Source organism: Oncorhynchus kisutch, linkage group LG13 (assembly GCF_002021735.2).
Source record: "Oncorhynchus kisutch isolate 150728-3 linkage group LG13, Okis_V2, whole genome shotgun sequence".
NCBI classification, from domain to species: Eukaryota; Metazoa; Chordata; class Actinopteri; order Salmoniformes; family Salmonidae; genus Oncorhynchus; species Oncorhynchus kisutch.
In genome coordinates this window covers 46863984-47440699 of record NC_034186.2, presented here as the reverse complement: position 1 = coordinate 47440699, position 576716 = coordinate 46863984, and the positions used below count along the sequence as shown (strand labels likewise).

The 576716-nt window shown below is 42.2% G+C and overlaps 9 protein-coding genes across 25 annotated transcripts in view; 5 read left to right on the top strand and 4 right to left on the bottom strand.

Moving 5' to 3' along the window:
• The window catches only part of LOC109902256 (arf-GAP with coiled-coil, ANK repeat and PH domain-containing protein 2-like), a 94509-nt gene extending 93268 nt beyond the window's left edge, over positions 1–1241 (top strand). For 3 of the 4 annotated variants that reach the window (XM_031786432.1, XM_031786431.1, XM_031786430.1), the window contains one exon: positions 1–1241. This exon is cut by the window's left edge and continues 1191 nt beyond it. The gene's annotated coding sequence lies outside the window, so the exon portion shown is untranslated. The other variant, XM_020498470.2, reaches the window with a different exon arrangement.
• Positions 1242–18024: 16783 nt separating this feature from the next.
• LOC109902257 (26S proteasome non-ATPase regulatory subunit 1-like) lies at positions 18025–132383 on the bottom strand. The gene is made up of 25 exons (XM_020498473.2): positions 132198–132383; positions 119542–119585; positions 119335–119408; positions 119039–119208; positions 118580–118788; positions 118210–118353; positions 117429–117655; positions 117100–117157; positions 116857–116985; positions 115268–115356; positions 114990–115068; positions 114716–114889; positions 114393–114504; positions 110764–110960; positions 108418–108513; positions 107067–107131; positions 65357–65471; positions 52344–52460; positions 50638–50740; positions 42523–42692; positions 36595–36687; positions 36099–36185; positions 22867–23034; positions 21220–21384; positions 18025–18215 (listed from the first exon to the last, which is right to left on the bottom strand). Exons 1-24 carry the CDS (start codon positions 132211–132213, stop codon positions 21238–21240), a joined length of 2883 nt encoding a protein of 960 aa, XP_020354062.1. The 5' UTR covers positions 132214–132383; the 3' UTR covers positions 18025–18215; positions 21220–21237.
• LOC109902258 (5-hydroxytryptamine receptor 2B-like) lies at positions 81971–96515 on the top strand. Of its 2 annotated transcripts, none has more exons than XM_020498475.2 (4): positions 81971–82269; positions 83725–84349; positions 91550–91750; positions 94836–96515. In XM_020498475.2, the coding sequence occupies exons 2-4, from the start codon at positions 84100–84102 to the stop codon at positions 95756–95758; spliced, it is 1374 nt and encodes a 457-aa protein (XP_020354064.1). In that variant the 5' UTR covers positions 81971–82269; positions 83725–84099; the 3' UTR covers positions 95759–96515. The 2 variants fall into 2 exon arrangements, with proteins under 2 accessions (XP_020354064.1, XP_020354065.1); XM_020498476.2 differs by lacking the exon at positions 81971–82269 and adding an exon at positions 82283–82630.
• Positions 132384–239719: 107336 nt separating the features above from the next.
• LOC109902931 (PEX5-related protein) lies at positions 239720–410475 on the top strand. The gene is made up of 14 exons (XM_031838078.1): positions 239720–239935; positions 324792–324896; positions 347678–347789; positions 361542–361742; positions 371548–371671; positions 373131–373224; positions 380832–380924; positions 392760–392876; positions 398600–398743; positions 400022–400092; positions 403498–403688; positions 404492–404682; positions 407435–407592; positions 407934–410475. The coding sequence occupies exons 1-14, from the start codon at positions 239720–239722 to the stop codon at positions 408133–408135; spliced, it is 2019 nt and encodes a 672-aa protein (XP_031693938.1). The 3' UTR covers positions 408136–410475.
• A 9112-nt stretch (positions 410476–419587) lies between these two features.
• LOC109902259 (ubiquitin carboxyl-terminal hydrolase 13) lies at positions 419588–482474 on the bottom strand. Of its 8 annotated transcripts, XM_020498481.2 has the most exons (22): positions 482347–482465; positions 479107–479192; positions 468802–468927; positions 466616–466676; positions 464192–464313; positions 461419–461561; positions 457636–457820; positions 457329–457423; positions 456911–457116; positions 456320–456391; positions 455843–455948; positions 445756–445881; positions 436450–436603; positions 436005–436179; positions 434445–434533; positions 432301–432423; positions 431060–431083; positions 430561–430704; positions 425218–425387; positions 423756–423960; positions 422885–422969; positions 419588–422483 (listed from the first exon to the last, which is right to left on the bottom strand). In XM_020498481.2, exons 2-22 carry the CDS (start codon positions 479158–479160, stop codon positions 422387–422389), a joined length of 2562 nt encoding a protein of 853 aa, XP_020354070.2. In that variant the 5' UTR covers positions 479161–479192; positions 482347–482465; the 3' UTR covers positions 419588–422386. The 8 variants fall into 8 exon arrangements, with proteins under 8 accessions (XP_020354070.2, XP_031642287.1, XP_020354071.2 ...); XM_031786427.1 differs by lacking the exon at positions 479107–479192 and having other exon boundaries at positions 464188–464313; positions 482347–482474; XM_020498482.2 differs by lacking the exon at positions 479107–479192 and having other exon boundaries at positions 482347–482473.
• Positions 482475–482664: 190 nt separating this feature from the next.
• On the top strand, positions 482665–484754 carry mrpl47 (mitochondrial ribosomal protein L47). Its single transcript, XM_020498485.2, has 7 exons — positions 482665–482816; positions 482990–483129; positions 483250–483310; positions 483409–483505; positions 483635–483765; positions 484078–484173; positions 484310–484754. The coding sequence occupies exons 1-7, from the start codon at positions 482686–482688 to the stop codon at positions 484419–484421; spliced, it is 768 nt and encodes a 255-aa protein (XP_020354074.1). The 5' UTR covers positions 482665–482685; the 3' UTR covers positions 484422–484754.
• An 18247-nt stretch (positions 484755–503001) lies between these two features.
• Positions 503002–518006, bottom strand: LOC109902261 (actin-like protein 6A). Of its 2 annotated transcripts, none has more exons than XM_020498486.2 (14): positions 517809–517986; positions 517161–517237; positions 515773–515947; positions 510845–510945; positions 510318–510415; positions 509876–509970; positions 508459–508580; positions 507485–507574; positions 504634–504695; positions 504403–504517; positions 504207–504287; positions 503952–504047; positions 503765–503851; positions 503002–503613 (listed from the first exon to the last, which is right to left on the bottom strand). In XM_020498486.2, the coding sequence occupies exons 1-14, from the start codon at positions 517831–517833 to the stop codon at positions 503533–503535; spliced, it is 1305 nt and encodes a 434-aa protein (XP_020354075.1). In that variant the 5' UTR covers positions 517834–517986; the 3' UTR covers positions 503002–503532. The 2 variants fall into 2 exon arrangements, with proteins under 2 accessions (XP_020354075.1, XP_020354076.1); XM_020498487.2 differs by having other exon boundaries at positions 503008–503613; positions 508474–508580; positions 517809–518006.
• An 853-nt stretch (positions 518007–518859) lies between these two features.
• On the top strand, positions 518860–548986 carry LOC109902263 (guanine nucleotide-binding protein subunit beta-4). 3 transcript variants are annotated; one of them, XM_020498492.2, is made up of 11 exons: positions 518860–519050; positions 523891–523985; positions 529972–530105; positions 530341–530379; positions 530971–531077; positions 532439–532502; positions 532978–533140; positions 533625–533691; positions 535298–535499; positions 543870–544086; positions 544358–548986. In XM_020498492.2, the coding sequence occupies exons 3-11, from the start codon at positions 530049–530051 to the stop codon at positions 544462–544464; spliced, it is 1023 nt and encodes a 340-aa protein (XP_020354081.1). In that variant the 5' UTR covers positions 518860–519050; positions 523891–523985; positions 529972–530048; the 3' UTR covers positions 544465–548986. The 3 variants fall into 3 exon arrangements, with proteins under 3 accessions (XP_020354081.1, XP_031642284.1, XP_020354082.1); XM_031786424.1 differs by lacking the exon at positions 523891–523985 and having other exon boundaries at positions 518905–519050; XM_020498493.2 differs by lacking the exons at positions 518860–519050; positions 523891–523985 and adding an exon at positions 524034–524358.
• Positions 546193–573963, bottom strand: LOC109902262 (mitofusin-1-like). 3 transcript variants are annotated; one of them, XM_020498488.2, is made up of 18 exons: positions 573783–573963; positions 572793–572929; positions 572550–572685; positions 568816–568978; positions 567790–567914; positions 567493–567601; positions 564628–564735; positions 562939–563092; positions 559582–559649; positions 557880–558001; positions 557488–557614; positions 557141–557245; positions 556793–556895; positions 555963–556198; positions 552575–552742; positions 552030–552226; positions 550576–550710; positions 546193–550065 (listed from the first exon to the last, which is right to left on the bottom strand). In XM_020498488.2, the coding sequence occupies exons 2-18, from the start codon at positions 572911–572913 to the stop codon at positions 549996–549998; spliced, it is 2247 nt and encodes a 748-aa protein (XP_020354077.1). In that variant the 5' UTR covers positions 572914–572929; positions 573783–573963; the 3' UTR covers positions 546193–549995. The 3 variants fall into 3 exon arrangements, with proteins under 3 accessions (XP_020354077.1, XP_020354079.1, XP_020354078.1); XM_020498490.2 differs by having other exon boundaries at positions 562954–563092; XM_020498489.2 differs by having other exon boundaries at positions 572793–572924.
• Between the last annotated feature and the right edge of the window lie 2753 nt (positions 573964–576716).

The following is a 576716-nucleotide window of genomic DNA, read 5'->3' as shown; positions in this document are numbered from 1 at the left end:
AAAATCATGGTCACCTTAAACAAAGTATACGCCTCATGGTTATGGGCTTTAAAAAAAATACACCTGTACCATGTCAGAGTTTAAAAGTATAAAATAGTGTTTGTGTCCCAATATTTAACTTTATATACACATCACAGAAGACTGAAATATAACAAAACTGTTTGAGATACACCAGATTTTTGTTTCGAATTATGAATTTTTTTTACATTCCACCCATGAGGCCAAAGGTGCTTTTGGTCATAGACTGCAGGAAAGTGCCACAGAAGGATTTCTAAGCCTTGAGACATGGATTGCCATTGAGTGTGAATGGGCAAGACAAAAGATTTAAGTGCCTTTGAATGGGGTATGGTAGTAATGTAGGTGCCAGGCGCACCGGTTTGAGTGTGTCAAGAACTGCAACGCTGCTGGGTTTTTCACACACAAATGTCCAGTGTGTATCAGGAATGGTCCACCAACCAACCACTGTGGGCTGTGGGAAGCAATGGAGTCAACATGGGCCAGTATCCCTGTAGAATGCTTTCGACAACTTGTAGAGTCCATGCCCCGACAAATTGAGTCTTTTCTGAGGGCAAAGGGGTGCAAGTCAATATTCTGTCGATACATACTACTGTCAATCTTTTTGGCATTGCATTTACAATACGAAGAGCTCTTCAGCCCATTATACCTGGTGCTAACATGCTTTCTGTGTCCGTATCAGCTCCACATTCTGATTATGCCCACATTTTTATACCTGCCAAAACGATTAAAATAACACAGTGTGATCAAATTTTCATGACTGCCTCGATGTAACATTTCTTTGACTCTCACCTGTAAAAACCCACCCACTGAGCTTTCATCCAACCAATCAATTCATCCCTGACTGTCTGGAGGTGGTCAGGAAGATATGTTCTTTAAATTGTCTATACCTGTCTAAAAATGTGGGCAAGATCAGGACATGTTATGTGCAGGTATAAACGGGGCTATACTTAATACAACATGGGGTATCTCTTGTACAGATTTTGTATGTGCCTACGTTAAATATAAAGTAGTGGTACCAGAATAATTAAATAAGCTATTGTAAATGCTGTTCATTTTCTTATTGTCTTTTTATATTTTCTCTCCCTATACAACTCATATGTATACTATGTAATTAAGGACTATATTATATTAACTGCAAATAGTGGACTGAAAATGTATTGCTGAATGTTGAATTGTTTGTTTGCTTTGTCAGATTGATTTTATAAATACATTTTCCGTTGTGATTTTGTCTTAATGAATTTCAACAACAATTACAGCAATAATTAAGGACTTTATTGTACACAAAATTGAGTTTAGCTTCCATATTAAATGTCCTGTCCTCATTTTATCCCTGATACATTGATGTTATCGGATCCTTCTGAGAAATGTCACCCACTCTCTTCCAAGCAGAGTCCTTACCTCATGAAGGATTTATGTTCCTCCATGGAAGGCGGGCGAATACAAACAATGCATGCGTCTCAGCCGTTCTTACAGTGATGTCACAGAGAAAGGATCACCACGTCAGCAACATAGTGAACATACAGGTAACTGCCAAAATAAAGGAAATAATTGAGTAAATTAGGGATTCAAAGTATATTGAAAGCAGGTGCTTCCACACAAGTGTTTCCTGAGTTAATTAATCAATTAACATCCCATCATGCTTTGTCATGTATAAAAATGCCCAGTTGCCCATTATTTTTTGCTGAGAATGGCTAGAAAAAGAGCTGACTTTGAAAGAGGAGTTTCAAAGGAGCATAGGGGGTTTAAAGGGTGTGTCAGTATCCAGCTCTCAACCTAATTGAAAACCTACATTTATTTATTCATTTTTTATTTAACTAGGCAAGTCAGTTAAGAACACATTCTTATTTAAAATGATGCCTACCAAAAGGCCTCCTGTGGGGACGGGAGCTGGGATTATAAATAGGACAAAACACAGCACACCATAAAGAGAGATCTAAGACAACGACATGGTACAAACATTGGGCACAGACAACACAAAGGGCGAGAAGGTAGCGACAATAAATCACGCAAAGCAGCCACAACTGTCAGTGAGAGTGTCCATGATTGAAGAGATTCAAACTGGACAGTTTTATGCAGTGTTGCATCCGTTTCCAGTCACTAGCTGCAGCAAACTGAAAAGAGGAGCGACCCAGGGATGTGTGCGCTTTTGGGGACCTTCAACAGAATGTGACTGGCAGAACGGGTGTTGTATGTGGAGGATGATGGCTGCAGTAGATATCTTGGGGGAGTGAGGCCTAAGGGTTTTATACGTAAGCATCAACCAGTGGGACTTGCGACGGATATAGAGATGACCAGTTTACAGAGGAGTATAGAATGCAGTGATGTGTCCTATAAGGAGCATTGGTGGCAAATCTGATGACCGAATGGTAAAGAACATCTAGCCGCTCGAGAGCACCCTTACCTGCCGATCTATAAATTACATCTCCGTCATCTAGCATGGGTAGGATAGTCATCTGAATCGGGGTTCGTTTGGCAGTGAAAGAGGGGTGATTACAATAGAGGAAACCAAGTCTAGATTTAGCTTTAGCCTGCAGCTTTGATATGTGCTGAGAAGGACAGTGTACCATCTAGCCATACTCCCAAGTACTCGTATGAGTTGACTACCTCAAGCTTTAAACCCTCAGAGAGAGTAATCAGACCATGGGGTAAGGGGCATTCTACCGAACCACATTACCTTTGTTTTGGAGGTGTTCAGAACAAGGTTAAGGGTAGAGAAAGCTTGTTGGACACTAAGAAAGCTTTGTTGTAGAGCATTTAACACAGCTTGCCCCTCCCTGGCTGTTGAGTATAAGACTATCATCTGCATATACATGCTTGAGCTATATTGTTGATATAAATTGAGAAGAGCGTGGGGCCTAGGATTGAGCCTTGGGGTACTCCCTTGGTGACAGGCAGTGGCAGAGACAGCAGATTTTCTGACTATACATTGCAATCTTGAGAGGTAGTTAGCAAACCAGGCAAAAGACCCCTCAGCGACACCAATACTCCTTAGCCGGCCCACAAGAATGGAATTGCCTAGCGTATCAAAAGCTTTGGGAAAGTAAATAAAAATAGCAGCACAACATTGCTTAGAATCAAGGGCAATGGTGACATCAAGGGTCTTTAAGGTTGCAGTAAAAAATCTATAACCTGATCAGAAACCAGATTAGGAATCCTGATTTAATGAAGTGGTGATTAAAGAGCTCAGCCATGTGCTTCCTATCAGTAACAACCACATCCTCAACTTCAACCTTAAAGCATCTTCGACAGAGGCCAGTTCATGAAGGAAGGCTTGCTCATTAAAGTTTCTTAGCAAGCATCTATGACAAATCAGGACAGGTCGTTTCACTGAGCAGCCATTACGAACACAGGCTGTAAAACAGTGATCACTAAGGTCATTACAGAAAACACCAGACTGATACCTATCAGGATTATTTGTGAGGATAACATCAAGAAGAGTAGCCTTTTCTGGGTGTTTGGAGTCATGCCTGACTAGACCGGGCACACGTTTGCCATCGCGCGCATGTTGATTTTGTCTATCCACACCAGACGCAACTAGGACACGCAGGTTGAAATATCAAAACAAACTTTGAACCAACTATATTAATTTGGGGACAGGTCGAAACACATGAAACATTCATGGCCAATTAGCTAGCTTGCTGTTGCTAGCCAATTTGTCCTGGGATATAAACATTGGGTTGTTATTTTACCTGAAATCCACAAGGTCCCATTTTGTTTTCTCTACTCTGACAATTAATGCACAGATAAAACCGGAAACCTAGTTAGTTTCTAGTAATCTCTCCTCCTTCAGTCTTCTTCTGTGGACTTTATATGGCGGTTGGCAACCAACTTTAAGTTGTATTATCACTACCAACTGGACTGGAGTGTGGGTCTCAATTCATCTGTCAATCATCCACGTGGGTATATTCTCCTAAAAAGGAGGGACTTGCAGCGTGTCACTCGTCAAAAATAGAACCAAGTTCTATTTTAGCGCCTGACTTAGAGGACACACAAGCAATTTGGATGAAATTATTGAATAACGTGCATTTATTTTATAACGCGAGCGGTGTGGTCAGCATGTTATGGGAGATTCTAGAGCGGCACCTGAGATAGCTTTTTCCACCACCGTCAACAAAACACCAAATAATGGAATTTCTCGTGGAAGAATGGTGTCGCATCCCTTCAATAGAGTTCCAGACACTTGTAGAACCTATGCCTGGGGTGTCAAACTCATTCCATGGAGGGTCTCGTGTCTGCAGGTGTTTACTTTCAATTAAGCCCTAGACAACCAGGTGTGGGGAGCTCTTTACTAATTAGTGACCTTAATTCATCAATCAAGTAAAAGGGAGGAGCAAAAACTCACACACACTCGGCCCTCAGTGGAATGAGTTTGACACTTGTGATCTACGCCAAGGCTCATTGAAGCTGTTCTGGTGGCTCGTGGTGGCCCAATGCCATTTTAAAGACACTTCCGGTTGGGGTTTCCTTTACTTTGGCAGTTACCTGTACATCCCTGATGGCTTACCCACTTAAATAATTACACTTTGTTTATTTCACCTTGTGCAATAATGTAAGGCATCCAGTCCTCTATTACTCCAATGAGCTATGGTGTGTTTAGTCTGTTCCAAAACCATTGTCCTGGAACACATCACAATATGTACTGCTATCCTGGTCACATAACTGTATGTGCTATTGGCAATGGAATTACATCTGCTGTGTAGGCCTGTTACTCATAGTTCATTCTTTGGTACTGTATGTAAAAAATAAAATAAAAAGTTAAAAAATAAAGAATAAATCACATTTTGAAAAAACAAAACCAGAATTTGTGAGCCTGGGGAAACGGTTATTTAAGAGCATGATACCATAATGCAGACTCAGCCTGTATAGATGTACCTGTCGAGCTCTAGACACAGTTTGTGGTGGTAAGGCCATCTGTCCAGTCTGTACCCAGCCACAGGTCCTAGATCCTAGGCTTTTTTTTTTTAGAAGTCTGCGCTCGGCTCCCCTGCAGAGAGGCAGAGTGCCGCTGCTGGAGACGTTTCCTCTCCATAAAAGAGAAATGTGCACAAACGCAAAGAGGCCAAGCTCCATTAATGTCACTCACCCAGTCACAACATCCAAGGGTCTCCTCGGTACACTGAGCCTGCCAGGGACTACAGCTATCTGGGCAGAGACTGGCTCGACACACTCAGTTTTCCACCACAAAACACCAGAAAATGGCCCCCCAAAAAGTATTTACACTGACTTTACTAGAAGATGTTCAGTGTTCCTTTTGAAAAAAAAAAAAACATTGAACAGGTATAGTTTCACCATATTAAGTTTTGTTTTTGTCCTAATCACAAATAATAATCTCCGCAAACGATTTTGTCAAAGCTACAAAATAAGTACGGCTTTACAATGATGGTAAACACTTCTGGGGTTAAGTGGGTTAAAATCTTCCTAGAATTCAGAGGGACATGCTAAAATGCAGAATTTTGGCACTTTAGCAAATTTGTATACATATTAAAAACAGATTCATTGAATTTTACATGTGGTCTATATTAAAGGGCACTTCATTTAATATAACAGGCACAAAAGGGCCTCATTTCATGGAACGACCCTTTTATACAACACTGCAGATTATACACACACACACACACACACACTTGTACACTTAAGCTTACTTTTGCTCTTCAAACATGCAAAAAAGGAGGATCCTTACCTCTCAGGATAAAGCCAACTGTCACAAGACCAGGTAATAACTTAACCTACTGGAACCAGAGGCAGAGGCCTCATAGACAATGACTTGACAGGACACAACTCCCGCTCAGACCTTGATGTATCCACCTCATTAGCAGTAGGCCTCAGTTCTCTTCACCTCTAACTCCCAAGACCCACAGTTCAACAAGCAAACAGCACTAACGGGTAGACTGCTCATGAGTTCACTCAGAAAGAATGGCTAGGGTTTCATATTTTGGAATGGGCTTGTGAGGGGAATCCAAACAGTCCTGCCTGTATTTTCTAAATGCTGATGATGAATGGACGGCCAGGATTAATAGACATCGTGTTGCAGGCATTCTTTCACACCGCAAATCCTTCGTCCATCACACTCCCTGACAAAGAGGGGGGATGAAAAGTGGAGGACGTGTAGAATATTATACAGTCCTTCCACCCCCCCTCTTCTTCTCACTTGCTACTTAATTCGGCAGTTCAGCTGTTTATGTCTAGGTTCCCAGAATGGAACCGGCACTGTTGCCCCTCTCGTTTAGAGGAGACTTTTTATGAGAGAGGGCTTCCCGGAGGCCTGTCCTTCACACCCCAGTGAGGAGCCAGCGGTCAGCCTTTCCAGCGGGCTGCTCCAGCTAGGAAAATTGAGTCCACTCATCACAGGTCTGGCCTCCAGCTGTTCAGAGGACCCCAGAACACCCCTCTCTGCCAGGGGTGGGGAACCCAAGCTGGAGAGAGTGAAGGCTGGCAAGTCTAGCCCTAGTGACATCCCTCCTTTGGGTCAATCAGCTTTTACCATACAACTTTTATGGAAGTATGTAATATCATGGCCAGGAGGTTTTCATACTTGTTCTGTGAGGTATGGTATTCATGCTTATGTTTAGATACACTACATAACCAAAAGTATGTGGACAGCTGTTCATCAAACATGTCATTCCAAAATTATGCGCATTAATATGGAGTTGGTCCCCCCTTTGCTGTTATTACAGCCTCCACTCTACTGGGAAGGCTTTTCACTAGATGTTGGAACATTGCTGCGGGGACTTGCTTCCATTCAGTCACAAGAGCATCCGTGAGGTTGGGCACTGATGTAGAGCAATTAGGCCTGGCTCGCAGTCGGCGTTCGAATTCATCCCAAAGGTTAGGGCTCTGTGCAGGCCAGTCAAGTTCTTCCACACTGATCTTGACAAACCATTTCTGTATGGACCTCACTTTGTGCATGGGGCATTGTCATGCTGAAACAGGAAAGGGCCTTAGCCCAAACCATGAAAAACAACCCTAGACTATTATTCCTCATCCACCAAACTTTACAGTTGGCACTATGCATTTGGACAGCTAGCGTTCTCCTGGAATCCGCCAAACCCAGATGGCAGAGCTCCAGAGTTCCTCTGTGGAGATGGGAGAACCTTCCAGAAGGAGAACCATCTTTGCAGCACTCCACCAATCAGGCCTTTATGGTAGAGTGGCCAGATGGAAGCCACTCCTCAGTAAAAAAGGCACATGACAGCCCACTTGGAGTTTGCCAAAAGGCACCTAAAGGACTCTCAGTCCATGAGAAACTATATTTTCTGGTCTGATGAAACCTAGATTGAACTCTTTGGCCTGAATGCATAGCGTCACATCTGGAAGAAACCTGGCATAATCCCTACGGTAAAGGATGGTGGTGGCAGCGTCATGCTGTGGGAATGTTTTTCAGTGGCAGGAACTGGGAGACTAGTCAGGATCGAGGGAAAGATGAACGGAGCAAAGTACAGAGATCCTTGATGACAACCTGCTCCACAGTGCTCAGGACCTCACCCCAGTCGAACAGGATAATGACACTAAGCACACAGCCAAGACAACGCAGGAGTGGCTTTGGGACCTGTCTGACTGTCCTTGAGTGGCCCATCTCTGGAGAGAACATCTCTGGAGAGATCTGAAAATAGCTGTGCAGCGACACTCCCCATCCAACCTGACAGAGCTTGAGAGGTTCTGCAGAGAAGAATGGGAGAAACTCCCTAAATACAGGTGTGTCAAGTATGTACCCAAGAAGACCCGAGGCTATAATTGCTGCCAAAAGTGCTTCAACAAAGTACTGAGTAAAGGGTATTTTGCAACAATTTTTTGCTTTGTTATTTTTTGCTTTGTCATTATGTGGAATTGTGTGTAGATTGATGAGCGAAAAAATCCAATTTAATCCGTTTTAGAATAAGGCTTTCACATAAACTGTGGAAAAAGTAAAGGGGTCTGAATACTTTCTGAATGCACTGTAAGCCCTTCATAAACAAGGGAAAGCTAGCTCGCGTGAGCACAGCCACTCCTGTGATGCAAACTAGGCCGTAACCTCCGGAGAAAAAGCTGCAGGTTAAAGAAGAGCACTGAACTCAGTTGCACGTTTATTGTAACTGGGGATAAAGTAAGTATGCATGGCTCGATTTTGTTTTCATGTGAAGAACACTAGCCAAGTCCTTCAGAAGAAATGATGATGCAGGCATGTAAACAAACCTCAGCATGATGAACATGCAGTTTCGTGCTATCATCACTTCATGATGTGTCATCTCTTCATGTTTTTCTTGATGATGTCCGATGCACTCTGCCCTCTAGTTATCAGCGATACCAGGCCACATCAGCCAAGATCCACAACATCCCACCCCATCTCAAGTCATCAACCAGGTCACATCGTCAAGAGGAGTCAAAACAGTCTGCCCTGTCCAGAGTCCCATGCTGTTGAGCCGCCATCCTTTCATCGACACTTACTCACCAATGTTCCAGCAGACGGTGACTACACGGGCGAGAAGGTAAGCACAGTGCTACTCTTTCCTTCCATTTCTCCTCCCCTGCCCTTATTTGTTTGTCAGTTTGGTGACAGGCACTGGAGGCACTGTTCTACTGCCTGCCCATAACTTCTCCCCAGGGTTCACAGCTTGGCTTGGCTGGACACAACCTCAGAATATATTTTTTTCGCCTTGTATGGTGTTGTGATTTTGGCCCCATAACCCACCAATTTTAGAAAAGGCCGATTGTTGCTCTGGATATTGATTCATAAAGACAAGTTCCTGGTTTAGAACTTGTTAAGGTTACAGGAAGAGTTCATGAAGTCACAGAACAAGGTCATGGTTAGAGTTGATATAGAATTATAGAACCTATAGAATTATTCCATGTGGCAATACTGGGGTCATAAAAAGGTTGATTACTTAAGTGATGACGGAGAGGGTTTGTGTGCGCACGTCATTACTCTGTTCAATTACTTGGTCAGACAAGTGAGCGCCAAGGACAGGATGTTGAGGCAGAAGAAAACAAGCAAAGCTGAAATAAACATTAAAGTCAATGTTAACTATTTAAAATGTATGAGTTTCTTCCAGGAATTGAGATGATTTTCCACTTTTTTTCCCATAAATCTACAATATCCCACCCGCATAGAACAGACATACGGGAATTGAAACGTTGGCAGTCCGCTCATCTTTGGGAAACAGGGTGGAGAGAAGGCAGGATCATAGTGTGACTAAACATTTCCTCCTGTCAGTTGGGGAGTACAGGGTGTTATAGCGTCCTGTGTTGTTTGAGGTTAGGTATACCTCTCAAACCCACAATTTGGCCCATGTGACTAGCTCAGTCTATAATCAGAACAGGCTTTTGATAGTCCATTAGTTAAGGAAGGGAGGCATCTACAATCTCATTAGTTGTGTATTCCAAGATGGTGAATGATGATAGCAACTGTACCTCAAAAAGAATAGACCGGATTCACATGAGTAAAGATTTAGGAATGAGGAACTCTCACTCTCAATAAAAGGCTATTATGAAGACATCCATGACTCAATATCTGGGCCAAAAACATACTGGTAATATTACTGACAAGCCATTTCATTAATGGGAATTGACAGCTACAAAACATTTCTGACAAGGAATTAACGAGTAGCACTGGACTTTTCCACTTGTTTTTATGGATACAAATTTATGTACCAATACTTTTATCCCCAGAGTTCCATATCATGCAGAAAAACTGCCCATTATTATCATTTCCCAAAAGCTTAACATTCCCTCCATAATAAACATGCATTTCAGTCGTTCCACAAAAAGAGTACCTTTTGCATCCCTTTGATATTTTAAGTATAAACTGTGCTCCAATATTGCATTTTAAAAGCCTGTTATATTACATGAAGTGTTCATTAAAATAGACCACATTTAGAACTCAATAAATCAAAATTCAGCATTTTGACATGTCCCTCCGTGTACCCTCTGACTTCTAATAAGATTTCAACCCATTTATTCAGGTTTTCACCCTCATTGTAAAGCCCTAGTTATATTGGGGCTTTGACTGTCATTTCTGAAGATGACTATACATTACATGTGATTAGTGAGGCATTTACGTCCGTCCCTCAATGAGCTGACAGATGTTTTGCACTGTTTCGCTATGGCTTTAGTCATCAATCTAGCAATAGGGTAATATTTTATTAATGTAGTAGTGTTCCCCTCCCCCACCCCCTAGAAAGCTATGACCTTTGGCTCTCACCTGGAATTGTTCATTTACATCTGAGAAGAAGAAGAAAAAAAAACTTTTCAACCCATATAATCTAGTACATAAAAGATATGATAAAATATATATATATATTTTTTGGGGGGGTATGAATAAGCATTTCATACCTTAGAAAATGTCCATATATAGTTATAATCTGTTTTAGGAACATCTACCTAAAATATTTCACCTTTATTACTTTACCAAACATACATTAGTGATAGTCAATCTGTGAACGTCTAAATCAACAATTGGGCCATTTAAACAGCGTGCGTCCCTCCTATAGAAAAGGGGAGAACGGCTATGTAAAGGGATCCATTTTGTCATTCTGAGCATATAAAATGTGTCTGCCTCAGGCGTAAAACTTCCGGCGCCGACAGAGATGGCCACCTCGCTTCGCATTCCTAGGAAACTATGCAGTATTTGTTTTTTTTACGAATTATTTCTTACATTGGTACCCCAAGTAATCTTAGGTTTCATTGCATATAGTCGGGAGGAACTACTGAATATAAGAGCAACATCAACTCACCATCATTACGACCAGGAATACGACTTTCCCGATGCGGATCCTGTATTTTGCAATGGACAATGGATCGGATCGGATCCCAGCCGGTGAACCTAAACAACGTCGCTGTAAAAGGAGCAAACGGTCTTCTGGTCAGGCTCCGGAGACTGGCACATCGCGCACCACTCCCTAGCATACTACTCGCCAATGTGCAGTCTCTTGACAACAACGTTGATGAAATCCGAGCAAGCGTAGCATTCCAGAGAAACATCAGAGACTGTAACGTTCTTTGCTTCACGGAAACATGGCTCACTCGAGACACGCTATCGGAGTCGGTACAGCCGGCTGGTTTCTTCATGCATCGCGCCGACAGAAACAAGCATCTTTCTGGTAAGAAGAGGGGGGTGGTATGCCAAATGTTTAACGAGATGTGGTGTGATCATAACAACATACAGGAACTCAAGTCCTTCTGTTCACCGGACTTAGAATTCCTCACAATCAAATGTCAACCTCATTATCTACCAAGAGAATTCTCTTCGATTATAATCACAGCTGTATATATTCCCCCCCAAGCAAACACATCGATGGCCCTGAACTAACTTTATTTGACTCTATGTAAACTGGAAACCACATATCCTGAGGCTGCATTCATTGTAGCTGGGGATTTTAACAAGGCTAATCTGAAAACAAGACTCCATAAATTCTATCAGCATATCGATTGTGCAACCAGGGCTGGTAAAACCCTGGATCATTGTTATTCTAACTTCCGCGATGCATAAAAGATCCTCCCCCGCCCTCCTTTCGGAAAAGCTGACCATGACTCCATTTGGTTGCTCCCAGCCTACAGACAGAGACTAAAACAGGAAGCTCCCGCGCTCAGGTCTGTTCAACACTGGTCCGACCAATCTGATTCCACGCTTCAAGACTGCTTCGATCACGTGGATTAGGATATGTTCCACATTGCGTCCAACAACAACATTGACGAATACACTGATTCGGTGAGCGAGTTCATTAGAAAGTGCGTCGGCGATGTCGTACCCACAGCAACTATTAAAACATTCCCAAACCAGAAACTGTGGATTGATGGCAGTATTCGAGCAAAACTGAAAGCGCGAACCACTACTTTTAACCAGGGCAAGGTGACCGGAAACATGACCGAATACAAACAGTGTAGCTATTCCCTCCGCAAGGCAATCAAACAAGCTAAGCGTCAGTATAGAAACAAAGTAGAGTCGCAATTCTCAGAAACAAGATGTATGTGGTAGGGTCTACAGTCAATCACGGATTACAAAAAGAAAACCAGCCCCGTCGCGGACCAGAGTGTCTTGCTCCCAGACAGACTAAATAACTTCTTTGCTCACTTTGAGGACAATACAGTGCCACTGACACGGCCTGCTAACAAAACCTGCGGACTCTCCTTCACTGCAGCCGATGTGAGTAAAACATTTAAACGTGTTAACCATCGGAAGGCTGGAAGCCCAGACGGCATCCCCAGCCGCGTCCTCAGAGCATGTGCACATATTCAATCAATCCTTATCCCAGTCTGCTGTCCCCACATGCTTCAAGAGGGCCACTATTATTCCTGTTCCCAAGAAAGCTAAGGTAACTGAGCTAAACGACTACCGCCCCGTAGCACTCACTTCCGTCATCATGAAGTGCTTTGAGAGACTAGTCAAGGACCATATCACCTCCACCCTACCTGACACCCTAGACCCACTCCAATTTGCCTACCGCCCCAATAGGTCCACAGACGACGCAATCGCAACCACACTGCTCTAACTCATCTGGACAAGAGGAATAACTATGTGAGAATGCTGTTCATCGACTACAGCTCTGCATTTAACACCATAGTACCCTGGGTCTCGACCCCGCCCTGTGAAACTGGGTACTGGACTTCCGGACGGGCCGCCCCCAGGTGGTGAGGGTAGGTAACAACATCTCCAGCCTGCTGATCCTCAACACTGGGGCCCCACAAGGGTGCGTTCTGAGCCCTCCCCTGTACTCCCATCACCCACGACTGCGTGGCCATGCACGCCTCCAACTCAAATCATCAAGTTTGCGGACAACACTACAGTGGTAGGCTTGATTACCAACAATGACGAGACGGCCTACAGGGAGGAGGTGAGGGCCCTCGGAGTGTGGTGTCAGGAAAATAACCTCACACTCAACGTCAACAAAACAAAGGAGATGATCGTGGACTTCAGAAAACAGCAGAGGGAGTACCCCCCCTATCCACATCGACTGGACAGTAGTGGAGAGGGTAGTAAGTTTTAAGTTCCTCGGCATACACATCACGGACAAACTGAACTGGTCCACCCACACAGACAGCGTTGTGAAGAAGGTGCAGCAGTGCCTCTTCAACCTCAGGAGGCTGAAGAAATGTGGCTCGTCACCAAAAGCACTCAAACTTTTACAGATGTACAATCAAGAGCATCCTGTCGGGCTGTATCACCGCCTGGTACGGCAAAGGCTCTCCAGAGGATAGTGAGGTCTGCACAAAGCATCACTGGGGGCAAACTACCTGCCCTCCAGGACACCTACACCACCCGACGTCACAGGAAGGCCATAAAGATCATCAAGGACAACAACCACCCGAGCCACTGCCTGTTCACCCCGCTATCATCCAGAAGGCGAGGTCAGTACATGTGCATCAAAGCAGGGACCGAGAGACTGAAAAACACCTATCTCAAGGCCATCAGACTGTTAAACAGCCACCACTAACATTGAGTGGCTGCTGCCAACATACTGACTCAACTCCAGCCACTTTAATAATGGAAATTGATGTAAAAAATGTATCATCACTCGCCACTTTAAACTATGCCACTTTTAATTTTACAAACCCTACATTACTCATCTCATACAGTGGGGCAAAAAAATATTTAGCCAGCCACCAATTGTGCAATCCAGAAAATCACGTTGTAGGATTTTTTATGAATTTATTTGCAAATTATGGTGGAATAACAGCAGGAATTTTCTCAGTAGAGACATTGAACATCTATTAATCATAGTGTAAAAGCAGGTGAGCTGGTTCTACTCTTTGACATTTTCTGGTGGGAAACTGAGCAGATCGAGCATATCACGTCAACCCTGCCAAGCTAGCAATGAGGAACCAGCCCAGAAGCGGCCCTTTTCCAGCAAACTGGATGTAGTCTATAGTCTGTAGTGCCATCCGTTTTATCACCAAATTCCCATATACTACCCACCACTGCGAACGGTATGCTGTCATTGGCTGGCCCTCACTACATATCAGTCACCAAACCCAATGGCTCCAGGTCATCTATAAGTCTTTGCTAGGTAAAGCCCCGCCTTATCTCAGGTCACTGGTCACCATAGCAACACTCACCCATAGCACACGCTCCAGCAGGTATATTGCACTGGTCATCCCCAAAGCCAACACTTCCTTTGGCTGCCTTTCCTTCCAGTTCTCTGCTTCCAATGAATTGCAAAAATCTCTGAAGCTGGACTCTTAGATCTCCCTCTCTAACTTTAAGCATCAGCTGTCTGAGCAGTTTACAGATCACTGTACCTGTTCACAGCCAATCTGTAAATAGCACCACCGACTACCTCATCCCCATATTATTACTTACCCTCTTGCTCTTTTGCACCCCAGTATCTCTACTTGCACATCATCATCTGCACATCTATCACTCCAGTATTAATGCTAAATTGTAATTATTTTTGCCTCTAGGTCCTATTTATTGCCTACCTCCCTACTCTTCTACATTTGCACACACTGTACAATGATTTTTCTATTTTGTGTTATTGACTGTACGTTTGTTTATGTGTAACTCCGTGTTGTTTTTGTCGCACTGCTTTGCTTTATCTTGGCCAGGTCGTAGTTGTAAATGAGAACTTGTTCTCAACTTGCCTACCTGGTTAAATAAAGGTGAAATATATCAAATAAAAAAAATCCGGGGGGCCGGAACTGATTGAAATCGGCCCAGAACCGGTTGTCGGACTCAGCCCGGAATCAAAATGAATGACTGCCCAGAATCGGCCCATGTACATCGGGACGATTCCGTTGACCGGAATTCTGCCGACTTTGCCGGCATCTTATCAGAGTCCCCCCAGAAACGTCCCGATGCAAATTTAAGCAAATGTATACAAAATTACCCAATTTAGTAATTTTAAATATTACTATTATACATATAAATTATACCCATCCACAAAAAAAAACATTTAGTTTCGGAGGAGACACCATACACCTGGTGACCGTGTCAGCGTGCATGAGTCTAGCTCGCCACAGGAGTCGCAACAGCACGATGGGACAAGGACATCCCAGCCGGCCAAACCCTCCCCTAACTCTGACGAAGCCGGGCCAATTGTGCGTCGCCTCATGGGTATCCCGGTTGCGACCGGCACAGATCTTGAACCAGCATTTGCACTGCGACGCAGTTTGCACAGTTTGCACTGCGACGCAGTGTCTTAGACCGCTGTGCCACTCTGGAAGTTCCATCCACAAAGTTTGTAATGCTTATCAATTGCCTTGCACGAAGTATCAAAATACTACACAGGACTCTTAAAGAATTTAATTTAAATGTTAATTGTATTTTTTGACCACAGAAACAATGAGAAAATAAATAAATGTTAATTAAATAAAGCAGCCCATGTAATCATCTGCCAGAGAGTAGCCCCAATTGGCCCGAGCCCCAAGTAATATATACAGTTGAAGTCGGAAGTTTACATACACTTAAGTATGAGTCATTAAAACTTGTTTTTCAACCACTCCACAAATGTCTTGTTAACAAACTAGTTTTGGCAAGTCGGTTAGGACATCTACTTTGTGCATGACATAAGTAATTTTTCCAACAATTGTTTACATACAGATTATTTCTGATTATTTTATTTATAATTCAATGTATCACAATTCCAGTGGGTTTACATACACTAAATTGACTGTGCCTTTAAACCGCTTGGAAAATTCCAGAAAATGTCATGGCTTCTGAAGCTTCTGATAGGCTAATTGACATCATTTGAGTCTTTTGCAGGTGTACCTGTGAATGTATTTCAAGGCCTACCTTCAAACTCACTGCCTCTTTGCTTGACATCATGGGAAAATCAAAAGAAATCAGCCAAGACTTCGGAAAAAAGATTGTAGACCTCCACAAGAGTGCAAATCAATCCCAGAACAACAGCAAAGGACCTTGTGAAGATGCTGGAGGAAACAGGTACAAAAGTATCTATATCCACAGTAAAAACGAGTCCTATATCGACATAACCTGAAAGGCTCAGCAAAGAAGAAGCCACTGCTCCAAAACTGCCATAAAAAAGCCCGACTACGGTTTGCAGCTGCACATGGGGACAAAGATCGTACTTTTTGGAGAAATGTCTTCTGATCTGATGAAACAAAAATAGAACTGTTTGGCGATAATGACCATTGTTATGTTTGGAGGAAAAATATCCCAACCGTGAAGCACGGGGGTGGCAGCATCATGTTGTGGGGGTGCTTTGCTGCAGGAGGGACTGGTGCATTTCACAAAATAGATGGCATCGTGAGGGAGTAAAATTGTGCGGATATATTGAAGCAACATCTCAAGGCATCAGTCAGCAAGTTAAAGCTTGGTCGCAAATGGGTCTTCCAAATGGACAATGACCCCAAGCATACTTCCAAAGTTGTGGCAAAATGGCTTAAGGACAACAAAGTCAAGGTATTGGAGTGGCCATCACAAGGCCCTGACCTCTATCCTGTAGAAGATTTTGGGGCAGAACTGAAAAAGCATGTACGAGCCTACAAACCTGACTCAGTTACACCAGGTCTGTCAGGAGGAATGGACCAAAATTCACCCAACTCATTGTGGGAAGCTTGTGGCAATGCTACCAAATACTAATTGAGTGGATGTAAACTTCAGACCCACTGGGAATGTGATGAAAGAAATAAAAGCACTCTACAATTATTCTTACGTCTCACATTCTTAAAATAAAGTGGTGATCCTAACTGACCTAAGACAGGGAATTTTTACTCTGATTAATTGTCAGGAATTGTGAAAAACTGAGTTTAAATGTAGTTGGCTAAGGTGTATGTAAACTTCCGACTTCAACTGTACATTTGGGCAAGATATCTCTCATCGTAATCGGCCTGAGCTCAGTCCCCGCATCCTAGCCTTAAGTAATACTGCCGAAGGCAGCCCAGACTCGAGCCACATGACTCTCAGCCTGAATCGGCCCAGATCCACTGTGCTAGCTGTGTTTTACAATTACATATTTTTGAAGCTTGCATTCAATTGCCACCCACTGTTGCATACAACAAGCTTCCATTCCCTGTCACAAGGGGATTTATTGGTGATTTAAGGTTAAATCATCAACCATGTTAATTTGGCACTTAGTATTTTTAATTTTTTTTACCTCTTCATGGGAAAACTATTTTTTTTTTATGAAGGTGAACATGTGCTCTTTATGACAACATTAAAATTAGGTGACATATACAGTACCAGTCATAAGTTTGGACACCTACTCATTCACAGGTTTTTCTTTCTTTTTTTACTATTTTCTACATTGTAGAATAATAGTGAAGACATCAAAACTATGAAATAACACATATGGAATCATGTAGTAATCAAAAAAAGTGTTATCTAAATATATTTTAGATTTTTTAAAGTAGCCAGCCACACTTTACCTTGATGACAGCTTTGCACACTATTGGCATTCTCTCAACCAGCTTCATGAGGCAGACACCTGGAATGCATTTCAATTGCCTTGTTAAAAGTTAATTTGTGGAATTTCTTTCCACACTTGTTTCATTCATTCTTGCCCAGCAACATTTCAAGAGAACTCATCTCTTCCCCAGATGGCAATGGAATAAAGAGGGCACATTTTAAACAGCAGCCACTCATTAAATACAAATTACCTTTAAGTCTTAACAGTTGCTTCTCATGTTAAATATCAAACGTTGCCTCCATACCCCCAACTGGAATTCCACAGTCTTCCATATAAACAAATAAAACCAAAACCAACTGGGGAAATAGAAATATCCTGTGCCACTTAAACTCAATTAGAAACAGCCTCATTTAGTTAGTTGTCTTTCCATCAACAAGTGTTAACAGCTTGCATTATGCAGCCAAAAACCTCAGTTGTGAGGTCTGTTTTTATTAATTAGACCTGTATGTCTAAGCGTATGTGAGTATGTCCTTGTAAATTCAATGTGACTGTGTGTATCATCAAGCCCTTGGTATGGTAAGGAATAAGCTAAACTGGGCGGAATAATGGCAGGCTGATGAGGAAAAACTGCTGAGAGAATGTAAACCAGCCTAAATGTGTAGGATTAGAGGGATTACGCCATCTACACGCAGCACATGCAGGAACAAAAATAAGCACACATGCTCCATTCTCCATTATATATATATATATTTAATTTTATTGTACTAACAGAAAATTAGACCATTTAACAAGATAATGTAAAACATTCCCTGTCTGACAAAGGTGGCCAGGACAGGAACGTGTAAAAGAGGGACGGAGGGGGGACAAAGAGATGCATGCTGGGATGTCAAGATTCTTCCTGTAGAAGCCTCGTAACGCCACCTGTGGAATAGAAAGGCCAGAGCAGTTAGAAGGATACGACCTGAATAGGCTGCGTTTGATCACAAAACTCCTAATTCGTTGCTTGTTTTTACAAGAAAGTTATGGTAATTAGGCCTATCTATATTTCAATGTTTATTAACCCTTCTCCTACAATGTCCGTCCCTGCGGAAATATATGTTTTTTTGTTGTTGCATGGGCTGCATCTCAATCCACCACATCCGCCGATATCACCCTTCCGCATCTGCGGCAAAAGGTGGCAGTGCTAGACTGGTCAGACCATGAGACGTCCCAAAAAACGGTCTTCTCATGAAAAAGTCTAAAGCGTCCAAACGGTTTGGCCTACAAACTATTATGAGAATTCCCATGAACACGATGGTATTCTCCATTTTGCTCTAAGACCCCCACAAGCATCACTGGACTCTTCTGAAGTCGGTTCAGCCAACTTCTGTCTGTAGTGTCTGAAGTTTGGGTTACACACTAATCTCTCACGAACACGTACATATCAGTTGTTTTGTTCTAGGACGCCCACCACCCCCACAATACTTGTATGAAGGTCCCCTGTACCAGTTTAAAAAAATGAATTTAAGTATATATGGAGATGGGTTAAATAAATATAAATACAAATAGCTTCCTGATCTTTGTTATATCTCAGATATAGGACAGACACTTCAGAACAATGTATTTTGTTTTATTTGGGACAATCTGTTCTTCCATGTAGTGCTGTTTGAATGTCTGTTCTTCCAAAAGTGCTGTTTGAATGAATGCTTACGAGCCTGCTGCTGCCTGCCACCGCTCAGTCAGACTCCTCTATCAAATCGTAGACTTAATTATAACATAATAACACACAGAAATACGAGCCTTAGGTCATTAATATGGTAAAATCCGGAAGGTATCGTTTCGAAAACAAAACGTTTATTCTTTCAGTGAAATATAGAACAGTTTATTTTTTAAATTTATTTTACCTTTATTTAACTAGGCAAGTCAGTTAAGAACAAATTCTTATTTTCAATGACGGCCTAGGAACAGTGGGTTAACTGCCTGTTCAGGGGCAGAACGACAGATTTGTCAGCTCGGGGATTTGAACTTACAACCTTTCGGTTATTAGTCCAACACTCTAACCACTAGGCTACCCTGCCGCAACCTTCCGTATGGCATACATAAGTCTAAATATTCCTGTTAACATTGAAGGTTGTGCAATGTATGGTATAATTCTGGCAAATTAGTTTGCAACGAGCCAGGGCCCAAACTGTTGCATATACCCTGACTCTGCGCGCAATGAACGCAAGAGAAGTGACACAATTTCCCAAGTTTAATATTGCCTGCTAACCTGGATTTCTTTTAGCTAAATACGCAGGTTTAAAAAATATATACTTCTGTGTATTGATTTTAAGAAAGGCATTAGTGCAACGATTGTGCTTTTTTCGCAAATGTGCTTTTGTTAAATAATCCCCCGTTTGGCGAAGTTGGCTGTCTTTGTTAAGAAGAAATAGTCTTCACAGTTCGCAACGAGCCAGGTGGCCCAAACTGCTGCATATACCCTGACTCTGCTTGCACATTAATGCAAGAGAAGTGACACAATTTCCCTAGTTAAAATAAAATCATGTTAGCAGGCAATATTAACTAAATATGCAGGTTTAAAAATATATACTTGTGTATTGATTTTAAGAAAGGCGTTGATGTTTATGGTTAGGTACACATTGGTGCAACGACAATGCTTTTTTTGCGAATGCGCTTGTTAAAATCACCCATTCGGCAAAGTAGGCTATGATTCAATGATAAATTAACAGGCACCGCATCGATTATATGCAACGCAGGACAAGCTAGATAAACTAGTAATATCATCAACCATGTGTAGTTAACTAGTGATTATGTTAAGATTGTTTTTTATAAGATACGTTTAATGCTAGCTAGCACCTTACCTTGGCTCCTTGCTGCACTCGCATAACAGGTTGTCAGCCTGTCACGCAGTCTCCTCATGGAATGCAATGTAATTAGCCATAATCGGTGTCCAAAAAACGATTACCGATTGTTATGAAAACTTGAAATCGGCCCAAATTAAATTGGCTATTCCGATTAATCAGTCGACCTCTAATCAACATATGCATATCTGTATTCCCAGTCAAGTGAAATCCATAGATTAGGGCCTAATGAATTTATTTCAATTGACTGATTTCCTTATTATGAACTGTAACGCAGTAAAATCTTTGAAATGTTTGCATGTTGCGTTTATATTTTGTTCAGATTTGTTCTCCTTTCTTTTCCTTAAATTATGCTTTTCAATATGATAATTTAAAGATTTTCATTATGACAATTAATTAAGATAACCACTGTGGTGTGTATTTCAAATCCTCTTACATGCAGAGCAGGAGCATTTCTAATCCCAAAAGGCATGACACTATCTAAATCCCCTAATTGTATTTTTTTTTTTTTACATGTTGTACAAGCCTTCATGGGAATTCATTGGGACCAAGACAAACATAAGTGTGCCGATGGCCAAAACGGACAAAACAATCTATCTCGCCTCACTCTTTGCTGTGCAATTACTGCCATTACAGATGGAGGGTTTGCCCTCGAGGAAAATGGCAGTATTGTTTACATTCCATATGCACCGATGGGTGCGAGCCAGGTTAGGCATGGTAACAAAAACCTAAAGACCTGCACTGTACCATTACCGCTAGCTCTGTACCAGCGATGGGGCAGAGCCACTCTGTCTGAGACTGCCTCACTGCTCTGTATAGCAAATTACAAGGTAATATTAAATATTCAGGCAAAAGAAAGTTTGAGGGGAAGAATGGTCACTGTATGTACCTGTAGGCTACAGATCCAATGGGGTTGCGGTTCTAAAATATTTTTAGCAATGGACGCATCTACAGCTTTTGGTCAACAAGACCGGTTTCTAACCAGCACCCACTCTTTCAGAGAGAACCCATTACGAATTACCTGCGAACCATCAATGGATCCAGATCCATCATTTGATAAACACTGGTGTAAAACACATACATACCTTTTACGCGGAGGGCGTTCACTCATCGATGTACTCAAAGGACTCAGGGGCCTCTGGCTCCTGTTCCTCCTCCTCGATCTTTGGGCCGTGGGCAGAGACGGACTCCACCAGCTCCTCATCTTCCTCACTGGTGTCTTTCATTATGATGATGCCACCAGTGTGCAGCTAAAGACAGACAGGGGACATGGACCAATGGCCTGAGCAACTGTAGGCTGTTTGACCAATGACGACCGTCTTTTTGATCTCAAGGGCGGTGTCGTGCTGTGTTAACACACAACACCTTGTCTGCCTCCCCGACTGATCAGTACACCCCATCAAACACCACCCACCTGCCCCACAATAATCTCAACTCAAAAGAACACACTGCACCTCATACTGTTTAAATCTCACCCACTCTCCACTGTCAACACTGACTAGCAGGCTTATGCAATAATTGGACACATTTGACAAGGTTTCACCGAAAGCTCATGTCTACGTAAATCTCTGAAGCCGAGAAGTGAGAGAGGATCTCTCAAAACGATCCACAGACGAGGGGATGGATAACAGTGAAGGGATTTATCGTGGCTGCAAGAAACAGGTATTTTTTCAGTCTCTCGGTCTGCCTGTGAGGATTTTGAGGAGATGGTTGCCTCAGTCATACACAGCTATCAAATTGCCATCGCAGTGGTTGTACTGTACATCAAGCAGCTTTGTTATCACTGTGCATCAGTGTTATAGATATGTTTGTTTAAGATATGATGCGTTTCAGGTCCACACTAAAGCGTCTGGCATGGTGAGCAATGCACAGGCTTGATTCTAACGCCTACATTATCACTGGGCAGCTAAGCTAACACTAAACTACTTACAGACCACACTACAAGGTCTTTGGAACAGTGCCCTGATTGCCTTCTATGGAACAGGTGAAATTAAATAGTCACGATATGGAGGGACATTCTGTGGGAGAAACACCCTGACCCCGCAACAATAGATTAAGAAACAATACTCCCAAGTGGTGCAATGGTCTAAGGCACTGCATCTCAGTGCAAGAGGCATCATTACAGTCCCTGGTTCGAAACCAGGCTGCATCACATCCGGCCGTGATTGGGAGTCCTATAGGGTGGTGCACAATTGGCCCAGCCAATAGGTAGGCCGTCATTGTAAATAAGAATTTGTTCTTGACTGACTTGCCTAGCTAAATAAAGGTTACATTTTTAAAAATGCCTCTCAAGGTTGCATACAAAAAACAAAATGTTTTAGAAGATTGACGAGAGCAAAGAGGCACCTGTGTCACATGATATGACCCATGATGATTGGTCTTAGCTCGACTTGTGTTGATTTTACACGTAACCAGACAATGCTCCTTGTTATAGGAGTGGGATTACGTTAAGTGTGCGGGTGACTGCATAATGCATATATCTCATTTTATTTATTGTGGAAACCTGTCAACACTTTGCGCGGGGCCAGAGTTCAGTGGTTTAATGCCGGCAACGTTAAGACTCAGTGAGTGATGATAGGGGTCAGATATACGGTCCAAAACCAAACAACCAGGGGTTATAATCCCAGACTGAATAGAAATAAAAGATGGCTGATAAAAAGACAGCTTCATTGCTGGACCCAGAGACACACTTAAAAAAAAAAAAAACGCAAACACACACCAACAGTACGTACCGGTTTGAAGGGCTGGTAGCGGCACGTCTCGGGCATGTTGAGCACTTTGAGCTGGGCGGGCATCACTCTGGCTGGGTTTTCCATCAGCTGGAAGTTGGGCTCTGGCTCCTTCTTCTTCTCTTTTGCTTTCTCCTCATCTTTCTTCTCCTTCTCAGCCTCCTGTACCTCCTGAGAGTCCAACAAACCCAAACAATGCAAACAAAGCGTTTTCCCCCCTTCTTCCTGAGGAAAACCCATGACTCAGTGACTACAAAATGCATTGGATGATACAATAGATGTCAATGAGCGTAACCCCGAAATAAAGTGGGCTTTTCATGTCACACGTTTCCCGACAACCGAAAAGTTTCAACTCTGGAAGATGTGTTGATTTTGAGATGTATGATACATACACCTTATCTGTTGCACTTGGTGGACAGTGATTTGTTAGGCTATTTGCAGCGCCCCACGCAAGACAATATCACTGTTCGGCTATCCAAACAATACAACAAACTCCCCCTCTATAAGACACTGTGTCAGGTCGGAGTTATTGAATGGTACAAGGTCCTGTGAGGGGAGCGACATGAAAATTAAGTTCCAATTACAAGCTTCTTTGGCCTGCCTTTTTTTTAGGGGTTTTACTTTCCGTTTCTCTGAAATGGACACACTTTCTTTTGGTCAAGTTAGTGTGGCAGAGGTGGGAAAACTATTGTTATCCATCAATAATGATCAGCCACCAGGTATAGACAACCTTGATGACAGCTGTATTGCTACCCCTATTTGCTATATATTTAACCAAAATCTAAAGGAGTGTGTCCACAGGTGTGGAAGGAAGCTAAAGTAATTTCACTGCCCCAAAAAAACAGCAAAGCACCTGTTGCTGGCTCTAACAGCCACCCTATCAGTTTGCTGTCTGTTCTTAGTAAACTGATGGAGAGAATTGTGTTTGACCAAACAAAATGCTATGTTTCAGAGAACAACTACTGACTTTCAACATGCATATAGATAAGGGCATTCAACTTGTACTGCATTGACTAAGATGACAGATGATTGGTTGAAATAAATGGATAATAAGATGATAGCTGGAGTTGTATTGTTAGATTTCAGGGTAGCCTTTAATAATATTGGCTTTACATCACCTGCCATCACATGGTTGGAGAGTGTTCGTCAATTGAAGTTCTTCGAATATCAGATATGTACAGCACTCTTAATTTTTTACAAATGATTTGCCACTGGTCTTACGCAAAGCTAGAATGAATCCACACAACATGTCAGCACCTACAGACAGTGAGCTCACTGAAATTCTAAATAATGAGTTAGTCAGTATCAGCATAGGTGATTAACAATAACTTGGTGTTAAATACATATAAAACTAAAAGCATTGTAAACTCAGCAAAAAACAGAAATGTCCTCTCACTGTGAGATGTTACCCCACTCTTTCACCAAAGCACCTGCAAGTTCCTGGACATTTCAGGGGGGGAATGGCCCTAGCCCTCACCCTCCGATTCAAGGTCCCAGACGTGCTCAATGTGATTGAGATCTTCGCTGGCCATGGCAGAACACTGACATTCCTGTCTTGCAGGAAATCACGCACAAAACAAGCAGTATGGCTGGTGGCATTGTCATGCTGGAGGGTCATGTCCGGATGAGCCTGCAGGAAAGGTATCACATGAGGGAGGAGGATGTCTTCCCTGTAACGCACAGCGTGGAGATTGCCTGCAATGACAAACAGGCTAAGTCCGATGACGCTGTGACAAACTGCACCAGACCATGAAGGACCCTCCACCTCCAAATCGATCCCGCTCCAGAGTACAGGCCTCGGTGTAACTCTCATTCCTTCAACGATAAACGCGAATCTGACAATCATCCCTGGTGAGACAAAACTGAGACTTGTCAGTGAAGAGCTCTTTTTGCCAGTCCTATCTGGTCCAGCGTCGGTGGGTTTGTGCCCATAGGCAACGTTGTTGCCGGTGATGTCTGGTGAGGACCTGCCTTACAACATGCCTACAAGCCCTCAGTCCAGCCTCTCTCAGCCTATTGCAGACAGTCTGAGCACTGATGGAGGGATTGTGCGTTCCTGATGTAACTCGGGCAGTTGTTGCCATCCTGTACCTGTCCCGCAGGTGTGATGTTCAGATGTACCGATCCTGTGCAGGTGGTGTTACACGTGGTCTTCCACTGCGAGGACGATCAGCTGTCCGTCCCATCCCCCTGTAGCTCTGTCTTAGGCGTCTCACAGTACGGACATTGCAATTTATTGCCCTGGCCACATCTGCAGTCCTCATGCCTCCTTGCACCATGCCTAAGGCACGTTCACGCAGATGAGCAGGGACCCTGCGCATCTTCCGTTTGGTGTTTTTCAGAGTTAGTAGAAAGGTCTCTTTAGTGTCCTAAGTTTTCATAACTGTGACCTTAATGGCCTACCGTCTGTAAGCTGTTAGTGTCTTAACAACCGTTCCACAGGTGCATGTTCATTATCATTGATGGTTCATTGAAGAAGCATGGGAAACAGTGTTTAAATCCTTTACATTGAAGATCTGTGAAGTTAGTTGGAATTTTACAAATTATCTTTGAAAGACAGGGTCCTCAAAAAGGGATGTTTCTTTTTTTGCTGAGTTTTTATTTGTTTCAAAATATTCTCCAAGACCTAAACCTCAACTGGAGTTGTGCATAGGGCTGTTGCGGTGACCGTATTACCCCCACACCTGCTTTCATGAGTCATGTAGGCAGTCAAATTCCACGTGACCGCTTAGTCACGGCAAATAGGCTTCTCCATGCTCTGATGCTGCTGATGGTCATTAGTAGCCTACCAAACTTGCTAACTGCCTGGTACTCAGCACTCTATTGTCCCTCTAATCACTCTGACATCAATGCAAATGTAATCGAAAATCTAATCAAACACTTCATGAGAACCCATGAGCTCATGTTTCGCAACATTTCTATAGGCTATGCAATTGTGAGAGAAAACAGAGTGATGGACAATAAAAAAATTAAAAAGAGGATCCCAACAGCTTTCTATATGCTAGGCCTAATATATTTATTTCTCAACTTTCCTAATATTAAGCACATTGCTTATCTTTACAACAGGAGTATAGCCTACCTGGCTGGCATGAAAATGAACTATAGGAAAGCGTCCTCCATTACCTATTTAAGTGCATAGATAACATGCATTTTTTCCCACTGCCCCTGTTTCGAGACAGGTCCATTCTAAATCAAAACAAATTTCACACATATTATTTAGTATATGTAAAGACAATATTAAATCAACAATAGTCTGATGGGTGACAATATTAGCCTATCACGTCATGTGAATGATATATTATCACTTGTGAATGACGCCCACCATAAGGCAAGAAACAAAGCCTATTTCTTTTTACTTTTTCAAATCATAGTCACAAACCTCGTGTAACCTAGCCCATAGGCCTATATATGTTTTTGATAAAGTGGCCAAATAACTTAAAATGTAGCACATTTATCCGCTTTTTCAAGGGGTGTAGAACCTAACTGGCATACATATAAGCAGCACGTGAGTTTCAAGTTTGGTGAAGATAATTTTCACCGCAAAAATGCAGCTTTATAGTAAAAGCATTACATGCATAGTGGCATTTGGCCACTTTTGATAAGTGTTTTCCCGTTAATGGAACATTCGTGCTTATAGCCTACTGCCATGTGCGCAATAATGTGAAGAAATAGCCTAATAGTTTATCAACATTTACAGCTGAACATTCTGCATCAGCCACATTGCGTAAAAAAGTTTTTGTTGATGCTAGTAGTAATTATCGCATCCCACAACTGTCCCAGGCTATGTTTGTAATATTTATTTCTCAAACAGAATAGGTCAAATTTGTACTATGGGGGATAGTAGATTGACAAAGGCTAGTGCTTTTGCTGTTCGTTAGGCCTACTCATCTTGTTGGCCGACGAAAAGTAAATGTGGACAGTTCTTCCTATATCTTCAATATGCACCTCGGAAATAGGTAAGGATGCACGCAGTTGCATCCCCGATTTGTCTGTCTTCACCTGTAGCCTGTGAGAAAGACCCAATCACATAATGGAGAGCCAAGTGAGTGAGAGGTGCTTCTGAGCACGCAGCACTCGGGGAGTAGGTCACAACGCAGCACTCGGGGAGTAGGTCACAACGCAGCACTCGGGGAGTAGGTCACAACGCAGCACTCGGGGAGTAGGTCACAACGCAGCACTCGGGGAGTAGGTCACAACGCAGCACTCGGGGAGTAGGTCACAACGCAGCACTCGGGGAGTAGGTCACAACGCAGCACTCGGGGAGTAGGTCACAACGCAGCACTCGGGGAGTAGGTCACAACGCAGCACTCGGGGAGTAGGTCACAACGCAGCACTTGGGGAGTAGGTCACAACGCAGCACTTGGGGAGTAGGTCACAACGGCCACTGGCCGCAAAAGGCATGATTTTTTTTAGGATGCATTAAGGCCACACAAAGGGGATGCCATCGAGAAATTAGAGGCATTATCAAGTGCTTGTCAAATTGTGAATGAGAGACTAAGCTCCTGTCTCAGCCTCCAGTATTTATTCTGAAATAGTTTGTGTGTCGGGGGGCTAGGGTCAGTCTATTATATCTGGAGTATTTCTCCTGTCTTATCCGGTGTCCTGTGTGAATTTAAGTATGCTCCCTCTAATTCTCTCTCTCTTTTGCTTTCTCCTGCTCTCTCTCTTCTCTCGGGGGACCTGAGCCCTAGGACCATGCCTCAGGACTACCTGGCCTGATGACTCCTTGCTGTCCGCAGTCCACCTGGTCATGCTGCTGCTAAAGTTTCAATTGTTCTGCCTGCGGCTATGGAACCCTGACCTGTTCACTGAATGTGCTACCTTGTCCCGGACCTGCTGTTTTGGACTCTCTACCGCACCTGCTGTCTCTTAACTCTGAATGATCGGCTTTCAAAAGCCAACTGACATTTACTCCTGAGGTGCTGACCTGTTGCACCCTCTACAACCACTGTGATTATTATCTGACCCTGCTGGTCATCGATGAACGTTTGAACATCTTGGCCATCTTCTGTTATAATCTCCACCCGGCACAGCCAGAAGAGGACTGGCCACGTCTCAGACTGGTTCCTCTCTAGGTTTCGGCCTTTCTAGGGAGTTTTCCCTAGCCACAGTGCTTCTACTTCTGCATTACTTGCTGTTTGGGGTTTTAGGCTGGGTTTCTGTACAGCACTTTGTGACATCAGCTAATGTAAAAATGGCGTAATAAATACATTTTTATTTATTTTATTTATTTTACCTTTATTTAACCAGGTAGGCAAGTTGAGAACAAGTTCTCATTTACAATTGCGACCTGGCCAAGATAAAGCAAAGCAGTTCGACAGATAAAACGACACAGAGTTACACATGGAGTAAAGACAAACATACAGTCAATAATGCAGTATAAACAAGTCTATATACAATGTGAGCAAATGAGGTGAGAAGGGAGGTAAAGGCAAAAAAGGCCAAGATGGCAAAGTAAATACAATATAGCAAGTAAAATACTGGAATGGTAGTTTTGCAATGGAAGAATGTGCAAAGTAGAAATAAAAAAATAATGGGGTGCAAAGGAGCAAAATAAATAAATAAATTAAAATTAAATACAGTTGGGAAAGAGGTAGTTGTTTGGGCTAAATTATAGGTGGGCTATGTACAGGTGCAGTAATCTGTGAGCTGCTCTGACAGTTGGTGCTTAAAGCTAGTGAGGGAGATAAGTGTTTCCAGTTTCAGAGATTTTTGTAGTTCGTTCCAGTCATTGGCAGCAGAGAACTGGAAGGAGAGGCGGCCAAAGAAAGAATTGGTTTTGGGGGTGACTAGAGAGATATACCTGCTGGAGCGTGTGCTACAGGTGGGAGATGCTATGGTGACCAGCGAGCTGAGATAAGGGGGGACTTTACCTAGCAGTGTCTTGTAGATGACATGGAGCCAGTGGGTTTGGCGACGAGTATGAAGCGAGGGCCAGCCAACGAGAGCGTACAGGTCGCAATGGTGGGTAGTATATGGGGCTTTGGTGATAAAACGGATTGCACTGTGATAGACTGCATCCAATTTGTTGAGTAGGGTATTGGAGGCTATTTTGTAAATGACATCGCCAAAGTCGAGGATTGGTAGGATGGTCAGTTTTACAAGGGTATGTTTGGCAGCATGAGTGAAGGATGCTTTGTTGCTGGATTGGAGATGTTTGATATGGGTCTGGAAGGAGAGTTTACAATCTAACCAGACACCTAAGTATTTGTAGTTGTCCACGTATTCTAAGTCAGAGCCGTCCAGAGTAGTGATGTTGGACAGGCGGGTAGGTGCAGGCAGCGATCGGTTGAAGAGCATGCATTTAGTTTTACTTGCATTCAAGAGCAATTGGAGGCCACGGAAGGAGAGTTGTATGGCATTGAAGCTTGCCTGGAGGGTTGTTAACACAGTGTCCAGAGAAGGGCCGGAAGTATACAGAATGGTGTCGTCTGCGTAGAGGTGGATCAGGGACTCACCAGCAGCAAGAGCGACCTCATTGATGTATACAGAGAAGAGAGTCGGTCCAAGAATTGAACCCTGTGGCACCCCCATAGAGACTGCCAGAGGTCCGGACAGCAGACCCTCCGATTTGACACACTGAACTCTATCAGAGAAGTAGTTGGTGAACCAGGCGAGGCAATCATTTGAGAAACCAAGGCTGTCGAGTCTGCCGATGAGGATATGGTGATTGACAGAGTCGAAAGCCTTGGCCAGATCAATGAATACGGCTGCACAGTAATGTTTCTTATCGATGGCGGTTAAGATATCGTTTAGGACCTTGAGCGTGGCTGAGGTGCACCCATGACCAGCTCTGAAACCAGATTGCATAGCAGAGAAGGTATGGTGAGATTCGAAATGGTCGGTAATCTGTTTGTTGACTTGGCTTTCGAAGACCTTAGAAAGGCACGGTAGGATAGATATAGGTCTTTAGCAGTTTGGGTCAAGAGTGTCCCCCCCTTTGAAGAGGGGGATGACCGCAGCTGCTTTCCAATCTTTGGGAATCTCAGACGACACGAAAGAGAGGTTGAACAGGCTAGTAATAGGGGTGGCAACAATTTCGGCAGATAATTTTAGAAAGAAAGGGTCCAGATTGTCTAGCCCGGCTGATTTGTAGGGGTCCAGATTTTGCAGCTCTTTCAGAACATCAGCTGAATGGATTTGGGAGAAGGAGAAATGGGGAAGGCTTGGGCGAGTTGCTGTTGGGGGTGCAGTGCTGTTGTCCGGGGTAGGAGTAGCCAGGTGGAAAGCATGGCCAGCCGTAGAAAAATGCTTATTGAAATTCTCAATTATGGTGGATTTATCAGTGGTGACAGTGTTTCCTATCTTCAGTGCAGTGGGCAGCTGGGAGGAGGTGTTCTTATTCTCCATGGACTTTACAGTGTCCCAGAACTTTTTTGAGTTAGTGTTGCAGGAAGCAAATTTCTGCTTGAAAAAGCTAGCCTTGGCTTTTCTAACTGCCTGTGTATAATGATTTCTAGCTTCCCTGAACAGCTGCATATCACGGGGGCTGTTCGATGCTAATGCAGAACGCCATAGGATGTTTTTGTGTTGGTTAAGGGCAGTCAGGTCTGGGGAGAACCAAGGGCTATATCTGTTCCTGGTTCTAAATTTCTTGAATGGGGCATGTTTATTTAGGATGGTTAGGAAGGCATTTTAAAAAAATATCCAGGCATCCTCTACTGACGGGATGAGATCAATATCCTTCCAGGATACCCCGGCCAGGTCGATTAGAAAGGCCTGCTCGCAGAAGTGTTTCAGGGAGCGTTTTACAGTGATGAGTGGCGGTCGTTTGACCGCTGACCCATTACGGATGCAGGCAATGAGGCAGTGATCGCTGAGATCTTGGTTGAAGACAGCAGAGGTGTATTTAGAGGGGAAGTTGGTTAGGATGATATCTATGAGGGTGCCCGTGTTTAAGGTTTTGGGGAGGTACCTGGTAGGTTCATTGATAATTTGTGTGAGATTGAGGGCATCAAGTTTAGATTGTAGGATGGCTGGGGTGTTAAGCATGTTCCAGTTTAGGTCGCCTAGCTGCACGAACTCTGAAGATAGATGGGGGGCAATCAGTTCACATATGGTGTCCAGAGCACAGCTGGGGGCAGAGGGTGGTCTATAGCAGGCGGCAACAGTGAGAGACTTGTTTTTAGAGAGGTGGATTTTTAAAAGTAGAAGTTCAAATTGTTTGGGTACAGACCTGGATAGTAGGACAGAACTCTGCAGGCTATCTTTGCAGTAGATTGCAACACCGCCCCCTTTGGCAGTTCTATCTTGTCTGAAAATGTTGTAGTTTGGAATTAAAATGTCTGAGTTTTTGGTGGTCTTCCTAAGCCAGGATTCAGACACAGCTAGAACATCCGGGTTGGCAGAGTGTGCTAAAGCAGTGAATAGAACAAACTTAGGGAGGAGGCTTCTAATGTTAACATGCATGAAACCAAGGCTATTACGGTTACAGAAGTCGTGAAAAGAGAGCGCCTGGGGAATAGGAGTGGAGCTAGGCACTGCAGGGCCTGGATTCACCTCTACATCGCCAGAGGAACATAGGAGGAGTAGAATAAGGGTACGGCTAAAAGCTATGAGAATTGGTCGTCTAGAACGTCTGGAACATAGAGTAAAAGGAGGTTTCTGGGGGCGATAAAATAGCATCAAGGTATAATGTACAGACAAATGTATGGTAGGATGTGAATATAGTGGAGGTAAACCTAGGTATTGAGTGATGAAGAGAGAGATATTGTCTCTAGAAACATCGTTGAAACCAGGAGATGTCATTGCATGTGTGGGTGGTGGAACTAATAGGTTGGATAAGGTATAGTGAGCAGGACTAGAGGCTCTACAGTGAAATAAGCCAATAAACACTAACCAGAACAGAAATGGACAAGACATATTGACATTAAGGAGAGGCATGCTTAGTCGAGTGATCAAAAGGGTCCGGTGAGTGGAGAGGTTGGTTGGTGATTTAGACAGCTAGCCAGGGCATCGGTAGCAAGCTAGCATAGGATGGAGGTCTGTTGTTAGCTACCTCTTGCGTTCCGTCAGTAGATTAGTGGGGTTCGATTTGATTTGATTGATTAGGTGTGTAAAGCCTGCGCAAAAAAAACAAAGCAGAGCTCATGCCTTTCAAGCAACGTTTTTCAAATCATCATTCGAGTTGCATCATGCAGCCTTGTAGTGTATTAAAAATCAAAACATATAGCCCAACGTTTGTAGAACAACTAAAGTTACATTAATAACTCTAAATTAAGCATATACGAGAACCTATTTTTTTGTTAACCGCTCAACAAAATAGCCGCACTCCCTCAAATCATTTGGAGAAAATATTGTTTCTATTTTATTCAGCTTTGTTCAATTGTATTTTTCATACTATAAAATAATGCCACGGAATTCTAAGCAAAGCTTGTCTGTTAAATTAACTTGTTTAGCCCACAGCCATATGGCATAGCATATGGCATAGGACAAAACATAAGGACAACTCAGAGTATGCTATTCTGTTCTGAAATAGGCTACTCTTTTTTTTCTCTCGACCCATCTAAAACAAATAATGGATTTATTGTGAAGGTGTAGGCTATATTACATGGATTTATTAGACATTTTAAAATGTAGATGTGTCAAAGGTCGACATCGGTGTGTGGAAGGCTGTGTGTGGAAGCCAGGAGATGCTAAATGTGTTTGTTAATTAACATAATTTACAGTGAGACCGACAGTTGTTTACTTGACCATCGCCAGCTGAAGAAATTTTGTGACCGCTACAGCCCTAGTTGTGCATAACGGGTGTAACCATTGAGCAAATTGAGGAAGTTAAACTCCTAGATATAACATTGAATGTTCAATTATATTGGTCAAGTCATATTGACAAATTTGTTGTGAAGATGGGAAGGGGTATGTCTTATCAAAAGTTGACGCAAATCAACTGTACTAGATGTTAAGGCTCTGATCTGTCCCATTTTGATTACTGTCTGGTAATATGGTCAAGTGCAGCAATGGAAAAACCTAGTAAAGTTGCAGCTGGCTCAACACAGAGCAGCACGTCTTTTCCTTAACTGCACACACAGAACTAACAACATTCATGCCAGTTTTCATGAGAAATATTACTGCAATGAATATTCCAGATTGTCTACATAATCAAAGAACATTCAGCTCAGACAACCACACATAGCCCACAATACATGCCACCAGGGGTCTCTTCACAGTCCCCAAGTCCAAACAGAATTCACGGCAACACACAGTATTATATAGAGCCATGATCGCACGGAACTTCCTTCCGTCTCCAATTACTTAAAAAAACAGATTAAATATCTAATGGTATGGCAGGGACTGAGAGCACACACAATTGTTTTATGCATTGTTTGTACAATTGTTTTTCAGTATTGTTTGTATATCCTATTTTACATTTGTGTGACTGTCCTCGTCTATCAGTGCATCAGTGTTTTGTTACTTGTCATGTTTTGCATTTTTGTGGATCCCAGGAAGAGTAGCTGATGCTTCTGTAAAAGATCCAAATAAACAAACAAACCTTGTGGCACTTATCAGTACCTGGACTATCATTCTATGTATGCCCTCCCGGTGTTACCTATCCCTGCCTCTAATCTGTTCCCTGCCCAGGCCTCTACCATGCATGTGTGGAACCGGCTGCTACCAGGAAGCCCTGCACTGTCTGACGCTAGTGGGTGCAGCGACTCGTATCAGCACACCTGTTTGTCTGTGTGTGTGTTTACTGCAGAACAAACACTCCCATGCAGTGTTTGTGTGAGAAAATGGCTAAACTAAAACACTGATATAACATAAGGCCCTTCTCGTTAACCTTGATGACAGCAAGCCCAATCAATCAAAATAAGACGATCCAACTTCGCCTCAGATCGCAAAGCCATTCCTCAACGAGGACATGAATGCCCTGTGGTCGACATCCTACTAAAAGCAATACTGGTGCATAACGGTACACGTATCAGTACCGTTCGGTACTGGGACCTCGGTTCATCTGCACTGTGAACCCACACATTTTATTTATTTATACAGTACCAGTCAAAAGTTTGGACTCACCTACTTTTTCAAAAGTTTATTTTTCCCTCTTTTTTTTTCTTCTTTCTACATTGAGAATAATAGTGAAGACAAACTATGAAATAACACATATGGAATCATGTAGTAACCCAAAAAATGTGTTCAACTAACCAAAATATTTTTTATATTGAGATTCTTCAATGTAGCCACGATGCCTTGATGACAGCTTTGCATTCTCTTGGAATTCTCTCAACCAGCTTCATGAGGAAGCTTTTCCAACAGTCTTGAAGAGACATATGCTGAGCACTTGTTGGCTGCTTTTCCTTCACTCTGTGGTCCAACTCATCTAAAACCATCTCAATTGGGTTGAGGTCTGGTGATTGTGGGGGCCAGGTCATCTGATGCAACACTCCATCACTCTCCTTCTTGGTCAAATAGCCCTTACGCAACCTGGAGGTGTGTTTTGGGTCAATGTCCTGTTGAAAAACAAATGATAGGCCCACTAAGCGCAAACCAGATGGGATGGCATATTGCTGCAGAATGCTGTGCTAGCCATGCTGGTTAAGTGTGCCTTGAATTCTAAATAAATCAGCAACAGTGTCAACAGCAAAGCACCCCCACACCATCACACCTCCTCCATGCTTCACGGTGGGAACAACAAATGCGGAGATCATCCGTTCAACCTACTCTGCGTCTCACAAAGACACAGCGGTTGGAACCAAAAATCTCAAATTTGGGCTCATGAGACCAAGGGACTGATTTCCACCGGTCTAATGTGTTTCTTAGCCCAAGCAAGTATCTTCTTCTTATTGGTGTCCTTTTGTAGTGGTTTCTTTGCAGCAATTCGACCATGAAGGCTTGAATCACACAGTCTCCTCTGGAACAGTTGATATTGAGATGTGTCTGTTGCTTGAACTCTGTGAAGCAGGCTGCAATCTGAGGTGCAGTTAACTCGAATGAACTTATCCTCTGCATCCTCTTTCCTGTGGCGGTCCTCATGAGAGCTATTTTTCTTCAAAGCACTTGATAGTTTTTGCGACTCCACTTGAAGAAACGTTCAAGTTTTTAAAATGTTACGCATTGACTGACCTTCATGTCTTAATGATGGACTGTCGTTTCTCTTTGCTTATTTGAGCTGTTCTTGCCATAATATGGACTTGGTCTTTTAACAAATAGGGTTATCTTCTGCATACCACCCCAACCATGTCAGAACACAAATTATTTGCTCAAACGCATTAAGGAAAGAAATTCACAAATGAACTTTTAACAAGGCACACCTGTTAAATAAAATGCATTCCAGGTGACTACCTCATGAAGCTGGTTGAGAGAATGCCAAGAGTGTGCAAAGCTGTCATCAAGGCACAGGGTGGCTACTTTGAAGAATCTCAAATATAAAACATTGTTTAACACGTTTTTTGGTAACTAGATTATTCTATATGTGTTTTTTCAGAATTTTGATGTCTTCACTATTGTGGGTCCTTTTCCAACATATATATATATTTTTTTACTCTACATTGTTGGAAAAGGACCCGCAAGTAAGCATTTCACAGTTAGTCTACGCCTGTTGTTTATGAAGCATGTGACAAATACAATTTGATTTATTTGGTGTATTCCAGCTGTGTGCTTCATGGGTGAGTTGGTCACATCAGTGGAGAGAGGGGCTGTGGGACCCTGCCAATGCTGAGAACTAGCTGCTCCTTAAAGGGATAGTTCCCTCATTTCATATTTTGTAATAACTGCTACTTTAAAAGGGATAGTTCACTCACATTTTAATTTATCGTTTTCTTACCTTTGAAATGAATGGTCTTCTCTGCAGTAGTCGGAACTAGAAGCACAAGCATTTCGCTCCACTCGCATTAACATCTACTAACCATGTGTATGTGACCAATAAAATGTGATTAGATTTGATTTAATCTATGTGCCTGGACATGACTTCTGAGGTAAGAAATCGATAAGCAGTTTATGGATTTGGAGTGAACTACCCCTTTAAAGAGCCCTGGTACCGGGCCCAAAACGTCTCAGACTGTGGTTCAGGTCTGTGAACCATTAGCACCTCACTATCAATTACACGGACCATTCCTCAATAGGCTGTTCAATATGAGCAGAGCTCTGTTTGGTACGGGGGCTACAGGATTCTTGCTTGAGGATAGTTGAAAACAACTACATAGAAACTAAGACTTCATTTGATGTAAAAAAATATTTTAAAAAAAATAGAAAATGGTCTTGCCGTCGTAAAAGGATGGGTTTTGTTTCCACACACTCACCACTTCCATCTTATCCTCGTCTTTCTCCTTCCTCTCCTTTTCCTTCTTCTTAGCTTTGGCTGTGATGGAGAGAACAGCAGTAGACACCTTTCATGGAGAAAGAGGGAGCGAGAGACTAAATGAAGGGAGTATTGCAAAGAAAGGTAAAACAATACTTTAGGCACTGTTGCCGATCAGAAAACTTCTTAGAACGCATGAACCACAAAATACCCAATTTTTTTATTACGTTATTATATTGTGCCTCGGTTCTAAAATGAAACACAATTTAGGCCCTAGACTGAGCAGCTAAAATAACTTGGTCTCAGACTGCGAACATGGCAATGAAATTAAAATGATGACAAAGACTTCAAAAAGGGACACTAATAACAAAACCCTCCAAGAAATTGATCTCGGCTGAGGAAACTTCATTCAGAATGGCAGCATTCAGAGTAGCAGCAAATATGACTTCAACTGATCAAAACAATGTGACATCCTTTCGCCGTTGGGGAACTCTCACCTTCTCCTTCTCTTTCTCCTTGGGCACCTCCAGGGCCGGTGGGTAGGCAAAGGTGGAGGGCTTACAGTTGGAGCGGTATTGTACCTTGGGCATCTGGATAGGAGGGGGGGGGGGGGGGGGGGGGGGGGGGTCAAACACCAAAAAAAAGCATTGATTGTAAAGTCCGACCCATCACTCATTGAAAAGGGATGTTCCGTTTGACTTATTCATAGACTGGTTTGAAAACACCACCTTCCTTTGGCCACATTGATGAGAATACCACTCAACATTTAAACAAAAATGAAAAAGCTATTGGTGAGCATAGTAGTACGGTGTGTGTGTGTGTGTGTGTGTGTGTGTGTGTATGTATGTATGTATGTGTGTATGTATAAGAGCGCATTGAGCATTGTATCTGAAATGCGTTTTCATGGAAAGTCAGCTGTAAATAATACAAATGATTTATTTCACAGGAACAAAATAGTATAGCTCCTACTCTCTTGTCGTCAATTGATAATGCCCACAGGAAATTAATGTGTTAATATTTCCCGTCAAATTCTTAAACAGCACCATATAGGGAGCCACCACTGACCAGAGAGGCTTTCATTTAGTTTGTTATGTCATAACTCACTTCTGTTCTCTGCAGGGTGGTAAGTATGAGAGGGAAGGGGAACATAAAGTGCTTCTCTGGCTGTCAAAGCGGTGGGTGACTTCACCTGCGATAAAAGGCTGGCATGGAATGGCATGGCTGCAGTAGGGTGGCGCAATATGAGTGCTGGTAAACAACGTTAAGGCGCACAAAGCCACCATTGCACAACTGCTGATCTGGGCAACTGCTAAGGCTGGAACAGGTGGAGGCAGGAGGGATCATTGTCTACAGTGCCTTGAAAGTATTCATACCCCTTGACTTATTCTACATTTTGTTGTTTTACAGCCTGAATTCAAAATTAAATCGATTTTTGTTTAACTCATCTACACACAATACCCCATAATGGCAAAGTGAAAATAGACATTTTTGCAAATTTATTGAACATGATATACAGAAATATCTCATTTTCAGTACACAAGTATTCACACCCCTGAGTGAATAATTTGTAGAAGGACCTTTGGCACCGATTACAGCTGTGAGTCTTTCTGGGTAAGTCTCTAAGAACTTACTACACTGGGATTGTGCAACATTCTCCCATTATTCTTTTCAAAATTCTTCAAGCTCTGTTGAATTGGTTGTTGACCATTGCTAGACAACCATTTTCAGGTCTTGCCATAGGTTTCCAAGTAGATTTAAGTCAAAACTCCTGCACTTAAAAACATTCATTGTTTTCCATTATTGTGCATAGCATGATGCAGCCACCACTATGCTTGAAAATATGGAGAGTGGTACTCAGTAAAGTGTTGTATTGGATATGCCCCAAACATAACACTTTGTATTCAGCACAGAAAATGAATTGCTTTGGCAAAATTTTTGTTGCCAACAGGATGCATGTTTTGGAATATGTGTATTATTTAAAGGCTTCCTTTTCATTCTGTGTCAGTTAGGTTAGTATTAAAGGAGTAACTACAATGTTGTTGATTCATCCTCAGATTTCTCCCATCACAGCCATTAAACTCTGTAACTGAGTTAGGAATACCTCCTGTATCATTGTAGTGATTTGATACACCATCCAAAGTGTTATTATTAACTTCACCATGCTCACAGGGAGCATATCCAATATGTTTTTTACCCATCTACCAATTTGGTGCCCTTCTTTGCGAGGCATTGGGAAACCTCCCTGGTCTTTGTGGTTGAATCTGTGTTTGAAATTCACTGCTCGACTGAGGGCCCTTACAGATAACTGTATTATAGGTCGACCCATTATGATTTTTCAACGCCGATACCGATTGTTGGAGGACAAAAAAAAGCCGATACTGATTAATTGGCCAATTTTTTAAATGTATTTGTAATAATGACAATTAAAATAAGTGTTCATTCAGTATTGTTGTAACTTAATATAATACATCAATAAAATCAATTTAGCCTCAAATAAATAATGAAACATGTTCAATTTAATTTAAATATTGCAAAAACTAAGTGTTGGAGAAGAAAGTAAAAGTGCAATATGTGCCATGTAAGAAAGCTATCGTTTAAGTTCCTTGCTCAGAACATGAGAATATATGAAAGCTGGTGGTTCCTTTTAACATGAGTCTTCAATATTTAGGTTGTAGTTATTATAGGAAATATAGGACTATTTCTCTCTATACCATTTGTATTTCATATACCTTTGACTATTGGATGTTCTTATAGGCACTTTAGTATTGCCAGTGTAACAGTATAGCTTCCTACCTGGGCTCGAACCAGGAACACAATGACAACAGCCACCCTCGAAGCAGCGTTACCCATGCAGAGCAAGGGGAACAACTACTCCAAGTCTCAGAGCGAGTGTCGCTTGAAACGCTATTTGCGCGCACCCCGCTAACTAGCTAGCCATTTCTCATCACATCGTTACACCAGCCTAATCTCGGGAGTTGATAGGCTTGAAGTCATAAACAGCAGAGCTGCTGGCAAAACACACGAAAGTGCTGTTTGAATGAATGCTTATGAGCCTGCTGGTGCCTACCATCGCTCAGTCAGACTGCTCTATCAAATCATAGACTTAATTATAACATAATAACACACAGAAATGCGAGCCTTGGGTCATTAATATGGTCCAATTCAGAAACTATCATCTCGAAAACAAGACGTTTATTCTTTCAGTGAAATACGGAACCGTTCCGTATTTTATCTAACGGGTGGCATCCCTAAGTCTAAATATTCCTGTTACATTGCACAACCTTCAATGTTATGTCATAATTAGGTAAAATCCTGGCAAATTAGTTTGCAATGAGCCAGGCGGCCCAAACTGTTGCATATACCCTGACTCTGCGTGCAATGAACGCAAGAGAAGTGACACAATTTCACATGGTTAATATTGCCTGCTAACCTGGATTTCTTTTAGCTAAATATGCAGGTTTAAAAATATATACTTCTGTGTATTGATTTTAAGAAAGGCATTGGTGTTTATGGTTAGGTACATGTTGGAGCAACGACAGTTCTTTTTCGCGAATGCGCACTGCATCGATGATATGATATGCAATGCAGGACACGGCAATTCGCCATGTTTATGTGTTGCAAGACCAACCCATGTAGTAAGCTCCAGCGTAAAGAGAGTCATGCACTATTGAATTTTCATACCGGAAGGAGAAACGCATATTACGCATTGCATTATTCGGTGAACGCGCAGATTCAGCTGTTTATATATCAATCATTATGGCGACTAAGTCAAGTCTAGATATACAGATGTACACACAACTTTAGAATAAATTGATTGGGAAGGTGAGACAGATATTGTTGTAGGACGCTTCATTTAGCGATTGTGGAGGAATATTTTTTGAACTGGAGAGGACATTGTTTTGGACTGGTAAGTTCTTATCATGCTAATGCCCTTGTTTGAAATTAATAATATTATGTGATTTTTTATTTATTTTAGAAGCAATATATAAACATTTAATGTCATGAAATGTGAAATGCGTGTGTCTGCCGCCCCACCCCAACCCACACGAAATAGCCTATTTGAGGCTGTTGAGGAGAGGGCAGGACCACATCAATGGCCAAAGTGAAATGGAGACAGTAGATACAGCTGGTCTGTTGTAATATAATAAAAAGACAGTAGATCTAGCTGGTCTGTCATAATATAATAGAGACAGTAGATCTAGCTGAAATGTCATAATATAAAAGAGACAGTAGATCTAGCAGGTAATAATAATATATTCAACCTTCAACTTTTATATATATCTGTTTATTATACCTGTTGATACAGGGCTCAAATGTGAAACTATTCTAACTGAACATTTTCTTTCACAGTGACACTGACTCCGAATGGGAGTCTTATCCGTTGTCCTGTGCGAATTTAAGTATGCTCTCTCTAATTCTCTCTTTCTCTCTCTCGGAGGACCATGCGGCAGGACTACCTGGCATGATGACTCCTTGCTGTCCCCAGTCCACCTGGCCTTGCCGCTGTTCCAGTTTCAACTGTTCTGCCTGCGGCTATGGAACCCTAAACTGTTCATTTTTACTCGAGGTGCTGTCCTGTTACAACCACTGTGATCTCCACCCGGCACACCCAGAAGAGGACTGGCCACCCCTCATAGCCTGGTTCCTCTCTAGGTTGCTTCCTAGGTTTTTGCCTCTCGGGAGTTTTTCCTTGCCACCGTGCTTCTACACCTGCATTGCTTGCTGTTTGGGGTTTTAGGCTGGGGCTATATAAATTGATTTGATTTCATAGAGGACTGAGGGTCTGTGTGTATATATATATATTTTTTTCCCATTATTTTATTTTTCTTCTTTTTTTTTCTCAATCTTTTTTTGGGGGGGGTGTGTTAGAATACCATTTTGTTATTTTGTATATAGTTATTTATTTCAAAATGTATACCTTCACCAATTTGGCCACTTGGGTACATTGGGGCAACTTGTGTGGGACACCAGGGTGACTTCATGATAAATGTCATGTAAGCACACTCATTTTGGAAGTTATCATTCTGAAACTTTGCACAAGTACTGTTGCCCTCATATTTTTCACTGAAATTGTCCCCATCATCCTATCTGAATGTTTGTTTTATCTTGTTCATTTTAAAGATGATACGAAAATAAAAAACATGTTTTTTTCATTGTTTTATCTAAACCAGATCTATTGTGTGTTATTCTCCTACATTCAATTCACATTTACACAAACTTCAGAGTGTTTTCTTTCAAATGGTACCAAGAATATGCATATCCTTGGTTCTGTGCCTGAGCTACAGGCTGTTAGTCTTCAGGCGGAAATTGCACAAAGTAGGGGGAGAGCTGCAAGAGGTTATTAACAATCAGAGTATATGGTCATTTTTAGATATGAAATGATCAACTTTACCCTGTATAACGGGGACAGCAATGCCTTTGCGAGGCACAATGCATGGCCAAAGCTGGAGGAGAAAATAGTCTCACTAAAAACTTCCAAATAGTCAAAACCATTTGATTTTTGGTTGGGGGTGAAATCCCAAAAGATGTGCTTATACATTCATTGGCTATGTCATAGCTAATTTGTAAACATACCTATACATCTATATATAGGAGAAATGTCCTCTGGTCTGATGAAACAAAAATAGAACTGTTTGGCCATAATGACCATCGATATGTTTGGAGGAAAACGGGGGAGGCTTGCAAGCCGAAGAATACCATCCCAGCCGTGAAGCACGGGGGTGGCAGCATCATGTTGTGGGGGTGCTTTGCTGCAGGAGGGACTGGTGCACTTCACAAAATAGATGGCATCATGAGGGAGTAAAATTATGTGGATATATTGAAGCAATATCTCAGGAAGTTAAAGCTTGGTCGCAAATAGGTCTTGCAAATGGACAATGACCCCAAGCATACTTCTAAAGTTGTGTCAAAATGGCTTAAGAACAACAAAGTCAAGGTTTTGGAGTGGCCATCACAAAGCCCTGACTTCTTCAATCCTATAGAAAATGTGTGGGCAGAACTGAAAAGGCGTGTGCGAGCAAGGAAGCATACAAACCTGACTCAGTTACACCAGCTCTGTCAGGAGGAATGGGCCAAAATTCACTCAACATATTGTGGGAAGCTTGTGGAAGGATACCCAAAACTTTTGACCCAAGTTAAACAATTTAAAGGCAATGCTTCCAAATACTAATTGAGTGTACTGTATGTAAACTTCTGACCCACTGGGAATGTGATGAAAGAAATAAAAGCTGAAATAAATAATTCTCTACACTATTATTCTGACATTTCACATTCTTAAAATAAAAAGGGGTGATCCTCACTGAATTATATGTCAGGAATTGTGAAAAACTGAGTTTAAATGTATTTGGCTAAGGTATATGTAAACTTCCGACTTCAACTGTACATGCGTATACTTCAGATGCACCCCACTCACACACATTGTTTACCTTGAGGTCCTTGTTGAGCCCGATGATGGCGGTGGGGGTGAAGGCCAGGGAGAGGAAATGGGAAAGGGGGAACCAGAACCAGAACTGGGTGAATACCAGCAGGCCCACCACTGATGGCATGTGGGTGTGGCCCGTCCTCGACTGCAGCGAGATGGTGACGTTACGGCCACCTACACACACACACACACACACAAAGGGAAGGAGAGTTTTGACATATTCGTGATAATCTTTGTGCTTTGGCAACAATGATCTTCCACTTCAGTCAACCATAAATCGGAGAAATAGAGAGACAAAAAGACAGAATTAGGTGCAAAAGGGGGATACAATGAAACTAATCTCGTTCTCAGACACTTCCGCCCAAATGCGCTAAGTGTCTGGTGGACCAAAGAGTCAAACTCGGCCTTCGTCAGCCAATACAGAAAGACAGGGAGAAACTCCCGGCGCATAGACATTGGTTTAATCTACCAACCAACCATCTCCTATAACATCTTCCCCCTAATCCTCCCCAGTATGTGTCTTGTGCACCTCGGTTATGGAGCCACGCTTCACAGTAGTGTGATTTGCAAAAATGGACAAATACAGAATTCTATAGTCACTCCAACTAATGCCAACTTTTAATTGTTGATGTCCCAGGCTTACAGTTGCATTCGGAAAGTATTCAGACCCCTTGACTTTTTCCACGTTACAGCCTTATTCTAAAATGGATTTAATTGTTTTTTCCCCCCTCATCAATCTACACCAAGCCTGGGCAAAGGCCAGCCCGAGGAAAGTATACAGCCTGTGACATGATTCAATACGGGCCACGGAATCATGCTCAGATCACAGAGAATTTGCGATAGTAAAGTTTAGAAAAACGTATGTTAGTCCAATTAAAAGCCCAATGAATACTCGCCTTTGCATAACGATTTAAGGCCCACCGCTTGTGGGACATTTATTTTGAAGGCACATATGAATAACTGCATGAAGACAGACAGTGACTGACAGGCTAACACACACGTGACAGTTACAAATAGCTAGAAATTGTGCAATAATGTGTTTTTCAAAGATTTCAAAGGAAAGGAAAGTAGACAATGAATTTAGGGTGTTCCAGCAAGAGTGGACATCGAAATATTTATTTATTGAGGTATCAGGGAAAGCTGTGTGCTTAATGTGCAAAGAGAGCATCGCTGTCTTGAAAGACTACAACTTGTCCCAACATTTCCAGATGAAGCATGCAGAAAAATATAGGAATATGTCTTCTGAGCAGAGGGCAAGTGCATTGAAAGAGTTGCTTTCTCAGTTGGAAAATCAGCAAGGACTTTTCACAAAACTGCATTCAACAAACGACAGAATTGCGAGAGCTAGCTATGTACTGTCCCACAAAATTGTTAAACATAGCAAGCCAATCACTGAAGGTGAAATCATTAAAGAATATTTAATTGACTCTGCAGCAATACTTGCCCCGACAAGAAAGATCTGTTTGAAAATGTTTCCCTGTCAAGACAAACAGTGACACGGCGTGTTGAGGACAATGCAGAGAATATGGAACAACAGTTGAAAGACAAGGTAAAGGATTTCACATATTTGTGAAATTTCCTTGGCCCTAGATGAGAGCAGTGATGCACGTGACAAGACGCAGTTGTTGATATTCTTACAAGACATAACCCCAGACTTTAAAATTACAGAGGAGCTTGCTTCAGTGCAGTCAATGAAGAGCACAACCGCAGGGAAACATTTATTGGAGGAGGTTTTGAAAAGTTATCCAGTGTGACCACTGATGGGTGCCCAAACTTGACAGGAAAAAACATTGGTCTTTTGAAAAGGATACAAGATCAAGCAGCTGAGCTGAACCCAGATAAGAAAATGATTTTCCTGCATTGCATTATTCATTTGGTGCTGCTCTGTAAATGTGTTCTGAAAATTAGCCATGTTGTGGATACAGTCAGTAAAGTGGTAAACTTCAAAAGAGCAAAATCTTTAAAATCAAAGACAGTTTGTCTCACTGTTGGATGAGACAGTCAGGTCATGCAGATCTCCCCTACCACACAAATGTGAGATGGCTGAGTTTGGGGAAGGTGCTTAAAAGGGTGTGGGACCTGAAGTCAGAGATTGCTGAGTTTTTGCAAATGAAAGGAAAATGTGGATTTCCCTCAGCTGCAAGATAAAGAATGGTTGGCTGATTTTGCCTTCACCGTGGACATCATGGCCCTCATGAATGAACTGAATTCCAAACTACAAGGGAAAGGCCTTTTTGCACATCAGATGTACAGCCTTGTCAAAGCCTCAAGGGAAACTTACTCCTCCTGACCCGCCAAGTAGAAGTCAACAATCTCACCCACCTTCCAACACTACTAGTCTGTTCTAGAGGTCGACCGATTATGATTTTTCAACACCGATACCGATTGGAGGGCCAAAAAAAGCAGATACCGATTAATTGGCCGATTTTTATATATACATTTGTAATAAAGACAATTACAACAATGCTGTTAATATAATACATAAATAAAATCTATTTAGTCTCAAATAAATAATGAAACATTCTCAATTTAGTTTAAATAATGCAAAAACAAAGCGTTGGAGAAGAAAATAAAAGTGCAATATGTGCCAGGTAAAAAAGCTAACGTTTAAGTTCCTTACTTAGAACATATGAGTAAGGAATGAAAGCTGGTGGTTCAATATAGTAGTTATTCTAAGAATTATGACGCGTCGACTATTTCTTTCTATACATTTGTATTTCATATGCCTTTGACTATTGTATGTTCTAATAGCCACTTTAACATTGCCAGCCTAATCTCAGGAGTTGATAGGCTTGAAGTCCTAAACAGCGCTGTGAAGCAAGCATTGCTAAGAGCTGCTGGCAAACGCTGTAAAGATTGAATGAATGCTTACGAGCCTGCTGCCGCCTACCAATGCTCAGTCAGACTGCTCTATCAAATCAGACGTAATTATAATAAACACAGCAATACAAGCCATTGGTCATTAATATCATCAAATCATCAAGAAACTATCATTTCGTAAATAGAATAAACATTTTATCAGTGAAATACGGAACAGTTCCGTATTTTATCAAACGGGTGGCATCCATAAGTCTAAATATTGCTGTTACATTGCACAACCTTCAATGTTATGTCATAATTATGTAAAATTCTGGCAAATTAGTTTCCATTGAGTCAGGCGGTCCAAACTGCTAACCTGGATTTCTTTTAGCTAAATATGCAGGTTTAAAAATATATACTTCAGTGTATTGATTTTAAGAAAGGCATTGATGTTTATGGTTAGGTACATTCGTGCAACGATTGTGCTTTTTTCGCGAATGCGCTTTTGTTAAATCATTTGGCAAAGTAGGCTGTGATTCAATGATAATTTAACAGGACCCGCATTGATTATATGCAACGCAGGACAAGCTAGTTAACCTATTAATATCATCAACCATGTGTAGTTAGCTAGTGATTATGTGAAGATTGATAGTTTTTTATAAGATAAGTTTAATGCTAGCTAGCAACTTACCTTGGCTCCTTGCTGCACTCGTGTAACATGTGGTCAGCCTGCATGTTTAAATGTAGTGTTGAGTGCTCTCTGTGTGTTTTGTGCATACCTGTTAACCTCTTGAACCTCTGGGGGCAGTATTTCATTTTTGGATGAAAAACGTTCCCGTTTTAAACAAGATATTTTGTCACGAAAAGATGCTTGTCTATGCATATAATTGACAGCTTTGGAAAGAAAACACTGACTTTTCCAAAACTGCAAAGATGGTCTGTGAGTGCCACAGAACTAATGCTACAGGCGAAACCAAGATGACATTTCATACAGGAAGTGAGCCAGATTTTGAATGCGCTGTGTTCCAATGTCTCCTTATATATGGCTGTGAATGCGCAAGTAATGAGCCTACACTTTCTGTCGTTTCCCCAAGGTGTCTGCAGCATTGTGACGTATTTGTAGGCATATCATTGGAAAATTGACCATAAGAGACTACATTTACCAGGTGTCCGCTCGGTGTCATCCGTCGAAACTATTGCGTAATCTCCAGGTGCGTGCATTTTTCCATTTTGTTCAGAGGAGAAACCAAAACTGCCACGAGTGATTTATCATCGAATAGATATGTGAAAAACACCTTGAGGATTGATTCTAAACAACGTTTGCCATGTTTCTGTCGATATTATGGAGTTAATTTGGAAAAAAGTTTGCCGCTGTAATGACTGAATTTTCGGGGGTTTTTCTTAGCCAAACGTGATGAACAAAACGGAGCGATTTCTCCTACACAAATAATATTTTTGGAAAAACTGAACATTTGCTATCTAACTGAGAGTCTCCTCATTGAAAACATCCGAAGTTCTTCAAAGGTAAATGATTTTATTTGAATGCTTTTCTTGTTTTTGTGAAAATGTTGCCTACTGAATGCTAGGCTTAATGCTATTATGCTAGCTATCAATACTCTTACACAAATGCTTGTGTAGCTATGGTTGAAAAGCATTTTTTGAAAATCTGAGATGACAGTGTTGTTAACAAAAGGCTAAGCTTGTGAGCCAATATATTTATTTCATTTGCGATTTTCATGAATAGTTAACGTTGCGTTATGGTAATGAGCTTGAGGCTATAATTACGCTCCCGGATACGGGATTGCTCGTCGCAACAGGTTAACAAGAGTTCTGTCCATGGTGCTGAATGCACAGTGTACTTTTCCCTCCGTGTAGTTCATTGCATGTTTAATAATGAAAATACCTACCAAAAGGAGAACATGGATGTGGTTTATTTCTGTGCATGTTAAAAAGTAGCATATCTGGACATGATTTACAGTAGATATATCTGTCAACAGTCATACACATGATGTATAATCCTGTAATATGATTCTGGCCCACGATGGCAAAAATATATTCTAATGTGGCCCTCCATGGAAAATAATTGTCCAGTACTGATCTCCACACACACACACACAGCAAAAACAGGTTTTTAGAAATGTTAGCAAATTTAATTATCACATTTACATAAATATATGGGGAATTGGAAATAATGCCGACAATTACATTGATGGAATCTACAATCTGCACTATTTCTGTCATTCTGAGCACCGTGGGTGGTGTGTTTGTGTGTGGGGTCCCAGAGAGCTGCACATCAAACACTTGACACACACACACACACACTCACAGATGTGTATACGCATACCCCAAACACAGGCTGGAGCAGAAAGGCATACGTCACTCTGCTAACATTGGGCCTTGTGTATTACCTCGATCGAGAACAGCAGGTCCCTCTACGTGTTAAATGCTGTCTAAATACACATCAGGTGCGGGTGTATACAACCTGGTGTATACACAACCAAGCCTTGTTTCATTTTGAAGAATACTTAGTCAAATTTAACACACATTTTTACACAAGTTTAAATCAGAATTATGCTGTGCATGTGCACTTTGTGTGTGTGTGTGTGTGTGTGTGTCAGAGTAAAGGAGCCTATATTGCACTCATACTGCATTGGGGTTAGTCTTTTGCAATATTTGTGTTCCCATAATGCTTTTAGCCGATCCGTGCCACTACAGCAACAGACAAGATCAAACCGGGATCCCCCATTCTCCTGCCAAGATAAAGAACTCCCAACTCCCTCTGTTTTCTGTCGCATTAGACCGCCCAGACAAGATCGTAATACGGGATCGTAAGCCAGATAGCACACTGAAGCTATCGCCTCTTCCTCAACCCTTAACTGTCAGGCCAATGCTGACAGCTATGTGTTGAGTACTTTAAAGGCAGCTTCCACCTAAAGAACAATCACTTCACTTCTAGTGTATCACTTTGATTTCAGATGTGGATGTGGAGTATTAGTCTTAAGTTATGAGTGGGGTTGGATAATCATATGAAATGTGACATGCGGAAACCATTAGGGTTCCATTTCATGATCTCTGGTGCTCATTACCGAGGGTTTAGCTTTCGAAAGCAGCTCTCGCAAGAAACCGCACACCCACCCGTTCCCTCCGTCTCGCCAGACGTTCCCTCATTCATTACGTAGAATTATACTCCTTTTAATCTAGCTTTTCAGTGTCTGCTCATGTATTCAGTTCTCAAAGCTCCTCCAATATGTTTTTTTTTTTTTTGTTGAAAATAATGTAGAAGATGCTCTTATCCAGGGCAACTTTCTAAAGAAATCCCTCTGCTCTGTTATGCTAAAGGACCTTATGCCACCACAAAAAAAAAATGGTAGTTGATCTAGCTAGTAATCACATAACACCTATGGATTCTGGGAAAAGAAGTCCCCTCCCCAAGGAAAATTACAATTCAACAGAGCATAAAAACAGAGCATACCCCTCCTTTTTAAGAGACTTGTGTGACACTCATTTAGGCGCAGCAACTCGAATCTGTGAGTCACTCTGGCGACAAAATCCATTTGTTCGGGCATTAGGAGGGACCATTTCAGATGTCAAAATAAAGGAATTAAATGACCCACAAGTCATCATCACTGTAATTACATAGGAAAAAAACTGGGCTGAAGCGGCACGTGATTTAACCACTATTGTCTGATTGTCATTTTTTATGATTGTGCCCAGAGAGGGTGTGTGTATGAAAGAAAAGTTTAGTTGAGCATGTGCGTTTACGTTATTGCCACATATGTACCGTGTGTGGGGCACAAAGTAAAAGTGCTGAGAGAAAAAAACAGCAGGCGGGTAAGTCCATAACAGTATGGCAGTGTAGGCCTACATAAACAACCTTTATGCCCAAGGTGTACTGACACACCCGCCGCACTGTCACGCTAGCTGCCATGCCACCATCACCAGAGTGTAAGAGCACACCAAACAAAATCTGGAAAGACGCTGAAAATTATACAGGCACACATGTTGTGCCTCCTGCCGTTTCCAATTTAAAATGAGAGTCTCTTGCACAATCTGTATATGTATTCTGTGTGATAAATATAACGACTAACTAAAATACACACACGCCAATTTAATTCCACTAAATTATGAACCTATAGATCGATAAGCATGACCGGTCAAATGTATTTACATTGACTGGTATTTCCATCAATGAATAGGCTAAAAATCATTATTTTACAATGGGACTTTTTTTCTTCTCCTGGACAATTGGCAGAGATCAGTTTTATTTATCAGGCTTTTCATTTATTCATTTTCGGTCCAAAAGCGGGATAATAGTGACGACTGATGTGCTTTTTTAGGCCGGTTCGGTTTAGGTGCAATTATAAAAACATCACGGTTTTCAATTTATATTATTGTTTTAAACATTAAATGCATTATGAAATAATGACATTAAAATGATTAGAGCTTTTTAATAGAAATTCCAAAGCCAAAAACAGTGAACATTCAATTGCCAAAACATTGAAAATATTCCATAATCTCTGTCAGGGCCACAAAGAAAAATAGGAAATTACTATGAAATAATAAAATATTTCAGTTGTGTATATTACTTAGTTTTATTTGATGACTTTATAATTGTTCATTCCTTAGTCATCATCTGATCTCTACTCAGGCAGTAGCAGCCAGCCAGCCAACCATCTAACATTACATTCTCTCTGTTTTCCCCATACTGTACTGTCTTTAGTCATCCTATTTAGCTAGGCTAGCCTGCCTAAGTACGGTGCAGAGCTGTCTGACAATCATTTTTACTTGTTTTTCAAAGTAGATCAGACATACTTTCAAACTTTCTCCATCCCTCTCGCCTGTTGTTGTGAACATTCCTCTCATGTGGCTGTGTATGTCTCTCTCGTGTAATATCATCTAACTTAACGTAGCAGGCGTAAAAGTGCATCCAACTTTAGTTGTTTAATAACCACACAAAAGAAACATTGACATTTTGGTTAATCTCTGCACTAACGGCTAACGGAAACCCTGGCGAACACGCACACACAGTCAGACTAACAGTAATAAGAGTCATGTGGCTGTTCTCATTGCTGGACAACCAGGTGCTAATGCATCGTAGCATCATCGCTTCCAGAGAAGGAAGTTGGGGAAAATCACAGAACACAGGGGTGGTCAAGCCCAGTAGGGCGGCTGGAACTGGACCCCTTGTAAATATTGCCAACACACACACACACACTTCCCCTAAAGAGCAGACTGAAACAGATACACCCACAAGTTTTCTGAAGAAATCCCACCGCTGCAACCAAATATCAGTCACACACACTTGACACAAGACACTGACCTGCATCCAGGATGCCCTGGGCCAGGATGGCCCCGAACTTGGCCATGACGTCATCATGCTTGTCATTGATGACCTTGGAGTAGAGCTGCCGGAACTGGTTCACCTGTGCCGGGAAAGCAACGAAAACCATTATGACTCAAACTCATTGATCAGTTTATTTGGTGGGCCTCCACATTACAATCTAGCACTCGTATTCGATGAAATATACTTAAATTCTTTGTTTTCAGCTGCATATGGGAGACCTTTTGGCTGCCACGTCACTTTGGCTTTGATAAAGCCAATATGCATGCCAAGGCCCACATTTGGAACTGACATGAAGTGAGCGCCACTATTAGCTGGTTAAAAACTCACTAGCCACACTTCTCGATAATAAATATTTAAGAAGGGTTATAATGGTTACAACATTACCATTTATAATTCCATGTAAGATATTTAAAAAACGAGTCCTGTAAAGTAAGTGGCCCACCTGGGAGTGTGAGGCACAGAGGCACATACTCGACGAACACGATTTAACACAACTGCACCGAATCGCCTTCCTGTCTCGAGAACACTTGAAAACATCAGTGTGGCTTCACATTTAAACAAGCCCACCGCAATTAATGACAGCGTGGCTTCAATCATAAAAAATGTCATGCAACGAAATAACCCAGAGAGGGTGTGTGTATGAAAGAAAAGTTTAGTTGAGCATGTGCGTTTACGTTATTGCCACATATGTACCGTGTGTGGGGCACAAAGTAAAAGTGCTGAGAAAAAAAACAGCAGGCGGGCAGTCCATAACAGTATGGCAGTGTAGGCCTACATAAACAACCTTTATGCCCAAGGTGTACTGACACACCCGCCGCACTGTCATGCTAGCTGCCATGCCACCATCACCAGAGTGTAAGAGCACACCAAACAAAATCTGGAAAGACGCTGAAAATTATACAGGCACACATGTTGTGCCTCCTGCTGTTTCCAATTTAAAATGAGAGTCTCTTGCACAATCTTTCAAACCGCCCCGAGCTCAAAGGCTGTTGATGTACAGGCCGCGACCAGAGGACGCTTTGAAAATGAGTCTGGCATTTCTTAAACGGCTGTGACAGAGCTTGTTGTGTAAAACGGGGAGAGAGCAGCTCCTTTTAGCTAGCCTCACCACCCTTCTCCTTCCTACCCTCTGCTGACTGATATCCCTTTCAAACAGAACCCGAAAACCTGCCACCTTTTCTTTATATCTGAAAGGTATTACTGGCGACAAAGCCTGTACTTTTATTTCCGCCAACCAGCATAGTAATGATTGCGGTAAGGAATTTCAAAGTCTCGCCAACCCCTCAGTATCAACATCGTCTTTTATCTTACCAACTTTGGCATGGGATTAAATCATGAACATTCTATTTTTGTTGTCCGACATAAAACTTGTCTTTGTCATTATGAAAAAGTATATCACAAAAACAGCAGTCTGCATAATTTTTTGCACCCCCACCCCACCCCAAAAAAATAATAATATTTAAGATATGTCAATCTAACAAGCCAGGCAACAAAAACTAACATTCTAGACAATGTTGAGAACATTTCAATAGGCTACAGTAGCATACTATGCAAACAGATAATTCCACCATCAGCGATACAACGAAGATATATTAAAGTCAGTGAATAACAAAGTTACTGGTCGCCAATTTCTCTCCTAAATGTGGACTGTGAATGGGATGGACTGTTTCACTTCCACTCACCTTGGGACAGGTGACCTCGGTCTGCTGGATCATGACGAGGGCTGATGAGATGAGGGCGCCCTGTCTCACATAGTTCACCGGGTCATTAGTCATGGGCTCCAGCAGGTTGATGGCCTCCTGAGAAGAGAGAAAGAACAAAATAACTTTTCAATGATAATACAATACAAACTAAACAAATACCTAGATGACAACTTGAACAGCAAACAAGACGAGGTTATCGTTTTGTTTAGACTCCAAATAAATACATAGATAAAGTTGGATGCTCACTAAGTACGAGCACAGTACTTTGCTGTTCTACAGGAGGATAAGCCCCAGGTCCTTAAGGGAGAAGAGGCTCAGGTGGGTAAACAGTGAGCTCCCTCAGGCCAGTTAGGAACTTCTAGGCCAGTGTTTGGACCAGCGCTCTCCTGGGTATTAAGAAGTAAGCCTGGCAGAGGGTGCCAGCTCAGCCGCTTGGCACAAGTTACCAAGGGCTTCTGAGGAAGGGCGGGCTCAGCTGTGCCAGGGCAAACCTCAGCACTCAGCAGTGAGGACCCAAGATGAGGCCTACACTTGAGATCTCTATCAGATTTCATAGATTGAAAACACTTTAGAAAGTAAAGCTAAGCAAAGAGATTTATTCAATCCACTAATACGAAACAAGTGTATTTAACATGGAAACATACTAATTTTTTGTATTTTGATTGTGAACATTTACTATTTGAGGCATGGGTAGCGCCATTGGTAGGACTGAGCAAATTGTGCATTTCCGCAGAGACTGAAAGTGAATGCTGCCACACCTCTACTAGACCAGAAATGTTTCTCACATCTTTTAATACTCTGTCATTGAGATCAGAACAACAATATTAAGGCAAGAAACTGTATACAATCTGTTTTTATGTTAATTATTTGAGTACTTTTCCGATTGATGAGTCTGTGAAATTTACTTTTGATAACAAGCCGAGTAACGTTAGACAATTGAACCAGCCTAAACGAGACAAGGTAGCTAGCTAGCCTACTTGATTTAGGTCTTCTCTTGTCTTTTTGATGTAAGTGTTTTCATTGATAACGGCACAAAGTCAAATGCTCATATTGACAATTGAAAAAGCATTTGTCATTAGGTAGTATGCACGAGAGCAGGCCTGGGCAAAGGCAGGCCCGGGGGGCATATGCTGCACAGGACAAGAGTCAATACGGGCTACGGAATCATGCTCAGATCAAAGAATTTGCAATAGTAAAGTTTTGAAAAACGTATTTGTTATTCATTTGAAAAGCCCAATGAATACTTGCCTTTTTGTAACGATTTAACTCCCACCGCTTGTGGAAATTTATTTTGAAGGCACGTATAAATAACTGCACAAGGACAGACAGGCTGACACACACGTCACCGTCACAAATAGTAGCTAGCTAGAAATTGCGGGAACATTTTACAAAGATGTTAAAAATTAAAAATAAATGGTGCTGAATGCAGTGTACTTTTCCCTCCATGTAGTTCATTGCATGTTTAATAATGAAAATAAATACTTACCAAAAAGGAGAACATGGATGTAGTTTATTTCTGTGCATGTTAAAAAGTAGCATATCTAGACGTGATTTACAGTAGATATATCTGTCAACACAGTCATACACATGATGTATAATCCTGTAATAGGATTCTGGCCCACGATGGCAAAAATATATTCTAATGTGGCCCTCCATGGAAAATAATTGCCCAGGCCTGAGCTAGAGCTAGCTAAACCGAACTGGCTAGTGATTAAGATATGAAGCTGCTGTAGCTAGCAAGCCAGGAAGAGAGAATATCTGCAGGACTGCTATGTTACCAGTAAAATGTAATGTTATGATCCCATATACAGTCATTTTTAACAACTAGCTAGCTGACTAGGTTTATGTGTCGGTTTATCTGTGATATGATTCCTATAACCTCAGTTTCTTTTTAGATGCATGCCATCAAAGCCACTACACAACACTAATTGCACTACAACGGTGACAAACGGTGCCCACAAACTGTTAGGGCCAACATAAAGCTGTCCCAACAGCAAAGCTTTCTTTTCAGCACCATGGAGTGAATACACACCACCGCTACACCTGGCTAGGCTATCAGCGGAGCCTTGTCGGTCAGCGAAACAGTTAATTCAGCCTCATTTACTGCCTTTAAAAAAAAACATAGCTGACTTGCTTAAACAAATGTAGTTTCTACTGACTTGAGATGTACAAACTTTGGCATGGGAACGATAAGCTGATAAGAGGCCATCATTAATATCGATTAAGACATTAATGAGCGAGCTAAGATGGACGTGGTCAATATAACTATTTGTTCAGCACTTTTGAAATGTACAGCGACAGAATTCAAAACATGGATCGTTCTTACAGTATTCACCAAGTCAGAACCGTAGGATAAATAAAGGGGGTATATAAGCAGACAATGAAAGCACTTACAATATTCAATGATTACATCTCTCTAAAACAGGCTATAGGCTACATGCGCACCACCAAGTCCGCAGCGATTCTGCAGCGATACGCCATTCATCTGGTTTGCGCTTAGTGGGACTATCATTTGTTTTTCAACAGGACAATGACCCAACATGTCCAGGCTGTGTAAGGGCTATTTGACCAAGAAGGAGAGTGATGGAGTGCTGCATCAGATGACCTGGCCTACACAATCACCCGACCTCAACCCAATTGGAATGGTTTGGGATGAGTTGTACCGCAAAATAAAGAAAAAGCAGCCAACAAGTGCTCAGCACATGTGGGAACTGCTTCAATAAATCATTCCAGGTGGAGCGGGTTGAGAGAATGCCAAGAGTGTGCAAAGCGATCATCAAGGCATTTTTTATATTTTGATTTGTTTAACACTTTTTTTGGTTACTACATGATTACAAATGTGCTCTGCCCTACCTGCCCTGAATTACGGGTCGCCACTGTCCCCATCATTTGAAGATGACTGATTTAATATTTTATTAATCAAATGTTTTTTTGTGATAGAAATTAGTCATTAGTCTTTCACATTACATATTTAGTAATGGCAGAATGCATTTTAAACTTCACCCAATGAAACTTTTGTATGACATAATAAATAAAAAAGTATTGATAGGAGTGGGGAAAAAAGGTACTTGTGCATTGATAAGCACACAAAACACGGCATTAACGATAAATAATAAAGATGGCACTTCTTAAAAACCTAATTCACACCGTACTGCAGAATTTGCAAGATTACTTGTCTTTCATTTCGGCACAAATGAAAATGTGGTACTGACTCACCCATGGATTGATGTTTCAGCACAGTCTCAATGAAGAGTTCGGAGTTTGATTAGCCTTGTGTTAAATGCCTGCTAGAGTTAGCAGCAGGCGGACGAGCAATATCAATATCTCCGGAAGAAGCCGGAGCTTCATGTGAAGCTAACTGAAGCTTCACATGGAGAAAACCCTGAGTAGATCTAGCTTTCTTTGTAGGATACCCCTCTGGTCTAAGGTTAGCTGGTTCGTAACTTTGCTACTTAGTCACACATTAACATATTATTTCATATATGGACTATCAGATATGAAATTACGTTACATGTTCTCAAATGCTAGAGTAAAAACCTTTCAATAATAAAATCTATTTTTGTCACCTGCAAGCTGATTGAGAACTTTTATAATTCCCTTCCATTCATGATTCCCATTTTTGTATGCTGAAGGGTCATTGCTACTCTGGTAAGACGAGGGCGAAGATGATGGCCTCTTCTCCCGCCCCTAGATCCCTGACCACCAGTGACAATATGCCAACCAAACATTAAACCAAACTCCTCCTGAGTTGCGCAAAAAGGTATAATTTCTCATTCATTCCCTTTCTATATAATTTATTAGACTTGAACATAGTTAATTCGAAAAGTTTCCAGACCCCTTGACTTTTTCCACATTTTGTTACGTTACAGCCTTATTCTAAAATTGATTAAATTGTTTTTTCTCCTCATCAAGCTATACACAATACATCAATAAGAAAGAAAAAACAAGTCTAGAAATGTTTGCAAAAATTGAAATATTCCATTTACATAGCTCAGTATTTAGTTGAAGCACATTTGGCAGCGTTCAATCTTGGTTTCATTAGACTAGAGAATCTTGTTACTCATGGTCTGAGAGTCTTTAGGTACCTTTTGGCAAACTCCAAGCGGGCTGTCATGTGCCTTTCTTTAACTGAGGAGTGGCTTCCCTCTGGCCACTCTACCATAAAGGCCTGAATGGTGGAGTGCCGCAAAGATGGTTGTTCTTCTAAAAGGTTCTCCCATCTTCACAGATGAACTCTGGACCTCTGTCAGAGTGACCATCTGTGTTTTGGTCACCTCCCTGACCAAGGCCCTTCTCCCCCGATTGCTCAGTTTGGCTAGGCAGCAAGCTCTAGGAAAAGTCTTGGTGGTTCCAAACTTCTTCCATTTAAGAATGATGGAGGACACGGTGTTCTTGGGGACCTTCAATGCAGAAATGTTTTGGTACCCTTCCCCAGATCTGTGCCTCGACACAATCCTGTGTCGGAGCTCTATGGACAATTCCTTCGACATCATGGCTTGGTTTTTGCTCTGACATGCACTGTCAACTGTGGGACCTTATATAGACAGGTTAGTGCCTTTCCGAAATTACCATAGGTGGACTCCAGTCAAGTTGTAGAAACATCAAGGAGGATCAATGGAAACAGGATGCACCAGAGCTCAATTTCGAGTCTCATAGCAAAGGGAATGTAAATACATATGTAAATAAGGTATTTCTATATTTTGCAAACATCTCTAAAAACCAGTTTTTGCTTTGTCATTATGGGGTATTGTGTGTAGATCGAGGGAAGAAAATAATTTTATCCATTTTAAAATAAGGCTGTAACGTAACGAAATGTGGAAAATGTCAAGGGGTCTGAATTCTTTCCGAATGCACTGTATTACTCTTTTCGAAACGTAAAATCAGACATTTGCTTACTTCAGTGTCATTCATTCATGATATAATTTGCACTGAAAGAGGAACATACAGAGAATGAACTGCCAGGTGCGTCATAATAGTCTGGAAGTAAAGCCACACTGGGAGCCAAATTTGAAATGGAATACATCGAATACATGGAGCAGGTGGAGAAGAAAAAAATCACATTAAAACAATATTTAAATGTATTTTCGGGAAGGGATGGGGTCACTATTCATGTAATACACACACACACACATACAAACACACACACACACACATATATACACGTGTATATATATATATATATATATATATATATATATATATATATATATATATATATATACACACACAGTGGGGCAAAAAATTATTTAGTCAGCCACCAATTGTGCAAGTTCTCCCACTTAAAAAGATGAGGCCTGTAATTTTCATCATAGGTACACTTCAACTATGACAGAATGAGACAAAATGAGAAAGAAAGAAAATCACATTGTAGGATTTTTAATGAATTTATTTGCAAATTGTGGTGGAAAATAAGTTTTTGGTCAATAAGTTAATCTCAATACTTTGTTATATACCCTTTGTTGGCAATGACAGAGGTCAAATGTTTTCTGTAAGTCTTTCACAAGGTTTTCACACACTGTTGCTGGTATTTTGGCCCATTCCTCCATGCAGATCTCCTCTAGATCAGTGATGTTGTGGGGCTGTTGCTGGGCAGCACGGACTTTCAATTCCCTCCAAAGATTTTCTATAGGGTTGAGATCTGGAGACTGGCTAGGCCACTCCAGGACCTTGAAATGCTTCTTACGAAGCCACTCCTTCGTTGTCCGGGCAGTGTGTTTGGGATCATTGTTATGCTGAAAGACCCAGCCACGTTTCATCTTCAATGCCCTTGCTGATGGAAGGAGGTTTTCACTCAATGGCCCCATTCATTCTTTCCTTTACACGGATCAGTCGTCCTGGTCCCTTGGCAGAAAAACAGCCCCAAAGCATGATGTTTTCACCCCCATGCATCACAGTAGTTATGGTGTTCTTTGGATGCAACTCAGCATTCTTTGTCCTCCAAACACAACAAGTTTTTACCAAAAAGTTATATTTTGGTTTCATCTGACCATATGACATTCTCCCAATCTTCTTCTGGATCATCAAAATGCTCTCTAGCAAACTTCAGACTGGCCTGGACATGTACTGGCTTAAGCAGGGGGACACGGTCTGGCACTGCAGGATTTGAGTCCCCGGGGGCTTAGTGTGTTACTGATGGTAGGCTTTGTTACTTTGGTCCCAGCTCTCTGCAGGCATTCACTAGGTTCCCCCGTGTGGTTCTGGGATTTTTGCTTACCGTTCTTGTGATAATTTTGACCCCACGGGGTGAGATCTTGCGTGGAGCCACAGATCGAGGGAGTTTATCAGTGGTCTTGTATGTCTTCCATTTCCTAATAATTGCTCCCACTGTTGATTTCTTCAAACCAAGCTGCTTACCTATTGCAGATTCAGTCTTCCCAGCCTGGTGCAGGTCTACAATTTTGTTTCTGGTGTCCTTTGACAGCTCTTTGGTCTTGGCCATAGTGGAGTTTGGAGTGTGACTGTTTGAGGTTGTGGACAGGTGTCTTTTATACTGATAACAAGTTCAAACAGGTGTCATTAATACAGGTAACGAGTGGAGGACAGAGGAGCCTCTTAAAGAAGAAGTCAGGTCTGTGAGAGCCAGAAATCTTGCTTGTTTGTAGGTGACCAAATACTTATTTTCCACCATAATTTGCAAATAAATTCATAAAAAATTCTACAATGTGATTTTCTGGATTTATCCCCCTCATTTTGTCTGTCATAGTTGAAGTGTACCTATGATGAAAATTACAGGCCTCTCATCTTTTAAGTGGGAGAACTTGCACAATTGGTGGCTGACTAAATACTTTTTTGCCCCACTGTATATACATCAATAGTTATTGGGGAATTATTTCATAGTTTCTTCACAGATATATTATTTTCCCATTTCAGTCTTATAGCAACCCTATGCTTGGTGTGACTGTTATAGGAAGAGGAGACCATCTGATACACCTGGAAATATTTTGATATGAACCTGGAATTAAAATTAAAGAGGACCAGTGCTTCTATAGTGAAACAAATCTCACATAAGTCCAGTTTGCGAGCAATGTTAGGCTACATTGTATCGTTGTTTCTTCTTCAGAGCGCAGTGGTGAGCAACAAAATAATATCACTTCACCAAGACACCCACGAGTTCAAGTTTAGCACTTTATCCACAAATGTTTTTAATGATCTGAATTATTTTTTTTATTTCACCTTTATTTAATCAGGTAGGCCAGTTGAGAACAAGTTCTCATTTACAACTGCGACCTGGCCAAGATAAAGCAACACAGTGCGACAAAAACAACAGAGTTACACATGGGATAAACAAACGTACAGTCAATAACACAATAGAAAATCTGTATACAGTGCAAACGAAGTAAGGAGGTAAGGCAATAAAAAAGGCTATAGTGGCAAAGTAATTACAATTTAGCAAGTAACACTGGCGTGATAGATGTGAGGATGAGGATGTGCAAGTATAAATACTTGTGTGCAAAATAGCAGAAAAATATATATAAATAAATATGGGGATAAGGTAGGAAGTTGGTTGAATGGGCTATTTATAGATGGCCTGTGTACAACGATCGGTAAGCAGCTCTGACTCTTGAAGTTATTGAGGGAGATATAAGTCTCCAACTTCAGTGTTTTTTTGCAATTCGTTCCAGTCATTGCCAGCAGAGAACTAGAAGGAAAGGCCAAATGAGGTGTTGGCTTTGGGGATGACCAGTGAAATATACCTGCTGGAGCGCATGCTACGGGTGGGTGTTGCCATGGTGACACGTGAGCTGAGATACGGCGGGGCTTTACCTAGCAAAGACTTAGAGGACCTGAAGCCAATGGGTTTGGCGACGAATATGTAGCGAGGACCCGCCAACGACAGCCTACAGGGGGCAATGATGGGTAGTATATGGGGCTTTGGTGACAAAACGGATGGCACTGTGATAGACTGCATCCAATTTACTGGGTAGAGTGTTGGAGGCTATTTTGTAAATGACATCGCCGAAGTCAAGGATCGGCAGGATAGTAAGTTTTACGAGGGTATGTTTAGCAGCATGAGTGAAGAAGGCTTTGTTGCGAAATAGGAAGCCGATTCTAGATTTAACTTTAGATTGGAAATTTGAGTCTGGAAGGAGAGTTTACAGTCTAGCCAGACACGTAGGTATTTATAGTTGTCCACATATTCTAAGTCAGAACCGTCCAGAGTAGTGATGCTAGACGGGCGGGCGCTTATTTAAGATGGTGTGCAAGGCACTTTTGAAGAACAACCAGGCATCCTCTACCGACGGGATGAGTTCAATATCCTTCCAGGATACCCGGGCCAGGTCGATTAGAAAGGCCTGCTCGCAGAAGTGTTTTAAGGAGCGTTTGACAGTGATGAGGGGTGGTCGTTTGACCCCGGACCTATAACGGACGCAGGCAATGAGGCAGTGATCGCTGAGATCCTGGCTGAAAACAACAGAGGTGTATTTAGAGGGCAGGTTGGTCAGGATGATACCTATTAGGGTGCCCATGTTTATGGATAGATGGGGGGCAATCACATATGGTATCCAGGGCACAGCTGGGATCTGAAGGGGGTCTATAACAAGTGGCAACAGTGAGAGACTTATTTCTGGAGAGATGGATTTTTAAAAGTAGTAGCTAGAACTGTTTGGGCATAGACCTGGATAGTAGGACAGAACTCTGCAGGCTATCGCTACAGTAGATTGCAATTCTGCCCCCTTTAGCAGTTCTATCTTGAAGGAAAATATTGTAATTGGGAATGGACATTTCTGAATTTTTGGTGGCCTTCCTAAGCCTGTATTCAGACACGGCTAGGACATCAGGGTTGGCAGAGTGTGCTAAAGCAGTGAATAAAGCAAACTTCTTCTGATGTTAACATGCATGAACCCAAGGCTTTTCCAGTTACAGCAGTCAACAAATGAGAGAGCCTGGGGACACACAGGACCTGGGTTAACCTCTACATCACCAGAGGAACAAAGGAGGAGTAGGATAAGGGTACGGGCTAAAGGCTTTAAGAACTGGTTGTCTAGTGCGTTCGGAACAGAGAGTAAAAGGAGTAGACTTCTGGGCGTGGTAGGATAGATTCATGGCATAATGCACAGGCAAGGGCATGGTAGGGTGCGAGTACAGTGGAGGTAAATCTAGGCATTGAGTGACAATGAGAGAGGCTGCATCTTTGTAAGCGCCAGTTAAGCTAGGTGCGGTCTCCACGTGTGTGGGGGGTGGGGCAAGGGAGCTAACCGAGGCATGTAGAGCAGGAATAGGGGCTCCGCAGTAAAACAAAACAATGAGAGCTACCCTAAACAACAGTATACAAGGGCTTATTGAAATTAGAGGGGGGCATAAAGCAATCAGGTGTTGATTGGAAGGGCTAAGACAACAACGGGTAAACAGCTAAGACGACAACAGGTAAATGGCGATGAATGGGCAGAGAGGGGTCAATTAGCTACACACAGGGCCTGAGTTCGAGGCTGGGGCCAACTAATAAACAAAATGAAGTATCGTGTACTGAATAGTCCAGTAGGCATCAGCTGTGTTGCCGAGTGATCATAGGGTCCAATAAGCAGCAATGGACGAAACAGGGAGCCACTCAGCAGTCGTCGCTATGCTAGGCAAGCGGGAGACACTGCGCTCAGAGAGTTAGCGGGCTGGGGCTAGTAGCTGGGTCCTCACCGACATCAACGACGCAGATGCCCGGTTGAGAGCACATCGGCCAAAATACGTCAGCAGACCAGTCGTGATGGTTCGGCGGGGCTCCGTGTCAACAAAGGGTCCAGGCCAACAAAGGGTCCAGGCCAATTGGCAAGAGAGTTATTGTAGTTGGTGTACTTCATTTGCGATCCGGGGGAATGGGCCTAGCTCGAGGGTAACTGGTGCTTGCTTCTGGACAAGGGCGGTAGCCACGATAGCCACTCAGTGGCAGCTAGCTAGCGGCGATGATCCGTTGTAATGGTCCAGAGCTTGCGGCAGGAATCCGTTGATGTAGTGGGGGGGGGGCCGTCCGATATGCTCAGGGCTTATATCGCGCTGTGCAGACTGGCAGATATTATCCGGGCTAAAGCGGCTGGTGTCTGTGTTAAAGACTGCTAGCAGTGGCTAACAAAGACTGTATAGCTAGTAGCTAATTAGCTGATGGAGGTTCCAGTTATAAGGTTAAAAAAAATTGCAGATCCGTACCATGTTGGGTGAGGCGGGTTGCAGGAAGGTACACTGCTCAACAAAAAAAAGGGAATACTTAAACAACACAATGTAACTCCAAGTCAATCACACTTCTGTGAAATCAAACTGTCCACTTAGGAAGCAACACTGATTGACAATAAATTTCACATGCTGTTGTGCAAATGGAATAGACAACAGGTAGAAATTATAGGCAATTAGCAAGACACCCCCAATAAAGGAGTGGTTCTGCAGGTGGTGACCACAGACCACTTCTCAGTTCCTATGCTTCCTGGCTGATGTTTTGGTCACTTTTGAATGCTGGCGGTGCTTTCACTCTAGTGGTAGCATGAGACGGAGTCTACAACCCACACAAGTGGCTCAGGTATAGTGCAGCTCATCCAGGATGGCACATCAATGCGAGTTGTGGCAAGAAGGTTTGCTGTGTCTGTCAGCGTAGTGTCCAGAGCATGGAGGCGCTACCAGGAGACAGGCCAGTACATCAGGAGACGTGGAGGAGGCCATAGGAGGGCAACAACCCAGCAGCAGGACCGCTACCTCCGCCTTTGTGCAAGAAGGAGCAGGAGGAGCACTGCCAGAGCCCTGCAAAATGACCTCCAGCAGGCCACAAATGTGCATGTGTCTGCTCAAACGGTCAGAAACAGACTCCATGAGGGTGGTATGAGGGCCCGACATCCACAGGAGGGGGTTGTGCTTACAGCCCAACACCGTGCAGGACGTTTGGCATTTGCCAGAGAACACCAAGATTGGCAAATTCGCCACTGGCGCCCTGTGCTCTTCACAGACGAAAGCATGTTCACATTGAACATGTGACAGAGTCCGGAGACGCCGTGGAGAATGTTCTGTTGCCTGCAACATCCTCCAGCATGACCGGTTTGGCGGTGGGTCAGTCATGGTGTTGGGTGGCATTTCTTTGGGGGGCCGCACAGCCCTCCACGTGCTCGCCAGAGGTAGCCTGACTGCCATTAGGTACCGAGATGAGATCCTCAGACCCCTTGTGAGACCATATGCTGGTGCGGTTGGCCCTGGGTTCCTCCTAATGCAAGACAATGCTAGACCTCATGTGGCTGGAGTGTGTCAGCAGTTCCTGCAAGAGGAAGGCATTGATGCTATGGACTGGCCCGCCCGTTCCCCAGACCTGAATCCAATTGAGCACATCTGAGACATCATGTCTCGCTCCATCCACCAACACCACGTTGCACCACAGACTGTCCAGGACTTGGCGGATGCTTTAGTCCAGGTCTGGGAGGAGATCCCTCAGGAGACCATCCGCCACATCATCAGGAGCATGCACAGGCGTTGTAGGGAGGTCATACAGGCACGTGGAGGCCACACACACTACTGAGCCTCATTTTGACTTGTTTTAAGGACATTACATCAAAGTTGGATCAGCCTGTAGTGTGGTTTTCCACTTTAATTTTGAGTGTGACTCCAAATCCAGACCTCCATGGGTTGATACATTTGATTTCCATTGATCATTTTTGTGTGATTTTGTTGTCAGCACATTCAACTATGTAAAGAAAAAAGTATTTAATAAGAATATTTCATTCATTCAGATCTAGGATGTGTTATTTTAGTGTTCCTTAATTTTTTTGAGCAGTGTATATTTAATGGGGCGGCACGGTAGCCTAGCGGTTAGAGCGTTGGACTAGCAGCCGAAAGGTTGCAAGTTCAAATCCCCGAGCTGACAAGGTACAATCTGTCGTTCTGCCCCTAACCCACTGTCCCTAGGCCGTCATTGAAAATAAGAATTTGTTCTTAACTGACTTGCCTAGTTAAATAAAGGTAAAATAAAAAAATACATTCGAAAATTGAAAAAGAGATTGAAATGTATACAGAAAAATTAGAAGAAGAAAAAAACTTCCCCCAAAAAAGCTGAATATTTACACAGGACAAAAACAAACACGTCTTGCTGCTACGCCATCTTGGAAAATATGTGGTGATGATGATGAAGGGGGTGATTGAATACAATATACAACGGGGTTGGCAACTAGGTTTGGCCTCCAGCCAATTTTTTCCTGAGCTTGTAGCTAGTCGGCAGGCCAGAACATATTTAGCCTATTAGCAAATAGCCTACTAGCTGCCCAATTTATAGCCCTACACCACACATGTAGTAGCCTACACACTCTTTTTATGCAAACCTTCAGAACCTGCTCCCAAACAGCACAGATGTAAGATTTTATTTTTCCCTGTAGAAGCACTGGTCCTCTTAAATTGTAATTCCAAGTAGCAAAAATATTTAGGATCATATGACGGTCTGCTCTGCCATTTCTCCCCTTCACACCAGGGCTGCCAAAAATATCAGATTGCTATAAGACAAATGGGAAAATAATGGATCTGTGAAAAAAGTATAAAATAGCTCCCCACTACCAATGTAATGTTTACATTTAATGTATTCCTTGAACGTTGACCACAGCCCTTCTGAAAATACATTTACATTTTTTCCAACCTGCTCCATGTATTCAATTTCAAATTTGGCTCCAAGTGCAGCTTTACCTCCGGGCTATTATGACACATCTGGCAGTTCCTTCTCCGTATGTTCCTAGCAGAGGTTGAGTCTTCTAGTAGTTAGCCTCGGTTAGCCTCAGGTATTCGGTGGTGTCCGTTATTTTGCTACACTCAGTGTGTGGGAGGGATACAACACAGCCCTGTGGTAGGCTAGGAGGAGCTTTCGCAATACTTCATAGACCCTTTAAATTATTTTAGATCCATGAAGCTGCATTAAGAAGTGTCTACAGGTAAGCATATGGGCTGATTTTGGACTGGACAATAGAATTTGCAGGTTGTTCACAGAGAGGGGAGGGAGGGAGGGAGGGAGGGAAAGGATGTACAGTACATGAGGTGGACGAGGCACTCACCTTGTTGCCTGTCCCGGCACAGCAGATGCCAAGGGCCATTGCGGCCCCGCAGCGCACATGGGGGTTGTAGCTCTCTGACAGGAGGGACACCACACTAGGGCACTGCTCTGGGGTCCTGTACACAAACAAAGAAAGACATTGCAATTCAGTTACGCTCATTGTTATTTACATCAAACATCCGAGCAACGGTCTTGAGCCTTGCAAACAATGTAAATAGGCCTAATAAAAATCCATTACTAATCATCATCATTATTATTATTATGATGAACCGTCTCAGCCATCATTGAAGAGACTGGGGTTTTATGAACATTGCAGGTCATTCTATAAGAATTAATCCAATTGGCACCAGGTCCAAGGCTTTAATATCATTATAGAATAATTGTACAGGCGACAGGTGGCTCATAACTACAGCACATCATAAGGAATTGTCACAACCTAATCCTGAACCGGTGTTGGAGGGGGGAACTTGGGGGGCATGTGTGCTGTGTGAAATAGGGGCAGTGATTTATAGGTCTGACACCTCTCAAAGTCTTCATGCATTTTATATGGGTGTGCTGCATGGGAAAGGGAACACATTGTGCTTAACCATTTTGCTAGATTGAAATCTATGGCTTGAAGTATAATGGCATGAGTCTAGCTCAGAATGGAGAACAAAAATTCTCTGCTAAGTATAAATTGTTATTTCTTTGCTTACTTAAGTGAGGACTGAGCAAAGTCAACTAAGACATACAGCAGGGGCGACGCCAGGCTCTTAACTCGTTCACTTTGTCAAAATCCCTTTTAGTCTTACAAAAAGAACAAGCACACAAACATCCACTCAACAGTCAAGTTAATAAAATAATGTTTTTGATTAAATAATAATAAAGGACACCCTCATTTAGGTGATGGGATTTTTGCAGAAAACTGCCAACTTAGTGTATTTTGGCAGAATATTACACCAAGTCTAACACCACCGGGGTAATGAAGTGAATATTCTGGCTAACCCTTCCACTCCACTACCTTCGACCATCTTGTGTTTCACGTGTAACTGCCAGGGCTTCTTCCCCATCACATTTTCCTGGCTTCCACGGGCCCAACCGTCTCACTATGAGGAGCCTCCTCACATATTCGTTTTGAACCAAGACTCAAAAACCTTCTACAAACTCTCCCAAGTCCAGGCAGCTGTGTCAAGATGGTTTCTTTAAACAATTTACACAAGGTGATTATGGTCAATCCTCCTCCCATCCTAACCCGCTGCCTTCCCTGTTCAGGTTGGGACATTAGAACCCTTACAGGAGTATGGGGTGAGAATATAGAGGTAAGAGCAGTGTGGGGTGTACGGGCAGAGACCAGGGGATGTAGATTTGGGACCCTAACCTCTTGTAACTGCATCTTTACGTAGCACTTAATGTGCTGTTAGGGTAAGGGCCATTTGCAATTAGGCGCTTGAGATGTGAATTGAATTTAATGGGCTCTGTTCTAAGAGGAATGAAGCGGGACCAGATAGAGAAGGAAAATCTGGGCTACTCGACTCTTGCTGGGACAAGACAGGTAGGTCTTAGAGGACACACATGGCCGACGATCTGCCAAAAACAGTCGATGGCCAACCTTCACATTCGAGCAGTCTCCATCTTTCCCAATTCTTCTAAAGTTGCAGATGGCTTTCAACCTTGAACCACTCATAACATGAGGGGAAATTAAAGTGACATTTACATTTTTTTTTTTACAAATGTGCCGTCGATTGTAGCCTGTACTGTGTGTTCCAGTGTATCTTTTAGTGAAAATTCCTGCCGACAGTTAGCAAAACCTGTCAGCTAAATTAAATGTTTAATGAATCATATTTGGTCACAAAAAAAAGGAATGCAATAAATTACAACTGGCATGGAATAATACTGCCTGAGAAAGAGAGGGATTTCCTCTGAAGTAATGACATAACTGTACCAGTCTCTCAAATCAGTATAATGTGTGCTATATTACCAGTGTTGGAAATGTATTACGGTATAGCCTGTAATGTCTTGAATTAGGGAGTCTCTCAGGCACAGACATGGTTGAAACCATAAAGGAGCAAATAATTGACAATGGGATGAGGTAAGCACATCATATTGAGCGTGTTATACAGCTTACTATGCTGTGAAAGGTGGTTAATAAGACCAACATTGCCTCGGCATGAACAGTGAAACCGATCAGATTACCATGCATCTTCAGATTTCCCAGAAAGGTTTGGTTCCTTGTAATGGTAATTGGGAGTCTATCAGTCAGGTATTAATCGTCATTCACTCAAAAAAAATGCTGGGAGGTAAACCAATCCTCTATAAAACAGACTCCTCAGCTTTCTCCAAAAAACAGGCATCATTGTCGATGAATCCCATGCCACTAACTCACAAAAACGTCACATTTGCCACTCTCTCCCAGAAATGTGACGCTTTGCTGCAATTGAAGAGGTCCTTTGCTTCTCAGAGAAAACAAAACCTTATTGGTTTGAAGGAGTGAAGAGGTCAGGAGGAATAAAGATGGATCCCTGTTGCCGGACACTGAAATCAATGTACACATTCATATGGTTGCGCTCCCACTCAGAACATATTTTAGCCTGATTAGACTTATAAAAACAGACTTATGAAAACAATATAGGAGTAGTTCACGAAAACCGTCAGAATGCGTTGATGTTTGTGAGTTGCGCCGTCTTGATTTTACACACAATTAAAAAACTAGCCTCTAACCAACCCTAACACAAACAAGCAGGAAAAATAGAGTGATTTGACTTCAGCTTTTATCGGAGTAGAATCGGCTCGCTGTAATCAAATGCTAAAAGAAGCACCTTAGGGTACTCAGAAATGGTCTGAAACACTGTTTCAGTGTCAATGATAAAGCCCAGAAGGTTCTATGCACAGAAATCGATAAACCTCCCAGGGTCATTCATTCAGTCTTCTCCATTAATGCAGTGGTGAATTCCGGCGGCCTAATGTCAACTGGCCTGTTTGGATTTAGCATCTCATCTCAACTCAACTGGCCAAACAGGGCTTTCATTGATCACAAATGGCAAATCTCTAGAAGATCTGGATTGCCTTTCAATTTCATAGCCAGCAGGGATATGAGATGCTATTCTGGTACATATATGACTACCACTAATCTATTCTTGGATCAATCGCAACTTGTAGAGAGTAGAGCGAGACCTGTGAAGCCAAACACAGGCTTTGTGGATAGGGTCGTCAGGTAGCCTGTAAAGTCGATTGTATGTCAAAACAAAACATTCCTGCCAGTGCCAAATTTGTCAATGCCACAATTCTCATCCATCAAGCTAATGTTTACAAAATATGAATGAGGGTGTGGTAAAATAAGAACTTGCCAATGATCCAATGCTTTCTAAATGTAAGGTTTACGACCATTGTGGCAATGCAACGGCTTGAGGTTGAATGTGCCTTTCGCTTTGCAGATAAATAACAAAAAATGTAGAGCCATTCATAAACAGTTAAACGGAATGCTCCAGGAGTTAGCTGTACATTCTGACCGTGAGTGTAAGATATGTCTTTGTGTGTGCGCGCACACAAACTAGGGTTCAGCGATATTTACGATAGTACCGGATATCGAAGATGATTGACAGCCATCATCGATGGTGACGACATTATGATGTGACAGACGATGCACTTTATAACCTATTTCAACTGGACTAGCACCACGCAGTAGAGATATGACCTGGTAGCTCAAAGCAGGGCCTATTCCTGGCCTATTCCTTTGCAGCCTGCATAACATATCAATAAATATGTTAAACAATTTACAAATGCAAGAGAAGAATGTAGATAAAGCTAAGATTTTCACCAAAGCAGTGTAAAATGTCCAGTCAGAAAATGTTTTTTGTTTTTTTTCTCTCAATGTCAGATGATCTGGTCCATATAACCCAACACCATATAACTGACTCTATAAAAGCCCCATTTTGTATTTTCTGTCCATTTGATATGAATGACAATTTTTATGCATGCTGGCTTTCTCCCACCGTGCTACTTCATGATTAAACAATTATTTTAGCCAACGGCGATCTACGGTCTCTCAGAAAGTTTTAGGTTGTTACTGAATAACTTAAAAACATGATAGGGCTAAGGTAATAATGAGAGAGGTAGGTCAAACAATAGCAAGATAGATTTTTCTAACGAGTAGTTTGAACAAATCTTACAGTTGAGCAAAGCTTAGTCTATTACAAGATAAATGTATGCATCCCTCCTACTTGTTGAAGAACATAAGCTATTTTAATAAGTAGGTTTTATCAAAAGCAATAAAGGGATACTTCGGGATTTTGGCAATGAAGCCCAATGATCTCATTTTTATGTCTCTGTGTGCAGTTTGAAGGAAGTCGCGTAATAACTGCATGACATTAAGGCTTGTCCGGGGCAAGTAAAAAATTAATAAATTGCTGGACAACTAGAAAATAGATTTTTATTTTTTTTATACAAAATTGCACATAAATATCAAAGAATTACTCCAGTAATGTGGCAGTGCATGGTTGAGTAAATTGCCCATATTCCTATAGCTTATTTCAATAAACATAATATATTTACACAAAGCAGAAGGTAAAGAGAGCGAAGAGTTTCAACAAAGCAGCGCAAAATATGCGGTCAGTAAATAAGTCGTTTTTTTTCTCTCTCTCAAATGATCTGGGCCAATAGCCAAAGTCAATTTCCTCTCCATTTGATATGATGACTGGCCTATTGCACTACTCTTTCAATTTAATCAAGGAGGCAAACTGGTGCGGGCCCAAAAAGGTGACACTTTTTTTTTTGCACTGAAACATGCAAAAAAAATCCTGCTAGGGGGAAATGCAGGTTAACTAATTAAACAACAAAGAATATTATCTACATGATCAGTCTCTGTGTAAAATAAGTGGTTCATGTGAACCTAAAAATGTAAAGAAAGCAATCCAATGTTATTTTCGCCTAGACATTACTAAATGACACTCAAGTCTTGAGAAAAAAACAATACACTAATATTGCAGTTAGCCATGACAGCCTATATAATATAACACTTGTGACCACACACACATCTAAATATTGCACTTGGGGAAAAAAACATCTCAAGTAGAAATAGAATGAAACAAATAGGCATTCTATTTTTGCTCTATTATAGTGGCCACTATAGTAGACATCAATGTGTGCAAAAATATCATTCACTGAGTAAAAAAAAAAGGTAATAATTCCCCCTCACACACACACAAGTGTTACTGTCAAGTTCAACACAACAAAAGTAATATCTTTGGGCTACACTATTAGATTGTACACTTTCTGCCTGCTGTGGACATCTGTTCTACAATGTGCCAGCAGAGCATGATACCATTTGTTGGAATAATTGATCTCTTTCAGGCAGAGTACACCTGGGATACCCCTCTTTATCCAATGTATTGAGAAAGAGGGAAAGTGTGTGGTGTTCCTTTCACCTCTATAGTGGCATCCAGCTTAAGCCAGGCCCGGCTCCAGCTACACTTAACTGTTTAACAAGCAATACCTAATTTTTCACCTAATTCTCTCATTCTGAAAAATAACCACATACTGTTAGGCTGGAAAATAGAACGAGTCAAAATTCACCCAAGGCTGAAAATGACAAAAGAACGTTGGCTAAACTGTAACACTAGCGCGAGCCCAAAGCAAATTCATGGAATCAAAAGCTCGTAGAGTCCGTTTTGACTGGAGCGACGCTTAGAATTCCATTTCACCTAAATGGCACATTTCTTTTTATCCCTTTAAATATTACCACTACAATATGTTCTTAGGATGAAACTGAAAAATAACTAATGTAGAAAGTAAACATCCGCACCTCAATGGTGCCAAGTGTGATTACGTCTGCATAATGAGGAAGTAGGAATAAAATGGCAACTTCTGACTATTTCTGGTTTAGCGTTTAACGACGAGATACTCTGCCCAGCCTTACATAATTAGAAAGAGGAGATTATCATGATTAAAATGGTGTCCGATTTGAAAAAAGCTAAATATACACATCGCGAGATATTTCGCGAAATACACTAGCATGCCTCTCCATAGGAAAACAACCGGGGGAACTCAGCGTTCCAAGGGCAAAAGGTATTTCGGGGCTAGCGTTTGATGACAACGGAATACACTGTCCAGTCTTACATAATTAGAACGAGGAGATTGTCATGTTTAAAATGGTATCCAATTATTTTGCGAAAGAGACATACCTATATTTCTCTATAGTAAATAATGGGACGACCTCAAGAGTTCCATGAGTACATTTTTGTTGTTTATTTTTAATTATAAACAACGTGGGCAGATCTCCATTGTCAACAATAGCAAAGCACGCATTGTGACGTAGAACAATAAACTGGGAATCAAACGTTCGGAAGGCGAGTTAGTGCCACGGTGCTCAATAGCGCTAATAGGAGCTGGCAGGGGGGAAAATGCCCTAAAATAAGGCCTGTGTTTTCGTGATTACTTCAAAACTATGGCAGGCAGCTGGGACATATTATAATATTATAAAACTGGGCTCCACGGTGGATGCAAATTTTTTATCAGAAAAAAGCAGTTAAAAATGTAGTGTCTAGCCTAATACTGTAGAAGGAAATGATGAGTTCACAGATAGCTCGTAACTAGTTAACATTTCACACAGATTGCCATGGTCCAGTAAGCAACTAATGTGTTATAACTTGAGTAAAGGCAAGGAGTCATATAATGTTACCAGTTAATACTATAGCGAATTGGTTAGGTTACTAAAGTTAGCTCATCTGATGTTGCTGTTTGACTTTATTACCAGCTCATTTTAATTTTCAAACCAACTCAATTATTTGATCAGTTAAATTGCCTAATGTTGCTCAACATTTCTCTGTCTAGCAAACGGATAATTCAATCCAGCTAGCAAGATACTTAACAATGCTAACAATACTTGTTCCACCACACTTTCTCCCTCACCTCAAACGTTTAAAATGCCAGTTGTTTTTCGGTTACAGCTCATGGAGGTACGCTTCATCACCCTCTCACCCCCGTCATGATCAAACAATGAATGAATCTAACAGAGTTCAGAAAGTTGTTGTTTTTGAATAACCCCAAATCATGAGACAGAAGAAACAATAGCAAGATCTAAAATATGAACAAACCTTACAGTCGAGCATTGCATTATAAGACAGAAATTATGCATGCGAGGCCGAAAGAAAATCTCTCCTTGCCGAAATGAAATATCATAAAAGCATTGAGACACATTGAAGTAATTTATTTCCCAAAATTATTCTTAGAAAGGTGTTTAATGTCCTTAAAATTGTAGCTTTTAAAAATGACGTAAATCAGAGTAGGCTATTCTCAATCACAGATGTATTTTGAATGACATATTTTAGGCCACAAGAAGTTAAATTGAGCAAACAATACCAAGATGGAAAAATATAACGAAGATTCCAATGAAAACTTAGGCTATAGTTGAGAAAAATATATGAATATTATTATTATATTATTCTAGCAATATGGAACCTAACTACAAAGCATATAAACTCAGCAAAAAAATAAGTCCCTTTGTCAGGACCCTGTCAAAGATCATTTGTAAAAATCCAAATAACTTCACAGATCTTCATTGTAAAGGGTTTAAACACGGTTTCCCATGCTTGTTCAATGAACCATAAACAATTAATGAACATGCACAGTAGGCAATTAAGGTCACAGTTATGAAAACTTAGGACACTAAAGAGGCCTTTCTACTGACTCTGAAAAACACCAAAAGAAAGATGCCCAGGGTCCCTGCTCATCTGCGTGAACGTGCCTTTAGGCATGCTGCAAGGAGGCAGGAGGACTGCAGATATGAACAGGGCAATAAATTGCAATGTCCGTACTGTGAGACGCCTAAGACAGCGCTACAGGGAGACAGGACGGACAGCTGATCATCCTCGCAGTGGCAGACCATGTGTAACAACACCTGCACAGGATCGGTACATCCGAACATCACACCTGCGGGACAGGTACAGCATGGCAACAACTACCCGAGTTACACCAGGAACGCACAATCCCTCCATCAGTGCTCAGACTGTCCGCAATAGGCTGAGAGAGGCTGGACTGAGGGCTTGTAGGCCTGTAGTAAGGCAGATCTTCACCAGACATCATCTGCAACAACGTCACATATGGGCACAAACCCACCATCGCTGGACCAGACAGGACTGGCAAAAAGTGCTCTTCACTGATGAGTCACGGTTTTGTCTCACCAGGGGAAATGGTTGGATTCGCATTTATTGTCAAAGGAATGAGCGTTACACTGAGGCCTGAACTCTGGAGCGGGATCGATTTGGAGCTGGACGGTCCGTCATGGTCTGGGGCGGTGTATCACAGCATCATCGGACTGAGCTTGTCGTCATTGTAGGCAATCTCCACGCTGTGCGTAACAGGGAAGACATCCTCCTCCCTCATGTGGTACCCTTCCTGCAGGCTCATCCTGGCATGACCCTCCAGCATGACAATGCCACCAGCCATACTGCTCGTTCTGTGCGTGATTTCCTGCAAGACAGGAATGTCAGTGTTCTGCCATGGCCAGAAAAGAGCCTGGATCTTAATCCCATTGAGCACGCCTGGGACCTGTTGGATTGGAGGGTGAGGGCTAGAGCCATTCCCCCCAGAAATGTCCGTGAACCTACAGGTGCCTTGGTGGAAGAGTGGGGTAACATCTCACAGCAAGAACTGGCAAATCTGGTGCAGTCCATAAGGAGGAGATGCACTGCATTACTTAATGCAGGTGGTGGCCTCACCAGATACTGACTGTTACTTTTGATTTAGACCCCCCCCCCCTGTTCAAGGAACTTGTTTTGTCTTGTTCAGAACTTGTTCAGTTTATGTCTCAGTTGTTGAATCTTGTTATGTTCATACAAATATTTACACAAGTTTGCTGAAAATAAACGCAGTTGACAGTGAGAGGATATATTTTTTTTTGCTGAGTTTAGTAGCCTAGGCCTAAATACAGAGCAGGGTGAGGCAAATATGCAAATCAGTTTAAAATGATTAAAACATGCAAATCAGTTCATAATTATCCAGTTTTGAGGATGGCACAGTTGCTCTGCAGCCCATGATGATTTACAACCCATCACAAGCCACACAGCCAGCAAGCCTCGCTGACTGTCACTTGCTCAATCTGCGCGCTTCATTCCACACAGACACAAATACAACCAGATAGGAAATGTGTAGTAGCCTAGGCCTTTGTGCCACAGCTCCACCAGAGTGGAATAGGCCATTCAAAAATATTTGGCTGCATTAAATATGTCACAAGCTAGGTTTCCATCCAATTGGCGGCAGATTTTTATGCAAGTTATTCTAAAATCCACACCAAAAGATGTTTCTCCATCTAATTGACTTGCGCTGTTGGATACAGTGCAAGTATAGGCTACATGATGAGATTATGAACAAAAGAAAGATCATTTTCGTAGTCATACGGCAGCCAAGCATCGATTATCATGTCACCAGAATAAGACCCTCGATATTTACTGGAAATGAACATCAGTAAACATCAACCTTGCACTTTCATCACCCTGTGAAGTTCATCCTAATTTATTTAATCTGTAACCTAACAGAAAACATGCTTTCCCAATCAGTGATAGTGGGTGGATCACACGGCATCGCATGACTTCAAGTTTACTTCGATATGAGCATGAAAGCATTTCCACCAACATCTTTCACATAATTAATTTTAGACCCAAAAAGATCCCATCATGTCTAGCGTATTTTGTTTTGAGGAACATTTGGGAATTTTACCGAAAAATTTTCTGTTTCCATCAGAACTTTTTTTTATCCGACGTGTACTTTACTATCATAAAAAGGTTGGAAGAAATCCTGGTTAGGGTCATGATTCCTCTCCTCCCTCGCCCGTATATGCAAGTTTGAGGAAGCAGTCTTTTTTTTGGGGGGGGGGGGACATCTAGGGGACGATAACATCATCTACCAAGGTGGCATAGCAGTTCAGACGTCTTTTGTCCTCGTCTTGTCGTGTCCTGTATATATATATATATATATATTTACAACTTTTTTCACATACATTTTATATCAACTCATCTTCAAAACACTCTCCTGCAACCCGCCTCACCAATTTATATTTATAAAAAAGTATTATTTACCTCAAATCTGTAATCCTCCAAGAAGCTAGCCAGAAACTCCAAGAAGCTAGCCTGAAACTAGCCAGAAGCTAGCCAGAAGCTAATCCAGAAGCTAACCAGAAGCTAGTTCAGAAGCTAGTTAGCTCCTTTACTGGCAAATCGTTAGTATTCAGGTAACCACGGTTTGTGGTCATCAGCTATCCTTTAGCTCGAAAATCTATTGCCAGTTCTGTACGGCGCAGCGCGGCTCGGAACGGAACATACCAGACCAATTTTTCTCTCCATGTCCCTGGATTTCGACTGCTCTCTGGACATTCATACCCGGATCTCACAGCTAGCTAGCTGCTATCCGTGTGACTATCGGCCTTCGTCGATTCAATTGTTCCGGAGCTAGCCAGCTCCGTCAATCACTCCTGAGTTCCATCAATCACTCCTGGGCTGCAGTCACCTATCCGGACCCGTTTTACTGCCTATGCGGAGCCCCACCGGGCCTTCACAACTGGACTGCCGACGTTATCTACCCGAAGGAGATCCGGCTGGCTCCTCCGTCGCGACGTTACCTGAACGCCCATCTGCGGCCTGCTAACCGTTAGCTGTCTTACCGGCTGCTATCTGAATAGACAATCGGACAATTTATTTATTTTTATTATTATTATGTTTTCTTCTTGGGCCTCTATAACTATATCTATTGTTTTTATTTTTGTTGTTGTTGTGTGATTTGGATTAATCCCTTCTACCACACGGAACCCCACTAATCTACTGACGGAACGCAAGAGGTGGCTAACAACAGACCTCCATCCTATGCTAGCTTGCTACCGATGGCCTGGCTAGCGGTCTAAATCACCGTGACCCCCAACCAACCTCTCCACTCACTGGACCCTTTTGATCACTCGACTAAGCATGCCTCTCCTTAATGTCAATATGTCTTGTCCATTGCTGTTCTGGTTAGTGTTTATTGGCTTATTTCACTTTGGAGCCTCTAGTCCTGCTCACTATACCTTATCCAACCTATTAGTTCCACCACCCACAAATGCAATGACATCTCCTGGTTTCAATGATGTTTCTAGAGACAATATCTCTCTCTTCATCACTCAATACCTAGGTTTACCTCCACTGTATTCACATCCTACCATACCTTTGTCTGTACATTATACCTTGATGCTATTTTATCGCCCCCAGAAACCTCCTTTTACTCTATGTTCCAGATGACCAATTCTCATAGCTTTTAGCCGTACCCTTATTCTACTCCTCCTATGTTCCTCTGGCGATGTAGAGGTGAATCCAGGCCCTGCAGTGCCTAGCTCCACTCCTATTCCCCTGGCGCTCTCTTTTGACGACTTCTGTAACCGTAATAGCCTTGGTTTCATGCATGTTAACATTAGAAGCCTCCTCCCTAAGTTTGTTCTATTCACTGCTTTAGCACACTCTGCCAACCCGGATGTTCTAGCTTTGTCTGAATCCTGGCTTAGGAAGACCACCAAAAATTCAGAAATTTTTATTCTAAACTACAACATTTTCAGACAAGATAGGACTGCCAAAGGGGGCGGTGTTGCAATCTACTGCAAAGATAGCCTGCAGAGTTCTGTCCTACTATCCAGGTCTGTACCCAAACAATTTGAACTTCTACTTTTAAAAATCCACCTCTCTAAAAACAAGTCTCTCACCGTTGCCGCCTGCTATAGACCACCCTCTGCCCCCAGCTGTGCTCTGGACACCATATGTGAACTGATTGCCCCCATCTATCTTCAGAGTTCGTGCTGCTAGGCGACCTAAACTGGAACATGCTTAACACCCCAGCCATCCTACAATCTAAACTTGATGCCCTCAATCTCACACAAATTATCAATGAACCTACCAGGTACCTCCCCAAAGCCTTAAACACGGGCACCCTCATAGATACCATCCTAACCAACTTCCCCTCTAAATACACCTCTGCTGTCTTCAACCAAGATCTCAGCGATCACTACCTCATTGCCTGCATCTGTAATGGGTCAGCGGTCAAATGACCTCCACTCATCACTGTAAAACGCTCCCTGAAACACTTCTGCGAGCAGGCCTTTCTAATCGACCTGGCCGGGGTATCCTGGAAGGATATTGATCTCATCCCGTCAGTAGAGGATGCCTGGATATTTTTTTTAAATGCCTTCCTAACCATCTTAAATAAACATGCCCCATTCAAGAAATTTAGAACCAGGAACAGATATAGCCCTTGGTTCTCCCCAGACCTGACTGCCCTTAACCAACACAAAAACATCCTATGGCGTTCTGCATTAGCATCGAACAGCCCCCGTGATATGCAGCTGTTCAGGGAAGCTAGAAACCATTATACACAGGCAGTTAGAAAAGCCAAGGCTAGCTTTTTCAAGCAGAAATTTGCTTCCTGCAACACTAACTCAAAAAAGTTCTGGGACACTGTAAAGTCCATGGAGAATAAGAACACCTCCTCCCAGCTGCCCACTGCACTGAAGATAGGAAACACTGTCACCACTGATAAATCCACCATAATTGAGAATTTCAATAAGCATTTTTCTACGGCTGGCCATGCTTTCCACCTGGCTACTCCTACCCCGGTCAACAGCACTGCACCCCCCACAGCAACTCGCCCAAGCCTTCCCCATTTCTCCTTCTCCCAAATCCGTTCAGCTGATGTTCTGAAAGAGCTGCAAAATCTGGACCCCTACAAATCAGCCGGGCTAGACAATCTGGACCCTTTCTTTCTAAAAAATTATCTGCCGAAATTGTTGCCACCCCTATTACTAGCCTGTTCAACCTCTCTTTCGTGTCGTCTGGGATTCCCTAAGATTGGAAAGCAGCTGCGGTCATCCCCCTCTTCAAAGGGGGGGACACTCTTGACCCAAACTGCTACAGACCTATATCTATCCTACAATGGCTTTCTAAGGTCTTCGAAAGCCAAGTCAACAAACAGATTACCGACCATTTCGAATCTCACCATACCTTCTCTGCTATGCAATCTGGTTTCAGAGCTGGTCATGGGTGCACCTCAGCCACGCTCAAGGTCCTAAACGATATCTTAACCGCCATCGATAAGAAACATTACTGTGCAGCCATATTCATTGATCTGGACAAGGCTTTCGACTCTGTCAATCACCACATCCTCATCGGCAGACTCGACAGCCTTGGTTTCTCAAATGATTGCCTCGCCTGGTTCACCAACTACTTCTCTGATAGAGTTCAGTGTGTCAAATCGGAGGGTCTGCTGTCCGGACCTCTGGCAGTCTCTATGGGGGTGCCACAGGGTTCAATTCTTGGACCGACTCTCTTCTCTGTATACATCAATGAGGTCGCTCTTGCTGCTGGTGAGTCCCTGATCCACCTCTACGCAGACGACACCATTCTGTATACTTCCGGCCCTTCTTTGGACACTGTGTTAACAACCCTCCAGGCAAGCTTCAATGCCATACAACTCTCCTTCCGTGGCCTCCAATTGCTCTTAAATACAAGTAAAACTAAATGCATGCTCTTCAACCGATCGCTACCTGCACCTACCTGCCTGTCCAACATCACTACTCTGGACAGCTCTGACTTAGAATACGTGGACAACTACAAATACTTAGGTGTCTGGTTAGATTGTAAACTCTCCTTCCAGACCCATATCAAACATCTCCAATCCAAAGTTAAATCTAGAATTGGCTTCCTTTTTCGCAACAAAGCATCCTTCACTCATGCTGCCAAACATACCCTTGTAAAACTGACCATCCTACCAATCCTCGACTTTGGCGATGTCATTTACAAAATAGCCTCCAATACCCTACTCAACAAATTGGATGCAGTCTATCACAGTGCAATCTTTTTTATCACCAAAGCCCCATATACTACCCACCATTGCGACCTGTACGCTCTCGTTGGCTTCATACTCGTCGCCAAACCCACTGGCTCCATGTCATCTACAAGACCCTGCTAGGTAAAGTCCCCCCTTATCTCAGCTCGCTGGTCACCATAGCATCTCCCACCTGTAGCACACGCTCCAGCAGGTATATCTCTCTAGTCACCCCCAAAACCAATTCTTTCTTTGGCCGCCTCTCCTTCCAGTTCTCTGCTGCCAATGACTGGAACGAACTACAAAAATCTCTGAAACTGGAAACACTTCTCCCTCACTAGCTTTAAGCACCAACTGCCAGAGCAGCTCACAGATTACTGCACCTGTACATAGCCCACCTATAATTTAGCCCAAACAACTACCTCTTTCCCAACTGTATTTAATTTTTATTTATTTATTTATTTTGCTCCTTTGCACCCCATTATTTTTATTTCTACTTTGCACATTCTTCCATTGCAAAACTACCATTCCAGTGTTTTACTTGCTATATTGTATTTATTTTGCCACCATGGCCTTTTTGCCTTTACCTCCCTTCTCACCTCATTTGCTCACATTGTATATAGACTTGTTTATACTGTATTATTGACTGTATGTTTGTTTTACTCCATGTGTAACTCTGTGTCGTTGTATCTGTCGAACTGCTTTGCTTTATCTTGGCCAGGTCGCAATTGTAAATGAGAACTTGTTCTCAACTTGTCTACCTGGTTAAATAAAGGTAAAATAAAAATAAATAAAATAAAAAGTGCGGAACATTCTTTCAGATCCCTTCTATGTACTTCACACATTTTTAGTCACCATTTTGGGCAATGGTGTTAAAGTATTATTTTTGGGATGGCGACTTCAGCTTTCAGACAAGTAAAGAATCTGTCCTACTTGTCCAAAATGGCAAAAAAGGTTTATGTCAAGCCCCGGACTGGAAGTGCTATCAGAGCCATGGTCTTGTGCCTTGCACACAAACAACATAAATAGGCTTAACAAAAATCCATTACTAATACAATATTTTTTTCTCTGACCCGTCTCATCCATCTTTGAATGGGGCCATCTTTGAAGAGAATGAGGTCATATCAACATTGCGGGTCATTCTAGAAGAATTCATCCAATTGCACCAGGTCCATGGCTTATAATATCATTACAGAATAATTGTACAGGCGTCCCGCTAGCAGATACCCATAGACTTCCAATCATTGCGATAATGCTAATTAGCATTGGCTCACAAAACTACCCCCTACTTCCTTCATACTGGACACAGACATAAAAGTGGTATCCACGAGTTCATCGGACTCTGGGGAAGTAGATAAATGGTCTCATTGCCAAAATCCCAAAGTATCCCTTTAAGACAAGCTATGAAAAGTATTTCCCAAATAGGCTTATTTGATAAGTGTTTGTCCTAAAGTTGTAGCTTTCAAATGGGAACAATTGTGAAAGTCAGAGTCTATAGGTGATTCTCTAGCACAGCTTTATTTTGAATGACATCGCACCAACCCTAGTGCCGCATGTTTAAATTCATCAGACGTCCAGACGGTGTCTGACGCTTAGAGAAAAGGAAAGACAAAAAAGCACAGTAGCGCCAAATCAATCCATCCTGTCCCTTCCACTCTCAGCCTCCAGAGATGGCCAGTGAAGTGGCACAAATAGTAGGTGAAGGAAGCAGGGAAACACTAAGGTTAATGAAACCAGTACCAGTTAATTTTTGCAATGCCAAAAAGCAGATTTGATTCGCTTTGTCAATCCATATGATTAAAAATGTGCCATGAAAAGCACCTGTGTAGTGTTTCTTTCCACAAACAGACATAAGAAACTTTTGTAGCTCTTCTCTTTGAGCACCATCAATCCCACTCCAATTAGAAATGCCTGCAGACTTAAGAGTTGAAAGGGCTGAAAATCTAAGTGAAAACATGTCCATTGTTATCCTGTATAGCTAGAAGATATCTAAAGAATTGGGCATGTCATGGTCTGAATATCTAAGTAAGCTGAAACTTCAAATTGCATTTATTTCAAGAATGTTTTCTAGTAGCATCCGCAGCGTTGGCCTAGCAAAGTGGAGAACAGATGTCTGAGGTGGTAGCAGCAAGTCTCTCAGCAACTCCTTACATCAGAGGATCAGGAGCATCCAAGTGATCCACACAGGAATCAGGAATGACCTTTAGCTGAAATTAAAAAGGCAATCGCTTGGCCAGTGGAGGTAGGGCAGTCCTTAACACCAGTGGTCATTAATTAGAGCACTATCAAAAATGTATCTGCCTGGTATCTGAGTGAGATGAAATGTTCTTGGCTCCCGTGATTTGAGATGCTAATCAGGCACTGAAAGGGAGCTTATAAAATACCGTGTCTGGTCCAACTCCTGTCTAGACACCTGAGGTGCATTAGGTGCACAGTACACTTCAGGAACATCAAATTTATACTCTTCATGGCTTTTCATCTGGTTTTAAAAGCAATGCAACGAGACAGCAGTGGAAGTAATAAGCATGCAAGGAGATGCTAGGTTTATGTATATCAATACTAACAATAATGGTTGTCTCTGCAATTTGTAATATACCTATTTAAAGGAAATGTTTTCTATAATTTTATCTTTGATAAAAAATATAAAAAATGTCAATGAACATTTGAGACTAGGCAGACCAAAATATTTTCAAGAAGTGAAAATGCAGTTTCAAATAGGACATCACTAACAACTCCCTCCTCCTCCAAATTCCATCCCCAGTCCCTACTGGAGGAGAGCAGAAAGTGACAAATATAAACAGTAGGACGACTGTGTTGAAGGAAATTACCTCCCAGAACAATTGGCATTCGGCCAACTCTGAGACATTCATCCATTTTCTCCTTAGCATAACTCAAGGGTAAGCATGGAGGTGGAAGGAAGAAACAGTGAGAAATAGCAAGTCGACCAAAGACAGAGAGAGCAAGAGCGAGACAAGAGAAAGAGACAGACAGCGTCAGAGCGAGAGACGGAGCGAACCTGAGAGCAAGACAGAGAACCTGAGAGAGCGAAAGACCGACAGAGAGCGTGAGACAGAGCGTGAGACATCTGAACGTTTTCAACCTGTGATAACGGTAGGTGATGCGAATCCAAACCAGGGGCTCATCCAACATGCGGGGATAAAGGAAATTCCTCAGAATGGAATGCACCAAAGTGAGATAATATTAGCAAATTATTTTCACAAGGGGAGGGCTGCCTATGACATTTTATGATTTTTGAGGGGTTCTACGTATATAAAAACGTGAGCAGGGACCAGAAAAAAAAAGCTGCCACTGAAGGAGTCTGAGGATTGAGTTGTTTGGTGATGAACAGCACTGTTCATCCAATGCGCAAGGTATTGCGTGATTGAAAAGTAAGGATTTAGCAGCTCTGAATACGATGCAAATGATCTGGACAAACTAAAGGAGAACACACAGGCTTCTGCATTAGCTGAAGGTAAGAAAGAGAAACTCAGTAAAATCACTTACTGTTTGTTCATAATTCTAAAATAAATAAAATAATCGCAAATCTACAGAAAATTGTTAATGTGTTCAAATAGTGTACAATTTGTAAGAACTTCTGAGCTTTGTTCATTCTAATGTTAGACGTGAACTGGAATGGTATAGTCCAACAAAAACCAGTTTCTTTTTGCCAAGACCCTGAAGTCTTTTCTGTTATCAAGTGCATTTATAAAAAGCCTTTGAAGGCCCTCACAGACAAAGGTGCACCGACTGTTGTAGACAAATGATAAAACAGTGACAACTTAAATAGGGACAAGCAGTTTGTTTCTAGAGAGCGGCTTCAACTAGAGGACTAGAGGCTAAGGAGGGTCAAATAATTTTTCTACACTTCAAAAAGACTCTTGGAGTACGTACAAATTAACATTAAAAACGCTAAGATAAATTGATGGGAAAAGCATGTATATTTAGAGAATGCAATGAATCTATTTAGAGTAATATTATTGCCAATGAAATAATGACTTTGATCTAGAAATATGAAAGGAAAAAAAGCCACTAGGATATGCAATAAATAAGCAAAGTTTTAAGTTCCTATAAACACTACAAAGCAATAGGGAAATTAAGGAAATAAGCCAATTAAAATCACATTTGAAAACAAAAATAAAAGCTTAATTAAATTGTATGTTCAAAATTAAACCATGCATAATTTAATATTAGTTCGATGTTTTTTAAATGACATGCAATGTTTAAAAGAAATTATGGGTTAAAAGTTGTTTTGTAAGTTAGTCGTTTGAAAACTACAGAAATAGACCTAGAACGAACATATTAGCAGTAGATATTTATTTTTAACCAACACACACACACAAACATGCCAGAGTTAAGAATGCAAGCACTGATTACAGCTGATATCTGCTTCCTTGGTTAATTGCTTAGCCATGGACTGGAACCCAATACTAGCGAATATACAGGAAAAAAACATAACATTTGTTACCATAAATGTCAATCATCATTAAGTCTTCAAACTGAAACTAATGTCCTCTTTAGAGCAAGTGGTTTAACATTGTCGCTTTTGTTTCCTTTTAAAACTTTTAGTAAAAACTGATATGTTCTAGGGAGTACACAAACCAAAAGACACCGGCGCCTGGACTACGAGTCAGAGAACCAACTCTTCACCTAACATCCCCTTTACTGTGGTGGTACAACCTGTGCTTGGATTACTGCCTGGAACAAGCTCGAGGCGACCTGTTCAGTTTTGGAACGGCGGGGCTTTGTCGATTGTGACGTGGCCCTTTTGGTTTGTACGCGGAGTCTGAGGATGAGCTACCGCCCTGTGTGCTGGCTCTGAGCTGCCTTCCACTGCCGTCCCCCGTGCCTGTGGGACCCTGTGATCATGCTGGCCAAGCCCCCTGAGCCAGCCAGAGCAGAACCACGACCCGTGCCCAGGTCAGCCATCCCTTCCACAGCAGGATGTCCCAGCCAGATGCGGTCCCGCTGGGGACCAACGGCTCGGGGGCCGGGGGTCAGCTGCACTGGGCTGCTCTGCTCATCATCATGGTTATCATCCCCACCATCGGGGGCAACATCCTGGTCATCTTGGCCGTGTCGCTGGAGAGGAAGCTGCAGAACGCCACCAACTACTTCCTGATGTCCCTGGCAGTGGCCGACCTGCTGGTGGGACTCCTGGTGATGCCCATCGCCCTCATCACTGTGCTATACAGTAAGTCACCCCAACATGACTGCCTGTTCGTCATGCCATGAGAAAAGATCTGGTACATACACTTGAAACTCAAGACACTGCTTATACTCAAATCTACTGGTCCTACAAGTGATTTTCTCAACATCTTAATTTAGAATGATTCCCTTCCAGCCTCAATACGGCGACATATTGCTGATTCAAGTGAAAAGGCTGGCCTAGTACTTGTGCTTAGCTTGGCTCCCATAAATTAGGTCTAAATAGCCCAGTCCCCATGGAGCTGCCATTATAAAGCTGCTGTCAGTCGAGAGCCCCGGGAAACACCTGAGCGCATCGGTTCAGTAAATGTGCATTGCAACGCAGAAAGCCATTACAGTAGGTTGCCTAAAAATGGAAATTGGATCGAGCAGACTCCTCTGTTGACAACAAGAATTGTGTTAATTTGTTAACAGAACAAAAAAATAGGCATGCATATTTACGATAATTCAAGAGCGCTAGAGTTTAATAGGACACTAACAGAGATGCTGCTGAAACTCCGCCAGCTATAAACAAATTATAGCAGATGACAAAAACACAAGATAGTGGACAATAAACAAACTACTTCCTTGGGCTATGTAATCACGACCGTAGCACAGCCCTATCAGCTACCAATGATCATGATGACCCAATTTCTGCACGACTTTCACAGACAATTTTCCAAATCACAAACCAACCTTTCTGAAAGCAAAAGTCATGCTTTCAAAAAACAAGCACTTTCTTTGCATAAGAACCATATGTGCCGTGCAAACTGCGGGAATGAGGGAAACTGCTAAGGGGGGAAGCTGCTTCCTTCCATCACATCTTAATGCAGTCATCGGGGCTAGACGCATGGAAAGGAGGGGATAAACAAAGTCAAAGCCATGTCCTCATGCTTAACATGTCAGACAATCCCTGTGTCTTTTTCGAGGGTCTTAGTTCTAAATCTGGAGAACATGAGCAGATGGATTGTCTCCAGTGACCATAGTTTATAGTTGACAGAAAGGGCCAAGACTAAACAGCTAGTGGCTTTTGAAGAGAAGTAGCCTTTGTTCAGAGGATGGAGGGGGACTGTGTGTGTGTGTGTGTGTGTGTGAGTATACGTACGCACGTGTAAGAGCAGTCAATGTGTGAATGTACGGAATGGATGCAAAGTACGACTGTGCAGAGGCAGCTGTCATTTCTCTCCTGGCTGGAGCCCGAGCACACAGCGGGGGGGTCAGGGGGACATAAACACACATAAACAGAGTTTAGTGCTTCACGCCGAGCCTTTAGAGCCTCTCGGCACGGTGGGCCAGTTAAGGCGTGTGTACATCCAGGCCCGGCGGCGCTAAGAACAGTGTGTGAAGGCAAACGGCGAGAGAGGGGATCAGTGCTCACATCAAAATAATACAAGACATTTACCAGAGGACAGAGACGACATGTTGTAGCTACATGTTATATAACCACAGTATCGCGACCGCTAATATACCACTGCCATTAAACCTAACTCTCTAAACTCCAAATAAACCACAACTACATAGCATAGAGATGGTTGTTGAACACTTTCTTGTGTGTCTGGCTAAATATCTCCTCTCCATCCCAAGCCCTGGCTGCGGGGGAAGTGCCAGACAATCACAATTAGCCTAGCTATTGCATCAAACATCCAACATTAATGAGATGGTGAACCCAATCATAGTTAGACCTTCCTCCAAAATGAAACATTTTACTGAGAAAGAGGGCATGGCTAGTGTACAATTGATGTCTAAAAGAGCTGTAAAGAAGTCCTGAGGTCCTTTTCCACATCTGCCTAGCAGATGAATTTAAGGCTTACAGTCAACACCTTGAAAAATATAATTGTTGCACTGCTTAAAAAAGGTGCACTTTAAACTGACTACACTACAGAGTAAACCTAAATATACAGCTGAATAAGTCTCGGGAAACCATAGAGACCCATTAAGAAAAGCTATTTGAACGATTCGGGCAGGGAGGCGCCTACCCTAGTGCCATGTTTGCGAGGTAGCACGACGAGATGTGTTTATATTGAGGACAGAGATAAATGCTTATTTAAATATGTTTGGGCCTTGGGACAACTGGGTCACACGACCTGACATTCCAGAAACTATGTACATTTTTCTAAACGTAGAGTGATGATTAAGATTTCACGAAATAGCCCACAAGTGTCACTATGGTTGATGCTCTTCTGAACCAAGGGGATGACAGACCATTCTTACCCTTCTTCACTAATGAGCTCAATACTGTCTGTTTCAGGGAGAGGTCACGCTTTTAGAAGGCATGCCTCGGTCCCAGACTCACCCCAGTCTACCCACACACAACAGGTAGGCATAGATATACATTTCCCACTCAACCAGAGCTGTCTTTTAATTTAGGCTTAACCATAATTCGTTTGGAGAATCCTGGGTCAAAACATGCTAGATTGAAAACTTTTGAGCCACCTCCAGAATATCAAATTAGTGCTCCAGTGGAGAGCTTAAAACAAGAACAATACAATTTATGAATGAATGCTGCCTTAAAGGACCACAGTGCAAACAGAAAACTCTGGAAGTTCTTACAGCCTTCAAAAAAACTACAATGAATTGCTTTCATCTGTGGGACCTCCATTGTCAAACAAAGTATCTAGCAACACTACATGACCAAAGGTATGTAGACACTTGCTTGTCAACCATCTCATATCAAAATCATGGGAATCAAATTTGGAGTTGGTACCCCCTTTGCTTTCATATCAGCCTCCACTCTTCTGGGAAGGCTTTCTACTAGATGTTGGAACATTGCTGCAGGGACTTGCTTCCATTCAGTCGCAAGAGCATTAGGTGATGTCAGGCACTGATGTTGGGCAATTACACCCTGGTTGCATTCAGCGTTCCAATTTATCCCAAAGGTGTTCAATGGGGTGGAGGTCAAGGCTCTATGCAGGCCAGTCAAGTTCTTTCACACCAATCTAAAAAAACACATTTATTTTTGGACCTCGCTTTGTGCACAGGGGCATTGTCATGCTGAAACAGGAAATGGTCTTTCCTGTGTTGGAAGCACAGAATAGGCTAGAAGGTCATTGTATGCTGTAGCATTAAGATTTCCCTTCACTGGAACTAAGGTGCCTAGCCCGAACCATGAAAAACAGCCTCAGACCATTATTTATCTTCCACCAATCTTTACAGTTGGCACTATGCATTGGGACAGGTAGCATTCTCCTGGCATCCCCCAAACCCAGGTTAGTCCGTCAGACTGCCAGATGGTGAAGCGGGATTCATCACTCCAGAGAACAGTTTTTCACTGCTCCAATGGTGGCGAGCTTTACACCACTCCAGCTGACACTTGACAATGTGATCTTAGGCTTATGTGCGGCTGCTTGGCCATGGAAACCCATTTCATGAACCTCCTGATGAACAGTCATTGTGCTGACGTTGCTTCCAGAGGAAGTTTGGAACTCAGTAGTGAGAGTTACAACCAAAGACAATTTTTAAGCGCTTCAGCACTTGGCTGTCCTGTTCTGTGAGCTTGTGTGGCCTACCACTTTGTGGCTGAACCGTTGTTGCTCCTAGATGTTTCCTCTTCACAATACCATCACTTACAGTTGACCGGGGCAGCTCTAGCAGAGCAGAAATTTGACGAACTGACTTGTTGGAAAGGTGGCATCCTATGACGGTGCCATCCTATGACGGTGCCACATTGAAAGGTCATTCTACTACCAATGTTTGGCTATTCAGATTGCATGGCTGTGTGCTTGAGTTTATACACCTGTCAGCAACTGGTGTGGCTTAAAATAGCAGAATCCACTAATACGGGTGTCCAGAAAGACCAATTAAAACAATTGTGATGGCCAGGTGAGTGTTTAAGATTTAGGATGAGTTTACAGATGCACTCGGAGTGGGGAGGGAAAAAAAGGATTCCCATATAAAGTATGGGGCCCCTTAAGAACTGTGTGCATGTCTTGTGTAATCAGAGAGCCTGACAGACATCAATGGCGCAGGACAGAGCGTTTATATCCTGGTATTTGCTGGAACGGGGACATTTTCTAAAGTAAGCAATAATAATTATCGTTAAGACAATAATACTCAAAAGACAGCCCTTTAATAAGACAGCATTTTCAGCTTTGTTTTAGTACTAACTGGCTTTCTCCCACTTTGGAATGATAACCTCACCCTACACTAGAGGTTTGTAGCTCGGTTTTCAAAGTATTCATTCTCACAGAGTAGCCGGTCCACTGCAATGGCTTTATAAGTTTAACCTAGAAATGTGGCCTTGGATGGACACCTCTGTAGCATTGGCAACACATAACGGACAAAAATATAAATGCAACATGTAGAGTGTTCGTCTCATGTTTCATGATCTGAAACAAAATATCCATGACAAATGTTCCATATGCACAAAAAAGATAATTTCCCTCATTTTTTGCACATCCCTGTTAGTGAGCATTTCTCCTTTGCCAAAAGCATCTATCCACCTGTGGCATATTAAGAAGCTGATTAAACAGCATGATCATTACACAAGTGCACCTTGTGCTGGGCACAATAGAATACCACTAAAATGTGCAGTTGTCACAACACAATGCCACAGATGTCTCAAGGTGAGGGAAATTAGCATGCTGGCTGCAGGAATGTCCACCGAAGCTGTTGCAAGAGAATTGAATATTTTTTATTTAACTAGGCAAGTCAATTAAGAACAAAACACTTATTTACAATGAAGGCCTACCTTTTGCCTGACTTCAGTGGGCAAATGCTCCCCTTCGATATGCTCTTCATGGATGAATCCCGGTTTCAACTTGTACCGGGCAGATGGCAGACAGCTTGTATGGCGTCGTGTAGGCGAGCAGATTGCTGATGTCAACATTGTGAACAGAGTGCCCCATGGTGGTGGTGGGGTTATGGCATGGGCAGGCATAAGCTACAGACAACGAACACAATTGCATTTTATTGATGGCAATTTGAATATACAGAGATACCGTGATGAGATCCTAAGGCCCATTGTTGTGTCATTCATCATCCGCCATCATCTCATGTTTCAGCATAATAATGCACAAAATTGCACATTCCTTTGTAACTTGTCCCAATTGAAACCAGCTGCTTTCTATGAGAACGTCGCAATGATCTGTATACAATTCCTGGAAGCTGAAAATATCCCAATTCTTCCATGGACTGCATACTCACCAGACATATGGGCTCCTGAGTGGCACAGCGGTCTAAGGCACTTCATCTCAGTGCAAGAGGTGCAACTACAGTCCCTGGTTCGAATCCAGGCTGCATCACATCCGGCTGTGATTGGGAGTCCCATAGGACAGCGCACAATTGGCCCAGCGTCGTCTGGGTTTGACTGGGATAGGCCGTCATTGTAAATAAGATTGTTTTTAACTGACTTGCCTAGTTAAATAAAGGTTAATTATCTGGATTGACTTGTACAACGGCACGTTCCAGTTCCCGCAACCTCGCACAGCCAAGAGTGGGACCACAGTCCACAGGCCACAATCAACAGCCTGATCAAATCTATGAGAAGGAGATGCATGAGGCTAATGGTGGTCACACCAGATACTGACTGGTTTTCTGATCCACGCCCCTACCTTTTTTTAAGGTATCTGTGACCAACAGATGCATATCTATATTCCCAGTCATGCGAAATCTATACATTAGGGCCTAATGTATTTATTTCCTTATATGAACTGTACAGTTTTGCATGCTGCGTTTATATTATTAGTCAGTGTACATCTTCAGAAACTTTGCTTGCAGCCAGATTTAAACTCTGGTCTATGCACATAATATCACCACATGTATAGAATATGTTGAGTGTATGAGCTTATTCCCAGAGAGAATTGTTTTTCTCTTTGTCCATGTTAAGTAGACAGATGATAGGAATTACAAAAGGGCCCACAAAAATACTCTTAGAAAGTCGCTATAAAAGTTTATTTAAATATAAACAAAAATCTAAGAATTAAATAAGGAGAAATGGCAAAATTGTGCATCAAGCTGAACAAAGCACCTGAAATGGTGTGCCATGGAACCCAATAAAGTGGGTAAGGAGTGTCCATTACAGTCCTAGGGTGCATGTAAAACATGAAGGGAGGACACTCAAATATTGTGTTTTAAGAACCATTTCTTCAAAAGCGCATTTCTTTTATAATTGTATACGAAGATACAATAGAAGTAATACTTCGATACAAAAATAAATGTGATGTATTCACTAATGCTTGCGTTATGAAGTACAAGCAATCAGCTAAAGGGTTAACACTAAAGAAATCATTCAACAACTTTTTCAACAACAGGATCTTTTACAATGCTGATGTGCAATGGGATATAATCCAGCCCAATTACTCGCTAATTTCACATCCGAGACCCAGTATAAACAGTTCTGGAGAGAAGGGTGCTTGAACACATCTACATCAAAAGCATAGAGCTTTCAGCTCCATACACAGTCAAAAGAGAAGCATCTCTGCAGTGAATTCATGCTTTACTAAAATAAACAAACAGAATTCACTACATCAGAGCTGGTTTTAATCCACTATTGAAGCGTATCTCCCCAATGGTGGTGGGGTCAACAACACAAGCTCCATTTAGAATATAATAGGTGTGCTGAGGACATATCAGTACAATTTCTGAACAAAAATATAAAACGCAACATGTAACAATTTCAAAGATTTTACTGAGTTACAGTTCATATAAGGAAATCAGTCAGTTGAAATAAATTCATTAGACCCTTATCTATGGATTTCACATGACTGGGCAGGGGTGTAGCCATGCCCTCCAAGGCTCACCCACTTGGTAGCCAGGCCCACCCACTTGGTAGCCAGGCCCACCAAGTCAGAATTAGTTTTTCCCCACAAAAAAAGGCTTTACTATAAACAGAAATCCTCCTCAACACACCACTTGAGAAATGTGCTTTTTTGTGCGCATTGCAAATTTATAGGATCTTATTTCAGTCCCATGTTTCATGAGCAAACACTTTACATGTTGTGTTTATATTTTTGTTCAGTGTAGTCCTGTTTTCAATGGGAATAATCCAAATAGATAGCAATTTAATCCAAGTTGTTAAAACAAAATCATCATGACTTAGTCACTGAAATCTAAATTCAATAAGGCTTATCTGATGTAAGGTGAAAACAAAAGATTCAGCACCACAGTAATCAAGTTTGAGAACTGTGTTCTTTTCATCTCAAATGGTTCTGTACTGGCCTATGAGAGCAGTTAACAATCCAATTCTTTCCATCTTTTTTCTGTTTCTCAGATTCCGGGTGGCCTCTTCCGGAGTTCCTCTGCCCAATCTGGCTCTTCCTGGACGTCCTGTTCTCCACAGCATCCATCATGCACCTGTGTGCCATCTCACTGGACCGCTACATAGCCATCAAGAAACCCATTCAGCACAGCCAGTATAAATCCAGGTCCAAAGCCATGGCCAAGATAGCAGCGGTGTGGCTCATATCCATTGGTAAGCAGTGCTGTTTTTTTGTCCTGTGTTGACTGTTGAGTTCAGGAGCAGTCTGCAATGTTTCTAGTGAGTGATAGCAGTGATAGAAGGTAACCTGTGGGAAAACCCAGTAAATTATCCTGAAAGACTTGACCAAAAGAAGCATAAAATGAAAAAGGAGGTTAAAAGATTGAAGTATTCCTCCAGGAAGGAAATTCATTTCACATCAATACAAAGCTGTACTCCCTTCACAGAACAGCACAAACTGGCTCTAACCAGAATAGAAAGAGTGGCCCCGGTGCACAACTGAGCAAGAGGACAAGTACATTAGAGTGTCTAGTTTGAGAAACAGACGCCTCACAAGTCCTCAACTGGCAGCTTCATTAACCTGTCTAGGAACGTTCCGCTCGCCAACAGCCAATGAAATTGCAGGGCGCCAAATACAAATCAACAGAAATGTCAAATCAAATTTCTATTAGACATAATTTTAAAGATAAAATTCTCATTAATCAAGCCACAGTGTCTGATTACAAAAATGCTTTACAGCGAAAGCTCCACAAAGAATTATGTTAGGTCACCACCAACTCACAGAAAAACCCAGCCATTTTTCCAGCCAAAGAGGAGTCACAAAAAGCATAAATAGATAAAATTAATCACTAACCTTTGATGATCTTCATCAGATGACACTCAAGGGACTTCATGTTACACAATACATGTATGTTTTGTTCGATAAAGTGCATATTTATATCCAAAAATCTCATTTTACATTGGTGTGTTATGTTCAGTAGTTCAAAAACATGCTGTGATTTTGCAGAGAGCCACATGAATTCGCAGAAATACTCATTATAAATGTTGATGAAAATTCAAGTGTTATGCATGGAACTTTAGATACACTTCTCCTTAATGCAACCGCTGTGTCAGATTTCAAAAAAACTTTACGGCAAAAGCATAATCTGAGTACGGCGCTCAGAGGCCAAACCAGCCAAAATAAATATCTGCCATGTTGTGCAGTCAACATTAGTCTGAAATAGCATTATAAATATTCACTTACCTTTGATGATCTTCATCAGAATGAACTCCCAGGAATCACAGTTCCACAATAAATGTTTGTTTTGTTCAAAAATGTCCATCATTTATGTCCAAATAGCTTATTTTGTTAGGGCGTTTGGTAAACAAATCCAAACGAGTGTTCAGGTCCAGTCGGACGAAAAGTTCAAAAAGTTACTCAAAAAGTAAACTTGTCAAACTAAGTATAGAATCAATCTTTAGGATGTTTTTATCATAAATGTTCAATAATGTTCCAACCGGAGAATTCCATTGTCTATAGAAAAGCAATGGAACGAGAGATACCTCACATGTGAACGCGCGTGACAGAACGAGGCTGCTGCCAGACCCCTTAGTCAAACAGCTCTCATTCGCTCCCACTTCACAGTAAAAGCCTGAAACAACATTCTAAAGACGGTTGACATCTAGTGGAAGCCGTAGGAAGTGCAACATTACCAATATCCCACTGTGTAGTCAATAGGGGTGAGTTCAAAAACTACAAACCTCAGATTTCCCACTTCCTGTCTGGATTTTTTTTCTCAGGTTTTTGCCTGCCATATGAATTCTGTTATACTCACAGACATCATTCAAACTGTTTTAGAAACTCCAGTGTTTTCTATCCAATACTACTACTACTAATATGCGTATATTAGGGACTGAGTAGGAGGCAGTTTACTCTGGGCACACTATTCATCCAAAAGTGAAAATGCTGCCCCCTATCCCAAATAAGTTAAATAGCCCCCACAAAACAACAGTCTCAACGTGAACAGTGAAGAGGCGACTCTGTTATGAGTAGGTGTTCTAAAACTTTGACTGGTAGTGTATATATTTTAATAGACTGAATTTGAGGCATTGCAAGAGAAGACAATGCGAGATAAAGATGACCATGCTATCACCTATACGCACGGTTCCGACTGTCTGTCTGACTGCCCCTCTCTCTTTGCTATTAATCTCAGATCAAATCTTTGGTCTGTTGTGTGTAGAATAGCTTAGCCTTCTCATTGATAGCCCCTACCTTAATGAACTCGAAGGGCCCCTGATCATTACATCCATTTTCTTAGCCTATTATTAGACTATAAATGAGGTGCAGATGGAGCTGAAACACTGGAATCCTCTTCTCACAGGGCATATTTCATACGAGGGAATTCCAGACTCAAACTGGTTTCCCATTTTTGGCCCAATGTAAGCCTAGACCCAAATGTCATTTGCCATAGTCCAAAGAGATAGTTTGACAGTTGAGACAAACATCGTTTTATTTTCCTGATTGATGATATTACTTTAGAGTCCACTGCCCGAGTCTGTATTACTGATGACTGGCCAGTGAACCCTCAGTATATAAGCATACTGGTTTGCTTTTAAATTATCTGTTATCCGTTAAATATTAGCTTTCCAGTAGGAAATGAAATTAAACACCCCTATGCTCGTTAACATCGTCAGCCTAGACGGTTCCTCTGGCTGAGGCATTTGTGAGACTGCGGTGTAAGGACTTGGCAGAGTTTAGCCTGGTAGTTATGGAGCGTTCGGACATCTTCACAACAGCACACCCCTAGTTTTCACTCAGGGCTAGGTTCTACACATTTACTTTCTTTCGCAGAGCAAAACCAGATTGCTTAGAGTTACAGGGGCAGCACTTAGACGCCACAACTGTGGAAGAGTGTCTTTCTCCAGGGTGTGTGTTCATTGTCACTGTATTATAGCTGGCGATATATGGTTAGTTTATTGGATTGTTAAGCAAAGAATGAGAACTTCCAGGACTCACAAAAAGCAGTTTCTTCCTAACCTTTTGTGCTACCCCTGCTGTCCTCAGTTGTGAAAGCATGAGGCTTTATTACAGTTTTATATGCCTGCAACATCAAAAGGAAAAGCAGATATGAAGAGTTCATGTCCAACAATATGCAAAAAACAAAAAGGCAGCATAAAGTGACCACCGTGGAAAACTAAGCTGTGAGAAGATACTGCATCTACTCCCAAAACACATTGAATCTCAAACCACCAAGAGTAGGATGCAAAGTTTGCATTGATGATTTGATTAACCAAACTTCTCTCTCTCGCTCTTACACAGGTATCGCAATCCCCATTCCCATCAAGGGGCTGAGAAACTACCATCTTCCAAACAATGTCACCTTTAACAGCAACCACACCTGCCTACTGAAACCAGACAGTTTCCGAGAGTTCATCATGTATGGCTCCATGACAGCTTTTTTCATCCCTTTAACCATCATGATGGTCATCTACCTGCTCACCATTCAGGTGTTGCGCAAGAAAGCTTTTCTGCTCAGGTCAAAGGTCACACAGCGCTTCACTCGCCCAACAGTCTCCACCGTCTTCCAGAGGGAGCACTCCATGGCCTCTCCCACAACTGAGAAACTACCAGGAAATCCCACTGCTCCTACCAACCCCATGACAAATGAAGATATCCCCATCCGTCGCATGTCCACCATGGGCAAGAAGTCCATGCAAAACCTGACCAATGAGCAGCGTGCCTCTAAGGTGCTGGGCATCGTCTTCCTGCTGTTTGTGGTCATGTGGTGCCCATTCTTTATCACTAACATCACCTCTGTGCTTTGTGCGAGCTGCAACGTCAATGTGATCGGCCGTCTGATGGAGATCTTTGTGTGGGTGGGCTACGTGTCATCTGGTATCAACCCGCTGGTCTACACCCTCTTCAACAAGACTTTCCGCCAGGCCTTCACACGCTACATCACCTTTAACTACAGCAGCATCAGTAATGGGCCAGCCAGCCATACAAGGGAACAGCATGGCTGCAGGAATCTAACAAGGATCTCCTTCCGTTCATCTGTGGCGGAGAACTCTAAGCTGTTCATGAAGCGGGGAATGAAAAACGGCATCGGACCAGTGTGCTATCAGAGTCAACTGAGCCGAAGGCAAGCACCAATACAGTCCTCTGGCAGCGTTCTACTGGACACTCTGCTCCTTACCGAGAATGAGGATTGCAAAGCCGAAGAGCATGTCAGTTACTTGTAGGCCTTTCGGAAAATGCAGTCAGCAAAAGGGAAACAATTAGAACCAGAAAGTCAGATGTAAGAGGCACCCAAGGCTTGAGTTGTGAGCTCCCCAGGGGATTACCTTCCATGAGCATCACATGGATTATTTTCTAGTCAAGAAAACAGTGTGCTCTCAGGGGGGAAACAAAAATATGTAGATTTCTGTCAAACAAATAAGAGGCCCTCTGTACAGAGATAGCTGAACATTATGCGTGTGAACAGGTGTGTTGAGGTGGTTGCCCTCAATAAAAGATAAGCTGACAAGGGTCAGGTCGGACTGTTCTTAAGAAAGCCGCCAGAGAGATAAATACATAAGGAATGAAGACATATGACTGTCTGGAAACTCTCTCAGTGGATACAATGTATATTCCAATGTTAATCCTGTCACCTTGGGCTATTTAGTTCTCTGCTATGGACAATTTCCATTGAGATGGCATTTTTACCTATTGAGAGGACAAACACTTCACCTTCACACAAAATAGTTTATAAATACCACCCATTTTAATTGCAATTTTTTGGTAAGTGCTTTTATGAATATTAACAGATTTATTGTATAGTCACAGGTCCTATTTTCCCAAACTGTTATAGCATCCAAATGGATTATTATATATAAAATGCAACAAAGACAAAACCTTTGCAAATGAGAAGCTTGTAAAATACAAATGTATAGCCTACAGATGGATATGTATTTAGCATAAAATTCCTGGTTCATAAATTGATAAAATAGTGCTTTGCTACAGTTCTTAAAGGGGCAATCAGCAGTTGAAACATAAAAAATGTTATCCCTACCCCTGTTCCAGTAAAAAGCTGAGGGATGGGTCTGGAGAAATGTAACCACTCAAATTCATAGGCAGAGCTATGGATGCAAGGACTGACCATCTATGATATTCAAACTACTGTTTTAGCCACGTTTCACAGCTATAAACAGGGTCTGACATTGACTATGCCCGACGGATCTCGTCAGTCACTGGCCCAGTAACTTGAAGACTACACGTGATAAAGACAAGCCATTTGTATTTGAGCAATATGATTGACCGTTCATTGAAGCTCCACTTGTTCCCGCAGGTCACAACTACAGCACATTAAATGTAAAAAAAAAATTATTAACCAATGGCCTTTACACAGCACACACGAGCTGTCCTGAGCAAAATAAATGGTCATTAATCCAGTCGCTGAGCTCCTTTACTTTAGGGAAAGGGATTTACAACCTTCAATAGTGAACATACAGTACTAGCAATATGCTGGCTACTGTTGATAGTCTGCTAAAATAAAGCTACAAAAAGACACCTAGCATGTGTCTTGGCTAGCCTACAGTAGCGAGTTGATATATTTTGGAATGTTTGTCTTAAAAGGGGCAGTGTCCTATTTTGGGATGTAAAAAATCATCTCAAAATGACATACTTTAGAATAAAATGAATCCATTTAATACAATTCTAAAGAATATAGTAAGGACTTGCATTGCAACATTATATTACACAGCTTGTAGCCTATTAATAGCTGAATATAGTGAGAAGCATGGCAATCTACAGGCCCCAATGCATTTAAAAACTACACCAAGTTCTGTCAATCATAAATTTTTATTGCCAGTAAGAACTTCTGGAGTACAGACCCCCAGAAATCGTCCGATCGCCCTCAAGTGGTAAAATAAAAAATGTTTTATGTATAATTTGTATGGAGGCATACTTAGACAAAAATGACACTAAATGATAATTAAGAAATTGTTTAAAATCTTGGAGGTGAATGTTGGAATTAAACAATTAACTATGCAAATGAGCAAAAGGTGTGTGCATTAAGGAAACAGACGCCAGGCTCAAATAGAAACCCGTCTCTAATAAGCACCCGTTTTGTTCAGTGATTTAAACAAATAAAACGCCACGGCTGTTAAATTGACATTTTACAGTGGAATAGTTTTTAGAATACTCCAGGCCACAAGATGGCAGTAGCTTGTTTAGCATGTGCCTGCTGTAGCTAATGTACGCTAACTAGCAAGCTGTGCTCATTTTGTTGCTAGCTAGCTAGAATTTTTAGAAAGCCCTTGATACTACATTGACATTTTTGTCATTAATCAGAGTATGTTGCTATGGCATCAACGGCCCATTCCCACAGAGGCACAGGGCGCATTGCGAGGTGGTATTTGAAGGACAAACAGTTGAATAATTTGGTACACTTTTCATATTGAACACATCCAAGTGAAATATATACTTTGTCATGATGATATAAAACGGATGGATGTGTTCTAGACAAGTATGCCCATATCATCCATTGGCCTTTTGGCAAACTGGAGTGCAGGTAATTGTTTTCAAAAGGGCTATGAAATGTGATAGTGTGTTATCCCCCATTTCCAGTGATGAGAACCATGTAGCTATGACACGTTCCTACACAATTTTCTAATTTCACAGACGGACCACTTAGAAGTTAAATCATGGGGAGTTATTTTTACCCATTGATGAAACACAGGCTTTCAGCAAATTGACAGAAGTTTCATGATTTTAATTTCTGGGGGTAGATTACGCTTTAAAATAGCTAGATGAGACTAGAGCGATTGCGGTGACAGTATTACCGGCACACCGGCAGTCATGAGTCTTGACCGCAGCAAAATGTCAGCCAATTTCGGTAAACTCAGTACCGTTAGCTTAATTTTCTGTCCAGTATGAACTCAGACCCCTCAAAAGAGCTCCTGAAGCGAACTGAAAATACAATTAAGAGGTGGTCTGAGTTCAGGTCAGACAACCTCTCGAAATGCTCTCCAAATTCACTTGTCATTATTCCCGCACCACACACTAGACTACTGCAACACCGTTTCCCCTGCCATAAACCCTCACATTGGTGCCACAAGAGAGAAGATGTGCAGGTTCACGGAAAAAACGTGCCGTTTTAAGATACAGATTAGGGATTGTCAAGAATGCACAGAAATTCCAAAATATGTGTAAAGACTTTAGTTCAGATTATTTGTTTGCAGTATGTGAACTATAGGCTAAAATAGCTTCATCAGCTGTTTATTTAATTGGGGTTTGAATAGTGTGAAAAGACAACATATTTGGTAAGAATCACAACACAAGGTATGCCTACAAAATAAATTATAGCTCTTAAAAAGGGGCAATAGCCTACATTAGGACGCACAGGGCGCTGGAATTATAAATTACAGCATTATTTACTCTGCAGTTATTCTTCTGCTATTTATTCTGTTACCAATAATATTTACATGTAATTAGTATTTTCAGTTTGCATTTAGTTAAAAGATGCGACAATAATTGTAATCTATTAGCTTCCAAGTAGGTATATATCTATACTGAACAAAAATATAAAACGCAACATGTAAAGTGTTGGTTTCATATTTTATGAGCTGAAATAAAGATCACAAATTTTCAATACGCACAAAAATCTTCGTTCTCAAATGCTGTGCACAATTCTGTTTACATCCCTGGTAGTGAGCATTTCTCCTTTGCCAAGATAATCCATCCACCTGACAGGTGTGGCATATCAAGAAGCTGATTGAACAGCATGATCATTACACAGGTGCAGCTACTGCCGGGGATATTAAAAATCCACTCGAAAATGTGCATTTCTGTCACACAACACAATGCCACAGATGTCTCAAGTTGAGGGAGTGTGTAATTGGCATGCTGACTGCAGGAATGTCCACCAGAGCTGTTGCCAGATAATTTAGTGTTATTTTCTCTACCATAAGCCGCCTCCAACATCGTTTCAGAGAATTTGGCAGGTATGTCCAACCTGCCTCACAACCGCAGACTGTGTAACCACGCCAGCCCAGGACCTCCACATCCGGGATCGTTGGAGAGACCAACCATCCGGAGAGCTGATGAAACTGAGTAGTATTTCTGTCTGTAATAAAGCCCTTTTGAGGGTAATAAAATAATCATTCTTATTGGCTAGGCCTGGCTCCCCAGTTGGTGGGCCTACCTCCCAAGTAGGTGGGCCTGTGCCCCACCAGGCCCACACATGGCTGTGCCCCTGCCCAGTCATGTGAAATTCCGAAATTAGGGCATAATTTATTTAAAGTGACTAATTTCCTTATGATCTGCAAATCAGTAAAATCTTTTAAATTGTTGCATTTATATTTTTGTTCAGTATAGCTGTCTGATAACACATTGATGGAATGGCTTGTCCTGCTAATGTTAAAAACCCAAAGTGCATTGCATGAATGTTGGGAAAATATCTTGGTTATTTTCTAAACATAGAAGGCCTGCATCCCGGAGTCGCCTCTTCACTGTTGGCATGGAGACTGGTGTTTTGCGGGTACCATTTAATGAAGCTGCCAGTTGAGGACTTGTGAGGTGTCTGTTTCTCAAACTAGACACTAATGTACTTGTCCTCTTGCTCAGTTGTGCACCGGGGCATCCCACTCCTCTTTCTATTCTGGTTAGGGCCAGTTTGTGCTGTTCTGTGAAGGGAGTTATACACAGCTTTGTACGAGATCTTCAGTTTCTTGGGAATTTCTGGCATGGAATAGCCTTAATTTCTCAGAACATGAATAAACTGACGAGTTTCAGAAGAAAGTTATTTGTTTCTGGCCATTTTGAGCCTGTAATCGAACCCACAAATGCTGATCAAATCCCAAAAAAATATATAGCCCTTTTTACATCAGCTGATATCTCAAAGTGCTGTACAGAAACCCAGCCTAAAACCCCAAACAGCAAGCAATGCAGGTGTAGAGGCACAGTGGCTAGGAAAAACTCCCTAGAAAGGCCTAAACCTAGGAAGAAACATGGAGAGGAACCAGGCTATGAGGGGTGGCCAGTCCTCTTCTGGCTGTGCCGGGTGGAGATTATAACAGAACATGGCCAAGATGTTCAAATGTTCATAAATGACCAGCATGGTCAAATAATAATAATCACGGTAGTTGTCGAGGGCGCACCTCAGGAGTAAATGTCAGTTGGCTTTTCATAGCCGATCATTGAGAGTATCTCTACCGCTCCTGCTGTCTCTAGAGAGTTGAAAACAGCAGGTCTGGGACATGTAGCACATCTGAGCCTCCAGATACTCAACTAGTCTAAAGAAGGCCAGTTTATTGCTTCATTAATAAGCACAACAGTTTTCAGCTGTGCTAACATAATTGCAAAAGGATTTTCTAATGATCAATTAGCCTTTTAAAATTATAAACTTGGATTAGCTAACACAACATGCCATTGAAACACAGGGGTGATGGTTGTGATAAAATATTTTAAATGTCCTTGGTAAACAAATTCTTAGTAATCTCTTTTGAATGTGGACTGTATTATTATCCATACTGGATGGGCTGGTTGAATAGAATGTTTGGAGTGTAGCATGAGTCTGGGAGAGAAAGTATAAGCCGAGGCAACGCTATTGCCTCATTGATTTTGCAGGGCGGCTTACATTACCATCGGTAGCGGCAGGAACAGGGTTGGAGAGACCATGGAATACAAAAGCTTGGGCGGAATATATTACCTGTCATTCAGAGAGACTACATGCTCCTCAAAACAGTGGTTGGACAAAAGTATGGAAACATCTTCAAATGTGTGGATTCGGCCATTTCAGCCACACCCGTTTAACCGTATAAAATCGAGCACACAGCCATGCAATCTCCATAGCCAAACATTTCCGGTAGAACGGCCCGCAAGGCAGTCCTCAGTGACTTTCAACGTGGCACTGGCATAGTGTGCCACCTTTCCAACGAATAAGTTCGTCAAATTTCTGCCTTGCTAGAGCTTCCCCGGTCAACTGTAAGTGCTGTTATTGTGAAGTGAAAACATCTAGGAGCAACAACGGCTCACCCGTGACGTGGTTGGCCATGCAAGTTCACAGAATGAGACCGCCAAGTGCTGAAGCGCGTAAAAAATAATCTGTCCTCAGTTGCAACACTCAAGAACGAGCTCCAAACTACCTCTGGAAGCAACGTCAGAACAAAAAGTATTCGTCAGGAGCTTCACAAAATGGATTTCTATGGCCGAGGAGACACACACAAACCTAAGATCACCATGACCAATGCCAAGCAGCTAGAGTGGTGTAAAGTCCATTGGACTCTGGAGCAGTGGAAACGCATTCTCTGGAGTGATGAATCACGCTTCACCATCTGGCAGTCCAACAGACTGCCAGATGGCGGGATGCCAGGAAATTCTACCTGTCCCAATGCATAGTGCCAACTGTAAAGATTGGTGGAAGAGGAATAATGGTCTTGAGGCTATTTTTCATGGTTCGGGCTAGGCCCCTTAGTTCCAGTGAAGGGAAATCTTAACGCTACAGCATACAATGACATTCTAGACAACTCTATGCTTCCCATTTTGTGGCAAAAGTTTAGGGAATGCCCTTTCCCGTTTCAGCATGACAATGCACCTGTGCAAAAGCGAGGTCTATACAGAAACTGTTTGGCGAGATTGGTGTGGAAGAAATTGACTGGTCTGCTGAGAGAACTGACCTCGAACACCTCTGGGAATTAATTGGAACGCCGACTGCGAGCCAGGCTTAAATCGCCCCCAAAATCAGTGCACGACCGCCCTAATGCTCGTGGCTGAATGGAAGCAAGTCCCCGCAGCAATGTTCCATCGTAGTGGAAAAATTGAGAATAGTCTGTGTAGCCTGAGGCAAGAACAGAGTGCAAGCTTTTTTGCGACAAATCATCAAAACGTTATAGTCGCATCATGCAGCCCATATTTGTTTTGGAGTTCTAAGACACTACGGTTTGTATCATTCCCAAATAAAGTTACCAAATAACTCAATCTAGCGTATAGGACTTGTTTGAAAAATTATGACAGACACATCATATGGACACTCGCTCCAGAATGGGCAAAAATATCCTTTCTATTTATTTCAGCAAAGTTCAATTATATTGTTCTTACTATAAAATATAAAATAAATGGCACGAGACTTAAGCATATTTAGTCCACTAAATTAACGAACATACGGCAAATTGCCAGATAACATACAGTAGGCCAACTCATATTCTGTTCTGAGAAAAAGAAAATCATATTGTTTCTTTAGACCTGCCTAATATAAATTGATTTATTGTGATGGTGTATATTAAACAGATGTATAACTTTTTTTTGTTATTAAGAATGTTCCAAAGGTACGCATCAGCAGCTTCTATACAAGTAGAAACGGCAGGTTCGTCGGTACACAGCAGAGACATTTTGTTCTAGCAAGAGAAGAAATGGCCTCCTACTGTGCGAAGTCCTTATTGGCAGTCAGATCTATTGGTGTGTCTGTACCATAACGTTAGGTATACTCAAGAGCTCATGCATGGACACAGACTTAGGTATTTTAAGTAACAGCTAAACACATCATATATATGTTAGTTAATGCTATCGGTCATTCGATGACAGTCCATGACATGGCACGCAACCATTGGTTGATGCATGCAACATCTGAGCAGGGGAACACGACAACAGGTTTCAGGAGCCAGCTAGTTAGATATGACTCCACCATGGGCAACAACAAACTGGCTACTAGTTAGTATTCACCAAAATACAATACTGGTCAAAGGTTTAAGAACACCTACTTATTCAAGGGTTTTTGTTTATTCTGACTATTTTCTACATTGTAGAATAATAGTGAAGACATCAAAACTATGAAACAACAAATATGGAATCATGTAGTAATCAAAAGTGTTCTTCAAAAACCCACCCATTGCCCTGATGACAGCTTTGCACACTCTTGGCATTCTCTCAACCAGCTTCATGAGGTTGTCACCTGGAATAGATTTCAATTAACAGGTGTGCCTTGTTAAAAGTTCATTTGTGGAACTTATTTCCTTCTTATTGCGTTTGAGCCAATCAGTTGTGTTGTGACAAGGTAGGGGTGGTATACAGAAGATAGGGCTATTTGGTAAAACACCAAGTCCATATAATGACAAGAACAGCTCAAATAGGCAAAGAGAAATGACAGTCCATCAATACTTTAAGACGTGAATGTCAGTCAAGACGGAAAATGTCAAGCACTTTTAAAGTGCAGTCGCAAAAACCATCAAGCGCTATGATGAAACTGGCTCTCATGAGGACCGCCACAAAAATGGAAGACACAGAGTTACCTCTGCTGCAGAGGATAAGTTCATTAGAGTTAACTGCACCTCAGATTGCAGCCCAAATAAATGCTTCAAAAAGTTAAACAGACACATCAACATCAACTGTTCAGAGGAGACTGCATGAATCAAGCCTTCATGGTTGAATTGCTGCAAAGAAACCACTACTAAAGGACACCAATAAGAAGAAGAGACTTACTTGGGCCAAGAAACACAAGCAATGGACATTAGATCAGTGGAAATTTGTCCTTTGGTCTGGAGTCCAAATTTGAGATTTTTGGTTCCAACCGGCGTGGCTTTGTGAGACGCAAAGTGGGTGAACGGATGATCTTGTCATGTGTATTTCCCACCGTAAAGCATGGAGGAGGTGGTGTTACACCAGGTCGCAATTGTAAATGAGAACTTGTTCTCAACTTGCCTACCTGGTTAAATAAAGGTGCAATAAATAAAATAAAAAATGGTACTTTGCTGGTGACACAGTCTGATTTATTTAGAATTCAAGGCACAGTTAACCAGTATGGCTACCACAGCATTCTGCAGGGATATGCCATCACATCTGGTCTGCGCTTAGTGGGACTATCATTTGTTTTTCAAAAGGACAATGACCAAACGCACCTCCAGGCTGTGTAAGGGCTATTTTACCAAGAAGGAGAGTGATGGTGTGCTGCATCAGATGACTTGGCCTCCACAATACCCAACCTAAACCAAATTGAGATGGTTTGGGATGAGTTGAGTTGAACCGCAGAGTGAAGGAAAAGCAGCCAACAAGTGCTCAGCATATGTGGGAACCCCTTCAAGACTGTTGGAAAACTATTCCAGGCGAAGCCGGTTGAGAGAATGCCAAGAGTGTGCAAAGCGGTCATCAAGGCAAGGTGTGGCTATTTGAAGCATCTCAAATATATTTTGATTTGTTTAATACTTTTTGGTTCCTACATTATTCCATGTGTCATTTAATAGTTTTAATGTCGTCACTATTATTCTACAATGTAGAAAATAGTACAAATAAAGAAAAACCCTTGAATGAGTAGGTGTTCTAAAACTTTTGACTGGTAGTTAATGTTCAATTCATAGTTAGTTTATCCAGTGACCACCGTATTTAGAAGGATAGCTACTGTCTGAAATGTAGCTAGCGTTAGATAGTGGCTACTGACAGGCCAGTAAGCTACTAGCCAACTAATCAACAGTTTGTGGGAAGGTACTAGCCAACAGTTTGTGGGAAGGTACAAATAGCAATTAGTGAACTCTTTATGCTATCTGGTGGGGCTTTCATTTATTTCCCAATTCATTAATTCAGCTGAAGCTGGGTTTCCCAAGTCGTTCGGTGCTGACTAGTCATACCCGTAAGCAGACTAAACAGATGGCTCTTCAGGGCATCTGTGTGACATCAAATCCAAGAAGGCTCAACCAATCAACCAAAGTAACTTATGAATATTAATGACTTTGCCTCCGGCTACCCTATGAAAGGATATTTCGCTAAATGGATAGGGGAGCAAAAATAATCACACCATAAACCCCCACGCTAACTCTGGAGTTCATAATCCCAAACAACGACTACAGGGAGGCCAAATCCTGAAGTTAAGTGCCTAGTGTCATGATCACTTTAGGAGTGGCCATAAAAGAGGGCATTTTGACAAATTCTCCATTACAAAATCCATACCAGTGCATGAAGTGATGTCACTAAGCAAAAACAACGAAGGAATTTACATAATAAATAATATTTTTGGGTGAGTTTAACTAATTCTGGAGTCCATAGGATAAAATCTATAATAATAAAATCTACCACCCTGCATTGAAATGTAATGCAATAAGCCCACATTTGGTTCATACAGAACCTTTGCAGATATATGCATTGAAAGTTCTGAGATCAGCCAATGGGGAAGAATATACCCATGGCCTTTTGGAGCAGTCACTCTGACTTCAGGCCCACTCAGAGACAGCGGCTCTGAGCACCACATCCTGGCTTCCCAAGACAGAGAAGGGAGTGTGTGTGTGTGTGGGGGGGGGGGGGAATTGTTGCTGCTCAGGAGGCTCTCTAAACACAGGAAGGATTTACACACGGTTTACCTAACAGCCAATTGATCATGGGAATATCGCATAACCTTTTTTGGGCTTAAAATAGACCGCCATGTTCCTCCACTTGGCCCAGCGCACTGTTTAATGCTGCAGTGCTGCCTGATGGGTAAATTCACGTCAGAGAATGAGTGATGAGTCTCCGTAAACAGAAAAGAAGAATGTGTGACTCAAGAGGACGACATGAAAAACAATGTCCTCAGACACTGAACTACCTGTAAGGAGAGCCAGGAAGTAATTATAACCTCTCAGCTAAAAGTGCATCTAAATTCTGTCTTTGATTTGACAGGGGAGATGTTGGTCATTACGTCATGTTGATATTCCGCATGAAAACCAATCACATGGGGATCACTTAAGAGTGCCAACCCTGTAGGAAAGTGAGGGATAGTTTCAGCTCCTTGAGGTAGGCTAAGCTACAAGGATGCAATGAAATACTTTAAGAGTAAAATCACTTCAAAATGTGTCATATCTTTGATCATGAATGACACTTAATAATTGGATAAGACTATCGAAAACCATTGCACGGACCAACACAAGGGTGGTTCAAAGGGTTTTCATGCTCAATAGATTTAACTTGAACATCAAACAAGTTCTCACATTTCGGAAACTTAATCACACTTTCAAAACATTTAACACCCATCACTTACATAAACAATTCAGTTTATAAGAAAACAGATCAGCCCAGAGCTCCAACTGGGCTTAAATTTAACTATACTGCATGCCCTTGGTTACTTAAAACCCAAAACAAGTGTTCAGACAACATTAACTCTCTAGCCAAGCAAGGTGACAATTCCACAGGCTGTGGTGAAGACATGTGAAAACCTAATACTTGACGGGAGAACATGGATTAACCTCTGGGCAGAAGGTGGGTAACAGCCCCAGTGGCATTCACAAGTGGAAAAGCCCCATCTATTAATCTGAGGTCTGGGCGGAAGATATCTATCTCACTGTTTGCTTTGGATGTTTTAACGGTCGGGATGAGGGGGAGGAGGCTACATAAACGGCCAACAATACCCATTCGAGGACATACTCCAAACGCATTTGGAAAGTATTCCCGGGATATGGGAAGAATGCCATCTATGTGTATACAAGTAGGGGCTGATTAATCAGAGTTCGCTTGGCTGAGACTCACAGTGGACTAAGAGGCTGAAAGTAGGGGGACCTCAGCTGGGCAAAAAGGGGATTACATAGAGGTATACAGGTTTGCATAGGGCCAAGGCTTTACCTGAACATGATGAATCCAATGGATTCCACCGCTGCCCTTCTGACATCATCGTTCACGTCGCTCACCTGAAAAAGGTAGAGAACGATGAATTAACAGCAGGAAGAATGCGTTGGGGCAAGAAGATAATGTAACATCCACTACTAATCATTTTGCAGCACAAAAGCAAAAATGAAAAACTCCCAATCAGCCAAAATATCAAAGATTTGGGAGAAGCCTATACTTTGTTCATAAACAGCTCATATCAAAGCTTAATCACACCTTTCGCTTATGCAGGCTGCCATCGGTAGGAACAACCATCTGACCCAGTAACAATAACATGAATTCATCTATTTGGGCTTTCTGTACTACCAAAGGATTTCATTATCGTGAAAAATATACACTAGATGACCAAATGTATTGTGGACATCTGCTCGTCAAACATCTCATTCCAAAATCATGGCCATTAATATGGAGTTGGTCTCCCCTTTGCTGTGATAACAGCCTCCACTCTTCTGGGAAGGCTTTCTACTAGATGTTGGAAAATTGCTGCGGGGACTTGCTTCCATTCAGCCACAAGAGCATTTGTGAAGTTGGGCACCGATGTTGGGCGATTAGGCCTGTCTCGCAATCGGCGTTCCAATTCATCCCAAAGGTGTTAGATGGGGATTAGGTCAGGACTCTGTGCAGGCCAGTCAAGTTCTTTCACACCAAACAATTTCTGTATGGACCTCGCTTTGTACACAGGGGCATTGTAATGCTGAAACAGGAAAGGGCCTTCCCCAAACTGTTGCCATAAAGTTGGAAACACAGAATTGTGTAGGATGTCATTGTATGCAGTGGCGTTAAGATTTCCCTTCACTGGAAGGGGCCTAGCTAAGGGGCCTAGCCTGAACCATGAAAAACTGCCCCAGAGCATTATTCCTCCTACACCAAACTTTACAGTTGGCACTATGCATTTGGGCAGGTAGCGTTTCGCCTGGCATCCGCCAAACCCAGATTCGTTCGTCGGCCTGCCAGATGGTGAGGCGTGACTCATCACTCCAGAGAACGCATTTCCACTGCTCTAGAGTCCAATGGCGGCACTTGACATTGCGCATGGTGATCGTAGGCTTGTGTGCAGCTGCTCAGCCATGGAAATCCATTTCATTAAGCTCCCGACGAACAGTTCTTGTGCTGACGTTGCTTCCAGAGGCAGTTTGGAATCCAATAATTTGAAGGGGTGTCCACATACTTTTGTATATATTATACCAACACATAATAGACTGTCAGAACCATCCTCGCAATTACAATACTTAATAGCTTGGCTATCCATAGCCTGCTCTATTACCTGGTTGTCGGTGTCCTGCGTGAGAAAGGGAAGGAGGATACTTACAGCCACATGCAGCAGACGTCTGATGGCCTTGTTGTTTCCAGAGCCGCAGTAGGCCATGCCCACTGTGTACATTCCGGAGCGTCGCAGGATCGGGTCCTAGAGCAGACACAGTGACAGAACACACAGAGCCTTAGTTAAGAGATGAGTCTGCAGCAGTAAGTCTAGCCATGGCAACAATGTGTGGTCAACAACATCTAATTTGACATCTAGCACATTTTTTTTTTAAAAGGTCCAATGCAGACATTTTCATCTCAATATCAAATCATTTCTGGGTAACAATTAAGAACCTTCCGGTGATTGTTTTCAATCAAAATAGCCAAAAAGAAAGAAAAAAAACTTCTTAGCAAAGAGTAATTTCTCAAGCAAGCATTTTGATAGAACTGTCAGGGAGTGGTCTAGAGGTATGGAACTCTTATTGGTCTATTAACTAATTTACCGTCTGAGGCCGACACCCACCAAAACAGGCTGAAATTTCAATTGAACCGCTTTTACACTAAAATGGCATCAGCATTTTCACAATATTATTCCAACCTCAGTGTAGAAATATACAGTCCTGGAAGAAATGAAGAGACCACTGCAAAATGATCAGTTTCTCTGGTTTTACTATTTATAGGTATGTGTTTGGGTAAAATGAACATTTTGGTTTGATTCTATAAATTACTGACAACATTTCTCCCAAATCCAAATAAAAATAGTAATTTAGAGCATTTATTTGCAGAAAATGGTCAAAATAACAAAAAGATGCAGTGTTGTCAGATCTCGAATAATGCGAAGAAAATAAGTTCATATTCATTTTTAAAACAAAATACTAATGTTTTAACTTAGGAAGAGTTCAGAAATCAATATTTGGTGGAATAACCTGGATTTTCTTGGCATGCTCTCCACCAGTCTTGGGTGACTATGTCACTCCTGGCGCAAAAATTCAAGCAGCTCGGCTTTGTTCGATGGCTTGTGATCATCCATCTTCCTCTTGATCACATTTCAGAGGTTTTCAATGGAGTTCAGGCCCTGACAGGGTTGGCCATGACAGGGTCTTGATCTGGTGGTTCTCCATCCACACCTTGGCTGTGTGGCATTGTCCTGCTGGAAAAAACAATCCTCAGAGTTGGGGAACATTGTCAGAGCAGAAGGAAGCAAGTTCTCTTTCAGGACAACCTTGTACATGGCTTGATTCATGCGTCCTTCACAAAGACAAATCTGCCCGATACAGCCTTGCTGAAGCACCCACCGAACATCACAGATCCTCCAAAATGTCACAGTGGGTGCGAGACAATGTGGCTTGTAGGCCTCGCCAGGTCTCCGTCTAACCATTAGACAACCAGGTGTTGAGCAAGCTGAAAATTGGACTTATCCGAGAAGATGACCTTACTCCAGTCCTCTACGGTCCAATCCTTCTGGTCTATTGCAAACCTCAGCCTGGCTCATCTTTTCTTCTCATTGGTCTTTTTTCTAGCTTTGCACGACTTCAGCCCCGCCCCTAAGAGCCTGTTTCGAACCGTCCTCGCCATGCACTTCACCCCAGCTGCCTTTTGCCATTCTTTTTGTAGGTCACTTGATATCATCCTAAGGTTGTTGAGTGACATTCAAATGAGTTGTCGGTCATCCCCGTCAGTGGAGTTATTTTTGCCCTCTGCCGTCTGTAGCTTTGTTGTCCCCAATGTCTGCTGCTTGACCTTTTCCTTATGAACCGCCGTCTTTGAAATTGTAAGGTGGAAGCAACCTGACACTCACTGTATCCCTCTGCCAGTAAAGCCAGATTTGAACCCTTATTTTGCTCACTCAAAACATTCCTTTTCAACTCTTTTGGCATGGTCAATTGTTATTTTTAATTCCAATTACCTTTGAGGTACTACTAGCACTGCTTTTGCCATTCAGCTGGTCCTATTGCAAGAGGAGAGTGATTACCACAGCAGTGGTTTTTATACTTTTCCTAGTTAAATAAGATTTGGTTCAGATGATCACCTAATTAGTACCTCATTCAGTAGAATGAGGTGTGCCTGTGTTGGAATTCAACAGACACTGGAATGGAAGCCATACATGTAGAGATGCTGATTTAAGAAAAATATGCCCCTGTCTCTTAATTTTTCCCAGAGCTGTACAGTTCAAGAGAGGTATTCATGGTCACAGTCCATTGAAACAGATGAATACAGGCAGGAAAAAAGGAAAAGCAACCACATTTGGCAACAATGGGCAAAAGGGTTAACTGTCATGGGTGCATAGCCAAGGAATAAATATGGTGGTAGCAGATAAGGCAAATTTCCCCCCTTACAATGCAAAGTGCTGAGAAGCCATATACCCATCATCACCAAGCATAATGGAAGAAGAGTGTGTGCGTGTGACTGTTACCTTGTCTCTGCAGAGGCTCTCGATGAGCGTGTCTGCCTCCTCCATGCGTCCGTACATGACCATGGCGATTCCAACGGCCAGGCCGCGCAGGATCTTCTCGTGCTGCGTCTCCTGGGCGTAGCCCACCATGTCCTCAATGGCCTGTGCCGACTTCGAGCCCAGCATGACCAGCCCCAGGGCCAGACCCACAGCTTCACCTGGGAACAGAGGGCAGACGCAGACATGAGCACCGCATGATGGTAGAGGTCTGTGCGGGACTGATTTCTTCATCCCACAGCTTTTCATACCGCACGCGCCTACTCCCGCTGGCCTTTTGTCCGACTCCCACCCGCAAGAACTGGTCCCGTACCAAACCGCAGTCCTGCAATTGTTATTTTAGGCGTATGTGACACAGCTTGCTTGGCAGCCATGGTCCCAGCAATTTTTGTGCCTTGTAGTCAAAACCAAAATGGGCAAAAATAACCAAGAAATACATTAAAAATTAGATTCTCACGTGGCCAATTATATTAAGCTATCGGTATTACTGGGCTATATCAGCCAATAGGCTTGACAGCTTGAAAGAGCCAGAGTTGGAGAGAGAACGGACACTTGCACTTTTACTTCAGCTACGTTTTGCATAATCTAGCCTTAAAGGAAAGGTTCACCCATTTTGAATGTTATATTGTTTTTGTGCATCTCTGAGTGATGTTCTATCAATTCCCTGTGCCATTTCATGTTTTCATCTGTATTTGAGTTAACAGCGTTTAAGCAGCCATAAATCCATCCGGTATGACGTAGCACCATGATGAAGTCATTGACTACACTGGAAGTTAACAGGAATACAACTTTTAGATCACAAAAACATCTATCACACTTGTCAAATTTCAATACTGGCCGATGTCTTTACTCAGAAGGATTTCTTCTCTCGAATGAGCCATTGATCATATTTTTGCGATATTCCTACCTTGAGAAATGTGTAATTTAACTTCATTTTTCCTATTTGTGTCTGCCTTTTTAGTCTAGGGTGCTTTGCATGGAGCTGTTGTCAGATATATTATAGAAAGCAGATAGGAATACAATGAATAAAGAAATGTATAACGCCCCACGCAGCAGACTGTCAACCAATTGCGTTCAAGTTGTCATGCTGAGTCAAGCAGTCGTTAAAGCTAATTGTCACACAATCCCCTTCTCAAAGTCAGTGTATATTTCGATAAACGTGCCTATTTTCCTCAAAAGTACGTAATGTCACGGTTATAAAGCTATACGATACTACAGATAATCAACTTACTATCTCACATCTTTGAAAAGATTTGTAATGTTGTACTTCTTGTTGACGAAATTCGTGCTTATGTTGGGTTTTTGAGCTAGCGCCCAATAAACTCCCCTTCACCCTTGAAGGAGAGCGCTCCTTTTCCCAGAATTGCCCAGAATGCACTGCATGACCCATTGACAGAGCATTGGCAACATTTCCCCAACTTCTCAAAAGTATATCTGCCATCGCGAACGTTAGACTTCTTCCTCTCTGAGGCACATCGATCTGCAGGTTGAACATGGTGAGATTGTAGACTCTTAAATTGATAGTTCAGTTTGTTTAGGCAATTTTAAAGTTAACTTGCTACATTGCATGCTGATAATGTCTTTGGTATTATTCTGTGTAGCTACGTTTGCTAGGTTGCCAGCCCATAGAGAAAGCATTGCAGATGAGTCAACTTGAGCTGAAACAGATTTCCATAACGATTTTCCATGAACCAACCTTATTATAAACGCTAAAATTAAAGAAGAAAAAATATATACATTTTAAATATATATATATATATATAGTTCTCAGTGTTATTTAACACTGTCAATTAAAGGAATGAGTGGTTTTGGGTGGATAGTTCCTATTTTTCTTCCAATTTCCTGCAACTCCTTCAATTTTAAAGCAAGTTTCCTGCAATTCTACACATTTTTCCATGCAGCTGAGAGAACATTTAGCCATTTTAAAGCTAATTGGCAATTCTATTAATTTATCCATGAATGTGTTAATTTGCTCAAACATAAAATAGTCATAAAATTCATTGTTTTTGGTATTGCCAATTCTCCGTCTAGCTTTTGGTGATTGTTAGTTCTCAAAGATTATATATATATATATATATATATATATATATTTTTTTTTAAATAGGTCCATCATCTTTTCTACATACTTTATATCTGGGTTTTAGTCGTTTAAGTTTACACTTAAGTGTTTTCCATCCCAGAAATATATTTAAACAAAATAAAAGGATACCCGAGGATTAAAATGGCTGTACACAATAATACCAAAGTCAATATCATCATGTGAAGGAGCTAGTTGTAAAATTGCCTAAACAAACTGTACTATCAATTTAGGAGTTCATCTCACAGAGTTCAGCTTGCAGTTCCTCTCTGCCCAGAGCGAGTGCAGGGTGCATTGCTATGGCAACAACAGACACAGGGCGCATTGCGAGATGGTACTTGAAGGAGAAATTGAGTTGAATAATTTAGTACACCGGGCAGACTGAGCACATCTAAGCTAAATTCCTACACGATTTCCTGATTTTACAGATGGACCACTTATAAATTAAATCATGGTGAACACTTATTTTACCCACTGATAGAACATAGGCATTCACCAAATTGATAAGGAGTTTCGTTTTTTGGGGGGGGTTGGATCATTCCTTTAATAGAGATCACATATGCACCTGATCTCGCATGCCCAACTAGTAGAGGAAGGCTACTGAAACTTAGGCCACAAAAATGAAGAAACTTTGTCTAACGTTTTGCATAGCCAGACTATAGCCATCAAACTAAACTCTGGATGTCGAAGCCAGTCACACTGCGTTTTTTTAATTGTTCCCCTCTAATCAGGGACTGACTTATACCTGGGAAACCAGGTGGGTGCAATGAATTATCAGGTGGAAGAGAAAACCAGCAGGCTGCGGACCTCGTAGGGTAAGAGTTGAATACCCCTGGCCTATAGCCTACCTTATAGGAGCAGGACGATTTGCAGCCAGAGTCAAATAAATGGCTTATCAATAGCACCTCAATTCACGTTGGTTGAGCGCCCTCCACTTCTTTCCATTATCAATATTTATTTCAAGATACTGTAGTAAACTGTAGCCTAATCATATTAAAGTGAATTTCCTTGGAAAGAAACTGTACCATGCTTCTCTGCCCATGCATTTAATTGAGATCACACATTTAGCCTATCGTCACACACGATCTTACATGCCCAACTAGGAGAGGAGAGGTATAGGCTACTGAACTTGAAGCAGCGAATGATGAGTGTTTGTGTGTGTGAGAATAGTGCAACAAAAAGGTGCTTTTAATACAATATATTGGAGAACGCATACAAAACAGAAAGATGACCGTTTCCATATTTGTATGAAAAATGCTGACCACGCCGCAATGATCTCTGCCCTCTACATATAGAACACGGTGCTCCTATAGGATATACAATAGGACAACACGATGCTCCTATGTTTATTTTGCTAGTATCACTGAACTCTTAACAAAATGTTTTTCTGAATTCACTACCGATGGGGATTTGACATCCCATGTTACACTCTATAAAGGCTACATAGAGATGCTAGTTGGCTACATTTAAACTTGAATAGCACTGAATTCCCTATTGTCTGTTCAGGTTCATCTACCTGTTACTGCATCATCCTGGTACAGGTTAGACTTGAGCAGGTCGTAAACATCCTGCCTGGCCGTACCCAAGGCAGCCAATCCCAGGCCTAGACCTCCGCCGTGACGGACAATCTGTCGAAGGAAACAAAGAAAACCACAGACACGAAGACAACTTTGTATTCAACTCAAATGTGATATGATGTCCCTCTGATGGGCTTCGGATAATTATTTCTATACTGCTTACACACAAGATCAAATCTAAGTGACCAAAGGGGTAGGGAGGCTATGGGTTGATTTGGAATTGGGAACAATAAATGTCACGCATCTGCATGTTGCCACTCACGTCGTTGCTGGCATTCTTGAGCTGGCTGAGCAGGTAGTCGATAATGTCCCCCCCGTGGTTGGCGTGGATCAGCCCGAGGGCGTACAGGCCACCTCCCTCCTGGTAGGCCGATCCAGGGGAGGTGTCTTTGGGCAGATATGTGGCCATCAACTGCAGCGCCTCTTTCTCGTGGCCCTGAAACAGAGATGTGGGTGAAATGTGGTTCTTTATATAAAAATCAGAACATCCATCTCAGATATCCATTTAGGTTTAAATTGTTTCAGCAAAAGTTTACCTTGTGAATGACGCCAAGACTGGCAGTGGCTGTGAACTTGGCCCAGTTGGTGGCTCTTGCAAGCCACTCCAAGTTCTCCCTGTTAAAATAATGAATAAAATCACATCACACATTTAAACACAGCGTTGTTCCTTTATGCCCTCACACCACTAGGTAAATGTACCCCACTACCACCCTCACAATAAAAGAGAAATGTAAAACTGGACTGGCAAAACAGAAGATGATAGTCTCCATTTGTTAATGTTATAGCTGTTGATGTTAAAGCATAGTGGCTATACCTGAGGAACTGGTCACTTGTGGTTCCCGTATGCATGAAGGAGTTGGCTATGACCGTGGCTGTGTGGCACACTGAATTTCGGACTGCATCCTGGAATAGGTAGACGAAGCAACAAAATATGTGTGAAAACCTCGAGGTTAAAAAAAAATCCAGTATATATCCAATATATACAGTACCAGTCAAAAGTGTGAACACCTACTCATTCAAAAGTTTCTTGATTTTTACTATTGTCTACATTGTATTATAATAATAGTGAAGACATCAAAACTATGAAATAATACATATGGAATTGTGTAGTAAGCAACAAAAAAAAATCTAATCAAAATATATTTTATATTTGAGATTCTAAAAAGTAGCCACCCATTGCCTTCACAGTGTTGCACTCTTGCCATTCTCTCAACCAGCTTCATGAGGTAGTCACCTGGAATACATTTCAATTAACAGGTGTGCCTTCTTAAAAGTAAATTTGTGGAATTTCTTTCCCTTCTTATTGTGTTTGAGCCAATCAGTTGTGCATACAGAAGAAAGCCCTATTTGGTAAACGGCTAAGTCCATATTATGGCAAGAACAGCTCAAATAAGCAAAGAGAAACGATAGTCCATCAACACTTTTAAGACATGAAGTCAATGAAGAAAATTTGAACAACTGAGTTTCTTCAAGTGCAGCTGCAAAAAACATCAAGCACTATGATGAAACTGGCTCTCATGAGGACTGCCACAGGAATGGAAGACCCAGCGTTATCTCTGCTGCAGAGGATAAGTTCATTAGAGCTACCAGCATCAGAAATTGCAGCCCAAATAAATGCTTCACTAAGTTCAAGTAACAGACACATCTAAACATCAACTGTTCAGAGGAGACTATGTGAATCAGGCCTTCATGGTCGAATTGCTGCAAAGAAACCACTAAAGAACACCAATAAGAAAATGAGACTTGCTTGGGCCAAGAAACACAAGCAATGGACATTAAACCGGTGGAACTCTGTCCCTTGGGCTGATGAATCCAAATTGGAGATTTTTGGTTCCAACCGGCGTGTCTTTGTCGGACACAGAGTAGGTGAACTGATGATCTCTGCAAGTGTGGTTCCCACCGTGAAGCATGTAGGTGGTGGTGTGATGGTGCTTTGCTGGTGACACTGTTGCGGATTTATTTAGAATTCAAGGCACACTTAACCAGCATGGCTACCACAGCATTCTGCAGTGATACGCCATCCCATCTGGTTTGCGCTTAGTGGGACTATCATTTGTTTTTTAACAGGACAATGACCCAACACAACTCCATTCTGTGTCAGGGCTACTTGACCAAGAAGTAGAGTGATGGAGGGCTGCATCAGATGACCTGCCCTCCACAATCATTCATCCTCAACCCAATTGATATGGTTTGGGTTGAGTTGGACTTTGAAGCATCTCAAATATATTTTTATTTGTTCAACACTTTTTTGGTTACTACGTGTGTTATTTCATAGTTTTGATGTCTACCCCAGTATTCTACAATGTAGAAAATAGTAAAAAATAAAGAAAAACCCTTGAGTGAGTAGGTGTCCAAACTTGAGACTGGTACTGTATGTCTAATACTCATACTGGCATCCTTTACCTTTGTGTTCTTGAGAATCATTAGGTCTGTGTTGTTGTTCCGGATGAGGAACTGTAGATGCAATTCGATGGCCATTTCGCCGCTGAGAATTTTTGTAATCTTTGCATTCTGGTCCTTTGGCTCATCGTTCTATGCAAGCAGAGGCAGGGCTGACCAATTATTTTGGGTGACAACAACCATTTAAAATTGCAAAAGACAACCATCTGGTAGAGGTGGGGGTAACATTGGGTCTTTCGTACTCACGTCTGCTGCTTTTCCTGCAGGGGAGCTGCCGGCCTTATCGTCCGTCTCCATAGCATCACTGAGACCAAGGAGAAAATATGATAACTTCCATGCAACTTCAAAAGATAAAATACAATGCTGATTGGCTAAACTTGGCAAAATCAACTTCGTTTCACAGTAAATTATCTGTGAAATGTCAAGATATTCTGCCTACACCGACATTCAATTTTAACACATCTTACTACATTTTCTACCCATTTTCCCTGCTCCCTCCATCTTTCCGTAACCTTTTTCTTTCTTTCCTTTACCCACCCTTCAGACCTTGAGGCTGTACCCTCCACCTCGCCTACCTGTCTTTGTCCAGGGTGGGCACGGTGCCCGTGTTGGTAGAGCCGGGCACGGCAGGGATGGGCGTGCCCACAGTGCACAGGTTCTGGATGACAGAGGAGAGGAATTGCTGGCTGGCGCTTTCATACAGGTCGAAGCAGATCTGGTAGGCCATCAACAGGTTGTCTTCCTTCACCAGCTTCTCCAGGATGTCACTCACCGCCTGTGGGTCATCCAGGAAGATCAGGCACTGTGGAGGAGCGAGACAAAGTTTGAGTGTGATGCATGGTGGTCAAGTGGTTACTTCCTTGTGTATTAGTAAAGTGTATTTATTTGACATTGAACACATTTGCAGCTAAAAGCTGAATTGCAGTAACCAAAACAAAAAGAGATTTACGTGGGGGAATGAAGACCGGTAATCTTTAGTCAGCCTCAAAGCGACTGATTCTGCTGGAAACACATGTGAGTATGGGCACATGCAACCTGTTTGTCCTGATGAAGACCCACTTCAGACCAAAACATTGCTACAAATAAAAGTGGTTTATGTGTTTGTATTCTCTTTATAGTGTTTGTCTTCTCGTTTCCTCGTGCAGTTTCTCACAAACCCCCCTAACAATAAGGTGTGCATGTGATAATGTTAATTTTCAAAGTAATTTGTCATTGAATGACTAATTCCACTGGGTCATGATGTTAGTTACAGATGGTGAAATCAGAGAACCACCATCCTACCACCAAACTGTGGGAAGCTGAATGGATACCAAAAAAAGTCTGAGCCCAAATTGAAGTGTCCTTTCTTCCTGTTACCTGGCAAACGTTGATGAAGTCAGGCTTCTCCAGATTCATGTAGAGCTTGACTAGCACTCGGAGTACCTCATTGCGAAACTTCTTAATTTGCATCAGTGACATGCAGACCTTCAAGCTGTAGGCCAGTAGGCCACTAACGTCATTCTGTTGAAGACGAGAAAAAGGAAGAGGGTTAGGATTGCAAGTTGTTACTGGAATAAATAAATTTACACCACAACATTCCCTTCAAATGTAGGCTAAACCAAAAAGTCAATGATCTGTGGATTTTCATGAAGCTAATCATTTTTGATTACATTATGTAGTCAAATTAAACCTAATTTGTGTAACCAAAACATAATTGTTTCAGAAGACGACCAGGGGAACCACTGACCGATTCGAGGATGGTCTTCTCAAAGATGTCCAGGCGCCGCGTCTCCAGGGCAATGCCGATGGACTGCTTGTACTTGTGGTCGCCCAGGCACCGCAGGAACATCTTGTTGACGATGCCCTCGAGCCGGGGATCGATGCTCTTCTTCTCCTCATCCTCGGGAAGCTCAGCATTCTCCACCCGTTGCTTGGTGTAGTGGTCGATACATTTGGCTAAGAGGGAGAGACAGAGGACATCAAATAACTGCTTTATACCGCTGAGGAATAATTAACCGCTGTGATTTGTGGTATCAGTGAGTTGATATCTGAATTAGCACCGCTGGTCAGTGAGTATACATCAATTGAACGTTATTGAGGTGTCTATGGATAATGTAACAAAAGGGAAGCCTAAAGATCAGCAGGACCCTGAGGTCATCATCAAGAATGTGTACTTAGGGACACATGCAGTTGTGACATCACTCACCGATAATGGTCTCCACATACTCAGAGTCGTCTGTGACATTGAAAAGGTCTCCTGCACCCAGAGCATAGTTCAACGACTCATCAAATGCCCCGAGGTGGTAGAACACTTTAGAAGCCACCAAGGCAGCAAACGCCCTGCTCCGAAACGTCTCATCTTCATACAGGACCTCGCTGTGAGGAGAGAACACCATTTAGAAATAAACCCATTTATCATGAAGAACTTTACCTTGTCATGTGTCTCTTCCAATAAAACGGACAACTTTGTGCATAATTTCCTTATCAAAAAAGAAAACGTACATTTTGTCAACAGATCCCGATATCTCAGCCCAGAAGTCATTGACAATGGAGTTCAGCTTGTGCAGAGCAAACTCCTACAAGCAAAACAATCCCAACATTAGTATAAAATTTAAAGATCATGGTCTAATAGAATTTTGGTGTACTCTAGGTCCAGGATTGGTGACCCCTGGTGTATTCTCACTGGATAACAAGATGTGTTTATGATACCTTGAGCTGGGGCTCCTCCTCATCCAGGAGCGAAATGATTCCAGCTGAAATCAAAGAATATGTAGCTAGTCAGTTTCAACATTATGGATAAAACCTGATACATATATGTACCTAGCTAGTTAACGTTTGTCATAGTTTCCTTGTTAGTCAAATTAGCTACATGTGAAGCCCAAACAGGTCAAATGGTAACCAGGCTTTGAAAACAAATGATACAACATGTTGTTTTACATTATTTAGTTTGCCTACTAGCTAGATGAGCAGGGCACAACTGTTGACAACTAGTAGGGTGTCCACCCACTCTGCCCAGCGTGGTGAAAACAGGCTTAGGTGATGACATTTCACTTATGTTATAAAAATACATTTCACCAAGACACAGATGATTATTTATGTTATGAATCATTCAGTGGGTTAGCTTAATACATCTGATAAGCACAGAGCTCTGTTGACAGAGTGGTGCAGCTTTCTTGACAAAATTTGAGGAATTTACATTTTGTGGTAATTGTCTTTCAAGTTGTTTTCACAGCTCGCAAATAGCAAAATTAGCACGACACGAGCTGAAATAAATGTAAAAGGCGGCATTGAAATTAAAAAGCTAGCGGGAAGCTCAGTGCTTCATTGACATTTCACAGACATATGCTTGTTTGTGTGACAATATGAACAACGTATACTAAAATACTACATGTAGGAAGGGCAAACCAGTTTTGGTGACTACTGGTACATCATCAAAATAAATAAAATCGCGGCACATTTCTGGAAGCATTCAGCCAATTTTACCTAAGTACTAACTTAGTGCTGCACCGTATCCCGAAACTTCGGTACTATTTCAATAATAGAACATGAAAAACTGCTAGGTAGTAGAACTGTTACTTTCGGAACTTATGTCAAATGTGTCTCATTGATTAAGTGCGTACCAGCACAGCCAATGTCCCCCTTATAGCGCGAGTGCACCGTGCCACTTAGCCTGCACTGGGCTAGAGATGCGCGAGTTGACTCAACCCGCAGTCATATCCGCAGGATGGGCGGGCTTAGGGTCATGAAATATTGTGTGGATGAAGGGAGGGTGGGTTGAATAAAGAGAAATCAATACATTAAAATAGTCTATAAATGTATAATTCTGTATAATTTCATTGCGTATACCAAACATTACGAACACTTTCCTAATATTGAGTTGCGCGCGCACCTCTGACAGACATACTTTGAAAACAGTTACTGTAGCATTTATTTAACTACACAACTCACATGTGCTCATACTTGACTTTTGACCATTTTTATGAAATGCTCACACTGTAGAGCCCTGAGTGTGACCACCCGTCAACGTGGTTGGTATATTAAACATTCTTACCAGCCAATGCCAAAATCTACCCGCATTTGGCAGTGGGGGGTGTTCGTTTTAGGCCCTGTCTCTGAAACATTGTGGTGCATTTATGAGAGCATCCGATGCAGACTAGGGAAGACAGGGCTATATCCTGGGGATATAGGCTACTGAATATAGCCTATTCACATCGCAGTTAGAGTGACTATTGTGCAGTTTCCAAAGCAAAAGTAATATGAAGATTGGGACACAAGTGATGATAGTCATCAATGGATTTAACGTGACCATTTTTGTCCAATAAACAAATGACTTGCATGGTCACGTGGTTTTGTTTAGGAATTTTGTTTGTTTGAAAATTAAACCAACCAAATGAAAAAATTATCTACACACAATACCCCATAATAACAAAGCAAAAACAAGTTCAGATTTTTTTTATTTTATATTACATTTAAATAAGTACCGTTGGCAGCAATTACAGCCTTAAGTCTTCTTTTGTATGACTGGACAAGCTAGTGATGACAAGCGTACCGATAACATAATGAAGCCACCACCATGGTTGAAAATATGAAGAGTGGTACTCAGTGATGAGTTGTGTTGGATTTGCCCCAAACATAAGGCTTTGTATTCAGGACATAAATGTAATTTCTTTGCCACATTTTTTCAGTTATTCTTTAGTGCCTTATTCCAAACAGGATGCATGTTTTGGAATATTCTCTACAGGCTTCCTTTTTCCCCCCACTCTCATTTAGGTTACTATTGTGGAGTAACTACAATGTTGTTGATCAATCATCAGTTCTCCCATCACAACCTATAAACCTCTGTTTTAAAGTCACCATTGGCATTATGGGGACATCCCTGAGCCATTTCCTCCCTCGGCGGCAACGGAAAAAGGGAGGTCAAAAAAGGGGAGGTCAAAATTCTGTTTGTACACTTGTTTACATGGATATGCTTCTTAATAAAACCTATTTGAAACAAGTACAAGTGAAGACAGAAAGGTAAGGATGCAACTGGGCATGTACTTCTTATCGAATTCTGAAGCGCACATTGAAGATCTTAGAACGCGTGTCAAACTCATTCCATGGCGAGCATAGGTGTCTATGGGTTTTCGCTTATCCCTTTTACTTGACTGATGAAATAAGTTGACTAATTAGTAAAGAACTCACCCGGCTACCTAAACTCAGCAAAAAAAGAAATGTCCTCGCACTGTCAACTGTGTTGATTTCAGCAAACTTAACACGTGTAAATATTTGTATGAACATAAGATTCAACAACTCAGACAAACTGAACAAGTTCCACAGACATGTGACTAACAGAAATTGAATAATGTGTCCCTGAACAAAGGGGGGGTCAAAAATGAAAAGTAACTGTCAGTATCTGGTGTGGCCACCAGCTGAATTAAGTACTGCAGTGCTCCTCCTCGGACTGCACCAGAAATGCCCGTTCTTGCTGTGAGATGTTACCCCACTCTTCCACCAAGGCACCTGCAAGTTCCTGGTAGAGGTCGACCACTTATGATTTTTCAACGCCGACACCGATTATTGGAGGACCAAAAAAGCCGATACCGATTAACCAGACTATTTTTTTATTAATTATTTGTAATATTGACAATTACAACAATACTGAATGAACACTTATTTTAACTTAATTTAATACATCAATAAAATACATTTAGCCTCAAGTAAATAATGAAACGTGTTCAATTTGGTTTAAATAATGCAAAAACTAAGTGTTGGAAAATAAAGTAAAAGTGCAATATGTGCCATGTAAAAAGCTCATTTAAAATTCCTTGCTCAGAACATGAGAACATATGAAAGCTGGTGGTTCCTTTTAACATGAGTCTTTAGTTGTAGTTATTATAGGAAATATAGGACTATTTTTCTCTATACGATTTGTATTTCATATACCTATGACTATTGGATGTTCTTATAGGCACTTTAGTATTGCCAGTGTAACAGTATAGCTTCCGTCCCTCTCCTCGCTCCTACCTGGGCTCGAACCAGGAACACATCGACAACAGCCACCCTCGAAACAGCGTTACCCATGCAGAGCAAGGGGAACAACTACTCCAAGTCTCAGAGCAAGTGACGTTTGAAACGCTATTAGCCATTTGACATCGGTTACACCAGCCTAATCTTGGGAGTTGATAGGCGTGAAGTCATAAACAGCGCAAGGCTTGAAGCATTGCGAAGAGCTGCTGTCGAACGCACAAAATTGCTGTTTGAATGAATGCTTACGCGCCTGCTGCTGCCTACCATCGCTCAGTCAGACTGCGCTATCAAATATAAAATCATAGATTTAATTATAACATAATAACACACAGACATACGAGCCTTTGGTCATTAATATGGTCAAATTCAGAAACTATCATCTCGAAAACAAGACATTTATTCTTTCCGTGAAATACGGAACCGTTCCGTATTTTATCTAACGGGTGGAATCCATAAGTCTAAATAATCATGTTACATTGCAAAACCTTAAAATGTTATGTCATAATTAGGTAAAATCCTGGCAAATTAGTTCGCAACGAGCCAGGCAGCCCAAACTGTTGCATATACACTGACTCTGCATGCAATGAACGCAAGAAGTGACACAATTTCACCTGGTTAATATTGCCTGCTAACCTGGATTTCTTTTAGCTAAATATGCAGGTTTAAAATATATACTTCTGTGTATTGATTTTAAGAAAGGCATTGCTGTTTATGGTTAGGTACACATTGGAGCAACGACAGTCCTTTTTGCGAATACGCACCGCATTAATTATATGCAAAGCAGGACACGCTAGATAAACTAGTAATATCATCAACCATGTGTAGTTAACTAGTGATTATGATTGATTGATTTGGTTTTTTATAAAATAAGTTTAATGCTAGCTAGCAACTTACCTTGGCTTCCTACTGCATTCGCGTAACAGGCAGGCTCCTCGTGGAGTGCAATGTAATCAGGTGGTTAGAGCATTGGACTAGTTAACCGTAAGGTTGCAAGATTGAATCCCTGAGTTGACAAGGTAAAAATCTTTCGCTCTGTCCCTGAACAAGGCAGTTAACCCACCGTTCCTAGGCCGTCATTGAAACTAAGAATGTGTTCTTAAATAAAAAGGTGTAAATATATATATATATATATATATATATATATATATTTATTTTTAAATCAGCCAAATCGGTGTCCAAAAATACAGATTTACGATTGTTATGAAAACTTGAAATCGTCCCAAATTAATCGGCCATTCAGGTCTGAGCACTGATGGAGGGATTGTGAGCTCCTGGTGTAACTCGGGCAGTTGTTGTTGCAATCCTGTACCTGTCCTGCAGGTGTGATGTTCAGATATACCGATCCTGTTCAGGTGTTGTTACGCGTGGTCTGCCACTGCGAGGACGATCGGCTGTCCGTCCTGTCTCCCTGTAGCGCTGTCTTAGGCGTCTCACAGTACGGACATTGCAATTTATTGCCTTGGCCACATCTGCAGTCCTTCATGCCTCCTTGCACCATGCCTAAGGCACGTTCACGCAGATGAGCAGGGATCCTGGGCATCTTTCTTTTGGTGTTTTTCAGAGTCAGTAGAAAAGCCTCTTTAGTGTCCTATGTTTTCATAACTGTGACCTTAATTGTCTACCGTCTGTAAGCTGTTAGTGTCTTAACGACCGTTCCACAGGTGCATGTTCATTAATTGTTTACAGTTCATTGAACAAGCATGGGGAACAGTGTTTAAACCCTTTACAATGAAGATCTGAAGTTATTTGGATTTTTACAAATTATCTTTTAAAGACAGGGTCCTGAAAAAGAGACGTTTCTTTTTTTGCGGTCTTAAACACTTTAGACACTAGGCCCTCCGTGGAATAAATTTGACAGCCCTGTGTTAGAAGAGCTGTCCACATGTACTTTACCTTAGCCAACAAGATGAGTAACGAACAGCAAAAGCACTAGCTTATGTCAAGTTACTATCTACCGTAGTACAAAAGTTTAGCTGGCCAACTTGAAGTTTTGTGCCAGAAATAAATATTCCAAACAGATCCCTAATTCTTACAACCACTGTACAAACTATTAATAACAGCAATGAGGCTGACGCAACAGATCAAAGCATATAACATAAAATGTTGACAAACAATTCCTTCTTCACATTATAAGCGCAGCAATGCGCACACGGCAGTATGTGCAAATGTTCCAAAATCCAATTAGCAGGAAAACACCATTCTCAAAAGCCCACCGCAAATACGAGCTGTGACGGAGATGAAAATATCCTTTAGAGATTTAGAAAGAGGGAAGATCTAAAAATGTTACAACTAGCATATGTTGCTAATATGACTAGGATTGTGTCCATGGCTGCTGGACAATGGAAGAAAGTGATTTGAAAACCAATAGAACATGAGATAAATAGCCTACTGGTTTCAATGGCATATGAAGAAGTGTTCATTTAATAATTCACTCAATATTCCTACGTTTGGAATTTGGCTAATCTACTTGGAACAAGGTAAGACATGCCTCATGAAATGAACTATGAACTATGAAATAGTTTCAAAATGTTGACTGCATCCGCTCAGATTACACGGTGTGATTTTGCGGTTTGAAACAAGCAATGTCCTTTCTCTACTAACTAACAGTGCCTCCAGTAGGCCTATGCAGGGGCGTTGGCATGGGTGGGTCTGGGAGAGCACAGGCCCACCCAATCAGATTGAGCAAAAATACTCTGTTGGCCCATCCAAATTTCTGCAGACCCACCCACCAACACATTTCTGGCTACACCCCTGCAGCTATGTGAACTGAATCACATTTAGAAGTTATTAATTATCCTATATTATATTTGCGAAACATGACTGGCTTTAAGCCGATATGTAAATGAAGTCTCATTAAAGTTAGGTTACATTTTCTGGCGCCTCCCTCATGTCAGCATCAGTGAAGCTGTAGCCAACATGTATACATCACCTACACTTTGACAGGCAAATTATTTATCAACATTTACATAATGTTTTTCCATAAAAGAATAGCTACTGTTTTTCAAATAAATATAATTGGCTATTTTGGTTAATGGGCTTAGTGCCATAGAACATGGCCTTGGTGCCCTGGCAGATTGGGCACCTCTTGAAGGCCAAATGACCTTGTCCCTAAAATCTCAAAATATATGCATGCATACAACGACCAGACATGTTTCATTAAGCACTTAATGGAAAAATGCAACAATAGCAAGCCTATCATCTTAAAGTCAAAAGGCTACAAACTATTATTGAACATGTAATGAAGCAGCTAATAAAAACATCATTTTCAAACATTTTGCCAAAAGGCATTTTGGGGAAAATACCATTCTAAACAGCGCACCTAATAGGAGAAGTTGTGACAGATGAAAATCTCAGTTAGAAACCTAGAAAAGGGGGGAATCTAATAGCAACAACTATAATGGGTTGCTAGTACGACTAGGATTGTGACTTTAGCTTCTGGACGACGAAAGATTGAGGGTTGATATGAAAACCAATAGAACAGGAGAGAAATGCTGGTTAATGGCATAAAATAATTGCCTCCAGTACGAAATGTCTCATTATTTGAAGTAAAGTAAAACATTCAGGTTTCAAACAATTATACTGCATGAAGCTCACATTGCAAAGTGGTGGATGATGCGGTAGGTAGACTATACAGTGCCTTGCGAAAGTATTCGGCCCTTTTGCCACATTTCAGGCTTCAAACATAAAGATATAAAACTGTATTTTTTTTGTGAAGAATCAACAACAAGTGGGACACAATCATGAAGTGGAACGACATTTATTGGATATTTCAAACTTTTTTAACAAATCAAAAACTGAAAAATTGGGTGTGCAAAATTATTCAGCCTCCCTTAAGTTAATACTTTGTAGCGCCACCTTTTGCTGCGATTACAGCTGTAAGTCGCTTGGGGTTTGTCTATCAGTTTTGCACATCGTGCGACTGAATTTTTTTTCCCATTCCTCCTTGCAAAACAGCTCGAGCTCAGTGAGGTTGGATGGAGAGCATTTGTGAACAGCAGTTTTCAGTTCTTTCCACAGATTCTCGATTGGATTCAGGTCTGGACTTTGACTTGGCCATTCTAACACCTGGATATGTTTATTTTTGAACCATTCCATTGTAGATTTTGCTTTATGTTTTGGATCATTGTCTTGTTGGAAGACAAATCTCCGTCCCAGTCTCAGGTCTTTTGCAGACTCCATCAGGTTTTCTTCCAGAATGGTCCTGTATTTGGCTCCATCCATCTTCCCATCAATTTTAACCATCTTCACTGTCCCTGCTGAAGAAAAGCAGGCCCAAACCATGATGCTGCCACCACCATGTTTGACAGTGGGGATGGTGTGTTCAGGGTGATGAGCTGTGTTGCTTTTACTCCAAACATAACGTTTTGCATTGTTGCCAAAAAGTTCAATTTTGGTTTCATCTGACCAGAGCACCTTCTTCCACCTGTTTGGTGTGTCTCCCAGGTGGCTTGTGGCAAACTTTAAACAACACTTTTATGGATATCTTTAAGAAATGGCTTTCTTCTTGCCACTCTTCCATAAAGGCCAGATTTGTGCAATATACGACTGATTGTTGTCCTATGGACAGAGTCTCCCACCTCAGCTGTAGATCTCTGCAGTTCATCCAGAGTGATCATGGGCCTCTTGGCTGCATCTCTGATCAGTCTTCTCCTTGTATGAGCTGAAAGATTAGAGGAACGGCCAGGTCTTGGTAGATTTGCAGTGGTCTGATACTCCTTCCATTTCAATATTATCGCTTGCACAGTGCTCCTTGGGATGTTTAAAGCTTGGGAAATCTTTTTGTATCCAAATCCGGCTTCAAACTTCTTCACAACAGTATCTCGGACCTGCCTGGTGTGTTCCTTGTTCTTCATGATGCTCTCTGCGCTTTTAACGGACCTCTGAGACTATCACAGTGCAGGTGCATTTATACGGAGACTTGATTACACACAGGTGGATTGTATTTATCATCATTAGTCATTTAGGTCAACATTGGATCATTCAGAGATCCTCACTGAACTTCTGGAGAGAGTTTGCTGCACTGAAAGTAAAGGGGCTGAATACTTTTGCACGGCCAATTTTTCAGTTTTTGATTTGTTAAAAAAGTTTGAAATATCCAATAAATGTCGTTCCACTTCATGATTGTGTCCCATTTGTTGTTGATTCTTCACAAAAAAATACAGTTTTATATCTTTATGTTTGAAGCCTGAAATGTGGCAAAAGGTCGCAAAGTTCAAGGGGGCCGAATACTTTCGCAAGGCACTGTATATAGCCTATGCACCCGAAAGGTCAATGGGAGGAGCACTTTAATTGTGAGTTGAGATTGAGAAATAAAAATCTTCTTTGTCATCACCAAAGTTAACACGCGATTGCATTTAGAATTGTTATTTGTTGCGTAATGACTGAGATTATAAAAGTAGGTTCACTCCAGTAGCCTACAAGCTTTAAGAGGAGCTACTCTTGCGCAGTCTGACAGCTGGTAGGCTATTCCTATCCTCAAATTAGGCTCTTTATGCTGTGCGTGTGAAAAAAAAGATGCATGACGACTAATGAACACACACACAGCAATTTCATTACACAAAATTATGCAAATTAACCTATAGACCGATAAACCTGAACCGTCAAATGTATTTGCAGCTAACCGATTAACCATTAACATACTTACATGTTAGGTTGGAGAGGATTGGCGCATTATTCATTTGAAACATTAGCGCATTACAGGCCTAAGAGCCTGAACAACCTTTTCGACTGCTATTGAATAATTTATAAATAGTCAGCCCGATTTACTAGCAAGCAATGAAGACTTCTATACAATGCAGGTTCACACATCAAAAGATTAGTCTATAGCACTCTACACTAGAGGTCGACCGATTAATCGGAATGGCCGATTAATTAGGGCCGATTTCAAGTGTTCATAACAATCGGAAATCTGTATTTCTGTATTTTTTTTTACACCTTTATTTAACTAGGCAAGTCAGTTAAGAACACATTCTTATTTTCAATGACAGCCTAGGAACGGTGGGTTAACGGCCTTGTTCAGGGGCAGAACGACAGATTTTTACCTTGTCGGCTTGGGGATTCAATCATGCAACCTTACAGTTAACTAGTCCAATGCTCTAACCACCTGATTACATTGCACTCCACGAGGAGACTGCCTGATACGCGAATGCAGTAAGAAGCCAAGGAAAGTTGCTAGCTAGCATTAAACTTATCTTCTAAAAAAACTATCAATCAATCATAATCACTAGTTAACTACACATGGTTGATGATATTACTAGTTAATCTAGCGTGTCCTGCTTTGCATATAATCGATGCAGTGCGTATTCGCGAAAAAGGACTGTCGTTGCTTCAATGTGTGCCTAACCATAAACATGAATGCCTTTCTTAAAATCAATACACAGAAGTATATATTTTAAACCTGCATATTTAGCTAAAAGAAATCCAGATTAGCAGGCAATATTAAGCAGGTGAAATTGTGTCACTTCTGTTGCGTTCATTGCACGCAGAGTCAGGGTATATGCAACCGTTTGGGCCACCTAATTTGCCAGAATTTTACGTAATTATGACATAACATTGAAGGTTGTGCAATGTAACAGGAATATTTAGACTTACAGATGCCACCCGTTAGATAAAATACGGAACGGTTCCGGATTTCACTGAAAGAATAAACATCTTGTTTTCTAGATGATAGTTTCCGGATTCGACCATATTAATGACCTAAGGCTCGTATTTCTGTGTGTTAAGTCTATATTTGACAGAGCAGTCTGACTGAGCGATGGTAGGCACCAGCATTAATTTGAACAGCTCTTTCGTGTGTTTTGCCAGAAGCTCTTTGTTGTGCTTCAAGCATTGCGCTACTTATGACTTCACGCCTATCAACTCCCGAGATTAGGCTGGTGTAACCGATGTGAAATGGCTAGCTAGTTAGCGGGGAGCACGCTAATAGCGTTTCAAACGTCACTCGCTCTGAGACTTGGCGAAGTTATTCCCCTTGCTCTGCATGCGTAACGATGCTTCGAGGATGGCTGTTGTTGATGTGTTCCTGGTTCGAACCCAGGTAGGGGCGAGGAGAGGGACGGAAGCTATACTGTTACACTGGCAATACTAAATAGCCTATAAGAACATCCAATAGTCAAAGGTATATGAAATAGAAATGGTATAGAGAGAAATAGTCCTATAATTCCTATAATAACTACAACCTAAAACTTCTTACCTGGGAATATTGAAGACTCATGTTAAAAGGAACCACCAGCTTTCAAATGTTCTCATGTTCTGAGCAAGGAACTCATGAGAACATTTGGCACATATTGCACTTTGACTTTTTCTCAAACACTTCATTTTTGCATTATTTTAACCAAATTGAACATGTTTCATTATTTATTTGAGGCTAAATTTATTTTATTGATGTATTGTATTAAAGTTCAAATAAGTGTTCATTCAGTATTGTTGTAATTGTCATTATTACAAAAAAATATATATATATATTTTTTTTTCATGAAATCGGCCAATTTTTTGGTATCGGCATTTTTTGGTCCTCCAATAATCGGTATCGGCGTTGAAAAATCATAATCGGTTGATCTCTAATTATGACTGATAAGTAAGGTTTCGGCCATTGGTTTTCGTTGATCACTACCTACACAATTAACATATTTTACCCATTGGTCAAAATATGTGTTTTTTTATTGACACCTTTACAACAAGGTAACAGCTAATGTGATGCAGGTACTAACTAAACTCAGCAAAAATAGAAACCCTGTCCTTCAAAGATAAATCAGTAGAAATCCAAATAACTTCACAGATCTTCATTGTAAAGGATTTAAACACCGTTTCCCATGCCTCTTCAATGAACCATAAACAATTCATGAACATGCCTCTGTGGAAGGATCTTTAAGACATTAACAGCTTAATGATGGTAGACAATTAAGGTCACAGTTATGAAAACATAGGACACTAAAGAGGCTTTTCTACTGAATCTGAAAAACACCAAAAGAAAGATGACCAGGGTCCCTGCTCATCTGCGTGAACGTGCCTTAGGCATGCTGCAAGGAGGCGCCTAGGACAGCGCTACAGAGAGACAGGGCGGACAGCTGATCGTCCTCGCAGTGGCAGACCACGTGTAACAACACAACATCAAACCTGCGGGACAGGTACAGGATGGCAACAATAAATGCCTGAGTTACACCAGGAACACACAATCCCTCCATCAGTGCTCAGACTGTCCGCAATAGGCTGAGAGAGGCTGGACTGAGGGCGTGTAGGCCTGTTGTAGTAAGGCAGGTCCTCACCAGCAACAACGTCGCCTATGGGCACAAACACACCGTCGCTGGAGCAGACAGGACTGGCAAAAAGTGCTCTTCACTGACAAGTCGCGGTTTTGTCTCTGGTCGGATTCGCGTTTATCGTCAAAGGATTGAGCGTTTATACCGAGGCCTGTACTCTGGAGCGGGATCGATTTGGAGGTGGATGGTCCGTCATGGTCTGGGGCGGTGTCAGAGCATCATCGGACTGAGCTTGTTGTCACTGAAGGCAATCTCAATGCTGTACATTACAGGGAAGACATCCTCCTCCCTCATGTGGTACCCTCCTGCAGGCTCATCCTGACATGACCCTCCAGCATGACAATGCCACCAGCCATACTGCTCGTGATTTCCTGCAAGACAGGAATGTCAGTGTTCTGCCATGGCCAGCGAAGAGCCCGGATCTCAATCCCACTGAGCACGTCTGGGACCTGCTGGATCGGAGGGTGAGGGCTAGGTCAATTCCCCCAGAAATGTCTGAGAACTTGCAGTTGCCTTGGTGGAAGAGTGGGGTAACATCTCACAGCAAGAACTGGCTAATCTGGTGCAGTCCATGAGGAGGAGATGCACTGCAGTAGTTAATGCAGCTGGTGGCCACACCAGATACTGACTGTTACTATTGATTTTGACCCCCCCCCTTTGTTGAGGGACACATTAATCCATTTCTGTTAGTCACATGTTTGTGGAACTTGTTCAGTTTGTCTCAGTTATTGAATCTTATGTTCACACAAATATTTACAAATGTTAAGTTTGCTGAAAATAAACGCAGTTGACAGTGAGAGGGCGTTTCTTTTTTGCTGAGTTTAGGTAGCCAGCCAGCTAACATTAGTTAACGTTAACCAGCTAGCTAGGTAACGTTAGCTAAATTGTTGTCCAACAGCTAATGCCGACTATAGTCATGAAACAATATAGCTAACGCTAACTAACAATAATGTTTTGGAATACATTTGTCCGTTTCTAGCTAGTTAGGTAGTTTGGTAACGTTAGTTCGCTTGAAAAGTTTGTAAAATAGGTAGCCAGCTATGTGACTCGGCATCTTTTCCGTATTCCATGCTCACATTTGCTAACGTTACTGCTTACCGGCAGATGTTATCATGTTTGGTTCTTTATCCTCCCCCTCAACTCCAAGAACCCAGGTACCGTTTGTTAGCAACAATGAACTTATGGAAAATCAAAATCTTGAAAGGACCGTAAAAGTGTCCGTTGTTCTCAAGAGGGACACTTGTCTCTTGAAAATAATTGTTTTTCTCAATAATGAAAGCCCCCTTCCGAAAGACCCATAGTTAGGTATATATAGTTAGTGCCTAGTGAAATTACTGCTCATCGTTGTCAAATTGGCTGATTCTTGAAAAGGGCGAATAAAATTATGATTTAAATCATTGTCGAAAGACTGCGTATTTCGAATCTTATAAAAATGTAATGCATCATTTAGGTATGATTTTGTTTCCACAAACCGGCTTCTATTCTGCCAGTCTCGCATGAATCCGTTATTTTTCCTGTCATACACACGTTTTTCTGCAACCCTAGCGCTGGAGAGAAAAAAAAATATTAGTAATCTTCAGTCAGAAATAAGGACAGTGAATGTTTATTTTAGACGAGTTTTGTATCATCATTAGTACGTCTTTTAAATGAAAATTGATGTGTGACTTACAATCTCCCTTTTATCAGTCCTTCTTCATAACTTAAAGCAAAGAGGTGCAATACATTGTTGCTCTTTCAGAATAAAATATGTTTGATAAATCTATTGTAATTGGTTAACTGAAGGATTTGGTTATTGTAATTGGTTAACAAGCAGCGGCTTCACAACTATGAATGAATTGCCTGAAAACAATGAATGAATCATGAAAGACTGAGTAGAATCCAACAACTAAATTCAGTATATTTTTATTTAATATTGGATGAATATGCAATTATACAACCATTAGTTTAAAATCATAAATACAAGTTAGAGTAAACCCATAACCCATAAATGGTTGGATTAGTGCAATTGCTAAGGCACAACATTTTTACATATTTCTTGGTTTCTCATTGTTTTTAACACCTTTTTATTGTGACAATTAAAATAATGAAAAGCATGGGTAGCCTGAGTGAAAGAACAATGTTTCTCAAACTAACTATCAGTGGCTTAATGTTAATTGTGTATAAACTGAAACAAAAAAAAAACATTAAAATATGTACAAAACAGGACGATGTACAGTACCAGTCAAAAGTTTGGATACACCTACTCATACAAGGGTTTTTCTTTATGTTTGACTATTTTTTACATTGTAGAATAATAGTGAAGAGATCAAACAATGAAATAACACATATGGAATCATGTAGCAACCAAAAAAGTGTTAAACAAATCCAAATATATTTTATATTTGCGATTCTTCAAAGTAGCCACCCTTTGCCTTAATGACAGCTTTGCACACTCTTGGAATTCTCTCAACCAACTTCATGAGGTAGTCACCTGGAATACATTTCAATTAACCGGTCTGCATTGTTAAAAGTAAATTTGTGGAATTTCTTTCCATCTTAATGTGTATGAGCCAATCAGGTAGGGTTAGAGGTGGGCAAGATAGGGGTGGTATACAGAAGATTTGGGAAATACCAAGTCCATATTATGGCAAAAACAACTCAAATAAGCAAATAGAAATGACTGTCCATCAATACTTTAAGACATGAAGGTCAGTCAATGCGGAAAATTTCATGAACTTTTCAAGTTTCTACAGGTGCAGTCGCAAAAACCATCAAGCGCTATGATGAAACTGGCTCTCATGAGGACTGCCACAGGAAAGAAAGGCCCAGAGTTACCTCTGCTGCAATGGATAAGTTCATTTGAGTTACCAGCCTCAGAAATTGCAGCCCAAATAAATGCTTCACAGAGGTCAAGTAACAGATGCATCTCAACATCAACTGTTCAGAGGAGACTGCGTGAATCAGGCTTTCTTGGTCGAATTTTTGCAAAGAAACCACTACTAAAGGACACCAATAAGAAGAAGAGACTTGCTTGGGCCAAGAAACATGAGCAAAGGACATTAGACCGGTGGAAATCTGTCCCTTGGTCTAATGAGTCAAAATTTGAGATTTTTGGTTGCAACCACCGTGTCTTTGTGAGATGCAGAGTAGGTGAACGGATGATCTCCACATGTGTGGTTCCCACCGTGAAGCTTTGAGGAGGTGTGATGGTGTGGGGGTGCTTTGCTGGTGACACTGTTGGTGATTTATTTAGAATTTAAGGCACACTTAACTAGCATGGCTACCACAGCATTCTGCAGTGATACGACATCCCATCTGGTTTGCGCTTAGTGGGACTATCATTTGTTTTTCAACAGGACAATGACCCAAAACACACCTCCAGGCTGTGTAAGGGCTATTTGACCAAGAAGGAGAGTGATGGTGCTGCATCAGATGACCTGGCCTCCACAATCACCCAACCTCAACCCAATTGAGATGGTTTGGGATGAGTTGGACCGCAGAGTGAAGGAAAAGCAGCCAACAAGTGCTCAGCATATGTGTGAACTCCTTCAAGACTGTTGGAAAAGCATTCTTCATCAAATCATATCAAATTGCATTTGCAACAAACACTGATTTACAACAGGTTCACCTTACAGTGAAATGCTTACTTACAAGCCCTTAACCAAAAATGCAGTTTTCAGAAAAATAAGTGTTAAGTAAAAAAAATAGATAAGTAAAAAATACAAATAAAAATAACAAATAAAGAGCAGCAGTAAAATAACAGTAGCGAGGCTATATACATTGAGTACTGGTACAGAATCAATTTGCAGCGGTACAGGTTAGTTGAGGAAGTGGAGGTAATATGTACATGTATTTAGAGTTAAAGTGACTATGCATAGATAATAAACAGAGAGAAGCAGCAGAGTAAAAAAGGGGTGGGGAGTGGTGGGGGGAGGCAACGACAATGCAAATAGTCTGGGTAGCCATTTGATTAACTGTTCAGGAGTCTTATGGCTTGGGGGTAGAAGCTGTTAAGAAGCCTTTTGGACCTAGATTTGGTGCTCCAGCAGTGGTGGAAGAAGTATCCAAACATCATACTTGAGTAAAAGTAAAGATACCTTAAAAGAAAAGTCAAGTAAAAGAGAAAGTCACCCATTAAAATACTTGTCATGCCCTGACCTTAGATATCTCTGTTTTTCTATATATTTTGGTTTGGTCAGGGTGTGACTAGTGGGTACTCTAGTTTTGTATGTCTAGGGGTTTTGTACATTCTATGTCTTGTATTTCTATGTTGGCCTGATATGGTTCCCAACCAGAGACAGCTGTTTATCGTTGTCTCTGATTGGGGATCGTATTTAGGCAGCCCTTTTCCCCACTGTCTGGTGTGGGATCTTGTCTACAGTTAGGTGCCTGTGTGCACACCAGTAGCGTCACGGTTGGTTTTAGTTTATTAAAATATGTGGAACTCTATTCACGCTGCGCCTTGGTCACCTCTGAACGTTTTAAATATACTTAAGTATCATAAGTAAAAGTATAAATAATTTCAAATTCTTTATATTAAGCACATTTTTCAGATAGCCAGGGGCACACTCCAACATAATTTACAAATGAAGAATTTGTGTTTCGTGAGTCTGTGAATCTGCCAGAACAGAGGAAGAAGGGATTACCAGTGATGTTCTCTTGATTATTGCATGAATTGTACCGTTTTTCTGTCCTGCTAAGCATTAAAAATGTAATGAGAACTTTTGGGTGTCAGGAAAAACATATGGAGTAAAGTATATTATTGTCTTTAGAAATGTAGTGAAGTGAAGTTGTCAAAAATATAAATAGTAGAGTAAAGTACAGATACCCCATAAAACTACTAAAGTAGTACTTTAAACTATTTTTACTTAAATATTTTACACAACCGCGCTCTGGTACCGCTTGCCTAAAGGTAGCAGAGAGAACAGTCTATGACTAGGGTGGCTGTTGTCTTTGACAATTTTTAGGGCCTTCCTCTGACACCGCCTAGTATAGATGTCCATGATGGCAGGAAGCTTGGCCCCAATGATGTATTGGGCCGTACGCACTACCCTCTGTGGCGCCTTATACGGTCAGATGCCGAGCATGTAACCGGTCAGGATGCTCTCGATGGTGCAGCTATAGAACTTTTTGAGGATCTAGGGACCCATGCCAAATCTTTTCAGTCTCCTGAGGGGGAAAGGTTTTGTCATGCCCTCTTCACGACTGTCTTAGTGTGTTTGGGTGTTTGGACCATGATAGTTAGTTGGTGATGTGGACACCAAGGAATTTTAAACTCACGACCCGCTACACTAAAGCCATGTTGATGTTAATGGGTGCCTGTACGGCCCACCTTTTCCTGTAGTAGTTGGGGCCAATTTCATCGTAAAACTTTTCCTTGGTGTCTTTGGACAAACTTAAAGTGTGTAAGTTGACGGTTCCGATTATGGAATGCCAAGGTCATATATTTCCGTACTCTATTCCGTCATTGTAAATAACTGACTTGCCTAGTTAAATAAAGATGAAATAAAAATACAAAATAAAGGGCTGTTCAGATTCACTTAGATCTGGGGACCATACTTGTTTAATAGCCAGCTCAGAAAATGTAATTTAGTAATTTATATATTATAGAGATCCTTTCGTGAGTCCAGATCCTTTATTTATAAATCCCATCATTGGATAGTTCGGTAGTTGGGTTTCCCAAGGGATTCCATAGGCCAGCATAGCTGACTTCAGTTGTAAATCTAGAAAAAAAAGAGTTGCTGGGTACTGTATTAAAGGTTGACCGATTAATCGGAATGGCGATTAATTAAGGCCGATTTCAAGTTCTCATAATCGATAATCGGCATTTTTGGAAACCGATTATGGCCAAATAAATTGCACTCCACGAGGAGACTGCGTGACAGGCTGACTACCTGTTATGCGAGTGCAGCAAGTAGCCAAGGTAAGGTGCTAGCTAGCATTAAACTGATCTTATAAAAAAAACAATCAATCTTAACATAATCACTAGTTAACTAAACATGGTTGATAATATTGCTAGTTTATCTAGCTTGTCCTGTGTAGCATATAATCGATGCGGTGCCTGTTAATTTATCATTGAATCACAGCCTACTTCGCCAAACGGGTAATTTAACAAGCGCATTCATGAAAAAAGCACTGTCGTTGAACAAATGTGTACCTAACCATAAACATCAATGCCTTTCTTAAAATCAATACTGTAATGGGTGGCAGGGAAGTCAGGCGCAGGAGAACGAACTTGGTATAAATGGAGTCGTTTAAAACTTCTTATGGCTGGGGGGGCAGTATTGAGTAGCTTAGATGATTAAGGTGCCTAAAGTGAACGGCCTGCTCCTCAGTCTCAGTTGCTAGTGTATGCATATTATAAGTATTGGATAGAAAACACTCTAAAGTTTCTAAAATGATGTCTGTGAGTATAACAGAACTCATATGGCAGGCAAAATCCTGATTTGAAATCAAAACAGGAAGTGAGAAATCTGAGCTTTGTATGTATTCACCAGAGTCCCCAATGAAATCCCATTGAGATATTAATGATGTTGCACTGCCTAGGGGTTCCACTAGATGTCAACCATCAATAGAAATTATAATGAGACTTCTATGATGTTGTGGGAGTGAATGATAGCAGAATCAGTCAGGTGTCTGGCAGTCAGCCATTTTCTGATCATGCTTATTCCTCATGATAGTCACTTGCATTCCATTGCTCACGAAGACAAGAAGAAGTACTCCAGTTGGAACGTTATTGAAGCTATATGTTAAAAACATCCTAATGATTGATTCTGTTCTTAGTTTGAAATGTTTCTTTGACCGGTAATATAACTTTTAGAAGTTTTTGTCCGATATAACGCTGACCAGAATGAGTGTTTGAAGCAGGGATATGGAGACATGTTTCCATAGCCTCCGTCTCCACCTGTGAGAGGGGATACACATGACTCCTGGGAAGTTCAGCGTCTACCAGGAGATCTATCGCACAATCGCCCTGTCTTTTTGGAGAAGGTGAGAGCCAAATCTGCATTTTCAGGGGGAATGCGCACTGTGGAGTCCTGGTTTGGACTCTCCACCGTAGTAGCACCAACGGAAACCCCTAAACACCTACCTGAGCACTCTCGCCACCACCCCATGAGAGCCCTCTGTGGCCAAGAAAGAGTGGGGTCATGACAAGCTAACCAGGGTAGGCCCAGCACCACGGGAAACGCAGAAGAGTCAATAAGGAAGAGACTAATTCTCTCCGTATGACCCCCCTGCGTCACCATGCCCAAAGGAGCGGTGAACTCCATAATCAACCCTGACCCTAATGGTCGACTATCTAAGGCGTGAATGGGGAAGGGCACATCCACGGGAACGATGGGGATCCCTAAACTATAAAGGTGTCTCTGCAGGCCAGCTCCCGACGGATGTCCTCACGCAGACTGCAGTGGAAATGGTTGAACAGGGCCCTGTTGTTCCATCCTGCACCAGCAGCCAGGGTCCTAAACTCTAGGGTGAACTCCTGGGCGCTCCTCGTCTCCTGCCTCAGATGGTAGATGTGTTCACCCGCCACTCTACCCTTGGGCAGGTGGTCGAAGACTGCCCGGAAACAGCGGGTGAACTCCTCAAACTGGTCCAACGCCGCATCTCCCTCTCTCCACATGGCGTTTGCCCACTCCAGGGCTTTCCCGGTGAGGCACGAGACGAGGGCGGACACCCTCTCACGGCCCGATGGAGCCGGGTGGACAGTGGCCAGATAGAGGTCTAATTGCAATAAGAACCCCTGGCAGTTCGCAGCCCTCCAGTCGTACTCCTGGGGCAAGGAGAGACGGATCCCACTGGGTTCAGGCGGAAAAGGGGCGCTCAGGAGAGAACCTGGTTGTGCTGGTGAAGGTGCTGAAATAACTCCCTGTCTCTCTCAGCGGTCCATTGTCTGGACAACGCGATCCATGGCGGCGCCAAGATGGTGAAGCGTAACTGCATGCTCCTGGACACGCTCCTCCACCTCACTGGCCGGGGTACCATCTCCTGCTGACTCCATAGTTTGGGTCGGTGAATCTGTAATGGGTGCGTGCTGGTGGCAGGGAAGTCAGGTGCAGGAGAACGAACTTGGTATAAACGGAGTCGTTTAATAAGTGAAAACAAAACTCAGAAAACCAAAATATACAGAATAATAAAAGTGGGTACCAAAACCTGTCTCACACCAGAACATAACTTGCACATAACATACAATCAAACAATCACCATCAAGAACATGAGGGGAAACAGAGGGTTAAATACACAACATGTAATTGATGTGATTGGAATCAGGTGTGAAGGAAGACAAGACAAAACCAATGAAAAATGAATCAGCGATGGCTAGAAGGTCGGTGACGTCGACCGCCGATCACCACCCGAACAAGGAGAGGTGGAAGTCGTGGCAAATACACAAGTATATATTTTTAAACCTGCATATTTAGTTTATATTGCCTGCTAACATGAATTTCTTTTAACTAGGGAAATTGTGTCACTTCTCTTGCGTTCTGTGCAAGCAGAGTCAGGGTATATGCAGCAGTTTGGGCCACCTGGCTCGTTGTGAACTGTGTGAAGACCATTTCTTCCTAACAACGACCGTAATTAATTTGACAGAATTGCACATAATTATGACATAACATTGATGGTTGTGCAATGTAACAGCAATATTTAGTCTTAGGGATGCCACCCGTTAGATAAAATACAGAACGGTTCCATATTTCACTGAAAGAATAAACGTTTTGTTTTTGAAATGATAGTTTCCGGATTTTATCATATTAATGACCTAAGGCTCTTTTTTCTGTGTGTTATTATATTATTATTATATGATTTGATAGAGCATTCTGAGTGGTGACTGCGTGAATTTTCCAATTCCACATTTAGACCATTGGGGAGATGCAAAAGGCTGCCCTCCAGATCGCGAAGCATTATTGTGAAATATTGGAGTATGGGCTGCCATTTTGATTCCCAGTTATATTGTTTTTCAATTTTGCGCCAAAAGTAAATTGTGTTAGCAATAATAGGACCAAAGCTTAGTTTACATTGTTTAAGGGATCTATCTGTAAAGATCATGTATTCCAGGGCAATAGGAGACACCATATTTCTATATATATATATATATATATATATATTCAGCCAGGGGGCTGGATGAGAGAATGCCAAGAGTTTGCAAAGCTGTCAAGGAAAATTGTGGCTACTTTGAAGAATCTCAAATATAAAATATATTTTGATTTGTTTAACACTTTTTTGGTTACTACATGATTCCATATGTGTTATTTCATAGTTTTGATGTCTTCACTATTATTATAATACAATGTAGACAATAGTAAAAATCAAGAATCTCTTGAATGATTAGGTGTTCACACTTTTGACTGGTACTGTGTATATTGGATATACACTGAATTTTTGACCTCAAGGTTAAAAGGTTTTCGCACACATTTTGTTGCTTCGTCTACCTATTCCAGGATGTAGAAAATAGTGAAAATGAAGAAAAAACCTTTATTTTTGAATCGGTGTGTCCAAACGTTTGAAAGGTACTGTAAATAGGCTAATCTTGATAGTTTTTTTCCAACTGCTTACACACGTTTTCAAAACTGTCTCCTTTTTTTCCCCAAAACTCTACACACAATTCCCAAAACTGCACACACAAAATGCAAAATGCCTCACATGAAAATGTAACACTGCATTCAAAATGCCATACACACATGTCAGAATGAAGCATTTGCATCAAATGGCAAACACTGCTTTCATAAGAGTACATTTTGCCTGGAGAAGCGGCATGCGGGCATAGGGTTGGCGATCATATACTTTCCAGCGCCAGGTTGAGAATAATTCCTCTATGGGATTTAGAAAAGGTGAATATGGGGGTAGGTACAAAACTACAAATTGTGGATGGGTGGCAAACCAGTTTTGGACCAGAACAGCCTGGTGAAAACTAACATTGTCCCAAACCACAAATCTAGCAGGCTCCTGATCTGGATCAGGGACAAGCATTGTGTAAATTGCATCCAGAAAAGTGAGCATATGGCCGGTGCCGTTGGAGTATGCGTTGTATGGTCGACAGGCTTACATCATTGATGTTGTTAAATATGGTGTCATTATTCAAGATATGCTCTCTTATCTATCGAAACCTAATTGCATTGTTGGCCAAAACCATATTTATAATTGCAGTCTCTTGTACATCTGTAAACAAGCGTCCTCGTCCTCCATGATGTCTTTGCCTTTCCACTCTGTACAGAATTCAAACACAGTATGTTTTCAGCATAGGAACTGTAAACAATGTACAAAAAAAATGTAGTACAGCATGATAACCAACCTCATTCAATGCAGTGCAGTAAATGGCTGGCTTAGAGTTACAAATGTTTATGCAATACTATGCTGTCATAAGTATTTTACAGTACATTACTGTAATGCTAAAATAGTCATTAGATAGTTGCATACCTGTTCTTATTTCTGAAGGTTCAAATTATGGACGCCACTGTAAATCGACTCAAGTTGGGCTGGACTCTCAGTCCAGCCTCTCTCATGGTTAAACCGTGGTTGATCACATGATCAACAAGTGTTGCCCTAATCTCATTAGAGATGGCTCTCCTTCCTTCTCTTCTTTGCCCCTCGTCCTCTTACTCCTCTTGCTCTCTGTCCATTGTTGGCATCCATTGTTCAAAACAGGTCATCTGGCCTTTGACCTATTTATAGGCCTATACTACAGTAAAGCAGTGATTGGTTAGTGATCAGTTAAGCTATTAGTGTTTGCACATGTGAGGAGTGTGTGTGTGACCTGGTGAATAAGTGTAGCATTTTGATTGGTTGTGTTTGGAAAAGGAAAGCAAGTCACTTCCTGTTAGATTTTTGTGTTTTAGGTAGATAATTGTGTGTAGTGTTTTGAAAAAAGTGTTCTATGCAAATGACAACTAAGTCAAAGGCTGAGAAATAGCTTATGGTTTTGGATATTTGTTGTGTAGTTTTGCACTTTGAGTGAGAGGTTTCAAAAATCGTGTGGCATGAAAAGATTTTGTGTGTAAGCAGTTGGAAAAAACTGTAATTCAGATTCAATAGTTGAATTATCAGCTAATTGATCATTACTGCGAAGCTTGTCAGCAGTAGACGACTGGGTCGATTACCATGGACGTAGCCTTGTTGGGGAAGTTTCATGGCAAATATCAGCTAAAGAGGGATCAGAGCCTAAAAGTTTAGCTTATCCAGGGTCAGTGATAAATAGAGCAGCCATGTACTGTCTATCTATTGGAAAAACTGCAATCATTCTGCAAGCAACATTGCTGAAATTAATTAAATAAAATGAACCTCATAAAATATTACCTGAAATATGTCCTGAAGCCTAATTGTTTCCTTATTTTCATACTGTACTTAAATTACAAGGGTTGGATTTGCACTTAAAGCCAGGCACCACAGGCTGAAATGACATTTTTGCATCTACCTATCAATTTGTTGGTATTTTGCTCCATTATTATTATTATTTTCAAAAAGTAAACCATGTTAAACTTAATTACATGTTTTAGTTTATCATACTACTGTAATCAAAATTGTAATGAATTTTAACCACTTTATAATGGAAATACATCAATTCAAACCTAACTACATTAAATTACATATACTTTAAAAGTTAATTTCATAGAGAGTGTTTCAAACTGGACTATATTTAGTAACTTACTTTGAAGAGATGTTGATTGGGTCTAAATAGGCATTTAGTAGTTTGAATGTAATGTACTTGTCTTTAACTCCCATTTCCCGAAAGTCAGACTCCTCCTACACACCAACAATTTTTTCTCAGCTTGAGAAGCATCTGAGGTCACAAAATGTTGTGTGGTTATTAATAGGTACTGTATATTCTCCAGACTTGCTCAGAGGGAATTGCTGATATGTTGTAATTGTTTTATTCTAGATAACATATTCTTGGAAAAAATGCAACAAAAATATGTCTTCAGTATTTTACAGATACAAAGATTTTTATTAACGACACTCAGGTGTGTCCTATTTACTCATTATGATTTCCCTGCTAAAAGAGGTGTGTTTTCTATTGTTCTTTGCAGAAGCTTGAATTGTTTACCCTGTGCGTTCGTTTCCTGAATGAGTTTGAGACTTAGTGTTTGCTGTTTTTCAAGTGTTCTGTGATCCCGCAGCTACCGTTTTATGTTTATCCTTAACCACTGATTCCTCGTCTGGTCTCCTCTTTGCACCAGGGTCCAACCTCACCACGTCATAGCAAGCTTCTGCCTAAACATGGACCCAGCAGAGATCACCCAGATCCAGAATGCTATAACCCAACAAAGAGTACTGCTAAGGCAGCAGCAAGAACAACTCTCCCAAATATCAGAGACCCTCCTGGCACTTACCGATTCCCTCCAACCACGGCCCAACCCTAACCCAGGAGGAGCCAATGCCCAAGGCTCATCGCCCAGTGCTACAGGCGTCACCGTAGTACCTCCTTGGAACCTGCACCGGGAACCCAAGATCGTAGCCCCCAAGCGGTATGATGGCCACCGGGGAGGATGCAAGGGGTTCCTCACTCAGTGCTCTTTGGTGTTCGAGCTACAGTCCACCTCGTTCCACACCGATCGAGCCATGATCACCTACATCATCGCTCTACTCAGGGCCTCCCGAGTGGTGCAGTGGTCTAAGGCACTGCATCGCAGTGCTAGCTGTGCCACTAGAGATTCTCGGTTTGAGTCCAGGCTCTGTCGCAGCTGGCCGCGACCGAGTGACCCATGGGGCGGCGCACAATTGGCCCAGCTTCGTCCGGATTAGGGGATGGTTTGGCCGGGAGGGATGTCCTTGTTCCATCGCGCACTAGCGACTCCTGTGGCGGGCCGGGCGCAGTGCACGCTGACACAGTTGCCAGATGTATGGTGTTTCCTCTGACACATTGGTGTGGCTGGTTTCTGAGTTAAGTGGGCATTGTGTCAAGAAGCAGTGCGGCTTGGTATGGTTGTGTTTTGGAGGAATCACGGCTCTCGACCTTCGCCTCTCCCGAATTCGTACGGGACTTGCAGCGACGAGACAAGGCTGTAACTACCAATTGGATACCATGAAAAAGGGGTAAAATATATATAATTATAATAATTTTTACAAAAAAATAAATAATAATTATAGCTCTGACGAGTTGTTCAGTTTACACACCAGCTCCACAAAGGGACGGGTAGTATCAGGATGGAAGAGGATGGGTCCGGTCCCCGTCTGACACTACCCGCAACCCTCCATTGGGACATCTGTCAGCACCACAATCAAACCTTCATTGACTCTGGGGCCGCGGATAATTTCATTGACCAAGACTTCATCAGAGAATTAAATCCCCTGCGTGAAATGGCCCATCCCTCTGCAGATTCAAACCCTCGATGGATGCCCCATCAGTTCCGGCCAGGTGGAATATCAGACCAAGCCCATTCTACTGCAGGTTGGGGTGAACCACTCAGAGACTCTTAGTTTTCTTTTGATCACTGCTCCCGATAACCCCCTTATCCTAGGGTACCCCTGGCTTGTGCTACATAACCCACTATTCTCCTGGTCCACGGGAAACCTACTAGACTGGGGTAAGAACTGTCAGACTAAATGCTAAGACCAAGAGCCTTGCCGTGTTTCCCACCATCCATTGAAGACCAAGATTTTTCCGCTCTCACTCCTGAGTACTTTGACCTCCGGGAGGACTTCAATAAGAGGCAATCCGCCACCCTCCCTTCCTCAATGTCCATACGACTGCGCCATAGAACTCCTACCAGGCTCCACCCCTGCCCGGGCCCTCTGTACTCTCTCTCGGACCCTGAAGCAGCAATCATTGACAATTACATCCGGAGTCGCTGGAGGCAGGTTTAATTCGCTCCTCTACATCCCCAGCTGGTGCAGGCTTCTTCTTTGTGGGAAAGAAGGATGGAGGTCTGCGTCCCTACATCAATTACAGAGGGCTGAACAGGATTATGATTAAGAATCGTTACCCCCTACCCCTGATGTCCACCGCCTTGGAGTTGGCCCATGGGGACCAATTATTCACCAAACTGGGCCCCCGCATCACTTACAATCTGGTGAGATGCAGAGAGGGAGATGAATGGAAGACTGCCTTTAGCACCCCGAGTGGCCGCTATTTAGTCAAGTCTTTCAGATTATCGAACTCCCCGGTAGTCTTCCAAGCATTGTCCATGACACACTTAGGGATATGTTGAATCAGTTCATCTTTGTTTACCTCGACAACATCCTGATCTTCTCCAAGACCCTTCTAGAACACATCCTGCATGTACGCCAAGTCCTGATACGAAGTGTGAGTTCCATGTATGCCAAGTTTCTTTCCTGGGCCACATTATCTCTACCGCCAGAATCCAAATGGAACCCATAAAGGTGAGGGCGATCACCGACTGGCCTCGTCCTGCCTCACTCAAACAAGGCCAGCGGTTCCTCGGGTTTGCCAATTTTCACAATTGTTTTATACTCAACTTTGGTGCGGTTGCAGTTCCTCTCACAGCCCTAGCCCGCAAGTCCCAGAACCATTTTTGCTGGACCCACGAGGCTGACAGGGCATTCGGGGAGCTCGGCGAATGTTTCACCTCTGGACCCATCCTCGTCCATCCTGATCCTACCCGTCCCTTTGTGGATCTGAATAGTAACAAACGGCTAGAAATGTAGACTGGCTGAGCAGAGATTACGATCTGGCAGTATGGAAGTGGCAGGGCTGGGTATTTGAAGAGGTCTTGATGATGGAACAGGTTGCATCTGGTGGGGATCTGCTCTGACTCCAGCACACCTGTCTCAGCCCACACAATCACACACAGAGAGAGAGGTAGAGGGAGAGAGTACTGGGGGAGTGGCGGCAGGTCAAGGAGACACAGGATGAGCAGTAGAGGGCGTTGCAGGAGCAGATGTGACAAAATACAATTTAGTAAGTTTGGTATGGATAGTCCTCCTACGTCTTTCCCTCTTTGCAAGTTTGTTCATTGTATCCAAGCGCGCTTACCTTGCTATATACATTTTGAAACCGCACTATGGATTTTATCCCAATTGCCAGAAGCAGGAGACAAGGGATGCATTGAACTACAGAAATTAAGCTGTGGCAATATATTAATTTTGACAATAGATAATCTGCAGGTTAATAAAGCAACTGGGATATTAGTCTAGTCTATGAAAAGCTTTTTCTGTGTCAAAAGATAGAACTGCCCAAGGATATTTGGTTTTTGATGAAGCATGTAAGATATGTAATAGATGACATAGGTTTTTAACAAAACCACTTTGGTCCAGATGTACCAATGTTGGTATGTAAAGGTTTGAGATGGGACGACAGAATTTTGGAAAATAGTTTAATATCTGTGTTTATCAAAGATAGAGGGTGGCAATGAGAGCACTGGGTGGCATCCTTACCTTTTTTAATAAAAGCGAAATTAGTGCTGTAATTACATCCCTGCCAATTGAACCTTTGAGAATGGCTGTGCAAACCATTTCAAGTAACAGTGGATCTAATTGGTTCCAAAATGTTAAATAGACCTCAGGAGGAATACCATCACAACCAGGTGATTTGCCTTTTTGCATGTTATCCAATGCCCTTTTGAGTTCATTGAGAGAGATTTGGGCTCCTAGCAAGCCGACTTCTTCAGTTGAGAGAAGAGGAGTTCTTATATATTTTTAAAAGGACTTGGCTTGGTGTTGATTTACAATCAGAGGTGTACAATTCTTTATAGATATGGGATAATGTTTGGTTGATTAATTTGGGTTCTGATAGTAATTCAACTGATTCAGAATCAATAGTTGCAATATCTGCTAATTGATAACTACGGTGAAGCTTGTTAGCCAGTAGATGATTGGGTTGATTACCATGGAAATAATGGTTGAGTCTAACTCGATGGATGGTAAATTCTGTAATTTTAGAAACAGAAAAGCTCTCAATATAGTGATGCAGGTCTTTAGATGTTGTACACGTAATTTTGTCATTCCAAACTTTATCTGCAAAGTTATATTCCATTTGGTTGCGAATCGAGCGATACCTCTCAGTCCATTCTAGCAGCAGGCTACACAGATATTGAAACAGCTGGGTAGGGGGAAACAGCTGATGCGTACAATATCTAAAAACCTGCATTACAATATGAAACACTTTTTTTTGTATGTTTTTTTCAGAGCCCCGTACTGCACAACGAGGATAAAGAAGTAAATTGCTGGTTGGGATAGAGAGAGACTATATGGACATGCCTGGTGCCCAAATTGATGACATACTGCATGTTGCGCAGCGAGAGTCGAGTGGCAACAAACGGATTTGGTTCAGTCAGTCATCCTGATGAGCCCTTCCCAGCTAGCTAGTTTATAGATGTGGCTCGGGAGCATGTTCAGAATCATTAAATTTGTATAGGAATAATTGTTCATTTTCTTTTTAGAAACATGTTGACGTTAATGCCATAGCTGTACATATTCTGGGAAAATCACTACAATAAATGTGCTTTCGCTCTCACCCTGGCCTGATAGTAGCTACCCTGTCTAGCTACTTCCCTGCTGTGTTGTTGTGTTGCTGGCTTGCAGCGCAAAGGAGTATACTGTATCGCGGTGACATCCAGATGGTTACTAGTACAAAATACCAATATTACAAGTTATTTCTTGTCGGCTGTTATCCTAAAATGAAATGGTATGGAACAAATGGGACACTGGCGACATGTGATACAGCTTTGTGGTGGGAAGCAACTCAGATTGGCAAACCACTAGTCGACCTATCATCAGGAGCAGAGAGGGTAACAAGCACCTTGAAACAACACCGTTGCACTGATCATTCACAACGGCTTGTCGTTATGTTAACTAATTGGCATGTCACAGGGACATCCAGATGGTGAGCAATACTACAAGTAATTTTTCCCTCGCCCATCGAAATAAACACCACTTTCTTTTAACTAGCGCCATGCTGCTGTTACTGCCAGCTAGCCAGCATAAATTAGCTTGCTGGGAAGGGTTCATCAGGATGACTGACTGAACTGTTTCCATTCGTCTCGACTCTCAGCTGTGCAACATAAGTCATCAATTTGGGAACCAAGCGTGTCCGTATAGCCTCTCCTGTTGGGGTAAGTTTCTCAAAAACAAGGGAAATTGTACCCTTTCTATAACATGCAATTTACATAAAAAATTTGAGATTTGATTGAAAAAAAGCAAACTTCTACTTTAAGTCTCCAAATTTAGGACATTTATTTACATCATGATATGTTCTAATTTAATCCAAGTCTATAACAAACATATTAAATTAGTATAGTACAAGGACATTGTTTATACACCTATTTTATTTATACACCTGTTTTATCACAAAAGCGGATAGCAACCTTTCTCCAGATTAAGTCCACAAAGCATATTGCATGTACAGTAACAGACAGTTACATGACCTACAGCATGGAAGTTAATGTTTTGGAAAGTTTTGGACCACTAAACAACTATTGATTTAGAACCACAGAGAGTTACTGCAAGTCGCAAAGAAAACAGGAGCTGCCTCCTCTATTCCAGCACCATTTCAACTTCAACATTTCCACATCATCAAATCACCTCTGCTTAGTCTAATAAAATGACAACTAAAATATGCCCAAAACAATTTAGCCTAATCAGCGTAAGCAACATATGATTTGGCTGTCCATGGTTCTGATTTCTGTGTGTGTGCGTGCCCGCTCGTGCAAGTAGAAAACAGGTTGACTCACCCTACTTGTAGAACATTGTAGAATGCCAATGCCATCCTCCTTTCTTTCATGTTGACGAAATGGTCTATCACTCTGCCATACAGTACACGCTTTTATTTTTTGTTGTCCTAGGTTACCTGGTTAAAATACTTTCTCCTAGCCTAACTTACATTCATGGGCAACATTAGCTAATTAACATTAGCATTCGACTTCTAGCTACTTATGGAACATCCATCCTCTCAGGTCAGGGGCACAAGAATGTATGAATTAATGATTGGATCAGAATCCCTGTTATAATCATTAGCCAGCCAGAGAGTTAAGTAAAACTACAAGTCCAAATCCCTATCTCCATCCATGGCTAATTTAGGAAAGGGACAATTTTAGCAAGCTAGCCACCGGAGGACAACAACATGCAACAATTCAACTTTTTCTGTCAATGATGAATGCTCTCAATGGGATTTGATAGGAATGACATCCAGCCTCTTGTGAATTGAAGGGAAATTATGAAACACAGAGAGACAAAATATGAATTATTTAATGTTTTTTTGTTTTTTTATCATTTTTTTTCTGTGAAGCCTGGCTTCCCTTGGTATCCATGAATACATGCCACTGTAAGTGATTGGACTGGAAACTTGACCAGAAACGTCTTCTCAGCTGCAAGGGCCAAGTAACCTGCAGCTGCAGATCAATGTGCACAACTTTCATTATTCCTATTAGATCATGTTAAAGTGGCACTTTTCAGAAATGTTTACCCAATCTTAATTGTTGTCTTTCCTCAAGAAGGGTTATGCAGCTGTCTTATAATTTTAATACAAGCTCTACGGAAAGCCCTGTGCTGTGAAGTAAAAAAATGCATGGAATGCGAGTAAAGAACCTTCTATATTAAATATCGCTGAAAATTCTGTTCCAAAATCTATTCCAAAATCTTTAATTATAAACAAACATGTGTAACAAATAACAGATGAATAGACAAAGGAAGAAACACAATTGAAACCTCAATTTAAGTGTGTTGTCCTACTACACTCAGGGTTATAGGCAGTCTGACTCAAAGACAGTATTTCCCACTACTGGCTCTGTCCTCCTGCCACCCACCATCCTCCAGCCAAGAAAACCATGCCACTGCTGCCCTCCAGCTCTCAGAGAGCTCCTCTGCAGCTGCTCACTGATGATTTGGAAGCCAGCACTCAGAGCTGCCATCTCCCCTCTGGTTGAGGGATGCCTTGCCTCAAGAGTAGCAGGGGCTTGGCACCTGCCTTATTCATCCCCTCTGGGGAGCCTGCACTGTCAATGCACTGTTCTTCTGTGTCATAGTGCCACCTAAGCTAAAATATCTGCCTGGATAGGTGCCTCTCTGTCACTGCCACCAGGGCCAAGTTTTTAGAAAGTTATCTGATCAGATTTCGGCAATTGTATAGGATTAAATGTTAAAATTGGGTTCAGATTTGGGAATCCAATCTGACATTTATTCGGGATTAAATGTTGTTTTTGCATTTTCCAGGTGATTAGGAGAGTTTTGATACTGAACATCAGGATTATCTTGATCCCACTGGAATGGCGGATTCAGGTGAGAGGCTCTACAACCAAGAAAGGTCAATGTAACTAAGGTGACAAGGTTTAAAAACCTTACATCTGAAAAACGAAGGTTAATTATGTTAAATTGACCGCAGTATAGGTATGTGGTCAGTTATATTGAGTACAAATAAATGCATGTACATAGAAGTAATCTAGGCACCTTTATTCATGTATTAGTTTACTCATCTCTGGTTCCCTATGACAGTGTAGAAGTAGTACCATAACTTTTCCAGTAGATAGCAAGGTGCTAGCCTGTTCAAAGCACGTAAAATCTTGATATTGTGATATCTGGATCAGAATGATCATGTTCGATTATTTTCAGAACAAAAACGGATCAGACACAGCCAGATCGATCTGATTCTGGATGGCAAAAAAAGAGGATTACAGAATCCGGAACATTCTGATCCAGATTAAAAGTTTTGAAAAACTGGGCACAGGGGCTCTCTATAGTCAAAATTGTTATTTGTTCTTAATTGACTTGCCTGCAAAACATATGAAGGTTAAATAAGAAAGGTATTACTCTGTGTTGACTTTGATACTCTAAGGCCTCATTTTTAAGTAATATGGTCACACACAAAAACTCCTGGGCCAAGCTGTGAGGTGCTGGTCCTGACTGCATTTTGGTGCTGGTCCTGACTGCATTCTCAAAACTGATCCACTAGGGGCATTGGCACCTGCAGCATCCTCATTCACCTTTAGCAACATTAGCCTTTGAAGGTAATATGACCTCAACACTTTTCACCAGACTTGAGGGGCTGTGTTCACAGTACACAGTTTTGTTCCTCAAGGGTGGGGAGACCAAAGTACACAAGCTGAAGACACATCTGACTAATGTGATCTGTGGCACAGCTGCCAAAATAAAGGGAAATTGTAAGAAATGATGCTGGAGACGAGAAGCAGGTACAGAGAGTGAACATTTCATTAACCACAGACACGGAACAGGACAGGACAGCGTCTGGATAGGAACACACAATGACAACAATGCTGACACATGGCTCTAACCAAAGAAACAGACAGATATAGGAGGGGCAATCAACAAATTAAAGGAGTCCAGGTGAGTCCAATGATGCGCTGCTGCATGTTATGGTGACCGGTGATGAAGCGTGGGTGTGTGTAATAATGGTGATAGGTTTGCGCAATGAAGACAGTCTGGCGCCCTCTAGCGGCAGAGCAGGAGAGCGGGCGTGACAGTACCCCCCCAGAGGCGCCACCAGGCGTCCCACCTGGGCGAGCCTGAAGGGCCGGCCAAGGCATGGGCACTGCACAATGCGGCTGGGGTGTAGAAGCCTGACGAACCGGCAGAGGCGTGGGAGCCTGGCGAACTGGCTGAGGCATGGGAGCCTGGCGAACTGGCTGAGGCATGGGAGCCTGATTCAGGTTGAGGCGTGAAAGCCTGATGATCCCGCTGAGACGTGGGAGCCTGACGAACCGGCTGAGGCTTGGGAGACCGATGGCCGGCCGAAGCATGATGTGGGGTGGGCGCCTGCTGAGCCCACCGGGGCAAGAAAAACATCTAGAGCCAGCTAGGGCATGGAAGCCCGGCGAGCTAGCTGAGGCACCCCCCGGTTCCATTGACGACGGCACCCGGACCCGACGTCACCAACAAAAAAACAGGCCTCCCTGATGCTACCTATTTTGGTGTTAGAATTCTGTAAGGAATGACGCTGGAGATGAGAAGCAGGTACAGGGAGTGAACATTTTATTAACCACGGACATGGAACAGGACAGCGTCCGGACAGGATCAAACAATGACAACAACGCTGACACAGGGATCTAACCAAAGAAACAAACAGATATAGGAGGGGCAATTACCAAATGAAAGGAGTCCAGGTGAGTCCAATGATCCGCTGCTGCACGTGACGGTGACCGATGATGAAGTGCAGGTGCGGGTACGATGGTGACAGGTGTGCGTTATGAAGGCAGTCAGGCACCCTCGGGCGCCAAAGCGGGAGAGCGGCCGTGACAGGAAATAATTGTTCTTTGGATGAGATCTGCATTAGCAAAAGGGAACAAAATATTTTGGCAGGAAAATAGCTGTGTCTAGTTTTACAGTTCTCCCTCTTCTAATTCGAGACGAGAATTACTGCTGCTGACAGCCAAACGGAGGTCTTATCAATCTAATTCAGTGTGAACCGTCACTGTGTAAATCTTCAGAGAGGGAAACTTCGAGGGAGCTATTTTCATAACGGAAACATGATTGCATGTCAGTTCTTTGTGAAAAGGTGTTATTGCATTGTTCTGTTCTGAAAGTTACATGTTATTTTGTTTTGGGGGATTTGTGTGATCAGGTAGACTTCACATTTTGGACTCTTTTCTAAAACGTCCTTCTTTCATAATTGAAGGAGTGTCACTAAAATGTTAGTGGATATGGGCACTCAATAGCTGACACTGATATTTAAATATGAACCAATGACGGCTGACTCTACTTCAATACACAGTAATATTGACATATTATTACTTATTATGTGAATTATAGATAGAAGATTTTAAAAACCAAATCTGTCAGAGAAACAGTTACTGTATTATTTACAATATTCTACAGTTTTCCAATACCCCAAATACAGATATCACACAGACAAGATGGCATAGAGTAGCACAGTACACTTACAATCAAGTGGAATACCTACACCTGATGTTTGATCTCCTTTACAAACTTTCACAATGAAAGTAGTGCCTTATCAATCCACAATATTTTCAGTCCTTTACAATCTGATTTTAATCACCAGTTATGAGAAGAAAAAAATATTTTTGTCTTTTACTCTTGATGAGATGTTTCACCCCAGTTATTTTGTCCCCCAGGGTTTCGTGTTACATTTGCTTAAAAGACAGGACACAACTTTCCCTCATTTATCTCTGGATGCATGGTCAAACATAAAGGGCCAATTGCAACCATCGAAAGCCACCAGATTATTGGCAGGGCCCAGTTAAAAAAAAAAAAGTTATCTGGATTTTGCCTATTGGATAGGATTAAATACATTTAAATAACATTTATAGAACGGATGAATCATTGACTTGAATGGGGACTTCTGTTCTATTTATTAAATTCTTATGCATTTAATCCTATCCGAAAAGCAAAATCCAGATAACTTTTGAAAAACTGGTTAAACCATCAAGCTTTGTTAAACCATCAATACGCACAAAATCACCCGCTAAACTGATCTCAATTGCAACCAGTATTAGCCACTGATTTACCGCTTCCTAACACGGATGTTGAGGTAATTTTTTCGTCCTCATTGCAACCAACATTTTTCACGACAATTTCACCCTCTGATGGATATATTCAACTGAACAATTTCATCCTGCAATTTGATCTGACTAAGGCCGATATGTCGATTTGACAGTCATTCAGTACAACTGAAATAAAGTATTTCCTAGTTCACCACAACACATCTACTTAGCCAATTTACATGACACTTTTTATTATTGGAAAACTACTATTGGTGTAGGCTATTCTTATATATAAAAATATATATATATACAAACGGAATTTAAAATGTTCATAGGCATAGAAAAAGTGTGATTTATCAAAAAATTCTATGAGTGTCATACGCACATCGGTTGGAGATCAAATATTTGTTTATTTAACCAGGCAAATCAGTTAAAAACAAATTATTATTTACAATGACAGCCTAGGAACAGTGGGTTAACTGTCTTGTTCAGGGGCAGAACAACAGACTTTTACCTTGTCAGCTCGGGGATTCAATATAGCAACCTTTCGGTTACGTGCCCATTGCCCTAACCACTAGGCTACCTGCCACCTCAAATACAAAGGCAACATGCAACAATGTCAAATATTTTACTGAGATAGAATTCATATAAGGAAATCAGTCAATTGAAATAAATTCATTAGGCCCTAATCTATAGATTTCACATGACTGGGAATACAGATATGCAACTGTTGGTCACATATACCTTCAGTATCTGGTGTGACCACCATTTGCCTTACACAGTGCAACACATCTCCTTCGCATAGAGATGATCAGGCTGTTGATTGTGGCCTGTGGAATGTTGTCTAACTCCTCTTCAATGGCAGTGCGAAGTTTCTGGATATTGGTGATCCAGAGAATCACAAATATGCTCAGTGGGTGATATGTCTGGTGAGTATGCATGCCATGGAGGAACTGGGACATTTTCAGCTTACAGGAATTGTGGACACATCCTTGCGACATGGGGCCATGCGTTATCATGCTGAAACATGAGGTGATGGCAGCAGATTAATGGTGCAACAATGGGCCTTAGGATCTCATCGCGGTATCTCTGTGCATTCAAATTGCCATCGATAAAATGCAATTGTCTTCATTGTCCGTGGCTTATGCCTGCCCATACCATAACCCCACCACCACCATGGGGCACTGTTCACAACATTGACATCAGTACACTGCTTGCCCACACGATGCCATACACTCTGTCTGCCCTATGCCTGGTACAGCTGAAACCAGGATTCATCAGTGAAGAGCACATTTCTCTAGCATGTCAGTGGCCATCGAAGGTGAGCATTTGCCCACTGAAGTCGATTACAACACCTAACTGCAGTAAGGTCAAGACCCTGGTGAGGACGATGAGCACGCAGATGAGCTCACTGAGATGGTTTCTGACAGCCGGTTGCACAAAACCCCAGTTTCATCAACTGTCTGGGTGGCTGGTCACAGATGATCCGGAAGGTGAAGAAGCCGAATGTGGAGGTCCTGGGCTGGCGTGGTAACCAGTGGTCTGCAGTTATGAGTTATGAGGCCGGTTGGACGTATTCTCAAATTCTCTAAAACAACGGAGGCAGCTTATGGTAGAGAAATAAACAATAAATTTTCTGGTAACAGCTCTGGTGGATATTCCTGCAGTCAGCATGCCAAATGCATTCTCCCCACAAAACTTGAGACATCTGTGGCATTATGTTGTGTGACAAAACTATACACTTTAGGTGGATGGATTATCTTGGCAAAGGAGAAATGCTCATTTACAGGGATGTAAACAAATTTGTGCACAAAATTTGGGAGAAATACGTTTTTTTGTGCGTATGGAACATTTCTGGAATCTTGTATTTCAGCTCATGAAACATGGGACCTACACTCATTGTGCGATGGTGCATGGAAATTGTATGTTACAGTTCGTTTTGCTGATGATTGGATCCAAAACATTGTCTCATCGAGGGCTGGGAGATGCCGATCTGCAAGCTCCCGCTGAAAAGTGCCCAGCTGAAAAGTGCCTGTTGACAAACGATGAGGGTGGATTGCACTGGACCGGAATGTTTGCCTTTTTAAAGTAGGTCTTAAATCCATGCAAAAATCCCATCAGATTGGTTTTGGGAAACGATATCTGATGACCCAAACTGTACTTTCTGCACCCCATAAGTCCCACCTGTCTCAAAAAATGTGCTCTCTGCCACAACTGTACGACCTAAGCTAGGCGACCTAAACTGGAACATGCTTAACACCCCAGCCATCCTACAATCTAAACTTGATGCCCTCAATCTCACACAAATTATCAATGAACCTACCAGGTACCTCCCCAAAGCAATAAACACGGGCACCCTCATAGATATCATCCTAACCAATTTGCCCTCTAAATACACCTCTGCTGTCTTCAACCAAGATCTCAGCGATCACTGCCTCATTGCCAGCATCCGTAATGGGTCAGTGGTCAAACGACCTCCACTCATCACTGTCAAACGCTCCCTGAAACACTTCAGCGAGCAGGCCTTTCTAATCGACCTGGCCGGGGTATACCCCGGTATCCGAGGTATATTGATCTCATCCCGTCAGTAGAGGATGCCTGGATATTTTTTTTAAATGCCTTCCTAACCATCTTAAATAAGCATGCCCCATTCAAGAAATTTAGAACCAGGAACAGATATAGCCCTTGGTTCTCCCCAGACCTGACTGCCCTTAACCAACACAAAAACATCCTATGGCGTTCTGCATTAGCATCGAACAGCCCCTGTGATATGCAGCTGTTCAGGGAAGCTAGAAACCATTATACACAGGCAGTTAGAAGAGCCAAGGCTAGCTTTTTCAAGCAGAAATTTGCTTCCTGCAACACTAACTCAAAAAAGTTCTGGGACACTGTAAAGTCCATGGAGAATAAAAACACCTCCTCCCAGCTGCCCACTGCACTGAAGATAGGAAACACTGTCACCACTGATAAATCCATCATAATTGAGAATTTCAATAAGCATTTTTCTACGGCTGGCCATGCTTTCCACCTGGCTACTCCTACCCCGGTCAACAGCACTGCACCCCCCACAGCAACTCGCCCAAGCCTTCCCCATTTCTCCTTCTCCCAAATCCGTTCAGCTGATGTTCTGAAAGAGCTGCAAAATCTGGACCCCTACAAATCAGCCGGGCTAGACAATCTGGACCCTTTCTTTCTAAAAAATTATCTGCCGAAATTGTTGCCACCCCTATTACTAGCCTGTTCAACCTCTCTTTCGTGTCGTCTGGGATTCCCAAAGATTGGAAAGCAGCTGCGGTCATCCCCCTCTTCAAAGGGGGGGACACTCTTGACCCAAACTGCTACAGACCTATATCTATCCTACAATGCCTTTCTAAGGTCTTCGAAAGCCAAGTCAACAAACAGATTACCGACCATTTCGAATCTCACCATACCTTCTCTGCTATGCAATCTGGTTTCAGAGCTGGTCATGGGTGCACCTCAGCCACGCTCAAGGTCCTAAACGATATCTTAACCGCCATCGATAAGAAACATTACTGTGCAGCCGTATTCATTGATCTGGACAAGGCTTTCGACTCTGTCAATCACCACATCCTCATCGGCAGACTCGACAGCCTTGGTTTCTCAAATGATTGCCTCGCCTGGTTCACCAACTACTTCTCTGATAGAGTTCAGTGTGTCAAATCGGAGGGTCTGCTGTCCGGACCTCTGGCAGTCTCTATGGGGGTGCCACAGGGTTCAATTCTTGGACCGACTCTCTTCTCTGTATACATCAATGATGTCGCTCTTGCTGCTGGTGAGTCTCTGATCCACCTCTACGCAGACGACACCATTCTGTATACTTCTGGCCCTTCTTTGGAGACTGTGTTAACAACCCTCCAGGCAAGCTTCAATGCCAATCAACTCTCCTTCCGTGGCCTCCAATTGCTCTTAAATACAAGTAAAACTAAATGCATGCTCTTCAACCGATCGCTACCTGCACCTGCCCGCCTGTCCAACATCACTACTCTGGACGGCTCTGACTTAGAATACATGGACAACTACAAATACTTAGGTGTCTGGTTAGACTGTAAACTCTCCTTCCAGACCCATATCAAACATCTCCAATCCAAAGTTAAATCTAGAATTGGCTTCCTTTTTCTCAACAAAGCATCCTTCACTCATGCTGCCAAACATACCCTTGTAAAACTGATCATCCTACCAATCCTCGACTTCGGCGATGTCATTTACAAAATAGCCTCCAAAATACCCTACTCAACAAATTGGATGCAGTCTATCACAGTGCATTCCGTTTTGTCACCAAAGCCCCATATGCTACCCACCATTGCGACCTGTACGCTCTCGTTGGCTGGCCCTCGCTTCATACTCGTCGCCAAACCCACTGGCTCCATGTCATCTACAAGACCCTGCTAGGTAAAGTCCCCCCTTATCTCAGCTCGCTGGTCACCATAGTATCTCCCACCTGTAGCACACGCTCCAGCAGGTATATCTCTCTAGTCACCCCCAAAACCAATTATTTCTTTCCTCCTGTCTCAGCCTCCAATATTTATGCTGCAGTAGTTTGTGTCGGGGGGCTGGGGTCAGTTTGTTATATCTGGAGTACTTCTCCTGTCCTATTCGGTGTCCTGTGTGAATCTAAGTGTGCGTTCTCTAATTCTCTCCTTCTCTCTTTCTTTCTCTCTCTCGGAGGACCTGAGCCCTAGGACCATGCCCCAGGACTACCTGACATGATGACTCCTTGCTGTCCCCAGTCCACCTGGCCATGCTGCTGTTCCAGTTTCAACTGACCTGAGCCCTAGGACCATGCCCCAGGACTACCTGACATGATGACTCCTTGCTGTCCCCAGTCCACCTGGCCATGCTGCTGCTCCAGTTTCAACTTCCACCTGACTGTGCTGCTGCTCCAGTTTCAACTGTTCTGCCTTATTATTATTCGACCATGCTGGTCATTTATGAACATTTGAACATCTTGGCCATGTTCTGTTATAATCTCCACCCGGCACAGCCAGAAGAGGACTGGCCACCCCACATAGCCTGGTTCCTCTCTAGGTTTCTTCCTAGGTATTGGCCTTTCTAGGGAGTTTTTCCTAGCCACCGTGCTTCTACACCTGCATTGCTTGCTGTTTGGGGTTTTAGGCTGGGTTTCTGTACAGCACTTTGAGATATCAGCTGATGTACGAAGGGCTATATAAATACATTTGATTTGATTTGATTTCTTTGGCCGCCTCTCCTTCCAGTTCTCTGCTGCCAATGACTGGAACTGTCACACTCTGACCATAGTTTGTTTGTATGTTTCTATGTTTTGGTTGGTCAGGGTGTGATCTGAGTGGGCATTCTATGTTGGATGTCTTGTTTGTCTATTTCTATGTCTGGCCTGATATGGTTCTCAATCAGAGGCAGGTGTTAGTCATTGTCTCTGATTGGGAACCATATTTAGGTAGCCTGGGTTTCACTGTGTGTTTGTGGGTAATTGTTCCTGTCTCTGTGTTTTGCACCAGATAGGGCTGTTTTTGGTTTTCCACGTTTATTGTTTTTTTGTAGTGTTCGTGTTTATCTTTTGTTATTAAACATGAATCAAAGAAACCACGCTGCATTTTGGTCCGCTTCTCCTTCACCTGAAGAAAACCGTTACAGGAACGAACTACAAAAGTCTCTGAAACTGGAAACACTTATCTCCCTCACTAGCTTTAAGCACCAACTGCCAGAGCAGCTCACAGATTACTGCACCTGTACATAGCCCACCTATAATTTAGCCCAAACAACTACCTCTTTCCCTACTGTATTTTATTTATTTATTTAGCTCCTTTGCACCCCATTATTTTTATTTCTACTTTGCACATTCTTCCACTGCAAATCTACCATTCCAGTGTTTTACTTGCTATTTTGTATTTACTTTGTCACCATGGCCTTTTTTTGCCTTTACCTCCCTTATCTCACCTCATTTGCTCACATCGTATATAGACTTGTTTATACTGTATTATTGACTGTATGTTTGTTTTACTCCATGTGTAACTCTGTGTCGAACTGCTTTGCTTTATCTTGGCCAGGTCGCAATTGTAAATGAGAACTTGTTCTCAACTTGCCTACCTGGTTAAATAAAGGTGAAATAAAACAAAACATGGAGTGTGTGCCAAATCTTACAACATAGCAAGATCCACCTCATTAGATTTCCCATTATATGTTATAGTATTTCAACAACCGTTTCACTTTCCCATGTGCGTGCCTCTAACTGTACTTTATATGGATTCTTATCATAACAAATGCACTGATGTGGTCAAATAATATGCCTGTCAAGATATATTGCATGAATGGAAATCGAAAATTATTGAATTACTGCTCTCACAATTGCAGACATTTTCAACATTATTTTTTCCATTCTAGGCTTGACAAGCAGTTCCCTTATACCACTTTGGACTATGCATATGCATGGTCATGGCTGTGTATACATTTACGCAGGGGCGCAACTTTCGCTGGGGACGGGGGTTTTATCATTGGAATGTGTTACAAAACGAGGCAACAGTGTGCTTTAAGACTGTGCGGACACCTCCGAGCGTCAGGTAGGCTTGTTTGGAGTGTTTATCCGACTGGATAATGTCCCCCCTACTACTATAACCAAAGCTGACCCCTGCATTTATGCACACTCTCAATTAAACGTTCATATTGATGAATCTCACACTTTGTGTGGAAGTTAACCCACGCATGGTTTACACACAGATTTGTGCATGATTGATAAATGAGGCCCCTGCATTGTCCATGTTTGAAATGTGTATCACGATATATATATATATATATATATATACACACGATATAGACAATTTTGACTTAGCAGCTGGCCCATGTAGCGAAAATCGCTCACTTCTGATTCCAGGGCAAGATTCATGACAACAAACATCAACCTGCATTTAAAAACGGGTTCTGAAAGACACTCATGGGGGGTTCCACTGAATGTCGGCAAAGCAACTAGAAAGGGACCTAAAAGACACCCACCATGTATGCCCACTAGATTAGCCTCATAAAAGAGAAACTACACTGCGTGCACAATTAATAGGCAAATTGTATTCCTCAGGATGATTTTTATTGTTGAACAAACACAATGCTCTCAGTCAATCCAAAATGTTATTGAACCTCAAACCTGAATGTTTAACAAAGGAAAAGTGAGTTTTGTCTTTCTCAGGGGAATATAAGTGTGCACAATTATTAGGCAACTCCCAACTCACTTGTTTTATTCTCAATTGTTAGAGTAAGTGTAACAAATAAGTAACACAAAATGATAATTAAATACAATTTTTGGCCTTTCCAAAATATTCAGTGACCAATATAGCCACCCTTCTTTTCAAAAACTTCCATGAGCCTTCCATCCATGGAGTCTGTCAGTTTCTTAATCTGTTCATGATCAACTTTTGCTGAAGCAGCAACCACAGCCTCTCTAATGCCACGGTGTAATGGGGTGCGTAACTGGTGGCAGTGAATTCAGACGCACGAGAGCAGAACTAGGTAATAGCCAGTGCAGTTTAATTTCAAATCCAACGGCATTAAGAATTTCCCAACATGGGTACAAAACCCGACGCGCACCAGAAACATGTGCACAAGCACTTACAACAAACAATTCCACACAAAGACATGGGATGGAACAGAGGGTTAAATACACAGCACGTAATGAGGGAAATGAGAACCAGATGTGTAGGAAAACAAGACAAAACAAATGGAAAATGAAAAGTGGATCGACGATGGCTAGAAGACCGGTGACGATTTTCTACAATGTAGAAAATAGTAACAATAAAGAAAAACCCTTGAATGAGCATGTATGCCCAATGTTTTTGACTGGTTCTGTATTTCGCTGTGACTTGCTGCTACCTTTGAGGCAGGCTGTTGCTGAGTAAGTAAGTGGTGGGGAGGGTCTGAGGGGTGACTCAAATCAAATCAAAGTTAATTTGTCATGTGCGCCGAATACAACAGGTAGACCTTACAGTGAAATGCTTACTTACAGGTTCTAACCAATAGTGCGAAAAAAAGGTATGTGTGTGTGTTTGTAAGTAAAGAAATAAAACAACAGTAAAAATACATTTTAAAATAAGAGTAGCAAGGCTATATACAGACACCGGTTAGTCAGGCTTTTTGAGGTAGTATTTACATGTATAGTCGGGCAAAAAAGTATTTAGTCAGCCACCAAAGTTCTCCCACTTAAAAAGATGAGAGGCCTGTAATTTTCATCATAGGTACACTTCAACTATGACAGACAAAATGAGAAAATATATCCAGAAAATCACATTGTAGGATATTTAATGAATTTATTTGCAAATTATGGTGGAAAATAAGTATTGGTCAATAACAAAAGTTAATCTCAATACTTTGTTATATACCCTTTGTTGGCAATGACAGAGGTCAAACGTTTTCTGTAAGTCTTCACAAGGTTTTCACACACTGTTGCTGGTATTTTGGCCCATTCCTCCATGCAGATCTCCTCTAGAGCAGTGATGTTTTGGGGCTGTTGCTAAGCAACACATACTTTCAACTCCCTCCAAAGATTTTCTATGGGGTTGAGATCTGGAGACTGGCTAGGCCACTCCAGGACCTTGAAATCTTCTTACGAAGCCACTCCTTCGTTGCCCGGGCGGTGTGTTTGGGATCATTGTCATGCTGAAAGACCCAGCCACGTTTCATCTTCAATGCCCTTGCTGATGGAAGGAGGTTTTCACTCAAAATCTCACGATACATGGCCCCATTCATTCTTTCCTTTACACGGATCAGTCGTCCTGGTCCCTTTGCAGTAAAACAGCCCCAAAGCATGATGTTTCCACCCCCATGTTTCACAGTATGTATGGTGTTCTTTGGATGCAACTCAGCATTCTTTGTCCTCCAAACACGACGAGTTGAGTTTTTACCAAAAAGTTATATTTGTCATATGGTCAGATGAAACCATTCTCCCAATCTTCTTCTGGATCATCCAAATGCTCTCTAGCAAACTTCAGACGGGCCTGGACATGTGTCCCCCTGCTTAAGCCAGTACGTCTGGCACTGCAGGATTTGAGTCCCTAGCGGCGTAGTGTGTTACTGATGGTAGGCTTTGTTACTTTGGTCCCAGCTCTCTACAGGTCATTCACTAGGTCCCCCCGTGTGGTTCTGGGATTTTTGCTCACCGTTCTTGTGATCATTTTGACCCCACGGGGTGAGATCTTGCGTGGAGCCCCAGATCGAGGGCGATTATCAGTGGTCTTGTATGTCTTCCAATTCCTAATAATTGCTGTATGGCGCAGCTGTACATTTTTTGATCCTGAAATGAAACAGGTATACTTTTTTATTCATCACAATTTTCTTTAGCCAATTTTGGTCTTTAATGCAGGGTCGACAGACAAGTTCCTTACCTTCTCCCCTTTCCATTTGCCTCCTCCATTTTTGTGGTAATGCTGCAATCAGTTGGTTGTAATTCTGGATAGAGCAGACATTTCCATATATTTTTGTTAACTGCATGTGGGACATAACTCCAACAGTCATATTTATGATATCACTTACAAAGATTATACTGTTTTTAACGTTTTGTTCCAAAAATATGTTTTTATCAATTAGTATATTTGAGTTTAACTATAATATTTGTTGTAATATTCGTTCTGTATTTTCTGGTGGATTAAACCGAAATTGCAACCAGCTTTCTAGGCTTGTTTTAAAAATAGAGGTATTTTGGAGATTATTCGATTTTCAACTAAAATAATGTGAGAATGACGGGGAAAAGGCCATTCTTGAACACTGGGTGAGCCATTCTTTCCAAACCTCTTGGAGAACCAGTTTGTATTTAATTATAGATTTTGGATGACTGAAGCCTTTAGTGAGAGGTCCCAATGCTTTAATGTTTAATAATATATGCCCTGCGAATTCATATTCAAGATAAATAGGCCCGTTTAATTTTGTCTGGCTTGCCATTCCAAATACAGTGGAATATTTTTTGCTTATATAATTTTTAAAACAAGTGATTAGTGGTAGGCGGGTCCATAAATAAATAGGTAAATTGGGATATGACAAAAACATTTATCAGAGTGATTTTTCCCACAAATACTGTAGACAGGTCCTTTCCATGGTAGCAAGGTCTTATCTAAGTTTCTGAGTGGTGCGGAGGTTTAAGGTGTTGCATCTCAGTGCTAGAGGTGTCACTGCAGACCCTGGTTAGAGTCCAGGCTGTATCACAACCGGCCGTGATTGGCAGTCCCGTAGGGCAGTGCACAATTGGCCCAACGTCGTCTGGGTTAGGGTTTGGCTGTGTAACGGCGTTCTTCGTTTGTAGAAAGAGAGTCGGACCGAAATGCAGCGTGGTGGTTACTCATGTTTTTAATGAAAAAAGTGACGGTACATGAAATAACGAATAAATACAAAAACAACAAACGGAACGTGAAACTTATTACAGCCTATCTGGTGAACACTACACAGAGACAGGAACAATCACCCACGAAAGACAAAGCGAAACTCAGGCTGCCTAAATACGGTTCCCAATCAGAGGCAATGAGAAGCACCTGACCCTGATCGAGAACCGCCTCAGGCAGCTAAGCCTACACTCGACACACCCCTAATCAACCACAATCCCAATGCCTACAAAACCCAATACGAATACAACACATAAACCCCTGTCACACCCTGGCCTGACCAAATATATAATGAAAACACAAAACACTAAGACCAAGGCGTGACAGAACCCCAAGGTGCGGACTCCCGGACGCACCTCAAAACCAAAGGGAGGGTCCGGGTGGGCGTCTGTCATTGGTGGCGGCTCCGGCTCGGGACGTGGACCCCACTTCATTAATGTCCTCGTTCCTCCCCTTCATGTCCTGGGATAATCCACCCTCGCCGCCGACCATGGCCTAATAGTCCTCACCCACAACCCCACAGAACTAAGGAGCAGCTCGTGACTGAGGGGCATCTCGAGACTGAGGGGCAGCTCGGGACTGAGGGGCAGCTCGGGACTGAGGGGCAGCTCGGGACTGAGGGGCAGCTCGGGGCTGAGGCAGCTCGGGACTGAGGGGCAGCCCGGAACTGAGGGGCAGCCCGGAACAGAGGGGAAGCCCAGTACTGAGAGGAAGCCCAGTACTGAGAGGAAGCCTAGTACTGAGATGAAGCTCAGGTAAGTAGTAGGCTCCGGTAGATCCTGGCTGGCTGGCGGATCTGGAAGATTCAAGTTGACTAGTAGATCTGGTAGATTCTGGTTGACTAGCAGATCTGGAAGATTCTGGTTGACTGGCGGATCTAGCTGCTCTATGCAGACTGACAGCTCTGACTGCTCCATGCAGGCTGACAGCTCCTTGCAGACTGGCAGCTCTTTGCAGACTGACATCTCTGACTGCTCCATGCAGGCTGACAGCTCCTTGCAGACTGACAGCTCCTTGCAGACTGGCAGCTCCTTACAGACTGGCAGCTCCTTGCAGACTGACAGCTCTAGCTGCTTCATGCAGACTGACAGCTCCCTGCAGACTGGCAGCTCCTTGCAGACTGACAGCTCCTTGCAGACTGACAGCTCCCTGCAGACTGGCAGCTCCTTGCAGGCTGACAACTCCCTGCAGACTGGCAGCTCCTTGCAGACTGGCAGCTCCTTGCAGACTGGCAGCTCCTTGCAGACAGGCAGCTCCTTGCAGACTGACAGCTCCTTTGCAGACTGGCAGCTCCTTGCAGACTGACAGCTCCTTGCAGACTGGCAGCTCCTTGCAGACTGGCAGCTCCTTGCAGACTGGCAGCTCCTTGCAGACTGGCAGCTCCTTGCAGACTGACAGCTCTGACTGCTCCATGCAGGCTGACAGCTCCTTGCAGACTGGCAGTTCCTTGCAGGCTGACAGCTCTTTGCAGGCTGACAGCTCTTTGCAGACTGGCAGCTCCTTGCAGACTGGCAGCTCCTTGCAGACTGACAGCACCCTGCAGACTGGCAGCTCAGGCTGCTTCAAACAGGCAGGAGGCTCCAGCAGCGCTGTAGAGAAGAAAGGCTCTGATAGCGCTGAACAGGCGGGAGACTCCGACAGCGCAGGAGGGAAGGAAGGCTCTGGCTGTGCTGAACAGGCGGGAGACTCCGACAGAGCAGGAGAGGCGAGGCGCACTGTAGGCCTAATGCGTGGTGCGGGCACTGGTAATACTGGAGCGAGGACACGCACAGGAAGCCTGGTGCGGGGAGCTGCTACCGGAGGACTGGTGTGTGGAGGTGGCTCTGGATAGACCGGACCGTGCAGGCACACTGGAGCTCTTGAGCACCGAGCCTGCCCAAGCTTATCTGGCTCGATGCCCACTCTAGCCCGGCCAATACGAAGGGCTGGTATGAACCGTACCGGGCTATGCACCCGCACTGGAGACACCGTGCGCTCACTAGCATAACACGGTGCCTGCCCGGTCTCTTTAGCCCCCCGGTAAGCACAGGGAGTTTGCGCAGGTCTCCTACCTGGCATAGCCATACTCCCTGTAAGCCCCCACCCCAATACATTTTTGGGGCCGACTCTCAGGCTTCCATCCGCATCGCCGTGCTGCCTCCTCATACCAGCACCTCTCTGCTTTAGCCGCCTCTAGTTCTTCCTTGGGACGGCGATATTCTCCAGGCTGAGCCCAGGGTCATTTTCCGTCCAGTTCCTCCTCCCATGTCCAATTCTCCAAGTGATGCAGCCTCTCCCACTGCAACTGCTCTTCACGATTAGCAGGGAGAGTTGGCTCAGGTCTGACACCCGACTCAGCCACTCTCCCTCTGAGCCCCACCCCAATACATTTTGGGGGCTGCTTTTTGGGTTTCCTTGCCAACCGTGTTCCCTCATAACGTCGGCTCTTATCTCCGGCTGCCTCTGCTCTCCTAAGTGCCTCCACCTGTTCCCATGGGAGGCGATCTCTTCCAGCCAGTATCTCCTCCCAAGTGTAACAACCTTTGCCATCCAATACGTCTTCCCATGTCCATTCCTCCTTTCGCTTCTCCTGCGGTCGCTGCCTGTAACCACGCCGCTCGGTCCGTGTGTGGTGGGTGATTCTGTAACGGCGTTCTTCGTTTGTAGAAAGAGAGTCGGACCGAAATGCAGCGTGGTGGTTACTCATGTTTTTAATGAAAAAAGTGACGGTACATGAAATAACGAATAAATACAAAAACAACAAACGGAACGTGAAACTTATTACAGCCTATCTGGTGAACACTACACAGAGACAGGAACAATCACCCACGAAAGACAAAGCGAAACTCAGGCTGCCTAAATACGGTTCCCAATCAGAGGCAATGAGAAGCACCTGACCCTGATCGAGAACCGCCTCAGGCAGCCAAGCCTACACTCGACACACCCCTAATCAACCACAATCCCAATGCCTACAAAACCCAATACGAATACAACACGTAAACCCCTGTCACACCCTGGCCTGACCAAATATATAACGAAAACACAAAACACTAAGACGAAGGCGTGACAGGCTGGGGTAGACCGTCATTGTAAATAAGAATTTGTTCTTAACTGACTTGCCTGCTCCCGCTCTCCCTTTCTGATCTTCAATGGCGGCAGGCTGCCCTTATTGACGCACACCTGTCACCATCATTATGCGCATCCTAGACTCCCTCACGTTTTGATTGCTTTATATCGGTCCGTTTCCTCTGTTTCATCTCCGTGTCAGCATTATTGTTGTCATGTCGTTTTGTTCCCCCCCATCCAGACGCTGTTCTTGTTTTGTTTGATGTCTGTTTGCCATGAAATGTTCACTCCCTGTACCTGCTTCTCGTCTCCAGCGCCGTTCCTTACAGAATACTGACACCACTATTTGAAGCATCAGGGAGTTCTTGTATTTTGGTTGTGATGTTGGATCCAGGTGCCGCTGCCGATGGAACTGGGGGTGCCTCAGTTGGCTCGTCGGGCTTCCACGCCTTAGCTGGCTCATGAGGTTTCCTTGCCTCGATTGGATCGGCAGGTTCCCATCCCAGGTAATGCCTCAGCCGGCTTGTCGGGCTCCCATCCCATCCCACGCCTTGGCGGGCTCCCATCCCACGCCACATTTCGGCGGGCCCATTGGGCACCCATGCCTCGGCCGGGATCGTTGGGCTCCCACGCCTCGGCCGAGCCCGTTGGGGGGGGTTGTACTGTCACGCCCACTCCCGCTGTCCCTTTCTGGCGCTCGACGGCGCGAGGCTGCCCTTCATTACGCACACCTATCACCACCATTACACGCATTACACGCTCATTGGACTTCCCGTTTTGATTGCCTTCCCTATATCTGTCTGTTTCCTCCCTGTGTCAGCATTATTTTTGTCATGTCGTTTTGTACCCTCCATCCAGACACTGTTCTTGTTTTGTTTGATGGCCGTTTTCCATTAAATGTTCACTCCCTGTATTTGCTTCTTGTCTCCAGCGTCGGTCCTTACATGCCTAGTTATATAAAGGTTAAATCAAAAACAAATTAATTTGCAACTATGTGACTTGTTAAGGAATTTTCTGCTCCTGAACTTAAGGGTTGATATTTAAGCTTTTACATTTTTATTAAGTGGTACACATTTTTGTGTAGGCCAGTGACACAAAATCTAAATTTTATCCATGTTAAATTCAGGCTGTAACACAACATAATGTTGAAAATGTCAAGGGGTGGGAATACTTTCTGAAGGCACCATGTATGGAGCATAAAGTATTCTGTGTGTACTCCTTTATAAAATAGCTGTGCAGCGATGATCCCCACCCAACCTGACAGAGCTTGAGAGGATCTGCTCGGAAGAATGGGAGAAACTCCCCAAATACAGGTGTGCCCAGCTTGTAACGTCATACCTAATTCGAGGCTGTTAATCGCTGCCAAAGGTGCTTCAACAAAGTACTGTGTAAAGGTCTGAATATTTACGTCAATTTGATATCCGTTTTTTTATTTATTAATATGTCAACAATTCTAAAAACCTGTTTTTGCGTTGTCATTATGGAGTATTGTGTGTAGATGAGGGAATAAAAAAAAAATGTTTTAATCAATTTTATAATAAGGCTGTAACGTAACAAAATGTGGAAAAAGTCAAGGGGTCTGAATACTTTCCAAATGTATGTTGAAAGATCTGATTTGCCATCAAATTCACTGTCAGGAAACAAATAGAATAGATGTAATCCAGACTTAATCTGTACTCATTTAGCTATGCAAAACTAAAAAGAAAATAACAAAAGTCAAACCAAAAACTGAAAATATACAAAAAAATACAAAATGTACAGGAGCTCTCTGCCTAGGCAACCCACGGCGCCATGGCAAAATTTGTAAAATAGCATGAGATTAGCTATAAAACTGCCCTGTGGCGGACCTTGCATGGTGCCATGCAAAAACTGCACTACGCCACCTGACTACACGTCACTGCAGTAACCAAACTGAGTGCCTTCTGGCAAGTGCCTTTTGGAGAGAAAACCACAGAATTAGAGCCCACACAATACTGGGATAACCTTTAACCTCTATGAAGACGAATCTGTGCTCGTTTACTGTGCCTCATTTCATGACAAAATTGCTATCTAGAACACTTGAGCTTAAAGAGCCATTCTGTCACAACATACACATTTTCTGAACAATCTCATCTGAATTACCTTTGATGGGATGGCAAATCTGGCTCATTGTATTATACAGCTGCAGGGATGGGTACACACGTGAACACATGGTGCTGATGAAGATGTCTCTGGTCTGTAATTCATATTGTCACTCCACATTTGTCTTTGTGATGCTGCGCTGCAGGGAAGAGAGGAACAGCTGGTGGCTGGGTACAAAGGGTGCAGTCAACATCAAACAGATTTAGCTATTGAACAATAACTGCAGCTTTATTGACTGCTATCACAGTCTCATTTTACCCACTATAGTAAACTATGTCCACAGCAATACTGTCACGACTTCCGCCGAAGTTGGTGCCTCTCCTTGTTCTGGCGGCGGTTCGGCGGTCACCGGCTTTCTAGCTGCCACTGATCTACGTTTCTTTTTCCATTTGTTTTGTTTTGATTGTACACACCTGGTTCCCATTACGTTATACTTATTTTCCTATTTAACCCTCTGGTTCCCACAATGTTTTGTGCGTGTTTTTTCTTTGTTTAGTGTTCTAGACTTGTGTTGCTGGTGTGTTTTTCCCTGCATGGATATTATGGTTGGTCCTTTTCGAGTAAAGTATGTTTTTTACTCAGTTCTATGTCCTGCGCCTGACTCCGTCCTCACCGCTGCACACTGACGCTTGACCAATACTGTATGTATGGGTGTTATGTACACCTCGCCACATCAACTCCGCGTGGAGTGAAAAAAGTTTGTGATCGTAGGTGTGGGGGAAGGACGACAGAGGCAGAGAAAAATACCGTTTACATGGAATTTATTATTTCTAACACACGGTAATGTGGGGAAAAGGGGCTGGACAGAACCAAAGCAAAGAAAATAAAAGTTAAGGAATCCCCTCATACCTTCTCTGCCTTTCCACTTCTAACCTAACCTTTAGCACCACCTGGCGCGCTAACCAAAATACAGGGGCTGGTCCGCCCAGGTTTTACCTAGTGTGCATAGACAGATTAAATACTACCGGTTATGTATGCCCGCAGGCCTCTTGCCTAACACTCCCAAGGTGTGTTCCACCCCCCCGGGAACAAAATGAAACCAATTGTCCAATTGTCATACACATACCTCTGAATGAGCGGCTACAAAATAATATTTAAAAAACTTTCACTGACCACCACAACAACAACCAACACAGGACATAAAAATAAGCTCTATTCTCTGGGAGAAGGAACACTGGCGTTTATCAAGCTGGAGAAGGAGTTGGTAATTGGAGAAACAGCTGTATCCCCTGACGAGAAGGAGGGGTCAGAGCTCCAATCAGCGATGGGGACGACCAATCAGCTGCTTTAGGAATCCAGAAAGCCATTTCCTGAAATAGGGGAACGTAACAATGGGCAAAAACTGATTGAAGCAAGGTTGTTTCCATGTCATAATAAAGAAAAGATCTATGTGATCACGTTAAATCCACGTGGAAAACTGATTGGATTTGCAACCATCTTTTAACCTAAATCCAATGACATGGTGAAATGTTTTGTTGATTTCGCGTTGACAACTCAACCAAACAAAATCTAAACATGTTGTTGCATCATTCACACTTTAGTGAAAATCGGGCCAGTGGTGTCTGAGATACCACGCGTGACTAACGTACATACAGTTGTTTCCTACATCACCCCCCTTGGGCCAATCAGTGTTATTTTGTAAATGCCAGATCTCTATGGCCAGACGCATCATTCACCTAAGTTGTCAAAATTGGCCAGTGGTGTCGGCGATATCGCGTGGGTTAACTAGACTCATCCATGAGCATGTGTGGAGTCAAACAGATCAAGAGATATAAACATGTGTCCATTATAGAGCCACCGTGAAGTCGATATGATTGTTCTTGTATATGTTGCGTCTTGACAGTGTTTACAACATGTGTACCAAACTCTGTACAATAAGAATATCATTGCCTGATTTATATGTATTTATGTGCCAGACCACACCCATGTGAATGTTTATTGATCAATAGTGGCCACAGTGTTTTAGGTACTAGTCTGGAAAATTCAAAATGGCTCAAAATCCATCATGGCAGATGAATCGCTGAGGCGAATTTATTCCTTGTGAGGAGAGGGACGTATGTACCGAATTTAATGACTTTAGGTCAAACGTGGTGAGGGGTGTGACCTTTCAAAGTCTGCATTTTTCAATCTTGTGTTATACCGCCCCAATCAGCGTAATGACAAGACACATATTTCACCCAAGTTTCATCAATATCGCGTGTGACTAATGTACGCATGAATGGACAGACGGAGACAGATCCACAGCCACCCCCCTCCCGATTTCATTGTGGGGGACAACTAGACGTTGAAATGACATCTGTGCCCAGCGGGTAGTAATATCTTCATCAATTGGCATGTTTGAGAATTCAGGTTATTTGTCTAAATATATTACCAAGAAGCTCAGTCTAGTTGCCTTTATTGGTATGACCAGAGGTGGTACCACAGATCCCAGAGTGGTGTGTTGGAAAAATAACTTTTGGGCCCATAGTTTTTTCTGATCTGGTAACCTAACCAGGTCAAACTCTGGACCTTATATGGTATGGCGTAATTCAGCTTTTGTAAAAATAAAAAAAAAGTTTAATATGGGCTGATGGGAACAGAGTTTTTGCTAATCAGGTCACATGGTTTAAAATAACTCCTGGAAAAACTCCTGGCCTTGGGGAGGATGAAAACCCTGTCAAACTGCAGCAACTTTGTAGTTGTTCTTATGAATTAGATTGTAAAGCAGGACTAGGGGGGGTTCCTATACACAGACACAGAGAAAGTAACATGATTGGACAATGGAACTCACAGGGCTGAGCTTGCTTTATGCAGGTTAACATCGTGTAGGTAATCATTTTTGATTGGAAAAAGTCTAGGTAGCCTAGTTAGCCCAAGTTTGAATATAAACCAAATGTTATCCCATTTTCATTTTCTCACAAACAAATGGTGTCACGGTCATCCTCCTCTTCATCTGAAGAGGAGAGGCGAGAAGGATCGGAGGACCAAAATGCGGCGTGATGTGTGTTCATCATGAATTTTAATAAAGAAAACACTGAACACTGAAACACTATACAAAAACAGTAAACAAAATAACAACCGTGAAGCTAATGCGAGCTGCGCTGAAACAAGCCATCAACATAGACAATCACCCACAAACAAACAGTGCAACCCAGGCTACCTAAGTATGATTCTCAATCAGAGACAACTAATGACACCTGCCTCTGATTGAGAACCATACTAGGCCGAAACATAGAAATACCCAAAACCTACAAACATAGACTGCCCACCCAACTCACGCCCTGACCATACTAAATCAATACAAAACAAAGGAAATAAAGGTCAGAACGTGACAAATGGGCTATAAATACACAACGTTACCACTTTGCTTACCCTGGCCAGAGGGAAAGGGCACATAGTAGGCTAGACTATGCAGCTGCTGTTGTTAATAGTCTTGTTTTCATGCAATACCTAATGTCAGATCACTAATGTTCAGGTGTAGGCTGCTACCTTTATGTAAAAGTTGTTCTTGTCTGTTGGGAGTGATGTGTTATCACGCTTGCTAAATAAATACAGGAGGAAAGGGGTGAGCGTGCCTTGAGCTTTCTGCGGGCCCGGGTGACCCAATATGGTCTGGCTCCAGCAGATACCTTATCAAGACACAGACGCTGTGAGACATACAGTGCCTTGCGAAAGTATTCGGCCCCCTTGATCTTTGTGACCTTTTGCCACATTTCAGGCTTCAAACATAAAGATATAAAACTGTATTTTTTTGTGAAGAATCAACAACAAGTGGGACACAATCATGAAGTGGAACGACATTTATTGGATATTTCAAACTTTTTTAACAAATCAAAAACTGAAAAATTGGGCATGCAAAATTATTCAGCCCCTTTACTTTCAGTGCAGCAAACTCTCTCCAGAAGTTCAGTGTAACGGCGTTCTTCGTTTGTCGAAAGAGAGTCGGACCGAAATGCAGCGTGGTGGTTAATAATGATCTTTAATGAAAACTAATGACGATACATGAAATAACTTATAAATACAAAAAACAACAAACGGAACGCGAAAACTTATTACAGCCTATCTGGTGAAACTACACAGAGACAGGAACAATCACCCACGAAATACAAAGTGAAACTCAGGCTACCTAAATACGGTTCCCAATCCGAGACAACGAGAATCACCTGACTCTGATCGAGAACCGCCTCAGGCAGCCAAGCCTACACTAGACACACCCCTAATCAACCACAATCCCAATGCCTACAAAACCCCAATACGAAACACAACTAAATAAACCCATGTCACACCCTGGCCTGACCAAATATATAACGAAAACACAAAATACTATGACCAAGACGTGACACAGTGAGGATCTCTGAATGATCCAATGTTGACCTAAATGACTAATGATGATAAATACAATCCACCTGTGTGTAATCAAGTCTCCGTATAAATGCACCTGCACTGTGATAGTCTCAGAGGTCTGTTAAAAGCGCAGAGAGCATCATGAAGAACAAGGAACACACCAGGCAGGTCCGAGATACTGTTGTGAAGAAGTTTAAAGCCGGATTTGGATACAAAAAGATTTCCCAAGCTTTAAACATCCCAAGGAGCACTGTGCAAGCAATAATATTGAAATGGAAGGAGTATCAGACCACTGCAAATCTACCAAGACCTGGCCGTCCCTCTAAACTTTCAGCTCATACAAGGAGAAGACTGATCAGAGATGCAGCCAAGAGGCCCATGATCACTCTGGATGAACTGCAGAGATCTACAGCTGAGGTGGGAGACTCTGTCCATAGGACAACAATCAGTCGTATATTGCACAAATCTGGCCTTTATGGAAGAGTGGCAAGAAAAAAGCAATTTCTTAAAGATATCCATAAAAAGTGTTGTTTAAAGTTTGCCACAAGCCACCTGGGAGACACATCAAACATGTGGAAGAAGGTGCTCTGGTCAGATGAAACCAAAATGTAACTTTTTGGCAACAATGCAAAACGTTATGTTTGGCGTAAAAGCAACACAGCTCATCACCCTGAACACACCATCCCCACTGTCAAACATGGTGGTGGCAGCATCATGGTTTGGGCCTGCTTTTCTTCAGCAGGGACAGGGAAGATGGATAAAATTGATGGGAAGATGGATGGAGCCAAATACAGGACCATTCTGGAAGAAAACCTGATGGAGTCTGCAAAAGACCTGAGACTGGGACGGAGATTTGTCTTCCAACAAGACAATGATCCAAAACATAAATCAAAATCTACAATGGAATGCTTCAAAAATAAACATATCCAGGTGTTAGAATGGCCAAGTCAAAGTCCAGACCTGAATCCAATCGAGAATCTGTGGAAAGAACTGAAAACTGCTGTTCACAAATGCTCTCCATCCAACCCCTCTGAGCTCGAGCTGTTTTGCAAGGAGGAATGGGAAAAAATGCCAGTCTCTCGATGTGCAAAACTGATAGAGACATACCCCAAGCGACTTACAGCTGTAATCGCAGCAAAAGGTGGCGCTACAAAGTATTAACTTAAGGGGGCTGAATAATTTTGCACGCCCAATTTTTCAGTTTTTGATTTGTTAAAAAAGTTTGAAATATCCAATAAATGTCGTTCCACTTCATGATTGTGTCCCACTTGTTGTTGATTCTTCACAAAAAAATACAATTTTATATCTTTATGTTTGAAGCCTGAAATGTGGCAAAAGGTCGCAAAGTTCAAGGGGGCCGAATACTTTCGCAAGGCACTGTATATACTCAGACAGGTCTAATGGTGCCAGAGAGGATGTTACGTTACCGCCACCACCAGCAGGTGGTGAAATTATATTTAGAATTAGAAGCTAAGTACTAGCTAGTGTGTACTAGCTATGTATCTAGTCTTGTACTAGCTAGGTAGCTAGTGTGTACTTCATTGGGAGCTAGTGTGTACTAGCTAGCTAGTGTTGTACTAACTAGTGTACTAGTGTGAAGTAGCTAGTGTACTAGTTCGCTAACGTGTACTAGCTAGCTAGTGTGTACTAGCTAGCTGCACATGCAAAAGTGTTTAATAACATAACACCCTGCACACGAGCTAGTGTACCTACACACACTGATGCCCTAGAACAGTGGTTCCCAAACGTTTTATAGTCCCAAACGTTCAACATCAATGCGTACCCCCTCTAGCACCTGGGTCAGCACACTCTCAAAGTTTTTTTGCCATCATTGTAAGCCTGCCACACACACACTATACAATACATTTATTAAACATAAGAATGAGTGTGAGTTTGTCACAACCCGACTCGTTGGAAGTGACAAAGAGCTCTTATAAGACCAGGGCACAAATAATAATATAATAATAATCAATAATTTTGCTCTTTACTTAACCATCTTACATATAAAACCGTATTTGCTGATCAAAAAGTGTGAATAACTCGACAGGTTAATTATATGGGTGTGCTTGAAAGGATGCACATAACTGTGCAATGTTGGGTTGTATTGGTGAGAGTCTCAGTCTTTTGCCACACATAGTCTGTGCCTGTATTTAGTTTTCATGCTGGTGAGGTTCGAGAATCCACTCTCACATAGGTACGTGGTTGCAAAGGGCATCAGGGTCTTAATTAACAGCGCGAGGCAGGATACTCTGAGCGCAGCCCAATCCAGAAATCTGTCAGTGGCTTCTAATTAAATTAAATTATCACTTGTTGCTCTCTTGTTCAGATATTGGTAAGTGGACTGGAGGCAGGACATGAAAGGGGACAATGAATACAGTTGTTTGTGTCATCCGTTTCAAGAAAGTGCCTGCGTAATTGCGCACCAAACTCACTCAAGTGCTTCGCAATATCACATTTGACATTGTCCGTAAGCTTGAGTTAATTTGCACACAAAAAAATCATACAATGATGGAAAGACCTGTGTGCTCAAACTTCTTAATCATAGCCTCAATTTTGTCCCGCACATTGAATATAGTAGCGGTGTAATCTTAGATTCAGATCATTCAGGCGAGAAAAAACAGCACCCAGATAGGCCAGTCGTGTGAGAAACTCGACATCATGCAAGTGGTCAGACAAGTGAAAATGATGGTCAGTAAAGAAAACTTTAAGCTTTTCTCTCAATTAAAAAAACAAACACATTTTTTTGTATTTGACATTGTGTTGTTATTTCGCTGAACACTAGATGTTTTAAAAAATATATTTTTTGCTGTGAAACGATGCTACTCAGGCGAGAAAAAAAAACTCAACCAAATGTATAGATAGCGTATAGATATCCCCGTTTTAAAATATTGTAACGACCCTGGGTTTAAAAGCGCGGAAATCGCGAGGCAAATCGGTATAAACAACAGCACTTTGACCCTCTTTTTGATGCTTTGCACCTATATATTTTATTTACTAAATCAAAAGTTGGTGTGATTGAAAAGTGTTGTGGAAAATGTTTTTCAGCAACGCGGAGTTTGACTATGAGGTTCCTGAGGTAGAATCGAGAATTCGGCTTTAGCTATAGAACTGGTTATTCTCACTCAACAAAACCAGTTTCAAAATTGAAGGGTCTATTTGACATTTAACTTGGATCTAAAAAATGTTTGTGCCTCATGGATACAGTTGAAGTCGGAAGTTTAGATACACTTAGGTTGGAGTCATTAAAACTCGTTTTTCAACCACTACACAAATTTCTTGTTAACAAACTATAGTTTTGGCAAGTCGGTTAGGACATCTACTTTGTGCATGATACAAGTAATTTTTCCAACAATTGTTTACAGACAGATTATTTCACTTATAATTCACTGTATCACAATTCCAGTGGGTCAGAAGTTTACATACACTAAATTGGCTGTGCCTTTAAACAGCTTGGAAAATTCCAGAAAATGATGTCATGGCTTCAGAAGCTTCTGATAGGCTAACTGTCATTATTTGAGTCAATTGGAGGTGTACCTGTGGATGTATTTCAAGGCCTACCTTCAAACTCAGGTGTCCTTTGTATTGGTGTAGACTTGACGGACCAGACGGGACTCATTCCCCTCCAAACCAAAAGGAGAAATCAATATTTTCTCTGGTAGGCACAACCTACCTGGCACCCCTACAAACAATTATCTCAAGTCAAAAAAGTTATAGTACACAAGTATAAACACCATGGGACCATGCAGCCGTCATACCACTCAGGAAGGAGACGCGTTCTGTCTCCTAAAGATTAATGTATTTTGGTGCGAAAAGTGCAAATCAATCCCAGAACAACAGCAAAGGACCTTGTGAAGATGCTGGAGGAAACGGGTACAAAAGTATCTAGATCCACAGAGTCCTATATCGACATAACCTCAGCAAGGAAGAAGCCACTGCTTCAAAACTGCCATGAAAAAACAGACTACGGTTTGCAACTGCACATGGGGACAACGATCGTACTTTTTGGAGAAATGTCCTCAGGTCTGATGAAACAAAGATAGAACTGTTTGGCCATAATGACCATCGTTATGTTTGGAGGAAAAAGGGGGAGGCTTGCAAGCCGAGGAACACCATCCCAACCGTGAAGCATGGGGGTGGAAGCATCATGTTGTGGGGGTGCTTTGCTGCAGGAGGGACTGGTGCACTTCACAAAATAGATGCATCATGAGAGAGGAAATGTGTATATATTGAAGCAACATCTCAAGACATCAGTCAGGAAGTTAAAGCTTGGTCACAAATGGGTCTTCCAAATGGACAATGACCCCAAGCATACTTCCAAAGTTGTGGCAAAATGGCTTAAGGACAATAAAGTCAAGGTATTGGAGTGACCATCACAAAGCCCTGACCTCAATCCCATAGAAAATTTGTGGACAGAACTAAAAAAGTGTGTGTGAGCAAGGAGACCTACAAACCTGACTCAGTTACACCAACTCTGTCAGGAGGAATGGGCCAAAATTCACCCAACGTATTGTGGGAAGCTTGTGGAAGACTACCCAAAACATTTGACCCAACATAAACAATTTAAAGGCAATGCTGCCAAATACTAATTGAGTGTATGTAAACTTCTGACCCATTGGGAATGTGATGAAAGAAATAAAAGCTGAAATTAACGTTCTCTCTATACTCTCTATACTCTACTACTATTTCACATTCTTAAAATAAAGTGGTGATCCTAACTGACCTAAGACAGGGGATTTATCCTCAGATTAAATGTCAGGAATTGTGAAAAACTGAGTTTAAATGTATTTGGCGAAGGTGTATGTAATCTTCCGACTTCAACTTGACTATCTAGAAGAAAAAAGTTGTAACAAGGTTTCCATAGGTGAACCTGCGGAAGGATCATTCTATCCTGTTCTACTGTATCTTAGCCTATGCCACTCTTGACATTGCTGGCCCAAATATTTATATATTCTTAGTTCCATTCCTTTACTTTAGATTTGTGTGTATTGTTGTGAAATTGTTAGATGTTACTTGTTAGATATTACTGCACTGTTTGAGCTAGAAACACAAGCATTTTGCTACACCCGCAATAACATCTGATAAACACAGGTATGTGACAAATAAAACTTGATTTGATATCCATTTTCAGCATCAGACTCCTCACATTAATATGCATCAGTCCCAATCCTGATCTAGTTTTCAAATAATTTGGAGTCGGAAGTTCATCCATAGCCAATGGGCCTGGGTTTGAGTGAATGTTTCCTCACACCAAAAGCAGAAGAAAAATAAAACACTTTGATTTGGTTGCTTCCTAAAATCTCTACACTTAGATGATTTACAATATTCCAAACACAGTTTTAAGCCACCATCTACAGCCAACCCTGTAGATGAGAAAGTTTTTTGAGCATGTCACAGTAGGAGTCAAATTGTAACATAATCAATCCCCTCTGAACGTCTACAGCTGCTATACCATCAGTCACAGTAGGGATTGGCCGTATCTCTGGGGTAAGGAGAAGAGATTGTTTTTGATAACTGAGACTATGCAATGAGCCATAACCCATGCACACAGCAATTAAAACCATTTGTACAAAAAAAAAAATTTGAACCACTGAATCCAGCAATTCACAAGAACAAAAATAAAACAAATTAAAATATGCTGAGTCAGTCTTTTAAAACATGAAATTCCGTAAAAATGTTCAGCTGTAACCTACAGGTCTAGTAGTCAGAAACCAACTTTGTGCCCGAGCGTTGTTGCTTAGCCGCTGCAAGAATGTACTGACAGGGATTTTGCCCAGTGTGTGGATCTGGTCAATGCGCCTAGTCGCCTTGCAGTAGGCTGCCGCACAGTGAGGCAGCAGCGGGCCCAGTAGACTGGCCAATCACCCGTGGCGAGTCCACCTGGCGGTGGTATCCTGGGTTAGCAAGCAGCACATCTAGACATTATGTCACAGTGCAGATACCGACCTCCGGCTTCCACCACAAAAGGACTTACATCATCAAAACCCATGCTTTTTCTTCACCTTCTCCACAGTCATGACACACGTGCAACACATGCCCTGTGAGGCATTACGTAATGATGCCTGCCAGAGCAAAGTGTCTTTACACGGATAAAGAGATGATGATGTGATATATTGATATGAACTTCTCTTTTTGCCCAATAATGTGTCAGACTTCCATTCTTCAGTCTTCCAAAATGAGAGTTCAGAGGAGTCTAGATGCCTGGTGTTTTCAATTCCTACAAGTAAAAGGCAAACTCTGCCCAGAATCGCACAGCTTCCTGGGATGCCAACAACTGTTTAATTGCTCATCAGATATTAAATGTTTGTCAGGAAGATTCCTCTTCCAGAAGGTAACTGGAAAAAAAAGAATGCAGTGGAGGATGTTTACAAATTATGTGAAAGAGCTGTCACCATAATCAGATTATACCCGTCTCAGCTCTCTGCCTTGCAGATGTGGATGAAATCATGACATCATTCATACTGTTATCAAAATGCCAGTTTATTGACTTGCCACCTGATTTGAGGCACCATACTGTTGCAATTAATTTGTTTTTACATTTAAAGCACCCATGCAGTATTTTTGTACATAGGTTTACAGAGGTCCATTATCAGCAACCATCACTCCTGTGTTCCAATGGCACGTTGTGTTAGCTAATCCAAGTTTATAATTTTTTAAGGCTAACACAACGTGCCATTGGAACACAGGAGTGATGGTTGCTGATAATGGGCCTCTGTACGCCTATGTAGATATTCCATAAAAAATCTGCCGTTTCCAGCTACAGTAGTCATTTACAACATTGACAATGTCTACACTGTATTTCTGATCAATTTGATGTTATTTTAATGGACAAAAAAATTTGCTTTTCAGGGATAAATATACCTGGGGAAATAAGCGACACCTGGAGGGGGTGGAGACAATCACAAGGACAGGTGAAACAGATCAGGGCGTGACACAGACAAATTATTCTTGCATCTCTTCCTGCTGGAAGTACTGCATGTTGGCTCCAACCTTAAAGTAACAACAAAGAAAGTTAGCGGGTCTGTTAGGCAATGTCTTTGTCACACCATCTGGATAAGGGCATTTCTGTGCTGTGCCAGAAACTGTAAATGGGAAGATAAGAAACTCCATTCAGTTTCTATTATTATATTCCTCTTTCATTTAGAAATCTCATTAGAACATTTTCAAAATAAATGTCCCCCATGTTCATAGTAGAAGTGTCAATAGCCATGAATGATATATGAAAAATAATTGTGTAAACATTACCAATGATTCATATTTAAGTGGCATTTGAATGAATTTGCGTTTTAAAACATGTTCTAACGTCAAATAAATGCCCCCAATAACTATTTTGGGTGCAGCAGTAAAAGTATTGTAGGGAATACTCAGTAGGATACTCAGTCTGTAGAATGTATATATGGTGTCATTTCATGGGCTCTGAATAATACAGAGTGTTGCTGGCCTTTTACTCCACCCATTCCATTGGCGACCGAATCACATCACAAGTGTGCTTACTGCACTACAGAAAACCATTAACCAAACAACAGTACAGGGCATGCTCACTGAATTAAAGGGCAATTACACAAAGTTTCTTAGAGTTTTCCCAGATCTCAGAAGTCATCCCCTGATGTGGTTTAATTACTGTTGTGAATACAGAAAATCCAATATTGTTTTTCTATTAAAAAGGTGTGAAAAAACTGTGGGGTAAACCAGAAACCTGGAAAAATAATGTTTTTTGCTGTGCATGACTGCACTTTATAGTGGGTGTCATCCTGCAGCACAGCATTATGGGGGAAATTGAGGTAAGGTCCAATATTGACTATGTACCCAAGAGGGACAAAGGTTGGGCCATCCTAGAAATGTTTTAGTGAAATATAATATAATATATACAATCTTGCAGACGCTTTTATCCAAAGAGACTTAGTCATGCATGGATCTATTTTTTACATATGGGTGATCCAAGGAATCGAAACCCAATATCCTGGCGTTGCAATGCTCTACCAAGATGCATGACAGGGTTGTAAATGCTTTTTGAAGCCTCAATTTAACATGATTTATAAGGTCTTTATTAAGCAGTGCTTATTCCACCCTTTATAAATATTTTTTTTTAATCACATTTGACATTGGTGGTTATGTCACACAGTTATGCCACATTTATGAACCATTTATAAAGCATGACATACAGTTATAGATGACTTGTAACACATTTTTTGTAGTGTTTATGAAGGCTTTATAAGCGGCACTTCATTTAAAGCAGGACAAAATAGACTTTGATGATACAGGAGATTATAATTTATTTTAAAAAAATCGAATGAGTAAACACTTGAAATACACATTTTGGAATGTTTTCTGCTGTTGAAAGTTTTTTTTAAAACAGACTACAATGAAAGGTTGTCATTTTTCATAAATTATCTTGTCAGTTATTACATAACATAATAAACATATCATAAAGAGGGTTATAATGAAAGTCTCAATCATGGCATACAAGTGTCTTTTCAAGTTATTGTTTTATGTGCTCAAGCTCTGGAAGGTGTTCCTGTGAGAGGAAAACAAATCATGGTGAAAGTAAGAGCTAAAGTAAGAGACAAACATAATAAGATAGCAGGTATAGAGCAGCAACAGAGTAGTCATCGATGGTATAAAGTACAAAAAAGTAGTGTTTTTATTTACATTGTCATCACAAGATTTCTTGAACACTGACATTATTATACACAATTATAATCTCCTCCTGTGACAGGAAAGGTGGAAGGGTTTGTATTGCACACTTATTGCACACACACATCTACACTTAGCTTCTCAACAAGAACTTGTTTGTCAGAATCTGTTGTGAAATGTGATGGTTATGGTGAAAATCTACCAGAGAATAGATCTACAGGAGGATACTTGGTGACCACTGCCCCTACACACAATACAAATGTGTTTTCAAATAGTCATACACAGATAGACCATTGACAAGTCCTAAGGTTAGGGTAAGGTTTAGAATAAGGGTTAGGGTAAGGGTTAAGTTTAAGGTTAGGATTAGGGTTAGTAACTAGTTAGTTGAAATGTTACTGATAGTCTGTAGAGCTTCTACCGATGGACTATCCAAATAAGGTTTTACCAAGTTGGTAAGCTACCTAGCTAGCTAGCAACCTACTAGCTAACGTTAGCTAGCTGATTCCCAGACATAGGTGAAAATTGTAGCTGGGTATGTGGAACATTATTTACATTGTGGTAGGCAACGTCTGGCTGGGCCCTAGGGCAGAGTTTCCCATTTATGATTCTGACCTTACTTTGTATGTAGCAAGCTACAGGTACCTAGCTATGTCAATAGAAATGTCAGGTCAGTAGCTAATGGTGGCTAGCTAGCTATCCTAGTTGCGACCGAGGATAGTAGTTAGCTAGCAGCAGCACCACAATAACATGTCCTTTACTTTGAATAATAATAGCTACCTAGAATAATACATATTTAGATACTTTTTGAAAGGTTGCTGCTGGCTGCCAACTGCCACTGCCGGATGCAAGATTTATGGGACAGAACCTTGATGGAGGATGAAAGCTGCAAATCCATTGGCTATTGTAAGTGTAGCTTACATATGCCAAATCAGACGAAGTGATTGTTCGGATGGGAAGAATGTGCAAACAAACAATTGCTGCCTTGCAGCCAGCTACTCTTGCTCTTGGAAGTGCATAACTAGATACCTCTGCTGTGCATATCAACATGAGGAGTACCAATTCCACTGGGCGGGGTGGCAGCAGTAGGAGGAGATTTTCAAATCAAAGATGAACTGTCATTGATCTATTACAATCCGACCTCCGGGTGATGTTATGCGGCAGGCCAAAAACACCAACCCACCTGAACAGGCGGAAAACCTAGGAGTTTTTTTCTTACACTGTCACATTGGTTGAAATGAGCGGACCAAGGCGCAGCGTGCATAGAGTTCCACATGTTTATTAAACTGAAACTCACCAACAAAAACAATAAACAGCAAACGAGACGTAACGACTGGAGTGCTCACAGGCACTACACAAAACCAAGATCTCACAAACTAAAGGTGGAAAAAGGCTGCCTAAGTATGATCCCCAATCAGAGACAACGATAGATAGACAGCTGCCTCTGATTGGGAACCATACCCGGCCAACAAAGAAATAGAAAAACTAGAATGCCCACCCAAATCACACCCCGACCTAATCAAATAGAGGAATATTTTTATTTTATTTTACCCCCTTTTCTCCCCAATTTCGTGGTATCCAATTGTTAGTAATTACTATCTTGTCTCATTGCTACAAAGGTCGAAAGCATATTCTCTTTTCTTTACCACTATTGTCCGTGGAGTAAATTCACCCCTTCTTGTTTCAGTCGCATACTGTAATGGTTTTGTTTATCTTTTGATTCTGTAGTTCTGCTCTACTTTACAATTACTGCCGAAACACAACCCAACGAAGCCGCACTGCTTCTTAACGCGCATACAACCCGGAAGCCAGCCGCAACAATGTGTCGGAGGAGACACCGTGCACCTGGCGACCTGGTTGGCGTGCATGCCCGGCACGCCACAGGAGTCGCTAGTGTGCGATGAGACAGGGATATCCCTATAATCATTATTATATTATAATTTTTTTTATCATTCATAGTGTGGAAATATCATTTAAAAAATAAGGAAAACACGTTTTTAACTGTAGCGGGCCTATAACCTTGAAGCATAGTTTCTATAGTTATGATCTAATATGGAAAAAATTGTTAAAGCGAAAACTGAATAAGAGCACAGAGAGATTAATAGTTTGTCATGTTGACCTGTCCACTACCTCACTCACAGTGAGAGTCTTTTGACCCGTGAGGACTCATTAATTAGGGTGACAAATCTTGCATGGCCAATGTGGAGAGTGACTGTGTTCACTCAATGCTGAAGAAGTCCTGTATGTGGTATAAGTGTGGGTTTAGGGTTGACCTCGTGCTGGGCGGTCACGATAAGTAGCAATATAAATGGAAATGAGACTCTTCAACCTGGAGTATGGGACAGTTCAGAAACAATTATACTGTGCAGATAAGCAGTGACAATAATGGCTTGATGTAAATGACATGGCTGGTATTATTCTCTTGTCATTACCACTATTGTCCGTGGAGTAAATTCAACCCTTCTTGTTTCAGCCGCATACTGTAATGGTTTTGTTTATCTTTTGATTCTGTAGTTCTGCTCTACTTTTCAATTACCGCCGTACAATGATTATGGCTGCTAACTGAGCCAGATACTGGCATGGGGGAAATTGGTTGTCAATAGTAGGCGACAGCTGGTTGAGTTCTTTTAATGTTCATCTCACCCAACACTCATATTATAATAAAAAAAGCAGGACCAAGGCACTCTTCATATAATTAATTAAAATGCCTTTGTTTATTTAGCATGTTCAATAGAAACAAAGTTTTTTTTAAATTATGCATTTCGGGGGGATGGTAGGGGACGCCATGTGTGACTGACGTGTTTTCCGTTTGCTCCCATGGTATTCTGTGAATTCTGCAGCAGAACCGTATTTATTTTCAAATATTAATTTGGTGATCCCTTTCCGTAAAAAACAAGATTACTTTGCTTCCGAATGTCAGCATGTCGACCAAACATAAGGCCAAAAGTATGACCGCCCTCTCCTGAGTCTGAGGGCCCGGGGACGCACACTTTAACCGGGGGCGCGGCTTGGCCTGGCGGTGCTGAAATGAACATTCTCGAGGCCATCAAACTACTACGCTCTGAGATAGTTGAAATGAAAACACAGGTGGTTGCTAAGTTTGAGGCCAGAATACAGGAGGTTTCTGAACGAGACTGTGCCAGCAATCACAATACTCAAAACAACAACTGCGTCACACACTACAACGATTGCGGCACTGGAGGCCTCCGCTACTAATGTCTCCGATTTAACTACATCCCTGGAGGCTGAAGTTAAACGCCTAGCTGCGGATTTGAAAAAGGTGAAGGAGAGCTGTGTGAGTCTAGAAGGATTCTCTCGCCGCAATAATCTGAGACTTGTATCGGTCCCAGAGTCCGCGGAAATGCATCGCGCCACTGATTTCGTTTCAGGGCTGCTGAAGGATGTTCTTGTCTAGATGAAAAGCTCCTGATTGATCGAGCCCACCGGTCGCTGTGCCCAAAGCCCCGGGATGGGGAGAGGCCCCGTGACATAATTCTTCGAGTGCACTTTTTTCATGAGAAGATGGAGATCCTCCGACGAGCCCGCAATACCACTCTGAGCTTTCAAGGACAGAGCTTTTCCATCTACCAGGACTACTCCCCCACTGTTTCCAGGCAGCGCGCAGCTTTCGGACAGGCCAAACGAGTACTTCGGGACCATCCAAGTGTGAAGTATGGACTGCGATTCCCGGCCCGTTTATGGATATCTCATGAGGGTAAAGACTACACATTTGAATCTCCGGATGAGGCTATGGCTCACATTCAACATCACATCAAGAAGTCTTGAATATGCTCACATTTCAGCAACTGTTGCTTGCGAACTGTGGATAGTAAGTAACCCACTTGTGGTACAATTATGCTTAGATATAACAGGCTAGTCTTGTATAGTTGGTGAAACTATTCAGGCTTATTTGATGTGATCTAATGTTTTGATCATCTAGTGTGCGTGCCTTATCTCGCTCACCTATTTAGTTTGTTTACACATTGTCTCGGTGACTCAAAATATTTTTGGTTATTTGTTTACTGCATCAGTTTGCATTGACCCAGTAAACAGTAAATATCGCCCGAGGCTACACGGTTTTTGGGGCCTCACTTTAATTTGAAAAGTTTTGAGCTTCATTTATGCCCAGCAAACGCACACGTAGTTTTTTGGTATTGGTTGTAAGCTGTCTCAGCTTCAACTAGACTACTATTATAATTACTATTATTTTTGAATGTCTTACTATGATTTCCTTACTTCAAATTAGATTTTTGGCTGAGAGCCTTTATACATTTTATTTATTTTCTCTCTCAATGCCTGTTATAAGACTGGGAATACAATTATATACATCTACAAGTGGTGCTTTTGTCATTCTGTTTGCACAAAGGATTCGCCTTTTGTTTATTTGAAAAAATACATACAAATCTTTCTTTTTGCTGCTTGATCCACTAACAAAACGCAACTTTAAAGAGCGGGACTGTGGGTTTAGGTTTAAGACCGCACTCTCACAGACATACTGTGCGAAGAGAACATGTTCTATTTAGGCTTGTACCTCGTTTGGGGAGGTATTGTCTGGGATGGGGGGAGGGGGTGGGGGGGCAGGTTGAATTGTTCAGTTCTAATGTTGTCATTCTGTTTTTAAAAGTTTTTTTTCTGTACTTTTTCCAAACATTTACCACCATACATTATTACTCTGAGACAAGTTATTCTGGGGGTTTTGGGCGCTCATTGCTTTTCCATTCTATGCTCTAATGACAAGGTTGAATAACGGGAATGCCCAGAGGGGCTGAAAAGTACATTTCTTGGAATACCAAAGGGGTTAACAACCCGGTGAAGTGTAAGAGGGTGTTGACACACTTAAAGGGTTTGAATGCAAATATTGCATTTCTACAAGAGACTCACTTGAGGACTGGTGAGCATTTTAGGATGCGTAAGGACTGGGTTGGTCAAGTGTTCCACTCAAACTTTCATAGTAAATCAAGAGGTGCTGCTATTCTGGTTGATAAAGCTACTCCCTTTGTAGCTTCTGAGGTTATTGCTGATCCTAAGGGATGATACGTCATAGTAACCGGTGAACTGTTTTCTACCCCTCTTGTTTTGGCTAGTGTTTATGCTCCCAATTGGGATGACACAAGTTTAATTTCTTCCTTTCTGTCTGCTATTCCCAATTTAGATTCTCATTTGTTGATTTTAGGGGGGGATTTCAACTGTAAAATGTCCCCAGTTCTTGACAAGTCCTCACAAACAAATACAGGCCCATCTAAATGTGCCCTACTTATTCAATCCTTTCTTCAGAAATATGCTATGTTTGAGGCCTGGCGTTTCCTACATCCTACAGATAGACAGTATTCCTTTTATTCTCATGTTCATCAAACATACTCCCGGATTACTTCTTTTTGGACAAAAACTTCTGCCTAACCTTCGGCAGTGTACTTACGAGAGTATTGTTATCTCTGACCATTCACCATTAGTGCTTGAACTAGAGTTTCCCCAGCGGCCTCCTATGTGTTATCAATGGCGTCTCAACCCCATTTTACTCTCAGATAAGGAGTTTGTCAATTTAATTTCTTCTGAAATCACCTTATTCCTAGAAACTAATTCAACACCAGGTATGTCCTGCTCTACCATATGGGAGTCTCTCAAAGCATACCTACGTGGCCAAATGATTTCTTATACAGCCAACCAAAACAGATTTAGCTCCCAGCGACTTCGGGACCTGAGCGAGTCCATAGCCACACTGGATGAGAAGTATGCCGCGGATCCTTCCTCTGATCTGCATAAAGAGCGCTCCAATCTGAATTTGATGAGCTTTCTACCAGGCAAGCTGAACAGTTACTCTTGCGAGCTCGATACAAAGTCTATGAACAAGGCGACAAGGCCAGTAAACTCCTTGCGCATCAGATCCGTAAATCTGAGGCCTCACGTTTAATCCCACAAATAAGGACCCCGTCTGGTGCCACCACAGTTAAACATAAAGAGATCAATGATCAATTTAAACAATTTTACTCTGCGCTATACACCTCTGAATCCCCTCAAGATCCTTTGCTGATTGACCCCTTCTTTAATGGCTTGAATATGCCTTCAATTGATACAGACTCCCATGACTGTCTAGAAGAAGAATTTACGCTTGAGGAGATTGCAACAGCAGTGTCCGCAATGAAAAGTGGTAAATCACCGGGTCCGGACGGTTTTCCAACCGAATTTTACAGGACATTTTCTGGTCTGCTTTGCCCATTCTTGTCTCGACTATTTGCAGAGTGCCTCAATACTTCAAAGCTACCGCCTAGTCTTTATCAGGCTTCAATTTCATTACTACTAAAGAAAAACAAAGACCCCCTGGAATGTGGATCCTATCGCCCAATCTCGCTTTTAAACTGTGATTACAAAATCCTAGCTAAGCTTTTAGCCATCCGTATGGAAGGCTTGCTGCACCAAGTAATACACTCTGACCAGACTGGCTTTGTGAGAAATAGGCATTGATTTTTCAATATTAGGCGCCTTATGAATATACTGTACTCCCCAGCGTCGGAGGACCCGGAGGTGGTGGTCTCACTTGATGCCGAAAAAGCGTTTGACCGCATTGAGTGGGATTACCTAACAGCTGCCCTTTATAGATTTGGCTTTGGCCCCAAATTCATTGCGTGGATAAAGATTCTTTATTTTTCCCCCATGGCTTCGGTACGGACTAATAACTTGTCCTCTGACTATTTTCCCTTGCACCATGGATCCAGACAGGGTTGCCCACTCTCCCCCTTGTTGTTTGCTTTGGCAATCGAGCCTCTCGCCATTGCACTACGCTCTAATGATGCCATTCAAGGCATAATCAGGGAGGTGCTGGGAGCAGAAAGTCTCGCTATATGCTGACGACCTCCTTTTGTTTATCTCCAAACCCGATACCTCATTGCCACGTGCCCTATCTGTTCTTAAAAAGTTTGGATCAATCTCAGGGTACAAGCTGAATCTAGGCAAGAGTGAGCTTTTTCCGGTAAACAAGGCTGCTTTAAAGTGCTCTTTTACAAGTTCTCAGTTTAGGATTGTCGGGATCAATTCACTTACTTGGGAGTAAAAGTGACAAGGAAATATTCAAATTTGTTTCAGGAAAACTTTGTTGCTCTAGCAGACAGATTGAAACAATCTTTTACTTTTTGGAATTCCCTACCCCTTTCTCTTATCAGAAGGATTAATGTCATTAAAATGAATGTGTTGCCCAAATGTTTATATTTATTTCAATGTTTACCCATTTTTATTCCAAAATCTTTTTTTATTTCACTGGATCAAACATTCATGCATTTTATTTGGGATGGCAAGGTACCACGGATTGGTAGAAAACATTTACAGAAGCCTAGGTCATTGGGGGGTTTAGCTCTACCAAATTTTTAGACATACTACTGGGCTGCAAATTTCAGAGCCGTTCTGTACTGGCTGCAGACTGATCCTACTGGCCCTAGACCACTCTGGGTCCAGATGGAGTCTGAATCGTGTAAACCTGCAGCACTTTCCTCTGTGCTGTGCTCGTCTCTCCCAGTGTCCCTAGGCAAAAGGTGTGTCAACCCAATTGTAAAGCAGTCTCTTAAAATTTGGAATCAGTTCCGTTTAGCCTTTAACCTCCGAGGCTTTTCTCTATCAGGCCCAATCAATCAAAACATTTTATTTCCTCCATCTTTGAATGATGGGGCTTTTGGCATTTGGCACTCACTAGGCCTCTCCTCGCTAGCCCAATTATTCTGTGATGATACATTTGCCTCTTTTTCTCAGCTGCAGGAAAAGTTAAATCTCCCCCAATCCCACTTTTTACGCTATCTCCAGACTAGAAACTTTGTCAGGGCTAACACACCTGGATTTCCCAATAGGCCTGCGAATACAGCTATAGAGAGCATCTTGGAGCTGAACAAGCTTCCTAGGGGCGCAATTTCAGATGTATATGCAATCATTCATGACTTACAGAACCCTTCTTTGGTGCTTGGGGAAGACGCCTGGGAATCTGTGCTGCACAGGGTGCACTCATCCTCTTTTAGCACTAGACACAGCCTCATTCAATTCAAGGTGGTTCACCGTATTCACTGGTCGGGGGCCAAACTTGGAAGAATATTCTCTGATTTTGATCCTACCTGTGTCAGATGTAAAGTGGAACCAGCCACACTGTTGCATATGTTTTGGGGCTGTTATAAACTGTCAGGTTTCTGGGAATTAATGTTTAAATGTTTCTCTGATATATATGACACTGTTATAGATCCGTCTCCCCTTACAGCCCTTTTTGGAGTACTGCCCATGGGTACCCCCCTATCAAGAATCCAGTCGGACACTGTTGCTTATACAACTCTTTTAGCTAGACGGCTAATACTACAGAACTGGAAGATGGCAGCTCCCCCATCTTATAAATATTGGGAGAGGGATGTGTTGTGCTCTCTGAAACTAGAAAAAATTTAATTAAATTCACGTGGGAACCCCAAACTGTTTGATGAGGCTTGGGCTCCATTCCGGTCTTACTTTAAACAGTCCATCCTCTGATGGCATTCCAATTAATACTAAAATAAGTCTGTGACTTAAGGGTTGGAGGAGCCTCTCTCTGTGTTTTTGCTGGGGGAGGGCATTAAGGTCCATGTGCTTATTGATTGTGATCCGCAGATGCCTTGTTCATCTTGCTCGGGCAGAGACTGAAGTGTGAGCTTGTTTTTCTCAGTTATTTTTACATTTTGTTCACGCCTACATGAATAATCATTTTATTTTTTTATTTTAAAGCATGTAAAAAAAAAACTCTGTCCAGTGGATGGTCGGTCTGTGGCCATGACTCTCTGGTTGCATTTCTCCACCCTTATCCCTTGACTGTTTACAGGAACAATGGTGAGGTGTTTGCTCTGACCTGTACTATAGATTGCCCTTTAACCTCTATAGCCTTCTGCCTAGTATGTTTAACTTGTCTAAAGTATGGTATCTTTAAAGCAATTTTTTTATTTGTATTTTTATTTCTATTTTTTTTTTCTAGTTGAGTATATTATTTCTATTGCTTTGTCTTGTCTGTGTGTGTGTGTGTGTGTGTAAAACTTAATAAACAGAGTTAAAAAATAAATAAAAAATTATGCATTTCGACTGCATGGCCTTCGTCAGGGAGTACAAAGAAATAATAATACAATGTCCTCCTTTGAACAGCTTTTTCCAATCAGCCCTCATTAGAAGAGGGAGTGGTTACAAATTGATTGGACAACACCTAGTAAGCAATTCTATACACATTAAAAAGTAAAATACTGTAGATATGTTATCCATTTTTTTTACTCCAAGCTAGAAGCATCAGAACGCCTAGAAAGGTAGTTCTAACCTTAAATATGACTGGGCAAAGTGCCAAGAAAAGGAAAGCAATCCATTCCATAGTACAGCAACATGGACAACAAGTCTAAACATAGCTGAGGGCAATAGAGCAAAATGTACACTAGATGACAGCAAATGGAACTTTCACAACCCTACAGAAAAGCTGAGAAATCCATGTCTTCATTTAAACCAGGGTACTTAGTGGCCTGTAGTTTGTAAATCCAAAAACGTTCCCTTTGGCTTAGCTGTTTAAGACGGTCCCCTTTTGTAATTGATGCCGGAACATGATCAATACCCATAGCTTGTAACGAGGCAGGGTTGCCATGGTGTAAGGACTTAGTGCCTTGCCATGGGGTAGTCTCCATTGCCTACCCGTATGGCGTACTTGTGTTCTGCTAAGCGGTCTTGAAGGCGTCTCTTTGTCCGTCCAATGTAGAAAACCTTGCACTGTGGACATTTCAATCTGTAGATGACATGAGTGGTTTTGCAGTTAATGAAATGCCTGACGTGATACTCCATTTTAGAAGCTGTGTCAACAAAATACTTTTTCAGTGCAATATTTCTGCAATGGTTGAACTGGTTGCATTTAAAATTGGCCTTGGGTTTGTGGTCTAGCCAAGTTTTTTGAGAGTCCCCAGGAAGATCGCTGTGGACTAATTTGTCATTTAGGGTAGGACATCTCTTAACGCTTATGACTGGTGGCTCTGGGAAGACTTGGCGTAGTATCGCTTTGGATGATTCCCCAATTATTTTTAATGATTATTTTAATGTTCTCTGCTTCTGTGCTTTATTTTGTAACAAAGTACACTCTCTCTGATGTATCACGAGGCACTCCCCTTCGCAACAAGTTCTCTCTGTCAAGTCGTCCAGCCCTTAGACCTGCATCTTTCAGGACCTGAGCGCTGCAGCCCCGATTCAAGAAGCGATTCTCCAATTCAGCAGATTTGATACTGTAGTCTGTTTCCTGATCGCAAATTCTGCGGACTAATATTATAATACAGGATTCTCCAACTCTGGTCCTAGAGAGCTACTGGCTGTGCAGGCTTTTTCTCCAGTCCATCACTAACACACCTGAATCAACAAATCAATCTTCGATCTGGACTATGATTTGCTGAATCAGATGTCTTAGATCTCCAGGGCCAGCATTGGAGACGCATGGTCTAGTCATATCCATGGGGGACGACAAGAGAGCCCGAAAAGCCGGAAGGTTATTTTATGTCCATCTGATTTTGCCACAGGAAGTGGAATCAGGGGGATGGAGCACTGTTTCACACAGTTTTCACAGCTCAGCACTGTTAGGTGCGAAATGTCCTTTTGTAGGATAGCCTGAGGCAAAGTCATGAATATCCGTTGGGGGATTGGTTGACGCTTCTTGGGTTCGTGACATCAATCCGAGCCCTTACCAAAACACAAAACAAGGTGGACAGTTTCTCTCGCCTCAGATTTGAAACCAGTAGTAACCACCAACTTCAATGACAGTTAATCTAACATTACTGTGCCCCAATAAAACAGCTCAGCTAGCTAGCGAAATGCTAATTTATGATGCTAGTTAGCTAACAAGTTAGCTAGGGCTGTGGCAGTCCTGAAATTTTGTAAGATGGGGATTGTGATGCAAATAACTGCTGGTCTCACGGTAATTGCCATCAATGAACATAACACCTCCACACTTAGCCTAGAAGCCACTGATGTGGACCTTTGGAACATTTACTATTTAAAAAGTCTATTAAATACATTTAATACAGCCGACAGCATCACAATAAATCCATTATTTATTTTAGACAGGTCTAAAGAAATATGATATGAAGAAAATGTAGCCTATTTCAGAAGAACAGAATAGCATATTCTGAGTTGTCCTTATGTTAGGCCTTGATCTGGCTGTGCCATATGGCTGTGGGCTACACTAGTTCATTTAGCAGACAAGATTTGCTTAGAATTCCGAGGCATTATTTTATATTATTTTATAGTATGAAGAATACAATTAAACATAGCTGAATAAAATAGAAAGGATATTTTCCACAAACTATTTCTGAGAGAGTGCGCACAAAATCAAATCAAATCAAATTGTATTTGTCACATACACATGGTTAGCAGATGTTAGTGCAAGTGTAGCGAAATGCTTGTGCTTCTAGTTCCGACAATGCAGTAATAACCAACAAGTAATCTAGCTAACAATTCCAAAACTACTACCTTATAGACACAAGTGTAAGGGGATAAAGAATATGTACATAAAGATATATGAATGAGTGATGGTACAGAGCGGCATAGGCAGGATACAGTAGATGGTATTGAGTGCAGTATATACATATGAGATGAGTATGTAAACAAAGTGGCATAGTTAAAGTGGCTAGTGATACATGTATTACATAAGGATGCAGTAGATGATATAGAGTACAGTATATACGTATACACATGAGATGAATAATGTAGGGTATGTAGACATTATATTAGGTAGCATTGTTTAAAGTGGCTAGTGATATATTTTACATAATTTCCCATCAATTCCCATTATTAAAGTGGCTGGAGTTGAGTCAGTGTGTTGGCAGCAGCCACTCAATGTTAGTGGTGGCTGTTTAACAGTCTGATGGCCTTGAGATAGAAGCTGTTTTTCAGTCTCTCGGTCCCAGCTTTGATGCACCTGTACTGACCTCGCCTTCTGGATGATAGCGGGGTGAACAGGCAGTGGCTCGGGTGGTTGTTGTCCTTGATGATCTTTATGGCCTTCCTGTGATATCGGGTGGTGTAGGTGTCCTGGAGGGCAGGTAGTTTGCCCCCGGTGATGCGTTGTGCAGACCTCACTACCCTCTGGAGAGCCTTACGGTTGTGGGCGGAGCAGTTGCCGTACCAGGCGGTGATACAGCCCGACAGGATGCTCTCGATTGTGCATCTGTAGAGGTTTGTGAGTGCTTTTGGTGACAAGCCGAATTTCTTCAGCCTCCTGAGGTTGAAGAGGCGCTGCTGCGCCTTCTTCACGATGCTGTCTGTGTGGGTGGACCAATTCAGTTTGTCTGTGATGTGTACGCCGAGGAACTTAAAACTTACTCCACTACTGTTCCATCGATGTGGATAGGGGGGTGTTCCCTCTGCTGTTTCCTGAAGTCCACAATCATCTCCTTAGTTTAGTTGAGTGTGAGGTTATTTTCCTGACACCACACTCCGAGGGCCCTCACCTCCTCCCTGTAGGCCGTCTCGTCGTTGTTGGTAATCAAGCCTACCACTGTTGTGTCGTCCGCAAACTTGATGATTGAGTTGGAGGCGTGCGTGGCCACGCAGTCGTGGGTGAACAGGGAGTACAGGAGAGGGCTCAGAACGCACCCTTGTGGGGCCCCAGTGTTGAGGATCAGCGGGGTGGAGATGTTGTTACCTACCCTCACCACCTGGGGGCGGCCCGTCAGGAAGTCCAGTACCCAGTTGCACAGGGCGGGGTCGAGACCCAGGGCCTCGAGCTTGATGACGAGCTTGGAGGGCACTATGGTGTTAAATGCCGAGCTGTAGTCGATGAACAGCATTCTCACATAGGTATTCCTCTTGTCCAGATGGGTTAGGGCAGTGTGCAGTGTGGTTGAGATTGCATCGTCTGTGGACCTATTTGGGCGGTAAGCAAATTGGAGTGGGTCTAGGGTGTCAGGTAGGGTGGAGGTGATATGGTCCTTGACTAGTCTCTCAAGGCACTTCATGATGACGGAAGTGAGTGCTACGGGGCGGTAGTCGTTTAGCTCAGTTACCTTAGCTTTCTTGGGAACAGGAACAATGGTGGCCCTCTTGAAGCATGTGGGAACAACAGACTGGGATAGGGATTGATTGAATATGTCCATAAACACACCAGCCAGCTGGTCTGCGCATGCTCTGGGGATGCCGTCTGGGCCTGCAGCCTTGCGAGGGTTGACACGTTTAAATGTTTTCCTAACGTCGGCTGCAGTGAAGGAGAGTCCGCATGTTTTAGTTGCGGGCAGTGTCAGTGGCACTGTATTGTCCTCAAAGCGGGCAAAAAAGTTATTTAGTCTGCCTGGGAGCAAGACATCCTGGTCCGTGACGGTGCTGGTTTTCTTTTTGTAATCCGTGATTGACTGTAGACCCGGCCTCATACCTCTTGTGTCTGAGCCGTTGAATTGAGATTCTACTTTGTCTCTATACTGACGCTTAGCTTGTTTGATTGCCTTGCGGAGGGAATAGTTACACTGTTTGTATTCGGTCATGTTTCCAGCCACCTTGCCCTGATTAAAAGCAGTGGTTCGCGCTTTCAGTTTCACGCGAATGCTGCCATCAATCCACGGTTTCTGGTTTGGGAATGTTTTAATCGTTGCTATGGGAACGACATCTTCAACGCACGTTCTAATGAACTCGCACACCGAATCAGCGTATTCATCAATGTTGTCGTCTGACGCAATACGGAACATATCCCAGTCCACGTGATGGAAGCAGTCTTGGAGTGTGGAATCAGATTGGTCGGACCAGCGTTGAACAGACCTCAGCGCGGGAGCTTCTTGTTTTAGTTTCTGTCTGTAGGCAGGGATCAACAAAATGGAGTCGTGGTCAGCTTTTCCGAAAGGAGGGCGGGGCAGGGCCTTATATGCGTCGCGGAAGTTGGAATAGCAATGATCCAAGGTTTTTCCAGCCCTGGTTGCGCAATTGATATGCTGATAAAATTTAGGGAGTCTTGTTTTCAGATTAGCCTTGTTAAAATCCCCAGCCACAATGCAGCTATTCTGTGTTGAGCACTTAAAACGTCTTAAGGATCTTAAGGATCTGCCCCTTGTTTCAAATTTAGCCTAAAAGGACATACCCAAATATAACTGCCTGTAGCTCAGGACCTGAAGCAAGGACATGCATATTATTGACACAATTTGAAAGAAAACACTTTGAAGTTTGTGGAAATGTGAAATGAATGTAGGAGAATATAACACATGAGATCTGGTATTAGCTAATACAAAGAAAAAAACATGCATTTTTGTATTTTTTTTGTACCATCATCTTTGAAATGCAAGAGAAAAGCCATAATGTATTATTCCAGCCAAGGCGCAATTTAGATTTTGGCCGCTAGATGGCAGCAGTGTATGTGCAATGTTTTAGACTGATCTAATGAACCATTGAATTTCTGTTCAAACTTTTGTATCAAGACTGCCCAAATGTGCTTAATTGGTTTATTAATAACTAACTGTGTACTCTCATCAAACAATAGCATGGTATTCTTTCACTGTAATAGCTACTGTAAATTGGACAGCGCAGTTAGATTAACAAGAATTTAAGCTTTCTGCCAATATCAGATATGTCTATGTCCTGGAAAATGTTCTTGTTTACTTACAACCTCATGCTAATCGCTTTAGCCTACGTTAGCTCAACCATCCCGTAAGGGACCCACCGATCCTGTGGAGTATTAATGCAACTTTAGTTGTGATACAAACATAAGCTATATGTTTAGATTTTTTATAAGGCTGCATGATGAGAGTTTAAAGATGATTTGAAAAAAGTTGAATAGTATTCTCACCTGTCAGACTATTCTTACAGTTGAAGTCGGAAGTTTACATACACCTAAACTCGTTTTTCAGCTTCTACACAAATTTCTTGTTAACAAACTATAGTTTTGGCAAGTCGGTTAGGACATCTACTCTGTGCATGACACAAGTAATTTTTCCAACAATTGTTACAGACAGGTTATTTCACTTATAATTCACTGTATCATAATTCCAGTGGGTCAGAAGTTTACATACACTAAGTTGACAGTGCCTTTAAACAGCTTGGAATATTCCAGAAAAGGATGTCATGGCTTTTGAAGCTTCTGGCTAATTGACATCATTTAAGTCAATTGGAAGTGTACCTGTGGATGTATTTCAAGGCCTACCTTCATACTCAGTGCCTCTTTGCTTGACATCATGGGAAAATCTAAAGAAATCAACCAAGACCTCAGATAAAAGATTAGAGAGCTCCACAAGTCTGGCTCATCCTTGGGAGCAATTTCCAAATGCCTGAAGGTACCACGTTCATCTGTACAAACAATAGTACGCAAGTATAAACATCATGGGACCACGCAGCCATCATACCGCTCAGGAAGGACACCCATTCTGTCTCTTAGAGATGAACGTACTTTGGTGCGAAAAGTGCAAATCAATCCCAGAACAACAGCAAACAACCTTGTGAAGATGCTGGAGGAAACTGGTACAAAAGTATATATATCCACAGTGAAACGAGTCTTATATCAACATAACCTGAAAGGCCGCTCAGCAAGGAAGAAGCCACCGCTCCAAAACCGCCATAAAAAAAAGCCAGACTACGGTTTGCAGCTGCACATGGGGACAAAGATCGTACTTTTTGGAGAAATGTTCTCTGGTCTGATGAAACAAAAATAGAACTGTTCGGCCATAATGACCATCATTATGTTTCGAGGAAAAAGGGGGAGGCTTGCAAGCCGAAGACCACATCCCAACCGTGAAGCACGGTGGTGGCAGCATCATGTTGTGGGGGTGTTTGCTGCAGGAGGGACTGGTGCACTTTAAAAAATAGATGGCAACATGAGAAAGGAAAATTATGTGGATATATATGTGGATATATCTCAAGACATCAGTTAAAGTTATAGCTTGGTCGCAAATGGGTCTTCCAAATGGATAATGACCCCAAGCATACTTCCAAAGTTGTGGCAAAATTGCTTAAGGACAACAAAGTCAAGGTATTGGAGTGGCCATCACAAAGCCCTGACCTCAATCCTATAGAACATTTGTGGGCAGAACTGAAAAAGCGTATGCGAGCATGGAGACCTACAAACCTGACTCAGTTACACCAGCTCTGTCAGGAGGAGTGGGCCAAAATGCACCCAACTTATTGTGGGAATCTCGTGGAAGGCTCCCGAAAATGTTTGACCCAAGTTAAACAATTTAAAGGCATTGCTACCAAATACTAATTGAGTATATGTAAACTTCTGGCCCACTGGGAATGTGAAATAAATCATTATCTCTACTATTATTCTGACATTTCACATTCTTAAAATGAAGTGGTGATTGTAACCGACCTAAGAATATTTACTAAGATTACATTTCAGGAATTGTGAAAAACTGAGTTTAAATGTATTTGGCTAAGGTGTATGTAAACTTCTGACTTCAACCGTATCATAGAGGACTACGGGCTAAGCTACATGATGTGTGTGAATATGATTTAAAATCTTGTCTTTACATGCACTGAATAATATAATTAGAATTGACCAATTTCATGCACCTGTTGGAACAGGGGCAGTGGAAGAATACACGTCCTGTATGCACTTAAATCACGAATGGATGACACTGTTCCCGTGGTTCATTTTCATGCCAGAAAGGTAGCAGTTGTAAAACAAAGTAATGTGCTTGATATTGGGAAAATTGAGGTGTAAATATAGTAGGCCTAGCCTATAGATAGCTGATTGGATCCTTCACTTCTTAATAGAGGCCATTAAAACTCTGTTTTCTCACACAATTTCATAGCCTATAGAAATGTAGCGCAACATGAGTTCATGGGCTCTCATGAAGTGTTTGATTTGATTTTGGATTGCATTTGTATTGATGTCAGAGTGATTAGAGGGACAATGGCGCGCTGAGTACCAGGCCTTTAGTGACTGGCATTTATCAAGTTTGGTAGACTACTAATGATCATCAGCGGCATCAGAGCACAGTTTTGGAGAATCCTAGTTACCGTGACTAAACGTTCACGTGGAGTTTGACTGTGGTCATGACTCGTGACCACCGGTGTAGAGGTAATAAGGTCACGGTAACGGCCCTAGTGTTAGCTAGGCTGCTTCTAGACTTGGATGCTCACGGGGGCTTCAGAAGCCAGCAGGTTAGATGTTTCCACCACGGGCATCAACAACTGGCTACCAGAACTGGACCAATGGACATTGGGCAATGACATTTGTTATGCAAAGCTTATGTATATGTCCTTAGAAGCTGTGTAAATATATAGTCACAGAAACCTTAGATGGGTGCATCAGTCCTGTTGGTGGCACTATTGATGTCATTAGCACCAGTGGCACCATATGATACAAGACCAATAACTATTGATCAAGTGGACTTTGTCTCATGCAAATGAATGTTAGATTTAAATGATGCGGACAAACAATATGACATATTGTGATTAGTATATCTGTATAATCACATATTGTGGCCCTATTACATGGTCTAAATGTAGTGAAAGTGGATATTTTATTCTGTAAAATTAGAAACCGTAAATCCTGCCACTTGCACAGTCAGCATATTACAGCTGTAAGAGTGTATTTAAGTATTTTAGAATGTTAATGTGGAGTGTACCAGTTGAGATTTAAATCAACATGGTAATGCTTTCGCTGATAGCGCATAAAGATAGTTTCTACATAATAGAGTGCTTTCTTTGTTATCCAACTGATCTTGTTTCCTTTCTGTCATGCTGTAAACCCTGTTCATTGCTGCTCACATCTGTCATGACACTCCCGGGAGGATCCAAAGATCAGGATACCATGGATCAACTTCTACCAGATCCCTCTCACCTGCAGAGGGGAAGAGGGATTGATGTGGGGGTTTTGTGACACCTCACGCTCAGTCGTAAATTGTATGCAGCAGGGGATCCTTTTTAGCTTTTAGTATTGGTAATGGGAATGTCCTTTGTTAACAGACTTTTTGACGCCCAAAAACTGTAACTTCCAGAAGTGAACAGTGGAACAATATTCCTAACATCCGAATGTGGGGAATGATGAGAGATGGTCTATGAAAAACTCACGTCTATTTTGTGATGTCATTAAACATGGTATAAAATGGTATAACAAAAATATTGTAACTTGAAGAGTATACACACTTTGCATGTCAGGTTTTCAACCTTTACGTTGTGTAGGAAATATTTTTGTTAAGATAGGAATGTGATTTTAGTTTTCTAATGAGATCATAATTTGGATGACACTTTGCCCCAATAAGTTGCCATGCCCGAGGGAGCTCAGAGAGCGTGTCAGCATGATCGAAACGCCCCCTTTTTACCAGAGTGTATAAAGGATGAGTTGAGAATTAACATATCAGACCAGAAGGACCCAAGTTGCAGCTTAGGTCTCCATTAGTTACAACCCTGAAAATCAACACGAGGTGAAGACAACAAAGTAGCCTCTCTAACAAGCACTGTTACGGCTGAGTAGCTGTTCTAAGTACTGTATCTAAGAAAGTGAATGTAAGTAGGACCATCCTGTTACTCTCTTCAAATCAGCATCTACTACACTGCTCTCATCACCAGGCCAAGGCCTTGAAGCCACGGACAACTAAGAAGAAGGACATTGTGACCTCTTGTGGACAATCAGAGCCTTACACTTAAGAGCTCGGGAGAAGGCCAACGGAACCCTTTCCATGCAGGCCTGGGTCCAACAGAAATAAAAGACGAAGGAAGACATCTAAACATGTAAATGCATCCATTATTTCTTACCCCAAACAGGCGGCAGTTCCAGGCAAAGTATTATGATTACTGTGAGCGTAGTTCCAAGTGTATAAGTTTGTCTCTCTTTCTTTCTCCCTTTGTTCCTCTCTACTCCTCCCTCTTTTGATAAACAAGCAGCCATATAGTCCGCTAGGGACCTGTTTCCATCGTATTAAGTTTCTAATCAATAACCGATACCGTGTGTGTGTATCTTGTGTTATCATTTAGTTAGGTAGTAAATAAATAATTAGATCAATTTGTGTGGTACGGAAAGATCAGTAAAGCTGGGGTTTGTGCAGATGCAAGGAGTATGCGACGTTCAGAATTAGGAGACTGATAACATGACTGTTATCAATATATCACTTATATATAATCTAGAGTTTAATTCTTGAGATGGTAACTCGTTAAAAAATGTATTCCGTGGTGCCCCAAATCCTAAGAAGTTAACCTTTCTAGCGCAGGAGTTCCGCTAGCGGAACCCCTCGACAACCTTCCGCTGAAAAGGCAGTGTGCGAAATTCAAAAATATATATTTTTGAAATATGTAACTTTCACACATTAACAAGTCCAATACAGCAAATGAAAGATAAACATCTTGTTAATCTACCCATCATGTCCGATTTCAAAAATGCTTTACAGCGAAAGCACAACATATAAACATATGTTAACATGTTAGGTCATAGCCAACTCAAAAAAACACAGCCATTTTTCCAGCCAAAGAGTCTCAAAAAGCAGAAATATAGATAAAATTAATCACTAACCTTTGATGATCTTCATCAGATGACACTCATAGGACATCATGTTACACAATACATGTATGTTTTGTTCGATAATGTGCATATTTATATCCAAAAATCTCAGTTTACATTGGTGCGTTATGTTCAGTAATATTTTGATTCCAAAACATCCGGTGATTTTGCAGAAATACTCATAATAAACATTGATAAAAGATACAACTGATATTCACAGAATTAAATATAGACATCTCCTTAACCTGTAGTGATGCCCAGCCCGTGAACGGGACCGTTATCATCATCTGACACTAATTAGCATAACGCAACGGACATAAATCTTCCTAGAAAATATTCCTATTCATGAAAATCACAAGTGAAATATATTGGAACACAGCTTAGCCTTTTGTTAATCACCCTGTCATCTCAGATTTTCAAAATATGCTTTACAGCCAACACTAGACAAGCATTTGTGTAAGTTTATAATAGCCTAGCATAGCATTATGCCTTGCTAGCAGCAAGCAACCTTGTCACGGAAATCAGAAAAGCACTCAAATTAAATCGTTTACCTTTGATGAACATCGGATGTTTTCACTCACGAGACTCCCAGGTAGATAGCCAAAGTTCTTTTTTTCCCAAAACGGCAATTTTTTTCTCCAAATTCGCTCCATAATCTTGACAGAAACATGGCAAACGTTGTTTAGAATCCATCCTCAAGGTGTTTTTCTAATATCTATTCGATAATATATCCGTTGGGACAATTCCTTTTTCTCTAGTACCGATTGGAGTAATTGCTACCTCTGCACTTTACGCGAGAATCTCTCTCGGAGCCACCATGTGACCACTTACGCAATGTGCTACCATACGGCTATTCTTCAACAGAAATGCGTAAAACTACGTCACAATGCTGTAGACACCCTGGGGAATATGTAGAAAGCGTAAGCTCGTTGATGGTACATTCACAGCCATATAGGGAGTCATTGGAACGCATTGGAACCTGGGGCACTTCCGGATTGTTTTTTTCTCAGGCTTTCGCTTGCAACATCAGTTCTGTTATACTCACAGATAATATCTTTACAGTTTTGGAAACGTTAGAGTGTTTTCTATCCAAAGCTGTCAATTATATGCATATTCTAGCATATTTTCCTGACAAAATATCCCGTTTAAAACGGGAACGTTTTTTTCCCAAAAATAAAAATACTGCCCCCTAACATCAAGAGGTTATTAATGCAACCGTTGTGTCAGATTTAAAAAAAAAACTTCACCTAGGAATCCCAGTTCGACAATAAATGACTGATTTTTTCCATAAAGTTCCATAAAGTCCATCATTTATGTCCAAATAGCCACTTGTTGTTCAGCCCAGTAATCCATCTTCATGAGGCGCAAGCACTTCGTCCAGACAAAAACTCGAAAAGTTCCATTACAGGTCATAGAAACAAGTCAAACGATGTATGGATTCAATCTTTAGGATGTTTTTAACATAAAACATCAATACTGTTCCAACCGGAGAATTCCTATGTCTGAAGAAAAGCAATGGAACGAGAGCTGACTCTGTCGGGAGCGCGTCACGAGTCTGAGACACTCTGCCAGACCAGTGACTCAAACAGGTCTCATGAGCCCCTCCTTTATAGGCAAAGCCTGAAACAAATTTCTAAAGACGGTTGACATCTAGTGGAAGCTGTAGGAAGTGCAACTTGACTCCATAGGCACTGTGTATTCGGTAGGCCAAGCTTTGAAAAACTACAAACCTCAGATTTCCCACTTCCTGGTTGGATTTTTCTCAGGTTTTCGCCTGCCATATGTGTTCTGTTATAGAGTGTTTTCTATCCAATAGAGTAGGAGGCAGTTCACTCTTGGCATGCTATTCATCCAAAAGTGAAAATGCTGCCCCCTATCCCCAAATAGTTAATTGTTAGATTGTTAATTTAATCGATTAGCAATTAAACCTAGTTGGTTGATTCGATACATCATAGTCGTCAGATTAATGTTAAGTCATGGCAAGATACAACTATATGTTAAGGTTTGCTTTATCAGGGTTCAGTCCTTGAGTTGGGTCATAAACTGGGTCCTCTGCATTGAAAAACAAACACATCAAAATAAGTAGAAATAACTGATAGAATCCTGCTATTAAGTGTAAACACCGGACAATGAGGTAAGGAGACATCAAGGTAACACTGTATTTGGATAGTCCATCTGTAGATGCTATATATGTCACGACTCCCACCGAAGGTGGCTCCCCTGACTGTTCAGTGGCGAACGGCGGTCGTCGTCGCCGGTCTACTAGCCGCCACCGATCCCCTTTTCCTTTTCTGTTTGTTTGGTCTTATTGGTTGCACCTGTCTCTTATTTTGTTTTTGATTCAGTCTATTTAAGCCTGTTAGGCCCGCCTGTTTTTGTGCAGGTTTGTTTTTCTGTTCGTCAGGTTGTGTGTGTTGTGTTCCTGTCCGTTTGTGCTCTGTGTTGGGTTGGACAATTTTGTGTCGATTTCCGCCTGTTGTTTTGGGCGTTCGCTTTGAAAACCTAATAAAGTCGGTTTCCCCAGTATCCTCTGCTCTCTGCATTTGACTCCGCACCCACCACTCCAGGCGTTGTGACAATATAGACTATTTACAGACTACTAGTGACTACTAGTGATTTAAACTATCTACTAAGCCTAGCTCTACCCCTAATCTTAACCCTTATTCTAAACCTTGCCCTAACCTTAATTTAGCAAGCAATTGCATATCAACAGATGGTATGACATTCTGAAAACTATCCAAATAAAGTGTGACCGACATCCATCTCCACATTTTCTAAATGGATAGAAATTCATAATGCAATGGAGAACATTGTTCAAATTACACCTGTTTTCAGAGTGATTAGAAATGCAATAGCATTGACGATACATCACGTGTTAGAAATGTAGAAAGCGTCAGATTGGGTTTTTAGCATTTGTAGCAACCCATCTACCACTGAGAGATAATGAGTCACTCATCATGGTTCTCTGGCTACGTACCAAATGGCACCCTACTCCCTACATAGTGCACTACTTCTGACCAGAGCTGTATGGGTCCTGGTCAAAGGTAGTGCACTATATTTGTCAAACGTAATGCACTATATAGGGCATAGGGTGCCAATTGGATAGAAATTCATAATGCAATGGAGAACGTTGGACTTCTCTTTGCTCGCTCGACACAAAAAAGAGGGGCTCTAATTGCGTGGGTAAGAGATTTGCTGAAAAATATGCCTATTTACGGCTATTGTCAGATCTTGGAGGGAGACAGTAGTCAGGGAGAGAGGTGAGGATGAAAAGGATTGAATGGCCCTGGCGTTTTCAATGCTGATGAATTAAACTGTACATCTGTTTGAGTTTGCAGCCATTAGTCTGTTGCCAAAGAGATTACCATTTCAAAATTCCCTGTAATACAATTCAGACATTTCATTATAGGTCCCTCCGTCCCAGGCCTTAGAAATGCACAATGCTGTAAATTAAGGGAATCTAAGTTAATTAAACTAAAACAATTAGATTGGGAAATGGCATGGGACGAGCTTACCTGAGCTGACATACAGTAGCTGTGCAAGAATGTATTTCTAATGTGACATGTCCATAAAGGCAGTGTGGTCCACTGTGAAAGACCCCCAGAAGACCCCTGGATATTTTTTTTAAGGAACCTACTGGCTAAATTGTTGAGAGACTGAATGAGCATATAAATAGCCCATTCTCTATCTCCATAATAGCCACCAGCCCTCTGTTTTTGTGGGAGTTTGTCACACTTTACCCCCCAGAGGCTTGTTGGGGAAAAAATTAGTAGAACATCTGCCTCCCTGCAGAAGCAATTGGACAGAGTTGGGATGCTTTTAATATGGCCTTTCAATAGATACACAGTGACCCCAGTACTTCCTTGGATTGAATTTGGCACCTTGTCGCATTGTTATTTTTATGGTAAAGAATGGCTCCACCTCACACCAAAATGTTACATTACAGTATATCATTGACATTTGAATGGCATCGGTGTGGTTTTGCCTGCAACAAAATGGTGGAACTAGGACAGGGCTATCTTTATAACACACTTCATTGTGTCCTCAGCCCAGACTGAAAGATACACAGGAAGTAGAACTGATATGTTCAACTCCTAAGAAGCTTACCTCCTGCTGTGAGAGGAAATGGCATGTGAAATCCCCAATAATATTTTGGGGGATTATTAGGGTTTATTTTGGTAGCGGTTTAAGTGAAAAACTATGAGAGGGCCCTCTGAATTATTGAAGCAACAACAGACTGTAAAGTCTTTGAAAGTACGCAGACCATATTGGTATGCCATATTTGGAATTCTTATTATAATGTAAGGAGGATGTTTTGTCACAAAGTTTGTTTCAAAGTTAGCTCAGTGACAGACAGTGATAACTGCAGGTTACGCTGTTACATCCAACTAAAAACAGGTGGGCAAATGTCTTATTTTAGACAGGTGACAAATGTCTTCGGTATTCATATAAGCATTCATAGACCTCAGTCCCCGATATGATTCAATATTCAAAACAGTATCTGAAACCTGGTTACCTTACCAACGGCTTCATACACAAATGGTCTATCACTACAGTTTCAATAGAACAGCACGAGTCTATAACCTATTCATTTTCACTGAAAATCTGACTGACAAAAGCCACACAAGGACAGACAAAGACCTGAGTCATTACCAATCGTTGACTGTGACTGACAAAGAGGATCAAAATGCAATCACAGTAAACCTTGCATCACAGCATGCGCTAAAAAAGAAATCCTGCACATTCATATCCCTCTGACAAGGTGAGTTCTAAGTGTGCTCGGTGAAGATTGTCTCTCCATTGTGTTTTGATCGGCTTACATATGACCAAAGGATCAGGGTTGGTGTTGATCTTTTATTTTCTGAAGAAGAAACAAACAACATACATGAATGAAGGGCTGTGCTGCCCTTATGCACCAACTCCTCTCTTCAACATAGATATAGTAGACATGGTAAGAATAACAATCTCGTTTAACAATGATACAATATAATGCAATGTACAGTATAAAACGTAGCTTTAGTACAGTACAGCCTTTCATAAATAACAGCCAGGCATTATGTACAGTTAGTGGACATGCAAACTAACAGTAAAATATTGTCAAAATATCATAACAAACAAAAACGCATGACATACTTGATAAAGAAACAAACAACATCCATAAATGAAGTGCTGTGCTGCACTTATGCACCAACTCTTCTGTACAAAAGGGGACATGAAAGAAAGTGGAAAGCTTCGAGTTCCTCGGCGTACACATCACTGACGATCTGAAATGGTCCACCCAATTTGGGTTGGCCCCTAAAACCCTCACAAACTTTGACAGGATGCTCTCAATTGTGCATCTGTAAGACTGTATCACCACCTGGTACAGCAATTGCACTGTCCGCATGCGCAGGGCTCTCCAGAGGGTGGTGCGGTCACCAGCACCCGATGTCACAGGAAGGCCAAAAATATCATCAAGGACAACAACTACCTGTGCCACGGCCTGTTCACCCCGCTATCATCCAGAAGGCGAAGTCAGTACAGGTGCTTCAAAGCTGGGACCGCGATACTGAAAAACAGCTTTTATCTCAAGGCCATCAGACTGTTAAATAGTCATCACTAGTCGGCTTCCACCCGGTTACGCAACCCTCACCTTAGAGGCTGCTGCCCTAGATACACAGACTTGGAATCACGGGCCACTTTAATAATGGAACACTAGTCACTTTAATAATGTTTAAATAATGTTTACATACTGATTTACTCATCTCTTATGTATATACTGTATTCTATTCTACTGTATTTTTGTAAATGCCACTCCGACATTACTCAAAATAACATTTATATATTTCTTAATTCCATTCTTTTACTTTTAGATTTGTGTTTATTGTTGTGAATTGATAGATACTACTGCACTATTGGAGCTAGGAACACAAGCATTTCGCTACACCCGCAATAACATCTGCTAAATATGTGCATGTGACCAATAAAATTGGATTTGATGAATAGCCATGCTAGCCCAATGACGACATGTACAGAGAAAAGTACAGTACAGTGCTATTGAGGGGCAGGGATAGGGGGCACCAGCACCAGTGGCACCAGCCACAGGAAGCTCATCTGAGTGAATGTTCATCTGTGGGTTAATTGGGTTACTTGGGTTACTGTGGGTTACTTCGGTTAAGCCTGCCAGTGTCTTCATCAGCGTCTTTAGCCGAAGACTGTTCTTGGACCCAGGAAGTAGAGCGATCCTCAGCACCTCCATCTAGCCATTAGAGAGCATCCTCCATGGAATGATCAGCTGCTGCACAGTTGAACTCCAATCCAGAAGCTTCAGTATTGTTCTCGAAGCTGGGGTTAGATACATTTGAGCAGAAGGTTTCTGTGCACCAGCCGCTCATTTCCAGCACAACCCTGGATCTGTAGATGTGGAGTGCAGGAATTGAAGCCAAGACAGTGTATACGGCTGGTTCCCACTTGTCGGCGGTGGTGGAAAAAGTACCCAATTTTCATACTTGAATGAAAGTAAAGATACCCTAAAAGAACATTACTATCTTCAAACTCAGTGCCTCTTTGCTTGACATCATGGGAATGTCAAATGAAATCAGCCAAGACCTCAGAAAAAAATGTGTAGACCTCCACAAGTCTGGTTCATCCTTGGGAACAAATTTCCAAATGCCTGAAGGTACCACATTCATCTGTAAAAACAATAGTATGCAAGTATAAACACCATGGGACCACGCAGCCATCATACCTCTCAGGAAGAAGATGAACGTACTTTGGTGCGAAAAGTGCAAATAAATCCCAGAACAACAGCAAAGGACTTTGTGATGATGCTGGAGGAAACAGGTACAAAAGTATCCACAGTAAAACAAGCCCTATAACGACATAACCTGAAAGGCTGCTCAGCAAGGAAGAAGTCACTGCTCCAAAATTGCCATAAAAAAGTCAGACTACGGTTTGCAACTGCACATGGGGATAAAGATCGTACTTTTTCGAGAAATGTCCTCCTGTCTGATGAAACAAAAATAGAACTGTTCGCACATAATGACCATCGTTATGTTTGGAGGAGAAAGGGGGTTGCTTGCAAGCCGAATGACACCATCCCAACCGTGAAGCACAGGGGTGGCAGCATCATGTTGTGGTGGTGCTTTGCTGCAGGAGGGACTGGTGCACTTCACAAAATAAATGGCAACATGAGAGAGGGAAATTATGTGGATATATTGAAGCAACATCTCAAGACATCAGTCAGGAAGTTAAAGCTTGGTCGCAAATAGGTCTTCCAAATGGACAATGACTCCAAGCATACTTCCAAAGTTGAAGCAAAATGGCTTAAGGACAACAAAGTCAAGGTATTGGAGTGACCATCACAAAGCCCTGACCTCAATCCTATAGAACAGTTGTGGGCAGAACTGAAAAAGCGTGTGCGAGCAAGGAGGCCTACAGACCTGACTCAGTTACACCAGCTCTGTCAGGAGGAATGGGCCAAAATTCACCCAACGTATTTGTGGGAAGCTTGTGGAAGGCTACCCAAAATGTTTGACCCAAGTTAAACAATTTAAAGGCAATGCTGTCAAATACTAATTGAGTGTATGTAATCTTCTGACCCACTGGGAATGTGATGAAATAAATAAAAGCTGAAATAAATCATTCTCTCTACTATTTCTATCCTAACTGACCGGGGATTTATACTATGATTAAATGTCAGGAATTGTGAAAAACCGAGTTTAAATGTATTTGGCTAAGGTGTATGTAAACATCCAACTTCAACTGTAAGTACTTTACCCCACTGCTTGTCGGTGAGCTTGCGTTTCCTCTGTGTCCCTTGTTAGCCATGAGAATTTGGTCACCAATGGAAAGAGAATGGCCCTTAACTTTCTTGTTGTACTGGTCAGAGTGGTGTCTTTGTTCCACTGCAGAACATCAGGTCAACAGGCAGCCTGGGTACTCTACCAAACATCAGGTAGAAGGGTGCGAAGCCTGTGGTCTCATGAGCAGTACAGTTATACACAAAGGTCATGTTCTGGACCATCTGATGCCACTGCTGCTTTGACTTTTGGTTCAAGGATCTCTGCATGTTGCCTAGTATCCTGTTGAACCTCTCCATGACACCGTTCCCCATAGGATGGTAGGGGAGGTACGAGGCTTCTCGGCACTGGCCAACTCCAGGATTTCGGCGATGAGTTCACTTTGGAAATTCGCTCTCTGTTCTGAGTGGAATCGGGTAGGAAATCTGTACACACAGAAGAAGTTGTCCCAAAGCTTCTTTTCCACTTTTTTCACTGTCTGGTCCCAGTAGGGGAATGCATGTGCCAGCTTGGTGAAGTGATCAATAATCACTAGGACATTCACAGATTTGTTCTTATTATCTTCAGCAGACCAGAAGTCGATGCTTACAAGTTCCAGTGGGGCAGTGTTCTTGATGCTCTCCAGTGGGGCTCTTGCTGTGGGCTTTAGGGTCTTTCTGAGGACATAGTTGCGGATGTCTTTCTCCATGTCGTGCCGGAAGAACCTTTGACGGGTGAGGGAGAGGGTGTATGGCTGACCCTGAGGGACTTGCTTGTGAACACAATCGGTCTGGCCTTCTCTTCGCCATCTGACAGTTGGGAGAGAACAGCGTCCAGGCCATCCAGGGAGGCATCGGTGGACAGGATGAATAGCTTGTCAAAGTCTGGATGTGCCAAAACCACACAGTCGATCAGCACTTTCTTCATGTCCTCAAATTAAGTGTCGCGGCTCAGCGTCCAGCCCTGAGGGGTCAGCTCACGGAAGGTTCCTGCTCTCTTGTGGCCTCCTGCAGCTTTGCCTTTCTGTTTGCCATTTCGCTTCTCTCCTGCAGTCACGACGAAGAGGGGCTTTGCGATGGAAGAACATCTGGTGACGAAGTGCTGGTAGTACAGGACCAGCACTTCCCATCCTGGGAAGTATCTCACTGTCTTCTGTGATGGTGTGTGGGCGTCGTCTTTCATCAGATCTTCCTTCTTGAAGCCTGAGATTACCTTGGTCGTCTCCTGGTCAAGAGAGTACTGTCGAAAATATGCCAGTACTGTCGAAAATATGTCCCAGAAACCTCATAGACTTCTTCTGTGATAGCTGTGATAGCTTTATTACCCTCACTAGGGTACATGGGACGCTAGCGTCTCACCTGGCCAACATCCAGTGAAATTGCAGAGCGCCAAATTCAAAAACAGAAATGCTCATTATAAAAATTCAGAAAACATACAAGTGTTATACATCAGTTTAAAGATTAGACTTAATCCAACCACGGTGTCAGATTTCAAAAAGGCTTTACGGCGAAAGCATACCATGCGATTATCTGAGAACAGCACCCAGCAGACAAATCATTACAAACAGTTACCAGCCAAGTAGAGGAGTTACACAAGTCAGAAATAGCGCTAAAATTAATCACTTACCTTTGATGATCTTCATATGGTTGCACTCACAAGACTCCCATTTACTCAATAAATGTTTGTTTTGTTCGATAAAGTCCCTGTTTATATCCACAAACCTCAGTTTTGTTTGCACGTTTTGTTCAGTAATCCACAGGCTCAAACGCAGTCACAACAGGCAGACGAAAAATCCAAATAGTATCCGTAAAGTTCGTAGAAACATGTCAAACGAAGTTTATAATCAATCATCAGGTTGTTTTTAGTCATATTAATCGATAATATTGCAACCGGACAATAACGTCGTCAATATAAAAGGCAAACAAGAAAGGCGCACTCTCGGTCGCACACATGAAAAAGCTCTGGGACACTGTAGTGTTCACTCATTCAGAGTGGTCTTATGCTCTCATTATTCAGAATACAAACCTGAAACAATTTCTAAAGACTGTTAAAACCAGTTGGATATAGGGGGCGCTATTACATTTTTTGGATGAAAAACATTCCCATTTTAAACAAGATATTTTGTCACAAAAAGATGCTCGACTATGCATATAATTGACAGCTTTGGAAAGGAAACACTCTGACGTTTCCAAAACTGCAAAGATATCGTCTGTGAGTGCCACAGAACTGATGTTACAGGCGAAACCCAGATAAAAATCCAATCAGGAAGTGCCGCATTTTTTGAAACCGCCTCATGCCAATGACTCCTTATATGGCTGTGAATTAGCTACGAATGAGCTTATGTTTTCCACACATTCCCCAAGGTGTCTACAGCATTGTGACGTCTTTTTAGGCATTTCCATTGGAGAATGGCTGTAAGGGACCACATATAGCGAGTGGTCACATGGTGCCTCCCGGAGAAAATCTTGCGTAAAATACTGAGGTAGCCATTTTTCCAATCGCTTCTTATGAGAAACCAATTGCCTCGACGGATATATTATCGAATACATATGTTAAAAACACCTTGAGGATGGATCCTAAACAACGTTTGCCGTGTTTTGTCGATATTATGGAGCAAATTTTGAAAAAAGTATTTTTCGGTCAATTTCTCAGCCAAGCAGGATGAACAACCGGGAGCTTTTTCGCCTACAAAAATATTATTTTTGGAAAAAATGAACATTTTCTATCTAACTGGGAGTCTTCTGAGTGAAAGCATCTGAAGTTCTTCAAAGGTAAATGATTTAATTTGGTTGCTTTTCTTATTTTCGTGAAAATGTTGCTCGGGGGTTTGAACTGACAACCTTCCGGTTACTAGTCCAACGCTCTAACCACTAGGCTACCCTGCCGCATTATGCCATGATAAACTTACACAAATACTTGTCTAGCGTTGGCTGTAACGCATATTTTGAAAATCTGAGATGACAGTGTTGTTAACAAAAGGCTAAGCTTGTGTTTGAATATATTTATTTCATTTAATTTGCATTTAGGAAAAGTTGCGTTATGCTAATACATTTGAGGCTATGATTACGCTCCCGGATACGGGTTTGCTAGTCGCAATAAGTTAATTAACATCTAGTGGAAGCCATAGGAAGGGCAATTTGAGTCCTAAGTTGATGGATACTGAAATGGCATTCAATAGAAAACTACAAACATTAAAAAAATCCCACTTCCTGTCTGGATTTTTCTCAGGTTTTCACCTGCCAAATCAGTTCTGTTATACTCACAGACATTATTTTAACAGTTTTCGAAACTTTAGAGTGTTTTCTATCCAAATGCCAATTATATGCATATCCTAGCTTCTGGGCCTGAGTAGCAGGCAGTTTACATTGGGCACGCTTTTCATCCGGGAAGGGAAAATAGTGCCCCCTACCCTAGTGAATTTAACTCTCAATCGACTGAACACAACTTCAAGGTGTCTTCCTTGGAAGAGTCTTTGTTTTGATCGGCTTACATATAAACAAAGGATCAGGGTCTGATAAAGAAACAAACAAACAACAAACATAAATGAAGTGCTGTGCTGGCCTTATGCACTATCTCCTCTCTTCCACATGGGTGCAGTAGACAGGGTGAGAACAACAATCTCATTGGACAATGATACAATATAATGCAATATACAGTTTAAAATGTAGCTAATGTACAGTGTAGCCTATGGGGCTAGCCAACTTTCATAAATAACAGCCAGGCTTTACGTACAGTTAGTAGACTACATGATGTGCACTTGATAACTACCCTATGTAGGGTAGCACCATGGTGTAGCCGGAAGACAGCTAGTTTCCATCTTCCTATGGGTACATTGACTTCAATACATTACATAGACATACACATTTATTATGACAACTTCCGGAGGATGTCCTCCAACCTATCAGAACTCTTGCAGCATGAACTGACATGTTGTCCACCCAATCAAATGATCAGAGAATCAGTACTAGAAGCATAAGCTACAGCTAGCTAGCTCTACAGTGCATAAAATGTGTTGAGTAGTTGACTGAGAAAGAGAAAGACAATAGTCGAACAGTTTTGAACAAATTAATTTCTTCAAAAATGAAAGAGAGTGAGAGAGAGCTAGCTATATTTCGGTATATTCTTTTTCACTTTCACTTACCTAGCTAGAGAATGCAGCTAGCTAGTTTAGCATACTCAAACACCTGTCTCAAACAGAGAGGGAGGCAGCTGGCTATGGCTAATATCCAACACCTGTAGTCTTCCAATTCAAGGTAAGCTTTTGGTTTGACTAATTTATTGCCACTAGGGCCCACTGGTGTAACTGCTAAACTGCTTGCTGATTGTACACTGTAATGCATGATTGTACTAACACGTTAGTTCTAGTAGCTATTATGATTATGACGTTCGCTAATACGGTGACAACGGTGTAGGCTGTGTGTAGTGGTTTGACTCGGAAAGGTTTTTACGCCTGTTCACAGACAGCTGATGTGTTTTTCGCTGAAGTTCACAAGCAAAGGGAAAAGGTAAGAGGAGGATAGTGCGTATAAGCGAGAAGGAATTATACAACGTTCAAATGGATCATGTTGTTTATATGTGGCTGCTATGATAGTGAACTGTGTTTGATCAGGGGTGTATTCCTTCCACCGACTCTGTTGAAAAACATTTCTACAATCGAAGCAAATGGAACGAAACGCGGATATTCAGTATTTGAATTTGTCCAATAGAAACTCTTGTTTGCAGCTATTGAACTATTGATTACACCCTAGATCAGCTAAATACAGAAAATAGTGTGCAAGGTGGTGTTGAATGTGTCAATGTCTGTCACCTTGATTAGTGAAATAGGCTAGGTTGTAGCAACCTAATGATGGGTGTAGGAAGCCTAGGTGTAGGAAGCCTTCATGGGTGTAGGAAGCCTTCATGTAGAAGCCTAAACTTATCAATGTTACATTGAGCTGGGTGAATTGAATATGAATGACAGTCATCTAATATGCTGTAATGGAATTAAGCCCACTCTCATAAAAACAAGTATCCTCCATCTTCGTAAACGGCACCGACCACCGTAGTAGCGATGCAAGCCCAATGACGACATGTGCAGAGAAAAGTACAGTAACTATCTACTATATACAGCATTCAAAAATCAACAGATACACATTTCATTAAGGCTTGACATGCATAAATACCACAATATACTAGTAGGAAACGATAATATTTCTATATCAGTGACAATATAAAGGGGTGCACATGATGTTTATGAAGGAGAAGGAAGTATGCAAAAGAGCACTTACAACAACAAAAGGAATGTACATTAACATCAGGCATGTGAACTATTCAGATTTTGTGTAATTATACAACATGAAATTCAACACTTGTTACGCAAGGGCACAGAAGGTCATCCGCCAATTGGCCGCTAATGCATCCCAAGCATTGACAGGGGAGAGATGCAGAGCAATTAGTAGGTATTGCATGTGAGTCCTCTCCAGGAGGCATTCTTATTTACAGAATGTGCGTTAAAGGGATCAACTGGTATGGATGTAGTAGGTGGCATCCGAATTAGCCTCTGCAATGATGATTCATCAGAGATGGCTGGAGTGAAACTTACTGTAGCCTCCCTATATTTAAGCGTACTGTAGACTCTGGGCTTGTATTCATAAAGCGTCTCAAGTGTAGTAGTGCTGATTTAGGATCAGGTCCCTCTCTGTACATGTAACATTATTCCTTATGGTGTATCAAGGTAAAACTGATATTAAATCAGCACTCTTACTCTGCTTAGATGCTTTGTGAATTCAAACCCTGGGTCTGAAGGGCACCCACCCCGTAAAATGGTTACTGGTTCAATTCCCTTGCCAGCTGTTCAACCCTCAATCACTACACTTTCAAAGGAAAATGTTAAGCACACTAGAGATAATGTAGGTGGTAGTCTACATTTGGTGTAAGAGGGTATTTACACCTTAGAGTTGATTGACGCACCAGTTTAAGCTAGAGATGTCTGTTTTTTCTATATGGACTGCGTCTCTATCCACCACATCTATGGAGATAGATTTCTATCAAAATGTGGTAAATACAGTGCCTTCAGAAAGTATTCATACCCCTTGACTTATTACACATGTTTTTGCGTTACAGCCTGAATTCAAAATAGATTTAAAAAATATACACTACCGTTCAAAAGTTTGGGGTCACTTAGAAATGTCCTTGTTTTTGAAAGAAAAGCAGACAATTGTATGTGTGGGGTACAGAGATGAGGTCGTCGTTCAAAAATCATTTTAAACACTACTATTGCAGTACATGCAACTTATTATGTGACTTGTTAAGAAAATGTTTGCTCCTGAACTTATTTAGGCTTGCCTTAACAAATGGGTTGAATACTTATTGATTAAAAACATTTAAGTTTTTAATTTCTAATTCATTTGTACAAATTCCGAAAACCATAATTCCACTTTGAACGTTATGGGGTATTGTCTATAGGCCAGTGACCCAACATCTTAATTTAATCAATTTTAAATTCAGGCTGTAACACAACAAAATGTGGAAAAGGGGATTGTGAATACTTTCTGAAGGCATTGCATGTGAATGTTTTTACTTTTGGAATGAATGTAAACAGACACTTTTCTACAAAGAAATTATTTTTGAATTAGGGCTGATAGAGATAATCAGAGGTAATCAGTTAACTCAAGTTAACTTTTGTAAAAAAAAAGAAATATTGTGATTATTTGCATTGTCTGAAAGCGTTCAAAATACGCGGAAAATATCCCCTATAAAGCTAAAAACAACAATGCGATCTCAAAACAGGTTGACTTTGAGGTTAAAGAAAGTGTGCGTTCATCAATTTACCTGATTTTGCGAACTGTTACTTTGGACAAAATCAAGACGTCAATATTCGTTTAATGCTTTAAAAAATATATATCTTAAATTACAGCTCAATATGAGCAAATTCTGATTTTGCTATGAATTGTGATTAAACACACCAAATCCTGCTATTACTTCAATATTACATTTTTAAACCTCTTGCCGGTTACAAAAACACACATGGCACATAGAATAACATGTGTCTGAAAACCACGTGTCAGACTCTTTTGAAAACAAATACATATATAATTTTTCATATTATTTTTTCATATTTTTTTGTAAGGGAGGAAACATTCCATTGCTGTCTGAATTACAAAACTCTGGATCATAGACTGTCACGCCTGCTCCCGCTCCCGCTCTCTGGTGCTCGAGGGCGCCAGGCACCCCATCATTACGCACACCTGTCACCATCGTTACCTTATTGATTGCCTCCCCTATATCTGTCCCTTCCTCAGTTTCCCTTGTCCAGACGCTGTCCGTGTTCTGTTTCATGTCTGTTATTTATTAAATATTCACTCCCTGTACTTGCTTCTCGTCTCCCAGCGTCTGTCCTCACATAAACTGACTCAGGTTCATTATTAGTGATATCTAAAATGTAATTGGCTTATTTTGAATTATTACACGTGGACTTCATCATTACATTCATAATACATACATACTACACCTTTTGCTCCAATCTACAGTATGTTGCTTCATTTAAATTTCGACAATATAAATTCACATCTATCTGATCAAATAAAGATTATACTCTATTAGCCTTTTCTCAATAAATCCCTCATCTCAGCCATTGACTTTCATTCTTTTGCTTATACTAGATCATCCCATCAATGCCAACCACTAATAACAAGCAATACCAATTTGTGGTGGGGAAGGAGCAGGACAAAAGTTGATTGTCCATTGACTCACAGATCGTCCATTGAGCACAGTAGGAGCCTGTGATAAGGCCATACGGGAGGCCCTGTTCTTGGTTTTATGGAGGGGGAGGCCTGGTTAATGAAGCTCATGTTGGACAGGCTTTAATGGGGATGGATGTGGCAGGCTCTGGACCAGAGGGGGCTTTTAGCATAATAGATAGTCCTTGCCGCTGTCATTTCAAAGTTCATTAACACCGTCGTGGGGCTCTCCACGTCCACTCATTTCTGCCAACTGTTTCCTTTCCGTTCATGGAATTTATGGGCTAAAGCCGGGAATGGTTTGAGGTGAGAAATGGCATTGGGGATAGGGAACGACGGCACGCAATCTAAATCCTATGAAATCTCAAAAAATAAATGTTGTGAAGAGTTTTATCTGAATTCTTTAAGGTAAAGCAAGCAGAAGAAAAGATCCGATGGTGTTTGTCTGTGATGATTTGAAGCAGGAGATTTCTGTGGAAATTAGGTTGATTTGAGCATCGTCAACATGAACCTAAACTCAAATCAATCATAATTTCACAATAATGAATTGAAAGCCAGTGGATTGGAACAAGACTGTACAGTGGTTTCATTTTTTGAGCCTCAAGGATGCAAGGATTTACACCCTTTTATAAAGCAACTCATGCCATAATTGAATGCATTGTATAGAAATAATTTCCAGTGAGAAAATAGATGGAGTGAAGCCACCTGTGTGCCATTACAACAGCATAGAAAAACATGCGTTGTAAGTAGAACCTGGGTCTCCCAAAGGACAAGCCAACAGCGCTAATTTTAACATGTTAAACATGATAATATATATGCCATTTAGCAGACGCTTTTATCCAAATCAACTTAAAGTCATGGGTGCAAACATTTTACGCATGGGTGGTCCCAGGGAATCTAACCCACTACCCTGGCATTACAAGCATCGTGCTCTACCAACTGAGCTACAAATTGTAATTAAGGAGACACAGAGTGCTAGCTTCTCTGCTCTTTTCACTGGGCTTCTTCCAATGGTCACTGACCAACATATGAAGAAGAGAGGCGTGCACCTGCAGCTGCAGCACACCGAATGGTTGTGTCACGACTTCCGCTGAAGTTGGCTCCCCTGCCTGTTCGGGCGGTGCTCTGCGGTCGTAGTCACCGTCCTACTAGCTGCTACCGATCCCTTTTTCGTTTGTCTGTTGGTTTTGTCTTATTAGTTTCACCTGTGTGTATTTTAGTTTAATTAGCGTCCTTATATATAGTAGGTTGTCCCGACCTTGTTTTGTGCGGGATTGTTTTTGTTACTCTGTTGAATGGTGGTTGTCATATGTGTATTCTCCGGACTATTTGGTCCTGTGTTTGGGCTGGTCTATTGTATGCGCCCTGTATGTTGGCGGGACCGTTTTGTTCGCCGGTGAATAAATTTACGATATACTGAACCCTGCTCTCTGCGCCTGATTCCAACCCACCACTCCTAGTATCCCGTGACAGGTTGGCTCAGAAATAAGAAATAATTATTTTTAATACACTTGAATAATTATACAAAGGTAGGCTAAGTTACCTTTTTACAGAATGGCGTTACAAAATGTCCCATTCCATATGTGGAAAAAATCATTCCTACACAACCTTTTCACATGTGAAGAGAATAACACTATTTTACCACCACATGTGAATGTGCATGTACAACTGCAAATTTAACATGCAGTTTTTTTGTAATGGTGTTGGATTTGTGTCTGCACTTTTCAATGAATGTGTCTGCACTGCGTGTACCTTTAGTTTGTTCATACATCTTATGTGTGCATTTGTGTGTGTGCGGTTGTGTGTGTGTGACTACCTTGGTGTGTATAGGTTTTTGTCGCGTGTGTGTGTGTGTGTGTGTGTGTGTGTGTGTGTGGGGGGGGGCTAAGTCTACCCAAACAAATTATCCCTCTGTGACAGTGCTGGTGGGGAGGTCAAGGGATCGAGACAGAGTGACAGGCTCCACTGTGATTGGCTCTCCCAGCTGACAGCCTCAGAGAGGATCAGAGTGTCAGCCACTATCAGCTCCACTGTGGGGAAACAGCCATAATGCATGGACTCGGTTTCTCTCTTGTTGCCAGTTTTTATTTTTCTACCCTCTATCTCATTCCTTTTGTTTCTCTCTATTTCTTGCCCTTTAATCCTCCTCTTTACCCTCTCTTTCTTTTTCCCTCTCTTGTTTTCCTTTCTCTCTCTCTCCTGCTCTTACCTCTCTCTTTCTCTCCCAACTTGCATTTCTCTGTCTTTCAGCCTCTCAATTCAATTCAAGGGGCTTTATTGACATGGGAAACATTGCCAAAGCAAGTGAAGTAGACAATAAACAAAAGTGAAATAAACAATAAAAATGAACAGTAAACATTACACTCACAGAAGTTCCAAAAGAATAAGGACATTTCAAATGTCATATTATCTCTACAGCCGTGGCCGAAAGTTTTGAGAATGACACAAATATTATTTTTCAGTCTGCTGCCTCAGTTTGTATGATGGCAATTTGCATATACTCCAAAATGTTATGCAGAGCGATCAGATGAATTGCAATTAATTGCAAAGTCCCTCTTTGCCATGCAAATGAACTGAATCCCCCCAAAACATTTCCACTGCATTTCAGCCCTGCCACAAAAGGACCAGCTGACATCATGTCAGTGATTCTCTCGTTAACACAGGTGTGAGTGTTGATGAGGACAAGGCTGGAGATCACTCTGTCATGCTGATTGAGTACGAAAAACAGACTGGAAGCTTCAAAAGGAGGGTGGTGCTTGGAATCATTGTTCTTCCTCTGTCAACCATGGTTACCTGCAAGGAAACACATGTCGTCATCCTAGCTTTGCACAAAAAGGGCCTCACATGCAAGGATATTGCTGCCAGTAAGATTGCACCTAAATCAACCATATATCAGATCATCAAGAACTTCAAGGAGAGCAGTTCAATTGTTGTGAAGAAGGCTTCAGGGTGCCCAAGAAAGTCCAGCAAGTGCCAGGACCATCTCCTAAAGTTGATTCAGCTGTGGGATCGGGGCACCACCAGTACAGAGCTTGCTCAGGAATGGCAGCAGGCAGGTGTGAGTGCATCTGCACGCACAGTGAGGCGAATACTTTTGGAGGATGGCCTGGTGTCAAGAAGGGCAGCAAAGAAGCCACTTCTCCCCAGGAAAAACATCAGGGACAGACTGATATTCTGCAAAAGGTACAGGGATTGGACTGCTGAGGACTGGGGTAAAGTCATTTTCTCTGATGAATCCCCTCTCCGATTGTTTGGGGCATCCGGAAATAAGCTTGTCCGGAGAAGACAAGGTGGGCGTTATCATCAGTCCTGTGTCATGCCAACAGTAAAGCATCCTGAGACCATTCATGTGTGTGGTTGCTTCTCAGCCAAGGAAGTGGGCTCACTCACAATTTTGCCTAAGAACACAGCCATGAATAAAGAATGGTACCAACATATCCTCTGAGAGCAACTTCTCCCAACCATTCAGGAACAGTTTGGTGACGAACAAAGCCTTTTCCAGCATGATGGAGCACCTTGCCATAAGGCAAAAGTGATAACTAAGTGGCTCTGGGAATAAAACATGAATATTTTGGGTCCATAGCCAGGAAACTCGCCAGAACTTAATCCAATTGAGAACTTGTGGTCAACCCTCAAGAGGCGGGTGGACAAACAAAACCCACACATTTTGACAAACTCCAAGCATTGATTATGCAAGAATGGGCTGCCATCAGTCAGGATGTGGCCCAGAAGAAAATTGACAGGTCTTGAAAAAGAAGGGTCAACACTGCAAATATTGACTCTTTGCATCACCTTCATGTAATTGTCAATAAAATCCTTTGACACTTGTGAAATGCTTGTAATTATACTTCAGCATTCCATAGTAACATCTGACAAAAATATATATAGACACTGAAGCAGCAAACTTTGTGGAAATTAATATTTGCGTCATTCTCATATATATATATATATATATATATATATATATATATATATATATATATATATATATATATATATAGTGTTGTAACTATGTGCAAATGGTTAAAGTACAAAAGGGAAAATAAATAAACATGGGTTGTATTTACAATGGTGTTTGTTCATCACTGGTTGCCCTTTTCTTGAGGCAGCAGGTCACAAATCTTCCTGCTGTGACTGCACACATCAGAAGTGGATTTGTTTTTGGATTCTTTGTGAATCTGTGTAATCTGAGGGAAATATGTGCCTCTAATGTGGTCATACATTTGGCAGGAGGTTAGGAAGCGCAGCTCAGTTTCCACCTCATTTTGTGGGCAGTGTGCACATATCCTGTCTTCTCTGGAGAGCCAGGTCTGCCAACGGTGGCCTTTCTCAATAGTAAGGCTATGCTCACTGAGTGTACATAGTCAAAACTTTCCTTAAGTTTGGTTCAGTCACAGAGGTCAGGTATTCTGCCGCTGTGTACTCTCTGTTTTAGGGCCAATTAGCATTCTAGTTTGCTCTGTTTTTTTAATTCTTTGCAATTTGTCAAGTAATTATCTTTTTGTTTTCTCATGATTTGGTTTGGTCTAATTATGTTGCTGTCCTGGGGCTCTGTGGGGTCTGTTTGTGTTTGTGAACAGAGCCCCAAGACCAACTTGCTTAGGGGACTCTTTTCCAGATTCATCTCTCTGGAGGTGATGGCTTAGTTATGGAAGGTTTGGGAATCGCTTCCTTTTAGGTGGTTGTAGAATTTAACGGCTCTTTTCTGGATTTTGATTATTAGCGGGTATAGGCCTAATTCTGCTCTGCATGCATTATTTGGTGTTTTACGTTGTACACAGAGGATATTTTTGCAGAATTCTGCATGCAGATTCTCAATTTGGTGTTTGTCCCATTTTGTGAATTCTTGGTTGGTGAGCAAGACCACAGATCTCACAACCATAAAGGGTAATGGATTTTATAACTGATTCAAGTATTTTTAGCCAGATCCTAATTGGTATGTCGACTTTTATGTTCCTTTTGATGGCATAGAAGGGACTTCTTGCCTTGTCTCTCAGATTGTTCACAGTTTTGTGGATGTTACCTGTGGCAATGATGTTTAGGCCAAGGTATGTAATTGTTTTTGTATGTGCTCTCGGGCAACGGTGTCTAGATGGAATTTGTATTTGTGGTCCTGGCAACTGGACCTTTTTTGGAACACCATTATTTTGGTCTTACAGAGCTTTACTGTCAGGGCCCAGGTCTAGCAGAATCCGTGCAGGAGACCTAGGTGCTGTTGTAGGCCCTCCTTGGTTGGTGACAGAAGCACCAGATCATCAGCAAACAGTGGACTTCAGATTCTAGTAGGGTGAGGCCGGGTGCTGCAGGTGTACTAGTGCCCTCGCCAATTCATTGATATATATGTTGAAGAGGGTGGGGCTTAAGCTGCATCCCTGTCTCACCCATGGCCCTGTGGAAAGAAATGTGTGTGTTGTTTTGCCAATTTTAACCGCAGACTGGTTGTTTGTGAACATGGATTTTATATTGTCGTATGGAACACCACTTTCCATCAATTTGTATAGTAGACCCTCATGCCAAATTGAGTCAAAGGCTTTTTTTAATCAACAAAGCATGAGAAGACATTGCCTTTGTTTTGGTTTGTTTGTTTGACAATTAGGGTGTGCAGGGTGAATATGTTGTCTGTCGTACGATAATTTTGTTAAAAGCCAATTTGACATTTGCTCAGTACATTGTTTTCACTGAGGAAAAGTACAAGTCTGCTGTTAATGATAATGCAGGGGATTTTCAAAAGGTTGCAGTTGATGAATATCCCACAGTAGTTATTGAGGTCAAATTTGTGTCCACTTTTGTGGATTGGGGTGATCAGTCTTTGGTTCCAAATATTGGGGAAGATGCCAGAGCTAAGGATGATGTTAAAGAGTTTACGTATAGACAATTGGAATTTGTTGTCTGTTTATTTTATCATTTCATTGAGGATACCATCAACATCACAGTCCTTTTTGGGTTGGAGGGTTTCTTATTTTGTCCTGTAGTCCATTCAAGGTAATTGGAGAATCCAATGGGTTCTGGTAGTCTTTAATAGTTGATTCTAAGATTTGCATTTTGATCATGTATATGCTTTTGCTGTTTGCTCATTGTCATAGAGCCAAAAAGATTGGAGAAGTGGTTTACCTATATATCTCCATTTTAGATAGATAACACTTTGTGTTGTTGTTTGTTTAGTGTTTTCCAATTTTCACAGAAGTGGTTGGAGTCTATGGATTCTTCAATTACATTGAGCTGATTTCTGACGTGCTGTTCCTTCTTTTTCCATAATGTATTGTTTTAGTGATTCACCATAGTGAAGACGTAGACTCAGGTTTTCTGCGTCTATATATTTTTGGTTGTACAGGTTTCTCAATTTATTTCTTAGGTTTTTGCATTCTTCATCAAACCATTTGTTATTATTGTTAATTTTCCTTGGTTTTCTGTTTGACTTTTTTAGAATTGTTAGGGAAGCTGAGAGGTCAAATAATTTAGGTTTTCTACTGCTAAGTTTACAACTTCACTATTACAGTGGAACGTTTTGTCCAGGAAGTTGTCTAAAAGGGATTGAATTTGTTGTTGCCTGATTGTTTTTTGGTGTTTTTCCACACTACATTCCTTCTATCTATAGCATTTCTTAATATTATTAGTTCCTTTGGCTTTGATGCCTCATGATTGAGTAGTGCTCTGTTCAAATAGACTGTGATTTTGCTGTGATCTGATAGGGGTGTCAGTGGGCTGACTGTGAACACTCTGAGAGACTCTGGGTTGAGGTCAGTGATAAAATAGTTTACAGTACTACTGCCAAGAAATTAGCTATGGGTGTACCTACCATAGGAGTCCCCTCGAAGCCTACCATTGACTATGTACACTACCGTTCAAAAGTTTGGGATCACTTAGAAATGCCCTTGTTTTTGAAAGAAAAGCGTTTTTTTGTCCATTAAAATAACATGAAATTGATCAGGCATACAGTGTAGACATTGTTAATGTTGTAAATGACTATTGTAGCTGGAAACGGCAGATTTTTTATGGAATATCTACATAGGCGTACAGAGGCCCATTATCAACAACCATCACTTCTGTGTTCCAATGGCACGTTGTGTTAGCTAATCCAAGTTTATCATTTTAAAAGGCTAATTGATCATTAGAAAACCCTTTTGCAATTATATTAGCACAGCTGAAAATTGTTGTTCTGATTAAAGAAGCAATAAAACTGGCCTTCTTTAGACTAGTTGATTATCTGGTGCATCAGCATTTGTGGGTTCGATTACAGGCTCAAAATGGCCAGAAACAAAGAACTTTCTTCTGAAACTCGTCAGTCTATTCTTGTTCTGAGAAATGAAGACTATTCCATGCGAGAAATTGCCAAGAAACTGAAGATTTTGTACAATGCTGTGTACTACTCCCTTCACAGAACAGCGCAAACTGTCTCTAACCAGAATAGAAAGAGGAGTGGGAGGCCCAAGTGCTCAACTGAGCAAGAGGACAAGTACATTACAGTGTCTAGTTTGAGAAACAGACGCCTCACAAGTCCTCAACTGGAAGCTTCATTAAATAGTATCTGCAAAACACCAGTCTCAATGTCAATAGTGAAGAGGCGACTCCAGGATGCTGGCCTTCTAGGCAGAGTTGCAAAGAGAAAACCATATCTCAGACTGACCCCTGAAAAAATTATATTAATATGGTCAAAAGAGCACAGACATTGGACAGAGGAACTCTACATCCCGGCCAGCATCCCGGAGTCGCCTCGTTTCCAGATACAATAGTCATTTACAACATTAACAATGTCTACACTGTATTTCTGATCAATTTGATGTTATTTTAATGGACTTTTTTTTTTGCATTTCTTTCAAAAACAAATAATTTTCTAAGTGACCCCACACTTTTGAATGGTAGTGTACATACCCAGTGTGCGACATAGCTGCAGGAGTTGTGACCTGTTTTTGTTTGTTATGTTGTCATTGTTGTGCCTAGGGGGGCATATTGGGGAGGGAATGCTGTCACCTCCAGGCAGGTGTTTGTCCCCCTGTGTGCTGAGGGTATCATGTTCTTGTCCGGTTCTGGCATTTAGGTCACAACAGACTAGTATATGTCCCTGGGCTAGGAAATGATTGATTTCCCCCTCCAGGATGGAGAAGCTGTCTTCATTAAAGTATGGAGGATTCTATTGGTAGCACACAGGAGGACATTTTTCTCTGTGAAGATAATTTACTTTAGAATTTATTTTACTTTTGATTTTTTGATTACTTGAATGGAGTGAGTTAGGTCTGCTCTAGTCCCTTCCCTGTTTTTCACCTGGTAGTTTGGTGGATGGGACTACCAGCTAGCTCTCTGTAACCTAGAGGGCAACCTGTGGGTCCGTCTCCTCGATAACATATTTCTTGTAGGATGACAATGTCTGTATTTCCGAAATCTTTGGTGAAGTCCAGGTTCCTGCTCTTTAGGCCAAAGGCAAATGACCTCAGGCCTTGGATATTCCAGGATGAGATAGTGAAGGCTTTGTGTTCCATAAAGTGCGCAATGTTGTTGGTTGTGTGGTTTGGCCTCGGGCCAGTAAGTGTGAGCAGAGCCTGCTGAGCATCTGGTACATGCCATTGGCTTGGGCTAGTGTAAGAGTGGGGGTTGGGCCTGTTTGCCTGCTCACAGCCTGGGCATATGTATGACTTGCATGTTGAGGCCCTCTTTGAGGGAGGGGGGGCATGGGGTGGGCAGGAGGGGTATATGTCTGATCAGAGGGGGCCTAAATGGAGTGTGGGCATGGTTGACTTGGGGGGGTGTTGATTGATTTGGGTGGGGGTGTGGATGTGGCTGGTGGTCTGGATGTAGGTCCTCTCGGCGTGGGTCCTCTATGTGTAGGTCCGGGAGGGGGTCCCGCAGGTCTGGGAGAGTGTCTTGCTGGTCTGGGCGCGGTGTCTATTGATCTGTTGCTCCTGTGTGACACTGTCCTGACACTGTGTTTGGGAAAAATTATTTTTTCTTGTATATATTTTCCATTTGAGTCAATAAGTAGTACAATCTGTGTCCTCAGTGGGTGTTGGGGGGTTGCCAGGGTGGCTGACAGGGGTTGGGTGCTCAGAGGGGTGGGATGCCCTGGGCTTGGGGTTCTTTGTTTGTCTGTCCCGCTGTGTTGTCGACGTGGTCAGGGTCTGGAGTGGACTGGTCTGCTGTGGTGTCAAGACTTTTGTCGGGAGCTGAGGTGAGCTGTTATGCTGGCTTCTCTGCGGGGGTGGCCACCTCTCTAACGGGTTGTTCTCTGTCACACGTCATTCCCCTCACCCTCTCCTCCAGCAGTCTGATCCTCTCCTCTAGTGCTCTGTTTTTCTCCTGCTCCTGCCCTTTCTCCTGTAGATGTTGTCTTACTACAGTCCAGAGTGCAGATATGTCTCTCTACACCTCCAGCCCTCCAGATCTAGTTAAGGGGGTGTTGTTGTGCTGGACTGTTATCTGGGTCTGTGCTGACTGGAGTGTAATCACCTGCTGTTTCAGCTCCACCTGCCTTACCTCCAGCTGGGTGGAATGTATCCCTCATTTCAATGAGAGAGTAGTATTCTGTGCTGAGAGGTTGACTTTCCGCTTGGGGTTGCTCGTCTTTGGGGTTATGTAATGAAGAGGTCTGGTCTGACCTGCTCGGGGTGGGTTATCTTTCTCAAGGGAGAGCTTCTCCTGCTGAGCTATTTCTTTGATTAGGTGGAAGTCCAGCTGAAACTGTTTGTGGTTGCCCTGTACCAATACTGTTCCACACGTATAGAGATTTATATTAGCCTTAACAGAGGGGGTAGTGTATTAATATAGCACTGTGCCATGCCAGGGGATGGTCTGTGTGGAAGATAAGGTTGCTTATGTTCCCATTTTCATAATAGTCTGTCTCTTGATTATCAATAAGGAACTTAATTTTGTACTCTTTTCTTGTCTTATTATTCTTTATATACAGAGGGTACTGTATTTTAATTACATCTGAAGAGCAGGAGGGTGCATCTAAGGCCTCTCCATTTGGTTGAGGCTCTCCTGCCATTGTTGGGCTCAAGGCCTTTGACAACTCGCGCTTCACACGTCAGTGCTAATTGAAGTTGTATCTCTTTGTCCTGGCAAGCTTGGTAGCATTAGCATTCAGTCTCCGTTCCAGGTTGGATGGTGTTTTCAGGTTTCTATTTGTTTGACAGAGTATTTGCTGTATAGTTTGGGAATAATAATCCTTGGGTGTAGGAAGCATTCCAGGTAATTCTGTCCAAAATCAGGTTGTAGGTTTGGAGCTTTGATGTGGAGTGAAGGTTATGTTGTTTAGGGTAGCATCCTGTATATGTCCCTGTCAGAAAATACAAATCTATCGCTCTCGCTCTCGCTCTCGCTCTCGCTCTCTCTCTCTCGTCGGGCAGTGTTCGGCGTCGCCGGTCTTCTAGCCATCATCGATCTACTTTTAGTTTTCCATTTGTCTTGTCTTCCCACACACCTGGTTTCAATTACATGTTGTGTATTTAACCCTCTGTTCCCCCCATGTCTTTGTCCGGAATTGTTTGTTGTAATTGTTTGTTGTAAGTGCTTGTGCACGTTATGCTGGTGTGTGACGGGTTTTGTACCCATTTGATTCCAATCCGGCACTTCCGGATTGGATTTTTCTCAGGCATTCGCCTGCAACATCAGTTCTGTTATACTCACAGACAATATCTTTACAGTTTTGGAAACTTTAGAGTGTTTTCTATCCTAAGCTGTCAATTATATGCATATTCTAGCATCTTGTCTTGGCAAAATATCCCGTTTAAACCGGGAACGTTTTTTTTCTCCAAAAATGAAAATACTGCCCCTAGAGTCGCAACAGGTTAACTGCACCTGTTTGAACTCGTTACCTGTATAAAAGACACCTGTCCACACACTCAATCAAACAGACTCCAACCTCTCCACAATGGCCAAGACCAGAGAGCTGTGTAAGGACATCAGGGATAAAATAATAGACCTGCACAAGGCTGGGATGGGCTACAGGGCAATAGGCAAGCAGCTTGGTGAGAAGGCAACAACTGTTGGCACAATTATTAGAAAATGGTTCAAGATGACGGTCAATCACCCTCGGTCTGGGGCTCCATGCAAGATATCACCTCGTGGGGCATCATTGATCATGAGGAAGGTGAGGGATCAGCCCAGAACTACATGACAGGACCTGGTCAATGACCTGAAGAGAGCTGGGACCACAGTCTTAAAGAAAACCATTAGTAACACACTACGCCGTCATGCATTAAAATCCTGCAGCGCACGCAAGGTCCCCCTGCTCAAGCCAGCGCATGTCCAGGCCCGTCTGAAGTTTGCCAATGACCATCTGGATGATCCAGAGGAGGAATGGGAGAAGGTCATGTGGTCTGATGAGACAAAAATAGAGCTTTTTGGTCTAAACTCCACTCGCCGTGTTTGGAGGAAGAAGAAGGATGAGTACAACCCCAAGAACACCAAGTCAACCGTGAAGCATGGAGGTGGAAACGTCATTCTTTGTGGATACTTTTCTGCAAAGGGGACAGGACGACTGCACCGTATTGAGGGAGGATGGATGGGGCCATGTATCACGATATCTTGGCCAACAACCTCCTTCCCTCAGTAAGAGTATTGAAGATGGGTCGTGGCTGGGTCTTCCAGCATTACATACACAGCCAGGGCAACTAAGGAGTGGCTCTGTAAGAAGCATCTCAAGGTCCTGGAGTGGCCTAGCCAGTCTCCAGACCTGAAACTAATAGAAAATCTTGGAGGGAGCTGAAAGTCCGTATTGCCCAGCGACAGCCCCGAAATCTGAAGGATCTGGAGAAGGTCTGTATGGGGGAGTGGGCCAAAATCCCTGCTACAGTGTGTGCAAACCTGGTCAAGAACTACAGGAAACGTACGATCTCTGTAATTGCAAACAAAGGTTTCTGTACCAAATATTAAGTTCTGCTTTTCTGATGTATCAAATACTTATGTCATGCAAAAAAATGCTTAATTAATTAACAGTTCTCCCCACTGTATATTTTCTATTTTTTTATTTCACCTTTATTTAACCAGGTAGGCTAGTTGAGAACAAGTTCTCATTTGCAACTGCGACATGGCCAAGATAAAGCATAGCAGTGTGAGCATACAACAAAGAGTTACACATGGAGTAAACAATTAACAAGTCAATAACACAGTAGAAAACAAAGGGGGGGTCTATATACAATGTGTGCAAAAGGCATGAGGAGGTAGGCAAATAATTACAATTTTGCAGATTAACACTGGAGTGATAAATGATCAGATGGTCATGTACAGGTAGAGATATTGGTGTGCAGAAAAGTAAATAAATAAAAACAGTATGGGGATGAGGTAGGTGAAAAGGGTGGGCTATTTACCAATAGACTATGTACAGCTGCAGCGATCGGTTAGCTGCTCAGATAGCTGATGTTTGAAGTTGGTGAGGGAGATAAAAGTCTCTAACTTCAGCGATTTTTGCAATTCGTTCCAGTCACAGGCAGCAGAGTACTGGAACGAAAGGCGGCCAAATGAGGTGTTGGCTTTAGGGATGATCAGTGAGATACACCTGCTGGAGCGCGTGCTACGGATGGGTGTTGCCATCGTGACCAGTGAGCTGAGATAAGGCGGAGCTTTACCTAGCATAGACTTGTAGATGACCTGGAGCCAGTGGGTCTGGCGACGAATATGTAGCGAGGGCCAGCCGACTAGAGCATACAAGTCGCAGTGGTGGGTGGTATAAGGTGCTTTAGTGACAAAACGGATGGCACTGTGATAGACTGCATCCAGTTTGCTGAGTAGAGTGTTGGAAGCCATTTTGTAGATGACATCGCCGAAGTCGAGGATCGGTAGGATAGTCAGTTTTACTAGGGTAAGCTTGGCGGCGTGAGTGAAGGAGGCTTTGTTGCGGAATAGAAAGCCGACTCTTGATTTGATTTTCGATTGGAGATGTTTGATATGAGTCTGGAAGGAGAGTTTGCAGTCTAGCCAGACACCTAGGTACTTATAGACGTCCACATATTCTAGGTCGGAACCATCCAGGGTGGTGATGCTAGTCGGGCATGCAGGTGCAGGCAGCGACCGGTTGAAAAGCATGCATTTGGTTTTACTAGCGTTTAAGAGCAGTTGGAGGCCACGGAAGGAGTGTTGTATGGCATTGAAGCTTGTTTGGAGGTTAGATAGCACAGTGTCCAAAGACGGGCCGAAAGTATATAGAATGGTGTCGTCTGCGTAGAGGTGGATCAGGGAATCGCCCGCAGCAAGAGCAACATCATTGATATACACAGAGAAAAGAGTCGGCCCGAGAATTGAACCCTGTGGCACCCCCATAGAGACTGCCAGAGGACCGGACAGCATGCCCTCCGATTTGACACACTGAACTCTGTCTGCAAAGTAATTGGTGAACCAGGCAAGGCAGTCATCCGAAAAACCGAGGCTACTGAGTCTGCCGATAAGAATATGGTGATTGACAGAGTCGAAAGCCTTGGCAAGGTCGATGAAGACGGCTGCACAGTACTGTCTTTTATCGATGGCGGTTATGATATCGTTTAGTACCTTGAGTGTGGCTGAGGTGCACCCATGACCGGCTCGGAAACCAGATTGCACAGCGGAGAAGGTACGGTGGGATTCGAGATGGTCAGTGACCTGTTTGTTGACTTGGCTTTCGAAGATCTTAGATAGGCAGGGCAGGATGGATATAGGTCTGTAACAGTTTGGGTCCAGGGTGTCTGCCCCTTTGAAGAGGGGGATGACTGCGGCAGCATTCCAATCCTTGGGGATCTCAGACGAGATGAAAGAGAGGTTGAACAGGCTGGTAATAGGGGTTGCGACAATGGTGGCAGATAGTTTCAGAAATAGAGGGTCCAGATTGTCAAGCCCAGCTGATTTGTACGGGTCCAGGTTTTGCAGCTCTTTCAGAACATCTGCTATCTGGATTTGGGTAAAGGAGAACCTGGAGAGGCTTGGGCGAGGAGCTGCGGGGGGGGCGGAGCTGTTGGCCGAGGTTGAAGTAGCCAGGCGGAAGGCATGGCCAGCCGTTGAGAAATGCTTATTGAAGTTTTCGATAATCATGGATTTATCAGTGGTGACCGTGTTACCTAGCCTCAGTGCAGTGGGCAGCTGGGAGGAGGTGCTCTTGTTCTCCATGGACTTCACAGTGTCCCAGAACTTTTTGGAGTTGGAGCTACAGGATGCAAACTTCTGCCTGAAGAAGCTGGCCTTAGCTTTCCTGACTGACTGCGTGTATTGGTTCCGGACTTCCCTGAACAGTTGCATATCACGGGGACTATTCGATGCTATTGCAGTCCGCCACAGGATGTTTTTGTGCTGGTCGAGGGCAGTCAGGTCTGGGGTGAACCAAGGGCTGTATCTGTTCTTAGTTCTGCATTTTTTGAACGGAGCATGCTTATCTAAAATGGTGAGGAAGTTACTTTTAAAGAATGACCAGGCATCCTCAACTGACGGGATGAGGTCAATGTCCTTCCAGGATACCCGGGCCAGGTCGATTAGAAAGGCCTGCTCACAGAAGTGTTTTAGGGAGCGTTTGACAGTGATGAGGGGTGGTCGTTTGACTGCGGCTCCGTAGCGGATACAGGCAATGAGGCAGTGATCGCTGAGATCCTGGTTGAAGACAGCGGGGGTGTATTTGGAGGGCCAGTTGGTCAGGATGACGTCTATGAGGGTGCCCTTGTTTACAGAGTTAGGGTTGTACCTGGTGGGTTCCTTGATGATTTGTGTGAGATTGAGGGCATCTAGCTTAGATTGTAGGACTGGCGGGGTGTTAAGCATATCCCAGTTTAGGTCACCTAACAGAACAAACTCTGAAGCTAGATGGGGGGCGATCAATTCACAAATGGTGTCCAGGGCACAGCTGGGAGCTGAGGGGGGTCGGTAGCAGGCGGCAACCGTGAGAGACTTATTTCTGGAGAGAGTAATTTTCAAAATTAGTAGTTCGAACTGTTTGGGTATGGACCTGGAAAGTATGACATTACTTTGCAGGCTATCTCTGCAGTAAACTGCAACTCCTCCCCCTTTGGCAGTTCTATCTTGACGGAAGATGTTATAGTTGGGTATGGAAATCTCTGAATTTTTGGTGGCCTTCCTGAGCCAGGATTCAGACACAGCAAGGACATCAGGGTTAGCAGAGTGTGCTAAAGCAGTGAGTAAGACAAACTTAGGGAGGAGGCTTCTGATGTTGACATGCATGAAACCAAGGCTTTTTCGATCACAGAAGTCAACAAATGAGGGTGCCTGGGGACATGCAGGGCCTGGGTTTACCTCCACATCACCCGCGGAACAGAGAAGGAGTAGTATGAGGGTGCGGCTAAAGGCTATCAAAACTGGTCGCCTAGAGCGTTGGGGACAGAGAATAAGAGGAGCAGGTTTCTGGGCATGGTAGAATATATTCAGGGCATAATGCGCAGACAGGGGTATGGTGGGGTGCGGGTACAGCGGAGGTAAGCCCAGGCACTGGGTGATGATGAGAGAGGTTGTATCTCTGGACATGCTGGTAGTAATGGGTGAGGTCACCGCATGTGTGGGAGGTGGGACAAAGGAGTTATCAGGGGTATGAAGAGTGGAACTAGGGGCTCCATTGTGAACTAAAACAATGATAACTAACCTGAACAACAGTATACAAGGCATATTGACATTTGAGAGAGACATACAGCGAGGCATACTGTAATCACAGGTGTTGAATTGGGAAAGCTAGCTAAAACAGTAGGTGAGAAGACAGCTAATCAGCTAGCACAACAACAGCAGGTAAAATGGCGTAGACTAGGCAACGGGGCCAACAGATAAAACAAACAAGCAGAATGGAGTACCGTGATTAATGGACAGTCCAGCGTGCATCAGCTATGTAGCCAAGAGATCAGTGTCCAGGGGGCAGCGGTGGATGGGGCAGGGAAGCTGGACTGGCGAGTGTTATCCAGGTAAAAAAAAACTAACAATGACTAAATAGCTTGTAGCTAGTTAGCTGGTTAGCTTCTGGAGGTTCTTGAGTGTGTTCTAAAAATAAATACAAAATAATAGCGATTCCGTATCACATTGGGTGAGGCAGGTTTCCGGAAGGTATAAACAAATTAAAAGTCAAAAGAGATAGAAAGTAAATATGGGTCCGGTGGGCGTTTGGGACGCGGCGATTCAGGCGGTTAGCAGGCCTGTGCTAACAAGCTAACAGTTTGTAGGCCCGGGCTAGACAAGGTAGCAGTTAGCGGACCGGAGCTGGACAAGCTAGCAGTTAGCAGGCCGAATTAGCAAGCAGGGAGATAGCGAGGGCTAGAGAGTTAGCCTTTGGGGGACGTCGCGATGGGGTGAGTCTGTTTATTCCTCTTCATGCGGTGACATCGATAGACCGGTCGTGGGCCCGGGTATTGTAGCTCAGGAGTATGCTACGGTGGTAGCGCAGGCCGGGCTAGCTTCAAGCTAAGTGGGTGGAAACGCTAGCCAGGGGTAATCATCCGGGGTTGCGGTTTAGCTAGATAGCTAGTTGTGAAGATCCAGCGTATTTGGAAGCTTAGGTTTAGCTAAATGTTTTTAAAGGGATAGCTATGTAAAAAAATAAAAATAAACGAAAAATAAACGAAAAATAAACTAAATATACAGGGACACGACACGACAGGACGACAGGACGACTTACTGCTACGCCATCTTGGAAATATGGAATCAGCAGGAGCATGTACCCCGGGTATAGGGGTGGAGGAGCGCCTCCGGGAGCACGCAGCAATGCTCCACCATCTTGACACCGCCATGGGCCGCGTTGTCCAGACAATGGACCGCTGGGAGAGACAGGGAGTTCCACCAGCGCCTCCACCAGCACAACCGGGGTGGTATTGGTCTCTCCCTTCCCCAGGAATACGATGGGACAGCTGCGAACTGCAGACCTATACCTGGCAGCTAGACCTGTACCTGGCAAACGTCCACCTGGCTCCTTCGGGCCATGAGAGGGTGTCCACCCTCGTCTCGTGCCTCACCAGGAGAGCTCTGGAGTGGGCCAATGCTGTGTGGAGAGAGGGAGATGCGGCGTTGAACCAGTTTGAGGAGTTCACCCGCTGCTTCTAGGCAGTCTTCGACCACCCGCCCAAGGGTAGAGCGGCGGGTGAGCGCCTCTTCCATCTGAGGCAGGGGACGAGGAGCGCCCAGGAGTTCGCTCTGGACCCTGGCTGCTGGTGCGGGATGGAGCGACAGGGCCCTGATCGACCATTATTGCTGCAGTCTGTGCGAGGACGTCCGTCGGGAGTTGGCCTGCAGAGACACCACCCGAACATTCGACCAGCTGGTGGACCTGTCCATCCAGCTGGATATCCTGCGCAGGGAGGGGGTTCCAGCTCGTGCACCATCTGTGGCCGCAGAGGTCACACTGCCGGTCGGTGCCGGGTTGGTTCCTCTGGGTATCAAGGCAGCAGGCAGGGTGACCGCATTGTATGTGACTTTTCATGAGTATTCCCCGCATTCCCCAGCATAAGGCGCTCGTCGATTCAGGCGCGGCTGGGAATTTTATAGATAGATCGTTCGCTCGCTCATAGTTTAGGGATCCCCATTGTTCCCGTGGCTGTGCCCTTCCCCGTTCACACCGTAGATAGTCGACCATTAAGGTCAGGGTTGATTAGGGAGGCCACCGCTCCTCTGGGCATGGTGACACAGGGGGGTCACAAGGAGAGAATTAGTCTCTTTCTCATTGACTCTCCTGCGTTTCCCGTGGTGCTAGGACTACTTTGGTTAGCTTGTCATGACCCCACTGTTTCCTGGCAGCAGAAGGCTCTCACGGGGTGGTCGCGAGAGTGCTCAGGGAAGTGTTTAGGGGTTTCCGTTGGTGCTACTACGGTGGAAAGTCCAGAACAGGTCTCCACCGTATACATTCCCCCTTCTCCAAAAAGAAGGCGACTCAATTACCACCTCATTGACGGGGCGATTGTGCGATAAACCTCAGGGGTGGAGATGGAGAGTGACCGCATTTCAGCAGTGCCGACTCCCACCACGGTAAAGGAGATGCAGCGTTTCTTAGGGTTTGCCAACTACTACAGGAGGTTAATCCGGGGTTTTGGTCAGGTAGTGGCTCCCATTACCTCACTGCTGAAGGGGGGCCCAGTATGTTTGCAGTGGTCGGCTGAGGCGGACAGGGCTTTTGGTCACCTGAGGTCTCTGTTTACCTCAGCTCCCGTGCTGGCCCATCCGGATCCCTCTTTGGCATTCATAGTGGAGGTGGACGTGTCCGAGGCTGGGATAGGAGCTGTGCACTCTCAGCTCTCGGGTACGCCACCAAAGCTCTTCCCCTGTGCCTTCTTCTCAAAGAAGCTCAGCCCAGAAACTATGACGTGGGGGACCGGGAGCTGTTGGCTGTCGTCGAGGCCTTGAAGGCGTGGAGACATTGGCTTGAGGGGGCTGAACACCCTTTTCTCATCTGGACTGACCACCACTATCTGGAGTACATCCGGGCAGCGAGGAGACTGACCCCTCGCCAGGCAAGGTGGGCGATGTTTTTCACCCGTTTTGTGTTCACCCTTTCCTACAGACCATGCTCCCAGAACGTGAACGCAGACGCATTGTCCCTGCTTTATGACACAGAGGAGCGTCCCATGGATCCCACTCCCATACACCCCGCCTCCTGCCTGGTGGCGCCGGTGGTCTGGGAGCCTGACGCAGACATTGAGCAGGAGTTACGTGCAGTGCCCACTCCTGTCCAGTGTCCCGCTGGGCGTCTGTACGTCCTGTCTGCTGTTCGTGACCGGTTGATCTATTGTGCCCACATATCACCCTCCTCTGGTCATCCAGGCATCAGTCGGACAGTGCGCTGTCTGACTGGGAAGTACTGGTGGCCCACTTTGGTTAAGGACGTGATGGTTTATGTTTCCTCCTGCTGTGTGCGCCCAGTGTAAGGCACCTAGGCACCTGCCCAGAGGTAAGCTACACCCCTTACCCGTTCCACAACGCCCATGGTCACACCTGTTGATCAATTTCCTGACGATCTTCCCCCATCACAGGGAAACACTGCGATCCTGGTTGTTGTGGGTCGTTTTTCTGAGTCCTGCCGTCTCCTTCCTCTGTCCGGTCTCCCTATGGCCCTACAGACTGCGGAAGCCTTGTTTACGCACAAAATATTTAATTTTCATGAAATCACAAGTGCAATATAGCAAAACACAGCTTGTTGTTAATCCACCTGGCGTGTCAGATTTTTAAAAAGCTTTACACCTAAAGAAAACCAAGCATTTATGTAAGGACATCTCTCTCAGCAGACAAAACATTACAAACAGCTAGCAGCAAAGTAGATTGGTAACGAAAGTCAGAAAAGCAATAAAATGAATCACTTACCTTTGATGATCTTCGGATGTTGGCACTCACGAGACTCCCAGTTACACAATAAATGTTCCTTTTGTTCCATAAAGATTATTTTTATATCCAAAATACCTCCATTTAGTGGAACCGTTTTGTTCAGAAATCCACAGGATCGAGCGGTCACGACGGGGCAGACAGAAATTCCAAATAGTATCCGTAACGTTCGTAGAAACATGTCAAACGTTTTTTATAATCAATCCTCAGGTTGTTTTTACAAAAAACTATCGATAATATTTCAACTGGACCGTAGCTTTTTCAATAGGATAGAGATAGAAAATGTCTGCTACAAGCTGTTGCGCATGCAAAACTCTGCTGGCACCCAACCATCCACTGACGTGATGTGATCGTTCTTGCTCATTTTTCAGAATAAAAGGCTGAAACTATGTCTAAAGACTGTTCACACCATGTGGAAGCCATAGGGAAAGGAATCTGGTTGATATCCATTTAAGTGGTTGGAAGGCATGCAATGGAACAGCACCTTAGTGCTGCTATGAACATTTGAACATCTTGGCCATGTTCTGTTACAATCTCCACCCGGCACAGCCAGAAGAGGACTGGCCACCCCACATAGCCTGGTTCCTCTCTAGGTTTTTTCCTAGGTTTTGGCCTTTCTAGGGAGTTTTTCCTAGCCACCGTGCTTCTACACCTGCATTGCTTGCTGTTTGGGGTTTTAGGCTGGGTTTCTGTACAGCACTTTGAGATATCAGCTGATGTATGAAGGGCTATATAAATACATTTGATTTGATTTGGAAGGGCATCAAGGAATCTTTGTGTTGTCTGTGAATTTATAGCAAGACTTTTGATGCTCCTTGGTTGGGGTCTGAGCAGATTATTTGTTGCAATTGCAAACATAATGAAATGGTGGTCCGATAGTCCAGGATTATGAGGAAAAACATTAAGATCCACAACATTTATTCCATGGGACAAAACTAGGTCCAGAGTATGATTCTGACATTGGGTAGAGACATGTTGGCCAAACCCATTGAGTCGATGATGGCTCCGAAAGCTTTTTGGAGTGGGTCTGTGGACTTTTCCATGTGAATATTAAAGTCACCAAAAATTAGAATATTATCTGCTATGACTACAAGGTCCGGTAGGAATTCAGGGAACTCAATGAGGAATGCTGTATATGGCCCAGGAGGCCTGTAAACAGTAGCTATAAAAAGTGATTGAGTAGGCTGCATAGATTTCATGACTAGAAGATCAAAAGACGAAAATGTAAATGTTAGCAACACCTCCGCCTTTGCGGGATGCACGGGGGATATGGTCACTAGTGTAACCAGGAGGTGAGGCCTTAACACAGTAAATTCATCAGGCTTCATCAGGCTTAAGCCATGTTTCAGTCAGGCCAATCACATCAAGATTATGATCAGTGATTAGTTAATTGACACATTATGAGATGTGAGGTATCACCATCTCTTTCAATAATGACAGGAATGGAGGAGGTCTTTATCCTAGTGAGATTGCTAAGGTGAACACCGTCATGTTTAGTTTTGCCCAACCCAGGTCGAGGCACCGACACGGTCTCAATGGGGATAGCTGAGCTGACTACACTGACTGAACTAGTGGCAGACTCCACTAAGCTGGCAGTCTGGCTAGAGGAGTGGGGCTAGAGGAGTTAGAGCCCTGTCTATGTTGGTAGATAAGATGAGAGCACCCCTCCAGCTAGGATGGAGTCCATCACTCCTCAGCAGGCCAGGCTTGGTCCTGTTTGTGGGTGAGTCCCAATTATCTATAAATTCTATCTTTTGGAAGGGGCAGAAAACAGTTTTCAACCAGCGATTGAGTTGTGAGACTCTGCTGTAGAGCTCATCACTTCCCCTAACTGGGAGGGGGCCAGAGACAATTACTCGATGCCGACACATCTTTCTAGCTGATTTACACGCTGAAGCTATGTTGCGCTTGGTGATACTCTGACTGTTTCATCCTAACATTGTTGGTGCCAGTTTTAGCTTTAGTCAGCACCATCTTCAGATTAGCCTTAACGTCGGTAGTCCTGCCCCCTGGTAAACAGTGTTTGATCACTGGATGATTCGTTTTAAGTCTAATACTGCGGGTAATGGAGTCGCCAATGACCAGGGTTTTCATTTTTTCAGAGCTAATGGTGGGAAGCTTCGGCGTCTCAGACCCCGTAACGGGAGGAGTAGAGACAAGAGAAGGCTTGGCCTCAGACTCCGACTCGCTGCTTAATGGGAAAAACCGGTTGAAAGTTTCTGTCAGCTGAATAAGCGACACCGGTTGAGCATTCCTACAGCATTTCCCTCCAGAAACCATGAGAATGTTGGCCGGCTGCGGGGACGTGCGAGGGGATTTATACTAACGCAATCGTTAGGCAAGGGTAAAACTTGACAGATAAAGGGGATATACTTGCCACGTAACAGTATTTCGTCCATACAGTTTTTAAGTTCCACCCCTAGGGTGTTGTTGACTGGATCCTCAGACAGTTGTTTGACCCCTATTAATTCAGTTCTCAGGTGTTGTTTAGTGCTCCTCCTTTAATCTAAGTCCTCTTAACGGCTATTTCAAGTTTAGCGTGTGTACACGTGTATGTGAATGCAGCAGGTGGGGTCAGATTTTTTGGAGCAATGTCCACTATCCTATTCATAATAGTCTAAAGTGTTAGTTATAATGTACAGGGTGCTTCAAGGAGGACCATAGCTTGCTGGTTCCTGGTACAAAAAGGCTGAGAAACACTGAATAGGATGTCAGATTTGTTTGAATCATCTTATCAATAAAACAAATGTATTTAAAGGGATAGTTCATCAGAAATGTATGTTTGGGTTTAATTAATCTTACCTTGAGCTGTGTCTGTAGGCCAGTAGTGACAGCATCCACAATAATCCGTTGTTTACTTTTGCCACAGCCAGGAGTAAGCATGCTTAGCATCTTCCCCCCAAAATATATGTAATCTATGGTACCGATGTTAGCAAAGCTGCACAGCAGGCCGAAACTCCCTCTGTGAGTATTGTGGATGCTGTCACTACTAGCTTACAGACACAACTTGAGGTAAGAGGAATATGATCCAAATAATTTTGGATGAACTACCGGTTTAAGTATAGTATTTATTTGGTCAATATCCACAGTTATCATTTTAGTGGCATTTGATCTAGCTACATCTTCCCTTGTTAATAAATTAGAAGTAGAAGTCAATGAAGTGAAAGTCAAACCTTAGTAATTTGATGTTTGAGAAACATGGATGAACGTCTAATTCTGAAGTGAGACTGTGAGAGCTAGTTGATATTCTTACAGTGCAAGTGTATTGTAGTATGCAATGAATGATCAATTTGAGTTCAATCTGATAAATTATTATATGGTACCACACACCCAATCCCAGGGGCCTTTTCAGGCCTGTTGTTGTACTTGTCATAGGTAGTAATTTAAAGCATCAGTGGAGATTGAAATTAGTTCCCACAATATGGTCTGGAAAGTCAACAGCCTTCATTACATTGACAGATAGTGTTTGGACTTCCTCCCTTCCTATATTTTCTTTACTGTACATAAATTCAGAACAAGGACCCCTTGTCTTAGTTAGCATTCTTGTTCAGGGTTCAATATTATGTCTAATACTAAGCTCTGATCAGATATCATTCTTTGTTTAAAATGCAAACCTGAGGGTAAACAGAGCAATATGAGCTAAATGTATGTGAGAATATGTGAGAAGTATTTGCGAATAGACATAGGTGGGCATAGGCACCAAGGACATGTCATGGATGAACAACACCACCACTCTTGTCAAGAGGGAGCAACAGTGTCTCTACTTCCTAAGGCGGCTCAAGAAATTTGTCATGCCATCCCGGGTACTCTCCAAATACAACTGCTGCACCATCGAAAGCTTCCTGACCGTTTGCATCACGGCCTGGTATGGGAATTGCTTTGTCCACAACCACAAGGCCCAGTACATCACTGAAGATGGCCCAGTACATCACTTGGACTGTGCTCAGACACATCCAGGACATCTACTCGAAACGGTGCCTGAGGAATGCCTGCAGCATCATCAAGGACCCAACACACCCCAGCCACGAGCTGTTCACTCCATTACCGCCGGACAGATGGTATCGGAGCATGAGGCCTGATACCAACAGGCTCAGAGACAGTTTCAGTCTAAAAGCCGTCAGACTGCTGAGCACTTGATCTGGACTGACCACATGCTCTGATCTTCGCACCTTAGCACGCACGCTAGCACACACACACACACACACACACACACACACACACACGTCACAACTGCTGCTACCAGACTATTGTTATGATTGCACAAATTAAACTCTTGACCCCAATCCCCCCTTCCCCAAAACACGTATAAATATTAGACAATAAGTTGTGCCTTTCTGTATTGTACGTATGCTAAAATATGTATTCTATTCTGCTGAACCATTTACTTTCTATTCGTATTCTTATCTTTGATTATTTCTTATTGTTGTTGCATTTTCGAGAAGGAACCTGCAAGTAAGAATTTCGTCGGATGGTCTATCAAGTCACATGCGCCAAATACATCAGGTATAGGTAGACCTTACAGTGAAATGCTTACTTACAAGGCCCTAACCAACAATGCAGTTAAAAAAATACGAATAAGAACAAGAAATAAAAGTAACAAGTAGTTAAAGAGCAGCAGTAAAATAACAATAGCAAGACTATATAAAGGGGTTTCCTGTACAGAGTCAATCTGCGAGGTCACTGGTTAGTCGAGGTAATTGAGGTAATATGAACATGTAGCTAGAGTTATTAAAGTGACTATGCATAGATAATAACAGAGTAGCAGCGGCATATAAGAGGGGTGAGGGGGGGAATGAAAATGGTCTGGGTAGCCATTTGATTAGATGTTCAGGAGTCTTGTGGCTTGGGGGTAGAAGCTGTTTAGAAGCCTCTTGGACCTAAACACGGGGCACCTGGTACCGCTTGCCATGCGATAGCAGAGAGAACAGTCTATGACCAGGGTGGCTGGAGTCTTTGACAATTTTTAGGGCCTTCCTCTGACACAGCATGGTGTAGAGGTCCTGGATGGCAGGAAGCTTGGCCCCAGTGATGTACTGAGCCGTATCCACTACCCTCTGTAGTGACAGTCCGAGGCTGAGCAATTGCCATACCAGGCAGTCATGCAACCAGGATGCTCTCGATGGTGCAGCTGTAGAACCTTTTGAGGATCTCAGGACCCATGCCAAATCTTTTCATTCTCCTGAGGGGGAATAGGTTTTGTCGTGCCCTCTTCACGACTGTCTTGGTGTGCTTGGACCATGTTAGTTTGTTGGTGACATGGACACCAAGGAACTTAAAGCTCTCAACCAGCTCCAATACAGCCCCGTTGGTTGAGAATGAGGGCGTGCTCGGTCCTCCTTTTCCTGTAATCCACAATCATCTACTATGTCTTGATCACGTTGAGGGAGAGGTTGTTGTCCTGGCACAACACAGCTAGGTCTCTGACCTCCTCCCTATAGGCTGTCTTGTCGTTTTGGTGATCAGGCCTACCAAATGTAATGATGGTGTTGGAGTCGTGCGTGGCCATGCAGTCATGAGTGAACAGGGACTGCAGGAGGGGACTGAGCATGCACCACTGAGGGGCCCCTGTATTGAGGATCAGCATGGCGGATGTGTTGTTACCTGCTCTTACCACCTGGGGGAGGCCCATCAGGAAGTCCAGGATCAAGTTGCAGAGGGAGGTGTTCAGGGTCCTTAGCTTATTGATGAGCTTTGAGGGCACAATGGTGTTGAACGCTGAGTTGTAGTCAATGAATAGCATTCTCACATAGGTGCTCCTTTTGTCAATGGTGTTGATATGAGCCATGACCAGCCTTTCAAAGCACTTCATGGCTACAGATGTGAGTGCAACGGGTCTGTAGTCATTTAGGAAGGTTACCTTAGTGTTCTTGGGCACAGGGACTATGGTGGTCTGCTTGAAACATGCTGGTAGACACTTGCCAGTTGGTCAGCGCATGTTCGCAGTACACTTCCTGGTAATCCAGCGTTTTTTTGTTCTCAGCTCCTACTTTTCCCAGTCTCTCTATTCTCGCCCTCTTAGTTTTGACCCTTGCCTGTCCTGACTCTGAGCCTACCTGCCTGCCCCTAACCCTGAGCCTGCCGACCTATACCTTCGCCCCCCACCTCTGGATTGTTGACCTCTGTACCGTTGCCCCACTTCTGGTTTACTGACCCCTGCCTGCCTTGACCTGTCTATTGCCTGCCCCTGTTTAAATATTAAACCATAATATTAAACCATTGTCAATTCGATGTGTCTGTATCTGGGTCTTACCTTGTTTCCGGATAGCTTCCCTTTGTAGTGTGTAATTGTTTTCCAGCCCTGCCACATCCGACGAATGTCGGAGCCGGTGTAGTATGATTCGATCTTAGTCCTGTATTGACACTTTGCCTGTTTGATGGTTTGTCGGAGGGCATAGCGGGATTTCTTATAAGCTTCTGGGTTAAAGTACCGCTCTTTGAAAGCGGCAGCTCTAGCCTTTAGCTCAGTGCGGATGTTGCCTGTAATCGATGGCTTCTGGTTGGGGGGGGGGGACGATGTCATCGATGCACTTATTGATGAAGCCAATGACTGGTGTGGTGTACTCCACAATGCCATAGGAAGGATCCTGGAACATATTCCAATCTGTGCTAGCAAAACAGTCCTGTAGCTTAGCATCTGCTTCATCTTAGCATCTGCTTCGTCATTAAAAATAAGAATTTCTTCTTAACTGACTTGCCTAGTTAAATAAAGGTAAATCTGACCACTTTTGTATTGAGTCACTGGTGCTTCCTGCTTTAATTTTTGATAGAATTATGGTCAGATTTGACAAAGGGAGGGTGAGGGAGAGCTTTGTACGCGTCTCTGTGTGTGGAATAAAGGTGGTCTAGAGTTTTTCCCCCCTCTGGTTGCACATTAACATGCTGATAGAAATTTGTTAAAACATATTTAAGTTTCCTTGCATTAAACAGGGGTGTCAATAATTTTGACCCCTACATTTTTGAGAAAGAAAGTATAACGTGTTAAACTAAATCTCTTTCTCTGAGCAATTGTATTAGTACAAGATAATTTAATTTCCCTTTTTTTTAGCAAATAATATAGCTGAGTATTTGAATAATTTATTTTATACAATCATGTGTATCTCGTTCATACGACTAATAAAAATGAATAAAAACAAATAAACTAATAAAAACTCAAAACTTGATCTTTACGTTCAACCGAATACAGTAGCTACCATTATATGTGTTTTATCATTTCTATCGTCTCAAAATGCTACCCCCAATGAGCTATATTTACAAACAAAAACATGCCATCACAAATGCATTGGATTATTCTTGGTTTGGTTAATCTATTCCGATTACAAACATGTTACATTTGCATGAGATATGAGTGGGAGGATTTCTGCATGTGCATACAGTCGGGTCAGAAATGATGGACACCCTTGATAAAGATGACAAAAAAAATGTATTACTCAAATACTTATCTATATTATATGCTCCAAACAAATTGGGAAATTATATTATATTATACTAATACAATTGCTCAGATAAAGAGATTTAGTTTAACACGTTATACTTTTTTTCTCAAAAAGGTAGAGGTCAAAATTATTGACACCCCCGTTTTCAATACCTTTCAATACCTCACATGATGATAACTGATCCTTTTTCTAAAATGTTTTATGAGTTGGAGAACACATTGGGAGGAATCTTAGACCATTCATCCACACAGAATTATTCCAGATCCTTTGTCTGCGCTTATGGACTGCCCTTTTCAATTGAAACCACAGGTTTTCAGTGGGATTCAAGTCCGGGGACTGGATTGTGGCCAATGAACCAGTTCTTAGTGAATTTTGATGTGTGCTTGGGATTATTGTCATGCTGGAAGATTCACTTGCAGCCATGTTCCAGTCTCCTGACAGAGGCAAACAGGTTTTTGGCAAAAATGTCCTGGTACTGGGTAAAGTTCATGATGCTATTGACCTTAACAAGGGCCCCACCCTTACAAACCAAAAATCACTTGACATTTTCACAAGTCAGACATAGGGGAAAAACAGACACGTGGTTTTCGGACTCATGGATTTTTCAAATGACATTCCAACATTTCAAATGTGACATTATAAGTGTGGTTTTGTAAATTCCAGAATTAGAACCCTGATCTCCCATGGGAGAAACCAATGTCTTGACCATTCAACCAAGAGAGCCAACATTAATTTTGAGTTTGCAGGAGTGGCTTTTTAGGATGAACCTCATTATTTCTGCAAGAATTTCTGGGAACCCTATTATATTCGTGAGAATTTCTCACGACCTCACCCCACCCCAAATTTAATGACACAACCTTAAAATCGGTAAATGTAGATTTTTACATCAACAAATAACATTAAATTCATTGCATTTTCATGTCTTATCAAAATGAAAAGAAACCAATAAATACATTTACTTAATAAAAGTGTATTTTTCAAATGATCATTCCTCAAAATGTTTGTATATTGTCCCATACAATAATCTGTACTCTTATTTTTTGGTTCCTAATTTTAAAATATATACAGGTACAGTGCCTTGCGAAAGTATTCGGCCCCCTTGAACTTTGCGACCTTTTGCCACATTTCAGGCTTCAAACATAAAGATATAAAACTGTATTTTTTTGTGTCACTGTATATAGACTTTTTGTTTTCTTTTTTTCTACTGTATTATTGACTATGTTTTGTTTATTCCATGTGTAACTCTGTGTTGTTGTATATGTCGAACTGCTATGCTTTATCTTGGCCAGTTTGCAGTTGCAAATGAGAACTTGTTCTCAACTAGCCTACCTGGCCTACCTGGATAAATAAAGGTGAAATAAATAAAAATGCAGCAGACATTTTTTTGGTACCCTTCCCCAGATCTCTGCCTTGACACAATCCTGTCTCGGAGCTCTACATACAATTCTTTCGACCTCATGGCTTGGTTTTTGCTCTGACATGCACTGTTAACTGTGGGACCTTATATAGACAGGTGTGTGCTTTTCCAAATAATTTCCAATCAATTGAATTTACCACAGGTGGACTCCAATCAAGTTGTAGAAACATTTCAAGGAATATCAACGGAAACAGGACGCACCTGAGCTCAATTTCAAGTCTCATAGCAAAGGGTCTGAAAACTTACTGTATGTACTGTAAATAACATATTTCAGTTTTTTATGTGAATTTAAAAAAACTTGTTTTAAATCATTAATTATAGGGTATTGTGTGTAGATTGATGAGGAAAATGTTTTATTTAGAACATTTTAGAATAAGGATGTTACGTAACAAAATGTGGAAAAAGTCAAGGGGTCTGAATACTTTCCAAATGCACTGTATAGACTCAAGGGTGTCATCCCAATCAACCTTTGCATCACTTGTTTACATGAAGTTTGCATATACATTTTCATCCTTATGTAATTATAGCTTATAGCAGCTCATATTTTCATCATTATTATTATTATTATCCCAGTGGGGCTGGGATTTTGTGGGGTTAATGCTAATACATTACATACCTTATTCAGTGTTCATGTTTTGGAGGGTTGGCATCAAAGGAGATCTGTTTCATATCAATAAACAGTAAGGAGCAAAACTTGCACCTTAGCAGAAACATGTTTGCCAGGAAAATAGTTATTAGCCTAACATGATTGTGACAAAAAGGTTTCTAGAGTATCCAATATGACTTCAACATGTTGAAATGTGTGATGCAACTTGTATCTTTCAATGTCTCTGAACCTAGCCTGATACCAGATTTGGTTGTGAGTGCATGCAGCCTGGCCACTAGTGGCATCAGTGAGCGCAGTTACCTTCAAGTCGGTTACGGTTTTGCTAGGGGGTTGTGGATGGGGATGGCGGATGGGCGTTAAGCATCTGCCTTTTATTCTAAATTAAGGTTGGAAGGTCGAATCCAGCGATATAAAGTTTTTATTGATATCTTTGTTTTAAGCCTATCCCAAACCTTAATCCTTACCTTAACCATTCAGAGTTAATGCCTAACCTTAAGAATTTGAAGTTAATGCCTTAACTTAAACCAAACCTTGAAAATTCTGAGTTAATGCCTGAACTTAACCGTAAACACGTCAACATTTTACATTTGGAAGAACTTCAAATTGTTACATTTGAGAAACATGGATGAACGTCCAATTTTGACGTGAGGCTGTGAGAACTTGTTGCTTGCATGATAGCACTGACTGGCACTAAGGGTACTCTGAACCAGTTTGTGTAGGTCAATTGCAGTGCAGTCAGTGGTTTTCAGCTGCAGTAAGATGGAAAATGGTTATTATTAGGCTTCATATAAACCTGAAAATATAGACAAAGTAAATGTTGAAAAATTAGCCTTTAACTTTAGAAGTAACATTAATGTCTGCAGCACCCCGCCTAAAACAAGTTTCAAATTGCCCCCAATTTCAACCTGTGCCTCCTTTAGAGGATGTGTCCTGGAGGAAGGCAGAGACAAAGAAGCAAAGCTAGATGTTTTACTCCGCCCAAATTTCTGTCCACTAAAATAAGCCCATGAAATGAGCAATTTTGTATGGAGGCCAATGAGAGAGTGTCGAATTTGGTCAACAAAAAATGTAATTGCAAATTTTCTACGTGAGCCTTATTTATTTATTATTTATTTAACTAGGCAAGTCAGTTAAGAACACATTCTTATTTTCAATGATGGCCTAGGAACAGTGGGTTAACTGCCTGTTCAAGGGCAGAATGACAGATTTGTACCTTGTCAGCTCGGGGATATGAACCTTGCAACCTTTCGGTTTCTAGTTCAACGCTATAACCACTAGGCTACCCTGCCGCCCCAAGGCTACCCCTTATGTGGTGAAATAAAAGTTTCCTAATGGTTAGGTTGTTACAAATGCACTGATATAAGCGGACGCTTGTGGCGTTTCTGCAACTTACCCTATTGTACCTGTTGTCATAATGATAGAGGACTCATCATGGATATAACCTATTTTTCCATGGACATTGCCATTGAGGGCTTCCACCATTTTAAAGTAGTCAACTGGGTGGGAAGTCCTTTGCATTGGGAGCAATCAGCCAATGAAGAAGAAGAACACTTACTACTTTCAAATGGAGACAGCCTCGGTGGCACTGCCCATGCTGTTATAGACACTATAATGGCACAGATAAAAAGATGAGTCCTCTATCTGTATGACCTGTTGGTCACACGAGTATCTGCCCTCTCATTGGCTAGAATGTCCCATCCTGATCTCGCCTATTCCCACCTGCCCACCATCTTTGATGACATGTATTTCCATTGTTAGAGCAGTCACTCGAATATCTTGTCAATATAATAGACGATCTTTGAGGAAGCCTTATGAAGGGAGTTGGCAAGCAGGAGTGATGAGTGCATTATAAGAAGAGAATCAACCGAGAATCGTCAAAACAATTACTAAGCGACAGTCGAGAGGGGGAGAGCCTTCGTGTGCACAATGAAGACATAACAAGGGGGATTTTACTTGACTGACGGAATTGTTGTCCATTTGAAGCCGAGGACACTGAAGCTTTTTGCAGCGCAGTGAAGATTGTTGGGCGCTTCGCGTTGAAGTGGGGTCTGGTAGCGCACTTATCGCGGCGGGCTACCTCAGTTAAAACACCGGCAAAAAATACATGGCAAGAACTCTTGCGTTTCAGCACCTAAAACAAGGACAGTTCCTTTCCTTTCGCGAAACCTTCAACGCCTCAACTAGAGGGTGCATTTGAAACGTTCCGCCTATTTTTCCAGAACTCTTTGCACATATGAACACTTCCAGTGTAGCCTAGTGTATCTGTATTGCAAGCCTAAAAGTAACCTCCAAATCCATCGTCGGAGAATCAGCAACTGACTTTGAGCTCAATATGTACCAGGGACATTTGCAGGTAAGATGATTGGTTCCTTTTAACATAAATGCATTCGATTTGTATGTGAGGGTGTATACCAGTAATCTACATGGCAATTCAGTATAACATTCTTTATCTAGTCTAGTTCTGGAACAGTACCTGGGCTTGAGGAAACGACCAATATGACAAGAACTCATTTCACGTCCAGGATCCTTCAATTCAAAGTATCATTAACCAGCTCTGCAAACATGGTTAAGTTCAGGGTTAAGGTTAGGGTTAGGTAATTGTTATGATTAAGGTAAGGGTTGGGATCAGGTTTTAGGGTAGGGTCGGCACAGGTATTAGGGATTTCTCTAACCTCAAACAATTATGCCAAGTATGTCCAGGTGACTGGAAACAGTAGTATGGGAGACATAGGAACCTGATGTCAAATTATTTTGGGAATATAAACTTTTCTCACCCAATATAGTTAATTTGTGACTTTTTATATGGTCCTAAATTAAGCCCTATCAAGCACATACAGAGTTCATTACACATAGCTCAAGGTTAATTTTACCTCAAGAGAGCTCTACCCACATGCAATTAATTGATTTTGAGACAGTGAAACTGGGAAAGAGATCAAATCAAAATAAAATAAAATGTTATTAGTTACATGCACCGAAATCAACAGGTGAAATTCTTACTTTACAAGCCCCTAACCAACAATGCAGTTAAAAAATCAAATAAAAAATGCGAATAAGAAATAAAAGTAACAAGTAATTAAAGAGCAGCAGTAAAATAACAATAGCGAGACTATACAAAGGGAAGTACTGGTACAGAGTCAATGTGTGGGAGCACCGGATAGTCGAGGTAATGTACTGGGCCGTACGCACCACCCTCTGTAGTGCTTTGCGGTTGGAGACCGAACAGTTGCCATACCAGGCAGGGATGCTCTTGATGGTGCAGCTGTAGAATCTTTTGAGGATCTGAGGATCCATGCCAAATCTTATCAGTCTCCTGAGGAGGAATAGGTTTTGTCGTGCCCTCTTCACGACAGTCTTCGTGTGCTTGGACCATGTTAGTTTGTTGGTGATGTGGACACCAAGGAACTTGAAACTCTCAACCAGCTCCACTACAGCCCTGTCGATGAGAATGGGGGCGTGCTCGGTCCTCTTTTTCCTGTAGTCCACAATCATCTCCTTTGTCTTGATATATTATAGGCTAGGACCTACAGTTATAATATCTGTAAGAATAATAGTCCCTTAGCAAGAAAGTAACAAAACTGAATTTTCAGTTGATGATGGTTATACTAGACCTATCATGTCATGGTCATCTTTTAGTCTGCATAACAAATCCCAATTTTAACATCTTCGTCAGATAGATATAGCCAGTTGATTCAGAGATTCACGTTCATTTTACAGTTATTGGTTGTGTAACAAAGGCCCTCTCCAAACATAGCTTATGGCATTAAGGACCAGTTAAATATTCCATAATGTAATACTCAAGCAGCTGAGTTGATCTGAAACACATGTAGTAGTCTGTTTTTTTTCTTATGTAGAGAAACTGAGTATTTGCTTTAGTTGGAGAGTTTGGCAAACAACAGTATAGCCCTCAGAAAATGTTGGAAATGAAGAACTAATATCACGGTTCATATCATATTATATCTATAATCTTGTTAGTGTTTTGAGGCAGAAAAAAGCCACAGTACTCCAACTCTTGCTTGGTCTCATCTCATGACTGACATCTTATAATTGTAATCATCCTTACAACCTATATGCTTAATCCCTATAACAAATCATTAATATGTTATTAGATCATTTCCCAGCAAATTCTATTCAGGATAATGTCACATATCTGTCAAGAGGAATAGGGTTAGTCAAACAATGTATTGTAACATTTATTTATAGATACAATTGAATATATTCGATAGGATAAAACAGCCAGGACAGTGACATACTACTTAGGGATAGTGTGAATCCAAGCTGTTTCTGTTTTGAATACTTTCTAAGTGTCCCATCTCATGGTTGGAACACATCTGTCTATGGCTTTGTTTTTAGATCATAGCAAGTAAGCAATACAGGATAACACATTTTCCATGTTTGTTTATGAAGTTAATTTAGCTGCAAAACTAAAAAGATCTGTTCAAAGAGAGCACTTCATTCACGAATGACCCATCACAAGACAACACTTTTCTCCTTAAAGCCAATTTCCAGTCTATGCTGTTTATTCCTTTGTTAAAGGGTGCTGTAAATCCAACCAGCACAAACTATGCTGTCTGTACCTTATCTTTTGTTCTGACATTTATGTGAACTCAATTTCTAACATGGAAGGGTGTGGATGATACTACAGTGGCTTGATTGTGAAGATGTTGTTTACAAATCACTCGCAAAATGTGTGGAATTAAAAGTAATTTTTTACATGGTAAAGTATATATTTTTCACTTTACTTTATGCCTGACAGCCAAGTCTTGAACACATTTAGTTGGGCACTGTATTCATCTATCTGGATATAAAGTTAATATATGCCAGGATATGCCTGCTTTTTAACAATTCATAGAGTGGATGTGACCTTTGGATAGAGTCTTGAGACTCAGAATAAATCATTGTGAGTTGTATTCTGTGTTTTCTTGTGCTGTCAGCATTCTGTAGCTCAGAATCTTAAGAAGATTGCATACTGGCAAGTAACTGCAGTAGCGCAGAACCTTTCAGTGGGTTCTCTAGTCAGACCTATCGTTTACCTTCCCTATACCTGGAAATCAGAGGAGGCTAGTGGGAGGAGCTATAGGAGGATGGACTCATTGTAATGGCTGGAATGGAATAGGGCAATGGAGTAAAACACTTGGTTTCCAGATGTTTGATGTGCTTGATGCTATTCCATTTATTCGATTCCAGACATCACTATGAGCCCTTTGTCGTGTCTGGACTATCATTAAATGTGAAGACTGATTTATATCAAATCAGTTCTCTAGATTTAATTATTAAGTGATTAAACTAATCATGTAAACGTTAATTAACTAGGAAGTCGTAGCACCAAATGTTGAGATTTCCCGAACATAACTCTTCAGATATTTTAATATCTGATCAATTGCAGTCTTCTATTAATGAATTATTACCTCATCAGTTCTCATTACTGAGCATCTCAAACCATTGGATATCTGCACAAACCCGAGCCTTAATCATGAACCAGCAATATACAATATGGCTTAATTATTTATTTACTAACTAACTAAATAATCACACAAAATTATATAACTAACAAAAAGTAGATATTTGGGTTACTACATGATACAAAGAAACGGTCCCTAGCGGACGAAGCCGATATGACGGCTTGGTAGACAAAGGAAAGGGGTGGGGACTGAGAGAACGGGAAAGACTAAATGGATTAACTACACACAGTTGATAATTATATTCATTGAAATGCTAATCCTTTGCACATGAACGGCCGCTCATTCGAGAATAATTGCAATGTCTGTATTTACGCCCGTATGTTGTTGTTATCTTCTCTGTTGGAATCACCGGTCCGTCTGCTGGAGAGTCAGTTCATCAGAGAGTCTCTGGTTAACTTCCCCAGAAGTAACAATGTCCTTTGTGGTTGTATCTTTCTCCGCGGCTCTGGATAGTGTCTGTTGTAATGGATATGTCAGGCCTACAGATGGTTGTTGCATAGAATAGATGCTTCTGCGGTTGTCGGTATTCTCGTACTAGACTTCCAGCTGCAGACTAGTAATTGTACGTCTAAGATTTGCTCTTATTCTGCAGTCATCGATAGTCTCAGAGTTGAACCATTTACAGACGTGTAGCCAAAACTACATGCTGTATGGTCTCCGTGGCCAATAGAATTGTAGCCATTCCAATGTGTGGATCTCCATCCTGGCATTCTCTGACTTACATTTTGTAGGAAGTGGGTTTTATACTCTGTGGATGAAGGGGTGGTTCTATGACGCCTACTGTGATGTCTGGGCTCACGGGGGTGTGGCCACTGACTAGTTAATCTTTATATGAAAATCCATAGTCTCATGTAGAAGGTTAACCTCACATTACATCTTTTCACAAATAGTTTAATGTTAATCACATACGTTTCACAATATTTAGATGTAAACCTGCCAGCTGAGAAATGTACAATTTAAGAGATACAGTTATGTGTGTTTCCTGTCCCTCATGAGATCACCAAATGAAACACACTTGACATGACTGTCCCTTAAGTGTCCACGGACCACTCCCACATTCTCAAAAATAGAAATATTGTTTAATTATTCAAACGTTTGATGTTCAAGGGTCTCTCTGTGTTCCAAAGTTTACATTCCAATCTCGAACACTACAGAGCATAGGGGCAGCGTATTTTATAACCGACCATAAAACAGTCAACTTCCCGCTCTCCCCCTCTATGAGAGAGAGCACGCTGTAGAGCAGACCCCCCTGTAAACCTGATCCTTCAGAATGTCACAGTCCTCCTGTAGCCAGTTAGTGATGCTAATGACAACCGTATGCATCTTATGTGTACACAAATGATTTCCCCTTAATTAAATGTCACCTGAAAAGTTGGCTTAAATAACATAAAGATATTATAATTATTTGTATCAGTTGATGGCAATTGTTTTACAAACACATTCCCCTCTTCTAAATGCTCAATTAAAGGGGAATTGCACAAAAAAATTCTCCAGACCACATCTTCTGATGATATTTAACACTAGAACCGCCATAGGCCACTGACATTTGATTTTGTAAATAAAAAATGTCTGCCCCCCAAAAAATCTATGTCCTGCTCCTTCCCTGACTTTTCCTAAATGTTTGTATTTTACACTGCTCATTTGTCAATTTTGAAATCACAAACAGAAAAGTATTTCACACCTATTCCTAACTTAATCCACCAAGACAATGTGCTGTAGGACCTTGGTACCCAGCCATGCGTTAATGCGTCTCTCTCTCCTCACTGAATGAATGACAAATGGATGAATGGGAGATAATTGTGCACCTTACTTCACAATTGAATTAAAATTAGGCCTGAATGACAAGGAGTGTGAAGAGGTTGAATAATTTAGAAAGACAATAGTGTAATGATGAATTTATTTATCAGCAGCAAATAATTTGACTGCACGCCTTGCGGGTTGATACCATTCTCTTTTATGTTTTACTTTGTAAAGAAGCAGTTATGGGACTGTTTTATTTACTATAACTCTTATTACTAATCAAATATATTTTAAGGGAAATGAGAACATGCTACATGTTGCAGTAGGCCTTTAGAATAACGCTAAACATATCCTTGACTCTATCCAGCGACGCAAACGACGCCAACCCACTGAATGAATGACAATGGATGGAATGTGCGATCAGTGTGCAAGTTACTTCACAATCTGATTTAAAAGCCCGGAGGCCTAACTGAATGATGGGGGTGAAGAGGTTGGTTTAATTTAGAACAACAAAAGTGTAAAGGATGAGTTTGTGTTATGCCTATTCATCAGCGTTGGCGCTCACGTTAATCATGCGCGCCTTGCAGGTTGATAATGGTGCATGTGACTTCAGTTAAGTTTTGGTTAGCCGCCAATGTTGAAACCAAGTACTTGCTCAATGTCAATGATAAAAGTAAAAAATTAAGTAAAAATAAAACATAATAAAAAGCATGTTTGAATGGTGGGGTTTTTACCACTAATTTGCCTGAGGCTGATGCCGTGCAGGTGTTTGTACACATGCATGTACACACACTCTCATTCAAATACACGCATACACGGACACCCACACACGTTATAGTGCCAGACATGCACTCAAACATATACAGTTGGCATTGCTGTTATGATTTTAGTTGTCCTTGATGTCCTTTGTTTTTTTTGCATTGTTGTTTGCTGTTTTCCACTGTCTTTTTCTTTTTTCACTTTAGTTCATTTTCTTGGTGTTGGTACATTGAGGGGGGGGGGGGGGGGGGTTATTGGGGTGGGGAAAGGAATTAATTGTATTTTGGTGGGGGGACTGTGGGAGGGGTCTCGGATGGTTGAGGGACAACTATTGGGGAACTGTGGGGGGAACCTGGGGGGTTCAGGTTCATATTTTTTGGCCTGGTGGGAGATCTGTCAACGTGCCCTTGAGCAGGGCATTGACCCTGGGTGCCTCTGTGTGTCACTCTGAATGAGAGTCTGTTGGATGACTGGTGTGGTGTAGTTGTTGAGTGGTTTCACTGCAAGTATATTGTTTGTTTCAGGTATTCAATAAAAAATAAAAAATACACAAAAAAAAGTACTTGCTCAACGGCGACTTTCTGAGATTGTGGTTTTGAGACTCATGGAGCCTTATATTGGCAAAGACAGAAATGTGACTATTGGACAACTTCTTCACATCAATTTCCCTGGCAGACACGTTGATTGCAAAGGAGACTAGCCTGCTAGGAACAGTGAACAAACAAAGGCAGGAGGTACCCCCACTGCGCAAAACAACATACCAACGGAGCTGTACTCCACATCAGTGATGGAGAGTGGTAAAGCAACACTCATGGTGTACAAATGTAATATAAATAAGAGTGTTTGCATCCTCAGCACCATGCATCCCACTGGATCTGGCATGTAAGCTTCGTGAGCCGCCAAGCAGGCCGATCCTGTTCTCCCTCTTCCCCAAGCACCACAGCTTCCACTCGGGAAAAATAAGACAATGTCAAGTTGGCAGGTGCACACAAAACAAGGCCTATGAAAACTGTGTGCAGTGCAACCGATTTGTTTGTGAGGCTTGCTCACACAAAGCCCGGAAGCTGTGTGTTGACTGTGGACCCGAAGCATAAAGAGAAGACGTGATTGATTCATGTGTAAAGGCATGGGTAAAACGGCACAATACAGTGTCCAATGTAATCAACAAATGACTGTTTTTATATCTTGTCATGAATATATTTCCATGAATATTTCTTTCTGCAATTAATCCTTTGCAATTGTTCATGCACAGGTGCTTTTGTTTTTGAATACAGCAAATAAATTAACCTACACACCTTGCTGGTTATATTATTATTATCATAATCTTTTTTATTTCTATTTGGTCAAAAGAAGCTAACTGGACTTTATTAATTACTATAACTCTATTACTAATCAAATCTACAAATAAAGTTGATCGACTGGATTACACTGTAATGTTTTTTATTGTTAGGGAAACAAAACTTTGTAGAGTTGTACAAAACATGTACAAATTGTAACAAATTGTTGTTGTTTTTTAAATTGATATATTCCCACGAATATTTCTTCATGCAATAGTTTATGTACTATTTATCAAGCATTTATTTATCGAGCATGTTTGCGCACCTTGATAAGCATCTGTGTCACACCCTGACCTTAGAGATCTTTATTTATTCTCTATGTTTGGTTAGGTCAGGGTGTGACTTGGGTGGGAAAATCTGTTTTCTATTTCTTTGTTGTTTTGCCGAGTGTGGTTCCCAATCAGAGCCAGCTGTCTATTGTTCTCTTTAGTTTTTGGGGATTTTGTTATTTTTGTATGAGTGTTTCTTGAAAATAAATATCATGAACACTTTCCACGCTGCGCTTTGGTCCACTCTTCCTTCAACCAACAAAAGGCGTTACAATCTGATGCATATGCTAAAGGAAACACCTGGCTACATTCTCTAGCGGGTTGTTGTTTCTCTAGGAATAATTGTAATATTCAGAGTAAAAAAATAACAAAAACAGGAAAATTCAGAGAAAACAGAATTCTGGAAAACACAAGAGCCGCTGAGTTGTTTATTAGCAATTATTTTACAAGGTATATTATTGACAGAAAACGCATATCTTGTACACCAGGAACTCAGGGAAGACTTGCAGGGTAGAACAGAATGTGCCTATTTAAAAGTTTTGTTTTATATCTTTCAAATGTAGTAACAAGTCCATGTAGAACAAACAACCCTTTACATAATCCCATAGAAGCAGTGTTCTGCTAATATAACAATGTGCACTGTTCACCTTTTCATTGTCATTCCCAGCCGGTACAGATACTGTGCCTATCTGCATTTTGTCTGGTGATAATGGGGCTACCCTGGCAAACATATCAGAGTGGTGTCCCATATACATCAGGAGTTGCCTGATCCTGGTGCAGAATACACAGGATTTCTCCCTTCCCATATTGACCGATACCTTTCAATTCAATAATAAAAAAGACAATACAAGTAAAAGTTGTATCTAGTACATTTTAATGCAGAGTGCCAGGTCTTTCTCCATTTAGAGACATCAGTATCAAGCCCGTCTATCAGTCTGGACTTCACCACATCATCTTGCAAGTCTCCATGTGCTGGCTATACATGTTTCTGTGAAAACACACACACAGTCACAGTTCTATTACCAATGTCAGACAGGTACTATGTTGAAGTCTGAACAGACTTAACCTACCTAATTCTGGTCTCCCCATCAATGACCGTTGGTGAGCAGACAAGAGGTGAGGCTGGCGGCAAGGTCTTTGCCAGCGCCCCATTGATGGGTTTGTCAGCGTAGATCAGCTCATGGCCCCTCATCAGTGATACTGGTCGGTCATACAGAGCACTGATTACATTATCAATGGTGGTTATGATTAGCATGGTGGAACCAACCTGATCGCTGCATTCACCTTTCTATTTCACTTCAGATATCAAGATATCTTAATATAGTTATCTAGCCTGCCTCACTAGCTAACATTCGCTAGCCTGCCTCACTCAAAAGATAACCACTTACAAAACCAGCAATAATGTTATTTAAAGTTGTTAGCTAAATTATACCAGAGAGGTCATTATATTCCTGTATTTCTGATTATACTCACAACCTCTGGTCGTTGCACACCAAGCTAGCATTACTGGTGCAGATTTGGGGACCGACTAACCCCAACCACCGTGTACTAGGATCCTTTGTCAGGGTATGCAAACAAGGAACTTTGGCTGTGAAGGCATGGTCAATCCATATAGGGCTTTTCAGTCTACCATTCTTTGATTGCGTTGGGGGCGATGAAACAACAAAGCCCCATTCAATGAAGGGGAGTGAAGTGGGCGGAGTGGTGATTTCCATGTGGAGCTTGGCAAAAGGGTACATGATTTGTTCCAAAACTCTGTTTTACACGAGACTGACTTTACGAGCAAAATGAGTAGTCTGAATGGTACAGGACAGTAGAGTTTTATTCAGTAGAGTACAGTAGATTAGAGTAAACTAGGGTATACAGTACATTATATTGTACTATACACTACTGTGCTGTACTCTACTGAACTATACTTGACTTTTCTTGTACTGTACTCTACTGTGCTCTACTGTATTGTACAGTGCTGTGCTGTCCAAACTTGTGAAACAGAAGAACCAATCATAGACATCTATCACAGGAGGTTGGTGGCACCTTAATTGGGGAGGATGGGCTCGTGGTAATGGCTGGATCGGAATCAGTGGAATGGTATAAAATACATCAAATGGTTTCCATGTGTTTTATGCCATTAGATTCTCGCCATTCCACCCATTATGAGCCGTCTACCCCTCAGTAGCCTCCACTGACATCTATGTTTAGGCCACATCAAGGCTGGTCCGGACTGGACCAAATCTGAACCAATTATAGACATCTATGTTTGGGCCAATGTTTAGACGTTGAAATCAAGGCCAGTCCGGACCAAATCTGAACCAAACATAGACGTCCAGAGTTGGGTAGGTTACTTTCTGAATGTAATCTTGTTAGTTACTAGTTACCTATCCAAAATTATAATCAGTAATGTAACTTTTGGATTACCCAAACTCAGTAAACAACAGCTGGTGCACGAAATCTAAGGAAGTTTCTAGATTTTGCTCGCCTGAAGTAGAGTATCTTGTTATAAATTGCAGACCACACTACATGCCTAGAGAGTTTTCAGCTATACTTTTCGTGGCTGTTTATTTACCACCACAGACAGTCAGCTGTATAAGGAAAAAAGCTAACAGAAAACCACTCACCCAGAGGCGGCACTCCTTGTGGCTGGAGACTTTAATGCAGAGAAACTTAAATCAGTTTTCATCAACATGTTAAATGTGCACCCAGAGGGAAAAAAATTCTAGATCACCTGTACTCCACACAGAGACACGTACAAAGCTCTCCCTCGCCCTCCATTTGGTAAAACCAACGAAAACTCTATCCTCCTGATTCCTGCTTACAAGCAAAAATTAAAGCAGGAAGCACCAGTGACTCAATCTATACTGCTTTGCTATCACAGACTGTCACATGTTCCGGGATTCTTCCAATGACATTGCGGAATACACCACATCAGTCACTGGCTTTATCAATAAGTGCATTGAGGACGTCGTCCCCACAGTACGTACATACCCCAACCAGAAGCCATGGTTTACAGGCAACATTCGCACTGAGCTAAAGGGTAGAGCCACCACTTTCAAGGTGCGGGACTCTAACCCGGAAGCTTATAAGAAATCCTGCTATGCCCTGCAACGAACCATCAAACAGGCAAAGCGTCAATGCAGGGCTACGATTGAATCGTACTCCAGCGGCTCCGATGCTCGTCTTATCTGGCAGGAATGGCAAACTATTACAGACTACAAAGGGAAGCACAGCCGCGAGTTGCCCAATGACACAAGCCTACCAGACGAGCTAAATCACTTCTATGCTCACTTCGAGGCAAGCAACACTGAGACATGCATGAGAGCATCAGCTGTTCCGGACAACTGTGTGATCACGCTCTCCATAGCCGACGTGAGTACGCCCTTTAAACAGGTCAACATTCACAATGCTGCGGGGCCAGACTGATTACCTGGTCGTGTGTTCCAGGCATGTGCTGACCAACTGGCAGGTGTCTTCACTGACATTTTCAACATGTCCCTGATTGAGTCTGTAATACCAACATGTTTCAAGCAGACCACCATAGTCCCTGTGCCCAAGAACACGAAGGCAACCTGCCTAAATGACTACACACCTGTAGCACTCACGTCCGTAGCCATTAAGTGCTTTGAAAGGCTGGTCATGGCTCACATCAACACCATTATCCCAGAAACCCTAGACCCAATCCAATTTGCATACCGCCCAAACAGATCTACAGATGACACAAGCTCTATTGCACTCCACACTGCCCTTTCCCACCTGGACAAAAGGAACACCTATGTGAGAATGCTATTCATTGACCACATCTCAGCGTTCAATGCCATAGTACCCTCAAAGCTCATAACTACAGTGCCTTGCGAAAGTATTCGCCCCCCCTTGAACTTTGCGACCTTTTGCCACATTTCAGGCTTCAAACATAAAGATATAAAACTGTATTTTTTTGTGAAGAATCAACAACAAGTGGGACACAATCATGAAGTGGAACGACATTTATTGGATATTTCAAACTTTTTAACAACTCAAAAACTGAAAAATTGGGCGTGCAAAATTATTCAGCCCCCTTAAGTTAATACTTTGTAGCGCCACCTTTTGCTGCGATTACAGCTGTAAGTCGCTTGGGGTATGTCTCTATCAGTTTTGCACATCGAGAGACTGACATTTTTTCCCATTCCTCCTTGCAAAACAGCTCGAGCTCAGTGAGGTTGGATGGAGAGCATTTGTGAACAGCAGTTCAGTTCTTTCCACAGATTCTCGATTGGATTCAGGTCTGGACTTTGACTTGGCCATTCTAACACCTGGATATGTTTATTTTTGAACCATTCCATTGTAGATTTTGCTTTATGTTTTGGATCATTGTCTTGTTGGAAGACAAATCTCCGTCCCAGTCTCAGGTCTTTTGCAGACTCCATCAGGTTTTCTTCCAGAATGGTCCTGTATTTGGCTCCATCCATCTTCCCATCAATTTTAACCATCTTCCCTGTCCCTGCTGAAGAAAAGCAGGCCCAAACCATGATGCTGCCACCACCATGTTTGACAGTGGGGATAGGGTGTTCAGGGTGATGAGCTGTGTTGCTTTTACGCCAAACATAACGTTTTGCATTGTTGCCAAAAAGTTCAATTTTGGTTTCATCTGACCAGAGCACCTTCTTCCACATGTTTGGTGTGTCTCCCAGGTGGCTTGTGGCAAACTTTAAACGACACTTTTTATGGATATCTTTAAGAAATGGCTTTCTTCTTGCCACTCTTCCATAAAGGCCAGATTTGTGCAATTGTATTTATCATCATTAGTCATTTAGGTCATTCAGGAAACAGCAGAGGGAACACCCCCCCATCCACATCGATGGAACAGTAGTGGAGAGGGTAGCAAGTTTTAAGTTCCTCGGCATACACATCACAGACATACTGAATTGGTCCACTCACACAGACAGCATCGTGAGGAAGGCGCAGCAGCGCCTCTTCAACCTCAGGAGGCTGAAGAAATTCGGCTTGTCACCAAAAGCACTCACAAACTTCTACAGATGCACAATCGAGAGCATCCTGGCGGGCTGTATCACCGCCTGGTATGGCAACTGCACCGCCCTCAACCGTAAGGCTCTCCAGAGGGTAGTGAGGTCTGCACAACGCATCACCGGGGGCAAACTACCTGCCCTCCAGGACACCTACACCACCCGATGCTACAGGAAGGCCATAAAGATCATCAAGGACATCAACCACCCGAGCCACTGCCTGTTCACCCCGCTGTCATCCAGAAGGCGAGGTCAGTACAGGTGCATCAAAGCTGGGACCGAGAGACTGAAAAACAGCTTCTATCTCAAGGCCATCAGACTGTTAAACAGCCACCACTAACATTGAGTGGCTACTGCCAACACACTGTCATGCCACTGACTCTACTCCAGCCACTTTAATCATGGGAATTGATGGGAAATGATGTAAATATATCACTAGCCACTTTAAACAATGCTACCTTATATAATGTTACTTACCCTACATTATTCATCTCATATGCATACGTAGATACTGTACTCTATATCATCGACTGCATCCTTATGTAATACATGTATCACTAGCCACTTTAACTATGCCACTTGGTTTACACACTCATCTCATATGTATATACTGTACTCGATATCATCTACTGTATCTTGCCTATGCTGCTCTGTACCATCACTCATTCATATATCCTTATGTACATATTCTTTATCCCCTTACATTGTGTATAAGACAGTAGTTTTTTTTTGAATTGTTAGTTAGATTACTTGTTCGTTATTACTGCATTGTCGGAACTAGAAGCACAAGCATTTCGCTACACTCGCATTAACATCTGCTAACCATGTGTATGTGACAAATAAATTTGATTTGATTGATTTGATTTGATTTGGATCATTCAGAGATCCTCACTGAATTTCTGGAGAGAGTTTGCTGCACTGAAAGTAAAGGGGCTGAATAATTTTGCACACCCAATTTTTCAGTTTTTGATTTGTTAAAAAAGTTTGAAATATCCAATAAATGTCGTTCCACTTCATGATTGTGTCCCACTTGTTGTTGATTCTTCACAAAAAAATACAGTTTTATATCTTTATGTTTGAAGCCTGAAATGTGACAAAAGGTCGCAAAGTTCAAGGGGGCCGAATACTTTCGCAAGGCACTGTAAGCTAAGGATCCTGGAACTAAACACCTCCCTCTGCAACTGGATCCTGGACTTCCTGACGGGCCGCCCCCAGGTGGTGAGGTTAGGTAGCAACACACTCCCTGTTCACCCACGAATGCATGGCTAGGCACGACTCCAACACCATCATTAAGTTTGTTCTTGTAATCCGTTACATGTTACTCCCCAACCCTATGATTGGTTCAGATTTGGTACGGTTCGGACCAAAAATCTACGAAATCTACGAATCTCTTGAAATCAAGGCAGGTCCGGACAGGACCAAAAAGACGTCCAAAAGACGCCGCCGTTGGTCCATGCATAATGGGACCCAGCAGTTTCTCTTATTGCCATGGATTGTGATATGCCGATGAGAGTTTATTGTGGATTCAATATTTTGTCGTGGTATAGGTGTGAGAATGTCCTGTTCTCAATATTGGCCCAGTGTACAGCATTTGATACCCACTGTACAGCCATGGATACTGTCTCGGTAGGCTCATCGGTTGGCAAAAACAGAATTGTTGAAAATCTGATAGAACCCCCCCCCCCCCCCTTTTGCCCATCTCTCTAATCCTGATTATTTATTCTAAACAGCCAGATTAACAATAGGGTATACTGTACATACGCCATGCTATATCCCTAATGTTGTCCCATTTGTAACAAGTGCATGCTCTTTGAAACTCATCCAAATACTTTTGAGAGCTACACTTCTACAATTGTTAGATAAGGTTAATGAAATAATGCGTTCAATGTTTCCCGTGAAACTTCAGCAAAGAACCAGCAACATACAGCATTGTCAAATGTGCAGACTTAGTAAAACTGCTGATCCCTTTCAGAATTTTCAAATGTTTCTCTGACCGTGATTTGGGGATTAATTTGATCAATTTAAAAAATGCTTTGCTGCAGGAGGGATTGGTCCACTTCACAAAATAGATGGCATCACGAGGGAGAAAAATGATGTGGATATATTGAAGCACAAAGCCCTGACCTCAATCCTACAGAAAATTTGTGGGCAGAACTGAAAAAGCATGTGCGAGCAAGGAGACCTACAAACCTGACTCGGTTACACCAGCTCTGTCAGGAGGAATGAGCCAAAATTCACCCAACTTATTGTGGGAAGCTTGGTTACCCGAAACGTTTGACCCAAGTTAAACAATTTAAAGACAATGCTACCAAATACTAATTGAGTCTGTGTAAGCTTCTGACCCACTGGGAATGTGATGAAATAAATACAAGCTGAAATAAGTTATTCTCTCTGCTCTTATTCTGACATTTCACATTCTTAAAATAAAGTGGTGATCCTAACTGACCTAAACAGGGAATTGTTACTTGGATTAAATGTCAGGAATTGTAAAAAAAAAACTGAGTTTAAATATATTTGGCTAAGGTGTAAGTAAACTTGCGACTTCAACTGTAGATGCCTGATTGTATTTAGATCTTATGCCACAATGGAGAGACATTGTTTAGTGTAGTCAGATCAAGCAATGGTTTGATAGATTGTCTTATTCGTCATTCTATAAGGTTTGTTTCAGGTACAGTGGTATTGCTTTCTTATAGGGCTTTTCTCCCATCTCTGCCACTGCATCTTCTACACTGGTAGAGTACAGTATATACTACACTCTACGATGCCTTCAGATTTGGTTGTGTTACAAATTGTGATTAAAATGGATTTAATTGTCATTTTTGGTCAACAATCTACACAAAATACTCAATGTCAAAGTGTAAGAGAAATTATGACATTAATATTTAATGAAAAATACAACACTAATTTCTTGATTAGATAAGTATTCACCCTACTGAAACAATACCTTTGGCAGCAATTACAACTGTAAGTCTTTTGGGGTATAAGTCTAAGCGCTTTGCACACCTTGATTGTGCAATATTTTCCCATTATTCTTTAAAAAAATCTGCAAGCACAGTGAAGTTGGTTGTTGATCGTTGCTAGAAAGACATTTTAAAATCTTGCCATAGATTTTCAAGCAGATTTATGTCAAAACTGTAACTTGGCCACTCATTCAATGTTGTCTAGGTAAGCAATGTCAGTGTAGATTTGGCCTTGTTATTGTTCTGCCGAAAAGTGAATTATTCTCCCAGTGTCTGTTGGAAAGAAGACAACCAGGCTTTCCTCTAAGATTTTGCCTGTGCTTAGCTGCATTCTGTTTCTTTTTATCATAAAAACACCCTAGGCCTTGCTGATAGTAAACATACCCATAACATGATGCAGCCACAATCATGCTTGAAAATATGAAGAGTGGTACTCAGTGATGTGTTGTGTTGGATTTTCCCCAAACATAACGCTTTGTATTCAGGACATAAAGTTAATTTCTTTGCCAATTATTTTTGCATAATTACTTGAGTGCCTTGTTGCAAACAGGATGCATGTTTTGGCATATTTTTATTCGGTACAAGCTTCCCTACTTTTCACTCTGTCTTTTAGGTTAGTATTGTGAAGTAACTAAAATGTTGTGGAACAATCCTCTGTTCTCATATCACAACCATTCAACTCTGTAACTGTTTTAAAATCACCATTTGCCTCATGGTGAAATCACTGAGCAGTTTCCTTCCAGAGATAGGAAGGACGCCTGTATTTGTAGTGACTGGGTGGATTAAGCCTAATTAATAACTTCACCATGGTCAAAGGGATATTCAACGTCTTCGTTTTGTTTTAACATATCTACCAAACTTCAACAAGCACTTCTCAACGGCTGGCCATGCCTTCCTCCTGGCTACTCCAACCTCGGCCAACAGCCCCCCCCCCCCCCCCCGCAGCTACTCGCCCAAGCCTCCAGCTTCTCCTTTACCCAAATCCAGATAGCAGATGTTCTGAAAGAGCTGCAAAACCTGGTCCCGTACAAATCAGCTGGTCTTGACAATCTGGACCCTCCATTTCTGAAACTACCCGCCGCCATTGCCGCAATAACTGTTCAACCTCTCTTTCATATTGTCTGAGATCCCCAAGGATTGGAAAGCTGCCGCAGTCTTCCCCCTCTTCAAAGGGGGAGACACCCTGGACCCAAACTGTTACAGACCTATATCCATCCTGCCCTGCCTATCTAAGGTCTTCGAAAGCCTAGTCAACAAACAGATCACTGACCATCTCTAATCCCACCGTACCTTCTCCGCTGTGCAATCTGGTTTCCGAGCCGGTCACGGGTGCACCTCAGCCACGCTCAAGGTACTAAACGATATCATAACCGCCATCGATAAAAGACAGTACTGTGCAGCCGTATTCATTGAACTGGCCAAGGCTTTTGACTCTGTCAATCACCATATTCTTATCAGAAGACTCAGTAGCCTCGGTTTTTCAAATGACTGCCTTGCCTGGTTCACCAACTACTTTGCAGACAGAGTTCAGTGTGTCAAATCGGAGGGCATGTTATCCGGCCCTCTGGTAGTCTCTATGGGGGTGCCACAGGGTTTAATTCTCGGGTCAATGATGTTGCTCTTGAGGTGGGCGATTCCCCGATCCACCTCTACGCAGACGACACCATTCTGTATACTTTTGGCCCTTCCTTGGACACTGTGCTATCTAACCTCCAAACAAGCTTCAATGCCATACAAAACTCCTTCCGTGGCCTCCAACTGCTCTTAAACGCTAGTAAAACCAAATGCATGCTTTTCAACCGTTCACTGCCTGCACCCGCACGCCCGACTAGCATCACCACCCTGGATGGTTCCAACCTAGAATATGTGGACATCTATAAGTACCTAGGTGTCTGGCTAGACTGTAAACTCTCCTTCGAGACTCATATCAAACGTCTCCAATCTAAAATCAAATCTAGAGTCGGCTTTCTATTCTGCAACAAAGCCTCCTTCACTCACGCCGCCAAACTTACCCTAGTAAAACTGACTATCCTACCAATCCTCGACTTCGGCTATGTCATCTACAAAATAGCTTCCAATACTCTACTCAGCAAACTGGATGCAGTTTTTTACAGTGCCATCCATTTTGTTACTAAAGCACCTTATACCACCCACCACTGCGACCTGTATGCTCTAGTCGGCTGGTCCTTGCTACATATTCGGCGCCATACCCACTGGCTCCAGGTCATCTACAAGTCCAGTTCACTGGTCACGATTGAAACACCCACCCGTAGCACGCGCTCCAGCAGGTGTATCTCACTGATCATCCCTAAAGCCAACACCTCATTTGGCCGCCTTTCCTTCCAGTTCTCTGCTGCCTGTGACTGGAACAAATTGCAAAAATCGCTGAAGTTGGAGAGTTTCATCTCCCTCACCAACTTTAAACATCTGCTATCTGAGCAGCTAACCGATCGCTGCAGCTGTACATAGTCTGTCGGTAAATAGCCCACCCAATTTACCTACCTCATCCCCATACTGTTTTTATTTATTTACTTTTCTGCCCTTTTGCACACCAGTATCTCTACCTGCACATGACCATCTAATCATTTATCACTCGTGTTAATCTGCTAAATTGTAATTATTCGCCTACCTCCTGATGCCTTTTGCACACAATGTATATAGACTCTTTTTTTTCTTTTTTTTCTACTGTGTTATTGACTTGTTTATTGTTTACTCCATGTGTAACTCTGTGTTGTTGTCTGTTCACACTGCTATGCTTTATCTTGGCCAGGTTGCAGTTGTAAATGAGAACTTGTTCAACCTGGTTAAATAAAGGTGAAATAAAAAATCTATAAAATCGGTGCCCTTCTTTTCGAGGCATTGTTAAACCTCCCTGGTCTTTGTGGTTAAGTCTGTGTTTGAAATTCATTACTCGATTGTGGGGTATGTGGTAGACATTCAAAATCATGCTAACCACTATTATTGAACACAGAATAAGTCCATGTAACTTCTGTGATTTGTTCAGCACATTTTTGCTCCTGAACTTATTTAGGCTTACAATGACAAAGGGGTTGAATACATTTCATTTTTTTCATAAATGTTCCACAAACACAATTATATTTTGACATTATGGGGTATTGTGTGGAGATCAGTGACACAAAACCTCAATTTAATCAATTGTAAATTCAGGCTGTAACACAAGAAAATGTGGAACAAGTAAATGGGTGTGAATACTTTCTGAAGGCACTGTATGTAGGCAGTATTTAAGTAGGTTACTGATTCAATAGCTTGTATTGTGGTGTTGCAAAGGCAGTACCATTAGCAATTTGTCTTTCCATTGTTTTTCCTTATTTTAGCAGGTTAGCATGTCCTTGTATTTCAGAGGTGTTCTCCATTGCATTGCCACTGCCTCTTACTAAGGCTTCTCCTTAGGCTGCCTCTTCTCCGGGACCACACTGTTCTTCCATATAAGTACGCCATTGGATTTTCTCTTACAACTATCGGACTAGCGTCAATGACAAGCAAGGCTAGACCTTCCATTCTGCCAGGGGCGTTGATCAATTGCCGTCATCCATTTATCTGTCTCTGAACCTCCGGTGTAATGCAATAGATGTGGTGTTGTGGGTGGATGAGTAACCAATTATGCCAACTTCTAGACACACAGAGCAAGCATACAATTCTATTTGTGTTAGGCTGTTCTAGTCTAACACCTATGGAATATAATGTCTTACTCCTACCAAGGAAAAACATATGTGTTCCTAATTAGACTTTTTTTTACGATACATGAACATCTCTGCTTCCTGAAGTGTTAAAGCAGGGTCTGGAGGCTTTAATCCCAGACGTATACAAAACGCTCCCAAACATAACTAATCATGGTCTTGATTAAACTGATTTAATTGCCCTTCATATTTCAGGAGGTAGAGTAATGAGTTGAATCAGAATCAGATGATTTCTGGGTGGAACAGAAGCCCTTCAGACAGTGCTGTTCTCCTATGGGTCATTGTTTTCTAACCCCTGGCTGGGACAAATCTCTGTAGGGGTTTGGGGGTGTTTGTGTATTGGATAGCTGACTTAAACGAGAATAAGGAAGATTTGTGCATTCAGCAGCATCATTTACTTAGCCAGATTGAAGTGGAAGAATTTGCCAGCTTAAATTGCATGTTAAATTTGCTCACTGTTGATTTTATCCCCCCCAAAAAATGTGTTTACAGGATGTTGGGGCCATATTGCAAAGTGGAAGGGAAGATTATGGAACAGGTGCATGAGCAAAATAATAACAACTGACCTAACTGTGCCAAGGCTGACGTTGAAACACAGACACGGCCTTATTTGTTATAATCCATGCCTCAATGTCATAAATTCACATGATAAGACCGCGCAGATGTGCAGTAATGGCATGAGAGGCTTGGAGCCCGTCATTCTTCCTCATTTCCTTTAGTACACTACTGTGTTTCGCACTGGCAGTGATTGTGAGAGTTCGTCACGCTAGGGGTGTGAGTTGCAGTTCATCTGGGTCTCCGTTTAGATGCGTGTGTGTAGGTTTACAGTACATATAGTACGATTAGTACACAGTATGCAGTATGCAAGCCAGATTTCTGACACGGCCTCGGTGTGATGTGACAATGTGAATGGAACTAACGGCTCCACTTCTGACTTTGAAAAGGACACTTGTACAGGGACAGGGACAGTCAGGGACAGTCAGGGGACTTCCCAACCTGAAAGAAATTCTACAGTTGGAAGTAGTGCTGTACTATGTCGCAGAGGTACAGTAAGACTTTTACCGGTACTAAGTAGTCTACTTAGTTGTGCATGTAGATCGAAGACAGCAGTGGGATGCTTTTGTACCGATTTAAATAATAATATTCAGTATAAGTGTTGCAAGCTAGAATCAAACCCACGACTTGGTGTTGGAGGCAAATGTGCCAACCAGGTGAGCCATTTGAAGCCAGTTAGAGCTTTTGGAAATACCAGTTTGGAAAACAATGTTCGTTGTCAACGTTATAGTGTACCTTTGTTTTTGTCCATGCGATGTTTGCCAACTAAGACAATTTCTTGGTCATATTAAGTGGACACGAAACAGGAAAAAAAAACAGATCTGGAACTATGACATACTATATGAAAAGGCTGGTTTTTGTTTTCTATAACAAAATCGTTTATGAACATGACCCTGGGGTAGAGTACCTTAAACGTTCACTGACAGATTTATTTACTGAAGTGCTTTTGATGTCGCTGAAGTCCTCAAAGGCTACTACAGCCTTGGGGAAGAAGATAATACACACATAGTTGATACAGCTATTACATCTCATGTTGAGCAGAAATCGTTGGTGGGTCAGTGTTTTTATTGGTCAGCGTTTGGTGAACATTTGATTTGTGAAAATTTGTGTGAAAATTATGAGAGGCGTAGGACACTATTTTGATAAAGCGTTCTACCATTGGAGGTCCCCAACTCGTTTAGATTTTTTCTTCCGTCCATAGGTTCAGAAGAGGCTCAATTGATATCCTGACAAACGAGCTGAGTTGGTTTTGGTACGTTTGCCTCTTCAGGCCACAAATGCAATACAATACCTAGGTCAAAACTCAAGGCCAACTGGACACAATAGAATACGCTTCAACAGTTCTCAGAGGGTCAAAATAATAAGGGTCTGGAAAACTGCTCTTGGACGAGAGAAAAAACAGATATAGCTCGCATTAAACGTGAAGATTGTGCAACTTTATATCCTGTGACATCACATACAGTCATCCTTAAAAGACTTCTAAGAGGCAAGTATCCAATCAAACTATTGATTAACTAAAATAGCTGACTAAATTCAAAGCACAGACACGACCATGCACATGTTAAGGGCTTGAAGAGGTTAGAATAGTATACTGTCGAGTAAGCAGAATATCCTTTGAGAATACATAGGAAGACTAAAGACTTTCTCAATATAGTCAGCTCTATTTACTTTCAGATTCTAAAATGCTAATTAGCATCAAAGTAGACATCAGCTCCTGCTCATCAATTTAAAGAAATGTAACTATTTTATTTATTACTAAATTTGGCTAACATTAGATAGTTAATCCAGAGATTCTTACCTTTGCCTTGATTCAGCAGTCTCTTCCAGATCATCATGGCATTTCCTTGTTTGACTGCTAGGTTTTATGACTCATACTGTGGTACAGTAGTTTGTGGATGTCACTTGTTAAATTCACTTCAATCAGAGTAGATGTTCCTAATGTTTGGTATACTCTGAAAGAAAAGAGAGAGAAAGAGAGAAAGAGAGAAAGAGAGAGAGAGATGCTTAAGCTGAAGAGAACATCTGTAGGAGATGCAGTCTAGATCAGGGTTTCCCCAAGCTCTTTCATGGTTCAAGTGCCTTCTAATGCCAGATATTCACTCATCAGCATACATAAGAGTATTAATGTGTGTTTAATTATATATAATAGCCTATACTCTGGAATGATACAGCACACAGTATGGCGAAGGCCATACATGTATGTAGACAGGGCTCACATAATTCCTCTATAGGTTTTGTCTTTCTAGACAGTTTTTAATAGACACTGTCTGCTTCTACTTGCTCTTTTATGTCTAGGCTGGGTTACTGTAAAAGCACTCTGCAACAACTGCTAATGTAAAAATGGATTGGTGGATCAGTGTGATTATTGGTCAGCTCATTTGTGTCTAGGATGAGTTACTGTAAAAGCACTCTGTGACAACTGCTGATGTTAAAATGGATTGGTGGTGGATTATTGATCAGCGGTAGATGAACACATTGATTTGCTGTTCCAAGGACATTATGGGTAAATTATGGATTATGGACATTATGGATCCACTCATGGATAAACGGACAGAAATGCCATAGCATTTTCTGTAATTTTACTGTTTGGAAATACAGTACAATGTAGAATTATAGTGAAGACATCAAAACTATGAAATAACACATATGGAATCATGTAATAACCAAAAGTGTTAAACAAATCAAAATCTATTTTATATTTGAGAGTAAGTAGCCACCCTTTGCCTTGACAGCTTTGCAGTCTTAGCATTCTCTCAACCAGCTTCATGAGGTAGTCACCTGGAATGAAGTTAATTTGTGGAATTTCTTTCCTTCTTAATGCGTGTAAGCCAATGAGTTGTGTTGTGAAAAGGTAGGGGTGCTATACAGAAGATAGCCCTATTTGGTAAAAGACCAAGTCCATATTATGGCAAGAACAGCTCAAATAAGCAAAGAGAAACAATAGTCCATCATTACTTTAAGACATGAAGGCCAGTCAATCCGGAAAATGTCAAGAACTTTGAAAGTTTCTTCAAGTGCAGTCGAAAAAAACCATCAAGCGCTAGGATGATACTGGCTCTAATGAGGACCGCCACAGGAAAGGAAGACCCAGAGTTACCTCTGCTGCAGAGGATAAGTTCATTAGAGTTAACTGCACCTTAGATTGCAGCCCAAATAAATGCTTCAAGTAACAGACATCTCAACATCAACTGTTCAGGAGACTGCGTGAATCAGTCCTTCATGGTAAAATTGCTGCAAAGAAACCACTACTAAAGGACACCAATAGGAAGAAGAGACTTGATTGGGCCATGAAACACAAGCAAATGGACATTAGACCTGTGGAAATCTGTCCTTTGGTCTGATGAGTCCAAATTTGAGATTTTTGGTTCCAACCGCCATGTCTATGTGAGATGCAGAATAGGTGAACGGATGATCTCTGCATGTGTGGTTCCCACCGTGAAGCATGGAGGAGGAGGTATTATGGTGTGGGGGTGCTTTGCTGATGACAATGTCAATGATTTTATTTAGAATTAAAGGCACACTTAAGAAGTTAAGGTATAGGGGGCAGCATTTTCACTTTTGGATAAATAGCATGCCCAATTTCAACTTCCTGCTATCTATGCCAAGAATGTAAGTTATGCATATTATTAGTATATTTGAATAGAAAACACTTTGAAGTTTCTGAAACTGTTTGAATCATGTCTGAATATAACATAACTTATGTAGCAGGCAAAACCCTGAGGACTAACCGTTCAGAATTTATCTTTTGAGGTCTCACTGTCTGTTCAGTGATTTCTTATTGGGAAACTATATTTCTTAGGCACTTGTTTTCTGTTCCTACCACTTCCACTGGATGTCACCAATCTTTGGAATTTGGTTGAGGTTATTCCTTTGTGCAATGAAGAAGTACGGCCATCTAGGAAATGGGTAACACTGTTGAGAGTTGCGCAAGACTTGAAAAGTAGCGTTGTTTTGTTGTCTTCCTGTATTGAACACAGATAGACCTGTCTTCAATTTGATCGATTCTTAACGTTTAAAAATACCTAAAGTTGTATTACAAAAGTAGTTTGAAATGTTTTGGCAAAGTTTACAGGCAAGTTTTTTTCTGGATCAAACGCGCCAAATAAATTGACATTTTGGATATATATGGACGGAATGAGTCGAACAAAAGGACCAATTGTGATGTTTATGGGACATATTGGAGTGCCAACAAAAGAAGTCAAAGGTAAGGCATGTTTTATTTCTGCGTATTTCTGTGTTTTGTGTAGCACCTGCAGGGTTGAAATATGCTACTCTTTGTTTACTGTTGTGCTGTCATCAGATAATAGCTTCTTATGCTTTCGCCAAAAAGCCTTTTTAAAATCTGACATGTTGGCTGGATTCACGAGATTAGCTTTAATTTAGTATCTTACATGTGTGATTTAATTAAAGTTTGATTTTATAGCATTTTATTTGAATTTGCCGCGCTGCATTTTCCCTGGCTTTTGACCAAGTGGGACGCAAGCGTCCCCTATTCCTTAAGAAGTTAACCAGGTGGCTACCACAGAATTCTGCAGCGATACGCCATCCCATCTGGTTTGCGCTTGTTGAAAAACCTTAGTTTTTCAACAGGACAACCAAAACACACCTCCAGGCTATGTATGTAAAAATGGCTTTTACAAATACGTGATTGATTTGCTGATTGAACCGCTGATTGAACCATTTCACTTAATGCAGCCAGTAAGTCAACCAAATGGTAGTCTTCATCAGTAACTACAAATCCTTTCTGAACTATTTTTTTCTCTCTTCAGTTTCAGCATATGTGCCCCCACTTTTGTACTGCTATGCATATTTTACCGATATCACAGAGCACAGATAGATCATTAGCCATGATGATACAGAGGTGGTCATTCCTGGAAGTCTCTAACAAGCAGCAAATGTGCTTTTGAAAGATACATCACAATTGAGTATTGTAAATATGTAAACGCGATGTTACACACATTATTTGCAAATGGTAGGGATTGGTGTTTGAGGGTAGGAAATGGGTCAAGATGGTAGCTAGGGTCAGAACCTGTTCCAGATTGGTAGCTTTATTTTCTCCCATTATACAGTACCTTGGATTGTGATAATGTACTGTATCCCTCATAAAGAGACTGGATTAGGTCACCGAAGTGCGCTCCAGTGTGGACTTTCACTATTCAGCTGCAGAAACCCGGCTCAGCAATTAACGTACAGTAATGCTACTATGGATTCCGTCACAATAGATTGCCAGTAGGCCATCGTGCGTGCTTATGCTCGCTTATTTTGCCTCCATCTCATTCCCAAAACTAGGCTAGACCTCAGCACTGCTGCCTCTCTGGTAGGGGTAGAATGCTAGCTCATCCATCTCCTGAGCCCTGCATTCATAAAAGTCAGCCTCGATAGTTGGGAATTCATGTGCCCCAGAACCGGGCTCCTCAGCCACGAGAAACGAACATGTATCCTGCCATTTGGGGACTCATTTCAATATGGATCGTGTAACGCTTCTTTCATATCTCAAAAGCTGTGTTGGCGAAGGGGAAGACTGCAGTAGGAAAGCGTGGCTTAAATTGGGAGGACAGTGCCGTTTCAATTAAGTGTGACATATTCGGAAAACCCTGGCACAGGAGCATATCAACCAATGTACTCTACGCTGTACATTCACTGTACCTTATCTTTATCTTCCATATAGCCTAGCTCAGGGATGGTCAATTACAGTCCTCGGGGTCTTGATTGGTGTCACACTTTTCCCCCAGCCCTATAGCCAACACACCAGATTAAACTTATTGCATTCTAAAACTGATTTGTTGATTATTGGAGTCAGGTATGACAACAGTGGATGGGGGAAAAGTGGGTCACCAATCAGGTCACCGTGGACTAGAGTGTGTCTGGTCTAGCTCGTCACTCTTTCATGGTGGATGATGAATTTGGATGCCCTGAACGAAAGCTTTGAATCGTTAACTTCACTTCCCTGCCTCTTGACTCTGCTGAATTAAACAAGCCCCTTTGTTTCACCTCCATGCCTAGCACAATGGCTCTTTTCAAGAACCGGCTATCATGGCAGATAATTGCAGGCAAAAAGCGGGCAAACTGCTTACAGTCTTATCATGTAATTAGGAAGGCTCCTCAAACACCAATTAAAAACAGTCTGTTGAGAAAGGGAGATGAAACAACAAACAGAGGCTGCTGTGGTTAATTTTTCCCAAACTAATTTGAAGGGCTTGTTCTGCAACACAAATCAATCATTGTCTCAAAGCTCTCTTATGTAATGTTGTAGTATTGAAAAGGGGAGCCTTTTTGATGTTACAATAAGCGGTAACAAAGGAGTTTAGAATGATACAAAACTGTTCATGCTGTCCGATTGTAGGCTACTGTAATTGACGATCAGAATATGGTGGAGAAAAAAAAATGTCATCAAGTAGAAAGTGAAGGATGAAATTATGTCAATTAATGTTGGGTGTCGCTTTTCGCCATACACAGGCACATCTCAATTAGTGTGGTGTGAAATTATACGTTCCAGCTGCGTAGAGCTGGCATGAAGAAAGGCAGGATCAGGGTCCCTGTTATGACTATCTAAAGGGAATACATCGATTTGAATGGTCTTGGGAATGAGAAATAATGGACACCCCAACAAATTAGTGGATTCGGCTATTACAGCCACACCCGTTGCTGACAGCTGTATAAAATTGAGCACACAGCCATGCAATCTCCATAGACAAACATTGTCAGTAGAATGGCTTTACTTAAGAGCTCAGTGACTTTCAATGTGACACCGTCATAGGATGCCACCTTTCCAACAAGTCAGTTCGTCAAATTTTTGCCCTGGTAGAGCTGCCCCGGGCAACTGTAAGTGCGGTTATTTTGTAGTGGAAACGTCTAGGAGCAACAACAGCTCAGCCGTAAAGTGGTAGGCCACACAAGCTCACAGAACTGGACCGCCAAGTGCTAAAGCACGCAGCAACACTCACTACCGAGTTCCAAACTGCCTATGGAAGCAATGTCAGCACAAAAACTGTTAGTCAGGAGCTTCATGAAATGGGTTTCCATGGCTCAGCAGTAGTGGAAACTAATTATCTGGAGTGATGAATCACCATCTTGCAGTCCGACGGACGAATCTGGGTTTGATGGATGCCCGAATGCATAGTGCCAACTAAAGTTTGGTGAAGGAGGAATAATGGTCTGGGGCTGTTTTCACGGTTCCCTTAGTTCCAGGGGCTGTTTTTCAGTGAAGAAAAGGCCAGAGTCCCGGAGTCGCCTCTTCACTGTTGACGTTGAGACTGGTGTTTTGCGTGTACTATTTAATGAAGCTGCCAGTTGAGGACTTGTGAGGCATCTGTTTCTCAAACTAGACACTCTAATGTACTTGTCCTCTTGCTCAGTTGTGCACCGGGGTCTCCCACTCATCTTTCTATTCTGGTTAGGGCCAGCTTGCGCTGTTCTGTGAAGGGAGTAGTACACAGCGTTGTACAAGATCTTCAGTTTCTTGGCAATTTCACACATGGAATAGCCTTCATTTCTCAGAACAAGAATAGACTGACAAGTTTCAGAAGAAAGTTTTGTTTCTGGCCATTTTGAGCCTATAATCGAACCCACAAATGCTGATGCTTCAGATACTCAACTAGTCTAAAGAAGGCCAGTTTAATTGCTTCTTTAATCAGAACAACAGTTTTCAGCTGTGCTAACATAATTGCACAACGTGCCATTGGAACAGAGGAGTTATGGTTGCTGTAGATAGTCCGTTAAAGATTTGCCGTTTCCAGCTACAATAGTCATTTGCAACATTAACAATGTCTACACTGTATTTCAGTTCAATTTGATGTTATTTTAATGGACAAAAAACAAGGACATTTCTCAGTGGCACCAAACTTTTTGAACGGTAGTTTATGTTTTCAGAAATGTTCACAAATAATAAAAAATGAAAAGCTGAAATGTCTTGAGTCAATAAGTATTCAACCCCTTTCTATGGCAAGCCTAAATAAGTTCAGGAGTAAAAACAATTCACCTAATAAATTGCATAGCCTCCCTCTGTGTGCAATAATAGTGTTCAACAAAAATTGTCAAAGAAATTAACTGTATGTCTTGAATACAAAGTGTTATGTTTGAGGAAAATCCAACACAACACGTCACGGAGTACAACTCTTCATATTTTCAAGCCTGTTGGTTGCTGCATCATGTTATGGGTATGCTGGTCATCGGCAAGCACTACAGAGTTTCTTATAGGATATAAAGAAACGGAATAGAGGAAATCCTGGCTCAGTCTGCTTTCCAACAGACACTGGGAGATAAATTCACATTTCAGCAGGACTATAACCCAAACACAAGCCCATATATAAACTGGAGTTGCTTACCAAGACAACATTGAATGTTCCCGAATGTTCTAGTTACAGTTTTGACTTAAATGGGCTTGTAAGGTCTATGGTAAGACTTGAAAATGTCTGTCTAGCATTGATCAACAACCAACTTGACAGACCTTAAATTTTTTTTGAAGAATAACGTGCTAATATTTTACAATCTAGGTGTGCAGAGCTCTTAGAGACTTATCCAGAAAAACTCACAGCTATAAATCGCTGCCAAAGGTGAGTCTAAAATGTATTTACTCAGGGCTGTGAATATTTATGTAGATAAGATATTTCTGTATTTAATTTTCAATACATTTACAAAAAATTCTAAAAACATGTTTTCACTCTGTTATTATTGTGTGTAGATGGGTGAGAAATTCAAAATGTGGAATAAGTCAAGGGGTGTGAATACTTTCTGAAGGCACTGTAACACAACAGATTTTGTGACAAAACCATCAGTAGAGTTGAAAATGCGATGGAAACCCATTTAACTTGTTTACTTCATTTGTTACATGACATGACACTCCAGCATGACAATGCCACCAGCCATACTGCTCATTCTGTGTGTGATTTCCTGCAAGACAGGAATGTCAATGTTCTGCCAATGGCCAGCGAAGAGCCCGGATCTCAATCCCATTGAGCACGTCTGGGACCTGTTGGATTGGAGGGTGAGGGCTAGGGCCATTCCCCCCCAGAAATGTCCGGCAACTTGCAGGTAACAATTCACAGCAAGAACTGGCAAATCTGGTGCAGTCCATGAGGAGGAGATGCACAACAGTAGTTAATGAAGCTGGTGGCCACACCAGTTACTTTTGACCCCCCTTTGTTCAGGGACACATTATTCAATTTCTGTTAGTCACATGGAACTTGTCTGTGGAACATGTTCAGTTATGTTTCAGTTGTTGAATCTTGTTGTGTTCATTCAAATATTTACTCATGTTAAGATTGCTGAAAATAAATGCAGTTGACAGTGAGAGGATGTTTCTTTTTTTGCTGAGTTTATGTCCTGCCTTGGTATAGGCTCTCAGATGAAATAGACAATGATATCATGATGGATATACACGGACGTTTTGTAAATTACCTTGGGAATAATGGACGATATAGCTGAGTTAGTTTTCCCAAGGTAATGTACAGAACGGAGGTGTTTATCCCACGTTTTCCACAGTTGCCAAAGTAAACAATATGAAAGCATACATTTACCGGTAGAAATAAATTTTTTCGTAGATTTTTTTCATTTTTATAAGCAAATTCATACTTTCTCATCTTTTGCTTGCTCAATATTTACGGACGCGACCCAGTCGTTTGCTCTTTATGTTCCGTTGCCCTGCTCAGTAGCAACGTTCTCATCCCTTGCTTTCTGCTACTGTAGCTAGCCAACTAGCTATAACTACACAGTCACAACCTCTGTAGCCAAAATAACAAAAATGTATTCCATTGCCTTTGTTTAAGCTGTTTATTCTGCTTATACTACGGTTACCAAAGAAAACAATACTAAGCACACATTTACCGGTAGAAAAGAAAACAAATTGTATTTTCATTTATATAAGCAAATTCATACTTTCTCATCTTTTGGCTCCTAGACCCAGTCGTTCGTTCGATTAGTTCGACATTGATGGACGCGATCCAGTCATTAATTCTTTATGTTCCATTACCATGCTCGCTGGCATCGTTCTTATCCCTTGCTTGCTAGCTAGTCAACTACAGTAGCTACGGCTAACGCAGTCAAGACCTCTGCAGCCAGAATAACAGCCGGTGTTTTCTATTGACATTAATTTGGATACATCCATAACAATGAGCTGTTTATTATTATAAACAGCAGTGCGTATGGGATTGCAAAATACATATAGCCTATCTATTAACTTGACTACTATGTCCAATTAAATGAGAGATGCGCATGGTAATTTGTTGTACGGCTACTTTGGGAATATGAACCCATCAAGGTCAGAAAAGGTGAGGAATTTATTCAGCAATGGTTATGAAAATAAAGTCAATGGCAAAAGATTCCTATCTAATTATTTTAGATACTAATAATAAAACACAGATTTTCGCTATTCTCACTAACTGAAAATGGCTACATTCTTGTTAATGTTTTCTTGTTTGAAGTTCCATTTTCAATTTGAAGACAATAGTTGATGTGTTTTTATCTGGTTTGTTTATGCATAATTTTTCATACAAATGTTAAGCCCAGTTGCTTAAAATCTATTAAAAATAGATTTTTAATTTAGGCAGTTTCTGTTTGTATGTTTGTTTGTGTGTGTGTGTGTTAAATCATATTAACTGGCATATCTACAACTGTGCCTACAGTGACAAAAATGTAAACTGCACACATACATCCCAATTTTATTTTTTGACTTCAACCGCCAATATATTTATGGCATTAAAATGGAGGCACAGCTTCTCCCAGCAACTTTTGCAACTTTTGCATTTTGATGCTCAAAACTTGTGGCCAATCTTTATTTAAAAGTAAATGTTATTTATAAATGCTTGCTGTAAAATCTGATAAATGGTCTGACTGAGAACGCCCAGTTTATTGACATCAAGAGTTTGAATCTGTTTGCTCTTTTCCCTGGCACAAAGAGAGTTTTGTGGGTGTGTAATCAATAGTAATAAGTATGTATTGTTCCTTGTTCAAGGGATGTTGTATGGGACTAAAGAAATAAACATAATCATGACTTGGCAAAGAAGGAGCTCCTCGCTGACTTGACAAAATACGTTTGGAATAGAGGATAATTTACTGTGTGTGTTTGTGTGTAAGAGAGAGAGAGAGACTGAGAGAGAGAGAGTAAAGGAGTGAGGAAAAGCGGTTAGTTGTAAGTGTGTTGTTGTGGTGGGTGGTGCGTATTACCATGTACACACACACACAGAGGTCTGGCCTGTCTGAGCCCTGTCTGTGGTCTTGTTTGTCACTGTGCTATCACCAGGTAGTCAAATTTGATTTGAGACTGAGGCATCATGGGACGCCAGGGAGCCAACTGGCCTGTGGGTGGAACCGGGTGATAGCACAGTGCCAAACAAGGCCGTCAAATCCAATTTTACTGGTCACATACACATGGTTAACAGATATTATTGCGAGTATAGCGAAATGCTTGTGCTTCTAGTTCTGACAGTGCAGCAAAATCTAACAAGTAATCTAACAATTCCACAACAACTACCTAATACGCACAAATCTAAGTAAAGGAATTGAATAAGAATATATACATATAAATAAAGTGCTCAAAAAAATAAAGGGAACACTAAAATAACACATCCTAGATCTGAATGAATGAAATATTCTTATTAAATACTTTTTTCTTTACATAGTTGAATATGCTGACAACAAAATCACACAAAAATTATCAATGGAAATCAAATTTATCAACCCATGGAGGTCTGGATTTGGAGTCACACTCAAAATTAAAGTGGAAAACCACACTACAGGCTGATCCAACTTTGATGTAATGTCCTTAAAATAAGTCAAAATGAGGCTCAGTAGTGTGTGTGGCCTCCACGTGCCTGTATGACCTCCCTACAATGCCTGGGCATGCTCCTGATGAGGTGGTGGATGGTCTCCTGAGGGATCTCCTCCCAGACCTGGACTAAAGCATCCACCAACTCCTGAACAGTCTGTGGTGCAACAGATGGATGGAGCGAGACATGATGTCCCAGATGTGCTCAATTGGATTCAGGTCTGGGGAACGGGCGGGCCAGTCCATAGCATAAATGCCTTCCTCTTGCAGGAACTGCTGACACACTCCAGCCACATGAGGTCTAGCATTGTCTTGCATTAGGAGGAACCCAGGGCCAACCGCACCAGCATATGGTCTCACAAGGGGTCTGAGGATCTCATCTCGGTACCTAATGGCAGTCAGGCTATCTCTGGCGAGCACATGGAGGGCTGTGCGGCCACCCAAAGAAATGCCACCCCACACCATGACTGACCCACCGCCAAACCGGTCATGCTGGAGGATGTTGCAGGCAGCAGAACATTCTCCACGGTGTCTCCAGACTGTCACGTCTGTCACATGTGCTTAGTGTGAACCTGCTTTCATCTGTGAAGAGCATAGGGCGCCAGTGGCGAATTTGCCAATCTTGGTGTTCTCTGGCAAATGAAAAACGTCCTGCACGGTGTTGGGCTGTAAGCACAACCCCCACCTGTGGACGTCGGGCCCTCATATACCACCCTCATGGAGTCTGTTTCTGACCGTTTGAGCAGACACATGCACATTTGTGGCCTGCTGGAGGTCATTTTACAGGGCTCTGGCAGTGCTCCTCCTGCTCCTCCTTGCACAAAGGCAGAGGTAGTGGTCCTGCTGCTGGGTTGTTGCCCTCCTACGGCCTCCTCCACGTCTCCTGATGTACTGGCCTGTCTCCTAGTAGCGCCTCCATGCTCTGGACACTACGCTGACAGACACAGCAAACCTTCTTGCCACAGCTCGCATTGATGTGCCATCCTGGATGAGCTGCACTACCTGAGCCACTTGTGTGGGTTGTAGACTCCGTCTCATGCTACCACTAGAGTGAAAGCACCCCCAGCATTCAAAAGTGACCAAAACATCAGCCAGGAAGCATAGGAACTGAGAAGTGGTCTGTGGTCACCACCTGCAGAACCACTCCTTTATTGGGGGTGTCTTGCTAATTGCCTATAATTTCCACCTGTTGTCTATTCCATTTGCACAACAGCATGTGCAATTTAGTGTCAATCAGTGCTGCTTCCTAAGGGGACAGTTTGATTTCACAGAAGTGTGATTGACTTGGAGTTACATTGTGTTGTTTAAGTGTTCCCTTTACTTTTTTTGAGCAGTGTATATGGATGAGCAATGAGCAGCAAGATGCAATAGATGGTATAAAATAGAGTATATACTGTAAATATGAGAATTGAGTAATTGAGTAATTCAATTCATTATTAAAGTGGCATTATTGAAATGACTAGTGATCCATTTATTAAAAGTGGCCAATGATTTCAAGTCTGTATGAAGGCAGCAGCCTCACTGTGTTAGTGATGGCTGTTTTACAATCTGCTGGCCTTGAGATAGAAGCTATCTTTCAGTCTCTCGGTCCCAGCTTTGATGCACCTGTACAGACCTCGCCTTCTGGATGGTAGCGGGGTGAACACGCTGTGGCTCGGGTGGTTGTTGTCCTTGATTATCTTTTTAGCCTTCCTGTGACATCGGGTGCTGTAGGTGTCCTGGTGGGCTGGTAGTTTGCCCCCGGTGATGCGTTGTGCAGACCACACCACCCTCTGAAGAGCCCTATGGTTAAAGGCGGTGCAGTTACCGTACCAGGCAGTGATGCAGCCCGCCAGGATGCTCTCCATTGTGCATCTGTAAAAGTTTGTGAGGCTTTTAGGTGACAAACGAAATTTATTCAGCCTCCTGAGATTGAAGAGGCGCTGTTGCACCTTCTTCACCACACTATCTGTGTGGGTGGACCATTTCAGTTTATCTGTGATGTGTACGCCGAGGAACTTAAAACTTTCCACCTTCTCCACTGCTGTCCCGTATATGTGGATAAGGGGGTGCTCCCTCTGCTGTTTCCTGAAGTCCACGATAATCTCCTTTGTTTTGTTGACGTTGAGTGAGATGTTGTTTTCCTGGCAACACACTCCGAGTGCCCTCACCTCCTCACTATAGGCTGTCTCGTCGTTGTTGCTAATCAAGCCTACTACTGTTGTGTCATCTGCAAACCTGATGATTGAGTTGGAGGTGTGCATGGCCACACAGTCATGGATGAACAGGGAGTACAGGAGGGGGCTGGGCACACACCCTTATGTGGCTCCAGCACCCTTATGGGCCTCAAGCTTAATGATGAGCTTAATGATGAGGGTACTATGGTGTTGAATGCTGAGCTGGCCATGACATGTAAGACCCATGAGGCGGCACACGATTGGCCCAGCGTCATCCGGGTTAGGGGAGGGTTTGGCTGTCCGGGATTTCCTTGTCCTATCGCGCTCTATCGACCTGTTGTGGCGGACCGGGCACCTGCAAGCTGACTTCGGTCGCCAGCTGGATGGTGTTTCCTCCGACACATTGGTGTGGTTGGTAGGGAAGTTGCAGCGATGGGACAAGACAGTAACTACCAATTGTGGAAAAATAATAATAATAGTAATTATTCTGCCCCTAGCCACTTGGTAATTAGATCTAACTCTTCCCTGGCTGATAAATTCAAATCTCTGATCGCATTGAGAAAGGATGCTTTCCATGCCCAATCATTTTCAGGGCGATCATCAAACTTCAGGAGTCCGGAACTCACCATCTCACGTCGTAGGAGGTACTTGGTGAGGTCTGGTGCCACTTGTGACTCAGGGAAGTTGTGTGTGTGTGACTGGAAGTGGGCTTGCTTTCCATTTCCACCATGCTGCTGTTCATTTCTTTTGAACGGAGAGTCTCTGCTCATGTTCTGTTGTTTGCTACTTTCTGGATTATGGCATGTAGCTGGGTCAACACTAAGCTCTTGTTTCTCCACTTCAAATGGAAGTTCAGCAAAGTAGGGCCTAGCATGTTGTTGCACATACTCACATGTACGTTGGACTGGACTTAAGGGCTGTGTCCCTGTGTCTAGTTCTTTGCGAAGCTCTCTGCGTTCTGATCCTACAACTTCTTCAAAGGCTGCAGCTTCAGCCAACGCAGCAGCAGCTGCTCTCTCAACTTGGAGAACATATAAACTTGCCTCGAGGTCAGCTTTTTGCTTCAACAAGCTGGCCTCTATTTCTGCCTTTTATTTCACAGAAGCTTCCTTCTCAGCATAAGAGACTTGTGCGCGTGCTGCATCCGCCTTGGCGCGTGCTTTGATGGCTGCAGAACTCGCCGTTGAGGATCTTGCTTGACTGTTTTGATGACCTTGATCTTGTAGATTGAGACTTGGTCCCAATGTGCTGGAGAGGCTCTTTCATCTCTCTCTGTTGAACACCTGGCTCTGGTTGTTGCATCATAGACTGCTGGTCTTCCCTAGGAAGAGAGGCTTTGTTTGCTGATGAACGTAGAAACAAAACCACCGTGTGTGGTTATTCTTGAGCTTGAGCCCGATGTGATGATGTTTTTTCACTATTCTGCCCTTGAGTTGCATTCCCATGCAAAACTAGACAGATAGCTAACAACTAAGTCTTCAATAAAACTCCCAAGGCGTGACTTTTCTTGAATGAATATATTGAAAACGTTTATGTTGTGAAACTGCAAAATACATACAGAAAAGAATATACTTTAGTATACAATTCACACCGACATACTGTAGCTGTACATTAAACATTTGAAGTTGCATAAATACAAAGCACGTGCTAAGGTACCATGCATCTGGCATGATGCCAAACCACATAGCTAATTGTTACTCATATGGTAATTGGCTCCTTTCATTACTCTAATGTACAACCATTTATGTAGAATAACAAAGCATATTACACTAGGAACAGTAACAAAACTACAGTATTGTATATTTTACAATTCGTTTGCATGACGCACGAGCAAAGTAATACAGCTAACGACATACATTTAAAGGCATTGCAATTTGTGAGTAAATGCAACCAACATTGATATGTAAGCAACTCTGTCAATAACAAGATTATCATCATTAGCTAAATGCTTGAATCGAACTTACAAACAAATATTTTCCAAGGCTGAAGCGTGACAAGAAATAACTACATTGAAAGACCTGCACCATAGCGTTGTTTGTAGCTGCTTCTATGCGTGCAAAACTAATTCTGTACTTCCTGTTTGCGTCGTCTTTCTAAGTACCAGAAAGCGCCTCTAGGGGGCAAATAACACCATTGAACACAATGAAAATCCAATTTAACCATTGTAATAAAATAATCTGTTACCTTCTAACAGGATGGTAGCACAGTAATAATAATAATAACAAATAAAACGTTTCTCAGAGTTAATGAGCCAATAATGGGTGTCAATGTTGTGAGATTGCCATTTTCAAAACTTGGAACTTCCTAACACTCACTTATTTTTTACTAGTACAGATGAACTCTGGAGGGCAGTTACAGAGAGTTTCATGTAAAGGTCATAGGAGGCTGGAATGGAACTGAAGCACTGTCTTGTTCCATTTTACATAAGGGGAGAGAGGACAGAGGATATATTGAGATAGAGGATGCATGCGTGGGATAACTCAAGCATAACAGCAGCCAGTGAGGTGGATGCTAGGAGCTGGCACACACATCTTCCTTATTACTGTGGGAGAACCCACTGAAAGTGGTTGAATGAAAAGGTAATTGAAAATAGTCAAACACAATTGGATACAGTGAGGCAGTGAAACATAGTTATACCCTAGGAATCCAAAATGGCATTTTCTAAATTGATCACACGATGCATTGAGAAATGTCCTTTCACTTCACATTCGGCACTCAAGCCCCGGAATACTTTCCTATTTGCACGAACATTACCTAGTATGATATCATCTCATAATGTCCTATTATGTGTTGCCGCATCAACAAGATGATTTAGTAGCACATTATTATAGTACTGTAGCTGTCATTATTCTACATGCAAAGCACATTTTCACTTCTACTGTTTTCATAATTTTCACTTCTGTTTCTTTTCTTCCACTTCAACTTACTGTACTTTCCAAAAACCATAAAAAGAAGCTTGATCACCAGATGCCAGAAAAGTCTACTCAAGAGCATAACCTCTACAGGTTTCATCATTTCCTACATGCTACTTACTTATCTCCCTCTCCGCCTTGTACCATATCATGTAAATTAAAGCCTTCCTCCGGCTATGATATATCCATGTGTGGTTGAAGAGGCTGCCATGGAAAAGGTCAGTCACGACAAGTCCTGGCAAGGAGTTCTCGTCAGAGACGACTGGTAGTATAAATAGAAAACCAGCAGCAGCCCAGTCTATTACTTATTAATCCCTCTCTTCCAAATCCCCACGGAAATATTGCCTCTGATCCGCCTGACAGGCAGTTGAGATTATGGTGTAAACTCAGAGTAAGTAGCAATTAAAAGGCAATATCAGCTCGAAAAACACAACGCCACAAAACACATTCATCACCTTATCCTACTTCCTGCTTTTCCAATAACACTGTAATATATTTTTTAATTAAAGGTTTGGTGTCTATGAGAGGGAGTTAATGCCTTTAAATTTGTTTGAAATTATACTATGTATGTAGGATGAGCTAATGGCAGCTTCCTTCACTTTCAAACAGTATCCAACAAATTGTGTTTTAGTCACTTCTATGCAACCCCTTTGTTGAAGTGAACCTTCAGACAGGAAATTGTCAACTCTTCAATGAACGTCTTGAGGATGAATCATCCCACACTCTTCATTTGTTTACGCACTAGCGAAGCCTTTACTCTAAATTTAGTTCAGAGAGGCTAGCAGATAGCTGCCTGCGTGAGCACTCCAATCTGCTAGCGACCCGGGAATGTGTTGGGAATGAGGACGGATGACGTGATTAGGTGTGTCTCACAGCTCCTCATGTAATCAGGGGGCCTCAGTGCCCATCTAATTGTGACTGAGGAGCCTCAAGTTTAGTCCCCGGTTCTGGTGACGACCAGTTAAGGAAAAGAGCCTTTCCATGATGAACTCCTCACCTCCGTCCAGGTTTGGTTGATTTGTGCCGGCAGGCTGACATTTACATGGCTAGGAGGTACTGCGTCATTACCATCACTCTCCATCAAAAACCAGCGACGCCAACTAACAGCCTTGGAGAATTGTGATTGTGGCACAGTACTTTTTTTCTTCTAATTTAGAACAGTGCCTCATTGATGGATAATTGTCCAATTATGATAGAATTGTTGTGGTCGGGCTCTGAAGTAATGAAATAGATGACAGAGGGATAGGGAAGGGCTTGCTTCATTCGTCAGCTTTAAAAGTAGCAATGAAGAGTAGGCAGAACACCAGAAAGCTATCCTTTTCCTATTCGTGGATCAATGGTTGGGTGGAAGCCATCCCCCTGTAACAAATCTGTGGACGCCGTGTGGGAGGAAATGTCTTGGAATCCCACTGCTTTGTGTCCCCAATGCATATCAGGTGTCACATTATTAACGTTCCTTTGACACAGTAAAATGTCATTGGAAGCACCTATCAATTCCAATTATTGCAGGAACACGGAAAGCCTCCCTGTCTTTCGACTAACGTAACATGCTTTCTCCATCATGTTTCCCAGCTTTTTTAAGTGGTGATGAAGGAAGGCCCTGGCATGATAGCAGGATGTTGCTAAATGCCTCTCTGAAATTAGATCCTAATAATTTGTCAAGAGCCAAAGCATTTTGCTGTGCATTTTACTGTGCGAGCATGTCCCTGCATAATCTGACATGAAACATCAGCCATGTAAATAGACAGTAAGTGAGTTTGCCAGGGGGTGAGATTTCAATAAATTTGTGTAATTACATGAGATGCTAATGGGCTGCTAGCTAACATGCTAATACATGTTTAGTGAGGAACGAATTAGCCTTACATTGGCTACGGAAAGAACAATTCATCGGTATCTTAGCTTGCTCAGCATGCGGCATGAATGGACGGTGTTGTCCCTAATCTGTTTTCCAGATGTGAGGCTTAGTGTGTGGCCGGCGGCCATATCGGGACATCCATCTCCATTTGGTAAGGGCCTCGGAACTCAGCCAGGTTCAGGTCGGTATATACATTGCCCAGGATACAACGAGGCACTCAGTAAACCATGCCTGACTTGTTAATGCCAAGTTCCCTGGAAAGGATGACAATGGGCCACACTGACCCTCCATCACAGGGAGCGATACCCTGTCACAGATGTCAGAGGGGATTACAATGACAAAATCAAGGCCAGCTCGCAAATGATGCCATTCGACGCCCTGGACAATGTGCCCAAGCGTTTTCCCATTTTGCAAAATTGCATGTTTCTAGTTAAACTGGCCAGCATCTTTAGAGAGATGAGTCAACCCACACAGATGCATCTCCCTGCACATATGATAAAACTGGCCGCCTGACTGCCAGACAGTGATGCCTGGCCATCCGGTTGAATTTGATCTTCCCCAGCCTCCATTAAGATCAATGGTTTTGGAGAGGTCGTTTATCTTCGGACGGATTTCTTTTGATTGTGGCACAGGGGTAATGAGCTTCCCACGCACGGCCTTACACGTGCGCACATACGCCCGCAGACACACACACACAAGAGACACAGAGCCTCTACCCTTTGAAAGTGTACAGATTCAAAGCCATGTAGGTCAATTATTATTTCTAACAGTAGGAGACCACCATGAAACAGCGTTTTACTCTGTACGCTCATACTTAACATGCAAGGAATTGGGATATTACAATTGGGGAGTAGAGTGGGTTTGACTGGGTGAATAGCTGTTTTTGTAGATAAATGATTTTGCAGCCCATGCAGGTTAAACTGTACAGTATATTTTAATGAAACCACAGGGGAGTCGTTCTGTTCAAAATTTTCATGGCAGGAAGCCACACTATTAAAGGTCCAATGAAGCCATTTTTATCTCAATATCAAATAATTTCTGGGTAACTTACTGTACTGTGATTTTTTTTCTTCCAATTAAAATGGTCAAAAAGAAGGGAAAAAAAGCTTCTTAGCAAAATGTAATGTCTTAAGCAAGAATTTCCCTAGGATGGTCTGGGAGTGGTCTGAGTAGGGAGGGGAAAACGGAAAACGAACTGTTATTGGCAAAGACATTTGGAATTCTCTTTCTTTCTTATTGGTCTATTAATTAATTTACTACCTGGTGATGTCACCAGGTAGGCCAAAACTCCATCCCACCTAAACAGGCTGACATTTCAGGTAGTCTTTTCAAACAGATCTTACAATAAAAGGGCAATATCATAATTTTCAGAGTATTAATCCAACCTCATAGTGTGAAATATATATATATATATTTTTTGAATAGTGTTGAAAATGAAAGGCCTCCACTTTTCCAAGTTGAATTACTGACATGGCTGCCTGAGAGGGTGGAATGTGAACTCACTGACTCCTGACTCTTCAAATGCTCTGGAAACATGAGCAACCAAAATGCATCGCTAAGTGCAAGACAATGTTTTAATGGACCCCAATGGACGTAAACAACATACAAGATTGATGAAAGGAAAAGAAGCATCAAAACATAGTCGGCATTGACCTTTACATTGTCATATGACTACAGTTTATTTGATGTATTTGACATAACATTGACTTAATTACTTGCCAGTATTTACAGTATGTTTATTTTTAACTAGGCTACATTATGAATACACATTTTCAAAGGTATTATTTGAATATCTGACATGCAATTGACGAACAAAGTTATTACATAAAACTTTTATCTAAAGTGTGTTCTGAGTGATTAGTGCTTTTTGAGGTCGGTTCGGTTTTGGTTCGATTATAAAGTATATATTTATTTTGAAATTCACGTTTTTTGATTTCGTTTTTTTTTTAAGACATTAAATGCACGTTGCATTATGTGGGTTGAATTCTGTAACAACACAGAATAAAACAATGAATAAAAGTCCCATTATGGTAGTGACTGCCCATTACTGATTATCAATTATTCACCATAATTTTTTCTGTGCACATTGAGCTCACAGAAAAAAAACAAATGAAATGGAATTCAAATAATTGAACCGATATCTGTCAATTAGTTGTTTAACAACTGAAAAAAATAACCGAAATGTTGATTAATTGCTCAGCACTAGTTGTGAGAGAGTACCCTGGTGGCAATTTCAAATTAAAACAAATTGTACTTAAGGCAAATGGTGCTGCTCATAGCCTTTTATTTAACAAGGTTCACAGTTCCATCATGTATGAAGACACTGCCAACAGAAATTATTAGTTCTGTTGTTTAGACATAATGCTAATAGATTTCATCATCAAAAATATATAATTGTTATTTTGAATACAACAGCTGGGAGTTTTTATCAACAGTTAAACAGTTAAATGGCTTTCTATTTATATCAGTTGGCAGAGAGTGAGAGAGAGCTAGAGAATAGTTATTGTGCTTGGTGTTCTGCATTTTACTTAATGGCTTTTCAAAGTGTTTACGTAATCACTTGCTTCTGTCTGTGCAGTGGTGCACAGACAAAATTCTTGGCCTGATTCTGCCGATCTGTACAGACAGCATTAACCAAAATAGGCACACATTCATATAGCCTGCCTTGGATGAGATGCTTGACAAACAGACTGAACATACTGTGTCGACTGAGTCAGCCAGGGCAATGCTACTGCTTCAAGGCCCCTGTGTGACCACAGATAACGTTCAAATGATCGATGAGTGCAGTTCAACTGGACAGTCTCTCTCTTCTCTTGATCCTCTCTCTGCAATAAACTGGGGGCGACAGGTAGCCTCGATGATAGAGCGTTAGGCCAGTTACTTCAAGGTCGCTGGTTTGAATACTGAATCCGACAAGGTGAAAAAAATATGTGTCTGTGCCCTTGAGCAAGGCACTTAACCCTAATTACAAGCAGCAGCCTACCCTGTTTGCGCAGCAGGATTCTTCTGAACAATCATCCATTAAGGTGTGGGTCCACGGAATGAGAGCGAGACAGAGACTCACTCCTGAGCACAGGGAGGTAGCGCTGATGCTAGCACAAAAGCTAATTCCCCTGCCCCTCATCTACTGATGCTGTTTTCAGATGCTTTAAGTCTGTCAAGGTTACAAGAGCCATGTGGCCCTGTTACAGCAGGTGACTCACACTACTGTTGACCAGGAGTGTTGTGTGTGTGCAGAGGGGATGACTGAATTAAGACACAATCAAAGGAGCAATAAAGTCAACTGTTCTGGCATCAGACTGAGGATTTGTGTTCAGTGGTGTACCACCATTTTTTGGGGGGAAAACAGCTAACTTCGTACAATTCTAATAAATTCAAATCACATTTTATTTGTCACATCCTTTGTAAACAGCAGGTGTAAACAGCAGGCTTTGTAAACACTGTTAGTCAATAGTGAAAAGCTTACTTATGGGTACTTTTCCAACAACGAAGAGTTAAAGATAAAAAATATCAAATAGAAATGTAAATACTGACAAGAGGAATAACTATAAATAACTACAAATAACTATAAAGAGTAAAAGTAACATCGCTATATACAGGGAGTACCGCTACCGAGTCGATGTGCAGGGGTACGAGGTAATTGAGGTAGGTAGTAGGTAATTGAGGTAGCTTAGGTAGGGTAAAGTGACTGGGCAACAGGATAGATAATAGATTGAGCAGCAGTGTGTGTGTGTGTGTGTGTGTGTGTGGGGGGGGGGGGTTTGGGGTGTCAGTGTACGTATGTGTGAATGTGTGCATAGAGTAAGTGAAAGAGAGTTAATTTAAAAAAAGGGTCAATGCAGGTAGTCCGGGTAGCCATTTGATTAGCTATTTAACAGCCTTGTTTAGTAGTCTTATGGCTTGGGGGTTGAAGCTGTTCAGTGTACTGTTGGTTCCAGACTTGGTGTACTGGTACCTCTTGCCGTGCAGTAGCATATGCCCCTCCCCAATTTTTTACAAATAAAATAAAACAATTTTATATATATATATATATATATATATAATAATGCATATATATACAGTATAGAGTTGAAGTTGGAAGTTTACATACACATAGGTTGGAATCATTAAAATTTCTTGTTAACAAACTATTGTTTAGCAAGTCGGTTAGGACATCTACTTTGTGCATGACACAAGTAATTTTTCCAACAATTGTTTACAGACAGATTATTTGATTTATAATTCACTGTATCACAATGACAGTGGGTCAGAAGTTTACAAATACTAAGTTGACTGTGCCTTTAAACAGCTTGGAAAATTCCAGAGAATGATGTCATGGCTTTAGAAGCTTCTGATAGGCTGATTGACATAATTTGAGTCAACTGGGGGTGTACCTGTGGATGTATTTCAAGGCCTACCTTCAAACTCAGTGCCTCTTTGCTTGACATCATGGGAAAATCTAAAGAAATCAGCCAAGATTTCTAAAATAAATTGTAGACCTCCACAAGTCTGGTTCATCCTTGGGAGCAATTTCCAAACGCCTGAAGGTACCACGTACATCTGTACAAACAATAGTGGGACCACGCAGCCGTCATACTGCTCAGGAAGGAGATGCGTTCTGTGTCCTAGAGGTGAACGTACTTTGGTGCGAAAAGTGCAAATCAATCCCAGAACAACAGCAAACGACCTTGTGAAGATGCTAGAGGTACAAACAGGTACAAAAGTATCCATGTCCACAGTAAAACAAGTCCTATATCGACATAACCTGAAAGGCCTCTCAGAAAGGAAGAAGCCACTGTTCCAAAACCGCCATAAAAAAGCCAGACTACGGTTTGCAACTGCACATGGCGACAAAGATCGTACTTTTTGGAGAAATGTCCCCTGGTCTGATGAAACAAAAATAGAACTGTTTGGCCATATTGACCATTGTTATGTTTGGAGGAAAAAGGGGGAGGCTTGCAAGCCGAAGAAAACCATCCCAACCGTGAAGCACGGGGGTGGCAGCATCATGTTGTGGGGGTGCTTTGCTGCAGGAGGGACTGGTGCACTTCACCAGTCCCAGATGGCATCATGAGAAAGGAAAATTAGGTGGATATATTGAAGCAACATCTCAAGACATCAGTCAAGTTAAAGCTTGGTCGCAAATGGGTCTTCCAAATGGACAATGACCGCAAGCATACTTCCAAAGTTGTGGCAAAATGGCTTAAGGACAACAAAGTCAAGGTATTGGAGTGGCCATCACAAAGCCCTGATCTCAATCCTATAGAAAATTTGTGGGCAGAACTGAAAAAGCGTGTGCGAGCATGGAAGCCTACAAACCTGACGCAGTTACACCAGCTCTGTCAGAAGGAATGGGCCAAAATTCACCCAACTTATTGTAGGTAGCTTGTGGAAGACTACTCAAAAATGTTTGATCCAAGTTAAACAATTTAAAGTCAAAGGGTCTGAGTACTTTCCAAATGCATTGTATATCCATTAATTTGTCAGAATTGCTCAAGGTCAGTACATTTGGTTGGAAATAATTGATGGACAGCAATATTCAAACCTTGTCTCTGATTTTCAAGACAAACTGATTTGGAAAGACACATACCTGTCTTTCCACATACCTGTCTTTGATCAATGGAAACAGGATGCACCTGAGCTCAATTTTGAGTCTGGAGGGTCCTGATCACTTATGTAAATAAGGTACTGTATCTGTTTTTATATTTAATAAATTAGCAACATTTCTAAAAACGTGTTTTCGCTTTGTCATTATAGGGTATTGTGTGTAGATTGTTGCATTGTTTAATACATTTTTGAAGAAGGCTGTAAGTAACAAAATGTGGGAAAATACACTGGTAAGCCACTTTTGCGTCAGGATCCATCCCAGTTGGTATTCTGTGTCCACTCTTGGTATATTTCTTCGGTTACACATCCTTGGAATAGCAGAACAGCATAACGTTCCGGACGGCCCTGGTGAGCAGTTCGTCAAGTTCTGTTGTCAGAAGAGGAATGGAAATGTCAGGTGGAACCAACGACCTGTCGGAGGTGGAGTTCCAGAGCTCACAGGTGTGTCTGGCATGGATTGAGACTCCATCTCATTCCTCAACCTTTTCAATGCATCATTCTCGACTTGACTCTCCGCCAATGCCGCCGGATTCTCCGCCAATGACAAGTGACTCTCCGCCAATACTACCTGGCTCTGGACCAATGCATCAGCTGTCGCCCGTATCTCTGCCCTCAGAGAATGTTTATCTTTCTGTTGGTCTGCCTTCAATGACTCGATCTCGGTCTTCAAACTTTAAATCTGATCAATGTTCACCTTCATCAGATGAGCAGAATGGTAACGCCCTGAGCCCCCATCGATTACAGTGGCCTATGATAGAAACGGTAGATAAATTAAGAATTAAAAGTGACTCCAACACACAATTGCTGTGTACAGAAACACATTTTAAGAATCTAGCAAAACTAACCACTTCCTTGGGAACCATGCATTTTTTCGGTGCCCTTTGTTCACTGATCTCCACGGATGGTTGTATGCTCTGCAAAAACACATTCACGTTTTTAATACACAATTATCGATTTTATTACACAGTGCCTAAACATTGATAGGCTATTTTTTTAAAGAATATGCACAAGAATATTCACTTAGTTTTGGTGATCCACTCAGCTCTGGCTCATTTTCAAGTCCTCTGGTGGTTACAGTCCTAACCCTGGAACGGGTAGCACCATAGAAAGAAGCTGGCTTGATGAAAACTATGTCCATTTCATCTGTTCTCTTTGGTCACAATGTCATTTTCTTTTTTGATTAACAGCATTTTTGAATGGTAACTGTGTTAAGGGTGGAGTTTGGGGTGGGGTGAGGAGTACTGGAAAGGTGTGACTCCAGGTTACAATAGGCCATAAGTATACAGCAGATCGCAGATTGTCGTCACTTTGATTATGTTGTAACAACATACGTATCATGACCAGGATCATGACCAGGATCTCTATTCATTTAAGTGAGCGGATTTGGGCTTTTCAGGAGGAACGGAAAATCTACTGGAGACATTTCAAAAATACTGTTTAGATTGGGGATTATGTAGCTGAGATGTATAGTAGCTGAAATCATCATCTGCATTCTGAAAGAGTATTTTTCTGATTATTTTATTAATGAAAGCATAAAGATGTTGATGAACAAATACTGTACATTATATGTTTTATCTGACATTTTGCGGTTGCATGAGGTTCGGAGTTAGAAATATAAAGCTTTAGAGTACTTAATACATTGCAAGTTGAGGGTATTTTTTTAAACACCTAGCCGAGCTATTCGACTATCCTTTTATAAATAAATGAAGGTATGAAGAGTCAATTGTCCTGCTAATAGTCCATCATGGAAACGTTATTTGCAGAGTTCACAACCTGCTGAACTTGTAAATAAAAACACAGAATCTACAGTGGTACAAATATATTATTGAATTTGATTTAAAAAAAAATACAAACACACATCATTATAAATGTTATACTAACAAGTGGTTGCCATGGTGAATAATCCAATAATAATTGGCATGACAAGGCTCTCAGAACTCATTAGGATACTTGGAGATCAATAAAATGTCCCTGTAGATCTTATTAATTAATTAATTTCTAAGGGGCTTTGATACAATTATCATTTACCTTTTTGAAACATTGTATCAAATTTTTAATTTTTTTTAATCATTTAGTATAAATAAGTTTAACCACATTATTTTTTGCATTATTTGTTTTGTCTTTTCTGGTGGATTAAACTGAAATTGCAACGAACTTGTTTAAAAAATAACTATATTTTGGACATTATTTTGTTTTCAAATAACCGAAAGTGAGCGGTTGTAATCCGAATTTGGCATAAGCTCAAAACTTCTAAAGGAAGAACCACTGTATGTTGCGTAAGAGTTGTGCAAAGTTGGGGGAATCATATTTTAAATTATTCATAGCTGTAATGGCTGCCAAAGGTGCTTCCATCAAGTGTTAACTCTGGGCCGTGAAGACAAACGTCAACACATCTTTTTTTTAAACATACATTTTTTATTGGGGATATTTACATTTTTTATTTTCTTTGACTTTTAAAATGTGGAGTAGGTTGTGTAGATCTGTAGGAAAAAATGTAGTGCAATCCCTTTTTCGGTGTAATTTTAAAGCAGACAAATGTGGAGACTGTACAAGGGGTGTGTAGACTTTCACTAGGGACTGTGTACTGTATGTTTCTGTTTACATTGGAGGAAAATGGAAATAGGGATATTTCACAGAATGGAAAGCTTGAATCTGAACTGACAGATGTTTGCATGACATTGCAGAGAAGGATTCAAATGGAAACAAACGATTTATGGTTTAATAAAATACATTAGAAGATCCCATCCTATGAATATTGTACATATCATTTTCAGCAGTAACTGCCAGTGACTATATAGGAAAATCACTCTGTCATAATATTTGAATGAAATGTGAGCCACATCCTTTATCGATCACATTAGATCGAATTACATCTTTGATATGAAGCATCTCCTTTCTATACACTGAGGTTGGCTAGCATGACGCATTTTCCATATGCATCACATCATTCAAGGTATAACATTGGACAGCCCCGTTTTCACACAACCGTGCCAACCTGAACCAAACTGTGCTGTCTCTGATAGTGTTCTTTTCAGCACAGTTCCAGAAACTATTATGGATGCATAACCAGGCCAGCTCAGTACAGCTTGGTTTGGCTCAGTATTGTGAAAATCCCTTATTGGGCTGATAGGAATATGCACCCTAACACGATTGCATAGGCTTCCATATGGATAAGCACATAGGTAAGCCTTTCTATAGTGGGACAAAGACTGTTCCGCTGCACAGATCTAGGACAGTAGGAGCGGCGAGGTCTCAGTCTCCGACGAGAATCAATTGTCATCTCCGACTCAGGCTGAGAGTAATCAGGTTACCCCCAGCACGGCTCATAGAGGGGATCCTCCCAGCAGAGCACTCTACTCTGCCATCCCTCATTAGAAACTGCAGCCTGGGCAGAAAGATGCTGGGCTAACGTATAGTGAAACGAGGTGTTCTTTTTAAAGTCGCTGAATGGTCTCTTTTCAGGGCCTTCCTCTGACACCGCCTGGTATAGAGGTCCTGGATGGCAGGACGCTTGGCCCCAGTGATGTATTGGGCCGTTCGCACTTCCCTCTGTATTGCCTTGCGGTCGGAGGCCGAGCAGTTGCCATACCAGGCAGTGATGCAACCAGTCAGGTTGCTCTCGATGGTGCAGCTGTATAACCTTTTGAGGATCTGAGGACATTGACCAAATCTTTTCAGTCTCCTGAGGGGGAATAGGTTTTGTCGTGCCCTCTTCACGATTGTCATGGTGTGCTTGGACCATGTTAGTTTGTTGGTGATGTGGACACCAAGGAACTTGAAGCTCTCAACCTGCTCCACTGCAGCCCCATCGATGAGAATGGGGGCGTGCTCGGTCCTTTTTTTCCTGCAGTCCAGAATCATCTCCTTTGTCTTGATCACGTTGATGGAGAGGTTGTTGTCCTGGCACCACACGGCTAGGTCTCTGACCTCCTCCCTATAGGCTGTCTCGTTGTTGTCGATGATCAGGCCTACACTGTTGTGTCATTGGAAAATGTAATGATGGTGTTGGAGTCATGCCTGGTCGTGCAGTCATGAGTAAACAGGGAGTTCAACATCAACTGTTCAGAGGAGACTGAGTGAATCACCAATAAGAAGAAGAGGCTTGAGTTCAAATTTGAGATTTTTATTTTTTGTTTAACCATTATTTAACTAGGCAAGTAAGTTAAGAACAAATTCTTATTTACAATAACGGCCTATCAGGGAACAGTGGGTCAACTGCCTTGTTCAGGAGCAGAACTACAGATTTTTCACTTTTCAGCTTAGGGGTTCAATCAACAACCTTGCAGTTACTGGCCAAGCACTAGGCTAACTGCCGCCCAACCGCCATGTCTTGGTGAGACGCAGACTTGGTGAATGATGATCTCCGCATGTGTGGCTCCCACTGTGAAGCATGGAGGAGGAGGTGTGATGGTGTGGGGGTGACACTGTCAGTGATTTATTTAGAATTCCTGGGCACACTTAACCAGCATGGCTACCACAGCATTCTGCAGTGAAACGCCCTCCCATCTGGTTTCAGCTTAGTGGGACTATCATTTGTTTTTCAACAGGACAATGACCCAACACACCTCCAGGTTGTGTAAGGGCTATTTGACCAAGAAGGAGAGTGATGGAGTGCCGCATCAGATGACCTGGCCTCCACAATCACCCGACATCAACCCAATTGAGATGGTTTGGGATGAGTTGGACCGTAGAGTGAAGAAAAAGCAGCCAACAAGTGCTCAGCATATGTGGGAACTCCTTCAAGACTCCTGGAAAAGCATTCCAGGTGAATCTGGTTGAGAGAATGACAAGAGTGTGCAACGCTACATTGTGTGTCCAAACTTTTGACCGGTACTGTATATATATAAACTCTGCTCTGCACCCCCTGCAGCAACTTGCCCAAGCCGCCTTCATCGACCTGGCCAAGGCTTTAGACTCTGTCAATCACTGCAAAATAGCCTCCAACACTCTACCCAGCAAACTGGAGGTCACAGTGCCATGCGTTTTGTCACCAATGCCCCATATACTACCCACCACTGCGACCTGTATGCCCTCGTTGGTTGGCCCTCACTTGATATTCATCGCCAAACCCACTGGAGCCAGGTCATCTATAAGTCTTTGCTAGGTGAAGCCCCACCTTATCTCAGCTCACTGGTCACCATAGCAACACACGCTCCAGCAGGAGCACGGGCTCCAGCAGGTATATTTCACTGGTCATCCCCAAAGCCAACACCTCCTTTGGCCACCTTTCCTTCCAGTTCTCTGCTGCCAATGACTGGAACGAATAGCAAAAATCACTGAAGCTGGAGACTTATATCTCCCTCTCTAACTTTATGCATCAGCTGTCAAAGCAGCTTACCGATCACTGTACCTGTCAATCTGTAAATAACACACCCAACTACCTCATCCCCATATAGTTAGTTATCTTTTTGCTCTTTTGTCAAGTATGTCTACTTGCGCATAATCATCTGCACATCTATCACTCCAGTGTTAATGCTAAATTGTCATTATTTTGCCTCTATGGCCTATTACTTGCCTTACCTCCCTAATCTTCTACATTTGCACACACGGTACATAGATTTTTCTATTGTGTTATTGACTGTGCGTTTATTTATGTGTAACTCTGTTGTTGTTTTTGTCGCACTGCTTTGCTTTATCTTGGCCAGATCGTAGTTGTTGTAAATGAGAACTTGTTCTCAACTTGCCTACATGGTTAAATAAAGGTGAAATAAAATACATGGAAAAAAAGTACCGCAACATGCAACAATTGAATTGCTTTTACTGAGTTACATTTCATTTGAGGAAATCAGTCAATTGAAATAAATGCATTAGTCTATGGATTAGTCTATGGATTTCAGATGACTGGGAATACAGATATGCATCTGTTGCTTACAGATACCTTAAAAAATATGGGCCTCACATTGGGCCTCAAGATCTAATCACGGTAGTTTGTTCATTCAAATGTCCATCAATTAAATGCAATTGTCTTCGTGGTCCATAGGTTATGCCTGCCCATACCATAACCCCACCACCACCATGGGGCACTCTGCCTATAGGAAGGGAGGAGCAAAATGGGGTCATGGTCAGATTTGCCGAAAGGGGGGAGGGGGAGGACCTTGTAAGCATTGTGGAAGTTGGAGTAGCAATGATCCAGTGTATTTTCAGCGCGAGTGCTACAGTCAATATGCTGATAGAATTTAGGTAGCCTTGTTCTCAAACTTGCTTTGTTAAAATCCTCAGCTACAATAAATGTATATAGTTTCCAGTTTGAATAAAGTCCAGTGAAGTTCCTTGAGGGCCGTCGTGGTATCAGCTTGAGTGGCGATATACACGGCTGTGACAATAACCTAAGATTATTATTTTGGGAGATAATACGGTCGGCATTTGATTGAGACGAATTATAGGTCAGCTGAACAAATGGTATTGAGTTCCTATATGTTGTTACAATTACACCATGAGTAGTTAATCATGAAACATACACCCCCACCCTTCTTCTTCCCAGAGAGATGTTTATTCCTGTTGACGAGACGCACTGAGAAGCCAGGTGGCTGTGCTGACTCTGACAGCATATCCCGAGAGAGCCATATTCCGTGAAACAGAGTAGGTTACAATCCCTGATGTCTCTCTGGAAAGCAACCCTTGCCCTGATTTTGTCGACCTTGTTATCTAGGGACTGGACATTAGCGAGTAATATACTTGGGAGCGGTGGTGTGCACACCTCCGAAGTCTGACCAGCAGACCGCTCTGTCTTCCTTTTCTCCGGCGGCATTGTTTTGGTCGGCCTCTGGGATCAGTTCAAATGCCCTGGGTGGTGCGGACACAGGATCCGCTTCGGGAAAGTCGCATTCCTGGTTGTAGTGCTAGTGCTTGACATCGCACTGATATCGAATAATTCTTCCCGGCTGTATGTGATACCACTTAAGATTTTCTGGGCTAACAATGTAAGAAATAATACATGAAAAAACAAAATACTGAGAAATAACGAAATAAGGACTAGAATCGAGGCAGCTCTCTCTGTCAGCGCCATCTACTGTGTGTAGATGGGTGAGAAAAACAACCTAATGCATTTTTAATTCAGGCTGTAACACAACAAAATGTGGAATAAGTGAAGGGGTGTGAATACTTTCCTATATATTGAATATAGGATTAAAAACAAATCGAACAGTGAGAATATGCGAAAATGTAACGTGGATCTTATGTTGCGTGTTCATTTATTTACAACACCACTTGACATGAATTGTGTTGCTATTTCCAAGTAGATTCTATGTAAGATTTTGAACCATGCTACCTGGAATTTTCAACACAATTTCAAAGTAAAAATAGTTTTGATGATTGATGTATCACCCTGTTAATCAGGTTAAGTCCTTGTATTTAATGTGTTTCAAACATAGATTCAACTTCACAGTACATTGACAAATTACGTTGAAACAACATTGATTCAAACAGTTTGTGGCTAGTGGGTCTGCTTCAGTTTGCTGCCATATGGCTGGTTTCACATTTGTCTCCTGCGATCATAAGGTAAAATATCTAAAACAATAGTAATTTATATTTACAATCCCCTTGTCCAAACAGATTACTAATTTACCTAGCTAGCTCTTATCAATAGCTCTTATCAATTTGTAAATTACAGTGTGTGGAATATGATGTTATTCCTATAGGGAAAAAATGTATTAGATGTTTTTCCACTTGGAAAGGACAGCTTGCTCGACCTTATTCATTGTTTCCTCGCGCGCAAAGGTGGTGGCATTATGATGGAATTAAATCCATGTCAGAATACAGCGTATCTGTTCACAAATCTCTGCCACACCTCCGTTTTCTTGGTCTCCATCCCAAAATCATACCTTGCTGGCACTGGCTTTTCCCCGTGCGTAAATTCAAGATCAGAATACGCATAGAGGTACAAGAGCATAAAAAGGGAATAAAGTTTCCTTTACTCACGAGTAACACGGGTCTGCATTCGTCCCTATGTGCCATAAAGTGACCCCATTTCACGAGTGATACTGAAACGGCTAATTGTGACTTTGTGCTCATCTACTGCGACCATGTTTTCTTTGTGGCACAAGACAAGCGTCTCATAAATACATGAGCCATCTGTGAGAACCAAAGTAAGCTGCAAGCTGCTGCAGAAAGGGAAAGACAAAACAAGGCCTATTATTTGATGCCACTGTGCCTAAGAGAGATTGAGGTATCGTTCCCTCAAGGAGTTAGAGAAGGCAGTGGGAGAGAGATAGAGAGAAGAGGAGAATAGAAGAGTAAACACAGTAAAAGGGCTCACCTGCAGCAGCTGCAACAGTGCAAGTGTGCGAGACAGTGTCTAAGGAATCACTTTTGTCGTTGACATTTCCAAATCTATTTCACACACCGGCTTTCAGATGAGTGATGTGACAAGCATAGGGATGTTATGATATTGCAAAATAGAAATGTCAGTCATCCCCCAAGCTTCCGTATGAGAGTAAGCAGACAAGTAATTGTTATTTAACATTTTTTTCCATAGGGAAGGATATGAACACTAGCCTCTCAGCATCAACGTTCGAGAAGTGTGTTTTATCAAAGTGACAGGACAAGCATGTTTGTTTGACATTTTAATCGCTGGGTTATCCATATCTCCCAACATACATGCCCTATAGGCTACCTCAAGCCAGGTTCTTCAGCCAGTTTGTGCTGGATCTCTAGTCTGTACCACGTCACTTTACAATGGAGTGTCAATAAAAAATATGCAATTATGACTGGAAATAGAAAAGTAATATACATAACTCAGACTGCTCGAAGACTCCATTAAAAACCTCAGCCAATCCTCTTGTTGAACTTTCAAATCACATTCCAGTTAAGTGTTCATCTGCCAGAAAATGTCTCCAGTGAGTAACCTGCCAAGCATTTACTTCCAGAGCGTTCCCGCACCGAACACAAGAAGCCTTATTTCACACTTATGTAGACACTTGTGAAGGAAGTTTAGATCGTTATTTTGGAAGTGTGTTAGGGCCAGGGGATACAATGTCCTCTGACATCAAGACTCTTTAGTAAAACACAAGAACTGGCTTTGGACACTGATTTTCCCAGGAGAAGCTATGTACTGAATACACGGTTGTCAAAATTGACATACATTTCACGTGTCCCTTGTGAATGTTTCATGAACCGAGGGCTGTGTTTCATGTTCATGTTTCAAGGCAGCTCCACTGGAAGTCCCTTGTTGGGTCATGTGTGTTGTATTGTGTTCTCTTGGGTTGTTGTACAGTAGTGTACAGTAACAGCTGTTTACCACTTCTGGAGAGCTACAGGCTTCGCAAGGATTTGATTTGAACCAATTCAATCATATTTTGATTAACATGTTAATTAATTCAATAGGCTACTTGCCAGGGTCTGACATCACACATCTATAGCCAGTTGATTTCTGATCATGTTCTTTTCACATGTATTCATTTCAAAAGATTTGAGACTTATTAAAAGAAACACTATGGTTAACTGTTTGATATTCTACCCCTCAGAAGAAATGGATTGAAGAAAAAAAAGAAATATAGATAGATTTCTCATTATGTTGTGCACACAGAGCCCAAGAAAGCTGAATCCAAGCTGAATCCACGTAATCCTTCAAATCCGTAAACACAGGGGCTTTTCATGACCGTCTGCAAAATGCATTTCAGCAGTGGGGGAGAGTGCTAATGATGCAGAGTAGAAGGATGTCAGTGCTTCCGATTTCTTTTTTAAGTATTGGGGCTGGGATGTTTTCCCTTCCAAACAGCAGGAGCTCTGCTGTGCCTCAGATAGAATGCCTCTTGATGCACTCTGATGAAAGGTTTCAATTGTGGGCCCTACATAATTGTCTGGTACAACAAAAACTTAAATTAAGACCATAGTAGTCCTTGGTCCCTTTGTTTCACCTCAGAGAATATCCTTTAGTATTGCCTGTGCTGCTGTTGTGAATGTATACCTCTGGTACCCGTAAAGAGGGTGCTCAAAGTCATTAAACCCCTGACAAGACTATCTCTCAAAGCTACAAAGACGTTAGTGCACATGGCTTACCAGTATTCACTGTTCAAAAAGTCCACTACCACCATGGTAGCAATACAAATCAAATGTTTTGAGCAAATGACTTATACAAGCCTTCAATTAATTCATCATGGTTAACACTGTGGATGAACGTTTATTTAAAGAGCTCGAAGAGGTCGCAAAATGGCTTAAAACATGAATACTAATTACTTTCGGCAGTGTTTATTTTGCCATTAGCCTGCACTGCATTGTAAATATACTGCCGGTGAAACACTGTGATTGGTTGGCCATAAATTGATGAGCTATTAATGTTCTTGCGAGGCTGATAGCAAAAATAATCTTGGAACCAAAAAGTGGGGTAAAAAAACTGAATGGTGCCGACAGATAGGGCAGCTCTGCTTCTAGCTCCTAAGCAGCTTTGCAGTATTTTTTTTGGTGTTATTACATACAGCCGGAAATAACTTTTGGATATGAGAGCGGCTGTAAATCACTAGCATTACGACAGGGAATATGACTTTCCCGATTGGCGCGCACACCATCCACCGCTTCTGAGTATATTACTCGCTAATGATCAGTCTCTGGATAATAAAGTACACGAGCTCAAGGCAAGAATCTCCTTCCAGAGAGACATCATTGTAACATACTCTGTTTCCCTGAAACATGGCTTTCTCAGGATATCCTGTCTTTGTCCAGCCAACTGGTTTCTCAGTAAATCGCGGAGACAGGAATAAAGAACTCTCCGGGAAGAAGAAAGGCGGGGTTGCATGTTTCATGATTAACCACTCAGGGTGCTTTTGTTCACCCAACCTAGAATACCTCACAATCAAATGCCTACAGTTTTACCTCCCAAGAGAATTTTCTTCGGTTATAGTTACATCCGTGTATATTACCCTTCATGCCGATAACACAACGTCCCTCAAAGAACACACTGGACTTAGGCAAACTGGAAACCACATATCCTGAGGCTGCATTTATTGTAGCTGGGGGTTTTAACAAAGCAAAATTGAGGAAAATGCTATCGAAGTTCTATCAACACATTGACTGTAGTACTCGCGCTGCTAAAACATTCGACCACTGCTACTCCAACTACCGGGATGCTTACAAGGCACTCCCCCACCCTCCCTTGAGCAAATCTGATCACGGCTCCATTTTGCGCCTCCCTTCCTATAGGCAGAAACTCAAACAGGAAGTACCCGTGCTAAGGACTATTCAACGCTGGTTTGAACAATCAGAAACCATGCTTCAAGATTGTTTTGATCACGTGGACTGGGATATGTTCTGGGTAGCCTCTAAAAATAACATTGATGAATACACGGATACGGTGACTAAGTTTATCAGGAAGTGTATAGGAGATGTTGAAACCACTGTGACTATTAAAAGCTACTCTAACCAGAAACCATGGATAGATGGCAGCATTCGCACAAAACTGAAAGCGCGAACCACCACATTTAACCATATCAAAATGACTGGGAATATGGCCGAATACAAACAGTGTAGTTTTTTGCTCCGTAAGGCAATCAAACAGGCAAAACGTCAGTATAGAGACAAAGTAGAGTCGCAATTCAACGGCTCAGACATGAGACGTATGTGACAGGGTCTATAGACAATCACGGACTACAAAGGGAAAACCAGCCATGGCGTGGACACGGACGTCTTGTTTCTGGACAAGCTAAACACCTTCTTCGCCCGCTTTGAGGATAACACAATGCCACTGACGCAGCCCACTACCAAGGACTGGGCTGTCCTTCTCCGTGGACGACGTGAGTAAGACATTTAAACGTGTTAACCCTCGCAAGGCTGCCGGCCCAGACGGCATCCCTAGCCGTGTCTCAGAGCATGCGCAGACCAGCTGGCTGGTGTGTTTACGGATATATTCAATCTCTTCCTATCCCAGCCTGCTGTCCCCACTTGCTTCAAGATGTCCACCATTGTTCCTGTCCCCAAGAAAGCAAAGGTAACTGAACTAAATGACTAACGCCCCGCGGCACTAACTTCTATCATCATGAAGTGCTTTGAGAGACTGGTCAAGGATCATATCACCTCTACCTTACCTGACACCCTAGACCCACTTCAATTTGCTTACCGCCCCAATAGATCCACAGACGATGCAATCGCCATCACACTGCACACTGCCCTATCCCATCTGGACAAGAGGAATACCTATGTAAGAATCCTGTTCATTGACTATAGCTCAGCATTCAACACCATAGTACTCTCCAAGCTCATCATTTAGCTTGGGGCCCTGGGTCTGAACCCCGCCCTGTGCAACTGGGTCCTGGTAGGAAACAACACCTCCACTTTCCTGATCCTCAACACTGGTTCCCCACAAGGGTGCGTTCTCAGCCCCCTCCTGTACTCCCTGTTCACACATGACTGGGTGGCCATGCACGCCTCCAACTCAAAGTTTGCAGACGACACAACAGTGGTAGGCCTGATTACCAACAATGACGATACAGCATACCGAGGGGGGTGAGATCCATGGGAGTGTGGAGCCAGGAAAATAACCTCTCACTCCATGTCGAAAAAAACAATGGAGCAAATCATGGACTTCAGGAAACAGTAGAGGGAGCACTCCCCTATCCACATCGACTGGACCACAGTGGAGCAGGTGGAAAGCTTCATGTTCCAGAACACTAACGATCTGAAATGGTCCACCCGCACAGACAGTGTGGTGAAGAAGGCACAACAGCTCCTCTTCAACCTCAACCTCAATCTCAGGAGGCTGAAGAAATTTGGCTTGTCACCTAAAACCCTCACAAACTTTTACAGATGCACAATTGAGAACAATATGCACAATTGAGAGCATCCTGTCGGGCTGTACCACCGCCTGGTACGGCAACTGCACTGCCCGCAACCACAGGGCTCTCCATAGGGTGATGTGGTCGGCCCAACGCATCCCCGGAGGCAAACTACCTGCCCTCCAGGACACCTACAGCACGCGATGTCACAGGAAGGACAAAAAGATCATCAAGGACAACAATCACCCGAGCCACGGCCTGTTCACCCCGCTATCGTCCAGAAGGCGAGGTCAGTACAGGTGCATCAATGCTGGGACCAAGAGACTGAAAAACATATTCTATCTCAAGGCCATCAGACTGTTAAATAGCCATCACTAGGCGGCTTCCACTCGGTTACATAACCCTGCACCTTAGAGGCTGCTGCCCTATATACATAGACTTGAAATCACTGGCCACTTCAATAATGTTTACATATTTTTGCTTTACTCATCTCGTATGTATTTACTGTTCTGCTTTACTCATCTCGTATGTATTTACTATTCTATTCTGCTGTATTTTAGTCTATGCCGCTCATTTCCATTGCTCATCTTAATATATATATATTCCTTCATTCGTTTCTTTTACTTTTAGGTGTGTATTGTTAAATATTACTGCACTGATGGAGCTTGGAACGCAAGCATTTCGCTACACATCGGCTCAATAACATCTGCTAAACATGTGTATGTGACAAATAACATTTAATTTGATTTGACGGAGGCAGGCTTGTCCTCTTGACTGGCTCGTAGGGGAGGATGCTACCATTGTCTGTGTGATGTTACCCTTGTTGGGAAACCCTTGCTGTAATTCAATGATAAACAGTCTTTAGAAGGTCAGACTGGGACTTTGTTATCAGTGACTCATCCTGAATTTGCTATTCCGATCAGAAGCTCTGCTATTTTGAAGCATGGCCCTACGGTACATAGTTCTGCCTTATGACACCAATCAAATAACATCAAAATCAAATGATATTGTATTTGTCACATGCACCGAATACAACTATTGTGAACTTCACTCTGAAATGCGAGCCCTTTCCCAACAATGCCGTTAAAAAGTAAGAAAATTTAGTAACACTAAAATAACACAACAAAAGAACTAACTTTGATTCTTCCTGTCAATTCATGTCAGTGGATGCAGTGTGATTAATCATGTATTTCCTCATGTTAACAACCCTTCACTTGGACAGAATGAGGGAAACCGTCATCGCAGAGAGCAGACAGAGGCTCTGTGCAAACTCAGCCCTTACACAGCAAGTAGTACAGTGTCTTGGTACTATACTATCCCTGAGCTTGCTGCATGGGAGTAGAGAGTATAATAACCTGGCAGGGACTGTCTAGCATCGTGATGTCCTTGCTCTGACTCCCATTTAGGCAATTTGCTCAGCTGTCCCAGCCAATCTGTAGTAGCCTCCAGCCTACAGGGTCAGATTTCTCAAACTTCGACAGCTATCGACAGCTATGTAGTTATTATGGTCCTTTACCCACTGATAAAGTTTTACTTCATTGTTTCCACTCTACGTTTGCAGGTCATCTCCATAGTGATATTTGGTGGTGTAGCAGTGGAATTATAGGGATTTGGTGCAAAGGGAGTATAATGCTGTCCCTGAATACGACACGGGCAGGGGATCGGTAAAATCCTGCTGTTTCGTCAAAGCCTCGAGCTTTGTCGATGGAGCCAAGACAGGCCACAGAGGTTGGCTTTTACTGTAAGAATCCAACCAGTCCGATTACAAAACAGCACATATACCCTTGAGACAAGCTATAGCGAGACTATACGGGTCCCCATTAAAAACATATCTAAGACACTTTGTCCTCTGCTGCTTACAATTACATTTATCTTCGCCTGCTGCCAGAAAATAAAATCCATTGTTTCATCAAGGGAGAGCTGGACAACACTTCATAACTGGTGGGTATCCATTTCATAAGCTCATCTTCAATATCTTTCCGACACCAAGCGTCTATCCCCCCCATCTGTTTTCGTAGTGATCCCCCTGACATTTGATCCTCAATGAGATTCTGTCCCCCCTCGCATCACATACACTCTGTTCAGTGTGGCCTCAAGTCGTTAAGTGCTGTATGTGTACACAAATAACCATCACAGCAGGGAGGCTTTTAGCAAATCACCTCAAAAGCCCTTTTGTTGACTGAGGGATTTAAGCACAGCACCAAAGCTTATATCCCATACAGACTTCCCCGTCCCAGCAGTATGGAAAGGTATCCCTGTTAGGCAAACAGTTCTACACAGCTTACTGGTTAAATACTCATCTCTAAGCACGCAGCTGCTTCTGGAAATGGAGTAGGGCTTAGAATTGACTGTACATTACCGGAATAAGTGGAAATCAAAGAACTTATAGAGGATTGTGGATCAGATACAGTACCCAGACCAGGGATGAGTGAAGATGCCGCGATCGCATCATCGCCTTTAGGTGTGCCTTTCACATATGTTTCTCGGATTCGAATCCTGCTTTGTTTAGACATGTAATCCTTATTATGGTCCACATGAATCTATATATTTAGGCAAAGCAAATGTATTGTCCTTTGTCCTCAGAAAGAGCGTCTCTATGCTTTTCAGTTTTACGAAGCTTGTGCCCTGTTGTAGGAAAAACATAACTCGGAGATAGTCATTTGATTTAGTTACAACTGCTTCTAGCATTTTTATTCATGTTTCCTAGTGCACAAGATGACATGAGATGCGAGATAGAGATGATTAAAACAGCCTATTCTATATGACTCCAGCAACTCTAATTAGTTCAGAAGCCTGAAGTGCACTCTAGCTTAGGAGGAAATTATTTCAAAATGAGCAAAAACCCTTGCATACTGTTACTCAGTATTTGGGGCATAATGCTGTACACAAGCCAGTAGTTGCAATTAAATTGAGATAATTTAGCATGCAATCAAATACAGAAGGCCCCGCATTGCAATACACGAATGCTCTATTGCAGCTGAGATTTCGGTTCAGTAAACCATGTAGCCATGTCATCATAAATCCACCTCATGAGTATTTTCATGCCAAATATGGCCTGATGTTAGCGATGAACCCATGGTAGCGTTAATGGCAAGGAAGAGGGCCTATGAGTCTGGCACGCGATACAAAAAGCTACTAGCCGAGCTCAGCTTGCACATTAGTGCTGTGAACACCACACAAAGAAAGCTGGTTATGTGATTGAGTACCCTGAGTGTTCCCTATGCTATAATAGGCTAACCCACAGCAGAGCTGGTGGTCTGCAGGGACAGCGGAGTTCTACTGGGACAGCTCAAACATCAGAGGACTCCCCTAAGGGGTGGACAGACACAAGAGTGTGTGGCATTGATGCTGTGTGTGTGAGTGTGCAAATGCATGTGTGTGTGAAGAAGTGTGTCAACTGAGCCCACGGCTGAGATACCCAGTTGCGACGGTTCCCATTTGGAGGGACTCTGGGGGCCTGATCAGGTCCCCACTTGGCAGCTGAACTTTGCAGCGAAGCGGGGACGTTCCCTTCTGCATCTGTCTCGGCTCCATAGGATTCTACGCCATAAAAGATTCATTAACCTCGCCTTAACTACGCTCAGGACCAGGGTTCCGGCTCACGCCTTCCCGCTCTCCCTCCTTAACTAAACTGAGTCACAGTGCTCCAACAGACGCAAAGGACAGGATATTTTCCTCCTAGAAGTGTGGATATGTGTTCATCTCAGACCCGGGTAATTTTTGGTCTGCTGAGAGTCCTAGCCATTTCCACATGTCTTCTTTTTGAAGTCTTGGTGTGAATCTGACAGGTCGAGTCGAGGGGCCGCCAGGAGCAAGTCTGGAGATGCATCAAACAGTGGCATTAGCAACACTGATGTTACGTAACAGGGACAGTATGCAAAGTGGCCAGACATGTGGCTATAGGTCCATAATGCCCAGAGTAAATTAGGGAATAGAGAAAGTTGTTGTTGTTATGTTGTGAATGCGGACCCTTTTAGCAGAGAACGTAATGCAAGAATAAAGAGATGTCTTTATCTGAAATATATGCTGATGTTTGATGAACAAGCTCCATAGTTGATGAAAGAACAAGCAGTTATTTATTTTGATGGAATTGTTATTCCCTTGATGGAATCCTGTAAATAAGAATTTTCCACAAGCTGTAAATGTTTTTTTATTTTTTATTATATACATTGAGCAAAAATATTAACGCAACATGTGTTCATCCCATGTCTCATGAGCTGAAATAAAAGATCCCATACATTTTCCATGCACACAAAAAGCTTATTTCTCTCAAATTTTGTGCACAAATGAGCATTTCTCCTTTGCCAAGATAATCGATCCACCTGAAAGGTGTGGCATATCAAGAAGCTGATTAAACAGCATGATCATTACACAGGTGCACCTTGTACTCCGTACAATAAAAGGCCACTCTAAAATGCGTAGTTTTACCACACAACATAATGCCACAGATTTATCAAGTTTTGAGCGATCGTGCAATTGACATGCTGACTGCAAAAAAGTCATCCAGAGCTGTTGCCAGAGAATTGAATGTTAATTTCTCTACCATAAGCCGCCTTCAACGTCATTTTAGAGAATTTGACAATACGTTCAGCCAGCCTAACAAACTGCGTGTATGGCGTTGTGTGGGCAAGCGGTTTGCTGTTATGAACAGAGTGCCCCATGGTGGTATGGGGTTCAAGTATGGGCAGGAATAAGCTAGGGACAATGAACACGGTTTCATTTTATCGCTGGCAATTTGAATACACAGAGGTACCGTGACGAGATCCTGAGGCCCATTGCCATGTCATTAATTCGCCGCCATCACTTCATGTTTCAGCACGATAATGCACGGCCCCATGTCGCAAGGATCTATATACAATTCCTGGAAGCTGAAAATGTACCAGTTCTTCCATGTCCCGCATACTCGCCAGACATGTCACCCATTGAGCATGTTTGGGATGCTCTGAATCAACGTGTACGACAGCGTGTTCTATAGTTCCCGCCAATATTCAGCAACTTTGCACAGACATTGAAGAGAAGTGGTATAACATTCCACAAGCGACAATCAACATCCTGATCAACTCCATGCAAAGGAGATGTGTCGCGCTGCATGAAGCAAATGGTGGTCACACCAGATACTGACTGGTTTTCTGATCCACGCACCTATCGTTTTTTTTAAAGGTTTCTGTGACCAACAGATGTATATCTGTATTCCCAGTCATGTGAAAGCCATCAATTAGGGCTGAATTAACATATTTCGATTGACTAATTTCCTTATATGTAAAGCAGTAAAATCTTGTACTGGACATTTTTTGTCCAGTACAATAATGACAACAAATTATTGCTGAACAATACAAAACTGATCTGCAAAGAGCTCCCCTCAGTTGAACTTTTGTAAGTATTCCCAGTGGAACTACCTAATTTCCTTTTTCATAATTTTCATGAACTAAGCAATGAAATTAAGTAATTCACTTTTCTCACTATAAAATCAAGGCTCACATTCACAAAGGACCTTATCTATGCATACTTTTTGGTATAAATCTGATTTAGGTTAGATTTTCCAAAATCTATTCGTTTGGAAGAATGAATTTGGTCTGGTGACCAAGGGATTGTAAATGTATTTACTCGGCCCAGAAACTAACAGCAACGTTTATTTACTTAGCTTAATTGCTTGTGTTAATTGCAAATTTTTTATCGGTATATTGTGATGCCGTGCTCACGTGTTAACTACAACCAGCTGGCAAGTCGGACATTTCAGTTTCCAAGTTCTGACTAGCACGTGTCACGCCCTGGTCTTAGTATTTTGTGTTTTCTTTATTTATTTGGTCAGGCCAGGGTGTGACATGGGTTTATTTTGTGTTGTGTTTATGTATGTTTTTTTTTGTGGCTTAGTGGGGTGTTCTAGCAAAGTCTATGGTTGCCTGAGGCGGTTCTCAATCATAGGCAGGTGATTCTCGTTGTCTCTGATTGGGAACCATATTTAGGCAGCCATATTCTTTGAGTGTTTCGTGGGTGATTGTTCCTGTCTCTGTGTTAGTTGTCACCAGATAGACTCACTCACTTTGGATTTTTTTTTTTATTGTTTTATTGTTTTGGAAGAGAAGAGAACGAGTGCCATTCTCCTTGCGGAGATGGTGCAAAATACATCAACACGGTCGGTCCCTGGGATTGGGCTGGCCAACACGATTCGGTTTGCTTGGAAGGAAAAGGAGTTGGAGCCTTTAGGACGGGAAACTTTTGGAAGGATAATATTGATGGGGATTCTAAAGCTGACGGTGAAGGACGTGTTATGTTTCCAACTCGTTGGAGGGAGCATACGACGTGGCACTATATACAGAGGAGAAACACGATGATATCCTGAGAAGGGCAAGAGCAGTGGGAGGTGAGAGGCCGATGAGCCACTATGAAATAACAAGCCTGGCGAAGAACAACTTTAGGGTTGTAACTGTCAACATTTACAATCCATATGTTAAGGACGAAGAGGTGAGGGCCTTTCTGGGGAGATACATGGATAACGTCTCCTCAGCAAGGCACCTCAAAGACTCCCTTGGGTTTTGGAATGGGAGGAGAGGCTTCCAGGCCCTCCTCAGGGAGGACCCAAAGGGACATGGTGGCTACCTCCATCCTCCTGCTATGTTCTCCCTAGGGGCTGACAGGGGGACGTTGTTTTATGCACGTCAGCCCCCATTTTGCAGTCGCTGTATGGCCTACGGCCACATTTTCGCCTCGTGCAGCACAAGAAAATGCAGATTTTGTGATCTGAGGAACACGAGGCGAGGGATTGTGACAAGCCTAAGGCGTGCCACGGGTGTGGCTCGTCAGCACACCTGTGGCGGGGGTGCCCGGCTCGTCAGAGGTCATATGCGTCTGCGGCTGGGGGGGGGAGCAGGAGCGGGGGATGGGGGAAGAAGAGGAGGGGAAGGAAGCAAGCCTCATGACCAGAGTACAGGTCCAGAGGGGAAGGCGGCAAGGAAGGAGGAGGAGCAAGAAGCGGCGGATGGAAGAGAGAAGGAAACAGAAGGCACGGGAGTAGGAGAACCAGGAAAAGCGGTGGAAGAAGGCAACCGAGTGGAGTGAGCATGAGAGAGAAGAAAGCGAGGGAGGAGTGTTGGAGAAGGAGATGGTGGAAGAGCAAGTGGACTGGGGGGAAAGTGCCCTGGTGGAAGAGATGAGGGGTATGGTGGACGAGCTGGCGGGGGGGAGGGTGGTATCTCTCCACTGCCGCCATCACCAAAGAAGAGAATGAAGAGGAGGGTGCGATTGGCCGACAGTGAGAGGGAGGGGATGGTCAAGAGAGTGATGGGGGTGGGAGAAACCTCTGGGTTGCTGCTGGTTTCCCCAGGCCCTCAACTTCTGTTGGGTGGGGACACACCTAACAAGACTCAGGACTGGGTACAGGAGGAGGTGGGGAGTTTTTTGTTTGGGGACTCAGCCTCCCCGATTTTTTTCCAATCCAGCTGCAGCACTGGGGAGGGGGAGGATTGTGGGGGTAGACCCAGGGTGCAGGGCACCCCGGAGCCAAACACTATTCCTGCATCCTGGGTTGGTGAGATGGAGGAAGTGGGGGGGATGTCGGGAGTACGGATGGTGTTTTCACCGGTAGATATGGAGCAGGGGAGCATCGGGTGAGTCTCCTGTTTTTGTTTTTTTTCTGTCTGGGTTTAGAATTTGAGTGTATTACATGTTTTTATTTGATTCTTTCATGGGGTCTAATTTTACTTTTGTTACTTTAAATGTAAGGGGTTTAAGGGATTTTGTTAAGAGGAGGGCGGTTTTTAGTTATTTGGAGGGTGTGGGGTTTGATTTTTGTTTTTTACAGGAGGTTCACCTGAGGGATGGAGGGGATGTTAGTAGGTTTAAGAGGGAGTGGGACAAGGGGGAGTCGGTTTGGGGTATTGGGGGGGTGCACTCATCGGGGGTAGGGATTTTGTGTGGGCACAGGGAGGTAAAAGTGGAGGATTCTTTTGTGGTAATGCAGGGGAGGGTTATAGGGGTGGATGTCTCGATAAGGGATTGTAAATTTAGATTAGTGGTGGTGTATGGGCCACAGGTGGTGGCAGACAGGAGGGAGATGGTGGACTGTCTGACGCCCCTGTGTGTCACAAATAGGAAATTAGTGATAGGGGGGGATTTTAATACAGATTTAGGAATAGGGGGGGATAGCAGTGCAGGCGCCATTACCAGGCTAATGGCTTGCCATGGTCTGGTTGATGGTGGTCTGCACACTACTCCGAAAATGGCCGGTCCTACATGGCGCAACTCCAGGGGGGTTGAGCGGAGGCTCGACTATATTTTTGTACCCAGGTCTTTGGGTAAGTTGTCTGGGCGGCTGTTGCCTGTTTTCTTTTCGGATCACGACGGGGTGCTCCTGCAGGTGGGGTCTCCAGTCTGCCTCTTTGGTAGGGGGTACTGGAAGTTAGATCGGGATGTGCTGGAGGAGCAGGCTTTTGTTGACAGGTTTTATGATTTCTTTTGGAGGCTTGAAGGCCTCCGGTCCATGTGCGAGGGGGTGTTAGAGTGGTGGGAATTAGTTAAGGTGAGGATTAGGGCTTTTATAATAGGGTATTGCAAGAGGAAAAAAAGGGAGGAGAGGAGGGAGGTGGATCGTATCCAAAGGTTAATTGAACTCGAGTATGAGGCAGGCAACCTCGGCGGGTCGTTTGACTGGGAGAGATCCGCTACCCTAAAGGCGCAGCTCAGGGAGTTGCAGGAGCGGAAGGCTCGAGCTTTCCTGGAGCGTGCGCATAGTGGCTTTCTAGAACACAATGAGACTTGTTCCGCTATGTTCTTTAAGTCGGTTAGGGCCAGACAGAGTAGGAAGGTAATGCATGGCATTAGGGAAGAAAATGGTAGTATAGTTAGAGAACCAGAGGATATGGTCAGGGTGACAACTGATCATTTCCAAGGTTTATTTAAGGAAAGGGAAATAGATGTAGAGCAGGGAAATGTGTTTTTAGAACACTTGTCCAGGCGGTTGCCGGAGGACATTAGAGAAGTGATGGAGGCCCAGATTTCACTAGAAGAGGTTGAGAGCGCTCTTAGGAGGATGGGAAAAGGGAAGGTGCCTGGGATGGATGGGCTGCCGGCTGAGTTTTATCTCAAGTTTTGGGGTATACTTGGACCAGTGGTCCTCGAAGTCTTGAAGGCCATCCTTGAGACGGGGGTCCCGGGGGGATCAATGGCTGTTGGTGTGCTGTCACTTTTATATAAGAAGGGGGAGGTAACAGACCTTGGCAACTGGCGGCCATTGACCATGCTGTGCGTAGATTACAAGCTACTTGCAAAGGTTTTAGCAGACCGGTTGCGCACAGCCCTTCCCTACGTCGTTCATGAGGATCAGACGTGCGGGGTAGAGGGCCGCTCTATTAGATGGAACCTACAGTTAATCAGGGACTCTATCGCTTGGGTTGAAGATAGAGGACTGCCTTTAATGGTAGCAGCGCTAGATCAGGCGAAAGCCTTTGATCGCGTGAATAGATCCTTTTTATTCAGAGTGTTAGGTCGATTAGGATTTGGGGAGAAGTTCATAGGATGGATTCGTACATTATATGTCGGAGCGGGGTGCCGAGTTAGTGTAAATAGTCACTTGGGTGACGTTTTTGACCTCTCGTCTGGGGTCAGGCAGGGGTGCCCACTCTCGGCTCTCCTCTTCGTTCTGTACATGGAGCCTCTGGGGGCTGCCATTAGGGCAGACACAGGGGTGGAAGGCTTGTTGATCCCTGGAAGTGGTGGGCTGCGTGTTAAGATGACGCAGTACGCCGACGACACTTCCTTGCTGCTGTGCAAGGACTCGTGCCTGACAAGGTCCCTTGCCATCTTTGGGGATTTCACCCGAGCGTCGGGAGCGGTTCTGAACCATGCAAAGTCTTCCGTCAAGTTTTTTCGGTAGATGGCGCGGTAGAACGGATGTGCCCGGGGGGTTATCTCTCTGTGAGGGGGCCCTGAGGATTCTCGGGGTCCATTTTGAGACCTCCGGCTCAGCGACGCTGAACTGGAACATGCGTATCGCAGTGGTACAGAGGAAGCTAGCAATGTGGAAGGCTAGGTATTTGTCTTTTATGGGCAAAGTCCTGGTCCTAAAAGTGGATGTGTTGCCGTCTCTTTTGTATTTGGCGTACATCTACCCATTGCCGGCTTGTCTGAGGAGGCCTCTAGTGAGGCTTGTGTTTCAGTTCATGTGGAGTGGCAGGTGCGAGTGGGTCGCCAGGGCGCGCATGATCTGTCCCATCGGGGAGGGAGGTAGGGGGGTACCACATTTCCCCCTCAAGCTGGACACAATTTTTGTTTCTTTCTTGTTAACGGAGCTTGCTCATCCAGTGATACACCCATCCGGTTACCTCCTGCGGGTGTTCTTCTCATATCAGGCGAGAAGCATAATGGTGTGGTCTAACACGGGTCCTCGGGCAGAACAGCTGCCGTGGCACTTTGGTCATGCGGCCAAGTGGCTGCGTGCGCACCCTGAGGTTGAAGTTGCCCGAGTAGGTTTAGATCACAGGCACCTGTACGAGGAGGCCAGAAAGGCAGGGAGTCCGGTGCCTGTAGTGGGCATCTCGGAAGTGGTCTGGGAGGGAGTGCAGACGCGGGGTCTGGACAACAGGCTCAAGGACCTGAATTGGTTGAGCCTCCATAGGTGCTTGCCGGTACGTTCCATCATGTACCGGTATAGTTTGGTGCAATCCCCCACCTGTCCAAGATCCTCTTGTGGCAGGGAGGAGACTGTGCGCCATGTCTTTTGGGACTGTGCCTTTGCCGGAGTAGTATGGTCTAGGGCACGGGTGTTGTTAGGTTTGGTAAGGGGGGATTTTGTATTGACATGGGCCAGGTTAGAGAGAGGTGTAGGGAGAGCGAGAGGGACGGATAGGGACAGGTTTCTGCTCTGGCTTCTCATGAGTCTCTTTAAACGGGGGCTGTGGGAAGCCAGGCAGAACATGGTGAAGACAGGGAGAGATTGGGGGGTGGAAGGGATAGTGAGGAGGGTGGAAGGAGATTTGAGGGGGAGGATGAAGAGGGAGGAGAGGAAGTGGGGGCAGCATGCTGCTCGGGAGAGGTGGAAGGGGGGTTTAGGGCTGGGTGTCATTTAGATTTGTAAGGGGATAGATTAGGGATGGGGAGATAGGGAAAGGTATTTTGTAGGGTGACGGGAGGGAAGATGCTCCCCTGAGGTTTTGTTTGGGGTTTATGTTTAGTTAAATTAGTTAAATTAAAATACCATTATTTGAGTATGTATGAAAATTATGAGTTGTAAAGAATGAATGGTATTGAAGATAATAAATTATTTTTTATTAAAAAAAATAGACTCACTCACTTTGGATTTTTTTTTTTTATTGTTTTATTGTTTTGGAAAAGAGAACGAGTGCCATTCTCCTTGCGGAGATGGTGCAAAATACATCAACACGGTCGGTCCCTGGGATTGGGCTGGCCAACACGATTCGGTTTGCTTGGAAGGAAAAGGAGTTGGAGCCTTTAGGACGGGAAACTTTTGGAAGGATAATATTGATGGGGATTCTAAAGCTGACGGTGAAGGACGTGTTATGTTTCCAACTCGTTGGAGGGAGCATACGACGTGGCACTATATACAGAGGAGAAACACGATGATATCCTGAGAAGGGCAAGAGCAGTGGGAGGTGAGAGGCCGATGAGCCACTATGAAATAACAAGCCTGGCGAAGAACAACTTTAGGGTTGTAACTGTCAACATTTACAATCCATATGTTAAGGACGAAGAGGTGAGGGCCTTTCTGGGGAGATACATGGATAACGTCTCCTCAGCAAGGCACCTCAAAGACTCCCTTGGGTTTTGGAATGGGAGGAGAGGCTTCCAGGCCCTCCTCAGGGAGGACCCAAAGGGACATGGTGGCTACCTCCATCCTCCTGCTATGTTCTCCCTAGGGGCTGACAGGGGGACGTTGTTTTATGCACGTCAGCCCCCATTTTGCAGTCGCTGTATGGCCTACGGCCACATTTTCGCCTCGTGCAGCACAAGAAAATGCAGATTTTGTGATCTGAGGAACACGAGGCGAGGGATTGTGACAAGCCTAAGGCGTGCCACGGGTGTGGCTCGTCAGCACACCTGTGGCGGGGGTGCCCGGCTCGTCAGAGGTCATATGCGTCTGCGGCTGGGGGGGGGAGCAGGAGCGGGGGATGGGGGAAGAAGAGGAGGGGAAGGAAGCAAGCCTCATGACCAGAGTACAGGTCCAGAGGGGAAGGCGGCAAGGAAGGAGGAGGAGCAAGAAGCGGCGGATGGAAGAGAGAAGGAAACAGAAGGCACGGGAGTAGGAGAACCAGGAAAAGCGGTGGAAGAAGGCAACCGAGTGGAGTGAGCATGAGAGAGAAGAAAGCGAGGGAGGAGTGTTGGAGAAGGAGATGGTGGAAGAGCAAGTGGACTGGGGGGAAAGTGCCCTGGTGGAAGAGATGAGGGGTATGGTGGACGAGCTGGCGGGGGGGAGGGTGGTATCTCTCCACTGCCGCCATCACCAAAGAAGAGAATGAAGAGGAGGGTGCGATTGGCCGACAGTGAGAGGGAGGGGATGGTCAAGAGAGTGATGGGGGTGGGAGAAACCTCTGGGTTGCTGCTGGTTTCCCCAGGCCCTCAACTTCTGTTGGGTGGGGACACACCTAACAAGACTCAGGACTGGGTACAGGAGGAGGTGGGGAGTTTTTTGTTTGGGGACTCAGCCTCCCCGATTTTTTTCCAAACCAGCTGCAGCACTGGGGAGGAGTGTGGAGGTAGACCCAGGGTGCGGGGCACCCTGGAGCCAAACACTATTCCTGCATCCTGGGTTGGTGAGCTGGAGGAAGAGGGGGGGATGTCGGGGGTATGGATGGTGTTTTCACCGGTAGATATGGAGCAGGGGAGCATCGGGTGAGTCTCCTGTTTTTGTTTTTTTCTGTCTGGGTTTAGAATTTGAGTGTATTACATGATTTTATTTGATTCTTTCATGGGGTCTAATTTTACTTTTGTTACTTTAAATGTAAGGGGTTTAAGGGATTTTGTTAAGAGGAGGGCGGTTTTTAGTTATTTGGAGGGTGTGGGGTTTGATTTTTGTTTTTTACAGGAGGTTCACCTGAGGGATGGAGGGGATGTTAGTAGGTTTAAGAGGGAGTGGGACAAGGGGGAGTCGGTTTGGGGTATTGGGGGGGTGCACTCATCGGGGGTAGGGATTTTGTGTGGGCACAGGGAGGTAAAAGTGGAGGATTCTTTTGTGGTAATGCAGGGGAGGGTTATAGGGGTGGATGTCACGATAAGGGATTGTAAATTTAGATTAGTGGTGGTGTATGGGCCACAGGTGGTGGCAGACAGGAGGGAGATGGTGGACTGTCTGACGCCCCTGTGTGTCACAAATAGGAAATGAGTGATCGTATTTTAATACAGATTTAGGAATAGGGGGGGATAGCAGTGCAGGCGCCATTACCAGGCTAATGGCTTGCCATGGTCTGGTTGATGGTGGTCTGCACACTACTCCGAAAATGGCCGGTCCTACATGGCGCAACTCCAGGGGGGTTGAGCGGAGGCTCGACTATATTTTTGTACCCAGATCTTTGGGTAAGTTGTCTGGGCGGCTGTTGCCTGTTTTCTTTTCGGATCACGACGGGGTGCTCCTGCAGGTGGGGTCGCCAGTCTGCCTCTTTGGTAGGGGGTACTGGAAGTTAGATCGGGATGTGCTGGAGGAGCAGGCTTTTGTTGACGGGTTTTATGGTTTCTTTTGGAGGCTTGAAGGCCTCCGGTCCATGTGCGAGGGGGTGTTAGAGTGGTGGGAATTAGTTAAGGTGAGGATTAGGGCTTTTATAATAGGGTATTGCAAGCGGAAAAAAAGGGAGGAGAGGAGGGAGGTGGATCGTATCCAAAGGTTAATTGAACTCGAGTACGAGGCAGGCAACCTCGGCGGGTCGTTTGACTGGGAGAGATCTGCAACCCTAAAGGCGCAGCTCAGGGAGTTGCAGGAGCGGAAGGCTCGAGCTTTCCTGGAGCGTGCGCATAGTGGCTTTCTAGAACACAATGAGACTTGTTCTGCTATGTTCTTTAAGTCGGTTAGGGCCAGACAGAGTAGAAAGGTAATGCATGGCGTTAGGGAAGGAAATGGTAGTATAGTTAGAGAACCAGAGGATATGGTCAGGGTGACAACTGATCATTTCCAAGGTTTATTTAAGGAAAGGGAAATAGATGTAGAGCAGGGAAATGTGTTTTTAGAACACTTGTCCAGGCGGTTGCCGGAGGACATTAGAGAAGTGATGGAGGTCCAGATCTCACTAGAAGAGGTTGAGAGCTCGTCGTCCATGAGGACGTTTAGCGCTGCCAGAGCCTTCCTCCTCTCCAGTGCTGCCGGAGTCTCCCGCCTGTCTAGCGCTATCAGAGCCTACCTCCTCTCCAGCGCTGCCGGAATCTCCTGCCTGTTTAGCGCTGCCAGAGCCTTCCTCCTCTCCAGCGCTGCCGGAGTCTCCTGCCTGTTCAGCGCAGCCAGAGCTGCCAGTCTGCATGGAGCAGCCAGAGCTGCCAGTCTGCATGGAGCAGCCAGAGCTGCCAGTCTGCATGGAGCAGCCAGAGCTGCCAGTCCGCATGGAGCTGCCAGTCTGCATGGAGCAGCCAGAGCTGCCAGTCTGCATGGAGCAGCCAGAGCTGCCAGTCTGCATGGAGCAGCCAGAGCTGCCAGTCTGCATGGAGCTGCCAGTCTGCATGGAGCAGCCAGAGCTGCCAGTCTGCATGGAGCTGCCAGTCTGCATGGAGCAGCCAGAGCAGGCAGAGCCGCCAGTCAGCCAGGATCCGCCAGTCAGCCAGGATCCGCCAGTCAGCCAGGATCTTCCAGATCCGCCAGTCAGCCAGGATCCACCAGTCAGCCAGGATCTGCCAGAGCCAACTACCTGCCTGAGCTTCCTCTCAGCACTGGGCTTCCTCTCAGTACTGGGCTTCCTCTCAGTACTGGGCTTCCTCTCGGTACTGGGCTTCCTCTCGGTACTGGGCTTCCTCTCGGTACTGGGCTTCCCCTCAGTACTGGGCTTCCCCTCAGTGCTGAGCTACCCCTCAGTCCCGAGCTACCCCGCAGTCCCGAGCTTCCCCTCAATCACGAGCTACCCCTTCAGTCCCGAGCTTCCCCTCAGTCCCGAGCTTCCCCTCAGTCCAGTGTGGTCCTTGGTGAGGATTATTAGGCTTAGGTCGGCGGCGAGGGTCGCCAATCAAAGGACGCGTCCCCCTACAGGGGGACTAAGACTTGGTTGGAGTGGGGTCCACGTCCCGAGCCGGAGCCGCCACCGTGGACAGATGCCCACCCGGACCCTCCCCTATGGGTTTAGGTGTGCGGCCGGGAGTCCTCACCTTGGGGGGGGGGTTCTGTCACGCCCTGGTCTTAGTATTTTGTGTTTTCTTTCTTTATTTGGTCAGGCCAGGGTGTGACATGGGTTTATTTTGTGTTGTGTTTATGTATGGGGGTTTTTCGTAGGTTTGGGATTGTGGCTTAGTGGGGTGTTCTAGCAAAGTCTATGGTTGCCTGAGGCGGTTCTCAATCAGAGGCAGGTGATTCTCGTTGTCTCTGATTGGGAACCATATTTAGGCAGCCGTATTCTTTGAGTGTTTCGTGGGTGATTGTTCCTGTCTCTGTGTTTGTTGTTCACCAGATAGGCTGTATAGGTTTTTACATTCCGTTTGTTGTTTTTGTATTGTTCGCTTTTCTTCATTATTAAACATGTATGTAACTTACCACGCTGCATTTTGGTCCGACTCTCCTTCGACGGAAGAAAACCGTAACAGCACGTGAACACTGCATGATAAAAGAAGCCATAAAGAACACTACAGTTTTGTAGAAACTAACTACAGTGCCTTGCGAAAGTATTTGGCCCCCTTGAACTTTGCGACCTTTTGCCACATTTCAGGCTGCGATTACAGCTGTAAGTCGCTTGGGGTATGACTCTATCAGTTTTGCAAAACAGCTCGAGCTCAGTGAGGTTGGATGGAGAGCATTTGTGAAAACAGCAGTTTTCAGTTCTTTCCACAGATTCTCGATTGGATTCAGGTCTGGACTTTGACTTGGCCATTATAACACCTGGATATGTTTATTTTTGAACCATTCCATTGTAGATTTTGCTTTATGTTTTGGATCATTGTCTTGTTGGAAGACAAATCTCCGTCCCAGTCTCAGGTCTTTTGCAGACTCCATCAGGTTTTCTTCCAGAATGGTCCTGTATTTGGCTCCATCCATCTTCCCATCAATTTTAACCATCTTCCCTGTCCCTGCTGAAGAAAAGCAGGCCCAAACCATGATGCTGCCACCACCATGTTTGACAGTGGGGATGGTGTGTTCAGGGTGATGAGCTGTGTTGCTTTTACACCAAACATAACATTTTGCATTGTTGCCAAAAAGTTCAATTTTGGTTTCATCTGACCAGAGCACCTTCTTCCACATGTTTGGTGTGTCTCCCAGGTGGCTTGTGGCAAACTTTAAACGACACTTTTTATGGATATCTTTAAGAAATGGCTTTCTTCTTGCCACTCTTCCATAAAGGCCAGATGTGTGCAATATACGACTGATTGTTGTCCTATGGACAGAGTCTCCCACCTCAGCTGTAGATCTCTGCAGTTCATCCAGAGTGATCATGGGCCTCTTGGCTGCATCTCTGATCAGTCTTCTCCTTGTATGAGCTGAAAGTTTAGAGGGACGGCCAGGTCTTGGTAGATTTGCAGTGGTCTGATACTCCTTCCATTTCAATATTATCGCTTGCACAGTGCTCCTTGGGCTGTTTAAAGCTTGGGAAATCTTTTTGTATCCAAATCCTTCACAACAGTATCTCGGACCTGCCTGGTGTGTTCCTTGTTCTTCATGATGCTCTCTGCGCTTTTAACGGACCTCTGAGACTATCACAGTGCAGGTGCATTTATACGGAGACTTGATTACACACAGGTGGATTGTATTTATCATCATTAGTCATTTAGGTCAACATTGGATCATTCAGAGATCCTCACTGAACTTCTGGAGAGAGTTTGCTGCACTGAAAGTAAAGGGGCTGAATAATTTGCACGCCCAATTTTTCAGTTTTTGATTTGTTAAAAAAATATCCAATAAATGTCGTTCCACTTCATGATTGTGTCCCACTTGTTGTTGATTCTTCACAAAAAAATACAGTTTTATATCTTTATGTTTGAAGCCTGAAATGTGGTAAAAGGTCGCAAAGTTCAAGGGGGCCGAATACTTTCGCAAGAAACTGTATATTACACTCTAATGTACTTGTCTAATGACACTCTAATGTACTTGTCCTCTTGCTCAGTTGTGCACCGGGGCCTCCCACTCCTCTTTCAATTCTGGTTAGAGACAGTTTGTGCTGTTCTGTGAAGGGAGTAGGACACAGTGTTGTGCAAGATCTTCAGTTTCTTGGCAATTTCTCACATGGAATAGCCTTCATTTCTCAGAACAAGAATAGACTGACGGGTTTCAGAAGAAAGTTCTTTGTTTCTGGTTGTTTTGAGCCTTTAATCGAACCCACAAATGCTGATGCTCCAGATACTCAACTAGTCTAAAGAAGGCCAGTTTTATTACTCCTTTAATCAGAACAACTGTTTTCAGCTGTGCTAACATAATTGCAAAAGGGTTTTCTAATAATCAATTAGTCTTTTAAAATGATAACTTGGATTAGCTAACACAACGTGCCATTGGAACAGAGGAATGATAGTTGCTGATATTGGGCCTCTTACTCCTATGTAGATATTCCATAAAAATCTGCCATTTCCAGCTACAATAGTCATTTACAACATTAACAATGTCTACGTTGTATTTCTGATCAATTTGATGTGACCCCAAACTGTTGAAGACACAATACCTCCTACACAATCCACAGTTCATTGGACATATTTTGCAACATAGAACTATTATAACTCACTCTCCTTTGCCTGCTGCCATTTAAAAATATATATATCATCAACCACTCAAAAGATTAGTGGAAATACAGATTTAGCCAAAGAATATACATTACCAGTAAAAAGTTTGGACACACCTACTCACTGAAGTTTATTTTTTGTTGTTATTTTCTACATTGCAGAATAATTGTGAAGACATCAAAACTATTAAATATCACATATGGAATCATGTATTAAGCAAGAAAGTTTTAAGCAAATCAAAATATATTTCACATTTTAGTTTATGCAAAGTAGCCACCCGTTGCATTGATGACAGCTTTGCACACTCTTGGAATTCTCTCAACCAGCTTCACCTGGAATGCTTTTCCAACAGTCTTGAAGGAGTTCCCACATATGCTGAGCACTTGTTGGCTGCTTTTCCTTCACTTTGCGGTCCAACTCATCCCAAACCATCTCAACTGTGTTGAGGTCGGGTGATTGTGGAGACCAGGTTATCTGGTGGGGTGGCAGGTAAGCCTAGTGGTTAGAGCGCTGGGCCAGTAACCGAAAGGTTGCTAGATCGAATCCCTGAGCTGACAAGGTAAAAATCTGTCGTTCTGCCCCTGAACAAGGCTGTTAACCCACTATTCCTAGGCCGTCATTGTTAATAAGAATTTGTTCTTAACTGACTTGCCTAGTAAAATAAATACAAAAACTCCATCACTCTCCTTCTTGGTCAAATATCCCTTACACAGGTGTGTTGGGTCATTGTCCTGTTGAAAAACAAATGATAAAACTAAGCGCAAACTAGATGGGATAGCGTATCGATGCAGAATACTGTGGTAGACATGCTGGTTAATTGTGCCTTGAATTCTAAATAAATCACTGATAGTGTCACCAGCAAAACACCCCCACACCATCAAACTTCCTCCTCCATGCTTCATGGAGTGTGGGAAACACACATGCGGAGATCATCCGTTCACCTACTCTGCGTCTCACCAAAGGACAGATTTCCACCGGTCTAATGTCCATTGCTCGTGTTTCTTGGTCCAAGCAAGTCTCTTCTTATTATTGGTGTTCTTTAGTAGTGTTTTTTTTTGCAGCAATTTGACCATGAAGGCCTGATTCACACAGTCTCCTCTGAACAGTTGATGTTGAGATGTGTCTGTTACTTTAACTTTTTGAAGCATTTATTTGGGCTGCAATCTGAAGTGCAGTTAACTCTAATGAACTTATCCTCTGCAGCAGAGGTAACTCTGGGTCTTCCATTCTTGTGGCGGTCCTCTTGAGAGCACCAGTTTCATCATGGTTTTTGCGACTGCACTTGAAGAAACTTTCAAAGCTCTTAAAATTGTACTTGTCTGACCTTCATGTCTTAAAGTAATAATGGACGGTCATTTCTCTTTGCTTATTTGAGCTGTTCTTGCCCCAATATGCACTTGGTATTTTACCAAATAGGTCTGTTTTCTGTATACCAGCCCTACCTTGTCACAACACAACTGATTGGCTCAAACGGAAGGAAAGAAATTCCACAAATTAACTTTTAACAAGGCACACCTGTTAATGAAAGGCATTCCAGGTGACTACCTCATGATGCTGGTTGCGAAAATGCCAAGAGTGTGCAAAGCTGTCATCAAGGCAAAGGGTGGCTACTTTGAAGAATCTTAAAACAACATGAAAATACCTTTTGATTTGTTTAACACTTTTGTGGCTAATACATGATTCCATATGTGTTTTTTCATTCACTTTTCTTCTACAATGTAGAAAATTGTAAAACAAATAAAGAAAAACCCTTGAATGAGTAGGTGTGTCCAAACGTTTGACTGGGACTCTATACAGTTGGGTTCAATTAGTGTTGGTGGAGTGTGGATGCAGGTGGCTGTACGGTTCTCTTTGGGGCAATGCGCACAAATTGTGCCATGATATTTGAATAAAGCTTACTGGGAGCACTGGGTCAATTGAGAAAAATTCTTATTCTCTAATACAGGTTATAGGGAAAGTACAAAGGGCCCTAGACAATCGAATTAGGTAACAGAGTTTCCACTATGTCAAAAACAACAGTCTCACTACACAGCATGACATTTTGTATTTGATATTCAGCTAAATTTGTGTCTGTTTCCTATGGTAGACATTGTTTTGTGGAATAGACTTTGATTCTCGCAAGAATAATTTTGTTTCCTACTTTGGAAACCTGTTTGATTGTATAGGGCTTCTGCATACTGAATTTATAAAGACTTGGTAATTTCCCTGTACATACAGTGTGTGAAATACATGAATGCAAAAAAAAAAAAAATCTGCTATTTATTTTGATGGCTTAGAGTACATTTATTATCACAGTGCTTTCCCATGGGATATACATTTAACCTAAGTCTGGGGGGTGTGCATAGGTGTGGGATGGGAGAGGTCACACTGAAAAGTGATTGCAACTTTACAGTATGGCCATGCTCCAATAGACATGAGTTCTAAGCAATGAGAGACTAACTAGCACATTCCTGATGATATCTGTGTTGTATATCTAATCATCATTAGAGATACGAGCTATATCAGATCAAACTCCTAAAGATAACAAGAGACCATGCTCATCTGTGTATAGTGACTCCTCCATAGCCATTGTCATAGCATTGTGGATATGTTTTCAATCGATGTTGCTGTTTTTTCCTAGCTCACCATAGCCTATCATATAATTCCATAATCATAAAGTAAAGTTGGTAAGATGCCCTAGAGGGCAAAAACATTGACTGAACGAATTGTCCTGACACGAGTCATTGTTGATTTCACCCGTTATAGGGAAGAGACTCTAGGGGTGCAGATAAGACTGTTGCCATGGTCCTGAAGGAGATACCAAGTAAGGCGTCTTCCGAAGGGAAACCCCTCCTGACGGTGACAACCAAGGTGGGCAGAACCATCGCAACCCCCCCCCCCTTCCCCATCCCTCCCTGAAGGTTCCTCTTATTTTTGGTGGTGATAAAATCAATGGCAAGGCTTTGGGCATCCTATATCTACTCTCCACTCTTGAGCCTAACTCGATCCTATATTATTAACCTCACAACAGCAAAAAGCAACAACATTGATTTTATTTCATTTTTCAGCTGCTCTATATGGTATAAAATGCATGCCACAGTTCGTTCTGCATCACCAACTAAAAACCAGTCAGTATTTTAGCTGTAGCAAGGAATGACATTTTGTCTGAATGACATTTCATTGATTTCATTGATTTATTTTAATTATATCTTATGTAACTTGAGCCTTTAATTTAATATTTTTTGCAGCAGCAACACCTTATCGTAGCCACACGCAATGTTTGTAAGAATCGTGAGTGAGAGTGCCTCAGCTGTCACTTATCGTTTAAAAAAAAACTGTCATTAGAAATTCAAATACACTGCTATTTGTATTTATTTTGATTGTAGAATTTCCCCCACTTTTCTCAGGGTTACAATTGCTACACATTACCAAATGAGCCTACCCAATCAGATAGTCTCAGCAGAATAAGCAATTAGGTCCTTTATCAGGAAAAAGTATAGCACATTTCCAAGGCAGTTTAGGAAAACGCACACCCCCAATGCACATTTTTACACCTCATAAGCAGCTAAACTTTGCTAATATGCATGCATTTCCATAATGCAACATCTCTCTTCTTGTAGATGTAGTTGATTTTCAATGTGCTTTTCAGTGTTGCTTTGCTTTGAAGCAATATGTGGATGGTATGTGCCCCCGTTTTCTGTGTTTGATATAAATGTGCTTGGTGTGTGTATGTTTGTGTGTGTGTGCATGTGCGTGTTTTTGTGCTGTGGTTACAGTATAGTGTTGTGCTGATGTATAAGTTTAAAAATGTGCTCTGTAGCCTTCGACATTCTAAGTTGTTGCATAAAATGCCATGATGTGTTTGTTGAATGAAGATGTATTGAATAGAAGGATTTTTATGTATTTATTTATTTTTAATCCCAACCAATCCCAATGCACTCTATAGTACTGCATAACGAAATGTTTATTGTATGCTTATTTGTAATCAAATCTAGTATTATCTAATAATTCAGCTGGAAAATGCAGTGTTTGCTGACTGTCTTTTGTTAGACAAGGCCTCTCTCCAGTCCTTTTCTTTTTGACTTAACTTTCCTTTCCGTACATTTGTTTAAAACAACTGTAATTTTTTACTTCCTGACTTAAATAAAGCTGAACATTCTTGCTGACTAATTCCATAATCAGATGGGGGCTTTGTGCATATCTAGATATAGATCAGCTACAAATTTTTAAAAAACAGACAGGTGCATTAAATGAACAAGAAACCACCTACCTTCACAAGTCTGAGAAGTAAATGGCAAGACTCGACTGCTCAACGAATGTATTAATAATGTGTCATTAAGACATGTTGTCACACACATTTTGCAACATGACAACACAATACCACATCACTCAAAATGACAACAATATGCATCTCTTAATCAATATGAAAGGGGCAAAAGGTGAATTAGTTCATTTGAAAGTACATTGAACAAAAGTATGCATGTAAAGTGTTGGTCCCATATTTCATGAACTGAAATAAAAGATTTCAGAAATGTTCCATGTGCACCCAAAAAATATTTGTTTCAAATTTTGTCTACACATTTGTTTACATCCCTGTTAATGAATATTTATTATTTGACAAGAAAATCCATCAACCTGATGAACAGAGTGCCCCATGATGGCGGTCGGGTTATGGCATGGGCAGGCATAAGCTACGGACAATAAACACAATTGTATTTTATCGATGGCAATTTGATTACACAAAAATACCGTGACGAGATCCTGAGGCCCATTGTAGAGGTCGGCCGATTAATCGGAATGGCCGATTAATTAGGGCCGATTTCAAGTTTTCAAAACAATCGGAAATCTGTATTTTTGGACACCGATTTGGCAGATGTTTATTTTTATTTTTTTACACCTTTATTTAACTAGGCAAGTCAGTTAAAAGAACACATTCTTATTTTCAATGACGGCCTAGGACGGCCTAGGAACGGCGGGTTAACTGCCTTGTTCAGTGGCAGAACAACAGATTTTTACCTTGTCAGCTCTAGGATTCAATCTTGTAACCTTAACTAGTCCAATACTCTAACCACCTGCTTTCCATTGCACTCCACGAGGAGCCTGCCTGTTACGCGAATGCAGTAAGAAGCCAAGGTAAGTTGCCAGCTAGCATTAAACTTATCTTATAAAAAACAATCAATCAATTATAATCACTAGTTAACTACACATGGTTGATGATATTACAAGTTTATCTAGCGTGTCCTGCGGTGCGCATTTGCAAAAAAGGACTGTTGTTGCTCCAATGTGTACCTAACCATAAACATCAATGCCTTTCTTAAAATCAATACACAAGTATACATTTTTAAACCTGCATATTTAGTTAATATTGCCTGCTAACATGAATTTCTTTTAACTAGGGAAAATGTGTCACTTCTCTTGCAACAGAGTTAGGGTATATGCAGCAGTTTGGGCTGCCTGGCTTGTTGTGAACGGTGTGAAGACTATTTCTTCCTAACAAAGACAGCCCACTTCGCCCAACGGGGGATGATTTAACTAAAGTGCATTTGCTAAAAAAGTACAATCGTTGCATGACTGTACCTAACCATTAACATCAATGCCTTTCTTAAAATCAATACACAGAAGTATATATTTTTAAACCTGCTGTAACGGCGTTCTTCGTTTGTTGAAAGAGAGGACCGAAATGCAGCGTGGTGGTTACTCATGTTCTTTAATGAATGAATGGTGACGATACATGAAATAACTAATAAATACAAAAAACAACAAACGGAACGTGAAACCTAATACTGTTGAAACTACACAGAGACAGGAACAATCACCCACGAAAACAAAGCGAACTCAGGCTACCTAAATACGGTTCCCAATCAGAGGCAACGAGAAGCACCTGACTCCTGATTGAGAACCGCCTCAGGCAGCCAAGCCTATACAACACCCCTAATCAGCCGCGATCCCAAATACTACAAACCCCAATACGAAAATACAATAACATAAACCCCTGTCACACCCTGGCCTGACCAAATATATAACGAAAACACAAAAATACAATGACCAAGGCGTGACAGAACCCCCCCCCCCCCCCAAGGTGCGGACTCCCGGATGCACCTCAAAACCATAGGGAGGGTCCGGGTGGGCGTCTGTCCATGGTGGCGGCTCCGGCTCGGGACGTGGACCCCACTCCATAAATGTCATAGTTCCTCCCCTTCGCGTCCTGGGATAATCCACCCTCGCCGCCGACCATGGCCTAATAGTCCTCACCCAGAACCCCACAGAACTGAGGAGCAGCTCGTGACTGAGGGGCAGCTCGTGACTGAGGGGCATCTCGGGACTGAGGGACAGCTCGGGACTGAGGGGCAGCTCGGGACTGAGGGGCAGCTCGGGACTGAGGCAGCTCGGGACTGAGGGGCAGCTCGGGACTGAGGGGCAGCCCGGAACTGAGGGGCAGCCCGGAACTGAGGGGCAGCCCGGAACTGAGGGGCAGCCCGGAACTGAGGGGAAGCCCAGTACTGAGAGGAAGCCCAGTACTGAGAGGAAGCCCAGTACTGAGATGAAGCTCAGGTAGGTAGTAGGCTCCGGTAGATCCTGGCTGGCTGGCGGATCTGGAAGATTCAGGTTGATTAGCAGATCTGGAAGATTCTGGTTGACTAGCAGATCTGGAAGATTCTGGTTGACTGGCGGATCTAGCTGCTCTATGCAGACTGACAGCTCTGACTGCTCCATGTAGGCTGCCAGCTCCTTGCAGACTGACAGCTCCTTGCAGACTGACCGCTCCTTGCAGACTGACCGCTCCCTGCAGACTGACAGCTCATTGCAGACTGGCAGCTCCTTGCAGACTGGCAGCTCCTTGCAGACTGACAGCTCCCTGCAGACTGGCAGCTCCTTGCAGACTGGCAGTTCTGGCTGCTTCATGCAGACTGACAGCTCTGACTGCTCCATGCAGGCTGACAGCTCCTTGCAGACTGGCAGCTCCTTGCAGACTGACAGCTCCTTGCAGACTGGCAGCTCTGACTGCTCCATGCAGGCTGACAGCTCCTTGCAGACTGACAGCTCCTTGCAGACTGGCAGCTCCTTGCAGACTGGCAGCTCCTTGCAGACTGGCAGCTCCTTGCAGACTGGCAGCTCCTTGCAGACTGGCAGCTCCTTGCAGACTGACAGCTCCTTGCAGACTGACAGCTCCTTGCAGACTGGCAGCTCCTTGCAGACTGGCAGCACCCTGCAGACTGGCAGCTCAGGCTGCTTCAAACATTTCACTCTTTTTTCCAGGAGTTATATAAATCGTATATACAGTTTGAGCCAGACGAATGCAAGCCTTTTTTTGATAACCTTGATTTGCCCGTATTGGATGAGAAGCAATCTGTGGATCTGGGGCGACCCATCTCATTAGAGGACCTGGAATCGGTGCTGAATAAAATGCCACATGCGCAGAATACAACAGGTGTAACCTAGCAGTGAAATGCTTATTTAGAAGCCCTTAACCAACAATGCAGTTTTCAGAAAAATATGTGTTGAGTAAAAAATAAGAAAGAAAAGTAACAAATAATTAAAGAGCAGCAGTAAAATAATTATAGTGAGGCTGTATACAGGGTGTATCGGTAAAGAGTCAATGTGCGGGGGCACCGGTTAGTCGATGTAATTGAGGTAATATGTACATGTAGGTAGAGTTAAAGTGCCAATGCATAGATAATAAACAGAGAGTGGCAGCAGCGTAAAAGGGGGCAATGCAAATAGTCTGAGTAGCCGACATGGTTAGCTGTTCAGGAGTTTTATGGCTTAGGGGTAGAAGCTGTTGAGAAGCCGTTTGGACCTAGACTTGGCACTCCGGTACCACTTGCCGTGCGGTAGCAGTGAGGACAGTCTATGACTAAGGTGGCTGGAGTCTTTGACAATTTTTAGGGCCTTCTCTGACACCGCCTGGTATAGAGGTCCTGGATGGCAGGAATCTTGGCCCCAGTGATGTACTGGGCCGTACGCACTACTCTCTGTAGTGCCTTGCGGTCGGAGGTCATACCAGGCAGTAATGCAACCAGTCAGGATGCTCTCGATGGCGCAGCTGTATAACTTTGAGGATCTAAGGACCCATCGCAAATCTTTTCAGTCTCCCGAGGGGGAATAGATTTTGTAGTGCCCTCTTCACGACTGTCTTGTTGTGCTTGGACCATGATAGTTTGATGGTGATGTGGACACCAAGGAACTTCAAGCTCTCAACCTGCTCCACTACAGCCCCATTGATAAGAATGGGGGCGTGCTCGGTCCACCTTTTCCTGTTGTCCACAATCATCTCCTTTGTCTTGATCACGTTGCGGGAGAGGTTGTTGTCCTGGCACCGCACCGCCAGGTCTCTGACCTCCTCCCTATAGGCTGTCTCTTTATTGTCGGTGATCAGGCCTACCACTGTTGTGTCATCGGCAAACTTAATGATGGTGTTGGAGTCGTGCCTGGCCATGTAGTCATGAGTGAACAGGGACTGCATGAGGGGACTGAGCACACACCACTGAGGGGCCCCTGTGTTGAAGATCAGTGTGGCGGATGTGTTGTTACCTACCCTTACCACCTGGAGGCGGCCCATCAAGAAGTCCATGATCTAGTTGCAGGGGTGTTTAGTCCCAGGGTCCTTAGCTTATTGATGAGCTTTGAGGACACTATGGTGTTGGTTAGGGGATCGTATGTAATCATTTCACTGTTAGGTCTTTAGCTGTTGTATAAGCATTTCACTGTAAGGTCTACAGCTGTTGTACTCGGCGCATGTGACTAATACAATTTTATGTGTAGATAATGTTTTCTATACTATTCTACGTAATCTCATTCACTTAATAATGCTTACATACAGTGCCTTGCGAATGTATTCGGCCCCCTTGAACTTTGCGACCTTTTGCCACATTTCAGGCTTCAAACATAAAGATATAAAACTGTATTTTTTTGTGAAAAATCAACAACAAGTGGGACACAATCATGAAGTGGAACGACATTTATTGGATATTAAGGGGCTGAATAATTTTGCACACCCAATTTTTCAGTTTTTGATTTGTTAAAAAAGTTTGAAATATCCAATAAATGTCGTTCCACTTCATGATTGTGTCCCACTTGTTGTTGATTCTTCACAAAAAAATACAGTTTTATATCTTTATGTTTGAAGCCTGAAATGTGGCAAAAGGTCGCAAAGTTCAAGGGGGCCGAATACTTTCGCAAGGCACTGTATCTTGCATTACTCATCTCATATGTATATACTGTTTTTCTATACTATTCTACTGTATCTTAGTCCGTTCAGCTCTGACATCGCTCGTCCATATGTATATAGTCTTAATTCATTCCTACTTAGATTTGTGTGTGTTTGGTATATGTTGTGCAATTTGTCAGATATTACTTGTTAGATATTACTGCACTGTCGGAGCTAGAAGCACAAGCATTTCGCTACACCCGCAATATCATCTGCTAATTATGTGTATGTGACCAATAAATATGATTTGATTTTAACACAACAAAATGGATTTTGAATACTTTCTGAAGATACTGTAAAGTTTGCATGTGAAAAATGACATACTTTCAGTTGTTCTGAACTCTAAAGAGCGCTAAAAGAGCAAGGGTCGCTCGGCTGGTGCTATCACATGCGCAGATCAAATACACAGCTGGAACTCCGATGAAGGTATTTACATGTCCTAATAATTTGAAAGATTGCTCAGAAACCAGGTGTTTTAATTGTAGTATGCTTATTTAGATTATGACTGTACTTCGATTAAGATAAGTAGAGTAAGGTGTTTACATGACTAATGTCATACACTGCCTATAATAAAAATCTGTTTAATATTGAATTATTAGTGCATGTACTGTAAATGTACTCCTCAATAATAAGTCTGAAGCATACCTGCAGTACAACTGTACAGGTATAGTAACAATGGAGCAAGGTATAAAAACATATGATTTTGTAAGTTACAAAAAGTCACACTTGAATACTGCTATAAATGCTGTCATGAAAATGCCATAACACCTGCCATGTCTGTACATGTGCAGTGATCTGTGAGCTGCTCTGACAGCTCATGCTTAAAGCTAGTGAGTGATAAGTGTCTCCAGTTTCAGCGATTTTTTGCAATTTGTTCCAGTCCATGGCAGCAGAGAACTGGATAGAAAGGCAGCCAAAGCAGGTGTTGGCTTTGGGGATGACCAGTTAGATATACCTGCTGGAGCGCGTGCTACGGGTGGGTGTTGTTATCGTGACCAGTGAGCTGAGCTAAAGCAGAGATTTACATAGCATAGACTTATACTGTAGATGACCTGGAGCCAGTGGGTCTGGCGATGAATATGTAGCGAGGGCGAGCCAACTAGAGCATACAGGTCGCAGTGGTGGGTGGTATAAGGGGCTTTGGTGACAAAACAGATGGCACTGTGATAGACTGCATCCAGTTTGCTGAGTAGAGTGTTGGAAGCTATTTTGTAGGTGACATCGCCGAAGTCGAGAATCTCTAAAATAGTCAGTTTTACTAGGGTAAGTTTGGTGGCGTGAGTCGGCGTGAGGGCAGTCAGGTCTGGAGGCTTTGTTGTGAAATAGGAAGCCGATTCTGGATTTGATATTGGATTGGAGATGTTTAATATGAGTCTGGAAGGAGAGTAGTGATGCTAGTCGGGCAGGTGCGGGCATCGAATGGTTGAAGAGCATGCATTTGGTTTTACTAGCGTTTAAGAGCAGTTGGTGGCCACGGAAGGAGTGTTGTATGGCATTGAAGCTTGTGTTTGGAGGTTAGTTAACACACTGTCCAAAGAAGGGCCAGATGTATACAGAATGGTGTCGTCTGCATAGAGGTGGATCAGAGAATCACCCGCAGCAAGAGCGACATCATTGATATATACAGAGAAAAGAGTCGGCCCGAGAATTGAACCCTATGGTACCCCCATAGAGACTGCCAGAGGTCCGGACAACAGGCCCTCCGATTTGACACACTGAACTGCAAAGTAGTTGGTGAACCAGGCGAGGCAGTCATTTGAGAAACCAAGGCTATTGAGTCTGCCGATAAGAATATGGTGATTGACAGAGTCGAAAGCCTTGGCCAGGTCGATGAAGACGGCTGCACAGTACCGTCTTTTATCGATGGTGGTTATGATATCGTTTAGTACCTTGAGTGTGGCTAAGGTGCACCCATGAACAGCTCGGAAACTGGATTGCACAGCGGAGAAGGTACGGTGGGATTCGAAATGGTCAGTGATCTGTTTATTAACTTGGCTTTCGAAAACTTTAGAAAGGCAGGGCAGGATGGATATAGGTCTAAAACAGTTTGGGTCTGGAGTGTCACCCTCTTTGAAGAAGGGGATGACTGTGGCAGCTTTCCAATCTTTGGGGATCTCGGACGATACGAAAGAGAGGTTGAACAGACTGGGCAAGCAACAATGGCGGTGGATAGTTTTAGAAATAGAGGGTCCAGATTGTCAAGACCAGCTGATTTGTACGGGTCCAGGTTTTGCAGCTCTTTCAGAACATCTGCCTTCTTGGATTAGGGTGAAGGAGAGCTGGGAAGGCTCGGGCAAGTAGCTGCAGGGGGGGGGGGGCGGAGCTGTTGACCGAGGTTGGGGTAGCTAGGTGGAAAGCAGAGAAATTCTCGTTGAAATTTTCGATTATCATGGATTTATCGGTGGTGACCGTGTTACCTAGCCTCAGTGCAGTGGGCAGCTGGGAGGAGGTGCTCTTGTTCTCCATGGACTTTACAGTGTCCCAAAACGTTTTGGAGTTATCGCTACAGGATGCAAATCTCTGTTTGGTTCCTGACTTCCCTGACCAGTTGCATATCTCAGGGACTATTCAATGCTATTGCAGTCCGCCACAGGATGTTTTTGTGCTGGTCAAGGGCAGTCAGGTCTGGAGTGAACCAAGGGCTATATTTGTTCTGAGTTCTACATTTTTTGAAAGTGGCATGCTTATTTAAGATGGTGAGGAAATTACTTAAGAATGAACAGGCATCCTCGCCTGACGGCATGAGGTAAATATCCTTCCAGGATACCCGGGCCAGGTCGATTAGAGAGGCCTGTTCGCAGAGGTGTTTTAGGGAGCATTTAACAGTAATGAGGGGTGGTCGTTTGACCGCGGACCCATAGCGGATGCAGGCAATGCGGCAGTGATCGCTGAGATCCTGATTGAAAACAGCAGAGGTGTATTTGGAGGGCAAGTTGGTCAGGATAATATCTATGAGGGTGCCCATGTTTACGGATTTAGGGTTGTACCTGGTTGGTTCCTTGATGATTTGTGTGAGATTGAGGGCATCTAGCTTAGATTGTAGGACTGCCGGGGTGTTAAGCATATCCCAGTTTAGGTTAACCTAACAGAACAAACTCTGAAGATAGATGAGGGGCAATCAATTCACATATGGTGTCCAGGGCACAACTGGGTGCTGAGGGGGGTCTATTACAGGTGGCAAAATTAATTAAATAAATTTGAAGTTCAAACTGTTTGGGCATAGACCTGGAAAGTATGACAGAACTTTGCAGGCTATCTCTGCAGTAGATTGCAACTCCTCCCCCTTTGGCAGTTCTATCTTGACGGAAAATGTTGTAGTTGGGTATGGAAATCTCAGAATTTTTAGTGGCCTTCCTAAGCCAGGATTCAGACATGGCAAGGACATCAGGGTTGGCAGAGTGTGCTGAAGCAGTGAGTAAAACACACTTAGGGAGGAGGCTTCTGATGTTAACATGCATGAAACCAAGGCTTTTTTGATTACAGAAGTCAACAAATGAGAGTGCCTGAGGACACGCAGGGCCTGGGTTAACCTCCACATCACCCGAGGAACAAAGGAGGAGTAGGATGAGGATATGGCTAAAGGCTATCAAAACTGGTCGTCTAGTGCATTGGGGACCGAGAATAAAAGGAGCAGATTTCTGGGCATGGTAGAATAGATTCAGGGCATAATGTGCAGACAGGGGTATGGTGGGGTGCGGGTACAGTGGAAGTAAGCCCAGGCACTGTGTGATGATAAGAGAGGTTGCATCTCTGGACATGCTGGTTATAATGGGTGAGGTCACACAGTGCCTGGGCTTACTTCCACTGTACCCGCACCCCACCATTGGGGGTGGGACAAAGGAGGAATCTGAGGCATGTAGAGTGAGACTAGGGGCTCCACTGTAAACTAATACAATGATAACTATCATTGTGTCAACAAAGGGTCCTGGCCAGATGGCGATAGAGGTATTGTAGTTGTAGTAATTTATTTTGCTAGCCGGGAGATGCGCCTGGCTCGCGGCTAACTGGTGCCAGCTCCAGGGCAGGGGCTTTGGCAACTATAGCCACTCGGTAGTAGCTAGCTAGCATCGATGATCCGCTGCAAAGGTCCAGAGCTTACGGCAAGTATCCGGCAGAGTAGTGGATTCTAGCCGAGTCCGGGAGGCATGGGTAGCCGGGTGATCACAGAGTAGGCCGGTAGGTGGGCCAGGCTCAGAGCTAGCTTCAGGGCTGGGTCACTCGGTGGCAGCTAGCTAGCTGTGATGATCAGGAGTAATGGTCCAGGGTTTATGGCAGGAATCCAGCGTTGTAGTGGAGAAAAACATTCTGAGTCTGGAAGGTATTATCCAGGCTTAAAAAAAAACGGTTGGTGCCTGTGCAGAAAGTAAAAGCCGCTAGCATTGGTTAACAATGACTAAATAGCTGGTAGCTTATTAGCTGGTTAGCTGCTGATGGCTCGCTTCTGATGGAGGTTTTGGCTATAAGGTCTAAAGAAAATAGTGGATCCGTGTCACATTGAGTGAGACGGGTTACCGGAAGGTATATTTCATTTAAAAATAGAAAAGAGATTGAAAATAAAATAAAATATATTAAAAAAAAGACGAAAAATTCCTAAATTAAACGAGAGGATGACAAACCACATCTGCACTGCTACGCCATCTTGGAAAAACTATCACATGCACACACGTTCACTATCACATGCATACACTCTCACTAGCATTTACAATCTATAATTAACTCGCCCATATTTTTTTATTTTATATGATATATAATTAAAACAGTTTGCACAGGCAGTGCCTGCAGATTTTCTTTATTGCCCATTTTATAAGACTCCAGATTGAGCACAACATTGTGTTTAGATGTACTGTAAAAGTCTCACTGGCCTATTAGGGAGGTTGAGAGCTCTGTGAACCACAGATGTAAAGTAGTCAGGAGGCCATAAAAATAGCAGAGACACCAGTCCAACATTTAAGTCCATTTCAAAAAGCACAGATAGGTCAAAAACACAAATAGGGTAGAAGATTGCACAAGGCAACATATCATTCAATACACTCATGGAGAGCCAACTGTCTAATGCTAGACATTAGGCAAAGTGTAAAATGGCTTACCATGCTGTATTTAAAAAAAAATATAGTAACAATTATGGGTTATATTATAACACTTTACTTGACACCTAGTGTCATAAAACGGTCATAACCATGTCATAATATGTCATAACAGCTGACATAACTTGTTATAATATGGTCAACACTGTCATGCTGAGGGGTATTCCTGTTTGGAATAAAGCCCTTTTGTGGGGGAAAACTCATTCTGATTGGCTGGGTCTGGCTCCCCAGTGGGTGGGCCTGGCTACCAAATGGGTTGGCCTATGCCCTCCAAGGTCCATCTATGGCTGGACCCCAGCCCAGTCATGTGAAATCCATAGATTAGGGCCTTCAATTGACTGATTTCCTTATATGAACTGTAAATCTTTGAAATTGTTGCATGTTTTTGTTCAGTATATATGTCACGAGGTGTAAATATATGGGTCATGACAGTGTTATGACCATATTATGACACGTTATGTCAGCTGTTATGACATACTATGACATGGTTATGACCGTATCATAACGTGTTCTGACGCTAGGTGTCAAGTCAAGTGTTGCCCAATTATGCTGTATTCATATAATTAACTTTCATCACTGTGTACTATAACATAAATCATAATAAACAAACATATCTTCACTGTGCAAGTTCACAGGGTATGGGAGTGGATGTGGGGGATGCATCTGTCCCTAGGACATCAACATAAAACCTGCTGAAAATGAGTAAGCAGGATTTTGCCAATGAGAGAGAGAGAAATCAGTGGTAAATCAGTGGTAATACCCCCCCCCCCCCACACACACACTCAATACTCTCATGGGTTTAACCGGTTCAGGGTTCCCTTGACAACAACATCTAAGAGAGCTCTTGGAGTCATGCCCAGGTGACGCAATTAGCGGGAGTTTTCCCCTTGAGCACTTGTTAACAAAGTAGCAATGTGTAATGCACAGGATAGCAAGCAAAAAGGTGCAAATCTATGTGCTGAAAAAATGGTAGCATCCACCTCAATGCGAAGAGAGAGGCTTGGGAGGACGAGTGTGGGCAAACCCCTCGTGTTTCAGTTGGAGCCAGGACATTAACTATAATTGGCCTTTCCTCTTTACCTGGTAGTTTCCTGAGATTCTGTAAACCACAGATAATTGGGTGGATTGCCTGTCCCCATTGGCCAAAGGATGATTAGCAGGGAAGATAAGGTGGTCTCTATCATGCAATAAAAACAGGGTTAGCCAAGATCATTATTTAGAGTTAGCCCTTTGGCAATTACAGTAAGTGCTTTGAAGACCCCTTGTTTTATGTTTTATTAACTCAAATATCACAAGGTCTTCTATCAATAACGGACCAGCATCATTGAAGATCCATGACCTTGATCTTTTTGCTTGCTAAATCTTCATAACGTTCAGTATGGGGCCCCCATTCAATCCAAATTAAAAGGCCTCACCAGGTTTTCCGGGATACGTAAGAAAGAACGTTCTTGAATCAATCACTTCATACATATCCCGGAAAGTTAGTTACCAGCTTTAATTAAATAGGGCTCTTAGTGATGTCAAGTTTTACTGTCTTTATGTCTCACTTGGCTACTTACTTAGTGTTAGGGAATAGGTTAGGTAGTTAAGGCAGCATGCTTCAGCTCACTCCCACTTCCACACTCGATTTCCCTCAGGGGGAAGCAGCAACCTTGTCCAAATGCTGAGCCTGGTTGACAAAGAGACAGGTGCTGCCAATTAAGGTGATCTTCAGTCAGAGTGCCAGCTTGGAGAGCGATGAGGCTGCTGGCGGCATTCAAGAACGTCTATCTTTATGGGCGATTGTCACGTGGACGTCGTGGAGTTTCACAACTGTCTCTCTGTAATGCATCACTCTCGTCGGCATTGGCCTAACTATATCTCGGGTCTTAAAGGGCTTTATTCATTGTGTGCACACTGCATAGTGTATTTACATGTGCTACTAGACTTCACTTGACTGTGTGAGTGACTACTACAGGTTGGTCCCATGGTCTCCATGATGGAAGCTATGAATGAGAAAGATGTGTTCATCTGTGATTCATAGCTTCCATCATGGACACCCTAGGACCACCCTGTAGATGTCACTCATAAAGTCAGGTGAAGGCTAGCAGCACTTGCAAATACACTGTGCAGTGTGCAGCATAAAGTCAGATACTGTATGTACGCACCAACAATAATGACAATGGTATGCAATTGAAAATCAGCGAGGGTGCTACTGCTGCTGGTCATGAATTTAATGTTAAGAGACTGAGAGGATACAGTTTTCATAATCCAGTTAATAGCATGTACTCTCCCTTCGCTCTTTGATGACCACGGAACAAAATATGATCAAATGTACAATACCAATAGGGATGAAATGTTTGACATTTCAGAGAAAAAATTACAGTATGTGTGATTACTTCAGGGTGACTAGCATTCGCCAACACTAAGATTGAAGTTAAAGTTTACATTTCCACTTGATTTCATCATGAGCTTACTGGTGACATGACAATTGTGAGGACAGACCCTGGAAGACGAGAAGCAAGTACAGGGAGTGAACGTTTAATAAATAACGGGCATGAAACAAAACACTGACAGCATCTGGACAGGGGAAACATAACGACATTAATGCTGACACAGGGATCAAACTGAGGAACAGACAGAGATAGAGGAGGCAGTCAACAAAGTGAAGGAGTCCAGGTGAATCCAATGAAGCGCTGATGCGCGTAATGATGGTGACAGGTGTGCGTAATGATGGGCAGCCTGGCGCTCAAGCGGAAGCAGTTGTGACAACAATACTGTAACATAGCTCTTGCAAGGCCTGAGCTAGCACCCATTCACCCTAAAGTACCTGAGATAGCACATTTTATATTATAGGAATGGCATCCGTATCCACCTACAGTATCTGTTTGCACAGATGCACTTTTGTGCAAATCGTTTGTGCAAAACAGCACTTCCACTTTGCGAACGCATCTTTTGATAATAGCCTCATTCTGAAGGAATGAGGGCCCTAAAAACAGACACTGGTCACACTATTTGGATAGTCCCATATACAGTTCCTTCATAAATTATCCATACCCCTTGAATTATTCCACATTCTGTTTGTGTTAGAGCCTGAATTCAAAATGGATCAAATTGATTTATTTTCGCACCTATCTTCACACAATATCCCATAATGACAAAATGAAAACATATATGTTTTTATGTCCTCAAATTTATTGAAAAAGAAATACAATATCTAATTTAAATAAGTATTCACACCCCGGAGTCAACACATGTTAGAATCAACCTTGGCAGCAATTAGTCTTTTTGGGTAAGTGTCTAAGAGCTTTGCACACCTGGATTGTTCAATGTTTAACCATTATTATCTTCAAAATGATTTCATATCTGTCAGATTGGTTGTTGATCATTAGTAGACAACCATTTTAAAGTCTTGCCATAGATTTTCAAGCAGATTTAAGTCAAAAGTGTAACTCGGCCTGAACATTCACCTAGGATGTCTAGGATTTTGCATGTGCTTAGCTCATTCTGTTTATTTTTTATCCAGTAAAAACTCCCCAGTCCTTAACGATTACAAGCACATCCAGCCGTTTATTATATTCAACATAGGAGGGCCAAGCAAAGGAAGCAGCTCTTTCACTAGATTAGTTGGAATAGGGTCCAGTATGCAGCTTGAAGGTTTAGAGGCCAAGACTATTTTCATCAATGTGCCAAGAGATATAGTATTCAAAAACTTGAGTGTCTCCCTTGATCCTAGGTCCTGGCAGTGTTGTGCAGACACAGGTTAATTGTTATTTGTATAAATATGCAGATTTAAAGAGGAGTTTGTAATTTGCTTTCTAATGATTATGATCTTTTCGTCAGCAAAGTTCATGAATTTATTACTGAATAAAAAAAAGCTGAAGTAAAAGCCATCCTCTCTTGGTGAATGCTGCTTTTTAGTTAGCTTTGCGACAGTATGAAAAATACATTTTGGATTGTTCTTATTCTCCTCAACTAAGTTGGAAAAATAGAATGATCTCTTCAGATAACCCGAGATCAGGTTACAGTGGGTCCGCTCTACAGCGTGCTCCCTCTCATAGGGGGGGAGAGCGGGAAGTCGGCTGTTTTATCATATAATACGCTGCCCCTATGTTCAAATCAAATCAAATGTATTTATATAGCCCTTCGTACATCAGCTGATATCTCAAAGTGCTGTACAGGAACCCAGCCTAAAACCCCAAACAGCAAGCAATGCAGGTGTAGAAGCACGGTGGCTAGGAAAAACTCCCTAGAAAGGCCAAAACCTAGGAAGAAACCTAGAGAGGAACCAGGCTATGTGGGGTGGCCAGTCCTCTTCTGGCTGTGCCGGGTGGAGATTATAACAGAACATGGCCAAGATGTTCAAATGTTCATAAATGACCAGCATGTTCGAATAATAAGAAGGCAGAACAGTTGAAACTGGAGCAGCAGCACGGCCAGGTGGACTGGGGACAGCAAGGAGTCATCATGTCAGGTAGTCCTGGGGCATGGTCCTAGGGCTCAGGTCCTCCGAGAGAGAGAAAGAAAGAGAGAATTAGAGAGAGCATATGTGGGGTGGCCAGTCCTCTTCTGGCTGTGCCGGGTGGAGATTATAACAGAACATGGCCAAGATGTTCAAATGTTCATAAATGACCAGCATGTTCGAATAATAAGAAGGCAGAACAGTTGAAACTGGAGCAGCAGCATGGCCAGGTGGACTGGGGACAGCAAGGAGTCATCATGTCACGTAGTCCTGGGGCATGGTCCTAGGGCTCAGGTCCTCCGAGAGAGAGAAAGAAAGAGAGAAGGAGATAATTAGAGAACGCACACTTGGATTCACACAGGACACCGAATAGGACAGGAGAAGTACTCCAGATATAACAAACTGACCCTAGCCCCCCGACACATAAACTGCTGCAGCATAAATACTGGAGGCTGAGACAGGAGGGGTCAGGAGACACTGTGGCCCCATCCGAGGACACCCCGGACCTGGGGTTCTGTAGTGTTCGAGGTTGGAATGTAAACTGTGGAACACAGAGAGACCCTTGGACATCAAATGTTAATAATTAAACAATATTTATATTTTTGAGAATGTGGGAGTTGTCCATGGACACTTAAGGGACAGTCATGACGAGTGTCTTTCATTTGGTGATCTCAAGAAGGACAGGAAACCCACATTACTGTATCTCTATTTGTGTATACTTTTCAATTATCAGATTTACGTCTAGATGTTGGATAAAATGAATGAGTAAATATGAATGTATTTGTGAAAATGTTTTGTTATAGGCTTCTAAATGAGAGTATTGATATTCATATAAAGTTGAACTAGTCATTGGCCATGACCGTGTGAGGCCAGACATTACATCAGGCTTATGGCATCACCCCTTTTTCCACAGGGTATAAAACCCACTTCCTACAAAATTTACATTAAGTCAGAGAACGTCGGGAGTCCCCACGTTGGAATGGCTACAATTCTATAGACCATTAGACTAGAAAACATGGAGCTGTCGGTATATGTTGAAAACTCTATAGGCCCAGAAGACCAGACAGCGTGTAGTGTTTGCTACACGTCTGGAAATGGTTAAACTCTGAGACTATCGATCACTACAGAATAAGAGCAAATCCTAGACGTAGAATTACTAGTCTGCAGCTGGAAATTACGTAAGTCTAGTACGAGAATACCGACAACAGCAGAATCATCTATTCGATGCAACGACCATCTGTATGCCTGATGTATCCATTACAACAGACAGTATCCAGAGCCGCTGGGAAAGTGACAACTACGAAAGACATTGTGACTTCTGGGGAAGTTAAACAGAGACACTGATGAACTGACTCCTCAGCAGTCAAACCGGTGATTCCAGCAGAGAAGACAATAACGACATACGGGCATAAATATATACATTGCAATTGTTCTCAAATGAGCGACCGTTCATGTGCAAAGGATTAGCATTTCAATTAATATAATTATCAACTGTGTGTAGTGAATCCATTTAGTCTGCTCTTATCTGTCCCCACCCCTTTCCATTGTCTACCAAGCTATCATACCAGTTTAGCCCACTAGGGACTTATCAATGCATTGTGTATATCTACTGCTTGTTTGTTGTGTACTTCTGTGATTAGTTATTTTTTTAACTATCTGTTATTTTACCAGGTAAGTTGACTAAGAACACATTCTCATTTACAGCAACAACCTGGGGAATAGTTACAGGGGAGAGGAGGGGGAGGAATGAGCCAATTATAAACTGGGGATTATTAGGTGACAGTGATGGTTTGAGGGCCAGATTGGGAATTTAGCCAGGGCACCGGGGTTAACACACCTACTCTTACAATAAGTGCCATGGGATCTTTAATGACCTCAGAGAGTCAGGAAAACCATTTAACATCCCATATGAAAGACAGCCCCCTACACAGGGCAGTGTCCTCCAATCACTGCCTTGGGGAATTGGGATACTGGCCCTCCAACACAACTTCCAGCAGCATCTGGTCTCCCATCCAGGGACTGACCAGGACTAGCTTCAGAAGCAAGCCAGCAGTGGTATGCAGGGTGGTATGCTGCTGGCTAAATTAGTTAGTAGATAAATAATTAAGCCAATTTGTATATCGCCGATTCCTCATTTAGGCTAGTGTTCGTGCAGATATCCAAGGGTTTGCGACCTTCAGTAATGAGAACTGATGAGGTAGTGATGATACATTAATAGAAGACTAATCGATACGATATGACAATATCTGAAGAGTCAAGTCGGGAAATAGAGACTATATAAACATTTTCCCGTGGTACCCCGACTTCCTAGTTAATTCAAGTTTACATGATTAGTTTAATCACATAATAATAATTACACAGATAATTGATTTGATAAAATAAGTCTTCACATTTAATGATAGTCACAGACACGACAACACTATGGATGCAAGGATTAACCATCCATGATATAACAATTTTAGTTGTAACCTTGTTTTTAAGCTATACAGTGGTTGTTTACATTTACTTTGTTCACAAACATTGGAGTAAAACAAGCTTATATTTTGGGTTTTGATGAGGTATGACAGTTGATCTAAGCTCATGAGGCATTCATACCTTGTATTCTTCAATAATGAATGCTTACGTATAATTTGCCTGGCTACCCAGATTACGGCCAAAGCTACACCACGCCCACAGAGTTAGTTTCTTCTCCTCAATGAGTCTAGCTCTTAGTACCTCCCCGAACTTTCACAGAAAGCTCAACATGAAAACAGCTAATTAATTTGCCATGGTTTTTTTGTAAGACCCTGCAGTCCTTCTCTCAGTGCTTCTCAAAGCCATCACTTGTCATTAGCTTGTCATTAGCTGGTCCCCTTAATACTTCCCATTAATGTCAGCAATCTTTTTATATTTGTGCCAGAAGTGAGGCACATTTTGTAATAGAATACAGGGGAAATTATCTAATTAAGTGGCAGGGGCCCTAAAAGACCTCCGAAATGATTTGCTTCTCTCATTAAGGGCCCATTTTGCTGAAAATTATACAGCAGGATGTTACGCTTTGAGGTTTGGAGGATGAAATGAAGTGAGGAATTCAATTCCTTCATAAAACAATCGATCATGACTTTTGGCTGGAGGTGCCTCCATGCAACCCTTAGCTATTACATTTACAGTATCTTGGAACTCAAATTGTTCTCCCCAAGCAAACATACAATGTATTCACACTGGCATTCCTCATAACTGTTTGACAACCTATTATATGATAATGTACAAATTGTCTTAAAACAACATAGTACAGTACAAAATTATAGGATACAAGATTATTATTCAAGCTCAATAACATGCATTAAAAGACAGCTAATACTGTAGCTCTTTCTCTCTCTACACTAAATCAACAACAGCAGAGGGTGAAGTGAGGTAACTTCAAACTGTCTTTCTTGGAAATAAACAAAGTTAGTCTCAGCGCAGGATAAAACACTAATAAACTCCAATTAAGTAAACTGAGCCAGCATTTTCAGGTTGCTGCAGATTCAGAACACTCCCACAGTTAGTCATTCACAGACAATCACATTCATATTTATCTTGTATACTGAATTGATTTATTACACCTTTATTTAACCAGGTAGGCAAGTTGAGAACAAGTTCTCATTTACAATTGCGACCTGGCCAAGATAAAGCAAAGCAGTTCGTCACATACAACAACAGAGTTAACAGAGTTAACAGAGTTAAGAGAGTTGGTGCAAGAATTGAACCCTGTGGCACCCCCATAGAGACTGCCTGAGTCCCGGACAACAGACCCTCCGATTTGACACACTGAACTTTATCAGAGAAGTAGTTGGTGAACCAGGCGAAGCAGTCATTTGAGAAACCAAGGCTGTCGAGTCTGCCGATGAGGATGTGGTGATTGATAGAGTCGAAAGCCTTGGCCAGGTCAATGAATACGGCTGCACAGTATTGTTTCTTATCGATGGCGGTTAAGATATCGTTTAGGCCCTTGAGAGTGGCTGAGGTGCACCCATGACCAGCTCTGAAACCAGATTGCATAGCAGAGAAGGTATGGTGGGATTCGAAATGGTCGGTAATCGGTTTGTTGACTTGGCTTTCGAAGACCTTAGAAAGGCAGGGTAGGATAGATATAAGTCTGTAGCAGTTTGGGTCAAGAGTGTGTCCCCCTTTGAAGAGGGGGATGACCGCAGCTGCTTTCCAATCTTTGGGAATCTCAGACGACACGAGAGGTTGAACAGGCTAGTAATAGGGGTGGCAACAATTTCGGCAGATAATTTTAGAAAGAAAGGGCCCATATTGTCTAGCCTGGCTGATTTGTAGGGGTCCAGATTTCGCAGCTCTTTCAGAACATCAGCTGACTGGATTTGGGAGAAGGAGAGCTGGGAAGGCTTGGGCGAGTTGCTGTGGGGGGTGCAGTGCTGTTGACTGGGGTAGGGGTAGCCAGGTGGAAAGCATGGCCAGCCGTAGAAAAATGCTTATTGAAATTCTCAATTATAGTGGATTTATCGGTGGTGACAGTGTTTCCTATCTTCAGTGCAGTGGGTAGCTGGGAGGAGGTGTTATTATTCTCCATGGACTTTACAGTGTCCCAGAACCTTTTTGGAGTTTGTGTTGCAGGAAGCAACAAAGTTTGCCACAAGCCACCTGGGAGACACACCAAACATGTGGAAGAAGGTGCTCTGGTCAGATGAAACCAAAAAACGAACTTTTTGGCAACAATGCAAAACGTTATGTTTGGCGTAAAAGCAACACAGCTCATCACCCTGAACACACCATCCCCACTGTCAAACATGGTGGTGGCAGCATCATGGTTTGGGCCTGCTTTTCTTCAGCAGGGACAGGGAAGATAGTTCAAATTGATGGGAAGATGGATGGAGCCAAATACAGGACCATTCTGGAAGAAAACCTGATGGAGTCTGCAAAAGACCTGAGACTGGGACGGAGATTTGTCTTCCAACAAGACAATGATCCAAAACATAAAGCAAAATCTACAATGGAATGGTTCAAAAATAAACATATCCAGGTTAGAATGTCAAAGTCCAGACCTGAATCCAATCGAGAATCTGTGGAAAGAACTGAAAACTGCTGTTCACAAATGCTCTCCATCCAACCTCACTGAGCTCGAGCTGTTTTGCAAGGAGGAATGGGAAAAAATGTCAGTCTCTCAATGTGCAAAACTGATAGAGACATACCCCAAGAGACTTACAGCTGTAATCACATCAAAAGGTGGCGCTACAAAGTATTAACTTAAGGGGGCTGAATAATTTTGCACGCCCAATTTTTCAGTTTTTGATTTGTTAAAAAAGTTTGAAATATCCAATAAATGTCGTTCCACTTCATGATTGTGTTCCACTTGTTGTTGATTCTTCACAAAAAAAATACAGTTTTATATCTTTATGTTTGAAGCCTGAAATGTGGCAAAAGGTCGCAAAGTTCAAGGGGGCCGAATACTTTCGCAAGGCACTGTGTGTATATATATATATATATATATATATATATATATATATATATATGGGACACGACAAGACGAGGACAAAGGACGTCTGACTGCTATGCCATCTTGACAAATATCTTCGTCAGAGTTGAGCTATTTATTCACACAAGTTTACAGGAAATCGATTTTCGTGTCATTCTGAAAGGGAGACAAAAGTCCGCACTGAGAAAATTGTCTGTCTATTGATCTACAAAAGTACTTGTAATCGTCATACAATTTTCTGTGAGATACCGTACAGTACAAAAAATGCTGAGTAAGGAGGACCATGTCTTTGTCAGCTAGCCTATTGTCCCAAATTGACAAGTGAAGAATAAGACTAATTCTCAAATATGCTGAGATGCAGCTAATCAGTTTCCCAATTTAGCAATTATTGGTGGGGTCAAAGTTTTTTTTTTTTCAATTTGGCTTGAAGTGGCTAATAACCAGCCACATGATTAATTCCAAGAAGATACAGTTGCATCAATGTTAGCTCGAGCACGTACGGATGGGTCATGAAACCGTGGGCAGCGCCTTTCATATCAAGCGTATTGTATGGCAGGCTGAGGGCAACTTCATAGCTTGTAATACATTCTTTAGTGCCTTCATTAAGATTTTGCATGCAAACACAACTCTGGAGAGCAAGGATGGAAAATGTAATGTTTCCTCTCCGACAACATTGTGTACACATGGTACAAGCAGAAAATAACGATGGTGGGGCCATTTTTATCAAACCAAATCCATACTTTCAATCTGCTTTGTCACTAGAGCACAGGGTGGCAAATGGGCCAGTTAAACATGTGGCAACTACTTCAGGGTAATGATAATGGATGGGATGTGACATATGCCACATCAGTGTTGGCAAATCTACAGCGACAGCCCAAGGATGCCTCACAGGCAAGGTGATTAGCTTTAGCATGGGTTTGGGAAGTGAGGTAAACAACTGCTAATGGCTTAGCAATTACACTTGGACACACACACACACACACCGCAAGTCTCCGCCTCTGCCAAGGCTGGCTAAATGGGCACTGGGAGAGGCAGATGATGGATTCACAGAGCTAGCACTCAACTGAGCTGTGGGTCCTCAGGGGAAAAACAGAACACCCATGAACTGGTGGGGGGGATGGGGAGGATTGGTGGGTCACATAAGATCATGTCATCACTTTGTTTGAATTACATTTTTTTTAAACAGAGGATCACTACAAAGTGCACAGTGGATACAGTTCATAACAAAAAATACATCTGTCAAATGAAGTGGACATCAGAGTGGCTGGGTCAAATAGAGTGGCATGTTTCTGTGTGTGTGTCTGTGCAGGTGTGTTGGGGGGAGGGCAAACAATACACCGTTTCTAAGGCCACACATCACCACATGTTATAACGTCTGGGTCACGTTGTCATTTCCAAGAGAAGGGTCAAAGGGGCATGTTGTGTCTGAGTTTGAGCAGTGTCGTCTGCTTGCAATTCCAGCTGGTGAGTGAGCAACAAGAGAGCCGCCCCCTGCTAAGCCCCTCCATCGACGACTTTCTCTGTGAGACCAAGTGCGATGGAGCTGCCCGCCCAGTGACTTCAAACACAGCAGGTACCTCCACTGACCTCCCACTCCTCTCTGTATACCCAGCCCCGAAGGCTGCAGTCACACCTTCATGCATTAGTCATTGGCATTTCATAACACTATGACATAACACTGTAACCTATTTCAGACAGAAAACAGGGTGTCACCTGTAAAACCAACAAAGGCAATGTTTATATATGACTCCCTTTCAAACAGCCCCTTATTTACCACTTTCTTATAGGTAACAGGATGCTAACTCAGGTTTTTAACTTTAAAATGCATGCCAAATGGAAACCAATGATTGCAAAGTTATACCATACATCTGTGCCCAAGGCCTCTGATTGGCTGAATACCCGGGGCGCAGAATGGTTGGAGTTTTGAATAAAGCAGCATGACAGAAATATGATGCCAAGTTTTCAAGTTCAAGTTTCTTTAATAAGATACAGTGCCTTCACTAAACCTAGTCCTAACCTTAACCCATATCCTAACCCTAAACCTAACCTTATTAGCCAGTTGCTTATCAACAGATAGTATGACCATCTGTACTGTAGATTATCTACAGTGCCTTCAGAAAGTATTCACACTCCTTGATGTTTTCCAAATGTTGTTGTGTTACAGCCTGAATTTAAAATTGATTAGATTGAGTTTTTTTGCCACTGGCCTACACGCAATACCCCATAATGTCAAAGTGGAATTATACTGAAAAAATATATAAAACGCAACATTCAAAGTGTTGGTCCCATGTTTCATGAGCTGAAATAAAATATCCCAGATATTATCCACACACACAGAAAGCGTATTTCTCAAAAAATGTTGGCATATCCCTGTTAATGAGCATTTCTCGTTTGCCGAGATAATCCATCCACCTGGCAGGTGTGGCATGTCAAGAAGCTGATTAAACAGCATGATCATCACACAGGTGCTGGGGACAATAAAAGGCCACTCTAAAATGTACATTTTTGTCACCCAACAAATGTCATAGATGTCTCAAGTTGAGGGAGCATGCAATTGGCACGCTGACTGTAGGAATGTCGACTAGAGCTGTTGACTGATAATGTAATGTTAATTTCCCTACCATATGCTACTCCAACGTCATTTTAGAGAATTTGTATTTACGTCCAACTGGCCTCACAACTGCAGACCACATGTAACCACGCCAGCCGAGACAGCTGATGAAATTTAGTCTGTAATAGAGCCCTTTTGTGGGGGGAAAATCATTCTGATGACTGTGCCTGGCTCCAAAGTGGGTGGGCCTATGCCTAGTCATGTGAAATCCATAGATAAGGGCCTAATGAATTTATTTCAATTGACGGATTTCCTTATATGAACTGTAACACAGTAAAATCTTTGAAATTGTTGCATGTTGCATTCATATTTTTGTTCAGTATATGTTTTTTTGAAATGTTAACAAATTAATAAAACATTTAGTCAATAGGTATTCAACCCCTTTGCTATGGCAAGCCTAAATAAGTTCAGGAGTAAATGTTTGCTTAACAAGTCAGAGTTGCATAAGTAATTTAATTAACATGATTTTGAATGACTACCATCTCTGTACCCCGCACATAAAATGATCTGTAAGGTCCCTCAGTTGAGCAGTGGATTTCAAACACAGATTCAACCACAAAGACCAGGGAGGTTTTCTAATGCCTCGCAAAGATGGACAGCTATTGGTAGATGGGTAAAAAAAAAAAAACAGACATGGAATATTCCTTTGAGCAGAGTGAAGTTATAAAATTACACTTTGGATGGTGTATCAATACACCCAGTCACTACAAAGATACAGGCTTCCTTCCTAATTCACTTGCCGGAGAGGAAAGAAACTGCTCAGGGATTTCACCACGAGGTCAACGGTGACATCACTACAGATCCAGGTTCGATCCCGGTCTATGTCACAGCCGGCCACAGGGAGACCCATCAGGCGATTGGCCCAGCGTCATCTGGGTTAGGGGAGGGTTTGGCCGGCTGGGATGTCCTTGTCCCATCGCGCCCTAACTACTCCTTGTGATGGCCGGGCGCATGCACGCTGACTCTACGGTGTTTCCTCCGACACATTGGTGCGAGCAGTGTGTCAAGAGCAGAGTGGCTTGGCGTGGTCGTGTTTCGGAGGACGCATAGCTCTCGACCTTCGCCTCTCCCGAGTTCCTACAGGAGTTGCAGCGATGGGGCAAGACTGAAACTACCAATTGGATATCATGACATTTGGGCGAAAAAGGGGGGAAAAGTAGTTTAATAGCTTTGATAGGAGAAAACTGAGAATGGATCAACAACATTCTAGTTACTCCTCAACAATGAAAAGAAGAACGCCTGTATCCTGTTTGTGTGACCGATGTGAAATGGCTAGCTAGTTAGCGGGTGTACGCGCTAATATGGTCTCGATCGGTGATGTCACTCGCTCTGAGACCTTGAAGTAGTGATTCCTTTTGCTCTGCAAGAGCCGTGGCTTTTGTGGCGCGATGGGTAACGATGCTTCGTGAGTGACTGTGGTTGATGTGTGCAGAGGAGCCCAGGTTGGGGCGAGGAGAGGGACGGAAGCTATACTGTTACATTTGCAACATGGCACGAAAGTATTGCTGCAAAAAATGTGGCAAAGCATTTCAATTTTTGTCCTGTATACAAATCGTTATGTTTTGCAGAAGAAAGACATATAGGGGACGTAGGTCTGGGTGCCTTGTAAGAATCTGACGACGAGTGGGTAATCTGTCTCTAACATCGGTCCTATTAGCCAATGTACAATCATTGGATAATAAAATAGACGAACTGCGAGCACGTATATCCAACCAACGGTACATTAAAAACTGTAATATCTTATGTTTCACAGAGTCTTGGCTGAACGACGACCTGAAAAACATACAGCTGGTGGGTTTTATGCTTTTTCGGCAGGATAGAACTGCAAGACGTCTGTGTATATTTGTAAACAACAGCTGGTGCACAAAATGTAAGGAAGTCTTGAGGTTTTGCTCGGCTGAGGTAGAGTATCTCATAGCAAGCTGTAGACCACACTATTTACCAAGACAGGTTTCATCTATATTCTACGTAGCTGTCTATTTACCACCACAAACCGATGCTGGCACTAAGACCGCACTCAATGAGCTTTATTCGGCCATAAGCAAACAGAAATACGCTCATCCAGATGCGGCGTTCCTAGTGGCCGGGGACTTTAATGCAGGGAAACTTAAATCCATTTAGCCTAATTTCTACCAGCATGTTAAATGTGAACCAGAGGGGAGAAAAAACTATAGACCACCTTTACTCCACACACAGAGACACGTACAAAGCTCTCCCTCACCCTCCATTTAGAAAATCTGACCATAATTGTATCCTCCTGATTCCTGCTAAAACAAAAACTAAAGCAGAAAAGCACCAGTGACTCAGTCAATAAAAAAGTGGTCAGACAGAGCAGACGCTAAACTACAGGACAGTTTTAATAGCAAAGACTGGAATATGTTCCGGGATTCTTCCGATGCCATTGAGGAGTACACCAAATCAATCACTGGCTTCATCAATAAGTACATTGATGACGTCGTCCCCACAGGTATGTACGTACATACCCCAACCAGAAGCCATGGATTACAGGCAACATCCGCACTGCGCTAAAGGGTAGAGCTGCTGCTTTCAAGGAGCGGGACTCTAACACAGAAGCTTATAAGAAATCCCACTATGCCCTCCGACAACCCATCAAACAGGCAAAGTGTCAATACAGGACTAAGATCGAAACATACTACACCGGCTCCGACGCTCGTCGGATGTGGCAGGGCTTGCAAACTATTACAGACTACAAAGGGAAGCACAGCCGCGAGCTGCCCAGTGACACAAGCCTACCAGATGAGCTGAATTACGTCTATGCTCACTTCGAGGCAAGCAACAGTGAAACATGCATGAGAGCATCAGCTGTTCCGGACGACTGTATGACTAAGCTCTCCGTAGCCGATGTGAGTAAGACCATTAAACAGGTCAACATTCACAAGGCCACAGGGCCAGATGGATAACCAGGACGTGTACTCCGAGCATGCACGGACCAACTGGCAAGTGTCTTCACTGACTTTTTCAACGTTTCCCTGACTCAAGTCTGTAATACCAACATGTTTCAAGCAGACCACCATAGTCCCTGTGCCCAAGAACACTAAAGGTAACCTGCCTAAATGACTACCTATCCGTAGCACTCACATCTGTAGCCATGAAGTGCTTTGAAAGGCTGGTCATGGCTCATATCAACACCATTATCCCAGAAACCCTAGACCCACTCCAATTTGCATACCACCCCAGCAGATCCACAGATGATGCAATCTCTATTGCACTCCACACTGCCCTTTCCCACCAGGACAAAGGAACACCTATGTGAAAATGCTATTCATTGACTACAGCTCAGCGTTCAACATCATAGTGCCCTCAAAGCTCATCACTAAACTAAGGACCCTAGGACTAAACACAGGGTAGGTAACAACACATCTGCCATGCAGGTCCTCTACATGGGGGCCCCTCAGGGGTGTGTGCTCAGTCCCCTCCTGTACTCCATGTTCACTCATGACTGCATGGCCAGGCACGACTCCAACACCACCATTAAGTTTGCTGATGACATAACATTGGTAGGCCTGATCACCAACAATGATGAGACAGCCTATAGGGAGGAGGTCAGAGACCTGGCCGTGTGGTGCCAGGACAGGAACCTCTCCCTCAACGTGATCAAGACATGGAGATGATTGTGGCACGCCCCCTATTCACATTGACGGGGATGTAGTGGAGCAGGTTGAAAGCTTCAAAGATCCTTGGTGTCTACATCACTGTCATGACTCGCCTGTGAGGTTCCAAAGGATCAGGTTACAGTGGATCAGCTCTACAGTGCTCCCTCTCTCCTGCAGGAGAGGGTTTTATGACAACTCACTCGATCGTAAACTTTAGGCATAAAAAGGAATCGTCTGCTGCCTATATTGGGTGATCCGAATGTCTGTGTGCCTTGTGAAGTGTTTACTGCCCAAGAACTTCAACATCAAACAATGGGCACTGGGACAATATATTTCATCCTCTGAATGTTGGCAATGATGAGAAATGGAATGTGACAGATGAATGTCCATTTTGTGATGTCATTAAAAGCTAAATGAAGACGTTATAATGACATTGTAACTTTAAGGGTTTTCACAACGTGTATATCATGTTTGCATACTTTACGTTATATAGAAAATAGCCAGTGTAAAGAGAATGTTTTTGTGACGATAAGATTGTGATTTTAGTACTCTAACGAGATCATAGTAAATTGTGATACCTTGCCTCGTATCTGGACGTGCCCCAGGGAACCCAGAGAGTATGTCAGCATGACTTAAACACCCCCTTTTTACCCGAGGGTATGAAGCATTTGAGTTAAGATTTAACATATCAGACTAGGATGACCAAGAGCTGCAGCTGAGGTCTACGATTAGTCACAACCCCAAAACGCAGACGAGGTTGAAGAAGACAAAGGAACCTCTTAACAATCAATGCTACGGTTGAGTAGCTGTTCTCAGTACTGTATCTAAGAAGGTGAATTTAAGCAGGACCATCTGGTTATTCTCTTCAAATCATTGTTCGTCTACATGGTTTTCATCACCACTCTGGGATCATCGACATGGCTGATTAGCCAGCCTCAGGAGACCACTCTTCCAGAATGAGTGCAAGTAAACAGACCACTAAGATGGACAGTGTGATATCTTGTGGTCAATCAGAGACTTACACCCGAGAACAAAGGAGAGGGCCATCCAAAGAACAAGGCCTTGAACCCTTATCACCAGGCGGAACCCGGCCCACGAAGGCCTGGGCCAAACAGAGATACCCGATGAAGATCTTAAATACGGAAATACATGCATTACTTCTTACCCGTAAGGGCGGCAGTTTGGGGCAAGGTATTAGGGCTAAACGAAGCGTAGCTTACAAATCTCTCTCTCTCATAACCTATTCCGTGTGTATGTACACCTGTTATCATTTAGCTTGTTAGTAAATAAATAATCAACTCAATTTGTGTGGTACGGAATGATCATTGAGACCCGGGTTTGTGCCGATTTACGGAATCTACGACATTCAGAATGAGACTGATATGAAGAAATTACTAATTAATGACTGGTAGGATATCGATATATTCTTGAGTTAATTTGGGAAACGGTAATTCATTAAACAAACTTTTACCAGTGGTGCCCAAATTCCTAATGAGTTAATTGTTACATTATTAATTTAATCAAGTAATAATTAAACGTAGTAGGTAATTATTCGATAAATAGCACAATAATGATAGTTTATTAGTAATGTTGTGACATGACTATCATGGTCCAAACACACCAAGACAATCATGAAGAGGGCACGACAAAACCTATTCCCCCTCAGGAGACTGAAAAGAATTGGCATGGGTCCTCAGATCCTCAAAAAGTTATACAGCTGCACCAGAGAGCAGGCAGTGGTTGCATCACTGCCTGGTATGGCAACTGCTCGGCCTCCGACCGCAAGGCACTACAGGGGGTAGTGCGTACGGCCCAGTATATCACTGGGGCCAAGCTTCCTGCCATCCAGGCTGTGTCAGAGGAAGGCCCTATAAATTGTCAAAGACTCCAGCCACCTTAGTCATAGACTGTTCTCTCTGCTACTGCACGGCAAGTGGTACCAGAGCACCAAGTCTAGGTCCAAAAGGCTTCTAAACAGTTTCTACCTCCAAGCCATAAGACTCCTGAACGGCTAATCCAATGGCTACCCAGACTATTTGCATTGCCCCCCCCCCTCCTCTTTTACACTGCTGCCACACTCTGTATATTATCTATGCATAGTCACTTTAACTCTACCTACATACATATTACCGCAATTACCTAGACTTAAGAACTCTTTTTATTTATTTAAATATTTTTTATATATATTGACTTTCAATGTTTTATATATATTGACTTTCAATGTTTTATATATATTGACTTTCAATGTTTTATATATATTGACTTTCAATGTTTTATATATATTGACTTTCAATGTTTTATATATATATTGACTTTCAATGTTTTATATATATTGACTTTCAATGTTTTATATATATTGACTTTCAATGTTTTATATATATTGACTTTCAATGTTTTATATATATTGACTTTCAATGTTTTATATATATTGACTTTCAATGTTTTATATATATTGACTTTCAATGCCCCCGCACATTGACTCTGTACCGGCACCCCCTGTATATAGCCTCGCTACTGTTATTTTTCTTTAACTATTTGTTACTTTTATTTTTTACTTATCTATATTTTTTATTTTTTTTATCTTAACTACATTGTTGATTAAGGGCTTGTAAAGTAAGCATTTCACTGTGACAAATAACATTTGATTTGAAATTCACCTTACGGCAGGACAATAAACTAAAACACAAGGCCAAATCCACACTGGAGTTGCATACCAAGAAGACAGTGAATGTTCCTGAGTGCCCATGTCACGTGTGCTCCCTCTCCAGCCTGTAGGTCACCAGGCTGCTCATTATGGCACACACTTGTCACCATCATTAAGCGCACCATCAGACTCACTGGACTCCATCACTTTCCTGATTGAATACCTTCCCTCATATATATATATATATATATATATATATATCACTCCTTTTGGTTCCTTCCTTCTTATTGTTTCTGTTCCTGTGTCATGTCTGTGCGTTGTTTGTGTTTCTTATTTTGTATTATGTTGTGTTTATTTATTAAAACACTCACTTCCTGAACTTGCTTCCAGACTCTCAGTGCACATCGGTACAGCCTTGTTTACAGTTTTTACTTAAATCTATGGCAAGACCTGAAAATGGTTGTTTAGGTAATGATAAAGAACCATTTTGGACAAAGCTTGAAGAGTTTTGAAAATAATAATGGGCAAATGTTGCAAAATCCAGGTGTGGAAAGCACTTAGAGACTTAACGAGAAAGACTCACAAATGTTTTGTAGAAGCACCTTTGGCAGCAATTACATTGACTCGGGTGTGAATACTTATGTAAATTAGATTTGATTTTCAATTTAATGTGCACATTTTTCTAAAAACATGTTTTCACTTTGCCATTATTTATTGTGTAGATGGGTGAGAGAAAAAAACCAATTTAATCCATTTAGAATTCAGGTTGTAACACAACAAAATGTTGGATAAGTCAAGGGGTGTGGATACTTTTGAAGGCACTGTATAGAAAGCCATCTGTGTACTTGAACAACAGCATAAATACACCGATTTTACTTTTGCATGAAAAAAAAAAAAGGATCACCGCTGCACATGCTGCTGCCACTGTTTTGAACAGATCAGATTATACTATTTAGAATGAGCAGCCAAGCTCATGAACGAACGAGTGCAGCAGTGAGAAGACAACAAGCATGCAGATGCAATAAGTGAAAACCCATTATCTAACTGGGAATACCTAGATAACATAATATCACAAAAGATTGTTCGCTATCCAGTTTACTTTCATTCTGAAATAACTTCATATTTCTGAGTTAGTCAGATATTAGTGTAGAAAGACTTGACATTGGCATGGCTATAGCTAGCTGCTAGCAAAGGTACATAACTGATTCATTTGATCAAAACATTGATAAATAGTTTGGTCAATGTTTCTCCACATGACTGTAGGTGGTAAATGAATATGATCATCCTTTGTGATATTACTTGAAGAACTGTGCAGATGCAACGTTATTTAACAGAATAACAGCACAAACTGTCATAATATTACCAAACTTTGTATTTGCCCTGTTTGGGAGGGGTGGGGGGGGGGGGTGTTGTTACGGAGATCTTTAACAATAAGAGTGTTAATGAATTTCCCTGCATAAAAACCAAGATCCATTTTATGACCCCGTACCTGTTTTTTGGTTACAGGGTCTGTGAAAATACTGTTACATGATTAGGACTTGAGGTGGGTTTTAATATACTATGTAATTGTTTTACCCCCCCTACCCCTTTCCGATATACACTGCTCAAAAAAATAAAGGGAACACTAAAATAACACATCCTAGATCTGAATGAATGAAATATTCTTATTAAATACTTTTCTCTTTACATAGTTGAATGTGCTGACAACAAAATCACACAAAAATTATCCATGGAAATCAAATTTATCAACCCATGGAGGTCTGGATTTGGAGTCACACTCAAAATTCAAGTGGAAAACCACACTACAGGCTGATCCAACTTTGATGTAATGTCCTTAAAACAAGTCAAAATGAGGCTCAGTAGTGTGTGTGGCCTCCACGTGCCTGTATGACCTCCCTACAACGCCTGGGCATGCTCCTGATGAGGTGGCGGATGGTCTCCTGAGGGATCTCCTCCCAGACCTGGACTAAAGCATCCGCCAACTGCTGGACAGTCTGTGGTGCAACGTGGCGTTGGTGGATTGAGCGAGACATGATGTCCCAGATGTGCTCAATTGGATTCAGGTCTGGGGAACGGGCGGGCCAGTCCATAGCATCAATGCCTTCCTCTTGCAGGAACTGCTGACACACTCCAGCCACATGAAGTCTAGCATTGTCTTGCATTAGGAGGAACCCAGGGCCAACCGCACCAGCATATGGTCTCACAAGGGGTCTGAGGATCTAATCTCGGTCCCTAATGGCAGTCAGGCTACCTCTGGCGAGCACATGGAGGGTTGTGCGGCTCCCCAAAGAAATGGCACCCCACACCATGACTGACCCACCGCCAAACCGGTCATATTGGAGGATGTTGCAGGCAGCAGAACGTTCTCCACGGCGTCTCCAGACTGTCACATGTGCTCAGTGCGAACATGCTTTCATCTGTGAAGAGCACAGGGAAATTAGCAAATTTGCTAATCTTGGTGTTCTCTGGCAAATGCCAAACGTCCTGCACGGTGTTGGGCTGTAAGCACAACCCCCACCTGTGGACGTCAGGCCCTCATTCCACCCTCATGGAGTCTGTTTCTGACCGTTTGAGCAGACACATGCACATTTGTGGCCTGCTGGAGGTCATTTTGCAGGGCTCTGGCAGTGCTCCTCCTTGCACAAAGGCGGAGGTAGCGGTCCTGCTGCTGGGTTGTTGCCCTCCTACGGCCTCCTCCACGTCTCCTGATGTACTGGCCTGTCTCCTAGTAGCGCCTCCATGCTCTGGACACTACGCTGACAGACACAGCAAACCTTCTTGCCACAGCTCGCATTGATGTGGCATCCTGGATGAGCTGCACTACCTGAGCCACTTGTGTGGGTTGTAGACTCCGTCTCATGCTACCACTAGAGTGAAAGCACCCCCAGCATTCAAAAGTGACCAAAACATCAGCCAGGAAGCATAGGAACTGAGAAGTGGTCTGTGGTCACCACCTGCAGAACCACTCCTTTATTGGGGGTGTCTTGCTAATTGCCTATAATTTCCACCTGTTATCTATTTCATTTGCACAACATCATGTGACATTTATTGTCAATCAGTGTTGCTTCCTAAGTGGACACTTTGATTTCACAGAATTGTGATTGTCTTGGAGTTATGTAATAGAGGGCAACCATGACACTCCAGTGGGAATTTTCCTCCACTAAGATGTTATTGTTATATTTGATATGCTAAATGCATATTTGTTGGAATTATTATGAATAAATTAATAAACAATATCGTCATTTTAAATAGAATTGTAACTAAGTAAACTTATACTCTGTTTTATTATATCTGATTAACAATATGAGTTCATAAGAAGGGATTGTGTGACACGGACAAGGAGTAATTAAAGTTAATGAACACCATTCCAACTAGGAAGAAACGAATGGGTTGGGGACTGTGTAAACACATAAGGTCGTTAACCTAGCGTTGAACCTACAGAAACTTAGCTCTGGGGTTTTTAGATAAGACAATGAATGCATTCCTAGGTTCTGTTAATTAGAACTGTCAGCTCAGTGGTGATCGATAATGTTGAGGGGTCAAAAGTTACCTGGGAGTGTGTTAGTAAGCTAGAATGAACTTTTCACCTCACTTTGTCCCGGTCGAGAGGAGGGGATTCTGTTAAAGCAATGAAATTACATCATGATCTGTATATAAACTGTTGCTCGTGGTTAAGTGGGAGCGCGCTCCGAGAATAAATTCTGTTACCTATTATTGAAAGACTGGTCTGCGTCTATTTTATGCAAACAAGAATCGTATAAATTCTCATAAAATAGATTAAGGGTTTTCAATTGATGAAAACACATTGGCATAATTAAATTACATTAACAATATTGCAAACAATAAAGACACGACCACTTAATCCTGCTATTAGTGTGCTGAGGGAAGTACTGTAAGTAAAAGTAAGGGCACAAGCATGCCCGTTTTAGCTGAAGTCAGAAGTTCACATCTGATGCCCGCTGTGTCCTCACACTGAGTGGATTGGGATGATTCAAAATGACAGTTTGCAGGTTCCCAATTGAAGGTCAGTGGCTCAGCAGAGGATTAGTGAGTGGAAACAACAGCGACTCACTTCCTCGGTAATATCCACAGGTTGAGCTGTTTCGTTACAAAAGTCTAAGACAAACCTCAGTCCTTGACAATAGCAATAGACAATTTGATCTCGCCTAGAAAAAAGGCTTGCAAAAGATCCATTGATATTATTGTTCTCGATCACGATTCACACAAACCAGACTTCACCTGACCACAAACTGCAATAAGGAATCTTTAGCACTCTAAAACATAATGTTAAGGATGTTGAAAGCAGTGGTCAGAAGGTTAGCTGACATCATCCTCCAAAAATATAATAGAAACACATGGGAACCCTTAGATAACCATGACGATGTAGAAATGAAATCAATGAAATGAATGAATAGTGATGCTCAGCACACTATGATAGAGACGGTATACTATCCTTCGTATACATACACTTCTAATATGCCTTCAGCTGGAAAGACTATATGGAGGACTTCTTTTCAAGGCATTATCATCATCATCAAGTAGACGCAAGGGTACCCAAACAGTTTGTCCGTCTTGATTTCTTTCAGCACATCTGGCTTTTCTCCTGACACTGATAACACTTCAGACAACATCTCCATCTCCCACAAGTGTTTCCTCTGATTTCTAATTGCATTTATCTTTTGAGGAGCACAGAGATATCAGGAGGGGAACACACTAATTATCTACAGATTACATTCAGAGGATCATCCTGTTTGTTTGTCATAAAACAGCAGTGTGTTAAATACCGGGGGATTTGTGTACACAGGGGCTGAATACTGCAGAACCATCATATATACACTGACGGAAAATATAAATGGAACATGCAACAAATTCAATGATTTTACTGAGTTATAGTTCATATGAGGAAGTCAGTCAATTGAAATAAATTCATCAGGCCCTAATCTATCGATTTCACATGACTGGGCAGGGGCGCAGCCATGGGTGGGCCTGGGAGAGCATAGGCCCACCCACTTGGCAGCCAGGCGGGAAGGGCCCACCCACTGGGGAGCCAGACCCAGCCAATCAGAATGAGTTTTTTACTCACAAAAATAGATTTATTACAGACAGAAATACTCCTCAGTTTCATCAGCTGTCCGGGTGGCTGGTCTCAGACGACCTTGCAGGTGAAGAAGCCGGATGTGGAGGTCCTGGGCTGGTGTAGTTACACGTGGTCTTCGGTTGTGAGGTCGGTTGGACCAAATTCTCTAAAACGGCATTGGAGGTGGCTTATGGTAGAGAAATGAACATTCAACTCTGGCAACAGCTCTGGTGGACTCCCTCAAAACTTGAGCCATCTGTGGCATTGTGTTCTTCATATGCCACACCTGTCAGGTGGATGGATTATCTTGGCAAAGGAGAAATGCTCAAACTATTTTTGTTCAGTGTATTTTATATGGCCAGTGAAATCAGAGCAATTGAATGATATCTCTTATAACTGTATTACGATAGCAGTGTATATTACCTCACAATTTCACTGTGAAAAACTAGCTTGAACAATGCAGAAAAAGCCAGTTTAAAACACAACATTTTGATTTATCAAAGGAACTACATCAACATATGCCATTATTAATTGGTGTCTTTGTACACCTCAATTAAATTCTTTGCTGCAAATGTTTACACCAAGACAATAAACTAAACCATCTTTTTGAATTTGTTAAATCTTTCTGCATAGCCTCTTTGCCTAAAACTTAACATGTTGATCTACTCACAATTGAATTTAAATGAATTAACTCCAATACATTTAGTTCTTCATCTGTATAGATGTCTAATATGCCATCTGACTAAGTAGTTATGGCACTGTTCTTACCTTTATTCTAATGAAACCTATCAGCACATAATTCTGAAGACGGGAAGGGCCTTTTCATTCACATACTATATGCTGTGAGCAGTTAAATGTACATTAACCTGAAAAAAAAGCCTTCATCGTGTCTTTGCGGTCTGTCGGACAAGTCGAGGGCTTCAAGTTCCTTCTTGTCCACATCACTAAGAAACTAATCAGGATCCACATACATCAGTCGTGAAGAGAGCACAACAACGCCTATTCCCTCTCAAAATGCGGAAAATGTTTTGGCATGGGCCCTCAGATCATCGAAAAGTTCTGAAGCTGCACCATTGAGATAATCTTGACAGGTTGCATCACCGCCTGGTATGACAACTGTTTGGAATCCGATCGCAAGGTGCTACAGAGGATAGTGCGAAACAGCCCAGTACATCACTGAGGCCGAGCTCCTTGCCATCCAAGACCTCTATACCAGGTGGTGTCAGAGGAAGGCCCTAAAAATTGTCAAAGACTCCAGTTTGTTGAGGAATGTTAATTCGTACATCATGACAGCTTTGTTTAGGGAGATGCGTCTCTCTGTAAAGAAAAGATTTGAACTGTATACTAAGAATCTAAACTAGTATGATCTACCCTTCCAGTTCTGACCTCCACATTGGACCTATTGGACCTCAGCGAGCCCGGAGAGAGAATGAACAGCAAACAGGACAAGAGCCCTCTGTCGTTGTCGCATGGGGAAGGGCCCAAGAACGGGCCTCACCGAAAGAAGACAACAGATAAGACAGAGCTGATCCGGGTGGCTGTGGAACAGACTTCCCCCAGCTTACACACTCCCGACTCAGGTACAAGCACTGGAGCAGATGGTTTACCTACCACCGACACTATTGTCCATTTATAGTGAATCCTTATTTCATATACAGTATTTTTGGTATACAAGATTGTACTGGCAATTCTCACATAGAAACATCATTGGAAGGAAGGATGTTTCAAATGTAAAAAGCATTTTTTTTAATCATGATGAAAGTGCCAATTTTAGGCCCTTTTAAGACCTAAACATGCCTCCTGTAAGAGCTGTACATGATACAGACAACATCTTGGTGTCATTACATTCCTTATAGTGTGATATAAAATAAGTTGTTTCTGAAAATCAATCACATACATTTATTCAAGATAAAAAATACTAATATTGGGCCTCCTGAGTGGCGCAGTGGTCTAAGGCACTACACTGTGCCACTAGAGCTCCTGGTTCGAGTCCAGGCTCCACTGCAGCCGGCCGCGACTGGGAGACCCATGGGGCGGCGCACAATTGGTTAGAGGAGGTTTTGGCTAGCAGGGATGTTCTTGTCCCATCGCGTACTAGCAACTTCTGTGGCGGGCTGGGCACAATGCACGCTGACACGGTCTCGCCAGGTGTACAGTGCTCTGACACATTGGTGCGGCTGCCTTCCGGGTTTAAGAGGGCATCAAGAAGCAGTGGGGTGTGTTTTGGAGGACACACCGCTCTCGACCTTTGCCTCTTCTGAGTTCGAACGGGAGTTGCAGCGATGGGACAAGACTAACTGCAAATTGGACACCACAAAATTGGGGAGAAAAAGGGGTTAAAAAAATACTAATATTAATTTCTCAAAACGACACTTTTTGATTGTGTTCATTTTTAGACAAGTACATCAGTACTGTAAAGTATGATACATTTTATGAGTACCACCAACACAGTGAATGGGAAAATTTATTCAAAGCTGTGATTGGTTAATGACCTATAATGTCAATTACTATTTAAAAAATGGGTCATAGCATTAAAAAGAACCAGAGAGCCCACTCTGTAAGTTTGAAGTGTTTGAGGAGTATATTGTTGCAAATACGATACTACGGGTGCAATATGTAACTTATTGGGCGACCCGACCAAATTCACATAAAAATGTGAGTTATAGATCTGTCATTCTCATTGAAAGAAAGTCTAAGAAGCGATAAATCTGTTCTATGTGCGCTATTTCTATGCTTTCCTCAAGTTTTGTTTTTCCATCTTTTAGTTTCAGTTTTGTACACTAGCTTCAAACAGCTGAAAATACAATATTTTAGGTTATGGACAATATTTTTCACAGCGGTTTAGATAGTATAATGATTCTCTATACAGTGGATTCAGAAAGTAAATCAGACCCCTTGACTTTTTCAGCATTATTCTAAAATTGATTAAATAGTTTTTTCCCCCCACTCAATCTACACACAATACACCATAAAGACAAAGCAAAAACAAAAAACTGAAATATCACATTTACGTAAGTATTTAGACCCTTTACTCAGTACTTTGTTGAAATGATTACAACCTTGAATCTTCTTGGCTATGATGCTACAAGTTTGGCACACCTGTATTCGGGGATTCTCCCACTCTGGCTGGGCCACTCAAGGACATTCAGAGAAGCCACTCCTTGGTTGTCCTAGCTGTTTGATTAGGGTCGTTGTCTTGTTGGAAGGTGAACCTTCGCCCCAGTCTGAAGTCCTGAACTGTCTGGAGCAGTTTTTCATCAAGGATCTCTGTACTTTTCTCTTTTCACCTTTCCCTCGATCCGACTAGTCTCCCAGTCCCTACCACCACCATGCTTCACCGTAAGGGTGGTGCCAGGTTCCTCCAGATGTGACGCTTGGCGTTCAGGCCAAAGAGTTCAATCTTGGTTTCATCAGAACAGAGAATCTTGTTCCTCATGGTCTGAGAGTCCTTTTGGTGCCTTTTGGCAAAGTCTAAGTGAGTTGTCATGTGCCTTTTACTGAGGAGTGGCTTCCGTCTGGCTACTCTACCATAAAGGCCTAATTGGTGGAGTGCCTGCAGAGATGGTTGTCCTTCTGGAAGGTTCTCCCATCTCCACAGAGGAACTCTGGAGCTCTGTCAGATTGACCATCTGGTAAAAAAAAACACGCCCTGTTAAGAACTCTTTTTATTTATTTAAATATTTTTTATATATATTGACTTTCAATGTCAATTGAAAAAAATACTAATATAAAAATAGTAAAATATTAAGAAAAACCCTTGAATGAGTAGATGTGTCAACTGGTACTGTATATCACAACGTTCAGATAAAAAAACAGTAGTAGCATAATATAGAGCAATTCAATACAAGCACCTGGGCAGGCTAAGCTAGTATAGCCTGAGTATTTGGTCACCTCCCTGATCTTGGCCCTTCTCCCTTGATAGTTCAGTTTGGCCAGGTGGCCAGCTCTAGGAAGAGTCTTGGGGGTTCCAAACTACTTCCATTTAAGAATGATGGAGGCCACTGTGTTCTTGGGGGCCTTCAATGCTGCAGAAATTTTTTGGTACCTTTCCCCAGATCTGTGCCTCGACACAATCCTGTCTCGGAGCTCTACAGACAATTCCTTCAACCTCATTGCTTGGTTTTTGCTCTGCCATGCACTATCAACTGTGGGACCTTATATAGACAGGTGTGTGCCTTTTCAAATCATGTAAAATTAATTGATTTTACCACAGGTGAACTCCAATCAAGTTGTAGAAACATCAAGGATAATCAATGAAAACAGGAGCACAATTTCGAGTCTCACAGCAAAGGGTCTGAATACTTAAGTAAATACCTGTTTTTGCTTCAATATGGGGTATTGTGTGTAGATAAATAGATGAAGAAATCTATTTATCCTTTATTTAACTAGGCATTTCAGTTAAGAACAAATTCTTATTTACAATGACTGCCTACCAAAAGGCTGCGGGGACGAGTGCTGAGATTAATATATATATATTTTTTTTAAATAAAAATATAGGACAAAAACACACATCTTGACAAAAGAGACATTACAACACTACATAAAGACAGACCTAAGACAACAACATAGCAAGGCAGTAACACATGACAACACAGCATGGTAGCAACACAATATGGCAGCAGCACAACATGGTAGCAGCACAAAACATGGTACAAACATTATTGGGCACAGACAAGGGCAGGAAGGGCAAGAAGGTAGAGACACCATACATCATGCAAAGCAGCCACAACTGTCAGTAAGAGTGTCCATGATTGAGTCTTTGAATGAAGAGATTGAGATAACTGTCCAGTTTGAGTGTTGCAGCTCATTCCAGTAGCTAGCTGCAGCGAACTGAAAAGACGAGTGACCCAGGGATGTGTGTGCTTTTCGGGACCTTTAACAGAATGTGACTGGCAGAATGGGTGTTGTATGTGGAGGATGAGGGCTGTAGTTGATATCTCAGATAGAGAGGAGTGAGGCCTAAGAAGGTTTTATAAATAAGCATCAACCAGTTGGTCTTGTGACGGGTATAGAGAGATGACCAGTTTAGAGAGGCATATAGAGTGCAGTGATGTGTCCTATAAGGAGCATTGGTGTCAAATCTGATGGCCAAATGGTAAACATCTATTCGCTAGAACCTTTACCTGCTAATCTAAATTATGTCTCATCTAGCATGGGTAGGATAGTCATCTGAATTAGGGTTAGTTTGGCAGCTGGGGTGGAAGAGGCGCGATTACGATAGAGGAAACCAAGTCTAGATTGAACTTTAGCCTGCAGCTTTGATATGTGCTGAGAGAAGGACAGTGTACTGTCTTGTCATACTCCCAAGTACTTGTATGAGGTGACTACCTCAAGCTCTAAACCCTCAGAGGTAGTAATAACAACGATGGGGAGAGGGGCATTCTTCTTATCAAACCACATGACCTTTGTTTTGGAGGTGTTCAGTACAAGGTTAAGGGCAGATCAAGTTTGTTGGACACTAACAAAGCTTTGTTGTAGAGCATTTAACACAAAATCCAGGGAGGGGCCAGCTGAGTATAAGACTATCATCTGCATATGAATGGATGAGAGAGCTTCCTTCTGCCTGAGCTATGTTGTTGATGTAAATTGAGAGGAGCATGTGGCCTAGGATCAAGCCTTGCGGTACTCCCTTGGGGACAGGAGGTGTCTGAGACAGCAGATATTCTGACTTTATACACTGCACTCTTTAAGAGAGGTAGTTAGCAAACCAGGCCAAAGGCCCCTCAGAGACACCAATACTCCTTAGCCGGCCCACAAGAATGGAATGGTCTACTGTATCAAAAGCTTTGGTCAAGTCAATAAAAATAGCAGCACAGCATTGCTTAGAATAAAGGGCAATGGTGACATGAGGACCTTTAAGGTTGCAGTGACACATCCATAATCTGAGAGGAAACCAGATTGTATACCAGAGAGAATACTATAGACATCAAAGCCAGTCAGATGCTTACTGACAAGTTTTTCCAAAACTTTTGATAAACAGGGCGAAATAGAAATAGGCCTATAACAGTTAGGATCAGCTTGATCACCCTCTTTAAATAAAGGACAAACCGTGGCTGCCTTCCAAGCAATGAGAACCTCCCCAGAGAGGAGAGACGGTCAGAGATAGGCTTGGTTATGATAGGGGCAGCAACCTTAAAGAGGAGCGTCGGGGCTAATTGTGTTAGAAGGGATGGGAGATGAGGAAATGTTGGACGGGGAAGGAGGCATGGCTGAGTCAAATTGGAATTCAGCCAAATTAATTGACTCAGCCAAATTAATGAAGTGACTTAATGAAGTGGTGATTAAAGAGCTCAGCAATGTGCTTCTTGTCAGTAACAACCACATCATCAACATTAAGGGACATGTTGTGAGGAGGAGGGTTTATTCTCCAGGGCTTTAACTGTTTTCCAGAACTTCTTGGAGTTAAACCCACATAGAGAGAACTGCTCCTTAAAGTAACTAACTTTTTCCTTCTGGATAGCCTGAGTGCACTTATTTTTCATTTGCCTGAACGTGAGCCAGTCAGCCTATGTATGCATGTGTGCCGAGCCTTTCACCAAATGCAATTATTGAGGTGGAGTAACTCTGCAAGATCACAGTCGAACCAGGGGCTAGACCTGTTTTTAATTCTCATTCTCTTTATGGGGGCGTGTTAACAATACCACTGAAAATATTTTTAAAAAGAAGGTCCAAGCATCTTCAACAGAGGGGATCAAGCTGATTCTATACCATTTTACAGAGGCCAGTTCAAGGAAGGCTTGCTCATTAGTTTTTTAGCAAGCGTCTATGACAAATCAGGACAGGACATTTCACTGAGCAGCCATTATGAACACAGGCTGCAAAACAGTGATCACGAAGGTCATTACAGAAAACACCAGACTGATACCTATCAGGATTATTTGTGAGGATAACATCGAGGAGTGTTGCCTTTTCTGGGTGTTTGGACTCCTACCTTGTGGTATTGGTAATAATCTGAGAAAGATTTAGGGTGTCCCATTGCTTTAGGACTTGTTCAGGTGGTTTAAGCATGTCCCAGTTTAGGTCACCTAGCAGGACAAATTCAGACTTAGTGTAATGGGTCAGGAGAGAGCTTAGAGCAGGTAGGGTACAGGCCGGTGCTGGTGGAGGACAATATCACCCAGCAACAGTCAACAAAGAGCTATTTGAAAGTTTAACGCTTAAAACCAGCAAATAAAATTGTTTGGGGACAGATTTGTTGGAGACAACCGAGCACTGAAGGTGATCCTTGGTAAAAATTGTCACCCCCCCCAACAGAGGACAGGGAGAGCTCTGCATTGTTGATTTATGACATTTGAATGTGCATTAGAAGGCAACAAGATCCTATTGTACAGCAATTTCATCATGTAACATGAATACAAAGCCAGCGAGAGGTGGTTGGAATAGGATGGGAGGCCAAAAGTCTGTGTAACCAATAGAGAGTCAGAGTCCCGAGTCTGGGAACAAACAGTCTGTCTCACGGTTGGGTAAACAAGAACATTCATAGTCAACAAAGCGTGCAGAAGTCATGAGTCAAATAGAAAAATGCACAAGAAAAAATGTAATAACAACTTGAAGCTAGCCATTGTAAGTTCAGAGTCACTTACCCCAACAGGGGTGGCAGGTAGCCTAGTGGTTAGTGTTGGGCCAGCAACCGAAAGGTTGGTGGATCGAATCCCCGAGCTGACAAGGTCAAAAATATGTTGTTCTGCCCATGAACAAGGCAGTTAACCCACTGTTCCTAGGCTGTCATTGTAAATATAATTTGTTCTTAACTTACTTGCCTAGTTATATATATATATATATATATATATATATATATATATATATATATATATATATATATATATATATATATATATATATATATATATATATATATTTAAACAGTGTGTGTGCTAGAGGGGGGACTGTGTTGGAGACAGGCCAGGGCAGACGGTGAACAGATCACCAGGTGGAGTCCAAGCAGCAGTGCAGCAGGCAACGGGAGTAGGTGTCACTCCCATCTGGGAGAAGCTTTTATTTCTGGAGGCAGATTTCTTGTAGAAAATGCCAGTGAATGGTCTCTGAACAGCGAGAGGGGGCTTCAAAGGCCTCTGGATTTGGGTGGGGCAGGCTGCGAGAGACTCCTGCCACTTGTTGGGCCCCAAAGGCCTCAACACCTCTCACTTCACACCTCAGTGCTAATTGAAGTTGTATCTGGTCTGTGCTAGCAAGCCTGGCAGACTTAATGTCACGTATACTCGCTCTCTGGCCTCTAGGTCACCAGACTGCTGATTATTATGCACACGTGTTCACCATCGTCACGCGCACCAGCGCTTATTGACACTCCCCTGGACTTAATCACCTCCTTGATTACCTGCCCTATTTATGTCACTCCCTTTGGTTCCTTCTCCAGGTGTTATTGTTTCTGTTTCATGTCGGTGCACTGTTTGTGTTTCTTGTTTTGTTCATGTTTGTTTATTAATTAAACATATTCACTCCCTGAACTTGCTTCCCGACTCTCAGGGTATATCGTTACACTTAACTCAGCATTCAGACCCCATAAAGTAAAATATATCATTGTAATGTACTTTAAATTTCATTTTTCTGTTCTTGGCTTTAAAAATAGCATCAGACTAAACGTGCTTCACTCAGTTCCAAGTTGGATGGTGTCCTCACATCTCTGCTGTTTGTTTGCCAGAGCACACTCCCTATAGCTTGGAAGAAGGAATCCTTGGTAGCAGTCATCCCTCCAGGTACCTTTGTCCAAAATTAGGTTGTAGGTTTGTAGTTGAGGGTAGCATCCTGCGGAGGGTAGCATCCTACATATGTTCCTGCCGAAAAATATTTTTTTTTTATCTAACTCCAAATCTTTCCTTTTGTAAAAAATAAAAAAAACATGTTGAAAAATGCGAAAGCTCACATGCAGCTGTGTCTCTCTCTCTCTAAGGCCAATTGCTTGCTTTGTCAAACTGAAATGAGACATTAGAATATTAACAACCAGGAAATGGCAGAGCGATTTATGCATAGTGCGCCTTTCAATATGTTTAATGTTGAATAAATGAATGTGAAAGTATTTCAGTATCAAGACATACTCCATATTTGAGAGAACACTATAACGAGTATAATGACACCAACATATTGTCTGTATCATCATGAACTGTGCACAGGTCATAGGGTCTAAAATGGCAAATATAATCATGATTTTCAAATAAATTGTTTATGATACAAATGTAAAAAGCATGTGGTTAACTTCTTATGGCTGGGGGCAGTATTGAGTAGCTTGGATGAAAAGCGTGCCAATAGTAAACTGCCTGCTACTCAGGCCCAGAAGCTAAGATATGCATATTATTAGTAGATTTGGATAGAAAACACTCTGAAGTTTCTAAAACTGTTAGAATGATGTCTGTGAGTATAACAGAACTCATATGGCAGAAAATAAAGATCAGAGAAATAATCCAACCAGGAATTGGGAAATCTGAAGTTTGTAGTTTTGCAACTCTTTGCCTATCCAAGATAGTGTAAATTTGGTCCGATTGCACTTCCTAAGGCTTCCACTAGATGTCAACAGTCTTTAGAACCTTGTTTGAGGCTTCTACTGTGAAGGGGGAGAGAATGAGAGCTGTTTCAACCAGAGGTCTGGCAGAGTGCCATGAGCTCAGTCTCACACGTGGCCGTGAGAGTTAGCTGCATTCCATTGCATTTCTAAAGACAAAGGAATTCTCCGGTTGAAACATGGAAGATTTATGTTAAAAACATCCTAAAGAATGATTCTATAGATCACTTGACATGTTTCTACGAACTGTAAGGGAACTTTGACTTTGTCTGGACCTAGTGCTAGCGCCTCATGAATTTGGATTTGTGAAATTAACGCGAACAAAAAGGAGCTATTTGGACATAAATTATGGATTTTATCGAACAAAACAAACATTTGTGGAACTGGGATTCCTGGGAGTGCATTCTGATGAAGATCAAAGGTAAGTGAATATTTATAATGCTATTTCTGACTTCTGCTGACTCCACAACATAGCGTATGGCTTGTTTTTGTGTCTGAGCGCCGTACTCAGATTATTGCATGGTATGCTTATTCCGTAAAGTTTTTTTGAAATCTGACACATCGGTTGCATTAAGGAGAAGTAGATCTATAATTCCATGCATAACACTTGTATCTTTTATCAATGTTCTGGATGTTTTGGAAGCAAAACATTACTGAACATAACGCGCCAATGTAAACTGAGATTTTTGGATATAAATATGAACTTTATAGAACAAAACCTACATGTATTGTGTAACATGAAGTCCTATGAGTGTCATCTGATGAAGATCAAAGGTTAGGGATGAATTTAATCTCTATTTCTGCTTTTTGTGACTCCTCTCTTTGGCTGGAAAAATGGCTGTTTTTCTGTGACTAGGTGCTGGCCTAACATAATCGTTTGATGTGCTTTCGTCGTAAAGCCTTTTTGAAATCGGACACTGGTGGGATTAACAACAATTTTATCTTTAAAATTGTGTAAAATACTTGTATGTTTGAGGAATTTTAATTATGAGATTTCTGTTTGAATTTTGCGCCCTGCACTTTCACTGGCAGTTGTCATATCGATCCCGTTAGCGAGATTTCAGCCGTAAGAAGTTAAACATCCCTCCCAGTGAAGTTCCTATGTGATAATTTCCAGAACATTCTGAGATTCCAAAAATATTTTCTACTCCAGCTGACATGGAATCACACTATATAAGGGATGGACTATAAACTCTTAATGGCTCTTGACTATTGGGCAAGTCAGGGGAATGTTTTGGTTGTCCGAAAATAATGATCTAAATTGGATGTTGGACCGCAACTAAATTTATGTCCGAAACCATGTTTAGTGGTCATTGTCACTCTGTAGTATGGACAGAGCTGTTACGTGCAAGATTAAATGAGGTTCTCTTATGGACAATATTTATGTAGAATTTACTTTGTATCATGTCATAATGAATTTCATGACTACCTAATATGTAGATTATAAATCTGTACAAATGTTCAGAAAATTCCCAGTCTCCTAAATGCTTTAACAGACTTGCCTACCCTTAATGAAAAGTTTCCCCTATGAAGTTCAATGGAGTTGACCTTGTTCATGTTCAAGATGGTCCAAAGAAAGATCAGGCAATTGCCTGTAATGAACAGATCATTTTAAAATACATTAAGAGGTAACAGACGATTAGTTTCCCATTAGCAAGTTGAGGAGGTTAAAGTATTTTACTCTTCAAATGAGTTCTAATTATGCGTAGCAAGTAATTCATGAAAGAAAGTTTAAGTGTAACCCTGGGTATCATTTACAAGCAAAGTTCATGTCCCTCTCATGACTCGGTCCAGATGGCAATGTTTTTTCCCCCTTAGCTGATTGTGTTGTATTTGCTGTTAGCTGATTTCTCCACGATTGCTCTTCCCAGTCATCATTGCCTCTCCTTTGGAGAAATGGGAGGAGCTCAACCTCCACCCTGAAAGAAATGGCAGCAGAAAGTGGAAATTGGAAAGACAACATTCATCGAGAAACTCCTCCAGCGAACATCTGTGGTAAGTAACCTTCCTGCATGTGTTATATCTAAGTCAGTTCCAAATCTGTTCAATTGCAGTTTGTTCACACACATGCATTTCCATTAAAAAGAAAAAAAAGGACAAATGAGCAGTTCATAGGAGCATGTTATATTGGGTGTCTAATGAAAGCTAAGAGTCTATATTTTTTTTAAATTAAGGCATGCAGTGCATCTGGAAATTATTCCGACCTCTTGACTCTTTACACATTTTGTTACTTTGGTCTTACTAAAATGTATAAAATGATTTTCCTTTAAATGTTTCTACAACTTGATTGGAGTCCACCTGTGGTAAATTCAATTACAAATCATGTCCAATCAATTGAATTTACCACAGGTGGACTCCAATCAAGTTGTAGAAGCATCAAGGAGGATCAATGGAAACTGGATGCTCAATTTCGAGTCTCATAGCAAAGGGTCTGAATACTTTTGTAAATAAGGTATCTGTTTTTTACCTTTAATACATTTGCTAAACATTTTTGCTTTGTCATTATGAGGTCTATGTGCATAGATTGATGAGGGAAATAAACTATTTGATCTATTTTAGAATTAGGCTGTAACATAACAAAATGTACTTTCCGAATGCACTGTATTATATATTTTCCAACCATTTTCCATCCCCAAAAAAGTGGAATAAGCACAGGCTTTGATTTCTGGTAAAACAGATGGAAAATGTGGTATAGACAACAACCAGGAAAAAGTCTTAAAGGTATTATAAATACATAAAATCCCAATAATATTGAAGTAAAGACCCCTGCCAACTAATAAACACAATTATTTGCCTTCTGTAAGTTAAACATTGCCTTGTGCCTTGTAATCCGTTATAAACCCCCCCACATATCTTTAAGATTATTTTAAAATGTATGTCCCTCATGAGGGAAAAGGAAAGTTCACAGAAGTAACATGTAAAGTTAGACCTACCAATTAGTGTTTTTACTGATAAAGTTTATGAATTATTAAGAGATTAAAACCTTGTAATTCTGTTAACAAATCGGTAACAGGAAACCATTGTAGTTACAAACCACAGTTGGGTCAATTAATTGTCGTTGGAGTCACTTTGATTGTAAGTAAGAATAGAATATGTTTCTAAAACACTTCTACATTAATGTAATCATGAATGTGTGAGAGTTACAGAAGCACAAATATCGTACCCCCAAGACATGCTAACCTCTCATCAGTACAATAACAGGGGAGGTAAGCATTTTTCTTGGGGGGGGGGGGGGGAAATACTGTATTTGTGTGTCTAACTTTCACACATGATTATTCACGATGTATGCAGGACTATCCGTAATCATGGTAGTATCCACATTAATGTAGTGTTTAGAAACATATTCTATTCTTATTTACAATAGGTAGGAAATTCTGCATTTTGAGGGAGTAATGAAATGCAGAGTGGATCTTTTTTTAAATTTATTGTGGATTTAATTGTCCTTTCTCTTTAGGTCCATAGACTGCAAAACACAACCAGAGGCAACCTCCATGAACTCATTGGAAGGGAATACCAAAGCAGAGGCAGAGCCAGCTCTAGCATTTCAAGTAAGCAGAGTCCTGAGTAGTCATTGCAGACCATTGTTCTGTCTGCACTTGAAATCAACGGTATTTGGAGTTTAACGTTTTTTCCACCTCGAAAACAGATGGTTTTGATTAGAAGAATGTTGGGCTGCTCTGTGACATGTTGAGAGGACTCTGCTTTGTTGGATGGAAGGGTTTTGGGACACATAAACCAATAGCGCTCATGCCAATCTCCTGATTCCAGTCCATGTACTAGATCCCTGTGTTGTGACCATGTTTCAACCTGCCATCTTCTGCTAACACCTCATATTCTTCCATTACAGCTCAACAGACAGTATATTAGTGGAAGACATGTAAGCTTCTCTATGCATCCTTTCCTATGATATTGAAAGACATTTGCACCGAGCAGACATCACCACAGAATGTAATTTGAGTTGAATTTTTTAAAATTTTAATTTAAAGTGTTGGTTCTGCAACTAAGGTACCTGTTAAACAAGAAGAGTCCCATGTTGGCTTTTGAAATTGTTTCTTTGTGGTGCTCCGAGGTCCAAATGTCAGGCGCTTCCCTCCTTAGTGCTCGTGGTCTTTATACAAGTTTGCATGAGGGTCCTGTTACTATCCATCCATTATTATATTAATAGCTCATGAATAATTCAGTAGCCTTACTTTGAGCCCACAGTGTATCTCAGACCAACTAAGCTTGCATCACCTTTCAACATCTCACTAAATAATAGATTTTGGATTAAAGATAACCACCGAAGATGGGGCGTTTCAACCCAGTGATGTTGTAAATAGTGGCAGGTGCTCACACACGCAATGTATTGCGAGAGGAATGCTTTGTTTGAATGAATTTTTGCATATTGTCTAGAATAGAACAAAAGCTGTCTGAAAAACTACTTAAACCCTTCACACCTCCCTACAGCTTTACTGTACCTTGACATATTGTACACGGTAGCATGTGGAACTGCCTGGAAAGTTTGGGAAGAAACTTTACTATTTTTCTTTTGGCCCTTACAAATTGCTTGACATAATCGGTGGCATTAACCTGGGAAAAGTTAATTCTATGGAGGCCATTAATATCTAGATAAGCCAACTTCAATTAGACCTTGCATAAATCAGGTCTTTCTAATGACCAGTTATGGAAAATATGATGTTACAGGTAATGGCAGAGCTGACATGAGGCCTTACAAAACAGATTAGTCATCAGAATGCGACAGCTAGGCAGCTGTGGTAGTGTGAGCCGACTGACTTGCATTCTACCATAGGGCTATAAAATGTCTCTCTGTATAGTAGAGCATGTTCGTAAAGGATATATCCACCACTTTAACCTAATTTTCATTAACTCCAGCACAATACCATGTGAAAATTGCACATTTCTACGTTTTGTAGAAAAACAACAAGTCAAAAAGTTCTAACCGATTACATCAAAGTTAAATCATTTTAAAATCAGCGATTTTCAAACACTGAGATTAGCGGCGACGTAGGGAGTAAGAAAATACCCTCCCCCTGGCTAGAAACTCATTGCAGGTTTTCAGATTTCACCGTTTTTCCTACTTTTAATCCGACCTTGTGATGTCACAGAGAAGCATTTCTTAGCACCTTATGTTTTTTAACTACACAGATCTAGCACTGGTTGGGTGTCGGAAATAATGAATGAGGTTGAAAAGTGGCAGAATTGCCTTTTAATTCAATTCCTTGGCCATTGCTAATTACAGTTACTCTAGTAATTGTCATGACTCTCTCTCCTTGGTGAGGGTCAAAGGTGCGAGATCAGCAACACTGTTAAAACCCTTTACAATGAAGATACGTGAAGTTTTGGATTTTTATAAATTATCTTTGAAAGACTGATAAAGGCATTTCTTTTTTTGCTGAGTTTGATTAAATATGAGAATACTTTTGTGAAGATAGAGATGTGATTTTAGCCTTTTAGTTTTTCATATAAACTTGTGCCCAGTCAGTAGCCACGCCCAAGTGAGCCTAGAGTTCGTGTCAGCATGACGTAATGCCCCCTTTGGCTAGAGCGCTTAAAAGGATTCGCTAAGAATTAACATACAGACCAGAAAGCATTGGGAGGTGGCTACACCGCTAAAAATAGTTGGGTTATTGTCCATTTGGAAGACCCATTTGTGATGTCTTGAGATGTTGCTTCAATATATCCACATCATTTTCTTTCCTCATAATGCCATCTATTTTGTGAAGTGCACCAGTCCCTCCTGCAGCAAAGCACCCCCACAACATGATGCTGCCACCCCCATGCTTCACAGCTGGGATGGTGTTCTTCGGCTTGCAAGCCTCCCCCTTTCTCCTCCAAACGTATTGATGGTCATTATGGCCAAACAGTTTTATTTTTGCTTTATCAGACCAGAGGACATTTCTCCAAAAAGTATGATCTTTGTCCCCATGTGCAGTTGCAAACCATAGTCTGGCTTTTTTATGGCAGTTTTGGAGCCGTGGCTTCTTCTTTGCTGTGCTGCCTTTCAGGTTATGTCGATATAGGACTCATTTCACTGTGGATATAGATACTTGTGAAGATGCTGGAGGAAACAGGTACACAAGGTCCTTTGCTGTTGTTCTGGGATTGATTTGCACTTGTCACACCAAAGTACGTTCATCTCTAGGACACAGAACGCATCTCCTTCCAGAGCGGTATGACGGCTGCGTGGTCCCATGGTGTTTATACTTGCGCAATATTTCTCGTACAGATGAACGTGGTACCGTGAGGGGTTTGGAAATTGCTCCCAAGGATGAACCAGACTTGTGGAGACCTACATTTTCTTTCTGAGATCTTAGCTGATTTCTTTAGATTGTCCCATGATGTCAAGCAAAAAGTTCTCAGGGTGGGCCTTGAAATACATCCACAGGTACACCTCCAATTGACTCAAATTATGTCAATTAGCCCAGAGTAAACTGCCTGCTACTCAAGTCCAGAAGCTAATATATGCATATTATTTGTAGATTTGGATAGAAAACACGCTGAAGTTTAACACTGTTTGAATGATGTCTGTGAGTATAACATAACTCATATGGCAGGCGAAAACCTGAGAAAAATCCAACCAGGAAGTGGGACATCTGAAGTTATTATTTTTTCAACTCATTGCCTATCCAATATACAGTGTCTATGGGGTAATATTGCACTTCCTAAGGCTTCCACTAGATGTCAACAGTCTTTAGAACCTTGTTTCAGGCTTTACTGTGAAGGGGGAGAGAATAAGATCTGTTTCAATTAGGTGTCTGGCAGAAGGCCATGAGCTGGTCACTCGTGTGGCCGTGAGAGAGACCTGCGTGCCATTGCATTTCTAAAGACAAAGGAATTGTCCGGTTGAAACATTATTGAAGATTTATGATAAAAACATCCTAAAGATGGATTCTGTACATCGTTTGACATGTTTCTACGAACTGTAATCTTTTGGACTTTGTCTGAACTTTCACCTGGACTTGCCCACGCCTTCTGAGTTTGGATTTGTGAACTAAACGCGCTAACAGGAGGTTTTTGGACTTTATCGAACAAAACAAACATTTATTGTGGAACTGCTATTCCTGGGAGTGCGTTCTATTGAAGATCAAAGGTAAGTGAATATTTATAACGCTATTTCTAACTTTTACTGACTCCACAACATGGCTTTTTAAAAATCTGACACAGCGGTTGCATTAACCTCTCTGGGATCGTTCGGGACGCTAGCGTTCCACCTCTCCAACAGCCAGTGAAATTGCAGGGCGCCAAATTCAAAACAGAAATCTCATAATTAAACTTCCTCAACCATACAAGTATTTTACATCATTTTAAAGATACACTTCTCGTTAATCCAACCAGTGTCCGATTTCAAAAAGGCTTTTCGGCGAAAGCAGAACATATCATTATGTTAGGTCAGCAAGGGTAGCCTAGTGGGTAGAGCGTTGGACTAGTAACCAGAAGGTTGCAAGTTCAAATCCCCGAGCTGACAAGGTACAAATCTGTCGTTCTGCCCCTGAACGGGCAGTTAACCAACTGTTCCTAGGCCGTCATTGAAAATAAGAATGTTCTTAACTGACTTGCCTAGTTAAATAAAAAATACAAAATAAAAAAATAGTCACAGAAAGCATTCAGCCATTTTCCAACCAAAGAGAGGTGTCACAAAAAAGCAGAAATATGGATAAAATAACCATTGATCTTCATCAGATGACACTCCCAGGACTCGATCGAACAAAACATACATGTATTGTGTAACATTAAGTTCATATTTATTTCCAAAAACCTGAGTTTACATTGGCGCCATGTTCAGAAATGCCTCCAAAACATCCGGAGAAATTGAAGAGATCCACAAATAACAAATACTCATCATAAACTTTGATGAAAGATACACGTTTTACATAGACTTAAAGATAAACTTGTTCTTAATGCAACCACTGTGTCAGATTTAAACAAATATTTACGGCAAAAGCACAATATTCAATAATCTGAGAACAGAGTTCAGCCACAAAATCAAGCCATACAGTTACCTGCCAAATTGTGGAGTCAACAAAAGTCATAAATAGCATTATAAATCTTCACTTACCTTTGCTGATCTTCGTCGGAATGCACTCTCAGGACTCCCATAAGAAATGTTTGTTTTGTTCGATTACGTCCATATTTATGTCCAAATACCGTTTTTCGCGCGTTTAGTTCACTATTCCAAAGGCACAATGCGCGAGCGCAAAATCCAGATGATAAGTCAAAAGAGTTCCATTACAGTTTGTAGAAACATGTCAAACAATGTTTACAATCAATCCTTAGGGTCTTTTTATAATAAATATTCAATAACATTCCAACCGGACAATAGCGTATTCATTACAGAGGAAAAATAAGGAACGGCGCGCCCGTGTGACCGCGCAGTAAACAACTGATTGGCCTCTGCCTAGGCCACTTGTTGAAACAGCTCTTTTTCGACACCCTTCCACAATAGAAGCCCCAAACAACTTTCTAAAGACTGTTGACATCTGCTGGAAGCCTTGGGAAGTGCAATCTGGCACCATAGACACAGCATATTGGATAGGCAATCCCTTAAATGAAACTACAAACCTCAGATTTCCCACTTCCTGGTTGGATTTGTCTCAGGTTTTTGCCTGCCATGAGTTATGTTATACTCAGACATCATTCAAACAGTTTTAGAAACTTCAGTGTTTTCTATCCGATACTACTAATAATATGCATATATTAGCATCTGGGACAGAGTAGCAAGCAGTTTACTCTGGGCACCTTATTTAACCAAGCTACTCAATACTGCCCCCCTGTCACCAAGAAGTTAAGGAGAAGTATACCTTTAATTCTGTGCATAACACTTGTATCTTTTATCAAAGTTTATGATGAGTATTTCTGTAAAATTATGTGGCTCTCTCGAAATTCGCTGGATGTTTGAGGCACAACATTACTGAACAAAACGCGCCAATGTAAACTGAGATTTTTGGATATAAATATGAACTTTATCGAACAAAACCTACGTGTATTGTGTAACATGAAGTCCTATTAGTGCCATCTGATGAAGATTAAAGGTTAGTGATTCATTTAATCTCCATTTCTGCTTTTTGTGACTCCTCTTTGGCTGGAAAATGGCTGTATGTTTTTGTGACTTGGCTCTGACCTAACATAACCATATGGTGTGCTTTCGCTGTAAAGCCTTTTTTATTTTTTATTATCGGACATGATGTGTAGATTAACAAGAAGTTAAGCTTTAATTTTGTGTATTGCACTTGTGAATGTATGAAAGTTAAATATTTCTTTAAAATATTTTAGAATTTTGCACTCTGCCTTTTCAATGGATGTTGTTAAGTGGTTAATTAAAGAGGCTGCGAATTTTCCGCCTGTTTCTGTATTGTCTATGGCAAGGGAAAATAGATAGCGTCCAGATTACAATGCCTACAGCTTCCACACGATGTCGCAAGTACTGGCAATTGGGTTGAAGTTTATCCTTGGTGAAATGAGGAATAGGCACTTCCTGTCTTCGGGTACACCGGAGGAAGTTAAGAAGTTTTACAGGCACAGTCAACTTAGTGTACGTAAACTTCTGATCTACTGGAATTTTATTATATATTATATACAGTGATACAGTGAATTATAAGTGAAATAATCTGTCTGCAAACAATTGTTGGACAAATTACCTGTGTCATGCACAAAGTAGATGTCCTAACCGACTTGCCAAAACTAGTTAACAGGAAATTAACAGGAAATTTGTGGAGTGGTTGAAAAACGAGTTTTAATGACTCCAACCTAAGTGTATGTAAACTTCGACTGCAGCTGAATATAGGGCAGGTAATCAACGAGGTGCTGGAGTCCAAGTGAGTAATGATGCGCAGGTGCGCGTAACGATGGTGACAGGTGTGCGCCATAACGAGCAGCCTGGTGACCTAGAGTCTGGAGAGGGAGCACACATCAAAGAGAGAAAAAGAGATGGAAATGCATGGTGGTGAGATATTCTGTAGCTAAAAAGGTAATGTGTCAGCCTATTAATTATGAAAATATTTTTTTAAATGACCTATTACAAGGCTATTCAAAATCAAAATCCGCTATTCATTCACTCTTTACTCATTTTGTAAGCCGCCCTGCACAATCAATGAACCAACAGAATCGCCTAGGCCTGTATGTTCTCTCCCAGACTCACGGATTGAAGGTTTATAGTGTAGAACAAGGTAACCAATCCATTCAGTATGCATAATAATACAGTCCACACTCAAAGGCGATTACTAGAATTTGTTAAATTTTGGAGTACATTCTAGACCAATTCTGTACCAAAGACATCTAAATCTATGCATTTTTTAAATGTTTTTCTGCTGTGTGTAAGCTGGAGGCTATTTGGCTATGTATTGTATAACAGCACAATCATTATTTGAATTCAGTTGGGTTTTTTTTCAGGCTTGGGCTCATACAGTATATAGGCCTATGCATAATATGCGTATGGGTGTTTTTGAATTAATCATCAACATAGAATGCTCTGTCCATTTTGTTGTGTTTGGCTTTGAAACAACATCCGCAACGTCCATGTTTTCTACTCAGTTTCACCCAGTTGTTGAACTTTCTTCAAATTGATCATCACAGTGAGGGGAGTTTTAAAAGCATGATACTGTGTTTGATGTCAGAGTGGTTTGAGGGACAATAGAGCGCTGAGTACCAGGCCATTAGCGACCTGACATCATTAGCAAGTTGGGTACTACCAATGCATGTCCAAGGAGCGTAAGAGGAGATTACCGTGACTCAATGGTCACGTGGAATTTGACTGTGGTCAGGACTCAAAACTGCCGGTGTGGTGGTAATACATTAACCGAAACAGCCCTAAGCACAATGTACTGTCAGATGCTATAACCAAGCTACAATGAGCATATTTCTGAGTTATAATAGTGCATGGAAAGTATACAAAAGGGCATGCGATGTATGACCTGGCCAACAAAGAGGGGAATTAATCTGTAATCGAGATGAGATAGTGAGGTTGGAGAGAAGAGTGGCGCTGATAAGTGGGAAAAGTGTTAGAGGGGGCTGAGAGGCGCTGATGGAGGCACTCCTGCCAGCCGCTGGCCTTCTTGAGCATGTCAAAGGCTTTGCCGAGGCAGTGATATTTGCCACTCCAGGGGAAGGCAGAGTTGGCTGACACTGCACCCCTCTCTCTCTGTGTGTGTGTGAGAAACAGGGCCGTTTGAGTAAAGAGCGGTTCGGTGGCGGTCTCCTGTCCAGAAACCAGTCCCTGGAGGAAGAGTTTGAGCGCGCCAAGGCGGCTGTCGAGGTAAGCGGAGGGGGATTTCAGACACATCACACAGGGTCAGACAACTGCACCTGGGCCTTTTCAAGCGCTTAACTCTTGAATTGCTCCTAAAGATAGACACAGGGTGGCTATATTTCTCAATATTATGGCAGAACTAGAGGGCACAGATTGAAATAAGATGAGTGAACTTTGTTAGTAATACAAGGCATTGCTTCATGTCATACGTTACTTTGCCTCAGACCCGAAGACTTCCCAGCGCTAATGCATGGTCTTTAGCATGGTGTGCCAACAGTCTTATGGTGTGCACGATATCGGGTTTCAAACCCTGCCCCGTCACACTCAAAGTAGAGCTTCTTCACCCTCACTGTTGAGTCTCAGTAGTCTGTGCTAGCTTTCTGAAGTTCCAAGTAGCCATCCATCATCCATTGCTTCTTTCACCTATCATGTGCCCTCAGGTCAGTGCTATTGAGATGCAGTCCCTCGGTTCTGGATATAGGCCGATGGATTTGCTGATTGGTTCATTAAGGTTCTAACCAATAAGTGACAGCGATATCACATATTGCAATAAACCTGAAAACATTGGCAGAGGAAGTTTTTCTAATATCACCTTTCAACTTCACTTTAAAAGCCCATTAGCCTAACAGTCTTTGATAATAGCTGTTATGACACCACTGTCTACCAAAAGCTGCTTTGAGGTAGATTTATCTTTGACTCAAGCCCTCCTATCTCTGGGCGAAATGATCTCTATTATATCTGAGACTGTGTTCTCTCACTCTGATGAAAACTTAATAGTCCATGCTAAATGCACCAACTGGGGTTCATTGGGGGTTTGACCTCAAATTATGCACAACCAGTGGATTCCCTACCTGTTTAGCACCCCCAGAAATATGGTTTATTTTGTCTTTATTCTGGCATTAATTCGTGTCACATGTCAGTTTGCAAACTATATATACATACATACATATAAAATCCTTGAGTTAATAAAGCTGCATACTGTACCAACATGGTCTACTCTATTGAGTAAGGCAACTCCAAAATGCAGCTGTTTCATCCCAGCTCTGTACTTTCTGTGGTAGAGGGGCAGCCAGCAAAAGCAGTTTGTAGGCGTTGGTAATATTCTCTAGTTGCGCCATGATTGGCTCAGTGTTCTGTCACTCATGGGGACTTTACATCACTACAGAATCTACAGGGAGAGCGAGGCAGTTCAAGCCCTCTTGGGTGCTGCCGTAGATTTACAGTAGAAGCCCCGTCCAGGCTCAAGGTCATTGCAACAGATCATTTTTATCTACCGTAGCTTTGATTGGACTGATCATGTCAACATCCTACTTTCAAAATCTTAGATGGCTAGACAAGCATTCATCATCATGAATCGCAGCGATAATCTACCCCCATATCCAAAAATAAGTGGTTTGGAAGGAATCAGTGGCTTTCTGTGAGAGTCGCAAAGCAATCACTATTGTGCTCACAGTAAGCGACGGATTCCTTCCAAACCATTTATTTCAGAATTTGCGAGTGTGTGTCAGTGGAGAGTGTGTGTGGTCCAAGTCCGGGTTCAAGGATTAAAAACATCTGTCTGAAAGGGTCTCTTTTCCAAGCTTAGAAGGATAAACATTCCCACACCATACCATGGGCCAGAAAATGTTGAATAGATTGACTGTGCTGTCAATCCAGCATGACTTCATCCAGAGAATACCAAACTTTGATGACATAGTTTGATGACAAAGTTTGCCCACAAGGACCGACACGCCACCTTCCTGTTCAAGTGAGCACAGCACAACAACGGTGAGTCCAAAAAATATGTATTGTATGTTACTGCATAAATGATGTAATATGCCAGGGAGATATGTATACTGTAACTGAGAAAGTAATACTAAGTGTATGTTGTGTAGTAAGCTGTTAGTAGCCCATGTCTCACCATAAGAATTGGGTCCCTCTCCAGTAGCCTACTGTTCTGACTTGGTGGTGCACATGTAGCCTATAACGTTAGCCTGTTTTAGAGAAATGATTGCAATATTCATAATTTAATATTGTAAGAGCTTTCATTGTCTGCTTATATGCCGTTATTTATCCTACGGTTCTGACTTGGTATACAGGGAGAATACTGTAAGAACGACCCATGTTCTGAATTCTGTCGCTGTCAATTTCAAAAGCCCTGAACAAATAAGCATATCGACAACGTCCCTCTTAGCTCAACTCATTATAGTCTTGATCGAAATTATGGCTTGCCTCTTATCTGCTCATCGTTCCTTTATGCTATAGTTTGTACATCTCCATTGTTATATTGCTTATATACAGTGCATCCGGAAAGTATAAACGGAAAGCATATATAAACACATTTCTGGGATCTTTTTTTTCAGCTCATGAAACATGGGACCGGCACTTTACATGTTGCGTTTATATTTTTGTTCCGTGTAAATTGAACAGGGAAGATCTAAATTCATTTCCTGGATATCAAGAGCATTGTGGTGTTGGAATTTAATTCCACCCTCCAAATATGAAGTAAATCAGTCAATTTACATGTCTGAAAGTGTGTTTGATGTTCTTCAAAGAGCTTCACACGTCCAATCCTTTATGGCTCTATTGATGTGCAAAATCCCAATCACAACAACAGGAAGTGGTTTGACAGATTCACCTGCGGGGCTGTCCTTGGAGCCATATTAAGGTAGAAATTTAGAATTAAAATTTGATGGAATTTTAATGGAATTAAACACTGAAATAAACTGTACCGCTGTTGGTTGTGTAATTAGACACTATGACTTACTCTAAAACAGAACACTGATAGTTATCAGATAAGAAAAATGAAAGGCCCTCGCACTTCATGTCTGCCTGACTATGGTTCCTTCCGTTATCAAGCATAATTAAAAGAAAAAATTAATTGCACCACCATTAATGTCTGTCCCTTAATCTTGGAGAAGAAAAATGCCAATTTGATAATGAAGTCTAAAACAAAAGCTGTACAGTATAATGCAGTAAGTTGTTTAGAGCTATAAAATTCAACATTATAGAGGAGACAGCAATCATTTGCTCTCAGGAAATGACCTAGACTGTGTAGAAAAATCTATTTTGACTGTATAAATTACCTCACTTGAGTTGGGGACAGCACTACTTGCAATTAAGGCTCTTGGTCTGTTCCGTGGGCCAAGGACCGGTATTATCTGCATTTCCATATTTACTTATACTGGCAATAATCTATTCATGAAGTAACGAATGGATCTCCTAAATTAACTTGTTGTTTTGGCAGGCAGCGAGCACAAGCCTGAATTCTGTGCGTTTCACATTTACACTTCATCTGAGCTAGTCGAATTAGAGTCGCAGGCAGAGGCTTGCTTCATTGATACATGGGATAAAAAGGACCTTCCTCTCAATCTCATTCCCAGAAATGAAAATGCTGATCTGTGTGCAAAATACACCATTGTCTGTATTGCAAACATTTCAAATAATCAGAGTGTGTTTGATTCCTTCGAATCTGTTATAAAACGGCCAAAGTGTCTAATTTACAGAGACTGCCATGAGTGCATGCACCAATTATGATATGTGCCACGGTACTGGAATGGTTGTGCAGGGTGAAACAATCCTCAATAGCGTGACACATGACAATGTGTCATGTGTCACGCTATTGAGGATTGTTTCACCCTGCACAACCATTCCAGTACCGTGGCACATATCATAATTGGTGCATGCACTCATGAAAGTAACATCCAAGAATGTAATTAGTTTGTCCGATTTTGTGGTGATGACACACAGCAATAGGACACTCGTGCACACAAGCAGATCTTACATCTTACTACACGCAGTCTCTCTAGCTACATGCTTGGTTAGCTCTGGAATCAGTTAGGATGAAGCCTCTGCAGGGTTACTGTCGCCAAATGAAATATTGCACCATTCCTAATTGCCTTTCTCACAGATGTTGTAATTTTAATCATAAAATGGCCCCAGGTCTGTGCTCGTTTAATCAAGGAATGACGTATGGTTGTATGCACATTCAATCTTATCAAATTAAAACGCGTTCTCTCCACATTACCTTGACCGTTAAATGACTCATAACTCTGGGCATTTCCTTGTATAAAAGCTCCATGAGCACTAACATGTGAAGTTCATATGAGCACATCAAATTAGGTGTCAAATGAATGCTAAGAGTGTATCTTTGAGAAATTAAGGCATACAGTGGCTTTTAGAAAGCATCAAAATTGATTAAATGTAATCTCACCCGTCTACACACAATACAAAATGACAAATTGAAAACGTGTTTAGAGATTTTTGCAAATGTGTTATATGAAATACAGAAATATCTCATTTAAATAAGTATTCACACCCCTGAGTCAATACTTTGTAGCACCACCTTTTAGCAGCGATTACAGTTTTTCTGGGTAAGTCTAAGAGCTTGTCCAACATTTGCCCATTAAGCTGTGTCAAATTGGTTGTTAGACAACCATTTTCCGGTATTGCCACCGATTTTTCGTAAGCGTAAACAGGTTTTTAGAAAAGTTTGCAAATGTGTTCAAATAAAACATACCACATTTCATAAGTATTCAGACCCTTTGTTATGAGACTCTAAATTGAGCTCAGGTGTTTCCATTGATGTTACTCAGGTGTTTCCAATGTATCCATTGATCATCCATGCAATGTTACTACAACTTGATTGGAGGCCACCTGTGATCAATTCAATTGATTGGACATGATTTGGAAAAGCACACACCTGTCTATATAAGACTCTCGGACTATGAGGAGCAAGATTATCTGGGGCTGGGAGACTAGTCAGGTTTGAGGGAAAGATGAACGAAGCAAAGTACAGAGAGATCCTTGATGAAAATCTGCTCCAGAGTGCTCAGGACCTCACACTGGGGCAAAGGTTCACCTTCCAACAGGACAACGACCTTAAGCACACAGCCAAGACAATGAAGGATTGGCTTCGGAAAAAAGTCTCTGAATGTCCTTAACTGTGCAGCCACACTAACCATCCAACCTGACAGAGCTTGAGAGAATCTGCAGAGAGGAATGGGAGAAACTCCCCAAATACAGGTGTGCCAAGGCTCAAGGCCTTAATCGCTGCCAAAGGTGCTTTAACAAAGTACATAGTAAAGGGTCTGAATACTTACGTGAATGTGATATTTAAGTTGTATTTTTTTATTATAAATGTGCAAACATTGAGTTTCCCTTTGTAGTCCGTATTAGTTTGCAAGCCCTGCCACATCTGACAAACATCAGAGCCGGTGCGGTAGGATTCAATGTTAGTCCTGTGTTGACGCTTTGCCTGTTTGATGGTTTGCCTGAGGGCATAGCGGGATTTCTTATAAGTGTCCGGATTGGTGTTCCAATCCTTGAAAAGCGGCAGCGCTAGTCCTTAGCTTGGTGTGGATATTGCCTGTAATCTATGGCTTCTGGTTGGGATATGTACGTACGGTCACTGAGGGGATGACGCCCTCAATGGACTTAGTGATGAAGCCGGTGGCTGAGGTGGTATACTCCTCAATAGCATTGGAAGAATCACGGAACATATTCCAATCTGTGCTAGCAAAACAGTCCTGTAGCTTAGCATCTTCGTCATCAGACCACTTTCTTATTGAGCAATTCACTGGTAGTTCTTGCTTTAGTTCTCTTGTATACAGGAATCAGGAGGATAGAATTATGGTCAGATTTTCCAAATGGAGGGTGAGGGGGAGCCTTGTATCCAGACCTTCTCCCTCAGTATCTCCGTATTTTCTTAACGCGAATGACGGGATGTGGACATGTTCTCCGGAAGGTAGTATATCCTTCGCGGTCAGACTCATTTTTTCTTTAACATTTGTCCAGTTTGAGGCAAGTAATCGCTGTTCTGATGTCCAGAAGCTCTTTTCGGTCATAAGACGGTAGCAGCAACTTTATGTACATAAGTTACAAACAATGCAAAAAAACAAGCAAAATAGCACAGTTGGTTAGGAGCCCGTAAAACGACAGCCATCCCCGTCCAGTGCCATTATTTGTATCGTGCTGCTACAGTAGGAATACAGACAGTACACAATGATTGCCCATGAAAGTCCTTAATAGTGTTGTCATTCTCTTACAGACAATACCGCTTGGTGGCCTACAGATGCTTTTTGGAGTTTGTTCTACGTGGTGGAAAAGCTAGGCACAGGACACCAAATGCCCTTGCCTGCATGTGTTGTTGGGTCCATTCAATGCAACTCAAGGAGCTGTGAAAGGTCCATAACAACAATCTCCCCTTGTACCAAAGTGACTTTGAACACTTTACTGCATCCCCCCCAAACACACCACATCAGATGCAAGTAGTCCCTTTGTAGAATTGTAGTATTTATTAGTCATTAGTATACTTTTCTTCTACTGTATACATTGCCATAACTGTTATTGCATACTGTTCCTGCAAATAAACTTTGACTTGAATACAAGCCATGTCTACTTATTGTATATTGACAGACTAATCGGTTTCTATTGAAACATGTTTTCTATCAACTCCTGACATTATTTGTTTTAGCAGTAAGATTGTAGCTAGTTAATGCTAAATATATTTCATGAATATCACAATGAATTGATCCTGAAGTTAACGTCAACACTATTGGTTTCGGATGCAGTTGGAATCATTTAGACCAAGGGGGGGGGGGGGGGGGGGGGGGGGGCGAAGGCCGGGCACTTCAGTCCGGCCCACGAGACAATAATATTTAGTGGTAGCCAATTGGTAGTTAGTCTTGTCCCATCGCTGAGAGGCGAAGGTCAAGAACAGTGGCATCCTCCAAAACACAACCTAGCCAAGCCGCACTGCTTCTTGACAAAATTCCAGCTTAACCCGGAAGCCAGCCTCACCAATGTGTCGGAAGAAACACCGTACACCTGCCGACCGTGTCAGCGTGCATGCACCCGGCCCGCCACAGGAGTGGCTAGAGCACGATGGGACAAGAAAATCTGCCTGCCAAACCCTCTCCTAACCCGGGCGACGCTGGGCCAATTGTGCGCAGCTTCATGGGTCTCCCAGTCACAGCCAGCTGTGACATAGCCTGGTATCGAACCCTGGTCTTTAGTGACGCCTCAAGCACTGCAATGCAGTGTCGTAGACCGCTGTGCCACTCAGGAGGCCCCTGCAAATTGATTTTAACAAACAATTGGTCCCCAAAAAAATACGGCCCTCCGTTGAATTTCAAAATCCCGATGTGGCCCTCGGGCCAAAAGAATTTGCCCACCCCTGATTTAGACATTCGTCAGTACACTTGCAGAAAATAAAACTATATCAAACTCCATTATATACATAAATGTACAGAGCTAGCAATATCTATACCACAATGAAGTTGTGAGCATACTAGGCATTCTATAACATCAGTCTTACTGAAAATTAATGGTGTGTTGGCTTTGTTCCAGACCGGGTCCGGAATGTTCTTCAGCTAGTGAACCTAGTGTTGGGCAATGTCAGCTGGTCTGGCAGAATTTAATGCGCTCATGACCTTGGATTCAGACTATACACTTCTGCTCTTGCCAGCCCAGTGCAGTGATTTCCTCTTCCAAGTCAGATTATGTTGAGCTTGTTCCCGGCTGACAGCTTTCATCCAATGGGTCTACAGCACAGGTGTCAAACTCATTCTACGGAGGGCCGAGTGTCTGTGGGTTTTCACTCCTCCCATGTACTTGAATGATGAATTAAGGTCACTAGTCAGGAACTCCCCTCACCTGCTTGTCTAGGTCTTAATTGAAAGGGTGGCGGGGGCAGCAGACACTCGGCCCTCCATGGAATGAGTTTGACACCCCTGGTCTACAGGATCTGTATTACTAAAGCTGGTGTCGTGTTCATCAGCAGTAGCAAGATTAGTCTGTAGGGCATACACTTGTCAGTGGTTAGCCAACATTTTGACTATTTTGTCACCATCAATACACACTCACAAGGTACTATATCCACCCATCCCCTCGTGTCAATAGAACATGCCGACTAACCTTCACACACACAATACTGACACCAGTCAGTCAGTCACCCACACCCTTTCCTCCCTACTAATAAATGATTTTCTCCAATATAGAACACGCTTTGCTTAAACAATCAACAAAGCCTCCATAACACCGAAGTTGTAGCCTACTTATAAACTCACCAACTATGACAACAAAACACGGACCATGTTTATGACCAGCTCCAGTGTATTTATATTTATTCATGGTGGAAAGATTTTGCAAAGATGACTTCCACTAGTTCCTGGTGCTGCGCTTGATGTTGCTACAGATGTTGATATAGGCTTGTCACGTTAGCCTCTGTGTAGTTAGTTAGCTAACGGTTAGATATAGTCCAGTAGGCTGTAGCTAACGTAACCTAAGGTAGCTAAAGTTAGCTTGCAAAGTTACAAATTACATAGCCAGATAACAGCTGGCTAATTACATTAATTTGCTTTGGAATGTCTAGCCAGCATATTATGAAAGCTAGGTAGCTAGATTTTGGTTTAGATAAACAAATCTAGTTTGTCAGCTAGTTACCTCTGCTCGACTTCTTAGTAAGGTAATCGATTAAATGTTACCCTAGCAGCCTGTGCTTGCTTGTAGCTTGCACATCCAGGTACTAAGCACCACACCATGACTTAGATATTGTCAACACAAAAATATAAATAAATAGTTCTTCACAAGCCAATGTTGTATGAACGAGTGGCTGGTCCAGTGAGTAATGTTCGCTACCTCAAACGGATCCACCTTGACAGGGGCGGTGCCACAGCCTGAAATCGCTATGAATTGGAGATGGAGGTCCTGGGCTGCCGTGGTTACACGTGGTCTGCGGTTGTGAGGCCGGTTGGACGTACTACCAAATTCCCAAAAATGACATTGGAGGCGGCTTATGGTAGGGAAATGAACATTCAATTATCTGGCAACAGCTCTGGTGAACATTCCTGCAGTCAGCATACTAATTGCACACTCCCTCAAAACCTGACATCTGTGGCATTTGTTGGGTGACAAATCTGCACATTTTAGAATGGCCTTTTATTGTCCACAGCACAAGGTTCACCTGTGTAATGCTGTTTAATTAGTTTCTTGATATGCAACACCCGTCAGGTGAATTATCTTGGCAAAGGAGAAATGCTCACTAACAGGGATGTAAACAAATGTGTGCCCAAAATCTGAGAGAAATGAGAGATGTTATTTGGGCGTATGGAGATTCCTGGGATCTTTTATTTTACATGTTGTATTTATATTTTTGTTTAAGTATAATGTGTCAGTTCAAGTAGCCTATGTAGGCTACAGAGCGTCTCATGTGAATAATAACACATTTACATTTTTTTGTAGGGGGTAGATGTATTTTTCACTAGGGAAAAAAACATTTCTTTACACCAATTGTTTTATTATATGTTCTAGGCAAGCATTAGGCTGAATATATTTGTGGTAGCTTCAGTGCCTGTGTGGTCCTCAGGTTACAATCTAAGTAACCGTATAGATTTTCAGTACTCTACACACCTCTGCAAATTATACATAGCCTAACTATAAAACGTGGGTGAGTGTACACTGGAGGAAAGTTTATCATTCTACAGTAGGCCTACAAACATCCTATTATCGGTTTTCACACCTTTCATGATGTGACAATGGTTAACGGGTAGCCTACAAAATGTAGACTATTGGAATATAATCAAATAACAAGGGCCCTATTGTAAACATTGAGTATCGCCAGCTGATGTCTCGTTAAACCATCAATATGCGCTAAATTCACCCACACAGCTGATCTCAATTGCAACCTATTAATGGTCACATCATTACCGCTCCCTAAAAGATGATGTCGGTGTTACCCTTAGTCAGAGATCTGAATATAATGACGAAATGCTAATGTCTCCACAAGTGTAGGTCTGCATATTAAGCCCATAGAAATGCATTGATCTTATTCTGGACAGATTTTGGCGAGAATGAGCCATCTTGCTTCACCTCTTACTCCCTGCTTGCAACCAAAGTCTTTCAAGATATGTTCGCCCTCTGTTTGGTATCGTCATCGGAACAACTTAGTCCTTTTTGAACAGAAAGTACTTCCTTGTTTACCACCGTAAATCTACTGTGGCACTTTACCTGACACTTTGAATGAATGGAAACTAATGTTGTTGTAGCCTACTGTTATTTTATTTGTTTACTATTTATGCTATCCAAAAAGTGTCTTGTATGGTCATTTATTTCCAAGATTGGGGGTAAAATATCCTTGGACTGTCCATATTTGAAATGTGTAACTAAAAGAAGTCATTTGGGGGATTGAGTTATGTGTTCCATAAGGGCTTGGGCCGGAATCGAACCCATACCTACACAGTAGGCCTATGTGTGTCCCCTGAAGGGAGCGTCCGAACTGCTAGACCACCCCAGGCCACAATTAAACTAAATGTTGACAGTTCATGCGTAAACTTAGGATACACTTTGCACTTGTATATCGTAGCCTAGTGGAGACTAATATCTATCTTGTTATTAAGCTATATAAAACAATGATTGTTATGTATGGCTCCCTTTCACATGATACATTTTTGTACTTTTAAATGTTGCAGTAATAGGACCTAGGCCTAGTGTTTGAGCAAGTGAGAGATAATATATTATTTTGATAGCAGGCCTGATCCCAATGACTCAACTGCCCCTGCATGGAGATAAAGAGAACTGCACATTTTCAAGGAATAGCAAGGCTCATTTGAATTTCCTGATGCCGCAGGAAAATTCTCCTTGACAAAAGAGTGATTAAGTTAAGATCTGACATCTGTAGCCTAAAGTGTCAAATTCGTCTAGGCAGGAATTTGATTGGCAAGTCATAGACATGTCAAAATGCACTCTATTTTCGGGTTTCTGGAGGTGTCGGAAATGTTTGCTCTTTGAAAGCAGATGACTTGCTCACTTTTCTCTTTGCTCACTGGCCCATGGAGTTATCGAGTGACATGCTTGGAGGTCTTTGACCTCAGCTGTACCTTAGCTGTAAGGTGAGGGCTAATAGACATGGCCTGCATGCTTGGACAAAGTCAGACAAAGAAAGCAACATCAGCACAACACTTCTCATGACCTGTTTCTGTCCAAATGAAGAGATTCGATACATGCCTCAATTTGTAACAAGCATTTGATGTAATTTGTGTTTTCTGACCAAGTACTTTAACTCCCATTTTGCTATGATACCCAAAAAATTACTAGAAAGACAGATCATGAGACACATAATGCACTATTTGCTAAATTCCAACTATAGGAGAGACACTAAAGTACAGATCTCACCAGGATGAAGTTCTCTGCATCCACTTGATTTTCATTTGAAGGCACTTTGCGATCCATAAAATAATTAGAGAACCGAAAAATCAGCAATCCCTTGAAAGGTTGGACCATAAAACATGCTAGCAAGAATCACAACAGTAACAATCCGCACCTGGAGAATTACCCAGACCAGAAAGCTTCCCTCTTTCAAACATATTTCCCTTTATCTAGGAATGATCAAGCAATTGAGTTCCATCCTCCCAATCAAAACCATGACAAACAATTGGTCAGCATTCCACCACTACAAATGCAAGAAGGTGTGACCTAAGGAAAAGGTGTGGCCTCTACACCTGCTAGTTTGGCATCAAAGGACATGTAGTTATAACACCAATCGAGGTGGCTGTTTGTTGTGTCTAGAGCTTTGCACATACAGTGCAAATTCCTCAACATCAATCCATCAACTGAAATGTCAACAAATGAAAGGTCAAAGGTCTAGCAAATTTTTGACATTTGGACACTGCATTTACATGTAATGGTGATTAGTCACCTGAAGTCCATACGTTACACACCCCGCCAATGAAAGAGTGAGATGGAGGTGACATTTCTGTGGCAGGGGAATGCATTATTCTCAAAGTATCAAAGCTACCAGTCCTCTGTTTACTAATCCGCCCACCTTTCCCTTTCTCCCACCCTCAAAACACCATCCCTCCACAGTCAGACACAGAGTTCTGGGACAAGATGCAGGCAGAGTGGGAGGAACTAGCGCGACGGAACTGGTTAACGGAGAACGATCAGGCCCAGACCCCCTCCAGTGTGTCGCCTCACGAGAAGGTTACTATTTTCATCTTTGACCTCTGTTATCATAGTACTCTGTCTAAACACCCTGTTTAGATGCCAATTATTTGTTTCCTTCGCATGTGGACATGTTCTACTTCATGAAGGGAAATATAACCTATGAACTTGATGATATACAGATTTACTGATTTAACCCAGTGCTTCCATAATGTTAGAGACAGGTCGAAAATTTACTGGGGGGGCTAGTCCAACTCAAGGTGTCATAAAAAGGATGCATGACCCTCCACTTGTATTGTAAAATAAATTGAACACCCTCGACACTCATAGAATTTAACTCAAAATTATGTTTACGACCACAAATAACAACTGTTTTGAACTTGTGTTTATAAACACAGGATCTATAAACACAGGGTCAAGATGGAGCGGGAGAACAAGGCGTATTCCTAACCAATTGTGTGTTTTTTTTTAACTTATTTTGTTCATAATGTTGCTGCTACCATCTCTTATGACCGAAAATAACTTCTGGACTATGATTACTCACCACGGACTGGCAAAATCATTTTTTTCCTTTGACGAGTCCGACAAGCCCGATGTGAATGATATACTGCTTTCCCGGGAACAGGCCCAGATCCCCCTAATTTGCGTGAAGAGAAGGTTCGGAGAAAAAGGGGCCAGAGGGCGGGCTGCCTTCTAAGAATTTGTAGACGATCGAATAAACCGCACTTCCTTCCATTCTGCTAGCAAACATGCAATCTTTGGAAAATAAAATCTATGACCTACATGGAAGATTAAACTACCAATGGGACATTCAAAACTGTAGTATCTTATGCTTCACGGAGTCGTGGCTGAACGATGACATTATCAACATACAGCTGGCTGGTTAAATGCTGTATCGGCAGGACAAAACAGGGGCATCTGGTAAGACAAGGGGCGGCGGACTATGTATATCAAAACAGCGGATGTACGATTTCTAAGGAAGTCTCGGTTTTGCTCACCTGAGGTAGAGTATCTCATGATAAGCTGTAGACCACACTGTCTACCTAGAGTGTTTTCATCTGTATTTTTTGCAGCTGTCTACATACCACCACAGACTGATGCTGGCACTAAGGCCACACTAAATGAGCTGTATTCCACCATAAGCAAACAGGAAAACGCTCACCCAGAGGCAGTGCTCCTAGTCGACTTTAATGCAGGGAAACTTAAATCCGCCTGACCAAATTTCTATCAGCATCTTAAATGTGCAACCAGAGGGGAAAAACTCTGGACCACCTTTACTCCACACACAGAGACACATACAAAGCTCTCCCTCCATTTGGAAAATCTGACCATAATTCTATCCTCCTGATTCCTGCTTACAAGCAAAAATTAAAGCAGGAAGCACCAGTGACTCGATTAATAAAAAAGTGGTCAGATGAAGCAGATGCTAAGCTACAGGACTGTTTTGCTAGCACAGACTGGAATATGTTCCGGAATTCCTCCGATGGCATTGAGGAGTACACATCAGTCATGGGCTTCATCAATAAGTGCATCAATGACGTCGTGCCCACAGTGACCGTACGTACATACCCCAACCAGAAGCCATGGATTACAGGCAACATCCACCCTGAGCTAAAGGGTAGAGCTGCCGCTTTTATGGAGCGGGACTCTAACCCGGAAGCTTATAAGAAATCCCGCTAAGAACCATCAAACAGGCAAAGCGTCAATACAGGACTAAGATCAAAATCGTACAACACCGGCTGATTCCCGTCGGATGTGGCAGGGCTTGGAAACTATTACAGACTACAAAGGGAAGCACAGCCGAGAGCTACCCAGTGACACAAGCAAACTACTATGCTCTCTTCGAGGCAAATAACACTGAAACATGCATGAGGCACCAGCTGTTCCGGAAGACAGCTCTCCGCAGCTGATGTGAGTAAGACCTTTAAACAGGTCAACGTTCACAAGGCCGCAGGACCAGACGGATTACCAGGACTGGAACTGCGAGCATGCGCTGACCTATTGGCAAGTGTCTTCACTGACATTTTCATCATCTCCCTGTCCAAGTCTGTAATACCAAAATATGTTAAGTAGACCACCATAGTCCCTGTGCCCAAGAACACTAAGGTAACTTGCCTAAATGACTTCCAACCCATAGCACTCACGTCTGTAGCCATGAACTGCTTTGAAAGGCTGATCATGCCTCACATCAACACCATTATCCCAGAAAACCTAGATCCACTCCAATTTGCATACCTCCCTAACAGATCCACAGATGATGCAATCTTTATTGCACTCCACACTGCCCTTTCCCACCTCGACAAAAGGAACACCTATGTGAGATTGCTATTCATTAACTACAGCTCAGCGTTCAACACCATAGAGCCTTCAAAGCTCATCAATAAGCTAGGACCCTAGCACGAAACACTTCCCTCTGCAACTGGATCCTGGACTTCCTGATGGGCCGCCCCCAGGTGGTAAGGGTAGGTAACAACACATCTGCCACGCTGATCCTCAACACTGGAGCCCCTCAGGGGTGCGTGCTCAGCCCCTCCAGTACTCCCTGTTCACTCATGACTGCAAGGCCAGGCACAACTCCAACACCATCATTAAGTTTGCCGATGACTCAACAGTGGTAGGCCTGATTATCTACAATGATGAGACAGCCTATAGGGAGGTCAGAGACCTGTCAGTGTGGTGCTATGACAACAGCCTCTCCTTGGTGTCCACATCACCAACAAACGAACAGGGTCCAAGCACACCTAGACAGTCGTGAAGAGGGAACGACAAAACCTAACCTGAGGGGGACTCAGGAGACTGAAAAGATTTGGCATGGGTCCTCAGATCCTCAAAAGGTTCTACAGCTGCACCATCGAGAGCATCATGACCGGTTGCATCACTGCCTGGTATGGCAACTGCTCTGCCTCCGAATGCAAGGCACTACAAAGGGTAGTGCGTATGACCCAGTACATCCCTGTGGCCAAGCTTCCTGCTATCCAGGACCTCTATACCAGGCGGTGTCAGAGGAAGGCCCTAAAACCCCATAGAAAATCTTTGGATGGAGTTGAAAGTCCGTGTTGTCCAGCAACAGCCCCAAAACATCACTGCTCTAGAGGAGATCTGCATGGAGGAATGGGACAAAATACCAGCAACAGTGTGTGAAAACTTTGTGAAGACTTACAGAAAACATTTGACCTCTGTCATAGCCAACAAAGGGTATATAACAAAGTATTGAGATACACTTTTGTTATTGACCAAATACTTATTTTCCACCATAATTTGCAAATAAATTCTTAAAAAATCCTACAATGTGATTTTCTGGATTTTTTTTCTCATTTTGTCTGTCATAGTTGAAGTGTACCTATGATGAAAATTACAGGCCTCTCTCATCTTTTTAAGTAGGAGAACATGCACAATTGGTGGCTGACTAAATACTTGTTTTGCCCCACTGTACATGGGCATATAGGCTTAGGTGTCCACTGCATGATATGAATATATTAATAAATATGTAGCCTATAGAAAAGGAAGAGAAGATTCGGCCTAACCCCAGAGAGATAGAGATATGCGACACCGACATGCTTTCCTTTTTTGACATATTTTAATTTTATTTGACCTTTATTTAACTAGGCAAGTCAGTTAAGAACAAATTCTTATTTACAATGACGGCCTAGGAACAGTGGGTTAACTGCCTGTTCAGGGGCAGAACAACAGATTTGTACCTTGTCAGAGAGACTACTGCGTCTGCTATACAGATGCAAAGGTACAGAAGGCGGGTAATTCATACATTTTCGATCGAAATATTTTGTATAAAGATAAGCATGATATCTCTGGTAGGCCTGAAACAATCTTTGTCCCCTCAAGTTCAACTTTCGATGTCAGTTGGAGCGCCAGTGTGCACTATCATAGGTCTGCAGTAGCTAAAGCGTAATAATAGCCACACCGTACGAAACCTTCACAAACGTTTCTAAACTTTATTAGGGTAATATCAAAAGAAAGTAAAGGCATTGTTTATCGGGAAATTACGAACAGAACAGCAAATGTAAACGAGGTGAAAAATGCACTAACCTCCCCTAACCTCCGTCTTCTTGGGCACCTGTATTTGGTGAGTTTCTCCCATCCTTCTCTGCAGATCCTCTCAAACTCTGTCAAGTTAGATGGGGAGCGTCATTTCACAGCTATTTTCAGATCTCTCAATGACATCCCTATGGTGAAGCATGGTGGTGGCAGCATCATGCTGTGGGGATGTTTTTCTGAGGCAGGGATTGGAAGACTAGTCAGGTTTGAGGCAAAGATGAACAGAGCAAAGTACAGAGAGATCCTTGATGAAAACCTGCTCCAGAGCGCTCAGGACCTCAGACCGGGGGGAAGGTTCGCCTGACAGCAGGACAACGAACCTAAGCACAGAGCCAAGACAACACAGGAGTGGCTTCGGGACAAGTCTCCGTCTGTCCTTGAGTGGCCAAGCCAGAGCTTGGACTTGAACCCGATCGAGCATTCTCCCATTCTTCTCTACAGATCCTCTCAAGCTCTGTCAAGTTGGATGGGGAGTGTCACTTCACAGCTATTTTCAGATCTCTCCAGAGAGATACGCCATCCCATCTGGTTTGCGCTTAGTGGGACTATCATTTGTTTATTTCAACAGGACAATGATCCAACACACCTCCAGGCTGTGTAAGTGCTATTTGACCAAGAAGGAGTGTGATGGAGTGCTGCATCAGATGACCGGGCCTCGACAATCACCCGACCTCAACCCAATTGAGATGGTTTGGGATGAGTTGGACAGCAGAGTGAAGGAAAGGAAGCCAACGAGTGCTCAGCATATGTGGGGATGCAAGACTGTTGGAAATGCATTCCAGGTGAAAGAATGCTAAGACTGTGCAAAGCTGTCATCAAGTCAACGGGTGTCTACTTTGAATTATATAAAATATATTTAGATTTGTTGAACACTTTTTTGGTTACTACATGATTCCATGTGTTATTTTATATTGTTGATGTCTTCACTATTATTCTACAATGTAGAAAATAGTCCAAATAAAGAGAACCCCTTGAATGAGTAGGTGTGTCCAACCTTTTGACTGGTACTGTATATATTTATTAAAATATTAATATCATACAGTGGACACCTAAGCCTATAGGCCCATGTATGCAATGCCCTGATACATTTAGTGCCCAAATCTTTGACACCTGAACCATGCGGTGGACAATTATTGTTTTTGGAAAGTAGCCTAAAAAAACTATACAAATAATAGGCTATAAAGTTTTGCATATGCTGCACATCGAAACACAAAGTGTTTTTGTAATTTGTTTTTGGCTGTATTTAAGGACATGTAAATGTCACTCATTTGGCCAACATTCCTCGTTTATTAATGGAATTGGCTGCGCCAGGTTGGATCTGAATGCATATGGATGTCCATAAAATGTCTCAAATGTCCAGTAAAGTAAAATCTTCCCTAAAGGAAACTCTGAAATGGCATATTGTTTTTTGACGATTTTAGAATATTTGCATAAATAAATCTGTCGCCAATTGGATGTTAACCTCACTATAGACACCCTAAAGGCTCGGGCAAGTGTGCATATTTCTGACACACCCCCGGACCTATAGTGCTACTGCCAGTGCTTAGATTTACCATTAGGTTTGTTAAAATAGAGCCCTGGGAGTTTTGCTTAAATATTGTATTCTAGAGGAAAGTTGCTCAGGTTCTGCATTTTTTTTAAATACAGCGTCAGAGCGCTGACATTGCTGATGTTCCCGTTACTGTTATTTTTCCCCCCATTGGTGACAGGGCTACTACTTTCACACGGACAACCCCTACAAGGACTGGCCCAACGCATTTGAGGAGGGGTTTCGAAAGTCCAAAGAGGGAGATCTTCCCAACGCTGTCCTGTTACTGGAGGGGGCCATTTTACAGGATCCCCAGGACTCAGAGGTGAACAGGCACAAGGGGGTGATGAGACACAGGCACAGTAATCACACACATTTCCAGCATGACTTTCACACAGGACCATAATAAACTGGCACCAACTGCCAATCAGCCTGTTCAGATAACACCATACTCAGAACTTCACAAATCATGTGTACGGTCAACACTCAGAGAGTGCTAAGTGGCCGACGCTGATTGCTAGTGTAGGACTGGGAATTCTGTTAGAGTGGTTTACTGTAGCAAAACTACGCTGTCTTCATCTCCCAATGAGAATTGTCAATTTTCCCAATGGGTTGAGTAATAGCTATTTTCTCAGCTTTTTCTCTCCTGCTCATTTCCTCTCTATTGTAACAGCAGTAATCTCTTTACCGCCTCAGAGAGCCCACATTAATAGAAAACGGAACTCTGGTCAATGCCCTAAAATTATTCCACAGTGTATGGAACTAATATGATCACAAAAGTTCTCCTAGCGTGCTTGGTTGCTTATCGCTCTGCTGCAGAGACCTCTGGATAGTTTGTAGCTAATGTCACCCTTACATTGATACTCACAAATTCAGTATCAATGTCAATTCACAAAATAAACCAGAATGCAGATGAACCTGCATAGATCATATGTTTCTTCAAAGAGTTCTGAAAGATGCATGAAAACAAGTCTGTTTGGATTGCAGATTCAGCTAGCTGTCCAAATGCAATCCTTGGATGGTATGGAGATTCAAAGTTGGGTTTCAGAACTTATCAGGGTCACCTAATGAATTTGGTTGGTTGCCAAGTGTCTCGAGTGAGCCTTTGCAAAAGTAGTATGTGAAATATGCCCCGCAACTTGATCTCATTAATTCATTCTTATTGGCTCTTTAGAACAATACAATACCATGATGCATCATATTAATAGGAAACCCCTAATAACAGAGTGAGGAGGAGGCTCAGCAATCCTAAATGAACTTGGCTGGCAGAACACTACTGTTTCTGTCAGAAGACAAATTTCGGCAATTGTATTTTGATGTGTCCTAACTTCACCTTAGACAAACTTCATACAAAAGTTTGTATTGCAGAGACTGTTTGAGATACAAGATGCTTCCTGACTGTTCTGTTCTTTAGCAACGGCAGAAGCGCCTGTGTGAGTGGTACTTAGAGCATTGACTGCGAGTGAGTCATCCTATGAGTCATCCTGTGAGTCATCCTCAGAGTGTGCTGACCTCTGCATCTGGACCACACCGTCTCTCCTTAGAGAGGGTGTTAAGCCCAGGTGATGACCCTGTTGTTCAATGCTCCCTATTGTCTCCCCAGGCTTGGCAAGTGTTGGGGACCACCCAGGCCGAGAATGAGAATGAGCAGGCTGCTATTGTCTCCCTCCAAAGGTAAGGAGGTATTACTGCGCAACGTGGACCCATAAGCTTCACCACAAACACGGCAATACACTGCATGCTCTGTAGTTTCGAATACTCCTCAACTGCTTTAGAAATGTATAGCCATCTGTGGTAAACCGTGGGGTGTTGGGTTGAGCGTGCAGAGAAAACACGTCAGCAAACACGACTTTACTAGGCCATAAAATAAACAAAACAAAGAAAATCACGTGGGTTTTGCTTGGTCCTTCTTCTCAGCTTTGGCTCTGTGGCAGTCTCTCCCGGTTCTCTGCCGCGGTGTGCCACAGTGCTCCTTTTATGTGGCCTCCATGGCTGGTTAGCACTTTCCCCTAATTACCTCCATTTGAAGCCATCTGTGTCGGGGGTCCAGCTCGTGTACTCCCAGCAGAGGGAGCCAACGTTGCAGCACGGCAGCACGTACCTCCCCTCTATTACCCCCCCCCCATCTAAGATGCCACACATCTTAGATGAAAACCATTTTTTATGTTAACGTTAGATATTGTATCGAAGGTATTCAAAGGCCTGTTCCTAGGCTAAGCTACTACTACATTTTATCAACTGGCTCGGTCTACAGGCATGAAAAAATACATTTTAGTGGGGGTTTTCTCAAATATGTTCTAGTGGATTCTATCAGAGAGCCAAAGGTGTCGGGCTCCACAAGTGGAAAGATGGACCATTTTATATTACCTTGTCAGAAGGCACGCTCGGTCGGTAGATAGGATAAGCAACAGATCAAACAACAGCTTGATCCATCTGTGAGAATGTAAACACTGACAAGGAAATCAAAAGAGACACAGAACAGCAACACAGACAGTACTTTTATGCTCAATGCACATTCACAAATTGCTGATCCAATTAAATGTGCATTTCATAAGATCCTAGGCCGGTGCTTGGATTTCATTCACTGCAGATGAATGCAACCATCTTGTATTAAGGAACTAAATTAAATCAAGTGCATTTGGGTTAATTAATCATTGGTGTTAAAACCAATGGTTTAAAACTGTAACGCTTTTATATAATCTCCTCAGAATGACTCATTTCCTGAAATCCAGCACTGTTCTGTTATTAATACCACACTGCTTTTACATTGTGTTTTTGCTGACTTTTAGTGTAGCCCCATTGTTGATGTGTATTCCCGAGAAGCCTGGATTAGAGAACTCTGAGGGGGAAAAAAGTAAAGTTGTCGCAGATAACATGTTATCTTAAAATATGAACGGAGCTTCTGCCCTGTATACCAATTGTAAACTAACTTTATATAACAGTCAGAGACCCATGGCACAGTAGCAAGTCTGCCATAAATAATTTGGTTTTCCTGAGAGAACAAGGAAGTTGTAGCACCGACTGTCACAAATCTCAGTGGAATTTCATTTGATGAAAGCCAAATCTGGGTTTGGCTCTTCACCGAGTGCTCGCTAATCCTTGTTGTTCATCCAACGTAGCTCTTTTAATATCTCATAATAATTCATCATTCTAGTTCTGATGCAACAGCAAAACTGCGAGCAAGACAAAACTTTTTCTAAGTTGAGAGTAACAATGACAATTGCAAGCCCCAATGTACAGTGCCTTGCGAAAGTATTCGGCCCCCTTGAACTTTGCGACCTTTTGCAACATTTCAGGCTTCAAACATAAAGATATAAAACTGTATTTTTTTGTGAAGAATCAACAACAAGTGGGAGACAATCATGAAGTGGAACGACATTTATTGGATATTTCAAACTTTTTTAACAAATCAAAAGCTGAAAAATTGTGCGTGCAAAATTATTCAGTCCCTTTACTTTCAGTGCAGCAAACTCTCTCCAGAAGTTCAGTGAGGATCTCTGAATGATCCAATGTTGACCTAAATGACTAATGATGATAAATACAATCCACCTGTGTGTAATCAAGTCTCCGTATAAATGCACCTGCACTGTGATAGTCTCAGAGGTCCGTTAAAAGCGCAGAGAGCATCATGAAGAACAAGGAACACACCAGGCAGGTCCGAGATACTGTTGTGAAGAAGTTTAAAGCCGGATTTGGATACAAAAAGATTTCCCAAGCTTTAAACATCTCAAGGAGCACTGTGCAAGCGATAATATTGAAATGGAAGGAGTATCAGACCACTGCAAATCTACCAAGACCTGGCCGTCCCTCTAAACTTTCAGCTCATACAAGGAGAAGACTGATCAGAGATGCAGCCAAGAGGCCCATGATCACTCTGGATGAACTGCAGAGATCTACAGCTGAGGTGGGAGACTCTGTCCATAGGACAACAATCAGTCGTATATTGCACAAATCTGGCCTTTATGGAAGAGTGGCAAGAAGAAAGCCATTTCTTAAAGATATCCATAAAAAGTGTCGTTTAAAGTTTGCCACAAGCCACCTGGGAGACACACCAAACATGTGGAAGAAGGTGCTCTGGTCAGATGAAACCAAAATTGAACTTTTTGGCAACAATGCAAAACGTTATGTTTGGCGTAAAAGCAACACAGCTCATCACCCTGAACACACACCATCCCCACTGTCAAACATGGCGGTGGCAGCATCATGGTTTGGGCCTGCTTTTCTTCAGCAGGGACAGGGAAGATGGTTAAAATTGATGGGAAGATGGATGGAGCCAAATACAGGACCATTCTGGAAGAAAACCTGATGGAGTCTGCAAAAGACCTGAGACTGGGATGGAGATTTGTCTTCCAACAAGACAATGATCCAAAACATAAAGCAAAATCTACAATGGAATGGTTCAAAAATAAACATATCCAGGTGTTAGAATGGCCAAGTCAAAGTCCAGACCTGAATCCAATCGAGAATCTGTGGAAAGAACTGAAAACTGCTGTTCACAAATGCTCTCCATCCAACCTCACTGAGCTCGAGCTGTTTTGCAAGGAGGAATGGGAAAAAATGTCAGTCTCTCGATGTGCAAAACTGATAGAGACATACCCCAAGCGACTTACAGCTGTAATCGCAGCAAAAGGTGGCGCTACAAAGTATTAACTTAAGGGGGCTGAATAATTCTGCACGCCCAATTTTTCAGTTTTTGATTTGTTAAAAAAGTTTGAAATATCCAATAAATGTCGTTCCACTTCATGATTGTGTCCCACTTGTTGTTGATTCTTCACAAAAAAATACAGTTTTATATCTTTATGTTTGAAGCCTGAAATGTGGCAAAAGGTCGCAAAGTTCAAGGGGGCCGAATACTTTCGCAAGGCACTGTAACTCCTATGAACCAAATGCTTTTGAAGGCAATATGTTAGCCTGAGATACTTGTATGTCACCCCAAAAGGGGACTGGTCCTTGCCACCTGACCCCAGCCTCCTGATGTTCCTTAGCTGTGGCCTGTCCAAATTAGTGTCCGTCAACCGCTTTGAAGTGCTCACTACCCCCCATTCACCCGCTCTTCGCCCCCTCTCTCTGTATCTCCAGGTGTCTGGAGCTCCACCCCAACAACCTCCAGGCCCTCATGGCCCTGGCGGTGAGCCTGACCAACACGGGCATGAGGCAGGATGCCTGCGAGGCGCTGCTGTGCTGGCTCCGCCACAACTCCAAGTACAAGCACCTGCTGAAGAGCAAGAGACACCTGGCGGGCTCCCCGGGCTCCCAACGTAGGATGTCTCGTGTCTCTACTGTGGGCAGGAATGAGAGGTAGAATATAAGGACTGGATAGCACTAAGCAAAGATCCCATAGTTGTAAGTGCATGCTCATTTTGTAGGAGAATCGTATAAGAAGACTACAATATTCATATTTTCTCCAGAAAGAGGAGAGATGCAGGCCATTCAGGATTACACAGTTAACATTGGAGAAGTATGCTCCAGGGCACCTTCATTCAAGAGCACTAAATCTGACATCTATTACTTTAAAGCACATTGCTGGCACTCTCTCTCTCCTTTACAATCTCTTAGCCTGAGCACTGTGACAATATTACGGAATGGCTCACTCATGCATATTTTATGCTACGGTGTGCTTTATTCTCCTGCTCAGTTATGTTATTTTTAACAGTTTCGTTTTAGAAACTCAGGTTGTTTCAGTGCAATGACTATTACCTCCTGTCGTAAATGAAAGGAAACGTTATTTCAAGGCTTTTCAACCACAGCTGGTGTGGGTGTAATTTTCTTGCCGATCGAGCAAGCATGCTCACTTGTATTCAATGTTAAAACGACCACAATTCAGGGTGCTCTTTCCTTTTAAAGGCATAATTTAAGGTGTCACATGAAAATAATTATCAGTTTGGAGCCTATATAATGAATTCTCCAATGTATAGGAAAAATATGACTATCAAATCCTCTCTCTCTCTTTTCCCCTGCACACAATCGGTGTGGAAAATGAATAAAGTTGGCGCAGGGGGACAAACAGTGCTGTGGCAGGACTCTCTCAAGAGCATTACTCTGCTGGCGGCCAGTGTGTCTCCACTCCATATAGGCTCTAAGCCAAGTTTGTCTGCCCACAGCTCCCTATTGCTGGAGGTCAAGGAGTTGTTCCTGGAGGCTGCCCAGCACAACAGGGATACCGACCCGGACCTGCAGACGGGCCTGGGCGTGCTGTTCAACATCAGCGCTGAGTTCAACAAAGCAGTGGAGGCCTTCAATGCTGCCCTGTCAGTGCGGCCTGAGGTAAGGGGGCAGTGTAAAGACTTTACACAAACGTGCATATGAACGCACCCACACACACACACTGATACGCCTACTATGCGCATGCATGCACACACACATACATACAGATGACTGATCAAGGTCACAAATCCCCCAAAACACGACCCAAGATAGCGAGAGAAAGGGAGAGTTCATACAAACATAATCACTGAGGCACACCAACCTGTCACACAAATCACTGAAGCACTTCATCCCAAACTTGAGAGAAATCCACTCTCATGAACTCCTGATTCACCCTCCCTGCACTACAGCCTCTGTTTGCCGCTCAAGCTCCTATCCTTTAACACTAGGAGAGCAGAGAGCGTTGACTCAAAACAAGTGTACTTTATTAATTACTCTGCCATTTTGTTACTGTGCCTCCAGGAAGTATTCACACGGCTTGCTTTTTTCCACATTTTTGTTGTGTTACAGCCTGAAATGAAAATGGATTAAATAGTGATTTTTGTGTCACTGGCCTACACACAATACCTCATAATGTCAAAGTGGAATTATGTTTTTAGACGTTTTTACAAATTGGTAAAAAACGAGAAGCTGAGATGTCTTGATTCGATAAGCATTCAACCCCTTTGTTATGGCAAGCCTAAATACGTTCAGGAGTAAAAATGTACTTAACAAGTCACATAGTAAGTTGCACGGACTCACTCTGTGTGCAACAATAGTGTTTAATTAACATGATTTTTTACGTCTACCTAATCTCTGTATCCCACACATACTGTACAATTATCTGTAAGGCCCCTCAGTCGAGCAATGAATTTCAAACATAGATTCAACCACAAAGACCAGGGAGGTTTTCCAATGCCTCTAAAAGAAGGGAACCTATTGGTAGATGGGTAAAAAAAAGCAAACATTGAATATCCCTTTGAGCATGGTGAAGTTATTAATTACATTTGGATGGTGTATCAATACACCCAATCACTACAAAGATACAGATATCCCTACCTAATTCAGCTGCCGAAGAGGATGGAAACCGCTAAGGGATTTCCCAATGAAGCCAAAGGTGATTTTAAAACAGTTATGAGTTTAATGGATGTGATAGGAGAAAACTGAGGATGGATCAATTACATTGTAATTACTCTACAATAATAACCTAATTGACAGAGTGAAAATAAGGAAGCCTATACAGAAAAAAAATATTAAAAAACATGCTTCCTGTTTGCAATAAGGCACTAAAGTAATGCAACACATGTGGTGAAGCAATTAACACTGTATTCAGGACACAAAGTTATGTTTGGGGAAAATTAAATACAACACAGTACCACTGTCCATATTTTCAAGCATAATTGTGGCTGAATCATATTATGGGTATGCTTATAATCATTAAGGACTGGGGAGTTTTTCAGGATAATTTTTTTTACCAAATGGAGCTAAACACAGGCAAAATCCTGGAGGAAAACCTGGTTAAGTCTGCAGATACTGGGAGAGTAATTCACCTTTCAGCAGGACAATAACCTCAAAAACAAGGCCAAATCTATACTGGAGTTTCTTACCAAGAAGACAATGAATCGTCCTGAATGTTACAGTTTTGACTAAAATCTACTTGAAAATCTATGGCAAGATCTGAAAATGGTTATCTAGTAATGATCAACAAACAATTTGACAGAGCTTGAATAATTTTAAAAAGAATAATGGGCAAATATTGCACAATCCAGGTTTGGAAATCTCTTAAGAGACTTACCCAGAAAGACTCACAGCTGTAATCGCTGTCAAAGCTGCTTAATACAAAGTATTGACTCGGGGGTCTGTATTTAATTTTGTAAATTTAATGAAAATTGTCTAAAAACACGTGTTAACTTTGTCATTATGAAGTGTTGTGTGTAGATGGGTGAATACGATAGTGTTCTTTGAAATCAAATATGTTATATTCTAAGACCTTCATAGACACAATCAAATTTTATTTTTTTGCAATACCATACCTGAAATGTATTTATTAGACTGTAAGAATGTTGATGTTAAAAAGACGCATCATTGGCCCGAAGTGGGGTCCAATGAGGCTTTTCATATGTCAACCCTGTCCTGCAGTGGTGAGCACATCAGCACAAAAACCAAAGCGTTCCCGTCTCAGGCCGTGTCCCTGTATACGCAGATATAGCCCCAGGTGGGAGACGCGTATTCAACGAGAGGACTGACTTAATGATGCAACTGAACCGTCCTCAAACGATCCATGGAACTTCAGCGTTGCTCGGTTTTCACAGGGTGTTTTGCCATGTGAGGTAGAAATAATGTACCACGGAGCATACAAGCCCAATCACACCACAGTACCTAAATTACAGTCATTTACACACCAAAGATACAGTGGAAGAACAGGCACATTATGTACTGCTCTCTCCTTTATTGTAGTGTCGAAATTGATGTTATATCACAGACAAAAATCTACTTAATTTAACTTGCAATACTTCTCTACCAAAGCAGGCACTGTTAGTTTCTGATTGGACTTCGCATTACATTACACAACAATCATTAGCAACAAATATGTTCCAATACTAAACCATTTTAGTGATGCAGTGCCTGATGGAGTGAATCACAGTGCAAAAAAAATCTGTTGTTCGTTGGCCCCAAATCTGCCAACAAACCACATACCCTCAGTCGACAGTTGCCATGTCTGACTATGTCTGACACTGTCTGAAACCAAACGTCAAAACCAACCACTATACTTACTATGTGTCACCATTCTCCCCTCCGGTGTTGACTCCTTCCCCCTGTCTGTCTCCTCTAGGACTACCTGCTGTGGAACCGCCTGGGTGCCACGCTGGCTAACGGGGACCGCAGCGAGGAGGCAGTGGAAGCCTACACCAGAGCCCTGGAGCTCCAGCCGGGCTTCATTAGGTCCCGCTACAATCTGGGCATCAGCTGCATCAACCTGGGAGCACACAGGTGGGTGAGCAAGGGTTCAAGGGGTGGTGGAGGGGGGGGGGTCATCTAACTGAGAGCCAGCTGGTGCTCTCGGACACAGCACCTGGCACCGCAGCAGAAGGCTTTGAGTTTCTGCTCTGGTAGAGTCATTGGAGGGGAGAGAGGCAGAGACACTGAATTACATTGAGCCTAATAATGCTCTCTTACTCTTGAAATTCAACCACTGTAATGTTACAAGTATCAGCAAAGTCCCTTTTAATATGTCAAACACATCAGCCCTGAACCTAGTAACACTCGCTCTAATGTAATGATAGCAAACAAACACAAGGTTCTCTAATGATCAAGTCTTCCTCATCTTTTAGGGAGGCGGCCAGTAACTTCCTAACGGCCCTGAGTCTGCAGAGGAAGAGCCGGAGTCGGCAGCTCTCGCACCAGGTCATGTCGGGGAACATCTGGGCCGCCCTGCGGATAGCCCTGTCCATGATGGACCAGCCGGAGCTCTTCCAGGCGGCCAACATCGGAGACCTAGACCTACTCATGAAAGCCTTCAACCTGGACATGTGAGTGGAGATGAGCCATGGAGACAAGGCTCTACTCTCCTACCAACAGCCAAGAATCCAAAGTGTACAGATGGAAAGAGCGGTTTTGTCCAGTTGATGACTAGTGTGTGGTCTTTTTTTGCACGCACTACAAGAATTTGCCTATCTTTACCTCTGCAGTCTTGAGTACTGCATGTGCTCGAAGAAGAGACTATTTTGCGATGGATTTGCACTGCAATTTGTGATTTTTCCAGGAGATCACAAGGACGGGCAAAGATTGTACAAGTAGGGTAGAGTGGGGTAAGGCATGCCAATGGGTTGGTTGAGCCACCCCTTGTTTCTAGGAAACCATACACAAAATGAATCATGTGACCAAATATTTAGGACGGGGTTATAATTTCATGAAGTCTGTGAAGAAAGAAACCACATGGAACAAGTGGTAAGGAAGTTAGGTCCAAGAAAACGATTTTCACAAAGTCAAATTAATGTATTATTATAGGTTTCATGACGCTTGTATGTAAACCAAAGTAGATAGTTTTAAGACTGGTTTATACATCAGTTTGGGTCTCTATAAGCTACAATATGAGGTCCTTAACCTAGCATGAAAGTGCATCAACCTAGCTGTGTGGCCTAATATAGTCAAAATGGTTGCTTTGGGGTAAAGTTGAGCCAATGGCTAATCAATACATCCCATACAAATGATGCATAGTATTTTGTCAGTTGTATGCATAATATTTTTGCAATTTGTCATGCATATGAACTCGATTTCTATTGTTACAGAGCAGACATCATCATGCCCTGTGTATACAAACGTTTTTTTTTTAAAGCAGGGATCTGGCCCCTCGAGGTTCTTGAAAGAGCAGCCAAGGAAGTGAGAGAAGGGACGAAGTCTATTTGAGCAGCAGCAAGGGATGAAAAAAGAGAGACACGTAAGACAAAAAAGAAAACAAAGATTTACCTGTGTGCTATGATAGAGTAGCAGAGGCACATAAAGGTCTTGTCTGATGACATGGAGGCTGAGCTTGCTAAACAGACCCGTTTTATGTAGCCTCAAATGCAAAGAACTTGCTTACGAATTGGTACATCGAAACAACATCCCAGTCCGTGACAATCTTACCCCAAGGTGTTTCCACTTACCCTGTCCCCTTGCTAAATTTACCCCATACCTGGGGTAAGTTATGCCAAGAGACCATTTTTTTGGGACATTCTGTTTTCAAAACATACTGTATGTTTAAATGAATTCAGATTTTTCTAGGGATACACAACATCCTGAAATATATATATAGATATTTCACCTCAACATACCCCACTCTCCCCTAATGCCTTAAAGAACACCGAACACCGTGGAACTGAGCTAGAGAGAGAAAGTGAAATGCTGAGAATACTGTGGCTGAGCAGTGTTGAGGTTTGACAAAAACGGTTTCCTCATCCAACTACAGTACTTTCAAAGTGTTCGGATTGTCACACCCATCGACCTACAGAGAGGATTTAGTGAGTAAAATCAAGACTACACCATAAACTGTAGGACTCAATCCGTTTTCATCAGAAAATCAATAGATCCTTTTAAGAGGTGGTTTAATCCTCTTTTAAAGCATTTCCCCAAAATAATTCAGTGGCACAAACAAAAGTTTTGAATTCTTTAACTTTTCTTGCACTTTGAAAACAAACTGATAATTTCCTCCTATCTTAATGAAATTTGCAGATTGTAAAGCCTTTCCTCGAAACGCATGCTAAAACAATATAAACATTTACACACATTTTTTGTACGTCAATTTCAGATCAATTTTTTACTTCCTTTAATACTTGGCATCCTCCGAATCCTTCATGTTTTGTGGTGTACTCAGCTACTCATTATATTTGCCAGGTTTTCCCTTACTCTTTTATTGGTTAGATTTTTTTTAAATTCACTCAGAGCTGCATATGTACAGTACTTCACGTGTCAGAAAAACATTTGTTCAGGTTTGTGCTTATGGCTGGGATGACATTCGAACTATTCTCTCATGTCACATTGCTAAATCAAAAGATTAAGCTTTGTAGTGAATGGATTGGAGGCATTCCACAATTTTCTAGAAGACAGCATCTTTGTGTAACATCTTGTAGCACCTCAAAGGTTACAAAACATGACAACATCTCAAGTTAATGTCAGGTTTATCGAAACACAGCAAAAAAAAGAAATGTCTTCTCATTGTCAACTGCGTTTATTTTCAACAATCTTAATGTGTAAATATTTGTATGAACATAAGATTCAACAACTAAACTGAACAAGTGCCACAGACATATGACTAACAGAAATTGAATAATGTGTCCCTGAACAAAGGGGGGGTCAAAATCAAAAGTAACAGTCAGTATCTGGTGTGGCCACCAGCTGCATTATGAACTGCAGTGCATCTCCTCCTCATGAACTGCGCCAGATTTTCCAGTTCTTGCTGTGAGATTTTACCCCACTCGTCCACCAAGGCACCTGCAAGATCCCAGACATTTCTTGGGGGAAAGGTCCTAGCCCTCACCCTCCGATCCAACAGGTCCCAGACGTGCTCAATGGGATTGAGATCCGGGCTCTTCACTGACATTCCTGTCTTGCAGGAAATCATGCACAGAACGAGCAGTATAAGGGAGGGGGATGTCTTCCCTGTAACGCACAGCGTTGAGAATGCCTGCAATGACAACAAGTTCAGTCCGACGATGCTGTGACACACTGCCCCAGACCATGATGGACCCTCCACCTCCAAATCGACCCCGCTCCAGAGTACAGGCCTCGGTGTAACGCGAGTGAGAAAAAAACGTGACTCGTCAGTGAAGAGCACTTTTTGCCAGTCCTGTCTCGTCCAGCGATGGTGGGTTTGTGCCCATAGGCGATGTTGTTGCTGGTGATGTCTGGTGAGGACCTGCCTTACAACAGGCCTAAAAGCACTCAGTCCAGCCTCTCTCAGCCTATTGCGGACAGTCTGAGCACTGATGGAGGGATTATGCATTCCTGGTGTAACTCGGGCAGTTGTTGTTACCATCCTGTACCTGTCCCGCAAGTGTGATGTTCAGATGTACCGATCCTGTGCCGGTGTTGTTACACGTGTTCTGCCACTGCAAAGATGATCAGCTGTCCGTCTTGTCTCCCTGTAGCCCTGTCTTAGGCGTCTCACAGTACGGAAATGGCAATTTATTGCCCTGGCCACATCTGCAGTCCTCATGCCTCATTGCAGCATGCCTAATGCATGTTCACGCAGATGAGCAGGGAGCCTGGGCATCTTTCTTTTGGTGTTTTTCAGAGTCCGTAGAAAGGCCTCTTTTAGTGTCCTAAGTTTTCAAGGACTTTGACCTTAATTGCCTACCATCTGTAAGTTGTTGGTGTCTTAACGACCGTTCCACAGGTGCATGTTCATTAATTGTTTATGATTCATTGAACAAGCATACAAGCATGGGAAACAGTGTTTAACCCTTTTCATTGAAGATCTGTGAAGTTATTTGGATTTTTACAAATTATCTTTGAAAGACATCTTTGAGTTTAGTTACACAGTGAGATAAACATTTAGTTGTTTGCACATAAGCATTGTTTTGTGTATGAGGTAAATGCAGAGCTAGTAATGGTGCGTTGCTTTACTAATGAATGTGTTCCATTCTTCTTAGTGTTTAGCGGCCCTATTATAAAAAGTGTTACCAAAATAAGCCCAAAAATATATACTCTCGTGTGAGAATTATTTTCTACAAGATCAAACAAACATTATCCCTATGTGCGTACACTACCAGTCAAAGTTTTAGAACACCTACTCATTGAAGGGTTTTCATTTGTAAAATTTTCTACATTGTGAAGACATCAAAACTATGACACGTGGAATTATGTATTAACCAAAAAAGTGTTGAACAAATCAAAATATATTTTATATTTGCGATTCTAGTCACCCTTTGCCTTGATGACAGCTTTGCACACCCTTGGCATTCTCTCAACCAGCTTCACCTGGAATGCTTTTCCAGCAGTCTTGAAGGAGTTCCCACATATGCTGAGCACTTGTTGGCTGCTTTTCCTTCACTCTGCGATTCCGGCTCATCCCAAACCATCTCAATTGGGTTGAGGTCGGGGGATTGTGGAGGCCAGCTCATCTGATGCAGCACTCCATCACTCTCCTTGGTAAAATAGCCCTTACACAGCCTGGAGGTGTGTTGGGGCATTGTCCTGTTGAAAAACAAATGATAGTCTCACTAATCCCAAACCAGATGGGATGGCGTATCGCTGCCGGATGCTGTGGTAGCCATGCTGGTTAAGTGTGCCTTGAATGTTAAATAAATCACAGATAGTGTGACCAGCAAAGCACCCCCAAACCATAATACCTCCCGCTCCATGCTTTACCATGGGAAATACACATGCGGAGATCATCCTTTCACCCACACCATCGTTTCTCTGCTTATTTGAGCTGTTCTTGCCATAATATGGACTTGGTCTTTTACCAAATAGGGCTATCTTCTGTATACCCCCCTACCTTGTCACATCACAATTGATTGGCTCCACAAATTAACTTTTAACAAGGCACACCTGTTAATTGAAATGGATTCCAGGTGACTACCTTGTGAAGATGGTTGAGAGAATGCCAAGAGTGTGCAAAGCTGTCATCAAGGCAAAGGGTGGCTGCTTTGTAGAATCTCAAATATAAAATATATTTTGATTTGTTCAACACTTTTTTGCTTAGTACATGATTCCATATGTGTTATTTCATCGTTTTTTTTATGGCTTCACTATTATTCAACAATGTAGAAAATAGTAAAAATAAAGAAAAACCCTTGAATGAGTAGGTGTTCTAAAACTTTTGACCAGTAGTGTAGTTACTAGTTGGCTCAGTAGTATAGCAGCGTCACGGTTAGTTTGCACTCTGCGGAACTAATGCCACTATCATGTCTACCAAGAGAGCAAATGACATGTCTATGCAAGAGAGAAAATAACGCATACAACTTCTGTACTGTAGCATTGCGCTGGTGTGTTTACCTGTTGTGGCCTACTGTATGACGGAAGAAATGTTTGATTCAAGGATGCAATAGGGTTCCATTTTTAACTGTACAATGCCCCAGTCCAACTCAATCGACCAAAGGAAAATGCTATTAGGGTCTGGCAGAGACACCATTGCCGATTCATCTTCCAAATCGTACCACTTTGATGTCATGGTTTGTATAAGCCAAGGCGATTGGGGAAATCTATCACAAAAATACAAAAAAATTGTTCAGCAGTAGTTGCTTTTTCGACTGTAAACACTTTTCATTCCCCATTTAAGTTTATGGGTATTTAGGAAAGTTTGGCCCGTATAATATTTACAAAGAAATAAAGTCAAATGGGGCGAATAATTCAATTTAGACAAAAACACAAACTGCCATTCATGCCAGCAAAGCATTCAGGTTTTGTAACCTTGGTTTGGCACTATGGCGAGGTCAGTTTAATTTAAAAGTAATCTCTGCAAACCTGGTTGAGGCTGGTTTGTGGAGGGGGGCTGTACTGTCAGATTCATGTTTTTACTACTGTAGTCTGCTGAAAATTCAGACGTACTTGTTATGTCCTATAATCCCAATCAAGCCTATTGAAAGTGGTTCCCTTGTTGGCTAAATTTAATACAAAATGTAAATGTAAACCAGATTATGTAGCCCAATGTACTTGAAAAACAGATTAATTTGTTTATTTTGTATAAAATCTATTACATTCCAACGATCTGAAAATGTAATGTAATGTAGTGTAGCTTTGAAGACCAGAAACACACAGGCAGACTGTACAATGTCAAAGGCAACTGGGCCAACATGTTATGGCATCCTTCCATTTACTAGTTGATTTAGTCTGTTACCCGACCACCCCATATAGCTGATACTCCTTCACACACACACACAACCCTTCATTCAACCCACTACCCTCAACCCACCCAGCGAGCAAATGTGTTTGAAACCGGTTGTAATGATGTAATTTCAGTCAGTTCTGCCCCATCGGGCCCCCATCATGATTAGCTACTCCTTGGTGTTTCATTCCAACGTTAATAATTTACATTACACGTTTCTGTCCCCATGCCTTCTAGTTGCCCTAACTGTAGTACAATAGTACACCGCCGAAAACCAGGATTTTCTGAACCTTGTGATTTCTTCAAAATCAATGATTTCTTATGGTCTAGTAGGCCTGATTTTTGAACAAAAATTATGTACAGTGCATTCGGCGAGTATTCAGACCACTTGACTTTTCCAAATTTTGTTATGTTACTGCTTTATTCTAAAATGTATTACATTTGTTTTTCTTCACTAATCTACACACAATACCAGAATAATGACAAAGCGAAGACAGGTTTTTAGAAATGGTTGAAAATGTATTAAAAAAAAATGTTTAAACACAAGTATTCAGACCCTTTGCTATGAGACTTGTTTTGAGCTCAGATGCATCCTGTTTCCATTGATCATCCTTGAGATGTTTCTACAACTTGATTGGAGTCCACCTGTGGTAAATGCAATTGATTAGACATGATTTGAAAAGGCACACACCTGTCTATATAAGGTCCCACAGTTGACGGTGTATGTCAGAGCAAAAACCAAGCCATTAGGTCGAAGGAATTGTCCGTAGAACTCAGAGACCGGTTTGTGACCAGGCACAGATTTGGGGAAGGGTACCAAGAACCTGATGGTCACTCTGACAGAGCTAAAGAGTTCTTCTGTGGAGATGAGAGAATCTTCCAGATGGACAACCGTCTCTGCAGCACTCTACCAATCAGGCCTTTATGGTAAAAGGCACTGACAGCCCGCTTGTAGTTTGCCAATTGGCACCTAAAGGACTCTCAGACCATGGAGAAGCAAGATTCTCTGGTCTGATGAAACCAAGATTGAACTCTTTGGCCTGAATGCCAAGCATCACGTCTGGAGGAAACTTGGCACCATCCCTATGGTGAAGCATGGTGATGGCAGCATCATTCTGCGTGGATGTTTTTCAGAAGCAGGGACTGGGAGACTATTCAGGCTCGAGGGAAAGATGAACGGAGCAAAGTACAGAGAGATTCTCGATGAAAACCTGCTCCAGAGTGCTCAGGACCTCAGACTGGGCCGAAGGTTCACCTTCCAACAGGATAACGAACCTAAGAACACAGTCTAGACAATGCAGGAGTGGATTCAGGACAAGTCTCTGAATGTCCTTGACTGGCCCAGCCAGAGCCTGGACTTCAACCTGAAAATAGGCGTGCAGTGACACTCCCCATCGAACTTGACAGAGCTTGAGAGGCTCTGCAGAGAAGCATTGGAGAAACTCCCCAAATACAGGTGTGCCAAGCTTGTAGCGTCCTATGCATGAAGACTCAAGGCTGTAATCGCTGCCAAAGGCGCTTCAACTGAGTACTGAGTAGGGTGTGTGTAGATTAATGAGAAAAAAAGGATTTAATCAATTTTAGAATAAGGCTGTAACTTAACAAAATGTGGAAAAAGTCAAGGGGTCTGAATACTTTCCGAATGCACTGCAGTTACTTACAAGATTTGAAAAAATAATAATCATGTAATTATTGACTTACCAACTGTATACACTACTGTTGAATATATATTACTTTGTGTTGAGTTAGGATGCCCAATGACAAAGTCCTTTTTCTAGAACCATTTACCTTTGCAGGTGTGATGACCTATCAAAACCTAACTTGTCCTAACTTGAGGATGTTCGCATGCTAGATCTTCTATGATTAACTATGAATGCCCTTTTATTTTTATGCATGCATTGCGACTCATGAAGTGCTTTCTTTCCACCCTGCTTCTAAAAACAAAACATATGTTACATTGCAATATTTCTACAATGCACTTTTGATCGGCTGCATTTATGAAGTAAATCTACAGGTAACTGCCAAAATAAAGGAAACACAAGTAAATGAGGGATACAAAGAATATTGAAAGCAGGTGCTTCCACACAGGTGGATCCTGCCTTAATTAAGCAACTAACACCCAATCAAGCTTAGGGCTATGTATAAAAAAGCCCAGTTGCCCGTTATTTTGGCTACCATGGCTAGAAGAGATCTCAGTGACTTTGAGATCCCTCTTTCAACGGAGCATAGGGGGTATATATATATATATATATATATACATACATGTATTACTGTTCAAAAGTAAGTCACTTAGAAATTTCATTTTTAAAGAAAAACTACACATTTTGTCCATTTAAGTATAGACATTGTTAATGTTGTAAATTACTATTTTACCTCGAAACGGCAGTTTTTTTTATGGAATATCTACATAGGCGTACAGAGGCCCATTTTTAGCAACCATCACTCCTGTGCTCCAATGGCACGTTGTGTTAGCTAATCCGAGTGTATCATTTTAAAAGGCTAATTGATCATTAGAAAGCACTTTTTCAATTATGTTAACTGTTGTGCTGATTAAAGCAATAAAACTGGTTGAGTACCTGGAGCATCAGCATTTGATTACAGGCTCAAAATGGATAGAAACAAAGACCTTTCTTCTGAAACTCGTCAGTGTATTATTGTTCTGGGCAATAACGGCTATTCCATGCGAGAAATTGCCAAGAAACAAAAGAGATTGTGCAACGCTGTGTACGACTCCCTTCACATAACAGCGCAAACTAGCTCTAACCAGAATAGAAAGAGTGTGTGGCCCCGGTGCACAACTGAACAAGACAAGTACATTAGTGTCTAGTTTGAGAAACAGATGCCTCAAGTCCTCACCTGGCAGTTTCATTAAATAGTACCCACAAAACACCAGTCTCAATGTCAACAGTGAAGAGGGGTCTCTGGGATGCTGGCCTTCTAGGCAGAGTTGCAAAGAAAAAGCCATATCTCAGACTGGCCAATAAAAATAAAAGATTAAGATGGGCAAAAGAACACAGACACTGGACAGAGGAACTCTGCCTAGAAGGACAGTTTTATTGCTTCTTTAATGAGCACAAGTGTTTTCAGCTGTGCTAATATAATTGCAAAAGGGTTTTCTAATGATCAATTAGCCTTTTAAAATGACAAACTTGGATTAGCTAACACAACGTGCCATTGGAACACAGGAGTGATGGTTGCTGATAATGGGCCATATTCCATAAAAAAATGAGCTGTTTCCAGCTACAATAGTAATTTACTACACTGTATTTCTGATCAACTTGATGTTATTTTAATGGACAAATAATGTGCTTTTCTTTCAAAAACAAGGACATTTCTAAGTGACCCCAAACTTTGGAACGGTAGTGTGTGTGTATATATATATATATATATATATATATATATATATATATATATATAGTTTTTTAAAATTGAATTTATCAGTATATATTGTACACAAGATACAATAAACAAAACATAAGAGTAGCGAGCTCAAACTGAGAGCAGACATTTCCCACACCAACTGTTTTGCTAAAGGATTCAAACACTTTGGTGACAGACAGTTGTATTACCTTTAACTCACTCACGCGTGTGTATAACTGACCGACCACAAATCTCCCTGGTCAGTACAATAGCATAAGACAAAAAGTTTGTTATTGCTCTGTATCTTGTGTACGATACATTTGTCAATTATCGCCGTTTTGACCAACCCATTGTACCATGCTGGTTTACTATGGTTTATTTCTGTAGCCAACATACAAGTATGAATAGAACAAATAATATTTTGATGGACACAAATTACCTAAAAATGAAATAATGGAACACTTTACAGTGTATTTGCAATGCATACTACTCTACCGATATACAGTACCAGTCAAAAGTTGATACACCTACTCATTCAAGGGTTTGTCTCGATTTTTAAAACTATTTTCTACATTGTAGAATTAGTGTTGACATCAACTATAAAATAACACATGGAATCATGTAGTAACCAAAAGTGTTAAACAAATCAAAATATATTTTAGATTCTTCAAAGTAGCCTCAAGTTGCCTTGATGACAGCTTTGCACAATCTTGGCATTCTCTCTACCAGGTTCACCTGGAATGCTTTTCCAACCGTCTTGAAAATATAACATATGCTGAGCACTTGTTGGCTGTTTATTCTTCACTCTGCGGTCCAACTCATCCCAAACCATTCCAATTGGGTTGAGGTCAGGTGATTGTGGAGGCCAGGTCATCTGATGCAGCACTCCATCACTCTCCTTCTTGGTCAAATAGCCCTTACACAGCCTGGAGGTGTGTTGGGTCATTTTCCTGTGGAAAAACAAATGATAGTCCCACTAAGCGCAAACCAGATGGGATGGCATATCTCTGCAGAATGCTGTGGTAGCCATTCTGGTTAAGTGTGCCTTGAATTCAAAATAAATCAGTTTCACCAGCATAGCACCCCCACGCTTCACGGTGGGAACCATACATGCGGACATCATCCGTTCACCTACTCTGCATCTCACAAAGACACAGCGGTTGGAACCAAAAATCTTACATTTGTATTCATCGGACCAAAGGGCAGATTTCCACCAGTCTAATGTCCATTGCTCGTGTTTATTGGCCTAAGCAAGTCTCTTCTTCTTACTGGTGTCCTTCAGTAATGGTTTCTTTGCAGCAATTTGACCATGAATCACGCAGTCTCCTCTGAACAGTTGCTGTTGAGATGTCTGTTACTTGAACTCTGAAGCATTTACTTGGGCTGCAAACTCAGATGCAGTTAACTCTAACAAACTTATCCTCTGCAGCAGAGGTAACTCTGGGTATTCCTTTCCTGTGGTGGTCCTCTTGAAAGCCAGTTTCATCATAGCGCTTGATGGTTTTTGCGACTGCACCGAATTTACTGACATTCATGTCTTAAACTATTGGACTGTCGTTTCTCTTTGCTTATTTGAGTGGTTCTTGTCATAATATGAACCTGGTCTTTAATAAAAACAGCCCTATCTTCTGTATACCACCCCTAAGGAAAGAAATTCCACAAATTAACATTTAACAAGGTACACCTGTTAATTTAAATGCATTCCAGGTGACTACCTCATGAAGCTGGTTGAGAGAATGCCAAGTGTGCAAAGCTGTCATCAAGGCAAAGGGTGGCTACTTTGAAGAATCTAAAATTAAATATTTTGATTTGTTTAATACTTTTTTTGGTTACATGAGTCCATGTATGTTATTTCATAGTTTGTAGTCACTATTATTCAATAGTGATTATTATACAATGTAGAAAATAGTAAAAATAAAGAAACCCTGGAATGAGTAGGTGAGGCCAAACTTGACTGGTACTGTACTTAAACTAGTCAAGCATTAACACCTTTCAGACATACCGTATATGAACATTCTTTTAAAATAAACTGTAATAGTCAAATTATGTATTTTGTTGTATATATTTTATCATTGCATGCCTACCAAGGTTTGTATTCCATTGTCTTTATGGGTACTTTATGCTGCAGCTCTCCCTTCCTACCACATAACTAAACAATAAACAGTCTTCAATTAAAATTATACATTATGCTTGCCATCCTGTTTATCGAGTAAAGAACTAGAGACGCCATGAAATTGAAAACCATTGAGGAATTGTGATGAGGAACCATGGCCAAGCCACACTAGTTCCTCAGTAACAATGCACTAAAATACAGAAGTGTCAAATGTCAACAAAATGTGTAGTTTATTGAACTATGCAAACATACATTACAAAAGTCAACTTTAAATAATCCCTTCAGGGAAACTGTATGTAATAAACTACAGAATGGGAACAAACTTGTTTGCAAAAAGGCAAAGAAAAATCAAGTAAAAACAGGTGAAGTATCATTGAACATTTAGTTAAATGAAATAAAAGAAAAATACATGTATTGTACAGACCAAATGTCAACTTTTAGTGCACATGCTCACAGTAGGAAGGCGTTTTGTGACAAAAGGTAAACCACTACCTTTCACAACCTCAAGAAATGGTGGTGGAGAGGAAGTGACAGATGAAGAGAGAGCTGAGAGAAGACAACACAGACGTCCTCCATAGCGATCAATTCCACAGTAAATGGAGAGCAAGAAGGTGAGCGGGCACCCTGCCAGTCTAAAACAGCCAGAGTTGACCAGATGGGAGGAACCCCGGTAGAGGACAAAACGGTATAGAACAAGAATGCATAGAACACCCACCTCTCCTCAGCAATCAGACCGTTGTATAATAAATGTAACTACTACACTGACCCGTCAAGGACCAGTAATGACAATCTTAGAATGGGACAGAGGGATTCATTCTATTCTTATTGAATAATAAACAAGTGTGGAAGGGAGATGGCAAAAACAATACTTGCAAAGAGACCATGAAGAATTGCATAGGTAACAGAAGCAATTTATCAAGTAGTGTCTGACAAGGATGGGAGATCTTCAGGGATCGATTTGAGAGGGGGAATTGTAATCTTCCCCAAAACAACTAAGGGCTCTAGTAAATCAAAACCATTATCTGGTTTCCCATTGTGGGTCTAAAAACATGATTCATCCTGCGCAGCAAGAAAGTATGTTTGAGTTTATATGCAGTTTTAGTCTCTAAAAACATTTGCATTGCAGAGTACATGAAACCAAAAGGTGCATTATTGAAATGCAAGCACAATCATGTTCTTGACTCTTCCAGGAAACCTGCTTTGATGGAATACTACCCAGGTAAGTATTCAAAAGACAATAAAAAAGTAAAGGGTTTTTGATATGCGACATTGCAATCCACTACTCGATATGTAACAACCATACAATGAACTCTAGGCAACACTGCAGCTGGATTTTCTACTACAACCGGTTGATGAACTGTCTTTGATAGAGTGGCTGTATAGTGTTAGAATTTAGCATTAAAGTCGAGGGGGGGGGGGGGGGGGTTGGTTGCAGTGAGCACAATAAGGAATACATTCAGCACAGAACCACGTCCTAAAGTACGAGAACACATTCTGAAACAAGTTGTAGGTCGTAACCTACAGTACGTGGGTATGCTCAAGAGAAGAGATTCTGTCCCAGTGCATATTGCTATAATAATGAGGAAAACACAGATGGCTGTGTTCAAATGCATACATTCTACATTAAAAAGATGGCGGCATATCGAATATTAAAATGCGGTATTACTCAGTGTTTGAGGACTACAATAATTGGCAAACATTTACCTCATGCATTGTCTGTCCTTCCACAAAATGTAATCATATTAGGCGCGCAAACAAATGCCAACCAATACTGTATGCATGCATACACTATGTGTAATCAACATGGTCTGAGGAACACTTTGAAAATAGAAAGGTGATATAACATTAGTCATTTTTTGGGTTACAACCACATTGTCACAGGCTTTTACCATATTGAAGAAACTATCGGTTTAGGGTATCTGAATCAATTTATGCTCATGGTTCTATTTTTATGTGAAAAGGCAGGGATATAAAAAATTGTCAAAGTGCTTTCAGATATTCAATAAAAAAAATGGCATTCTCCTGGCAACTGAAACTTGACTCCAATTGTCACTGTACAGAAAATTGTTTGCCCAGAAAAACCTGCAAATTAAAACCAGACAGATATGACTAACCCCATTACAGGACATCGGACCCTCCAATAAGGGTATTACTTATTCAGTATCCATAATAGTTAAGAGTGGTTTTTCAAAAAAAATATCTATATTCTGACACTTGCCTATGCTGGCTATTTCTCTGCATTCAATGCCATCATTTTCTATCCTGCATCACATGTTAAGGGTTCCTGATATCCTTTTAATTCCCTATAGATGCAAAACATTCTCCAATATTCTGTTCTGCATGGCACATGCAAAGCTCCCAGCAGCATTGCGTTTTCTTTTTACCGAGTTCTGCTTTCAGGGCTAGCAGTGATTCGTGACCACTTTTGGACCATGCCCGACGTTTATAAAACGTACCACTTCAATAAAAATACTGGCACAGTAGCTTAAGGCATAGAAAATGTATAGTAAGATATATGCCGATACTAGAACTGTGGAGCACTCCGATAACTGAAATTGCACACATCCCTCTGTACCTACGCCGTAGACCAGGGGTGTCAAACTCATTCCATGGAGGGCCTAGTGTCTGTAGATTTTTGTTTTGTCTTTCAATTAAGACCTAGACAACCAGGTGAGGGGATGTCTTTACTAATTAATCAAGTACAAGGGAGGAGCAAAAATCCGCAGACACTTGGCCCTCCGTGGAATGAGTTTGACACTTGCCGCAGACAAATGACACGTTTCAATACACACAAGCACACGGGAATCACAGAGACATACAAAAAGCTCATTGCTTTCCCGCACTTTCCGGTTTCTCTTGAGTGACATGGCTGAGTCGAGCGGTTCCTATTTTTGGGGGGCTGGTCTGGGGTGCGAGTGTTTCCATAATTTCCACTGTGGTCATCTTCCGGTCTTCTGGTTGTGAGGATGTGGTTCTCTAAGGTTGGAGAGTGGGGGGCGCTTGGTCTAGCTGCTAGACAGTCGACGGTAAAAGTAGATGTAGCCCAAGTCTTTTGGAGGCCTTTCTGACAAACACACTTTGTGGTCATTGAAGATCACCCATCTGACGGGGGGGGGGGGGGGGGGGGGATAACATGGGTAACACATTGTGTTAAAACCTCATCTATACATACAGTTTCGTCTTGATTTGCAAATGCCACATTGTAGACCACTAATGACAAAATTATCTAAGTAGTCTCTTAGGACAGTGTTTCCCAATCTGGTCGGTGAAGACAGCTACCCGATCAAAGATAATACTTGATTGACTCCAACACTAGCAAACCCAATTCAACTCGTCAACTATGATCAAGCCCTTGATTAGTCTAAATCAGGAGTGCTAGTGTTGGAATAGATCAAAAATGTGCAATGCAACGGCTGGTGGAAACAGTCTGTCTATATAATTCATTTTTTAATCCTTCATTGTGAAAGGGGATCTAGCAGAGATAAATGTTGTGGCCGACTTACCTTCCTTCCTTTTTGATGTGGCATACATAATGACCAGACATCGTGGACGCTCCGATGTGGCTGATGAAAGCAAAAAGCTCGTAACCTGTAAAACAGGAAGTCAAACCAAATCGTTACACAAAACTACAACTCCCTTGTGAACAGAACAGATGCATTTTGCCTACAGTATACCCATGAGAACAAGTAAAGCTAGTAAAACTATCTAATCCCTATCTGATCATATTCAACCAATGCAGGTTGTAGTTGGAGAGACTGTGGTCCATGATTTGCATTTCTGAGTTCAAAATCATATAGGCTGAGACCCTGAATAGAATGAGTCTCCTCAAACATGAAATCTTAAGCCAAACATGTGACGTAAAATCTGTGTGCTGCCTTCCTTTAACAGGATTGTGTCAGAATGGAAGTGGAAAGAGAAGCCTTTCACAATTGGTGAAAGGATGGTTTTGTTCCAAATGTACCTGCAAACAGAAATTGTTGCATCATATGGGTGCAGCAAGTAGTGAGCTTTATATTCAAAGCAGCTAAATAACTTTTTACCCAGCTCCTGTACCACATTTGTATTTGTGTAATTCTTCTCCTTTTGTCATTTCTGTCTTTATCGTTTTGCCCATAATGGTTATGGTTAGGACTGGGGATGGTGGAGCTGATCCTAGATCAGTGTCTCTAGAACATAATGGTTATGGTTAGGACTGGGGATGGTGGAGCTGACTAGATCAATGCATTTAGCCCAATGGTTATGGTTAGGACTGGGGAGGGTGGAGCTGATCCTAGATCAGTGTCTCTAGAACATAATGGTTATGGTTAGGACTGGGGAGGGTGGAACTGACACTAGATCAGTCTTAGAGGTCAGAGGTCATGCAGTGTCACTCACGCCCGGGTCCGTCTTTGATCTGGGGGCCTGAGGCGTCCTGGTCTGGGGACAGTGTGGAGTCGCTGTGCATGTTGGCATTGGAGAAGGCACTGTCGTTGGGCTCCGTGGTATCGGCCATGTCAGACAGGGCATCGCTAGTCTCCTCCTCCTCCTCCCTTTCCGTGTGGGTGAAGATCCAGTCCAGCGCCCGCTCCAGGTTGTTGTTCTGAAACAACGAATGTTGGTGACACATCCTTTCACAGACCTATTTCAGTGGTTGATTACTGACAGTACTTTCTGGTACTGGTATTTTTTTTTTACACTACTACCTGCTTGTTTCGATAAATCAGAAAGAACCAAAAAGTCATAATTGGTAGGCTAAATTGTCATGTAATTACCATTATCAGTAGAATATGCTTCCTCTCTCCCCTAAGTCTTCTCAAATTCAGAGGTCTCAGAAGATGGACAATTGTGACTGGCATGCTTCAAGAGAATGTAACAGGATTGAGAACATCAAGAGAGCACATTGGGGGGAATAATCTGATTCTGTCTGCTTTTTCTGGCCATGCACAGGCAGGCAGTCAGTCAGACAGACAGGCCAGTGAGGTTGAACACTTCCTGCGTGCTCACTGGGCTATTATTAGAAGACCCTGGAGACCCTCTAATGTTTCACACTCCTACATAACTCACGAGGACCCTGGGCTTTTTCATGAGAAGAAAATGGATGGCAAGGGGTGTTGGAGGTGTTAGGAATGGTAATACAAGGAAATCAGAGGGTCTGTTTTCGTAGAGAACGTGGGATCTATTTTATGCTGACAAGGGCAGGTGACTGATGAAAAAGAGAAAAAAAAGGCACCATCTTAAAATAGCAGCCACTATAATGGAATTCAACGTTTATACAATTCATAACGGAATCGAATGAATTAGTGGTTTCATTCGAGGTACATTGGAGGAACACACAAACAAATGCATAAAAATAACTGTGCTAAAATGACTGTGCGCGTATGACACACAACGATCTGACTCATAGAACTGAAAAGCTGAACGAGCATAGCTATGCACCATGTCGGGCTCGATGCTTGGACTATTTGTAAACAGCATGTAGAACAGGGATCTCAAGCAACCAAGGACATGAAGGGGTTATTAAAACTGCAATATATCAAGTAAACAAGCAGGCCAGCCAAGTTGTTAATAGCAGGCCAAATGTCTGAAAGAGAAATAAAACATATTGGTCAAAAGTTTTGGGGGATATTAACCTACTTAAAACATGATAAGTCTCCCTTTCCATCTTTGCAAGGTTTTAGTTACAGAACAGGCTTTGGAAAGATGGTTATCTCTACGATAATTCAAATCTGAAAAAGTCAAATTAAAAACCACAAAAGCACTACTCCCTACTGAATGCTTCATAGACCAGGACAATATCATTTTTGTGTTGTTTCACCAGAGTGAGTGTGAGCAGCAGGAGAGAAAGAGAGCCACTGACCGTGGCTTTTAGGGCCTGGACGCTGTGGCGGCGGGGGAAGCCCATGGAGGTGAGGATGGCGATGCTCTCCTCTGGAGGATGGTTTTCCAGGGGGGTGGCAGCCAGGCCCGAGCCGGCCACGGAAGGGCCGGGCTCCATGAAGGTTGGCAGTGCCAGGGGCTCAGCAAAGTCTGGAAAAGAGGAAAGAAGGAGAAAGCTCTTCTATAAACATGGTACATAAAATCAGTAAATCACCCATTCAAACAAGGGTCAAATCAGGAAGAGCACAATTTAAGGATGTGTTCCTAAGGCCTCATCAGCCTGGTTATTTTTGGGTTATCATAGTCCATAGTCACCTAATTAATATAGGTCATTGTTAGTACAAGTATGGCATGTTCAGCTTAAGAGAGCCTGTTTGTGTCGGTCTGCCTATTTGTCCTTGAATCTCTTGGCGAGCTGTAAAGGAGGGGCTTGCTCACTGGGTTGTGTTTGTGAGAGAGAAAAAAAGCCTCTTCATTAGTAAACTTTCCAACAATACCACTCTGTATGCAGAAGTGACTATAATATTGTTTAAGACAAACTTATAAATCCACTTAAAAATATATAACAAACAGGGTACAGAAATTAAAAGGAGTAGTTCACATTTTTACAACTAGATTTTAGATGATTCCTTAACCTGAAGGTAGTCTATGGGCCAAGAGAATCTGTAATCGAGGTTTCCATTTTCTTTAAACAGACACTACAAACTTCAGCTAACTTTAGTCACCACAAGCTAACAATCAATGGAAGTGATGTAAGCATGTTTGAAAACAATTATGTTCAAATCACCTGAAATCAACTCCATATTTGGTTTGATGTTACTTAAAGGTGATTTGGCCATTTAAAAACAAAACATGTACACATGCCCCCATCACTTCCATTGATTGTTAGCTTGTGGTGACTAAAGTTAGCTCAAGTTTGTGGTGGCTGTTTAAGGAGAACTGAACCATGGACTACAGTTTCTCCTGGCCCATAGACTACTTTCAAGGTGAAGAATCATCTAACATCAAGCTGGAAAATAGTGAACTACTCCTTTAATACAGAGTTTATTGAACAACTGTAATAAAGCTGGATTTCAGGGAGAGTGCAAAAGAGACTGGCTGATGCCTCATGCATATTAAAAAGCTGATATGTGACTACCTAACTGCACTTCCACACAAGCAATTAAGAATTTAGGAGGGACTAAAACAAAAACAGATGGCAGTACAACACCGTTCCTCCCTCGTTTTGACCTGATTGGGCCTTAATTGACACAGTTGTTACACACCTTTACAAGTTGACTGTGTGTGCTAGTGTTAAACCACATTACAGTCAGGTCCACAATTATGAATAAAATAAACACTGACCTATATTGTATGCAAAAAAGGGAGAAATTATATTATACTAATACAATTGCTCAGACAAAGAGATTTCACAAGTAATACTTCTTGATGCAATAAAAGCTGGGAAAGTCCGGGAAAACTCCAAGGCTGGATGACATACTAGTTCAGGTATAGCAACCCTTTTTTTTATGTACTCAGAGGACAGTTTTTAGCATGTTTTAACAACTCCTATAAAAATGGTAGATTATCAGATACTCAACCACAAGGTCTGATTTCCTTATTACTGAAACAGGACCCAAGTGGTAAATATAGGGATTCAGTCCATTGAAAAATAGCTAAATACATAGTGCATATAATTCAAAAATGTATTGTTGGATATTATTCATCCTACTGTAAGCAGACAGTTTTTTTTTTTACATGGACGATACATTAGAGATGATATAAGACAAGTACTGGAAACAATAGAACACTATGAAAAATCAGGAAAACCAAGCCTGGTATTCACTGCTGACTTTGAAACGGCTTTTAATAAAGTACAACTGGAATTTATATATAACATTTCAATTTTTGAGAAATAGCAGAAATAATAATTCTCAAAAAGATGGGGATCAAAGATATTGGCACCCCTGTTTTTAATACCGTTCAATGCCTTACCTTGCGAGGATAATGGCACAGAGCCTTTTTCTAAAATGTTTTATGAAATTGGAGAACACATTGGGAGGGATCTTACACCATTCCTCCATACATTATCTTTTCAGATCCTTGATATCCTTCGTCTGCGCTTATGGACTGACCACCTCAATTCAAAACATGTTTTCAAGGGGTTCAAGTCCGGAGACAGATGTCCATTGCAAAATGTTGATTTTAATAGTCAATTAACCATTTATTTGTGGATTTGGATGTGTGCTCTAGTTTATTGTCTTGCTGGAAGATCCACTTGCGGCCAAGTTTCAGCCTCCTGGCAGAGGAAACCAGGTTTTTGACTAAAATGCCGTGGTACTGGGTTCATGATGTTGTTGACCTTAACAAGGGCGCCAGGTCCAGTGGAAGCAAAATTGCCCCATAACATCAAAGATCCACCACCATATTTTATAGAAGCTATGGGGTTATTTTCTGCATATGCATCTTTCAATGCAAAACCCACCACTGGTTTGTGTGGCCAAAGAGCTCTATTTTCATGTCATCTGACCAAAGCGCCGGTTCCAATCCAAGTGCCGTTTAGCAAACTCAGGGCATTTACACTTGTTGGATGACATGAACATTGAGCTCTCTACTTGTCCTGGGACCCTTGTTAAGGTCTGGCTTTAATTCCAGTTATTCTACAAATTAAAACATCTAAGATTTTACAGATTTACAGTTCATATAAAGAAATCAGTCAATTGAAATAAATAAATGAGGCCCTAATCTATGGATTTCACATGGTTGGGAATACAGATATGCATCTGTTGATCATAGAAACCTTAAAAATAAGGTAGGGGCATGTATCAGAAAACTAGAAAAGTCAGCGGGACATCTCCTTCACATAGAGTTCATCAGGCTGTTGACGGTGGCCTATGGAATGTTGTCACACTCTTCTTCAATGGCTGTGTGAAGTTGCTGGACAGTAGCAGGAACACGCTGTCATACACGTTGATTCAGTGCATCCCAAACATGTTCAATGGGTGACACATCTGGTGAGTATGCAAGCTGTGGAAGTACTGGGACATTTTCAGCTTCCAGGAATTGTGTACAGATCCTTGCGACATGAGGTCGTCGTGCATTATGCTGAAACATGAGGTGATGGTGGCGAATTAATGGCACGATAATGGTCCTCAGGATTTCATTCCGGTATCTGTGCATTCAAATTGCCATCTATAAAATGCAATTGTGTTCGCTGCCCATAGCTTATGCCTGCCCACACCATAACCCCACTATGTGTCACGCCGTTCACAACATTGACATCAGCAAACCGTGCATCCACACGACGCCACACACAGTCTGCGGTTGTGAGGCCGGTTGGACTTGATGTCAAATTCTCTAAAATGACGTTGAAGCCAGATTATGTTAGAGAAATTAACATGAAATTCTCTGGCAACAGCACTGGTGCAGTCCTGCAGTCAGGCATGCCAATTGCACGCCCCCTCAAAACTTCAGACATCTGTGGCATTGGATTGTGAGACAAACATTTCTGAAGTTAAGAGGGAGCATGCAAATGGCATGCTGACTGCAGGACTGTCTACCAGAGCTGTTGCCAGAGAATTGAATGTTAATTTCTCTACCATAAGCCACCTCCGTTGTTTTAGAGAACTTGGCAGTACATCCAACTGGCCTCACAACCGCAGACCACATGTAACCACACCAGCCCAGGAACTCCACATCTGACTTCTTCACCTGAAGGATCGTATGAGACCAGCCACCCGGACAGCTGATGAAAATGTGGGTTTGCACAACTGAATCATTTCTGCAGATGAAAGGTTTGTTACATATGCTGAGCACTTGTTGGCTGCTTTTCCTTCACTCTGTGGTCCAACTCATTCCTAACCATCTCAATTGGGTTGAGGTCATATGATGCAGCACTCCATCACTCTCCTTCTTGGTCAAATAGCCCTTACACATCCTGTATGTGTGTTGGGCCATTGTCCTGTTGAAAAACAAATAAGCTCAATCCAGCTGGTATGGTGTATCGCTGTAGAATACTGTGGTAGCCATGCTGGTTAAAGTGTGCCTTGAATTCTAAATAAATCACTGACAGTGTCACCAGCAAAGCACCCCCACACCTTCTTCTCCATGCTTCACGGTGGGAACCATACATGCGGAGATCATCCGTTCACCTACTCTGTGTCTCACAATGACACAGCAGTTGGAACCAAAAATTTCACATTTGGACTCATCAGACCAAACAGATTTCCACCCGTCTAATGTCAATTGCTTGTGTTTCTTGGCCCAAGCAAGTCTCTTCTTCTTATTGGTGTCCTTTAGTAGTAGTTTCTTTGCAGCAATTAGACCATAAAGGCCTGATTCACACAGTCTCCTCTGAACAGTTGATGTTGAGATGTCTGTTACTCTGAATAATTTATTTGGGCTGCAATGTATGAGGCTGGTTACTCCTCTGAACGTATCCTCTGCAGCAGAGGTAACTCTGGGTCTTCCTTTCCTGTGGCGGTCTTCATGAGAGCCAGTTTCATGATAGCGCTTGATGGTATTTGCGACTGCACTTGAAGAAACTTTAAAAGTTCCTCAAATGTTCCCCATTGACTGACCTTCATGTCTTACAGTAATGATGGACTGTAATTTCTCTTTGCTTATTTGAGCTGTTCTTGCCATAATATGGACATGGTCTATTTCCAAATAGGGCTCCCTTGTCACAACACAACTGATTGGGTCAAATACATTAAGAAGGAAAGAAATTCCACAGATTAACTTTTAAGAAGGCACACCTGTTAATTGAAATGCATTCCAGGTGACTACCTCATGAAGCTGGTTAAGAGAATGCCAAGAGTGTGCAAAACTGTCATCAAGGCAAAGGGTGATTACTTTTAAGAATCTCAAATATAAAATATATTTAGATTTGTTTAACACTTTTTTTATGGGTTATATGTGTTATTTCATAGTGTTGTCTTCACTATTATTCTACAATGTATAAAATATTAAAAAATAAAGAATGAGTATGTGTGTCCAAACTTCTGACTGGTACTGGATTAATTTTTCTTTTAAGCTAGCTAAATACAATTTATGTTAGCATGCTAACACACAAAAGCGCTTTAGTAATGGACATTAAAACAATCTATTTACATTGTTTGCATAAGAAACATGCAGTTATAGCATGTCATTATGAATTACTCATTGAAAATTATGCAAATGTATCAGTCCTTAGACACACAAACACCCTCAGGAGGCAGCTGGGGACTCCTCCTGTGACGCACATGTCACTTTAGGGATGTTTTAGAGCATGCACTGCCCACTCCCACATGTGCCCAGAAGAGGCTGAGGAATCAGACTTGAATAACATCCATGTGACTCTTACCAGGTTCCTCCATGTGTGCTATGATCCAGTTGAAGGCCATCTCGGGGCCCATGTTCCCAGTGTAGTAGATGGCCTTCCGGCAGGCCTCCAGAGGGAAGCCCATCTCCGCCAGCTGCATTGCGGCCGACTCGTCTATTTCTGGGGCTGAGGACAAGCAGAAAACAACCAATAAACATCAGTGCCGCCGCCCACGCTCTTTGCAAACCTCACAGGTTCTAAAGGTGGTTTTGTTTTCTCTTTGGGCATCATTAAAGAGGGACTGGAGAGGAACCGCAAAGGTACTTACCCAGTGCTTACTAATTTTAAAAAACAGGCTAATAAAGAAAGTTTTTGTAAGTAGGAAAAGTTACGCGGCAGTTGCAGCAGCTGTTGGTTTTGCGACGTCAAACTTATTTTCACTAGATTTATCACATCTGCAAAACTTTTTGTTCCATAGTGGTAAATCTTTGTAATGTGTTAGGTATATATAGCGGAAGGATAGGAGAAACTGAATACTTACAATCTGAGGAGTTCATTGAGTTGTCTGAAAGGTAAAGAAAACTAGTGATTATTTCCAAGGAACAACAAATGTTTTTTTTAACTAGTTAAATTATATTCATGCTGTAGCTACACTTTTTGATTTATCTGAATCTATCAGATTAATGAATTCATTATATGGTTAGTAAAAAAGTCTAACATGGACCTAAAATAGCATCCTTACCGTTCAAGTCACTCTTCAGTTTTAAAACAAGTATTGACTTATGGCTCAAGGTGGTAAACTTGTAATGTTTTTCTATAAAAAAAAATGTAAAACTCAGGTTCCATGTGCCAAATCAATACTAAATCCGTAAAGATAATTGATGGGAAATTATGCATTTGAAGGAGCATTTGCTTAAAACTCGGAAATCAAATCAGAATTAATCAGGCGTTGTCCGATTCAGAAATGTAATACATTGCTGTAGTGATTCAGGTCAAGGGACAATGGGCTGGTGTAATTTAAGATTCATGTAGCTCATCTGATAAATGCTTTATAAATCACAAATGCATTATTAACACTGAGAACTAAGATTTACATTACTGTATGTAGGTGTTGTACCAGGAATTTGATTATGAGAGAAAACAAAAATGGCCAACTGCTTTGTTACTTTTTCAGGAACAGTCCTTAAGAGAAATCATAAAACTTGAATAAATCTCTCCATTGAAAACACATTTACGACGTCTAAAATCGGGCAAATGTCTACTGTGAAAGTTTTGCTTTGGCCGCTTAGCATTTACCCATGAAGCCTCATTTTAGGAATGAGGAACACGGTAATTATGTTATATTAGTCTTCTAAAATAAAATCGTTGCGTTTCAACCCAGAGTTGTAGCTTAACAAGGTTGAAGCAGCTTCTACAAGACAACCATTGTGTCAATGGAGCACTACAGGGTACCAGGACAAGCTTTATTGCTTGCCTAGAGCACATATCAAGTGTTTTTAGGTCTAGGACTGTATAGAACACGCACTGTAGCTAAATCCATCCAAGCAACCACCTCTGAAGGAGGAACGGAGATTAGGGGAATGCTACGCATATAAACTACAAACAGTACCACTTCTATGTTGCTCAGCGTTAGGCCCAAAACATTACTCGTTAGGCGTGCTAGATTTAGCTTGGCCCAAACGCCAACTTTGCTAGCCACGTCCAACACCTAAAGTCAAACTCCTCCCAGCTGTGGGTGGATTGGTAAAGGTTTGTCAGTATCTTCGAAGCAGCCCTTCTTACCTCTGGTGTCTTCAGGGAGGACGATGGGGGGTGTGAGGTCTGGGAGCTCTTGTTCTCCAGCCTGCAGTCCTGTTCCCCGGAGCCGAGACAGGTCCAGGAAGTCTGGGATGTCTATGGACAAATCTGTTGAAGAACGGGTCAGGGTCATGTTCAGTTCGAAATTGAGAAAAGGCTCCAAAATTGAGTGAAATAGGGAAGCACGGCATCCCAGGTGGCGCAGTGGTCTTAAGGGCACTGCTTTGCAGCGCTAGCTGTGCCATCAGAGACTCTGGGTTCGCACCCAGGCTCTATCGCAGCCGGCCCGGCACAAATAAAATAGGGAAGTACAATTGGGACTTGTCCAATAAGAAACATGTTTTAATCCCTGTTGCAGAACGTTTTGCTACGATGTGCCCTAATGAATCCCTAATGAATGCAACCCAGAGTTTTAAATTACATGAGCAAGAGAAGACGGGACTTGGGCATGGTCATTCAAGCAGATAACTGAATGACTACACTTACATTCACCACTATAGCTACAGTACAAAATATGTAGCTACCATATCAGTATGAGAGAATATTGAATATTGAATATTAACTTTTTTTTGGTCCACATGATTAAAAACCAGAACTTGCAAAAACAAGTATATCAATTGCAAGATGCAGAGGAATAACCTAATTTGAACTGCATCTCTAATAGTTAACCTTCCTCAATCCCAATCCTATTTTTGGAATTGTTTGTAGAGCTCTGAGACAGGATTGTTTCGAGACACAGATCTGGGGAATGTCTGCAGCATTGGGGAATGTCTGCAGCATTGACTGTCTCCAAGAACACAGTAGCCTCCATCATTCTTAAATGGAAGAAGTTTGGAACCACCAAGACTTCCTAGAAATGGCCGCCCGGCCAAACTGAGCAATCTGGGGAGAAGGGCCTTAGTGAGGGAGGTGACCAAGAATCTGATGGTCACTCTGACAGAGCTCCAGAGTTCCTCTGTGGAGATTGGAGAACCTTCCAGAAGGACAACCATCTCTGCAGCACTCCACCAATCAGGTCATTATGGTAGAGTGGCCAGACAGAAGCCACTCCTCAATAAAAGGCACATGACAGCCAGCTTAGAGTTTGCCAAAAGGCACTTAAAAGACTCACAGACCATGAGGAACAAGATTCTCTGGTCTGATGAAACCAAGATTGAACTCTTTGGCCTGAATGCCAAGCGTCAAGTCTGGAGGAAACCTGGCACCATCCCTATGGTGAAGCATCATACTGTGGGGATGTTTTTCAGCGGCAAGGACTGGAACGAGGTCAGGATCGAGGGAAAGATGAACGAAGCAAAGTACAGAGAGATCATTGATGAAAACCTGCTCCAGAGTGCTCAGGACCTCAGACTGGTGACAAGGTTCACCTTACAACAGGACAACGACCCTAAGCACACAGCCAAGACAAGGCAGGAGTCTCTGAATGTCCTTGAGTGGCCCAGCCAGAGCCTGGACTTCAACCTGATCGAACCCCTCTAGAGGGACCTGAAAATAGCTGTGTAGCAACGCTCCCCATCCAACCTGACAGAGTATGAGAGGATATGCAGATAAGAATGGGAGAAACTCCCCAAATACAGGTAATTCCAAGTTTATAGCGTCATACCCAGGAAGACTCAAGGCTGTAATCACTGTCAAAAGGTGCTTCAACAAAGTTCTGAGTAAAGAGTCTGAATACTTTATTTGAATAAATTTGCTAAAGAAATTCTAAAAAAACACTATTGCTTTGTCATTACGGGGTATTCTGTGTATTTTCATGCTAAAAATAAAAAATATATATTTTAGAATAAGGCTGTAACCTAACAAAAAGTCAAGGGGTCTGAATACTTTCCGAATGCACTGTATGTATTTATTGTCAGTGGACCTCAGTGATTCACTGTGTGGCATTGCCCTCTGCTGGAGATCTACAGTACTGACTTAATACAATTATCTAGGGATAAAGAGAAAATCTGAAAAATAGAATGCATTTATAGGCCTTCAATGAAAAAGACCATTCGATCCCTTAATATCATTTCAGTGTTTGTTGACATGTATCAAAGTTAAAATAGAAATCCACATCCTCTTGGTACTAGAGAATCATGGATCCAGACAAGCCAAAACATTTGTGGAGAGACATCAGTTCTCTTACTCACCTACTTTCTTTGGAACCCAGTCCACCACAAATGTGAATTTCTTTATTTGCACCACCAGATACTCTGGGAAGGAGGCGAAACGGGAAGTCCTGGAAAGAGAGGGCTACACTTTAGAAAAATAACAATAAAATAAATATGGATCACTTATTTAAACTCAACAAAATTATTAACGCAACATGTAACAATTTCTAAGATTTAAATAAGGAGTTACAGTTCATAAGGAAATCATTCAATTGAAATGAATTAATTAGGCCCTAACCTACGGATTTCACATGACTGGGAATACATATGCATCTGTTGGTCATAGAAACCTCTTTTTTTTTAAGGGTGTGGATCAAAAAACAAGTCGGTATCTGGTGTGACCACCATTTGCCTCATGCAGTGAGACATCTCCTTCGCATAAAGTTGATCAGGCTGTTGATTGTGGCCTGTGGAATGTTGTCCCACTCCTCTTCAATGTCTGTGCAAAGTTGCTGGATATTGGCGGGAACTAGAACACACTGTCATACACGTCAATCCAGAGCATCCCAAATATGCTCAATGGTTGACATGTCTGGTGAGTATGCAGGCCATGGGAGAACTGGGACATTTTCAGCTTCCAGGAATTGTGTACAGATCCTTGCGACATGGGACCGTACATTATCATGCTGAAACATGAGGTGATGGCGGCAGATGAATGGTAAGACAACGGTCCTCTGGATCTCGTCACGGTATGTCTGTGCATTCAAATTGCCATCAATTAAATGCAATTGTGTTTGTTATTCGTAGCTTATGCCTGCCAATACCACAACTCCACCTTTACCATGGGACACTGTTCACAACCTTGACATCAGCAAACCGCTCGCCCACACGACCACGTACAAGTGGTCTGCTGTTGTGAGGCCGGTTGGACGTACTACCAAATTATCAAAAATTATGTTGGATGCGGCTTATGGTAGAGAAATAAATATGCAATGCTCTGGTGGACATTCCTGCAGTTACCATGACAATTGCACGCACCCTCAAAACTTGTGGCATTGTGTTGTGTGACAAAACTGCACATGTTAGAATGGACTTTTATTTTCCCCAGCACAAGGTGCACCTGTGTAATTATCATGATGTTTAATCAGTTTTTTGATATGCCACACCTGTCAGGTGGATGGATTATCTTGGCAAAGGAGAAATGCTCACTAACAGGGAGGTAAACAAAGTTGCACACAAAATTTGACAGAAATAATATTTATGTGCATGTGGAACATTTCTGGGATCTTTTATTTCAGCTCATTAAACGTGGGACCAACATTTTGTTTATATTTTCATTCAATGTACAATATCAGCTTTACATTCATCTTTGGTCGTTTGTGTATGGGTATTAAAAAAAAGTGAAATTCCTACAGTTAATTCATCATGTAGCCTACCAACACTGGTTTATATTATGGTGCAAAATAACTCAGGTGCAGGATCCAAAAAGCCAAGTCATGAAAGAAAGATAGATCCCCACACACTGTTGAAACTGCGGGAGAATTCAACAATGTAGGATGTCGATCTTTCTTCCCAGCCTTAGACCAGGACCTTGCTTACTTGACTCCAGCTGATTTGGCCTGCAGCTCCGAGCTCCAGAAGTCGGGGACGTTCTCTGGCTCCGTGAAGGCCTGCAGGCACGCTGTGAAGGGGATCCGGGCCCTCACGGGCTCTGGAGGGGCCCTCATGTTCTCCTCTGCTTCGTTTCGCTTGGCCTCATACGCTATCAGCTCCTCTGTCACACACACGTCAAGCCATTTAACCTCCTAGAATACTTTTGCGATTGTCGGACTCTCAGATGATTGGGGTTTAGTGATTGTATAATGGACATTTGAAGTAACTTATTTTCCCAACAATTAAGTAATTCAGCAAAGAGTCACCATCTACAGTATGCATTTAAAAACACAAACTCCCAACCCACTTTGGCATTCAGAGATATTGATCCTCCATGCCCTTTGAAGAGGAGAGCTGTGGGGGAGCCAGCCCGCTGCCTGTGGGATCTTACCTCTGTTGGAGGCGGCCTCGATGGGGGCCGGGAGCTGCATGAGGTAGTCCACCTTCTGGGTGTAGCGCACCTTCTGCGTCTGGCAACACTGCACGCGCTCCTCCACCAGGTAGCGGAAGGCATTGTTGGGGTTCTCCAAGCCCACACTGTTTCTCTAAAGCGAAGGACACACAGGGGAAGATGCAGAGAATATACTGAATACTTACGTAGTCTTCATGGATGCAATTGAATTTACCAGTTAAAAAAGTGTTTGGAAATGTAACTAACTGTTCCCATCAATTAGAACATTGAGACTTTCATTAATTGCATGCATGTTTGAACCTTAGCAACACACACACACCAGTCAAAAGTTTGGACACACTACTCATTCAACAGTTTCGTTATTTTTACAATAATAGTGAAGACATAAAAACTATGAAAGAACATATGGAATCATGTTGTAACTAAAAAATAAAAAAAGTGTTAAATCCAAATATATTTTATAATTGAGATTCTGCAAAGTAGTTACCCTTTGGCTTGATAACAGCTTTGCACACTCTTTGCATTCTCTCAACCAGCTTCATGAGGTAGTCATCTGGAATGCATTTCAATTAACAGGTGTGCCTTGTTAAAAGTTCATTTGTGGAATTTAATTTCCTTCTAAATGCGTTTGAGCCAACCAGCTGTGATGTGACAAGGCATGAATGGTATACAGAAGATAGCCCTATTTGGCAAAAGACCAAGTCCATATTATGGCAAGAACAGCTCAAATAAGCAAAGAGAAACAACAGTCCATCATTAATTTAAAGACATGAACATCAGTCAATGTGGACAATTTCAAGAACTTTGAACGTTTCTTCAAGTGCAGTTGCAAAAACCACAAAGTGCTATGATGAAACTGCCTCATGTAGACCACCACAGGAAAGGAAGACCCAGAGTTACCTCTGCTGCAATTGATAAGTTATTTTGAGTTACCTGCCTCAGAAATTGCAGCCCAAATAAATGCTTCACAGAATTCAAGTAACAGACACATCAACTGTTCAGAGGAGGCTGTGTGAATCAGGCCTTCGTGTTCGAATTGTTGCAAAGAAACCACTACTAAAGGACACCAATAAGATGAGATTTGCTTGGGGCCAAGAAACACGAGCAATGGACATTAGACCGGTGGAAATCTGTCCTTTGGTCTGATGTTTGGTTCCAACCGCCGTGTCTTATGCCATCCCATCTGGTTTGCGCTTAGTGGGACTATCATTTGTTTTTCAATAGGACAATGACCAAACACACCTCCAGGCTGTGTAAAGGCTATTTGACCAAGAAGGAGAGTGATGGAGTGCTGCATCAGATGACCTGGCCTCCTCAATCTCCTGACTTGTCATCAAGGCAAAGCGTGGCTACTTTGAAGAATCTCAAATATAAACTATATATTTGAATTTGTTTAACACTTTTTTGATTACTACATGATTCAATGTTTTTTTTCATAGTTTTGATGCCTTCACTACAATGTAGAAAAAAAAATGTTTTTTAAATAATAATAATAATATATGTTTTTAAACCTTGAATGAGTAGGTGTCCAAACTTTTGACTGGTACTACATATACACGCTACCGTTCAAAAGTTTGGGGTCACTTAGAAATGTCCTATTATTTGAAAGAAAGTTACATGTTTTGTCCATTAAAATAACATCAAATTGATCAGAAATACAGTGTAGACATTGTAATGTCGTAAATGACTATTATAGCTGGAAACGGCAGATTTTTTATGGAATATCTACATAGGCGTAAGAGGCCCATTATCAGCAACCATCACTCCTGTGTTTCAATGGCACGTTGTGTTAGCTAATCCAACTTTATCATTTTAAAAGGTTAATTGATCATTAGAAAACCCTTTTGCAATTACGTTAGCACAGCTGAAAGCTGTTGTTCTGATTAAAGATGCAATAAAACTGGCCTTCTCTAGACTAGTTGCGTATCTGGAGCATCAGCATTTGTGGATTCGATTACAGGCTCAAAATGGCCAGAAACAAAGAACTGTCTTCTGAAACTCCTCAGTATATTCTTGTTCTGACAAATGAAGGCTATTCCATGTGAGAAATTGGCCAGAAACTGAAGAGCTCGCACAAGGCTGTGTACTACTTCTTTCACAGAACAGTGCAAACTGTGTCTGACCAGAATAGAAAGAGGAGTGGGCATGCATGATAGTGGAGTCAATATACGCAACACTAAGGCAGTAGTCTTTTAATAGCCTACCTATTGATGTCCCGTAATGTCTTTCATTGCTTCATGATGGCCACAATACCATTATTTTGTCCGTTTTTGTAACTTTATTATTATTATTATATTATTATTAGAAATAAATACCAAGATCAAGGGCTGCACTTTTTCAACAGGATAACAACAAATTGCTGGTAAGTGGTCTAAAACTGTGATCTTGGTTGTCTCAACACTTTACCCATTTCAAACGATGAAAATAAAACCTAATATAACTCAAACGGAAAGCATTTGCATTTTTGCGCAGTCCAGGCCGTGCTGAGAGGGATAGTTTGTCCTCTTGCTCAGTTGTGCACCGGGGCCTCCCATTCCTCTTTCTATTCTGGTCTGGGCCAGTTTGCACTGTTCTGTGAAAGAAGTAGTACACAGCGTTGTATGAGATCTTCAGTTTCTTGGCAATTTCTCACATGGGATAGCCTTCATTTCTCAGAAAAAAAGGCCTGTTTTATTGCTTCTTTAATGAGCACAATAGTTTTCAGCTGTGCTAACATAATTGCAAATGGGTTTTCTAATGATCAATAAGCTTTTTAAAATGATAAACTTGGATTAGTTAACACAACATATCACTGGAACACAGGAATGATGGTTGCTGATAATGGGCCTCTGTACGCCTGTAGGCTTTTCAGGTCATGTCGATATAGGACCTTTGGATATAAATACTTTTGTACCCGTTTCTTCCAGCTCCTTCACAAGGTCCTTTGCTGTTGTTCTTGGATTGATTTGCACTTTTTGCACCAAAGTACGTTCATATATAGGAGACAGAACGCGTCTCCTTCCTGAACGGTATGACGGCTGCGTGGTCCCATGGTGTTTATACTTGCATACTATTGTTCGTACAGATGAACGTCTGAGGTCTTGGCTGATTTCTTTTGATTTTCCCTTGATATCAAGCAAAGAGTCACTGAGTTTGAAGGTAGGCCTTGAAATACTTCCACAGGTACACCTCCAATTGAATCAAATGATGTCAATTAACTCATCAGAAGCTTCTAAAGCCATGACATACATTTTCTGGAATTTTCCAAGCGGTTTAAAGGCACAGTCAACTTAGTGAAAGGTCCAAGATGGCGTAGCAGTAAGTCATCCTGTCGTGTCGTGTCCCTGTATATTTTGTTTATATTTTGTTTATTTTTCGTTTTTTTACATATTTTTCGTTTTTTACATAGCTATCCCTTTAAAAACATTTTGCTAAACCTAAGCTTCCAAATACGCTGGATCTTCACAACTAGCTATCTAGCTAAACCGCAACCCCGGATGATTACCCCTGGCTAGCGTTTCCACCCACTTAGCTTGAAGCTAGCCCGGCCTGCGCTACCACCGTAGCATACTCCTGAGCTACAATACCCGGGCCCACGACCGGTCTATCGATGTCACCGCATGAAGAGGAATAAACAGACTCACCCCATCGCGACGTCCCCCAAAGGCTAACTCTCTAGCCCTCGCTATCTCCCTGCTTGCTAATTCGGCCTGCTAACTGCTAGCTTGTCCAGCTCCGGTCCGCTAACTGCTACCTTGTCTAGCCCGGGCCTACAAACTGTTAGCTTGTTAGCACAGGCCTGCTAACCGCCTGAATCGCCGCGTCCCAAACGCCCACCGGACCCATATTTACTTTCTATCTCTTTTGACTTTTAATTTGTTTATACCTTCCGGAAACCTGCCTCAGCCAATGTGATACGGAATCGCTATTATTTTTTATTTATTTTTAGAACACACTCAAGAACCTCCAGAAGCTAACCAGCTAACTAGCTACAAGCTATTTAGTCATTGTTCGTTTTTTTTAACCTGGATAACACTCGCCAGTCCAGCTTCCCTTCCCCATCCACCGCTGCCCCCTGGACACTGATCTCTTGGCTACATAGCTGATGCACGCTGGACTGTCCATAAATCACGGTACTCCATTCTGCTTGTTTGTTTTATCTGTTGGCCCCGTTGCCTAGTCTACGCCATTTTACCTGCTGTTGTTGTGCTAGCTGATTAGCTGTTGTCTCACCTACTGTTTTAGCTAGCTTTCCCAATTCAACACCTGTGATTACTGTATGCCTCGCTGTATGTCTCTCTCAAATGTCAATATGCCTTGTATACTGTTGTTCAGGTTAGTTATCATTGTTTTAGTTCACAATGGAGCCCCTAGTTCCACTCTTCATACCCCTGATAACTCCTTTGTCCCACCTCCCACACATGCGGTGACCTCACCCATTACTACCAGCATGTCCAGAGATACAACCTCTCTCATCATCACCCAGTGCCTGGGCTTACCTCCGCTGTACCCGCACCCCACCATACCCCTGTCTGCGCATTATGCCCTGAATATATTCTACCATGCCCAGAAACCTGCTCCTCTTATTCTCTGTCCCCAACGCTCTAGGCGACCAGTTTTGATAGCCTTTAGCCGCACCCTCATACTACTCCTTCTCTGTTCCGCGGGTGATGTGGAGGTAAACCCAGGCCCTGCATGTCCCCAGGCACCCTCATTTGTTGACTTCTGTGATCGAAAAAGCCTTGGTTTCATGCATGTCAACATCAGAAGCCTCCTCCCTAAGTTTGACTTACTCACTGCTTTAGCACACTCTGCTAACCCTGATGTCCTTGCTGTGTCTGAATCCTGGCTCAGGAAGGCCACCAAAAATTCAGAGATTTCCATACCCAACTATAACATCTTCCGTCAAGATAGAACTGCCAAAGGGGGAGGAGTTGCAGTTTACTGCAGAGATAGCCTGCAAAGTAATGTCATACTTTCCAGGTCCATACCCAAACAGTTCGAACTACTAATTTTGAAAATTACTCTCTCCAGAAATAAGTCTCTCACGGTTGCCGCCTGCTACCGACCCCCCTCAGCTCCCAGCTGTGCCCTGGACACCATTTGTGAATTGATCGCCCCCCATCTAGCTTCAGAGTTTGTTCTGTTAGGTGACCTAAACTGGGATATGCTTAACACCCCGCCAGTCCTACAATCTAAGCTAGATGCCCTCAATCTCACACAAATCATCAAGGAACCCACCAGGTACAACCCTAACTCTGTAAACAAGGGCACCCTCATAGACGTCATCCTGACCAACTGGCCCTCCAAATACACCTCCGCTGTCTTCAACCAGGATCTCAGCGATCACTGCCTCATTGCCTGTATCCGCTACGGAGCCGCAGTCAAACGACCACCCCTCATCACTGTCAAACGCTCCCTAAAACACTTCTGTGAGCAGGCCTTTCTAATCGACCTGGCCCGGGTATCCTGGAAGGACATTGACCTCATCCCGTCAGTTGAGGATGCCTGGTCATTCTTTAAAAGTAACTTCCTCACCATTTTAGATAAGCATGCTCCGTTCAAAAAATGCAGAACTAAGAACAGATACAGCCCTTGGTTCACCCCAGACCTGACTGCCCTCGACCAGCACAAAAACATCCTGTGGTGGACTGCAATAGCATCGAATAGTCCCCGTGATATGCAACTGTTCAGGGAAGTCCGGAACCAATACACGCAGTCAGTCAGGAAAGCTAAGGCCAGCTTCTTCAGGCAGAAGTTTGCATCCTGTAGCTCCAACTCCAAAAAGTTCTGGGACACTGTGAAGTCCATGGAGAACAAGAGCACCTCCTCCCAGCTGCCCACTGCACTGAGGCTAGGTAACACGGTCACCACTGATAAATCCATGATTATCGAAAACTTCAATAAGCATTTCTCAACGGCTGGCCATGCCTTCCGCCTGGCTACTTCAACCTCGGCCAACAGCTCCGCCCCCCCCGCAGCTCCTCGCCCAAGCCTCTCCAGGTTCTCCTTTACCCAAATCCAGATAGCAGATGTTCTGAAAGAGCTGCAAAACCTGGACCCGTACAAATCAGCTGGGCTTGACAATCTGGACCCTCTATTTCTGAAACTATCTGCCACCATTGTCGCAACCCCTATTACCAGCCTGTTCAACCTCTCTTTCATCTCGTCTGAGATCCCCAAGGATTGGAAAGCTGCCGCAGTCATCCCCCTCTTCAAAGGGGGAGACACCCTGGACCCAAACTGTTACAGACCTATATCCATCCTGCCCTGCCTATCTAAGGTCTTCGAAAGCCAAGTCAACAAACAGGTCACTGACCATCTCGAATCCCACCGTACCTTCTCCGCTGTGCAATCTGGTTTCCGAGCCGGTCATGGGTGCACCTCAGCCACACTCAAGGTACTAAACGACATCATAACCGCCATCGATAAAAGACAGTACTGTGCAGCAGTCTTCATCGACCTTGCCAAGGCTTTCGACTCTGTCAATCACCATATTCTTATCGGCAGACTCAGTAGCCTCGGTTTTTCGGATGACTGCCTTGCCTGGTTCACCAATTACTTTGCAGACAGAGTTCAGTGTGTCAAATCGGAGGGCATGCTGTCCGGTCCTCTGGCAGTCTCTATGGGGGTGCCACAGGGTTCAATTCTCGGGCCGACTCTTTTCTCTGTGTATATCAATGATGTTGCTCTTGCTGCGGGCGATTCCCTGATCCACCTCTACGCAGACGACACCATTCTATATACTTTCGGCCCGTCTTTGGACACTGTGCTATCTAACCTCCAAACAAGCTTCAATGCCATACAACACTCCTTCCGTGGCCTCCAACTGCTCTTAAACGCTAGTAAAACCAAATGCATGCTTTTCAACCGGTCGCTGCCTGCACCTGCATGCCCGACTAGCATCACCACCCTGGATGGTTCCGACCTAGAATATGTGGACGTCTATAAGTACCTAGGTGTCTGGCTAGACTGCAAACTCTCCTTCCAGACTCATATCAAACATCTCCAATCGAAAATCAAATCAAGAGTCGGCTTTCTATTCCGCAACAAAGCCTCCTTCACTCAAGCCGCCAAGCTTACCCTAGTAAAACTGACTATCCTACCGATCCTCGACTTCGGCGATGTCATCTACAAAATGGCTTCCAACACTCTACTCAGCAAACTGGATGCAGTCTATCACAGTGCCATCCGTTTTGTCACTAAAGCACCTTATACCACCCACCACTGCGACTTGTATGCTCTAGTCGGCTGGCCCTCGCTACATATTCGTCGCCAGACCCACTGGCTCCAGGTCATCTACAAGTCTATGCTAGGTAAAGCTCCGCCTTATCTCAGCTCACTGGTCACGATGGCAACACCCATCCGTAGCACACGCTCCAGCAGGTGTATCTCACTGATCATCCCTAAAGCCAACACCTCATTTGGCCGCCTTTCGTTCCAGTACTCTGCTGCCTGTGACTGGAACGAATTGCAAAAATCGCTGAAGTTGGAGACTTTCATCTCCCTCACCAACTTCAAACATCAGCTATCTGAGCAGCTAACCGATCGCTGCAGCTGTACATAGTCTATTGGTAAATAGCCCACCCTTTTCACCTACCTCATCCCCATACTGTTTTTATTTATTTACTTTTCTGCTCACCAATATCTCTACCTGTACATGACCATCTGATCTTTTATCACTCCAGTGTTAATCTGCAAAATTGTAATTATTTGCCTACCTCCTCATGCCTTTTGCACACATTGTATATAGACCCCCCCTTTGTTTTCTACTGTGTTATTGACTTGTTAATTGTTTACTCCATGTGTAACTCTTTGTTGTATGCTCACACTGCTATGCTTTATCTTGGCCAGGTCGCAGTTGCAAATGAGAACTTGTTCTCAACTAGCCTACCTGGTTAAATAAAGGTGAAATAAAAAAAATAAAAAGTGTAAGTAAACTTCTGACCCACTGGAATTGTGATACAGCGAATTACAAGTGAAATAATCTGTAAACAATTTTTGGAAAAATTACTTGGTGTCATGCAAAGTAGATGTCCTAACTGACTTGCCAAAACTATAGTTTTAATGACTCCAACCTGTGTATGTAAACTCCCGACTTCAACTGTGTGTGTGTAATAAATGTATATATACTGTATATATCACAAGGGGGCCATGCCAAACATCCTGTTGTCATGTGGTCAATTACACACAGTCAAAGATTGACCAACGAAGAAAGACAGGGGGACGCAAGTATAACTCAAAGAGGTACGCAGATGTTTATTGGGGGGGGGGGGGGGGGGGTCATTGGGGACGAAACTTGTTTAATTTATTTGAGGACTCATGGGGAAATGGGTCTTAAATTAAAACCGTTTGGCTTGTATGGAGTGTCACATCAGCAGCTTTTCTATTCTAAGAGGCTACAGAAATTCTAAGGTTATAGCTCTACTCCCAACTCCAGTGGCGTATTCTAACTGGCTGGCTGGCAGGCTAAACTTGAAGGCCACTGTTAGAGTCTGCCTATCTCAGTCTAACCAACTCAGTTCCTCCACACAGGCTAAGGACAGCTGATTATGCCCACAAATTATACACTCAACTCAAATTAAAAAAGGTAAAAACATAGGGCCCCATTTAAATTAGAAAAGGTACTCTGAAGCTAAGAAAAAAAAACATTGATTTTTTACTTATATTAACATGAAGTTGACTTTTAACAACAATTGACAATAGATAAAATCAGCCATGCAACGGAGTCTAGTAAACTGATTTTTGGCTCGATTGTTTTGGTCAAGGGCAAGAGCAGAGAAAGTTGCGGGTTTCTAGTCTGAGCATGTTTCTGTGTTGACTTCGGGCAGAATAGGAAGCATTATCTGGCCAGTGCAACCGACAGGGGCAGTCTAAATTTAACCCGGTTGAGAAAGTCACTTCAGAGCACAAGTGTGTGTCTGCCGGCCCGGGGACAGGGTGCTGCGTTTCGTCAAAAACAGTCCCGCTTCCTCTCCCCCAGGGTTCCGATTGACGTGTGACGAGTCAGAGATGCACCGACATGCTGGAAAAATGCTTCACGGTAGCCATTTCATGAAAGCTATTTTTTTTAAACTTTTATTAAGGCCATCACTGAAAGACAAGCTGAAAAGCCAGTGCCATTAGATACCGTGTATGCTTATGAGCCTTTTATTGAACACCAGTGACTGTTTGCCAATTGCTGTACCTCAACAATGGCATACTGTATTCATCGCTACGTGCCTTTTAGAGTAATTTATATGATTACAAATACACCGTAACACGCTCCTACTTATAGAAAACACGTATGAAGCCATACATGCATACCTCCACCAGGTTGATGAGATGCAGGAAAAACTTCTGTGCGTCTTGCTGTCTGTTGGAGGAGAACTCCGGGTGGCCATTGCTAACCAGGGCTTTGAACATCTTGAGAGAGATACCCTTTGGCTGGTGCTGGAATGAGAACAAGGGGTCACACACACACACACACAGTGAATGATTTGTCACCTGTCTAAGGGTGCAGCAAGACAAGACACCAAACCAAAACCATTGAAATGTGATTGGTGGTACTTCAGGAAAAAAAATCTGATTCTGCTAATAAACATTCTGAATATCATGAGGCCAATTTCCAACAATTTCCAAGGCGATTTCAGCTACTCAAGTTAGGATTTGTTTCGACTTGAAAAGGGCTTTGCCGTCTTCGTTTTTCAATAGAAAAACAAATTTAATCAAGCAGAAACAAGTACAAATTATCCTTGAGATCCTTTCCCCACAAAAACAAGCAGTCAATCTGCAGACAATCATGACGGTCTTTATTGGCTGTGTGAGATTAATCATAAATCTCACAACAGCAGGTGCTGTAGTGTAGAGCCTCTATGTCGGTAATCTGTATAGTAAATACTTGAGGATTCAGGGCTGTATTGTACAGATTGGATTAGCAACAATTTACACTGCTCAAGCAAGACAAGTTGATATGCAGCAGCTAGCCATCTAGGCAATGAAAAATGCCAAAATGGCACATTTGTTAAATGAGAGCACATTTAACCCTTGTGTTGTCTTAACATTATGTATACTCCATTGTCCTAAAGGTAAATAAATGACCCGCCTTCACTAAACCCCTAAAATAAAGCAGCTTAATTGAATTTAACCCCAAATCTATTTTGCATGAAGAACCAACCTGTCATTCATCACAAACGTTGTGAATATCTGAGTTTTCCCTCTTCACAATGCAGAAAGACTGCATTTAAATCAGTGGACACCACTCTGTTTTTTTAACAAGAGATAGCACATTTATAATCTAAGATAGTATTAGAAATGTGCAGAAAGTAGTTTTGAATGCATTTTATTGAAGTTTTTTTGGCAACATAATGATATATTCTTATATACACTGTACAATGAGGAATTCAACTACAAAATACTAGTCTTCTCCCATTTTTAAAACATTGCCCCCACTCACAACATGAAAAACAACAATCAATAAGAATAAAACAAGATAGATACAAAACAAAAACGTGAATAACATAAATCAATCAACTCTAATTAGCACATATGCCAATATGCAAGTGTGTGTGCATGGACTTTTCAGATGCATTTCTCACATGTGCAGCACATATTATTTGTTTTACAGTCCTTCTTTGGGGGGCAGAATTGGCATCAGAACAAGATTCAGCCCCCCGAACAGCTTTCACAAGCGATGAAGAGGCTGCTGTGTGGAGGAGGCCCTCCCTTCTTTGAATGTGTGGGGTTGCAAGTGCCTTTCCCAGCTACTCCAGGAACACCCTCCTCTTGTTCCGCTTATCAGGCATCCAGGTAGGGTTGATCTTGTTCCATATCACGAAGGCATTATATGAGGACATATCAATGATGTTATGGAAGATGAACAGGGGCCAGTGGGCAGTAATCATCCTGCAGCTGTAAGTTCCATTCACCTTGTCCAGGTTGTCCATGTAGTCCAGGATGATGGCTGGCTTCCGGTCCTCACGATCACTGATCTCAGCCATTTTGTGCAGTATGCTCAGGAAGACCACATTCTTCCTCCTCTTTGGGAGTTAAGAAACTAGAGGGGTGGTGGGGGTGAAGGCAAACTTTGATGAGAAATTCATTTAGACATACACACAGAGAGCGTGAGATTGCCTAGAAACCCGATGTTGAATTGCATTGAATTCTACTTTGGGCAAAAATTTGCATTTTAATTAGGAAGGTTCCCTCTCACGACCTCTACATTGCCAGAATGTTGAATAAAATTATATTTTAAACGTACTTTACCGGTTGTCCATGCGGTTGGTCCTTTTGGCGGTAGGAATGTGAGACAGGCCTCCCGAGTGGCGCAGTGGTCTAAGGCACTGCATCGAAGTGCTAGCTGTGCCACTAGAGATTATGGGTTCGAGTCAAGGCTCTGTCGCAGCCAGGAGACCAATGGGGCGGCGCACAATTGGCCCACTGTCATCCGGGTTAGGGGAGGGTTTGGCCGACAGGGATGTCTTTGTCCCATCGAGCATAAGTGACTCCTGTGGCGGGCCGGGCGCAGTGCGTGCTGACACGGTCGCCAGGTGTACGGTGTTTCCTCCGACACATTGGTGTGGCTGGCTTCCGGTTTAAGTGGGAATTGTGTCAAGAAGCATTGCGGCTTGGCTGGGTTTCGGAGGACGCACGGCACTCGGCCTTCGCCTCTCCCAAGTCCGTACGAGAGTTGCAGCGATGAGACAAGACTAACTACCAATTGGATACCATGAAAATTGGGGAGAAAAAAGGGGGAGTGAGAATTTATCCACAGGATTTTCAAAGTGCTGGTAATGCGTTCAGATTTCTATTACCTGATGCATGTGCAGAACCATGTAAACACGTGCACGAGCTCGGCTAGAATGCATGCGTCTCGTGCATGGATTTTTATCTTGTGCACATGCTTCAGTGATAGAAATCTGAACGCACTACCAGCACTTTGAAAAAAGTTTGTAATTAAACTTTCCTGTAGGTTGCGCATTTGGAAAGTATGCAGACCCATTGACTTTATCCACATTTTGATACGTTACAGCCTTATTCTAAAATGGTTTCCCCTCAATCTACACACAATACCCCATAATGACAAAGCAAAAACAGGTTTACATTTTTTTGCAAATTCATTACAAATTAAACAAAATATTACAACTAAGTCTTCTTGGGTATGATGCCTCAAGCATGGCATACCTCTATTTGGGGAGTGTCTCCCATTCTTCTCTGTCAATCCTCTCAAGCTCCGTCAAGTTGGATGGGGAGCATTGCAGCTATTTTCAGGTATCTCTAGAGATGTTCGACTGGGTTCAAGTCCAGCCTGGCTGGGCCACTGAAGGACACTCAAAGACTTGTCCCGAAGCCACTCCTGCGTTGTCTTGGCTGTGTGATTAGGGTCATTGTCCTGTTGGAAGGTGAACGTTCTCCCCAGTCTGAGGTCCTGAGCGCTCTGGAGTAGGTTTTCATCAAGGATCTCTGTACTTTTCTCCATTCATCTTTCTCTCTATCCTTACTAGTCTCCCAGTCCCTGCCTCAGAAAAACATCCCCACAGCATGATGCTGGCACCACCATAGGGATGGTGCCAGATTTCCTCCAGGCGTGACACTAGGCATTCATTCAGGAGAGAGTATTGTTTCTCATGGTCTGAGAGTTCTTTAGGTGCCTTTTGGCATACTCCAAGCGGGCTGTCATTTGCCTTTTACTGAGGAGTGGCTTCCATCTGGCCACTCTAGCATAAAGTCTTGATTGGTGGAGTGCTGCAGAGATGGTTGTTCTTCTGAAAGATTCTCCCATCTCTAAAGAGGAATTCTGGAGCTCTGTCAGAGTGACCATTGGGTTCTTGCTCAGTTTGGCTGGGCAGCCAGCTCTAGGAAGAGTCTTGATGGTTACAAACTTCTTCCATTTAAGTATGAGTAGGCCACTGTGTTCTTGGGGACCTTCAATGCTGCAGAAATGTTTTGGTACCCTTCCCTAGAGTTCTGTCTCAGAGCTCGACGGACAATTCCTTCGACCTCATGTCTTGGTTGATCTAGCTAACGTTAGCTAGCTACATGGTTGACACTGCAGCTAGCTAGTGAGCAACCTAATGTAATAGCTAGTTAGTTATTGCCACACACACACACACATCTGATTAATTTGATCACTCTTTATGCCAATGACAAGCAGAGACCATATGGGGAGCTAAAAACACATTAAACTTTGTCTGTCAGATTCTGGGTTAGCCAAAGTTGGCCATTTGATTTGCACTCGCCCTCAAAAACACAGCAGACTTTTATCTGAGAAATACCTCTTACTCCAGAAATATACAATATTACAAAAGGCAGAAGGTAATTAAACTTCTGATCGCATTTGGCTAAGAACCCACAAACAAAAATATCCTCAGGCATGAAGACGTACGCTTCACTTTAAGAGCCTTGGTGGAGATACAGGGTTTGATGATGACAAGCTATTTTGAATACATTTCATTGGTCAAGGGGTACATTCATACAGACGTAAAGGGTAAAGGGGAACCAATAACATCGATTCATGTAAAATCACTAAATTTGGAGGCTTTCCTCCGACAGTGATGACATGAAATATCTATCAACCTTCGTAACTGAAGTGATTTGGTAAAATGTAACGTAGTAAAAAATTAAGTTACTTCCCTCAGAAATTACTTGAGTAAGAGTACAAGTACAGCCCACAGAGAGTAACTTGAAAAGTACTAGTTCCTCCAAAAATTGAAAGAGCAATGCAAGAAGCCTACTACATAGACTACTTGAACTGATGCCAAGTGGACCTGCAGTCTAAGTTAATATATAGCCTACAAACACAACTTCCAGCTGACCCCTGCCTGGCTGTGATTCTAAATATAAAAAATTCATTCATTCAAATCCTCCTGCTGCAGGATTATATTCCTTCTGCGACAAAAGGGGGCAAATTAAGATCCAACATCTAGACAAACCAAAAATAAATTGGGGACAAATATTGGGTTATAATATTGAAAATATATATTTTTAAAGACATGCAACACAGCCTTACATTTTTTTTAAACTACAAGTTCATCAGAAGGAGAAATAGTGAATATTGACAGAGGAGAATACATATTTCTGCCAGGCAACGGTGTTCCACTCAGCTGTCTGTGTCCAAAACTAGCCGTGGCCTCAGATGAAATGCAGAGCCACATTCCTGCCCTATCCATTACTGCTGTGGCTAATAAGGGCTAAGATAAGTCAGGGGTCTAAAAAAACATAGGATGTTTTAAAATAGGCGTTTAGTGCTTCATTTCCTTATTTCATAGCCTTTTACTGTACACAGTGCCATCAGAAAGTATTAACACCCCTTGACTTATTCCACATTTTGTTGTGTTACAGCCTGAATTCAAAATGGATTAAATGGATTTTGTTTCCCCATCTACACACAATACCCCATAATGACAAAGTGAAAACATGCAAATGTATTGAAAACGAAATACAAAAATATTGCATTTCCATAAGTATTCACACCCCTGAGAAAATACTTTGTAGAAGCACCTTTGGCAGCGATTATGGCTGTGAGTCTTTCTGGATAAGTCTCTAAGAGCTTTCCACACTTGGATTGTGCAACATTTGCCCATTATTCTTCTTTAAATTCTTCAAACTCTGTCAAATTGGTTGTTGATCATTGCGAGACAACCATTTAAATCTTGCCATAGATTCCCAAATGTCAAAATTGTCACTCAGCCACATTCACTGTCTTCTTGGTAAGAAACTCCATTGTAGCTTTGGCCTTGTGTTTTAGGTTATTGTACTGCTGAAAGCTGAATTAATCTTCCAGTGTCTGGTGGAAAGCAGACTGAACCAGGTTTTCCTCTAGGATTTTGCCTGTGCTTAGATCCATTCGGTTTCTTTTTTATACCTGAAAAATTCCTCAGTCCTTAATTAACAATTACAAGCATACTCATAACATGATCCAGCCAGCACTATGATTGAAAATATGAAGAGTGGAATTCAGTAATATGTTGTATTGGATTTGCCTCAAACATAACACTTCGTATTTAGGACAAAAGGATCAATTGCTTTGCCACCTTTTTTGCAGTTTAACTTGTGTTGTTGAATGTACACATTTTATTCTGTACACGCTTCCTTTTCACTCTGTCAATTAGGTTAGTATTGTGGAGTAACTACAATGTTGTTGATCCATCCTGAAAGTTTCATGACTTTGATTGGTGACTTTAAAACAGTTCTCTCCTATTTTCCTAAAATCTCTGAGTGGTTTCCTTCCTTTCCGGCAACTGAGTTAGGAAGGACACCTGTATGTTTGTAGTGACTGGGTATATTGATACACCATCTAAAGAGGAATTAATAACTTCAATGCTCAAAGGGATGGTCAAGGTCTGTTTGTTTTTTTACCCATCTACCAATAGCTACCCTTCCTTGCGAGGCATTGGATAACTTCCCTGGTCTTTGTGGTTGAAATTCACTGCTTGACTGAGGGACCTTTCAGATAATTGTATGTGTGGGGTACAGAGATGAGGTAGTTATTTTTTTTAAATCACATTAAACACTTATTGCCCACAGAACGAGTCCATGAAACTTTAGGCTTGCCATAATAAAGTGGTTGAATACTTATTCACTCAAGACATTTTAGCTTTTCATTGTTTTATAACATTTGTCAAATATTCTAAAAACATCATTACACTGACATTATGGGATATTGTGTGTACGTCAGTGACAACAAATCTCAATTTAATCAATTTTAAATTCAGTCTGTAACATAAAAAAGGTGTAAAAATGGGTGTGAATACTTTCTGAAGGCAATGTAACCACATAGGTGAAAGCACTTTAATTTGAAACATGCTGCCCTCACCTATTAAATCCAATCAGATTTTTAACTACGAGGTAAAGGAGCCAAAAAGGAGAAGCCATGTTCGACATGAATATAGAATATCAGTTGTCATTTCGGAATAAGCTAATATCAGAAACATTGACAAGCGATCAGTAGAGACAACCAAGTGTTTCCTGAGGAACACTTATGGACTTCCCCTATTTTAAGGCTCAATTTTAAAATGGTCGTAGAGCTGTAAAATTTCACATTGAGTACGTTTACATGCACACTAATATACTGAACAAAAATATAAATGCAACAATTTCAAAGATAAGGAAAATCAGTCAATTGAAATAAATGAATTAGGGCCTAATATGGATTTCACATGACATGCATCTGTTGGTCACAGATCCCTTATAACAATTTTAAAAATTAGGGGTGGGGTGTGGATCAGAAATCCAATCAGTATCTGCCTGCTGTGACCACCATTTGCCTCACGCAGCACGACATCTCCTTCGCATGGAGTTGATCAAGCTGTTGATTGTGGCTTGTAGAATGATGTCCCACTTCTTCAATGGCTGTGCAAAATTGCTGAATATTGGGGAACCTGTTGTCATACATATAGATCTAGAGCATCCCAAACATGCTCAATGGGTGACATGTCTGGTGAGTGTGCAGGCCATGGAAGAACCAGGACAGTTTTACAGTTTATACAGAAATTATTCAGTTGTGCAAATCTGCAGTTTCATCAGCTACCCGGGAGGCTGTTCTCAGACAATTACACAGGTGAAGAAGCTGGATGCGGAGGTCCTGGGCTGGCATGGTTACATGTGGTCTGCGATTGTGAGGCCAGTTGGACGTACTGCAAAATTCTCTGGCAACAGCTCTGGTGGACCTTCCTGCACTCAAAATGCCAATTATATGCTCCATCAAAACATCTGTGGCATTGTGTTTTGCGACAAAACTGCACATTTTAGAGTGGCCTTTTATTGTCCCCAGCACAAGGTGCACCTGTGTTTAATCAGTTTCTTGATATGCCACACCTGTCAGGTGGATGGATTATCTTGGGAAAGGAGAGATTCTCACTAACAGGGATGTAAAAAATGTGGGCACAAAATTTGAGAGAAATTAGCTTTTTTTGCGTATTCTGGGATCTTTTATTTCAGCTCATGAAACATGGGACCAACATTTTACATGTTGCATTTATATTTTTGTTCAGTGTAATTTGTTATTAAACTGATTACGGCAGTAGGCCGAGTATGGAAATGGTCATGTGAAAACCTTACTCTGCTTATCTTAAATCGGTATAAGGTCAAAGGGTCAAAAGTAAGCATGCGTCGATTAAAACGCCTGGTTTTCTAAGCTATCTTTCTAATTATTAGGACATGTAAACAGCTTTTCAGCAGTGTATTTGATCTGTGCATATGCCAGCACCAGCAGAGTGAACCTCCCCTCTTATGTGAAGTAAACTCTGAAAAACTCAAAGTATGCATCTTAAAAATCGTTCACATAAAACTTTATATGTCCGTACTCAGAATCAAATAGACTTCGCAAAAATAAGCCACTGCATTTATCTGAAGTCCCATCAAGTAGCCTGATTTCAGATGTGCCCATGTAAACAAATTAGGAAAAATCATTCTTCTTGTAAAGAATGGAAACGTTTTAAACAAAATATTATTATGACCAGTCACAATAATCGTATTATTGTGTCCATAACCGTGCTCATTGTGTCTTAGAGGCAGAGTTCATACTCATCATGTGTCTGGGTTTTTTCTAGTGACTATTCCGCAGCTTATTTTTATACACTGCTCAAAAAATAAAAAACATAGTTGAATGTGCTGACAACAAAATCACACAAAAATTATCAATGGAAATCAAATTTATCAACCCATGGAGGTCTGGATTTGGAGTCAAACTAAAAATTTAAGTGGAAAACCACACTACAGGCTGATCCAACTTTGATGTAATGTCCTTAAAACAAGTCAAAATGAGGCTCAGTAGTGTGTGTGGCCTCCATGTGCCTGTATGACCTCCCTACAACGCCTGGGCATGCTCCTGATGAGGTAGCGGATGGTGTCCTACCAGACCTGGACTAAAGCATCCGCCAACTCCTGGACAGTGGTGCAACGTGGCGTTGGTGGATTGAGCGAGACATGATGTCCCAGATGTGCTCAATTGGATTCAGGTCTGGGGAACGGGCGGGCCAGTCCATAGCATCAATGCCTTCCTCTTGCAGGAACTGCTGACACACTCCAGCCACATGAGGTCTAGCATTGTCTTGCATTAGGAGGAACCCAGGGCCAACCGCACCAGCATATGGTCTCACAAGGGATCTGAGGATCTCATCTCGGTACCTAATGGCAGTCAGGCTACCTCTGGCGAGCACATGGAGGGCTGTGCGGACCCCCAAAGAAATGCCACCCCACACCATGACTGACCCACCGCCAAACCGGTCATGCTGGAGGATGTTGCAGGCAGCAGAACGTTCTCCACGGCGTCTCCAGACTGTCACATGTGCTCAGTGTGAACCTGCTTTCATCTGTGAAGAGCACAGGGCGCCAGTGGCGAATTTGCCAATCTTGGTGTTCTCCGGCAAATGCCAAACGTCCTGCACGGTGTTGGGCTGTAAGCACAACCCCCACCTGTGGACGTCGGGCCCTCATACCACCCTCATGGAGTCTGTTTCTGACCGTTTGAGCAGACACATGCACATTTGTGGCCTGCTGGAGGTCATTTTGCAGGGCTCTGGCAGTGCTCCTCCTGCTCCTCCTTGCAAAGGCGGGGGTAGTGGTCCTGCTGCTGGGTTGTTGCCCTCCTACGGCATCCTCCACATCTCCTGATGTACTGGCCTGTCTCCTGGTAGTGCCTCCATGCTCTGGACACTACGCTGACAGACACAGCAAACCTTCTTGCCACAGCTTGCATTGATGTGCCATCCTGGATGAGCTGCACTACCTGAGCCACTTGTGTGGGTTGTAGACTCCGTCTCATGCTACCACTAGAGTGAAAGCACCACCAGCATTCAAAAGTGACCAAAACATCAGCCAGGAAGCATAGGAACTGAGAAGCTGTCTGTGGTCCCCACCTGCAGAACCACTCCTTTATTGGGGGTGTCTTACACAACAGAATGTGAAATTTATTGTCAATCAGTGTTGCTTCCTAAGTGGACACTTTGGTTTCACAGAAGTGTGATTGACTTGGAGTTACATTGTGTTGTTTAAGTGTTCCCTTTATTTTTTTGAGCAGTGTATATCAACAAATGTGAACAGAGGAAAAAGTAATGAAGACCGTGCAGAACAAACATTCAGGAGAAGGACATTTTTACAAATGCTTATGCATTGTTCACACTACCAGCATATAATTATTTTTGCTTGTTCATGTAATGAGGACAATCGGAAAACTAATAACATTCTGTTTTGACCTGAATGCAGACTCCTCATTAAATTACATTTGCATTACTAGAAGTTTAAAAAACTAGTGGCTGAATAATGGCCGGAGAGGTAAAGTACAGTACACTAGTTAACCACAGCTCTTTCGCCTACTTATCTGGAAACCACAAAACAAAAACATTCTCCAAATTGCCATTTGTCAGTCTGTAATTTTGCATGCTCACATTATACCCAGATATCGAGCTGGACGTACCCAGTCTAATACCTTGTATTCTTCTTTCATCACCTGTTCAATGAGCTCAGATTTCATTGGTGGTTTGGAGTACAGGCCTGAGAGGAGTCCGTGGCCCAGTTTAGCCCTGGTGGATAAACAAAAACAAACCAAAGGATTAGTGACAAACCAACATGGGCTGTCCTATTACACAAGCTTGCATTGTAATACAGTAGCTTCTCAAACCTGACTAAGAAAAGCTCTTTGCCAACACCATCAACATACAAACAAAAAAGTAAAGAAATTGTTCAAGAGTGTAAACTGGCAAACACATATGACCCATTACACATGCTTGCATTGTAACAGCTACTCAAACTACTAACAGCTACTAACAACAAAAGAGACTGGTTCAACACCAGTGGTAAACAACTTGCTGATTTATGTGGCGAGCTAAATCAAATCAACATGCTGAGGGTCATAAACATGATAACTACGTTATTTAACTGTGTATTGACTTACATTTGTGTGCTGAAGTCCGTGCTGGGGTCAAGAGGTGAGTAGTCATATATCCTCTGTAGATTTCCAACATACCTAGAGATTAAAAACAGACATCAGACAATATGAGATTGAACACTACATTCATCCACTCGTACAAACCTGCCACTTACAGTACTGTAGGTATTGTTTTGCAACTATTTTATTTATTTATCCATTATTTTACCAGGTAAGTTGACTGAGAACACGTTCTCATTTGCAACAACGACCTGGGGAATAGTTACAGGGGAGAGGAGGGGGATGAATGAGCCAATTGTAAACTGGGGATTATTAGGTGACCGTGATGGTTTGAGGGCAAATATTGAGGGCAATTATTATCCAATAGATGCGTATAAAACATGTAATAAGACCTTTAGGTCAAGTCACTTTTCTTTCATAGTCATCTTCATCGGTGTTGTTGTATGAGGGCGAAACATGACGACGCCCCCCCCCCCCCCCCCCCCCCCACGCCCAACGTCTTGATTTACTATGTTTATTCCGGTCCATCCTGGAGGCTTCGCTCTCGATCTCCCTGTATCCCTCTCCCACACCATCCCAGATGCTAGTAATACTTACGCCCTCTGGAACTCAGGGATGCTGAAGAGGACCTGCATGATGGTGCCCAGGTAGCAGCTGTTGCCCAGGTTCTTGATGCCCGTGAAACCCGAGCCGTACACTGCCTTCAGCTTCATGCCCGACTCCTGGATCACCTCCCACTCGCTGACTCGCGGCCGCATGCCGTTTGTGTTGTCTGTGTTGTGGTGGCCGTTATCTGTTCCATTCTGTTCAAATCAACAGAATAAAAAGAGGGAGTCCCCATTCACAATGGAGGTCCAGCCATACCCAGAGACGGTTGATATTATTCCAGGGGGGCACATTCCATTCTATGTGAAATGGAAATGGCTGTTTGATACAGGTTACTTTTGGTGACATTGACAGACAGTAGTTGTTGAAAATCATCTAATTGTTTTCCTACAATGACGGCAAGACGTACCCGCTGAATCGGTATAATGTCTATTCCAAAGTGTTGCAAGTGTTCGGATATTTGCGGGTCCAGGACTGCTTCTTCTTCGTCGAACGAATAAATATCTGAGAGAGAAAAATCAAAACAGTTAAACCTAGTTACAAGTTAATTGCTATTCGTAACGTCACGAACAACAAATTGAAGTAGGTTTATTGTCAGTTTATACACAACACAAGGGACAGTTTAGTAGAGACGGTCTGCTTTATACTAATGGAATAATTAAAACACTGAAAATCAGGCCAGTTTTTTGTTTTCCCCCAATATATGTGTCACTGACCTGCTATGTCTGGAGTGAGGTTGTCCAGCTTGACTGCCAGGGGGAAGTTAGTGTCCTTGAAGTGGTCCAAGGCGTGGCCGTTTCCTCCGGAACCATCAAAGAACCACTTCCCACAAAGCACCGCTCCGTCCGACAGGTTCAGCCACAGGTTCTCTTTCATCTCACACTTCTGACATTTCCATCCACTGAGAAGAGAGGGGACAGGGGGAAAACATTGAGTCATATCACATGTTGCTCTTATACATTTGTTTCAGTGTCGTTTTTCCTTGCAGGACAAAATGGCAAGAATGTCCGAAAAGCATTCCCTCTCATTGGGGTTAATTTGTTGACCTGAATTATGTTCAACGTTTCTCATTATAAAGCACTTCTTAACACTAGTGCTTTATAATGCTATATAATAGGAGTATGTCAGGCAAAAGGCACTGTAACGTTACAGAGTACCTTGGCTTCAGACACCTAAGAAAACACCTGTTGATTGGAGAGCTGCTGAGAAATGGGTCGGCCAAGTTAATCCAAGTGCTCTGGTGTGTCCCATCATGTTTTGTGCACCTCAAAGAGTGACAGAGGTGACGCAGCTGCACATGGGTGTCCGCTTGGGGTTATATTTAGTGTGGTAACCTTCTGTCTCATCTACAGAGTGGCCCAGCCGCATTAGGACCAATCTAAATTCGCTACCGTTCATAATTATTATCCTTAGCACAGGAAATTGATTGACCAGTTGCTGAGAAGTCTACCTATGACAAGCATGCCAGTATAATACATCTGAAAGAGAGCATATTCTTTGTGCGTATGTAGGCCTGTGTGATCTGACCTTGGGAATACTCAACCAGGAGAGATTCCTTGATATGGGGGCAGAATCCCACAAGTAAAGTGGAGGGACGCGCAAGTAAATTAAGTCAATTGTTCTCAAAGTGGGCTCGCGGAGGTACTGCAGGGGTCCAGACCTCAATATATATATATATTTTAAAATATAAATTACATTTAATTGGCTTAATGCATATTAAACACATTTTGGGATCCGTGGAATAAGTTAAGAGGGTGCAATACAATGTAATATTAATTTACATTAACCCTGGGCAACATGGGCCTGGGAGGCTCACAGGGATATTGGTATCCACAGTCCTCCACAAATTATACATTTTTCAACTCAATACCTCCTGTATTCCCCACCCCAATTTTTTTTAAATATAAATGCACTGTAATTCAAGCTGTTAAAAAAGGTCCAACTCAGCCATTTTTTATCTGTACTTAACAAAAATATAAACGCAAAATGTAAAGTGTTGGTCCCATGTTTAATGAGCTGAAATAAAAGATCCCAGAAATGTTCCATTGGCACAAAAAGCTTATTTCTCTCAAATTTGGTGCACAAATTTGTTTACATCCCTGTTATTCAGCATTTATACTTTGTCAAGATAATTCATCCACCTGATAAGGTGCAGCATATCAAGAAGCTGATTAAACAGCATGATCATTACACAGGTGCACCTTGTGCTGGAGAGAATAAAAGGCTACAAAAAATGTGCAGTGCCACAGATGTCTGAAGTTTTGAGGGAGCGTGCATTTGGTATGCTGACTGCAGGAATGTCCACCAGAGCTGCTGCCAAATAATTTAATGTTTCATTCTCTACCATAAGCCGCCTCCAACGTCATTTTAGAGAATTTGGCAGTACGTCCAACCGGCCTCACAACCGCAGACCATGTGTAACCACGCCAGCCCAGGACGTCCACATCCAGCTGCTCCACCTGTGGGATTGTCTGAGACCAGCCACCCGTACAGCTGATGAAACTGAGAAGTATTTCTGTCCGTAATAAAGCCATTTTGTGGGGAGTTGGTGGGCCTGGCTCCTAAGTGGGTGGGCCTATAACCCCCCAGGCCTACCTCTGCCTAGTCATGTGTAATCCATAGATTAGCGTCAATAATTAATTTATTTCAATTGACTAACTCGTTGAAATTGTTGCATGTTCCAGTTATATTTGTGTTCGGTATAAATACAAAATCATTTCTGGGTAACAACTTTACTGTGAATATTTTTTATAAAATATTCTAAAATAAAACAAAAATTCTTCAAGCAATCATTTCAGTAGGAGTGTCTGGGAGTGGTCTGAGTGGCGAAGGGAAAACTGAAAACAAGCCGTTATTGGCAGAGGTTTGGAACTCTTACCGCCTGGTGATGTCACCGATTCAGGCTGAAATTTCAGCCAGTCTTTTCAAACAGCTCTTACGCTGAAGGGCACTATCATTTTCACAATATTATTCCAACTTCACTTGGTATATATTTCCACACAATACCAAACATTAGGAACACCTTCCCAATATTGAGTTGCACCCCTCGCTTTTGCACCTCAACTCGTCGGGGCATGGACTCTACAAGGCGTCGAAAGTGTTTCACAGGGATGCTGTTGGCCCATGTTGCCTCCAATGCTTCCCACAGTTGTGTCAAGTTGGCGAGTTGTCCATTGGGTGGTGGACCCTTCTTGATACACACGGGAAACTATTAAGTGTGAAAAATGCAGCAGCGTTGCAGTGCTTGACACACTCAAACCCATGCGCCTGGCAGCTTCTACCTACCGTACCCTATTGAAAGGCACTTTGATTTTTTTTGTCTTGCTCAGTCACTCTCGGAATGGCACACAGACAATCCATGTCTCAATTACCTCAAGGCTTAAAAATCCTTCTTTAACCTGCCTCCTCCCCTTCACATAAACTTATTGAAATGGATTTAACAAGTGAACATAGCTTTCACCTGGATTCACCTAGTCATGGAAAGAGCAGGTGTTCATAATCTTTTGTGTACTCCTGTAATGAATCTCTTCTTCGTCTGAAGAGGAGTAGGAAGGATCGGACCAATATGCAGCGTGGTAAGTGTCCATGTTAATTTATTAGACTGAACACACAAAAACAAAATAACAAAGTGAAAGGAAGAAACAAAACAGTTCTGTAAGGTGACAAACACTAAACAGATAACAACTACCCACACCTCATAGTGGGAACACAGGCTACCTAAGTATGGTTCTCAATCAGAGACAACGATTGACAGCTGCCTCTGATTGGGAACCATACCAGGCCAAAAGCAGAAATACAAAACATAGAACAAAAACATTGAATGCCCACCCCAACTCACGCCCTGACCAAACTAAAACAGAGACATAAAAAAGGAACTAGGGTCAGGACGTGACAACTCCATGTATATAAAACACAGAAAATCAAGTTTTTGACTGCACTGGGCCTTTAAAAACACCAACTTTTTGTCAATGCCTCATGGCAAAATGTGTAGTACTGCAGGATATTAGCTTTAAAGCTGCAACCAAACAGCTCTCTGCCACATGACAAAAAGCGTAGAATTGTAGGAAATTCACTTGAAAACCGCAAAATTCTCTCTCCAATGCCTTTAAAAATGTTCCTTCCTAGGGACAGAGACTTGGTTCATCCGGCCATGCACTGCCAAAGTCATAGTAAAACTCCTTGTATGCTATTTCATGTATCACTTCGGTTGTACTGATTATGGAGGGGTCCCTGATGAATTTGCTATCACAAAAGTGGTAGACAGACCCAAAGAGTTTGAGAGCTCCCTGCATTATTAAGTAACTCAGAAGGACCCCCTAAACCACACCAGAAACACCAGAGGACCCACAAACTAGCAGCAACACAAGAAACACAAAATGACACCAGACATACATATTCTACAGATGGCTGATGGGGACGTTGTTCTGATACCACCGTCCACCATAATGGCGTGTCTACATTATTACAGTTGTTAGTCCAATCAGTAGGCAATTCGTTACCTGGGTGGGATCCTCACGCCGTTGTCCTGCTGTCGAAGACTCCTGGCATGTTTGGAAACCTGGATCTCCTCGTCCCAGGAGTCGGGCTCCTGTTTTTTGTAGGCTGACGCAGCGTTGAGCACGGCATCGCAGGCTATTGTCACCTGGGAGTCACGGGACACACAGGAGGCATTAGATCTGACTGGGGAGATGTGAATCACTGACATGCGATGTGAATGTGATGTGATTGTGACTCACTGCCGTGAATCACTGAAATAATAAGACGAGGACTAGTCACAGGTCTAGGACTGTGGAGCATACAGGAGGATATATAACCGGATCCCAGTTAGATCAGTGAGGATAAGAGAGAGGATATGTTCCTGAAACCTTGTAAAATAATATAGAGTATCATGGTAATGTCTCGCTGATTTGTCTTTCACCATCACTGGTAGGGGAGTAAGCCTGTAACAGGGGATAACGTAACAACGCCAAATAAACTTTGTCACTTTTAAATCATGTAATAAGTGTTTTTTTATATATAATGTAACAAATGGATAATGTAGTAAATCTCCAGAAAAGTTATTAAAACAGTTAAATGATCATCTAATAGTTTCCCCCAGATAGAGTAATAACTTATTACATTTTCCGTTGGCTATTACATTATCAGATGTGTAAAGATGTTTATTAATCATGTTATTACATTATTCGTTGAAGTTATTACATCAAAATCCATATTATAATGTAGATAGACATTGGACAGACTAAATTGTTATTACAGTACCAATACTACTATCTAAGCAACTGTTAGGAAGTCCTGCCCATCATACTATATACATGATTAACACAACACAGGTTAAATCATATACATACCAGGTTTGGGGTCAATTCATTTTCCAGTTAATTCAGTCAAGTATTTTTTATTTTTTATTTTACCTCAGTTAAGAAGTCAGTTTAAGTCAGTTAAGAACAAATTCTTATTTTCAATGACGGCCTAGGAACAGTGGGTTAACTGCCTGTTCAGGGGCAGAACGACAGATTTTGTACCTTGTCAGCTCGGGAATTTGAACTTGCAACCTTTCGGTTACTACTAATGCTCTAACCACCAGGCTACACTGCCGCCCCAGGTAAAAACAATTCAAGTAAAAACAATTCAAAATGATCCAAATTGAAAAGCATTGAAGAAAATTGGAATTTCAGTGTACCTCCTGAACTGACTGGAATTGAACCCAACCCTGGTTCGCACCACTGGAATCCCCTCTGCAATTGTACCACTGTAATAACCACTGCTATACACACCTTTTCTATTCATATACTGTCTTTACACACTATTACTGCATATATACACACTGAGTGTACAAAACATGACAGACGGACCAGGTGAAAGCTATGATCCCTTACGGATGCCACTTGTTAAATCCACTTCAAAATCATTGTAGATGAAAGGGAGGAGACTGGTTAAAGAAGGATTTTTTTAAAGCCTTGAAACAATTGCGAGCGACATGGATTGTGTAAGTGAGGTTTTCAGAGGGTGAATCGGCAAGAGAGAAGATTGAAGTGCCTTTGAACATGGTATAGTAGTAGGTGGCAGGTACACCGGTTTGTGTCAAGAACTGCAATGTTGCTGGGTTTTTCCACGCTCAACAGTGTCCCGTGTGTCTCAAGAATGGTCCACCATCCAAAGGACATCCAGCCAACTAGACAACTGTGGGAAGCATTGTCCACATGGGCCAGCATCCCTGTGGAACGCTTTCGACACCTTGTAGTTTCCATGCCCCGACAAATTGAGGCAGTTCTGAGGGAAAAAGGGGTGGGGGGGTGCAACAATATTAGGAATGTTTGATATACTCAGCGTAAATTAATATACATTATATGTATTTATATTGCGGTCTCTGACATATATTACATTAGCATTTTATGAGTATGAGTATAATAACAACTGATATAACTTGTCATAAGTTATAATATGGTCATAACACTGTTATGACACATTTTGACCTATTGTGACATATTCTATGGCAGGTTATGACCCCTACATGAGTGTAAAAACCCACAAAACTGAAAACATTATATTAGACCATAGCCTGTGTCAACAGTATGTTTTTGTCATATACTTTTTTAAATTAATTTTGATTATTGACCATATTAAATTATCATTGTAATTGCGCACACGTTGATGTCAGATATGCGCGCCTACCCCAATGCTCTGTTGTTGATGACTGGGGTGAATGCAAGAGCAGGACAAGACACCCTCTTTTTGACTGATGACTGATGTAAGGGAATGTACGTAATAGGCTTAAGATGGTCATGATGCTTCGACAGTGTCATAAAGTGTATTTTCTTCATGACAGTGTCATAAAGTGTATTTTCTTCATGACAGTGTCATAAAGTGTATTTTCTTCATGACAGTGTCAAAGTGTATTTTCTTCATGACAGGGTCATAAAGTTATTAAAAGGAAGAAAAAAAACATGACTAAAGAATTGATTATAACAAAGGATTTAAGAAAAAAAAACTTTCAACCGAAAGGAAACTTTTTTGCAGGGAAAAAAAAACTAATTTGAATAAATGTGAGTCGACACTCTTATGTAGGTGTCATAACCAGTACATGCACATAGTGGCTTTCACAACCATAAGACCCTGTGGGGAAGAAAATAACACAGCATGCAAAGAAAAGAAAATCACAGGATACCCATGGCATCGGAAAACATGATATGCAAGGCAAAGGACCGGTGCGTGAACCACCGTTTCCCTTCAGAATGCATGGCACACAGAGGGCACGGGCACACACTCACTGACCAGTGCAGGCAACTCCTCAATATTTGGCAAGGGGATCTCAAAGTGGTCTGGAAATATGACGAGCTTGGCCTCGTCTTCACAATCGTACTCATCTCCGTTAAAATCGCGGTTTAGTTCTAAATCTGAAATAGAGGAAGCAGACATTGACATTCAGTTACCATAAAACAGTGAGTGATGATTCATACCATTGATTAGCCTGTGCCTTTCACGAAGCATGTGTCTTGGCTAGATAGGATAAAAGTGACATGATAGGATCAAATAAATAAATAAATATGAATATGGTAGGGGTTTCAGGGGATTAACAAATTACATGATATCAGAAATGCCTTAGATGGTAACTGACATGTGGGTTATCCAATACAAAAATGGGGTGTGTACTTGCATTTCTTGAACATTTGAGCTTCCATGTTAGCTGGATTAATAAGATATACATCTAGTAAGTGATGCTAACCCAGACTAGGGTTTAGGGTTAGATGTCACAGCTGCAGAGTTGTGGAGTTCAACTGACAATAGTATGAAGCAAAGTCCTCGTTTAAAAATGTCACAATATAATGTCAAGAATGTCATAGAATACTCAGGGGTGAAAGTAAGTGGGTACGCCGTACCGGTAAAATGTGAGCCTATCACAATATTTAAAACAAACATGGCAAGACATCTGCAGGCTATTATACCATCTAACCATCTATACCACTAACCCTTGTGGTATACGCTCCAAAAGCTAGTGCTGTTCGACGTGAACACAAAACATTTGCCAAGGCAGAGATGACTGGCCGGGACCGAGTCGCCCACGGACAGATCAATCGATGTAGAATACAATCGCCGAATGTCCTTACACGTTTTGGTGTTTGAATAGACGTCCCTTTCCGTTCATCAAATGGCAGGTACAAAGTGCACCATTTTAGAATCGGTTATTATTTTGGAGTGGACAAACGTGGTGCACAGCACCTTATTTTTGAAGTGATTTATTTGACAATCAGACGGAGACATGCCTGGTTGTGGCCATCCCACAAAAGGTAATACATTTTTACAGTTAAATGACGTCTTCATTGGCCAATCAAAACCTCACATGTACAGTATTTGGGATGTCTCAGACAGAACCTTTTGTGTCAAATTAATTATTTTCTCCCACTGTTCCTATGATTTCCGAAACTGTAAAATAATGGATGAATTGTTCAGTCATGTAAGTAGTCAGGTTAAGGTTACTGCATACATAGACCCTAGTCTACCTTTCAACCCCACTCCTCTAGTAACAAGATGATGACTTGGCTGGGAGGGCTGATGGTCGACTGATTAGATCATCAGACTGGTATGGAAATGCCAAAGCACAATTTTGTTTCAGCTTGGATTCCAATGGGAATCAAAGCCGAGAAGAGAGTGGGAGGGAGAATGCAGTTCACGTCAGGCTAGAGGGACCTTTAGGTCCACGAGGCTCCAAAATGGGGTCAGGCCTGCAGAGTGAAAGACGACAATCGAGCATGTCCGATAATGGGAGCGTGACGCTTGGAGCCTAGCGCTTCAGCGTACGTAAACTACAGAGGCAAAGGCGTAAAGTGGCTGGTTATCTGGCTTCAGTGGATAGTGGGAGATAAGGGAATGGAGGGTAAGTGAATGTTGGTGGGGCGTTTAAACAGGGGAGGTAACTAGCAAACGTTGATGTTTAAACGACAGTCAGCTAGGGCAGGAGGAGCCAGCACCACCTGGCCCTCCCTTGCCCACGTCATTGTGGCCAGTGGCATAAGTGTGTCAGCTGGTAGGGTTGACAGGGTGCAGCAGCTGAGGACGGCTGAGCGACATGCAGGGGCAGCCCACTGTAAACTAACCCCCCTGCAGGAGGGGAGGAGGCCAGGTCGGGCATGTGGCACTTTGGATTTAGAACGGTTACTAACTGCATATACAAATAAATGAGCTAAATTTAGAGTTGCGCTGCAGTGAAGGACTGGGGGCCCGGGCCTCGACTTTGGACATGGGAAGATGTCCCTTTAGGCAAAATAGTGTGGGACCAGTGTAGGGCTACTGCCATATAACCAAATGAAAACAATAACAGCATGATACGATAACATATCCCCGAACAGTTGCACCCAGCCAGTGCGCAAAAACGACTGCAATACTTGCAGCAGATCAAGACTTTCTTGAGAAGGATGTGATTATTAAAACATTGTTATTATTGTTATAATATTCAAGAGTATTCCATTTCAAACTCGTTTTCAATTAAGTACACTGATATTTGAAAACGCCACCAGGTTGCGATTAGAAAGGTGAAATGTAGAGTCTTGTCCTACTCTTCAGGAATGACCGGGTACAAAGAGACTACTGAGAGAGAAATGTGACTGTACTGTAAATAAACCATCAGGAGATTGAGTTTAAGGGGAACTCCCCATGATGATAGACAAGTCATTTTTAGGACATAACAAGTATCAGGCTTACCTAGGAATACTTTTCCGTTTCTTCTTCTGGAGATGGCACCCCCTGCGGCACCTGTAGCTTTCTGTTGGAAACACAAGTCAACAGGTAGAAATTATATTCATGGATCAAGATATAAGTCTTAATATCTCAAACCAAGCCATGAAACATCCCCATCGTTTTCAAAAAATTATTCATGACAGATGAGAATACCAAAACTGTTTTGGTAAATGTAATGTTGGTTTATCAACACTAATACAACAGTCTAGTGTTGGCTGACAAACTGTCAATCATAACAGTATCAACCATAGAAATCCACACGGGGATAAATCAATCAGTATGAAACCAAGTGCTTTTAAAAAATCTTTTTTTACAATCAATAGAGTAGTCAGTAGACTGTCAACATTTCAAGTCGCTAGCTAAGGCTACAAGCCCTTTCATTGTTAACGGACTGGGTCCTTCTGATCCAAATCGGGTTCAGGTGGATGCCCATCATTTGTGCAATAGGGCAGGGAGGCGGCCACATCGGACAGAAAGAATGCTGACGCACTCTGGGACCAACTGGCCACACGGGAAAGCAGCAGACACAGGAGAAGGCGGAATGTGGCCAGCTGTTTCTGGACAGACCCAGGCATGGAAATAGAATCACTTGCAGGGGGGCTTATCTGGGGTCATTTAGAACCAAGAGGAAAACGGTAGCAGCTAAGGTTGTCGTTTACAACTGAACCTCCAATTTCTCCTACTGATTCTAAATAGAGACCGGCATTCTGACATAGTTGATCTGTTGCTGTAAGATGGAGGAAAGAACTACATTGCTATATCCATTTGTCAGGAAAACAGAAAAGTGAGTGATATTAAGTGACCATTTAAGTGATAGTAATATATACAGAATATATCAAAGCAAATTTTATTGGTCACTTACACATGGTTAGCAGATGTTAATGTGAGTGTAGCAAAATGCTTGTGCTTCTAGTTCCGACCGTGCAGTAATATCTAACAAGTAATCTAACAATTTCACAACAACTACCTTATACACACACACACACACACACACACACACGTGTAAAGGAATGAATAAGAATATGTACATATAAATATATAGACGAGCGAAGGCCGTGCGGCATAGGCAAGATGCAGCAGATGGTATAGAGTACAGTATATACATATGAGATGAGTAATGTAGGGTATGTAAACATTATATAAAGTGCCATTGTTTAAAGTGACATATTTATTACATCCTATTTTAAATTATTAAAGTGGCTAGAGATTTGAGTCAGTATGTTGGCAGCAGCCACTCCATGTTAGTGATAGCCGTTTAACAGTCTGATGGCCTTGAGCGGGTTGCTAGCAATAAAATAAGCATTGCGTTTTTTAATTTATTTTGAAGGTTGTATCAGGATCTGATGTAGATCAATATGTTTGTAGTATAACAACAATAACGAATTGTAGAGTGCAGGCTTGAGGCTTCCTTCTCTCACCCCAACTACGCATTTCTAACTTATTACTACCACATAGCATTTCTCAGGAGGCAGTTTAAATCGATGAGGATTATCAGTGACAGTCTCAACTAAAATCAATGGAGAGAAAGAACATGATCAAAAGGGTCAAAAATAAGGAAGAGGGATGGAATACACTTGCATGCAGAACTATGATAGGCTTACATACAATGATCCATCACTGACTAATCTGAAATCCGTGCAATTATTCACGTCAGAAGACGCGCACGAAGCAGACCACTGTATTGGTTGAACCTAAACAGATCTGAAGATAAGGGACTTCCAAATGAATATGTACATAGGACCAAAAAAAGTATCAGTTTAAAACAAAATGTCAAGTTCATAATCTCCAGGGTCACCACGACGTCAACATATGTGAGGGTTTATATGTTTTGTCGTCAAAAAGAGGCACACCAGATGACGTCAGATTTTAACCAACGGTTAGTAAAGTACCAGATCATGTCAAAAGTGTCCTCATGTCAAAGGATGATGTCATTGAAAACATAGAAACGTGCCATTTTCACATGCGTTGATGTTAGAGCGGTGCTGAAGTTGCCATTTTTGTAAATGTCTCTTTAAAATCCTCTAGAAAACTTACAAGCCAGCCTCTTATCAGTTCAATAGATATTTTCATTCAATGTTTTTTTTTGCCAAAACTGAACACAAAACTGCATTGTAAGTGTAGACCAATATAGAATTAAGCACACTCCTTACCTCTTTGACATGGCGTTTGAGATGCATGTAAACGCTCTGTCCGGTTTTACGGTAATGTCTCTCCACATGTTCTCTGCCAAAGCCCAGGAATGTGTTCATACACACATACAAACCTCCCTCAGACTCCTGTGGACAAAAACAACATGTGGTGAATAACATGCAAAACACACGCAGTCTAGTGTTGTCAGCCAACAGACTGTTGGCTCAAAGTGGAGGAGAGATTGACTACTTGTTTTTGTAATAAGTGTTGACATGCTGAATGCACAGAGGTGTCTGTTTAAACTAATAGCACACAGCTCGGAGCCCCATGCATACCCCACATGACATGCCACCAAAAGGTCTCTTAACAATCCCCAAGTCAAGAACAGATTATGGGAGGAGCACAGTACTACATAGAGCCATGGCTACATGGAACTCTTCCACATCAAGTAACTGACGCAAGCAGTAGAATCAGATTTTAAAAACCCTAAATATACACCTTATAGAACAGCAGGGACTGTGAAGAGACACACAGTAAGACACGTACTCTACACACGTACACATGGATTTTGTATTGCTGTGTAGTGGCCTGAGTGTTTTGAAATGTAATGTCATTGTCACATTCGTTGAATGGAGGAGACCAAGGCGCAGCGTGATGTGAATACATTATTCTATTTATTAACGAAGAAACACTAAACAAACTATACAAAACAACAAAACGAACGTGACGCTATATATAAACAAGTGCAGACACAGGCAACTAACCATAGACAATAACCCACGAAATACCCAAGGAATATGACTGCCTAAATATGGTTCCCAATCAGAGACAATGATAAACAGCTGCCTCTAATTGAGAACCAATCTAGGCAACCATAGACATACATAACACCTAGACTAGTAAACACCCATAGACATACAAAACCCCTAGACAGGAACAAAAACACATACATCACCCATGTCACACCCTGCATTAACCAACATAATAAAGAAAACAAAGAATACTAAAGGTCAGGGCGTGACAGTCATGTAATTTTAGAAATAGTATAGAAATGCCTTATTAATGTTGCTGGAGCCCAGGAAGAGTAGCTGCTGCCTTGGCAGGAACTAATTGGGAGCCATAATAAATACAAATGAATACACACCCATTTGAGGTAGCACGTGTCAGGAGCATCTGAAATGCTTTAGATGTACAGTGGGGTCCGACATTATTGACACCCTCGATAAAAATCAGAAAGAAATTACTGTATAAAATAAATTATTCAAATACTGAGCTAATGTATATACAGTGTAAATACATTGTATTTATTTATTTTTATAAAATTGCTAATAACCTATTTTGGCTTTGTCATTATGGCTTATTGTGTGTAGATGGATTAAATAAAACATTTCATTTAAAGTAAAAAAGCTGGAAAAAGTCAAGGGGTCTGAATACTATCCGAATGCACTGTATGCTCAAATTTTGTATATTATTTTACACTTAATCAAATCAACCTTTTATTGGTCACATACACATGGTTAGCATATGTTATTGCGAGTGTAGCGAAATGCTTGTGCTTCTAGTTCCACAACAACTACCTAATACACACTAATCTAAAAGGTGAAATAAGAATATGTACATATAAATATATGGATGAGCAATGACTGAGTGGCAGAGGCGAGATGCAATAGATGTATAAAATTCAGTATATACATATGGGATGAGTAATATAACATGTAAATATGATTAAATTGGCATTAATAAAGTGACTAGTGATCCATTTGTTAGAGTGGCCAATGATTTCAAGACTGTATGTAGGCAGCAGCCTCACTGTGTTAGTGATGGCTGTTAAACAGCCTGATGGCCTTGAGATTGAAAAAATAGCTTCGGTCTCTCGGTCCCAGATTTGATGCACCTGTACTGACCACGCCTTCTGGATGGTAGCGGGGTGAACAGACAGTGGCTCGGGTATTTGTTGTCCTTGATGATATTTTTGGCCTTCCTGTGACATCGGTTGCTGTAGGTGTCCTGGAGGGCAGGCAGTTTGCCCCCCCCCCGGTGATGCGCTGTGCAGACCGCACCACCCTCTGGACAGCCCTGCGGTTGCGGGCGGTGCAGTTGCCGTACCAGGCGGTGACACAGCGTGAAAGGATGCTCTCAATTGCGCATCTGTAAAAGTTTGAGAGGGTTTTAGGTGACAAGCCAAATTTCTTCATCCTCCTGAGGTTGAAGAGGCGCTGTTGCGCATTCAACAAACTGTTTGTGTGGGTGGACAATTTCAGTTTGTCCGTGATGTGTACGCCGAGGAACTTAACTTTCCACCTTGTCCACTGCTGTCCCGTTGATGTGGATAGGGTGATGCTCCCTCTGCTGTTTCCTGAATCATCTCCTTTGTTTTGTTGACGTCGAGTGAGAGGGAGTTTTCCTGACACCACACACCAAGTGCCCTCACCTCCTCCCCATAGGCTGTCTCGTCGTTGCTGATCAGGCCTACTACTGTTGTGTTGTCGGCAAACTTGATGATCGAGTTGGAGGCGTGCATGGCCACGCAGTCATGGTGAATAGGGAGTACAGGAGGAGGCCCCAGTGTTGAGGATCATCAAAATGGAAATGTTCCTACCTTCACGACCTGGGGGCGGCCCTTCAGGAAGTCCAGGACCCAATCGCACAGGGCGGGGTTGAGACCCAGGGCCTCAATGATGAGCTTGGAGTATACTATGGTGTTGAATGCTGAGCTGTGGTTAATGAACAGCATTCTTACATTGGTATTCCTCTTGTCCAGATGGGATAGGGCAGTGTGATGGCAATTGCATCGTCTGTGGACCTATTGGGGCAGTATGCAAATTGCTATGGGTCTAGGGTAACAGGTAAGGTGGAGGTAATATGATCCTTGACTAGTCTCTCAAAGCACTTCATGACAGAAGTGAGTGCTGTGGGTGATAGTCATTCAGTTCAGTTACCTTTGACTTCTTGGGTACAGGAACAATGGTGGCCATCTTGAAGCATGTGAGGACAGCAGACTGGGATAGGGAGAGATTGAACATATCCGGAAACATCAGCCAGCTGGTCTGAACATGCTCTGAGAACACGGCTAGGGATGCAGCTTTCCGAGGGTTAACACGTTAAATGTCTTACTCATGTTGGCCACGGAGAAGGAGAGCCCACAGTCCTTGGTAGTGGGCCGTGTCGGTGGCACGGTGTTGTTCTCAAAGCAGGTAAAGAAGGTGTTTAGTTTGTCTGGAAGCAAGATGTCGGTGTCCGTGACGAGGCTGATTTTGTTTTTGTAGTCCGTGATTGTCTGTGGACTCTGCCACATACGTCTCGTGTCTGAGCCGCCGTTGAATTGCGACTCCACTTTGTCCCTATACTGACATTTCGCTTGTTTGATTGCCTTGTGGAGGGAATAACTACACTGTTTGTATTCGAACATATTCCCGGTCATCTTTCCATGGTTAAATGAGGCGGTTCGCACTTTCAGTTTTGTGCGAATGCCGCCATCTATCCACGGTTTCTGGTTAAATGCTCAGAGAAATAGATTTGGGTTAACAATAAAATTGTTTTTTTCAATTAGGTAGGGGTCAAAGTTATTGACACCCCTTTTTTCAATACCTTTCAAAACCTCACCTTGCGAGGATACGGCACTAAGCCAGATCCTTGATATCCTTAGTCTGTGCTTATGGGCTGCTCTCTTCAAATCATATCAAATGTATTTATATAGCCCTTCTTACATCAGCTGATATCTCAAAGTGCTGTACAGAAACACAGCCTAAAACACAAAACAGCAGGCAATGCAGGTGTAGAAGCACGGTGGCTAGGAAAAACTCCCTAGAAAGGCCAAAACCTAGGAAGAAACCTCTTCAATTTAAACCACAGGTTTTCAATGGATTTCAAGTCTGGAGACTGGCCAATGAACCATTTATTTGTGGGTTTTGATGTGTGCTTGGGGTTTTTGCCTTGCTGGAAGATCCATTTGTGGTCAAGTTTCAGCCTCCTGGCAAAAACAACCAGGTTTTTGGATAAAATATCCTGGTACTGGGTAAAGTTTATGATGCCCTTGCCCCATAACATCAAAGATCCACCATATTTTACAGAAGGTATGGGGTTCTTGTCATTTCAATGCCAAACCCACTATTGGTGTTCGTGGCCAAAGAGCTCTATTGTCATGTCATCTGACCAAAGCACCGGTTCCAAGCCAAGTGCCAATGCCGTTTAGCAAACTCCAGGCGTTTACCTTTGTTGGATGAAATGAAAATAGACCTCTTTGGCCATGCACACCAGTGGTGGATTTGGTGTCAAAAGTTGAACACATGAGCAGAAAAGGAGGTACTGAAAACACAGGTGTCAATCATTTTGACCCTTACCTTTTTGAGAATGTTTTTTTAACTTAAAATCTTTCTCTGAGAAATTGTATTTGTATAACATTTCCCATTTTCTGTGTATATAATATAGCTCAGTAGTTGTATCCTTTATTTTTGCTCACCTTTATAAAGGGTGTCAATCATTTAAGTGTCAATCATTTAAGACCCCACTGCCATAACAATGTCAATTCCAAATAGGTGGTTCAAAAATCTGAACATCAGATACCCAGGGGGCGGAGAACCAATAACATTGTGCCCCTGCCACAAGCATCTAACCTGCCTTGCATCACCCCAAACACACTAGAAAACAAAAATGGGTTCTTAAGGCGTGCTTACTTTGGGTCTCGAATGGTAACTCACCAGATGGAACCCATTAATAAATTAGGTACAGGGCATACTCAGTACATGGACAATGCAATTCTCTCAGTTTGTACTGATATTTTCTTATATTGATGTTGTTTCATCAAGGTGTAAAAACATTTGGGGTCAATGCACAAAGGATGTCAAATTTTCAAGGATATTGGGATTTGTCAGCAGGGTTGAGTCAATAAAATGTCAGGCAATTTACATATAGGCCTAAATCAAGTGTTTTTGCATTCAGGATGTTATTTTCTGAAATACGCCTAGAACATGGTTTCATGTTTGAAACAGTGTAACTCCAGTGTGGCTTTGCAGACCGTGCAAATAGTTCAACTTTATTTAACTAGGCTAGTCAGTTAAGAACAAATTCTTATTTTCAATAATAGCCTAGGAACAATTAACTGGTTAACTGCCTTGTTCAGGGACAGAATGACACATTTTTACCTTGTCAGCTCGGGGATTCGTTCTTGCAACTTTTCGGTTACTTACCCAATGCTCTAACCACTAGGCTACCTGGCAGCCCTAACTAACTGCCTACCACCAGCAAAATTCCTTGCTCAACTGACACGCAACTTCAATGCAGAGGCCTACAAGAGCCTCATTTCCACACAACGACAGAGGCTTTTAAGGTTTAACAAAAATACATTCACACAAATAACCATGCCTGATGATTCAAACGGAGTTATTCCGCTGCTCTATGATCGCTACATACCTCAGTCTGAGACTGCCATCGTTTAAGTCATTTGTGGTGACGTCAAAATGTGGAGTGTTGTACAAAACAAAGTCATTGATTGGCTCATATCTCTAACCAATCAGAGTACACTACAAAAGTATGTGGACACCCACTTGTCAAACATCTCAATCCAAAATCATGGGCATTGATATGGGGTTGGTCCCACCTTTGCTGCTATAATAGTCTACACTCTTCTGGGAAGGCTTTCCACTAGATGTTGGAACATTATTGTGGGGACTTGCTTCCATTCAGCCACAAGAACATTAGTGAGGTCAGGCACTGATGTTGGGTGATTAGACCTGGCTCGCAGTCAGCATTCCAATTCATCCCAAAGGTGTTCAATGGGGTTGAGGTCAGGGCTCTGTGCAGGCCAGTCGTTGATCTTCCACACCGATCTCAACAAAACATTTCTGTATGGACCCTGTTCTGTGCACAGGGGCATTGTCATGCTGGAACAGCAAATGAACCTTCCCCAAACTGTTGCCACAAAGTTGGAAGCACCGAATCATCTACAATGTCATTGTACGCTGCAGAAATAAGATTTCCCTTCACTGGAACTAAGAGGCCTAGCCCTAACCATGAAAAAGAGCCCCAGACTATTATTCCTCCAACACCAAACTTTACAGTTGGCACTATGCATTGGGGCAAGTAGCGTTCTCCTGGTTTCCACCAAACCCAGATTCATCTGTCAGACTGCCAGATGGTGAAGCGTGATTCATCACTGCAGAGAACACATTGCCACTGTTCCAGAGTCCAGTGGCTGCCCCTTGGCATTGCGCATGGTGATCTTAGGCTTGTGTGCGGCTGCTCGGCCAGGCAAACCCATTTCATGAAGCTCCCGACGAACAGTTCTTGTGCTGACGTTGTGTCCCTAGGCAGTTTGGAACTCTGTAGTGAGTGTTGCAACCGAGGACAGACCATTTTTACACGCTTCAGCACTTGGTGGTCCCGTTCTGTGAGCCTGTGTGGCCTAGCACTTTGCGGCTGAGCTATTGTTGCACCTAGATGTTTCCACTTCACAATAGCAGCACTTACAGTTGACCGGGTCAGCTCTAGCAGGGCAGAAATTTAATGAACTGACTTGTTGGAAAGGTGGCATCCTATGATGTTGCCACGTTGTCAGCAACGGTTGTGGCTGAAATAGCCGAATCCACTCATTTGAAGGGGTATCCACATATTAATTTTCAAAATGCCGGTTCACCAACATGTTATTTGGCTTTGGGCCAAACCATCAGTTTCTGGGACTAATAATGGTTAGAATGTGTGGGCATTCTAGAAATTGTCAGGGAGGTACTCAGATCCAGTCTTGTTACAGAGAACAAACTAACTTCTGTGGGCGTGGTATAGTGTTTGGCAGGAGCAAGGAGTTTGGGTAGCAGGGCAACAAATAACCCTCCATACTAACCTATATCTGTACTTGGGAGTATAGACCCTCATAAAACTCTCTGCAACATACCTTAAAGTAGCTCGACACACAAGCTTCAAGCCTAGGGATAAAAATAACCAACCCAAGTCTCCAGTCTGACATGATGAACTCCAGACAGATGAGTCACTTTCAAAATGGCAATTCTCATTAATAAAATGTTTGGTAGCATTTTAGCGTTGAATAATTAGTCCAAAAAGCCAAACACTTGGGAGCCACAAGCTTCAGCGTTAAAGCCTGTAATAACGTGTGTGTGTTTCAGTTAATCGGTCTTGTGAAGTAAGTACCCAAAGATGGCTCTATTATTCCTTTTACGTCCGACTAATGTATTAAGCCAGCAACACACTTGTGTCCCCCATGGGCCGACTCGTACGTAAAACATCCTCCATTCAAGGCCGTAAAGGTGTCAGTTGCCGTAACTCGATTGAATGGCTTGTCGGTGTAACAAAAATAAAAAAGTAAGATATGTGTACCATCTTAATAAAACTATTTTACACCACCATTTTACGATTTTCGTAAAGGTTGAAAGGTTGCTGAATCGAATCCCCGAGCTCACACGGTAAAAATCTGTTATTCTGCCCCTGAGCAAGGCAGTTAATTGACTGTTCCACGGGGGCCTAAGACATGGATGTCGATTATGGCAGCCCACCGCACCCTCTCTCATTCAGTTGACATGCATTGTTGTACAAATGACTAGGTATCCCCCTTACCCTTACCCCTGGCTTAATGTGCACCACAACCTCATGAAGTAGCATTAGCAACCCTAGCAAGGTGGTAGAAAATTCTTTCCCCCGTTTTTTATGTATTTGATGCCATTCCACTTATACCGCTCCAGCAATTACCTACAAGCCCGTCCTCCCCAAATAAGGTGTCACCAACCTCCTGTGGAGCCGGTCCATGGGGGACCCAAATGTATTACAAGCTACACTGACTGCTCCACACCTAGAGGTAAGACATGAGGAAGAACTGCCCTCAAGAGGTATTGGTGCTCCTCAATGAAGTGGCAGATGACAAGTCACTCACATTGAAATAAATGGATGGACCACCATTTCTAAGAACTCCTATTTTCTCAAACACAAAACCGTGACCAATAACTCCCATATCAATATAACGCTATTCTAGTGATTTTACGTGTGTGACTTTGAAATAGCGCCTTTTCAACAAAGGAAATCCCCTTCCACTGGATGTAAACATAATTATTTATTTTTCAAGTTCAAGAGAACGGTGGTCATAGACACAGGTCCAGACACAAAACAGCGCAACGTTTGCTAATTCACGTGTGTTAGCGCAGTTTACAAGACAGCCTGGAACACACAAACACACCATAATATTGGGAGACTTACGGGCGAATCGTAGGAAAAGGCACATTCACTCTTGAAAACCCTGTCTCCTGTTCTGGGAACTCTGATGGTGGGCATATAAGGGACCAGCAGCTCTCCTAGATCTGCAGCCATCCTCCCATTCCTACTTCTCGCACTACAATGCTACGGGAGTCATTAGAGCAGGCTGTCAAGAGGAGAGATCCTATTTTTAAATCATTCGGTCTCGACATTCTTCCAGCGACTGGGGATATGACGCTGAAAACATAACGGGGGAACTCCAAAAACACCAAAAAGGTCTTGACAGGTGCGAGGGCTACCAAATTGCGTGTGTAATAAAGAATGGTATCGCTCAATTTACCATGAAGCGCACTGAACGGTGTAACTCGAGCGGTCACACCCACCCAATTGATTAAACCACACACAAATGGCTACACCACCAATGTTTTCTCTGACTATTCTATTTTCAAATGTTAATAGGCTATACATTCCACCTCTTGACTTTTGTGCCGCAGGCTACATGCCACATAAATTCGGGCAATTAAAATAGTTACTATTTTTGCCCACATACTTTAAGGGGGGCAAACAGTTTATTTGACCACACTGACACACTGACTTTACAGAGTTGCTACTAAGTACATAAGCGCCGAAATAAAGTTGTTACATACATTTGAGAGGATGAATCTGTTGTTAATTTTTATACCACAATTCTGCATCATATCAATATGTGTACACACACTTTTACCCTAGTCTGTTTCCTTTCATTTAATTTGACCAAAACTTCTGTAATCAGTCCAAGTATGCACCTCAATAGTCCCAAGTGGCTTCACTCATCTGCATTGATATGAAAATGGACAAGTAAAGCAAATATACTGAGTATCGATCATTAGGATGTTGCTTTCACTCAGACTGTTTCCATGACAGTAAAGAATGAAGGAGGGAGCAATGTCATCACAGCACTGCCATCTAGTGGACATCCATTGGTTATGACAAAGACACTACTCTTAGGTTTGACAATAGAATTAAAGGAATCACAGCAAAAGTAACAGCAACGGCTGCTACTTTTCTTTCTTTCTTTTTTTTACTGCTGTCGGGAACGTTGTAATTACATCATAACATTGCTGCCAAATGGGAGAAATAGAAAGTCGTGCACCACTGCAAGAGAATGGGTCGTTCAGTACGTGCCATTGTAAAACATTTAGCCAAATGAACGTGCCCCTGATAAACAACACTGTAATTGTGAAGCCCATTAGGATACAATATTAGATAACTAAAGATGGAAAACAGCATTTCAATGTATAGACAGATATATTATTTTCTTCATTACAAATATAAAGTACAAACAGTGATCCTGATCGCCAGTGGTGTAAAGTACTTAAGTAAAAATACTTTAAAGTAGTACTTAAGTAGTTTTTGGGGGTATCTGTACTTTACTTTATTATTTATATTTTTTATATATATTTACTTTTACTTCCCTAATTCCAAAATAAAATACTGTACTTTTAACTCCATACATTTTCCCTGATACCCAAAAGTACTAGTTACAATTTAATAATTAGCAGGACATGAAAATGGTCCAATTCACACACTTATCAAGAGAACATCCCTGGTCATTCCTACAGCCTCTGACCTGGTGGACTCACTAAACACAGATGCTTCATTTGTAAATTATGTCTCAGTGTTGGAGTGTGCCCCTGGATATCCATAAATTTAGAAAATTGTGCCGTCTGGTTTGCTTAATATAAGGAATTTGAAATTATTCACTTTTGATACTTAAGTATATATCAGCAATTACATTTACTTTTCATACTTAAGTATATTTAAAACCACACACCTTTAGACTTTTACTCATGTAGTATTACTCAAGTAGTGACTTTCACTTTTACTTGAGTCATTTTCTATTAAGGTATCTTTACTTTTACTCAAGTATGACAATTGAGTGCTTTTTTCACCACTGCTGATCGCTGACAGTTTACACTGTGTGATGGGACCAGTAAGCAGGATATAGAATTTCTAGAAAGAAAAGTGTGTGTGGGGGGGGTGAATAAGATAGTGAACTCTGTGGTTCAGTGCTGGGGACAGTTGTCTGTAAACCAAGCAATAGAGTTTATTTTGCAGTAGGCTAGTTCTAGTCTGAATAACTAGCTACTTACTAATAATTGCAGAAACCTCCTGTCATAGAAGCCAGTGGGCTTGATGACAAGCATCGGCTTCCCATGGCTTCCCCAGAGTACTGCCACTGCAAAGCAAAGTTCAGGGATGTTAGGCATTGCAACACATTATTTAGGTGGGAATCACCATATTGTTGCACCAAATAAGGTAATGCCAAAATAAAGGAGACACCGACATAATGTGTCTTAATGGGGTGTTGGGCAACCACGAGCCAGAATAGCTTCAATGTACCTTTGCATAGATTCTACAAGTGTCTGGAACTCTGTTGGAGCAAAGCGACACCATTCTTCCACGATATGTTCCATAATTTGGTGTTTTGTTGATGGTGGTGGAAAATGCTGTCTCAGGCGCCGCTTCAGAATCTCCCATAAGTGTTCAATTGGGTTGAGATCTGGTGACTAAGAGGCCATGGCATATAGTAGACATCGTTTTCTAGTGTCACAAGAGAAAAGATCATTTGCCCTTATTAAACTCACCAAATCATTTTCCATCAATGGATGTTGATTTAACTTGTTTGACTGCTATAATTTAGCAAAACAGCACAAGGGAGTATGGTATATGGCCAATATACCACAGCTAAGGGCTGTTCTTAAGCATGAAGCAACACGTGACTGGATAGAGCCGTTAACCATGGTATCTTGGCCATATACCTCAAACCATCGGGGGGGCTTATTGCTATTATACACTGGTTACCAACATAATTAGAGCAGTAGAAAGTATTTTTTGGTCATACCCGTGGTATATGGTCTGATATACTATGGCTTTCAGCCAATCAGCATTCAGGGCTCGAACCACGTTTATAATTGTAAATAAATCCCCTTTGCACATGTGCATAGCTATAGATACATTCGACCGGAGAGTTTGAGTGATGAAAGTTGGACAGCGGATTTTGAAATCTCTGAGCAAGAAACACAATAATGTTAGGCAATTTTCTGGCAATTGTGCTGTTATTATATATCCGTTGTTAAGACTGCAAACCGTTATAAATTGCCCATTTGCAAGATTGACTTGTCATTTCAATAGGCATAGGCTACAGACAAAAATCTGGGTTTATGATTGTAATTCAACTTTGCCATGGTTTTCTTCGATAAAGACAGGTAGTCTATAGGCCTACATCTCATTTCAGATAGTCTAGTAGCCTAGACAAGATGTAGGTAAGATGTAAACTGAACAATTTCGTTCAAATTTACAGACACATTTATTCAATATAAATAGCGAGGCGATTTCGAGGTAAGAAGTGCTTGTTTTCCCAATAGCCTGCTGGAATAGGCTACTGAGGATGGGGTCATCATTTCAATCACTGAATAAAATATTAATTATATGTATATAAACTGAATATGCTTGACAACAACAGCCAGTGATTATTACCTGTAGCTTAATCTGACTACTGTTACCGTCAATCTAATGAGTTCTAACAACTGATCGGCAATTGCGATAGAGCTTTGATAACTTGATAACTAACCCAATTTAATTAACTAAACATGCCCATTAATAATGTCACTATAACATAAGGCTACTACAACAACAATAAACTGATGTTATATGGTATTTATAAAATTGGTTTGCCTGCTCCAGGTAGGCTACAGGGATATCAACATTTCAACATATTTATTGTATTAAATGGTAGCCTACAATGGCATATAAATGACAAGTCAATCTCGGAAATAGGCCATTTATAACAGTTTTTAGTCTTAACACCTGGCATATAATAACAGCACAGTTGCCAGAAAATTGCTTAACATTAGTTTTTTATGTTCATCGAAGTGTTTCTTGCTCAGAGATTTCGAGATCCTCTGGCCAACTTTCATCACTCAAACTCTCCTGTCGGAGTTATCTATAGTTATGCACATGTGCAAAGGGGATTTATTTACAATTATAAATGTGGTTCGAGCCCTGAATGCAGCCTGGTATACAGTCTGATATACCACGGCTGTCAGCCAATCAGCATTCAGGGCTCGAACCAACCAGTTTATAACAGACCATATGCCACGGGTATGACAAAAAAAACTTTAACTGTTCTAATTACGTTGGTAACAATTGTATAATAGCAATAAGGCACCCCGGGGGTTTGAGGTATATGGACAAAATACCACGGCTAAGGGCTGTATCCAGGCACTCCGTGTTGCGTCATAGATAAGATCAGCCCTTAGCCATGGTAAATGGACCATATACCATACCCCCTTGTGCCTTATTGCTTTTAATCATAACAGTCAAACAAGTTCAATCGACATCCATTCATGGAAAATTATTTGGCGAGTTAAAAGCTAATTATTTTTTCTCTTGCGACATATAATTATTATTATTATTTTGAGGAAAACCACATCTTGCTTCTAATGTCATGACAAGTTGCTATGATATTCCTTCTTATTTGGCTCGATAAGGTAATGTGAAAAGGTTTTATTGCATAAATATGGCAACTATATGGGCCAGTTTTCAGTCCCTTTGCCCGAGTTTTGATTAGTCATTGGACTATTAATTTTTGCTAGACCTGGCAACCCTGTGAAACATGCAGATACCTTATCAAGCTCAGTGCCTCTCAAATGTTGTAACAATGCGGAGGGCTCCGCATATAGCTCGGCATTGACATGATTGGTTGACGGTAGGTGGGGGCAGGAGGTCCTTTATAAAAACAAACTCACTTCCTTGACAACAGCACTGCAAAGCCCCCCGAGTGGCGCAGCGGCATATAGCATTGTATCTCAGTGCTAGAGGCGTCACTACAGACCGTAGTTCGATTCCACACTATATCACAACCGGCCGTGATTGGGGGTCCCATTGGGCAGCGCACAATTGGCCCAGCGTCATCCGGGCAAAAACTATGGTCGCTCTGACTTCTGCGGAGTAAATGCTGTACTGCAACTGCAGACTGACCATGCAAAGCCTTTTAATGTGCAGACCGAGAGTCAGGGCTCTTAACTAAACTCCCCCATACAGAATCGCCTTCGTCCAATGATTTAAGTGTAACGTATGAACGTATGGAACTGAGAGTCATGATCAAGGGCTAGTCAAGTTAATGAGTACCACGAAAAAATATATGTAAAATTAGACGTGTATGTTGTTATTTGCAGCGGCAAGAGACACTTGAAAGTAAACTAGCAATTTGTGACAGCAGGAAGCTAGCCAGCCACAGGACTAGGCACAAGGTCACAAGAAATTGCCAAAAAATATATATTTTTAAATAAGGTCATTGTAGACTAGGCAAGCGTTAAATTGCCATTTACCTTGATCCGTGCATGCTGCAGTTCTGCTGAGCAAGTTCAACGCATAATTCCCCTATTTTAGAGGATTTAACCTAGCAGCAGACCAAAGACAACACTCACGCCCACCATCGCTGCTGCGGCCAGGCATACCGTTCTGTGATAGGTCCGTGACTACAATGTGAAGCCAAAACAGCCATATTTGCAAAGGGAAACAAATATGCGAATAATAAAGTAAAGGTTTTATGTTAACATTTATTTATTTTTACTTTTGTTCATGATTAAAATGACCAAAAGAGTTTCTAATGAGTTTTTGTTTTATTTATTTTAATGATGCATTCTGGGTAGGGAATTATAGCAAAGATGGCGGCGACCTCAGTAGGACGCGTTTTGACACTTTGCAGACAGTTTCAAAACGCTTTTAGGATTTCTACATCGTTAGCCGTCCAACAGTCTGCTCTCACTTTGACCAAATCTCAGTCTTATCTTGATAGGTAAGAATCTAATACCGAATATAACCGTAACGTTAGTTCGTTAGCTTCAGAACCTTAGTAACTAACATTTCATAATAATGGCACAGAGAAATAATGAAATGGCGACTGGCGAGGATGCTGCTGAATAGATGACCATTCAGTACTTGAATCTGCTGTCTTCCCCTCTTTGTTAGGTTAACGTATCCACTTTTGAGCTCAAATTGGCACTGTCATGTTGGCCAGTGTCGGCCTCTGCACACTACCATCAGCAGAAGAGGACTTGAGGAGTTTTTCGACATACCTGAAAACTGGGGGGAGCCAACAGTGAAATCAGGTAAGACTTTTTGCCAGTATATCTACTGATCACCAAAACAACGTTTGTTTTATGAATTCCTCCTAAGGGACTGGTAAGTAGCTGAGTGTAACATCTATTATTTTAATGATTTAATTGTAGGAGCACCATGGACTGCCAAGCAACTAAGGACGAAAAGTAATGAAGACTTACATAAGCTCTGGCAAGTAGTGAAGGTTGACATTGAATGAAGACCACTGACCTCCAGAATTAATGTTCATAAACTAAAAGGTGAAAATCTTGTTTTCACTGTTCTCACAGGTATGTGCTCCTGAAAGAGAAGAACATGCTGCTTACCATTGAGCAGGAGTCCAAAAGGCAAAGAATTCAGATGCCAAGTCCAGAGCGCCTAAAGAAGGTAAATATGACATAGGCCTATGTTTTCTGAACAGGTTCATTAATATTGAACATTGAGATATTCCTAGTAGAGCACAGTCATTTAGTGACCGTCCACACACAGAAATTGAGACAACCCGTATCTCTTCAGATCGAAAGGTCCATGAAGAGACTAGACACAGTGGTGAAGGAGAGAGAAGACGCCCTCCGCCTGCTGCAAACAGGCCAGGAGAGAGCAAGACCTGGGGCCTGGAGAAAGGACATCTTTGGACGGGTCTACTGGTACGTAGCTTCCATACACAATACACCACTATGATACATAGAAGTATCGCCTTCCACAATAACCAAATGTTGCTTTTACCTTACTTGTTTCCCATTCAATTTTTAAGCAAATGTTCAAAATGTAGCATGTTAGCCTGGCCTAGACTGAGTGAAGTGTTGTTGAACCGTCTTTGGAAAACTATCGGGGGAGAGGAATTACCTGCTCGAAGCAATCAAAGGCAGTTTCCCTAAAATATTCAGTGTTACTTCACATGTGTCAAATGGTAAGATTGATTGTCATTGCTAACTCTGCGATTTTAATTGTTTTTCTAGGTACCGGTTTAGAGAGCATGCCCTTCCTTGGTACATGAACAAGAGATACAAACGCAAACGTTTCTACACACCATTATTTGTCACCCCCCACATAAGGTAAGGAACATCGTTCGTGCATTCGTTTATAACCGTACCTCCAAGCAGAGCACTTAATCATATCACATCTTGCATAACACTTTCACAAGGGCAAATGCAATCGTCTGTTGTTACAAGTTGTCTTTCTTTTTTCCAGGCTTCGTCTAGAGAAACACCTCCGTGCTAAGACCAGAATACAGAACAAGGAGAGAGAAAAACAAACCGTACTCCAGGAGAAGTTTCCCCAAATGAAGGCCCAGTCATCATGAAGACCTTCATTGACCAAGAAACATTCACCCTCCTGCAATTCACATTGGAGCATGTGACTGTATCCCCTGTTTTTTTGCATAAACATGTCTGTCATCAGCTTTTATTTAATGTACTTTTTCATGTTGGTAAACTGGCATTTATGTCTTCCTCTGTATCATGATGCCTTGATTATGGTTATTCATATTAAAGTGATGTACAGACACTGTGTGCCATATTTTAAACCACATAATTCAAAATGTGTCCTTGAACATAAACAATTTTAGTTAAGTTGAAAGATGGCTCCAACAATAAATTGTAGGTAAATAAATATTCTGATATACCAGCAAATGTCACAGCAGGTATTCTGAACATTATTGTCTATGTTGAACAGGATTGTCTTCATAATTTTTGACTTCTCAGACAAGTGTGGCAAAAACTAATTATGAAAGTGAACATTGTTTAACATCAAAGTTTGAGTTGTACACCTTCAACACTTATCGACATTACAAGACAGATCTTGAACTTCCATTCCAGGTATGGTCAATGATGAAACCACTATAGGCCAGTGATATAGAAACATATTAGAATAGGTTTGTTTTGGACTTATGAATATGATTTAATGTATAAAATCTATTTAACAGGGACAAATAACCAGCTGGCTTTGTGATGTCACAAATGTAGCTGATGATGTAATAAAAACAGACAGTTAAATGTGTGTGTAGCATGGTAATCCATTTGATCTGGAAATAATGACCACAACTAAATCAAATAAAAGTTTATCTGTCACGTGCGCCGAATACAACTGGTGTAGTAGACCTTACAGTGAAATGCTTGCAGGCTCTAACCAATAGTGCAAAAAAAAGGTATTAGGTGAACAATAGGTAAGTAAAGAAATAAAAACAACAGTAGCGAGGCTATATACAGGCACCGGTTAGTCAGGCTGATTGAGGTAGTATGTACATGTAGATATGGTTAAAGTGACAATGCATATATGATAAACAGAGTAGCAGCAGCGTAAAAGAGTAGTTGGGGAGGGCACACAACGCAAATAGTCCGGGTAGCCATTTGATAACCTGTTCAGGAGTCTTATGGCTTGGGGGGTAAAAACTGTTGAGAAGCCTTTTTGTCCCAGACTTGGCACTCCGGTACTGCTTGCCATGCGGTAGTGGAGAGAACAGTCTATGACAATTTTTTGGGCCTTCCTCTGACACCGCCTGGTGTAGAGGTCCTGGGTGGCAGGCAGCCTAAGCCCCAGTGATGTACTGGGCCGTATGCACTACCCTCTGTAGTGCCTTGTGGTCGGAGGCCAAGCAATTGCCGTGCCAGGAAGTGATGCAATCATGCTCTCGATGTTGCAGCTATAGAACATTTGAGGATCTGAGGACCCATGCCAAATCTTTTTCGTTTCCTGAGGGGGAATAGGCTTTGTCGTGCCCTCTTCACAACAGTCTTGGTGTGTTTGGACCATTCTAGTTTGTTGGTGATGTGGACACCAAGGAACTTGAAGCTCTCAAGCTGCTCCACTATTTAATTTTAATTTTACCTTTATTTAACCAGGCAAGTCAGTTAAGAACACATTCTTATTTTCAATGACGGCCTGGGAACAGTGGGTTAACTGCCTGTTCAGGGGCAGAACGACAGATTTGTACCTTGTCAGCTCTGGAGTTTGAACTCACAACCTTCTGGTTCCTAGTCCAACGCTCTAACTACTAGGCTACCCTGCCGCCCGATGGGCCACTACAGCCCCGTCGATGAGAATGGGGGCATGCTCGATCCTCCTTTTCCTGTAGTCCACAGTTATCTCCTTAGTCTTGGCCAGACTAAGGAGACCGGCCAGGTCTCTGACCTCCTCCCTATAGGCAGTCTCGTCGTTGTCGGTGATCAGGCCTACCACTGTGTCGTCTGCAAACTTAATGATGGTATTGGAGTCGTGCCTGGCCATACAGTCGTGGTGAACAGGGAGTACAGGGGGGGACTGAGCACGCACCCCTGAGGTGCTCCAGTGTTGAGGATCAGCGTGGTGGATGTATTGCTAAATACCCTCACCACCTGGGGGCGGCCCGTCCAGGATCCAGTTGCAGAGGAAGGTGTTTAGTCCCAGGATCCTTAGCTTAGTGATGAGCTTTGAGGGTACTATGGTGTTGAAAGCTGATCTGTAGTCAATGAATAGCATTCTCACGTAGGTGTTCCTTTTGTCCAGGTGGGAAAGGGCAGTGTGGAGTGCAATAGAGATTGCATCATCTGTGGATCTGTTTGGGCGGTATGCAAATTGGAGTGGGTCTAGATTTCTGGGATAATGGTGTTGATGTGAGCCATTACCCGCTTTTCAAAGCACTTCATGGCTATGGATGTGAGTGCTACGGGTCTATAGTCATTTAAGCAGGTTGCCTTCGTGTTCTTGGGCACAGGGACTATGGGGGTCTGCTTTAAACATGTTGGTATTACAGACTCAATCAGGGACATGTTGAAAATGTCAGTTGGTCAGCACATGCCCGGAGCACATGTCCTGGTAATCCGTCTGGCCCCGCAGCATTGTGAATGTTGACCTGTTTAAAGGTCTTACTCACATCGACTACGGAGAGCGTGATCACACAGTCGTCCGGAACAGCTGATGCTCACATGCATGCCTCGGTGTTGCTTGCCTTGAAGCGAGCATAGAAGTGATTTAGCTCGTCAGGTAGGCTCGTGTCACTGGGCAGCTCGCGGCTGTGCTTCCCTTTGTAGTCCGTAATAGTTTGCTAGCCCTGCCACATAAGATGAGTGTCGGAGCCGGTGTAGTAGGATTCAATCTTAGCCCTGTATTGACGCTTTGCCTGTTTGATGGTTCATCTGAGGGCATAGCAGGATTTCTTATAAGCTTCCAGGTTAAGAGTCCCGCACCTTGAAAGCGGCAGCTCTACCCTTTAGCTCGGTGCAAATGTTGCCTGTAATCCATGGCTTCTGGTTGTGGTATGTGCGTACAGTCAGTGTGGGAACGCGTCCTCGATGCACTTATTGATAGAGCCCGTGACTGATGTGGTGTACTCCTTAATGCCATCGGAAGAATCCCGGAACATGTTCCAGTCTGTGATAGCAAAACAGTCCTGTAGTTTAGCATCTGCTTCACCTGACCAGAACTACTGATGAAAAAGGAAAACAGTAAGGTATGAAATAATGTATTTGAATGCTATTATTTATATAGTTGTTATTTCTATAGCCCTGCAGCTTCTTTTGAAGGAGCCTCTATTCAAAGAGTTAGGGTTTCAGACGTTTTTGGAAGATGGGCAGGGACTACTCTGTCCTGACTTTAGGGGGAAGAATGTTCCACCACTGCTGTCATCCTTACCTCCAAGCGTTTATTTAAGCTAGGTAATCTTTGGATGCCAACAGCAGTCACACCATTGTAAGACATAGCTTTGATTGTAGCCTACAAAAGCCTATTCCTGTTCTTTTCCCACAATCCATCAAACACATTTTGATTTGAATGTCATTGAGAAAACAGAGAAGTGTCAAAAAAAGAATTCACAAACATCCTTTCTGAATGTAAAAGTAATCCTCAAAGTACTCATCTTGCTTTTCAAAAGCATCTGTAGTCTGATTACAATATTTTTTTCTGGTAACGTAACCCCAACCCTGCCCATGTACCATAGGAGACGTGCATGTGCTTTGCAGACATACTGTGTACCTGGGTTCTAGACTGGCATATTTGGGCCAAAAAAATGTTAGATCCTGGTGAAAGCAGAGAATACAAAAGGCTCTATATCAGGGTTTCCCAAACTATGTCTACACACATAAGGTGTATTGCCGCCATCTATTGTACGGCATAGTAAAAAATACCACAAAAACAAAATATGTTTTGGATTAACAAATTAATACTAATTCCCAAAAACAAAAACACTAACCAAATTCATGCAAATACCATGAATTTCAAACGAAAGCAAAAAACGGTACTATTCAGAGCCTGTTCTTTGTGATGGAAGTTTGGTGGTGGTGTGTTCCAATGCTAAACAGCATGAGAAGGAACTCAAACCCAAGCAGGTATAAAAACTTGTGGTTGATAGTAGCATGCCGGATCAAACTGGAAGGCAGTGGATGATGGGAGTTATTAGTAAAGTGTGTAAAGGCAGTGTGTAAAGGCAATAGGAGAAGTGTGGGGGAAAACGTGCATATGGGGAATTTGGAGACGGTTCAGTTAAAGTGCTGTAACTGCGGGGGTGCCAAAGTGCGGCATATTCTGGGTTGTTCAGTGATGAAAAGACAGTTGGAAGTGTAGCAGGTGAGGAATGAGTGAAAAATGGCGTATGCAGAAGCAGTCAAGGGCACCTAGAAGAGCAGGTAATCCAGGGCAGATCGGGATGCAGGTTTGGCGTGATGTAGTGACAGCAGCAATCAAGAAGAAGAAGAAGATCATAGTGGAGGAGGCAATGAGGTACCTTGGGATCACAGGACTGACATGGGAAATTGTACAGGATGACCTCAATAAGATTGAGAATCAGTCCAGCCAGGTATCATGTATTGGTTCATTTTCATAATGGTATTAATCCTTCAATGGAATGCCAGAAGTTGGATGGCTAATGGGCAAGAGTTCAGACAGTTACATAAGGAGTTGTGAGACCTGCACTGTCAACTGTGAGACCTTATATAGACAGGTGTGTGCCTTTCCAAATCATGTCCAATCATTTGAATTTACCACAGGTGGACTCCAGTCAAGTTGAAGAAACATCTCAAGGATGATCAATGGAAACAGGATGCCATTTCGAGTCTCATAGCAAAAGGTCTGAATACTTATGTAAATAAAGTATCTGTTTTTTATTTGTAATAAATGTACAAACATTTCTAAAAACCTGTTTTCGCTTTGTCTTTATGGGGTTTTGTGTGGAGATTGATGAGGGAAATGTTTTATTTAATCCATTTTAGAATAAGGCTGTAATGTAACAAAATGTGGAAAAAGTCAAGGTGTCTGAATACTTTCCGAATGCACTGCATATGGATGTGTGCATTAGTGAGTGAGCGTGCTAAAAAGGTGCAGAGAATCAGATTAGGTGGTCAGCCCAGGTCAAGTGTTCATCAGTCTGATGGCTTGTAGATATAAACTGTCACTGAGCCTGTTGGTATCAGACCTCATGCTCTGATACCGTCTGGGAGAGAACAGCTCGTGGCTGGGGTGTGTGAGGACTTCCTAATGCTGTGTGCCATCCTCAAGCACAGTCCCAGTGATGTACTGGGCCGTCTTCACCACCCACTGAAGGGTCTTGCGGTCGTGGACGGAGCAATTCCTGTACCAGGCCATGATGCAACCGGTCAGGACACTCTCGATGGTGCAGTGGTAGTATTGGAGAGGCCCAGGGACGGAAGGCCAAATTTCCTCACCCACCTTAGGAAGTAGAGATGCTGTTGCGCCCTCTTGGCGATTGCTGGTGTTGTTGGTCCATGACAAGTCCTCGGTGATGTGGACACCAAGGAACTTAAAAATGTCTCTGCTTCAGTCCTGTTGATGTGAATGGGGGCATGTTCCATCCTCTGATTTCTGAAGTCAACAATCAACTCCTTTGTTTTGCTGACATTGAGGGAGAGGTTGTTGTCATGACACCACAATGCCAGTTCACTTACTTATCCCCTATAGGCTGACTCCTCGTTGTTGGTGATCAGGCCAACAACCGCGGCGTCGTCAGAAAACTTGATGATGGAGTTGGTGTCGTGCAAAGCCTCGCAGTCGTGGGTGAACAGGGAGTACAGCAGAGGACTGAGGACACACCCCTGGGGGGCCCCTGTGTTAAGAGTCAGTGTGGAGGAGATGTTTTTGCCAAACCTCACAGCCTGTGGTCTGCCCGTCAGGACCCAGTTGCAGAGGGTGGTATCCAGACCTAGGGTTCAGAGCTTGGAGGGTACAATAGTGTTGAATGCTGAACTGTAGTCAGTAACATTCTCATATAGATGTTCCTCTTGTCCAGATGTGTTACAGCTGTGTGAATAGCAATGGAAATGGCATCTTCCGTGGATCTGTTGAAGCGGTAGACAAATTGGAGTGGGTCAAGTCTGACTGGCATGCTGGCCTTGATGTGGGTCATGACCAGCCTTTCGAAGCACTTCATGATGACGAGGTGAGCATGATGGGGCGACAGTCATTTGGGCATGTCACCTTCTTTTTCTTGGGCACTAGGACGATGGTGGTCTCCTTTAAAGCAGGCGGGGACTAATGCCTGGGACAGGGACAGGTTGAAGATGTCAGAGAAGATGCCCACCAGCTGGTCAGCACACACTCTGAGGACGGGGCCAGGGATGCCATCTGAGCCGGCAGCTTTGTGAGTATGCACCTTTGAGACTTTTCTTCACGTCAGCCTCGGAGAGTGAAAACACCTGGGTCCGGTTGCACCAGTTGGTCGTAAGTGGGTCATAACTCTAATCAAAATGATGCCTGCACCACCTGGGCGTAAGCCCGTCCGTGAGCTACGCCTGGACGTACATTCTACACCTAGTAGAGAGCAGGCTTGGGTTTTAAATTGGAACTATCTTCATCATGATACACACAGAAAATAATAACAAATCTGTTTTCTTTTAAAGGATAGGAGTCTGGTGTTCATATTTCACAACCTCCACAGGCTTTTGAGTTGCCTATGCGCGAGTCAATAGCAAAATAATACATTATGGCATGCTAAATGTGTCTGATCAGTGAGTGATAGATTAGCAAACGTATAGATCTCCGGCTACCTGGATAATGCACTAATTAAACTTCAGTTAGTGCTAAACACAGCTGCTAGAATCTTGACTAGATCCAAAGAATTTGATCATATTACTCCAGTGCTAGCCTCTCTACACTGGATTACTGTTAAGGTTAGAGCTGATTTCAAGGTTTTACTGCTAACCTAACAAAGCAATACATGGGCTTGCTCATACCTATCTCTTCGATTTGGTCCTGCCGTACATACCTACACATACGCTACGGTCACAATACACATGCCTCCTTGTCCCTAGAATTTCTCAGCAAACAGCTTGAGGCAAGGGCTTTCTCCTAAAGAGCAACATTTTTATGGAATGGTCTGCCTCATGTGAGAGACGCAGACTCAGTCTCGACCTTTAAGTCTTTACTGAAGACTCATCTCTTCAGTAGGTACTATGATTGAGTGTAGTCTGGCCCAGGGGTGCGAAGGTGAATGGCAAGGCACTGGAGTGACGAACCACCCTTGCTGTCTCTGCCTGGCCGGCTCCCCTTTCTCAATTGGGATTCTCTGCCTCTGACCATATTACGGAGGCTGAGTCACTGGCTTACTAGTGTCCCCCGACCCACTCCTGTCTGAGCCTCCAGTATCTATGCTGCAATAGTCTATGTGCCAGGGGGCTAGGGTCAGTCCGTTATACCTGGTGTAATTCTCTTGTCTTATCTGGTGTCCTGTGTGTATAAGTATGCTCCCTCTAATTCTCTCCCTCCCTTCCCTGGGGGACCTAAGCCCTAGGATCTGGGCCTGATGACTCCTGGCTGTCCCCAGTCCACCTGGTCGTGCTGCTGCTCCAGTTTAAACTTTTCTGCCTGCGGCTATGGAACCCTGCCCTGTTCACTGAATGTGCTACCTTGTCCCAGACCTGCTGTTTTCGTCTCTCTCTTTCTCTAACACACCTGCTATCTCGAACTCTGAATGCTCTGCTATGAAAAGCCAACTGCCATTTACTCCTGAGGTACTGACCTGTTGCACCCTCTACAACCACTGTGATTATTATTTCACCCTGCTGGTCATCTATGAACGTTTGAACATCTTGAAGACCCATCTGGCCTAATTGTCAATGTACTCCTATAATCTCCACCCGGCACAGCCAGAAGTGGACTGGCCTCCCCTCAGAGCCTAGGTTTCTTCCTAGGTTCCTGCCTTTCTAAGGAGTTTTTCCTAGCCAGTGTGCTTCTACATCTGAATTGCTTGCTGTTTGGCATTTTAGGCTGGGTTTCTGTATAGCACTTTGTGACATCTGCTGATTTAAAAAGGGTATTATAAATACATTTGATTGATTCATAGATTATTTACCACCAGCCTAATTGTAACCAAATATCCAAACAGAGATTCAGTGAAAACAAAAATCTGACATTGAATGATTTATCTAGAGGAGTCCCCACCCTAGTCTCAAATCCAATCAAAATGGTGCTGAAATTATAGTTGATAACACACGGCTATTGCGTTAAATGATTTAAAACGGTTGGATGATTGGGAGTTTCAGTAAGCAACAATTTCATACATTACATCAATGGTATTAGCTTACTTTATTCCAATATTATGGTCATTCAGTGATATTAATTCCCACAGTAATTATTTATTGATCCATCCAGTAGCGGTTAAGAAAACGTGCATTCATAGTGGTGGGCTTTGCCAAGTGAGTCTGCCTCCTCTGTCCAGATCCTCCCTATTCTCTGTGTTGGTGGCTCCCTCTTGAGTTGCTGGTTGTAGGCAGGGAGTAGGTACAGAGAGACGGAAGGAAGGATTGGTCCAGAAGGAGTGACATTTTTGGAGAAAGTGCCTTTTGGCAGATCCATTTGTGGTTTCAGGGTGGGCGAGAAAAGGGTTGGGTACAGTTGAATCAGTGACGATAACCTGTAGTGGACTTGTGATATTTCTTTGTGATTTTTCTGATCAGAGGGAGCAGGAATTCCGTGTCACGCAACTTGGGTCAAGATCTGTTTCTTGCTTTGCTCTTAGGAATAGGGCTCCATTGAAAAAGGAGTGATTTCTGGGGTAGTGTTAAGTGTGGAGCAGGAGCAGGAGCAATTGGTTCCAGGTGTTTGTGACGCCCGCCGTTTGGTGCGTCGCAGACCTGGTGGGGAGCATGGTGAAACAGAGGAGTCACTGTCAGTCCTTTTAGGTTGTGCGTCAGCCTCTACCCGACAAAGTCATGTTAGGATATATCAGTTATCCTGTTAGACCTTCTGTGCCGAATCCACTGCATTGTTTTATGTGCAACGTTGATGGTCATGTCGCAACAGTGTGTAGGAGGGAGATTCCAAGATGTGGGAAGAGTGCAGAATGACATGGGACAGAGGAGTGTGTAGTTTCGGTGGATAACGTTGTGTGTCAGCTGTAGGGGTGCCCATGTTGCTGGGGATCGAAAGTGTCCAGTGTGAGAGAGGCAGGTTGAAATGGCCATAGTCAGAGTAATGCAGTGCAGAAAGTGTCATGCTGAGGCTGTGAAGAAAGTTGAGTAGGATGGATCAAGAGTGAGGGATCCCAAGAGGATTCCAGTGAGTAGTAGATTTGTGCCAGCCCAGGGGGATAGGCCAACGAGTGATTTATGCTTCAATAAGGTTGGCTTGGCGTTCATAGCACAGAAAATAGATGTTGTGATGGCTGCTGTGTCACGAATACCACCGAAGGTGGCTCCCCTTCCTGCTCGGGTGGAGCTCGGCGGTTGTCGTCGCCGGTCTACTAGCTGCCACCGATCCCTTTTTCCTTTTCGTTTGTTTTTGTCTAATTGTTTTCACCTGTTCCTTGTTGGGGTTTTGGGATGGGTGGTATTTAAGTTAGTTTTGCTCGCTGGTGTTTGTGCGGGCTTGTTGTGTTAGTTACGTATGTGGTGTATCGTCGGTTTTGGGTTTTCACTGTCCGGGTTGTGTAACTAGGTTTTTGGGTTTGTTTTGCACCTGTGTTTTAGGGCATTCACCCATGTTTGAACCTGTTACTTTGTTAAGGACATTAAAGCGTTTTTTCCCGTTTACTTTGCTCTCTGTGGTTGACTCCTCACCCATCACACACCCACCGTTACATGCTGCAGAGAAGTATTTGGGTATATGAGATTTGACTTCAGAGTTACAGGATGTGTTGAGTGGTGGCTGTTTTATTTGTCTTTAAAGAAAAGCGGGAGACTGTTAAGTTCATGTCACTCTGATTATAGTGCGCCTGCGCAGCAGTCTTGTTGTTGATGAACCTGGCCTGAGTGCAATGGCAACCTTGTAGTGTGCTAATACGGTAAACAATGTTAAACTGGAACCTTGTCGTTGTGTCATTTCAAGTTAACAGTGGCTTCTCATCCTCCCAGGCCATTGGCATGGTGCAGGAGCAGATAGGGTCAAAGTAGTAAAATCGGGTAGTGGGTTTATATTGAGTGTAGGTGGCAGCTGCAGAGAAGTAACTGGGTACCTGGGAGATTTTATTGCAGAATAGTTATGATTTTTTAATATTTTTATTAAAGTGGTTAATAGGTGTAGGTTTGGTTGGTGATGCAATAATATTTTTTTTCTATCACAAATGTAACGTGATTGAACACGCTACCACGCAGTAGGTGGGGGCATGCACAAACAAAATGTGCGACCGCCATGATACCAAAGAAGAAGAAGCGGATTCTTGCTGGCTAATCTTGTACACTTTGCTGAGTGCCGCCTTGGTGTTTGCTAGTGGTGGTATGTACACAGCTCTGATGATAATAACGTAAGTGAATTCCCTCAGCATATAGTGGGGTCAGCATTTTAGCATCAGGAACTCCAGGTTGGGTGAACAGAAGCCTTGGTACATCAAGAATTGTTTATGAGGAAACATTACCCCTCCCCCCGACTCTTACCTGAAGCCGCTGTTAGATCCATTTGGAATATGGTGAAGCCATCAGGTTGAATAGCAGTCGAGTCGAGCATATCACTTGCCAATGTCCGAAATTAGGGCACGAGTTGCCTTCCAAAGAGACATCAGAGATTGTAACATTCTCTGTTTCATGGAAACATGGCTTAATCTGGATATGTTGTCAGAGTAGGTACAGCCACCTGGTTTCTTCATGCTTCGCACCGACAGAAACAAACATCTCTCTGGTAAGAAAGGCGGGGGTGTATGCCTTATGATTAACGACTCGTGGTGTAATCATAACAACATACAAGAACTCAAGTCCTTTTGTTCACCGGACCTAGAATTCCTTACAATCAAATGCCGACTGCATTATCTTCCTAGAGAATTCTCTTCAATTATAGCCACAGCCGTGTACATCCCCCCCAAGCAGATACTGTGATGGCCCTGAAAGAACTTCACTGGACTCTATGTAAACTGGAAACCATATATCCTGAGGCTGCATTGATTGTAGCTGGGGATTTTAACAAAGCTAATCTGAGAACAATTCTTCCAAAATTCTATCAGCATATTGAATGCGTGACACGATTTGATAGTACTCTGGATCACTGCTACTCTAACTTCCACGATGCATACAAAGCCCTCCCCTGTCCTCCATTCGGCAAATCTGATCATGACTCCATTTTATTTACATGACAGAATACAAACAGTGTAGCTATTCCCTCCGCAAGGCAATCAAACAAGCAAAGCGTCAGTATAGAGTCGCAATTAAACGGCTCAAACACGAGACGTATGTGGCAAGGTCTACAGTCAATCACGGATTACAAAAAAATAAACAGCCCCGCCATGGACACCGACGTGGTGCCACTGACACGGCCTGCTACCAAAGCCTGTGGGCTCTCCTTCTCCGTGGCCAACATGAGTAAAATATTTAAATGTGTTAACCCTCTCAAGGCCGCCGGACCAGACGGCATCCCTAGCCACATCCTCAGAGCATGCGCAGACCAGCTGGCTGGTGTGTTTACGGACATATTCAACCAATCCCTATCCCAGTCTACTGTCCCCACATGCTTCAAGATGGCCACCATTGTTCCTGTTCCCAAGAAAGCCAAGGTAACTGATCTAAATGACTATTGCCCCGTAGCACTCACCTCTGTCATCATGAAGTGCTTTGAGAGACTAGTCAAGGATCATATCACCTCCACCCTACCTGATACCCTAGACCCACTCCAATTTGCTTACCGCCCCAATAGGTCCACTGACGATGCAATCACCATCACACTGCACACTGCGCTATCCCATCTGGACAAGAGGTATATCTATGTAAGAAGGCTGTTCATTTACTACAGCTCAGCATTCAACACCATAGTACCCTCCAAACCTGTCATTAAGCGCAAGACCCTGGGTCTCGACCCAGCCCTGTGCAACTGAGTCATGGATTTTCTGACGGGCCGCCCCCAGGTGCTGAAGGTAGGAAACAGCATCTCCACCCCGCTGATAACTTCTCACTCAACATCAACAAAACAAAGGAGATGATCGTGGACTTCAGGAAACAGCAGAGGGAGCACCCCCACCCTGTCCACATCGACGGGAAAGTAGGTGAGAAGGTGGAAGGTTTTAAGTTCCTCGGCGTACACATCACGGACAAATTGAAATGGTCCAGCCACACAGACAGCGTGGTGAGGAGGCTGGAGGATGAAGAAATTTGGCTTGTCATCTAAATCACTCACAAACTTTTACAGACGCACAATTGAGAGCATCCTGTTGGGCTGTTTCACCACCTGGTATGGCAACTGCACCAACCTTAAGCGCAAGACTCTCCAGAGGGTAGTGATGTCTGCACAACGCATCACCGGGGGCGAACCACCTGCCTATACCATTTGTTGCATCTTGCCTATGCCACTCAGTCATTGCTCATCCATATATTTGTATGTTTATTTTCTTATTTCATTCCTTTACTTAGATTTGTGTGTATTAGGTAGTTGTTGTGGAATTGTTAGATTACTTGTTAGATATTGCTGCACTGTCGGAAGTAGAAGCACAAGCATTTCGCTTCACTCGCAATAACATCTGTTAACCATGTGACCAATAAAATAACATTTGACATGAGTCGATTTTTTTATGATTTTTTTGCTGACCAGCTAGGTTTCCATCCAATTGGCGATAGATTTTCATGGAAATATTCTAAATTCCACATTTTCCCACCAGAGATGTTTCCATCCGATTTAATTGTTGAGAATTAATGGCTATCTGTGATGACGTAGTGCACATAAAAAGAACTTCTGCGGTTAAATTTCCATGTACTGAAAAGAAAGAACATTTTATGGGTTTTCATCGCATTTTCAACTCTACTGGTTTTGTCACAAAAACAGCTCGCAGGAACAGCCTACTACATTATGAGATTATTATGGACAAAATCATTTTTATTTGCCAATATTTTTTTATATTTTTTATTTCACCTTTATTTAACCAGGTAGGCTAGTTGAGAACTAGTTCTCATTTATAACTGCGACCTGGCTAAAAGATAAAGTTACACATGGAATAAACAAACATACAGCCAATAATACAGTAGGAAAAAAGTCTATAGACATTGTGTGCAAATGAGGTAAGATAAGGGAGGTAAGGCAATAAATAGGCCATGGTGGCGAAGTAATTACAATATAGCAATGAAACACTGGAATGGTAGATGTGCAGAAGATGAATGTGCAAGTAGAGATACTGGGGTGCAAAGGAGCAAGATAAATAAATAAATACAGTATGGAGATGAGGTAGATGGATGGGTTATTTACAGTGGGGCTATGTACAGGTGCAGTGATCCGTGAGCTGCTCTGACAGCTGGTGCTTAATGCTAGTGAGGGAGATATGTGTCTCCAGCTTCAGTGATTTTTGCAGTTCGTTCCAGTCATTGGCAGCAGAGAACTGGAAGGAAAGGCGGCCAAAGGAGGAATTGGCTTTGGGGGTGACCAGTGAGATATACCTGCTGGAGCGCGTGCTGCTATGGTGATCAGTGAGCTGAGATAAGTCGGGGCTTTACAGAGCAAAGACTTGTTGATGACCTGGAGCCAGTGGGTTTGGCAACGGGTATGAAGCGAGGACCAGCCAACGAGAGCGTACAGGTCGCAGTGGTGGGTCGTATGTGGGGCTTTGGTGACGAAACGGATAGCACTGTGATAGACTGCATCCAATTTGTTGAGTAGAGTGTTGGAGGCTATTTTATAAATGACATCACCGAAGTCGCGGATCAGTAGGATGATCAGTTTTACGAGGGTATTGTTTGGCAGCATGAGTGAAGGATGTTTTGTTGCGAAATAGGAAGCAGATTCTAGATTTCATTTTGGATTGGAGATGTTTAATTTGAGTCTGGAAGGAGAGTTTACAGTCTAACTAGACACCTAGGTATTTGTAGTCCACATATTCTAAGTCAGAACCATCCAGAGTAGTGATGCTGGACGGGTGGGCAGGTGCGAGCAGCGATCGGTTGAAGAGCATGCATTTAGTTTTACTTGCATTTAAGAGCAGTTGGAGGCCGCGGAAGGAGAGATGATGGCATTGAAGCTCGTCTGGAGGTTAGTTAACACAGTGTCCAAAGAAGGGCCAGAAGTATACAGAATGGTGTCGTCTGTATAGAGGTGGATCCGAGAATCACCAGCAGCAAGAGCGACATCATTGATGTATACAGAGAAGAGAGTCGGCCAGAGAATTGAGCCCTGTGGCACCCCCATAGAGACTGCCAGAGGTCCGGGCAACAGGCCCTCCGATTTGACACACTGAACTCTATCAGAGAAGTAGTTGGTGAACCAGGCGAGGCAATCATTTGAGAAACCAAGGCTGTTGAGTCTGCCGATAAGAATGTGGTGATTGACAGAGTCGAAAGCCTTGGCCAGTTCAATGAATACGGCTGCACAGTATTGTCTCTTATTGATGGCGGTTATGATATCGTTTAGGACCTTGAGCATGGCTGAGGTGCACCCATGACCAGCTCTGAAACCAGATCGCAGAGAAGGTACGGATTTGAAATGGTCAGTAATCTGTTTGTTGACTTGGCTTTCGAAGACCTTAGAAAGGCAGGGTAGGATAGATATAGGTCTGTAGCAGTTTGGGTCTAGAGTGTCGCCCCTTTGAAGATGTCACCAGAATAAGACCATCAATATATTTTGGAAAGGAGCATCAAGCTCATCACCATGCACTTTCACCACCCTTTGAAGTTCATTGTAACTTATTTCATCTGTCCTAGTAAACTGCATACTTTCCTGATTGTGGGAGGACCACACAACACATCATTGCGTGACTCACAAATTTACCTCAGAGGGTTGTACCATGTTCTGCAGGTGTTCCACAAGTGTGTTACTGACCAGGTTTCCATCCAATCTTTTTATGCAAGTAATGTACATGTAGGATAAAAACAAATTCACGACAGGCTTGATGGAAACAGCTCATTTGTTGATAAACGTTTGAAAGGTTGACAAAACAAAATATGCTAGACCAGGTGGGATCTTTTTGTGTCTGTAAAATGTATTATGTGTGAACTGACGGTAGAAATGCCTTTATTCGCAAATATTGATATACAGTAATAATCATCATATTGAAGTAGAGTCGAGAGACCCTGACCTCTTGGAAAATGCACAAAAGTTAGAGAGCAGGATCTGGTCTGTTCCACTGGTTTATATAACAGCATCAAAAAAGACAAAGGAATTCACCATTCACCGGAAGAGGTCAGACATGCAGAGCAGAATGTCCAGCCAGAGGACTCGAACGTCTTGGGACTGAGGAGTACCTTTGTTTGACAAGCCAGGACTTGAGACAAGCTAGTAAGAGTGTGCCTGTCCTGCCCAGTTTGAACCATGAAGTGGCGCTACACAGGTGTCAGCAAGAGTTCAAAACTTCTGAAACAGAAACAGACGAGGCTCTTCTGACCAATAGTGCCAAAAGCCATTTCAACAATCTTGAGATATAAAATTAATTACAATCTGATGTGTTCCTTGAGGTCAACGTGTTTGTAGGTGGGGTTCGGTCTCAGCTGAAGAACATCTCCTTGCCAAGATCCCCAACAAACACGTGGTTTTAGTTACTCTGCTCCGTGGTCCTGGAATTCTCTCCTGAACATTAAGAAGTGTGATGATCTAGTCACGTTGGTGAAGTTTAAACACTTGATCGATGTAAATGTCATAGACGAGTGTAATAGTCTTTAGGACAGCAGTTTTTTTGTCATTACATTTTTTAAAACGTAATATGTAATTGTTGTACTGTATGTGTGTCTATAGTTTTGTTTAATGTTGTGCTAGTGTATGTAAGTTGTTTGGTCTGAAACGGTGTTCCCCCTGCTGCTATTGGACCAGGTCTCTCTTGAAAAAAGATATCTCAATGAGAAAAAACCTGTATATATTAAGGTTAAAAAAAATACAAATACTTTATCTACTGTACATCCACCACCTCTACTGATATTATACAAACCATGGTGAAAGACCTGCAGGAGCTCACCCAGACTATCCAATTATCTGATATGGTGTCTGGCACCTTCCAGCTCACCACTGGACAGATTTCTGAGAAAAGGATCTGTTGCTTGTAACATCCATCACAGTCCGCAATTTAAGATTACGGAGTTCCTCAGAAAATATCTGCAAATCAAAATCTTTTTAAAGCAGTTCTGCATCACAAAGAGCTAGTCTCGGGCCATCTTGGGGTCAACCGGAGCAGTGTTATACCTTACGCAAAAGATAACTGTGTGGACATTCCGCATGAATTATTACTTAAGATCAAGTCCTCCGAAAAGATCTGAACAACCACTAATATTAGCATGGTCCGTTGTCGGAGTGCTGACAGCCAAAATAAACTAATGCCCTCTGCTTCAGGCTCCTCAATCTCTCCGACACCTACTTTCAAAATCAAGACAGTCAGAATGGGACGTTGCTTTACCTGGTACTCCCATCCCCACTGAGTTACCTGCTCAGAGTGACTGCCCAATTGTAAGAAACACGATAATTTGAGGACTTGTTTCACACAGAGGACTTACTTCCCACACCTTTTTCGAACAAAGGCAAGCTGCTGGGGTGGGACCTCCAATCCACAGGTAGAAAATTGAGAAGAAGAATTTCCACGAGGACCATCCACATTTTCAGATAGGATAAGATAGCCACAGGTCCTAACATTGGCAGCAGCCAAAAGTGCTTCTGACTCCATACTTTCAAGGCTGAAATGGGGTAAGGAACGCAGCAGCAGCGTATATGACGAGTGTGAACGTGTGTGTGGCGTCAGTATACGTGTGTGTGTGCATGTACTGTAGTGTATGTACGTGTGTGTGGGTTTGTGTGAGTGTCAGCGTGTGGGTAGAGTCTTTTGAGTGTGCATAGTCAGTGCAAAATAGTGTCAATACAGATAGTCTGGGTAACCATTTGATTAACTATTTAGCAATCTTATGGCTTGGGGATAGAAACTGTCTCCGACCCTGTTGGTCCGAGACCCAATGCTCCGGTATCGCTTGCCGGACGGTAGTAGAGAGAACAGTCTATGGCTTGGAAGTCTTTAAAAAATGTTCAGGCCTTCCTCTGACACCGCCTGATGTACTGGGCTGTCCGCACCACCCTCTGAAGCACTTTGTGGTCGAGGGCAGTGCAGTTGCCATACCAAGCTGTGATGCAGCCAGTCAACATGGTCTCAATGTTGTAGCTGTAGATGCCAAAAAGAGCAAGGCCAGGTTTAGCTTTCTTGTGAAGTTTCCCAAGATCAGCTTGAACCCAAAAGTTATAATGCATGTAAATCTTTCAGAAATAACACTTCTATAATTCAGTCTTCTTAGTATTGCTTTTTTGCAATTAATACTTAACAAAAAAATAAATGCAACATGTAGTGTTTCTTGACCCAATGTTCATGAGCTGAAGTAAAAAATTTAATACGACCAAAAAGCTAATTTCACTCAAGTTTTGTGCACAAATGTGTTTATATCCCTGTTAATGTGCATTTATCCTATGCCAAGTCATCCACATGACAGGTGTGACATATTACACAGGTGCACCTTGTGCTGTGGACAATAAAAGACCATTCTATGATATGCAGTTTTGTCTCACAACACAATGCCACAACAGATATCTCAAGTTGAGGGAGTGCTACTTTAAGCCGCCTCTAAAGTAGTTTTAGACAATTTGGCAGTACACCCAACCGGCCTCACAACCGCAGACAACATGTAACCACGGCAGCCTAGGACCTCCACATCCGGCTAGGCAGGCCATTATTTGGGATGTACTGGACCGTCCGCACCACCCTCTGTAGGGCTTTGCGGTCGAGGGCAGTGCAGTTGCCATACCAAGCAGTGTTGCAGCCATTCAAGATGATCTCAATGGTGCAGCTGTATAACTTTGAGGATCTGAGGGCCCATGCCAAATCTTTTCAGCCTCCTGAGGGGGAAGAGGTACTGTCGTGCCCTCTTCACGACTGTACGAGTATGTGTGGACCATGTTAAGTTCTTAGTGACAGCCCAGTCGATGTGGATGGAGGTGTGCTCACTCCCCATTCCCTGTAGTTCACGCTCTTACTAACATTGAGGGATTGTTTTCCTGGCATCACACTGCCAGGTTATGTGCCTTTTCCTACCAACCAGGGTTTCAAGAAAGTTGACAAAGACCTCAAGTCTTTGTCCATAGAGAGCCTCTGAACTTACATGAATGTGTACTTTACAGGTTAGTCCTACTGTTGCTTAGGCTGCTGCTCAGTCAATACTAAGATATTATCCTTTAACCATTTAATCAGTTCATTCAGGAAAAACTTTGTGCTCTCCTCTGAACTACTGCATATGACATACTGTACTCACCCATACTAGAATCTCTTTCTTTACAGAGTCAATGAAACATTCTCAGCTCCTTGGCTCCAGAGGGAGAGGCTTCAAATCAAATTATTTTCCTCATTAAATGACATCGCATTATTTTTTGTTGCCATTCATTTGCATTTTAGTTGGGGATTGTGTGGTGACTAACCACAACCTGTGAAATCATTTAAGCAGATGAGAATTTGTAAAATTATGCATCTGTTCTGCTGAAAAATGTAAATAAAGTGAATGTACACAAGTGCGTCAAATTAGTTGCAAGTGTCAAAACAGAATTCAAGAAAATCACTTAACAAATATTCCTTTTATTTTCAAGACAGCAAATAGCCAATCAAATATAAACATGAGTGAAATTAAATACAAATTTCATTTGCAGTGAATAATTGTCTTGGCATCATTAGAGAAGCTAATTCACTACCCCAAAATGGAAAGGTTTAAAGACAAATGACATTCACCTGACACCACATTAGATAATGCATAACCACTAACACTGCCCAAGTGTTTCTACCCGTCAAGAGGATTGATATCAAAATATCAGTCCTCTTATTAAATATACTGAAAATGAAATGGAATCAAAAAGGAATTTAGCCTCCCCCTCCCTCTTCATAGCAATGTGACACGGTTTGTTAGTCAATGTTTTCTACATAAAATTATAAAAAAGACAGACTTATCAGTTGTTGTTTTTTTTTTTTATCGTCAAAAACAGCAACCGTCCTTGGGTGTTCCAGAGTCCACATTAAAATGTTAAACTAGACACGTTGTTCTGGAGTTCTGGAGGCAGCAGAACATCAAGGGCACTTGATCAAGGGCAATCAATCAAGGGCACTTTCTGTCCACACACTGCTTACCACCCTCCTCGTACTCTTGTTTCGAGATCCACATTTGCTGGAAAGTTCCCTAGGGTAAAAGAAAACATGACACTTATTAGGTCAAAGTAATATCATGTTATAATAAAAAAAAATGTAAAAATCAGGCAAACACACAAATCATAGTGAGCTAGTGACCAGAAGCATTGCAATACAGTAAAAGTATATGGAAGTGAACTCACTAGTGATGCCAGGATGGAGCCTCCTATCCAGGCACTGAACCTGCGCTCCACCGTTGTGTTGTTGGCTATCAACTTCAGCCTCATGCTCTGAACAGAGGAGAGAAGACGGGCACCAAGATTACAAACTTTAAGAGTACCACAAATGGATGAAGTAAGTAATTGAGAAATAGTTTAGTGTAGCACTCACAGGGGGGGTCTTCTGAGAGAGTTCTCTGGTGAGTCGGTCCGTGAAGCCAGAGATGAGTGTGTTGCCGCCGGTGACCACCACACTACCATAAAGACCCTGGGACAAAGATCAAAAGTCAGTTCTGTAGAACCTCTTCATTCAAGTGGGGGAAAAAGATCAACTGACCTCAACCTTGCTTTAACATGTCATTCTGAATAACATAAACATACCAAGTGTCACTCACAAAATACATAGGTCTTGAATGTAGGCACCTACCGGCCGAATATCAATGTCACACATTCCCACACTGGTGGTCACCACGTGGCCGACTCCCAACATGGTGTTGCCAGACAGACCCTGTGGAGGAGAACCGGAACAGACTGTAAGAACACTGAACATTCTGAACACCACATTTCAGACAGGTCCGGTCACATAGGATGATTAAGGCTTTTTGACAATTGGCGATTCTTACCTTGGCATTGGAAGGGTCAAAAAGGCCCTCTGGAATCTTCAGCCTCTCTGCCCCAAAGTCACAGTTGTATCCATTGGGCAGCTCGTAGTGAACTGTGGGCATCTGGGCTGCAACTCTGTGGGAGAGAGGATTACATTTTAAAACAATGGCGAAATAACCCTTTAAGGGACGGAACTATTCTGTGGTGGTTATTGTGAAATGTTTGAATGGAGTAGATTATGGTGGACTCACTGTTCATCGTACGGCGAGTCTGAGACCTGCAGCACGGAGGCCTGGAAATCCTGGATCACAGTCTGGAGACAGGGCAAAAAACATTAAATACTCAAGCAGCAGGGCCTGACATTAACTTTTTTAGCCACTTGTAGGACAGATTTTTTTACTTGTCCAAAAGCTCAATTCACTTATCCCACCCGCCCAAAAAAGATCCGTTATAAATTAAGAGGGGCGATCTAAAGATGCATCAAAGAGCATGGGTAATATGACTCGGATTATGGCCTTGACTGATTGTTAATTTGAAAATGAATACAGTTGATTTGCAAATGAATAGAACATAAGAGAAGAATGATAGAAGAATAGAACATAAGAGAAATGATGGTTTCAATGACAGTGTTTTAAATAATTCTCAACATTTTCATGGTCGTATTTTTGGTTTTTGGTTATTTTTGGTTACTTTAAAACAAGGTGAGACACGATTCATAAAATGACATAAAATGTTCAGGTTTTAAACAATAACATTTATGGTTAAATAGTTTCCAAATGCTGACCACCTATGCACAGATTCAAGGTGGGTGATGTGCAAACAGGCACTATTTTATCTAAATGAACCGTGCCTCGAGTACATCGATAGAAACAAGCCTTTAGATGTTAATGTTAATTATCCTTCATTATGTTTGTCAAAAAATGACTGGCATTTAGCCTATATTTATGTAATTAGAAAGTCTTATTAAAGTTTGTCTACATTTTCTGGCGCCTCGCTCGTGTCAGTATCAGTTTAGACATGAGGCTGTAGGCCATACGCACTTACAGGGCCTTCAGAAAGTATTCACACCCCACAACATTTTGTTGTGTTACAGCATGAATTTAAAAAGGATTCAATTGAGATTTTATGTCACTGACCTAAACACAATAACATAATTCCACTTTGACTTTATGTTTTAGATTATTTACTTCTGAAAATGTATACAAAATTGAAAAGCTGAAATGTCTTGAGTCAATAACTATTCAACCTCTTATGGCAAGCCTAAATAAGTTCAGTCATACATTTTTTAGTAAGTAAGATAAGTGGCAAGGATGTACTCTGTGCAATAGTGTTAAACATGATTTTTGAATGACTACCTCATCTTTGTAACCCACACATACAATTATCTGTAGGGTCCCTAAGTAGAGCAGTGCATTTAAAACACAGATTCAACCACAAAGACCAGGGAGGTTTAATGCCTTGCAAAGGGCACCTATTGGTTGGTAGATGGGTAATAGAAAAATATATACACTACCATTCAAAAGTTTGGGGACACATAGAAATATCCTTGTTTTTGAAAGGAAAGCAAAATTTTTTGCCCATTAAAATAAGATCAAATTGATGTTGTAAATGACTATTGTAGCTGGGTCAAAATGGCCAGAAACGAAGAACTTTCTTCTGAAACTCGTCAGTCTATTCTTATTCTGAGAAATGAAGGCTATTCCATGCCAGAAATTGCCAAGAAACTGAAGATCTCATACAACGCTGTGTACTACTCCCATTACAGAACAGTGCAATCTGGCTCTAACCAGAATAGAAAGGGGGTGGGAGGCCCCGGTGCACTGAGCAAGAGGTCCACCAGTACATTAGTGTCTAGTTTGAGAAACAGACGCCTCACGAGTCCTCAACTGGCGGCTTCATTAAATAGTACCCGCAAAACACCAGTCTCAACGTCAACAGTGAAGAGTCATCTCCGGGATGCTGGCCTTCTAGACAGAGTCCCTCTGACCAGTGTCTGTTCTTTTGCCCATCTTTTCTTTTATTGGCCAGTCTGAGATATGTATTTTTCTTTGCAACTCTGCCTAGAAGGCCAGCATCCTGGAGTGGCCTGTACGAGATCTTCAGTTTCTTGGCAATTTCTCACATGGAATAAGCCTTCATGTCTCAGAACAAGAATAGACTGACCAGTTTCAGAAGAAAGTTCTTTGCTTCTGGCCATTTTGAGCCTATGATCGAACCAACAAACGCTTATGCTCCAGATACTCAACTACTCTAAAGGCCATTTTTTTTGCTTCTTTAATCAGAACAACAGTTTTCAGCTGTGCTATAATATAACTGCAAAAGGGTTTTCTAATGATCAATTAGCCTTTTAAAACGATACACTTGGATTAGCTAACACAATAAACTTAATCACAGGGCCAAATATACACTGGGGTTGCTTACCAAAGATGACATCGAGTGTTCCTGAGTGGCCTAGTTACAGTTTTGACCTAAATCAGCTTGAAAATCTATGACAATAATTGAAAATGGAATAGTGTGTAAATATTGTACAATCCAGGTGTTCAAAGTTATTTGAGACTTACCCAGAAAGACTCACAGCTGTAAATTGCTGCCAAAGGTGATTTTAACACGTATTGACTCAGGGGGTTGAATACTTATGTAAGCGTTTTCTCATTGGTATTTGATTTTTTTGCCTTTTAAATCTATTTTAATCCTACATTGTAATAAAACATTTTGGAAAAAGTCAAAGGGATGAGAATATTTTACAAAGGCACTGTAATAATAAATCCCCTACACTTTGACATGTAGCTAGGTTTTATTGTTTATGTACATGAAAATGTGATTTGAATATTATTCCAATGTTGGCCTCTCTGATTGGAGTAATTGTTTGATAGGCCTACTGTGATCCCCCCCCCCTTCTTGTCCATACGGACAAAGTAAATCTATATTCTTCTTCTCCAACAAGAGGACAAGTGTTAACTCACGAGCCCAGTAGCAGTAATGAAAATTCACTAAAGAAAATGTAAATGATGAAGACAGGTTTATATCACATCTATGATCCATATGATTCGGTGACACATAGGACTGTTTATGACTTTCTGTTTATGATAGCACACTACTTACATTACACATGTAGTTGTGCCAGGAACGGGTGACTTGGGGTAGTTTCTCCTTCTTCTTCCAGCTTGCTGGGGCTCCTTCACGTACTGCATCCTACAATGAGAAACGCTAAGATTAGCAGTGTGCCATCTCAATGGAAGAGAAGTACCCTGGTCCCAGATCTGTTTGTGCTGTTTATGGAAATGACCATAGGAGTTGGCGAGACAGCACAAACAGATCTGGGACCAGGCGTGAGAGTGTAATAATACGGAGCCAGGGATAAAAGGCTACCAAGTCTTGATGTCAGGAATATGAGGAATTCCTGATAAATTCAGAGAAATCGCATCTCAGAGTGTGACGGGCGAAGACAATCACAGGACAATGAAGAATGTCACATTTTGTGGTATGAGAAATCAAAATATGAAGGATGAATGGGATTCCTGTGAAGTCGGGTTCCTATCATGTTTCTTTCCCCTAGTGCTTATTCAATTATGGATATCGCTTTAGGTTTTGTAGATTGACTTTTTCAAGCATGCTGTGTGACATGCTCATTTAAATTCATGCTAATGCAAGTACAAGACAATAGAGAATGACAAGGGAATTCCAATTAACTAGACCACTAGACCAATGTAGGGCTTTTGGTATGGAGTTGATCAAACCAATTTTGTCTATACCAATTTTATGGCCCATGTCAACATGATGTTCATGCACGCAGTGTATGGGAACCAAAGAACTGAGTTAGAGCATCACTTGTATTAATTGTTATTGGTCAATCATTAAATTACAGACAGCCTTAATATTACATGCAGATACCCAAACAGACCCAAGTGACTAATGAAACGTCGAGCGGATGAAGGGAAATCCATGAGACAACATTAATATGTAAAGATATTTTTTTAAATATCTAAGTACTTACACCACCCCACCACCGTAACTTGAGGAATAGCACCAAAAAAAAGTGAGATGTGGAATCTCTGAAATGAGTAGTTTTGACTTACTTTAGCAGGTCTCACCTTTGAGGCAATCATGTAAGGAGGGACTATTTCAACATTTAACTCTTGAAATAGCTCTCTACATTGCATGCTCATAAAATCCCCAGCAAGGGGAGACTTGACAATGCCTGAAACAAAATACCAAAAAGGTGTCACTGATTGTTTTGGGGAAAGGATATTGAAGACAGCATCATTTTCATTTGCCGTCATGTCCAAAACACATATTTAGACTAAATAAATGCTCTATCATCTATCATTTATTTTCCCATCATTGGAACATACACTCAGTGCACAAAACATTATGAACACCTGCTCTATCCATGACAGACTGGCCAAGTGAAAACTATATTGGCGGTCACCTCTTAATCTACACTGATTTAAGTGAATGTATGCTTTTTGCTGGGGTTTTCACGCCCAATGCTGGGGTTTTCACGTATCAAGAACGGTCCACCACCCAAAGGACCACCAGAGAACTTTAGAACTGTGGGAAGCATTGGAGTCAACATGGGCCAGCATCCCTCTGGAACGCTTTCGATTCCTTGTAGAGTCCATTCCCCAACGAATCGAGGCTGTTCTGAGGTCAAGGGGGGGGGGGGGGTGCAACTAAAAATTAGGAAGGCGTTCCTAGCGTTTTGTACAGTCAGTGTATACACCAGCTAGGATGGCTTATAACATCTATGACATATACACAGGCCAAGAAAACTGAATGACTTAGCACCATTGTGAACGGAGGCATCGTGTCCTCATGTTTGTCCTTTAATGACCCTAACCTAATACTCCTTTTCCGAATTAACATTCCCTCATATTATATCAACTAAAAAGGCTTCATTGATTTCTGGGTAACACAATCCCCTAATTAATATGCCAGCCTGGACTCCTGTGCCATTCTCCTCAGTCTTGAATTTCAATGCAGCTCCGACTCAAATGGCCTCACTCCAGAAAGCCTAGCCCTTGCTACTTTGCCAAGATGGTTGCTTTAACCTAATAAAATAAAAAAAATATGTATCTTTACTGTAAGGGGATGATTTGGAGGTGGATACAATGTCAAACCTCTTTCCTGCGTCTCTTTACTTAATCTTACTGCTACCATACTTTCTATGGGGGTTCAATTTGTTGTAGGGAGGGACAGAAGTGTTACCCAGTTAATAGATTTTTGGGGTTTCCACAAGCTTGGTATTCAAAACCAAACCAAATCTGTATCTATATTAATTCATTTATACCCACATCATGAGACACAATGGCTTCAATGTGGATGGATGACATTTCTGGTCAAGTGTGTCCAAAAAGATTGTTATTGCAACTAACTCATAAGGGTAAGCGTTTATCATTCCTTTATTAGACAAATGTGTGGACATGTCCCATGGAAAGTAAAAACCACAAACCAAAATAGGAAGAGAGGGTGGTCGAAGAAGTGACAATTTACCTTGCTGAAGCACGTAACCGTCATGCACTGGAATGGCTGTTGTGTGTGTGGCTCCGCTGTCTAACACCAACCCTGTGGATCGTCCATTGGCAAAGCTCAGGCACTCAGAGTTAAGGAAAAGCACATTTCCACAGAGATGAAAATGTATTTTAGGCCAAACCCTTGTGTCAAAGTCACATGAGCAATAGCTAATGGCAAAATACAAATCTACTTTGGACGAGAGAAGTTTTCAATGAGACAAACCTGGATAAATAAAGGTTAAATAAAAGGAATAGAAAAACAAAACTGTTCAGGAGATGTTGGGGTCATTATTAAACAGCAGATGAATCGAATTTGACTAGTGTTTTATTACAGTAACACCACCAATCCACCACTTCAACCTTCCAACAACATCCCCATTTCATGTCAATCTACTCTGCAAGCCTGGATGGCTTAAGGATACGAAGACAGCACTGCTGTTTTACACAGGAAGAAGGCGGGAATGTTGTAATGCTCAAACATTAGCTCGGTTAGCTTCTCCCGCTTGGCTCGTGTGTTCCACTGCACAGAGATGAGAGAAAGAAGGGAAAACAGTGCTGTGTTCATTAGGGCACACCATAGCAAAATGTTTTTCAACTGAAAACGTGAACTAGCGTTTCTTACTGAACAAATATAGATAGTACCTTCTGTTTCAGAGTGTTTTCTTAATTTGGTGCCTAAACCAGCAGGACACCATATATACTTAATACCATATATCACAGTACTATATCACAGTATAGTAATTCCATAGTGGTTTGTTGTGATTCAAAATCAGGTGAGCCACTTTGGACATTGATGGCACGAGTGGCAGTTGGTGTTCACTGTAATTTCAACTTACATGGGGCTCATTCCATACTGAATGAGGTTATCACAAAACCAATGCACTATTACGGGGGGGTGTGAAAAAAATGACACGAGGCTCATTCCAAGCTGAGGGTGAGGCCTACTCACCGAGGCTTCTGACATGAGTACAGGATGCATGCTGGGTTCCGACTTGAAGTGCATCTTGTAGGTGTGGTCTAGGATGGCCTGGAAGCTGTCCCAGTCCTCGACTTCACAGATAAGAAAACAAAAACGCAAATTAATGAGTAAGAGGATGTCACAGGTAACCAGTGAAAAATTGGCACAAGAAAATCTATAGACAACAGGGTGGGCCAAGGTAGTTTTCATTGTATAAAAAAAAAAAAATAGGCCAGGCTCGACATTAACACAAAAAATAGTCGGACAATAAGAATATAGATGAGTTGTCTGAATGGACATGAAAAATAAAAATCACACAAATCGCAATATCAATAAATTACTCCAATCAGAATTAGATCATTGTTCTATGCATGCAATGTATTGCTGTTTTCCCAATTTCTGCAGAGCACAATCAAGTAGGATTGTATTGCATTGACAGGAAGGAGAGGGCTTTCAATCATCCCCGGTTGTGCGCTTTTGAGATCAAAGCATGTGTGCACATTTGTTGATATTCCTTGCTAATTAGTGCGTTACTTGCAGTTAAAGAGTTGTCACGATAGCAGAATTTTGACTACGATGCCAGGTTTAGTCAGGCGTTGGAACTGGTTCAGGGAACAGAACTGAAAACAACTAAATTATTCAAGCAACAGAATCAGAACGAAAGTTAACTTTTTGTTTGTTCCGGGCATTTTATTCCAGTCCCACAAAAATCGCAACAAAACATCCAATGCAAAGTCCTTACTCGGTCACTTAGAAACATATTCCAGTGTCTGCCTGCCAGCTGGAAATCTTTGCCGGTGGGTGTAGGGTACCTGCCCCTCTTCCTCCAAAGCCTAGGTTGCAGTAGCCTACTGATGATGTAGGCCTTTTAATTATAGAAGAATGGATAAACTTTTAATGATAACTTTAGTTGGGCTATCACGTTTCACATTGGATTAATTAACCACAAAAAGGTAAGAAGTGTTTTTAATTCTAGTGCTGCTCTGCACACACAAGCTAACTAGCTAAAGTTTGCTCTGGTCCAATGTTAAGACAAGTCTCTGAAGTTCAAAGACTTGTCTGTCCATGGTGACTGGCAGCACAGTGCACAGTGTGTACGTTTGTTTTTCATTATGATTAAACTATGCTTTTATGGCAGAAGACAATTTGCTCTTAACGGCTTTCCTATAAAGATTAAATAGTTTACCTGCTCTATAACAAGCTGCTCTATCTGCACTGATTGGTGAAGTAATTTAATGTCGAGCTAAATGAACAAAAAAAAAGATTTGAGTTTTAAAAACTGACAGAGGAGCGATATGGGCCTCCCGAGAGACGCAGCGGTCTAAGGCACTGCATCGTAGTGCTTGAGGCGTTACTACAGACCCGGGTTTGATCCCAGGCTGTGTCACAGCCGGCCGTGACTGTGAGACCCATGAGGCGGTGCACAATTAGTTTAGCGTAGTTCGGGTTAAGGGAGGTTTTGGCTGGGATTCCCTAGTCCAATCCCGCTCTAGTGACTCCTTGTGGCAGGCCGGGCGCCTACAAGCTGGCTTCAGTTGGCAGCTGGATGGTGTTTTCTCTGACACATTGGTGCAGCTGCCTTCCAGGTTAAGCAAGCAGTGTGTAAAGAAGTAGTGTGGCTTGACAGGGCGTGTTTAGGAGGACGCATGGCTCTCGACCTTCGCCTCTCGAGTCCGTAGGGGACTTTTGTGATTTTGGATATCTCAAAATTGGGGAGAAAAAGGGTTAAAAGTACAACAAAAATTAAACAAATTATAATAATTGTATAAAAAAAAGGAATGATTATAAACCAATATTTTTTTTTATATGAACCGGTTCAGAACTTTATTTTTCTGGTCAGAACAACAACACAAAAAATGGTTAATTTCAGAACGAAACGATGGGGAAATAATTTGTTTCAATTCCTGGGTTTACTATCACGAACACAGAACAAATATATAAAACGCAACATGCAACAATTTAAGATTTTACTGAGTTACAGTTCATAAGGAACACAGTCAACTGAAAGAAATGTATTCAACTCTAATCTATGTATTCCACAACTGGGAATACAGATTTGCATGTTTTGGTCACAGATACCTTAAAAAAAATTTTTTTTTAAGAGTTAGGGGTGTGGATCAGAAAACAAGTCTGTTTCTGGTGTGACCACCATTTTCATGCAGTGCGACACATCTCCTTTGCATATAGTTGATATTGCAAAGTTTGCTTGATATTGTCAGGAACTGGAACACACAGTCGTACACGTCGATCCAGAGCATCCCAAATATGCTCAATGGGTGACATGTCTGGTGAGTATGCAGGCCATGGAAGAACTGGGACAATTTCAGCATCCAGGAATTGTGTACAGATCCTTGCGACATGGGGGAGTGCATTATCATTCTGAAACATGAGGTGATGGCAGCGGATGAATAGCATGGTTATGGTACTCAGGATCTCATCACCGTATCTCTGTGCATTCAAATTACCATTGATAAAATGTGTTCGTTGTCGGTAGCTTATGCCTGCCCATACCATAACCCCACCATGGGTCACTTTGTTCACCCATCTACACACAATACCCAATAATGACAAAGTAAAAACATGTTTTTAGCAAATATTAGCTAATTTATTGAAAACGAAATATAGAAATATTTAATTTACACTCAATACTTTGTAGAAACACATTGGGCAGCAATAATGGTTGTGAGTATTTCTGGGTAAGACTAAGAGCTTTCCACACCTGGATTGTGCAACATTTGCCCATTATTCTTTTCAAAATTCTTCAAGCTCGGTCAACTTGGTTGTTGATCATTGCTAAACAACCATTTTCAGGTCTTTGCCAAAGAATTTCAAGTAGATTTAAATCAAAACGGTAACTCGGCCACTGAGGAACATTCACTTTCTTCATCGGTAAGCAACTCCGGTGTATATTTGGTCTTGTGTTTTAGGTTATTGTACTGCTGAATTCATCTCCCAGTGTCTGGTGGAAAGCAGACAGATTTTCCTCTAGGATTACATTCATTTTTTTATCCTGAAAAACTCCCCAGTCCTTAACGTTTACAAGCATACCCATAACATGATGCAGCCACCATTGTGATTGAAAATATGGAGAGTGGTACTTAGTAATGTGTTGTATTGGATTTGCCCCAAACATAACACTTTGTATTCAGGACAAAAAGTGAATTGCTTTGCCACATTTTTCGCAGTATTACTTTAGTGACTTATTGCAAAGAGGATGAATGTTTTGGAATATGTTTTATTCTATACAGGCTTCCTTTTAACTGTCAATTAGGTTAGTATTGTGGAGTAACTACAATGTTGTTGATTCATCCTCAGTTTTCTCCTATCAGCAAGTAAACTGATAACTGTTTTAAAGTCACCATTAGCCTCACAGAGAAATCCCTAAATGCGGCTTCCTTTTTCTCCGGCAACTGAGTTAGGAAGGACGTCTGTATCTTTGTAGTGACTGGGTGTATTGATACACCATCCAAAGTGTAATTAATGACTTCACCATGCTCAAATGGATATTCATTGTCTGCCTTTAATTTGTATATATACTTTTTTTTTTTTACCCATCTACCAATAGCTGCCCTTCTTTGTGACGCATTGGAAAATCTCCCTGGTCTTTGTGGTTGAATCGGTGTTTGAAATTCACTGTTTGACTGGGACCTTACAGATAATTATATGGGAGTACAGAGATGTGGTAGTCATTCAAAAATCATGTTAAATACTATTACTGCACACCGAGTGAGGCCATGCAACTTATTATGACTTAAAAAAAAATATAAAATGTACATTTCTAATCCTGAACTTATTTAGGCTTGCCATAACAAAGGGGTTGAATACTTATTGACTCAAGATGTTCCTGCTTTTCGTTAATAAAAAAAATGTATCAAAACATAATTCCACTTTGACAATATGGGGAATTTTATATTCAGGCTATAACACAACAAAATGTTAAATAAGTCAAGGGATGTGAATACTTTCTGAAGGCACTGCATCTCTTTGGGCAATGCATACAGGTCATTTGCTGCTACAAATAAGGTCCAGTACTGTTGAATAATTAAGGTGTGCATGCATAGTGCATACGTCTCGTCACACAACTGCATTTTATTAGCCTACCGCTCATCTCTGTTGCTGGGTCAGATACTGGAGAAAAAAAAAAAAAAGACTGATGAACTTTGCTAATTTTAGCGAAGTGTGCGAATAATGATCCAGGTCAGCACTCTAAGGAGGTCTCTGATGCCATAGTGCTCCTCTGCGTCAATTAAGATTGCTGTCACACTTCTCTAAATAGTCCAACTCCCCTGTACTGAATTCAGATTAACAACAGTCAGGTCATCATTACCTCCATATCGACAGCTTGAAGGACCATGTAAGCAATGTCCTAAATGGCAATCTCATAAAAATATTTAAAATGGGGTGGACAAAAACAACACCTCGTTTTCAGTTACTTCCCATTTCCCATTTGAGATGGCTAGCCTGTTATATTTACTGGCATCAAATCAGCACCATGGAGAGTTCGTGAGAAAGAAACCCAACATCTACGCCATGATGGATCTCAGTCTGACCAATGAACAACCATCATTTCTCTTTTCTAACAAAGACCACCCTCTTCATAAACCTCGAATCACTGTTGAATGCTGATCATTTCAACATAGTGGCAAAGCATATACACAGGGGAAGCCTCTGGAGACACTGACCACAGACAAACAGAGCAGTCCAGATAAGGATCCTCTCCCAAAACATTGTGCAGTGTCATAGATGATGAAGGCATCACTGAGCCTGGCATTCCCTCTACCATACTATCTAGGGGCCACTTCACAGGACCAGCAGCATTTGCTCCACCAACTTTATGAGGATTTTAATTTCATCACAGCAGAATACTGTCTATACAACTTACACATTGCCTACGATCAAGTCGGGGAAGAGAGACTCACTCATGCCGTTTTTGAGCGGTGACATGACCTCCATGTTCTCACGGGCCACCCTCAGCTGGTTAGTGTCGATGAAGTAGTTGGTGCCCTGCTTGCCCTTGTCCCCGCCGTCTGTCTCCATTGGGGTGCTGCCATCCTCTCTGTCCAGGGTCACACCGATCACTGTGGGGAAGTCAGCCTATGTGCAGAAAGAAATGTATATAACATGGGCCAACTCAGAGGAATGGAACGGGAGCACTCGGTTGTGTAAGTAGGCTAATTCTTGGGGCAGGTCTGAGATAATGGCATTTTAATCCATTGTTTCTATCACTACTGTCCAGAATACTGTCAGTGAAACATGACTGTATTTTCTCCAACTAAAGGTGGAACACCTTTTTGCTAGTTTGCAGAACAATGTAATTTGTTATGGCAAACAGCATCAGCAACAATGAAACAACTATAACCTCGCCCTAGCCCTTGATCATGACTCTCAGTTCTATTACATTACACATGTGGGGGTCACAAGGCAACACGGAGAACACCAACGCGTTCGTGAGATTCTCATCTTTCCATATAGTGGTCATATATTAGACTGTAGACCGCTTGGACGCTACAGACATTTGTGTGAGAAGACCAATTTTCGGGACGTTTCATGTTCTGACAAACACTGCTGTAGCCTGGCCGCCTTCCACCGCAGATGCGGAAGACTGACACAGGCAGATGGATTGAGACGCAGCCTATGCAAGAAAAACATATCTCTAGCTTAAACTGATTTTGATGGGGACTTTTTAAAAATTATGTTACTTGGATTGGTCAACAGACTTCTTAATAGAACATGTAAGGTCCTTGGACTAAGAAGTAATGTTAGGCTATCCTATAGTCCAACTTTTTGTTGATTATGGTTTACCGTTGACAACTGTGTCGCTACTGTGTGCACTAATGAATAGACCCCTAGATAGTGGCACCTTCATGTCTACTGATGACAGAGGTGTTAATGAGTTAGGCAAATGGGCAATTCCACAATAACAGTGATTCTGAAACTCAGATTTTTCAAACAAAAAAACAATTATTGCAATATTAAATCCTAAAACAATGCACAAGGACTGCTTTTAACAATTTACACATCAAATGTTACAAAAACATATTTACTTGAAGAACAGTGCAGTTTCAAAGTTTGGTAACACACCATTCTGTTATCAAACTTTGGATGGACTGTTCTTCAAGTCTCAGCACTTTGTTACCATGGAATTGCCCAAAAGTAAGTACGACAGGAACTGACTACCTAAACCTAATTCATGCTCACTGTCATGGGTTACAGTCCTCATTTCCTGACATTGATATACCCTCTAAATGAAAATGAATATGTAGAGGAAGATGCATAGTTAATCAGGTCACTAGACTAGGACACTTACCTTGGGACAATCTTCTCCAGCATAGCCAGCTCTCACTGTGTATGATCCTATGTCAAACACCAGGGCTCCAACCTCATCTGCAGAGAGAGTAAGCACAAGTGAATAAATGACACAACAGTAAGCAATGTGTTTACTTACGTCAAGACTAGAGGCTAGCTTAATTGACCACACTTGGCAACTAACGTTAGTTACATTTCTACTAAGGAAGCTAGAGAACGTTTTAAAAAGTCACTGAATGCAATCTAAACTTGTTTTGGTAGAACTTGCAGATAGCCTAACTAGCTAGCTAAAATAGAAAGCAAGCTAACGTTAGCGTGTAATTCATCTGCAAAGGGCTGTTAGCCATGCAGCTAGCGAGTTAGCTAGTAGCATCTTTCAGTCATTGTTGGCAGGCACGCTGGCAGTTATGTTCGGTAAATCACAAAGTAAGAAGTGCATGAGAGAAAATAAATGATTATGCCCGTCATTGATAACTAGCTATTAAGCTAGCTATATGCTAAAGATAACACCAGTCTGCAGATCACCTACTAACAGGTTAGCTAGCTGTATGTAGTTGTCTCCTACTACTGTTAGCTAGTTACTGGTAGCTAACTACGGCACAACGTGGCGAGTTCATTCATTTAATTTTGACCGCAAAATCACACTCACCGCCTCCATACACTCCGCCACTCATCCTCTCAAATTATAAAAACAGACAAATATAAATTTGTGGATAATACGATTAACGAAAATTTCCCGTCAGCTAGCTAAACGTTTTATCACAACAAAAGAAATGCATAAACGTGAATCAACCTAACGGGCGCCATATAGCTGTTACCAGGCAATCCAATCAAACGTTTCAACGGCACCACTAAATCCGCCTCTGTACGTGACGTCAAAGTTAAGTTACTATGAGAGGAAGAGGGGCTGTTTCAGATGACAGGGAATACATTTTGATAGTGAACCTAACTGTGTTTGACATTGTGTACAATTTGAGCACAATTCAGTCCCTATACATCAATGGTTAGAGAATGGTATGGTAAATATGACCAGTCAAATTGTCCATATTTGTTAATTTGTTTTAGTGTAATGGGCCTTATTATTTGACTGTCAATTGGTAGGGCAACTAACTGTGTTTGTGTGTGTGCGCATGTCAAAGACATTAATTTATAAATCAAAATAATATTGTATTTGTCATAAACTTTGTAAACAACAGGTGTAGACGAACAGTGAAATGCTTACTTACGGCCCTTTTCAACAATGCAGAAACAGAAAAAGAGAAATAGAAAAATAATAACACATGGAATAAATACACAACGAGTAACAGTAACTTGGCTACTATTAGCAGCCATTATCATGTATTTGCATATTTTGGCCAGGTGATTAATTGAATCAGGTTGCTGTCAGCTCTGACAGTTGCAGTGTGCAACTTGCATGGTATTTTAATGATTGCCATTATCAAGCTGCCCTCAGAAATAAAGTTCTATCCCTTTAAAAAAAAGAATACTACCCACGGTCTCTTTTGCTCATGCCCCCCTCCACCACTCACCCCCTCCCACCCACCGCCTGCCAACACCCCCCCCCACACACACACACACACACACACACACACACACACACACACACACACACACACACACACACACACACACACACACACACACACACACACACACACACACACACACACACACACACACACACACACACACACACACACACACACATCCAGCCCTCATCCTCATGCATCAGCTCTCTCTACATTACTGCTCTTCCTTGCAACATCCACAGTCACTGAGCATAGAGGAAGAACTGAAACCACACACCGTCTGTCTGCTTACAGTCCATGTACTTAAGGACGTATGTGGAAAACGCCTACTTCCTCTCCCACTTATCTGCACTGAAAAAAAGGTAAAAGCTGAATGCATTTTACTGTCAATGCTGTTTTTGTACATATTGTCTTATGTGTGTATGGCATGAGAAGATTATGTAGTAGGCAAGTCAGACTCATATCAGCTGTGAATGTGGCTCCAAGCAAGGTGTGGTCCGTGTGTGTGTGTGTGTGTGTGTGAGTATGTGTGAGTATGTGTGAGTATGTGTGAGTATGTGTGAGTATGTGTGAGTATGTGTGCGTGTGCATTTGTGTGTGCATCATTGCCACACAAGTCTGAGGTAATGGCTTGGTCTTTTCTTATGTCTTGAGCCTGGGGTGCACCAAAATGTCAAATCAAATTAATTGCGGGCTTATGCTTACTAATGAATTAGTAATCGGGTATCACAGGGTTTCGACTGTGAAGGGAGGTGCAGTCTTTTTTTGTGTATCATTTTTTGATGAAGAGAGAGGGGCCAAGTGGAATTCATTTTTTAAATATCTTGACAGTTAATAGAATCAGAACAGTTACTGTCAATTCATTTCTCAAAAAGAGATGGAGAACATGTCTCTGTTGAACATTTCAGAGATTCAACAGAGACATGACTTTGTCCTGAGTCACTTCATAGGAAACATACTGCAGGTCAGCTCAAGTCTTGTATTGTTAATTACATCTCTGATTTGAGCAAGTCTTATTGGGATTCCCCTGGACTGCCACACTGTCCTTTTCTCACTTCTTCTCTTAGTCCATTTCCTCTTGAGCTTCCTCCCTAAAAACAAAACAAATACTCATGCAGTTTAAGAGGCTACATCACCTCAATTTGGTTGTTGTCTTTGAATATGGAAACACTGCTGGTAGGTTCTCCCACAAAGTTAGAACCATTTAAAGTAAGGCACCATAGCAACTTTCCAGTGTATGTGCCTGTGTTTATCCCCTGGCAGTGTACATCTGGTGTATACTTGGCCAACTCCATCTGCATAGTACTGAGGTGCACTATTACGATCAGTGTCACGCTTCTCTAGTGTGTGACTCAGACACTGCACGAGAGGCATTATCACAGAAATGATGAGGACACTTCAGCAAGCTGCCACTGTGACAGCCTCTTATGGGCCAACAATAGCTCTGAGATAAGACATCAACCTTCCAATGGAGCAGAGGTATTGCCTGTAGTTATGCTTTATGTTCACCAAGAGATTCGGATTGATTAATTGTTTTGGAAAACTACAGCATCAGTGGGTCCCGTTGGAATAGGTTATAGGGTTTATCACGTTTAGGATAGGGAGCGAGGTTTACTGTTCATCTTATTGTCTTTTCAGACTTCGTTTCAGTGAGTATACAATCATCTTATGCATACACATGTAGAAATACAGAGCAGGGCCCATATTTTCTATCATATGCAAAAGAGCACCAGTGTATATATCAGCAACGCCCGCACACAAGGCGAGACCAGCCATCGCAAAACAATGGATGCCAAATTATATAAATGTTAAAGGATTTATTTTACAGTCTGTTCATCAGATGGCGAGATGGTTGATGAATAGTTGTTTCCGAATGGCTCGTTTCAAATGGGTCGGGCCATGCCAGGCAGTGAAAGCATGTGCAACTCTAGATGTGTCAATGTCTATTTTCCTCCACAGATGTAGAGTGGCAGAGAGGGAGGCGCTGAACCAGAGAGGTGCGCATATTTTAAGTCACTTTAGCACTCTTCAAGAGGGCCTTTTTCAATGATCCATTATGCATACAACTCTGGCCCTCCCTGGTATTTCTCCTACCTTCTTGACGTCAGTTGCCATTTGTGAGGGTTGCCCAGGCAACGGCCAACCTCCCCTGGAGATATGTCTGGTGGCCTGATATAGCCTTTTAAGGGTTTACTGTTTGCACACGTTTTAATTGCCTTTGATACACTGGCAGTACTACATGTAGGTCATTGGAGTACATCAGGCGTGAAAAAAAATGGGAACGCATATAAAAATAGCATATCAAAAGCTATTCTGGCATGATATCCCATTAGTGCTTCTCATCTCCTCTCAACTTGGGCACCTACATATTGTGTTAATGGCTGTTTCGGAGCAGTCCTCCAAGGGCATTATGTACCCTAAAATGGTAGCAATGAAGTTCAAAGTGAGATTATGTGATCTGGTATGATTGCTTGTTGCAGGCTATTAATTTGTAACACCCTATGTGTGCTATTATAGTGTATGGTATTAAAGTAGGCATTGCCTAATTATTTTACCTACACTTGTATTATTACAGTCACATTTTTTACCATAATGTAAATAATTCCAGCAATCAAGGGGACATTTGTTAATTAAGGATATCAATGCATCATCTTCATCAGATACAGTATTTAAGCAAGCAAAATTCCCCATTCTCTCAATTTTCTCCTAAGTGTTTTACGAAGTGTTACTGTGTCTCAGTTTTAGACAGTTCCCATTGCAATGGTAGGTTAGGGTGTGTGAAAATGGTTATCTGTCATGCCTGGAAGACAATAGAGATATTGTACACACAGGGTACCTGGTCCAGAGCTCTGAGGCTATTTATAGCTTCTGCAGCATCTTTTTTTTCCAGACATCAAGCTATTGATGTTCTATTTTTACAGTGCAATTCGCTCCCTCCCTCTCCTTTTGGTTGCCAAGCGATTGACCAAGGGATCAGATTGAAGAATGATGTGCCGCTTGCTGGACACCCTGACTCTGATTTTCAGTTGGTTAATGAACTCTTTCAATATGGGATGGATGACACCTATGAGATGGTTGGAGGGTTGATTACAAAAACGATTGCAAATTTCTATTTTACCCTTCACATCTAATCACCAAGCCCGAAAGAAAGAAAGCCACTGGGATGCATTTCAGTTCATTTACTTGATAGTTTACTGACTTGATTGTTGTGGCCTTGCTTTTATTGGAAATAGAAATCTGTTATGATTTTTCATAGATTCATCTGAATTTGATTATTGGCTACAAAGCTACTAACATTATTGTGTAGTTGTCAAGGTGAGCCAAGTTTTGTCTCTACAACATTTATATACGGCAATATTAGGGCTGCCCAGGCCAGAATATTGCATTTAGCCACACCTAGGTGAAAAGGTTTCAAAACTAAATGTAATTTGCCCTGTGTTGTGTTACAGCGGACGTGACTAACACCTCTTTTTTTCGGAGAAACGAGAGATATCAGCTAATATTGGAATATATGACGTTGATATAAAACTGCGAGAGTACTGCCAAAATTTGACAGGAATAGATTATGTTCTGTCTTGTTGTGGTGATGTTCACACCTCAGAATAGTTAAATGTTACATCATTTCAGACATGAATTGGCTAAATCATTCGATTGCATTTAAAGTTATGACATCCTGTGATTTTCATCAGTCTTTTGATTGATGTTAATGGCCTCCACAGCATATCAAACCCTGCAACATAGGCCTACATCCTCGAATTAACAACATGTGACTCTCTACTAGCTATTATTTTAATCCTAATCCCTATAATGCATTCAGGAAAAGGGATCGACTGAGGTAATCTACTGCTGTATGAATTCAATTAGACTTAATCTGACCCCATGCTATTCCAAAAGGAAACCAAGGGCTGTGCAACTTTCATCTCCCCTTCATTGATTATAGCTCTCGCAGAGATGAGGAAAAGCCTATCCCACTGCTCTCTTTCATTGGCTCCATAAAAAATTCAGCATGTCCTAATGGAGAGAAATCCTATTCTACTATTTACCCCCTTTACACTGGAGCCAGACCAGACACACCTTTCCCTGGTGCTATCAAGAATGATCAGAAATGACTAAACACGTACATGATGAATCATATGATACAGGTTCAGAGCACCAGAAACATATAGCTCAATTTAACTGGCACTTTTAGTGTGTGCACAATGTGAGAGATCTTCAGGATTGGATGAATGCGCAGGCCTATAGGTAGTCTGTATAAGTATGCCCTAGGTGTGTATAATGGTTATCCCAATAATCATTTTATTTCAGTACTACAATATATCTAGATAATTAATTGGTACTTGCCTACATAAGACAAAACATTTAGCCTATTACAGTAAGAACTGTAATTAAAAAAAGAAGTGTTTTGTATTGTAAGAACATAGTATTCAGTATGGCAATTCATGTTTTGCATATCAAGAGAGAAAATGGTGAAGGCCTAATCACACAGAACTGACAAAGTCTTCAAAACAACTTGCATTGATAATCACTTATGAACATTTAGAAAACACTGAATTACATTGTAATTGCCTGATAGTAAAGCACTCTGTCATCCCCTTCCTGCACACTTTAGCCTACTTCCCAATGCTCAATCCACTGTATGGCTCCGAAGCCACAACTGTAACCATACAACATGATGAAGGAAGGAATAAAACATGTAGTCGGCGTTACAAGCTCATTAAACCAAGAATAACATTTTAAAACAATATCGTATCGTTCAGACCTCCGCGATAGGTGTTCACCTACACTGTAACAATTTGTTTCCTGTACTCAGTTCTTTCTTTTTGTTGAGGGAGCTGACAGTCAATACCATTTTCCTGTGGGTGAAACAAAGCTATTGCGACACGATTGATTTGGTCCTTATTGTACAAGGAAACGGGACACTTCTCTAAGTGGAGAAAAATCACTGATATAAATCAAGATATTGTCTTAAGAATACGTTTAAACGTGTTTTAGGAATGAGTAAAATGAACATGTACGACATCTCTGCGAGTGCACCCCTCGGCGTAGGCTGTTGCCATGTTCCCAGTTTCTTCATGGGTGTGGTGATTAGATTGCTTGGTGAACGTTCAGTCTAATCCTGCCAGAGTTGCGCGACTGGCTGGCCCTTTAAATCTGTTAAATTGTCTGAAAACTAATAGCGCTATCTTGACATTTCTTTCACAGCTGGGACCATGTATGCCATTTGAAAACGGACTACTGTGACACAGATTGGAACGACGTGGAAATCCCCCCCCCCCCCAAAAAAAATCCAGTTTCAGGTAATAACGTGTGCTCTGAAGAGCTGTATCTCTTAGCATTTTCTTGCCTTTTATTTCCTGCTTTGGGTAAACCCTAGGCTATAGCCTACAATACGGCGTGATGTCGGCCTTTGTTTTGCGTTGAGGTTGCAAAACATTAGGGGAGCAATTTATACGTTAAAAAGCGACGTGTTGAGTAGTGGTCATCTTAATAGCTAATTATATCTATTTCAAGGCTTGCTGTTTTTCTCGGTGAAGCTTTTATTGGTGAAAATTCGGTGTTATCGAAACGCGGCCTTTTACTGTCAAATCACCGTCGGACGGAAATTAACTAGCCTACTGTAGGCTATAGGATACAAATCTATATTCACGAATATAACGAAGCCTTATTCAGGTATGTAGAGCAAGATACCGGGAGTATTTTACATATATATTTTTACATTTACATTAATCAATTATAGATTACATTCTGCCTTCATTCGAGCGGCAATTTGTAGCAAGGCTGCCAATGTAACGGCGCGCATATTGCTTAGTTTCCTAGTCTTGAAAATGCATGCCACCATCATTGATATTGTTTGGAGATTATATAAAATCTAATATATCTCAATATTTAATCTTGTCAAAGCAACACGTGTTCAAGATTCTGTCAGAACACCGAGAACAGATAACCTTCCAGTACTCTGTGTGTGTGTGTGTGTGTGTGTGTTGTGGTGCTGTTACAATTTAACAACATTGTAACAAAGTTGGAACTTTCATGTATCTGTTAACGTTATCTGTCTAATATTATCCACAATCCGCATTGAAATGACAGCCATCTTTTTAATCGTTATAGTCTAAGCCTATAACTAGCCCAGTGTTTGTTTTAGCTGTATGCCTATCAGCTATTGTTATACTTCTGCAGTATTATAGAGTTTTAAGCAATATCCTGACAAGACGGGTATATTGAGTCCTCCAACAAGATCAGTGAGGTACAGATGTAGGACCTTAATTTGATCGCCCTGTTGCAGGAGAACTTGCCTGCAATGCAGGACATTTAAAACTTGTAGTGTATTTGAGGTTTTAAAAGGATTCTGAAGTTTGTAATTTTAACTTTGACATTTTAGATTTGATTTTCCTTTACGAAAATGTATCAATCCTTCCAAAAATGTCCATTAATTATAATTCACATTTCCTTATAATTTTTCTGCTGTAGCTAACTGGCTCAAATTAAGATCCTACATCTGTAGTGAAGTGTTGTAAAGGGTAAACAGCATTACAACTGCTGTTATCATAGTATGCAAACTTTGACCAGTAATACTGTAGCTCTTTGTGCACAGGTAGGCTGTAGAAAAAACATACTGGGCAAATATTTTCATGGTCACAATTACAGTGGATTTGTGGTAGGCCTAAGTGGCAAATGATTTGTTAGAGAACATATGAAGATCATGATTGATATCCATATGTGTCTGTCATATACTGAATGTATTTAATGTATTTCCATATGGCTGCACTTGACCAATGTAAATACTCAGCCTGTCCAGCAAATAATTTGGGAAGTCAAGTCACCTGATATTTGCGCCATTCTCCAGATGTTTTGAGTGTTCTGTGAACTGAACAAGTCGTCACCTGGTGGGGCTGCCCTGCCTCCTTTTGCTTTCACCCAATGTTTAGGCCACCTTCACCTCTCTGCAGAGATGTGTCACCTCATTGGAGTTAGAAGAACATACACATGGACATACGATTTCATCCCAAGAACATGTGCACCTACACCCGCTCAAACACAACACACACACACACACACACACACACACACACACACACACACACACACACACACACACACACACACACACACACACACACACACACACACACACACACACACACACACACACACACACACACACGTGTATGCACACAATGTCGTTTAATTCTCTCAAGACATTTCCTACTCATATCACACTTTCATTGCATGATATGACCAACATCTACCACTCCAAACATTAACAATAACAAACATGGCTTTAGCCTATTGCAGGGGTTTTAACATGAAATCACACACATATCAGACCAAACCCATGCATTACACGTTAATGAATCCTATTCATGCCTTTACCTCCCTTCTCACCTCATTTGCTCACATTGTATATAGACTTGTTTATACTGCATTATTGACTGTATGTTTGTTTTTACTCCATGTGTAACTCTGTGTCGTTTTATCTGTCGAACTGCTTTGCTTTATCTTGGCCAGGTCGCAATTGTAAATGAGAACTTGTTCTCAACTTGCCTACCTGGTTAAATAAAGGTAAAATAAAATAAATAAATAAATAAAATTCAGCCAGCAATACCTATTCACCAGAGACAATGTTAGTTGGAAAATCAATCCACTTATTCAATATGAAGCTGGATACATTACACAAATATGAAACCATGGTAATCCCTAGGATTAGGTTACAGACAAGTCTGACATGGTGACCTTCCCAGGAGAGGTCAAGTTAATGGCCTTGTGATCAGACACAATATTCCCAATATAGTATTACACTTCAAAATTGTAACTAAAAGTGGGTGTGCTAATTTCAGATGCAAGTGTAACGGTACAAATAAAAAATCTATTACTGCTCGGGCGACGTTGTTTAAATGGAGCAGATGTCAGGGAAGATGCAGCCTGGTAGTACTATGTGCTTTGAGGTCATCTAGGTGAATTCTGCTTTACCCCAGCAGACATAGCGTCAGTGTGTGTCTGTGTCTGTGTTTGAGAGAGAGTCATATGCAAGTATTTATGTATTTCATGTTGATTTGTGAATGCATTTATGCGCACACGCGTGTGTGTGTGTGTCTCGACATTGGTTACATTTGTGCTGAACAGGGCGGGCGGGCGGTGGCTGTCTTCACTGGGTAGAGTGGAGAGCTTCCCACCCATGGCCAGTCTTAGGGCCTGCCTGCTGAGGTGGTGCCAAGCAGCCCTGCCACACACTGAACAATAGGGAGCCAGCGCAGAGCTCCCCTTTGTCATCCCTGTCTCTGTGCCATTCTCTGGGCCTCCCAATCTCCCACCACTGGAGGAAAGCTACTCGGCCAGTCTGTATCCCACACACCACTAAATATGGGCAATTCGATTCTGGAATGGGGCATAAGTGTGTCATTTGACCACAAACTGAAGTTTTAGAGTAGTTTACAAATTGCGAGAACAATTCAGATTGAACCATTAGGGCCGACTTTTAAAGTCTGTCTTTGTAGAAATGTAGTACCTACCTATTGAGGATTGTTGTTTTCCATTTGCATGTCATATTAGTCTTCTGCCTAATAGTTTAAATTAACAGAGCTTTTATGTTGGCCAGTGAGACATTGAACTATAGAATAGGACCCACGTTTTGTTGTTATATTCAGTGTTTAAGAAATATATTACCTTCAACAGTTTATTTATTTGATTTATTTTTAACGATAGCCTAGGAACAGTGGGTTAATTGCCTTGTTCAGGGGCAGAACGACAGATTTTTACCTCGTCAGCTCAGGGATTTGACCTCGCAACCTTCCGGTTACTAACCCAATGCTCTAACCACTAGGCTACCTGCTGACCCTAACAGTGTTACCTTGTGATCAAGCCATGTTTTGTGATTACTGGTGTCGTAAAAATGTTAGCTAACGCGTTACATGTTTGACATTTCAGTGGAAATACTACTGCTATCAGCTTTTTAGCAACAAAAGCAGTTTAGCAACAAAAATACTTCCCGTATTATCGGCAGTTATTGGCTACCTTACTATTTTGTTCAATTACAAGATATATCTGTTTAATTTTGTTCTTAAAAGAGACACCAACCTCGTATCCGAAGTGTTTACTTGATAGTTGACTAAAGTTAGTTGCCTAGCCTTCCAGTAAAAACAAAAAAAGACTTGCCTGTCAACTTTTCAGTGCGTAGACTTCAGTGTTGTAACCAAATAATGTCTCATTATTTATTTTACAGATTAATCTTATGTTTTGAGAAAGTAGATTGACAGTTTAATACTAACATATAAATGAGTATGAATAATTTAGGTAAAAAACTGGATATTAAATTATGTGTAGTCTGTCTTTTTACAATATACAGCGTGTCCCACAAAATGTGCATATATATATATATATATATGACTTATTTGAAGACTCTCAAAACCTAACTTAACTATACATACGCTGCAATGAAATTGGTGGTCAGCTAGCTAGAAGGGTGTCTTTAGTCGCAAAACGTACAGTTATTTTCCCGGCCATTTAACTGTTGACCTCAAAGTGATTTAATCCTCCAGCCGCTAGAGAGTGTCGGAAGTTAGTGGGTGTCCGATGTTGGGGGGAAATGAGCTAGTGGATTATTTATTCAAGGATCAGATTGCAGTAAGGCACCAGCAGCAGCATTTCACTGGTAAACTGACGTCAGGGGCTCTGCAGGTGGCTTGCGTCAGCAGGTGTCATGAAGGAAACGTAATTCCCAGGCAAAAGTGTTTCTTTCTCCACTGTCTTATTTTTTGTCAGTGCGCTTCCTACTTGACGCCAAAAGCATGCAGCCGCAATTTTTTTTTGTAATTCTGCAGTCAGAACAGCCTCGACAATGTTGATTTTGTAGGCTATATGGAAGGAGTATGCTGTTATTTTAAATTTATTTAACTAGGCAAGTCAGTTAAGAACAAATTCTTATTTTCAATGACGGCCTAGGAACAGTGAGTTAACTGCCTATTCAGGGGCAGAACGACAGATTTTGTACCTTGTCAGCTCGGGGATTTGAACTTGCAACCTTTCGGTTACTAGTCCAATCTAACCACTAGGCTACGCTGCCGCCCCAATTAAGATTATTTAAAACTGGGCAACCTGACCAAATTCACATAGAAATCTGTGTTAGATCTGTCATTCTAAGAAGTCTAAGAAGTGGTAAATCTGTTCTATGTGCGTAATGTCTGTGCTTCCCGTTCTTAAGTTTAGTTTTTAAGTTTAGTTTTTCCATCTGATAATTTCGGTTTTGTACACCAGCTTCAAACAGCTGAAAATACAATATTTTTGGTTATGAAAAATATATTTCACAGTGGTTTAGATGATACAATGATTCTCTACACTATACTTGCTTGTTGTGTCACATAAACTGGAATTAGGCGAACTATTAGAATTTTAGTTACCAGGAAATAGCGGAGCGATTTCTGCATAGTGCAGAACATGGTTTAACATGGTTATTAGCGAAAAGGCCATTGACGCTTGGTTATTAATGCTTATTTAACACTTATTTGTTAACCTTATTTCATAAAGCATCATACACCCATGGGCATTTAATAAACAGAAATACCACCTGCTATGAATGCTTTGACGAGCGCTATTAAATGTGTAGCAAATCTTTTTTTTTTACTTTCTCATGCACGTTATTTGTTTTCCAATGTGGAACAAAAGAAATACATCTTACAGGCATGCTGCCCTAGCTGCTAATTATAGAAATGGAACTAAAACATTAACCCAGGGCTGTATTCTGGACAGCAGGCTGCAAAATGTCCTGGAAAATGAGGGGGGCCCAGCACTCCAAAAATTTCTGGAGAGTGTGTAAGTGCCTCGTGACCCACATCCAGAATCCCCTAGGTAAAGGATGTGGCGACACACACACAGCCCAGTGTGTGTATGTACAGTATGTGTGCGTGCGAGCGTGGGTGTGTGTATAAACGCAATCCACTCAATAGAGCTACAGTACAGTTACAGTACAGTTACACCCCTCCTTTGCACGTCAAATTATATTCAAACCGAATCAATTGCAGGACAGGGAGCTAAAACAGCACAATGCAAAACACCCCGCTTGATTGAATTGAAAAGGTCAGCGACTCAGAACCTTGTGCATTTAAATGGCCTTTTGAACCAGACTGGAGGTGATTGGTGCCTGTGTCTGGGTACAGGCCGGCGCCCCACGATTCAGGCCAAAGCAGCCCCATCCGCAGGATGTCCGTGTTTGTTACAGCCCAGGGAAGTGCTCCTCTGAAAGTGTGTCTGTCCGTCTGACTGACTGTTTATCTATTTGTCTGTGTTTTTCAGGTGTCAGCTGGTCTGTGTGATTTTTACAAACCCAGTTTTCCAAGTGGAGCGTGGCCTGAACACATCACAGAGGGACAATGAGCGAGCTGGAACAGTTACGGCAGGAAGCGGAGCAACTACGCAATCAAATCCGGGTATGGGGCGTGTGTGTGTTTGTGTGTGTGTGTGTGTGTGTGTGTGTCTGTATTGAATCCTTGGCTCAAGAAATCTGAACAGTAAAGTTTCAGGTGATCATTTGATAGTATTGCTTGGCATTTTCAATCAGCCATTTAAATCATATTATAATATTAACACTGGACCACTTTCTGCAATATACTCTTTCTGTCTCTCGCAAACTCTGAACACTGCCATGTTGCTGTTGTGTTACAGGATGCTAGGAAAGCCTGTAGTGACTCCACTCTTTCGCAGGTAAGGGATTCAACAAAATAAGATTACACATTTACTTACAATACATATAAATGCCGGTTATAGCTTGGATCAAGCTATCATGTGTGCTTGATAGAAAATACAGCCAAACATTTACCTTTGTCTAAATAAACAGGACCCCCCTTAGGCTCTTTCCAATCACAACCAGTGAGCAGGTTTTTTTTGTTGTTACACTTGAATTTGATCCTCTTTTGACCACCTGAAATCCCAAGGTCTTTGTAGTCTTACCATGTACCATGTATCAGGGTGTACCATGTATGTCCAATCAAATTGTAGAAACATCTCAAGGCTGATAAATATAATTTTTTTGCTTTGTCATTATAGGGCATTGTGTGTAGATTGATTAGGGGGAAAAAACAATGTAATCCATTTTAGAATAAGGCTGTTACGTAACAAAATGTGAACAAAGTTGAGGGGTCTGAATAGTTTCCGAATGCACTGTAGGTATAAAGCAAATAGCCTAGCAATTAGTCTATGAAACTCACATGTACATATTTGGACTAGCGTGAAGTTTATGAATGACCATGCTGGGTTATGCTGATGTTGTTTCCTTTGGACCTGGCGTATTGGTAGATCACAGCTGGTCTGGACTCAGTGGGCCGGATACAGATGAGAACGCGACGCACTCTCAGGGGCCACCTCGCAAAGATCTATGCAATGCACTGGGGCACCGACTCCAGGTCTGACAATACTACTGTTACTACTACTACTACTGCAATACTTCTACTGCTACTATGCTTCTACTGCTAATATACTTCTACTTCTGCTGTTGTTATTTTACCCCCCTTGATTCTAAATGATCTTTTATTGTCTTTTTATTGTTGCATAAGTCCTATGAGGTAACTCTAATGAAAAGTACTATACAAATTAAATGTATTATTATTATTAGTACTACTACTAGTTAGTACCACTACTAGTACTACTACTGCTACTATCCTACTAATATACTACTACTACTACCACTACTGCTTCAAAACTACACAACTACTACTACTACTACTACTAAACCTCCATATTCTTAAGCACTGGCTGCTTGTGTCCTGTGGGTTTTGGACAGAAACTTTGTTCCAAACCAAAGCCATTAACATTTAAATGACAAAAAAGTCCATAGACTGCTAGTTCAATACTACAGCACATAGAGCAGTGGCACATTTTTACCAGTCAGTGTACTGTTGCCAGTCACACTAGTACAGTTGGACAGACTGATTTCCAATTGAGGCTCGATTTATATGTGAGCCATGGGACTACAAGTATATGTATGCTTACCAGCTCATTCTTACTGCTCCCAAATACTTCTGAGTGTGCGTCTGCACTCTGGGTGAACCACCTGGAGGACAAACAGCCTGTGTTTATTTTATATACAGCAGTTGACATTTCAGCGGCACAGCTCTCCCTTTATTGTGTGCTTGGCTCGCTACAGATGGGTGCCAACCCACTTCCTATCACTGGAGAGACGGAAACACAAGCAGTTGGTGGCAGGGGGATGGGGGGTGGGGCAGGCTCTCTGTTTATCTTTCTCCCTCTCTCTTTCTTTCCTTCATTCTCTCTATCACCTCCCCTCTCTATTCTTCCTCCCTCTTTCTCTCTATTGTTCCCCCCCCTCTCTCCACTTTTCTCTTGCTCTCCATCCCCTCCTCTATCCTTCTCTTGTTCTATCTCCCTCTGTCTCTCCCTGCCCCCCTCTCAACTGTAGAGCCTTTCAGATGACTGAGGCCATGAATATTACATGAAATGGCTCATCCAAAGTGGTCGCTATCCTGGACGGTTCACACTGCGATCCTAGCATGTGGGGTGTCCCACCGGAGGGAAGGAGGGAGGGAGGGAGGGAGAGAAAGAGGGAGAGGGCTCTGGAGTTCACACCACATTTAAACTGCTTTGGAAGCAGCAGCTTTTCTGGCTACATTAGTTATGCATGCATTAGGTATGCTCTAACTAGTTTCATAGCTTTTTTTGTTCCTGTGAATATATGCCAGTGTGCTGTGCTGACAGGTCAAACTCTTCAATATATTGAAACCATTCTCTTTTTTTAAATGGCGTCTAGGTTACTTGTAAGTGCCTCCCAGGATGGCAAATTGATCATTTGGGACAGCTACACAACAAACAAGGTGAGACCTACATTAAACTGCACCTGTGTAACCTTTCTCAAATAACATCAAAGACTAACAATCACCAGTAAAGTATCCTCTATATCTCCCCTCACACTGTAGCAAACAGTGCCATCCTCGTTGTCCTTGATTCTCCTCTGTATACTGCATCACATTCCACTCCCCTGGGTGATTGAGCTAAGGCACGTTTGGGTCAATTCAATTACCATTTAGGTTATATTAGGAAGTGAATTCGCCTGAAAATAATTTCCTCCTATTTTCTACCAGGATATTTCTATTCCCGAATTGAATGTCAATTCACTTCAGGAAGGTTCCTAACATAAGATCTGCACGCGTAACTTGCAGATCAGGTTACAGGTAATGCGTTCAGATCTCAAGTTAGGATTTGGTCCTTCCTTTCAAGTCTTAACGCTTATGAATTTTTGATTGCAACCCTGGAGGTAACAGACGTTGATCGTGTGTGTGTATTCCGTAGATGCATGCCATCCCGCTGCGCTCCTCCTGGGTGATGACCTGTGCATACGCGCCCTCTGGGAACTATGTGGCGTGCGGAGGCCTGGACAACATCTGCTCCATCTACAGCCTGAAGACCCGTGAGGGCAACGTGCGTGTCACCCGCGAGCTGCCCGGACACACAGGTACACACTGGAGAAGGCTCTTTTTAAGAGGCGGAATACCTCAATTTTAGAAAGGAAATAGCACAATTTCACCTCATCAACTTTTTTGAGTGGTTTAAACCCAGATAACCTTTTTTCATTCCAAAAGCATTTCTCACCTCTGCGCTTATTCAATATCCCCTGCAGATCTTGGCCCGTTTCATAAAGCATCTCGGAGTAGGAGTGCTGGTCTAGGATCAGTTACACCCATAATTAATATAATCTTATTCATTATGATCTAAAAGGAAAGAACAATATTAGATCAGCACTCCTACTCTGAGATAGTTTATGAATACGGGTGAGACTAGTTCTTCTCCATATTGTTTACACCTGTCCACTACTGTCAAATATGTGGGGTGAACAAGGGCAGTGGATGCACTGAGGACCACAGTGATGGCTTGTTATGGTATTGATGTCAATCGTGTGGATTAAGCCTGCATGGTTATTTTCAACCTTTATTTTTCAGGCTATTTGTCTTGCTGTCGTTTCCTGGACGACAACCAGATTGTGACTAGTTCCGGGGACACCACCTGGTGAGTTTGTTGATCTAGTGTGGGAGGAACACTTATTTGGAGAACACAACTTGTGTCTAGATGATATCCTTTGTCCAATAGCTTTGCATCCACCGTTCTTATAAGGCTTTGTCTTGATTTTGTTCTGCCAGCTCCCGTGAATACTACTCACACAGACTATTAGGGTTATGATAATATGATAATGATAATCGTCTATTGACGATGATTGACATCCATCGTCAATGGTAACGGCATCGTGATGTGACCGACAATGCTTTAGCCTATTTGAACTTGACTGGTTGCCCCGCAGTAAAGAACGGGAGTCTCCAGCACACAGCAGGGCAGCACACAAGTGACATTCCGAGTAATTAGCTTATTCCTATAACCTATTTCAATAAATATGTTGTATACAGAATGCAAGGGAGGAATGTAGGGTAAACAGAGCAGAGAATTCCACCAAAACAGTACAAAAGGTCCAATATTCTCTCGCTCTCTCTCTCTGTCGGATGCATCGGCTTTTAGTCTATAGCCTGAACCTATTCGTGTTTTTTTTTTTTTAAAGACAATCCTTATTAACTATCTTGTGTTTAGCTGTTTTAAAAGAAGGTAGCCTATATTCTCTTCTCTCTCCATTCGATAGGCTATGCTTCATCATTTTATGCATGGCTTTCTCCCGATAAAACAATGAATGTAACGGCATTCCGTCTCAAAACGTAATTTGAGCCTAAAAACACAAGGTAGCCAGGGGACTAATAATGAGAGAGAACAAACAATATCAATAGCCTATAGGAAAATTGAATGACAAGTTTAATCAAGTTTGAGTTTATTAAGAAAGAAATTATCCATATGGGCCGGGAAAATCCCTCCAAACGAGATAAAACAAAAACAAATGGCCAATAACTTATCCTCATTCCTCTTACTGGCCTATCATAAAAGCTTTAAGGCCAATTCAAGTTATGAGCAGCAGTTTAATTCCCAAATATTTTAGCCTATGAAGATGTTGTCCTAAAGTTGTAGCTTTCAAGAATGAAAGTCTATAGCCTAAGCCTAGGCATTTATGATATTGTATGATAGATAGAACAAACTATATTATTTATTTTTCTATTATTTTACGAGGCAAAATAAAGCATTTATTATCCAGTTTTGAGGACTGTAGACTGTTTCTATCCAGCCAATGATGTCACTGTGTTGACAGCCCATTCCTCAGAGAATCACGGCTCCATCACAGAGCGCCAAACAGACACACAAACCTGCTCCATGCTGAAGCTCCTCCACCAAAGGAATACTAGGACAAGATTTGCCTGCACTTAGCCTCTGCCCAGGATATCGTTGTGATCCGTCCAGTCACATTCGATTTCACTCTATAGCCCAACTTATTTTCAATAAAAAAACTCAATCAAATTGGGTTGGCCAATATGGGGTGATAGCATAGTATATCACAATGATTAATGGGTTACATAATCACGAGAGGACAAAGGTTGACATCGCTCAACCCTACAGACTACACTGACACACACACATAGAGAGGAGAACCCAGTGCACCTCCCCATTCATCATCAATTCATTTCAAGTCTTAACATTTCCATTGTACACTCATACCTCCTCTCATCCCCCCCCTTGCTCTCAGCGCTTTGTGGGACATCGAGACTGGCCAGATGGCCACCAGCTTCACGGGCCACACGGGGGACGTGATGAGCCTGTCCCTCAGCCCTGACTTCAAGACCTTTGTGTCGGGGGCCTGTGACGCGTCCTCCAAGCTGTGGGATGTCCGGGACGGCATGTGCAGGCAGTCCTTCACTGGCCACGTGTCCGACATCAACGCCGTCTGCGTGAGTAGGAGGCACAGGAAATATATGTATCGTTTTGTTATGAAGAACCTTACATTGTAGGACGGTACTGTAAAGCAGACAAACATCTGTTACCAGACTGGTTACCAAACTAGATATTCAGTTTCTTTGCTAATACTGCAAGAATTTGACACAGATTTGCCTGACTATGTAATGTTAATCCTGAAAAGAGAAACTGAGCCTCAATTCGTTGGTGGTATGGACTCTACAAGGTGTCGAAAGCATTCCACAGGGATGCTGGCCCATGTTGACTCCAATGCTTCCCACAGTTGTGTCAAGTTGGCTGGATGTTCTTTGGGTAGTGGACCATTCTTGATACACACGGGAAACTGTTCAGGGTGAAAAATCTAGCAATGTTGCAGCTTGACACAAACCGGTGTGCCTGAGACCTACTACCATACCCCTACAGTGCCTTCAGAAAGTGTTCAGACACTTTTTCCACAATTTGTTTTTACGTTACAGCCTTATTTTAAAATTGATTAAAACAATTTTTGCCCTCATCAATCTACACACAATACCCCATAATGACAAAGCAAAAACAGGTTTTTCTAATATTTTTTTTATAAGAGCAGAAAAGTAAATAAATAAAAACAGTATGGGGATGAGGTAGGTAAAAATGGGTGGGCTATTTACCGATAGACTATGTACAGCTGCAGCGATCGGTTAGCTGCTCAGATAGCAGATGTTTGAAGTTGGTGAGGGAGATAAAAGTCTCCAACTTCAGCGATTTTTGCAATTCGTTCCAGTCACAGGCAGCAGAGAACTGGAACGAAAGGCGGCCGAATGAGGTGTTGGCTTTAGGGATGATCAGTGAGATACACCTGCTGGAGCGCGTGCTACGGATGGGTGTTGCCATCGTGACCAGTGAACTGAGATAAGGCGGAGCTTTACCTAGCATGGACTTGTAGATGACCTGGAGCCAGTGGGTCTGGCGACGAATATGTAGCGGGGGCCAGCCGACTAGAGCATACAAGTCGCAGTGGTGGGTGGTATAAGGTGCTTTAGTGACAAAACGGATGGCACTGTGATAAACTGCATCCAGTTTGCAGAGTAGAGAGTTGTAAGCAATTTTGTAGATGACATCACCAAAGTCGAGGATCGGTAGGATAGTCAGTTTTTTACTAGGGTAAGTTTGGCGGCGTGAGTGAAGGAGGCTTTGTTGCGGAATAGAAAGCCGACTCTTGATTTGATTTTCGATTGGAGATGTTTGATATGAGTCTGGAAGGAGAGTTTACAGTCTAGCCAGACACCTAGGTACTTATAGATGTCCACATATTCAAGGTCGGAACCATCCAGGGTGGTGATGCTGGTCAGGCGTGCGGGTGCAGGCAGCGAATGGTTGAAAAGCATGCATTTGCTTTTTCTAGCATTTAAGAGCAGTTGGCGGCCACGGAAGGAGTGTTGTATGGCATTGAAGCTCGTTTGGAGGTTAGATAGCACAGTGTCCAAGGACGGGCCGGAAGTATATAGAATGGTGTCGTCTGCGTAGAGGTGGATCAGGGAATCGCCCGCAGCAAGAGCAACATCATTGATATATACAGAGAAAAGAGTCGGCCCGAGGATTGAACCCTGTGGCACCCCCATAGAGACTGCCAGAGGACCGGACAGGATGCCCTCCGATTTGACACACTGAACTCTGTCTGCAAAGTAATTGGTGAACCAGGCAAGGCAGTCATCCCAAAAACCGAGGCTACTGAGTCTGCCGATAAGAATATGGTGATTGACAGAGTCGAAAGCCTTGGCAAGGTCGATGAAGACGGCTGCACAGTACTGTCTTTTATCGATGGCGGTTATGATATCGTTTAGTACCTTGAGCGTGGCTGAGGTGCACCCGTGACCGGCTCGGAAACCAGATTGCACTGCGGAGAAGGTGCGGTGGGATTCGAGATGGTCAGTGACCTGTTTGTTGACTTGGCTTTCGAAGACCTTAGATAGGCAGGGCAGGATGGATATAGGTCTGTAACAGTTTGGGTCCAGGGTGTCTCCCCCTTTGAAGAGGGGGATGACCGCGGCAGCTTTCCAATCCTTGGGGATCTCAGACGATATGAAAGAGAGGTTAAACAGGCTGGTAATAAGGGTTGCGACAATGGAGGCGGATAGTTTCAGAAATAGAGGGTCCAGATTGTCAAGCCCAGCTGATTTGTACGGGTCCAGGTTTTGCAGCTATTTCAGAACATCTGCTATCTGGATTTGGGTAAAGGAGAACCTGGAGAGGCTTGGGCGAGTAGCTGCGGGGGGGGGGGCGGAGCTGTTGGCCGAGGTTGGAGTAGCCAGGCGGAAGGCATGGCCAGCCGTTGAGAAATGCTTGTTGAAGTTTTCGATAATCATGGATTTATCGGTGGTGACCGTGTTACCTAGCCTCAGTGTAGTGGGCAGCTGGGAGGAGGTGCTCTTGTTCTCCATGGACTTCACAGTGTCCCAGAACTTTTTGGAGTTGTAGCTACAGGATGCAAATTTCTGCCTGAAGAAGCTGGCCTTAGCTTTCCTGACTGACTGCGTGTATTGGTTCTTGACTTCCCTAAACAGTTGCATATCGCGGGGACTATTCGATGCTATTGCAGGCCGCCACAGGATGTTTTTGTGCTGGTCGAGGGCAGTCAGGTCTGGAGTGAACCAAGGGCTATATCTGTTCTTAGTTCTGCATTTTTTGAACGGAGCATGCTTATCTAAAATGGTGAGGAAGTTACTTTTAAAGAATGACCAGGCATCCTCAATTGACGGGATGAGGTCAATGTCCTTCCAGGATACCCGGGCCAGGTCGATTAGAAAGGCCTGCTCACAGAAGTGTTTTAGGGAGCATTTGACAGTGATGAGGGGTGGTCGTTTGACTGCGGCTCCGTAGCGGATACAGGCAATGAGGCAGTGATCCCTGAGATCCTGGTTGAAGACAGCGGAGGTGTATTTGGAGGGCCAGTTGGTCAGGATGACGTCTATGAGGGTGCCCTTGTTTACAGATTCAGGGTTGTACCTGGTGGGTTCCTTAATGATTTGTGTGAGATTGAGGGCATCTAGCTTAGATTGTAGGACTGCCGGGGTGTTAAGCATATCCCAGTTTAGGTCACCTAACAGAACAAACTCTGAAGCTAGATGGGGGGCGATCAATTCACAAATGGTGTCCAGGGCACAGCTGGGAGCTGAGGGGGGTCAGTAGCAGGCGGCAACAGTGAGAGACTTATTTCTGGAGAGAGTAATTTTCAAAATTAGTAGTTCGAACTGTTTGGGTATGGACCTGGAAAGTATGACATTACTTTGCAGGCTATCTCTGCATTAGACTGCAACTCCTCCCCCTTTGGCAGTTCTATCTTGACGGAAAATGTTATAGTTGGGTATGGAAATCTCTGATTTTTTGGTGGCCTTCCTGAGCCAGGATTCAGACACGGCAAGGACATCAGGGTTAGCAGAGTGTGCTAAAGCAGTGAGTAAAACAAACTTAGGGAGGAGGCTTCTGATGTTGACATGCATGAAACCAAGGCTTTTTCGATCACAGAAGTCAACAAATGAGGGTGCCTGGGGACGCAGGGCCTGGGTTTACCTCCACATCACCCGCGGAACAGAGGAGGAGTAGAATGAGGGTGCGGCTAAAGGCTATCAAAACTGGTCGCCTAGAGCGTTGGGGACAGAGAATAAAAGGAGCAGATTTCTGGGCATGGTAGAATATATTCAGGGCATAATGCGCAGACAGGGGTATGGTGGGGTGCGGGTACAGCGGAGGTAAGCCCAGGCACTGGGTGATGATGAGAGAGGTTATATCACTGGACATGCTGGTTGTAATGGGTGAGGTCACCGCATGTGTGGGAGGTGGGACAAAGGAGGTATCAGGGGTATGAAGAGTGGAACTAGGGGCTCCATTGTGAACTAAAACAATAACTAACCTGAACAACAGTATACAAGGCATATCGACATTTGAGAGAGACATACAGCGAGGCATACAGTAATCACAGGTGTTGAATTGGGAGAGCTAGCTAAAACAGTAGGTGAGACAACAACAGCTAATCAGCTAGCACAACAACAGCAGATAAAATCGCGTTGACTAGGCAGGGAGGGTCGGATTAACTACACACAGAGCCTGAGTGCGGCTAGGGCCGACAGATAAAACATAAACAAGCAGAATGGAGTACCGTGATTAATGGACAGTCCAGCATGCATCAGCTATGTAGCCAAGTGATCAGTGTCCAGGGGGCAGCGGTGGATGGGGCAGGGAAGCTAGACTGGCGAGTATTATCCAGGTAAAAAAAAAATGGCTGGCTGTGCAGAGGGTAAAAGGTAAAAGCCGCTATCAGTGGCTAACAATGACTAAATAGCTTGTAGCTAGTTAGCTGGTTAGCTTCTGGAGGTTCTTGAGTGTGTTCTAAAAATTTAAAATAATAGTGATTCCGTATCACATTGGGTGAGGCAGGTTACCGGAAGGTATAAACAAATTAAAAATCGAAAAGAGATTGAAAGTAAATATGGTTCCAGTGAGTGGTTGGGACGCGGCGAATAAGTATTCAGACCCTTTGTTGAAGCACCTTTGGCAGCCATTACAGCGTGGAGTCTTCTTGGGTATGAAGCTACACGTTTGTCACACCTGAATATGGGGAGTTTCTCCCATTCTTTTCTGCAGATCCTCTCAAACTCTGTCAGGTTGGATGGGGAGCTTTGCTACACAGCTATTTCTAGGTCACTCTAGAGATGTTTGATTGGGTTAAAGTCCAGGCTCTGGCTGGGCTACTGAAAAACATTTAGAGACTTGTCCCGAAGCCACTCCTGTGTGCTTAGTTGTCCTGTTGGAAGGTGAACCTTCGACTCAGTCTGAGGTCTTGAGCACTCTGGAGCAGGTTTTCATTAAGGATCTCGCTGTACTTTGCTCCATTCATCTTTGTCTCGATCTTGACTAGTCTCCGTGTCCATGCCACTGAAAAACATCCCCACAACATGATGCTGGCACCACCATGCTTCACCGTAGGGATGGTGCCAGGTTTCCTCTAGACATGACGATTGGTATTCAGGTCAAAGAGCTTAATCTTGGTTTCATCAGACCAGAGAATCTTGTTTCTCATGGTCTGAGAGTCCTTAAGATGCCTTTTGGCAAATGTGTGCCTGTGCCTTTTATTGAGGAGTGGGTTTCATCTGTCCATAAAGGTCTGATTGGTGGAGTGCTGCAGAGATGGTTGTCCTTCTGGAAGGTTCTTCCATCTCCACAGAGGAACTCTAGAGCTCTGTCAGAGTGACCATCAGGTTCTTGGTCACCTCCCTGACCAAGGCCCTTCTCCCCAGATTGCTCAGTTTGGCTGGGCGGCCAGCTCTAGGGAGAGTCTTGGTGGTTCCAAACTTCTTCCATTTAAGAATGATGGAGGCCACAATGTTCTTGGGGACCTTCAAAGGTGCAGAAATGTTTTGGTACCCTTCCCCAGATCTGTGCCTCGACACAATCCTGTCTTGGAGCTCTACGGACAATTCCTTTGACCTCATGGCTTGGTTTTTGCTCTGACATACACTGTCAACTGTGGGACCTTATATAGACAGGTGTGTGCCTTTCCAAATAATATCCAGTCAATTTAATTTACCACAGGTGGACTCAATGGAAACAGGATGCACCTGAACTCAATTTCGAGTCTGATAGCAAAGGGGCTGAATACTTATGTTAAGGTATTTCAGTTTTTTTCTAAACTTGTTTTTCCTTTGTCATTATGGGGTATTGTGTGTAGATTGCTGAGTATTTCCCTTTTCTTAAAAATCCATCTGTAACGTAACAAAATGTGGAAAAAGTCAAGGGGTCTGAATAATTCCGAAGGCACTGTGCAATCCATTTCTCAATTGGTTTAAAAATCCTTCTTTAACCTGTCTCCTCCCCTTCATCTACACTGATTGAAGTGGAATTAACAAGTGACATCAATAAGGGATTATAGCTTTCACCTGGTCAGTTTTATGTCATGGAAAGGGCATGTGTTCTTAATGTTTTGTACACTCACTGTATATTTACTGTTTGGGGTATCTCTACTCACTCGACCCTGTCGTGTTAAGGCATGCTTCCCAGCCGAAACAGTTCTGTAGAGTTCGTGCATACAGTGCCTTGCGAAAGTATTCGGCCCCCTTGAACTTTGCGACCTTTTGCCACATTTCAGGCTTCAAACATAAAGATATAAAACTGTATTTTTTTGTGAAGAATCAACAACAAGTGGGACACAATCATGAAGTGGAACGACATTTATTGGATATTTCAAACTTTTTTAACAAATCAAAAACTGAAAAATTGGGCGTGCAAAATTATTCAGCCCCTTTACTTTCAGTGCAGCAAACTCTCTCCAGAAGTTCAGTGAGGATCTCTGAATGATCCAATGTTGACCTAAATGACTAATGATGATAAATACAATCCACCTGTGTGTAATCAAGTCTCCGTATAAATGCACCTGCACTGTGATTGTCTCAGAGGTCCGTTAAAAGCGCAGAGAGCATCATGAAGAACAAGGAACACACCAGGCAGGTCCGAGATACTGTTGTGAAGAAGTTTAAAGCCGGATTTGGATACAAAAAGATTTCCCAAGCTTTAAACATCCCAAGGAGCACTGCGCAAGCGATAATATTTAAATGGAAGGAGTATCAGACCACTGCAAATCTACCAAGACCTGGCCGTCCCTCTAAACTTTCAGCTCATACAAGGAGAAGACTGATCAGAGATGCAGCCAAGAGGCCCATGATCACTCTGGATGAACTGCAGAGATCTACAGCTGAGGTGGGAGACTCTGTCCATAGGACAACAATCAGTCGTATATTGCACAAATCTGGCCTTTATGGAAGAGTGGCAAGAAGAAAGCCATTTCTTAAAGATATCCATAAAAAGTGTCGTTTAAAGTGTACCACAAGCCACCTGGGAGACACACCAAACATGTGGAAGAAGGTGCTCTGGTCAGATGAAACCAAATTTGAACTTTTTGGCAACAATGCAAAACGTTATGTTTGGCGTAAAAGCAACACAGCTCATCACCCTGAACACACCATCCCCACTGTCAAACATGGTGGTGGCAGCATCATGGTTTGGGCCTGCTTTTCTTCAGCAGGGACAGGGAAGATGGTTAAAATTGATGGGAAGATGGATGGAGCCAAATACAGGACCATTCTGGAAGAAAACCTGATGGAGTCTGCAAAAGACCTGAGACTGGGACGGAGATTTGTCTTCCAACAAGACAATGATCCAAAACATAAAGCAAAATCTACAATGGAATGGTTCAAAAATAAACATATCCGGGTGTTAGAATGGCCAAGTCAAAGTCCAGACCTGAATCCAATCGAGAATCTGTGGAAAGAACTGAAAACTGCTGTTCACAAATGCTCTCCATCCAACCTCACTGAGCTCGAGCTGTTTTGCAAGGAGGAATGGGAAAAAAATTCAGTCTCTCGATGTGCAAAACTGATAGAGACATACCCCAAGCGACTTACAGCTGTAATCGCAGCAAAAGGTGGCGCTACAAAGTATTAACTTATCATTCAGAGATCCTCACTGAACTTCTGGAGAGAGTTTGCTGCACTGAAAGTAAAGGGGCTGAATAATTCTGCACGCCCAATTTTTCAGTTTTTGATTTGTTAAAAAAGTTTGAAATATCCAATAAATGTCGTTCCACTTCATGATTGTGTCCCACTTGTTGTTGATTCTTCACAAAAAAATACAGTTTTATATCTTTATGTTTGAAGCCTGAAATGTGGCAAAAGGTCGCAAAGTTCAAGGGGGCCGAATACTTTCGCAAGGCACTGTATATTATGATGACATTTTGTGACGTTTTCGTTTCGACTTTTCGGGCACACAGCATTTATTCTGGATGCAAGCCGATGTTTGGAGCCGACGTCTTCGACGGTGATTGGTCAACAGTAGGGATTCTTCCATAAAGTCTTTGTTGTCATTCAACGAGAGACGACTCGTTTTAATGTACATTTTTTCATTGTAAAATACTGCACCAATAATCTCAGTTAGATGTAAAATTGCGTGACTAACACCTCTTCGGCAAAAACGTAAAAATGAATGACAGATTTCTTGAGTTATCTTAAATTAATTCGGACTATTTTGAGGAAGTGTATACTGACTACGGTGTCTCAAAATGGACAAACAGTGCTATTGCCTCTTTTTTGTCGCTTTCAAGCAAAGGTCTTTTAAGGGAGTATGCCAGCACGCTTGTTCGTTTCGGCTAGCCGAGTTCGCTTGGCGCCAGCTGAGCTAGAGCATGCTGACGTCTTTAAAAAGGAACACCATAGAATATGACTGATACAGTAACACAAATTATTATAGACATTAGATTAAACAGTGAGTATGACACAATACACTATAACAAAAATAACTTCATTCAATATACCTAACCCATTCTCTCTGTCTCTGTGGTGCAGTTCTTCCCCAACGGCAACGCCTTTACCACGGGCTCGGACGACGCCACCTGTCGACTGTTCGACCTGCGTGCTGACCAAGAGCTGATGATGTACTCGCACGACAACATCATCTGCGGCATCACCTCGGTGGCCTTCTCCAAGAGTGGCCGCCTGCTGCTGGCTGGCTACGACGACTTCAACTGCAACGTGTGGGACACCCTCAAGGCCGAGCGCGCAGGTACAGTGGGGGGAGCTGAGGGACCTAGTGCACGGATTCCAATCCCTTAAAAAAAAAAATGATGCAACCTTTTCTTGTTACCTCCCTTGAGGTTAGAGGAAGGGAGATAATGCAGATTTTTGTGCTAGGCACTCATTTGGCAGTCACACATATGGACAGCAACTTATAGTCAGTACATACAGTAGTTGGTGAAACACTGTCTGTACTATGACTCACAATGCCTCCTTCCTAATCACCCTTAAATTGTTTCTCTTTCCCTCTCTCTTTCTAGGTGTCCTGGCCGGTCACGACAACAGGGTGAGCTGTTTAGGCGTGACAGACGACGGCATGGCCGTAGCTACGGGCTCATGGGACAGTTTCCTCCGAATCTGGAACTAAACCCTCCACATCACCTCCACCTCCATCCCCCCTCCACCAACCCACTCACCCACACCACAGGGCTGGACTTGAGGGTGAACACTGTGTCTTCTCCCCCCCCCACCAACAACTCCACAACACAGGCAAAGTCCCCCCTGTCCAACTCATCCCCTCACCCAACCACCCTCCAACCACCAAGCCACAGCCAGCGCCGCTGTGGGAAAGTAACAACTCTTTCTACCTTTCCAAGTGACGTTTTTTTACCCACCTATTACACAGAGGTTTTCAAGTACGTACAGTTAGTGTCCAATAAAAAAGAAATGATGAGACGAGATTTTAAAACATTTGCAAAAAAAAAAAAAAACTGGCATCCCCTCTTCTTTTCAGACAGGGGGGGAATAGAGCGCATGTTACCGTGGTTACCGCCAAATTAGAGGACAGTCTGTGTGTAATATGTAAATGTATATATAAATACAGTATATATGTATAGCATTATGTGTGTATATGCATCATATATCCACATATAATGTGTATGTATATACTTTTGTAGTTTATTTCCCACCCTTGAGTTTTTTTGTTTAGTTTATTTTTTTTGCCTTATGTTTTATTTGTTTAATGTATATAATATTCACAGTACTACACGATAACACAATTCCGATTTTGTCACTTGCCCCATGTACAACATAATGTACATGTCAGTATGCATGTGTGTGTGAGTGTGTGCGTGTGATGGTCTACCGGCAAAGGTATACACACGTTCTATAACTATAATACTGTATATTCATATGTTGATGATTGCGGTAACGATAGGAGTTGTAATCTGTTGGCATTCCTCTAAACAAACATGGCTTTCTTTTCTAAACAGAGCCGTTGTGGTCGTTTGTAGAGACAGCTTCTAGACTACAAAGGTTAGGTTTTAGTCTTGGCGGCGTTTTAGCCCAATCCCTTTTCTAGAAACGGGTTTAACTAGGTATTGATACACAGCTCCCGTAGTTGTTTGGAGGCGCAGTCTCGCTAAGCCCCTCAACAAACTCAAACAGCGTGAAACGACGGCCTAGAGAGACACTCGCAGGGGCCTCGGGCTGTGTTCAAAACCGCTGTTGTATGGCGAATAGTATAACATCACTCCCACGCCTTGCAAATAAACAACAGTGTGATATGGAATAAATATGTTGCGATCATTCACTAATAGAGACTTTACTGCATATACCCCAAAGCCTTTACGCAGGGCCCCAAACTGACAGGGGGGGGGGGGGGGGGGCTACTGGGATCCTGGAGCTACTGGGAGCTAGCTCAAGCCTGTATCGTAAGACTAAATAAGTACTGAGAACCAGAAATGCTGGCAGTCTATACAATCTCTACCATAGGCTGGTCAGTAGAAGCATTGTGAAAAGATGTGAAAAGGAAAGACTGCTCACTATATGAGCAGTGAGTGACTCATAATTCCTTCCCTATGAGTGGACATGAGGGAAGATGCCTGTAATTGCTATGTCCTCTTCAAATCTAGGGATTTAAAAAAAAATCTTGATGACCATCAATAGGGTGGTTTAGTTGAGTGTGGAATGTAACGCTCTTGGTTCAGAAATCTCGTCAGCCACTCAAAATCACACTAGTGCCACCACGAGCCTGTAAAAAAAAGAAATGCTTGAAAAAAAAATTGTCTGTATTTAACACGTAACGTTTCTTCTCACCAAAACAAATGTTATGAACAGTTTTAAGTATTGCTAGCAAAGAAAGTATACTTGGTAGAGAGCTAGATAATGCACACATACACAACAAACTGTAGTTCAAATGTAAGCAAAGAGCACATGCAACATACTCACCAATAGAGGAAAGGGGGTATCTCTCACAATACTTTGTTAGTTTGTGCATAAGTCATTTTCCGTTTACCTCGCAAGATAACTTTGTTTGGGAGGCAACGCTTCAATAAGGGTGCCTATTTTTGAGTTATACACCCTAACATCCTAAAATATCTAGATAACAGTACATGGATTGGATCCATGTGGAATGGATCAGAATGGTCTGTGGCTTGAGATCAGTTAAATCTCCATTCTGCCTTACTGTAGATGCTACGAAGCCAATCCCATTGCCAACATTGACCGGAACTGGTCAGGAACTCAAATGTTGGGCCTGCTTGTTCAATACTTTGGCTTTTTATCTCCACCTGTAGGCAGTTCACTTGACCTCAATTACCCAGTCGCCTAATGAGGCTCCACTATTTCAAGTGGGCCCAAGAGAATGTGAAAGTAATTGTCCAGTGAAAATCTTATTTTTAAAAGTTAATATTCTGTCAACTCATACCCAAATCATGTTATTGACTCATCCTATACTCATATTTGTGGCCAAAGCTTAACTTGGGGACAAAACACTTAAAAAAAAGAATAATAATAATTTCCTCATAGAGGATGAGCCGGCCAATCAGCGGGCTAATCTTTTTAATGACCGGTCAATGCCCACACAGTTCTGTTGTTGGGGTATGCCCACACCATTCCAACACAGAAAAGCTGCTTTTTTAACATACAATAAAACAAGTGATTATAGGTCAGATTTCTATGAAATATTCATAGAAATCTGGAAACACTGGACAGTTACTTTAAAAGATAATTGTCTCCTTTTCAAATATTGGCACTGGGTAAAGAATGAGGCAGACAATAACCTGCTATAACAAAGTCAAATGATTTGCTGAAATCAAGCAATTGTGAAGCACAGAGACTCATCAGTACTATAGTAAACACTAAAAGCCAAGCTTACAGATGACCACAACCGAAGACCTGCAAACAGCATGCATCTTCCAATAGCTTCTCGAAAGTGCTGTACATTATTTTATACAATTCTGCTTTCTGTCGTACAATTTGTTGTATTTATTGATTACAAAGAAAACCCTTTGATCATTTTGTGATTTATAGTAGCCGTTTATTTGGTTGTACGTTTTTAGCTGTTTTACCTGGCTTTGCATTAATTAATTTGAGAATAAATGTAAAAGAAATGGCTGGCGGTTTATTAAGCCCCAAAAAACACATCCTTGACCTGACTTGGATGTAAAATGTATTCCATATCAGTGTTGAAATTCTCACTGATCTGTGTGGGTAACATACATGCCGGTAATAAGTGTTACTTTTCGCATTTGTGCCAATGTTACCCACTGACCCTGAGCTGTGAACTGAAAACATGTCATAATTGACAACTCATTGTGTTTCTTCGCTTGCTTACAGAAAGTGCCAGCTTTTTCCCCCTGAATCAAAATCTAATCCGTGTCATTTTTTTTACACTTGGCCTGTAACAAGGTCCTCTGTTGACTTCATAAGGTGCCCAATAAAAGAGAAGTGTCCAGAATTTATGGATATTCCTTCAATGTTATTGAATCACTTTCTGTTTTGCTTTAATTTCCCCATATGAAATTAATCTACCCATTGTGAATGATGAGGATCCAATGAGAGAAATGTAGCCCTTTTAAGACAGGAAATACAGATGGCAGATAAAATGGCAGGATGAAGTTTGGTCATTTTACATCAACATGGCTGCCAGGGAACCTTACCCAAACTCCTGAAAGCAACTTTGAAGTTGGTTGTGTTGATTCTTCAGCTCAGACATCATCTGTGACAATACAGCACCACAGCCCTTACTAGCCAAAAAAAAGTATATTCTATAACACAAAGAACACCCCAGAGGCTTGACCACAGTGCTCAATAAGATGCAACAGTATTATTACTAAAATAGTTACCGCATTAACATGTGCCTGTGCAGTCCCAATGATCAGGTTAGTTTGCTGGGACCAATGGTTTCTAGGCATCAATAGTCAAAGGTGCTCAATCTCCCTGTATTTGACCATGTCATTGTATTTCCTTTGTCACCTTTAGTTGTATTCATCATATGAAACAACTATGTCATAAGAGCAGTCGTGACAGCATGTGCTCTACTGGATGGGATGCCGAGACCCAGTCTGCAACGAACACAGCGCGTGTTGGTTTTCAAGTCTCCTTGACATACATAGCCAAAGTAATTGAAAAGCCTGAGCTTGTACTTGCCTGGATTTACAGGTCTAAGGGAAAAGTAAGTAAGTAAATCAGCATGCGTTGCGTTTACATGTGAACTGTTTACTCGTGGACTGAGGTGGAATATTATCCATGCATTGAAGCAGTGTTTTAGAGGGGTTCTTTTAAAAATCGTAAAACGGGGTAGCGCATATCGAGAGAAACAAACACACGAAAATCAAACATTGAAGTTGTGCCCCAGCTGTCCTTTTGATAATTAGCGTTACATTTTGCGATCACCACAAACACAAATTAATGCACTGCCTTTTGGCTCTGATGTATTCTGACAGTCTTATTTATTTTTTGTGTTTTAAAGCTAGTGAAAACCAGGGACATGGTGCCATGATTTCTCTTACAGTGCTATTGTGTGAAATTATAATCACTTGTTATGGAATAATTTTTTTATAGTCTTTTTCACACCAATTCTTTTTGTGTATTTGTACAGTGGCTTGGTGATACTGATATGTTGCCATGAGTTGATATTGTAACCAATAAAAAAAGCTTTAACCAAGGATTGTGTTGAAGCCTATTATGTAAAAAAAAAAGAAAAAAAACTTATGAGGTTAACAAATTACTTTTCAAACATAGTTGCTTGAATGCTGACCATCTACCATTCAGTAAAAGTGCAGTCTTCAGTTTAATGTTGTTTCCATTAGAGATTCTACAGCAAAGCTACCCCATGTAAAATAACAAACAGAATCAATGACATAGAATATTATTTGAATAGATTCAGGTAAATCAGGATGCATTTCAATTCAAATTCATCATGAAAGGAAAACACTTTTTTACAAAGTGGAGATTGTTCAAATGTATTCTCATGACATGTCAAATTAGTTGAAACGGCAGAGGAAGTTATACAATGCTTCTCTTTATCAAAACACTATCAGCCGGACGTCAGTCATTTTGATTGTTTTTTTCTGAATTCAAATGGATTTCCTCTGAATTTATGTAGGTCCTTCACAAAAAACACACACACACAATTCTATTTTAATTTTTTTTTTTACAATGGTGTAAACCAGAACAAATTCAGATCTGAATGAAAATCACATGCCTACATTTTTCTACACACAAACACACACACACTTAACTTCCGGAGTTAGTGAAAGGCATATTCACAGTTATAAGAGCAGTAGTGTCAATGTACAGGCTACAGCACCCAACCTTCAATCTCATGCCAACAGAGTTTATGTCCTGACCTTCGGAACTGTATTCACACGACTGATTCACACAGTTACACAGAGTTTGTATTTGTGTTACAGGCAGTTTGGTTTGTTGAACTAATGGGCAGTTTGTTCTCTGCAAAGTCCTTTTCTAAAGTGTGTGGAAGACTGGACACACTTCAACAAATCTCTTAGAGAAACATCTGTTCGGAGGTGGGGGAATCCCGGGAGCAATATTGTCGAGGGTGGACCTATTTTCTCTGAGTGGAGAGGGGAGGTCAGGGGGGGGAAGAGTCAATTCCATTTGCTAGGACTGAGTCGCTAGGGGAGCCAGTAGAGCCAGAGAGAGAAACCCAGTCCATTATTTATGGGGATTCAGATACTGGTCTGTAAAAGCCTCCAATTGCCTCTCAAACTCTGTGGCTTTGTGCCTGAAAATATATAGAAAAATATGTTTACACATAGACCAACATCTATTGGCACACTAATGATGTACAACCAATTATAATGAGGTGAAAATGCCTATCCAAATGAACCGTGTTGAGGTTTACTGACAAATGAATGCTGTTCACCTCAAGTGAAACTAAAAAAAACTACACACATTCAGTTCAAAGGGCATATCTCTGACCTTGAACCCTCAATACAACCAACAGTGAAGTAACCTATTGGAGCAGGCTTATAAAGACACCCAAGCAGAGTTCCCACTTCTCTTTTTCAGGGGAAATGGAAGTTAGGTTGAAAATATGCCAATGGTGAATAAATGCCAAAATGTGACAATATATTTTTCTAGGAAAGAAAGACATACCAAAGCACCATAAGCATCAAAATGTTAAATCAAATGCATTGGGGATGTAAATGTTTTAAGGGGGGGGGGTGCAATAGAGCTATGCAAGGGGAAAAGGTATGGGGTAACACTGGACATTGGAGGTAGCTAGACTGACCGGAGGGTCTTGGAGTGGCTCTGGACGGTCTCCAGAGTCTGGACCTTAGCGGTCAGTCGGCTGATCTCTCCCTCCAGCTCCCTCTGTGTCAGGTCCACCTGCTGACACAACCTCGCAAAGGTCGTGGCCATCTCCCTGGGCAACAAAGGTCAAAGCGCTCTATCACTTATTTATTCACCACTTCACAGAAAAGAGGGGATCGTGAGGGAAGTAAGGTAGCATGAGGTGCATAGATTTGGCTTTCAGCAGATTTTTTGCACTTAATACACATCAGTAGTGAATCGGTTCATAAAGCCAGAGTGTTTAGAAACATCTACATACGAGGCTCAAACATTAGTTACTGTACTGGGATTGAGGCCTATAGATGTGTCCTAATGCAAGGAGCAGGGGCCCAGGCAAACCGGCGACCCATCAAACGTTAGCAAAATAAACAAAAACGTCATGTCTTATCATTAGGTGAATGATAAATGGCAAGTAAAAGGAGGCTAATCAACATTTTAAAATGAATCGATTTGGTAGACAAGTGTCATTATTTTGACCTCCCCAGAGTTCATTGGAAGAGGAAGTGTAAACTTAGAAATGTATCTTGGCACCATAGATAAAATGTTGCTGTTGTAAACACATTTTTCAGCAATTCTACAAAATGTTTCATTCAACGGAGAGAATATTTTGCAGCTTTGAAGCAAATTTACAGCAATTCTACACAGTTTAGCTGTAATTAGCTCCAATGACTAATTTCCTCCATATTAAAATGGAGTTTGAGATTTTGGCAATGAAGCCATTTATCTACTTCCCCAGAGTCGGATGAACAGTCATTGTGCTAACGCCAGTTAGCATTGGCTAGTGAAACTACTTCTAACTTCCTTCATACTGGACGCAGAGACATAAAAATAGTATCCACGATGGTATTCTGTTGCAGTTACGCAAGTCATGATTTTTTTTTTTATACATAAAATGTCCAAATATTTCCAAGAGAGAATGCCAATAGTGTGCAAAAATGTCATCAAGGCAAAGGGTGGCTACTTTGAAGAATCTCAAATATAAAATATATTTGGATTTACTTTAACACTTTTTTTTGGTGACTACATGATTCCATATGTGTTATCTCATAGTGATGATGTCTCACTATTATTCTACAATGTAGAAAATAGTCAAAATAAAGAAAAACCCTGGAATGAGTAGGTGTGTCCGAACTTTGGACTGGTACTGTATATTGTTTTTGTTTATAATATAAATTGATGGACCACCTGCAGTAACTGACCCCAGTTTTTAAACTCGTGTCCTAATGCACACAACAGGATCTGATAACATGGAAATACTGATTGTCAGCCACTTTCGATAACTCAAAACTGGTTTAAAATAGAAACAAACCTAGATTTTAGAGTGAACTTCCCCCTTTAAGCTGATCCTTATTCCCAGAAATGGCATTTATACAGAATACAGCCTGTACTTACTGCTGGACCTGGTGGCTGCAGTTGGCACTGGTGAAGCGGACAATGAGTTGTAGTTTCTCTGTGGCGTAGTCAACAAACTGGCGCTTGAGCGCATGCTCCTTGGCCTTGGTGGTCCATGTGAGCTTCTCCCACAAGTAGAGCAGGCCGTACATGGAGGCCGACAGGGCTATGAGCCGCCAGCCCACCGTCCGGCACACCTAGCACACACACGGGTAAGAGAGAGGTGGTTTTCATTTTTTTGGTAGTGGAACTCTGTATGGGAAGCAGCACCCATATTAATCAGCTACATCTGTTGTGTTGGTTACACATCTGTATAGAGCCGTACATATACAATATACCAGGATTCTCGTAGAAAAATATTTTATTTTAGTGTGTGCTAAATATATCTATACTATAAATCAAAGTCTAGATAAAGGATTTATTTTTGCCACTTCATTTAAGATGGATTGAGATGTATGGATGCATGTATAGAGCCTGGTCCGTACTGTATAGCCCATTATAATGACAAACGGGTTGCCAGATTAGGTGGGAGTACTATTACTCACCACTCCTCCAACGATGACCACAGTCATGGAGGTGCGGGAGGTGAGAGAGGCCAGGTTGGTGGCCATGGACATCATCATCTCCTCATGGGAGAGCGCGGCGTCCTGGGGATGTGCTACCGCCACACTGGAGGGGCCACTGGAGGGCGTGGTGGACAGGGAGTGTGTCATCTTTAACAGGACAGGAAGGAGGGACACAGTAATGACAAAGTAGACATTTTTGAAAATGCATGAATAAAAAAAAAAAACGGGAATATCATATTTACATAAGTATTCAGACCCTTTACTCAGTACTTTGTTGAAGCACCTTTGGCAGCGATTACAGCCGAGTCTTCTTGGGTATGACACTACAAGTTTGGCACACTTGTATTTGGGGACTTTCTCCCATTCTTCTCTGCAGATCCTCTCAAACTCTGCCAGGTTGGATGGGGAGCGTCGCTGCGCAGCTATTTCAAGTCTCTCCAGAGATGTTCGATCAGGTTCAAGTCCAGGCTTTAGCTGGGCCACTCAAGGACATTTAGAGACTTGTCCTGAAGCCACTCCTGCATTTGTCTTGGCTGTGTGCTTAGGGTCGTTGTTCTGTTGGAAGGTGAACCTTCACCCCAGTCTGAGGTCCTGAGCGAGCAGGTTTTCATCAAGGATCTCTGTACTTTGCTCCATTCATTTATCCCTCGATCCTGATTAGTCTCCCAGTCCATGCCGCTGAAAAACATCCCCACAGCATGAGGCTGCCACCACCATGCTTCACCGTAGGGATGGTGCCAGGTTTCCACTAGACATTCCTCTGGCCAAAGAGTTCAATCTTGGTTTCATCAGACCAGGGAATCTTGTTTCTCATGGTCTGAGTCCTTAAGGTGCCTTTTGGCAAACTCCAAGTCTGTCATCTGCCTTTTACTGCGGAGTGGCTTCCGTCTGGCCACTCTACCATAAAGGCCTGATTTGTGGAATGCCTGCAGAGATGTTTGTCCTTCTGGAAGGTTCTCCCATCTCCACAGAGGAACTCTGGAGCTCTGTCAGAGTGACCATCGGGTTCTTGGTCACCTCCCTGACCAAGGCCCTTCCCCACCGATTGCTCAGTTTGGCTGGGCGGCCAGCTCTAGGAAGACTCTTGGTGGTTCCAGACTTATTCCATTTAAGAATGATGGGGGCCACTATGTTCTTGGGGACCACCAACGCTGCAGAAATGTTTTGGGAACCTTCCCAGATCTGTGCCTCGACACAATCCTGTCTCTGGGCTCTACGGACAATTCCTTCGACCTCATAGCTTGGTTTTTGCTCTGACATGCACTGTCAACTGTGGGACCTTATATAGACAGTTGTGTGCCTTTCCAAATCATGTCCAATCAACTGAATTTACCACAGGTGCACTCCAATCAAGTTGTAGAAAGATCTCAAAGATGATCAATGGAAACCGGATTCACCTGAGCTCAATTTTGAATTGCATAAAATTAAACTGTTTTTCCTTTATGGGGTATCGTGTGTAGATTGTTGAGGGAAAAGTATAATTTTTTATCAATTTTAGAATAAGGCTGTAATGTAACAAAATGTGGAAAAAGTCAAGGGGTCTGAATACTTTCTGAATGCACCTTATCCTATACCAGGGATGTTATTGGGACAATGTACTATAGGAAAGGAGCTACCAGCGCATTTGAATTTCTCCATTGTTTCACTGGTGAACTATCAGTGTGTGCGTGCGTGCGTGCATGTATGCATGTTTGAATTCAAAATATACAAATATCAGCATATCAGTTAGGCCAGAATATGAAGGGGAAGAATAAGTTCACAGGCCTAATATCGGAGAATGACAGGTTTGGTTGAAACTGTATTTTAAAAGTGGTATCGACATCCTGTCTACTCTACATTATCCATTACACACTAAAACATATTGATTAGTGTGTATTATATCTAACCCATGTGTTTCAACTGTGGTTACCTGAAAGTTCTTGTTGACCAGCATCAAGACTACTAACAATCTATTAGTCGTATATCATATCACACTACAGCTACGACAGACATGACCAAAGGTATGTGGACATCTGCTCGTCGAACATCTCATTCCAAAATCATGGCCATTAATATGGAGTTGGTCATCCGTTTGCTGCTAACAGCCTCCACTCTTCTGGGAAGGCTTTCCACTAAATGTTGGAACATTGCTGCGAGGACTTGCTTCCATTCAGCAAGAGCACTAGTGAGGTTGAGCACTCATGTTGGGCAGTTAGGCCTTGCTCGCAGTCTGGCGTTCCAATTCATCCCAAAGGTTTTCGATGGGGTTGAGGTCAGGGCTCTGTGCAGGCCAGTCAAGTTCTTCCACATCGATCAACAAACCATTTCTGTATGCACTTTGCTTTGTGCACAGGAGAAGTGTCATGCTTAAACAGGAAAGGGCCTTCCCCAAACTGTTGCCACAAAGTTGGAGGCACAGAATCATCTAGAATGTCATTGGATGCTGTATCATTAAGATTTCCCTTCGCTGGAACTAAGGGGCCTAGCCCGAACCATGAAAAACAGCCCAAGACCATTATTCCACCTCCACCAAACTTTACTGTTGGCACTATGCATTGGGGCAAGTAAAGTTCTCCCGGCATCCGCCAAACCCAGATTAGTCCGTCGACTGCCAGATAGTGAAGCGTGATTCATCACTCCCGTTTCCACTGCTCCAGAGTCCAATGGCCACAAGCTTTACACCACACCAGCTGACGCTTGGCATTGCGCATGGTTATCTTAGGGTTATGCTCGGCCATGGAAACCCATTTCACAAAGCTCCCGACAAACAGTTATTGTGCTGACGTTGCTTCCAGAGGCAGTTTGGAACTCAGTAGTAAGTGTTGCAACCAAGGACAGACTATTTTTATTTGCTACCCACTTCAGCACTTGACTGTCCCGTTCTGAGCTTGTATGGCCTACCACTTCTTGGCTGAGCCATTGTTGCTCCTAGACGTTTCCACTTCACAATAACAGCACTTACGATTGACCGGGGCAGCTCTAGCAGGATAGATATTTGACAAACTAACTTGTTGGAAAGGTGGTATCCTATGACGGTGATACGTTGAAAGTCACTGAGCTCTTCAGTAAGGCCATTCTACTGCCAATATTTGTCTGTGGAGATTGTATGGTGTGTGCTTGATTTTATACAACGGTCAGAAACGGGTGTGGCTGAAATAGCCAAATCCACTAATGTCATGGGGTGCCCACATACATACATTTTACCAAAGTACCCATCCCCATAATTTCTCACCTTCGTATCTTACTGGAATAAGGAGAAGTTGCCCCAAGACCCTGATCCTGGGATGTTTTTACATTTCCCGTACTAATGGTTAAGGTTAGGACTGTGGGAGGGAAAGCAGATCCTAGATCTGTAAGTTGGGGAAACTTCTTCCTGTAGCTGTCTTACCTGCGTTACTTGGAAGTTCCTGTCGACCAGCATGAGGGCCCGCTTTGCATTGGTAGGCCCCAGGAAGCGGTTGACCAGTGCCGTCCAGCCCATTGAGAACTGGAACTCAATGTTCTCCTGGAAGTCTGAGCAGAGCGTGGCGCAGTTCAGGTTGTAGCTCAGGTCAAATTTGCGGCTTGGCACAAACGTTTGTATCTGGCTCTGAACAGCAGGGGGCAGCAGAGGCTGCATACTCTCTGGTGGTGGGGAGAAACAAGGAAAGAAACAGACAAGTCAGGTGACGTCATTGAAATCGTCTAGATGACTTTTGATCCAAATACTTCCTGCTTCCCTTGTTCCTTGCAGTCCTCAGAGATCTGACAGAACTGTATCAGTGGAAGCTATGTAGTAGAACCCTCTGAATAGGCCCCCTACCCAATTGTGTTAGATTACATAAAAGAAGGTAGGATTTAAAACAGGGCCTTCCTTTCCATGACAGTCTCTAAACACACAATGATCTGAGAGGAATAAATGGGTGAGAAGTGCGCTGGGCGTACTTTTCCTCAACCAATTAGTTTACCCCCTCAAAGTAATTTCATAGAGGTCCATTAGATCTTTGTCAATCTGCTTTATGACTGGTTGCCTGGGCACACACACGGGATCGTGAGCCTATGAGCCTGTGTCATGACCAAACCTGAACCCAGATCTGCTTGTGTTGTCATGCCAACCCTTGACCATAAGAGTAGGGAAGACAGCATTAACAGATGTGGGACCAGGCTAATCATGACCAGGGCTAGCCTAAACACAGCCTGTTTTATGGGGTGGTGTTACGTGCTGCACCAACTACCTACCGATCATGTCTCTCTGGGAGGACTGCAGGGAGGCGTTGACGGCATTGGAGCAGCGGAAGGCCAGGTTTTTGCCCATGCCCTCTTCAATATGGCTCAGTAGATCCTGTACACAGGGTGAGGGTGGGCAACCGCAGGACATGGTCAGAGATGGAACAGTCAAGGAATGGTCATGGAACGGTCACAGAAAAAGAGGTCACTACTACTATGTGTTAGAGTCATGATGGTCCTAACCTAAATGCTCAGTCTGTTACATTAGCGACAAAGCTTCAATTTCAAGGAGAAGCTGCCATAGAAAGCAGACCTGTGTCCGCCGTGGCAGTCTTTGGTGTAACGAAAAATCAAACTCACTGATTTGTAGAGCTTGAGGACGTGGGGCGAGGGTTGGAAGTCCGAGTGGAACTCCTCAATTAGCACGTTGAGACGACAGATCTCTTCACCCATGGCGCTAGACACCTAGAGAAAACGGTTGTATTAGTGCCTGGGAAAATGTTTTTTTTTTTTTTTAAGTACACCACTTGTGGTAACCCTTGAAATGGATTGAGAGTTACGGCTGTAATAAATCCAGAAATTGTAGTTGGCAGTATGAACCTGGAGGGACAGAGTTGTGCTTCCCTGCACTGTTAAGAGGCTTAGGATGGGCATATTTCACAAACATATTGGAAAAAAAGTCATGTTATCAGAATAGCATGATTTACCTTGCTCTCCACCTCTTCTGTAATGGCCTTGATCTTCATCTTGATGTCCTCTATGAGCAGGCTGAGCTGGTTCTTCACAAACTCCAGACGATCCATCTGGTATTCACGGTCCTCCAATGAGGCCACTCTATACGGCAGACAGGAAGTGGTAAGGTGAGACACAGGAAGTCAGTGCTTCCACCAGGAAGTACACGGATTGCGATCCAATGTCCATAGCGTATGACTAAACTGCTATTACAACAGATACCAAAGTATCGTAATATTCATTGGATAAAAATATTGAATTGTAATCAAATGTAAAAGTGCTACAGGAACATTTGGCAATGATTAAACAGAAGACCACCCCGAAAGAACAGAGTGATGTGAGCGGGGATGGAACGGGGGACACCCACCTCTTCTCTGCCGCCTCGATGTTGATGGCATCCATGATGGCTTTGACCGTTTCAGTGATCTGCTTGGCCCTTATAGTGTGCTGCTCAAACTTTGTTTTCACTGCTGACTGCGAGATACACTCCTGCGAGGCCATATAATAACACACACACACGTCACTGTGAATGGGGTCTGTGAAACACACACACAGGGTGGCGACACACACAGTGGTGGTGGGACGAAAGGGGACAAGATAGACAACTGCTGAAGCAATTTAAGAATGTGAAGGAAAAAAAATGCCATTTGCCGTCAGCAGCTCTGTATCAAGAGTCCCACAGCCCCGTTGGTTCTAGGTTCACAGTAACGTGTTAATGAAGCAATAGCAAAATCATAGGAACAAAAGTCAACACAAGAAACAACAATCCTAAGAAAAGAGGATTACTATTTAAAACATAAAACAACTCAGAAAATACTAAATGCAGGCAACAGAATCAAACATGGTGACAGGGTGAACAGAATGAAAATGTAACTGAAAGAAACAGATGATCCTCGCCTAAGCAAATCTAGACTTCAGCAATGAAGACACAGATTGATGGCAATGTGCACATTGATTGGCCTAAGCAGGGGTTCTGAGGTGCCGGCTTGGCGACTCGCGATTGGTGGAGAGAGACTAGTAGTTCGGAGATGAGTTGGAGGTCGAGACTAGAGGTTTCTCTCGCAGCACAGGATCATAGAAATAGAGTGATTAGAATGGTTCACCACTCACATCTGTAGTGGCATGGGACAGAATCTAGTTAACATCCTATTCAACAGTTTTTCCTTTAGGTGTCCGACCCAATAAAGAGGTCAACGGTATGAGGCAGCATAACTACGGAATATTCTCTCTTGCAAATCTTTTCTATACCATTTCTCTACGCACACGCACACATCCCCAAACAGCAGCAGCTACCATTGTGCTTGAGCAGGTGCCCCTGGAAAATCTCTGTCACTTTAGGAGGAAGATAACAGGGCTGGGAATTGCCAGGGACCTTACGATACGTAGGTGCCGATATGATATGCATTGCGATTCTATATGCATTTCCATTCGATACTGTGATTTTATTGCAATTTGATGGTCCAAACATTGCTCACTATAGGTCTGCTGCAGAGAGACGGGAGAGCATGAGAAAATGAGTTTTGATCAGTCAAGGGAAATAAAAGTGCTGAAAACATGTTGGCTCACTATTTAAATAGAAGATGGAGAACAAACTATTGGATGAAAAATTAAATAGTTTTGGCACTACCAATAGAGGCAAAAAAAAACAAGTGGAGTCAAATATCAATTCAATATTATTGTGACATGTAACTATCAATTTATTTCCCCTAGTCACTAGAAGACAAATGTGATAAGTGCCAGTTCTGGCCATCCTCCCAGATCGCTCCAAAACTAAGTCCAGTGTCACACTAGCAAAAGCCAGGAAGGAGAATTCAGAGAGAGAGTTTGACTGAGGAGCCATGGTGTTTGTGGCTTGACTGGACCGATTTCGAGAATTATTATTATTATTTTTTAAATGAATTACTTCATACTGTCAGGTTTTCATATACATTTCAGAGGAGTTGGAGACATTGCATCTAATCATTAAACAATCTCCATGTTTGAGGCTGAGAACGAGTGGTGTCACACACACACACACACACACACACACACACACACACACACACACACACACACACACACGAACTTGCCTCAAATGTCCTCTCGAAACTCTGGAACTCCTTGAGCCTCTCGTGGAAGCCTTCTGCTAAAGCTCCACCTGAGAAAGCGGCACACTGTCAAACAAAGACCACCACATCACAGCAGCATTATCTCTCCATAACGGAGTGTAGCACACTGCCATTTTGGCTTCAAACTCCTACGAAAAGAAACCATTTAAAAAGGACAGTTCACTTTCGTTGTATCAGATAGCGTTGAATTCAAAGTAGGGTGACCACATTTAAAATACCTTATATATCTTTCAGTCTATTTACTTACTTTCATAGCTCTTCGTTAAAGCCCACTTTTTGTAAGTAGGTAACTGTCCTCTCCAAGTTTAGCTGGAATTTAGCCCGAAAGCATTTGAAAAATGTGATTGGTTGACAATGACATTGGTCTACATTTCGTCTTGCGCTGCACAGAATATCAGATCTCAACACCGATTGGAGTGTTTAGTACCGCCACATCCTTATATCTTGTCATAAACACAACTTTACTGCAAAAGAGAGATTGGAATGTCCTTTCTTATCAAACTAATGGGAAGACTGACTGAAATATGGGACTAATTGACCTTTTCTGTAAATTAGTGGCGTTTTAATTTGTTGATAAAATGCAGGAAACAATAGTTTGATTGCATGACAAAGGGCCAAAACGCTGGATTGTCGCACAATCCGGGACATGTGATCAGCCTAATTCAAAGGTATGAGGAAAGAGCTCTGACGAGTGGCACTCTTCCCATGCTTTTGAACACATCACTAACTGATGCAATCCATTTCCACAAGCATTGCTACACTCTCAAAAAAGTATACGCCATTAGCAGGGTTGGATGGATTACTTGAAAAATGTAATTTGCTACTAGTAACAGTTACATGACAAATAAAGTAATCAGTAACATAATCCTTTGGATTTCTGAAAAATAAATAACATACTTTTGGATTACTTTAACTTCTAACAGCCAGGCATACAAATGTGAAACAACTAATTATTTAATTTAGTAACATGACTATTTCCAATTTGGGGACTAGTGTGGAAGCATACTCTAATTTACATAAGAGCACACACAGCCGCCATACTAACTTTCTCCTACATTTTCAGTTGGTGCCACAAGCCTATGATTTGGTTGCACCAAAACCTTGTGGGGTCAGGCATTTCATCTAGTTTAATGATCAATGTGACCGATTCAATGTGCTTCATTCAAAGTGTACTAAAATGGTGTGACTCAAGAAATACTGTATGTCCAAGCAGGAATGCATGATTCACGATACTTAATTTTCCCCCATCAGATTATGTAATCCTTGTTATGTGTAATCCATTACTACCCAACCCTGGCCATGAGAATCTACTAACTAAACCAACTAACACAATTTGGATGAAACGGCAACAGGTATGTACGTTGAAAATAAGATCAAACTTGCAAAAAGTGAAACATCCCTTTAACCTAGAAAGGATGTGGATAAAGTATAACCAGGTGGAGAGAAGATGCCAGGCTAAAAGCAGAGCTCGCAAGACCACATTCACCATAACACTCAAACGAAAGGTCATTTTGGAGCATGTGAGCCAATGGATTGCATAAGTGGCTTGATCCCATGTAGGGTGGTGTTAGCCAGAGTTGATAGGGAAGTTTTAGTTTGATTTAGTTTGATTGTTTTCTAGCTTGGCTGGGGATGTTTTGTTTAGATAGTACACTGTGGATCTAATTTGGGGAGGCCTAGAAGGCATTCTGCACACACAGTGTGGACACCCATCTGTCACTAATACAGCCACTAACACACCCCCAAACCGAGCAATTAATACTTAACAAAAAGGACAGTTCTGCTTAATTCTGTGTTTTCATGGGCTCCACTCTAGTTCCCTGCAGCTAATCTGGGCGTATGGTCACTGGAGAGGGCTTGAGCTGACAAATTAGTTAAAGACTGCATTACATAGACAAGATGTGATGGGTATAGCTGAGATAGTGAGGAATTGTTCTAACTCCTCCTGGCGGTCTCAAAATCATCCTTGCATCTGGGAAACTAAGCAAAGGTGGGGTTAAGACAACAACCCACGTGCAGATAACAACAGGATGAACCCAGAGCGGTTTATGATGCTCCTTGGTCTGCATGACGGGGGTTGAACCAACCATGACTGAGCATTGTTAGTGCCAGCTACATATAGTACTCTGCATTTGTGTAAAGGTTAGGTTACTCGGTCCAACACTCAAGGGTGGGGGGGGCGACCAGACTCATTACTGCAATAATTAAATCGATATTAAATAAAGATGCTTGTTTGAAGAAATGACCAAATCTTTCTCAGTACTGAATTTCCACGACACTACCCACTGAACTACTTAGAGGTGTGAACGCTTAAACGTTTAAATGAAATTGGGATCCTTAACATTAACAACAATTTTTAAGTGTTTTCCCCCACAAAATTTGAATCACAGCGCAGTTATCACAAAACGTATTTTCTGTGTTATAGCCTAACTAACTGTAAAAGGGTCAATTTCCGCAAAAACTAAGACCTGGCTACCACGCTGTGAACAGCGTGAATCAAACCCGTACACATGAGCAGATACTGTGTGTGACCGTGAAGTGTTGCATCTTGCCTATTTTACTGAAGTTGTGAGACATTGCAAGCCAACAAATTGTGAGATACAGCACTGCAAGATTTTGATTGCCGATAGATAGGCCTAGTGCACAGTTCTGCCTGGTGGCCGACCTGCCTATACTGTGCCCCTCCCCTCTCTCTCCATCCCTCACTGGCGCACTGAAAGATGCAAGTGTTTGTGTTTTCGGAAGTATGGCTACTAATCAGTCTCATCCGTTATAAAAATACATAATCTTAGGAGTCGATTCCGGTATCTTGACACTCAGAAATGGGTATCGACATGTAAGGAATCGAGGAATCAATTATTTTGGAGTTGACTCTCACTACGCCATCGTCGTGAACAGTTGGAAAAATGGCAGAGAAAGGCGAGCGACAGCAGCAAAAAGTTAAATTAGAAGGATATTCGAACTTTGCGCGGTGGAGTTGAGGGACAGTAATGGTAGTACAGGTGCAATGCTTAACCATCGAAAAGGGATGCAGTTTGAGACCGGTGCTGGCAGCAGCACAGCTGCGTTGTGAATTCACATGGAATTTTAAGATTGTTTTACCAGAAAACACAAAAAATGGCCATTTAAACATTAAGAAAAAACTATTTGTGACATCCTTACTACCTACCAACAACAATACACACCTGGTTTGACCACTGCGGACACCAAAACACACGCCTACCCACCCATCAACACACACACACACATCCACACCCGCTTGCCTACCCACCCATCGACACGCCCACAGCCTCCTGGTTTGACCACCGCGGGGCTTACCGGACTCTGGCATACCCTGAGCTCGCTGCATGCGGGAGTTGAGCACCTCTTTGGCCGACACAAAAAAGATGCGGTTGGGCGCCTGCTCCCGGTCCATTACCTTCAGCTCATCCACCAGGAAGTTGACACAGCGGTCCGTGTGCTGCTTCCGCACCTGTAGGGGAAAACGTTACTGCATCATTACCACATAGCACTAACAAAAACACTCATGGAGTCATAAACGTAATTTGCACTTCAGCTCGAGGCTTGAGTGGTATACTGTATATGCCATATATGGCAGTGGAGGCTCCTCAGAGGAGGAAGGGGAGGACCTTCTCAGTGAATTTCATAAAAATTATGAAACATTAAAAAAAAGTGACCCTTTATAAATAAAACAATACTAAATATACAGTTGAAGTTGACATACACCTTAGCTAAATACATTTCAACTCAGCTTTTTACAATTCCTGACATTTAATCCTAGTAAAAATTCCCTGTCTTAGGTCAGTTAGGATCACCATCATTTGTGAAGTGCACCAGTCCCCCCTGCAGCAAAGCACCCCAACAACATGATGCTGCAACCCCCATGCTTCACGGTTGGGATGGTGAGCCTCCCACTTGCAAGCCTCCCACTTTTTCCTATCAAACATAACGATGGTCATTAGGGCCAAACAGTTCTATTTTTGTTTCATCAGACCAGAGGACATTTCTCCAAAAAGTAAGATCTTTGTCCCCATGTGCAGTTGCAAACCATAGTCTGGCTTTGATATAGCGGTTATGGAGCAGTGGCTTCTTCCTTGCTGAGCGGCCTTTCAGGTTATGTCGATATAGGACTCATTTTACTGTGGATATTGATACTTTCTTTTACCCGTTTCCTCCAGCATCTTCACAAGATCCTTTGCTGTTGTTCTGGGATTGATTTGCACTTTTTGCACCAAAGTGCGTTCATCTCTAAGAGACAGAACGCGTCTCCTTCTTGAGCGGTATGATGTGTACTATTGTTTGTATAGATGAACGTGGACCTTCAGGCATTTGGAAATTGCTCCCAAGGATGAACTAGACTTGTGGAGGTCTACAATTGTTTTTCTGAGGTCTTAGATGATTTCTTTTGATTTCCCCATGATGTCAAGCAAAGAGGCACTGAGTTTGAAGGTAGGCCTTGAAATTCATCCACAGGTACACCTCCAATTGACTCAAATTATGTCAATAAGCCCATCAGAAACTTATAAAGCCATGACATCATTTTCTGGAGTTTTCAAAGCTGTTTAAAGGCACAGTCAACTTAGTGTATGTAAACTTCTAACCCACTGGAATTGTGATACAGTGAATTATAAGTGAAATAATCCATCTGTAAACAATTGTTGGAAAAATTACATGTGTCATGCACAAAGTAGATGTCCTAACCGACTTGTCAGAACTATAGTTTGTTATTAACAATAAATTTGTGGAGTGGTTGAAAAATAAGTTTTAATGACTCCAACCTAAGTGTATGTAAACTTCTGACTTTCAACTGCACGTGTTTTTTTAAATAGCAGCCCCTTGTCTGTACTGCCGGTAATACCATATGCCCAAATACAGTACAGGAACAGAATAAAAAGGTATGAAAATCTTGATACTGCTCAACCCTATTTCAGCACCAGTGGCTAATTCTTCTATTCTGAACTTTCAAAAAATGTATTAATGCCCCGTTATTGTTGGTAAGACACTCACATCCTCCATGTACTCTGGCTCGCTGGCCGAGGCATCCCAGCGGTTGTTGAGGATGAATATGTTAGGTTTGGAGAGTTTCTCGTTCACCTTGTGGAAGAAATGCTTCTCCTGGAGGACACACAAAAAAATGCATGGTCAGAAATAGTTAGCGCACCAACAAAGAAACAGCCTTACTAATATCAAAGTGCTGTGTTAACCTTTACTTTAAAAAAAATAATATATATATATCATGAGGAGAATTTTATTGATTTCATTTGACAGGACAGTTGGAAGAGAAATCGGTGGATAGCTATTGGAGGAGGAGGCACAGACAGGAAGGGCACAGACAGTTGGTCGAGGTGGGGCTCGAAAACCCGGTTGCCAAGGACGTATGAGTGGTCCGGAGTCTAAAACTTTACCGACTACACCAGACTGCGGCACGTGTTTAACCTTTAGCCACAATTCAGAGATAAGGTGTCCCAATGTACTGTGTACATACAGTCTGTGTGTGTAGGTGACCCACATACATAAACACTCCAATACAATAGGGAACGTGTAGTATACACACACACACACACACACACACTGACTCAGTCAGACTATACGGGAAGGAGATGTGCCAAGGGCTTTTGTCAAGTGTCACAAAGATAGGTCATTGGCTAATTCGATAGAGAAGGGCTCCATTCATTGAAAGACTGTTATTGCCTGTTGTTTATCAAACAGTTGAGTTTCATTCAAAAACTAAACTTAGCTAGAACAAGTGCTCATTCACTTGAATAAGACATTGTGTTTGTCCAAGAGCAAGGTATTATCAGTCAAATAATGCTTTTCTACTATATAGAGTACTTCAAATATATAGGGTTCTATGATTTAATTAAACAGAGGCTGGGTATCCTAGGGTGCTTAGTCAAAGAGTGATTTGGCACAGATAACGAGCGAGCTCGGTGATTGACTATGTGCCCTGACATTCTGTGAATGCCTCGGCAGACAAACAGAGCTGGTCCTGAGTGCTGGACAAAATGGAGACGGCCCTATCCTAGACTATAACAAGCATTGGAAAGAAAACAACCTGTCATTCCTCACAAAAAAACCACTTCCTTTAGTGTGTCAGTTCACATACCAATTCTCACACTTAGTTCAAATGAAATACCGTTAGATTAAAGAGGCATCATTCCAATATGACAATTGGGTACAAGCTGCTTAATATGTACAGATTTTCTTGAAAAAATTGTTGAAATATGTTGACAATTCCTTCTAGTTGTTCGAAGAACAATTTTGCTAAGTTGTTGCTTCATAGAACAGAGTGCATTAGGAAAGTATTAAGACTCCACATTGTTACGTTACAGCCTTATTCTAAAACGTTTTAAATTTTAAAAAAATACTCATTAATCTACACACAATACCCCATAATGGCAAAGATAAAACAGGGTTTTAGAAATTCTTGCAAATGTATTAAAAATAAAAAAACAAAAATACCATATTTACATAAGTATTCAGACCTTTTGCTATGAGACTCGAAATTAAGCCCAGGTGCTTCCTTTTTCCATTGATCATCTTTGAGATGTTTCTACAACTTGATTAGAGTGCATTTGTGGTAAATTCAATTGATTGGTCATGATTTGGAAAGGAACACATCTGTCAATATAAGGTCCCACAGTTGACAGTACATGTCAGAACAAAAACCAAGTCATGAGGTCGAAGGAATAGTCTGAAGAGCTTCGAGACAGGATTATGTCGAGGCACAGATCTGGGGAAGAACATCAAAACATTTTTGCAGCATTGAATGTCCCCAAGAACACAGTGGCCTCCATCATTCTTAAATAGGAGAAGTTTGAAAATACCTAGATCCTTCCTCGAGCTGGCCGCCCGGGAAAACTGAGCAATCGGGGGAGAAGGGCCTTGGTCAGGGAGGTGACCAAGAACTGATAATTACTCTGACAGAGCTTCAGTTCCTCTGTGGAGATGGGAGAACCTTCCAGAAGGACAACCATCTTTGCAGCACTTCACCAATCAGGCCTTTATGGTAGAGTGTCCAAACAGAAGTCACTCCTCAGTAAAAAGGCACATGACAGCCCGCTTGGAGTTTGGCAAAAGGCACCTTAAGGACTCAGACCATGAGAAACAAGATTCTCTGGTCTGATGAAACCAAGATTGAACACTTTGGCCTGAATGACCAGCTTCACATCTGGAGGAAACCTGGCACCATCTCTACAGTGAACAAATGTGTAAAGTACTTACTTAAGTAAAAATACTTTTAAAGTACCACATAAGTAGTTTGTTGGGGTTTACTATTTATATTTTTGACAATTTACTTTTACTCCGCTACATTCCTAAAATAAATAATATACTTTTTCAGGGGCAGGCACTGGGAGACTAGTCAGGATCGAGTAAGAGATGAACGGAGCAAAGTAGAGAGATCTTTGATGAAAACCTGCTCCAGAACGCTCAGGACCTTAGACTGGGGCAAAGGTTCACCTTCCAACAGGACAAAGACCCTAAGCACAAAGCCAAGCTTAATCACTTTACTTGTTACCTCAATTACCTCGACTAACTTGTGCCCCCGCACATCAACACTGTACCCCCTGTATATAGTCTCGCTATTGTTATTTTATTGTTGCTCTGTCATTATTTGTTATTCTCTTTTTCCTTATTTATAATTGTATTTATTGTTTACTTCAGTTTATTTAGTAAATACTTTAACACTCTTATAACTGCATTGTTGGTTAAGGGCTTGTAAGCAAGCATTTCACTGTAAATTCTACACCTGTTGTATTCGGCACATGTAACAAATACAATGTGTGATTGGTCAGCTCTGTCAAGATCCCATCGGGATTGGTCAGATCTGTCTAGGTACCACCTGGAGGATCAGCTTGTGAGCACTCTTACCGTGTTCATGAGGGTTGACTCTGAGTTTGCCACCAGCACGAAGACATCGGCGTCCAGGCAGAAATTGTCGATCCAGCTGTCCAGCTGTGTCGTGACATCTGTCCCAGGGCTAAAGAAGATGGCGGATAGGATAGGGTTAGAAGGTCAAGGTCATAACTTATCCTAGTAATACAGTTTAGTCAACCTCTGCTTATTGATGGTCAATCCTTCCCATGGGACTTGGGACACCGATGGATGACGGCTAGTCTGTGGAGGTCAAGTGGGGTCATTGGCAGCATTCCGTTGCCGTTGCCGTACCTGTCTACGAGAACCAGATCGTCTCTGAGCAGGGAACACTTGGTCTTGGGCCAAAATACTCGGACCAGGCAGCCTGCGTCCAGACTCTCGTCCATGTGCAGAGCGTGACCCAGCTGGTTCACAGTCTAGAACGAGAGAAGTCGTCACAGTATCATTTACTGGATTTCAATCAATCTCAAACTTTGCTTGCCTTACAATTTGTATGTAATGTATAATGGCAGAATCAAATATAGATGTTTTTATTCCTCAAAACAACCAGAGTAGAGGTGCTATTACATTTTTTAAATTTTAAACATACTGCACGTGAAGGTGAGGCATCTCTTTCCTTTAAAAAAAAATACTGTTTGATAACGCTAATGCTCTGGTCCCCCGGATGCAGATGTGAAAACAATTAATGTGTTTGAGTGTTTACAATCTACTGGAGGAAAAGTATCTGCAGATTTTTTTATTCTTACAAAAGGTTCTAATGATCTCTACAGCATTTTCCAATAGACAGTGTGTTATATTATGGATAATAGGTTGAGGCTGAGGGTAGCTCTAGCTTAGATCTCTGTATTATGGATATCTTCCATACGGGGTTCAAGCATGTCCATTCTTTAATGCCTTCCTTCTACCTATATTTGTCCTGTGTAAACACAGGCTTTTGTTAGGGTGTTGAAATCCATCGTTTTTTATATTTTTCCAATGGAGTAGAAAGTTACGACTTCAAGTGTGCACTACCACTCGATATTTTTATAAATATCCTTTATTTAATGTTTACCTGTGATTGTCCTGATTGCAATAACCTTATCTAGACTAAAGTTGTTTAATGATTAATTGCTTAGTCAGAAATCAAAACGTGACAGTGAGGGTACACTTTATGAGTGGTAAAACGAGTTAATCATCTTCAAGTAACTCAATCGGGTAGCCCAATTCCAACCTCACTGAGGATGTATTGCCTAGTATATATGAGTGGTAATAAGAGCTAGCCTAATCTTCCATGCATCTAGGCCTAAGCCAAAATATCCACATCTCCGGTGAACTTACCTTGATGCTCTTCTCCTCCTCGGAGCCCTCGGTCTTGAGGTAGGCGTGGTCCGCGTCCGTGCCCTCCACACTCAGGAAGCAGTTGGTGGTGTGACCCATGCCACTGGGCAGCACCCGGTCCCTCAGCATTGCATTGACCACGGTACTCTTCCCATTACTCGTCCTAGGCACAGACGATCATGTAAGAGGAAGTCTAACTACCTTGCTTTTACCTCATACATACAATCTCAAAGAATTTTTCAATAAAATGATTGGTTACATTTATTATTATTTTATTAGGTATTTTTCTTAAAACTGCTTTGTTGGTTAAGGGCTTGTAAGTAAGCATTTCACTGTAAGGTGAATATTACCACACCTGTTGTATTCGGCGCATGTGACAAATAAGATTTGATTTGAAATCATTATTACAGAAATGTTGGCCAGATGTGATTTACTGGATTATGATGTCATGATGAATCTTGTCAAATAGCTAGTTTGTATGTATACAGAGTGGTAGATTACCACAAAGTAATCACAAAAAATATGATTTTCAATACCGTGAAAAAGAAAGTACTTTTTGGGGAGTTGGGGGCACCCCCGCCATGCTTGGGCTGTGGAGGTGCGTACTATGCCACTGCTTATAACAATAAGTGAAGTATATCTATAAGAACTCTAAGACGTGTCAAATAGCTAAGTGGCTAGATGTCAAGAGAAAGCTTCTTGGTTAGAGCAGAGACATTCAATACCCTCCTGGATCAAGAGCCCTGAATAAAACATTTTGTGCATCCCGCAAAAAAATAGCGCACCTTGCGTGCACTTCCGGTAATACCGTATACCCCGGTATGAAAATCTAGATACCGCCCATCCCTAAAGTCAGTGCCGGTTCTTGCCATTCTGCCTCCATAGGCAAGACCAAAAAAATGAAACCCCTCGCAAAATTAGAATAGTCCCAGTAAGCAAAATGACGTTGAAAAGTCGTCTAAAATACTTATTTTCCAGACGTTGAAGAGGTTCAATTTAGGCTCTGAATGAACGGTGAAAAGGTATTTTCCGTGTGTTTAAAATACATATTCTCTAGAATGTTGAAAAGGCATATTTTACTGAATTTTACAAGAAGTTGAAAAATACATATTTTCCAGAAGTTGAAATCAGGGTCACTTTCGGTACTGAAAGAAAGTTGAATATAAGTAATTGTTTGGGTCAAATTAAGGCTGGTCCAGACCGGAAAAAAATCGGAACCAAACAGACGGATGATGGACCGGACCAAAAATCTATGTCCGTGGACATTGAAATCAAGGCTGGTCTACACTGCACCAAATCTGAACTAAACATAGACCTATGATCGGTTGAGATTTGGCCCAGACCAGACCAAAAACCAATGTCCATGGATGCGGAATCAAGGACGGTGCGGAAATGCACCAAAAAAAAGACGTCCAAAAGGCATCTGTCCGTGCTTACTGAGGTGTAGCCTACCATGTCGACATGCAATGGAATTTTGTGGTAAACCCATCATTTGTAAAAACAGGCCATTGCATTGGCTTTATTAGTCCTGATTCTTGTGACTAATCAAGTTGGCTATTTAAGCACTGAATATCAGCTACCCAACTTTATCAGGAGTTATCGCAAGCCTATTTGCACAGCGGGAAATGCAAAAGTATTTCATTTTTTACAGATTTGAAACCCCTGATCATGACAATGAGGTGAAACTCCTGAACAACAGTTGTGATTGTCCATTTCACTTTGACCTGTCCTGTTTTTAGGATATGTTGCTTTGTTAACATGACAGCTCATTTTTGGGGGGGGATTGAGCGCCTTTAGGTTAGACTACTTGATCGGAGAAACCAGCATGATGTAAAAAGTGTCTGTGTCATTACATTGTCATATATTTTATATCTAGCCTGTATGCTAAAGAAAAGGCCACATACTCTTTCTACCATTTCCTATATCTGCTACATGATTTATGTAATTTTTGACTGAACGTTGGTGGAGTGCTGCAGAGATGAGTCTCTCCAACAGCACCCTGGAGAGGCATGCTGGGAATGGACAAGCAAAATATTTTGTGCCCCTGCCTTTGACAAAGTGGGCACTGCTTATCAGAGCGCTCACCTAAAAAGCCCTTATGCCACTAGATGAAAGAAATTGTCATGGTTTTTGTTCAGAATTGTGAGGTTTTATGTGTTGTTGGAGGTACGTGTTAGTCACTTTAGCTCATAAAATGCCACCCTCGTCAATCTGCCTCCAAATCCTGCCTAATGAGCGGACCGGCCGTGCCCAAAGTATGCTTCAATAAACCAGCAATAAAAAGGAAACTGAGTCGCACGTCACATTTTCTTCATTATCCTCAATTAGCAATGCTGAAAGCGTGGGAAATAAGCATCTACTACAGTACAATACAGTGCTTTGTATCCATGGTGTAATGAGAATAATCTAAACTGATTAATAAAAGCAAAACTCAATATCATGATGCATTGATCTCTTAACTGCGGCTGTCTGTTATCTACCCATATTTATTTTTTAGTCTCTAAGCTGTGTACTACAGATTTGACAAATGGATCATTTTGCTTCAAGTTTAAATTGTCCAGATAAAAAAATCTGTGTCAATTTACAATGCGGAATAATGGTCCGATTACATATGTATGACCGCTAAGGCAGGGCAATTAAGTTATATCTACCACAACCCTTTACAGACATAGAACGCAGCTACAGTAAAAAGTTGATTGCGACAATTAATAACTTTTCAGACAATTTTTTAAAAAGTGCTGCATCAGGTCTGTCCATTTTCAGAGAGTAGAATTCTGCTCCAGCGTAAAGTAATCTTTTTCATGACAACAATAAACGTTGCTGACTGATGTGCTGCTGTGTTGTTTTTTATGCAGTTTTTTTTTATGGCATGGTAGCTAGATGTGTTTTATTTCTACTAAATGTTTTGGTAAATCACAGTATTAAACTTTTTTGGGAGGTAGAGGTCTGCGAGCAGCAGCTTACAATTATTTGATTGAAAGTTCTGGTTGCCTATTGATGGACTTTAGTCCTGCTTCAGAAGCGACATTCCTTTACAGATTAGTAAAATGTCTGTTAATATCACCAGAGGTTTCGTGTCTGCATTTAACAAACTGTAGTGTAGCCTACCTTAACAGACAGACAAACACACCGTTTCCGAGGCCCTTTCAAGCGGCCACATTCCATTATGTCTGAAAAGCGTAATTGATACAGGCTACCAGTAGCCTACTGTAATTTTATGAGGCAAAAACGAAGTAGGCTACCCTGTGCTCACAAGACTGGCCCGAAGACATCGGTGCCATGAATAGGCTAGGATATTCTACACACAACAGACTAAACACACACTTGCATCCTTAGCAGGCAGGCCAGCAAGAGGGAGAGAGGCAGAAGGCGGCAGAAACGTACTCATATTTTGGTAATCTGCATCTTACAATGGCTCGTCTTGCACGCCTTGCAAATTCACCAAGTAGCCTAAAGTTCGCCTCTTCCTCTCTGGTTTTACTTGAATTACACAACTTCCCCAAGCCTTTATATCCTATCGGCTATAACACAAAAAATAATATGTTTTGTGATAACTGAATTGTGATTTTAATTATCTGGGGAATAAAACAAAAACTTGGTTATGTTTTTTTACTTAAAGTTAAGGATCCCAACTTCACTTAAAATGTTCACACCCCTACTGTGTACACTAAACTCAAACTAAGCACATGCAAAACAGTGGAGAAATCTAAATGCATCCGACTACACTTATTTACCTGCCAAAGAAGGCCACCTTCATGTGTCTGCGTGCAAGCACATCTTTGATAGTTTGCAGTTTGCCAGCATACGCCTGAATCTCCTCCTGTTGGTCACGACTTGCAATGTTCTCCAAGGCTTCATTCTGACACGTTTCTGACAATCACACAAGGAAAAGTGAGAAGAGAACAGTGTATTAATTAGCCTACTTTGGAATTCAAAATGTTGCCAACATACCTGATTTACTATACACACTCACTCACCTTCTACAAATGCTGAGCCTTCCTTCACATACTCCAGCAGTTGCTCAAACACATCACCGATCTTCTTTTTGGCCACTACAAAGCGTTTGAGTGGAGAGAAATTCCCCTGAGCTGAATCCATACTTCAGCTTTCTGACCTTGGAGAAAGCATGCAAATTACAAAAGGTGGAATGTGTGTCATACTTTGTGCACTATCAAGTGGCACCACATATCGAGCTATACAATACGGACATGTCTGTTACTTGACATATTCAATAGCCCTAGTGTGTGCCTTCACCAGGACAAATGCTAGAAAGAGCATATTGTCATTACTTTCATACAGGAACACACAGCTTGCTAAGTGAAATGTAGACCACGACAACAACTTCAAAATAGCTACAATAATTAAAATGTCAACCTTCATGAGTCGTATACATGTGACTATTCATTGCATGTACGTGGAGAAAACTTGCTTGCGTCCCAAAAAAACGTGCAACTAGTGTTGTGTTATGAAAGCTAATAGACCGAAGTATGAAACAGTTGGCTAGCTACTGTACTTGTCTGGCTAGCAAATATATATATGTGTATATTTTTTAGACACTGCGTTTGGCTACAAAACATCTCATCAGTAGACAACATTACCAGCTAGTTAAAGCACGAGTAACTTAATCGTACACCGGCAAGACAGATATTGTATGACACATGTCAACAAACATATTTAGCTGAAACTGGCTAGCTAAGGTTAGTTAGCTACTGTATACTAGCTAGTTGCACCGTTAGCTAACTAGCTAGCAAGTAATTAGCGGAAGCAAACTACACAAGAGTGACATTTCTTTACATAAACTGTTATTTGTTATATCACATTACTAGCTAACTAGCAACTTCGTGTATTATTGAAATGCATCGGTTTTGTAACGCGTGGCATGGTCTCGTGTCAGGTATCTACTGTAACGTAGCTATAGTTAGCTACTTTCATGTATAATGATGTTAGTCCATTGAATTTTCCCTTACCACAACTTCAGGCGAGATGACCAAAGTTACCTTTTCATACCACAGACAGGGGTAAATCCTCTTGCCGAAAATGAATGGTCAATATTTGGTAAAGTTATTAAGGTCGCCAGCTAACCTTTCATCTGTTATTCGTGTATCAGACAGCAGCAGCCAGGGCAAAGGGGCGGGGCTATAGATCAACGCGTTGATGTGTGACCAATCAATGGCAAATAAAATGTTGACAACCCTTTAGTGTACCCTCTTCCAGGGTTACCAGGTCAGAATAACATTTCAAGCCCAATGACCCAAAATAAACCTGTCCAAGAGGACTGACAACGAGCCCCCCCCCAAAACAAATCACAGAAAGTGGGGAGTTCCCATAGTGGTACAATAAAACAGTTTTATTTGAGCTGATTAAGGAATATCGTTGTAACTTGTAACAACGTTAAAAGCTAAATTCGGTTTTCCTCAAAGTAATAATTATTGCAAGCTATGACATGACATAATAAAGGCATTTGAATATGTAGAAAGAAAAAAGATAATTCGCCCTTATTAAACTCCCCAAATCATTTTCCATCCATGGATGTCTGCTATAATTAGGCACTAAGACACAAGGGGGTATGGTATATGGCCAATATAACACAGCATGACACAACACCGTGACTGGATACAGCCGTTATCCGTGGTATATTAGCCATATACGTCAAACCCCTGGGGTTTGCTATTTTATACAACCGGCCAGTGTCTATTCCACAAGTTACCACCGGCTAAATCTATGACTTTAAAATGCCTATTTACTCTGTTCCATCTGACTGTGTAATCCACTGTCTCATCAACCCAGGCAGGGAAGTTATAAACTTGATCTCCACTATAAAAAATAATCTAGACATTAGCTCACATTTCTTTTAGACTAACATTTAGTTTTCAACAGCGGAGATTTGCATAAACCTCACTGTCTGCCTCTCCGAAATTTGCAACATTGTTTCAATATTCAAATTCATTCTCCAACTGTCCCATAGTAATGAACGTGTAGGTGTCGGGACGAGAATGAAAGGCAGACAGCAAAAAGACTGAACGACTGGGTCGCATCTCTGGCTACCGAACCAATAGAACGAACGACCAGCCGGCTTGGGTAGCAACCGTAGATATGTTTCAGGGCTATATATTGTGGAAGGATGAAATAGTATGAATAAATGAGTCACTATAACGTTTTTAAGGAAAATATGGCAATCATTATTGGAATATGTTGGTAACCCTGCCTAGCAACTTCCTGCCGGTGTTTGGAGGCTATATTGTCATGGTTTGCAGGTCTGAGACAATAACAACACCAGTGCCAATATATCCTCCAAACACCAGCTTCCCGTGCATTATCACTTAAATAAACTGGTTACCAACATAATTAGAACGGTAAAACTAATTTTTTGGTCATACCCTTGTTCGGGTCTACATAGAACTTGACAGACACTGTAAAAGCTCCAACCAAGTTTATTCACTCAAAGGATCGAACAGCTGAACAGACAAAGACATATTTCTCCCAGCGGTAGTATATATACCCCAATTTCGGTGGAAATTCCTCTCTAAACATGATATCGCTATTGCTAGGCAGGAAGTGAAGTGATACAAGCAATAAACTGTTCCTTCTTACTTAATGTGACCTGACCTCAACCCCCTTCCTCACTAAACCACTTCTCTCCACCCTTATCAGTGCCTGCCACATATGATTGCCCATCCTACACATTCCAAGCTTAATTGCCTCATATACCATATACATTCCTCCTACAGATAACCATTCATTTCTGGTGTAGACCCTAGACTATAGCACTCAATATTTCAATAGGATACCTCATAATTATCAACATTCCAAGTTTAGGAGTCAGAATCCATCACCGTGGTATATGGTCTAATATATATATAAAATGCTCATCTAGAGGTGACGCTCCTAGTGGCCTCATTTCTACCAGTATGTTACATGTGCAACCAGAGGAAAAAAACAAAGCTCCCCTTGCCCTCCATTTGGAAAATCTGACAATAACTCTATCCTCATGATTCCTGCTTACAAATAAAAACTAAAGCAGGAAGCACCAGTGACTCGCTCAATACGGAAGTGGTCAGATGACGCAGATGCTAAGCTACAGGACTGTTTTGCTAGCACAGTCTGGAATATGTTCCGGGATTCCTCCCGATGGCATTGAGGAGTACACCACATCAGTCACTGGCTTCATCAAAAAGTGCATTGATGACATCGTCCCAAAAGTGACCATACGTACATACCCCAACCAGAAGCCATGGATTGCATCCACTCTGAGCTAAAGGGTATAGCTGCCGCTTTAAGGAGCGGGACTCTAACCCAGATGCTTATAAGAAATCCCGCTATGCCCACCGACGAACCATCAAACAGGCAAAGTGTCAATACAGGACTAAGATTGAATCATACTACACCAGCTCTGACGCTCGTTGGATGTGGCAGGGGTTGCAAACTATTACGGACTACAAAGGGAAACACAGCCGCGAGTTGCCAGTGACAAATTCCTATCTGACGAGCTAAATGACTTCTATGCTCGCTTCGAGGCAAGCAACACTGAAGCATGCATGAGAGTACCAGCTGTTCTGGATGACTGCGTGATCACGCTCTAGGTAGCCGATGTGAGTAAGACCTTTAAACAGGTCAACATTCACAAGGCCGCAGGGCCAGATGGATTACCAGGACGTGTACTCCGCTGACCAACCGGCAAGTGTCTTCACTGACATGTTCAACCTCTCCCTGACCGAGTCTGTAATACCAACATGTTTCAAGTAGAGTTTGACCGATTATGATTTTTTTCCAATGCCGATACCGATTATTGGAGGACCCAAAAAAAGCTGATACCAATTAATCGGCCGATTTATATATATATATATTTGTAATAAAGACAATTACAACAATACTGAATGAACACTTTTATTTTAACTTAATAT

What these genes read in the sequence shown, in the direction of transcription:
- mrpl47 (XM_020498485.2), top strand. Translation starts at nt 482,686, where the DNA reads ATGGCGGCGACCTCAGTAGGACGCGTTTTGACACTTTGCAGACAGTTT. An exon ending in TCTCAGTCTTATCTTGATAG is followed by an intron (nt 482,817 to 482,989) that starts GTAAGAATCTAA and finishes CCTCTTTGTTAG; the next exon opens with GTTAACGTATCCACTTTTGA. An exon ending in GAAGACTTACATAAGCTCTG is followed by an intron (nt 483,311 to 483,408) that starts GCAAGTAGTGAA and finishes CTGTTCTCACAG; the next exon opens with GTATGTGCTCCTGAAAGAGA.
- LOC109902258 (XM_020498475.2), top strand. Translation starts at nt 84,100, where the DNA reads ATGTCCCAGCCAGATGCGGTCCCGCTGGGGACCAACGGCTCGGGGGCC. An exon ending in CCTCATCACTGTGCTATACA is followed by an intron (nt 84,350 to 91,549) that starts GTAAGTCACCCC and finishes TCTGTTTCTCAG; the next exon opens with ATTCCGGGTGGCCTCTTCCG. An exon ending in GGTGTGGCTCATATCCATTG is followed by an intron (nt 91,751 to 94,835) that starts GTAAGCAGTGCT and finishes GCTCTTACACAG; the next exon opens with GTATCGCAATCCCCATTCCC.
- LOC109902263 (XM_020498492.2), top strand. Translation starts at nt 530,049, where the DNA reads ATGAGCGAGCTGGAACAGTTACGGCAGGAAGCGGAGCAACTACGCAAT. An exon ending in CACTGGGGCACCGACTCCAG is followed by an intron (nt 531,078 to 532,438) that starts GTCTGACAATAC and finishes AATGGCGTCTAG; the next exon opens with GTTACTTGTAAGTGCCTCCC. An exon ending in CCTCAAGGCCGAGCGCGCAG is followed by an intron (nt 544,087 to 544,357) that starts GTACAGTGGGGG and finishes CTCTCTTTCTAG; the next exon opens with GTGTCCTGGCCGGTCACGAC.
- LOC109902931 (XM_031838078.1), top strand. Translation starts at nt 239,720, where the DNA reads ATGTCATGGATGAACAACACCACCACTCTTGTCAAGAGGGAGCAACAG. An exon ending in GCTATTGTCTCCCTCCAAAG is followed by an intron (nt 400,093 to 403,497) that starts GTAAGGAGGTAT and finishes CTGTATCTCCAG; the next exon opens with GTGTCTGGAGCTCCACCCCA. An exon ending in CCCTGTCAGTGCGGCCTGAG is followed by an intron (nt 404,683 to 407,434) that starts GTAAGGGGGCAG and finishes TGTCTCCTCTAG; the next exon opens with GACTACCTGCTGTGGAACCG.
- LOC109902259 (XM_020498477.2), bottom strand. Translation starts at nt 477,088, where the DNA reads ATGGCTGCAGATCTAGGAGAGCTGCTGGTCCCTTATATGCCCACCATC. An exon ending in TTGAGGAGTTGCCTGCACTG is followed by an intron (nt 461,562 to 464,191) that starts GTCAGTGAGTGT and finishes CGTGACTCCCAG; the next exon opens with GTGACAATAGCCTGCGATGC. An exon ending in AGCACACATGGAGGAACCTG is followed by an intron (nt 425,388 to 430,560) that starts GTAAGAGTCACA and finishes CCTCTTTTCCAG; the next exon opens with ACTTTGCTGAGCCCCTGGCA.
- LOC109902261 (XM_020498486.2), bottom strand. Translation starts at nt 517,833, where the DNA reads ATGAGTGGCGGAGTGTATGGAGGCG. An exon ending in TACTCATGTCAGAAGCCTCG is followed by an intron (nt 510,416 to 510,844) that starts GTGAGTAGGCCT and finishes ATCTCTGTGCAG; the next exon opens with TGGAACACACGAGCCAAGCG. An exon ending in GGCACAACTACATGTGTAAT is followed by an intron (nt 504,696 to 507,484) that starts GTAAGTAGTGTG and finishes CCCTGTCTCCAG; the next exon opens with ACTGTGATCCAGGATTTCCA.
- LOC109902257 (XM_020498473.2), bottom strand. An exon ending in GTGCCGGGACAGGCAACAAG is followed by an intron (nt 52,461 to 65,356) that starts GTGAGTGCCTCG and finishes CTCTCTTCTCAG; the next exon opens with GAGGCCATCAACCTGCTGGA. An exon ending in CCGAGGTCACCTGTCCCAAG is followed by an intron (nt 50,741 to 52,343) that starts GTGAGTGGAAGT and finishes TTCCCGGCACAG; the next exon opens with GTGAACCAGTTCCGGCAGCT.
- LOC109902262 (XM_020498488.2), bottom strand. Translation starts at nt 572,913, where the DNA reads ATGGATTCAGCTCAGGGGAATTTCTCTCCACTCAAACGCTTTGTAGTG. An exon ending in AAGGTGGCCTTCTTTGGCAG is followed by an intron (nt 568,979 to 572,549) that starts GTAAATAAGTGT and finishes GTCTGTGCCTAG; the next exon opens with GACGAGTAATGGGAAGAGTA. An exon ending in GTTTCGAGAGGACATTTGAG is followed by an intron (nt 558,002 to 559,581) that starts GCAAGTTCGTGT and finishes ATGGCCTCGCAG; the next exon opens with GAGTGTATCTCGCAGTCAGC.